The sequence below is a fragment of the Dermochelys coriacea genome, chromosome 14 (assembly GCF_009764565.3).
Source record: "Dermochelys coriacea isolate rDerCor1 chromosome 14, rDerCor1.pri.v4, whole genome shotgun sequence".
Lineage (NCBI taxonomy): Eukaryota > Metazoa > Chordata > Testudines > Dermochelyidae > Dermochelys > Dermochelys coriacea.
Genome location: NC_050081.1, coordinates 23081863 through 23556622, shown reverse-complemented (window position 1 = coordinate 23556622; position 474760 = coordinate 23081863). Strand labels below are relative to the sequence as shown.

At 44.3% G+C, this 474760-nt stretch overlaps 2 protein-coding genes and 1 long non-coding RNA gene across 15 annotated transcripts; 1 reads left to right on the top strand and 2 right to left on the bottom strand.

The window, feature by feature from the left end:
* Positions 1-24254: 24254 nt before the first annotated feature.
* LOC119843135 lies at positions 24255-43446 on the bottom strand. The gene is made up of 4 exons (XR_005288870.2): positions 43273-43446; positions 34093-34187; positions 30345-30436; positions 24255-24757 (listed from the first exon to the last, which is right to left on the bottom strand). It is a non-coding gene; the product is annotated as an uncharacterized LOC119843135 (long non-coding RNA).
* Positions 43447-49892: 6446 nt separating this feature from the next.
* NTN1 (netrin 1) lies at positions 49893-284230 on the top strand. 3 transcript variants are annotated; one of them, XM_038372635.2, is made up of 7 exons: positions 49893-50129; positions 76582-77624; positions 173360-173548; positions 201270-201419; positions 204767-204820; positions 252900-252974; positions 279242-284230. In XM_038372635.2, exons 2-7 carry the CDS (start codon positions 76607-76609, stop codon positions 279568-279570), a joined length of 1815 nt encoding a protein of 604 aa, XP_038228563.1. In that variant the 5' UTR covers positions 49893-50129; positions 76582-76606; the 3' UTR covers positions 279571-284230. The 3 variants fall into 3 exon arrangements, with proteins under 3 accessions (XP_038228563.1, XP_043352270.1, XP_038228562.1); XM_038372634.2 differs by lacking the exon at positions 49893-50129 and adding an exon at positions 75698-76164; XM_043496335.1 differs by lacking the exons at positions 49893-50129; positions 201270-201419 and adding an exon at positions 75214-76164.
* A 10621-nt stretch (positions 284231-294851) lies between these two features.
* STX8 (syntaxin 8) lies at positions 294852-467612 on the bottom strand. 11 transcript variants are annotated; one of them, XR_005288849.2, is made up of 10 exons: positions 467422-467566; positions 460235-460334; positions 454244-454338; positions 451112-451222; positions 431388-431512; positions 428825-428917; positions 356271-356372; positions 313792-313823; positions 311321-311463; positions 294852-295935 (listed from the first exon to the last, which is right to left on the bottom strand). XR_005288849.2 is itself a non-coding variant. In XM_043496329.1 (9 exons), the coding sequence occupies exons 1-9, from the start codon at positions 467436-467438 to the stop codon at positions 295921-295923; spliced, it is 801 nt and encodes a 266-aa protein (XP_043352264.1). In that variant the 5' UTR covers positions 467439-467567; the 3' UTR covers positions 294852-295920. The 11 variants fall into 11 exon arrangements, 8 of the variants coding, with proteins under 8 accessions (XP_043352264.1, XP_038227789.1, XP_038227788.1 ...); XR_006275503.1 differs by lacking the exon at positions 294852-295935 and adding an exon at positions 310247-310395; XR_006275504.1 differs by lacking the exons at positions 311321-311463; positions 313792-313823 and adding an exon at positions 355548-355716.
* Positions 467613-474760: the final 7148 nt, after the last annotated feature.

Genomic DNA, 474760 nt, shown 5'->3' with positions numbered 1-474760 from the left:
CTCATATTTTATCTAATTGTTCGTATACACATCCGTCTGTCCCCATACACGTCTATCTATTCTCTCTGTTTGTCTATCCCATACAACCCCCTCTTTCTTTGTGTTTGTCTGTCTCCATACACATCCATGTATCTATTTTTCCTGCCTTGTTCAGCATTTTATATAATCTCTTTTTCTCCTCCCTAGATCCTAGAATGCTGGTCTCTCTCTGGCTAATTGTTTCTTTAGGACTCTGCAACTCTTTGGCTATTAATATAAAAGCACCACAAATCCGAAAAAAAAAAAACACAAAACAAAAGCAAATGTCTGGTTCTTGCAGTGGCCATATTTCATACCTCTCACCCGCTACAGACACATATAATAATAATAATTAATGTATATTTCAATTCATCATTAATTGTAGGCATACTGCCAATCTTGCCCCTGGTCAAAGTACCTGGAGTGCTGTACAACCTAATAGAAACAAGTGCACTAGAATTAGCCCACCTTGAAATGCCAAGGTCTGAATGCACGAACACAGGATGGGCCCAGTCCAGGAGAGGGATTGAAAGAGAAGAGGGATAAATGGCCAATCCAGGTTATTGAAGAAACACTGAAGAACTTTACAGGTACTCCTCAAAGTGTGCCGAGATGAAGTTCAGTAGGGGTCTCTGTGGTGTGGGATTTTCACACTGGAGGGCTGAGCAAATGCACCATCACCTGCTGACATCCAGCATCATGCTGGAGAGGCCAGCTGTGCCACACTGTACAAGGCCACTGTCTATGTCACTGATACAGAGACTCTGCATGACAGAGATGGGCAGATGCTGCATTATTCTGATTCAGACAATATTCATATTCGGAAAGCTTAACTTTCAGACCCCCACATCGAAACTATCATCAGGGATCAGCCTAGGCCTAGTCTGCAGATCTCTCTTGCTCCCCAGTTCCAACCCTTCCCACACCCAGGTTGCTTTAAGCCCTTTCTCTGGAGTGGCGGGACAGGAGCCTTCTTCTTATCTCCTCTCCAGCATCTTAAGCAGCCAGTTGGCCACCTCCCCCATCTCCGTCATTTTTAATAACAGATTAGACAAACACCTGTCAGGGATGGTCTAGTTATTACATAGTCCTGCCATGAGTGCAGAGGACTGGACTAGATGACCTCTCGAGGTCCCTTCCAGTCCTACGATTGTATGATCTTCAGTCTTCAGAGACCGCTGCCATCCTCTCAACTACAAACAGGGGTGTTAGGAGTGGAGGAAAGGGGCATCCGTCCTATTTCGCCCCCCCTCTGCCATCACACAAGAAACATATTCCTGTTGCTGCTGCACTGTGACTGGGTCATAGGAGGCCACAGCTAGCAAGGTGTTTAATAACTAGGGATTTTGCATTGGGTTTCCTTGCGGTTTTGGTTTTTCTTAAGAAAGCGACCGCAGGTCGTGCGTGTGGCAAGATCCGAAAGAAACTCAAAGGCTCAAATAGACGCAGGTTTCAGTGTGAGATTCCAGTGAATTTCAAAAGAAGCCGAAAGGGAGAGAGAAAAAAATCCCCCCTTCATTGATTTCACTTGAAATAAACGTGTAACACATGTGACTCATAGTCATAGATTCTAAGGCCAGAAGAGACCACTGTGGTCATCTAGTCTCACCTCCAGCATAACACAGGCCATAAGACTTCTCTGAGTTAATTCCTGTTTGAACTAGAGCAGATCTTTCAGAGAAACATCCAATCTGGTTTTAAAATGATGGAGACTCCACCTCAGCCATTGGTAAATAGTTCCAATGGTTAATTACCCTTGCTATTAAAAATCGGTACTTTCCAGTCTGAATTTGCCTAGCTTCAACTTCGAGCCAGTGACATGTCAATGAAATGGGATTCTGGAGCCCTTGGGTTCTGCCACCTCTGGTTCATGCAGTGTCCAGAACAGTACAACAGCAAATGATTGCTACAGTTCATGTAGGGAAAAAACTTTATCCCATAGAACATTGAAGGAATGATGTGTGGGGAGGGATGCTCTAGCCCCAAGGCTGAGTCTACATGGCAATTTGCAAGAAATCTCCACCAGTGAAAACAACAGTGGAAACTCTAGTGTATACAGGGTGCTGGTGTGTTTACCACCACGGTCAGCACTGGCCTAGCTTTGCACTCACTGGAATCACAGGCAAAACTGCAATGAGAGCAGATTGGGCCAGCATGGAGTGCTTTAAAAATCTGGCCCCATGCAACCCTGCAGAGCCAGGCGACATCCTGTGATGATTCTGCATGAACAAGAGTGCATACAAATACACTTATTTGAAACCTCGGTGACAAAGGTCTACCAGGCTGTTTTCAAAAGCTAAGGCCCCGGTCATGCAATGTGCTGCAAGGGGCAAATCCCTGTGACTGAGCAGAGCTTTGTTGATGTCAGCGCTGCATGGAATGGGTGCAGAGGTGTGCTTGCACTGAGCTCATTGCAGGATCGGAGTCTGGGGATATGTCTTTTCTGCAATTAGATACCCATGGTTGGCCCATGCCAGCTGACTGAGGTTCGCGGGGCTCATGCTAAGGGGCTGTTTAATTGCAGTGTAGACATTTGTTCTGGCTCAGGCTGCAGACTGAGCTCTGGAACCCTCTCACCACACAGGCTCCAGCCCAAGCCTGCATGTTCAAATAGTGGAGCCCCACTAGCCTGAGTCAGCTGGCATGGGCCAGCAGCAGGTTTTTAACTGCAGTGTAGATATACCCTGAGAGTGTAACTGCCTTTTTGACTTGGCTCTTTAGAAACAGATTGGGAAAGCTAGCTAAGGGCTGGCGGGGGGCGGGGGCTTGTCCAGATATGGATGAGGGTCGGGCCAGGACTTGGGGACAATTCAATGATGCTGAAATCTCATCATTCATTCCCAGAAGATTTCTGCCGTCTTAAGCCACATCCAAACTGGAACTGTTACCCAGGGCCTTTTTGGTTTGGGGTATGGTCAATGACCAAAACCATGGGGCCAGGTTCAGATCTAGGGATTCAAATCTGACCTCCCCATACTCCTGAATTCAGAGGGATCTGGATCTGAGGTTTCAGTTTAGGCCCATCTCTAATCAAAACCGATCAGGCAATGTCTAGGGAATAGCTCTGAATCTGCAAAGAATTGCTATCATGTACCATTTGTGTACATTGCAAAATGATCTCTGAATACACTCCAACCTCCCAACCCAACATACTATATGTATTTTAACCTGTGTGTTTTGCTTCCTTGTGTGTATGTGAGCTTGAGGAAATTACCAAACATGGGTATTGGTTCAAGGGGCTCAGATCTGAAGGAAGGATGTGGAGAAAGAGCAGGGAGGTATAATATCATAGCACATGCACTGCTGGGGAGTCTGCTGCAGTGTGCACTGACAAGAATTATAAACAAGACACACACAAGGTGGCATCTCTCATCTGGCTTGACTGGAGCAGAGATCTCAGAGGTGGAGGCTGCTGGTGGCTAGCTCCTTGCCTTCTAGAGAAAGCTGAATCACAGGGGAATGATTAGAGCTGCTCAAGAATTTTTCTATGAAACATTTTTTCATCAGAAAAAGCTGATATGGTAAAATGGAAACTTTTCACAGGGACGGACCAGTTTTGATAGCCAATAACCCCATGGTTAGGGCAGTCACTTGGGCTGTGGAAGACCTAGGCTCACATCCCTGCTCTGTCTGATCTGCAGCAGCACCTTGAAGCCAGGTCGCACTCTCCCAGGTGAGTCCCCTAACCACGGGGCTATTGTGGGCTGGGTCTCAAAACTCTCAATCTCTCTGCTGGAGCTTTGTACACATAATGAAGTAGGCATTGGAGCAGGGATTTCCCCCACAGCTCAGGTGAGGGCCCTGTGAAAATAGCAAAAGATCTTACCGTGGAAGGGGGTTTTCTTAAAATCTCAAAAATGTTCTTGGGATGTGAAAGCTGTTTCCTGCCCAGCTCTACCAGTGACACAAATGCAGCCTTTGGAGACAACAGGACTGTGAGAGGAGGGGACAGCCGGAATCACAACTACAGGCTGCTCTCTGCTTCCTTTTTCAAACTCCCCCACTCTGGGAAATCCACTGTGAGCTTTGAATGGACATTGAGTAAGATGCAAAACTAGGCTGAGTCTGGTGATCAGATCGTGTCCAACTTTGGCTGGTCTTATGTGACCCATCCCAGCCATCAGGAGATACCCTGCTCATACCGAACACCTGTAGAGGGCTTCTGCTCCGCAGACAGCAAAGAACCTGACAGTGGAGAGTAAACAACATTAGCCCAGTTTTCCTGAGAGGGAAGCTAAGATGCAGAAACTCGTTCAAAGTCTCACCATCTCCCACTCTGGGGCTATGGCCATAGGATTGCGCTGTTCCTCATACAAGTGGGTATTTGCAGAAGTGGCAGCCACAGAGGGTAACAGCTCCCCTACAGTGAGGGACATGGAAGTAAAAGATCCGAGGCTTGGCAGAAAGTAATTAAGACTGGGGTAAGGTCCTAAGTGACTCAGGAGCCTAGATCCAATTTTCAGAGGTGACTTAGACACTTAGGAGCCTAAATCTCATTGGACTAAGTTTCATTGGACTCAGGCTCTTAAGTCGCTTTTGAAAATGATACTTAGGCTCCTATGTCACTTAGGACCTTTTGAAAATGTTGCCTCTCATCTATAAAACATACATTCATAGGGATTCTGCAATACAGAATGAGCTAGGACAAATCATTTGCTTCAATACCGTTGCCACCCACACAAAGACCTCAAAGACCCTAAGCAACCTTTAGTTGCAGAAAGGGATTTGCATAAACAACATTTTCCTTATCTAAACAAATTATTCTGGAATATGCAAAGGGACCGAGCTGCATGACAGACAAGCAGGCTGTAAACATTTCCCTTAAAGTGACAGTCATTTTAGCTTAAATAAAAGTTCTTTTCCAGTTAAAGGAACATTAACAAAAATCCATCTACTCCCTCCACTTGTCCCACCTTCTATTTGTAGTTTCTCATCCTCCAAGTTAAGCAGGCCCCATTTAGCACCAGTAAAATTGATAATGTGACTTTTACAAATGGGATTTAAGCTCCTAAATCTCACAGTTGCTTTTGAAGATGTTATTCTGCAGGCTTACATCCCTCCCTATTCCGCAAATCACTAAAGCCCATGCTTAAGTACTTTGCTGAACAGGAACGGACTCCTGAATCAGGGCCTGAATGACTGAGTAGAGTGTTTGCAATTTTGCACAATAAATGAAATTTGATCCTGTGCCACAGCTTTTGTAACCTAAATTTCAGCTGAGAGCACAGTGGTTACAATCAAGGGATAAGTGATGGATCCACAGCCCACTGTTGTCAATGGACTGGCTACCATCGATTTCAATAGGCATTGGATCAGGCCCTCAGTCCTTCAAAATGAAAAGAAACTTTTTTTTTTCTTTATGGTGGATAAAAAGGGGTTTTGTCCAGTTGTTTTATTAACATTAGAATTCAGGTCTTGACAACATCATTTTCCCTAGAGCACTCTATGGACAACTGGAGAAGTAGCAAGATGGTGGTATCATAGACACAAGGTGAGTGAGACTGGATTAACTGTGAAGGGGAGTGGTTTGTATTCAGGTTGTTTAGAGTTCTTTGGTTTGAGGGTTTTTGAACATCCATTTAACTAAAAGACGCTCACCCCGGCCTGGTCCATGAAGAGCTGCGAGGCTCCAGATCCGCATCTCCGTGCCCTCCAAGGGATACTTGGTGCAAAAACAGGGAAGGAAAGACTTGATATTCCTGGGGTTAAAAAACAAGCAGACAGAAAAACTCTTTACAGAAATCCCTTTCAGGCCTTCTTTATACACCCTAACGGAATCAAAAAGGGCACAAGCCCCTTTTCTGTATCTCTGGATTTATAATGGCAGAGTCGGCAGATCCTCTCCTATAGGATCAGTTGGGTGGTGGCAGGGTAGGTGCGGGAGAAGCAAAGGGTGGGGGTATAAACACAACTACCAGTCTGTCCCTCCACTACTCACTTTGGACGATGTTACAAACTGTAAGGAGGAAGCTCATTTCACAACCACCACCCTCTTGGAGGATTTGCATAAGAGCCTGTTGTTGCAGTACTAGGACCTTTTACATGCTGTGTGTGTATGATGCCATCCATCGTGGGGAGGAAGCTAAGCAGCAGAGTAGCCAGGCCAAGTTATAGCTCAGCTCTCCAGTAGGTTCCTGACTCTTATATGTAACTGCACCTGACACCAGATTAAGAACTTGACTGCACCAGCCAGTGCCCACCTCCAATTCAGCTATGCACCTTCTGCACTGTAATGAAGAGTGAGCTCACCTATCTTGCAATCAGGAAAACAGTGTGCACAGCCAAATGGGAAACGGGCAACATGCGGCATGGTGCCTAGCCCAGAGATTCAACTTCAAGGTAGCAATAAAGCCTGAGTCTGCACTGGTGTGTGCACCAGGAGCTGGGAACAACTGCAATAATTGGTGTGTGTCCTTCCCCCTCCCACGGCTTTTTATACATGATCTAATCCACTACCTTGCCCACTCCCGATGGGCAGTAAAATGGACCAAGCAATGATCCCAGTCTTCTGCATAGTGAACCAGACGACAGGAAACCTGCATCCTGTTCCTGGCTCCGCCACCGACGTTCTGTGGCGAAGGCCTTGGATGAGTCACTTCACTGCTCTGTGCTTCGCTTTCCCCATTTGTAAGATGGAGACACCTGCCTCTCCTTTATAAAGCGCTCTGGGGGCTATTAATGGAAGTGCTATAGTGTCAGTATTATTATTCTCCTGGAGGGAAACACATGGTCCTAGGAGACAGGTACTATTATTTCAGTGTTATAAAAGCAAGTATAGCAGAAGCACCCAAACGCATAAAACAGCATATTAAGGATTGACTCCATCCTCATGTGGAGAAGCAGCCAGTAGAGTATGAGGAGCTGCAGGCACAGAGCTGATATTTTCAAACACCGTCCAGGTCAGACCAGGGTTAGGCTTACAGACCACCCCACAGGTGCTCTCAAACCTGCTATCTAGTCATTGCATCAGCCTGCTTCCTGGCAGTCATTGCAGGTGAGTGTGTGTGCAGGGTGCCAGGGCTGGCCAGAACGCCACCCCCGGCTCAAACCCACACCCATACTACATGTTGACATCTCCCTAAGGCTGAGAAACATCTCTCCTTCCACTCAAGGGCCCTGCCAGGCGGCACAGAGCTCAGAACTGCCCCTGCTTGCTGATGGGCCTAAAGAAGCGGGAGTGGGGGAGGGGGTCCCATGCCTGTCTTGGAGGAGTTAATCTGGATTAGTTTGGAATCCTTGCTCTGAGCCTGCTCCTACTGCAACTGCCTTCTCTGGAGACCAGGTGTCCCCCATGTTGCAGAGGGTGGTACTGTACCCTGCAGTACAGAGCTCACACTAGAGCAGAGGTGGGCAAACTACAGCCCATGGGCCACATTGGCCCGGCCCCTGAGCTCCTGGCTGGGGAGGCTAATCCCCAGCCCCTACCCTGCTGTCCCCCTTCCCCTGCAGCCTCACCTCACCTTGCCACCGGAGCAATGCTCTGGGTGGCGGGGCTGGGAGCTCCTGGGGCAGCACAGCTGCAGAGCCCGGCCTGACCTGGTCTGTGTGCTGCGTGGTGGCGGTGGTGGGGTGGCTCGGCTCCAGCCGGGCGGTGCAATTGTAGCACCACCAGCCACCGGTGCTCCAGGCAGCGTGGTTAGGGGGCAGAGAGCCGTGGTGGGGGTGTTGGATAGAAGGCAGGGGAGTTCAGGGTGGTGGTTGGAGGACGGGGGTGTGGCGGGAACAGGGGGTTGAATGGGGGCAGGGGTCCCAGGGGGGCAGTCAGGAAGGAGGGGGGGTTGGATGGAGTGGCAGGGGGCAGTCAGGGGACAGGGAGAAGGGGCGGTTGGATGGTGCAGGGGTCCCGGGGGGGGGCAGTCAGGAAGGAGAGGGGAGGTTGGATGGGGCAGGGATCCGGGGGCAGTCAGGGGACAGGGAGCGGGAGGGGTGTGGATGGGACAGGGGTCCCAGGGGGGCCGTCAGGGAACGGGGGGGTTGGATGGGGCAGGAGTCCCAGGGTGGGGGCAGTTGGATAGGAGGTGGGGGCTGGGCCATGACCCCCTCCCCTAACCAGCCCTCCATACAATTTCTGAAACCTGATGCGGCCCTCAGGCCAAAAAGTTTTCCTGCCCCTGCACTAGAGACTATATCGGGGGGTAGCTGTGTTAGTCTGTATTCACAAAAACAACAAGGAGTCTGGGTGGCACTTTAAAGACTAACAGATATATTTGGGCATAAGCTTTCGTGGATAAAACACCACTTCTTCAGATGCAGGGAGTGAAAATTATAGATGCAGGCATTATATACCTACACATGAAGAGAGGGGAGTTACCTCACAAGTGGAGAACCAGTGTTGACAGGGCCAATTCGATCAGGGTGGATGTAGTCCACTCCCAATAATTGATGAGGAGGTGTCAAGTCCAGGAGAGGCAAAGCTGCTTTTGTAATGAGCCAGCCACTCCCAGTCCATATTCAGGCCCAAATTAATGGTTTAAATTTGCAAATGAATTTTAGTTCTGCTGTTTCTCTTTGAAGTCTGTTTCTGAAGTTTATTTGTTCAAGTATGGCTACTTTTAAATCTGTTATAGAATGTCCAGGAAGATTGAAGTGTTCTCCGACTGGCTTTTGTATGCTACCATTCCTGATGTTCAATTTGTGTCCATTTATTCTTTTACGTAGGGACTGTGTGGTTTGGACAATGTACTTGGCAGAGGGGCACTGCTGGCACATGATGGCATATATCACATTAGTAGATGTGCAGGTGAATGAGCCTCTGATGGTGTGGCTGATGTGGCTAGGTCCTCTGATGGTGTCATTAGATTAGATATGGGGACAGAGTAGGCAACAAGGTTTGCTACAGGGATTGGTTCCTGGGTTCGTGTTTCTGTGGTGTGGTGTGTAGTTGCTGGTGAGTATTTGCTTGAGGTTGGGGGGCTGTCTGTAAGTGAGAACTGGCCTGCCTCCTAAGGTCTGGGTGAGTGAGGGATCGTTTTCCAGAATAGGTTGTAGATCGTTGATAATGTGCTGGAGGGGTTTTTAGCTGCGGGCTGTACATGATGGCCACTGGTGTTCTGTTATTTTCCTTGTTGGGTACCTGTCTCGCTCTGTCAATCTGTTTCCTCACTTCCCCAGGTGGGTATTGTAGTTTTAACAAAGCTTGATAAAGATCTTGTAGGTGTTTGTTTCTGTCTGAGGGATTGGAGCAAATTCAGTTGTATCTTAGGGCTTGGCTGTAGACAATGGATTGTGTGATGTGTCCTGGATAGAAGCTAGAGGCCTGTAGGTAAGTACAGCAGTCAGTAGGTTTCCGGTATAGGGTGGGTATTTATGTGACCATCACTTATTTGCACTGTAGTGCCCAGGAAGTGGATCTCTTGTGTGGATTAGTCCAGGCTGAGGTTGATGGTGGGGTGGAAAGGAGACTAGAGACTATAGATAGCAGAGGCCAGATGTAGCCAGTAATGCAGGTTGCTGAGACATGTGAGTTTGTTGTACATTATCCAGGGACCATTAAGGATCAGGGAATGTAATCACGCCTCTTATTGTGGGAACAGCTTCAGAAGCAGCCGGGAGTGCTGCACTGGTGGGGAGAGGGTAAAATGGTACCTGCTCCTCCCCCCAGCATCTTCAGGATCCAGAACTGCAGGGGAGGCCCCCCAACTCTGAGGAAATTGCACCCAAGTAGTGCCTCCCCTCCCCCACATCTTCAGCTTAGCATCACTGCACTCTTACTCTCTCCTCCCCTGCCCTTTTATTTGATAGCTGATCCCTTCTGAACTAAACCACCCAAAACAAAAAAATAACTGTGGCACTAACATGCTGTTTGCTGCCATTGCATTGTTCTCTCTGCTGGTGTGTTCGACCCCTTCCCCTGTCCAGGGTCTGTCTGCTACTGTGACTTTATACAGCGTCTAGCAAAGTGGGGCCGCAATCTTGGTTGGTCCTTAGGTGCTACCATAGTAAACATGATTAATAATACATACTAATGTGGCTGACAGGTGGGGTATCATGGTGGCTCTTAGGCCCACCAGTGCTACTGGCCGTCCCGCTGGAAGCTGTCTCACTGTAATAATGTAATTCACAAAACAATTACAGCCCAGTTTTATTGGAGAAATTTTTTTAAAAAATCATAAGAGCTGCCTTGTGCTGAAGTTCTGAGCAAAACAGAACTCTGTGTACTCCTTAAAACAGTTGTTAATGTGATGAGTTGTAAACTGAGTTAAAAGCTACAACTTTAAATTCCAAGGCGTGTCCTGGTCTTGCCTGCAGGCTACGGGATCCTGAGGAAAGTGTTCAATGATCAGTGTCAATCTGTTTCACCCAGCCTAGAACAACATCAGGTGAATTGTGCCCCTCTGCCTTAGGGAGCAGCCTGCTTTGTCTCTCTCTGTTTTGGGGTTCTTGTGTGTTATTGTACTGAATTTCCAGAAATAAAGTTGTGTTATGTTGCACCCTTTCAGCTAGAGGATTTTATGTTTTCAGCTAACTTCCTCTGTGTGTATGCTGGAAATTTAACAATTAAGGACTATGCTTTTTACTGGGGCTGTCAATCACAGTTAACTCATGAGATTAACTCAGAAGCACGAAGGAACATATGAATCTTTAGCACATCTGGCATGTAAATATCTTGCAACGCCAGCTACAACAGTGTCATGCAAATGCCTGTTCTCACTTTCAGGTGATATTGTAAACAAGAAGCAGGCAGCATTATCTCCTGCAAATGTAAACAAATTTGTTTGTCTGAGCGATTAGCTGAACAAGAAGTAGGACTGAGTGGACTTGCAGGCTCTAAAGTTTTACATTGTTTTATTTTGGAATGCATTTTTTTTACATAATTCTACATTTGTAAGTTCAACTTTCCAGATAAAGAGATTTCACTACAGTACTTGTATTAGATGAATTGAAAAATATTATTTCTTTTGTTTCTTTACAGTACAAATACTTGTAATAAAAATAAATATAAAGTGAGAACTGTACACTTTGTATTCTGGACTGTAATTGAAATCAATATATTTGAAAATGTAGAAAACATCCAAAAATATTTAAATAAATGGTATTCTATTATTGTTTAACAGTGCAATTAATCGTGATTAATTTTCTTAATCACTTGACAGCCCTATTTTTTACTGTCTAGCTTGTAAAAACCCAAAGAGGCTTGAAAATAAGATTACTAACTTTGTCCTTTCCCATCTGGCCAAGTTTTTACTTGTTTTTTTGCTCCTGCTGTGGCTTCAATGGATCAGTTAACACAGCTCCTTCTAGATATGTTTCTTGCTTCCTTCTTTGTGCACTGCATAAGGATTGATCATTCCAGCCCTGGGAAGGTTTCTTTGATAATCTGTGTGCTCTGCTAGAGGGACAGCTGCCTGCCTGCCTGGTTCCAGGATATGACCTAAACAGTGGCTGTTCTTTCTTACTGGGGAGTTTCCATTGAATTTTATATTTCTCAGTGATGGAATTTAAAAGATTAAATGGATAATTGGATCCTGGCGTGAAATCCTGGCCCCACTGAAATCCATGGGAATTTTGCAATGGACTTTAATGAGGCCAGGATTTCACCCCAGATCTTATTCCACACTATTATAAAGATACAATAGATTAAAATATGAGATGTCCCTTTAGGAATCCAATCCTGCAAAGTTGCTTGTGGGTCTCTGAGTGGCCTCTACTTCTGTTTTCTTCAGCGAGAGTGGAAGGTGCTCAGCATCTTACAAGATCAGGCCCTAAACAGTTAATTCTCCCAGCGAAGTATCCTGCAGTATGATCTGCAGAGTGACATCCACAAGCCCAGCACAGCTCCTACTGACTTGGCCAGGAGGCAGTCACATGCTGCCATATTGGTGAGAACATGTGACCCCTGAGGGTCCTGGCTAGAGTCACAGTCACAGCCACCGTCACATGCAGGACACACTCAGCAAGTTCAGCCATGAGTTAGGGAAAATCTGTTAATTGCTCAGGTCTACTCTAGCCCTTGACTCAAAAGAGGCAGGACAGCCTAGTGGTTAGGGAGCTAGACTTGGAAGCCCTGAGTTCAAGTCCTTGCTCCATCGCAGACTTCCTATATGGCCCTGGGCAAGTTACTTAGCCTCTCTGTGGCTGAGTTGCCCATCTGTACAAAGGTGAGTACAGCACTTCCAGGGGTGCTGTGAGGATAAAGACATTAAAGACTGTGAGGTGCTCAGAAGCTATGGTGATGGCAGCCAGATAAGTACCATAGATAAAGATCCATCACCAGGATGGTTTGATTTAAATCAAAGCCATTTAAATCAGCAATTAGGAAACTTTGATTTATATAATCAGTTTTAATTGTATTGTTCATTCATAGAATCATAGAATACCAGGGTTGGAAGGGACCTCAGGAGGTCATCTAGTCCAACCCCCTGCTCAAAGCAGGACCAATTTCCAATTTTTTGCCCTGATCCCTAAATGGCCCCCTCAGGGATTGAACTCACAACCCTGGATTTAGCAGGCTAATGCTCAGACCTCTGAGCTATCCCTCATTCTTTCCTTTTAGTTATTTTCCTAAAGAAAGATGGTTTTCATTGATTGGTAACAATTAACACGTTAGTTTGCAACGAAATACACAGCCTTTACACTAATATTTGGTGCTTCTTGTTAACCAGGAGGGTGAACTATCCCAATAACTTTTATTTAAGCAATTATATAGCTTAGCTTAAATGTATTCAAATTCTTATTTTTTATATTTTTCTAATGTTAGAAAATGGCGAATGATGCATTTTGTATTTACTACATAATGATTAATTTTTTACTTGCGATGTGTGTCAAGTTATATTTGAATGGAAATTCAAGTCCAATTAAAAATGCGCAAAAACATCATTTCAATTTTGTTATTAAATAAAACTACCTTAAATGTGCTGGATGCACAAGGAAAAAAAAGTTTAGCAAAATGTTTTGTATTTAAAACCAACTGATGTATTAAACAAAGGAGGAATTATCTGGAGGTATTATCTGTAGTTAGTGAATTTAAGTGAATTTAATGGATTATTTCTAGTAAACATGTCTTTGAAGGTTTGAGAACTAGTAGATCTTATCCTCTCACACCTAATATGTATTAATAGATTGGAAGAAGAAAACAAGCTTCCCTGCTTTTCAACTCCCAATCAGTGTCTCAAATTCAAATGAACTAGCATTGAACTGAATTAGCTGAATAAACTGAAATGAAAAGAAAATCTCTCTCTACACCTGCAGAAGAGGCTACTGTTGTCAAAACCTGGTTTAGCAGTTCAACAAACTCTGTATTTTATATAAATCTCCCCACTGTATTTTCCACTGAATGCATCCGATGAAGGGAGCTGTAGCTCATGAAAGCTTATGCTCAAATAAATTTGTTAGTCTCTAAGGTGCCACAAGTACTCCTTTTCTTTTTGTGGATACAGACTAACACGGCTGCTATTCTGAAACTCAACAAACTCTCTTTCCAGGTGTTTAGACAATGACTTCCACCCATTCAGTGGTCTGACTGTCTTTAAAACTTGGCAGTAAATATTTAATTAAAATACTTAATATTATTTTTTGTATTTATGTTATTTGAATAGATTATAATAAGTTTAGGCCTTAACATAGGTTATCAATTTCAATTTTAATTTTAAATGGGTTTATTTTTTAAAAAAACCCTGTATTTAATTTAAATGACAAAAATCCAATTTAAGTAAAAAAATTCAATTTAAATTTTAAAAATCCATTTATGTATTTAGGGTTGTTTTTTTTTTAAATCATTGATTTTTTATCAACCCAGCTCATCATACTCAAAACAAGATCACAGTGGTTCACATCACGTCAGTACACAGTATTTGCAGCAACGCTCTCTTCTCAAGTTCCTATTATGTGTGGCTGTTCAGCAGGTAGTGCTCTGACAACAGTCATGCAACTGGTTGCAAAACAGTTTCTTTTCTTGCCCCTTGTCTTCACACTGTCTTAGCTTCCTGGAGCCATGACTGAAATTTCTCATGATTGGATTCTGTCACTGGTGGGGGGAGGCATTGTGGGGGGAGTTGAGGGGTTAAAATTTTGCTGCTGTTTTAGGCCCTGATCCTGCAATCTGATAAAATTTTGGATTTAGAGCGAGTCCAAAATATGTTTTCCCATTACAAAAAACTACTACTAAGAAATAATAATTCTGGCTACTTTTATTTTTCCACAGGGTTAACTCAAAACTGAGCTCAGAAATTGGACACTTTGGGCTGGCTCACTTTCATAAGAACAGATGATGATGACACTGATCGCTGTAGCATCAGAGCTGGACTGGAGCCCCACTGCACAAGCACGTAACAGAAAGGCACCATCAGGAGCTGCTAATGTGGGAGCAGCCCCATGTAAAGCACATTGCAGTAGTCCAGCCTGGATGTGAGAGCTATTGGAAGTGTGTGACTCGGAGAAGAAAGGCTGCAGCCAAAGATTACAGCTAACTGGCCAATGGTGTTTGGGACAGGGCGATGACAGATCCTCCAAGACCCCAAAGCTAATAGCAAAGTCATTGCACAATTGTCAGGAGTGCAGCTCTGCAGCTGTACCTGCTCAGTCTCCTAATGAGTCCTGATCAGCTGAGGAAGCCAGCAGGCTGGTTCTTAGCCCAGCAACAGCAATAGCTTGCTGGCTGCTCAGTGCACATGCCTCTGCTCACCCCACTCAAAGCCCTGCTCCAGCCTATACCCTTCCCTGCACCCACCCTTGTTCCAGTCCTTTCCCAGCCTGGCTCCTGCCTTCACTGACTCCAGAGAATCTGGTTCTGAACCTTGGCTCCTATTCCTAGCTCTGATTCTGTCTCATCCTGGGCTCTGGCATTCAGACTCTGACTATGGTTCTGACTCTTGACCCTGGTTCCTGGTGATGACTATCTTAACTCTTGGCTTTGGCATTGAGATGCTGATGCCTGCTCTGACCTGGTCTCCTGACAACAATAGAGGCACATACATTGCTCCCACCCATCCCTCCAAATATTCCCCCCCAGCCAACCAGCATTACTTCTGAACTGAGCCTTACCCAGCTTCCTTTTACCCAAGTCCTGGTCTTGGTGAAGCACTGGGTGGGAATCATGTAGAGCCAGATCCACTGCCAGTGAAACTCAGTGTAGCTGTATTAACTTTCATGGAGTTACATCAGTTTATACTAGCTGAGGATCTGGCCCATAGATGTTAGAATCTGGGCCCAGTGAAAAGGAGACAGAGAGCTGAATATCATTATCATACTGTGGCACTGCACCTTCCATCACCTGGCAAACAGCCCTAGTGGCCTCACATATCCATTGAGCAAGAGGAATGATGTAAGGGAGCTCAGACGTAGGAGAGAAATTTCTTAACGCTGCCCTCTGCAAACGTGCAAACAGGAAGGAGCAAACCAAATGTCAGGCAGTGTGCTGAGTAATAATATGAGGGAACTCCATGCTTGTAAAATTAAACTGGCCCTTTAGTAAGAAAAGGATATACAGCAATGCTGCAACTGCAGCTAGCATTCCAGCCATGTGCACACAGACTGACTTTCTGGTGCTTCCTCCAAACCCTTCCTTCCTGCAAGCTGTGTGCTTCCCTCTAGGTTCCATGCAGGTTGCTAAAGGCAGCCTTGTCAATCGCTTCAAGGACCCTCACACAAGCCAGTGCTATGTTGTGTATTAGCTTTGCACTCTGTGCTTGCCTGTTATAAACCTTCTGAACATTGTGTATCAGGCTCAGAGCAGCTAGCCCTAGCCATGCTTTGTGTCCTGCCTACAGTGTAGCAGTCATGTATTTCAGGAGCCGGTGTTCTAGCTGCTAGCAATGCTGTCTGAACCACCACAGAGTAACAGCTAGGTCATTCACTGGAATTTTTGTGAACCTTGTGATCTGTGCTGCAGGCAAAAAGCATCCATTATCTAACCAGAATCAGGCTGTGGATCTTGACTGGTTCCGAGTGGAGACAAAGGATGCCAAATCCAAATCATGTACAGACAATGCAGCACAGGTGCTATCATTGCCTGCTAGCAGGATGGGCAGGAGTAGAGCAAGTTTTAATGCAGGTAATTGGCTGGCTGGTCAGGTCGGGCTCTGAATCCATATGAAGCTGTTCTCTGTTGGGATTGTATGGAAACAAACAGTGCTGCAGTGCTAGCTCCCGATGATGTGGATGGTCTATGGGTGCTGTCCAGAGTGCTAGAGAGAAGCAACATGTTCTCAGTTGGCTCTGACAGTCTAGCCACAGGGCTGTAGATATTTTTTAGACTCCTTGGGGGAGACAGGACAGAACTGGGTATTTAGTTTATGTGTGCAGATTTATAATAAATCATAAAGGAATGTCCCCTTCATATTGCTCTGCATACTGCTGGTAGAACTTCTATGGGACTCCCCAGCAGGCACAAGGGTCTGGTCATGTGAATCAGATTGCAGGATCAGGGCTTAAGACAACAGCTAGATTTGAATGAAGATGGGGAGGTGGCTGGGTGAGGAGATCTAGGGAGGGCATTTTCCACATGGCAGAAGGCTCAGAAATGGGACTGGAAATGAACAGGGTGGGGAAGTTCCAGGCACAAGGGAGGAAAATGAAAGGACAGGCAGTCAGAGATACAGGATTGGCCAGTCCACAGCAGTAAGCCAAGAGGAGATGGAAGTAAAATGGATCAAGAGGAGAAAGGACACAGCCCATCCACAGCCAGGTTCATGGTCAGGCAGTCTGTGGGGACCGCCAGCTATGGTGGCTGTCATGTTGCCAAGATTTGCCAACAATTTGTCACCTCTTGATCACATGGTGCCCAGGTGTCCTGTTATGAAGATCATCCCCATGCAGGATCAGCCAATGTCTCTGAGGCCCACAGCGCTCCGTCAGTCTACTGAAATAACATGTCGCCAAAACAACATGAACAAGTGGGGCTGGGTGGCTTGGAGAGATGGTTGAGCCACATGGAGAACAGGTTGGTCTGGTTGAGGTGGTGCCCACGGCAGCAAAGATGGGATGCTAGAACTGAAGTGAAACAGGATGAAGGTGAAGTAATTGAGTATTTCTGAATCCCCTGCCAAGCTAGGGTGTAAGTGGAGTAACTGGTGTTTGTCTGAGCTACAGACAAAAGTGTTTTCTGTAGAATCAGTCCCAAATGCAGCTAGTGTGAGCAGAAATGAGGAGCAGAGATATATTCCCATGAGACTTTGTGTCAGAACTCCATCTCACAGTGCCCCCCATTGTTTGTGTGGTAATTGGTCCCATCTCATACTTCATGGCTTCTTTCTCCTTCCTTCTCCTGCCAGAGCTCCTTTCTCCTGTTTACTAAGTGAACTGCTTTCGATGTTCACTTATGCTAAATAATACATGCTTTGGTCTTGGGCCAAATCCATGAACAGAAGCCCCCACACAGCTCCCATTGCAAAAGTCAATGAGGCAGCACAGGTGTAAGGGAGAACAGGCTTTACTTCCTGCCTTCACTTTAGTATTTAAACTTATGGGTTCTCCTTGAATAAAGCCCTGAAAAGTGACCCTCATTTCAGAGAGAGAGAGATGAGGCCTCAGAGCCCTTTGACTGTTATTAACATAGTGAAACCAGCTCTAATACACACCAAGTCTCACTGTAATTGTCCCCTCCTCTTTGTCTGACACAGAGGAGAACCCACTATCTCTGCCATTAAAGGTGCTAATGACAGGGAATTTCCCAGAGGCTTTCAGTTAAACTGCAGAAAGAGAGGCCAGAGCTAGGCACAAGGGCATCTTTGTTAGACTTTGTCTAAACTGGCACATTTGTTGTTAAAACTTTTGTTGCTCAGGGATGTGATAAAACACTTCCCCGAACAACAAATTTTTTAACGACGAAAAGCACCAGTGTGGACAGCACTTTGTTGGCAGGAGCCACTCTCCTGGCGACTAAGCTACCACTCCTGGTTGGCTACACAGCGCACTTTACAATGGCGCGGCTGCACTGCCATTGTAAGGTGTGCAGTGTAGACATAGCCTTAGCCCCTGGTGTAGTGCCTGTCTGCCATACTAGAGACTCACGATACATTGCAGATATGCCGGGGGTCACTGTGGTGTTGGAAGGCTTTCGTTGTCATGTCATGAAAGTCATGCAATGTCCTCTACCCACACTGCTCTGCTCCACTGCCCGGTGCCCTCCTGAGAGCAGTCTGGGGACTGTCAGCCTGGGACACGGTGCTATATCATTTTGGCAGCTAAGTACTTTTAAAGCAGATATTAAAACATAAAGGGCTTGATCCTACCAGCACAGGTGCAGAGAGATGCAAGCTGGATAGAGACCCTGATCCGGCATTAGAGAGAGTGCAACTATGCATCCAACTGGTTACTCTGGCCAAGGAGCAGAAGGGAGGCCTGAGAAGGCAGGTCATTGCTAAGCAGTGAGGATCCCCCCAGAGCTAATATCCTGGCAGACACCCCCACTCTCCCTCTACACCCCCACCCCTTTTGCCATGCACTCCACAGTTGAGGAATGAGAGCCCTGCAGGATTGAGACTCACAACAGCTTGGAGGGGAGGGCTGCACCCAGTAATGCTAGGCAGCCCATCCCTGCATACCCACTGGAGCACATCAGCTTTGTACTGTAAGGCTCCTAGCTCATGTGTGGCTGGAGCGTGCTGCTGCTTATGGCTAGTGCCTGGGTACTGAAACTATACATAATGCCTCACTGCATGTACAGCAGAGGATAGAGCGTGTGGGTTGGATAGCAATGCTGATGCAAAAGGACACTTACCCTGTGGACAGTGAGGGGCTAATACCTAACAGACCCTGATGCCTCTCTGAGCAGACAGGACACACTTAAACTCAAGAAAGGCACAGGAAGCCCTGGGCCCAGACTATTTAAATTGTCAGCTCTTCAAGGCTCTTTTTGCTCTGTGTGTACAGCACCTGGCACCATGGGGTCCTGGTCCAGGACTAGGGTTGCTAGGCACAACCACAATACAAATCACAACTAACAATTATCAGAGCTATGCCAATTTACACAGGCTGAGAAAAATACCACCACCACCACGCTCTGATCTAGTGCTTCTCATTAGTAGACTCTAAAGTGCTTTACAAAGGCAGCAAGCACCATTATTCCCATTTTCCAGATGAGGCAACTGAGGCATAGGAAGTTGAAGTGATTTGCCCAAGATCACCAAATAGGTCAATGGCTGAGCCAAGAATAGCACCCAAGTCCCAGTACAGTGCTGTATTCACTAAGCTGCACTGCCTCTCTGGCAACGGGTGTAGCCTCACTAGTATCAATGCATCCTTGACACTGATGCACAAGCTGGAACAAAGCTACAGTTCCACAAATTCAGCCCTGATAAAAGGAGGAGACACACAGGAGTTCCTGAGCAATAACTACTTCCTGGGTGCTGTCCTTGGGAAGGCTCTGTCTCCCTAGGACACATGGCACCACAAGCTGAGTCTGTGTCCTGCATGGGGTGCTATGCCGAAAGATGCACACTCCACTTTCCCATCAGCAGTGGCTGGGAAGGAAACAGCGACAATGTAGGCTGAACTTTAATATTTTTATTGGCATAACAGAGCACACACAGGGGCTGAAGGAGTTAACCCGCGGAGTGAGGTATCTGTGTCTAGTGCAGATTTCACACAGATAACGATAATGCTGCAGTGTGTATAGTAAGAGAGCTGGTTTGGCAGCAGATATCCCTGAGCAGCTACTTTCACTGCTTCCCTATAGACCATTTTTTGCACTAGAAATGAGGGTTTCCCAGCCCCAGCGAGTGTGTTACAACCATCGTCTCTGTGGTTAGGTGTTGATAGATGTTTGGCTGTGTGTGTGTGTTCCCCCTGTGTGCCACCCCAGCCCTGCACAGACAGCTGGCATGGCAGATCTCGAGCAAACCACCCAATGACCGCAAGATCCATTAAGGGATAAAGGCACCTGGCCAGAGTTATTGTTGACAAAGCATAGTACTAGTATCCCACAGACCTTACTGGACCATTAATACGTGTATACTCATAACAATGGATCAGCTCAGTGAACAATGAGATTTTCCGTTCCTCCCTAAGGCCAGACAAAGATACTCCCTCTGAGATACATCTTTATACCCTGATACAAACAAGTTAGTACTGCCCCTTTGACATAGTTACCGCCCCCTGATGTTGCTAGTTACAACCCATCATCTTGTATATGTTGGTTCAATCAAAACATTTCTATTACGTACTATCATCCTGACCTTATCTTTTAGGAGGGGTCAGCGTGTTCCTGTTATCCTTAGGGAATGTTTTTGTACCATCCTTGATATTGGGATGTTCTGGTACCACTTAATATCGGGATGTTTGCGTGAGCACTCTGTGACTAGCACTTCTTAGGAATGTGTATTTCTGCAATATCAGCCCTGGTTTTGCCAAATTCTGTGAGAGGTCCTGCCTCATACCAGGCCTTTAATACAAGGGCTTATGTCTCAGGCTCTCTTCCTACTACAGTCTCCTCCCGCTTTTTCCTGGCCGTGTATCATGGTCATTTCCTGAGTACGTTACAGCATGTGAGCTCCCTGCATCTGTTGCTCCCAATACGTTTCGGAACCTGCCCTTAGGAGTCCCCCAGAGAACTCACTGGAAATCGGAAACGGCCTGTTCTGGAAATTGGTCCAATAAAAGATATTACCTTACCTACCTTGTCTTTGTTCTGGAAAGGCAGGTGGCCTGCTTCTGGTTGGTGAAGTCTGACACACAGTGGTCTGGGTCCTGAACTGCACTAGGATGGGAAAATGTATTCAAGTAATTAAGGGATAAAAGCACCCGGCCAGAGTTATTGTTGACAAAGCATAGTACTAGTATCCCACAGACCTTACTGGACCATTAATATGTGTATGCTCGTAACAATGGATCAGTTCAGTGAACAGTGGGATTTTCCATTCCTCCCTAAGGCCAGACAAAGATACAGGTGCAGATAAGCTCTGCTTAGTACTGCTGAAGCAGGGGGAGCTCAGAGCCCTCTTTCCACCTTCCCGACCTTGGAGCCAGCCCTGGTACATTTTGGCCCCTGGAGTAACTTAGCACAGCCTCAGGGCTGCTTTAAATTTTGTGGGCTGGAACGATTCCCTAAAGATCATTCCAGCAGTCAAGGATCATTGGAGCTCCATTTGTTCCCCTGCCCCAGCAAACCTCCACCCACCCCCCGTAGAATAGGGAAGGTTGGGGGTTTCTATCACCCAAGGATTCCCCAACATCAGAGGAATTCCCAGCTGCCCCTTTGGAAAGGCTTTCAGGCTGCTTTGTGCTGCCTCAGCAATATGAAGGGGCTGGCATGGGGGCAGAAGATGTGACCCATTGCCCTTATTGCAAGAGTCATTAATACGGGGGCAGGGCAAGGTGCCCAGACAGGGGCTGCACCTTTAGAGCATCAGAAAGAAAATGGCCTCCCTCAGCTTCCGGTCAACATCCAATGCAGCCTCCCCTGATAACCTCAGCTAGCCAGTCTCTCCCTCCCCAGCCTCCCTCCCCAAGGAAGGCTCTGGAAAAGAGGTGGATCTTATAGAATGCCCTGACAGCAACCAAAGCCAAAACCTGGGAGAGCAAGTTTCAAACTCCAGGACCCCACCATGAGAATGCTCTGTCCCACAGAGTTTCCACTTGTTTGTACCATCAGCACAGGTGCCTTAGATGAGCTCAGCTGCAGAGTTCACATCCCAGCAGAGAGACAGTCTCGGAGAACAAGCTGAATGCCGCGGTTTGTCTGGGCTGTGAGAAATATCCACAATCACAGAACAAACTGACTCCATTTCATGGCAGCCCTATTAAATACTGCATTGCATTGCATTGCTGGCACAGAGCACAGTTTTCACCCAGTTTGTAAGAAAGTAGCTCAATGAGTGCTGACATTTCTAAATTCCATGCACTGATTCTTGCAACAAAATATATGGAACTTTAAAAGAGTGACTGTCTCGGTGCCAAACCTGTCACTGCACAAAAATATTTTAAAATTGCAAAATTTGGGGGCTTCACAAGAGTTCAGAGTGAAACAGCAAACATATTTCTGTGAAAACCAGGTAGGGGTTTGTTGGTTAGTTGATTGGTTGATTTTTGCAGTCTTAGTCACAAAGTTGACGATGAGGATGATGAAGGAAGGGATAAAAAATATTCTCTTTGGACAAGATGCTAGCCAGTATGAACAACAGAATATTCAGACCTGGATGTCTTAAATCCATACTTAGGCCACTACATAGAAACAGACATATTTCCAGAGACACTGAGTATCCCCAGCCCCCCCTGAAGTTCACATGAATTACAGATGCTCACAGTACCGGGTTTACAGTGGTTCCATGGTGCCAGGCCCATGTTCAAAAGGGTCCCTGGCATGGCCCACTCCACTCCTGAACCGCTGGCTCCTCTCCACCGCCTGGCCCCTTCCTCCCACCACCGTTTGCTCCTTTTGGCTGGCACAGGGCTCCTCTCCACCTCTCTCACTGGCAGGCAGATCCAGCACCTCAACACACACAGACCTCCCCTATTGCCCAGTGCCCCCCCCAACTACCACCCCACTGCCTAGCTCCCCAAAACACACAAACTCCCACACTGCCCAGCACCTACACCCAGCAAGGTCTGGGGGGGGGATGCTGGGCATAGGGAGATGGGGGCTGTTGGATGGGAGGCTGTCTGATGCAGCATGGGCCTGCCCCCGAGGTGTGCATCTCACGGCTGCCAGCTTGTAAACAGTGCCCTCACACTGGGCTGGGCAGAGCAGGACCGCCACTGCCATGCCATACCCCAGTGCCCCTGGCCAGCCTGTCACTTCAGGTACTGACCTCTCTGCACTATGCTCCATTTCCCCCATAGGGGCTGTGATAAATGACGGGGTGGGGGGTAGCTCACTTTTATGGACACCCACCCAGCCAGTTTGCTATAAAGTCCCTCTTGGTGGCTGTTCTCTGCTTGCTTTACCTGTAAAGGGTTAACAAAGTCCCCCAGGTGAAGGAAAGGGAGTGGATGCCCGACCAAAAGAGCCAAAGGGAAGGCTAGAACTTTTTAAAATGGGAAAAACCTTCCCTTTTGTGTCTCTTTTTTCTCCGGGAAAGAGGGGATCAGTTATGCTATGAGAAGCTTTAAGCCAGGTATGATCATAAATCATCAGATAATACCTAGAATTACTTAATTGGAACTCGCCATGAATGTTTAGAAAGACGCAATTAGGGTTATTTCTGTTTATTTCTTATGGCTAATGGACTTCTCTGTGCTAACCCCAGCTGCTTTTCTTTGCTTGTAACCTTTAAGCTGAACCCCCAAGAAAGCTATTCTGGGTGCTTAATTTTTGGAATTGCTCTTTTAAAATCTAGCAAAAGCCTAAATTCCAGATGTATTTTCTTTCTTTTTTGGTTTTAATAAAAATTTACCTTTTTTTAAGAACAGGATTGGATTTTTGGTGTCCTAAGAGGTTTGTGGTATATGTTGTTTAATTAGCTGGTGAAAACAGCTAATTTCCTTTGTTTTCTTTCTCAGCACTTCCCCAGAGGATGGGGGGAGTGAAAGGGCTGGAGGATACCACACAGGAAGGAATTCCCAAGTGTGTCTTCCTAGGTTCCAAAAGGGGTTTTGCATTTGGGTGGTGGCAGCATTTACCAAACCAAGATCAGAGAAAAGCTGTAAACTTGGGAGTTTAATACAAGCCAGGAGTGGCCAGTATTAATTTTTAAAATCCTAGTGGGCCCCCACCTTCTGCACTCGAAGTGCCAGAGTGGGGAATCAGTCTTGACTGGGGCCCACAAATATTTTTGGCACCAGGCCCATAAAAGGTTAATCCGGCCCTGGATATTCAGCAGTTTTCTCTTTAGGGGCCTAAATATGGATTTGGAAATGTTGGCTGTAACCAATAAGTTCATGCTCCAGGCCAGGCCTGGGCTGCATTATCTCTTTGCTGGGAGATTTGTTTTTGATGTCTCTGTTGGTGGAAAATTCGATTGGTGATGTGCAGTGCTGTTCATGGGGCTTGAGCTAAAAGGTGCACAGAGGTCTTGACAGTCTCTAACACTGACAAGCTAGGACACCTCACTAGTGCTAAAATCCACAAGTTTTTTTTAAAATAGCACGATAGATATTAACACTAGAAAGGCGATGTGGTGTAATAGCTAGGATGTAGGAGTCTAGAGATCTTGGTTCTAGTCCCAGCTTTGGCCTACTGTGTGATCACCTCCTGCCTCTGCTTCCCCTCACACCCTTTGTCCATACAGCACCCAGCACAGTGGGGCCTGATCTCAATCCAATTTTTATGGGGTAATACAGATAGAGATAATATAGAAGTGTGTTTTTAATATAAGTTGCATGACAAATGACCACCACACTGGAAATAAACTCACAAGACATCATCTAAGAAAAAACCCCACAGACGAACAGGGGGGCTGTGAAGGTTTCAGAATCCCTGGCTCTGTAGCAATTCTCTCTCCCCCAATGCAGATAACATTTCTCAGCTGGGGGTGTCTACAGCTGAAGAAGGCTAATCCACCCATTAGGCCTGCCTGCACCTGATAGCAACAAGGCAATTTACATTCATAAAAGAGGGATTGATATACTGGGAGGAGGGAGTGAATATTCCAGCAGAGCAATGTATCTAGCCATGGCCCGGTAGGTTCTGCATTGCCTTCCCCAATCCCTGCAGTTATTGCAGGCATCTGTGTCTAGACAGGAGCACTTTCACACCACCATCCACAACACAGCCTGTTCCCTATCAGATATCAATGTCCAAGTTATAGTTTCATCTTCCGGCTCCCTGGCCAGTCACATCAGGCTGTATCATCCCTGTTCTCCAGCTGGATGCTACCGAAGACCATCAGCATCCACTCTGCAGCATTCCACTAGATGTCAGTACAACCTAAGGAGGGAGGATGGCAACTTGCTTATGGGATTGTCCGCAAAGGTCCAGCAAACATGGAGTCAGGCAGCAACATCAAAGCAGCACTAATGTCCTAGGAGTGAATTTAACTGGCCACAGCAAAACCAGTTCTGCAGTAAGGCCCAGAAGCAGCCTGGTCTAATGGACTGGGTGCAAGCCTGGCAGCCAGTTCAAGTCCCAGGCCTGTTGCACACTTAGTGTGAGGCCTTGCACTAGTTGTTCAGGGTCAGGTTTTCACAGCCATTCAGCACCCACAATTGCACTGGATTTTTGAAGTCTTCAGCATCCAGCATGCACCCAATCAGCTGAGCTCTTTCCAAAAAAAATAAAATAAAATGAGCCTTTAATCCGTATGTCACTCAGCTTCCCCTTCTGTAAAATGGTAATAATGCAACCTACCAGGCAGGTGTGGTGTGAGTTAGTTAGAGGCTGCTTTCCAGATGGGGTGAATGCCTGCAGCTCCCATTGACTTCTGTGTGATTTGTGGGTGCTCAATGCTGCAGAAAATCAAGCTACTAATGTTTGTACAGTGCTTGGTAGATAGGACACTGGAGATATTACATAGTAATGGTAATAACTGTATCCTAGACTGAAACACGTCTGCCTTCTAGCCTGTTTTGCATGTAGGTTTTGCCCCAGTATTACTCTTTCAGTAGGATGTGATTTTTTTTTTAAACCAAAATTCTTATACCAGTACAACCCCTAGAGTGGACATGGTTATATCCCTGAGGGAATAAGCTATAGTGGTATAAGCACCTTTATACCAGTATAATTTCATCCACACTAGGAGGCTTGCACCATTTTAACTCTACTAGTAGAGATGGGCTGGAACTGTTGTTTTTAAAGTCCAATCCCATTTGCATCTCAGGCAGTGTAGGATTCAGCAGGAGCTGGTAGAGATGGTGATCTCAGCTGTGTCCCTCCCTTAAATAAACTAATATCTGACACTTTCGTAGCACCTTCCACCTGAGAATCTGAAAACACCTTGAATTGGAAATCTCACCCATCACACGCTCAACTGTCTCAGAAGAAGAGTCTGGGTGTTTCCAGACCCAGACAAATCCAGACCTAAAGATCCAAGCCAAAAAAAAAACCAACAACAACAAAAAAAACCCTCTAAAAATATTAGCAGTCTGTGAATATCATTTAACAGTTTGCATGATCTTTGGGTTTGGGGGGAAGCTTTGGGTCTGTCCTGAGTTTATCTAAATTTGCATGGTTGGCATTAGATGTAGATGACTTAGGTGAGCATCTTGTTATATGATTAAAAGGACATGAAATTAAAGTACTGTGATATTAACCTAAGAACAGCCATACTGGGTCAGATCAATAGTCCATCTAGCCCGATATCCTGTCTTCTGACAATGGCTGGTGCCTGGTGCTTCAGAGGGAATAAACAGAACAGGGCATTTATCAAGTGATCCATCCCCTCTGTCTCTTCCCAGCTTCTGGCAAACAGAGGCGAGGGACACCCAGAACATGGGGGTGCATTCCTGATCATCTTGGCTAATAGCCATTGATAGACCTATCCTTGTACTTATCTAATTCTTTTTATTAACCCAGTTATAGTTTTGGCCTTCACAATATCACCTGACAAGGAGTTCCACAGGTTGACTGTGCATTGTATGAAGAAGTACTTCCTTATGCCTGCTGCCTATTAATTTCATGGGTTGACTCCAGTTCGTGCATTAGGCGAATAATACTTCTCTATTTACTTTCTCCACACCAGTCATGATTTTATAGACCTGTATCATATCCCCCTTAGTCATCTCTCTACTAAGCTGAACAGTTCCAGCCTTTTTAATCTCTTTTCATATGGAAGTATTCCATAGTCCTAATAATTTGTTGCTCTTTTTTCTGTACTTTTTCCAATTCTAATATCTTTTTTGAAATGGGGTGACCAGAACTGCATGCAGTATTCAAGATGTGGGCATACAATGGATTTATGCAGTGGTATTGTGATATTTTCTGTCTTCTTATCTATCCCTTTCCTAATGGTACCTAACATTGTTAGATTTTTTTACTGCCACTGCACATTGCATAGATGTTTTCAGAGAACTCTCCACAATGACTCCAAGCTCTCTTTCTTGAGTGGAAACAGCTAATTTAGACCCCATCATTTTGTATATATAGGTGGGATTATATTTTTCAATGTGCTTTGTATTTATCAGCATTGATTTTCATCTGCTATTTTGTTGCGCAGTCACGCAGTTTAACGAGATCCCTTTGTAACTCTTTTCAATCAGCTTTGGACTGAACTATTTTGAGTAATTTTGTATCAGCAGACTTTGCCACCTCACTGTTTTACCTCTTTTTCCAGATCATTTATAAATATGTTGAACAACCCTGGCCCCAGTACAGATCTTAGGGGGACCCAGCTATTTACCTCTCCCCACTGTGAAAAGTGACAATTTATTCCCACCCTTTGTTTCTTATCTTTTACCCAGATACCGGTCCCTTTTATCCCATTACTGCTTACTTTGCTCAATAGTCTTTGGTATGGGACCTTGTCATAGGCTTTCTGAAAGTCCAAGTACAATAGATCACCCTTCTTCACATGCTTTTTGACACCCTCAAAGAATTCTAATAGATTGGTGAGGCGTGATTTCTCTTTACAAAAGCCATGTTGATTCTTCCCCAACATATAATGTTTATCTACACGTGTCTGATAATTCTGTTCTTTACTATAGTTTTTTTGTTTTTTTCCCTCCAACCAGCTTGCCTGGTATTGAAGTTAGGCTTCCTGGCCTGCAATTGCCAGTATCATCTCTGGAGTCTCTTTAAACAATTGGTATTACATTAGCTGTCCTCCAGTCATCTGCTACAGAGGTTGATTTAAATGATAGGCTACATACCACAGTTCTATAATTTCACCTTTGAGTTTGGGAGAATACCATATGGGTCTGGTGACTTATCACTGTTTAATTGATCAATTTGTTCCAAAACCTCCTCTATTAACTCCTCAGACTGGAACAATTCCTCAGATCTGTCACCTAAAAAGAATGGCTCAGCTCTGGGAATTTCCCTACAATCCTCTGCAGTGAAGACCAATGCAAATAATTCATTTAGCTTCTCCACAACAGCCTTGTCTTCCTGAGTGCTCCTTTAGGACCTTGATTGTCCAGCAGCCTGACTGATTAGCAGGTTTCTTGCTTCTGTTGTACTTAAAAAAATTGCTGTTAGTTTGTGTCTTTTGCTAGATGCTCTTCAAATTATTTTTTGGCCTGCCTGATTATCCTAGACAAATTGGAGGATTGGGCCAAAAGAAATCTAATGAGGTTCAATAAGGATAAATGCAGGGTCCTGCACTTAGGATGGAAGAATCCAATGCACCGCTACAGACTAGGGACCGAATGGCTCGGCAGCAGTTCTGCGGAAAAGGACCTAGGGGTGACAGTGGACGAGAAGCTGGATATGAGTCAGCAGTGTGCCCTTGTTGCCAAGAAGGCCAATGGCATTTTGGGATGTATAAGTAGGGGCATAGCGAGCAGATCGAGGGACGTGATCGTTCCCCTCTATTCGACACTGGTGAGGCCTCATCTGGAGTACTGTGTCCAGTTTTGGGCCCCACACTACAGGAAGGATGTGGATAAATTGGAAAGAGTACAGCGAAGGGCAACAAAAATGATTAGGGGTCTAGAGCACATGACTTATGAGGAGAGGCTGAGGGAGCTGGGATTGTTTAGTCTGCAGAAGAGAAGAATGAGGGGGGATTTGATAGCTGCTTTCAACTACCTGAAAGGGGGTTTCAAAGAGGATGGCTCTAGACTGTTCTCAATGGTAGCAGATGACAGAACGAGGAGTAATGGTCTCAAGTTGCAATGGGGGAGGTTTAGATTGGATATTAGGAAAAACTTTTTCACTAAGAGGGTGGTGAAACACTGGAATGCGTTACCTAGGGAGGTGGTAGAATCTCCTTCCTTAGAGGTTTTTAAGGTCAGGCTTGACAAAGCCCTGGCTGGGATGATTTAACTGGGACTTGGTCCTGCTTTGAGCAGGGGGTTGGACTAGATGACCTTCTGGGGTCCCTTCCAACCCTGATATTCTATGATTCTATGATTATACTTTTATACAGGATTTGCTAGGGTTTAGGCTCCTTTCTATTTTGCTCAGTAGGATTTGATTTCCAATTTTTAAAGGGAACAGTGAGCTGAGCTGGCCCATAGCTGCGGCATAAGGACACCAGAATGAGAACTGCCCTCTCCATAGAGAAGTGTGTGTCAATCACTGTCTGGAAGCTCATGACTCCAGATTGCTACCGGTCAGTCACAAAGCAATTTGGAGTGGGGAAGTTGACCATTGGGGCTGCATTAATACAAGTGTACCAGGGCAATAAATCACATCCTGCTATGAAGGACTGTGACTCTGGGAAATGTGTGAAATAGTAGACAGCTTTGCAGAGATGAGTTTCCCTAACTGTGGAGGGGCAATAGATGATGCACATATTCCAATTTTAGTGCCAGACCACCTTGCAACAGAGTGCATCAGTAGGAAGGGGCACTTCTCCCTGGTCTTGCAGGTGCTTGTGGATCACCATAGGCGTTTCACAGACATCAACGCAGGGTGGCGTAGAAAGGTGGGGCACCAAATTTCCTGGTGCCCTGTACAGCTACGTGCTGCTCCAGCTCCTGCTCTGCCTCTTCCCCATGGCCCCCGCCCCTACTCTGCTCCAGCCCTGCCCCCACTCCACCACTTCCCCCAAAGCCTCCATCCTGCCTCTTCCCACCCCTACCCCACCCCCATTCCCCTGAGCTGTGCAGCAGGGCCTGGTCTGCACTCACTGGCAGCAGGAAGTGCAGCAGCCTGGCCACAGCTGTGCCACTGGTGAGTGCTGCGGGGTGGTTCCCCCCTGTTCTCCAAGCCAGCCCTGCCCCCACCCCATGAAAGCCTGGGGCCCCACACCTCCCCCCACGGAAAGGGGGCTGCGTAGGGCCCCCAGACTAGCTAGGGGCGGCCCTGTGCGTTACACATGCTTCTTCAGGAACACCAGCCTGTACAGAAAGCTGCAAGCAGGGACTTTCTTTCCAGAGTGGGGGGATGTGGAAATGCCCATAGCGATCCTGGGAGACCCAGCTTACCCTTTACAGCCCTGGCTCATGAAACCTTACAGGGGAAGCCTGGACAGCAGTAAGGAGAGTTTCAACAACTAGCTGAGTAGGTGCTGGATGACGGTCCCTTTGGCAGATTAAAGGTGTCCTGACATTGACTTTATGGCAGGTTAGACTTTCATGAGGAGAATATTCCCATGGTCATAGCTGCGTGCTGAACTTTGCAAAATCTCTGTGAATCTAAGGGTGAAATGTTTGCTCAGAGGTGGAGTGCTGAGCACTTGGCTGCGGAGTTTGAACAGTTAGATACCAGGGCTGTCAGAGGAGCCCAGAAAGCAGCAATTCAAATCAGCAAAAAGAACAAGCGTACTAGGGATGCTTTGAGAGAGCACTTTGACAATGAGCAGCAGTAATGTATATCTTTGCTTCCATGGTGCATTCCATGTTTTTTTCCCTAGGAGGCTATGTTGACGTTTGGGGCTGCATATCCTAGTAAGAAAATGATTAAAATGTAATACCTCCCGGAACATGTCTTTTTGCTGCATCTTGGCCTCTTTCTTATCTGGCGTAGATGGTCTGCAGAGGTGTGGGGTGTTCCTGAAGGCCACGTCTGGTGAAGCACAGGGGACAATGCACAGAAGCGGGATTGTTAAATTCAAGCACAGCACTGAAACATTTCACTTATATGCACCTTTTGCAACATACTAATCAATCACTTTCTTACTGACCCTTGCCAGCCATACATCTCTGCAAGCACCCAAAATACAGTGAGTGTTAGTTGGGGGTAGAAGGGGCTGCACCTGGACAGAAGAACATACAGTCTTTGCAGGGGTTGTGATGCAGCTTTAGAGAGAAATAATTCAAAAATTATCCCACGCTTTTCTACAGGTGGGGATCATTCTAGCAGACATCTCACTGCTGAGGGTAAGCAGGGAAGCCAGGGTACGTCTGCATGCTTGCGGCTTCCGCCCTGCTCTGTATGCAGCTCACCTATGTGCTGCTTTGGTCCCTGCACAAGCAATTGCCGAATGGTGTGGGACAGTGCCCTACAATGGGGGAAGGAACAAAGCTGCCCTGTCATTGAACCTGTGGCAGAGGATTAATGAGTACCTCCAGGACACTTTCCTGGAGACCTGTGTGCGCATCAGCACCCTGTTCCACCACACCAATTAGCTGCACAGAAACACAGCCAGCCTCCCACATTTCTATGCCCTGATGCCACCTCTGCACTACACGCGCCACAGCTGCCTACCAGGGGTCTCATCTCCTACTTCTTGTTCGCCGGAAAGCAACTGCTGAGATGGGCTAGGCATCTCAGCCACGGAGAACAGTTCCTGGCTGCCTGCCCCACTGGGTGACCCTGCCCCACTGGGCATAGGCCCCAACTCCATGGGTGCCCCCGGGCTGGAGCAGCTGCAGGGGAAAAATTGGTGGGTGCTCTGCGCTCACTGGCAGCTCCCCGCCCTGCCCCCAGCTCGCCTCTGCCTCCTCCCCTGAGCGTGCTGCCGCATCCTGCTTCTCCCCCCTCCCTCCCAGCACTTGTGCTGCGAAACAGCCGTTTCATGTGGCAAGCCTGGGAGGGAGGGGGAAATGCGGTGCCCTTGGGGGAGGAGGCAGGGCTGGGGTGTGGATTGGGGGAGGGATCCAATAAGGGCAGGGAGGGGCAGAGTTGGGACAGGGGCGAGGCTGGCGTGAGCACCCACCAGCACTGACAAAAGTTGGCGCCTGTGCCACCAGGAGCTCCACATCCTCGTCTAGCTCCACCTCTTCATCAATAATGTCATCCCCCTGGTTAGGTCCTCTTTCCGTCCCCTCCATTCCCCAAGAGCCCGGTGGAGTCAGGGTCACCACCCAGGACACCGCCCAGCTCCTGATTGCAACAGCAGGTCGTAGGTGCAGCACGGGAGCAACTGTTTGCCTCCCTCACCTGACAGTCGCCTGCCTCAGCTCCTTGATCTATGCTTTGCGCGGCAGGGTGTCCCGCTCCCAGCCCTTTTTGCACACGCCTTGAGAAATGTGCTCACAAGCATCCCAATTCAAATGGATCAAGCACAGCTGGGACTGCTCAGACTCCTCCCTGTGCACTGATCAGAGCCAACAGCTCCACAGTGGTCCAGGCGGGAGCGCCTTTGGTGCAGCCAGCCATGGTCACCATGATGCCATGAGACCTCCCCATGCCGAGCCAGCAGGCAGGAAATGAAATTTAAAATTCCTGGGGCTTGCAAGGGGGAGGGCTCAGTTGTTGTTTACCTGGCTGCAGGGCAGTGGAGTTCAAACTGCTGACCAGAGTGGTCAGGATAGGCATTGTGGGACACCTCCTTGAGGCCAAATAAAGCAATTAAATCAGGCATGGTGTTGACACTGGATCTTTGTTGATAATAAAGGGAAGGGAAAAGGAAAAAAAAAAAAGTTTCTCATAGGGGTGGAAGTGCTTTGTTGCCAAAACTGGGCATTTTTCCTGACAAAAGTTGCATTGCAGTATGTTTGCACTCACTGTTTTGTCGCCAAAAGGCGATTTTTGGTGACCAAAACTTGGAAGTGTAGACAAAGCCTTATATTCATCTTTTGGACAAGATCTTGTGCTCCACTTGGGACTAAATCAAGAAATGCCTTTCCCTTTGTGGGTTCCAGGACTAGCTGCTTAAAGAAGCAGTCATTAATATGATGAAAGGGTGAATGAGGTCCCAGTGAGGTTCCAACAATCAAATGGTGAGAAAGCAGGTATCCATCCCCTGGATATGTAATCACTGGGAGGCGAACCAAGTATTTCCCACCACAGCATCATTCAGCAGAGCACTTAAGTCCCATTGACTTCAAAAGATCTGCCAAACATTAAACATGGTTAAGTGCTTGGCTGAACAGGGACGGACTTAAGCATGTGCTTAAACACTTTGCAGAATCGGGGTTGTAATGACAATAGCAGCTGTGTGAATTAATCATTAATTATCCTTCACTGGCATTGCTCATTGAGCCAGCTGGTGGCCAGATGCTAGAGCTGATTTAACTCAATTAGCAGGGTCTCTTACCCAACCCACAGTTTGTCTCAGGAGAGCTTCTTATGGTGAGACAACGGGGTGAGTGGGGGTCCATAGGCAGTAGCTCTTGCAAAATGAGCCAAAAGTGAACCTCTCTTCTGCTGAACCCATGCTCAGCATAGCTATATCAGAGGAAGAGCCTGCTTACCGACTAATCCTCCCATGCGGTGGACTCTTTAATGCAAAATCACCACTACAGAAAACACAGCCCTGAGCCAGATAGCTGGAACTTGGTGTGCTCACCGCACAGAAGCAGGCAAGGACACATGGTGCTGGTTTTAACCAGGCTACAATGTTATTAGTCAAATTACATGGGGGACAGCCCAGCAACTCACTCACCCCCCATGGATCCCTTGCCAATACTAGTGGTTCCTACCCCAGGAGGCACCAATCACCATACTAGGAGAGTTTCTGGCTGCCTTTACTCACCCACTAGCATCCCTTCCCCCTTTTGGAGGTTGAGGCAAGAGGGGACCTCGACCTCCAGCCAGCACCACCATCAAGTGAATAATGTGGATCAAATATCCCTATTTGTTATTTCGTTAAACCATTTTATCTTGTGCTACATCTGTATTAGTGGGAGTACATTTACATAACTCTTTAGTGCCTAGTACACTAGCAACCATTTTGCCAAGTTCATGTACTGAACAGTGAACTTGTGAGCATCTGCTCCAATACATGGCCTGACTTTGGTTCACAGCCTCTGGGTCAGGCCTCAACTCTTGCTTGCACCAAGCCCTGTGTTCAGGCTCTCTCTTTCTCCTTACTATATACTGGGGTAGTGCCCTGGCCCTGGTTTGCATTTGCTCCAATGCCCCAATCTCATAAGGAAGTGCCCTCGGCATGCCCACTATGTTACCTTTTTGGATCTGGAGCCTAAATCAGTGAGCTCCTGCACTGGGCACCTGCCAAAAGTTGTGACAACCTAATGACTCTCACATAGGTCCAAACTGTGTGCTTCGGCAAGGGGAGAATTCCTGCCCTCTGGCTTCACAAAACTCAGCCCCTAGGTTTCACTGCCAGGAAGGTGAAAAAACCCAACCAGCCTCTGCAGGTATGGGGGGGGGGAAATCCTTCCTAGCCCCAAAGCAGCAACTAGCACAGCCTGGTGAGACCCAGATAAGGGAGGGAGGGTTAACTACTGGAAACCAGCAAATAGGAAGTGACCGTGAGCATATGGCTCTTATCGCTCCAAAACTCATGCCAAATCGCACAAGATCTCAAAACTTACCCTGGAAGTCTCAGAGGACTGGGCCCATCCTGTCCTTCCTCCACATCATGGGAGCCAGTAAAACACACCCCTCGGTAGGCCTGGGTCCCTCAGCTCTTTCCAATGGAACAGTGAAGATGCAAGGTGTGGGCGAGAGAAGAAGGCAGAAAGGAAAACGTGTATTTATCTATAGCACAGAGATAACAGTCCCATGGAAAGGAAGAGAAACTGGATGGAAATGGATAGGGGTGGGCATAGCCAGGTGCTCTCCTCTGTTAGGAAACTTGCTGGGATATTTAAACCTTTCCTTTTGAATCTCGGGGAGCAGGTGCAAAGCATTAAACAAGGGTGTGGAAGGTGGAATCTGAGCAGCCCTTTGTCCTTGATCTCAGCATGGAGCGATTACACCCCCAGAAAACAAAAAGGAAAAGCTTTAGTGTAATCCTAGTGTTGAGGAGATGCAGTCAAGAGCAGGTTTGGAGAATTAACAGGTCTAATCAAGGTTCTGTACTGCTGCCCATTCATGCAAATGTGAAACAGCTCCATAGGAATGCAATTAATTAGTGTCCAGCATTTTTTTTTTTTTTTTTTTTTTAAAAAGCGCTCTCATTCCATGGCTACCTGGCAAGATTGCTTCCATGCCAATATTGATACTAAATGATCTACTGGCACCACTGCAGTTCTCCAATATGATTGCTCTTGTAGTGTAGATACATAGCACCTACTGTGACAGTTTTCTCCTGCATCAAAGGGTTTTTGCCAAGGAAACTCACTTTCTAGAGGCTTTTCTGATGGGAGCAGGAAAGTTAATTGACAACTCCAGGCAAAGATTAAAGCGATGTTGTACCAAAAAGAGTGAGGCGCATACATTCAGGGACACCACATCAGCACCACTTGTCCCATTTAATCTGGCCCACTTTTGAGGGCACCTTACAAGCTTTAATGTATTTACCTGCACAACAAACCTGCAAGGTAGGGCAGTGCTATTATCCATGTGGTACAGACTTGGGCACAGAGCGGTTACGACTCATCCACAGTCTCCCCCTTAGGTTGTACTGACATGTGGGGCAATTTAGGAAATCTGCAGCAAAACAGGGACTTGAAGCCAGGTCTGCCAAGTCAGCCTCCTAACCACTGGGCTGTCCTTTTAGTGAGATGCAGGGAGTCCAGTGTAGCACAAGAAGGGGAGAGTGACAACACCGGGGATCATTTGGTTTTGAGAGATGATGATTACAAGTGAAACTCGCCACTGTGCCGAGGGGGCAGTGCAAGGGCTATGCAATGTTTGTGTCACTCTTAAGCCGGATATAAACGGTTCATAGTGTTAGTGCAAAAAACAAAAAAAAAATATGAGTACTTATGGCAGTTTAGAGACCAACAAATTTATTTGGGCATAAGCTTTTGTGGGCTAAAACCCACTTTATCAGATGCATGCAGTGGAAAATACAATAGGAAGATATACACACAGAGAACATGAAACAATGGGTGTTGCCATACCAGCTGTAACGAGACCAATTAATGAAGGTGGGCTATTATCAGCAGGAGGAAAAAAAAAACAAAACAAAAAAAAAAACCAAGACCATACACACGCACACACCTTTTGTAGTGATAATCAGGATGGCCCATTTCAAACGGTTGACAAGGTGGTGAGAGTAACAGTGGGGAAGTTAGCATGGGGAAACAGTTTTTACTTTGTGTAATGACCCATCCATTCCCAGTCTTTATTCAAGCCTAATTTAATGGTGTCCAGTTTTCAAATTAATTCCAATTCTGCAATCTCTCATTGGAGTCTGTTTTTGACGGTATTTATTGGAGAATTTTGACTTTTAGGTCTGAAATTGAGTGACCAGGGTGGTTGAAGTGTTCTCTGACTGGTTTTTTAATGTTATAATTCTTGATGTCCGATTTGTGTCCAATTATTCTTTTGCGTAAAGATTGTCTGGTTTGGCCAAGGTACATGGCAGAGGGGCATTGTTGGCACATGATGGCATACATCACATTGGTAGATGTGCAGGTGAAAGAGCCTCTTATGGTGTGGCTGATATGATTAGGTCTTATGATGGTGTCCCTTGAATAGATATGTGGACAGAGTTGGCAGGATAATTTCCTGGGTTAGTATTTTTGTTGTGTGGTTGCTGGTGAGTATTTGCTTCAGGTTGGGGGGCTGTCTGTAAGCAAGGACTGGTCTGTCTCCCAAGATCTGTGACAGTGAGGGATTGTCCTTCATGATGGGTTGTAGATCCTTGATCATGCGCTGGAGAGGTTTTAGTTGGGGGCTGAAGGTGATGGCTAATGGTGTTCTGTTATTTTCCTTGTTGGGCCTGTCCTGTAGTAGGTGACTTCTGGGTATTCTTCTGGCTCTGTCAATCTGTTTCTTCACTTCAGCAGGTGGGTATTGTTTTAAGAACGCTTCATAGAGATCTTGTAGATGTTTGTCTGAGGGATTACAGCAAATGTGGTTGTACCTTAGAGCTTGGCTGTAGACAATGGATTGTGAGATGTGGTCTGGATGAAAGCTGGAGGCATGTAGGTAAGTAGAGGTCAGTAGGTTTCCGGTATAGGGTGGTATTTATGTGGCCATTGCTTATTAGCACTGTAGTGTACAGGAAGTGGATCTCTTGTGTGGACTGGTCCAGGCTGAGATTGATGGTGGGATGGAAATTGTTGAAATTATGGTGGAATTCCTCAAGGGCGTCTTTTCCATGGATCCAGATGATGAAGATATCAATGTAGTGCAAGTAGAATAGGGGTGTTAGGGGATGAGAGCTGAGGAAGCGTTGTTCTAAGTCAGCCATAAAAATGTTGGCATACTGTGGGGCCATGCAGGTACCCATCGCAGTGCTGCTAATTTGAAGGTATACATTGTCCCCAAATGTGAAATAGTTCTAGGTGAGGACAAAGTCCAGTCAACAGGTTAGCCGTGACATTATTGGGAATTCTGTTCCTGACGGCTTGTAGTCCATCTTTGTGTGGAATGTTGGTGTAGAGGGCTTCTACATCCATAGTGGCCAGGATGGTGTTTTCTGGAAGATCACCAATAGATTGTAGTTTCCTCAGGAAGTCAGTGGTGTCTCAAAGATAGCTAGGAGTGCTGGTAGCTTAGGGCCTGAGGAGAGAGTGTACATAGCCAGACAATCCTGCTGTCAGGGTCCTAGTGCCTGAGATGATGTGGCGTTCACGATTTCCAGGTTTATGGATCTTGGGTAGCAGATAGAATACCCCTGGTCATGGTTCTAGGGAGGGGTGACCGTGCAGATTTGTTCCTGTGCTTTTTCAGGGAGTTTCTTGAGCAAATGGTGTAGTTTCTTTTAGTAACCCTCAGTGGGATCAGAGGGTAATGGCCTGTAGAATGTGGTGTTAGAGAGCTGCCTAGCAGGCTCCCTGCCCAGGAGTGAATTTCACCCTCAAGATCTGAGTCTCATTTACACGAAGGCCAGATTTTCAAAATTATTGAGGTAGCTAAAAATGTAGATGGGGACTAGGGGGAAACTAGGCTCCTAAGTGCTGTTGAAAATCCCACTAAGCACCTATTTGCTTCTTTAAGTGCCTTTTAAAAATCTGGCCCCTAGTGTTTAAAATGAGCTAAGGATTAGGATAAAATTAAGCCTGCTGGTCTATATGAGGTTGGCTCACAGACCAGAATTATAAAGATGTTTATATTTATTCCCTACATTAAAGATAGGGTATTTCACAGAGGGGGCAGGGAACTTGTGGAATGGGTGTCCTCTTGATGGGATAGAATGTAGCAGCACTGAGGCACTGAATTGATAGTCAATGAGTGCACTATGTGGAATTTAGTCCATTAAGGGGGGGACTTAGTGAATTCTGTGTTCAGAACTAGGAGCCATACTCTGCCATGGGGGTAGGGAGGGAATTTAGGAAGACTGTGCTGTTTTCTATCTGGATTGAAAACAGAGGCTGGGTTGGTTGCATATTGGCAGGGGAATGTTTTTTGCCTGTCTCTAGCATAGAAGGAAGATTTTTTTTAAAAAAAACCCACCATGAATATCTGAATAAGCCTCCTTTCCCATATTTTTGTTTTTAAATCACCAGCCACCAACCCAGCCCGCTTGGCAGCAGTCACTTCAATACTTTGCCTCTAGCTCAGGCAGCAAGTGGTGTCCATCTCTTGACTTCTCGGACCATGGCAGATGTGAAAGATGCATTGCCTGCTCCTATCCTTATGTTCCTGTGGAACCATGTACAGTAACTATGGAGCCTGAGGTTCTCGCTCCCTGTGATAAATAGTGGCACTATGCTTTGCATTCATAGACCTCAAAGAGCTTTAAAAAGGTAGGTGTCATCCCCGCTTTACAGATGAGGAAGTTGAGGCAGAGAAGTAAATTCACTTGGCTAAAGTCGCTGGCTGAAGCCTTCACTCTCCACACAAGGAGAAGGATATGAGGAAGCCACACAGACATGACTGGCATCTAAACAATTATGAATTCTAACTTTATGCAAGCCTACCAGGCCTAACTACCTGCATATATACACTGCTGCTGTCTCAGGATCTGGTGGCTTCTGCCATAGAACACAGGAACACCGACTAGCCGAGGTGGGAATAGATCCCAGGCCACCTGAATCCCAGTCCAGCATCTTCCCCTTGCTATCTCTCAGCAAGGGCTTTTGGCAGCATCTTCAGCTCACCACAGCTTGCTTGCTGCTAGCTCAGTTGGAATCACATTGAGCTCAAACCATTTCTGCCAGCAGGAAGTGTGTACATAGTGGGGAGAGGATAGGGGTGGGAAGGTAGGTGTGTGACTTAACCGCAGCAAAAAGCTTGGAATTTGGATTGACAAACAAACCATCTCACAATGACTTTGTTGTTGCAAATAAGATGGATCAAGCTGGGTGGTACCCACCAAAACGTGCCAGGCATTGATAACCTGCTATGTTTGGGCAAGGGAGAGCTCACTCAGGGTTATTGGCTGTAACCAAGAATGATGCAGACCATTATTGCACTGCACTGAGCACACCGCCAGGGCAAACACAGAGCTTTGTTCACTCTGCTTGCTCAGAGCAGATGCATCCATCCCCTCTTGCTTATCCTATTGATGGGCACTGATTAGCCAGGCTTGGACAACAATAAGAATTAATTAAACTGATAAAGAGAGGAAGTTATGAGACAGCCCTTAGATAAGGCTTTGTTCATACGGTGCCATTTCCAGGACCAGTGGTGGGGAGCTCTTTGCAGCTGATACAGCCTAGTGATTTTTCACACCCAACTTGATAAGTCTATCTTCTCGGAACAAGAAATAGAAGAGGTCTCCGCAACTGGATATTGTTATCTCCCATCCACAAGCAACCCTCCTGGATGTGTGTTCCTCTTTCAAAAAAGATTATTTCATCTCTGCTTAATAAATACTTAATTAAGCAAAATTCTGGGTAAGGCTAATAAAAAACAGGTTTCCCACTGTCCTGTTCCTTCATTTAGACATATTCACTCACAGTAGACAGAGGGGCTAGCTCCTGCTCCCACTAAGTCAATAGCAGTCATGGCACTGACTTCAATGGGAATGGGAGCAGGCTTGAGTGTGGGCAGCCTTGCTTCCTAAAGGTATATTAAAAGCCCACCACGGCTCAAGAGCTGCAGAGTTGCAGTCAGCCTAATTGGGTCGTTGCACTGCTTTATCAGAGACAACAGAGCCCACTTCCAAAGAGAAAGGGGTCGGTGTGCTGAGAGCCACACAGCCCGGAGCCAGCACAAAAACAGAAAGAACTCGGCAAATTTGATTAAACAGTGGAAACACGTGTCGGGCTGAAGAACAGGGTAAGTGTGTTCCTAATGAGTCTGTGCAAATTACAGGGACATCAAACAAAACCAAAGTATCCACTTTCTGCCACTGCCAGCGTCTTAGGCCTGACAGGTATCAGGGGTCTTTTGATCTGCAGGTGGCAGGAGGGAAAGTGTTAGTCATCAATCTGCATTATTACCTTTGCTCCTAGGAGTCAGCATGGTACTCCACTCCTGCTGTTTAAAGAGATCAACTCACAGCATCCAGCAACCAAGATGGCTCCATTTGCTCTGTTGACTGCATGGGCAGTAGTGTCTGCAAAGCTTTGGCATGATTTTATTCCACTTTTTCTATTTAAGCTACATCTATTTTCCACTTATCCCCTGAATCTATAGCACCCTGACATGGGATACCACAAGGGGCTTGGACCAATGTTCACATTGCACTCCCAGTCAGTACCCAGCTGGGGAAGCTAATGACCCTACTAGTGGGCCAAATTCAGTGATGAATCTTGGTCACATGTCATCTGAACCATGTTGTGCATACACTAAGATGTGACACCATTATACTACCTCTGACATCCTCTATACAACCCTAACAAGCGATACCACTGGACTTCACAAACTAAGCAGGGCTCAGCCTAACCCATGCTTGGAAGACCTCTTGGAAGACCTCCTAGGAGTACTGGTCACTCAGTAGGTGATGCTTGGGGGGTCAGCAATGCTCTAACATGGGAGCTAGAGGGTGCCGGAACGTATTAAACCGAAGCCCTGACCACTTGTGGTCAGTAATGATCACACCACACTCCTTGCAAGAATAGAGCTGCTAGTCCCAGTGGTCTGGTCAAATCCTTCCGAATCTGGCCTGAATCAGTGTCCTCTGAGCCAAGCAGATTGTTATGGAGAATCACAACCAACGCAACACAACAGAACAAACCGCAAAACTGCTCACCCCAGTAATGTGGAAATGGCAGATTTGTTCACCTAGTGCCAAAGGAACAGCCAAGGTTACAAGTTGTGAGAAGCCCCTGAGGTACCACCAACCACTGTAATGCAATGTAAACAGTCAGTTCTTTGGCAAGGGGCATTTCTATGCCAAGAGTGCTCTCAGAGCAACCCAGCTGCTCAGTGTAAGGCTTGCAAGCCTAAGCACTGGCGTTGGTCAGACAATAGGGAAAAATGGGGTGTGGGAGAGTGGAATTGTGGAAAAAGTTTCCCAGCTTTGCCTAAGTCTGAAATTGTGACAAATTTTTTAAAAAATTTAAAAAAACCTGATCAGCTCTACAACTGGTTGAGAAATGGAGGCAAAGTCACCAAACATTTCCCCAGGGTTTTTTGTTTTCTTAATATTTCAAATTTTGTCAAAGTTTCAAAATTCAGAAAATTTCCCCCAGCTCTACAAAGCTCCGGATGTAGCAGCTGTACCATGCACCATGTTGCAGGGCAATGCTTCCTTTATATTTATAACTGTCCCCTAAAATGCCTCTTCTTATCTCAACACTGTGCATACTAGAGCTGTGTCTGCTTGGTGCTAGGCTGACCACCTCTGTAGCTGGAGTCCTATATAGCCACACTATAGGTTCAGTCTGGCAAGTGGCAGGACAGGTTTGCCCCCCATTGCTCTGCACCACAAAGTCCTTCGATTCATACCTAGCAGGGCTGTCTCAGACTGAGACATTTGGCACCCTCAATCCTTGGATTCCGAGGACAGGAAACAGCAAGAGCAAATACCTTTGGTGGCACATGGATTCTCTTGTTTATTGGCAGTGAGGGGTACTCCATTCTGCAATACGGGGCTTGTGTTTGCCTGAACTGCTCACAAAGAGCAAGCCACCATGAGCAGGAATATGGTCAAATCAAACAGCAATTCAGAATTCAGACAGCCAATCACAAGCACCTCTTGTATAGCAGTTGTCCAACACAAAATATTACAGGGTAGGGAAACAATGAGGATATTTCCTGTGATGTTGTTCTGTGCTGGTTTCCACACAGACAGTCTATAACCAAGTGCTTTGTAGATCCAGCTTTCAACACAACTGCTCTTAAGGCAAATAAAGCCTTCCTCCAGCCCCATCTCTGGTCCTGTAATCCCCAAGGCAAGCCCCAAAAGGGCATAGCCTCTTTGTGGTGCTTTTAACATGGAATGCCACTACATGGTTAGTGATCACATGGTCACAAAAAGCTCCAGTGGCATTAGAAGATCACCAAGAAGGGACACAGACGGAAAAGCCAGACAGACTGTCTTCAGACCTACCTAGAGATCCACCTGGGTGTTGTTTGAGCCACGAGGAGGCTAACTCTGGTCCTAACACTGAATCTAAGCCATGCTCCCTCCCTCTCAGTCTTGCTCAGATGGAATCTTTACTTTGCACCAGATCAGATCCCTTTTCATGGTCTATTCTGAGGAAATACCAAGACCAGGAGATCAGGGCTTCATATAAAAATAGACATCACAGTCCTGCAAATGATTTTTGGTGAAGTAGAAATTCTTAACCTGGGGAGCTCAACGATTTACAATGGATTCAAAGAAGGAAATTTTAGCAGAAGCTAGTTGAGCCTCCCAAGGTATACAGATGTTAATACCATGACTTGTCAGACATAACAAATTCTGTAGTATATATCAGGGATGGGCAACTTTCAGCCTGGGGGGGGTCACATCCAGCCCACCAGATCATTTTATTTGGACTGCCACAGCCAAGTTCAGGGCAGGCAACCCAGCAGCACCAGGGCCAGGAAGGGGGCAGGGAGGGGTATCACAGGGGGAGGACCTCACATGGACACATGAGTGCAGGAAATGCTAACTCACCCCCCATCCCCAGGGCCCTGGGAGCAGGACCTAACATCCGCCCCCAGCATCATATCCCCAGCTAAAAGTTTTTAGTGGCCCTCTAGTACCTTAAAGTTGCCCATCCCTGATATATATCACCATAGTATTGTTTTATTATACTGACTGTACAAAGGTGGACTCCCCGCTGGAGTGTCCCCATGTGGCTGGGCAAGCCTAGCAGGATCTCCTGCTCTAGAGTCCCCTGAAAGTGGCTGCTCCAGTTCCACAGTGGTCTGTCTCTTGTTCCTCAGCCCTCCAGCCAGGTCACCTCAAGTGTGGGGTAGCAACATCCCAAACAGGCAGTATGCCACCGGTCATCGGTCTGATCACTTCCACCTCTCCAGAGTCTCACTCTTCTGGGAAATTCATGGCCCCAGGGCTTCTCCCTGGAGTCTTTACATCAAGCTCAGAAGTGAAACACAAACACAACAAAAGCAACCTCTGCCCTCACCCTTTAGTGCATCCTCCCCAGCCCTCAGTTTTTCTGCAGTACACACCCTCAAGAGTTCCCACCCTAGACTCTTACCTCCACTCTGCATCCTACATACTCATCTATCCCCAAGGCTGTCTGCCTTCTCCCAAGCCCACTACAGAAGTCTCCTTCACCCCCACTGGCCTCTCCCATCAGAGACCAACCCACCATGTAAACTCCCTCCTGAAGCTCTTCAGTTGAGCACCTCCCTGGGTTTCTTTCCTGGAGCTCCAGGTCCTGCTCACCACCAAAGCATGCTCCACTCCAGGGGCTTCTCCATCTCTCTATGGGTTCACTCTCTATTACTCAGAAAGGGACTATAGTTCTTCCCCTGAAGCCTCCTATTAATCTACACTTCCCTTCTTTGTAGCCAGCACCCAGCTCCATCCCCAGCTGGGCCACATCTTTCATTAAGGCTGGCCCACCCTCCAGCTGCAGCCAGGTAGCCTAACTGGCCTCAGGCTCAAATTAACCCTTTTATCACCTGTGTGGGCACGGACAGCATCACACTGATATTTTGTAATTTACAGAGATGCTGGCAAGATAAAGGTCAGAACTACACACATGGCCTTATGGAAATTGTAAGATTTTGTTTATTTTAGCGTTCTGATCATTGACGCTCCTTGTTTAATTTTTTAATTTTTACCTGTCTTGGACATTGAAATTAGACAGGTTAGTTTCACGTTGGCTCTCATTTGCTAATATGATACTAGAACTAGGCTGTTGTGTCTAGGTCAGTGTTGCTAACTGCAGGGGAAATTTTAAACTAAAGATGTTTTCATTGAAACTTAAACAGCCATGACAACATTTCTGTTTCTAGTGGTGCTCCAGGGATTGAATATGGTACTATTCAACACAAAGAAAGGGGGCATAATCTGGCTTCATTGAGTAACTTCAGCCTAAACTCAAAGCAAAGAAGACTTAGCCTTTGTCCCCTCAAGATATTACCTGCATCCACAGAAACAGCCAGTTTATTCCAAACCCACTCTGTTTTACCCACTAAGTAATGTGAAATTTCTTCACAACAGGAGAGGCTTGTAAGAGCCAGTGAATTAAGAAATCTCAGGCCACTACTTGAACCAAATCTGCTGATTGAGACTTAGCAGATGCTCTGCTGGAGGCAAAGAAACTTTGCTTTGCTTCCTGCAGGGTCGCAGCATTAAAGATTTCAAGGAATATTTATGACAGAGTTGGTTAGAATCAGCCCAAGATTTCTACCATCAACATGTTGACTGTCTTACCCTCTGCTCTGTTTGTCATGGATCATCCATGAATTGTAGAGATCTGTGAGGGACAAGCCAGGGCAGGGGTCACCTAATGCCCATTTCATCTATAGTGGAGGACAAAACATAGTTATAAAGTTATGCCAACACATCTGTACAGTGGCTTGTTGGAAGCACAATACATATTTTTCCCTCCCAGCCCTCTGCAAATGCTCTGGTTGCATCAATCTCTGAAGATGGACCATCAACCTGATAGGACTGGTGTACCTCCACCTTGAATCACAGGAGAGAATGATTTGCCCCACACCAGACACATGGCTGGTGAGATGAAGGCAACTGAGAAAAATAAATAAGCCATCTGAGTTGACCATTAAAGGAAAACAGGGAGGTAGGGGTTTATTGGGGTTTTTTTTTGTTTGTTTGTTTCCTTTCCTTAACTTGCAGGTACTCTACAAGGAAGAGCCCACAATGAGAGGAAAATGGTGTGTCATCAACACCACTGGTAGCTCTTCCTCTGCCTGCACACATGGGAGTCTGTGTCAGACATACAGCCTGACCCTGGAGGCTTCCACCCAGGCCCTGGTCTTGACTTGCTGGGAATGCATCCTGCATGTCCCTGCCAACAAAAGCCAGATGGGGGATCCACCCACTGTGAAAGGTGTCTGTTGGTAGAATCCCTCAAGAAGCAGGTAAGAGAGCTGCAGAAAGAGGTGGCTTGTCTGTGTAACAGCCAGGAGCACGAGGACTTTGACAGGACACACATGCCTGGGATAGAGGATGCTAGCCAACTACAGATGACTACAGCAGCACCAGAGTAGGAAGGAGAACCAGCTGCTCTATGGGGAGGAGCTGGCTGCTGGCCAACTCATGCAGTAGATAGTGCTTCACCCCACACTCAGGTCCCTCATCCATTGTGGCCAAGAAGCAGTATGCTGTACTGGTGAGGAACAGACCCCAGTGGCTGAGAAGGATGAGCCACCTGCCCCCAAGGCTGGGCGGTTCATGATCACAACACCCAAAAGGAGTAGGCCTAAGGTGCTGGGGGTTGGGAACTGCCTTCTGAGAGGGACAAAGGCATCCATCTGCCAACCTGAGCTGATATCCTGGAAGATGTGCCACCTGCCTGGAGTCCGCATCCGAGATGTTATGGAAAGGTTGCTGAGGCCCATCTGTCCCTCTGACCACGAGCCCATGCTACTCAGCCACATGGGCACTAATGAGATTGCCAGGTTTATCCCTGGGCAGATCAGCAGTGACTACAGGGCTCTGGGAGCAAAGGTGAAGGAGTCTGGGACACAAGTTGTGTCCTCATCCATCTTCCCAGTTCAGGGTTAGGGCCCAGGCAGGGACATGCATATCCCGGAGATGAATGCATGGCTGCACAGATGGTTTTGACAGGAGAGCTTTGGGTTCCTTGATTCTGGGATGCTGTTCCAGGAAGAAGGACTGCTGGGAAGAAAGGGGGTCCACCTTAACAAGAAGGAAAGAGCATCTGTGGAAAGCGATTCACGAACCTAGTGAGCAGGACTTTAAACTAGATTCAGAGGAGGCAGCTGACAAAAGCCCATAGGTAAGCACAAAAAAGGACTAGATGTTGTGGGTGACCTGGAAAATTACAATAGGGTCACAGGAGCAATAAGAGGGAAATCAGTGGAGGAATCAGCTCAACATCAGAGATGTCTATACACAAATAGAAGGAGTACGGGGAATGAGCAAGAAGAACTGGAAGTGTTAGTACACACACTAAAATATGACTTAATTTGCATCACAGGGACTTGGTGGGATACATATCATACCTGGAATATTGTAATAAAGGGGTATCACTGTTTCAGGAAGGACAGGCAGGATAAAAGGGGAGAAAAAATTGCATTATGCATCAAGATTATATACACTCATTCTGAGGGCCAGAAGGTGGTGAGAGGCAGACCTCTCTAGGTAAAGATAAAAGATAAATCGGGGTTATGTCATGGCAGGGGTCTACTATAGATCACAAAATCAGGAACAGGAGGTGGATGAGGCATTTCTAGAATAAATAGCAGAAGTATCCAAAACACAAGACTTGGTAATAATGGGAGACTTTAAAAAAGTAACATGGCAAAACCCAAAATTTCCAGTAAATTATTGGAATTGGGGACTAACTGTTTCATAAAGTGGAGGAAGTAACCATTGGAATACCCATTTTAGAGTGGATTCTTACCTACAGGGAGGAATTAGTTGTGAATCTGAAGCTGGAAGGCAATCTGGGTTAAAGTGATTGTGAGATGATACATTTCATGATTCTAAGGAAAGGAAGGAGTGAGGAGTAGAATAAGGACAATGAACTTAAAAAAACCCTGCTCCTCTTCTCCCCTCTCAGTCCCCACCCCCTGGCCAGGCCAGTAGCCACAGCTGGGCTGTGGTAAGAGCCATGGCTGTCCAGGGAACCCAGGCTGCTGTGGGGAGACTGGACCCACCACCTGCCATGGATGGGGCACCCTGGGTGGGAAGGCATGAACCAGGCCCTGGTCTCGGGCTGTCCAGTCCCCCGCCCAGGGCAGGGGGAGGGTCCAGGGCTCCCCACAGTGGTATGGGCTCCTTCAGCAGCCATGGTTCTTACCACAGCCCAGCTGTGGCTACTAACTCTAACCCTAACCCTTTTCTTTTTGCAGAAACAGACTAACACAGTTGCTACTCTGAAAACTGATCATGATGTCTTGCACTCCTAATATATGCTTGAGCTGCCCATTCATGCCCTTAGAGATCATTGCAAGTGCTCCTATGATCACTGGAGTGTCTGTGTTCTAGTTTTCCATAATCGTTCCACTCTGTGACAGAGTTCTTCACACCTCTTGTTCTCTTCTTGTTTCTTTTTTATATTTCTTTCTGCTGGTATGGCAATATCAGTTAACAGGGTCTGGTTTGTCTTCTTTTCTACAACAACTATGTCTGGTCTCTTTGTCTTCACCATTTGGTCTGTGACAATTGCCAGATCCCATAAAATCTTAGCCTCTTCATTCTCTAGAGCACTTTCGATTTGGTGGTCTTAATACTGCATGGTTCATTTAAATCTGTACTTGCCATAGAGGCTCCAATGCAAACACTTGGCGACCTCACTGTGTCTGTTTATATATTCTCTCCCAGCCAGGCTCCTGCAGGTGCTGAACACATGTTCCTCCATCTCTTCCTTTTTGGAACACATTCTGCAGTTCGGGGACCAGTTCTATAAGGTACATTTTATTTCAAACATAATTAAGCCTTAAAGGACTGCTCTTATGCACTCATAATGAGGATCTCTCTTTCTCTTTTGAGGTATTCTTCTACAAGCCATGAATTTGTTAATCTTTGATCACTAATGGGTTCTATCTCTCTCCACCACTGTCCATGCATTAATTTCTGTGTAAATCTTTCAAGTCTTTCTTTGGCAATTTGCTTTCTCCTTTCTTTTATGCTTTCTTAGTCTGGGATGCATACTTGGCCATTGCTTGTTATCGCGGCCAGATGATTTTTTACTTTGGCTGATTCCTTGTACATTTTGATGTTGTAATCTTCATTGTCATTTACTTCCTCCACAGATAGAAAACCTTTTCCTCCGTCACATCATCAGACGCACATTCCATCCACGACTGGTTTGATATTTGTTGCTCTCTGCATTGCCAGGAGCGTTTTTGTTTGCATATCAAATTTTTCGTCTCCTCTTGATTCCATTTGATCATTCTGGCAGTGTACCACTCTCTTGGTATCACATGTATATTTATGGTTTGGATGAAATTCTTCGCGTTGAGTTTTGTCCTTAGAGTAGTTCTTATTCATCTGTAATATTCTTTCCTCACTTCTCGTTGACTTCCTTATGTAGTAACTGCAATAGTTCCCTGATTCGAAGGTATTTGGAGGGGCCATGCTCAGAAATATCTTGGATAGTATCTTTGTTAACTTATATGCCATCTGATGGTACCAATTTACCCCTCTTTACAGACACCAACACATAATTAGGCCTTCTATCTTCACCAAACTTTTCTATACCTTGTCTATCTCTGCATCTCCTTTTGTAATCATACATATATGTTCAGATCATCCACGTATAGCAAATGGTTAACTGGTTGCTCTTTGCTGATATGATAACCACAATTTATCTCACAGAGCATGGATGTCAATGGCAGCATCACAACATTGGTGATAAGGAATCCCCTTGAAAGATTCTGCTTTTAATTTGGACCTCATCAATGAGAATCCCTTCCAGTTAGACTCATATGTTCCAGTTAAACACAGATTGCTGCAGAAAGGAAATGATCTTTTGATCAACCTTGTGCATTTCAATGTCACAACAATCCACAAAAGTGGGATGCTGTTCTATGCTTTTTGGTAGTCTAGCCACATCATCTCTACCTCTTTATTTTTTTGTTTTGCATCTTCTGTGATCCTTGTGTTCAGCCTGAGGCACTCTTTTGTCCTTCTCATGTTTACTATGCAGACTTTTTGCTCAGGAAGCAGCATTCCATTATGAGCTAGCACTGTCTGGATCTTCTTTGCCAGAATTGCTGGTAGAAGTTTCCACATAGTTGGCGAACGCATGATTAGTCTGTAATTCACAGGATCACTGCGGCCTTCTTTCTTTTTTGTATGAGGATGATTCTCCTTGTCACATCCATCTTGGGCACCCATTCTTCAAAGATTTTATTAAGTTGTTCAAGTAAACAGTCATGGACTGTTGTTAGGCGTTTCAGCCAGAATCCATGCATCCCATCTGGTCCAGGTGCTTTCCAAGTTTTCAGTCCTCTGAGCACCCAGCAAAATGGGACCCTGATCAATCCGGGCTTCTAGGCACTGCCATAATACTAATAATAAAATGTAACTGTGAGCTGAAATGTATTTATGTTAGTAACAACACAGACATGGTGTATGAAGGCAGCAGAGAAAATTTCTGCTAGCCAGAATTCCTTTTCTAATTTTCCCTGTTATCCCTCTTCAGATTCCTAGTGGGATCTGGAGCCTTTAAACACCTTATGTACCAAACCTTCCCTGTTTGCTAATTGCAAATGGAAATGTCAACACATTCCTACAAATTTGCTACTTGTGCAACTTCTCAGGAGTATAATTCCACCCCCCCACACACACACAGTTATTTTTCTGTCCCTGTCCCCCCCCCATCCCCCCAGTCTAAGTTTCCAGCCTTTTCCGGCACTTGCTAAGTTGAAAGCACTCAGCATTCCTGGTTCCTGTGAGGAGAGTTTTAAATCATGCATTCTATTCTTCCACCCATTCTCTGTGGTATTTTTGTAACCTTCGGCACTGGGCAATGCAAACCATGCCAGGTATGTTTGTGCTCTGGGAAGTTTTTGGAACAACACCCCCCCACACACACACGCACGCTCCCCCTCCCTCCTCCTTTATCTTTTCATTGAAAACAAAACTGGCCCAAGAGAATCAACTGGTTGATCATTTTTTGGATGTGCAAGGGTTCCCTGATTTAGCCCTTTGGAGCTCACAGAAGCATGAAATCCCTAACAGTCTCCCTCCCCAATGGCTCAGCCGAAGGCAAAATGCCACAGCAGACATGGTACAAATTTCAGCTACACAGCCTGACCATTCAGAGCCTTGTTCCCACTCCTTAGCTCACTGTGTCTCCTCTGCAGCTCTGGGGGCTTCTCTGCAGGTAGAGGACTGCTTTGCAAGGAGGAGAGTCGGCTAGACACCACGTGGTGGGCTATTTTGGAAGAGCATCTTAAAGGGGACGTGCTCCCCAAACTCTTGATCATTCCCTGATTGTGAGACCTAAATAGCGGAATACACTAATACTTCCTCCAGCACTGGGCTGTCTCTCAGAAGGTAAGAGCCGGCTGCAGTTTGCCTGGAGGAGATCCAGTGCCTTTTATTTGATGTATAATAGGATGACATTGCTGCTGCTTCTCGTTCTGCTTTCTCTTGTTTGACTCTCCTGTGGGCTAAACTTTGTGCGTGTGTATCCGCTCTATCGTTTTCCATGCAGGCTGGGGTCTAGATAATTGTGTGTATCGTTTAGGCAGAAAAAGCCCCGTGTCTTTTCGTGGGGGCTTCTTTACTATTGTGAGAAAGGAGACAAAATAAACGACGGGTTTGGAAAGTCAGACACAAACTCCTCCTGGCCCTGAAGGACATAAAAGCAAAGCCTGGTGAATATCTGGGTCATGAGATTCAGTGTCCTTGAGTTTGAAGTTTGGTGTCTTTATCCCCTTTTTTTTCAACTCTTTTTCCTCTCTTTTTGTTGCCAAAAAAACAAAACAAAACAAAACAATTTATCAAACTCCTTCTAACTCCTCACCCTCACCCCACTGCTAATCGTGTCCACTTAGTTATTAGTGCAAGCAGATTTTATTTCCCTCTGACATCGTTTTCCACCTGAAATCTGGAAGGTCATCGCTGCTTTATAAAAGTGTGTTGATTTCTGAGCGACAGGAAACAATAATTTAAAGCAAGTCACCAAGTGGCTGGAGGGGCCTGGGTTTTAGAGAATTCCCCCGCAATGCCGAACCAAACAGAACTCCTGCCCTTTGCCCGCTATCACCCCAGTCAGAGTTTCCGCGTTTTCAATCTATTCTCTGGATTTCAGATATTACACCGATATTTTCACACCTAAAACTGTTCCCCCTACCTCGCCGCCCCTCTTTCCAGTCCCCATCGCCTTGATTCAGCCCTTGGTAATTAATTTGGCATTTCAGAATAGCTACTGGGCTGGATAATGCCTGCATTCATCTCCCCAGCCTAATCTGAACAAAATCTGGAAGAAAAGCTTTCAGAAAGACAGAAAATGCCATTCGGTTACTGTTCAAAAGAACTGTCACTCTATAGGAATAAATCGCTCCTGATTATTTCAAACTGGGGTCTTCTTTGGATTTCCATAAAACTTACAATTACTTGGGGGAGAAAAAAAAAAGCTTCCAAATAATATTTTTTTTGGAGGGGAAAATTTTATCGTGTTCTCCTCCCCTAAAAATAAAAAGAAATAGTTTGCAGACAGACGTGAAAATAATAGTTTATTGCTAAAAATAGAAGAAAAAAGCTGTAAAGAATGCAAACATTGAAAGTTATTTGACTTTTGAAATAGTGTAGATTTTATTAAAAGTTGCGATTTAAATACATTACCTCGAGTTCCCCCTTTTTTCTCCCCTCCCCTCCTCCCCCCCCCCCCCCCAATCCTTTCACCTCGGACGCACCCTGGCCTCAAATCCGAGGTGAAAGGGGCAGGATCTAAAATTGAGTCCCCACAAAATGATCACAGTATCAGAGCAGTAGAACATATTCATTTGCCCTTAAACTCTGAGAGCGATCAAACTTCCATATCTCTCGGCAGGGCCGTCGTTTTCTGCACTTCATAGCCTGGCCAAACTCCTCATTGACTTTACTGGGAGCAGGATCGGATCCCGTTAACTTCAGGGGAGTTTCCGCGGAGGCAGAACTTCCCTACACGCCGCTTTATAATGTTCCGATTTTCAAGATTCTTTTTAATACTTTGTGTGTCGGCGTGGGTGGGGTGGAGGGGTGATATAACCCAGTGTACAGGCTCCTGTGGAGAATCATATTTAGCCTTGAAACAGACCGAGTGGGCAGCTGCTCCCGTTCGAGAGCAGAAATGGACTGGAGCGAGATCAATGGGTTTCACGTTGGATCTAATTCCGGAGAGGTCTGAACCGGCACCTTTAGGGAAAGCTTCTGAGAGGCAACGGTGAAATTTAGCTCGAAGTTTTGAGAGTTTTCAGTTTGCAACCGCCCAAAAAGCCCAGTCTGGTCTAGACAGGGGAGATTCTTTTACAGCCTCTCTCGGGTAGACATGAGCAAGGGCGGTTACCAAAAAGCCAGATGCAAGGATAGTCCTGGATAAAAGGAACCCGTAGAGCTATCTTATGCTATCACCCATTGTTTCCTCCCCACAGAGGAATTTTTGCAAGGCAGCTGAAGGATGCGAACTTTTTCCGGGGAGCGGGCACAACTGGAAAAAATGCTGCAGGTTTCGCCCAGGCACCATGTCCCTGTGCAGGCAAAGGCAACAAGTGTTTGAAGGCGAGCCTGAGAAAAAGTACTCCGTTTTAAGTGCACTACTCGCTCTTTCTTTCCCGAGATTCAAGAGAAAGGGGGGAAGAAACCCACCGGAGAGCACGCACCATGGCCTCACAGGCTCTGCGGCAGGCGTTACAGTTTGCACAACTTAAAAAAAAAAAAACAGCCACCAAAACGGGGGCGAGTTTTTGCCTAGATCCAGCCCCAATGATCAAATAGGGCCGTTTCGATCAATTCCTGCTTCGCGCACGGCGACAAAAAAGAAAGAGGTTAAAAGAATCCCCTCGGTTCAAAAGAAAACGCTGCAGTGACATGACAAACACTTTTCTTACTCAGTAAATTCTTCCCTTGCAAAGCGATTCCACAAACACTTTCTGCTTAGCGGACATGCCGTGTCCTCAGAGCCTTTAACGAATTGGGGAAAACATCAAATAGATCCACCGATGGAAATTCAGCCTCCTGTATCATTCAGAATTGTCTGTCTATCCATCCCCATCCACCCTATCTATCTGACTGCATTTCCCTTTCTGAATATAAATATATGTCAATGTATTTGTAATGGTATATCCCTCTGCAAGCTAATCAATTAGATCTCTCTCTCTGTATGTATGTGTGTGTATGTATATATATATATACAAAAAGAAAAGGAGTACTTGTGGCACCTTAGAGACTAACAAATTTATTAGAGCATAAGCTTTCGTGAGCTACAGCTCACTTCATCGGATGCATTTGGTGGAAAAAAACATTTCCACCAAATGCATCCGATGAAGTGAGCTGTAGCTCACGAAAGCTTATGCTCTAATAAATTTGTTAATCTCTAAGGTGCCACAAGTCCTCCTTTTCTTTTTGCGAATACAGACTAACACGGCTGCTATTATGAAACATATATACACACACACACACACGAATAACATATCAAATGAATATACATATATATATATATATAAATATAATTCATTTGATATATATTTTCTCTCTGAAAGTTACTCAATGAAACCCTCTTCCCTGCACTAGCAGTTCATAATTTAAATCGCTCAAATTAAGATCCCATCGGATTCGTTGCATCGCGTGGTTATGTTGTTCCATAGCAACCCAACCCCAGTATTGGGGGTTTTTAAAGCAAATATTTGTAGCCGTTTGTTTGCTGGCCGGGTTTCACGCCACCGGCCCCTTTCCCCCTCGCTCTTGGCAGGGGATGGTTTCTTCACACCCGGCAGAAATCTGCGCAGGACATTAACACTAGAGCTGCAGGCACCGGCTCCTTCTCCATATAACCCGCCGCGCGCCCCAGGGCTGTCCGGGGGGTGCCCTGCCGTGCGGACCGGGATTGCAGAGCCGCAGCCCGGCCTCGAAAGGCCCCGCGGGCATCAGGATCGCGGGTTTTCTCCGAGCGGACAGCGCCCGCTTGCCCCGCCAGGAGGCTGCTCGGAGCTCCGGCTGCGCCCGCAGCACGTGTCCGCCTCCAGCCGAGCCAGGGCGCCGCGCTCCGGGGCCCTCTCGCTCAGCCCAGGCCGGCCCGAGCTCCGCGATCGCAACCTGGGGCCTTCCCCCGGGCTGCGGGCTCCATGCGGCGCAAGGAGAGTCGCCGTCAGTCCCCCTCCACTAACCCATCTTCCCTCCCATCGACCGGCAGCCCCGTCCGCTCCTCCCCGCAGCCAGCGGGACACATGGCCCCGGTGACGGGCTTGGCCCGCAGCCCCCTCTGCGAGCCCCGGAGCCGGCGGCTTTTCAGGCAGGCCGCTTCCCTCCTGGTGGGCTGCACAGCCATATGGTAGCGCAGCGCCTTGCCTGATGCTTCCTGTGTCCAGGGCGTGCTGCCTAAGGGGGGGGGGGGGATCCCGCTGCCTTAAAGGGGGGAGGAAACGTGGGGACAAAAGGGGTCTTGTAATGGTAGTGAGGCATCTTAAAAGTTTCTGTGTGAATATACCAACACATGGATTCTGCTTTTATTGTGTCCTGTACTGCTGCAGTTTCTTCTTCTTCTAGACTTTTTTATAACAAATTGATTGCAAAGAAAAGGGAATGTATGAATCTCAGCTGGGAAAATATTTTATTTTAGTAATCCGTGATAATATGTGGCTACCTGCTGTCTGCGTTGCTGATTAGTGATTTAATTTGACACGAGGCTGAAAAATATTTCAGCGCAAGGTTAATTTGACACTATATTAATTAATAACAGTTAATAACCACGAGCTGATATATCCTCAGAAGGTTTAATGTCCATTTAAAATGCTGCCGTGTACATGTCACCAGGCTCCCAGACATGTTGCATGTAATTATATCTTATCTTTGATTATAATGATGGTGGTGATAATAGGCATTTCCCATCTGAGATTCATCGATTCCTTTTTCTTTTTGATCATGGCTTGATGACTGAGATTAGAATGTAATCATATGCAGTCAGAACAGCAACAACTCTTATTTAATTCCCCAGTTACCGACCCAATATCACTGGGTTATATAGGACGTCTTTTCCCTATTATTCCTTTTTCTTTCAGGAAAGCACATAAAAGGTGAAGGACTACTTAGATAAATAGATGTATTCATGTTGGCAAACTAACAGCTCAGAGAACTGGTAGGTAAGGTCCCATGGGAAGAAAATCGAAGGGAAATAGCAGCTCAGGCAAACTGGCAATTTCTCAAAGAGACAATATTTAAGGCATAATGGAAAGCTATCCCAGTGCAAAGCAAAGAAAGGAAGAACAGTAAGGGTATGTCTCCACTGCAATTAGACACCTGCAGCTAGCCCATGCCAGCTGAGTCTGGCTTGCAGGATTCTGGCTAAGGGGCACCATGATTAAACAGCCCCTTAGCCTGAGCCCTATGCGCCTGAGTCAGCTGGCTTGGGCCAGCCACGGGTTTTTAACTTCAGTGTAGACAGAGCCTAAGAGGCCAATATGCTTACATTAAGAACTTTTTAATGACCTGAAAATCAGAAAGAAGTCCTACAAAAAGTGAAAACATGGATACATTACTAAGCATGAGTACAAAAAAAATAGTTAAAGCATATGGGGACAAAAGCAGAAAGGCTAAGGTACAAAATGAGTTACAAGTAGCAAGGGATATAAAAGGCAATACAAAGAGGTTCTATAAATGCATTACGAGCAAGAGAAAGATGAAGGCTAGTGTAGGTCCACTACTTCGTGGGGAAGAACAGCTAATATGACATTGAGAAAGCTGAGGTGTTTAATTCCTATTTTGATAGGGGGAAAAAAGGTTAATGGTGACCAGATACTCAACACAATATTAATAACACAGGTGAAGGAACACAAACCAGAATAGATTAAAGAGTTTAGATAAGTTAGATGTATTCAAGTCGGCAGGGTCTGATGATATTAACCCTAGGGTTCTTAAGGAACTAATCAAAGAAATCTTGAAACTATTAGTAGTTGTCTTTGAGAACTCATGGAAGATAGTGAAGTCCTAGAGGACTGGAGAAGGGCAAACATAGTACCTGTCTTTAAAAAGGAGAACAAAGATGACCTCAGGAATTATAGACCAGTCAGCGTAACTTTAATACCTAGAAAGATACTGGGAAAAAGTGGTTAAATATTCAATTTGTAAGCACTTAGAGGACAATAGGGTAGTAAGCAATAGCCAGCATGGATGTGTCAAGAACAAATCATGCCAAACCAATCTAATTTCTTTCTTTTTCATGGTTACGGACCTAGTAAATAGGGGAAAGCAGTAGATGTGCTATGTCTTGATTTTTGTAAGGCTTATGACACAGTCCCATATGACATTCTCATAAGCAAATTAGGGAATGTGGTCTAGATCAGGGGTTCTCAAACTGGGAGTCGTGACCCCTCAAGGGGGTCACAAGCTGTCAGCCTCCACCCCAAGCCCTGCTTTGCCTCGAGCATTTATAATAGTGCTAAATATAAAAAAGGTGTTTTTAATTTATGGGGGCAGGGATTGCAATCAGAGGCTTGCTGTGTGAAAGGGATCACCAATACAAAAGTTTGAGAACCATTGGTCCAGATGAATTTATTATAAGGTGGGTACACAGCTGGCCGAAAACCATGGTCAGTGGTTCACTATCAGACTCTGAGGGTGTATCTTGTGGGGCCCTGCAAGGGCCTGCCCTGGGTCTGCTATTATTCAACATATTCTTGAATGACTTGGATATTGGAGTGGAGAGTATTGCTTATAAAATTTGCAAATGAGACCAAGCTGGGAGGGGCTGCAAGCTCTTTGGGGGACAGGGTTAGAAACAAAAAGATGTTGACAAATTGGAAAATTGGTCTGAAAGCAATAAAAATGAAATTCAGTAAAAAGAAGTGCAAAGTACTACCCTTGAGAAGGAAAAATCAAAGGCACAACTCCAAAATGGGGAATAACTGCTGAAAAGGGTCGGGAGGTTATAGTATATCACAAATTAAATAGGAGCCAACAATATGATGCAGTTGCAAAAAACTCTAATATACTGGGGTCTATTAACTGAAGTGCTGTACATAAGACACATGAAGTAATTGTTCCTCTCTATTTGGCACTGGTGAGGCCTCAGCTGGAGTACTGTGTCCAGTTTTGGGCATCATACTTTAGGAAAGATGTGGACAAATTTTAGAGAGTCCAGAGGAGGGCAATAGAAATGATAAAAGGTTTAGAAAACCTGACATATGGAGAAAGGTTAAAATAACTGGTTGTGTTTAGCTTTGAGAAAAGAAGACTGAGATGGGACCTGATAACAGGCTTTAAATATGCTAAAGGGCCTGTTCTGAAGAGGAAGATGATCAATTGTTCTCCATGTCCACTGAAGGTAGGTTAAAAAGTAAAGAGCTTAATCTGCAGCGAGGGAGATGTAGGGTAGATATTAGGGAAAAACTTTCTAACAATAAGGATAATTAAGCTCTGGAATAGACTTCCAAGGGAGATTGTGGAATCCCCCGTCATTGGGGGTTTTTAACAAGAGGTTGGACAAACACCTGTCAGGCATGGCCTAAGTTTACTCGGTTCTGTCCTCAGCATAGGGGGCTGGACTAGATGATCTCTCAAGGTCCCTTCATGCCCTACGTTTCTATCATTCTATAATTTAAGATGAGGGAGTGACACTGAAGCCCTAGCAAATTTCAATTATTCATTGGCTCTGGAGTCTTTGTATGCCATGGGGTATCTCTGTAGAGACTGCAGCTTTGTTTTTACCATTTAAACTCATTATTTTGGATACTGAATTGGCGTTACAGATTCACAGAGTATAAACCCAGAAGGGACCATTGTAATCATCTCTAGATCATTTAAAAAAACCTGGCTAGTGGACACATCATGCCCCAAGCAACATACATGGCTGGAGATTTCTCTCCTTATGAGTTAAATCTGGACATTTTATCTGTTGAATGTGTGTGCACGCACCCTATTAAAAGGCCCAATCCTGCTCAGCCTTACTCATTCAAAATAGTCAATTAAATGGGAGTTTTATCTATGTAAGGAAATGTAACTCCTATTTATCATCTCTCCAATCTGATCAGTGTAGTCTGTGCTGCCCTGTACTCCAATGTCAAGCCAGTTCCTGCCCCCGAGATCTTAAAATCTAGAAGGAATGGGTAAAAATATAGGACTTGGCCCAGAGAAGTGCACAAGTCTTGTTTGAAAGCCTAAGTGAAGGTCTGAATTTAACAGGCCCAGAGCTGGGGCTGAAGACCCTAGTGAGGGCAGATAGACAGGTTTGTTGCAATTTTGCTACCCCTGAAGGGATTCACTTTGATTGTATGACCTGGCTGAAGGGCTATGCCACTCCTGTCAAGCGAGGCTGATAATCTAGAGGGATGCCAGGAGCAGGAAAATGCCTGTAATACTGCATGCAGCTGCCAGAGGCACTCAAGAAGTGAATGCTCCCAATAATATATAATAGGAGACTCTTACTAATGCAGACTAATGACAAGACTGTTACAAATTATTGACTATTGTGAATTACCAAGTAAGTTAGCAAATACTGTAAAAATAAAGACTAATGCATCACCACATGTACTTTTTCCACTTATTTTGACAATTGTTCAGCATGGTTTATGGCCACCCATTATAAGGCCCTTATAAGCATAGTACATTGTAAAAATAACAAAATCTTAGAAGTATGAGCCCTCACTGCTATGGCACCTCTGCTAGTAAATCTTTACTGACAGGTGTTTAGAGACTGTCTGGGTTTTTTTGTAAGGATCATAAAGTGTGTGGATTAAAGAAATGCATCTGAGAAAGGTTCTACAAGGTGAGTATCAAATATTCAGTTAATGAAACCTAGTATATAAGAAGAGCAATTAATTGCATTTCATTTTGGGGTAATTATGGCCCCATTCAGCAAGGTATTTAAACACATACCTAACTTTAAGCATGTGAATAATTCCATTGATTTTACTGCGATTACTACTTTGCTGAACTAGGGCTCATAAATGCCAACCTTATTTCAAAGTCAAAGTTTGCTCCAAGCTACAGATGGTTCAGGAGGCTGACACAGGTGCATCAGTTTCCATAGCCATCGACACACAAGTGTTTTGGCCAGCGTCACATTTGACCACCTCTGGTGCCCCTAACCTAGTGGATCAGGCACTTGTTTTGCATCTGGGTAAACTGGAGAAAGCCTTTAAGTGTGAGATCATCCAACCCACAACTGTAGTCAAGAACCTTAACAACTCGGCCACCGCTCCTCAATCTATATAGTAAAGTCAGGATGGGCAGAATTCGATATTTTTTTATATAACTTTGATGGATCGTGTTTATTTTCACTTTTAAGCATTTTTAAAATTGTTATCAATTTAATTTTCATAGTTGTGCGAAATTATGGGTTTTACCATTCTTATTTGATGACACTAGATGCTGAGATTCAAAATGTTAAAGTTTATAACTGCTAAAACACTAATTTGTCAACATCATACATCAAATACACAAAGTAAATGGCCTTAAATCAAACCCTAATCAATTCTCAAGCAGCACTTTTCTTACTTTGCCTGTCTGTAAATTTCAATTATTATGGATGGAAATATTTTTTCATCAGTGTGTATGCATGGTGAAGTCGATCGACATTTACAGATAAAAATTGAATCCTTCCAAGCCTAAATACAGTGTTAACCAAATAACTATGCATACACACCAGGCATTCTTCACACATCCTTGTTCATGTAAGTATAAAACAAAACCAGTGCACCATGAGGGTGGAGAATCCTGATTTCAAACTGTGTAGGGAAGCAGCTTGAGAACCATACAAAACTAAACACTGCCTGTCACTATGGGCCTGATTCTGATTCCTTAACTCAGGCACCGATCCTACAGAGACTTGCACATGTGCTCAATGTTTTGCACTGGGAGTAGTCCCATTAATATCAATAGCACTACTCACAGTGTGTAAAACTAAGCATGTGCATAAGTTTCTGCAGGATCTGAACCTTAGGCATTGATGGAGAGCGTGGAGATCAGGTCCAGCATCACAGACTAGATCTTCATTGAAATCAATCGTAAAGCTCTCATTGATTCCAGTGCAAGCAGTACAGGTGCCAAATGAGCAAACAGGTCATAACTCTCTGCACAGACCAGTCCAAGGGGTAGACAAAGATGCTGTCACATGGGAATGCACCTTTTCACTAAGAAGTTGAAAGCAGCAAATAAACCATATCTCCTTGCACAATGGGCTTTCAACATGAGAACTCTCATGAGCTGGCACCCTTCCTGTACCATTGCAATGGCCTCATCAGCCTGCTGCTCACGTATGACCTGGCCACTTTAACATCTGTCTACAACTGTAGCAGCAGGGCAGGCTGATGTGTTGATGGAAATACGTTTTTGCAGGTTAGCTGCTTTTTAGGGTGGGACTTAGACTGGGGAAAAGAGAAAATATGCCACAGTGTCATGGATTTCCATGCTTTACAGGAAGATTATTTTCAAAATGCTGAGGCAATTAAAATGATAATATGATTTGATTACTATGGCTCCAATTCAGCAAAGTATTTAGCACTTGTTCATTTTAAGCATGTGAGTAGTCCCATTGGAGTGAGCGGGACTGACATGTTAAAGTCAGCCAAGTGCTTTTCTACTTTGTTAAATTCTTCTTCTTCCTTGAGTTAGTCCCATCAAATGGGGTCCACTCTGCGAGCCCTCTCCCTCCAAAGTGCTCTGCTCAGAAACGTATCCTCTATGGCACTACATGCTAATGTATCTGCCTTTATGACATCCCACCACTTCTTCTGGGGATGGCCTCTCTGTCTTTTTCCTTCAGAATTGGACTTTCCTTCTGTTTATTGGACTTTCTTATCCACTTAGTTGTCAGGACTGAGCTTTCCATGACTTACCATCTGAGCCTGCACTCTCTCATTTTTTCAGTTGTGGGTGTTACTTTGATCATGTGTCTAATACACATATTCCTCGCATGGTCTTTCTTGCTTGCACCACTCATCCTTCTCAATTGTTGCGTTTCTGTGGAACAGATCTTTTGCTCACATTTCTTCTTTGTTGCCCAGCACTGAGCACCATACATTAAAACTGAACAGACCACTGTTTTGTAGACTTTTCCTTTTTAATCTTAATGGTATCTTCCAGTCATGTAGCACACCACTTATCTCTCTCCATTTGAGCCAGGAATTTTTTATCCCAGCTCTAATTTCATCCTCCATTTTCCTGGATTCTGGAACCCAGATACCTCAAACTGCGTTTTCGGTATTGTTTGCCCATCTAATTTCAAAGATAATTTTTCAGTGTTCGCAATATTGAAATTACATATCATAATATTCTGTTTTTCCTTTGTGTATTTTGAGCCCATGTCTCTCCAACACATTTCTCCATTTATCAAGATCCTCTTCTAAACTATATTTTCTCTCACTGCATAGAATGGCAGCATCTGCAAACAGCACGTACCAAGCTGCCTCCGTCCGTATGTTGCTTGTGTGGATATTTAGAACAAGGATAAACCAGAAAGGGCTTGGTGCTGATCTCTGGTGCACTCTGACCTTTTACCCATAGTTCATCTGTTTCACCACCAGAGATTCTGACTATTAATGTTACACCTATATACATGGCTTGAAAGACACACACATAAAGTTCTGGTACCATTTTCTCCCTCAGACCCCACCATATGAGTTCTCTTGAAACCTGGTCAAAGGCCTTTTCCAGATCAACCTACACCATGTGAATATTTTTCCTTTTCTCACTAATTTTTTCTACTAGCTGCCTCAGGGCAAAAACAGCATCTATTTTCGACCTTCCTTCCTGGAATGAAGCCATATTGATTTGCACTAATATCTACTTCCCTTCTTGGTCTCTTATTGATGACTCTCTTCCACAATTTCATTGCATGACTCATCAGCTTTATACCTCTATAATTTGTACCATTGCGAGCAGCATCACCTTTTCCCTTGTATATCGGCTCCAAGATGCTTTTCCTTCATACATTTGGTATCTTTTCCCACCTCATGATTGAATTGAACAGGGATCTCAGGAGATGGATGCCTTCTATTCCAAGCTTTTTCTTAGGGATTCCATCTGAGCTTAGGACATTATTATTTTTCATTTTCTTTCACAGCGTTTGACACTTTATCTGGCGTGATAGGCTCCACTAGATCTAAATTCATTACTTTGAAGTTGCATTGCTCTCCTGGGTTTTCTTCATTTAAAAGCAGTTCAGAATACCTTTTCCATTGATCTTTTATACGACCCATCAGTCAACACAATACCAGTTTCATCTTTGATTAACTTTACTTCCTTTATATATTTAATACTTCTGTCCCATGCTTTCACCAGTCTATATGCATCTTTTTCCCCTTTCTTTCTTCCAAGTCTAGCATAAAGTTCTTCAAAGACCTTTGCTTTCTCAACTACATTCCTGGCCAATTTCTTCACTGCCTTGTATTCCCCCAGGTCTCCTTTGCTCCTACTCCTTTGCCAGAGTTTAAACTTTTTTCTCTTATCTTTTATCACTTCTTGTACTTTTTCGCTCCACCACCAAGTTTATTTTTGAATAAAGGTTTTTCCTTTTGATTCACCCACCGTTTGTTTAGCACTTTCCAATATATTTGTTGCCATAAAATTCCCAAATTTATCCATTCCTTCCTCGTGTGTTGCTGACCTCATCTTCTCCATAATCAATTCCCTAAAGTCCTTCTCAGCCTGTAGTGTTTGCCACCTTATCTGTGGTGTTACCCTTTTTGATATTCTCTGTATCTTCATTTGAAGAAACATATCTAAGATGAGAGGTCTATGCTGATTCATAAGTCTCTCCTGCAGTCACTTTGCAGTCTTTTATATCTTTTATTTTCCTACATTGTTAAACTGTGGCCTAAAATGAATAACCTTCCTTTCTAGAGCCAGGCTGCCTTTGTGCTAAAAATTCAACTGAAATCACTTCAGTCTTCAAAGTAGCTTTTTAATAAAAGTAAAGGTGGTTTCCACCAAAAATCCACAGCAAATTTTCCTCATCAAAATTTTGAAATGTTCAGTACTTTCTGACCGATACTAGAGCTGTCAAAAAAAATGGAGGAAATTATCAGTGAAATAGTTCATTGAATTCCCCCCTCCTTATTTTTGTTGAAACTTGTAAATTTGTGAACACCTCTATTTCCAATACACAGTAATGTTGCAGGTTTAGTCTGAGATTTGCAAAGCCACCCAAGAGATTTAGATGCCCAGTTCCCATTTAAATTAATGGAAACTAAGTATACAAATCCTTTATACTGTTTTGAAATTCCCAGCCCTTCAGAGCTGCTATTTCATGATCTCCAGAGCTAGAAACAAGTGCTGTATCCCAATAGAAGGGGGCAGTCCCAGCTCATCTGTAAAATCAAGGACCCATTTCTAACCTCAGCATTTCATGAGATATATTAGCCCATATGGATGGATGAGTATTACGAGATGTGCAAATGTAATGTAGTCCCTCACTGTCAGGCTTGGAGGTAGGCCACTCTGCCTTATCGCATCAGACAGTAAACAAGAGCCAATTGACGCTCTAGAGGCTCTGGCTCTCTGGGTGGGGCCAAGCAGTCTCTAGCCCAAGCCTTTTGGTAGGGGCAGACAGCAATTCACCGTTTATAGCTCTGGCCCTCTGAGTGGGGCAGAGCCAGGAGCAGTCTTTTGCCAAAGGCTTCCTGGCTGGAGCAGACAGCAAGTACTAGTCTGGGGCTCTGACTCTCTGGGCGGGGTAGAGCAGCAAACAGTCTTTAGTGTCAGCCTTCGGGCTGGAGCAGATAGCAATCACAGTCTAGGGGCCCACAGCCTCCTGGTTGGGGCAGGCCACAGACAAGGCACATGTCTTCCAGCCTAGGGTGAGTAGGCAGCCAACCTGGGGGTGGGGTTGGCAGCAGGGAGTCCCAGCCCAGGGCCCTAACAGTGGAGGGTGGATCCCACCGAAACACACTGATTTGTACTGTGACAGCACAAACCTGACTAACATCTGGTTCTCCTGGGCTACTTCATACTGCAGTCCGTTGGCACGGCTTCATGGGCCACACACTCTTAGTGGCTTCTGGGGAGATGGCTGATGGCAGTCCCAGTAACTACTCTCATCTGGTGGCAGGATGTGGGACGGCTCAGGGCCTAGTCTGGAGTCCTGCAGAGGGCTTGAGATGTCTGCCTCCTTCCCTAAGTTGGCCCCAACTGAGCTGTGGGGACCTCTCTATACTTCCTGTCCCGCCCGTGCACTTCTGGCAGGGGCAGAGCTGGTTTGGTTCCACCCACCAGGGGTTTGTAGTGGTCCCTCACTGTCAGGCTTGGAGGGAGGCCACTCTGACTCACTACACAGTCCATTCTGGCTTTGGATAAGACATTCCACTTTTGGGAGAAGCTGACTTTGTGTGGCATAAGTTAGGTGCCTGCCTCGCTCTACACCAAATGGAGGAGGAGATGGTGGTAGTGGTGTCAGTGGCCATCTTATAACTTTTAGCCCAGTGGTTCAAACACTCCTCTCAATGTATGAGATTCAAGTTGAATTCCCCCCTTTCTGTCAGAGGGGGAGACAGACTTTGAACAAGGGTCTCCGTCAAGCATTCTCTAGCCACTCAGCTGCGGGATATTGTGATGTGGGGATTCCTTGGTCTCTCCTTTTGAAGCTGTTGCACTGTGAATGCATAATGAAAGAGTGGCTGGAGCAGGGGGCTGACCTCAGACCCTCTCACCCAATGACTATTCCACTGTGGATAAATACTAAAATAGTCACTGGGCCCGAGAGAGACATAATGGGTAATCCAGTGGTTATGGGAACCACCTGAGAGATGGAAGACTCTACAGCCAGCCTCCCTGCTTCAATTTTTCATTATTTATCCTCAGTACAATGACTTCAACAGAAGAGAGTGAGGGAGCCACACATCAGTATATCCTATAGTCCAGTGGTGGAGCACCCTTCCTCTTAAGCATAGAGGGGAGAACTGAACCTGGGTCTCCCACATCCCAGGTGAGTGCTCTAACCACTGGGCTGAAAATTATAAGGTGGGCAACTCTTCCTCCTCCTGGATTTTGAATGGGACCCAATCTAGTAAGCAGCTTCTCTCCATGCCTACAGGGTCAGGCCCTGCACGCAACTTAAGCAGCTGAACTCCTATCTTTCCCCAGGTTTGTGAATTGCTCTAGGGGTTAGGTGGGAGATAGGTGCCCGGACAACCACAGGGAGGCAGCAGTGCACAGATCCAGGGGCAGAATCCTAGGTGCAGAGGGAATTTTTACTCTGAAAAACTTGGGTGCTGAATGAGTTTAGGCACCTGCAGGGTTCAGCGGGAATTCTGCGGGTAACAATGGGGCCCAAACTGGGACTTAGGCACTTAAGTCTGAGATCTAGGATCCTAAATACTCTCGTGGATCCCACCCTAGGCACTGAGGCCAGATCCTAAAAGCTATTTAGATATCTAGCTCCCATTGAATGGGAGTTAAGTGTCTAAATACCTTTACAATGTGGGCCTCAGACTGTGATGAACAGTGGTATAAAATCCTAAAATGGATACTTGAACAGCTTGTGTGTCACATGGTTGTTTCCGGACTCTAAATCACATTAAAAGAAACTGAAAATACATTAAATCCTTTCTTGATAAGACATTTCCATGAAACTCGTTTCTGTAGTTGCCACAGGGCTGTTGTGTGATGGTGAATTGGGGGGGGAAGTGTCTATGAGGCCATCTCCTTTAGGATGTGGTACCCTCTGAAAACATTTGAGAAGCCCGGGATTCATAGGCAGAGTGAAGACGATGGAGTCACAGGTAAATGGTAGATGCAGTCTGTCAAGGTGGCTGTCACCACTGCATATGCATAAGGGAGGGTCATTAACCATTGGAACAATTTGCCAATGGTCATGGTGCATTCTCTGTCACTGGAGATTTTAAATCAAAACTGGGTTTTGGTTTTTGTTAAAGATATAGTCTGGTTCAAAAGGAATTATTCCAGAATTATCTATGGTCTGTGTGATGCAGGAGGTCAGACTAAATGACCACAGTGGTCTCTTCTGGCCTTGGAATCAATGAATCTATGCATCTAGGAAGTACTGTTTTGGGTACCTTTGGTTAACAATGAATCGCGGCCCAGTGTATATAAGTCTATAGTTGTAAAATAACCGTATCTAAACATTTTCTACCTTGTTTTGTCACTTCTAACCACCACTGGAGAGTCAAAAGCCTTCCTTGAATCCTGGGAGCTATTTAATTTTTTAAAAATCCCATAGGAAGGAAAAAACAACCAAAATATCATTTATGTATTCAGACACTCCAAACCATCCTGTTTCCCATATTATTCCTCCTTCTTGGGGCACCAGATGCTGCAACTAAAAACTCAAATTGTTCCCAAATGAGCTAAGCAAATAATTTATTTTTTGGTTCAGAAGGTGAAATAAAAAAAATCTGTTCATTTTGAAAAAAACTGATTTTGCCCTGTTTTTTCTGACTGAAATGAAAAACCAAAAACCAAAAACCAAAAAAACAACAGGGTTAGTGGATCAAAATAAAACATTCTGACTGTCGATTTGAAATGATATTGTGAAAAGAAATGTGCAATCAAAATGACACTTTTCATTCTGAAAATATCATTTTGAGTCAACACTTCATTTTGAAATTCATTTTGATTTTTTTTCAAAATGAATCATTTTGATATTTCAAAAATTGTTGTTGTCAGGGAGGGTTTTCAGCCAGAACTATTTGCTGAGTTTGGCCCAAATTCATGAATAGCTTCAGTGCCCCCAGAATGCATTTTTAGCACATTTACTATTCACCAAAAAATCTTCACCCAGCTCTATTCCCAGCCCACTAAGAGGAAAAGATCAAAATGGTGCCATGTAAACGAAGTGTACAGTGGGTTAGATCTGGCTACATTATTTATCCTTCCTCCTCACTGGTGACCCTCCATAACCCAGAGGTGGATCTGCCTCCTCTGCCACTGGTGGGTTATTAGGCTATCTGATGAGAATAATGTGTCACTCTGTTCTGGGTGAAATCTTGGCCCTATTGATGTCAGGGAACATTTTGCCATTGACTACAGTAGGGCCAAGATTTCACCCTATATTTTCTTCTGAGCAAGAGACTCCCACATATGTCTTGGATTTCCAAAGAGCAGATGAAATTAACAGGGATTTGGCCACCCAACTCCTTTAAAAACCCCAGCCATAAAGCATGTATTAGCAGGTACTCACAAACTCACTTGTCTGTGTACACTGCTATAAACACAGACACCCCATTCTCAGCCCAGCCATAGTGGCTGGATTAAGCCTGCCTCTCCCTTTCACTGCACTTTATTATTATATATTGTTTTCCCTTTTCTAAAAGGGCTCCCCTAATTGTGCATGTTATTTGTATCAGTTGATTGTGGGGCTGGTCATGGAGCACTGAGTAATTCATAGTGTTTGGACAAGACAAACATTGTTCTGTCCCTAAGCAAACCTCCAGGAAGGTCAGCCCAGTTCATCCCATTGCTGTGGAGAGCTAAAAGTATCCAGATGATGTGAAAATCAGACCCTTTTCATGGAGAGGAGGGGAAAAAACAAGCATGCAAGCACACATCAACAAGTCCTGACATTCCCACATTCTGCTCCTTTCCATTCACCTCCCATTGTTTTACCAGCACAAAGTTGCCCCAAAGCCTTTGTCAGGCTATATTTAAATAATGAACTGGCCTTCCCGCTGGAAACCGGGGCAGAGATACAGGCAGTCAAGTCATGTGCTTTGCCATCTGATTCAGGAGGAATATTCAGTAGCAGGAGAGAAATAGGTCTCTTCAGCGGAGTCTGACACACTGTACCTCATAAAGAAAAGGAGTACTTGTGGCACTTAAGAGACTAACAAATTTATTTGAGCATAAGCTTTCCTGGGCTAAAACCCACTTCATCAGATGCATGGAGTGAAAAATATAGTAGGCATCTGATGAAATGGTATATAGCCCACAAAAGCTTATGCCCAAATAAATTTGTTAGTCTCTACGGTGCCACAAGGACTCCTTGCTGTTTTCGCTGATACAGACTAACACGGCTACCCCTCTGATACTGTACCTTGTCCTTGTTCATGGCTGTCAGCTTGGCGCTGAATCCCTGTGGGTTTGGTTTGAAGGAGGCAAAAGGAGAGTGTTAATCATTCATGTCAAATGGTTTGTTTCATTGATCAGGTTCATAAACAACCATTTTTCAAACAACAGCAACTTGATCTGTAGTAGGTTAGCTAGAAACATATGCTAGAGTTGAAGACAACTGAAGAAATACTTGCTGTGAGTTGTCTGGCCTAAGAAATCACTCGCTGGGTATTTAAAAGACTAGCTGTAGTATAATGAACAGGAATGTGTTATGCAAAGGTTTCCCATTTGCAGTGTTTGCTACAGAGGAGGTAGAAGTTAGAATCCGCCGTCCCTGCTGATCCACCACCCGGCAGATTTCACTCCGACACCAGTACAATTCTCTTAACTGCTCCTGCCACTTATTTAACTAACTTAGAGAAATACCACAAAACGGTGCTGCATTTGTTGTCGAACCAAGGGCTGGATTCTGTCGGCCTTGTACTGCCAGACTTCGGCACTTGGGTGTCACTGAATGCAGTTGTTAGGGCTTTTTATACTGAATGAATCCGGAGCGCTGGGGTCTAACGTTACACGGGAGGGGGTTAAAAAAGAAAACTTGTTGCGGCTGTCTAACAAAGGAAATCTCTCTGTTTCTCCTTCCTTCAGTACCACTAACCCACACCGCCCCCCCCCCGGCAGACACACACACACACACACACCCAGTCACTTTACCCCTTTCCTTTCCTAAGCACAAATATCTGAACTTTCTAACAACCTCTCTGGGAGGATCTCTGCGTGGCTATCCCAAACCGCATGTGGGTGCATCTGCCTCTGGGTCCGCTCCTGTACCCGTGACGGGGCTGATCAAAAGGGAACGGGTGTGAGCTGCAGCCGGCCACCGCTGGATAAGGGGCCAACTAATCAGGGACCCTTTTGTGCTGACTCCAGCGATGAGCTGTCTGAACTCTGGGCTGCACCGAGCGAGGCCGGCGGGAATGCGCGGGGTAACTGTACCTGCCCCCCGAGCTCCCGGGAGAAGTCTTAAGGGTTGCCCGCCCCGCACTCACTTTTCCCAGCCCTCGCCGGGGGTACCGCTCCAGCGCCCACCCTAACGCTCGCTCATGTTACCAGGAGGCATTTTGCATCGTAAAGCGCCCACCTGAGCGGCGCTTTCCCACGCGGTCCTAGGTGAACTGCCGGATCGGGCCCCCCGGGGGCGTCTCTCTCTTTTTTATTTTAATACAAAAAGATGCTAATTAAATAGGGCCGCACCCTGAAGGTCCTGATCCGGCAAAGCTTTTGTAGCCAGCTGAAAAGCTATCGGAGGAGTCTCTCTCTTTCTCTCTGCAATCCATGGCATGAGCAGGGACTGGTCACTTGGGGAAGGATTTGAAGGATCGAGCCCTCAGGCAAAACTCACCTGAGATCCGGCAACGGGACATCAGTTTGTAACGAAGGGCCCATTGTTTCCATAGATGGCAAGTGATTTTTTCCCCCGACTAATCTTAATGGGCATTAGATAGTTACTGAAGACAGAATAGATTAAAATATATTGCATTTACGAAACTGCAGCAAAAGCATCTTTTAAAAAATTCCCTGGAGAAGGAGACCGACTAGCACTGTCAGCAGTCACCGAGGAGGTGAACGAACAAAGCCCAGGAATGGCGTAAACAGCCACCGCTTCGCCACATTCGTTCCCAAGTCCCCCCAGCTATCAAAAGGGCAGCCAAGCGAGCTAGCTTAAACCTGAGGCGCCCCAGGGCCTCTCGTGTTCACTTCAAACTATGACAGGTTTCAGAGTAGCAGCCGTGTTAGTTTGTATTCGCAAAAAAGAAAAGGAGGACTTGCGGCACCTTAGAGACTAACGTATTTATTAGAGCATAAGCTTTCGTGAGCTACAGCTCACTTCATCGGATGCATTTGGTGGAAATGCATCCGATGAAGTGAGCTGTAGCTCACGAAAGCTTATGCTCTAATAAATTTGTTAGTCTCTAAGGTGCCACAAGTACTTCAAACTATGACAGGTATCAGAGCAGCAGCCGTGTTAGCCTGTATTGGCAAAAAGAAAAGGAGGACTTGTGGCACCTTAGAGACTAACAAATTTATTTGAGCATAAGCTTTCGTGAGCTACAGCTCACTATTTTACATTTGCCGCGGTTTTGTTTTTTGTCATCGCTGCACTTTTAAATCTCAGAATAAGATTTTATTCCAGAGAAAGGGATTTGTACCGGATCAAATCGATAAAGCCGACGTAAAACGATGCGAACAAGCGGCTAGAAACTTTGACATTTACACGGTGGTTGCCGACCGAGCATGAACAAATAGACGTAAATAAATCCAGGACAAGATTAATCAATAAATGCAGCTTCCAGTGGTCGGCTTTTATTAAAGCGTCGATCTCCACTCTCAGGTTGACGTTGTCTGCAAAGCCCCTCAATTGAAAAATGCACCTCCAGCTGACCTGGCTGGGACATACTTCGTGCTAACACAATCCTGGTTTACACTGATTGCAGAGTGTTCCGAATCGTTAAATTAGACGGTGGTCCCGGTGCAATTGTATAACATTTCGTATGATTTTTTAAAATTACTTTGATGGTAAAGAGGGAGAAAGAGGCCTGGTTTTTGTAAATACACTCTCGGATACTCACTTATATAAAATTCATACACATGTAAAGTTATATGTAATACGCTGCAGACACACGATTACACATGTAATATCTCCCAGTGCCTAGCCACGCTTTTCACTGCGTCGGGACCCCTTAACTAGACCGACTGGAGACATTTGAAAGACTCAAACGAGACTTTTGAAACCGGAGTCTCTACTGACTTGGGAAATCAATCAAAGAAAACAGGAGGGGATGGGTCGGAGGGTCTAGTTTGCATTTTAAGTTCTAGCTCGGCTTTTGACTGAGTGTGAAGGTGTCATTGGACCAGAGCTAAGAAAATAAATCGGAGCAACCCCGCAGCTTCCACATTGCGCAACCTATAATTTTAACATCAAACCCACCGCCCAGCCCCTCCTCCCCCTAGCCCGCGACCACGCCGCTGGCCTGGGTGTCAGTTTCACGGTCTAAGAAAAGGATCAGTCAGACCGCATCGTTCGGGGGAGGGGAGCCTCAAACTTCCCTACGCTTAAAAGCATAATTTTAAAACAAGCTCCTTTCCGGGGGGAGAAACCCAGAGAGCAGGGAGCCTCCGGCAGGTCTCCCTGAGAAGTCACCCCCAAAGTGGAAAAGAAATTTGGAGGTGTTCGGTTCGCACCCACCCACATCACTTCTTCCTCCCCCACGTTTTGCTCTGTTTCCCCCTCGAAGCAGCAGGATGCGTCGGACCTGAAGCCATCCCCACCCTCCAGTTGCTTTGGAAAATGCTTTGAACAAAGGGGTGGTTGCAGAGAGGATAATGTAACCCCGCACCCCAGCCCTTCTCCCTGAGCCAGCTCCCCGGGGACCCTCAAATGTGCTCCATATAAAGGGGGAGCCTGTCCCTAAACCAATGGCTTTGGGGGGCGCCGGGAACGTGGCTTGCACCCCTGCCTCGGTGTGTGTGCGCGGAGCGGGGGTGGGGTGTGGGACAGGCAAATCTCTCTAACTCCCGTGGCGATTCCGCGTCCTGGGTTAATTTGGCTTTTAATGAGGCTCCTGTAATCCTGCCTCGGCGCTGCCCGGGGAGATGGAGCTGTAAGAGCGCCCGGGGGGAGGCTTTCGGGCTGTTTCACGGCGAAGAGTTAACAAATCCATCCAGAAGCAGGGCTGTCAAGGGGGAGAGGGCTGGGGGCCGGGGGCCGGAGGGAAGCTGCGCTCAGGCTGCCGGAGCCCGGCTGCCCTGCAGGGAGAGCGGTTGCACTGCCAAAGACGCCCCGCTGGGCTGAGCAGGAGCGGGAGCAGATTAATCAGGCCCTAATTCAATTTACAACAACCCCTTTTATTCAGCTCGGTGGCAAGGAATTCAAAGGGGGAGAGGGGCGGGGGGGGGGGGGAACGGAGGGGAGGGGGCGGCTATTCGCGTCGCTTTCCATCCCCCGAGCAATGTCTGTCACCGCGGCGGTTTGCAGAAACTGGGGGCAGCTTGCGGAGCGCCACAGCCCAGGAGATTGAGTGACAAATGCATAGGGAGGCCGCGCAGAAAGGGCACCTCCGTTGGAGAAATAGAACTGCCCTTTTAATCAAGGGGCTCGGCGGAATGCAGGCGGGGGTGGGGGGCGGTAAACAGGGCAGGGCGCTGGGGTTGGCAATGGGGCGGGGGGCTGTGCCAGCCCCGCACCCACTGAGGGCATCCTGGCGGTGCACAGCCAAGCCCACCAGCCTAGAGCGCTCGGCGCAGCACCCGCCCTGCGGACACCCCTTCCACCCCGTGCATCTATCCAGCAGGGAGCCATCTCCTGGGGATGCTCAGAGCCCCAGAGAGACGAGGCTGCAATGGACTCAGTGGCTTTGGATCGGACTTTCCTGGTGCCTGGCAGCGTTTAGGTCTAGCAATATCTCACCTATTGTATTGGCCGGTGGAAAGGTGTGGGGAATGTGCTGGGTTTGTCAGTGAACCTCTGCAAAATCATGTGTGATTCACCTCCCGAAAGGCGTCTGATCCTTGTCTACACGCTTTAGAACAGAACCCTAGCAGTCCGGATTGGAGCACTGGCGTGCTCCCGGAGCACGGGCTTGTTCCCACGCACACGGGAATGACATCTTGGGTTTAGGTAGAGGAAGCAACCCGTTAAGGGTGAACACCCCCCTGGAGTCGAACGCAACTAGTGTGAACTAGCGAGAGCCGCTGGGAACACGCGAGAATAGCTCGGTCCACGCCAACTTTGAACAAGTCTCCGTGTCTTTCCGGAGTTAGTAGATCCGCCTGGCAGAGAACCTGAGTGGGGTGGGGTCTGTGTGTGGGGGGGAAATTAGTCTTCTGATGAGGCCCCAAATTGGACTGAGACCGGAGGGAATTCAGCCCACGAGAACAACCGACAAGAAAATGACACATGCGTGCCTTTTAGAAAGAGTTTGATGTGAAAGATTTTAAAGGGGCCGCCACGCTTTTAACCGACAAAATAACTTCTACCTGCCGGGGCCCCGTGCTGTGAGCTGAGGACAGAGGCTATCTAGTGTGCACTGTTTAGCGACAAGTCAGGCAGTTTAGCACCCCCCCCCCACAAGTTATCTTCTGTGATCCTGGATGGGAGGGGGGTGGGGAAAGGCACAAAATTCCATTCCATCCAAAATCACCCGGGCCCCAGTCCCTTGATCTCATTTTGATTCATTCTTCGCTTTGTTCTTAAGTTATTGGTGGCTTTTTCTTTACCTGTAATCAGTATCCTAAGAGCTGGGAGTTTCAGTAAGAAAGAATGAAACACTGCTCACAATGCACACACCATTGGGGGGGAGGGATAGCTCAGTGGTTTGAGCATTGGCCTGCTAAACCCAGGCTTGTGAGCTCAATCCTTGAGGGGGCCATTTGGAATCTGGGGCAAAAATTGGGGATTGGCCCTGCTTTGAGCAGGAGGTTGGACTAGATGACCTTCTGAGGTCCCTTCCAACCCTGATATTCTATGATATCAATATTAGTGCATTCATAACACGTTTGTAGGTTGATTCAGAATATAGATATGTTTCACTCTTTCAGGATGAAGCTATGAACTATGATTATTTGCTAGTTATTCAGGATAGCTTGTTAATTAGAGACACCTCTATCGTATGATCTACATTGTAGCATAATCCAGTGGGTTTAATTAGTGAGGAACTACCAAAGCCGGAGCACAGGTGATAAGGAATCCGATGAGAAGTCTGGGGGCTTCCTTTCATTTGCGCGCTGGAGAGCAAGCGTGAGAGGCAGCCCCAGCTAGAAGAAAGGGTTACGGGTTGACGCGGGGAGCTCGGCGGTGTTTTTACAGACAGTCGGGAAGGCAGGGCTGAGCAGGGAGTTTCTTCCACGCAGGGTGTGACTTGTCGGTGGAAATGAACGTCCCAAGAAGCATTTCCAGGTGTCTCGCTGAAGCCCAAACACGCTGTGATTCATCCCATTCAAGGTTGATTTGGACCTTTTCCCTCCCATGCCCGACGGGAGCCCTTGCATTTGCTAATGCAGCATCATTAGCGCTCCTAGCTGTTCTGAAGCGAGGTAACAGTTCACCAAAACACCCGGCGCAAGGGGAATTGGAGTCCAGAGGAGTCTGGGGGTGAGCGAGGGAGGCAGGAGCAAGTGTTGCGCTACCAATACAAAAAGCGCCCATTGTTCGCGCATCCACAACTGGCTTAAAAGGGGCTTCTTGGGGAAGAGCCAGTCTTCAGGGGCCCTCATAACTGGGGAGGCCCTGGTCATAATAGTGAATCCTCGGCAAGTTCAGCGAAGTGACCTCCACCGTGGAAAGTACCCTAACTAACGGCACAAATACGCTGAACTTTATAGAGCGCGCCTGGGTACGTGTGCGTATAATATGTGTGTGTCTGTGTAGTGTGTACTGTGTGTACACTGTGTGTGTAGTGTGTGCGTACAATGTGTGTGCAATGTATGTGTGTAGTGTGTACTGTGTGTGTATACAATGTGCGTGTGTGGGTGAGTATATAAAGCGATTGGGGTGGAAGCAGCTCTCTGATTCGGGGGGGGGGGAATAAAGTGATTAGCAGGGTTTCGGAAAGCGGTCTCACGGGGGAGGGTGTTGAAATCTGCGCCCCTCTCTGACATCTTCCCGGAAGGAGGCTGAGAGGCCCTGTCCTGCCAGGACCCATAGCCCCAACAGTCACTGGGAACTTCTTTTACGCAGTTTAAAAATCCCCCCCCCCCGCCCATATACAATTTCCTAGTAGGTGTTTTTTATTTCCCGCGGACAATGTGCTTCCCGGAGAATATACCTGAGACGGGAACCAGTGAGTTGCCCAGGTCTCTCAGAGGGGCTCCGGTGCTCTGCTAGTGCCTGCGGACATTTCCAGCTCTATAAACCTGGATGGAGTCTATCTTAGGGTCCCTGTCTTCTTCCAAACGCTCTGACTAACCCCAGCGGGGTAGATTTGCCTCTATTCTCTGCCTCGAGAGTGACCAGTTCGTGCCGGCTCGCCCAGTATAATCACGGAGTGCCCCGTAGGGCCTTGCATAAGATTTGTCCTTGAGAGCACACCTGTATGGTAGGGGCCCGATCCTGCACTTTTTCCTGGGGCAAAACGCCCAGGGAGAGGCCAGAGCAGCTGATGGACCTTCTGCCTGAGCCCGAAGAGCGGGACTGAATCCTGGGTGAAAAGGGCCCAGATCCTGAGTTCACTGAAGCCGATGGGTACCGATTCTGCTCTAGCTTTCTCTAGACTCCTCTTTCCACCGACTCAGCAGCGTGCCAAGGCTTTTCTCAACCTCAGACACCAGCGCAGTCCCCTTCCCAGCACTTGCTTGTTTATTTAGACGTGATTTCCCCGGCTCCCTCTGAAAAGGCGCAGCTGCTCCTTCCCAATCGCTTCCCGAACAGACTTGCAGAAAGTTCTGCTCTGACTTTGTCTTTACACCCCGTGCCTGGCACCTGGCATGACACAAACCCTTCGCCCCGCGGCCAGAGTGCAGAAAGGTAAATAACAATAAGGACCTAACGAGGAGCTAAAGGCTGACGGCCAGATCCCCTCAGGACCCCCAGGACAACCCCCTGCGGAGCCGATAGAGTAACCGAGAGCAGAGTTTGTGCCTGAGGACCTTCCCCCCCACACACACACCACCACCAGCACTTCCACAAGGGAGAGCACGAGGAAGGTCCTTGCCACTGTCAAAGGAAGAGAGCAGGGCCCGATCCTGCTGCCATTGCAGTGTGTGGGAACTCCAAACCCCGCCCCCTGCTCCTCTCTTCCTTTGCCTAAGGTTCGTCTTTGCTGCGCTGTAAAACTTTGCTTTCAAACAGCCGATGTGCAGTAAAGAGTCTGCTCGCCCCGTTTCCTTCTGGCTGCTCCGTCCCGTCCCCCCCCCCACGCCTCCCTCCCCACGCGCTCCTCTCCCCTCTCTCTGAATTAGATGCTTTGCCTGGTTCTCCCCCCCCCCCGCATCCTATTGATAAACTACCAGTGGATGTCGTTGTGTTCCTTGTGTGAGCGGAATGTCACTCCTTTGAGATGACCTCAAACTCAGCAGAAACTGGGAACGTCATTCAGGCTCTCTGCAAGGCGCGGAGAGGGAGGCAGGGAAGGACAGAGTCCCGCCACTAGGGTGTTTTTGGGGGGGTGTGTGGGTTTGTTTTTTTCGGGTTTTTGTTTTTTTTTTTTTGTTTTTTGGTCTGAGGATGGGAATGCTCTGGGCTCTTTGAACCACACACCGTTCAGCATCCAGCGCTTCCACTCCGCCAGCCAGGAGCGCTCGGCTGAGAGCTTGAAGACGGGCTGGGCCACCTTCCCCGGCAGCTCCAGAAACTTTCCCCTTGCGCCTCCGGAGGAAAACCAAAGGAGCGAAGAAGGTAGCGTCCCACCTGCTGGTCTCCGACGGCTACAGCTGCAGGGGGGTTAAAGCCACCAGCCTTAGCGGCAGGGGTTAGCTTGGGAGAGGAGGCCAGGGTCGCTTTGCGCTTCTGATCCAGCCAGGGTTTCTCTGCCTCCAGCAGGCGCAAAGTTCTCCTTCCCGCCGGGCTGCAGTCTGGGTTTCCTGGGCAGCGCCCTGGCACGGGAGGCTCTTCCCGTTCGCTGCCTGGGCAGCGATCCCGCTGAATGGGAAGCGCCCGGCTGGCAGAGCCGGTGGCCAGCAGAGCGGGCCGGGCTGCGCTCCGCGCCCCCTCTGCCGGGCTGCAGCCTTCCCTCCCCGGCCCGGGTAGCGGAGCCATTGGGGTTGTGACGGCGGCTTCACCTCCCCGCCCCTCTCTCTCTGTGTTTGCCCCCAGGCTCCCCGGAGGAGGCGCCCGCAGGATGCCCGGGAAGTGCTGGCGGGTTGTGCTCACGCTGCTGTCGCTGTGGTGCCTGGCGGGCGGCGCGCGCGGCGGCTACGGCCTGAGCATGTTCGCGGTGCAGACGGCGCAGCCGGACCCGTGCTACGACGAGAACGGCCACCCGCGGCGGTGCATCCCGGACTTCGTCAACTCCGCCTTCGGCAAGGAGGTGAAGGTGTCCAGCACCTGCGGCAGGCCGCCGGCCCGCTACTGCCTGGTGAGCGAGAAGGGCGAGGAGCGCGTGCGGACCTGCCACCTCTGCAACGCCTCGGAGCCGCGGCGGGCCCACCCGCCCGCCTTCCTCACCGACCTCAACAACCCGCACAACCTGACGTGCTGGCAGTCGGAGAACTTCGTGCAGCACCCGCACAACGTCACGCTCACCCTCTCGCTGGGCAAGAAGTTCGAGGTGACCTACGTGAGCCTGCAGTTCTGCTCGCCGCGCCCCGAGTCCATGGCCATCTACAAGTCCATGGACTCCGGCCGCAGCTGGGTGCCCTTCCAGTTCTACTCGGCCCAGTGCCGCAAGATGTACGCCAAGCCCAGCCGCGCCGCCATCACCAAGCAGAACGAGCAGGAGGCCATCTGCACCGACTCGCACACCGACATGCGGCCGCTGGCCGGCGGCCTCATCGCCTTCAGCACCCTGGACGGCCGCCCCTCGGCCCACGACTTCGACAACTCGCCCGTGCTGCAGGACTGGGTCACGGCCACCGACATCAAGGTGGCCTTCAGCCGCCTCCACACCTTCGGCGACGAGAACGAGGACGACTCCGAGCTGGCCCGCGACTCCTACTTCTACGCCGTCTCCGACCTGCAGGTGGGCGGCCGCTGCAAGTGCAACGGCCACGCGTCCCGCTGCGTCCGCGACCGCGACGACCACCTGGTCTGCGACTGCAAGCACAACACGGCCGGGCCCGAGTGCGACCGCTGCAAGCCCTTCCACTACGACCGGCCCTGGCAGCGGGCCACGGCCCGGGAGGCCAACGAGTGCGTGGGTAAGTCGAGGCCCCGGCCCCCGGCCCCCGGCCCCAGCGCGCCGGGGCTCAGGTGCGTGGGGAGGCGGGTGGGCCCGGCCGCAGGGGCCCCGGAGAGAGCGGGACGCGGGGCCCTGGCGCAGGGGAGACTCGCAAGCGGGCGGGAGCTCCAGCCTGGCGTGGAGCCTTCCTTGCAGCCCTGAGACCTAGGAGAGGACGCTCAGCCGACCCTGGCCAAGCCCTGGCTGAACGTTATCCCCAGCTCCCGCGCCCGGTGCCGCCGAACGGTGCCCCGGGGGCTGGGTGGGGCAGGAAGGCCGATCGGGGGGCTCGGCGTCGGTCCCCGCAAGCTGCTAGCGCACGTGGTAGGCGGCCGAGAGGAGAGCTCCAGCGGAGCGGGGGTTAGTCCTGCCCCGCAAGCTGACGGTGTTGGGTCCGAGATGGCCGGGGAAAGCCCCGGCAGAGAGGCGCCTTGTCCCGGCTCACCAAGATCACGTAACCCGCCGCAGCCGGGACAGGTCACGTCTCTTGGGTTCTGGGTGGGGAATAAGCCTCCTAGTGACACATCAGACTAAGGCCTCACGCTATACAGGTGCCTCACCGTCGGTTGTGATGCAGAGGAGTTCGAGCCTAGGGAGCAATTGCATCGGTTAGCTCAGACTATACACTGTCAAGCCTGACTCAAATGAATTGCATTCAGACGTGCCGCGAAGTTAGGATTGTTAGTAAATATTTAGCTAATGACAGCTCCAGAAGGGCAGGGTCACTTTCTAGTCCTGCCTAAATGTAAATAATTCCGCAGTTATGGGCCATCCAGGCGGCTTTTAAGGCAGACTGTTATAGCCTAGCTCAGAAGCCTCCAGCTCATAAAGCTGTGCATCAGAAACGTTTCAGTGGCTTTATAGCGCCAAAGAACTGACAGAGCTCTGGCAATGAGTCGCCTTCTGAGAACACAGTAGGTGGTGTTTTCTCCAGCTGACTTTATATGAAATCAATTAAAGCAGCACCTCCCTCTGAAGATGTTGTCCCAGCCCTGTGAAGTGCCTTCAATTGATCCATGAATAGGAGAGAGCAAAGGAGGGTTTGTGTGGAGTTGATGTGTTTGTGTCATTTCTGTCTCAGGCAGAAACACTGGCCAAGCCAATAATACTGTGGGTCTCTAATGAGGGACTTGAATGAGGACCAAGGCTGAAATGAGAAACAGCAGTGAGCTTGGGGGATGATTTATTTAACCAGGCCTGAGGCAAGAAATATAGATCATCTTGGCTGTAAACAATTCCAATAATCTAGGTTATCATTCAAGAAAGATTCTTAGGGTATTTACAGGCAGTGCAATATTCCGGCATGGGTTGTTCCTGAGAATGACAGGCAGGAGGATGCTTTGTGGTTGGTGGTGTGTAATTGCATGTTCTCAGACAAGGCACAGATATTCCTGAAGCAGTTAGGAAGGCTGCACCCATCCCAGCTTTCCCTTTCCCTTTCCCTTTAAAAGGCCATGTTGACATTCAAGAAGACAAGTGAGTGAGAAATTGGCAAGTATAAGGTGGGCACAGATAGCTCATCAAACACCACTCAGAGGAACCTCTCCTCTCCTAGCCCATGACTTGCACAGCTCTTGCTGAAGTACCTCTCTCCTGGCCTGTAATATGCCCTGCTATCCCATTCTTGGGCTCCCACACAGCTTTGGCATGCACCTTATTTCTGATCTCCAGCACCCCCTTATAGTCTGATTCTGAGGCTTCTGCCTCCAGCTCTGCCAATATTGATTTGCAACACTCCCTTGTCCTGAGTCCCCACATCTCTGCCAATGCACCTTAATCCTGTCCCGCAGCAAACCCCCTCCCATTCTTGTCCCGAGAGCACCTCCCCCCAGCTTTGCCCATTCATCTAAATTCAGACCTGTAGACATTTTCACTTTTGCCCCTCACTCCCAGCATTGTCAGTAATCTTCTAATCTAACCTACAACTGCCCCTCTTTTCTAGTCATGCTCCCATACCCCACATCCTATTAATACATCTTAAAGTTGACCTGTAGCAACCCTATTTTACAGGGCTGTCTAGAAAAAAAAAAAAGGAGAGGTTTCAGCATTTGTTTTTGTTTTGCACTGGAGCGAAAACTAGTCCTTTCAAAATATTTGTGCAAAAAATCAGAGAGAACAAGAGTGAGTGAGACCCACCCCAAAATAGCCCAGAGGTTTGGACACTCACCTAAAATGTGAAAGACCCAAGTGAGTGCCTAGCGTCTGGGCCATGGCTTTTCTGTGGTGGATCTCTCTCTCTCTCTCTAGTACATTTCCATGAAAAGTTTCAGTTGTGATGAATCAGCATTTTCCTGTGAAAAATCCCCAGCCAGTTCTACCATTCTAGTCTTTGGGGTCTTCTAGCCAGAGACTTAGTCATGTCACACACTGGTAATGCTGCGGTATGAAAACTTGCCCACCAGAGATTAAACTGAGACTCAGCTATAACTCATTTTTACTTGTCATCTAAGCCACATTCCAAGACTAGTTAACATATAACAATACTCACTTATAAAATGCTTCAGCAGCATCACATGTGTTTTAGCACTTGCATATCTTGGGTAGATTCTCAACTGGTGTAAATTGGAGTCAGTGGAGCTATGCTGATTTACACTAGCTGAGGACCTCTTTTATTAAAAGTGCCTTAATGCTGTATTATTCATTTCTGCATCAAATTCTAGCCATTGATGATACATAAGTCTCTGATCCTTCTTACACTGGTTTTCTACCACTGTGACTCCATTGACATTGACGGCATTCCTTTGGGATTACACCACCATAAACAGAATCTAGCCCTTGGAGAGAAACTTTTTCTGAGTGCTTCTATCATTTGTGAATATTTAATCACATTATTTACAAAGAAAGTATATATCACTTGCCCTGTCATCCAAAATATTCTGCTCCAGTGATAAGAATAACATTGTGCAGCATCTCCGAACAGTTTGTTTTTCCTTTGCTTAAATCATAATCAGATGTGACTTTAAAGAGTATTTAATTTCTGTGTCTTCCTCTTGAACACCAAGAATAATAACAAAGAAAAATACTGGCAATGCACAGGGTTATTTGGCTCACTACGTCTTCTTCCTTTAGAAAATTAATACAGCTAAGATACTTCAAGATTAATACAGAATGCAGACATATGTGCTTTGCAACCTTTTCTAAACCTGTGAAGTTTACTACATTTTAAAACTACATTTTAGTTTCAGAGTAGCAGCCATGTTAGTCTGTATTCGCAAAAAGAAAAGGAATACTTGTGGCACCTTAGAGACTAACAAATTTATTTGAGCATAAGCTTTCGTGAGCTACAGCTCACTTCATCAGATGTTCTTGTTAACTGCTGGAAATAGCCTACCTTGCTTGTCACCATGAAAAGTTTTCCTCCTTTCCCCCCCCTGCTGCTGGTGATGGCTCATCTTAAGTGATCACTCTCCTTACAGTGTGTATGATAAAACCCATTGTTTCATGTTCTCTGTGTGTGTATATAAATCTCCCCACTGTATTTTCCACCAAATGCATCTGATGAAGTGAGCTGTAGCTCACGAAAGCTTATGCTCAAATAAATTTGTTAGTCTCTAAGGTGCCACAAGTACTCCTTTTCTTTTTACTCTGAAATTAGTCTCTAAGGTGTCACAAGTCCTCCTTTTCTTTTTACAATAAAAAAATTACTCATGGATGTAGGAAAGCTAGATTCTTCTCTTTAGTGAAACTTTGAATTTCTTCCAGAAATAATCCTAAACAGCATGAAAGAGAAAAATATAATATTTCAGGGTTGGTGACACTTAGCAGAATACAGGAAATCTTTCATTCATCCATGCATTAGATCTTTGACTGGGGTAACTCAGCAGAGTTCTGTTAAAGTCCACTGAACTGTGCTGATTTACACCATCTGAGGATCTAGTCCAGAGTGTGTATGTAGGTATATGTAATCTATACACACATGTGTGTAATCTGAAAGAGTGGTGGTACCGATCTTTCTTTTAATGGATATTTTATTCTGGATGAGTTGAGGCTTGTGGAAAGGGTATTCATGATCCCTGTGAATTTTTAGGCACCACTGTTTTTCACAGATGGAAGACAAGGAGCTATATTTCATAAATGAGTTACTGGGGTTTTAATAAACATCTTATGAAATTTAGAACTTCCTATGTGCCACTTCAGCATTGTATTTTTGCTGAAAATAATTATTAAAAATAAATCACATAAGACAAATGCTCCGAGATCTTCCCAAGTCTGTGGCTGGGCTATAGTTTATGAATACTAGTTCTGCAACCGAAACCACAGATTTGCATAGCACAGTTGTTATTAAACCCTACACCAAAGATGGCTGTGTGAAATGAGCTCCTTGGTGCCCTGTAGTTCAGTTTGTCTGTTGGGTGTCTACCTGTGATACAATGGTAATAATGACACAAACAGAGCTGTGTGAGTGTGCTCTTTATTTGACTGTTCTCTCAGCTGCAGGGCTCAAATGCTTTGCTGCTAAAGATAATTCTATAGCGTATATTGGAATAGCTTTGATGCAGAATAATATTAGGGTTTAATTCGCACTGTGGAAGTTAATGGAATCCTTGGTCACAGGAGTACTAGGAAGATTAAATTCACAGGAAAGGAATGACTACAAAGGGAAAGGTTTGTCTCTTTACCCTGAGTATGCTCATTACACACATTCCTTGGTTTTTATGCTTACAATTCCTTGTGTAAAAAGTGGCTTATTGGCATTAACCATGTATTGCTGTTTGAGGACACCAAATCCCAAATCTTCAAAGGAGGTGGTAAAACCAATCCCTTAGGGCCTGATTCTGATCCCACTCACATCAGTGTAAATCTGGAGCAGCTTAAGCGAAGTCCATGGAATTGCCAGAGTATAGAAGTGGCCGAAGGGAACGGAGCCCAGATTCATCCATACACTCTGACTGCTTTGTGCCACTTTCGCAACACCTAACCGCTTCTTTTCTGGCCAGTTAAACTGGGTTGATGGCTGTTTTCTGTCACTGGCATGGCACATAGCAGCCAGAGCATGCTGGCAAATCTGGCCTTATGTCTTTAAAAGACCAGAATGATATAAAATTAATACAGCAGACATTATGTGGATTAAAACTGGCTAACTGATAGGTCTCAAAGTGCAATCGTAAATGGGGAATTGTCATTGAGCAGGTGTGTTTCTAGTGGGGTCCCATAGGGATCAGTTCTTGGCCTTACAGTATTTCACATTTTTATCAATGATCTGGAAGAAAACGTTAAATCATCACTGATAAAGTTTACAGATGACACACGAACTGTGGCAGTGGTAAATAATGATGAAGACGTCACTGATTCAGAGCATTCTGGATTGTTTAGTAAACTGGGCGCAAGCAAACAATATGCATTTGAATATTGCTAAATATAAATGTATACCACTATGAACAAAGGATGTCTGGCATACTTACAGGATGGGGGACTCTATCCTGGGAAGCAGGGACTGAGAAAAAGATTTGGAGGTCATGGTGGATAGTCAGCTGAGCATGAGCTCCCAATATGATACTGTGGCCCAAAGAGCTACTGCGATCCTGAGATGCATAAAGAGGGGAATCTCGAATGGGAGAGGTTATTTTATCTCTATATTTGGCACTGATGTGACCACTGCTGGAATATTGTGTCAAGTTCTGGTGCCTACAATTCAAGGAGGAAGCTGATAAATTGGAGAGAGTTCAGAAAAGAGCCATGAGAATGATTAAAGGATTAGAAAACCTGCCTTATAGTGTTAGACTCAAGGAGCTCAATCTGTGTCACTTAAAGAGACAATTAAGGGGTGACTTGATTGCAGTCTATATGTAGTTACCTGGAGAACAAATATTTAATAATGGGATCTTCAGTCTAGCAGAGAAAGGTCTAACGTGATTCAGTGGCTGGAAGCTGAAGCTAGACAATTCAGACTGGACATAAGGTGTAAATATTTAACACTGAGTGTAATTAATCATTGGAACAATTTACCAATGGTTGTAGTGGAGTCTCCATCACTGACGGTTTTTAAATCAAGAGGGGATATTTTTCTAACAGATCTGCTCTAGGAATTATTTTGTGGAATTTCTCTGGCCTGTGATATGCAGGAGGTTGGACTAGATGATCACGATCTCTTTTGGCCTTGAAAATCTGAGGGCTACAGGGAAGCATGGCCTAGCTCCTCCTCTTATTCTGAGATTAGCTTTCTTTGGTTTTGTGCTCTGTGTATGGTGTGAAACTCCAAACACTATGGAGTTCTGAATAACTTTCATTTTTAGTACAATTAATGGCCAGCATAGAAATAACCAGGTAGATTAAAGAGTAGCAGTAATGAAGGAGTTAACAGGTGCAACATGATTAGCCAGTGGGTATCCGTGGGAAATAGCATCTCCAAGTCCCTAGTGTGAAGCTAGTAAATGCTGTTTAAATGTGTAAACAGTATAGAGCTGTCATTTATCTCAGTTAGCCTATAACATCTGGAGCAGAGCCACTGCTGGGATTCTCATTAACACCAAGTGACCAAGATCCTCCAGCTGTTCACATGAACAATATACCAGGCTTGCCACAAGCTAAAGAGAGCCCCTTTCTGCCATGCTGCACTGCCTTTGTCATGCCAGAGCTGCCATTTCAATAAGCCAAAAAAAAAAGGAGTACTTGTGGCAGCTTAGAGACTAACAAATTTATTTGAGCATAAGCTTTCGTGAGCTACAGCTCACTTCATTGAATGCATCCGATAAATTTGTTAGTCTCTAAGGTGCCACAAGTACTCCTTTTCTTTTTGCGAATACAGACTAACATGGTTGCTACTCTGAAACCTTTCAATAAGCCAGTTTCTTTCCTTTGGTCTCGCTGAGTATTTTACTTCTTAAAAGCAATCACCCAAACTTCTCTCCAGCCGCCGATGCTAAAAGAAGACACAGAAGAAGGTGCTTTAAAATGTGTATTCCCAGGGTGGATGTTGGAAAGGCAGTGAAAATCATCTCTCCTTCTTGAGGAATGCCAGTCTTTCTCACCACAGTTGGTACCTATTTTTTTCCCCTTAAGATGAGCTATGTTTTTTATTAAGTGAATGTATGTCTTGGGATTAATTCAAGATCACATCCTTAGTAGTCTTATATGTTTACACTTCAAAAAGTCCACTTGATTTGATTTTCTTCTCTGTCATCATGATAATTTCTTTCTGTCTGTTGTACAATATACAATCACCATATTGCATTGCTCTATGGGTTTAATTTATAGTTACGTGAATTCCAAATAGCTTTCTTACCCATGAGAAACATCCCCAACATCGGTTTTCCACCGAATGCATCCGATGAAGTGAGCTGTAGCTCACGAAAGCTTATGCTCAAATAAATTTGTTAGTCTCTAAGGTGCCACAAGTACTCCTTTTCTTTTTTATCCCCAAAACTAACCATTTTCCATGCATACAGCTCTTTAATCAAAGATTCTCAAAGCATTTTTACAAGCATTTGTTAGGAACATAGGAAATGCTGTATCAGAGCATTGGTTCATCTAGGCCAATGTCCTGTCTCTGAAAGTGGCCAGTATTAAATGCTTCAGAGTAGTGTGCAAGAAACCCTGTAGAAGATAATTACAGAATAATCTGCTCCCTAGTGTAAATTTCACTCCTAACTAAGCTCACATCACTGTAAGGTAGATAAGTGCTATTGTCTGTATTTTAGAGATTGGTAAATAGGCACTGGGATATGAAATGACTTGTTCAAGATGAGAGGCAAGGTGGGTGAGGTAATATCTTCTGCTGGACCAACTCCTGTTGGTGAGCGAGACAAGCTTTTGAGCTACACAAAGCTCTTTGTCAGGTCTGGGAAACTTAGGCTCTGTCTACACTGCACACTTTACAATGGCGCGGCTGTGCTGCTACAGCCACGCCGTTGTAAAGTACACAGTGTAGCTGCTCTTTGTCGCCAGGGGAGAGCTCTCCTGATGACAAAATAAAACCACCCCCAATGAGGGGCAGTAGCTTCATCAATGGGAGCGTGGCTCCCACCAACGAAGTGCTGTCCACACCAGGGCTCTTCATGGTTAAAACTTTTGTCATTCAGAGGGGGTGTTTTTTCACACCATTGTGCGAAAAAAGTTTTAGCCACAAAATGCAGTGTAGACATAGCCTTGCTCAGAGTGCCACAGCTAAATACAAGGTGGAAAAGGAAGGGGTTGTTTAGCATAAGTAGTTAACACATATTTCAAGGGACCTTTCAAGCTAAAGTGGACCATTAACACCCTTCTAGTCATAGGGAGCTGGGGAGTTTGTTAGATGGTAACAGATTCAGGGCCATCCTTACCCATACGCAAAGCACACAGTTGCATAGGGCACCAGGAAATTTGGAGCACCAGATTTCCTGGTGCCCTGCGCAGCTGCGTGCTGCTCTATCCCCTGCTCCGGTTCTTCCCCAGGCCCCTGTCCCTGCTCTGCCTGAGCCCCGCCTCTTCCCTGCCCCTGCCCCTGCTCCACCCCAGCCCTGCCCCCACTCCCCCGAGGACTCCAGAAGTGGTTGGGCTCCCCGCACTCACTAGTAAGTAGGGCAACCCGGCCCCAGCCTGCTTCGCTCCCCTGGCTCCCAGTTGCGCCGCTGGCAAGTGCTGGGGGTCCGTTCCCCTCTCCCCCCAAGCCTGGGAGCCAGGGGAGCAAAGCAGACTGGGGCCAGGTCACTCCACTTCCCACAGGAAGTGGCCAGCCCTCCTCCCCCCCACCCCCGTCCCCTATGGAGGCCTGGGGCCAGCCCCCCTCCCCCGCAGAGGCCTGGGGTGGGGCGCCACACAGACCCCCCTCGGAGGCCTGAGGCCTCACACAGTCTCCCTGTGGGAGGGCTGCGTAGGGCACCAAAATAGCTAGGGACGGCCCTGTATAGATTGTTATAATAAGCCATAAATCCAGTATCCTCATTCTCAAAGAAAACTGGCCCAACACTTTCAAACAATGAATCTAGGAGCTTAAATTCATAACTTTGGTAGACATTGTAGCAACAATCTATAACCCCACTAACCACCCCCTTCCTTTTCTCCCTGTGACTGGAGGGGTGATATGGGCCACTTCACCTTGAATGGTTCCTTGAAATATGTGATAACTGCTTATGCTAAACAACCCCTTCCTTTTCTCCCTGTGGGAGGGCTGCGTAGGGCACCAAAATAGCTAGGGACGGCCCTGTAAAGATTGTTATAATAAGCCATAAATCCAGTATGCTCATTCTCAAAGAAAACTGGCCCAACGCTTTCAAACGATGAATCTAGGAGCTTAAATTCATAACTTTGGTAGACATTGTTACAACAATCTATAACCCCACTAACAACCCCCTTCCTTTTCTCCCTGTGACTGGAGGGGTGATAATGGGCCACTTCACCTTGAATGGTTCCTTGAAATATGTGACAGGTTTCAGAGTAGCAGCCGTGTTAGTCTGTATTCGCAAAAAGAAAAGGAGTACTTGTGGCACCTTAGAGACTAACAAATTTATTAGAGCATAAGCTTTCGTGAGCTACAGCTCACTTCATCGGATGCCTTATTAGATGATAACTGCTTATGCTAAACAATCTATTCCATCTTGTATTTAACTGTGACACTCTGAGTAAGTGCTTGTCTACACTTAAGCCTGGTCTACACTGGAAAATTAGGCCAGGTCTACACTACAGACCTGTATTGGTATAACTACGTCATTCAAGGATGTGAAAAGCCACACCCCTGAGCGATGTAATTATACTGACCATGTAGAGCTTCTCCCATTGACATAGCTACTGGCTCTTGGGGAGATGAATTACCTACACTGATGGGAGAATCCCTCTCGATTCTGTGTTGGTGTAAGTAGTGTCTGCATTGAAGCATCACAGCGCCATAGTGTAGACAAGCCTGAAGTTTCCCAGACCTGTAGAAGAGCTCTGTGTAAGCTCAAAAGCTTATCTCTCCCACCAACAGAAACTGGTCCAATAAAAGATATTACGTCCCCCACCTTGTCTCTCTAATATCCTGGGACTGACACAGCCACAACAACATTGCTCAGGATGACACACACACAAGACGACACAGAGCCAAGCCCTTGATTCAATCCTGACTCCCAATTATGTGCTTCACCGCTATAGACAACACTTAAAATACAGCCCAATCTTACAACTCACACAAGTCCTTACTCACCAGAGTAGTTCCGTTGACTTCAGTGGGATTACCTGTGTGAGTAAGATCTGTTTGCCTGAGTAAGAGGGCCCAATACATTTGAACTGGTAATACTTCCTGGAAATTCCCTAGCACAGTGGTTCTCAAACTTTTTTTTTCGCGGACCACTTGAAAATTGGTGATGGTCTTGGTGGACCACTTAATGATCTTTCCAAATGTTGTTTGTACCGTTAGCTAACTATTGTAAAACACTTTGGATAAAAGCACTATATAAAAAACTGTAATAATAATTAACATTTTTTTGTTCTACAAATAAAAACACACAACTCATATTTTAATATCTGTAGACTTACCTTTCTAATGTGATAGATGTGCCCTCTCTCCCCTGTTGCAGCAGCCTCCAAACTGGGGCTGGGTAGAGGAGGGTATCTTCCCCACCACAGAAGCCACAGAGCTGAGGCTGGGAAAGAGGGCTGTCTCTGCCTGGCAGCAGCAGCCCTGGAGCTGGGGAAAGTCGCCTCTTTCTCTGGCCACCGCAGCCCTGCACATCCCAAATTCCCCCCACCCCTCTTCTCACCCCACTTCCCCCTCCCACTTACCCTCTATTCGCCCCAAAGCCACCACCTCACCTTACATGTGCATCTTTTCCAGGGTCAAGGCACCTAATTAGTGGACATGCCTGCGCGGCTCCACTAATTAGGTGGGTGGCCCTTCATTCTCTCGTGTGTGGCTGCACAGGTGTGCACCTTAGAGGGAACTATCCGTGGACCACCTGAATGGAGCTCGTGGACCACTGGTGGTCCGCGGACCACAGCTTGAGAACCTCTGCCCTAGCACATTCAGCCATTCCAGGAGTCAATATGACACTCACCTTCTTTTCTTGTTCCAAATTAGCTTGTGAGATAGAGGAAATGAGTGTGTAATTCTGATGAAGCTCATGGAGTTCATGCCAGAAGCTACCGTGTATTGGGCTTAAATTTGTTTTAATAATTCTATTAGTGGATTCTTCAGAAAACACCACTTTCTCTTAGGCCATGTCTACACTACAAAATTAAGTTAACCTAACAGATGTCAGCATACAGCAGTTGCAGTAATTACATTGTTTGTTTCAGAGTAGCAGCCATGTTAGTCTGTATTCGCAAAAAGAAAAGGAGTACTTGTGGCACCTTAGAGACTAACAGATTTATTTGAGCATAAGCTTTCGTGAGCTACAGCTCACTTCATCGGATGCATCCGATGAAGTGAGCTGTAGCTCACAAAAGCTTATGCTCAAATAAATTTGTTAGTCTCTAAGGTGCCACAAGTACTCCTTTTCTTTTTACATTGTTTGTGCATGTCTTTACTTTGCTCCTTCTGTCGGAAGCGTGCATCCTCACCAGGAGTGCTTGTATCGATCGTACTGTCAGGGTGAGTCAATGTGGAATGGCTCCTGAAAGCCAGTAACAGTCGACATAATCAACATAGTGTCTACACTGTCACTGTGTCCACCTAACTACTTTGACCTTGACTTTATGCCACTTGGGGAGGTGGAGTTATTAAGTTGGTATAGTGGGGCAGTTACATTGGAGCAAAATTTAACTGTAGACACTTCCATAGTTAGGTCGATATAAGCTGCTTTGCACGAACCTAACTCTGTAGTGTAGAGCAGATCTTAGACCTCAGATTTCTGAGTTACATACCAGTTCATCTTTTCCAACAAATGCCCTACACTTATCGGGAAGCAAATGCTTTGGAAGGGTAAATCTTCTATAAACCAACATTTCAAAGTGGGATTATGTATTTCAGTTTGTAGAGCACCCTAGGTAGTGTATGTATTAGAATACACCAGTTCTAAATAAAATCCACTATCAAACACAACAAAACAAACAAACTGCCCCGCCAAGACAGTACAGCCTGGAATAATCACCCATAGATAACAATCTTAATAAACCTATTCAACAACCACCAACTTCCCAGCAATACTCATTCCTCTCTCAGCAGCAGGCTCACGATCAAAATCCAAAAAAAGAAAAGGAGTACTTGTGGCACCTTAGAGACTAACAAATTTATTAGAGCATAAGCTTTCGTGAGCTACAGCTCACTTCATCTACAGCTCACTTCATCGGATGCATCCGATGAAGTGAGCTGTAGCTCACGAAAGCTTATGCTCTATTAAATTTGTTAGTCTCTAAGGTGCCACAAGTACTCCTTTTCTTTTTGCGAATACAGACTAACACGGCTGCTACTATGAAACCGATCAAAATCCAGAGAGCAAAGATGGGAATTGCAACATGCACTGAAGGGTAACAAAACCGGGCTTAGGCAGACAGAGATTGGGAACGAAAGGTGAAAAAGTCAGCAGAAGTAGAGTGATACTTCCTGCTTCACTCTGAAATCTTCTTCAGTAGGTGGAAAAGGTGAAATCCCTCACAGAAGCAGTGTTCAGAATGCCAGGTTCCCAGCCATTGAAACCTGAATTAGCCTGAAGTCAGTTTTGTTATTCTTATTACTGGACTGGTCAGACATCTTCCACTGGAACTTTTTTGTCTCCTTTGATGGAAAATTGGGTTCTCAATTAAATGAAAATTTTCACAGAAAGTATCTGCTTTCCGTGAAAATTTTCAATTTTTAATCAGAGAATCTGAAAACCAAAATTTTAATTGTCAGCCTCAAATGTTTCCATTTTTGGTATTGTTTGGCTGGAAAAAAAATCAATTTTTACACTTTTTGGCTTTTTGATGAAAAGTCAAAATATTCCCTGGGGGGAAAAAACACTTTTCCTGACCAGTTCTAATTCTTATTTATTATTTCATGGGGCCCACCAGTGTGTTAGAAGCTTCACATGGAAAAAAACAGGTCCTGGGCCCAAAGAGCTTATCATCTAAGGATCCAATTCTGCAAAGGGATCCACACACCCACACCCTTTCACCCTTTTGGAGTTCCATCAAACATCAGTGGAACTCCCTCCAGACCTGATCTACCCATGTGGACCTCTGCAGAATCAGGGCTTAAAGCATGGATGTGGCGTGGAAGTGAGATGATAACATGCTCCAGGAAGAGGAGGGTGAGAAAAGACATGGCTTGGAGATATATTATTGTTAGTTTAGTTAGATGTACAACCTGGTGAATCAAATAGGATTTTTTTTAACAGTGTTTTAAAGTGATACAAGCGACACAGTTCCTGACTGGTACAGACTTGGACGCGGTGGTTTGTTTACTATTGCAGACGGCATACCAACGTACTAATAGTTAGTTACATAATATTTCTGTGTTGCTCTCCCCTCTCAACCTTGGTTCTTCAGGTATCATCTGCTCTGCAATGAAGAATAGCTCTGTGTAGTGCAAAAGTTTGTCTCTTTTAACAGAACAGAAGTTGGTCCAATAAAAGATATTCCCTCGCCCATCTTGTCTCTCTAATATCCTGGGATCAACACGGCTACAGCAACACTGCAAATTGCACTATTTGATCAGTTCCATTCCCGTCAGCTTCTGGCCAACCCAAGCCAATTGCATGCCAGCCCAAACTGTTATAAAGCATCCAAGTCCTTTATAGCGGGAAGGGACTGGTGAAAGAATCCACCAGTGAAATGGCTTCTGAGCTCAAATATTTGCTAGACCATGGTAATGCTTGCGAAAGGGGCCAGGGAACCTTGCCCGTACTTTTAACAGATTTGGTAACATCAGTAAAACACTTCTAAACTGTAAAACACTTCTAAAACTCCCATTAACATGAATAAAATTCCCTCATGGTTTCCTTGGATATGGGAAACACGATTAGATAAATATATACTGCATTGTATTGAGCAAGCACTTTGAACATGACCTCTGTAATTTGTTCCCATATCATTCGCTTAATCTATTGGGCCAGGGCGTGAGATGAAGTAAGCACCTGCACATCTCTCTGACGTCAATGGCACTTGCAGGTTCCCTTTGCCTCTCAGATTTTGGCTCTATATTTTTGTTCGCCTAGAAAATGTTTAACAATAACAACTGCAATCACAGTGTGAAAAGGGAAACGTATTGTTTTTTCAGCTACAGGAGCTGGCACAAGATGCACATTAAGTCTCTCGTTGCATTAGGCTGGAGACAGCCTTGTTTGCCACAGCAGCCTTCCCATGCCTGAGTTGGATCCTACAGTTAGATGTGAGAACAGTTTGCTGGTAACGATGTTCCTCAGCTAAAGGGAAATTGCAGCTTAGGCTTACTGGGTGAGGGGTAACTGATAGACTCTTGGAAAACTGTAAATGCAAAATCCTACCAATGAACAACTTCCTCTCCAATGAACCTGGGGCTGGACTTTAGTATTTCAGTTGTTGCTGCTGGGAAAAAGTTTTCAGGGCAAACCGATTAGAAAAACTATTCTGAGACAGATCCTTAGCTTGTGTCACTCAGCCTAGCCCCATTGACTTCAACAGAGCTCCATTGATTGAACCTGCTGAGGATCTGGCTGTAATTCTACACAGGCATTTGAGGTCTGTTTTATTTTTCCCCAAGGAGTTCCTCGGGTGCTTTATTAAACCCTAGGGTACCCTTCATTTTAACCAGCTTTAATCTTCCTGCCCTCAAAACTTCATGTCACAGTCATCATTATTCAAGTGCCTAATTTGTAATGAAAGAGGTGCTAGGCCTCAAGCATTCATAACTGATGCAGCAAGCCCAGAGGTGCCGGGGCTGTGAACTGCCAATCCTAGAGGTGCTGGGGCTCAGTCCTGGCACAAATGAAGCACTGCATTCTTCCCATCAACATTTCTCTTCAATCAGCCTGAGGGGATGCTGTTTAGCAGCAAACGACCATCTCTCCCAGCCCCGTGGGTCAAGGAGTGAGAAGCTGAGACCTGCAATTGAGTCCGAGTCAGGCCTGTGGCAACCCATGGCGCTATTCCATAAGCCATTGGACCAACCCCGCAGCCCGTGCTGGCCTGGAAAATGCATGCAGGTACCTACCTGGCAATGGGGAACAGTGCTTTGGGGATTATAAGACATTTAGTTATTTATCAACTTGCCAATTTAAATGCCTGATTCTTGTGATTATTTCTAGAAAACCTGCTGCATGAAAAATATTTTCATTAATCAAGGAGGAGAGAAGAAGCAGGAATGGGAAAATAAAGGTTAAACATTTGATTACATTTTATAATAACTCAGAGGATAGTTCAGCAATGGAACAAACTGCTCAGGATAAAATTCTTCTGTCTCATAGTGAAACCGCTAACATGCCTAATATTTTCTGAACTTGAGGCTCATGTGGCTCTGGGGACAAGGTCCACTGCAATTGTATTTATTTACTACATGCATATAGGGAGCCCATCATAGTGGAATCTGGGCACATTTGACATGCCCTAATATTGGATCTATTCATATCTCCCAGTACAAGCAGAAGACAGACCATGCTTCCCTCAGCACTGAAGACAAAGGGCCAGATTCTCAGCTGGCGTATCTGAGCATAGTTCCCTTGACTTCAGTGGAGCTACCCTAGTTGACACCTGCTGAGGATCTGGCTCACAGAGTGAAGAGAGACTTAGTGAGATAGGTGGCTCCAGGATTTCATGCTGAAATTCATGGGAAGCAAATCTTTGGCAGTGGATTCTGTGCTTCTGTGATCTAAGTGTGCTAGCATCTATACATGGGCCTGAATTTGGTATTTTTATATTAGTGTAGACAATGTTCTCAAATCAAAGTGGGCAAAGACCCAACATCCAAAGTGTTGTATTTCCTTACCCTTCACCTCATGTTTTCTTACCTTTACCGGAGTTTTACCCTCATTCAATCTTAGAGGCAGTGAGGGCTAGTATCTAGAGCACTGGACTGGGACTCAGTGTTCTAGTCCCAGGTGTGCCACTAGCCTGCTGGGTGACCTTAGGCAAGTCACTCCATCTCCCAGTGCCTCAGTTTCCCCTATGTAAAATGGGGCTTGTGATATGTATCTCCTTTGCAAAGCACTTTGAGATATACTGATGATAAGCTCTCTCTCTCTCTCTCTGTGTATATATATATATATATATATATATATAAAAGCTAAGCTCTCTCTCTCTCTCTCTGTGTATATATATATATATATATATATATATAAAAGCTAGGGATTATTAATACAGAGGCTAATGTTTCATACACATGGATTGGAGCAGAAGCCAGAGCTGGTACTTGTCATGAAGGGGTTTGGATGCTGTTGTCACACAGCTGCACAGATAATCATTATGTTGGGGGTAGGGTCTGTTACACTCATTCTTCAGCTCAGTACCCCATAGAAGAGAAATGAGAAAGAAGCGATGAAGAAACGGCCATGCAAATGTCCAGGAAGTCAGAAGCAGTACTGCAGCTTGGGCATTCATCCTGCTCATCGGTGGGTATCACATGCTGCTGGCGGGTGGAAGCTTTGAAGTAGCTGTTTTTTTCCTGTGATGAGTGGAGACACATGCACTTCACTAACCACAGACCCTTGAAGCAGGATCTTCAAGCTGTCTTTGCAGACGTTCTTATTCTGTCTGAGAGCAACACATCAGTGTGGTGCTTGAAATAACAGCATTTATATACAACTGGCATAAAACAAAGACAGGGCTAGTTGCACAGGGCCTGCTTTTCAGAGATGATGAAAACCCACAGATCTTATTGCATTCTGTAGGAATTGTGGGTGCTCATCACCTCTGGAAATCAACCTCTTACCCCTTTCTGTGTCTCAGTTTACCCATCTGTGATGAGGGGAGGGCAATGCAATATCCTCTCTTGTACAGTGCTCTGGAGTGTGGGTGAAAAGTGCTATTTATTATTACTATGCCTATGTGTTCAGTATGAGTTTTTTTAAGAGAAAAATGGCAAGTGAGGTCAATGATGCAGTCAAATGAGCTGCATGGAGTAAGTGGAGTAAAAGCAAAGCCTCTGGCTGGGATGGTCTACAGGAATTGTACTTCAAAATCAATTCTGTGTAGGAGAATTTGTTGCAGAAGACGCATTTGATCCCAAGCATTACTGAGCACCCATAATTTCGATCAACTTCCAAGTGCTCAACACCCCTTAGGATCAGGCCCTAAATCCTGGGACAGCCTAAGGAAGGTTCATTCTGCCACACAAGGCAGAATGGTATTATAGGTATGGATGACATTGTTATGAAGGACCAGATGGGAAGCAGTATCCATAGAAGTATGGGCCTATAAGCTGCTAAAGTTGCTAACTGTAGTCTCACAAGTGAGCCTTGCATTGGGAGAGCTTTCTCACAGCCTTTTATTCTCGGGAAACTTAAAGTTAAACTGATTTCCAACAAAAAGGTTTTTACACAAACAAAACCAGCACAGTTAGGCTAAAACAAAACCAGTCTTGGAGGTTTGCCTTCCCTTTAGCTTGTCCACTGCTAATCTCTGCTCTCTCTCTGGGCCAAAGCATGACATCCTTGTTCTGTCCTGATTGATACAAACTCCCACTGGCGACAAGGGAAGTTCAGCCTGTGAGAGGACTGAGCAAAATCCGATCTTCTGTGATTATCAGGGATCTCGCTTTGAAAAAAGCATCTGGAGTTTAGGCTCTTATCTCTTGACTGGTTTCCCAATGATACTAAGGTTGCTGGGCTGTCTGAGCCCTGCCTTATTTTCCCAAAGCACACTAACACTTTCTCTTTATGGCCACATGTGGGAAGCAAGAAGTCCTGGCTGGGAACTAGCCCCCTCTTTGCCCGTTCCAGTACCCAGCGATGGATTATTGAAGTGGGGAAGCACAAGCCTTACATCAGGACCTTTGAAATGGTGTGAAATCTTCTTCGGTGTCTGTAAGATTTTCTGTGAAAATGTGTGGCCAGCTTAGCCTTTCTGGTGCTATTGAATTGCAGAAATAAATGTGGAATGGCCCCAGGTAGGGCATAGGGACAGTCCACAATGCAAAATTGTGTACTGGGATGTTGTCTAGGAAGCAACCACTGACGTGGCCTCATTTCTGCCTTCAGTGGAGTGTGTGCCAACAAAAATACAGCCGATCTCCCAAAGCCAACACCTCTCAGGCTGCCACACCTTAGACGAAGATTAGGACAGGAAACACTTATACACTGTGGTTACTAATAATCATTGCAATAATGACTAACATTTATTTGGCTCTTTAACACACAGAGTAAGTTTGCTGCCTCAAAGAACTGACAGATCGGAGAGAATTTATGGTATGCGTATTAATTAATTTTAAGATTAATTTTATGCATATTTATTAAACTCATTAAAACATCTTTCCCTTTCTAGGTAGGTTTAGAAATGCTAAGCAGTATTATCTAGGAGAAAATGATAAGAGCTAGCAATCCCCAAGCCTCAGCCACAGTCCGGAAAGAACATACTGTAGTATCACATAAATCGTTCAACATCAGGGTGTTACCTTTTCCTCTGAAAAATCTGCCACTGACATGTGACTAGCAGAATCTGTGTCTAATACAGCACTCTGTGCCTCTTTTTTAGGCCTCTCTGTTATAGCACTTTGACAAAAGGCTCCTGCACTCCCTCCGCCCTGCCCCCGTGTTATTAAACCCCAGTATAAATGCTTGGCACCTCGCAGGGGCTGGGTGTATTCTTCCATAGAAAAATGTCACAACAGACCAGGAGACATTTTAAATATAGAGGCTCAAATTGGGCCTCTATTGACACTTACACAATCCCATTGATTTTTACCTGAGTTGTGTGGGTGTGGCTGAGGGCAACATTTGGTTTAGATCTTTTTACCTGGGCTGCTTCCCAGCTGGCACGCCATGGGAGGGTGCATCCAGCTGTCCCTTGACCATGTCTCTTTTCACCCATCCTCTCCTCCCCTCACACCAATAGCTTTTCAGCTTCACTCCCAGGGCATGCACCAGGGCATTCTCAGGGTTGTTCTGGGCATGGCCATGGAGGGTTCCTCATTGCTGTCTCAGCTCTGTTCCAACCATGAGAAACCGCTGGGCATACAACCAGGCTTTTTCTGGCTCTGGTAAATCCCAACTCATTGGTCCTTTCTTTCCTATTGCCTAGACTTGGATACATCTGTTCTTAGGCATTAGCCTGTGGGGGGAGGAGGAAATCTGACAAACTCATGGGCTGTATCGGAACTGGCCTCCAGAATGCCAGTCCTAACAGCCCTGGTGTAAGTGAGAAATCAGTCAAGATACAGCCCTAAACTCCAGAAGCTTTTTCAAAGGAGGACCCCTGATAATTACAGAATATCCTAAGAGACGGTGTAACCCAGAAGCAGCTCACAAGCTGATGTTTCATTAGGGCCTACCCATAAAAAGCAGCATTTTTTTGTTCTCTCCATGGCCTGAAGAAGGACCTGAACCAAAACTCTGGATCTCTACTTCGGGAAAACTTTGGATCCATATCTGAAATTTGTGGCTCAGCCCCCCTCTACTGATCGTCGCTGTTAACTTACAAACATTGTTCTCAGAGATTGGATGGCATCACTGGAGAGGCCAGTGGGCGAACACCAAAATACAAAAAGAGCTAAGTTTAATGTCAGACTTTTCTAGGAAGACATGGAAAATCACTCTGCCTTAAATGGGTAAGAACACCATTGGGAGGGATAGGACTTTCACTTTCAAACTTTTTTCAGGAATATCGCTTATAATGGAATGTTAAAAATTAACACAGTGATTGAGGCTGATGGAATAGCTCACTCCCCCATTGAAAGCAGATGGCCTTGCTAAAGCAGTCAGTAGATTGATGGAATTTAAGACCAGAAGGGATCTATTTGATCCGATCTCCTGCATAACATAGGCCAAAGAGACATCTTCAGGGCCAGATTGTGACCATATGATTGGCCCTCAGCAAGGGACAGTGTGTTGTTCAGCTGTCTCTGGAGCTGGGTAGGGAATCACAGTGTTTGTGCCAGTTTCTCCACTGTTCCAGGAAGGTAGTGAATTGCAGTTGTATCTGGTGAGTTGCATGCTGCTTGATGCCCCAGCTGGCCAGCACTATTATGTGGCAGAACAATGGAACTGCCTATTCCCTGCCCTCTCCTGCCTGCCTACACAGGGAGGGGCCATAGGTGTTTCTGATGTGGGTAGCCAGTGCCAGGCCCTTACATCCCCTTAATCCTTGCACCAATCAACATCAGGCAATGATTTGGCCCAAAGTTAGTTTGAATCCTGCCACTCCTGTTGGCCTTTAGGGGATTTGTAATTGAAGACAAATTTTGCCAGCTGTATCAAGGACATTTTAGACTTCTCTTACACCCAAATGGAAAAATAGAGCAGAAAAGAGAGGTCCCGGGGACTGCTGTACAGTCATGTAGTTTTCAGGCCAACTTCAATAAATATCCAAAACTATCAGGAATTCGCTGAGCAAGGGATGTCTCTGACATATAGATTTTATTGGAGATGATCTAAGTTTTGTGTGAGTCAAGTATCTCTGCTTCTAACCCACTAGGCATGAAATCTACAGCTGAGCAATTGCCAAAGCTAAGGGACAGGTGATCCGATCCAGCTGTAAGAAAAGGTCTTGGGCCTTGTCCTCAGTCCCCTGTGAGGTAGGGCAGTGCACTAATGAGCTGCATGGGCAGAAAGGTGAGCTGGCACATTCCTCTTGGGATGTGAAATCACTGGGGAAGAAGTTTCATGCAAGCCTGTGAGATGCGCTTTCCCTTCCCCAGGGCAAAAACTGCTATGTTCTCCTGGTACAGTAGAAAGAACATGAGCTCATACACACACACACACACACACCTAGCGCTTATTGACTCACTAACTCACCAGCCAATATCATCACCTTTAAGGGCTACCTGGTGAAGCCTACAAGCCCATCTGTAGGCTAGAGGTTGAGTCATCAAACTGGAGCATGGGTACGTGATAGAGTAAATGGGGTTTGTTTGTCTGTTTTAACAGTAAATTGATTCTTTTTTATCTGCATAAGGGAGATGTTGGGATGAGAAATCCAACTGTCACCCCTTGTTTGGTTGCCTCATGCACTGAGAAGTGAACAGATTGATTTGTCTAAATCTGTATCATAGCCAGAAAAGACCACTGCCAATTGCTCACATGCAGAGGTGTTAGCAGGACTTGACAGTTGCTGTCCCCAGATGGGAATTAGACATAGGAAGAAGATATGCACAGGGAAGTTAAGAAACAAGCTGTTTCAAAATTTTATAGGTTTATCACACTCTGCAGTGTCCCCTACCTGCAGTGCATCTGGACTCTGATAATGGACCTAAGATTTCGTAAAGTGATAATAGTTGTTCACGTTCCTGATTGTTCTCTGGTCACTATCTTTGCACATGTCTCTCCAATGAAACTGACAGCCATGTGGATGAAAGCATAGCTGAAAAGTCTCCCCAGTGTACCTGATGGTACTTCTAGAGCACATATCAGCTTGTTAACCATGTGCCGTATATATATAAAGCCAGCACTATCAGGTGCTGAATGAATAATTTCAATCTGAATTTCACTTTGACCAGTTAAGACTATTTGTGCATATCATAGTTTATACTGACTGATTGTTCAAAATATCTATTTTGGGCCCAGCCCTATTCCTATTTGATGCAATGAGTTTTTCCATTGACTTTAATGAGAACAGAATGTGGCCCTGTTAGGTTTAACAATTATGCAACAAGAAAATGATCTTTTACGAGACCACTCATTAATCATTTAACAAACATTAACAATTCCCAAGAAATGAAAATTAAACCAGTCTTTGGAGGTGAACTGCAAAGCTTTAAACAAGTCTAAGATTCCCAACTCATCAACAGAATCTATGCCCAGACCTCAGAATTACAAATCAATACATTTTAAAATGAAATGGCTGGAAGTCTCCTTGTGACCTGCCAAGTGTTGGGTTCAGAGTTCTGGGTTTTCTCTTAGCAACATGAAAAGCGGGACACTAGGACATGCTTATATAGAGCGGTGAAGGATCCAGAGGGAAGGGAAGATTCAGGGTGAGGTAGATGGAGCATAGGACCAAGTGACGTTAGTAGCTGGGACAGGATAAGAGCAAGGTGTTGGGATGAAAGTCTGAGAGAGGAGAGATCTGAACGTATGTGGCTGGGGAGGAGGAGGAGAGGATGTTGGGAGGAGGTGAGAGAGAGAGTTGGGAGAAAAGTGAAGGGCGAAACATGGCAGAACTGAGAGAAGGAGGGGACTAAGGGAGAAAGAGAGAGGGCTGGAGGAAGGAGCTAGAGCTGACAATCAGGCCATGGGGCTGTAAGCATTGGATTCACTAAGGGAGGAGGAGTGAAGCTGCTTTGCTAAGAAGGGGGTAGTGCTGGAAGAGGAGTGGCTGGATTTGCAGTGCAAGCATTCTGCACGGTCCCTAGATAGCCTCCAGTAGCTTGGGAGAAGCAGTGAAAGAGGAGGATGCCAGGTACAAGCCAGGGCTGTGGTTTGGATGCCCTGGGCTAGGGCAGAGGGAAAGTTGTTGCCCTTGGAGAAGAGACTGGAGCTGAGTGAGTCAGGGGGATAACATGAGGGGGAAAGGAGTCCAGGACAGTTGGCTGTATTTTAAAGAATCCTTATTGAGGTTACAGGGACAAACCATCCCGATGTGTAGAAAAAATAGCAAATATGGCAGGCGACCAGCTTGGCTTAACAGTGAAATCCTTGCTGATCTTAAATACAAAAAAGAAGCTTACAAGAAGTGGAAGATTGGACAAATGACCAGTGAAGAGTATAAAAATATTGCTCGGGCATGCAGGAGTGAAATCAGAAAGGCCAAATCACACCTGGAGGTGCAGCTAGCAAGAGATGTTAAGAGTAACAAGAAGGGTTTCTTCAGGTATGTTAGCAACAAGAAGAAAGTCAAGGAAAGTGTGGGCCCCTTACTGAATGAGGGAGGCAACCTAGTGACAGAGGATGTGGAAAAAGCTAATGTACTCAATGCTTTTTTTGCCTCTGTCTTCACGAACAAGGTCAGCTCCCAGACTACTGCACTGGGCAGCACAGCATAGGGAGGAGGTGACCAGCCCTCTGTGGAGAAAGAAGTGGTTCAGGACTATTTAGAAAAGCTGGATGAGCACAAGACCATGGGGCCGGATGCGCTGCATCCGAGAGTGCTAAAGGAGTTGGCGGATGTGATTGCAGAGCAATTGGCCATTATCTTTGAAAACTCATGACGATCGGGGGAAGTCCCGGACGACTGGAAAAAGGCTAATGTAGTGCCCATCTTTAAAAAAGGGAAGAAGGAGGATCCGGGGAACTACAGGCCAGTCAGCCTCACCTCAATACCTGGAAAAATCATGGAGCAGGGTCCTCAAGGAATCAATTCTGAAGCACTTAGAGGAGAGGAAAGTGATCAGGAACAGTCAGCATGGATTCACCAAGGGCAAGTCATGCCTGACTAATCTAATTGCCTTCTACAATGAGATAACTGGCTCTGTGGATGAGGGGAAAGCAGTGGACGTGTTGTTCCTTCACTTTAGCAAAGCTTTGACACGGTCTCCCACAGTATTCTTGCTAGCAAGTTAAAGAAGTATGGGCTGGATGAATGGACTATATGGTAGATAGAAAGTTGGCTAGATTGTCGGGCTCAACGGGTAGTGATCAATGGCTCCATGTCTAGTTGGCAGCCAGTATCAAGTGGAGCGCCCCAAGGGTTGGTCCTCGGGCCGGTTTTGTTCAATATCTTCATAAATGATCTAGAGGATGGTGTGGATTGCATCCTCAGCAAGTTTGCAGATGACTCTAAACTGGGAGGAGAGGTAGATACGCTGGAGGGTAGGGATAGGATACAGAGGGACCTAGACAAATTAGAGGATTGGGCCAAAAGAAATCTGATGAGGTTCAACAAGGACAAGTGCAGAGTCCTGCACTTAGGACGGAAGAATCCCATGCACCGCTACAGACTAGGGACCAAATGGCTAGGCAGCAGTTCTGCAGAAAAGGACCTGGGGTTACAGTGGACGAGAAGCTGGATATGAGTCAACAGTGTGCCGTTGTTGCCAAGAAGGCCAATGGCATTTTGGGATGTATAAGTAGGGGCATTGCCAGCAGATCGAGGGATGTGATGGTTCCCCTCTATTCGACATTGGTGGGGCCTCATCTGGAGTACTGTGTCCAGTTTGGGGCCCCACACTACAAGAAGGATGTGGAAAAATTGGAAAGAGTCCAGCGGAGGGCAACAAAAATGATCAGGGGACTGGAACACATGACTTATGAGGAGAGGCTGAGGGAACTGGGATTGTTTAGTCTGCGGAAGAGAAGAATGAGGGGGGATTTGATAGCTGCTTTCAACTACCTGAAAGGGGGTTCCAAAGAGGATGGATCTAGACTGTTCTCAGTGGTAGCAGATGACAGAACAAGGAGTAATTGTCTCAAGTTGCAGTGCGGGAGGTTTAGGTTGGATATTAGGAACAACTTTTTTACTAGGAGGGTGGTGAAACACTGGAATGCGTTACCTAGGGAGGTGGTGGAATCTCCTTCCTCAGAGATTTTTAAGGCCCAGCTTGACAACGCCCTGGCTAGGATGATTTAGTTGGGGACTGGTCCTACTTTGAGCAGGGGGTTGGACTAGATGAGCTCCTGAGGTCCTTTCCAACCCTGATATTCTATGATTCTGTGATGCAGCAGAGAACGCAGGGATGGCATTGCAAAGGCAGGGGTTCTAATCATGGCAGTGACAAGAGGATGGGTCCAAGCTGCCGGGAGTGGCTAATGCTACAGGAGAGGAGAAGATCTCCAGGTCACCTTTTTGTGTGTCTAGGAAGCAATTTACAATGTCACCAATGTGCCAAGACCTGTATGTCAGCACCTGAGTATTACGGGTTTCAGAGTAGCAGCCGTGTTAGTCTGTATTCGCAAAAAGAAAAGGAGTACTTGTGGCACCTTAGAGACTAACAAATTTATTAGAGCATAAGCTTTCGTGAGCTACAGCTCACTTCATCGGATGCATTCGGTGGAAAAAACAGAGGAGAGATTTATATACACACACACAGAGAACATGAAACAATGGGTTTATCATACACACTGTAAGGAGAGTGATCACTTAAGATAAGCCATCACCAGCAGCAGGGGGGGGAAAGGAGGAAAACCTTTCATGGTGACAAGCAAGGTAGGCTAATTCCAGCAGTTAACAAGAATATCAGAGGAACAGTGGGGGGTGGGGTGGGAGGGAGAAATACCATGGGGAAATAGTTTTACTTTGTGTAATGACTCATCCATTCCCAGTCTCTATTCAAGCCTAAGTTAATTGTATCCAGTTTGCAAATTAATTCCAATTCAGCAGTCTCTCATTGGAGTCTGTTTTTGAAGCTTTTTTGTTGAAGTATAGCCACTCTTAGGTCTGTGATCGAGTGACCAGAGAGATTGAAGTGTTCTCCAACTGGTTTTTGAATGTTGTAATTCTTGACGTCTGATTTGTGTCCATTCATTCTTTTACGTAGAGACTGTCCAGTTTGGCCAATGTACATGGCAGAGGGGCATTGCTGGCACATGATGGCATATATCACATTGGTAGATGCGCAGGTGAACGAGCCTCTGGTAGTGTGGCTGATGTGATTAGGCCCTATGATGGTATCCCCTGAATAGATATGTGGACAGAGTTGGCAACGGGCTTTGTTGCAAGGATAGGTTCCTGGGTTAGTGGTTCTGTTGTGTGGTGTGTGGTTGCTGGTGAGTATTTGCTTCAGATTGGGGGGCTGTCTGTAAGCAAGGACTGGTCTGTCTCCCAAGATCTGTGAGAGTGATGGGTCGTCCTTCAGGATAGGTTGTAGATCCTTGATGATGCGTTGGAGAGGTTTTAGTTGGGGGCTGAAGGTGATGGCTAGTGGCGTTCTGTTGTTTTCTTTGTTGGGCCTGTCCTGTAGTAGGTGACTTCTGGGTACTCTTCTGGCTCTGTCAATCTGTTTCTTCACTTCAGCAGGTGGGTATTGTAGTTGTAGGAATGCATGATAGAGATCTTGTAGGTGTTTGTCTCTGTCTGAGGGGTTGGAGCAAATGCAGTTATATCCTCAGGCCCTTCGTTACCAGCACTCCCAGCTATCTTTGAGACACCACTGACTTCCTGAGGAAACTACAGTCCATTGGTGATCTTCCTAAAAACACCATCCTAGCCACTATGGATGTAGAAGCCCTCTACACCAACATTCCACACAAAGATGTACTACAAGCCGTCAGGAACAATATCCCCGATAATGTCATGGCTAACCTGGTGGCTGCACTTTGTGACTTTGTCCTCACCCATAACTATTTCACATTTGGGGACAATGTATACCTTCAAATCAGCGGCACTGCGATGGGTACCCGCATGGCCCCACAGTATGCCAACATTTTTATGGCTGACTTAGAACAACGCTTCCTCAGCTCTCGTCCCCTAATGCCCCTACTCTACTTGCGCTACATTGATGACATCTTCATCATCTGGACCCATGGAAAAGAAGCTCTTGAGGAATTCCACCAGGATTTCAACAATTTCCATCCCACCATCAACCTCAGCCTGGACCAGTCCACACAAGAGATCCACTTCCTGGACACTACGGTGCTAATAAGCGATGGTCACATAAACACCACCCTATATCGGAAACCTACTGACCGCTATTCCTACCTACATGCCTCTAGCTTTCATCCAGATCATACCACTCGATCCATTGTCTACAGCCAAGCGCTACGATATAACCGCATTTGCTCCAACCCCTCAGACAGAGACAAACACCTACAAGATCTCTATCATGCATTCCTACAACTACAATACCCACCTGCTGAAGTGAAGAAACAGATTGACAGAGCCAGAAGAGTACCCAGAAGTCACCTACTACAGGACAGGCCCAACAAAGAAAACAACAGAACGCCACTAGCCATCACCTTCAGCCCCCAACTAAAACCTCTCCAACGCATCATCAAGGATCTACAACCTATCCTGAAGGACGACCCATCACTCTCACAGATCTTGGGAGACAGACCAGTCCTTGCTTACAGACAGCCCCCCAATCTGAAGCAAATACTCACCAGCAACCACACACCACACAACAGAACCACTAACCCAGGAACCTATCCTTGCAACAAAGCCCGTTGCCAACTCTGTCCACATATCTATTCAGGGGATACCATCATAGGGCCTAATCACATCAGCCACACTACCAGAGGCTCGTTCACCTGCGCATCTACCAATGTGATATATGCCATCATGTGCCAGCAATGCCCCTCTGCCATGTACATTGGCCAAACTGGACAGTCTCTACGTAAAAGAATGAATGGACACAAATCAGACGTCAAGAATTACAACATTCAAAAACCAGTTGGAGAACACTTCAATCTCTCTGGTCACTCGATCACAGACCTAAGAGTGGCTATACTTCAACAAAAAAGCTTCAAAAACAGACTCCAATGAGAGACTGCTGAATTGGAATTAATTTGCAAACTGGATACAATTAACTTAGGCTTGAATAGAGACTGGGAATGGATGAGTCATTACACAAAGTAAAACTATTTCCCCATGGTATTTCTCCCTCCCACCCCACCCCCCACTGTTCCTCTGATATTCTTGTTAACTGCTGGAATTAGCCTACCTTGCTTGTCACCATGAAAGGTTTTCCTCCTTTCCCCCCCCTGCTGCTGGTGATGGCTTATCTTAAGTGATCACTCTCCTTACAGTGTGTATGATAAACCCATTGTTTCATGTTCTCTGTGTGTGTGTATATAAATCTCTCCTCTGTTTTTTCCACCGAATGCATCCGATGAAGTGAGCTGTAGCTCACGAAAGCTTATGCTCTAATAAATTTGTTAGTCTCTAAGGTGCCACAAGTACTCCTTTTCTTTTTGAGTATTACGGCGATTGCTGCTATATTAACACCTAGGACAGACAGATATGCTATTCACATTGCAGTTCTCCATTGGAAACTGGGACAGGCCCAGCACAAATCAATTGCTGTGCAGTAGCCAAATGGCCAAGAAGCTCCTTGGGGCGTGAAGAGGGTGGGATGGTGCTGAGCTTTTTATAATCCCTTGTTTATAGAACCATTGCTTGTGTTGGAAGGAATCTCCCTTGGCTCACTGAGACCATCCTGCTGTATCACCACAGGATTGATTTCTTTAACCCGGGAACATTCTTGATTGATGGAAGGGTGTCAAATCACTGTTCCTTCGTTGCCGTAGACCTAATGTTAGTCTGTGTGGAGCTGGCCATTCACAAGAGCTTTTCTTTGGTGATGGCATTTTTTGTAATTATTTTAAACACACATACGCACACACACAACACACACACACACATGCATCTAGTTTCCCAATTTTCTTAATAAAGTCCATCTTTACCTTTCTGCTGTCTGTTCATTCAGAGGGCAAGTTCCCTTAAATGCCACCTATTTATTTTAACTTTGAAGTCAAGTACTGGATAGAACAATTGCTGGAGTGGACTCTAAGAGTTCTTCTTTCACCTGCCCAGTGGAATTGTCTTGGATGGGACTGGGAGGGTATCTGATCAGCTCAGGTTGCCACCATGTTGAGTATATCTACACTGCAATAAAAACACCTGCCACCAAGATTAGCCTCTATAGATGATGATATCCTCAGACTGTAGACAGATGTCAGACATTCTTGGTAATACTGCTAGATCCTTCAGTGAACATTGGGACCATTGACATGAGGTGACTGTGGCACCAGTCGGGGACAGAAGGAATAGCTTTCAGAAGGTTTTGCTTGTTTCTGTCAGAGAGGTCCCAGAGGGAACGATGAGTGGCTGCTTTCCTTTCTGAGCCCTCAGCTGTGGAGCTCAATGGGGCCCAGGCTTGTCATCCCTGTTCCTCATTTATGTGAAATGGCTGGGGAAGGCTGAGAGGTGGTGGGAGCTGCACTGCCTTGAGTTCTGTCTTGCCTTTCAATCAGTGCTAGGTGTATCCCTTGCCTCACTCTCGTGATGTCTTGCAGAGGTAGGAGCCTGGGTGAAAGCCAGCTGGTGCAAGACCAGCCTGGGCAAGGCAGGGGTGACACTGACAGGGAAGTGGACATATTTTGTGTCTGTGATGGCTCCCTCCACTGAGGACATCAGCCCATCTATTGTCACAGGGTTTTCAGTCTCAGGGTCTAACTCATCTCTGCCCCTTGGTTTCCAGAATGCATCAATGATAGAAACACTTCTCCTTTCATCTTTGGTTGCCCATGGTGTTGCACTCATTCCTCTGAGATACAGGCCTCGCCACATGTATCTATGCTGCTGCTAGACAGTTCTAAGCTGGACATTTGTACCAGGATCTGCCTGCAGCTTGTCATGAAAGCTAGCACAGCTGCCTTCTGAGCAAGGTGAACCAGCAAGAAAATGTTACCCTTATGCTCTGCAATCTGAACTGGCTGCCAATCATCTTCTGGGTGAAATTCAAGGTGCTAGTTACCCTATCCAAACTCAAGTTCCCCTCTCCCTCTGTGATCCACCTATGATCAACTGGACCCCTTAAATCTTTGTGTCCCTTACATTAGAGATGTGATGAGTCTAACCAAAGACATGGGGTGGAGGGTGACAAACAGTAGGAAGAGGGTGAGGGCAAACATAATAGGAGGGCAAACACAGTAGGTTTGCGGAGTTATGCAGTTTAGGAGTGTGCATAGCTCAGTGGTGCAGTTGATTTAAAAGAATTATTATTGTATGGGCACTTCATTATTTAAATGTAATAATCATAAATTAATAATTAATGCCACAGTAGCGCTTAGAGGCCTCAACACAGACTTACCATTAAAATGAACAAGACAGACAATTGTTGGGAAAAAGAAATATTATTATCCTCACTTTATAGGTGGGGAAACTGAGGTAGAGAGAGGTAAAGTGTTTTGCCCAAGATCACAGAGGAAGCCTGTGGCAGAGCCAGGAACTAAATCCAGCTCTTTAGAGTCCAAGTTGACCTGATGCTCTATTTTCAACAGGGCTCTTCCCTTGTGTGGCTCTCTGTTTGTATAGCAAAGCTTGCCAGTGTACAGTCCCTACGTAAAAGGATAAATGGACACAAATCAGATATTAGGAATGGCAATATACAAAAACCTGTAGGAGAACACTTCAATCTCCCTGGACACACAACAGCAGATTGAAAGGTAGCCATCCTGCAGCAAAAAAACTTCAGGACCAGACTTCAAAGAGAAACTGCTGATCTTCAGTTCATTTGCAAATTTGACACCATCAGCTCAGGATTAAACAAAGACTGTGAATGGCTCGCCAACTGCAAAAGCAGTTTCTCCTCCCTTGGTGTTCACACCTCGACTGCTAGAAGATGGCCTCATCCTCCCTATCTGAACTAACCTCGTTATCCCTAGCCTGATTCTTGCTTGCATATTTATACCTGCCTCTGGAAATTTCCACTACATGCATCTGATGAAGTGGGTATTCACCCACGAAAGCTTATGCTCCAATACGTCTGTTAGTCTATAAGGTGCCCCAGGACTCTTTGCCACTTTTACAGGGTAGTTGTATAATTTCTGATAGTTGTTGTCATTCTCGGGGAGTGCTGGGCTCTCCCTCACCATCCCGTTCGGCATTTGTTTATAGGCAGTGTTTGCCGCCATCTCTCTCGCTCTCTGTGTGCATCACTCTCTCGTTCCTCCCTCCCCCAGCTATTTAACATTTTTTTGTTCATCTCCCATGTCTTGATAGACAAAGAGAGTTTAAAAATAGCAAAAGTAAAAAAGAACCAGCTAAGAAACACACTGCTCAAATTGCAATTATGATAATTACCCTGTAAGATATGCTCTTGTTTGGAATCAGGTCAGGTATGCTTTGTTGCATTTCATGTCATGGAAGAACCCCTGGACAGGAGGAGCCTTACATTTACAGCGTCTTCCTTACATAGCTGGTCAGCATGAAACTCACTGGTCTTCCCTGAAAATCCAGAGGTGGATTGAGCGGGCCACACGCTAATCCCACAAACATCTGCAAAGCCTTCCTCTGTCTTTCTCCACACCCAGTCTTTCATCCATCCACCCTTCCTGACCCATCTCCCCAACTGCCATAAACTTTATTTAAAGGAAAATGGAGGGGGCCACAAAATCTTCCAGCTAGGAGCCACACACCAGAGTCTTTTAGCAAAATGCCCCACCAGGTAGCAGCCAGATTCATGTGGTCTTGTCCACTATGGGATTCCATAAAGATGCTAGTGCAATGTTAGTGCAGACAAGGCCTCTTTGTGTGAACATCCTGAGTGGTACCACAGTCCAAGCTCAAAGTTGGAGTCTCAGGGGTCATGGGCAGCAGCTCATCTAGGTCAGGGTGGAAGAAAGCCCCTGTGATTCAGGAAATAGACTGGGAATTAGGAGGTTTGGGTTCAGTTCCCTGTGAGGCCACAGACCCTGAGTGTGACCTGGTGCAAGGCACTTATGGTATGTTTACACTGCTAAAAAAAATAAAATCCTCCATGCTGACTCTCAAAGTCTGGGTCAGCTGACTCAGGCTTGCACTACAGGGCTAAAAATAGTAGTATAGCTGTTTCCTCTCCGGCTCTGGAACCTCACCCCTGCAGGAACGTCTACACTGCTATTTTTAGCCCATTGCATGAGCCCTGCAAGGCCAAGTCATTTGACCCAGGCTTGGAGACTCACTGCCATGGGTTGTTTTTTTTTCTAGTGTAGATGCACCCATAATCTCTCTCTCTGTCTTAGTTCCCCTTTCTCACATGTAAGATCAGGGACTGTCTCTTACTCTGTGTTTGTGCAGCACCTGACACAATGGGGCCCTGATCTCAGTTGGATCCTTTAGTGGCTACTGTCATAAAAATAATAACTGAAAGTCAGAAGGTACCTGAGCAGGTAAGCTTGTTTCAGAAGCCAGTTCACTGTGCTGGATTTTACAGAGCTATTGATATACTATATATGCAATAGGCAGTGATTAGAGGTGAGAGGAATGCAAGGAAATGATTATAGTGGAGGGAAAAGAGCTGCTTTTTAAAACAAAGTCAAATCTTGCACAACAAACATCCTGTGAAATTAGCTGATTAACCTGTTGAGCGTCATCCTCAGACCCTGCCAAACCCAGCTTCCTTGCTTTCAGACCTTTGGCAAGAGGCTATTGTTTATTGGCATAATCGGATGCTGACATGAGAACCAGCAATGCAGCTGCTCTGATTTTTGTCTTCCTCTTGTATTTGTGGCTATCCTGAGCCAGGCTGTTTCTTCTGTCTTTTCCCTCCTCTGCAGTAGGAAGTTGATTCTGGTCAATGTTTGAGTTTCTAATATGATTACCAAAAGTCTTGTGAAATTAAATCACTTTGCTTCAAAATGAAAAGGGATGGGGTGGGAGGTGGAGGGGAGGTGGAGAGGGTCTCTGGCAGGCAGGGAGAGATGAGCAGATATTGAAGGCAGACTGGCAACAGGCATTGCACTTTGCACAATTGAGTTCCGACAGTGTGAAGACAAATACAAACAGCAGCTTGTGTTTGCTCACAATGGCTCTGTGGACCAGGATCCCAGGCCCTTTACTTTACACCCTCCGATCCTGGGCAGAGAGTCACCCAAGGGTTGGAGAGAGGGAAACTGCTGAATATTTTGAAATAAATTGAACTGTGCAAACATTCCTTTGGAAAGCTCTCGGCGCGACGCTTTGGAGCAGAGACCCAGCCAGTTGTAACCCAACGGCTGAAGTTTAAAGAGCGACTTTCACACTGAAACAAAACTGGACAAAGGAGGATAAATGAAATGGCCTTATATGGGGTTTTGTTTGTTTGTTTTTGTAACTCAGCTAATACTTCAGCAGTCATTCTGGAATCTAGTGTTTTTCCTTCACAAAGGCTTCTGCACTGGAGTTGTAATTGGGGTTAGTGAAATGTCACGAGGTTCAGAGTTGGGTTTGGATAAGCACCTCAGAATTTGGATGCTGTAAGCTTTTGAGTCTCAGAACCTGGGCTACAGCATGCTTTCTTACTGGATTCCAGGCCCTTCTGCATCTGGTCTGAGCCAGTGGTGGTGTAAGAATAACCAGTTCATGGGCTATTTCAGTACTGTCAGTTCCAGAACATGGAAGTGAAAACTTGGATACAAAAATTGACAAAACCTTAAAAATATTGGTCCAGATCTTTGGCTGGCAAATCGGCATAGCCCTATTGACTTCAATGAATGCAGTATGGTGCAGCACTGCCATGATTACAGGACTGGAATCAGGACTTCCTGGGTTCTAATGTCAATTTTGCTCCAGCTTTGCTCATTTTTAGAACTGAGCAAATAATTTTTTTTTTCAGCTTAAGTTTGATTCAGCTGAAACTGAATTTTTTCTGTTTTATTCACTGAAATGTGAAACCAGAACAATTTCATTTGGGTCGAACGAAACCTTTTAAACACCATTTTGAAAAAAAAAGTCAATTTAAAATGTAATGTTGAAATGATTTATTTCAAAAATGTCGAAACAAATTGTTTCCCCATTTTTTCTTTTGGGCTGAAACTATTTACCAGATTCAACCCAAATTTGCAAACAGTTTCAGTGCCCTTAAAAATGCATTTTTTTGGCAAATTTACTATTTGCCAAAATATTTTCATCCAGCTCTAAACACTTTGTAGCGCTGGGCAAGCCAGTTCTGGGTTGCTTTTTAGAGGTGCTGAAACTCTTACAGACTTCAGTGGAAATTGTGTGCATAGAGCACTTCTGAAAAGCTGGCCACTTTTCCTTAGCATGGATTTAGGGGCCAAACTTCAGACACTCAAGTGTGAAAATTTTGACCTTCTCTGGGCTTCAGCTGTCCTAATTGCAAAGTGGGGCTAATACTTCCCATCCTCACAGGGCTGCCAGGACAATTTAGTTCATATTTGTAGAGTGCTTTGAAACTGCAAAGAGTTAAACATCATTAGCAATGGGTCATTATTCAGGTGTGTTCTTTCCAACTGGATGCATCCACCTCTAGACATGGCCTTGTGTTCATGAGACGTAGGCTTTAATCCTGCTTTATGCTATGTGCCGGAGGAACTCTACAGTCACATGAAGGCTCTGTTGTCTTCAATAATGTAGCATCAGGGCCTTATTCTGTTGCGAAAATGACTGTGATAAGCAGAGCTTGGTGAATTGTATCTTTAAATAACCTACAACTGTTCATTAGAATTTTAAAGCAAATTGGCTTCAGCTGAGTTTGTGCCACTTTTAAGTCCACATTCCATCAATATTCTAGTCAAAGAGTCAAAAAGTGGCAACAAGATTTCTCCCAAGTGGGCAGCAGTCATTGAAAAAAAAATGGCTGCTTAATAATCAGATTTAAAATAATTAGAGCTAAGTAAATAGTTGAAAATTTTAAAACCATAAATATAACACCCAGTTATAACTTTGCTTCACATTATTTGTATTTCACAAGTATTTGGACAATCATCAGATGGTCACAAAAATGTTTATGAGATCAGAAATTTTCATCAATGATGATTCATCCAAACATCAACACCCAAAAGTGCTTTGTTTACGCTGTGTTGGTCTCCTGTTTAAAAACATTTGATCAGCCAATCAAGAAACAAAAACAATACCATGTGACTTGGGTGACCTATGACACACGACAAATAATGACTAGAGAATAGCTGAAATGAAAACATTGTGAACAGCCCGTAAACCAAAAACGATTCATCCAAATTATGTAGTAAATCTTTATAGATATTGAATCCATTCAAAGAGAATCAGGACTGGATCATGAATTATTTGCTAACCAAAGAAGGCCAAATGCAGAATGAGTATAATTTTATAACAGAGAATTTAACCAATATGGATGAGTTTAATGTCTGTAAAATATATATTATAGTGTCATTATAGCAAAGACTGAGACCTGGATTTGGAGTTTGCACTGGGCCAGATTCTTATTTCCACTAAGGCTCCTTTGCACCACCAAGGCAGTGCTAAAGAGACTTACAGTGGGAGTAAATTTGTGGTTAATTTATTTGCAATGAATATTACAACAGCTTGACCCAAGTCATGGTTGAAAAGGTCGGCATGTTGATTAGTGGCAGCAAGACATCCCACATCCCGTAGGCGTTACATTAGATTGTCTAATACAGATACTTGGGATCCAATTCTGGACTCGCTTGAATGGAGCCTTGATTGGAGAGTCATTTAGTATCTGTTGAGTATTCATGAAAAGAACTGAGGAGACCATGTAATGCTTTGCATGTAGGCAGCAATTTTCCTGCTATAGCTGGTGTGAATAGTCAGTAACAGCTAGTCCATAGGAGTCCGAGTTTGGTAAATTTCAGATCGTGCTTGAGCAATCTGGCTTTAGACTGAACATTTATTTCAGATTTATGTTATTTGGTGTTTTCCCCTGATGCTTTAGGGCAGTTGGAGTTTCCATGATGGGGAGAACTTTACCAGATGTTTCTGAGTCAATATCAATGATTGTGATAAATGTATATGCTTCTAACCTTGCTGTAAAGTTACAGCTTTTACATGCACTGTGTCAGCGAATTAACATTTTCAATGAAGGGGACTTTAGCATGGCACTCAGCCACTTTTAAAGGAGTTTCCATAGATCACACCACATTTATTTTAAACAGCTTACAAAATAACTGTACTCTAACCATTGTTCAGACTCTTTGAGATATTTCACTACCTGCTCCTGACAAGCTGGGAAATGTAAAATTTAACACAGCACAGTAGCTTGGGTGAAAGTTGCAAAGCAGCATAAAGTCAGAGTCAGTGGAGCCTGGAGATGCAGCACTTCTACAGACATAGGATGTATAGTATATGTAGGTCAGCTGAGCCTTTTGCAAACTGCCCAGGGAAAGAAAGAAAGAAAACACACTGTTTTTTCTCTTTTAGCTAACATAGAACTTGATGTCCAGAGGCTCTGAGCACCCACAGCTTCCACTGGCTTCAACTGCACTTGTGGGTGCTCAGCACCTGTGAAAATCAGGCCCAGAGGGTTTGATTCTGCTCCCAATGAGATCAGTGGCAAAGTTTCCATCGCCTTCAGTAGGAGACGGCTCGGGCCCATAGTCTCTGAAATGCTTCTAGAAAAGGAGTACTTGTGGCACCTTAGAGACTAACAAATTTATTAGAGCATAAGCTTTCGTGAGTTACAGCTCACGAAAGCTTATGCTCTAATAAATTTGTTAGTCTCTAAGGTGCGACAAGTACTCCTTTTCTTTTTGCGAATACAGACTAACACGGCTGCTACTCTGAAACCTGAAATGCTTCTGAAGGAAAGGCTAAGTGAGATTGAGCCAGCCTGAACACTGATCATGTTTGGGATAGCTGGAAGAAAAATGTGCTGAAATGTGAGGTCATTGGCCTTGTGTAAGTGTTGAAACTGTTCCTGTGCTAGACCAGCAGCTTTCTTAACAATTGCTAGATAGTGGGGTCTTAATGTATGCCCAGCAAGCCTTGGGATTAGAAACAGGTTTGCAGGATTGTTAATGAGAGAACTGTAGCACGGGGCTGGTCATGTTGGAGCAGTATAACTGTTTCCTTAAAAAACAAAATGCAGTCAAAGCGACAATTTAGTGGATTTCCAGCATATTCTAAAATCTTCCCTCTCGCCTGGATCTGAGAAGCAGAATAACCACACGTTCATTGCTGGTGAAAGATCCCTTGTTAGTTGCATTGTGTTTGGACAGTGTCGGCGAACTGGAAAAAGGATGTGTATACACTGATACATAGATATTTGCCACTTAAAATAATGCAGAGGTCACCAGTCAGGAGTGCACTGCCCTGCTAAAGTGTGGGAAAGAGCAAAAGAACAGAGAGACTCACAGTGAGGACTTGAGAAGAGTTGCTAGCCATAAAGGAGCTGGCTCACGGGGCTCAGGGCTCTCATTGCCCTGACAATATTAAGCATTTGGACTGTATTCTTTGTGTGATTCTGCAGATATAATCACTGCAGCTTCACTGCAGGAAAGCCATATTCATAACTTCCCTATTAATGGGGGAAATGTAGAGCAAACATGTAGAAAAGAAGAAGCAAACATTCCTTTTTTTCGCTTCTTGTTTTTTTATTGCAGTAAAATGTGCATTAATTGGAACAAGATTTTGCATTTCTGCAGGATATGTCAGGAACCAGGAAATGTGCTTTGGGAGCCTTCAGTTATGAGTATATGTAACGGAGGGCAAATTCTAGTTCCAGTTTCAATACCATAGCCCATAGGTTCACCTTTTTTCTTGTAATTTTCAGTGTAATTATACTGCACTGAAGGCTAATTATATCCGGCTTCTCATGGGCAAATTAACATTATTGGTTTAATGCCAACCGCACACTCAGCACTGTGCAAACGTATAAAGAGATCCAGGGCCAGATCAAAACCTGTTTATAATGGTGACAATCCAGAGTCACTCCAGCTAATTTCAGGGTGGTGGGTCCAGATTTATACCACTGTAGCTGAGATCAATCTCTAGCCCACAGTTCCTTCCCCAGCTAGCAATTTAGTACAAACATTCACTCACCATTTAGACACACCAAGTGACTTGTAGGAGTTCCAGCTGGTGAAGGAATCCAGAGGTTACTTTTGAAAGGCTCAGCAGAAGAACCTGTAATGCTTATCAAAGATAAGAATATAAGAATGGCCATATTGGTTCAGACTAACGGTCCATCTAGCCCAGTATCCTGTCTTCTGACAATGGCCAGTGCCAGATGCTTCAGAGGGAATGGACAGAACAGGGCAGTTATCAAGTGAACCATCCACTGTCATCCAGTCCCGGCTTCTGGCAGTCAGAGCTTTTAGAGATACCCAGAGCATGAAGTTGTGTTCCTGACCATCTTGGCTAATAGCAAGTTTATCTAATTCTTTTGAACCCAGTTATACTTTTGGCCTTCAAAACATCCCCTGGCAAGGAGTTCCACAGGTTGACTGAGCGTCGTGTGAAGAAATACTTCCTTATGTTTGTTTTAAACCTGCTGCCTATTAATTTAATTGGGTGACCCCTGGCTCTTGTGTTCTGTGAAGGAGTAAATAAGTTTCAACAGAGAATAATCAAAGACGTCAGCCTAGTGGATAAACAAACCAGCTCCTGTGTCTAACATACTGTATTCAAATCTACGTCAAGTTGTACTCATGGTTGTTCAAATTACTTGTAACTTTTCTGTCCACGCAGTTACAGATGTGTTCATTTTTACCCTGATTTTAACATCAGACTCAGACTTCAGCTACGAGTATTATCTAATCCCAAATAGTTCAAATACTGGAGGTGGTGGGTGGGGAATCAAGGCTCCAAAGAAAGAATAGCCGTGTAAGGATATGAGGTCTGTAAAACTAGCCAGTTTGGAAAGAGGCTATCCATTTAGATGGACAATTTAAACTAAACATTAGTTCCTCTTCCCTAATTCACAGCTCCTATATAGTAGCCATGTTTAACTTGACCATTTCAAGGACTAGCCTTTTCTAATGTGGCTGCTTTTATAGAGATTACAGCATTGTTAAAGGTTCTTCATTTTCAGTTTCTATTGATTTTTACTGAAAATTTCCCGGGTTCTACAAAGGCCATTATTCGGTTTTTATCAATTTTCACCTGAATTTTGGAAGTGCAGGAACTCCCTGGACCTGGCTCTTCTCTCCAGAAGGAGAGATGGCAGCTAGGTAACCTTGGCAGTACAGATTGTCCTCCCATCCCTCAATATTAGCCCCAATATTTACTCAGAAAAGTGTTAATTTTTGCACCGATTTTCAGCTATTTTAAAATTTAAATTTAAATTTAAAATACTGATAAATTTCCTGGAAATTTGAAACAAACTAAAAACAAAAAACATGGTTGTTGTTTCGCTCCAATGTTCATCAGATCACTTGGGTTTAAAAAAATGTTTGGCATGGGAAACATTTTGGGTCAGATTAGATGTACAGAGAAACCAAGAGGAATGAGAAGACTGAAGGGGCTTCTTGCTTACATCTGACTATGTATTTCCACTGAATTCATTGGGCTCTAGGTCAGGCCCTTATTCCTACTATTCAGTTATTATTTATTATTTGTATTCTATAATGCCTAGAAGCACCAGCTGAGATCAGGGCCCTATTGTGCTAGGCACCTCACAGACATAGATGAACTGGCTGTTTTTCCTCATAGTAAATATAATTAGATTTGAGATAGTCTATGAAGTCATAATCATGGGCCAAATAAGGATCAGTAAAAGCGGATGCATTTAGGAAGAGTGTGTCTGGCAGACCGACTCACCAGTACAGTGTGGTACCATTCCCATAAACCCCACTTTCAGGAGATGGTTCTTCAGGAGAGAACATGATAGCACAGGTGTTTAAATGTCTAATAGCTGTATGACAGGTTTCAGAGTAGCAGCCGTGTTAGTCTGTATTCGCAAAAAGAAAAGGAGTACTTGTGGCACCTTAGAGACTAACAAATTTATTTGAGCATAAGCTTTCGTGAGCTACAGCTCACTTCATCGGATGCATTTGCTCAAATAAAGCTTATGCTCAAATAAATTTGTTAGTCTCTAAGGTGCCACAAGTACTCCTTTTCTTTTTGCTAATAGCTGTATGTATATGTAGGGCCTGATTCTCCTCTTATTGAAACCAGTGAAAATCAGGGAGTCTTCTTCTGGCATTAGTGTCTGATGGTACAAACAATGAATTAGATATTGTGTAAGTGATGTAGCCGTTGTCACGGCAGCATCATTGGAGATGTCAAGTACATCCATCCACTATCAAGATACTAAAGAGAGCAGTCCATAACAAGATAGCTGTTTGTTGTTGAGCTTACAGGGAGCTCCAGAAGCCCCAGCGGTAAAGCTGTGACTTAAACCACCCCGTGACCACAATGTATCCTATTGTAAGACAGAAGGATCTTTAGGTTCATGGGGTTGTTCTGAGGAGCATGCAAGAGCTGATCCAGAGAGATGAGGGGATGCAGATCTGAGTTGTCTATCTACAAAGAAATGCACGGTCAATCCAAAATATAGTCCCGCACCGCGGGGTGCCATTGTTTCTTAGAAAGGTCATGTCTGATGTACAGTCTGAGAGGCTCAACTATTTCTGGTGGGGGGAATTGACTTTAGCTGGTGTTTTTGATGTGACTTTGAGATGAAATTGTGAAGCAAGATGTCTTGGTATTTGGCTTCACACTTAATGTGGCCAGGGCCCTGCCCTCAGGGAGTGATGATATTGAACTCAGTGGAGTCACACTGCTGCAAACAACAGGAGACTTGTGCCCATACAACTGCAGAAACGCACAGGTGTGCTACAAGCATACATGCATGTAGTACACCTACATCAGAAAAAGCTGAAACCTGTGGAAACCAGCGCCAGTTCCAGAAAAAAATATATAAAACTCTTAGAGTTGGAAGTGGGACTTCCAGCCATAATGTCATAAAGTATCAGCCAATCAGTTTCTTTGCATATTGTCATGTCATTCCTAGATATATCCCATATTGTTGGTCCTGTTCCAGGAGTGCTTGTGAGCTTCTGGTCAAGCAATAAGGAAGAGGGCTATAGGGAAGCTGTGCCCCAGTTAGGCCATGTGTATGCTGGGACAGATGGTATATCATGGGAGACCATTAGCAGATTCCTCCAGCTGGACTCTTTGTGCCAAATTCAGCACTTACGGAAGTCCAGTGAAATCAGTGAAGCTACACCAGGGTAATTTTTGGCCTTTTTTATGTATGCCCGGCCACCGGTGTTCCTAAAGCCCCAGCTCCTGGAGTCATAGGATCACATGAGAATCTCAACATTTTTTTTAAAAATAGTAAGTTTCTAGCCCTCATGGGTATGGAGAAAAGCTTGAAAATGTGACTTCTTAGATGTTCAAAAACAAGGTGGCAAATAAAGACAGCCCACATTTTATATATTTTTTAAAAATCTGATGATACATAAGCCAACCTTCCGATTTTGCTGGGGGAAGGTTAACTTGTGATTTTTTTAACATTGTATGATCATTGAACATGCATAGTCTAAGGCCCGTTGTGTCAGCCTGACTTGGTTGATGGCATCGCGCCAGACATTGTGTTATGAAGTTCCCAGATCTGGCTCAATCCTGCGAATCCACTGAGTGGCCCTACAGGTGATGCCAGGTGGGGTCAGGGCATGCACCCCTTCTCACGTTGATGGGGAGTTTGAGAGCACTGTGTGTTGGGATGCTTTTGCCCATCTGGTGACATGGTTGGAGAGCATGCTATGCCACTCTAGAGAGTGAGCTCTTTGTGAGTTTGTGACATTTTGCACTAAGTCAAACCACTTTATGCTCAGGATTTGGCTCTGACTGCGCATATAGAATGCCTCTAGCCACTCCAAGTCACTTTAACACTTGGGGTTGGCAATACCGTCGTTAACTGGTTTTCTAACATTTGATAGGACTGTTGGTAGAACTCTCCATTTTCCAGCAGAAATGGACAATACATCTTCTGTGAATGATTGACTGTTACTGCCCCGGAAACAGACAATGGGGAAACAGCTGGTACAAAATGAACAAGCTTCCAGACTTTCCAGCCTCTGAAACATTCTCCTGAGAGTTTAATTTTTGGGAAGCTTTAACATCACAAGCTTACCCAGCGCTGAAAGAAAGGTCAGCTAATCCCTCACAATGTCTGAATGAATTCAGGCTCCGAAGTGAGATTACTCACAGCGGACGGGGAGGATGGGAAAGCTGCATGGAAACATAGTCAGTCCTGTTTTCTAAAGAAATGGACCTTTTATTTCAGTTTTCTTCCCCTGGGAGGTGGGAAGGGGAGCAAAGTCCAAAGCACCCAACTCCCCTCCCCCACCAGCAACAGACCTAGAATCCCAAATGCAGTCCCAACAAGATTACATGGAGAGAAGCCCCATCAGAACAGCCAAGCAAGAGGCTGGCTTCAAGGGCGGGGGTGGAGGGGACTAGAGGGGCCAGCAATGAATTCAGATTCCCTGGGCATGCAGCTCAGATGCAGTATGAATGTCATTACCAAATTCCCTGATCTGTTTCTTCCATTACTTCTTGTCTCAATACTCTAGCCAGGTTTGAAGAGAAGAAGGGTAACCTCACCTCCCTTGTTTGAATCCTTTGTGGGTTGGGTTCAGTGGTTTATCAAATTGGACAGGGGGCCATATGTTTATCTAGTGAATTTAAATCAATGTAACTCTATTGAAGTCCATGCTGATTTACAGTGGTTGAGGATGTCGCCCACAGTTTTTAAGGACACAAAGAGAATGTGGAAGTGGATCCTGAGAAGTAACCCAGGTGTTAGCCATCTAGGGGCAAGTCGAGAGAGCAATTAGTTTGGAACTTTTCTGTTACAAATATCATTTTACCCTGACTACTTCAGATGGTTTTCAGTGGGCACCCCAGGAAAAGGTGAGAACAAGGAAGAGAAATCCTCAAGAACAGCCCCCCCTCTCTCCCCAGCACACACTCCACTCTCTTCTCTGTTCAGCATCCATCTGCAGAGCATGAGAATGGGATTTGTGCCTTCTGGGAATCCGAGCCATTAGAACGATCCAGCACAGCATGGACAGAGGCAGCCAGCTCTATTATGCACGGCACCCACAATCCATTGTGAACCCTGGGGTGATGACATGACAGCACCACTAAGGACTCTCTTTTCTTCTGCAAATCAACTGTCCTCCTCAATGCTGGAAGAGCAGAGCCCCATTGAATGAGGGAGAGAGCGGACCCCCAGGGTGTGGATGCACGATGGATGAGCCATGGTAACCTGGCTACAAGTATGACAACACAGACACCCAACCCTCAAGGGTTCCTGCCAGGCTCCGAATTCTCCCCGGATTGGGTATTCAGGCCACAGGGTTTTTCTCTATTGACCTTGGAACAGTGTTCTGCATGGGAGAATTCTTTCTTTCTTTCTTTCTTTCTTTCTTTCTTTCTTTCTTTCTTTCTTTCTTTCTTTCTTTCTTTCTTTCTTTATCTGCAGAATCAAGTGTTTGCAGTTGAAAACTTTTGATACCCACCCACAATTAATTCAGTCTGCTGCCGTTTGGCCAATGGCAGGCCAGATTTGAAATTCTCAGTGCCCAGCGGACAGCTGAGGAAAAGCTTATCCAGATACCTCTGTGATGGTTCAGGTCCCAATAAGGATAGATTGTCCTGGAGCCATTAGCAGGGTGACACCTGCATCATTACATTCCCTGTGTTCTTGAAGTCATTCCTTTGCGTACCTATAGAAAAAAAAGATGAGTAGAATTATGTTCTGGCAAATCAGCCATGGGGATACCCCTTGGGGAAAAGGTCCCATAGACCTGAATAGGAATGAAACTGATAGAGTTCTATAGGAATCACTCTAAAATCAGACCCTTCTGTAGGTTTTTTCAGCTGTCCAATAGAATTCTGTGGCAGAGATTTAAATTTTCTATTCTACTTTGTGTACACATTGATGAATTTGTGAAGTGCTCAGATACCATCAAGTCTAGACAGACAGATATTTGATTGCATAGGAAGTTTTCAAAAGTCTACAGAAAGCTTACATTCAATAGGAATTTTCCATAAGGGTTGCCTACATGAGCCTGAGAGCTGATCTCTGCTCAGTGCCCTAGAGGACAGAGAAAATCTCCCTAAACCCTTGCTAATTTCTCTTGCAGGGAAAGTTAGTTCCAGATGCTAATTTGATGTTTAGCTCAACCCTGCACTTGTGAGCAAGAATCAGTATGGTTAAGCATTTTAATAACATTTGCGTTGATAGGAATATATTTTGTTTGTTTATATTATAATATATATGTAATATACTACATTGTATATTTATAGTTTTTAATTATATTGCAGCTTTCATCCAGAGAATTCAAAAGGGCTCTATAGATTTGACAAATTGATACACAAACTATAGACAAGAATAATTTAACCTCAGCCACTGGAATGCAGCCACCTGTGGGGTGGAACATGGCAGCTGTGTAATAACAAAAAGCAATGCCATGTGATAGTTTAGGGCAGAAAGTGAAGTGCAGGTTTTTTCCAAGCCATGAATTTATACTGATTGAAATACAGAATTCATGGCATCACTATGACCTTTCAAAAAAACCGCACAGTTGGGTGGTGGTGTTCCCAGGAGGACTAACACATTCCACGGAAGTTGTCAGGTAATTTCTGAGAGAAGATGGGGGGCTACCTTTTTGGGAAATGCCTTTGACCTGATTCCTGTGATTTTCTAACCCAAATCCATGATTAACAACGCAACATGGCTTTACAGATATTAAAGCACGAAATCTTACTGCACAGGTCATACATAATATTCCCATTTTACAGATGGGGAAACTGAGGCATGGAGTAGGGGGTGGGACTTGCCCCCAAAGAGTGGCAGCTCCCATTCCACTATGTAAGTCACTAGAAACCCTGGGCCTGAGTCTCCTCTCATTACACTGGTTGCACTAGTGTAATTCTGACTCCTGATTTACACCCATGGATGCGAGATGAGAACTGGGCTCCCAAGGTCTATATCGTGGTATTAAAACTAAGGTTCAGGTGCAGAGTATTTCCTCAGGATTCCTGTCCAGCTAGGGGGAGCTGATGACCGAAGAGGCAGTGAAAGGTCCACAGGAGGCAATTACAGACCTTTAAAAATCTAACCCCAAGTGACTAAGGTACTTCTGAAACTTTTACCCATTATTCGTAAGGTGAGAATGGGACAGCAGCTCTGAAAGAGCAGGTGTACAGTGTTTGTTCCTCTTGTATTTGCTGGGACTGTGAGGTTATTAAATAATATCCTAAACTTGTCTACATCAGAACGTCTCTTTTCTCATGCTGTCCAGTCACCTCACTTTGTTAGTTCCTCAAGCTCTTCTCCATCCTCTCTGCTCTTGCTCGCACTAAATATTATTGTTTCATCAACAAATGTTGCCTCAAGCTATCTAGCCCTTCTCCAGATCATTAATCATACTGAGTGCCATTGTTCCCTGTGCTAGTTAATTAGTAAATTACTGACTAATTAGCTAATTCATGTTTGCAAAGTGCTTTGAAAATAGAGAAAAGTGCTATGTATTATTATTAGTTATTACTGATGCCTGGCTAGTCTACTATTAACCTCTCTGCATGCCAATCATTAGCCATTTAGTCATATCCTTTGTTTCTGCTCTCTGAATCAAATGTTAATCTACAAAGGGACTTTGCCTCTTACTCTGTGGCTATGAAGTTTCCTTAATAGATTTTTGTGCAGAACTGATATCCTGACTTGTATTACCTGTGGTCCTCACTGGCCATTCCAGCCCCTGACATGGCTCTGCCATGGGTCCCAATCCTGACCTGTATCACCGATGTTTTGCTAGTCCTGGGAGTTTACCAATCCTGTGATTTGTATAAATGGTTCCTTAATTTTGTAGTGTCTGCAGGCAGGGATTAAGATAAAACCCTAAATTCACTTTCACTTCACCATCTAGTGGCCTCCTTTATATAAGCGAACAGCTCGTCGGCTGTTTGTATATGCTAGGCTACATGTGTTTTAATAATCCGTTCTCCTGAAGTCGGATCTCAAAAGCTCTGGATTCAGCAAATGCAAACCAGCAAAGCCCCATAGATTTCTGTGATGCTGAAAGCAGTCACTTCCCAGCCTCTCTCTGGGTGAGTAGGAGCCATAATCACAGACAGGGCAATGGGCTCCAGGAAAGAGTAACTGGTCAGTTAGAAGGCTTCCAAAGGAGTCCCTTTCAGCCCTCCTTGTCTGGAGCATGAGAGTTAAGACACTGCAGAGAGGGCCAGAGATGAGAGATAAAGAGGTACAGATAAGAGAGATGGTTGGAATCCATCTATAGGGCTGGACAGTAGAGGACTCCAGTGTGCGGTGGAGAAGAGAAACCACATTCCAAAGTCTCCAGCTATTAAAGTACGTGGAGAAAGTTCATTCACTTGGGAAGATCTTGGCATCTCTGATGCATCAACACGTAGAATTCTCTGGGGACTTTCATAGTTCATAAAAATGTCATCAGCTCATAAAGCAATGTCATGATGAGCCCCAGTCATCTCTTATCGCCGTTCAATCCAAACAGGAGTCTTTTGGCACCAGATGAATAAATAAGATACCCTCCCCCATTTTTACAATTGTATTAAGAGACAGACCAGCTTCTGGCACCAAGGAGACAACAAGCTATAACTATCACCCAGCTGCCTTATGGTCGGGGGTGCTGGAGCTCCCTCACCCCCGCAGAGCTGGCTGATAGAGCATTTGGCCAAGCAGAGGAGCAATACATGCACATCTCTCTAGAACTTGGCCATTTTATTGCTGAAGGTTTATGATAGTACCTGGAGGCCTCAAATGAGATGGGAGCCCCATTGTCCTAGACACTGCACAGAGACATAGCAGGGCTCCCCCTTACGGTATACCTGGACTGGATAACAAATGTTAAAATTATGGCTGCCTTGTCTACACTATGATTTTAACACAAGTTAACTAACCCATGTTAAAAAGACACCATTTCCCAAGTGAAGACATAGCCACAGAGACTAAGGGCCTCATTCTCAGTTGCCCTGCACCTTTGTATTATTTACAACAGAGCAAAGGGTGTGTAAGACACCGCCATTCTGAGCTGGTAAAATTTGACACCGACTACATAAGTTGCAGGACAATGGAGAACTGGGCATTAAGACTTGCCTGAGGTTATACAGTGAGTCTGTAGCAGAAGCAGAAATTGAACTCTGAACACTTGAACACCAGTCCAATACCCACAAGACCAGCCTTCCTTTTACTTTGTCCAACACACTTCACTGGCAGAAAACTTCTGAGAGCTCAGCTTCCTCTGTAATTGTCCTACCTTTTCCCACTATTTCTGGGGCAAGTCAGCAGGCTCTGCAATGTTCCCACCAGTGCTAGTCAGCTTTCTTTGCTTCTTGATGTAACTACTAGTTTGCAAGCAACTGGCCACCCTCCTAAACATCTCTGCCTCTCTCTGCAGTGGGACAATGAAAACTTGTTCCCTTTATAGGATGCGACTTCCAGGCCCACTACTCAGCAAATCAATTCAATAGCGTGGCTGGAGTGCCACAAGTCATGATTTCCTTCCTTCCTTCCTTTCCATTCAAGGCTATGCATTTCCATTCAGATGAAGTGCCTGCAAAATCTCTTTATTAAAAAGAGAGAGAGGACGAAGAACTCTGGAAAGGAGTAGAGCAAAGAGACAAACGCATCTGCACCTGGGAAATGTCATGGTTTGTTTTTCAACTTAAAATAGGCAAAGTGACAATAGCTCAGTGGGGACCTAAACAGGGGGGGAATTGTGCAGATTTATAGCTCAAGATCCTCAGGCTGAGCCAAGTATTCCAGCTAACATTAATTTTATGATTGAGATGAAATGCAGAACCTTGAAAATAGGGTTCCTATTAGAATAGAAAAGCTAGAAGACCTGGAATGAGGGAATATCCTGCCATGTAGAGCCACTTGGCTTAGAACTTTCCTGTCAAGGGAAAGTGGACACAGTTGGAGTCTAGAGATGGACCCCAAGAAGGACCACAAAACCTAAATACTTCCAAGCTTCAGGGATGTCTAGAGGTAGATCTGAGTCCCTTGCCTCAGACTTGTCTCTATAAGAAGCTCATCAGTTTCACTCAAAGGGCTTCATGTTCTTCAGGTCTGCATTAGGTTTGCACACTTGAGTTCCATTTCCAGTTTCACATTCAAATGAAGTTTTGGCTGCAATCCAAAGGTTTTAGCCGGTCTAACTGGAAACAGAAAGTACAAAACTCTGACCCTTTAACTCTGGTTTTGGTAGATATAGGTTGAAGTAGCTTCCCTTTAGGATTGCCTCAGTACCCATAGTATATCAAATCACCATGTTCCAGATCTGGACGGCTGGCGATAATTGTTAATACTCTGCTGGATGCAAATATTTAACAACACAGTGATAAACTGCAATGTCCAGCAGCATACCAAAGCAAAGAAACTTAAATCAAATGGGAACAAATACCCAACCAGGCTAAATTAGATTAGTTATGTAGAACACATACTTAGTGACACAAAGAGTTTGTCTCAGCAGAAGAAATGTAGGAACAATTGTACAAATAGTAAGATCCCAGAACAAGGAGGCTTGAGCGGATTCATGGGCATATTAACATATTTAAGCAAATTCACCCTTCATTTGTTTTTAAAGTGGCACCCAGAATACTGCCTGAGGGCAATACAGGCAATAAAGGCAATACAGTTTTAGGATAATTTGCAAGAAATAAGATCTTGGAAAGTAAAATGTTGTCACAAAATATCACAAAACTGATTGGAGGCCTCCTTCTAGAAGATGATGGCTTGCATTCATGGGCTTCCAAACCACTGACTGAAACACACCACAACTATGTTCAGATGGAAGAAGAAATGCAGACCATTATTTCAGTGAGCAGTTTTATGGATGTTTATGGCAGAAATTGGTTGTGGTAGAAACAGACCAAGGGTGAAATCCTGGCCTTATTGAAGTCAATGGGAGTTTTGCCACTGACTTCAATGGGGCCAGGATTTTACCCCATAAGTTTATAGAAGCCATATTACAAAAGCCATTGAGCAAAGCAGCAGGAGACTGAAGCAATTATGACTAAAGAACTGCCCATTTTCAAAACAAAATATGAAGAATTAAAATGAGAAACCACAACACAACACAACCTTACATGAATTTGAAGAAGTAATGCTAGATGGATAACAGGAAAATACCAGACATTTCCAAATATAAAATATTTTTGGGACTTTTGAGATCAAATTGCTACACAGGATGGATTCTGTGCAAATGTTATTGTGTCATAATATTGCACCAACATAAACTCAGAAGGTCTAAGCATAATCCATAGTACGTATCTAGGTAGTGAGCAGTTTAAGAACAGAGCCTGAGATATTCTATTCTAGCCATGTGTGAATGCTACCACTGAAGATCTAAGTGTGAAATCTGCAATAAATATAGGCGATAGAACACAAAAGAACCACTGAAACCGCAGGAGATTCCCAGCTGTCATTGGTATAAGTTGGGTGCAGATCTATTTGAACTAAATGGGAAAATTACCTCTTAGTAGCGTACTACTGCTCAGAGTTGTGTTTTAACTGAGCTTTTGCACAACACTTTGGGTAGTGATGGAAAAATTTATTTGAATCGTAGTGTTCTCACTCACCATGGCATTTGAGAGGCATCAACAACAGATAACAGGTCAATAGTTCACAAGTGACTTGTTTTGGCAATTCTCTTTGACATATCTGTTCATGTGGTCATCACTTCAAGCCTATTCTGTTCACATTCAATGGGGTTAATCGAAAAGTCAGTACAAATAGGAAAGAGTTAGGTGCAAAATATAGTAGATGGCTCTTTAATCTAGCAGAAAGAGCCCCAATGGTTGTAAGTTGAAGCTAGACAAATTTTGATGAGAAATAAAGTGCAAATTTTAACAATGAGGGAAATTAACCATTGGTATAACTTAGTTAGGGACAAGGTGAATTCTCCATCACATGAAGCCTTTAAATCAAGACTTGATAACTTTTTAAAAGGCATGTTGTAGTTCTACAACATAGGCTTGATATAGAAATTATTGGGTGAGGTTCTCTGGACTGTGTTATGTAGGAGGTCAGACTAGATCATCAGAATGGTTCCTTCTGGCTTTAAAATGGATGAAAAAAGGGCCTGGTGGCTTGGAGGGATCCATACTTGGCATTGTCAGCTCAGGATACATTGTTAGGTCAGAACAACATGCCTTTTCGTGTTTTATTAGAATCATCAGTTCAGAAAGGTATGGGAAGAAGAAGACCCTTGGTGTCAACATCTAACAAATTTCTAGAGCCAAAAACATTCTACTTGAAATACTTACACAAGAGTTACATGTCAGGAAACCACAACAGAAGAAATACTGTGGCCGGTATGCTGAACCATTACCCCACTGCAAGTGCGAGAAAATGTTGGATTCCAATCAGAAAGTTGCTGGCAACCTACTAAGGTAACAGCTATACCATCCTAGCTAGGACATATGCCATCATGTCCCATTGGTCTTAAGACATCTAATAAAAGCCAAGGGGGACTCTGGCTGCTTCTTGAGGAATGCTAGACAGCGCTTGTGAACTGACAGAAGCAGCATCCACCCACCCAATTCGTGAAAATGATAAACATCTGAGAGCTGCAAACCTGGACTCCAAGGGGTGAATCCATTTTAGTGTCTGAACTGGCTACATCAGTCTGAACTGTTTTGAGAACCAGAAGTGGCTGCATGATCAAAAGCCAGAGAGTCAGAAATGGGGATTATTAAACCGATGCCTAATAAAAGGTAGAATAATCCTGTTGACTGTCAGTGGGATCCAGGTCCTCCCGCCGCCTTCCTCCATGCTAGACATCTCCATTATGTTTCATTAACTGGCTGTATTAGTTTGTAGTGGTTGTTTCCAGTTGTTTTATTGTTTTATTGATTGATTGGTCTGTCTTTTCGAAGGGGAGGTTGTAGCAGTATCCGCTACACCAACCTCTGTCATCTCACAGGGATATTAACCTTTTGTAGTCCTGAGACATGACTTATGACTAGGGTGAAGAAGAAGAGGCCAGTCTTTTACAAGCATCGCTGTGTGTGAGACCATAGCAGGGACTTTTCTTCCTGACAGCACAGTCTTTGCCTCATTTTCCCCTCAGTGGTTGGGTAGCTCATCCCTCTGGTCACATCCCCCAATGCCTCCCCTTCAAAAGTCCAGCAAAACAAAAAGTCTAACACAAGCTGCAAACCTCAGCTTTGTGCCATCCCCTGGTCAGTCCATTGCCGCTGGGCTTCTCCCAGAGCCTGTGGGCATGCCTATAAGTTGCTCTTGCTCTCTTAAGGTTCCTCCCAGTTCTATTCTTCCTAGCTCAAAACAGACCCTTCCTTTTCCAGCCCTTTGGTTGCCCTTCTAGACCTCTCTCCACTCTCTTGGCCTAGAAAGACCCAACAGCAGGTCCTGTTCCTTTCAGGTAGAGAGGCCAACCCGATGTCTCAGAGTTCTCCAGTCTATCTCTTACTAGGGAAAAAGGAGCTTGGTTACATCCCTGCCAGCTTTCCAAGCATACGAAGCCTACAATGCCAATGGTCTCTCTGGACTACAAGTCCCAGAATACCTTGCTAAACTAGGAACAGGGCCAGAGCTGGGCCTTGAACCCATCTTAAAGGGCCAGCTCATCCCATGACACACATCTTTAGGACACATAGGAATTTTACTCTATGCACTCGGGAATACTTGATCTTTCCCTAATGATTGTAATACAGATGTTGCCTTTGTGATTGACAAAGCTGAGCTCCTAGAATCCAGAGACCCTTTATACGTCCTCTTCCTTTTCCTCTGGGATCTTAGCTGTGCATTGTGGTATGAGTCAAACCCTGCTTCCAAGTTGTGAAAAGCAGTGTATCATTATATAACCTACCGGGGGATTATCCAGGGATCTAGTTACAGCTGTGGCATGTAAATTATTTTTCATTAAAACACCTGACAGTTGCGCAACATGTTGCACAAACCAGGCACATTATGCACAAATAGCAGAGTCCCTCGGGGCTATTAAAGGGTTAGGTTTCCTACTAGGCTTTGATTTAAAACAATATAATAACACTACTTATTATTGATTTATGGTGTGCCAACAGTGTACTCAGTGCTGAGTAAAGATACACAGAGAAGATTATGATGCCTGAGCCATTGAAGCTGTGCCGTTGACTTCCATGGGAGCAGGATTTGGCCAGAAGATAGAAAGTGTTATGTTTCTCCACACACAAAGCAGTCCTAACCCTACACTCAGAATTACCTGTATTTTATATTCAGCGTGCGTGCCTTGATGCACACCACGTCATGGCTGAATAAAGGGATGTTGTCTGAACAGTATCCACTGTATTCAATTTAAAGGGCAAAAAGCTCCAGTTTGGATTCCCTACGGAAGTTTCCAAAGTGGCTGGGAGACTCCACTGAGTGTTTATTTTATTTTGCACAGGGGCTCAGCCATATCTCAGTCCTCCCATCTTCCCCCAACATCGTTTTTTTCCTCTTTTCCTCTTCCTACTGTCCCAACACTTTGTCTATGCAACTGATTGTCTGGCTGATGAAGACTGGATGGGGCTTAATTCTGAACCTGCTGTCAGGGCTACTCCTGAGTTGGCCAGAGAAGTCACTGCTACAGGGTGATACAAAGTTCTCCTTGAACAGTAGCACTCCCAAAAGCTGCTGGACTCAGTGGCATGGGACTGAATTTGAGAGTCACACTCAGTAACATGTTGTGTCATACCAGATTGCCTGGTCAGCTCTCAGCAGGGTGCTTTAAAACTAGCTCAGGAACCAGAGTGTTTCAAAGTAATCTGAAATCCCACTGTAAATCCTGATCTGAATGGAAAATGGGGGCTGAAGTGTGAGTGGTATGGGAAGGGAGAGAAAACAAACAGCTAGATGAAAGGTTTGGTTCTCGAAAAGGCTCAAAGGGGGTGATTCTGATTTTCTTCTGGACAGATACACTCAACCCTCCCCCCAGGTGCAAATATCATACAAACTGGGAGGAACACTCCAGCGGACAGTCCCAGGACAGCTCTACAAACAAAAGACTCTGAGGGCCTGATTCTCTCATCACTCACACTGGTGCAAAAGAGGAGTAAATCTTTCTAGCCAATGGAGTCACAGTGATGTAAAATAGGTGTAAATGAGAAAAGAATCAGGTCCATATTTCTCTTCTCCCTGTTTTATCGAGGCCCTTAACATGCCAATCACTGTGATATCTGCTGGAAAAAAACATTGCCCCATTTCCTCCTGTCCTGTTCAGAACTAAATGTGGCTTTGCTACAAGCTCTGAGTAAGGGCAGAGCACAGTTGTGCCACCCCATGAGCATATCAACAACCAGATTGTGACTCAGATTGAGTTACAGTCTGGTCCTCAATTCTCCCCTTTCTCTGGGGCTGGATGGGAAATAATCTATGCTAGTCCTATAGCTAGTGCCAATTACTCCCTCCCCCCACCATGTCCTGGCCTAGCTGTGATGGCTGGCACGTTGTGGGGGGCTCTGCCCATTCCCCACTCACTTGCCCAGGAGGCTGCTCTCCCTCCAGCACTAGGACTTGCACATGGTGTAGCTGACATGGGGAAATCAGAGAATGCCTGGATAGGTGCCTTGAGTAGGTGCTTGAGACTATTACAAGCCTATCCAGTGAGACATCCTAATTTTAGGACTGCACAGCTAAGCTCTGAATAGCCCTGGGGTAACAGTTTTTGTTAGACCTTTAGAAGTTGGTGAGGAAGTACTAGTTTGCGGTTAGTACAGTAAATGACCTTATTTGTATTGGGTATCTAGAATTTAAAATGTAACAGCAGCCGCTATCAGACAATTTTGGGCAAATGCAGAAGGAGTCAGGAAATGTTTCCTTGTCCTCCTTTCCGTACGTGGTATTCACTTTGGGTCCCCTCTTACAACCTTTACTCATGCTGACAAAAAGTGCAGATTTGGTGACATCCAAACATTTAGCAAATTCTGTCAATTTCATCCAGTTGTTTTGGTCGAAAAACAAACAAACACAAATTCAGAAAAAAGCAAAATGCTTTGTTTTGACATTTTCAAAATGAGATGTTTTGATTTTTCTATTTGAAACAGTGTTTTATTTCAAAATTTCCTTCAATTTTTGTTATTTTTTAGATAAACCCTTTTTTAAAAAGCACAACATTGAAATGATTTTTTTCAACTTTGTGGTTCACCAAAATTTTCATTTTTGAGTCAACCTGAAATGATTTTTTCCTCAATGTTTTGGAATTGGCAGTGAACTGAAAAATATGTTATTTGCACAGCTCTTGTTGTAACTAGATAATATATCAATAACTCTCTCTTGTCTGGTATTGAGTGGCATCCTATCAACACCTAAAATAGACAGATATCTACCACCAAATTGGCAAGCTGCTAAACTGAGGTTTTGCTGGTTTAAGGTACTTGATCAAATCGTGATCCTCCCACATTTATTATTTATTAGTTGTAGATGGTTTGCAGTGCAGATAAAAATGACTTCTCTGCCCCTGAAAACCAGAAAGACTAAGAAATAGGGTCTATGTGGGGGCGAGGGATTCTTGTTAACGATGATCAGGCTATTGCTGGTATAGGCCAGCATACCAGCATGACCATATAGGCCAGATTACCATTGCCACTGTAACCCCACCTCCGGAACAAGCTTGGGTGGAATTGTGACTCAGGTGTGTGTCTCGGGTATATTTACACAGCAGTGTAAGTTCAGGGACTATGGGACTCAAGTCCATAGACCTGGTATTTCTAAGCCCATGCTTGAGCGTCCGCACTGATTAGTGACCCTGGGTTTACAGGTTCTGGACAAGGGTCTCACACCTGCACACATGCATACATGCTGCACTCCGCAGACTCTAGTCTTTGTCTTGTCTCCTGGTGTACTGCAGTTTATATGCCTCCCTACCACACTCACCCAAAGCTGTGCTTAAAGTGACAATCTCATAGACCTGTGTGTGTAATAAGGTTAACAAAACTGGACAGGAAAAAAAAAAGAACAAGAGTGTCAAAGCAGCATGTTGCAATCCTGTGATGTTTGGGATTTGGAGGCTGCTCATTGGAAAGCAAGTAAGGATGAAATTGGGGGTCTCTGCAGTGCTGGTCATTTCAGTTATGGTTCACATTGTAAAAGTTAGTGGAGTAGAGGGGGCAATGGGGCAGGATGAGGGGAGGAGGTGGAGACTGAACAGCGGCTGCAGGAGGAAGACAAAAAGGTTCACTCTGGAAATCTGAATGGAGCATTTTTCTCCATGTGGCTTGAAATCCTGGGCCCTCGATTTCCCTTGGTGTTTCTAAATGAAGATCCCACCTCGAAGGATGAGTGAATCTGCCTGGATTCAATGAGAACCCATCCAAATCTTTCCCTTTGGTGCTTTGGGAAATAGGCTGATGTGTCCGTCCAGCCCCACTGATTTCAACGATAATTAAAGGCTCTTGGCACCTCCTGAGGACAGGCCCCACGACTGCAGTGCACCAGGCATGCCGCAGGAAGGGCTGTATGAATGTTGGCTGGGCAAATTGGGGTTGGCTCATTTCTGACCCACTGAAACATGGTGTGATTCTCAGGCTCCAGGTGTAGAGGGTTTGTGCTTGGATTGGGGCAGTCTGTGGGGAAAGGAGTAGAGAGAGAAAGGTTTCAACAACACCTGTAGTAAAAATGGATGAGAGAGTGGGGGCAGAACGAAAGCCAGCTACAGAGAGTGTGTGAGCAAAGGGACAGCGAGAAGAGGAAGAGGATAACTTTCCAAGGACAAAACAAGCAGTCAATAAACCGTAGGCCTGATTCTCAGTTACTCTATAATTCATGCTCACTCTGAGGCCCCTTAACCCTGCCAGAGTGGTGTAAAATGGCTTTTGTGTACATGGGAATTAGGTCCCCTGTATATAGGGCACCCACTCTGACCAGCCTGTCCTTGCGGGGGGATTCTTCTCTCTCCAAAATAGGAGTAGATTTTGCCTCCCCTTAAAGTGACCATGCAGCACAGTAGTATGGATTCTCCACAGGACTCTCTTAGGGTTGCCAGGAGCATGGATCCCAGTCCTGTGCTCTACCTGGTGCCTTCCAGGGTGCAGGTAGGAGGGGTGGAAAGTAGGGAGACACCAGTTGCACCTTTTCAGAACTGCAGTAAAATTGCTACCAGGGATCCCGGGGTGGAACTGTAACATTCCTGGGGCAGTGCTGTTAATGCTCTGCCGGCTCCTCCAGCACCATCTTGCCCAGTGGGCCCAGGTTGCACACCAGTTAGAAAAGCTCTTTATTTTTTTAACTTATTCACCTTGTGGAGAAAAAAACAAGTGTTAAATCACTGAAAAGTCTCCCAGACTAGCTCAGGAACTCACTGGGCCCTCAAGCTCCCTGAGGTTCGCCTATTCATGGAAGCAGCAGTCATGCCAATCAGTCAACTGCCTTGCTTTGTGCTCAGAATATTGTCAGTGTAATTGACAAGTCAGTAGAAAATTGACCATTGTCAGCACATCTTGGTGTTGGGGAAGGGGCCGGCAATCCATCCCTGCCTCATTCCTCAGAGCAAAGCGGCCAAGACGGGACCCACGCTCAGAGGAAAGCCGTCTTAAAGAGGCAACATAATGGCAGATTAGGAGTCCATGGGAAGTCATTGAGCCGCCTGCACTTCCTGGGACCAGCACACACTGGTCAGTTGAGTCATTAACTGGAACTTATTGTGCTGCTCCCTCCCCGCCCCCGACCCCACCTCCCAGGAAATCCAAGCTCCCCCCATCTCCATTTCCCAAGCGTTTGTGCTCAAGTGGAGTCACTGACAGATTGTCCTTTTATTCACACGATCAGCTCCCCGGGAATTTTTCCTAAGGTATTTTGATCCCAGGGCATGTGAATGGCAGCCCGGAAAGGGATAGACCCTCTCCTGTGGTGCGTGGGGTTGGAAGAAGCTGGAGGCCTATTAAATGGAAGAATACCCTGAGCCAGCTGGTGGGACATGGGAGCTGTTAATCCCGAATCATGTTTCTTGCTAGCATCTTTTTTATTTATTATTATCACTAGCAAAGCATGGGAGAGTGATATTATTTGCCCCCTTTTGTGCACCATACTATGTTTGAATCGAGAAACAATGTGTAGCTGCGTGTGCCTCCCCTTAGATGCTTTCCTGTCCCACTGGGGATCCGGGACCTTTTCATTTCAGTCCCTACACGCAATTGGCCACTTCTTTTCCCCATTTTAACTCTTTAATAAATATTGTGAGGATTAAAAAACTAACCCCCAAGCTTCAGGAGTCCTTTCTGTCCTCTACTAAACAGCGAAGAAGAAAAGAGAAAATAGCAGAAAGCAGAAATGATAAAATACTAATAATAGCACCTTTGTATCACTTTTCATCCCTGGATTGCAAAGACAAGTTAATGTTATTATCCCCATTTTACAGTTTGTAATTGTCATGTAATCATAATTTACCATTTTTTTTTGGTGTTTGTACAGCACCTAATACTGGATCCATGACTAGGGCTCCTAGGTGCTATGGTAATACAAATAATCATATACAACCACAAGATTGTGGCCAAAATGTTCCACAGGAGCTACTAATTTTGGGCAGTTCAGTGTCCAGTGGAGACATCATGGGCTTGATTTCCAGATGTGATGGGTAACCACAGCTCCTGTTGATGTCAAATGGAGTTGGGGGCATTCAGCACCTCTGAAAATCAAATCCTTTGTCTCTCAAGTGGGCACCCAAAAACCGCAACAGCTGAATGAATGGATTCTTTATTGGAGTTACTCCACGCCAGGGCTGGTGGAGTACTGCAGAGGGTTCATGCGCATTCCAGTTGGACCAGGTCTGTGCCTGTAATGAGGGAGCTACTCAACAATTTTCAACTGTTTGTTTTTTATTTATTGAAAACGTCAGTTTCATCAAAATGTTGTGTGAAAACTGTTTGATTCTGATGAATTTTTTTATTTTTTTGCTGGAAAAAAATTAAAAACACAGAAATCTTTTTGTTTTACTTTTAATTAAAGGTTTGGTTTGGTTTTCGAAAACCAAAACTAAATGACAATTTCCATTTGAAATGGAAAACATGGTTCTTTACTGTTTCATTTACACATTTTAAACTGGAAATTGAAAATTTTCCCACAAAAAATTTCAAGGTTGTTTCATTTGAATTTTTTTTGCAGAAATAAAATTAGATTTTTGGATAATCTAGGTCTGACACTCAGGCCTGCTGGCAGGAAACAGGACTTAATTTCATGGCCCCACACTCCTGATCTGACCAGGTGCAGTATCTCCAGTGGCTACCTTTAGGAGCACCTTGTTGCTTTCTGTTTGAAACATTTGTGGCAGTGGGTTTTCTTGGCACAGATGTTTGGGGGTCGCTCTTCTCTGTAGGAATATCCATATTCATGTACAATGCAACAAAGGCAGTTAGAGTGAACCAAAGCATTAGTCATTATTTATTATTCCCTATAAGTTAGTTCCCCTTTTTAAGAAGTTTCATGGTGAGATTCTGGGTACAGCAGAGGGGGAGACTGTCAGGGAATTAGTCATGGCTTCCCTGAGAATCTGCTCTGGCCCCAGAGCAGTTTAGGGTAGCCTGGAGGCTATTCTAAACTGCACCAGATGGTCTGTGATTCCTAGGGGCTTCCTAAAGGACCAGGCAACAGGGATTGAGGTCCTTTGGCTGCTCCCCTGCCCATCCCAACACAGAGGGGTAGGAGTTGACTCCACTGAATTTACACCTGCTCCCCCAACCAAAAGTATGTGCAGCAGAGGTTTTGACTCCCTTTGTTTCACCTGAGAAGGAGCAGAGAGAACCCAAATCTCTCCCCCTGAGACATCCAGTCAGAGAGGAGCAAAGAATACCATATGACTTAGATGATGACTCACACACACCACCAATAGTGAATCCTTGAAGCAAGCAGACTGAGAATGATGCAGAGTCTGAAATTTGTTTGCACAAACTGTATAATTTTGAACAGCAAATAGACGCATCTTAGCAATTCAGTAAGAGAAAGAAGATCTAAAGTCACAGTGAATATTGAGAATGATATATTGAGAATGAGAATATTGAGAATCTGACCGGTTCTAATCCAGATTTACACTAGTGTAAATGAGAGCAGAAAAACAATTGTGTTCAGAGCCAGGACTGCTTAGAAGTGCTCCAACAAAATGGAGTTTAATATATTCAGAGTATTACAGAAATCAGTTCTCATCCAGGTATTCCAGTTCAGTGGCTATTCCCTGAACAATCTTGTTTGTATTTGTTGGCTTCATCTGGGCTACCCCGAAGGACACTAGTAAGGAAAACGTGAATCCCAAAATGTGCATTCTGGCCTAACAGTGGGGAAAAAAACAGTAACTTAACTTTCATCTAAAGAATATCAGCTGAGCATTGTTGGGTTGATTTGGTGAAAGTGTGTGTGTGCTAAATGATCCTGCTAAGAACAGAATTCAAATGGGTTCTGTTAAGTTTTGAAAATAGCTCACTAGAACTTTGCATGTTCCTCAGGGACAGTAATAATTGGAATTGGTCTACTTGGTTTGCTTCTCATTATTAAAGTTTTCCAGCTGTAATGCCAAAGAAGCTGGTATTCTATGTAATTATTATTATCCAAAGCATTAAAAATCAAATAGGAAAAATAAGTTGTTAAACAAATAAGAGGCAAAGAAGTTAGAAGTCTGAATTGCAAGAGTTCTCTATGTCCAGCAGGGTAGAACAAAAAGAAAATGACTTAGTTTGCAGCAAGAAACAGATTAGATAAAACTTGTTACAATAGAACCTCAGCGTTAAGAACATCAGAGTTACAACAGAGTTAAGAACATCAGAGTTACAACCACACACCTCATTTGGAACCAGAAGTACGCAATCAGGCAGCAGCAAAGATGGGAGGGTGGAGGGGGAAGGAAGCAAATACAGTACGATATTGTGTTAAACATAAACTGCTAAAAAAAATAAAGGAAGAGCAGCATTTTTCTTATGCATAGTAAAGTTTCAAAGCTGTATTAAGTCAATGTTCAGTTGTAAACTTTTGAAAGAACAACCATAACATTTTGTTCAGAGTTATGAACAACCTCCATTCCTGAGGTATTCATAACTCTGAGGTTCTACTGTAACTGTCAGGGTTATAAGCATTGGAACCAGTTACCTGGGGAGGTTGTTGAATCCCCATCTTTGGAGGTTTTTAAGAACAGGTTAGACAAACACCTGTCAAGGATGGTGTAAGTGTACTTAATCCTGCCTCCTGCAGGGGGATAGACCAGATGACCTCTTGAGATCCCTTCCAGCCCTACATTTCCATGATTCCCTGATTATTACTTTACCTCTGGTTTGAACAGGGTGGGTCTGTCCCCCCCCCAGAGAGTCTGCACGAACTGCAGGATTCAGAGTTTGAATCTCTGAGGACTGCAGATATATACAGAACGATGGAGATCCTCCGAGACTTGGTGCGTGTGCCTGCCCTCCACAAAGGCATCAAAGGATTTCTAGACTATTATGATTAATACATTTCTTTGAAAGGGAGGAAGAGTATCTGCTACAGCTCAAAGGAATTGTGGGTCCTGACAACCTGAACTTGGGCACTGGAGGGAGGATGTACTTTGTTCTCTCCCCTTTACCCTACAGGGGAACCATGAACTCCCACAGCAGGTCGGCTATTGAACACGATGGTCCCAATCCTGAAAGCCTTCCACACACAGAGTTCCCACATCCAGCTTCAGGCCTGCTCTGATCTCTAGTATGGAGGGGGCAGTTGGGAAGAGGGAACCAGCAAGGTTTCCATAGACGGCTCAGTGAAGGATTAAAACTCACCTTGTGTTCGCCATAAAAAACGGTGCTCCCAGAAAATCGTAAATATTACACTCAAGTGGTGACTGGATGCCTCAGGGTATAGTGCCCAAAAGCTGGTAGTGGCTGAAGGTTGGTGGTTTTCAGTCCAGCTCCCAGTCTGTCTTGTCTATCTAGAGTATAAACTCGGCAAGCCAGGGACTATCTCCTGCCATCTGTATGTGCAGCACCTGGCACAACGGGACCCTGATCTTGGCTGAGGTCTCCAGGTGCTCCTGCAATACAGCCTGCGTAGTAAGAGAACTACGCAGAGATTTCTGGAAAGGACAAGTTTGCACATTTTGTCATTCACAGACAAAAGTGATTCATTCATTCGCCATTGCAGAGGTGACTTAACTAATCTGGCCGTGGGGTTCTTTGTTTGCTTGTTTCCTTCTTCTCAGAGGAGAAGGTCATGCCTTGACATGTGAAAGGCCAGTACCCTCTGAACTTTAATGCCAGCAGCATCAGCTTGAAGCCATTTTCATGCTCTATAAATTTTATTGGAAAATCTGTTTCAGTTGGGCCTTTTTAAATATCTCTCAATTACACACCAAGAGCTTGTTAAAGCTGAGCTTCTCACACTGATTAATCCTTCCAGGCAGGGAGAGGTGACACATGCTAATGACATTTCCAGCAGGGCCTGTCCCCAGAGACTCCCACTGCTGCAGGCTGAGTACCTCCTAGGGAGACAGAGTTGGGCGTTTGCAAGGTTGCTCTTGGCTGCGGCATGCGTTTGTAGTGGATAAGTGCCTGTAGGAGCTGGGGCACTTACTGTCTCTCAGACTGCTGAGGAGAATGGCCACGTCTGAGTCTACAGGGATAGCACAAGGGTTTCCATGGATAGACAGTGGAACTCCATCAGGGCTGGGGGAGGAGAGGGAAGGGGACAGCTCTTTAACCTGGATGAGTCCCCGTGGTAAGGACAGTAGCTGCCCCAAGAAGGTTTCTTTGAGGAATTAGAGAGCTCGTCTCTACCACAAGGTTATTTTGTTAAATAAACTAATAAACTGCGGCTTGGGTCTTGCCAGGGTTCTGAGGTTCTTGGAAAACCATCGGCTAATAGCACCTTTCCAAAATAACGGCCATCTTAATGAACTGGCTGGGCAGGCACTTACCTACCATCCAGTGGGAGAGTGAGATCCACTTGTGATGCTCTTCTCCCTTGGATCTCATGCAACCACCTGTCCCCACCCACCATCTCCAGAGCTGGTGATGGGGAGCTCTCCCATTGCTCTTAAGCCTGTTATACTTCGTTTTCTTCAGGAGTCACCCAGGGCTCCATTTGGAGACCCTATCTATGACCTGTGGATATGGACTCTGTTACAGTGTTATTGTGAGGGGCTGGGAAGGGAGACAGCCACCGCCACTGTCACCTAATGGCCAGGCGGGGCTGTGTGGCAGGTTATCTTCCTCCTGGGCATCCCCCCCCCCTTTTTTTTTTTTAACAGTTCCACCCCATGGTGGTCCAACCTTTCAGTGACTTAGCCCTAAAGCCAAGCCACACTTTCAAGTTCTGAAAGTGTGATAAAGGGTCTGATCATGGAGAAGTTTTTAGAAGTTGGCAATTGATTCAGGTCTTCCCCAGCTAGGTTCCTGGGTGAGGGATAGACTTCTGTCGTTGTCCTTCTTTAGGGGGCAGTAGGGGACCCCAGCCCACACTCTGCACCAGGCTCCAATCCAGGGCCCACTAGCAGGCACCCTGCACCTTGGGATGCTATGCGCTGCCTCCCTGCATTGCTTCCTACCCATTCCCTCTCTTCTCCCAGGGTAAAGTAAAGAACTAAACCACAAAGATACAGTCTCTACATGCAGAGAGTCACGAATCCCACCTCTGCAGGCTTGGTCAGGTCTCTATAACCAGGCCTCAGGCAGGATCCCTGTGGTGCTCCTTCTCAGGAACTGAGAGTGCCGGTCAGCGCACCTCCATTGTCTGCCTGCTGCTGAGCTCCTCTGCTCCCTTTTGCAAGTTTCTTCTCCAGCCTGTGCCTGGGCCCAGAGCAGCTCCTTAACCCCTTCCTCTCCACTGTGGGGTTTGTACATCCCATCACGGGGCCAAGGCTGAAAGCTTAGGCCTGGTCTACCCTAAAAAGTTAGGTTGACCCAGCTGCGTTGGTCAGGGGTATAAAAAAAATCCATACCCCTGAGAGTTAAGGCGACCTAACTCCCAGTGCAGACAGCGTTAGATCAATGGAAGAATTCTTCTGTCGACCTAGCTACCGCCTCTCAGGGAGATGTAATACCTACGTCAACTGGAGAACCCCTCTGCTCCCATTGGCAACGACTGGCCCAAACTGAAATCAATGAAGGGCCTGGCTCAAACTCCGAAATTCAGAGTCAGATCCAAGTTGGCAGCAGCTCATATATTTGTCCATAATCAGACCAAGTCTTCACACATCAACTGGAGAACCTCTCTTCTCCCATAGGTAACGTCTACACTGAAGTGCTACAGCAGTGCAGCTACTGTGTCACTGAAGCATTTCAAGCGTAGGCAAGCCCTTACTCTCCTCTGCCTTGTGCAAAACCAAGATCCCAGCCTCACAGGAGAAAACAAAATCTGGGAGCTTTCCACAATGGTTCAGGAATGTGGCCAGAGGGGATGTCAGGTGTCCTGGTGAGCTGGCATAAAGGCAGCACATAAGAACATAAGCACAGCCATATTGGGTCAGACCGAAGGTCCATCTAGCCCAGTATCCTGTCTTCTGACAGTGGCCAGTGCCAGGTGCCCCAGAGGGAATGAACAAAACATGTAATCATCAAGTGATCCAGCCCCTGTCACCCATTCCCAGCTTCTGTCAAACAGCGCAGTCAAACAGACTGGCATGAAACATGTGCATTGAGTGGGTCCCAAGTAAGAGAAATCATGCAGTGATTCAGAACAGAGAGTGGGCAAAGGAGCAGGCCCTGGGTACTTACCGTTGACCCAGGGCACTTAGCAAACATCCAACACTTAACACCAAACTAGCAAGATTGATTGTAGCAGCTCTGCTGTCCTCTGAGAGTCTCTGCCATTGCCACCAAGAAATCTAAGGGCTTCATAGTACAGCACTGGGCTGGGAATTAAGTGAATTTGCTGGAAGAAGGTTCCCACATTCTATAAGTAAGAAAAGGGGAATTGTATTTAAACTGGCACAGCATAGTTGTTTTCACTTAAGCAGAACGATGCACAGACATAGCTCATAGCTGCTTACACTGTGAGGTCTTGTTCATTTTGGCCCAAGCAGCCATGAGTGAGAGAGGTGAAGCGAACAGTCAGTTTTTGGAGGAGGCAGTGGAAGGAGAGTGAGAAGGGAAAACTAGAGTAGTACAGTTTACATTACACTCCTAGAGCCAGCAGCTCCAATCCAAGTACAGCAGCTGAGGATCTGGCCTCTTGCTCTGAATCAGGTGACATGAGACCTCTCCCTGTCTCGTTGGTGTTTTGGCTGTGACCAGTATGGGTAAAGACTGGCCCAAACTGAAATCAGTGAAGGGCCTGGCTCAAACTCCGAAATTCAGAGTCAGATCCAAGTTGGCAGCAGCTCATATATTTGTCCATAATCAGACCAAGTCTTCACACAGAGTTCACAGCCCCCCAGCATTTGTGAAAGTTTGGATTTTGAGCTGGATTTCAGGCTGGGACCTATTTGACCCATTGGAGCCAGAGATTCAGAGCTCACTCAGACTGGATTTTCACCAGTGTAATTCCATTGATTCCAGCGGAATTAACTTCTGATTTATGTTTAAGTGAGATAAGAATCAGGCCCAAGAAGTTTGGATCTGGGTTTTCATTTCAATTCCATCTCTGCTTAAAATGCAGCTAAACTGGATCTGTTATCCTGACGGCTAGCGGGAAGTTAGCTTAAGTCCCACCTTACTGCAGCGTGGCCAGATACCACAGTGAATCTTTCCTTTGTAAGGGACTGTAGACCTCAATGGGATGATATCAAGGGATGTATATACCCCATGCTGGCTGAACAACCAAGGGGTTAATAAAGGTACTGCTGGCTAGTGCTGATTGGAAGCCTCACAGTAGCTGAGAGAATAAAAGAGCTGGAAAGCAAAGGGACAGGGTGGCTACCAAGGGAGTGAGTTGGCTAGAGAAGAGAACTCCTGCCAGCAGGCTGCCGAGAGCTGCGCAGGGATAGCACCCTGAGACAAGACAACTGGCTCTACAGGATAAAAAGCCTGTGGAAACTAGGCGAGGTAGGCAGTGCTTACTTTGAGCCAAGGTTTGCCAGGGCTGAGTCCCAGCACCTCTGGGCTTAACAGTTCATAGCCCTGGCATCCATGGTTTGCTGCATCAGTTAGGAAAGTAAAAAAATTGCTTGAGCCCTGGCACCTCTTTTGTTACAAATTAAGCACTGAAGGTAAGAAGGAGCTTGGGGCATGGCCAGAGTCACTGAGTTCTGATCCTGCCTGGCTGGCTTAAGGGCCCTGGCTGGAATCCTACCAGAGACTTAAGAACTGTGGGGGTTCCCAGACCCTTTGGGCACCAGGACCAGCTGACCTTGCCAGGACTAAGGAGAAAACACATACACCCCAGCGGGACTCAGGCAGGGGGGACTGACTGATGGCCCAGCCAGACTGTATGAACTTTGGTGCAACACTCTGCCTGAGCACTATCTGAGCACTTCACAATCCAATAGATTTGTAGGTTCCGAGGCCAAAAGGGACCATTGTGATCAGGAAGTCTGACCTACTATGTAACACAGGCCACAGAGCTGCCCCAAAAGAATTTCTAGAGCCAATCGTCTAGCAAAACATCCAGTCTCAAATTAAAAGTTGCCAGTGATGGGGAATCCACCACGATCCTTGGTAAACTGTTCAATGGTTACTTATCCTCACTGTTACACATTTACACTTTGTTTCCAGTCTGATTAAGCACTGAAATAAATTGCCTAGGGAGGTTGTGGAATCTCCATCATTTGAGATTTTTAAGAACAGGTTGGACAAACATCTGTCAGGAATGGTCTAGATCAGGGATCGGCAACCTTTGGCATGGGGCCCATCAGGGAAATCCGCTGGCGGGCTGGGCCGGTTTGTTTACCTGCAATGTCGGCAGGTTCGGCTGATTGCTTATCCCACTGGCCACGGTTTGACGTTCCAGGCCAATGGGGCTGTGAGAAGCGGCATGTGCTGAGGGATGTGCTGGCCACCGCTTCCCGCAGCCTGCACTGCCTGGAATGGCGAACCACAGCCAGTGGGAGCTGCGATCAGCCGAACCTGCGGACGCTGCAGGTAAACAAACCGCCTTGGCCCGCCAGCGGATTTCCCTGATGGGCCACGTACCAAAGGTTGCCTATCCCTGGTCTAGATAATATTTAGTCCTGCCATGAGTGCAGGGGACTGGACTAGATGACCTCTCAAGGTCCCTTCCAGTCCTATGATTGTATGAGACAACACAGCCCATTTAGATCACAGTAGCAGTACAGTGTTTATTTTTCATAGATTTAGGCCAAAAGGGACCATTGTGATTATCTGATCTCATCTCCTGTATAACACAGGCCATAGAACTTTCCCAGAATAATTCCTAGAGCCGATCTATTTTATTTCCTGATTCTGCACCATTAAATTCAATGGGAACTTTTCCACTGACTTCAATAAGCATATTTATTATTTCTACTGTGGTAGCACCTAAAAGACTCAGTCATGGACGAGGACCCCATTGGGCTAGGAACTGTGTAAACCCAGAACAAAAAGATGCTTCCTGCCCAGAGAGATTGAAGTTGAAATGTAGGGTCAAGGCCACAGAATCAGGAGATCTGGGCTCTTTTTCTGGCTCTGTCATGGACTTATGTGAATTTCTGAGCATCATTGAAATTCCCTGTGCCAGCTTCTCCCTTAGTAAACTAGAGATTGTAATATCTAGTCAGAGGGGACTTGTGAGGTCCAATTCATGAATGTTAATCAAGTGCATTGAGATCTGTAATGGGAAAACACCATAGAAATGCACAGCATTATTATTGCAACAACATTTTGTCAACACAAATTGCCACTCTCCCATTCACATTTCCTTCTGCATGTCCACGCTACCAGATATAGCCTTTAATAAACACATTTCATGGGACAGAGGATGATAGCCTTGCTATTAACTGGAAAACAAGCTTTGCTAACACACTATTTGCACCTTGAAGGCGGGTGACCTCAAAAGGTCTGATCAGCTGAACTTGTCAGAACTACTTTACTCTGGAAATTTCATGGGATTCTGCTGTTTCATGAGATTGCCATCACTTCTCCTTTCGCTGTTAGCAGTATAGAGGACATGACACACAGCTGAGAGGTTGACGCCACTCAGTGGAGGGTACTGGTTACACATATATACTGGGCAGAACATTACATAGGCTACTAGTGAAACAAAGCTTGTCATGCAGCATTAAGGATTCACATCAGTTACAATCCAATGCTTGACACTGGTGTAATGAATCTGTGGCTAATCAGGACTTTACAGTTGTCACTATGTTGACAATTTTCCCTCTCTTGGTTTTGACACCTCCTCATCAGTTATTGGGAGTGAACCACATCCACCCTGACTGAATTGGCCTTGTCAACACTGGTTCTCCACTTGTAAGGTAACTCCCTTCTCTTCATGGCCAGTATATTTATGCCTGTATCTGTAATTTTCACTCCATGCATCTGAAGAAGTGGGGTTTTTACCCACGAAAGCTTATGCCCAAATAAATCAGCTGGGGCTAGAAACTCAAATGCAAAGTCCCTGCTGCTATGTTTATTGTAATGATTTTGAACCAGAAAATACCACAAAGCACTTGTTTGCCATAGTTTGGATCTCTGGTACAACGCTCACCACAGCTCTGGAAGTAACCCTAAGCTGAAGCATGATCCTCGCAGCAGGAAACAAATAGAATGTAATAAGTGTTAACAGAGAGCACAGAGTGGGTAGCAAAGCACTGCATTTCCTAGGAACCCAGATGTTTGTAACGGAAGCACTGCTCCAGTGCACTGCATTCAGACTGATGTCAGGAATGTTAAGGGCCTGGAAGAATGTTATTACATTAGGAAACAGTGGTTTAAATGCTGTTTACAGACTGCACAGCTTAGCTGAAGACTAGCCCTATGGTATTCACTGGAATATCATCCTGACTATAACATCTGGGTTTGGGGTGGGGGGAACCAGAGCAATAGTGACGTATTATTAATCCAATAAGGATTATAAACCAAGGAGAAAATTCTCAGTACGAAGCAATACAATTTTGGGCAAGATGAGAGCTCATGACGTGTCTGAGGTGCTAAAGGGATGTTCTGGCTGAGACTACCCCAGGGCAAAACTCAGGCCTTGCATAAACACTTCTAACTCTGTTGAAGTCAGTGGAACTGCAACACCTTAAACAAGGGCTGAATTTGGCCCATAATGGTTTATGATTGTCATGTTATGTGTCAGACTGACCGTCACCGAAGTCAATGGCAGAACCCTTCACCTGGAGCAGATCCATGACCCTTCAGCTTCCTAAATCAGGCACAAGCAAAAAGACAAAATCTCATCTTTACCAAGAGAGCAAACTTGTCTTATTGTTTTAATACCAAGCTAGGTCACTTAAGTTATAATTGGCTCTAATGCGCCTTCTGCAAGCTGTAAAGCTCTTAACCTGCAGCTAAGCTTCACTCTGAAACGGGGAAAGCTCTCTCCTGCTTTTGAAATCATCAGAAAAAACTATTTCCAATTGGATCCTCCCAACTAATACACCTCTGAACAATGTAAGAGGGAGAGATTTTTTTTTTTTTTTTTTTTTACAGATAAGTTAAATTGAATTGACCCTCTTAATCTGAAATCAGTGTGCACGCAAGTTTGCACTGAAATAACGAAAGATGTGAATGTAAACTGATTTCATTGGTTTGGCTTTAGTCTGCGTATAGATGAGCCCTATGGGTTTGTCTACACAGGCAATTTTCTGCGCAGTAAAGCAGCTTTTTGTGCTCAAACTGCAGACTTGTACACACTGCCAGCCACTTTGTGCACAGAAACTTCTCAGTTTCAGCACTGCAAAAAAAACCCACGTTGACGAGAGTCATCAGGCTATTTGCGCAGAGGGTCCAGTGCTCTATTGCCAGTGTAGACACCTGATTGCGTTCTGTGCTGTAATTGGCCTCTGGAGCTGTCCCATAATGCCTCCAGTGACCGCTCTGCTCATTGTTTTGAACTCAGCTGTCCTGGAGATATGCACCCTCCCATTTCAAATACCGTTTCTGACAGCCATAGCATACTGAGCTGATCTGCTCCAGGACACAAAGCAAATCATTAATGTGCGTGTGTGTGTGTGTGTCAGAGAGAGAGATTGCTGTGCAGAGAGCCCAGGGAGGGAGGCGGGGGCTGATGTCAGGGTTTCGCCCTCCCCCTGCCTCAGGACTGGTTGCTTCCTGCCGCCATCTGAACTTACAAGACAGCATGTTGACACACTCTCAGTCCCCCAGAACACACTGTCTGTCTCCCCCCATCCATACACACGCTCGCTCCCCCCCCCACCCCCGCTTCAGTTGAAAAGCAGCTGGCAATGTAGTAGGATGCCCATGGAACAATGGAATTGGGAAACCTGCATCATGTGACGCTGTGCCTGCCCCATGAGGCATTGCAAACCCTTCCCAAAGCACCCTGCGGCCAGTTGTACAGTGAGATAGCTACAATGATGCACTGCTGTCTTTGCTGTTCCAAGAGCTGCTAATGTGGATGCACTCCACCGTAACGAGCACAGTTTGGACACGTAACAGCGGTTTAATTCCAGCATTTTAATAAAATTGGTATAACTTATGGCGCAGAAATTTGCCAGTGTAGACATACTCTAAGACATGCTAAGGCCTGGTCTGCATTTAACATGGAGATAGACATAGCAACAGTACTCAAATTCACCCCCCTGAGCATGATAGCTATTTCGCCCTAACTCCCGTTGTAGATGCAGCTAGGTAGATGGAAAAATGCTTCAGCTACAGAAGCCCCCCTCAGTCTCGGTAGGAAGCATCTACGCTACAGTGCTATCATGGCATAGCTATGCTGCTGTAGCACCTGCTGTGTAGTTCTGAGCCATTAACAAAGGACAGAGGCAAGAGAGGTTTCTGCACACCTAGCTGCTATGCGTGGCCTGAGCACTAGGGAATACTGAGTTCCAGGCTGGATCTTTGAGTATCTCTCTCCTAGCACAGCATTTGGGATGTGCTCCTACTGCCATGGTGTTAAACACAGTAGTCTCCGTCTACATTGAATGCTACTTCACATTTCACTTAGTGTTAGCCTACGTCTACACTACAGGTTATGTCAGCAGAACTTATGTCTCTCAGGGGTGTGACTAAACCACCTCTCCCCAAGCAACATAATTTACACTGACGGAAGTGCCACTGTGAACAGTGCTATGTCGGTGAGAGAGCTTCTCCCACCGACAGAGCTACTGCCACTCGCAGAGGTGGTTTTATCATGCCGCTGGGAGAGCTCTCTCCCGTCAGCATAGAGTGTCTTCACCAGATGCGCTGCAGCAGTACATATAGATGTGCCCTTACAACATGCGCTCGAGGAGTCGTGGTAACTAAGGATCTGTCTTCACTGCAGAATTATAAACACTTGAGTTACTCCTCCTGAGTTGGCCTGGCTCAAGCAAGACTGGCCACACAAGTTGCTGGTTCACACTGGTGCTGTACTCACTCTTGTGTGTTGATAGAACTTCTAGGGGCACATCCCCTAGTTCTTAGGGCTGGTACCTTACGTTCTTTCCCTGTGAATTGTGGGAGAACTTATCTATCCTTTCTGGGCTTCTGTGGGGGATGGGGAGGAGGAGGAATTGTGGAAAGGCATTAGAGGACTATCCGCACTTGAATGCCACTGATCATATAGCCAAACTATCGGGTGGTCATGTTAGCAGGTGATGAGTTGTGCTCACTTGAGTTTTAGCCCGTGCCCCCTCTCAAGCCAGACAACTTGAGTTAAAAATATCACCACAATGGAGTTAAGAACTTTTGTGCATGCATGGGACTCGAGTTAGGAGCAATACTTAAGTTATAACTTGAGTGAATTCTGCAGTGAAGACAAGCCCTAACACCATGTCATTTTCCAGTTTGGACAATCCCTTAACTTTTTCAGCTGTCATGTATGAAAGAAAGGGTGGTCTAGTAGTTAAAGCAGAGGACAGCGAGTCAAGGGGCCTGGGTTCTCTATGTTACATACTTGTGTGACTCTGAACCAGTCTCACAGGGTCTGATTCTCAAGAAGTCAGATATGTATTGGAATGGCTAGTTTGCATGCACTAATACTGGGATTACACATCCACCCAAACCAGGCATTGGCACACAAAGGACAAGTAAGATGCATGACTGGCTGCTGTGAGAAACAGTTGATTTCTGCATGTAATTGTGATTTTTGGGTCCTGCTTAATGTATCTTACCTTACAACAGTCGGTACCCATGCAGTACAGGGCAAAGGAAAAGTTACTTGCCCAGGGATAATGGTATTTTGTAGTGCCCAGCCACACTGGAAAAAGCCAGGTTGGCAGGATCTTAGAAATGTGTTTCAATGGCTGCACTAGTGTGCATCTCGGCTGGTTTTCCGGGCATGCCTCACACGTCCTTAGGGTGTGGTGCTGACAGGTCTTCAGCCATGTGAGGAAATGAGCATGAGCAGCCAGGAGAGAAGGCCCAAGCCCCGATACTGAGGCATGGCCTGTCACCTCCCAGCTGTCCACCTCGATCGCCCACCCTGTGGGAAGGCTGAGTGTGGTGGAATGTTCAGTAAGCATCAAGGCTCCCTCCTTAAAACAAGAGCCAGTCACACGCATCGGAAATGCTGGTTGACACAACATCTTTAAGTGATGTTGTGCAAAGCGGCCCAGGACAATCAAGGTTGTCGTTACAGGCTACACAGGGAGGATGGAAGGAAATGCCTGAGAATTAGGGAGGCTGCACACTGTCTGGAGCAGCTCTGCCCTAACTGATAGGATGATGAAAATACAGCTGGCACAAGACACTCTGAGTGTTATCCTGAGAGGTGCTGAGCTTCTACTATTCACATCAAAGTCAATGGCAGTAAGAAGTAGTTCGGCACCTCACAGGAACTTGGGCTTTGTTAATTGTGCATTGTTATGGAAAACTTCTTGACTGCCCATGTGGGGTAATTCAAACTGGTTTTGTGGCCTGGGTGGAATGCACTAACCAGGAGTTGTTTTGAGGTCAGAAAGGAATAAGCCTTTTGCAGATGATTGATGTTATTAAAAACATCCACCGGGGGTAAAAGAATCCTCTCTCCTGTTTGGGAAAGATTTTCCCACTGCATCCATCAAGCAAAAATAATTCTGTATGAAAAATTAATTTAAAAAGTTTGCAAGGCAGATGCACCGGAAAATGAACTGTGAGAGGACCTTGCAAGGTAAGGCTCAGAGAAGCATCCAAGAGTCAGCGTCAGAGCCCAGACTAAAGCACAGGAGTCTTCACTCGCAGTATCTGCCAGTATCTCCTCTCTACGAAACCTGGGCAAAATTCTGCACTAGGCTGAATTCATGAACAAAGCTGAAGCAGAGAGGAGGTCTCCCAAAGAGCTGTTTGGTCTTACACCACGGCATGCCTCAGCAGGTAACACAATGGATTGAACCGCAGGGGAATGGAGTATTTTAAAAAAAGATAAAAGGAAATAAAAAGAACATGGTCTCCTTGTTTCACAGATTCCCAGGCCACTCACCCCTGTGCTTGGGGGGTGTAGAATGATTCCAGATCAGAATTCTGGTGTTCCACTCACTGACGCTAGTGTTAGCATTTTGCACCACTTTGTACAAGTATAAATGAGTAGAAAAGGAGCAAGGTAATGGAGCATTCAGCTCCTTGTTGGCACTCACAGACGGCCCCAAAAGCTCAGTAAGAGCAAAAACCATTTTTACTGTATCCGAGTGTTTGTGGCTTATATAGAAATGTGAATGGTTTTAGGATTTGAGGGGACCCTATCGGTGATCAGGCCTTTCCCATTACCATGTGCCTACAGCAGTCATCCTCCCAGCATGTGATCCCTCTGTAGCAAATTGCCAGTACAATTATGATGGGACCCATACTTCCTTTTCTTGGGGGTGGGGGGCGGGTGGGGTTCAGAGCACAGTTTCCTGCCCCTGAACTAGGGTATCTACTGTCCCACTAGTAACCCAGAGAAGGGTAGTGGAGAAGGAGGGACCTGGGCCCACCCTCTACTCCAGGTCCCAGCCCAGGGGCCCTATGGATAGTGGTAAACCACTTGAACTAGTGCTTCCTTCCCCTGGGCTACTTCCCTCTCCTGCTCTTCAGCTTGTGGGGCTTCCTACCCTTCCTCTCTACACAAGCTAGGTGTCTCTTTACCTAGGTTCTTGGTCTTCTACCCAGCCACAGCACTTCTCCAAACTCTCCTCTACTTCAACTCCCTCAAACTGCTCTCTGCTCCAACTCCTTCCCCTAGCTGATTGAAGCAGGGGGGTTTTATCAGGTGACTAGCTTCAGGTGCTCTAATTGGCTTCAGGTGCTTTTAATTAATCTATAGAAACCTTTCTTCCCTCTACAGGGAATAAGGCTTCTCCTCATCCTGGGACTTACATATCTCTCCTATATCACTCTCCTGCTGCCTTCTGGCCATGCTGTATCACACCTCCAAGACGGCGGCTTGAAATAAGTGGCTAGCTCTGAGGAGCCTGCAAAGTGCCCATTTGCTAACCGCTCCATGATGGAAACTGATCAGCTCTTGAAGCACCCTTGTGCTAGCCAAGACAGAAGCCACACTGTACCCTGCTATGCGACATCAGGGTCTTAGCCAAACCTCTCATGTCTGTCTCTCCCCTGGTGATGGCTTAGAGGATTTCTATTTCCAGGATGTCTTGTTTCTTGGCTTGAGAAACACAGGTCTCTAAGTCAATGGCTTTGACACATTCCAGGTCTGTAAGCTGCTCTAGGGGAGTCTAAGCGATGAAGCTAATTGCCTGTGATAAGCTAATTAAATGGGTCTGATAAAAATCTGCCTTGTAGACTCTTGGGAATCCAGTGGCTGAGCCCTCCTCAGTGGGGAACTGGAGAGAGGCTGGCTGAGCTGCACAAATCACTTCATTCTTTCCCTCCCAGCTGCCCCTCGCTCCACAGCTTGTCAACACCAATGCTGGGCCCTAGCCTGGCTCCTTTCCTTGCCCTCCTTTGTCATTCTTCAGTTATACTTCCCAACACTTGTTTTTGACAGTGAGACAGGGTTATAAACATGACCAAAGGTACTCCAGGAAGGCACACAGGACCTTGCAGAAAGCTCAGTTCTGCTGGACTCTTAGGGATTCTTGAGACATTGGAGGGCTCTGGCACACACATACCTTTGTCCAGATAATGCCATGAAGCATGCAAATAGATCCACGAAAATGCCACATCCATATGCAATTCTTAATTCTTTGCTAAAATGAAAGAAAAGAAAAGAGGCTTTCGAGTTCTCATGCACTTGGAGTGACAGCATTGTGGTTAGCTTTTTACTGCAAACTCTTTCCTGCTGAATCTACCTGGATATAGGTACTTTAGAGAATTAACAGCCTTGTTTAAAATTGTGCAAATCCTCCTCTGGCCCCACTCCTCCAAACCTCAGACAGTCCTCAGCAAAAACATCTCCCCAGAACATCAGTAACCCAGGTCCCTTCCCCCCAGCAACATCATCTCCCCCTCTCTGAAACATGAACTCCCCATAAACTCCAACCAGCACCTGGTGGCAACCGTTACTAGCAGCAAATATTCTTCTTAGTTTAGAATGGAGTTGGGAAACTTGTAACAGCTTCTTTTCCCTACACCTGCGGGTGCAACCCAGAGGTCTGAAGCTTCAAAGCTATAGGGGATCTTCCCAGATCTAAGGCATGACCTAAGCTTTGGCTTGTTTTCTGGTCTCACAGGGAGAATCTCCACTGAGATAGAGGTTGAAGAACTTGAAGTACAAAGGGGATTTTTCTCTACTGCCCGTCCTAGTCCTAAAACACATAGAGGATACTATGAGTCAAAAATCATGAGATTGGCTTCAAAATGAGATCGGAAGTGGGGAAACCAACATTTTGAGGTCTTTCTATTTGCCTTCTGTTTTCTGAGGAGAGCTGGGGAAACATTTTCCCGCAAATGGTAAATTCTCTGAAAAAATGCAGGGGCACTCAAAGCTATTCACACATTTGGGTCAGATTTAGCAAATAGTTTCCACCAAATGAAAAACGAAGAACATTTTTTTGAAAATGGTTCATTTCAACATTTCCAAAGTGGAGCCATTTCAATTGTTTGTTTCATTTCATCCAAACAGATTTGTTCAGTTTTTCATTTTGGTTCAAAATAACCCCAATTTCCCCACACCCCAGATTTTGCAGTTCAGCCACCAAAATCAATTACGTGCTCAGATCAATTTCAGAGCTCTTTGGTTCAGAGCCGTTGTCAAGCTTCTCTCTGCAACCAAGGGCCAAAGAAAAGTATTTATTTTAAAAAGGAAAGCTGAGATTCTCATGTGATCACATGATTCCAGGAGTTGGGGCTTTGACAAAACAAGACTTGTGTTAAAATCATGAGAGTTGGCAATGCTGTGTGGTGAACCAAAAATACCTGCCTGCGATGCTGTGATCCCTGTCACAGCTGCAGCTGGCCATTATAGGCTGTCCCTGTGTTAGAAGCAAAAAGGCAAGATCTCCCTTCTGGGCGGTGTTACCCTTGAATGGATGGGAAAGCCCAGGGAGCTATTTGTAGTGGAGGGAAGCAGTGAGCGCCTGGGGGGGCTGCTGTTGGAGCTTGGGGCCTAGGGATTTGTTGGAGGGAGATAACAATGGGGACCAGGGGCCCTTTTGTGGGCAGCAGGAGCCTGGTAAGCTAGGGGAATGTTGAGAGGGGGGCAGTAGGAGCTTGGGGGCTCAGTAGGGTTGCCAACTTTCTAATCGCACAAAACCGAACACACTTTCCCCCTGACCCCCGCAACCCTCACTCACTTGCTGATTTTCAGCAGATTGGGGCAGGGGGTTGGGGTGCAGGAGGGGATGAGGGCTCCAGCTGGGGGTGTGGGCTCTGGAGTAGGGCCAGAAATGAGGGATTCAGGGTGAAGGAGGGGGCCTGGAGCTGGGACAGGGAGTTGGGGTGTGGGGTGTGTGTGTGCGGCCTCCAGGAGGGAGTTTGAGTGTGGGAGGGAGATCAAGGCTGGTGCAAGGGGTTGGGATGTGTGCGGGCTCTGGGAGGAATTTGGATGCAGGATGGGGCTCAAGGCTGGGGTAGGGGGTTGGGGTGTGGGAGAGGGTCTGGGCTGAAGGGAGTTTGGGTGAAGGAGGGGGTCCCAGGCTGGGGCAGGGGGTTGGGGTCTGGGAGGGGCTGTTGGCTCCAGGAGGGAGTTTGGGTGCAGAAGGGGACTCCAGGCTGGTGCAGGAGATTGGGGTGTGGGAGGAGGTGTGGGGTATGGGCTCTGGGGAGCACTTACTTCAGGGGGCTCCCCAGAAGCAGTGATGTCCTTTGGCTCCTAGGTGTAGGGGCAGCCAGGCAGCTCTGCGAGCTGCATACTGCCCCTGCTGGTGCAGGCACTGCCCCCGCTGCTCCCATTGGCTGCAGTGCACAGAGCCTCCCTGGCTGCCTTGGAGCTAGAGGGATATGTTGCCGCTTTTGGGAGCCATGCAGAGCCAGGTAGGGAGCCTGCCGGAGCCGCCAACCAGAATTATAACAGCCCAGTCAGCTGTGCTGATCAGAGCTGCCAGGGTCCCTTTTCGACCTGAACGGACACCTGGCAACCCTACTGGGGGCACAGTGGGAACCTGGGAGGTGTTGGGGGGCACTGGAATGCTGGAAGCTTGGGGGGTAGTGGAGGCCTTGGAGTTGTTGAGGGGGGACAGTGGGAACCTGGGGACAGTTTGCAGGGGGGCAGTGGGAGTCCTTTCTAATGGGCTGGTGGGAGTGCCCCTTCCCTTTCAGTCCCCTCTCCCCTCCCAGGCATGCAGAGAATCTGTCGAGGCGCCACACTGGCCTAATGCCATGGGGGTATTGGGATGGGGAGTGGGAGAGGAACTGCGAAGTGAGGCAGAGAGGCTGCCTGGAACCCAGCCCCACAGTGGCTCCCAGGAGACAGGAGGAGGTGACATTATGAGATGTGAGCTGGGATTCTGGCAAGTGTGGCTCTGATACATTGCTATTAGTAGAATAATTCTCAAATCTCCCTTACTACTACTGCCTTAGTGCATTGCAATCACCCTTCTCTTTGGACACAAATTTGCTCGCAGCAAAATTATTTGTGTCCCTCGTTTTCACAATGTACCCACATTAATCCCATATCTGGGGGGGAAAAGAGGCAAAGATAAGGGAGATCGACTGAGGGATGTGGTGGGTGTGGTGGGATGAGCAGGTTCTCTCTATTTGGGATGGGGAAATTCCCATCCTTGATCATTCTTTGTTAAACATTTTAAAAAATATCAGAAGAAATAAAGAAAATGACACATGAATGTTGAATTCTTGTGTTTGGCTTTTACATGTAAAAATTTGCCCAAAGCAGCTCTTAAAAGCTTTTGGGATTTTCTAACATTTGCATTGCCTCCAGTTTTCAGTAACATTCTTAGCCTGGGGCTGTGCCACTACAGTCAGAACAGTGACTGTCTCTAGCTAGCTATAGCTCCAGGTGTTGGCTGCTGGGCCTGCCTCAGACGCATCCAAATGTCTGCCTACCTCATTCCTGTCCTCCCTCGGTACCCAGAGATGAGAGCTTGGCAAACGTGCCATGGTTCAGTGGGAGTGCTGTGCTGTTCAATACCAGACACTCCTGGGGAAGGGACAGGCGACCCTTTTTGGAAGGCCTTCAGAAAGGTGCTGAGGTTGGAAAGGCATCAGCATACTTCAGTGGGTGTCCCTTGATTTGGGTCAGTCTACACTAGAATAATGACCCGTTGCTGAGAGTGGTTGCTGGCCATGAGTCAGCTTTGGCTCCCCTGGCCTAGTACTGGAGACGATTTCCCCGAGGTTTAGAGTCTGATGCTCTGAAGAGCTGAGTGTAGGGTCAATGCCTCGCCCCTTGCAGGACTGAGTCCTTAGTGGTCCCAAGAGGTCAGTTCCTTAGATGTGGCAAAGCTGTTACAGAAGTGGGGACAGATGGCTTATCCCAACATGTCTCAGTTGCACAGTCTGTAACAGAGCTGAAAAGACCGTCTACACTGGCAGCTAAATGGCTTTCAATGCTAGTTCGGGGGGAGTCGTTGCTGGCATCCGTTGCCTGCCCTCCTGACCAGTATCTCCTCACTATTCCCTTGTGCTTCCCCTGACTGTCTGTATCCATCTCTTGTCTTATACTTGGATTGTAAGCTTTTGGGGGCAAGGGTGACCTTTTTTTGTACAGAGCCCAGCAAAACAGAATCCTGGTCCACATCTATGACTCCTAGGGGAAAGGGTACTTCAGTGGTTCAAGCACTAGCTTGGAATTTGAGAGACCCACATTCAGTTCCCTGTTCCATCAGACTGACCTTGGCAAGTCACTTAGTTCCTCTGTGCCTCTACTTCTCTGCCTGTGAAATGGGGATAATAGTGTTGTCCTCGCTCAAAGAAGTGTTGTGAGGATAAATACATTATGAGGTGCACAGATACTATGGTAATGTAGGACACAGAAGTACCTAAGATAGATAGGCACTATTGCAATATAAATAATAGTACTTCATTCATCACTGGACTGCAGCCACTTCTGGGGTGAAACATAAGAGCTTTTAGACAGTGCAGAGTGTCACTGGTCAGCAGTTTGGGACAGGAAGTGAAAAAGAACGTATCCAGTGGCAATTGCAGAGGAATTCTGGGAGACAAAATACAATAGCCCACCGGGATTTATGCAGGACAGTTGGGTTAACCTTGCTTCTGTGGAAGATATTATCTGATCTTTAATGTTCACAAGTGGTCAGGGCCTTGGTTTTCTGCATCACTGAACAGCATACGTAGCTCCCATGCATACCAGTGAGACAACAGATCTTCCTTCTGCAAAGGAATTATCCATTGACTCCTCAACCTTGTAAAAACAAAAGGAGTACTTGTGGCACCTTAGAGACTAACAAATTTATTTGTGCATAAGCTTTCGTGAGCTATAGCTCACTTAATCGGAAAAGCTTATGCTCAAATAAATCTGTTAGTCTCTAAGGTGCCACAAGTCCTCCTTTTCTTTTTGCCAATACAGGCTAACACGGCTGCTACTCTGATACCTGTCATAGTTTGAAGAACTTGTGGCACCTTAGAGACTAACAAATTTATTAGAGCATAAGCTTTCGTGAGCTACAGCTCACTTCATCGGATGCATTTCCACCAAATGCATCCGATGAAGTAAGCTGTAGCTCACGAAAGCTTATGCTCTAATAAATTTGTTAGTCTCTAAGGTGCCACAAGTACTCCTTTTCTTTTTGCGGATACAGACTAACACGGCTGCTACTCTGAAATCAACCTTGTAAGTTACCTTCCCTGAAATTCCCCATCTAGACCTGATCAAGCTGAGACAGCAGTCCAAGATTTTGCCGGGAGGGATCATCTGTTGCAGAGAATAGTAGCTTTGCTCTCCTGATTACACTGGCTAAACTTGTTTACTCTTGATAAACCAATCTCCAGCATAAAATGCACAGGGGACTTACAGGAGACAAAAACCCAAAGCTACAATCACTCTTCTATTTTGTGTAATGCCTGCTTGTTTTTGCCTCTGTTATGGGTATGCTGAACAGACGTGAAACATCAAAGCAGCTGTGGGGACTAGGGAGAGAAAAGAGCTTGTCCTGACATTTTCAAACACTTTCATGTCCAAGTCAGTGATAACACTGAGCAAGGTGTCAGTCATATAAGCTGCAGTTTTCCTTCTTTCTTAGATCCCATTGATAAAATACCTGGACATACCTCTGCTATGTTGATTGTGGTTTAGCTAGCCTCTGGTCACAAAAGGAGTGCTATGTCAACAGTCCTTAAGGGGCATGAATATAGCTGAACAAATACAACTGTAACAAGCTCTTCACACCTGTTCGATGTTTTGAAAGCACAGCCCAGGCCTGACATGAGGGATCCAGGGTTAATGCCTTTGTGAGCAGAGCAAACATCAGGAAAGAAGAAAGGAAGAAAAGAAGGGTAGATCACAGGCCCTTTGCATGTAGCCCCCACTATTCCAGAGAGGGTGGTGGGGTCTAGCTTTCTCTGGCCAGCCTTGTTGACATTACTGGCAGTAAAGCTGGTTGCATGGTACATTGCCTGGGAAGTTCGCTTCTTCCTCTATGTGCCTAGCACATTTCAGATGTAACTCTTCTGTCTTGTGACCGTAACCAGGGGGATCATTGCTGGCTGTAGCACAACCCCTCACTGGGTACATACAGTGGCGGGGTAGTTTCATAGTGACAGAGCTGCTGATGAAAGTGCTGCTGTTCCACCTGCACCTTCAATGAGGTATTGATTTACTTTGGATGGTTTGCTATAATCAACACCCAAGGCTATTTAACAAGTCCATAATGCTTTACCTGATAGATCGTTGGGCCTGCAGTTAATAAATATTAGTGAGCTGTAGCTCACGAAAGCTTATGCTCTAATAAATTTGTTAGTCTCTAAGGTGCCACAAGTACTGCTTTTCTTTTTGCGAATACAGACCAACACGGCTGCTACTCTGAAACCTGTTATTTTCAAATAGGTGACAAAGCAACAAATTTTTACAAAATTATCTCAGGTTTTGGAAAACTTTGATGCAGAACTACAAATCCATTTAAATCAAGGCTTTCCCAATCCCAATTAGTTTTGAATGTTCAAACCAGCCCAGTTTGACTCCAATGTAACCTTTTTCAGGGGGTTGTGAGAAAACACAACATTTGCTGTTGTTGCCTCAATTTTCTTCTTGCAAAAAGAGACAGATAGGAAACCATCTGCTTGTTTGTCTCTAAATATAATCCTATGTGCCACTTTGATCTGAAGAGCTCAGCATTCTTTACAAATATCAAAAAGCTTCATAATAGTCCCATGAGGGATGGTACAGAAATATCACACCCACCTCACGGAAAGAGGAAACTGAGGCACAGAAGTAGGATGGCTTTGCTAGCAAGTAGCAGAGCCAGGACTAGAACCCAGGAGTCCTCACTCCTAGCTTTATAGGCTGATCTACTACACTACATGAAGCTGCACCAATTAGTCCAGGGGGCACAGAATTTCACTATTCACAATGGATGAGGCTGCCAGTCTGCTGGGGGTGGGGGGGAAGGGGATAGGGCGGTGGGGCTAGAGTGATGGGAATGGTCTTGTTTTACTGAGAAGCAAGAGCGGAGAAGGTTGCAGGGCTCCTGCAGGGATGGCGTACATGAATTAACTCTATTGCAGTGCCCCTATGCAGAAAACAAATGGCAAATGTGTTTCTGTTCAGTGGTGTAAGGGTGGCATTTCAGAATGAGAAGCTAGCTGCTCCTTGTTGAGGGGAGTATGTGATCTGCATAGAAGTCACTTTCCTGATGTGGTCCAGGGAACTAAGACCAAAACTGTCACATCAAGAAGTGGGGATCAATTAGAGAAGAGAATAATGACTCAAGGCATCCTACCAGGCAAGGAAAATGGTAGCAAATAATCCAGATGGTTGGTAGGATGAAGAGTCTAACACACATGACAGTAACAAATCCATAGCAAAGGCTTCATTTATATACATTTGTTGCGTCTTTTTAAGGGATTTAATGTTCGTTTGTGGCATTCCCTTTCTGGGGCACAGAATTCCCTTGGTGACAGGTGTAAGGCTCCAGGTTTGTTGATATACATGAGCGCTGGCTCAGAGGCTTGGGGAAGCAGCCAAATGTTCCCATTAAGTTTCAAGCTTGCACATCAAGAGATGCAGTGTGGTCCAGTGGTTAGGCACAGACCCAGGAGTGAGGAGACTTGAATTCTGTTCCTTGCCCTCTTAGTGGTTGGCTTTGCTTTGAGTGAGTTATTTAATCTCTGAGCCTCTGTAAAATGGGAATATCATAAAATTACCATACTGGATCAGACCAAAGGTCCATCTAGCCCAGTATCCTGTCTTCCGACAGTGGCCAATGCCAGGTGCTTCAGGGGAATGAACAGAGCAGAAAATCATGGAGTGATCCATCCCCTGTCACCCATTCCCAGCTTCTGGCAAACAGAGGCTAGGGACACCATCCCTGCGCATCCTGGCTAATAGCCATTGATGGACCTGTCCTCCAGGAACTTATCTAGTTCTTATTGGAACCCAGTTATAGTCTTGGCCTTCACAACACCCTCTGGCAAAGAATTCTACAGACTGACTGTGCGTTGTGTGAAGAAATACTTCCTTTTGTTTGTTTTAAACCTGCTGCCTATTCATTTCATTTGGTGGCCCCTAGTTCTTGTGTTATGAGAAGGAGTGAATAACACTTCCTTATTGACTTTCTCCTCACCAGTCATTGTTTTATAGAGTTCAGTTGTATCCCCCTTAGTCATCTCTCTTCCAAGCTGAACAGTCCCAGTCTGATTAATCTCTCCTCATACGACAGCCGCTCCATACCTCTGCCATGGACATTGGCCAAACCAGACAGTCTCTACGTAAAAGAATAAATGGACACAAATCAGACATCAAGAATTATAACATTCAAAAACCAGTTGGAGAACACTTCAATCTCTCTGGTCACTCGATTACAGACCTGAGGGTGGCTATCCTTCAACAAAAAAACTTCAAAAACAGACTCCAGCAAGAGACTGCTGAATTGGAATTAATTTGCAAACTGGATACAATTAACGTAGGCTTGAATAGAGACTGGGAGTGGATGAGTCATTACACAAAGTAAAACTATTTCCCCATGTTATTTCTCACCCCACCCCATCCCCCACTGTTCCTCAGACATTCTTGTTAACTGCTGGAAATGGCCCACCTTGATAATCACCACAAAAGGTTTTCCTCCTTCCCCCCCTCCTTCCTGCTGGTAATAGCTCATCTTAAGTGATCACTCGCCTTACAGTCTGTATGATAAAACCCATTGTTTCATGTTCTCTGTGTGTGTATATAAATCTCCCCACTGTATTTTCCACTGAATGCATCCGATGAAGTGAGCTGTAGCTCACAAAAGCTTATGCTCTAATAAATTTGTTAGTCTCTAAGGTGCCACAAGTACTCCTTTTCTTTTTGCGAATACAGACTAACACGGCTGCTACTCTGATACCCCAATTGTTTTTGTTGCCCTTTTCTGTACTCTTTCCAATTCCAATATATCTTTTTCGAGATGGGGCGACCAGATCTGCACACAGAATTCAAGATGTGGGCATACAATGGATTTATATAGAGGCAATCTGATATTTTCTGACTTATTTTCTATCCCTTTCTTAATGAGTCCCAACATTCTGTTTGCTTTTTTGACCTCCACTGCACATTGAATGGATGTTTTCAGAGAACTATCCAGGATGACTCCAAGATCTCTTTCTTGAGTGGAAACAGCTAGTTTAGACCACGTCATTTTATATGTACCTAAATACCTCAGCGTTTGGCTTGCCATTGTTATTACAACACAACTCCCCTCCCTTCTGTGTGTCTCTGTCTGTGTTAGATGTTTATACAGTGCCAATCCCCATGCCATCTAGGTACTGCCTAGTTGATTAAATGAGGTATGATTTCTCATCATCCTGACACATTTCATCAAGGTAATGACAAGGAGACGTGTTAGAATTTATTCCTGGGCTTACTGGAATGCCATTTTCTTCATACACATCTGGATCAATAGAGTGGTTTGCTAGTAAAATCCAAGATCTGGCTAGCATAATCTGAAACAGCTCCTTGCTACGCTGCCATATGCTGTACTCTGGTGCCAAGCTGTTTTACTGCCTCTTACATTATACTAGAGATTCTTCAGTGACAAACAGTATTGACAATACAGAGCGAAATGGAGTCTCTTCTAGGAATACTAACATTTTGAGACACCTGAGAATTACTGTGGTGCCTGATTTGTTCCTGGTGTTTTGACAGGGGCAGAGTCTGAGATGCTGAACATTTCTTATTCCCACTTTGGCAAAGGAGAAGTCCGTGTCCCATTAAAGACATTCTTCTTCCTGTCTTAGGACCTGATCTTGCAGTCATTGAAGTCAGTGGCAAACCTCCACTGACTTCAATGGGTGCAAGATCTGACCCTTAAAGCGATGCATTTTCTGCTGCAATGGAGCAATGCATTCAGCAGAGGTGAATGACAAGCTCAAATTGATTAGAGAACTTCATTGCTGATTAGGGAACCTCTTTATGAAGGCCAGAAGCCCATTTTGGATTACCAGACCCTGACATCAACTCTTATTTGCACGACAAACCATCAATCAACCTAGGAGACTTTATTCCCTTTGTAGGGTTCTCATATTTTGGAAAACATTTTATGATTTAAATTAAAATAAAAGGGGGTATTTGGTTCAGCCCAGGCAACTAAAGCCTTCACAAGGACCTGGGTCCCTGTTCTGGTCTTTTGGCAGAGTTAGAAGTGCCTAAACCATCTGGAGGAGGGGGTATATGACAGCACTTCTCCTTGCTCTTGAGCAGCCCCTTTTGGCTGTTGGTTGGAATGGTATATAGTCCTCCTTATCTGGAGTGTAGGGCCGGTGAAGGTAAGTAAGAGTATAGGAGGTACCATAGCAGATCAGGTGGCTTGCCCCCTTTTTCAGACTATAGTCAGTGCTGCAAGATTTCGGGGAAACCTTCCCTTTGCTCAGAAAACAGTGATTGAGCACAGCTGCTGAATGTCGCTTATCCCATCATGAAACAAACTCCAAATTCCCCCTTGTCACAGGAGACGTTCAGCCTCGCTCCCTTGTGGCAGCACAAACATTCGGTTTGCTCTGTTGGATGAGCAGGCTGATCTGCCAGCCTTTGCCCTGAGCCTGCCTGGCTTCTGAGGAAAATCAAAATGCATCCTCCCAAGAGCTGTAATCTGTTAAACTAGTGTTACTGTGTCTGGCACATCAAGTGGCCAAGCCAAGGTCTCTAATTCATCAGGAAGGGGAGGAGGGTTCAATAAATGCTCCCCAAGGGCTTGCACTGTGTTCCGTTTCTCTTGCACAAAGCAGGAGACCAAGAAGGGGAAAGATGCGTTTGTGCTGAACTGGCTGTGGGAAAAATCAATCCCGGCGATTGAATGTCCATCTTGGCACAGACAGGTGGGACCTCTGCCCAGCCAGATTGCAGCATTTATCTACTAAGGGACAATAGTATAAGTGAGACAAAGCTGCTCCTCCTTGATTCCATGTCTGACAGGGCTATCATCGGCTTATTTAATGCAGCTGCTCAACCTAGCTGTATTTAGAGGGGTCTTTTCTGCAGCTTTTAACAGGCATCATGTCAGATATTTTAATCTAGGCAGAGCATCCCTTCTGAGAATATTGATGTTGCATAGGGCAAGGTGTTTCACTGGTCTACATGGACGCAGCTCCAATGAAGTCAATGAAAAAACATCCACTTACCCCAGCTGAGTACCTGGCCCCTGTTATCTAGGAAAAGGGAAGAATATTCAGTACTCTTAATTCTTGATTGTTGGACCTGATTCTGCTCTCAGTTACACTGGTGTAAACCAGGAGTAACTCCACTGGAGTCAGTCTGAAATTGGTGCAAATGGGCCCACTGTGTCTAAGAGCAGGAAATAATTCAAAGGGGCAAAGCCACATCACTGTAGGCCTCAGATTTAAGTTTGTAAGAATAAGATGTTGTAAAACCCAACCTTGCTGAAAATGTTTCCATGCCAGGATGACTCATCCAGGTTCACAGAGCAAGTCACTGGCTCAGCAGTTATTAGAACTCAGGTGCTTGTAGCTCCTTGGCCTTTCCTTAGCCCCGCAAAACCATGCTGCTTCTGATTTCAGACACACCTCAGACCTCCAGGTGAAACTCAGAAGCTGCTGATTTTCCCCTGGTTTCAGTGTGAAACCACAAATGGACCAAGACTCTCTTGAAAGTCCCAGGATACTCAGCAGATAATGAGTTCTGCATTTGTAACAAAACCTGATACCAGAGGAGTTTTGTTTGGCTTCAGGTTTCATATTGAAAGCTTCTCTGTTGCCTTTGTAGAGCATCAGTCACCATAGCTGCTCTATTGACCTGCAATGTAAAATGAAATAAGCCTCCTGAGTAGTTCAGTGTGGGACATTATTTGATGCACATTAATAGCTCCAGGTCACACAATGAAGCAGTTATGCACCCAAGAGAATAGATTATTCAGTTAGAGTAAGAATTTCTAGATTTTGTGGTCACCATTAAGATGAAATTGTTTGTTATGGACAGCTGAAGTAGTTCAAGTTTCTGATTTTCTCAGGGAAACTATAGGAGCAGAGTTAAGATAGTTTTTGAGTTCCTCACCTGTGAATCTCCATTCTTGGTTCCTCTGGGATGCTCACTTTCATGTATAATTTTCTGTCTTTTTGCTATTTTATTATCTTGGGCATTTTAATTAAAACTATAGTGTGCTTTCAAGTTTCTTGGAACCTTAATTCTGAATGTACTAGTTTTGCAGTGTTTGATAAGTAATGTTCTCTCAATGCCTCTAACACTCTACTTATTGATCTGCCCTTTCACCTGAGACTCCAAATGAATGACGGTTTTGGTCAGGTAAAATACCCCTACTGTGGAAGGATAGCAAAGAGCATAACAATGGCTTTTGTAACAACTGTGCCAGTGGCATACTTTGCAACAGCTGTACTGATTCCATAAATCCAGTTTCAGGGATTAGTCTTTTCATTTTAGAGGTGGGTCTGAACCAGAACCACAGGTCAGAACACACCTTAATTGTGGGATTTTCAAACCCAGACCTGTATTTTGTGGTTTAGGCTCATTCCTTAAAATCTTACTGGAGCACCTCAAAGACACTAGTGCAAAAAATGTTAGGGGTTGAATAACTGATTGCAAACTCTTTGGGGCTGGGAACTTGGCTTCCTCTGTTTCCTGTAAAGCATCATGCAAATTTGCAACGCTACATAAATGCCTGGTAATAATAGCAAATAGTGTTTGTAGGAAGCAGTTAGCTGAAGAAGGTTCCACCACTCCAAAGCACTGTTTCTCTGCCTGTAGTTTTGGGAAGGCTGCTGCTGAGATCTGCACCAGATAAGAGTGTAACTACAGGGGCAAGCAGTTTTTAAGTGGACAAATTGCTCCCAAGTGGATTCCAATTGGACTCTAAATAAACACTTAACAAACACCTAGGAGTTTAGCTTGAGCTGGAAGTTCAGGGGCCAACTGCTGTGTACTTTCTCTGATAACCCTTGCATTAACTCTTGCCTTAGGCTTGAAGTCTGAACTACTGGATATAAACAATGCTTTTCAAATCATTTCAAGAATCACATCTTGATTTGTGCAGGGTGCTAAAAATAAAAAAACAGTGTCGCTTTAGTATCATCACTTGGATTGAAATACATTGTTCTTTCCTTTTACAAGAAATAATTCAGGTTAATTCTAGGCCTGTGCTGGCCTGCAAACCTCTACAACTTTCAAAGGGCAGATAGCTGCTTTGCAGACTGTTTTTCTCTGTGCAGAAAATGACTTTGAGTTGTTGTCAATGAATCCAGTAATATTTCAGTACAATGCATGGGAACCAAAGGGTAAGGTCTTGAGGACTCTGATCCACTGTAATTGGAAATAGATATTGTTATTATTTGATATTTAATATAATAAACCACTTACAGTTCTTAAGGAGCCATTCTATATGATTGAAAGTGTCTCATAGAATACAAACTAGGAATATACGATGCCTTAGAATCCCATTGGCTTGAAAGCGCTACTTGTCAGCTGGTGATTGGCAGACCTGAAAAGTTTAGAGTCTGGATTTTTATCTGAACATTTCGGATCTGCAGATTGGGGTTGTAAGTCTCACAGGAACAAGCTCTCTCATGAGATCGTTGGTGTTTCCTGCCAGGCTGGAAATACCATGTGGACAGACTGGGAATAGCTCTTGATATTTTAGCACTCCAGTCCTGTCTGGAACTAAGCCGTGCAGAGGCAGATATGAAAATGATGTATTTTTTTAAAGTTAACCTACATTTTTCAAACCACAGTAAAATCAGTTTCCCATTATAGGCAGTGTTTCAAGTCAGTTCTTTTAGTATCCAGCTTGATTCATATGCAACTCAGGGTACTGGAATGATTGAAATGGAATGGTTTTTCTATGTTTGCAGTGACTATTGGTCAGCTTCCAAAGGTGTGTTGTGGTATTAAAAACCTCCATCCTTAGTGGTTTTTAAGGCCCGGTTTGACAGAGCCCTGTCAGGGATGATTTAGTTGGTGATGGTCCTGCTTTGAGCAGGGGATTGGACTAGATGACCTTCTGAGGTCTCTTCCAACCCTAATATTCTATGATTCTGTGATCTTGAAGCTCTTTACAAAGGTGGTAAGTATTAGAACTGAGAAAATAACCCTCAGAGTAATTGATTTAATGAGGTTCGTCCCTTTCTCTCTTTGCAAATTGCTCACAAGCAGGTTAGGCTTTTCTAAAACCTATTTGTTGTTTAAATGATCTGCCAGGTAATTGTAGCGAATAGTCCTTGGCCCGTAATTTTTTGAGAAATTGTCTGTTGGTAGTTCTTGCTATCCAAATGTTGAACTGTGGTGTTTGGTGGTGATTGGCACCCAACTGTCATTGATTTGTTCTTATCCTCAGATTGGATGTGGGGAACTCTTCCAATCAGATTTTGGAGGGTGAATACTTCCCGCTTCAAAGCTCTATGGATGTTCTCTAATATTTGCTTAAAAATTCTGGGTATGTCTGCACTATGGAGGTCCTACCTGCATAGCTATGCTGGGATTAGTCCCATAGTGTAGATGCAGCCTACACAGATCAAAGGGGTTTTTCTGTTGGCCTGGGAATACCACCTCCCCAAAGGACAGTTAGTTATGTCAATAGAAGTCCCTCTTCCATTGACATAGCTGAGTCTACACTGGGGGTCTCGTTGGCATAGCTACATCAGTCAGCGGTGTGTCTTTTCACACCCCTGCCCAAGGTAATTATGCTGATGTGACTTTCAAGTGTAGACCAAGCCTCACTGTTTCTCTGAACTTCTTGCCAGTAAGCTAAGCTTTTTGGAAAACATTCTTGTAAGGGGAGCAAGCAGACAGGAAGCACATTCCACGTTTCATTGCAGTGACTGTTTTGCAGACTGCTTTGAGCTAGTCACCCAGCTCCAGTAAGTACTAGTGTCTCTGTGTTCCAGATGGGGCAACACTGAGCCCCAGAGAGGTGCCTGTTTTTACTGTTATTACGATCTGTGGGCTTGGCTGCGCTGCAGAGTTAACTCAAGTTATAATAGGTTTCAGAGTAGCAGCCGTGTTAGTCTGTATTCGCAAAAAGAAAAGGAGTACTTGTGGCACCTTAGAGATTAACAAATTTATTTGAGCATAAGCTTTCATGAGCTACAGCTCACTTCATCGGATGCATCCAATGAAGTGAGCTGTAGCTCACGAAAGCTTATGCTCAAATAAATTTGTTAGTCTCTAAGGTGCCACAAGTACTCCTTTTCTTTCAAGTTATAATGCGAGTATTGCCCCTGTCCCAACTTGAGTCCCTGTCCCCACATAGAGCCCCTTCACTCAGGTGTGATGGTGCTTTGGCTGGCTCTTCAGGGGGTTCAGGCTACAGCTTGAGTGAGTACGGACTCGTCAGCTGCTAATCCAATCACTCTGTGCACTAATTTATTCTGTTCTCAATAGGTTCTTATGCTGTGCTTGTCAGTATCCAAACGCCTGCCAGGCGTGCATTAAACAACATGACTAACATCTAAGCTAGCTCGTGTATGTCTGCACAGGCTTCAGTCACACCTCCCGATTGCCTGTAGACCTACCATCAGTGTGGTGTGATGCAGGCGTCATGCCAAATTTCTCTGGCACAGCCTCAGACAATGCAGTAATGGGAAATTCCATTGTGACTTGACATTAATGAGTCATTATTTGTCCATAAACAGTGCCCATTCTTCCTTTCTTCTGCAGCCTGTGTTCATAGGAAGATTTCGTGGACTCTGCCAAAGCATAGCTGTTTATTATGTAGTGTCTCCATTCTATCACGCGGACTTTACTGCACTTCTGCACTCTGACTGTCCACGCTGCCAGCAGGTCTCCCTTTCACAGCCACAATATGCTGATGTATTTTTTCACCATAGTGGAATAGCTCAGGCAAACCAAATCTATTTCAACCCCTCTCCCTTACTCATATGTGCAGCACATGCAACTAAATTGTCCCGGGCAAGGATTTACATTCAGTTTAGGCTGTGAGAGTCTGTGGTTGATGACAAACATCCAGCAGTGGGGATAGCTCTGGCTTATCCCTGTGGTCTGCGTAACCGCTATACTAGGCGGAGGCACGTCAGCCAGCACAACAAGTAGGAATAGATTGCTGGTTGCTGTTGATTATTATTTCAGTGTGATGTAGTGAGGGATCTTCCACAGAGGGTTGACTTTCTGAACTCCCTTGTAATGTCTGCACTTGGGGTGAGGGTGTTGCCACACATCCCAGCTCCTTTCCCCAAAGCACTGGGTCACAGGGAGTTTACTTCGGTTACAAGGGCTGGGTGAGGCTGGTGTCACTGGCAGACTTATGGTGACGTCAACTGAAGAGGTCATTGCTGGGTCCTTGCCTGCTTTGAGGAAGCCTCTCAATTCCTCCAGGGTGGGATCCCTGCACAGGGAGAGCTAGCAGCACCAGGGACAGACGGGCGCACCTTTGTTTGCATCAGGGGGTGAAGAGGCAATATCGTGGCACAATGAGCTTGCCCTTATGAAGGTGGCAACCTTGCTACTGAGTGGGCAGGCTGCCTCCACTGCACACTCCGGCCTTGCTGGCCCAGAGAGCAAGAGAAGGGGGTGTCAGTATAGAGTGAAAACACCCAGCTCCTGCCAGTCTGGGGAAAGAAAGTGCCGTGCACAGCCTGCTAGATTTTGCCTACTTGAGTTTCAGGACCTCTGCATTTCAGCTTCTGGTTTTGTATCTTTCTTCACCTAAAACCTCAAACCAATACGCGAAATGAAACCACATGTGCCTGATGGGACTAGCTAGTCTGTGGGAACCGAAGAAACTCTCCCAGATTCCCCTTTCCTCAGGGACCAAGCCACCCAACATTAGCCAATGCACTGCGTATTTATGCATGTTCTTCCAAGGGATGGTAGAACATAGTCAGATAAAATAAAATCTGACCCAAACTTTCATCTAAAACCACAGCCTGACTCTCTACCTACAACACAATCTGAACCTTATGCAAGGTTCAAAAAAGCTTTAAAAAGGGGTTTTCTTCCATTGCGTCACAGGCAGTTCTGTGTTCCCAACTGAACTGGAGACTTCCAGCTGAATTTTGAAAACCCAGCTAGCTTTGATGAGCAACGAGACTTTTGTAAGCTTAGCTAAAGTAGTGCTGATTGGAAAAATGGAGAGGCTATGGTACACTATGAGGGATGCCATCCCTCTGGGAAGCTGGGCCCTTAGGAGCAAATGGGAGCATGAAGCACTGGAACTAGAACTCCCATGAGGCACTGCAGCAGCTCAAGTAAATGCAGAGATTAATATTAACTTGACCCAAAATGAAACGTTTTGGTTTTCCTCATGGAAAATTCCACCAAAACTAATCTTGTGCTGTGGAAACTTTTGACAAAAAGTCATTTTTCAGCAGGAATATGTTTCATTTGAAATTTTTCAACCAGCCCTGAACCAAACCTCTGACTCTTCTGAGGTTTGGCTGTCCCTATTTTTTGTACTATCTGAATTTAGCTTGTACTAACTAGTTTACACTTAGGCCTGCTAGTCCAGGTAAAGGCCCTTTCTAGAAGAACATGATGGAAATATTTGCATGTTTGCAGAATAAAATTAGCCAGCATAGGGCAATTCAGGTCCCAGGCAATGTTGGAGACAAACAGTCGCTGCAAGTACCACTGCTCAGAGAGACACCACATGGCATTCTAGAGATCTCAGAAAATGCAATGTTCTTCTGCTCTATATTTAACCTGTAGGTTTGGATGTCTGCTAGGCATCTGCTGACCATATTGACAATTATTATTGTTCCTATTGATAAAGGAAGAAATTATGTAAATTGGGAGATACCATGAGAAAGATTGGGTAGCTTTTAGGGCACAACTCATGAAAAGGAAGATCGAGTGGTGACTTGATTACGTTGTACAAATACCTTCACAGAGAGAAAACAGCAGGTAATAAAGAGCTCTTTAATCTAGCACAGAAAGGTATAATAAGAATCAATGGCTGGAGATTAAAGCTAGGCAAAGACAAATGAAAAATAACATACCAAAGGGTGATTAACTATGAGAACAAACTCCTAAGGGAAGTGGTGGATTCTCTGTCTCCTGAGGTCTCCACATGCTGACTGGATGCCTTTCAGGAAAATATGCTTTAGTCACACACAAGTTATTCGGCTCAACACAGGGAAACAGTGAAATTCTCTTTTGGACATAAAATTTATGAATATATATGATGTATAAACTATAAAGTGTTGGGAGACCAAGTTCCGATATGACAGACTCCCTGAAATAGTTCATGACCAAGGCATAGATGGGAGCCAACCATCTTCAAATTCTTCCAGCTCTGCTCTGCTCAAGGCTGAAGCATGGATCCAGTCCCATCTACACTTCAAGATATGAACCATGCTTTTAGGGATGCATCAGGGGACTGCTGTGGTGTAGCCACATCCCCCAACATGGCTCTTGCAAAAGGCCCATCTCGGCCTCAGTTCCTTCTCATTCATCTTGATTCAATGTGCCACCATTATTCCACCCTCCCTGCATGCTATTGTAAGCGGGAAATGGCATGGCTATTTTTCGGTCAGATCAAACCTTTCCCAAAAGGCATCATAAAGCACAGCAGGCTAACTACTGTAATTGCCAGTTATTCCTGGCCGATGGCCAGCTGAACATAGTGCCAGAGTATTCAGTGACTGGGCATTCAGGAATAGGCTGGAAGACAATAGTTTCTAATAAATCCAGTCTTCTCATGAAATTAGAGCCCGTATTAGGCGCACTTCCAATGGCCAGCCTGATTAACAGGCCATGGTTTCTGCAAACAGGTGCATCGGAAGGGGAAGGAATAAATGGGCACAAGTGTGTGTGTAGGTGTCTGCAGCAGTATAAAATAGGACAACAATTATGGAGCTGCAGGCCCAACAAAAAGCCCACAGAGCTGGCACTGCCCGACACTCCATAGTGATCATTCCACAGCAAGGATAAGGAGGCAGGAAAATTAAATGTTATGGTTCATGGTTCCCCCTCTTCTCCAGGTTCTGAAAGAAATGGTGGGGGTGGGGGAGAGGGAAGGGGAGGGAAGAAAGTTCTTTGTTCCCAAGTTTTATATCTGAGCTGGACATAGATGGAGACGTGTACCCTGGTGCAAACCCCCTCTCCCCACCCAAAATAGAAAAACAATGCAGAAGTTTGCTCTAAGCGCAGGGGTGTACAAAGAAATGGAGCTGTGGGGAATGAAGATCCTTTGGCAGTTTGGGCATACAGAGGAGGGAAGCAAAAAGAGAAGGGGAGGAAATAAAGGAGGTGGAGAGGGCGAGAGAACCAAGAAACAAAGCTTGTGGAAGCTATTGGTGTGTGGGTGGAGGGAGGGGACCATTTGGTATGTTGCTGGAGCTAACAGTAGTGTGAGCCGTGTGGGGGGAGGAGAATTTTGCTGGGAAGGGTAGGCAGGTTGGCTGGCTGGCACCAAGGTGCTTTCATCGAAGGTAAGGCTGAGGCCAGGCAGACAGAAGTGAGCAGGGTTTTCAGAATGGCGCACATGAGAGAGAGCCAGGAGAGAGAGGAAGGCAAAATGCAGAGTTGGCCCCCAACAGCAACAGTTCCTCCCCACTGCTGTGCGAGGCTATGTGCCATGTGGATCTTTAAGCCCCTTAGTCTCCAGCTGCTGACAGGGAGCCTGAGCTGCTTGCTTCTTTCAACCTCCGCTGTTGGTTTCTTCTTCCAAGGTCCTTTGCAGGGAAAAGGGCTAGAAAGTTTTTCTTTGCAGTGAGAGCAGAGATTCACCTGCCCCTGCTTTAGGAGAGGGAGCCATGATGGGCCTGAAAGGCTGGCTTTGGCAGAGCACAGGGAGTGGGCCTGGGGCTTGGAGACATTGGAAACAAAACACTTCAGTGCTTTCCCCTCACAAAAAGGGTAACCCCCCCCCCCCGGCCCAAGTCCTCTTACTGTAGTTTCAGCTGTATAAAGAAAAAAATTGCAAGGAAAAAATCCAGAACATGCTGAATGCATCAATCCTATATTTGCTCTAGATGAGAGCCTCGTTAGTTGCACTTGCACTATTTGTGAATGCATCTGTTGTGCAGGCAAAACCCTACCAGCAGAAATTCCCCCACACCAACAGGTCCTTGTGCTCCTAGCAGGGCAGATGTAGCACCCCTTTTAGCAGATGAGCCTGGCTAAGGAGATAGTCTGAATGTTTGGGTTGAACTCTCCTAGCTGGTTGGTGTTAAAGGATTCCAGTGGCTGGGAATATCCTGAAAAATAATCTCAGTGCCGCTCTTACTGTTAAGAATGTTCTTTATTTCATGGGGCAGAGCTGCTCCTTTGGGATTGGAGGGGGCTAGTTCAAGCCCAAGCAAGCCTCACATCATCAGAGAGAATGAAACAAAATACAGAACAAAACCACAGAAAGCCTTTTCTGCCCTGCTGTTCTAGGCAGGCAGGATATTTTGCTCCCCAATAGGGATAGGTTGGTTGCAAGTCAGGAGTAGAACAGTGACTGCTTAGAAAAAAATAAAATGGAGCCGCACTGTAATTTTTAGGCTGAAATTTGATAATTAAGCAAATACCGCAAGTCTTTGTCTTGGGCAAGGAGCATGAGGTAAACAGGAAGGAATGGGATTAAGATGTCTCTGTTCTAAAGGAAGGTGACGAGGGGAGAGCTCTGACACCTTCCCTTCGCAGAACTGAGAGGCCCAGATGTGGGTTTGCATTGCTTTGCTGCATTGTTCTGCGCTGTAGGGCAAATAAAAGCAAAGGGAAAAGAAAACAAGCTATAAAATACTCTGCAAAGCACACAGTTCTTGCAACTACCTCTTGACAGCTCTGGGGAATGGCAGGGGAGGGGCTGAGCTTTTGATGTTCTCTTCTTAGTTTTCTTTTGTACTGGCCCTTGTTAAAAATAGCCACCATGTTAACATTAGGTTGCATATGGCAGAGAGATCTGGCATCTCCTGGCAGGTTCAATCATGGCGTAACTGTCAACAGAGAGGACTGCTTGGTATTTAACTAACAATGTCAGATTGGCCCATCCCTGCAGCTGGCTGAGAATGGCTGGTGTGAAGAATGGTGAGAATGGCTGATCTAGACACACAGTAAATGGTGTGGCTACAGAATCCAAACTTTTTTAGAAATGTTAGAGGGAAGGTTTGATAGAACTATTTCATTACATCCGATGAAGTGAGCTGTAGCTCATGAAAGCTTATGCTCTAATAAATTTGTTAGTCTCTAAGGTGCCACAAGTACTCCTTTTCAAATCCTTAAAATGCACTCAAATTGAGCATCTCCTAACTCTGTGTGGCGTGTGTGTGTGGTGGGAAAGGAGAGTTTGCTTCTGATGCTTTAAAAGTGGGGTAGAGACTGGGGAGGGGGAGGCATGTCTTAGGAATGTGCTGAACAATTACGTATTGGTGAACTGGACTCCACAGGCTCAGGAGACGTCTGTCCGGCTGCAGGATGATCTATATTTAACACTAGTTAATGCATTGCCATTTCAAGAGCAAATCAGTGGGTAGATGATAACGGTTCACATGGCGCTATAATGTTATTTCCCTGAAGCTGACAGTCACAAAAATTTCTGACCCCAAATGGCAGAAGCCTATAAAAGGCAGGCACCACCATTTTAACTAGACATGGGCCTCACCCTCAAAGTTCAAATCTGCATCCAAAATTCAAGCACATTGAGATCCAGGCTCTTACTTCCGGTCCATCTGTAAGAGGGGAGGGCCAAGGGGTCCCTTATCCCATAGTGAGGGTGTAACCTTTGGGATGACCCCTCCAAAGCTGATGTGCTTCCCCAAACTCTCCCTGCCTCAGGAGTCTCCAATACTCAATTGGAAATCTCTCAGGGTATGTCTACACTACAGTTAAAAACCTGTAGCTGGCCGATGCCAGCTGACTCAGGCTCTTGTGCCTTGGGCTAAGGGGCTGTTTAATTGTGGTGCAGATATTCAGGCTTGTGCTGGAGCCTGGGATCTAGGACCCTGCAAGGTGAGAGGATCACAGTTTGTCCCAAACATCTACACTGCAATTAAACAGCCCTGTCACCTCAGCCCCATTAGCCTGAGTCAGCTGGCACCAACCAGCTGCAGAATTTTAATTGCAGGATAGACATACCCTCAGGAGCTGGTTTCTTCTGTAGCTTGCTACCCTTAAGGCTGGGAAAGCAGTCCTTCCCATGGTATTTTGGCATTACCACTCCCAGTCTCAGGTGCAAGTGCAAGATAATGAATGTAACAAATAACCGTCTTTTTAAATTTAAATTTAACATGCACGTTGCATTGAGGGCCAACCAGGCTGGGTCCCATTGTTCAAGCTGCTGTATAAACATATGGTTAACGTCACTCCCAGCCCCAAGGGGCTTACAATTTAGGCTGTGTAATTCTGGAGCAACACCACTGACTTGTTTTCACCAGTGTCTGAAAGAAAAATCTGGTCCCTTTGCATATTTGTAGGGCGTTTCAGATTGATTCTTGTTCATAGAAGCCAGCTTGACCTACTAGTGTCCAGCTTCCTCCTCCTCCTCAGCCTCTGTGGTAATGGCCAGTAGCCTACTTTTGGTCCCTGGCTGAGATCCAGTTTCCCTATGATCAGGGGTTGAGTCTGTCAGTGGAAATCAAGGGGCTAGGATACAGTTCTGCATTGGTTCATGAGACTCATGTACCACAAGTGGCAACTTTTCTGCTTTTTGTCTCCTTTCCCAGCTTGTAACTGCAACCTTCATGCCCGGAGGTGCCGCTTTAACATGGAGCTCTACAAGCTTTCAGGCCGCAAGAGCGGAGGGGTCTGCCTTAATTGCCGGCACAACACAGCAGGCCGCCATTGCCACTACTGCAAAGAGGGCTACTACCGGGACATGACCAAGCCGATCACCCATCGGAAAGCATGCAAAGGTACGCAGGGAAGGAGTGCCTAAGGTGATGGCTGGGATAATGAACGGACTGCTCCCCCCACCCTTCCCTTCCTGTCTATCTCTATAGCTGTTTCTGTTGTAAGCCTATTCCCACTCCACCCTCTCAAAGGCCAAACCACAAAAATACTTCTTCCTTCACCCCATCATTCTCTACAGCCATACTCACCAGACTTACCAAGCCCTGGCTATTTAGAAATAGAGTTTGAAGGTATCTTTTAAAAGCATCTCTGCTCTGAGGATGAAAGATTTTGCAATGTCTGTTTCAAGAAGATGTTTTGGGTCATATTTTTAAAGAGATCTTAACCAAACACCAAGCTATGCCTACCATTTAGATGGTACAAAGCCACAACTACCTGATGTGCATGGACAAAAATTTGACTTGTGCAGATTTAGACACTGTTTCTGATAAATGTGACCCCCCTCAAATCTCACTCATTGGGGGGGAAAACGTATTTTATTGCACCTGTCATAGCTTAAGAGAGAGACACATACACACTCAGATATTCAGTGGGTTTGAGCAGCTATTCAAAACACGTGTGACCAGGCAAGCAAGAACAAACAATGACATGGAAAAGAAAACGCAGCCAAAGGAGAAGAAAGACAAAGGTGTTCATGGATTGCTACGGTTATTCAGATCAGCAAAGGGATCTCTGACATTAAAAACCAAAGCTCTGGTCCCCCGCCTCCCACACCTTCTCACAGGTGTGCATACCAGCAAACAGTGGGCTCCATTCAACAGGCTTAGCTTCAGGGAGGACAAAGGTCATATCTCTTACGAATCCATATATCTGCCGTACACACAACATAGGTCACAAGCATGAGGGAGAGAAAGGAAAAGAGAACATTTAATCCATGTACCAACAGCTTTGTTCCTCTGGACAAAATAAGAATAAAAAGGGAGGCAGGGGGATCTATCACAGCTCAGTAGACAAGGCAATCATCATTTAATTTTTCTGATGTGATGTTTTAATTTTCCCCTTCATTGGAAATGAAACTGCCATAGGTGATTTGGGCTCGAGCCAGAACTCTAGGGGTTCCTTGAGAGTGAAGGAGGATCTGTTGGGTTAGCCCCGAAATTCTAGTACTCTGGAATTCCTCAGACATTGTGTCGTCATTCGATCTGGGCCTGCTCAAATACCCTTTCATTGATTTTTCAAACCATTTTTATTTGGCGACACTGAGACAGGAACCTGCTGCAGAATGCGAAGGCAGCTGTCCTTTTGTGTACGTATGAGCAGAGGCGATGAGTGGGGGTGACTTAGGTTACAGTGAGCAACAGTTAGTTTTGGGGAGGTGCCCCTTAAGAGTTCATGGTCAAAGGGGGCAGGGAGTGGGTGGAGAATGGGCATGTCTGAGGATACATGGGCTTAGCTGGGATTCTGACTCTGCAGATGAATTACTTAGCAATGCTGTCTACTTTCTAGGCTGTGCGCCTTGTACCAGCCAGGTGTAGGTGGTGGGTGCACATTAGCACTCTCACTATCATTGGGTTGGGGTCCCCAGCACCCCAAGTCCTGCTCAGCCCTTTCTAAATTGTGTGTATACAGGGTAAGGAAGGATAAAACCATGAAAATCAGGCCTGGTTTCAACTCTCAGCCAAGCATGTGGGAGGAAGATGAATTACATGCATGAGATGCCCTGTTCAGAAAACAAAGATACCCAACTGACAATAGCTAGTTAGTAGGGATGGTTGGAAAATGTATTTCTTTTCCACAGGAAAATTTTGTCTTCTCGTGGAAAAAATTGAAAAATGGTGACTGAAAACTGAAAATTTTTGGCTAAAAATCGCAAGTTTTTGGCTGAAAAGTCTTGGGTTTTCATTTTTTCAATTAAAACTCCAAATTTTCTATGGAAAACAGACCTTTTTGTTAGGTTGATGGCTTTGTTTACCTTTTATGTAAATGTACTTCCATTGTCTCTGCCTGATGACCAGGCTGGTTAGACTAACAAACACACATCTCTTTATCTAGGGCAGACTGGGCTTATGAATTGCCAGGACCTGCTCTAGGCACCAGTAAAACACACAGATGCTTGGGGCGGCACAGTTCCAGGGGCAGCATTCCGGCAACCCTTTTTTTTTTTTTTTTTGCTTGGGCAGTTGTGCTCTTGGAGCTTGGGGCGGCAAATTTTTTGCTTGGGGTGGCAAAAAAACTAGAGCCGGCCCTGTGCATTTCTTGCCAAATACATTTTAAGAACATAATTCTAGCCCATATCCATAATTCTTCGTACACACATTGTACATACATCACAAAGTAATCTCAATAATCAGTGAGTTATTTGTTTTCCAGTGTTGTACTACATGCCACTTTGAGTATATATCATGACAACGTTGTGTTAGATGCAGTGTTGCTAACACACTGAGTTGCTAACACAGATAGTGAACCACCAATGGGCCTCTGTGTCACACTCTCTTCACCCCTCACTCTTCCACACACCCTAAATACCTGCTTCTAGGAGGATTCAGATATTGACCCATCAGCCTAGCCTGGTCACTTTCAGTTGCTCTGATCCTCCCTCTAATTTACCTGAAATAGACATAATTCTCTTTAACCCCTGGTATGCTGGAGCAGGTGGCTATGGGATTTTTACCAAAAGAGGGTGTTTGGGGCGACACCTCCCTGCTTACTATGGAAAACCTGACAGTCATTCAATACCCTGCAATAGGCAGCAAAGTCCTGCAAATTTGGTGTTTACACTATGATTGCCTGGTACTAGCTGGTGACATGGCCTTACCCCTGAAATACCCAGTGATTTGCTCACATGCTATTGATTATGTCACAACGATGATTCTGCTCCTGTTTGTTTACTCTTGGGAGCATTCCATTGGTACCCGCTAATGCTAGCGCTGCTGCAAACTTCATGTCTAACTTACTTTTATTTTCAACACAGGCTTGTCATTTTTTGTCAGTTACTGGATCTCAAAGGAATGCAAGTTTCTCTCTGGAAGCTGGGATTGTTGCTGTTTTAACTTGTTCTTTTTTTTTCAGGTGGAACATAAAACTTTTTTTATTACCTCTGGAAGAAACCGGATAAAATTTTCCAAAGTACCTAAATCCCAATGGAACGTAGGTTCCTAAGTCTCTTAGCTGTCTTTCCCCATGGTGGTATTATGCCCAATGCTCAGTCCAAAGCACTAAAGCTTTAGTGAGTGGAAAGGAACTATTTTCACTTGGCTTTACCAGTGGGGGCCAAGCCTCCTGGCTGCATGTGATGGAAGCAGAATGCACCCTTCTGATCTCTGGGGATTTTCCAGGTACACCTAATCCAGATGTCACAGTGTTCAGGGTCTAAATCCAATGCTGCTTCCAGTGAAGTCAATGGACATTTTGCCATCTACTTTGGTGATAGCAGGATTGGATTCCATTATGCAGGGAATGGGCTGCTCTTGTGAACCCAGCTGCTTGGAAGGAAAGACTTTTGATGTAGCATCAGCTCAGAGTCACTTCACTACAGTCAGCCAAATGGCAATTTACACCCATGCTCCTCCCCATCCCCATCCTCCAAGCCCTGGAGTCCCTTAAATTTGGCCGAAATCAATAGGCTGCCTCCATTATGCCTTTCAGCAATGGCCAGAGTCCCTGTGCTGGGTTGTGCTGACTGCTATTGATACACTGATATCAGTGTTCTAGGGGAACGGGTGGGTGGTTCTTTTCTGCTGACTTTTCCTTCTCCAACAAATATTTGGTTGGGCATAGGATAGAATGGCCATGAAAATGGCCTTATCTTATTATCCCCCAGATGTGTCCTCCTACCCTCAGCTCACTGATGGAGCAGTTTTCCGTTGCCACTGAGGTACCTATTCTCCATGCCTGTCAAGCCAGCATTTTCCACAGGCACAAAAGGTGCAATTCGTCCCTGTAAAAAGAGACAGCACAAGTCCCATGCAGCACCCCCAGGGTGGTACATACACCAGGTGCTATCTCTTGACACAAAAATGAAGTTCCTCCTAAAGGAGGCAGTATGGTCTTGTGGTTAAAGCCCATGATTAAGTTTAAGGAGATCCTAGTTCTAGCTCTGCCAGTGACTCAGTGTCTTTTTGGACAGTGACTTAACTCCTCCATGCCTCAGTTTCCCCATGAGAATAATGCTTACCCACCTTTGTAAAACACTTTGCAATCCTAATTAATTCTACTAAATTCACTTTGCAATGAGTTTATCTTGATGTGGCGTGTTCTTGAATAGCTCCTGCTCTTGAAATTAGAGATCAACAAACTTGAATACTTCTCCCCACTCTCTATAGTTTATGACAAAACCCCAGCTATTGGAGCTAATAGATACAAAGGTACGTAATAAATATGCTAATGACTGAGAAGCCCCCAACTCTCCAGCTATTCAGCACAATTTCACAGTAGTTGGAATGGTTTATTGTTGGTATAATCTATTGTCCTATACAAACGCAGATGAAATGAAGTTTCCTGCAGAAAGTGGAATTCCTTTGAACCATTATTTTCTTGAGCTCTTTACAAAACAGAGGCTTTTTGTTTTCCACTGTTGTTCTTTATGAAGTTTGGCTCTATTATAAAATATTTTTTAATGGTAAAATAATTGTTAAAAAAGAGCTATCATCTAACAATTTCAGCCATTTCTACATTGATAACAATATTAATTTATCATCTCACCAAACCATCTGTTGATGGGCTTGGCTCCCCCAGAATCTCATGTGGACTGAATGCATTTAAATTTAAGAAATTAACCACCCTGTTGCATCTGCCATCAGCCTTACAAATGACGCACGTTTCATTTCATAGAGCAGATAATGTTTCTCTATAAGACTTGATTCTTTCAACCATTGCAATGCTCCATTCACGTTTTATGTTTAACACATTTAAATGAATGCATTTAATAAAATACCAGTGTCTTGTGAAAATAAAATTGATAGAGAACTGTCAAGCAAGCATGCAGCATACTTAATCATTCTTGCAAGCATATGTTGCCTAGTGTGAACTTATAACACGTGTTCGATAAACGATCTGCTGGATATGTTTGTATGTAATAATTCAACTTCATTAATTCAACCTAACAGACACATTTAGCTAAATTGCTTTTCCTCATACATGTGTTTTTCATCTTTCACTCCATACTATAACAGGATTGCATTTCTCAATTTATTTTATATCTAATGGCAAGGTAAAAGAGAATGCTGGATGAACAAAATTGTGTTCTCTAAAAGGACACTTTCATATACTCAGTTGGGTCCTCAAAAATGGGTTTTACCAAAGGGTTTTTAGAAATGTCTGCATGGTGGGTTTTTTTTAAATTCAATTAAAACATTTTGTTAAAAAACCCATAAATAGGTCCCTTGTTGTGTTTTGGTTCCCAACATTGCAACATTTGGCAAGTGTATGAGGATCAAATTGTGAATGAGCTGTAAACAAAAAGTAAAAATGACCCAGGTAGTTCTCCTGTCCAGACTAAGTGAAGCTTTTGTTGGGGGGGGGGAGGGGCGAACAAAGAGCATAATGAAAATGCATTCTTTTTTTTAAAAAAAATCAGTTTTAATAATCCACTGTGGTCTTGGAAATGCAGGTAAGGAAACATGTGTTTGTTTGGGGCTTGTAAGGATGATTTTTAACCTGATAGTGTCCTGCTAAAGAATTATGCTCTTATGTTCATGTTGATTTACTGTACATTTGCTTCCTTCCTGTTATCTTCTTACAAAGAAAGTTTTCAATAGATTCAGAGGCTGCTTCCCAGACCATGCAACAGCCAGCACGTGGCATGAAGGCACATGGAAAACTTTTTTACTAGACTGGCAGCCTGCTCAGCCATACATTGCAATTTGGCTGCAAACCACATGCAAGGGAATTGGAGCCAGATTGAGAAGGGATATTGCATGAAGTGGCAGTGTTGGGATTATGCCAGGCTCTCCAGGACAGAGCCTGGAAGCAAAAGTAGCAGCCCTATTACTTCTGATGGTGGGTGGTCAGACAAAATGAGAGAAGCCAGTGGGTCAGGAAGGGGCCTTCATGTCTTTCAGGTTTAGAGGTCAGATTGCATGAGTGAGCCCAGAATCTCTTGGCTGGCAGGCCTGACTATAGGGCTGATCCAAAGCCCATTGAAATCAATAGGAGTCTTTCTGCTGATTCCAGTGAGCTTTGGATCAGCCCTAAATGAATAGGATGCTCTTGTATTCTGGCAGCTGAACTAGGGACTTATCTCAATATGCTTGACACTGTGTGTGAAAAACAGTTGGGCAAAAACCTTTACAAATATATTTTTAAAACATTCAGTGGAAGCAGGATCAAGCCCTAAACCATGGAACAAAATTGGCCTTTCCTCCAAAATAAAGCTTCATGCTTACTTTGATTTACTTCCCCCACCCCGACACACCTCTCAATGATGTTGCAAGTGAAATTCCACATCTCCAGCCTATGTAAACGGATTCCGTCATAAGCTATTATAAGTAGAATAGATTCCATTAGCTCTTTTGATTAAATTCAGTCCTGATATTTGCCAGACTATCGGTTCTAATGTAATTATATTGTAATAGAGAACCTGTAGGGTTTTATAGCATTCCCATAAAACAGTTCTGCACTTTGTGGGGAAAGGATTTACATGGTTTTGATGAAAAGATGACAAGTGATATGAACCATGAATGCACTTGTGCTAAAGTAGCCAATGTAAACCTATTGCAGAGGGGTGAGATTTGGCACAGGTAGGAGAAATGGCTAAGTCTCCTAATTCAAGATTAAAAATTTCATTAAGAAAATGAATCTTCCCCCTCCAACTTGCAATTTCAGCTCAGTATCAACACAGAGTTTGAGCAGAATTGTAAATCTTCACTGAAGGATTATTACCCACCCTGTGTAAAAAGTTTGACCCTATCCTTCCTGAATTTACCGCCTTTCACTCATCTAGGCACAATGGGAAAGTTTCTCTTTTGGAGACAGATTGGGCCAACTGTCATGTAATTTCCATGATTGCTGTGTGCACTTCCACCTGTGTGTGTGTGCAGAACTCCGTATTTTGAATCTGCACACACAGTTTGGTATCTGTGCATGTGACGGTTTCCCCAGGTTGCACACACGTATGCTGCTAATGGTAATACACCTGCTAATGGATGCGCTGGCAGACACTGCAGGTGAAGTGAAAAAGGCTACTTGAAACTTGTTCTCCAGCATGTTATTTATTGCTGAGATAATCACCAGGCCTGGATCCCAGTAACTTTGCTCAGAGCCAGCTTCATAAAGATGAGGACTGTGGGGTCCTTGAGATCAAGAGGGAACCACCTAATGGCAACTAAACATGCTTGCTTTAAAAAAAGCCTTGTGCTGTCATTTGGTTAAATAACAGGAGTACTTGTGACACCTTAGAGATTAACAAATTTATTTGAGCATAAGCTTTCGTGAGCTACAGTTCACTTCATCGGATGCATCCGGTGAAGTGAGCTGTAGCTCACGAAAGCTTATGCTCAAATAAATTTGTTAGTCTCTAAGGTGCCACAAGTACTCCTTTTCTTTTTGCGAATACAAACTAACACGGCTGCTACTCTGAAACCTTAAATAACAGGGTGATTCCATCCTAACTCCTGCTCGGTATCAGGAAATATGGTGCAGGCACTAACACTACTTAAGGGGCCTTTCAGACATTAAAGGGCCAGCATCTTTGACACTCCTGGGCTCTAGGCCACCTGGTCAGAAGAGGGAGAGGGCCCCATAGCCCCACCAAATGCCCAGAGCTAGCTCTGTTGTTTCACTTTGGCCCTTTCCTCAGAACATCAATGGGAGTTTTGCCCATTGGGACCATTCCTGGCTTTGTCACTGGTCTTCTGAGTAAGCTTGCACAAGTCTCTGTGCCTCAGTTTCCCCATCTGTAAAATGGGGGTAATGAACTGAGATCCTTTGTTGTTGTTATTATAAAATGACTGGAAATATGAAAAGAGGGAGAAGGTGAGTATGAAACAGATAAGGCAAATGAACAAATTAAAGGGAAGAGAAGAGAAAAGACAAAGCTGAGGACTTTGTTGAAGGTTGTGCTAAATGTTAAGATTCTGTTCTGATCCTACACCACTCTTTTGCATGGGCTGTCTGTACAATGCTTTTGTTTCACAACTTAAAGGGAGCATCACCCATGTTTTTTTCTTGCTTTCTTCTACAAAGACATTTGCCACTGCCAGAAGAAGGATGCGAGATGTGATGGACCAATGATCCGATGGGAACACCTGTGTTCCTAAGCTCTGTTCCCAACTGTCCCATGTTTTAGAGTCAGATTTACCTCCTTTCCACTCAACTGGGTGCTTAGTGCTGGTCAAACCTCAGAAGAAGGCTCAGATCACAGGGTCAATAAGGAAATGCACACAAGTGACTGGATAGGTGTCTTATGCTTATCAAATCACAGGAACATCAGCAGTGACAGACTGAAACACACCACAGGTCCGTCTAATCCAATGCCCTGTCTTCAACAGTAGCCACTACCAGCTGATTTGGAGGAAGGTTCAAGGAAACTCGGAGTGGACAATTGTGGAATAACATGTCCACAGTTAAAGTCACTCCTAATCCTCATTCAAAGGATGCTCTGAAGCAGGAATGTTTATTTTCCCCTTCCAGAACCCTTGGCCTGCTTTTTTATTCAGTTGTTTGTTTTGCTTTTTAAATCCTTACTATTATAACTCTGGACACTGTTGTTAGCCCTAAAAATGCCTAGTCCTTTCTTGAATCCTGTGAAGCTCTTGGCCTCGTGATATATTGTGGCAATGAGTTCCCCTGGACAATTGTTCACTGTACAATGAAGAATTTCCTTTTATCGATTTTTAATTTGCCGCTTTCCAATGTCATGGAATGTGCCCTTGTTCCTGTACTATGAGAAATGATGAATGGAAGTGCTGGACCTATCTTCTGTGTGCCATTGAGTATTTTGTATATCTTATGTCCCCTCTTATTAATCTCTTCTTTAAAGTAAACAATCCCAGTCTTTGCAATCGATATCTGGGTTTTTCCATGACGCTCATCATTCTGGTTGCCTCCTTTTTGTCTTCTGTTTCCTTTCTGAGATGGGGTGACCAGAACAGAGCAGAGTTCCCCAGGTAAGAGCTAACCACTGATTTATATAATGGCATCATAATATTTCTGTATTATGCTCCATCCCATTCCTTATTCATCTGAACATTTTGTTTACTTTTTGGACTGCAGCTTCACACTGAGCAGAGGTTTCCATGTAGATGTTCACACTGATGCCCAGGTCTTTTTCCAGAGTTGTTAAATTAACCTAGAACTAAGTAAGGTGGTTCAACTTATTCATTCAAAGGTGCATCACATCCACCAACACTGAATTCCATCAGATATCATGCTGCCTACTCACCTAGCTTGGCTAGATCCGTCAGGAGTTCCTCACAGTCTTCTCCATTCTTAACTAACCTCCATAATTCTGTCTCACCTGCAACCTTTTTGCATCTGCAAAATTGGGCAAGAAATCACCCATCGCTAGTCATCTGTCTTTTATGATTGCAAGTTGCTGACATCAAAATGTTACATCATGAAACTGAACCTAGAGGCAATACTTGGATATGCTGAAGAAATTGCTTCTGTCTTACTGCAAGCTTCCTGCACAGCTCTGGTTCTGATGCCTTTCATTGTCAGAACTTTCCCCACGCTTTGGCCTCAGCAGGTTGAGGAGAGGGACAAATTCTGCCCTTAGATGCATGCCTGGAGTTCTCATTTCCTTTGGAGGGAGTCACCCTGTGTGCTTGAAATAGAATTGGGCCCAAAAGAGTCACCCTTTGTTATAAAAGTTCCCCCTTTTTCCTTTCCCTTCCTCCTTGAAGCTGAATCTAAGTCTGATATTAAGACAAGAGAAGAGCCCAGTCCTCAGTGTTTGGATGAGTTTGGATCTGGTGCTTGATCAGGACAACTTCTGATGAGGACACCCAAAAACATCCAATGAAGTGAGCTGTAACTCATGAAAGCTTATGCTCAAATAAATTTGTTAGTCTCTAAGGTGCCACAAGTACTCCTTTTCTTTTTGCGAATACAGACTAACATGGCTGCTACTCTGAAACCAAGAACTCCTGTTACTACATTCAACTGACCCAAAACTTCCCTAGCATTGGTCTGCAGAGCATAAACCCTGTTTTCCTACAGTGCTCTACATCGAGGCTTGGAAGGATTAGACCGTTATCTGTAAATGTCAGTAACCATTGATTTATACCATACATATACCAACCAACAAAAACTATTCCCATCAATAATTATCAAAATTTACTGACAGGCAAAGTAAGAAAAATGCTACTTGAGAACTCATTACCATTTGATTGAAGGATATTTACTTTGCGTATTTTGATATGCGATATTGACACTTTGTGTTGTAACTTTAACTTTTAGAATCTCAGCGTCTACTGTTCTTGAATAATTATTATCTGCCCCCATAATTTCACATACCTGTGAAAACTTAAATAGATTAAAAAATTAAAAATGCTTCAAAATAAGCATTGCTATTATCCATTGAAATTACACAAAAATAACAAATTGGATTCTGCCAAACCTAGCTACACCTTCCCTGAGATTCACCATGGCGTGCATTTACTTTATCTAATCTAGCTACCTGTTTATACCACCCTCATCACTGCAGTGTCTATGTCTGGGTATTCCAGGTCCATGTGGCCAAGTAGGTTATTTAGTTTTTGATAGGGTTACAAACGTCTAGCACTAGGTCATAGTTTTATTTATAAATATCGTCATCGGAAAAACAAATTCGGTGAAGAAGCTGAATTACAGAAGTGCCAGACCATCCCATTGAAGGTTTCCTTATACAACAATATAACTCCTATATGTTTCATACAGTCATTGTCCAAAACATTGCTGCAGGTTTTATTGTAAAATGAACTCTCTCTTTGGGAGGGTTGTGACACTGGCTAATCATTTGGCCTTGGACAGGTCACTTCATCTTAGGTTCCGTGTCTGTAAATTGGGGATGGTCATTTTTATGCCCGTTTTGTAAAGCACTTTGAGAGCCTCAGATGAAAGTACTAAATATGATTGCGCTTATTTTTAAACAATTGAGAAGATATTGGTCCCAATTCAGTAAAACACTTAAAGCCCATACCTGTTCATCACAGCACTTAATATGCACAGCTTTAAGTGTATTTGCTTTAATGGGACTTAAGCACTTGCTTAAAGTTAAGCAGGTGCTTATGTGATATGCTGAATAGCGATGATTGCTGAATCAGGGCTACAGTGAAGTATTTCTATTGCTCTGCATAGTTACCTAGATGCTTTCTAATACTTTCAAGCCAGATGAGACCCCATGAGAAAACCTCAATCTTGTTCTCCCCTTGGTGCATGTGTTCTGGTTCTAATGAAACATAATCCACCTGTATCATTAGCAAGAAACAAAAGCAAATACTGGAAACTACACGAGGCTCTTTTCTCTTCACAACCAACAGTGACCCACCGTATCCACTCAAGTGCATAGCTGTGTTGAAAGGTGTGTGTTTGAGATCTGCTCCCCAGGTTTGCTATGAACCATAGAGAACATGATACCATTTCGTATTTTTAATCTTTGTTTAGCTAAAGCTTTCAGTATTTTCTTATAGATACTAAGGTCAGAAGGGACCATTCTGATCATCTAGTCCGACCTCCTGCACATCGCAGGCCACAGAATCTTACCCACCCACTCCTACAAAAAACCTCACCTATGTCTGAGCTATTGAAGTCCTTAAATCATGGTTTAAAGACTTCAAGGAGCAGAGTTCTTTCTTCACTGAACACTAATCCTCCCTATCTCTTATCCTGGAGGTGTCCCTGTGTCAGTGCTTGTTTTAAGTTCCTTTGCAAATTCACTGAACTTAGGTCAGAATCCTGCTCCTCTCTGACTTCCTTCTCTCCCTGGCCTCAGTTCAGGACAACATCTCTATGCAGAACAGCACTTAAGCACATGCTTAAAGTTAAATGCTATTCTGAATTGGAGCCAGTATGTTCAGAGAAGGCCATACATATAAGGCGAGCGGAATGGCAGAGACCAGGGCTTTGCAAAAGCCATCTCCCCTTGAAGGAACATGAGCTGGGTGATGTTCTTTGCCACACACACTGAAGACTGAAAGCATCTGCCTGCTGCTGCACAAGTTCCCTGCTGCTGCACAACCTTCAACACCAGATTCTCACCAGTTGGCCCAGTAAGTCATTACAAAAAAAAAAAAAAAAGCATGTCTATGCTTGGGTGATAACATCACAGTGAAGTTACATCGATGCCAGAAATCACTTCAGCTGTGGATGGTTTAAGGCTCCAGGGAACCAGTGATTTCACATACTGCTCCCACCCAGCCTCCATCCTGGTATAATTTTATTTCCTTTCAACCCTTTTAACTCTTCAGATGAGGAGGATCTTTCTGGAACTCTGGCTTTGGCAGATTTCACCCTATGCAGGCCTGGAGCTCTGAGGTTTCATTTCTTTATGGGGGAGAGGGAGTACAAGGCGATGAGTTAATTTCTAAACCAAGGTATTGCTCCAGAAGACCATGCCATATTTAAAGCTGTCTTTCCACAGTGTTCTTCAGCAACACTTCCCTTTCTTCTGGGACATCTCTCTTGAAGATTCAGAAATTTCTGAGACTGTCTTATATCCCTTGTGTCACATTTAAAACAGATAGAGCTTAGGGGTGGGGGAGGACCAGGAACAAGAAGGGGCCTTTGACATCCCTTCGAAAAGGCTGAGAAGACATCTGGACATAAACAAGACGGTATCTCACTGGAACAATGTCTGACCTCCGGTGCAGTTCCCAGAATGTTGCTCCGACATGTCCGGTCGACTTCCCTAGTGAAATCTCTGAAGTCGGAGTGTGCCCAGTTACATCAGAAGTATTCCCAGTCCCCCTGCTTTTTGATCATATCTCAGCCTAGCAGCAAGACACATGTGTTTGAGTGTCCTGCCTGCCGGAGCGCAGAGAGGCTGCTTTTTCACAGATGCTCTCTCGGTAATAGCATCGGCATTTGGCTTTCAGGAATGAGCTTGTTTCATTCAACAAAATAAAAGCAGCAGGATGCACAGCAACAGTCACGTGAGCACAGCCATGGTGGAGAAGAAATCCAGAGGAAGCTGCTTTGCACTGAATAGAACTACCCTTTACTTTACAGCTAGCCCTGACATTTTGGGAGGGAATGAAGGACCAGGGATGGGTAGACAGGATTGAGAAACACGGACCTGAACAATTACAGGGCTGACATAAAACTAATATTCTGCATCCAAAGCATCTCCAAAAGGAACAAGGACTGCACTGGAAACTTTGGGGGAAATCCTGGCCCCACTGAAGTCAATGAGAGATTTGCATTTGACTTCAGTAGGACCAGCCTTTCATCCTATATATGTAAGAAGAGATTTTTAATGTTGCCTAAGGGCTTTAGGAGCATGCCTCTGACTTTATATGAGCCTTGTGCTCCTCATTCCCCTAAGCACCTTAAAAAAATCTCCCACATAATCATGAAAATAAAGGGAAATCTATTTAAATATATAATTAATATATGTATTTAAATATATTTTAAGTTGGGCTCCCAAACCTGTATTTAGGCGCCTAAATAATAGTGACCTGATTTTTAAGCATGCTTGGCACATGCAGATCCAACAGACTGCGATAAGCATTGTGGGTTCTTGGCACTTCAGAAACTCAGGCCATTCTTAATTCAGTGCTTAAAAATAGATTTAGGAGCCAAACTTCCGGCACCCAGGTTTGAAAATTGTGGCCTTTATATTTAATTCTTTCATCAAGAACACATTACAAAATGAAATGTTAAAGGCAGGTTCTGGCCCAGATTTTCATAAATGACTAGTCATTTTGGGTGTAGACATATTGAAGGGCCAACTTGAAACACCATAAAGGAGACCAGATTTTCACAAAGTGCTGAGCACCTGCCTCTGAAAATCAGTTCTCCCTCAGGTGTCAAGTTGGGCACCCCAAATCACTAGTCACTTTTGAAAACCTGGCACTTAATGCATATCTAGGAAAAAGGGAAAGAAAAAAGTAGACCTAGGCGAGAAATGGTTTTCTTGTCCCATGAAACACTGAGATATCGAAAAATTTTCTGATCCCAAATCAGGATGAAAAGTTGAAATCCTCAAAAATATTTGCAAACAAACAAAACAAAAAAATGGTTCAGACCAATCAAAGCCTTTCATCATTTTGATTTTTGACCATTTTTTTTTACTATAATTAGCTTAAATTTCAAATTAGAAAACCAGATTTTTTTGTTGTGCATTTGTTGAAACAAAATGTTTTGACAAGTTTGAAACTATTGCCAAAATGTTTGTGAGCTGAAAAATTGGTCAAAACTGACCCTTGTCCATGAACTGGTTTTGGTTTCAACAAACCAGCATTTTCTGACGAAAAACGTTTTGTCAGAAAATTCCCAGTGAGCTCTAGAAATGACTTAAGTAGTGGGTCCGATCGGAACATTTCTGCAGGCTGCTTCCCTTTCTCTCCAGCATTGGAGGAGCTCCCTGCTCTCCACAGTCTGCCGTATACTATTGCCAGAGTTTTCTCATCCTCTGTGCTTAGCAAGTACACTTTGATCGATAAGCCAAAGAGAGTGAAGTGCTGTGTATGTAACAGCTGCATAATAGCAGCAACAGAAGGCAAGCACTGGTCATGTCTACACTAAAGTGGTACAGGTAAGTTGCGGCAGCTGTGATGCTGTAGCAAGATAGGGCTTGTCTTCACTACTGCACTGCATTGGTGCTGCTGCATCAATACAACTGCACCGATGTAGTATGTGTGGTGAAGATGCACTATAACTACTCCACCTCAATGAGAGGCGGAAGCTGTGTCGGCTGGAGAGCATCTTCCACCAACATAGCGTCGTGTCGACATTGCTTTAAGTCGATCTATCTTACGTCACTTGGGGGGTGGTTTTTTCAAACCCCTGAGTGACGTAAATTACATCGACTTTAGCGGTAGTATAGACAAGCCCTTAGTATAGATGCTTCCTACATCGATGGAAGGTTCTTTTTCCATCTATGTAGGTAATCCACGTCTCTGAGAGGTGGTAGCTGGGTTGATGGAAAAATTCTTCCGTTGATCTAGCCACGTCTACACCAGGGATTCGGTCAACCTAACTATGTCGCACAGGGCGCAAAATTTTTCACAGGCCTGAGTGATGTAGTTTGATCGATCTCATTTTTAAGTGTGGAGCAGGCCGTAGAGATCAGCACAAAATGAAGATTTTTTTCAGCTCTTCATTACCGAAAATGTCAGTAATACGGAGAACATTGCTGCCAGGTTGTTGGGGGTGGGGACTTTAATATGATGATCATCGCTCGTAGGCAATTGGGTATGGGCTTTGTTTGCAAGCTCCCTAATAATTGTCCCATTGTTCGCATCTCCAAAGCTAGCGCATGCCATGAGTGACCAAAGACTGGATTTATTGCAGTTGTTCAAATCCTTATTCTGGATTAATTTAATTTCTTGCTCCATGGGGGTTTTGTGGAACCTGCCTGGTGGCATGTCACAGAGAAGATGCCCAGTACAAGGACTGAGTTGTGAGGTGAGAAATAAATTGATATAAGTCCACTAACAATGCTGCCCTGAGCTCTAGTTCCATAAACAGGAAATTAGGGCATTGATACACAGCACAGTAGCAGGTACGCTTTGAAGTAGAAAGGAGCAATTTGATTTTACCTGATAAGGAAGTGACTTAGTATTTCTGTTGGCCAGAAACCTCGGTATCTCCTAAGCGATGCAGAAAGGAGCCCAGATGATACTGTACTAAACTCAAGAAAATAGATATTCCTTTGCAGGGGTAATGTAGCTGAATGCTTCTGCTAAAATGATCAGCAGTAAATTAGTTAACAAGGTTGGTAGTTAAATAGTCATCATTAGTGTTCAGAATCAACACTCTGAAGCTGCTATGACTTCTGCTGAAGTCTCCCCCCCCCAGTGAACAGATCTGGTTGGGGAGGGATGTGGCCAGTGTTGCCAAGGGATGTGACGGATTGGTGCATTCCCAGGAGCAGCCAGCTTCCACAGAGTTCTCTCCACAACATAATCCGCCTTTGCTGGAAATCCTAAGGGAGAGCTGTCTGCTTTCCCGAAAGGTGAATCACCCTGGAGGTGCAAGAGTCCAGCTAGGGTATTGTAAATCATATTTCTTTGCACCATCTTGAATGTGTCCAGTGTTCAAAGTGAAACTGTGTGGATGTCTGATCTGGGTGAAATGTCCCTGAATCTCCAAACAATGTGACACTTTCCAGTTCTGGGATTTTACTGCAAACCTAAAAGCCAAAAGCAATTCACCAAATCATTTACCAAGATTCAGAATCTTCTGGAAAATGGGTGGCTGAATTTTGAGGCTGGGGTCAAGTTTCAGATGAACATTTACCTTATCACGGCTTTCAGTGGAAATCATACAGATCTCAGTGGTTTCATGGACCTTCAGTCCCCAACCAGGTGAATTTAGTAGAATCAGGCTTTACTGATATGTGAATTACTAAATATGATATACCAGATGGATTGGACCCAATATCTCAATAATTCTTCAGCCGTTCCAGATAAAGCTCATGTGAAACCAGACTTTCTGATCCCACAGGATAGTCTGACATTTCAAAATTTGTTTTCATTCTGAATTGGAACAAAAAGCCAAAATTTCAAAATTTCCCACAAAACAAAAAATTGATTTAAATGGTGCTTAAGCACATATGTAAAGTTAAGCATGTGCTTAAGTGGTTTCCTGAAACAGGATACTTTCCTGAATTGGGCCCTTACTCACTACCCACTGCAAAGGAATAGATATTTCTCTGGGTTTAGTTCAGTATTTATATTGACATTTTACTGCTCGCCACAAAGCACAGAACACGTCATTCGAAACCCTGGGTTTTACTTTTGGAACTGGAAGGTCTGAAAGCTATGAAGTTATCATTGCAGATATGGTGCAACATGAAGAAATCCAAACACATACCAGGAAATCAAGTCGTCTTTTATCCATTGAAATGGGCTTTGTATTGTTCTCAGCACATTTGCAAAGAAACAAGTTCCTTTAACACAGGAAGATGCTAATTCTCAAAAAATGTGAAGTCCTTTCACTCTCCCACCCTTGGGTGAACGGATACCTTCTCAAAAATGTCACACTTGACAAGAGAGAACCCTGGAAATCTGTCCTCCTGTTTTCTTTCAACACACATGCGTTTGGAGATTAGCAGATGAGAATGCCTGTGACATGTAATGGCTGCGTGGTGACCTGCCACAAGCCAGACAGATCCTAACAAGTTCTAAAACTTTTCAAGGGAATAGCTCTCTTTCTTTCTCACTTTCTCATTCACAGCCCTGAGTTTTGCTTTGAGTTTTTTATTCGAAAGCCTGAAAACTCTATTCTAATGACAGTTGAAGCGTAAAAACAAAATAGTGCCTATACTCAGTCAGACCAGTGGTCTGTCTAAATACAGAATCGTGTCTATAGCGGTGGCCAGTATTGGATCAGAGGAAGATATAAAACCTCACAACAGACAATTTTGCAATAACCCATGCCCATGGGGGAAATTTCTTCCAATCGCCAGTAAATTAGTAGTTGGCTTGTGTCCTGAAAAAGGAGGTTTGTATATCCCAAGTATATATTTTAATCCTAGCTAGTGCAACTGCAGATGTTCTTAATCTAATCCTGCTGTTGGGCCTTTGCCATAATGTCTTGTAGCAGTGAGTTTCACAAGTTAATTATGTGCAGCACAAAAGAAGCATTTTGTTTTATCATTTAAAATATGTTGCCTTTTAATTTCATTGAATGGAATTATTCCATTCTTGGATTTTGATTGACCTTCCATATTCTGTACATTATTTGACATTCCTCAATAGTATTTTACTCATCTTCTCTCTAAACAATCCTAATCTTTTCCATCTCTCCTTGTGTGGAAACCTTTCTATGCCTTTTATTGGTTTGGTTGGCTGCCTCCATTCCTGCTTTTTTGAGATGAACACAGTATTCCAGGTAGGACATTCCACTGATTTAGATGATAGTATGATACTATATTCATTGTTAGTCACTGTCCCTTTTGTAATACTACCTAATATTTGGTTTGCTTTTCTGACCTCCACTATACATCAGCCAGATGTTTTTCACTGAACAGTCCTCAGTGACTCCTAGATCTTTTTCCTGTGTGGTTATGCTTAATTTAAAACTCTTCAGTATGTGTGAGTAGTTCACTGTGTTCTTTCCAATAATGCATTTGCTTTCACATTGAGTTTCATCTGCCATTATGTTGCCCATTCACCTAGCTTGGTGATTAGGCCTCTTGGAGGTTCTTCACAGTCATCTCTAGTCTTGACTGACCAAAATAAATTTGAGTCATCTGCAAACTTTGCAATCTCCCTTCTCACCTAGTTCAATAATAAATACAATACAAGCAACACAAGACCGTGTAGACTGAAGCACCTCACTGTTAATTTCTTTCCATGTTGAAATCATGGAACCAAATCATGCATTCCTACTGTTTTCTGTCTCTTAGCCAGTTTCTAAACTATCACAGAACTTTATTCCTCACTCAATGACTCTTTGGTGATTAATAGTAATTAATAGAAGGTAATTAATAATAATAATAACAATAGCAGACTCTTGTGAGGGACTTTGTAAAAGACTGTTTGAAATCCCAAATAAATAATATTGACTAGTTCTTCTTTTCCCACTGTTTTGTTGACTCCCTCAAGGAATTGAAATAGATTGGAGAGGTATGGTTCTCCTTTATCAAAGCCACTCTGGTTGTCCCTGTCATGTGATGTTGTTTTAAGCAGTTTACCAGTACAGACGTAAGACCAACTACTTTGTAGTTTACAGCATCACCTCTGCTGAGTTTTTGAAAGATATGGATACCATCAGGTACTCTTGAGTCCTCCACGATATCAGATTTTAATGAGAGATTACATGTTTTAGTTAGTAGCTCAGCAACTTCATTCTTAAATTCCTTCTGTCTCTTGGACATACACCATCTAGTCCTGATAACTTGTTACTGTTTAAATTATCAGTTTGTTTCAACATCTTGTTTTTTCATACCAAAGCCTCTGATAGTGCCCTGACTTTATTACCTTCAGAAAGTAGACCTGGGATAAGCATTTCCTCAACATCCTCTTCAGTGAAGTCTGACCAAGCTTTGTCTGATCATAGAATCATAGAATATCAGGGTTGGAAGGGACCCCAGAAGGTCATCTAGTCCAACCCCCTGCTCAAAGCAGGACCAAGTCCCAGTTAAATCATCCTAGCCAGGGCTTTGTCAAGCCTGACCTTAAAAACCTCTAAGAAAGGAGATTCTACCACCTCCCTAGGTAACGCATTCCAGTGTTTCACCACCCTCTTAGTGAAAAAGTTTTTCCTAATATCCAATCTAAACCTCCCCCATTGCAACTTGAGACCATTACTCCTCGTTCTGTCATCTGCTACCATTGAGAACAGTCTAGAGCCATCCTCTTTGAAACCCCCTTTCAGGTAGTTGAAAGCAGCTATCAAATCCCCCCTCATTCTTCTCTTCTGCAGACTAAACAATCCCAGCTCCCTCAGCCTCTCCTCGTAAGTCATGTGCTCTAGACCCCTAATCATTTTTGTTGCCCTTCGCTGTACTCTTTCCAATTTATCCACATCCTTCTTGTAGTGTGGGGCCCAAAACTGGACACAGTACTCCAGATGAGGCCTCACCAGTGTCGAATAGAGGGGAACGATCACGTCCCTCGATCTGCTCGCTATGCCCCTACTTATACATCCCAAAATGCCATTGGCCTTCTTGGCAACAAGGGCACACTGCTGACTCATATCCAGCTTCTCGTCCACTGTCACCCCTAGGTCCTTTTCCGCAGAAAGGTCCTTTCTAGGCCTGATCTAGGCCAGTATAAAAACTCCTGAGTTTTATATGGTTTCCACCTGTCAGCAAGGGCCCACTTGGAATTCAGGTCCCAGAGTCTCTCTTCAGCCTGGCCCAAGTTTGGTGAAAGATTCATGCCCCTCCAGAAACCTAGTTTTGTGCTTAGTTATAAAGATTGTTGCACAACACTGCATATTTTCAGCTCCTGGGATGAGCAATCTCCTCTCCCCTCTGCCCTATGGATCTCTGTGGGATGTTCTGTACTCTTTTAGTGTCTGTGTTGTCCATGGAAATTCTATGCATGGAATGACTGCAGAATCTGCAGGGCAGGTCCTAAATAACCAGTGAGGATCAAATGCAAGAATTTTACCCTAATAATGTTCCCCATTCCTTTTCAGTCTCATGCTACAAAACAGAAAAGTTTAAAGAAAGGGAGTTCTGAAATCCAGTCAGGATTTGCCCTCCATTTAGGAGGTCACAGAAGACAGGCTGAGATCTCATGCTGAAGAAAATCATTGGGGCCCACTTGATAGGGCCCCTAAGGAAGTTGGGGTTCCATTCCAGGCTCACTGACCTTCTGTGTGACCTCGGGTAAATCCCTGCCCCGTCTTTGCCGGTGTTGTGCTCATGTCCAATATGAAGATAATGCTACTGATCTTCCTTTGTAAGGTGCTTACAAGAGCAAAGTATAATTAATGCTGAAGGAGACCTAGTGGTGAGAGTAGACAGCCAATTAGACATGAGTTGATTATATGCAGTGTTGTTGTAGCCGTACTAGTCCCAGGATATTAGAGAGACAAGGAGGGTGAGGTAATATCTTTTGTTGGACCAACTTCTGTTAGAAAGAGAGACAACCTTACCTCACCCACCTTATCTCTCTAATGAGTTTACTATGTAATATGGCTATAAAAATGACAAAAGCAGATTTCGACAGGATACGCAAAAGTATCACATTATGGGAGAGGGAGGTGGTATTGCTATTTATTTATATGGTGCCCACAAAGTCTTGCGGTGCTTTACAGACAGACCCCTCTCCTGTAAGGTCCCTACCCTTCAGGCCTGATTCTGTGAGTCTTACTCATCATGAGCAATCTTTATTCACTGAAGCCGTCCTATTGCAATCAATGGAGCCATTCCTGTGGATAAGGATTACTCATAGGATGGAGGACTTGCAGGCTTCTGCCCTATATGAACAATACATGGGCCCAAAGGGAAGGAGAGGCAGCATGCACAACAAAGTGTTTTGTCTTCCACTCAGAACCCTTGCCAGATTTGCCTTATTGCATTTAACACTTGCCTAGCTACTCTTTGTTCTGATCAGTGTTTTCCCCAGGAATTAAATTTGGGGGAGGGGGGTGTTCAAATTTACAGGGTGGTCAGGGCTGATGAGGGGTAAGACCGTGAGGATGAAGGTGGGCTGTATGGCACCATCGTAAAAACTGAAAAATGTTTCATGACCATTTTATTAGTTTTTAAAATCATCACACAAATTAAAGTTGGCTACTCAAGCCTTCTATGAAGCACTACATCTACATCCTTCTTGGTTTCTTGTTAGAATTTTGCACAACTCTGTTAATAAACTTCTTGAATGCAATGCATTCATCTTTGGTGGCTTCTCATATGTCCAGTACTTCCATTCCTTTAATTGATATGCTCATTAGTTTATTCACATGATCAGGCAGAAGGCGACTTCTTTCAAAACACAAAATTCTATTCAATGATGAAAAAGAATACTCAACTGTAGCTGTTGTGATTGGGAGTAGCAAGAGATGAATTCCTACTTCTTTCGGCCCAGGAAACATAGCATAAAGATCGGGTCAAGCAACTAGTGATGATAAAAAAAAAGTTGAAGTCAAATCTTCATTCATTCGTCGTATGATATTCCACTCTGTGTTCAAATTCTCTATTCTGTCCTGAGCACATGGCGCCCCATTGCTGGTAGTGCCTCACTCCACTCAACTGTCGGTGTTTTATAAGACAGGAATCTGTAAAAGCTACGTAGAGGTTGAGTAGAATCTAGAAGTCACTGTTGTCGATTTTTAAGAATCAAATTTGTGTACTTTTTCAGCTGTCTTAACAAACACTTCTTGTCCTCTTCACTTAAGGATTCAATATAAATGCCTTCATTAATCAACTTCTGGACTGAAGTTTTTTGCTTTTTCCAATACTTTTTCAATGGATAGCTCTCTGATTGATCCAAATGTAGCTTCTATTGCTAGACAAAGATCTACTACTGTTGTAGAAGATGGCATTGTTTAATGACCCAAGTGGTTTCAACAGTAGACTTAAAAGAGAGAGAATGGCAGTAGTCTTGTCTGAACGTAATAGCAAAAGTAATCCATCAGCCTCACTACTCAGATCCATCCCATCTTCGCAGATACTTTCCAAAGCCAGTAATAATGGCTGGAGTAATTTTAAGACAACAGCCAAGGATTGCTCATGAGAAAGTCAGAGGGTTTTCCCAGGTTGGACTAATTTGCACTTCAGTCCCAGTGTATCTTCTATATTTTCCAAGATATTCAGTCTTTTTGAACTCTTGCTAAAAAAAGAATGTAATGAAGACATTAAATGTATAGCTTTTTAAATGTTTTTTTAAAAGTCTGCAGCTCGTACTAGCACTAGTTGGAGTAGATGGCCTCTGCAGTGTGTATAGGAGAGACTAGGGTAACACTTTTCTCTGAGCAAAGCTTGTGCTCCACCATGTCTTCCAGAGAAGTTTGCAGCTCCATCAAATGCACAAGCAGCCATCTGTTTGGGGTCCAATTGACAAGCATTTAACTCTTCTAAGATGTGGGTTGTCACAGATGCAGCCAATCTGTCTTCTATAACTTGAACATCTAAAAATGCATGTACTGGTCTACCACTGACATCAAGATAACATACACAATGACTTAATACTTGATGACCATTAGCACTGGTGCATTCATCAGCCATGTATGCAAATTTTCTGAATGTGGTGAGAGTTCTTCACTTTTTCAACAGTTGAGTCTTTCACTGTTGCACCACGTGTCTTGCCGGTCAATTGAGTTTCTTGCAGAAAGACAGTGAGCATTTGCTGGTCTTGTTTGGAATCAGTGTTCAACTTCGGGATGAACAAATGACAGTGCATTTAACATTGGCCTCCAGTTTGTAGTGTGTGGTATCTCTTGCCTAAATAGAAAGTATTATGCCACAGCCATGTTTGTTCGCGTGAACTGTGTTGTATAACAGCCTCATTAACACTCACTGGTGTTGTCCTTGGTCAGTGGAGACTCAGAGTTCAGAGATGTTTTCACATAAGTTCACCTCCTAGGTGGGGAACAAGAAGGCACCTTACTCATTCCTCCAGTTGCTCACTGTTCTCTCTGGCCACTGTTGTTCATTGTCCCACTGTTCATTCCATCACTGTGTTGCCAATGGCCCTGCGCCATTACCTTCTGCTGCCACCTGCCACTGTGACCTCTGTGAATTGGTCTCTTGAGGTTCCACCCAACTCTCAGTGATTTCAGCTGAGCTCTCAGCGAGGGAACCTCACTGCTAGTGCAGGCTGGGCCGTCTCTTCCACAGATTTCAGAGTAGCAGCCGTGTTAGTCATCCGATGAAGTGAGTTGTAGCTCACGAAAGCTTATGCTCAAATAAATTTGTTAGTCTCTAAGGTGCCACAAGTACTCCTTTTCTCTTCCACAGAAACACTGTCCCACAGCAGGTCTAAGCACTTAGACCTGATTTCAGCTTAGTGGTCACTTAACAGAACAAAAGACTATCTATGGAGCCTAATCAGCTCTGTCTTTAAACAGTGGAGAGGGGCAGATCAAATAGTACTTGTGACTCCGGCAGACCATCAAGCAAAACACCTGTTCCCAGCCTCTCTCTTGATGCCCTCAATCAGCACAGTTCTACTGCCCTTTACTCCTACAATAAGAATAACAACATTTCATTACCCCCCCCCCCACATTCAAGTGATTTGTACCCCAACCCCAGACAAAATCTATCACTTGGGCAACACAGCTCTATCTGCTGGATACCTAGGTAGCTTAGATGTGAATGTAAATACAATTTGGTCCTGAAGCCTTTCTCCCTAGCCCCCCCAGCTCATCACTAGCTGTCAGGGAGAGCTCATTTAGACTTTCTTACAAATCATAATTTGATATTATTAGGTTCGCCAACATCACCAAAAGGAATGCACTGACATGGTCATAAAAACAACAGCTGTATAAGGAAGCTAGTCTATGTTCATACTTTTCAAATCTATTATACTTTTTCAGATACATGTATTTTATGATACACTTTATATGCTTTTAAAGTGTATATTAATGTTTCAATTTCAATTCAAATTTCCAAACAATCACTAAATTGGCAACACTGCATGTAATTAGTTTACAAAACGGGGGGGGAGGGGGAGAATTAGGGAGAGGTAAGGGGTAAACACCCCCATGGGGGAGGTGTAGGGAAATCCCTGGTTCTGAACCATGTCCTGTCTGCTAGTCTTTGATCTTTAACCTTTTCCTTACTCTGTATTTCTTTCAACCCTTTCCCAATTCCCTTTTTATTGTTTTCCTTTATAACCTTTTACAGTTTTAAACTATATCTTATTGCTGCCAACCCTTCCCTGATTTCTGAGTAGCTTGTTCCTGATACCCCTCCTCACACTGCTTCCTCCCCAGAAGAGACAGCCTCTCTCTTTTGATCTTAAGTCTGGACTGCCAAAAATTTTCCATCAAAACTGTCTTTTGATGGAAAATCGGGGTTTGATTAAACTAAATGTTTCAACAAAAGTGCCTGCTTTCTGTGAAAAATTTTGACCTTCAGTTAAAAACCCGTCCCACATCAGACAAAAACTTGCGGTTTTCGGTTTTTTGATTAAAATGTCAATTTCTGTCAAAATTTTCTGCAGGAAACTCTTCTCCCTCCCCACTTTTCCTGACCAGCTCTGCGAGAGGCCGGGGGAGGGTGGCAGGTTACCCATCCTCCCAGCTGCCTCCCTGAGAGATTTTCTCCTCTGCCTCACACTGCCATAAGTCCTTCAAGTGACCAGGGACATGAATAGAGGGAAGGTGGAGGGGGCAGTTTCATCCATCCCAAATTTCAAGTAGAGGGGGACACCTGTCTCCCCTCCCCCAAACTCTCAGCCATGTAGACGTGGAAGTGGGGAGAAGGCACAGGGGGGAAGGGAGGACAATGGTGCATCCTGCTGCACTCCCCCCCCCTCCAACCTGAACCGCCCCTTGATAGCTGAGGAGCAGCTTAGCAGTTCCTGGCGGTTGGCTCTGCCCGCAGCTGGGCAGCAGGGGAACAGCAGAGACGAGGCAGCTGCCCTTCTGCAGGCTGCCCACTTGCCCCTTCCAGAACTCCAAGGGGAAAGATGGGAGAGGGGAGAAAGAGGCTGCGGGGAGGGGAAGGAGGAAACTGTAGAGGGGGAGAGAGACTCCAGGGCAGAATATGGAAGCCAGAGAGGGTGGTGGAGGGGGAGTTTGCTGGCAGGGAGAGGAGTGGGGGTGGAAGGAATTTGAGGGGGGAGGAGAGAGCCAGATAGAGGGGGGAAGGTGGAATTTGAGGGAGGGGAGGGCATTTCAGAGGAGAGCTGGGGCATGGGGAATTTGAGGAAGAAAAAAGAAGCCGGGGGGGGAAGCAAGAATTTGAGGGGGGGGGGGGATGCCGGGGGAGGGGCAGGGGGATCTTGTGAGGAGAGCGGAAGGGCAGCAGGAATTCAGGTCTGTAGAGTCAGCTTTGTGCCCCACTCTTCTCCCCCACCCAACTTTGGGCCCAAATGACTCCCCAACCTGTTACTGAAATTGAGAGGGGCAGTTCAGAGATTTGCCTCAATGGTGTCAGGACAGGCTGGGGCAGTTCCAGTGCCAGTGTAGGGGGTGTGTGTGCAGAGGTAAGGGGTCTGTGGTCACCGCCTTCTTCTACTTGCCATGGCAGCTGGGGGCATTTCCAGGCTGCCGCTGTCAGTGGATTCTGGGGGACAGCGCCCCTTTATGCACTGCAGTGTGAGCCCTCCCTCTGGGACACTGTGCTCCATTCTGTATCCCATCCCAGGCAAGCCTGCCAAACAGAGCAGGGGTAAGAGAGGAACAACAACATGTAGCAGGATGGAGGGACTGATTCCAGTAAAGCTGAGACGTTGACTATGTAATGTGTGGTTAGGAGATGACCGTCGTGTATGTGTATGGGGAGGGGGGTCTGGATAACAGTCTAGATGTCTCAGAGGTGTTGTTCCAGGCAAGGACACTCCACAATAGGCACAAATGAAGCACAGAAAATGGGGCTTTGGCAATGTGTTCAGTGAGACGAGTGGCATCGGGACAAACTAGCGGGAGTCAGGAGGTTCCATGGAGCGAAGCTGCATGCACGGGATGGTCACTGGCTGTTCAAAAGGGGGCCATAGTGCAGATCGGAGCACAGAGTGTCCCAGAGAGACCTGGTCTCCCCTTGATCGGGTAAAGGGATCCAGACTGCCACAATGGGGAACAGTGATGCGCAAGAGGACCTACTGGATGGGCCCTCTCAAGAGTCCATGATTAGCACGAGTGGGAGTTACATGCTCAAACTGATGCTAACAGGCTGGCGTCTTCTGGTGGAATGCAGCTGTACCACACTCTCCCCTTCCCATGCCCACCAGTTCTGCTGGCCTTTGGGCATAGGAAGCAGGGACAGCTGTTGCCCTGCCCTGCCCTGCCCTGCCCTGACCGAAAGCCTCTGGTCGCTAGCAGCAAATGGGACACTCAAAGGGAGCGGGGTCTGCGCTTCTTAGGGGGATTGTGACTGGACCCTGCAGGAGAATGCTAGAGGAGGGAAGGAGAGCTCCTCGCATCTTCCTCATCACTGCCCATCTCGGCGGGGCAGGCCACAATCTGGCCCTATGTGTGTAGCATATGAAAAACTGGGACGTTAATGAGCCTCTGAGCCTATATTCATGAAGCATTGTGATGGTTACAGTCCCTGATCCTTTTTACAAACAGCTGCACAGTAAGTGACGTGGGAAATTAACGGACTGTCATTTCAAGTGCAGATTTTCCATTCCCTTTCGCGCCCTTCACATCTGCACTCAAACCTCCATCCACCTGAAATGGAACAGTGGGACATGCCAGGAAGTGGGTACCCCAGGCTGGGGAAAAAAGACCAGGGCATTTCCTTCCTACGTCCACAGTACCAGCTGCAGGGGGTGCTGCTCAGCAGGGAAAGGGTGAAAGGCAAAGTAAGAAAAGTAGGTTCTTATATAAGAGGTGAAATGAATTCAGAGCCTTTCTGAAATCAAATAGTTTCCAGCTAAAACCCAACCAGCAGGTGTGAAACTCCTCTTTGAATTTGTTCTCCTCTGTTAACGAACTGGCCAATAGCACATGTATTGTGACTTTGCAGTGACCATGGCACTGTGGATTCCTGAATCACCATGTTTATCTGCCTCTCCCTCTCCTGGCACTCCCAGCCATGGGACCAACATTCCCAACCCCAGAACTCCTGGAATTAATCAACTGCAACATCACAGGGTGGATGTCATCACAGCAATGCTCTAAAAGACCCCGTGCTACGTTGGCTGCTCAGATCTGGAGGCAGATAAAGCCTCCACTAAGCACTATCCACTTGGTTTGACATAACTAGGTGCATGTTTTGCCTTCAAAACATGTTTTGCCTGAGCCATGTCCTCAGCAATTGGATTGTGGCCTTGTTCATCCCCTAGTTGTGGTTTCTGACTTGCCGAGTGACTGTTTAAATCAACCTCTATAAATTGCCACCTTTGTTTCAGGTTGACATTGGATTGCTGGCTACAGAAATGCAGTAGCATTATATTGGACGGATAGCTGTGGAAACCTTGCGGCAATCACTGCTGCGTCTGTCTAGTCTTGCAGCTCTAGTGTAATACTGTGTCATACCATAGATGGCGCTCTTTGATATTGTTGCTAGATGACATTGTACATTTTCCCCTCCCCCACCTCTGACCCTTTTGTTATGTGTTCCCCCCACAGCATGCGATTGCCATCCCGTGGGTGCAGCTGGCAAAACCTGTAATCAAACCACAGGTCAATGTCCCTGTAAAGATGGTGTGACTGGCATCACGTGCAATCGATGTGCCAAAGGCTACCAGCAAAGCCGATCTCCCATTGCCCCTTGCATAAGTATGTGGACCACTCTTTTTGAAGTCTGTAGCATAGTGGAATTAACTTTTAAAAAAACCAACAGCAGCTCAGCCACTGAGACCCGAATGGGTTGAATGGTTACTAACACCAGATTTTATATGCTCAATTACCAGTGTTTAATTGAAAACACATTTGTGAACTCCTAGTTGGATAGATTGCATGTAGTGTGTGCATATATGCCGTAGGTATATGCACAGATTACATGCATATCATTTGCCACACTGGTTAGGTTATGTGAGTGCAATCTAAAACCCACTTAATCAAACAGCTGGGTACTTTAAAAAAGGGGCTTGATTTTTGCTTTGCAAATACTTCTGTAATGCAAAGGGTGTTCTGAGTGTTTATTTCCTTTGAGATGCCACCACAATCCTGGTTCTTATAGCAAATTGCTATGTTTTTCTTTCCTTGCCTTGTATTGTCAAGATCCTTTGACTGAACCCAGCAGATTGCCTGGGTTCATTATTAACAGTTGCTGTCATCCTAAAAGCATATCGAAAGCAGCTGAGCGCTCTACAAGCACGCACACCCAGACTGTTAAATGGGACTGTACACTCACATGATCCAGCCAGAAATGTGGAACATTTGACATTTTTATTTGTCTTTTAAAGTTTTATTAATCTTCTGATTTAAAATACACTTTAAAAACAATAACAGCAACAAGCACCAGGCTGCAACCTCCAAAGTTTCCTCCCTTTGTAAAACGCCAGCCTCCTTTTTATACCCCCTTGCAAACCAATCTTAGGGAGAGCCACATTGGCACAGCTAGCCACAGTGTGTTCTATGTTTCAGTCGAATGCTAAGCCCTAAGCTCTTCAATTGAACCATTCACTGTGCTGCCTGTTGTCTTTGCTGTTGTTGGATAACTCTGTGCGTCTGTTATGTGTCTATGGTTGTTTCAGTCCCTCTTTCTTTACTTCTGTAACAGAAACCAAATGTCAAAATTCTAACCATAAAAAGGAAAACAAAAAAATAAAACCACAATAGTCTTGGAAAGCAGGAGGGGCAGTAGACAGCAGCCTTCCTTGCCTGTGCTAACTTCCTGGTGTTAAGACAAAAAGGAAGATGAAGGTTGAAAGAATCAAGTCTTTATCAGAGACCATGGGTCTATTTCAGCATTGTCCATTCCCAAGGTCTGGCTGAGATGATGACTGTTTTTAAGTATGGAGAGATACCCCTTTTCCACTTTTATTACTGAATCAAGTATGCATTCCATGTTGGGTTTTGGTCATTTGAGATTCATTCTTTCCCAAGTTGCAATGGGACAGCAGGAGCCAAAAGCAGATGCTTGTTTCCCAAGATGTCATAGTCTTGACACTCCAGTGTGCTTTGCAATGGATATGTGCAAAGGTTTATCACTACCGTCCCCAACAGCCATGGTAAATCAGAGAGTAAGTTGCTCCTTGCATCACCTCCTCTGGGTTGCATTGTACTAAATAAAGATAGACAGAATTTCAATGTTATCAAAGTGAGCACAATGAGGAGCATGTTCATGCCAACTCATGGAATCAGCCTGCGAGACAGTCAGGTTGCTGGAGTATGAGCCTGCTAGAATGCTAAACTGCTCTCTAGTGGCTGGATGTCTGGCTTTGCATATTGCTGGCATTTTAAAGAACATGCAGGCACTCTGCTCTGCCTTTGACAGAAAATCTGATGGTGTATGAAGACTTTTAAGCACTTCCACAGGAGATTTTTTTCCTTATTACTGGGTTTTAATTCTTTTTCATTGTAAAATATTGTTTTAAGGAACCCACACATTTTGGGGGTACATTTTGAATAATTTCGGAGCTGAGGACTGGTTACAAATCCTGTTTCTCTATGTATATATTGTCATGACAATTTACAAACCAGTGAATATTCTTTACAATGGTGATCATGGGGAGGAAAGTATATTTTACTTGCCCATCAGTAAAAATTACTTGCCCCAGTGTAAGAGGACAACTAGAATTTTGCAGGGCCAATATATAATGAAATATACATATGCCAAATATATGTAGCCAAAAGTGTTAAAACTTATATAAATTCTGCTCACAATGATCTCTGATTTTTTCAAGCAATAGCACAGTTTCATCCTTAGAAAATGTCAACCAGCATAATAGATATTTTTAATGCAGAGCAATGGTTTTTGTACTAAGCATTTTTTTCATGACACAGACAGGGAGGGAGCAGGTAAAGTTTGACTAGAACAGGTTCCTCCATCTGTCTTTAACTTTCTGATTTAACTCTCTGATTTACCATTGCCTATATTTTCCCCATTCAAAATCCAGTAGACTTCCATCTTTCATAAAATTCACAGCCCATGTAACAAACAGGAATACACTTACGGCCAAATATTCAACACATACATTTGTATGGTTTATACTGATTTCAGAGGGAGCCACACAACTCATGAAGAGAAAGATTTCAAGCCTTAGTATGTATGCTATTTTCCCCTGGCTAAATTCTGCTCTCAGATTCACATGGAGGATTTCGACTCATATTCTCTTCTCCTATAGGGATTTTCACATATGCACAGAAATCCCAGCACTTTGCTCTAAATATGCAAAAGTTTTCATTCCATGTGCACTGAGGGAAGAATAGATCATCCCTCTGCACTTAGGATTGTATCCTGCACTCCATCCTATTGACATCGCTGTGCTCAGTTAGAGTTGGGCATGTAGATCCGGGGCATTATAGGGCCTCAAATATGTATCAACATACTTAAAATCCAGTGACTAGGAAATTAAAGCAGGGAACATTTCACTAGCAATAGAGGTATTTGTATTTCGTTCGAGGTGTGAGATAAAATGTCTGTCCCACCAAGGAGATACAATAAGGTGCATACATGACACATGGCATAGCCTACTGCGCTGGAAATAAATGATTTGCAAAGATCACTTCCTGAAACATGCATCCACACAACAACTAAGCAGAAGAGGCAAACATTAGCATCGTTCTCTCTTTCAGTTTGTTTGACATAGGCTAGAATATGGTTAAAACTGTCTGCTTTAGCCCCAGGCCATATCTTGAATTAAGCACTTTTTCTTATTTATTTTAAAAAATAAACAGATGAACTCCCAATTCCTATATTACACTCATCTGGGCAACACAAGCAGTTGTCAACTGGGGCAGGTTCTGTATCCCGCAAGAGCACCATTGGCTCTCAAGTGTAGCCCTTTGCTTTCTTACTGTGACACATGTAAGACTGTGCAAACAACTCCCATGCAGAAGGAGTTAGTAAAAGCAAGTGGGATGTGTGCACAGCTCAATCTTCTCCAGAGCTTGAAATAATGCCCACTCCCCCCCTTTTTTATCCTTTCTCCTCCCCTCCTGTCTCTCCTCCTGCACAGAGATTCCTGTTGCTCCACCCACCACTGCAGCCAGCAGCACAGAAGAACCTGCAGGTATGTTATATTCCTTTCTTTTTTAACCCACTCCACTGATGGGTGCACTGATGGAAAATCCCTTTTCAGTGGGCAGAGGATGGAGGCTTCCTGGATAGATAAGCAAGAGTAAAAGTCATTTTGAGGAGCAAGGCAGGGGAAATGGGAGGTTATCGCTCCACAAGTACCCCCTTGGTTCTGTTACCTATACTGGAATAAGCTAATACCATTAAAGCCCAGAACGTGCTTGCAGAGAGAAGCTCCAAACGGCTGCTACTCTGAAACCTCCAAAATGCCTGTGCAGGTGGGCACTTCCGGGACCCTGCATCATGTGAATGCACAGATAGAAATGCAGGGAGACTTTTTGGAGGAGACACATTGTGACTGCATTGACTGGGTTTGTATGTATTTGCCAATGTATATGACGTTCTAGTCTGGGGTTGCCCAGAGGGGCACCTGGAACTGAAACACAATGGCCAGGCTAAGATAAGGACTAGAAGCCAAGCTTCACCTGCATGGTTACAAATCTTCTCTTGTCTAGTGACACTGGCACCACAGTGCCCAGCTCAATTGTTCTTCATCAGCTGGGCAAAAGTGATTGTCTTTTGCTTACCCCAAATGCACAGGCAAGCCAGGATGGCACGTTCCCTCCTTACAGCCGATTGAGCCAGGGCATATGGGAGGGCTTCCCTCCATAGTCAAAGAGTAGCTGGGCTAGGTTTGGGACAGAGATTCAGTCCAATGTGCTGGCTTGGGCGGGGGGGAGGGGCGTGGATAGGTGTGCATGCACTTGCACCACTGCCCTCCACTGCCTTATGCCCAACACTAGTAAGGGCTAGAGGATAATCATGGTAGGAGTCTGAGTTTTAAAGCAGGATCATCTGGTTTCTAGCCCATCTGTTGCAATGGAGTTCCAAGGGGCCGTGGGATAACCGTGGAATATTTAGGTGGCTGTGGATTTGTTATAATGTCCAGATTGACAGCCTCAGTACAACGTCCCGGATCCAGGATAAACCCAAGTCTTTCTGAGAAAGCCCAGGCACCTCATGACATGTGAACCCTCTTATTTTCCCATACATGCTCCTCCTCCTTGCACGAGAAACAAATACTTTTATACTGTGCAGATGTCGGTGCTGAAAACCCCAGAGCTGATTCTCCTCTCACTCACACAATCTTTACACCGGTGTAATCCCACTGACTACAATGGAGTTACTCCTGATTAATATCAGCGTATGTCGAAGAAGAATGCCCACCCCTCACCCTCGCTCCTGTGTCACAAAGTGATTTGCCATAGATTTATATACTGTTTCCTAACATGTCTCAACAGGCAATTACAATGCAAGCAAGAGGCCCCCAGGAAAGTGGACATGATAACTGACGATGTCCAAAGGCTTGTAGATCCCTGCAGTATTTGAACAGTACTGTCTCTGTGCGGGACTTCAGGAGCAGAGATTGTTTACTTTTGTCCCAGCAGTGTAGGAGGATTCATAAATTAGGGATTTTGTACTAAAAGTGATGGATGTCATTTGACTTGAACTCAGAGTCCCTCACACTGTTTGGTGGCAGGACTTTTCACCCAGTGAACTTTCAGGCCAGTCACATTGCTCGGTACTTAGTAACCCTTCCCAGGATAGGGATACCTGGAAAGCGAAAGGGCGAAGGCTTTAGTTTGCAGTGTCATGGAAAGTTGAGCCTGCTCAGTGTTTTCTTTAGCAGTGGCGTTTAAGCCTTTGCTCTCTTCCTCCTGTGTCATTCAGTCACAGCAGCAGCAACACTGAATTTCAACTTGTCTTGTTGGGTTGATTGGTGGCCTAGATTAAAGAGGGGAAATCTGTTGCTCAGGGCAAGAAATATCTGAGAGCCTCGACTCTGTAACTCTCATCGGTGCCTCATGAAAACTGTTCACTGAACTGCAGTCTCCCTGGCCCAGGTACAAAGTATGAATCTGTGCAGAAACAAATTTCCCCCAAACTGCATGCAACTTAACCTGGGTTTGGGGTTGAGAGCTTGCATTGACATTAGGTCAGTTTGTTAGCTGTTGTCTTTTAAGGTCGGCAAATTCGTACATGAGATGAGAAGAGATTTATGAGTGTTCCAACAGTAAATAAAGCAGTGGTAAGAAGGATTAGCAACAGAGGCAGTTGTGCAGAATTGGAACAACTAAGTTGAAAACACTGGATGTTTCAGTCTTTGTTCCACATTTCACAACCACAAATCTAAACATTCCTTCTTACAGCTCCAGCCTGTTTTCTTTTGTCTTATTATCTTTCACTGGGAAGAGCTATTGCTCCCTTTCCTCCTTAGGCTGTCATGGTGCACCTCTGAGCAATTATCTTCTCAGACTCTCAGAGTTCCTCCAGAAGGTTATTTTCCAAACTTTTCTTCGTCTTTGCTGCTTTATTATGAGTTTCTCCAAGTTTGCAAACACCCCATTCTTGTGCAAAGTCCCCAGTACTAAACATGCTTCCCTGACTAAAGCCTCTCACTGATACTGAAGAGAGATGATAGTTCCTTCCTAGGGACATGACTGTTCTCAGTGGAAATGCATGTGTAGCCTTTTATTTTATTTAAAGCAAATTTTGTACTGGGGTATTATACCACTGTAGGTTCAGCTCTGGTGGCTACAGTTTCAAGCTCAGTAGAGTGAAAGTCAACTCTGCTACTTGCTTCAGATGTAGAGTCTCTAGGAACACACAAAGTCCAAGGGTAGTGACCACACAGTATAGGATTATAGAAGTATAAGATGGATCAGTAGTTAGAAGAGGTAATTAGGTTTTTGGTATATAAGTAAGTAGGGCTGAAACACAAGGCCTATAGGCTGAGGCCTGTAAGATTTTAGTTTAGCCATACTAGGCCATAGAGTTAAGAAATGCTTGACATAAGTAAGTGACCAAAGAGTGACCCTATGCCACCAGTTTATGGGAAAACATGTACCAATCGGTGATATTGCAAAAAATTAACTCATGTGGCCTTACCAAGGTTTCTGACAGTGATAAAATGGACTGGATTCAAAATAAGGATAAGAGCGCTGTATTTTACATTGGCATTTCTCTTCGTAATGTGTTTGTTTTTGAAGTTTAACCAATGTTAACTGTGGCAGTGGTTTCAGACAATCTATATTTAGAGAAAGAAAGCAACTTGAGACTGATCACAGATAACCATCCTGCAGTTCAGCACTGGTGAGAAAGTGAGCATCACAAACGGAGAGGAGGTGAATAAGACGTATGATGCTTTTTATTTGTTTAGCTGTCCAGATAAAAAGCATCTGGTTATCCCTTTGCCCCCAGTAGTGTGCTATGAAATCCTGGAGAAAAATGACCCTTTCTAGGACCTTTGAAATGCTGTACAATTTTTAATCTGTTGCACTGTAAAGATTAAAAGGCGTCAGCTGTCTGATAGCAGCCGAACCATCTAGACGCATCCAGGCAGAGTGCATCTGCTTGTGTTGTTGAGTGTTCCAGGTACAACTGGGCAGAGAGCACCTGCTGAGCTGCTAATCATTGCAGGTGCATATAGGTGGAGCACGGTTGCTGGGCTGCTGCTAAAATGAATGATACATCCCAAGACAAAACACACCAGCCAAAGCTACCAAATGCATAAGTTACTTCCAGGGGCAGCACAACTGCTGTGCTGCTGAATGCACAATATCAGGTATAGACAAAAACCCTAATGATTTCCATGGGATGTTAATGAGTGACAGCAATGCAACAGGTGCCAGGGGGAATGGGATCTAAAGGGCTAATCTGGAAATATGCTTGTGACAATCTGGTTGGAATGCTAAGGGAAAGTTTGTCCCATTGCTCTCCCTTGACAGGAAAGCAAATTGCCAAAGGAGCTAAACCCAAAGCCCTCACTGGTGCTGTATGTTAAGACTCCTTTGGGATGCAATACATATGATGAAGGTGCTGAGGGACATCTCGGCTGTTCTTGAAATGTGTGGGAATGTACAATAACCCAATTTCAGTCTGGGGGACTCCCAAAAGGTCTCAGATTAAGAGGAGTACATAAATGTATATCAATGTGCAGCAAAGGGGCTAATCCTGCCAGTATGCCAGTAGGGGTTTGACAGCAAGTCCATTAGGAGATTCCACAGGCTGCAGTTTGTAGTAAAACCTAGTCGGCTCCATCAGACAATGGTAAATTCCAGCCTAAGGTGTGGCTCAGACCCGATTAGAGCAAGGCAGATAGAACATTAAATTTGATACTCACAGGGTGGAACTAGCATGCTGTCTCGAGGCCAGAGAACACTGTGGTTTTTATGTTATGCGTCGGGGCCCCTCTCACAACCACTTCCCAATACACTGCAGTGTGATCAATGTCATACCAAAACAGTGGTGCGTGTATCACAGGCCATGCTGAAGAATATGGATATTCTGTAGCCAAGGAGATGCAGATGTGGACTCTGCTGAGTTGGGAGTGCTGGAGGCTGATATCCTCCCCAGCCACTGGCAGCAGTGATACAAGCTTGGCCCACCCCAATATTCCACTGCCCTCTCTTCCTCACCAATGTACCACAGCCCTGCCCTGAGTTTGGGGGCTCAGAGGGCGATTCATTCTGCACGGGTCCCCAGTATTTGCCCTGAATTACTCAGACAGTTAGTTAGTGCCCCATGTCATGGTGCATTTGATACTGTTGATGCTCACCCTCTCGGAACTGGACTTACACCAACAATTCCTTTCACACAGTCATCTGAGCAGCCAGCAGATCAGCTGGGCAGGTCCCACCCGATTGCCTGAGCTGTATCCAAAGCACCTGTTGGCCTGATTCTGATCTCCCTTGGGCTTTACACCAATGTTACCTTCCTGGCATCAGTGGAGTAGCTCTGGATTTACACTGGTGTAAATGAGAGCAGACTCAGGCCCTAGAACTGAAAGTGAGCTACTTTCAGCCAGGACACTGGGGACTTGTTACAGATAGATCAACACATATGTTACAAAACTGGGTGGGTTGGGTGGTATTTTGTTGCAGCTGGTTCACATGACCGTCCCTGGCATCACCCACGCTGGGAACACATGCAGTGATGCCTTGGGGTGATGAAAGGGCTTGGATTCTGCAAGTCTTTGTGTGGTGTACAGAAGCTAGCTCGAGGTGGAGGGTGAGAGGAGGCTACGCTCAGGCATGAGTTATAGTATGCAAGGTGCAGCCAGCTGCACTGAGCTGTGGTAAGTGTGTAGCAAGAGCAAAGGCTAACAGGAAGCATTAAGGGTGAAGAACAGGTGTGTCTGAGATGACACTGGCCATAGCATGGTCGTCTTCGTCTTGCTACTGAGGTGCTTAGCAATGCTCTCCCCATTCAGGCCCCATTCCTGCTCCCAGGCTGCAATGAAGCAGCACACATTCATGCAGGCTCTCAGACTTTTACCTATGCCCAAATACATGCCACACTCCATACCTTTGCTGGACAGGTTCAAGCTTAAGAGGCTATATACCAGTATATTGAATTTGTTGCTGCTGCATTGCCATCCACTGGTGTCTGTGCCTTGTCGGGGTGGGGCAGTTTGTGTGCTCTAATGATCCCCAGAGCCTGTGTCGCTGGGGGACTTTTTTTTCCTTGCAGGTTCAACCGTGCTGGTTTAGTCTGTGGGGGAGGGGCCAGACAAAACAGACACCCTGGTCCTTCATGTTGGTGGTTAGGCACAGGGCTAACAATCCTGTCCCATAAAAAACAAAATATTTTACGGAAACAGCATTGGAGAGATAAACCATTACTGTGCATGATGGCCTTCAGGAGTCAATGACCCGTATGACTGCCAGTGGTGACAGCCAAAAGGAAGCCACTGGCATGAAGACTGAAGTGCTCAACACCAAGACAAAAACCAAACTTGATTTTTGGAATGTACGGACAATGTACGAAACAAGGAAACTAGCTCAGGTCACAGCAGAGATGAGAGGCTACAGCTTACATATCCTGGGTGTTAGTGATAGCAGATGGACAGGATCAGTGAGATTAACAACAGCTTTCGGAGAAACTTTTCTGTATTCTGGACGGGATGATGGACAACACCATGAGGGTGTTGCCATCCTTTTGAAGAAGGAAGTAGAGCAGTCCCTGCTTGAATGGATGTCCATCAGCAGCAGACTTATGAGAGCCAGACTGAAAGGGAAACACAATAATATCACCCTGATTCAGTGCTATGGTCCGAAAAATGACAATGATGAAGAAGCAAAGGACAAATTTTACCTTACATTAGGTGAGTTAGAGAGAGTACCATGCCATGACCTAATTATCGTCATGGGAGACCTGAATGCCAAGGTCGGTAAGGACAACACAAACAATGACAGAGGAATGGGAAGACATGGGTGCGGCACCATGAATGAAAATGGAGAGAGACTTGTGATTTCCGCAATATGAATGACCTAGTCATCAGCGGAACCCTATTTCAACATTGTGAAATTCACAAGCTGACATGGTGTTCTCCAAATGTCAGAGATAAGAACCAGATTGACTATATGATGATCAATGGCAAATAGCGATGCTCACTGACAGATGTGAACGTGAGAAGGGGAGCAGATGCTGGCAGCGACCATCACCTTATGACAGCCTCCATCAAGCTAAAACTGAGAAGTGTGGGTCCACCAAACAAGGGCTATAGACATTATCACATTGACAAGCTAAAGTCCCCTGAAATACAGGAAAGCCTTCATTCTGTATTTAAACAACAGGTTTCAGGCACTTGCAGACTTTGATAAAGAGGAGGGGAATGGAGATGAGGAGATCAACAAGAAGTGGGACAAAGTAACAACAATCTATAAACAAAGCAATGAAGCCTTTCTAGGCTACAGGCAGAAGAGAAGAAAGGAGTGGATTACTCCCATACATGGAATGCCATAGAAACCAGACGAGCCCTGAAGAAAAAAGTTTTAGACACAAAATCCCAGAAGCTAAAGGACAAATATCATGAGCGGTATAGCAAGGCACACCGGGAGGTCAAACGCCTTGTAAGAGCGGACAAATGACATTATATTGATAATCTGGCAACACAAGCAGAAGATGCAGCTGCTCATGATGAACAAGGGACCATTTATCAGTGGTAAACAACAGACAGCAACAAACACTCTCATGAGGGACAAACAAGGCCACTTACTGACAACAGAAAAAGAACAAGAAATGCACAGAGCACTTCAAAGAATTGCTGAACAGGGAGCTACCTAAAGAGGAAGCAAACATCCGGGAAGTAGAAGAAGATCTTGATATCAACACAGACACACCAACTAAGGAAAAGACTGTTCAAGCCCACAAATCCTTAAAAAATGGGAAAGCTCCTAGCAAGGATTATGTGAATTCAGAATTGTTCAAGGTAAATCCTGAGTTAGCAGCATCTATCCTGGCCCCTCTATTTACAGCAGTCTGGGAAAGGGGAAAAGTGCCAGATGAGTGGACCAATGCGACTATAGTGAAGATACTAAAGAAAGGGACTCTCAGCGATTGTAATAACTGGCTTGGTATCACACTTTTATCTGTGCCAAGCAAGGTATTGTGTAAGATCATAGTCCAGCATATATCAGAGACAGTTGATAGCGTTCTCAGAAAAGAGCAAGCCAGTTTTCGGAAAGGTTGTGGATGCACAGACCAGAACTTCACTCTACGATATATAATAGAACAGTGATTAGAATGGCAACGGCAACTCTACCTAAACTTCATAGACTTTGAGAAGGCTTTTAATAGCATTCACAGGACCAGCCTATGGCACATTCTGTGGGCATATGGAATCCCGCTCCATATAATCAACATCATAGAAAGCTTTTATTCCAACTTTACATGCATTGTTGATCACAGTGAACTCGGTTTTGAAGTCAAACAGGAGTACGTCAGGGGTGTGTCATGTCTGCAATTCTCTTCAACATTGCGATCGACTGCGTAATTCGGCATACAACAGAAGACATGCCAAGAGGCATTAAATGGACATCCTTCTCATCCCTTGAAGACCTGGACTTCACGGATGATCTCGCTCTCCTATTACATACCCATATACAAGAAAAAAACTCGATTCAACACATTCAGCCAGCAAATTGGACTGAAAATCAACTGCAATAAGACAGATATCATGACCTTTAATATTGCCTCACCATCACCAGTATGGATAGAAAATTATGTTCTCACCAGTGTTGAAACATTCACATAATTGGGCAGCACCATCAGCCAGGATGATGGAACAAACCAGCACATCCAAACAGAATCAATAAAGGCAGGAACACCTTCAGGAGCTTAAATACACTCTGGAAATCAGCAAAATACAACACCAAAACCAAACTCAAGATTTATCAGAGCTGCGTACTTTTATAGTGCAGAATGCTGGGGAATGAGAAAGTATGTCATGTCCAAATTGTCTTCATTCCATATAACTTGCCTCAGAAAAATCCTCTGTATCTTTTGGCCCAGAACAATCTCAGACCAAGACCTATTCACACAGTTCAGCTAAGAAGGTATGAGTACCATCATTACCAGGAGGGATGTGCTGCAGATAGAAACTGATTCTATCACCAGAATAGCAATAAGATGGACACCTGAAGGCAAGCAAAAATGAGGCACCCAAAAACAACATGGAGGAGAGCTGTGGAAGCTGAGCTGAAAAACCTGGGGCACAGCTGGGGAACCATTGAAAGACTTGCCAGAAACGGATAGGAGTGGAGGAGCTTCGTCGCTGCCCTAACCGCCAGAGGCGTAATGGGTACATGATGATGATGAGCATTGCACAAGGAACTGGTTCAGTCCAGGTCTCTGTGTGCAGATTGCCTTCACTTTGTTCCAATACATTCCTTATTGGTCACCTCACTCGTCAGCTCATCTTTAAACATGATCCTTAGCCTGGAGATTACTTGCAAGCACCTTAAAGCCCAAGGATTCGGTATCAGAAATTCAAGTTATTCAGTTAGTTTTGATTGGACATACAGGTCACCTGGTGTCTCTTTGATCTCTGATTGGATGAGTGTAACTCTTGGGATCAGGTCTCTGCTGCGAATATTCATCTTTTGAGCCCCAAATTTGCTTTCTGCAAATGCTCACTCCCTCCCTCATGGCCATTCTTCCTGCCAGTAAACTCAACCTCTCAAATCTTCACAGGGAGTGAATGCAAAGGGGACACACATGCAGCCCCAATGAATCCAGGCTGGGTGGATATTTCTTGCACTCTTTGCAGGTCTCTGTCAGATAGCACTCCAGTTTAAAGGGACATAATAGACAGCCCACCCAGTTTTTCTCCACCTGTGTTTCAGGTGACTACACAGTGCTGAGTGTCTGCAGGTGACATGCCTCCCCAATCCGAGTGCTGATTTCAAAGTCAGGAGAAAATCAGAGAGAAAATAGCTCTTTTTGTAAAGTCAAGAGTCAGCTGCAATGACCTGGCCAAAGTCCAACTAGGGTAATTGTAGCTGACTACCCGAAATTCCTCTTGCCACATTGATTGGATACAGTATTCTTCACACCCTGCCCTGAGTTGTTCCACAGTGACAAGGTGTGGGAGGTAATATCTTTTACTGGTCCAATTTCTGTGGTGAAAGAGACAAGCTTTCAACCAACAGAAGTTCGTCTCTCAGTGTAAGCTCTGCGGGAGGGCACCATTGGCAAGACCGCCTGCTCCCATGCCTCCTGAAAGGTGTGTGTAGGGGAGAATCATCCTGGAGCACAGATTGGTGCTCCAGTGAGGGTGAATTAAACCCAAAGCCTCAAAACACTGAACATTTAAAGCCCTCTATCAGTGCTTATCACCCCTATTAGCATTTCTGTGCAGTTACACAGCTGCAGTGCTTAATTTGTGCCAGAGCTTGCCAGGGCTGAATCTGGCACTTCTAGGCTCGGGAGTGCGTAGCCCCAGCACCTCTGGGCTTGGGAGTGTGTAGCCCTGGCACCTCTGGGCTTACCACGTCAGTTACGAAAGTAAAAAAATTGCTTGAGCCCTGGCCCCTCTTTCATTACAAATTAAGCACTGCACAGCTGCCCTGTGTAGCCTGCATTTCAGTGACAGGTGAAGTGATCCTTGTGTATAACACTCTGAGGGATTTTGAAATGAAAGGCCCCATGGGAATATAGCTAAGCATTTGTTATTACTCATTGTTTCACTGATGTCCACAGTGTCATTATCCAGTGCCTGTAGCCATGTGCATCTTGCACAGAGAGATGGATCTAACTACAGTTTATTTCGTGATCTACTTGTATATGGATTATTATTACTTTTCTGAGCTTTAATAAAATATATATATTTTTAAAAAATCTATATTAGGGCAAAGTACTTAAAGTTAAGCACATGCTTAAGTGCTTTGTTGATTGAGGGCTAAAGCAGGAAAGGAAATTCTTATTTTCGGACTTCTAGAAGAGTGTTACAAACAGACTGGAGAGCAAACCAAGAATCCCAGCAATCTGGGAACTATGAAAAACGACTCAGTGGTGTCTTTTGGATTCCTTTATTGTTTGAAATTAGGATTTCCTTGTTCCCCTGCCTGGATCAGTTACAATGGAACAATCCATCTTTTCAGAAGCTGATCATAGCACAAGGCACCCTCTCTTTAAAAGCACAAGGAAGGTTCAGCCAAATTGAGCAATCTGATTGGCTGGGCATGCTCGAGCGCCTGATAATAATTCTTTTATAACAATTTTTATTGGACTTTTTAAGCACCACTTCAGCTCGGGAGCTTGAACCTCCCATATATTATTACTTCTGTTTCATTATCTGGCCAAAGCGTCAGACAGCTCTGAATCTCGGCGCCGTTTAGATTCCACCACTGCACACATCCTCCAAGGCAGCCTGCTGAAATCCACAGCATTTCCTAGATAATCTGTAAATCAGCGTCTTTGCAGGCTGCTGCTCCAGGAGAAGTAGCCAGGGCTCCTGTGGTATGGCTGCAAAGGGCCATGCAACTTGAAATCCAGAGAGAAATCTAGGGGGAGGTTTTGTGAAACCAGCTCCTGGAATGATGCTTCCTTTAATTTGGTTTGTAGCTAAAACTGGCAGAAAGTGGCTTCCTAGCCAACAACTGAATTAGTGTCTCCCAGGAGAGAAGACTCAAGGAGCTTGGATTGTTTAGCCTCACAAACGAAGGCTGAGGGGAGATAGGATAACTCTCTATAAATACATCAGAGGGATAAATACCAGGGAGTGGGAGAAGTTATTTAAGTTAACAGCCAGTGTTGGCACAAGAACAAATGGATATAAACTGGCCATCAAGTTTTCAAATTTAGGCTTGAAATTAGGTGAAGGTTTCTAACCATCGGAGGAGTGAAGTCCTGGAACAGCCTCCTAAGGGGAGCAGTGGGGGGCAAAAAACCAAACTGGCTTCAAGACTGAGCTTGATAAGTTTATGGAGGGGCTGGTATGATGAGGTTGCTTACAGTGGCATGCAGCGCATCCTGACTGCTATTTGCAAATATCTCCAACATTCAGCACTGGGACTCTAGGGGTGGAGGGCTCTGAGTTACTACAGTGTATTCTTTCCCAAGTGTCTTCCTGGCGGGTCTTGCCCACACAACATATTTGAGATTGTGGAGGAATTTCCCCCCCGGTCAGGTTGGCAGAGAGATACTGGGGGGTTTACATCGGCCTCTGCAGCATGGGGCACGGGTCACTTACGGGATTGAACTAGAGCAAATGGTGGATTCGCTGCACTTTGAAGTCTTTAAATCAAGATTTGAGGACTTCAGTAACTCAGCCAGAGGTTAGGGGTCTCTAACAGGAGTGGGTGGGTGAGGTTCTGTGGCCTGCGATGTGCAGGAGATCAGACTAGATGATCACGATGGTCCCTTCTGGCCTTAAAGTCTCTGAGGATCTAAGGTACAGTTGGGCTAGTCTCAAAAGAGAATGGGCCAAATTCAGCTCTGGTGTAAGTTGGCAAAACAAGACTGAATTCAGTGGGGTTGCAGAATGTTCTGTTTGTCCCTAACAGTTCTGGATCAGTTTCGAAAAGCAGCTCAAATTCCATTGCTTGTATGAACTGTGTGCACACTCTGTCACCCTCTCGGGTCTGCTGCACAGGCCAGGATATCTGGGGATTTTGGTTGCTGCCTGCTGCTAGCCAGGACAGAAATGAGCACAGCCTTTCCTGGCATCCCATCCTATCTGCAACATGGAAGGTCCAGACAGAGGCACAGTAAAGGAGAAAAACAATGGGGAGTGAGGGAAGTTTTACAAAGCTGGAGCGAAGCTTCCAGTAAGTTCTTCTGTTATCTGAATCTGGCCCAGATTGGCTTGGAAACAATTATCTTAGGTGGATGATTTCAACCAGTAACTTTACCCAGTGATGAGCTGCCAAAATCTTAACAACAGGTTCCCTCCTCACCCCACAAGGGGGTCATTGCCCAACCCCGCCCCCCAGGAGTCCTGCCCCATCCAACCCCCCCACGTTCCGTGACGACCCCCCCGAGGACCCCTGCCCCATCCACCCCCTCCCCTGTTGCCTGACTGCCCCCAGAACCAGGCAGGAGGGTCTCCTGGGCCACCATAGTGGGTGCCCACCCCACCCCTAAGAGCCAGAGGGACCTGCCAGGGGGCAAGTTGGGGGGTCCCGGCAGTGCTTACCTGGGGCAGCTCCCAGGAAGCATCTGGCAGATCCCTCTAGCTCCTAGGGGCAGGGGAGCATAGCTAGGAGGGGAGCAGGGGAAGCGACCGCTCCCCCCACTGATCACATCAAAAGTGGCGCCTTAGATGCCGACTTCCTGGGTGCTCTGGGGCTGGAGCACCCAAGGGGAAAATTTGGTGGGTGCAGAGCACTCACTGGCAGCTCCCCGCCACTCCTCCTCCCCTGAACGCACCGCCCCGCCCTGCTTCTCCGCGCCCTCCCTCCCCCCGCCGGCTTCCTGCGAATCAGCTGTTCAGTGGGAAGCCGGGGAGGGCAGAGAAGCAGACAGCGGCTTCCCGCTCAGGCCAAGGGTGGCGGAGGTGAGCTGGGGCGGGGAGCGGGAAATTCCACCAAATGCATCTGATGAAGTGAGCTGTAGCTCACGAAAGCTTACGCTCAAATAAATTTGTTACTCTCTAAGGTGCCACAAGCCCTCCTTTTCTTTTTTACTGAGGCTGCTGACCCTGTGGATCTCTGACCGTCTTGCAAGCTGACTCACACACACTGTGCTGCCTCCATAGGATCTTCCTAAATCCTGGCCTAGACTCGTCAGCAATGGAATGCTCTATGCAGCTGTTAGAGAAATAGAAGCCGGCTACAAAGTTAGGCTCCAGATCCAAATGTTCCCTCAGTTTGGGGAGGATCCAATATGGAGTTTGAATCAAGCCCAGCTGGAGTTCCTGTAGTGTGCAGCCAGGATTGATATCTTCCGGAATCAGCTCCTGAGATGTGAGGTGGGCAGTTGCTCTCTGTGTTGGAACAATTTGAAATCGATTCGAGGGGAGGAAAAAAACAAACTCCTGCAAGCTGTGAGAGCCTTTCTTGACAGTTCCTTTTGCTAAGCCTCAGTTGTAAAAAAAACACAAGCATGAGCTATGGCTCCAGTCTGGGCAAACAGAAACTTTATAAGAAATATTAGAAAACATTCATTTAAAAACATCATTTCTCCAGGAGGGAAAACTCTCTTTCCAGCTCACGTGCTGAGCTGATCCACCCAGGAGCCTTATGCACGATTTTATATTTGTCCTTAAAGCGACTCCAAAATAAAGATCAGGGCAGGACTCTGATACAGGAGTTGCCAGTTGGCAAGGACGGGCAGAGTATGGGAGCCAAAGGCTTGATACTGCATGGTGCTGAGCACCCTCAACTCCCACTGACTTATGTGACAGATGAGGAGGGTTAGCACTTCTCGAGAGGGGCTCTGCACACCACAGGATTGGGCCCCCCATGTTCATCCAGAGACTCAGATCACTTTCTGATGTACGTGGGAAAGCAAAGGCAGCATTCCCCTAGCCAAGCAGAAACCCACTTTACACTACAATTTCGGTCTCTGCCTGCAGAATGTTCACTGCTTCTCTGAACCTCTTGGGTCTGTAAGTTTCAGATGTAGCTGACTTTGCTGGTACTTCCTGCCTGCAGTGGGACCAGAAAACAAGAGAAACAGCCTCTCTAATTGGTGTTCTAGCACCCCGGCCTCTGGGTCTGGCCAGGACCAGGAAGTCTGAAAGAAATACTGTTCAAAAGGGAGACAGCAGCAGCATCAAGTGACCAAACTATTTCTGAACCTAAACTAAAAAAATCAACAACTAACTAACATGCCAGATTCCAATCTGGATGAAGGGGGGTTTAATTTCATCTGCCTGTTCTCCATTGCAGATCAGCGTTGCAGAGACATACCAGACCCCATTGCTCCCAAACAATCCAGAATGGCAAGAGAGATAGGGGGCTTCCACAGGAAGCCAACAATGTTCTCCACCTGCGCAGACGTACATGCCCTGTGGCCGGGAAGGCTCTAGGGCAGAAAGTTAAATGGAGGTTTCCATAGTGTTGAGCACAGCTTAATGGGGAGCGTGTCTTAAGGCAACCTCCACTCGCATTCATGGACACATGAGCCTCCCAGTCACATAACTCCCCTGGCAGTAACTGCAGCAGTTGCCTACATGGCAAAGTGCCATTAGGAAAGGATTTCATGTCTTGTTAGCATCTTCTAGTATGGTTTAGCATCTGGAAACAAGTGACCAGCGCTATGGGACCTCCCTGCTCTGTAAGTAACATCAGCAAGGGGTGCAAGGAACACAGAGTACAGTTTGGAAGCTGATGATCTATGGAATTCCACTGAGCCCCTCCAGGACTTAGGGCCCAAACCAAAACACAGATATCCAAGAACCCCAGACTAGTCTGGGTCTGGATCTAAACTTTGAAACTTGGTCCCATTCTTGATCAATTACCTAAATCATTGGACCCACTCTTACTCCTGGAGACATCAGTGGCAACCTCCCATTAACTTCAGTGGAGTTCAACCCCTAGAGGCAATGTGGTGGCTAGACTTTGTTGGGCTGATAATAATGTCTACAGTCATGTGCTGAGATAAGGGCACTCAAATCTGACTGTTTGGGAGGGGCAATCAGCTGGTCACTGCAGAGGTTAGGAGACAATCCCACACCCTCCTGTTCAACCTACACAATGGTGCAGGCCCATGAAGGGAAGGATGAGAGGGGTCCACCTTTCACTGAAGTATAACATATTGTCTGCTGCTAAAGGCAGAATACTTCACTTGATATTAGTGGGGGAAACCCATGGACCAGATTCTGATCTCTTTTACACCAATGTAAATCTGCAGTAACTCCTGGGACATCAGCGTATTAGTCCTCTCTACAGTACAACGTTTATCGGACTTTGTCACCAATTAGTGACAGCGCTGGCTTGGAGTGTGGTTTGTGCCTATACACTGGGTGGTTAATACTCAGTAGCATGGCAGTATGCCACCCTGGCTGGAAGCATATGCTTATCTTCCAAGAACCGCTTTGAAATACTGCTTTTTAGCAGTGCAGACAGCAATGTCTGATGGTGCAGAAAGGATTCAGATTCTAACTCAGACAGGAAACCCTAACTCTGTGTAACTGGTTTGGCTGGCCCTTCTTCCTCCCTGCTCTGTGTGCACTAGGACACCATCCAGGGTGCATTGGCATTTCTTGGGCATGTCCCTTGGATACTCTGCTCCAAATATAGGGCTGGAAAAGGACCTTGAGAGGTCATCAAGTCCAGCCCCCTGCACTGAGGCAGAAGCAAGTAAATCTAGACCATCTCTAGGTGTTTGTCCAACCTGTTCTTTAAAACCTCCAATGATGGGGATTCCACAGCCTCCCTTGGGAGCCTGTTCCAGAGCTTAGCTACCCTTAGAGTTAGAAAGATTTTCCTAATATGTAACCTAATTCTTCCTTGCTGCAGATTAAGCCCATTACTGCTTGTCTGTCAGGAGTCAGGGCCTGCATCAGAGCTTGTCTTCAGGCAACCGCATCAGTGTAGCTGGCCTGCAGCAGACAGCTGGATTGGCCACCCCACTGGAGGGCCAGCAGGCTGGCTCTTAAGCCAGCAGCAGCAGCAGCAGCTCACTGGCTTTGCCATGCTCATGCCCATCACTGCCCCTGCTCCTGTCTTACCTTGTTTCTGCCGGTACTGCCTTACACCCATCCTTGCCTCGGTCCTGCCCCTGCCTTGAACTCGTCCTTTCCTGCTCCCCTGCTCCCTCCAGTTCTGGACCTCTGGCTTGACCCTTGCCTCCAGCTTCTGTCTTTTGACTCCAGCTTGACCCTGAGCTCTGATAGCCAGTTCCTGATCTCCAGCTTGCCCCGTGGCTCTGGCTACCGACTACTGACTCTAGCTTGAACTTAGTCTCTGGTTCCAAAGCTTGGTTCCCAATGCCTGCTCTGACCACTAAGTTAGACTGTCCTCATCCCAGTTGCCCAACATTGTACAATCTTTGGTGGACACGGAGAACAGCTGATCCCCATCCTCTTTAGAACAGCCCTTCACATATTTAAAGACTGTGATCAGGTTCCCCCTCAGTCTTCTTTTCTCAAGACTAAACATGCCCAGTTGTTTTAACCTTTCTCACAGGTCAGCTTTTCTAAACCCTTTATCACTTCCGTTGTTCTCCTCTGGACTCTCCAATTTGTCCACATCTCTCCTAACGTGTGGCACCCGGAACTGGACACACTACTCCAGCTGAGGCCTCACCAGTGCCGAGTAGAGTGGGACAGTTACCTGCCATGTCTTGCATACAACACTCCTGTTAATAAACCCCAGAATGATGTTAGCCTTTTTAACAACTGCATCACATTCTAGACTCATAATAAATGTGTGATCCATTATAATCTACCAATCCTTTTCAGCAGTACTATCACCTTGCCAGCTATTCCCATTTTGTAGTTGTACATTTGATTTTTCCTTCCTAAGTGAAGTACTTTGCACTTATCTATCGAATTTAATCCTATTGATTTCAGACCAATTCTCCAATTTATCAAGGTTGTTTTGAATTCTAATCCTGTCTTCCAGAGTGCTTGCAACCCCATCCAGCTTGTTGTCATCTGCAAATTTTATAAGCATATTCTCCACTTGAATATCCAAGTTATTAATAAAAATATTGAATAGTACCAGATCCAGGACGGACCCTTGCAGGACCCCACTAGATACGTCCTCACAGTTTGACAGCGAACCATTGATAACTAGGATTTGAGTCTGGTCTTTCAACCAGTTGTGCACCCACCTTATAGTAATTTCATCTAGACCACATTTCCCTAGTATTTTTAAGAGACTGTCAAGTGGGACTTGCACTGATACCAACCTGAATGAGTCAACGTGACAGACACAGCTAAGATGGCAGTAACACGGCTGGTTGGACACAGACTGAGCCAGGTGACCTGTAACTGGTTAAAGTGATGATGCCTCTAACTGGTTACACAGCCGTAGCTGAAAGTCAGAGCATGGGCAGAGCATTACACATTGTCCGTGGCTGAGAATCCGGCCCTGTCTCCCTATGTTTGCATTAGCTGCTGTCAGCTCCTGTCAGCCTCTGCCTTCTATCACCTTGGATCAAATTCTCCCATTGAAGTCAATGGGGGTTTGGGCTGAAGAAAGACTGGATTTGGCTCCTTTTAGCTCCTCCTTCTCTGATCAACAATTATTTCTGGATAAAGGAGCAGACGATTTACCCCTGGGAGAGCCCAAGGCATGTGAGCAACCTGGACTGGCTGGTATGTTGTGCAAATAGATGTGTTTACAGCACCCTTTTTCCCAGCTCTGAGCTCCTCCTTAGTGGGCCAACATCTCAATAATGACTAGAGATGGGCCAGAGCTGCAAAGTCCAGGACCAGATCCAAACCTTAGAATCATAGAATCATAAAGATTAGGGTTGGAAGAGACCTCAGGAGGTTATCTAGTCCAACCCCCTGCTCAAAGCAGGACCAACCCCAACTAAATCATTCCAGCCAGGGCTTTGTCAAGTTGGGCCTTAAAAACTTCTAAGGATGGAGATTCCACCACCTCCCTAGGTAACCCATTCCAGTGCTTCACCACCATCCTAGTGAAATGGTGTTTCCTAATATCCAACCTAGACCTCCCCCACTGCAACTTGAGACCTTTGTTCCTTGTTCTGTCATCTGCCACCACTGAGAACAGCCTAGCTCCATCCTCTTAGGAATCTGCCTTCAAGTATTGAAGGCTGCTATCAAATCCCCCCTCACTCTTCTCTTCTGCAGACTAAATAACCCCAGTTCCCTCAGTCTCTCCTCGTAAGTCATGTGTCCCAGCCCCCTAATCATTTTCGTTGCCCTCCGCTGGACTCTCTCCAATTTATCCACATCCCTTCTGTAGTTGGGGGAACAAAAGTGGACACAATACTCCAGGTGTGGTCTCACCAGTGCCGAATAGAGGGGAATAATCACTTCCCTTGATCTGCTGGCAATGTTCCTACTAATACAGCCCAATATGCCATTAGCCTTCTTGGCAACATGGGCACACTGCTGACTCATATCCAGCTTCTCGTCCAGTGTAATCCCCAGGTCCTTTTCTGCAGAACTGCTGCTTAGCCAGTCAGTCTCCAGGCTGTAGCGGTGCATGGGATTCTTCCTTCCTAAGTGCAGGACTCTGCACTTGTCCTTGTTAAACCGCATCAGATTTCTTTTGGCCCAATTCTCCAATTTGTCTAGGTCACTCTGGACCCTATCCCTACCCTCCAGCGTATCTACCTCTCATAGTGTCATCTGCAAACTTCCTGAGGGTGCAATCCCATCATCTAGATCATTAATAAAGATGTTGAACAAAACCGGCCCCAGGACCAACCCCTGCAGCACTCCACTTGATACTGGCTGCCAACTGACATAGAGCCATTGATCACTATCCGTTGAGCCCGACAATCTAGCCAGCTTTCTATCCAGCTTATAGTCAATTCATCCAGTACATACTTCTTTAACTTGCTGGCTAGAATACTGTGGGAGACCGTATCAAAAGCTTTGCTAAAGTCAAGATATATCCACTGCTTTCCCCATATCCACAGAGCCAGTTATCTCATCATAGAAGGCAATCAGGTTGTTCAGGCATGACTCGCCCTTGGTGAATCCATGTTGACTGTTCCTGATCACCTTCCTCTCCTCCAAGTGCTTCAAAATGGGTTCCTTGAGGACCTGCTCTATGATTTTGCCGGGGACTGATGTGAGGCTGACTGGTCTGTAGTTCCCCAGGTTCTCTTTCTTCCCTTTTTTAAATATGGGCACTATATTTAGACTATATTTAGTCCTTCCCCAAGTTTGAGAGGACTAATGTCTGGGGCTGTGATTGAGGCTCCTCTCCAATAACAATGTGGGATGTTTCACAAATCGGCTTCTCATCCCTACAGGACCGCCCTTTGGCTGGTGCACTGTAATTCCGCCTTCCTGCTGTGTCCCCAGACACCCACACTCACATCCCCTCCTTCTGATCCCAAGTTCCCTCCTGGACTGAGAGCCTCTGTGCGAGATGCCATGCCAGGCCAATGACGCACTGCTAGGTCACCCCTGGGGAACTGGAAAAACACCCCAGAGAAATTCCATGGTGCAGGGTGGGCAGACTTGGCATGTTTCCAAGGTTTACCACAGAATCTGGGTGCAGAATGGAGCAACAGTTCCTGGAGGTTTCCAATGACCTTACTCATCCCCTTTGTTGTGTAAAACGGTGACATTTAATTTGCAAGAGCTGTTGTGAAACATGATTATTCAAGTGCCAGGGTTATTGAAAACTGGACGGGAAAAACCCTGGAGAACATACTGTATGGAACATTCCTGCATTGGCAGGAGGATGGAGGAAGTCATTTCCATTTCTGTGAATCGATGCAAATGTGATCTGATGGAGGGGGAGTGGAGAGAAAGGAGGAGGGGCAGAGACACAAGAGAATGTTGGTTGTTATCTTGGGCTCATAGAAATTGAAATCAACCCCTGTGAGCCCATCTTTGTGTTAATGTAGAGAACAGCATTGTCATTCTCTTCAAAACATGTCAACTATCCACCCATTTGTATGGAAATGTCACCATTGAAAATGCCAAAATCCTTACAAATAACACACAATTGTATTCACAGGAAAAATCTTATGGCTCAGATATTTTGGGGGGCTGGTCACTGTGAATCACAAGGTATGTCTTCACTTCAGAGTTAGCCAGGGTGATCAGCACCGGGGTTTGAGCCCCTCTGCTAGCCTAGCCTGGGTGTGAGCAGCTGCATGGCAAAGCCCTACCACGTCCTCACTGGTGCTGCACTCTCCCATGTGTGTCACCAGGATTTCTGGGTCCATATCCCATGATTCTCTGTGCTGCAGTAAGCAGAGCCTCTGTATGCGTCTTTCTTCGTGAATTGTGGGAAATCTCGTCTGCCCTTCTGGGCATACGGGGTGAATTGTGGGAAGGCAGTGAAGGACTATCAACATTCAAGGGGTTTAAGCTGCATTTTCACTGCAAAGTGGGGGGATTCCCAGCCCAAGTGAAAGCAGAACCCAGGCTCTATCCCACATCCCTAGCCAAACCAGCTAGCCTGGGTTGAAAGCACCATGAACCATGGGTGAAAGGGTTTTGTGTGTGGACGGGAGTGGGGTTACTGGCTACACCCAAGTTCTTATGGCGACATACTCTAGAGGGAGGGATTTGGAGGAAGGGTTCATTAAAAGATTCCAGGGGTCGATAAAGTCATAAATCAACCGTGTGAACATAAACCAAATGTCCCGATCCTACTAGACCCATGGTCTACCCTCCCAGTAACATGACTGGTTTTACCATGATTAAATATCTGCTCTTCATCCCAAAATTGCTCTTGCTTGTGAATGGAACAGGCACATATTGTGTTCATCTCTTTGTGTTTGTGTGCAGAGTGGGTGGTGGGTTCTACTGGTCACAGCTAATCTCATACTAAGCTCTTGTCAATGCCTATGCCAAGCAATTCCCAGTAGCCATTTCCCATTTTCCAGTGGATACTTCCCAAGAGCCAACAATTCTTTCATAGACTGTAAATTCCTTGTTTAGAAAGCACCAAGCAGCACACTGGAGGTGCTACCATAATCTGAATAAAATCCATAATTATACTAGGGAAGTGTCACTCCACCACTAGATGACTTAGTGCCTAGAATTAATAAACTAAGGGAAACATTTCCGAACGGGGGTGCCTGATGTTACACACCTTTGTCCATAGTCAGGCACCTAAGTAAGTGAAAATCAGGTCAGAGGTGCTAATCCCCTGTAACTCCAGTTAAAGTTAATGGCAGCTGCAGACACTCAGCACATAATCACATGCCTAAGTATAATTTAAGGGCCTTCCTTAAGGTGTCCGGGTATTAAAAAGTTGGCATAAGTTACTTGCCCAAATTCAGAGAGGAAATCTGTCAGAGATGGGACTGGAACTAGCTCCCAACCCCATGTTTAATCCAACAATCACATTGCCCCTGCTCTCCAAAAGAAAAGGCTCAAGAGATTTAGAGACTCCCAAACATCATGTCATAATCATTTGATGGGGTGCTGTATTAAACAGTATTATTAGAAGCCAGATTGGGCCTTTACATCTCAGGGACCTCTCCCTGGGCCTGGCTCCATTAGCCCTTTCATTTGCTCTACTTATTGCTGTCTTCTTAACTCCAGGCTCCTTTGCTGCGTTCAGCATGTTTAACACCCAACTCCTGCTCTAAACAATTAACACCTCACAGTGAGATCCCTTTACAATGGAGGAAGCCAAAGGTTGTGCCAAAGGTTAGAAGGCTGTGAGGGGTCACTAGGGACTCCCCAACCAACACAAAGGAAAGCTGTCTGCCTTTCCCCCTCCAGTTCTTATTATTTTCGCTCTGCTTTGGTTTTGCAGGTGGATGCTGCTACTTTGCAACAATGGGACATCTTGGTAGGAGTTGGAGGGCAGGGGGAGTGAGCGTGGACGGCTTTTATAAGTGCACCTCACTCCCCCTCCCCACACCCACCCTTATCCCTTGCAAAGCAAAAGTCCTTCTATGGAGGCTTTTATTTTGTCTTGGGAGTTGAGTCTTGTTAGAGTCTTTGTGTTGGCCTCCTCAGAATGCAGGGCAGCCAAGATCACCTTTTCTGTTGCCAGGGAGGGATTTATTATTTTTGATGGCATTCCCATGGAGAGATTGAAGCATCTGGAAGGGAAAGGCTGGAGGCAGGAGGAGGTTTCTTCTCTGGGGTGTGAACTGAAGATGTCCTCAGCTAGGTTTGGTTTTGCTTCGTATTTTTAAGTGGAATGAAAGCAACCAGGGATATTTCCTTCACTTACAGACTGTGCTCCCAGTTCATGGGGCTCTTGGATTTCCAGCACCAAGAGCAAGGCAATGTGAAAGTGATGCAGGGCTCAGAGTCAAAAACCAGCCAAGGTATTTTTCTCAGAGCTGGCCCCAAATCAGACCCTTGAACCTGAAGCCCTTTGAACTTTGGTTAAGTTAAAATCGGAACCTCCAGATCCAGACTCTCCTCTGTAGTTGTAGTTCCAGGTCTAGTCTAAGACTAGACAGGAGTTACTTGCTGGCTTCAGCTTATGGTATTTCAGCAAAGATTTCAGAACTGTCTCCAACCCGCAACGTTGCATACACCCAGAGTGCCCCTGCCAAGCTGCCGGTGAATTCCCCAGGGGAAGGGGATTCTTTGAGACAGACTGGGAGTGGACAGGGAGTTCTTACACGCCAGTGATTCTGCACTGGGCAGTGGCAAGCTGCAGGAGCTCTGACCTACACTAGCAGAGGGATGGATTTGGTAAGCAGCAGAAGGCATGTCAGTTCCAGGATGCCACCAGGTCATTGTGCTGACCTCTCTGAAGGGTCCTTACCATGCTCTCAGGCTGGGGCCAAACAGCTGGCTCAGCTGGCCTATGGGATAAGTTTTCAGCTCCCTGCTGAAATTGTCCCAAACTCAGAGGCCTGCTCTTTGCCTTGTGTAACAAGGATCTTGCCTTGTGTTCCAAGGAGCTTGCCTTAACCGTCTTCAGCATGCATAGCTGCAGCGACAGCCACGTCCTGTGAATCTTGAACTTGCCCTGAGATGCTGTGGGGTTTTCTGGTGGCAAAAGATTGGCTTGGCACAAGTTACACAGGAGAGACCTGTGATTGCACAGCCCTCTCAATGGAACAGAACCAACCAGGAGCCCAGAGGTGAAGGATGTGAATGACTGGGGAACAGTGCCCAGCAGTGTCAGGCATTCATGCGGTTTCTTTAGCAGGTCTGAAATATTTCTGATGTGTGCTTATTTCTGTGCATGGGAAGTGGATCGTTTTAACAGGTCAGTTTCCCATAATGTTCTATATTTTTCACTTGCAAATTCAGAATTAAAAGGAGAAGCAAAATATCTCATATACAGCTTTATTTTGTTCTTTCTGGACAATATGTCAGGTAAGGAAAGGCTTAAGGAGGTACCTAATTTCAAACTGGAATTGTCCACGGATCTGGTGAAATCACAAAATTCCCCTTCTACAGTGCACTCAACCAACCTTCATAAAATAGTAAGAAACTAACTTAGCACAGAAAGGTGCTTGCCCTTTACCGGTCTGATCTACATACAGAGTCACACCAGGTTAACGCAAGTTCATTTTTTAACCAGTTTAGTTAAACCAGTGTACAAGCCTGAGTTGGCACTCTTAGGTTACATCATCATTGCCAAAAAAAGGTGTGCTCTTACAGCAAGATAGCTCAGGTGTGTTACCTCTCCCTCTGTGGAAACAAGGCACTGTAGCTCAGCAAGGTCAACCCCAAGGGTGAAACATAGTGTTGAGGTTGCCTAGCTATATCACGGTAAATTCTTGTCTCCACTAGGATCATAAAGTGGGATCGCTAATGCACATTATTTATATTGCTTTAAAGAACCACCTTTAGGGGCAGTGAAGCCTTTGTTTTATATTGATTTAACCCCAGCATATATCAATTTAGCTTGGGTGGTAAATTTTAAGGCACTACTAAACGTAGTTTATAAGTGTAGTGTGAAGACATAAAAACAAAGAGCCATGCTTTAAGCAGCAACTAGAGAACTCCTTAACCAGGAAGTTCCTACATTTATTAAGCTCCCCTCTACAACACATCCTGTGCTCTCTGGTATCTGTGGAGGACCAGGAACTCAATAACCATTCTGCATCTCCCTTTCTTTATAATAAAAGATTAAAACTTAAAATATAAACCAATATATATACAAACAATTCAAAATAAACTCCATATTCCTTAAAACTATTTGCATTACTCTGTTCTCTTATCAGTTGCATTTAAATAGTCCTGAACAGTATTCTAAAGATCAGTGGTGGGGAAAGAGTCTGAACAGTCCTTCAGAGCATGTTCTCACGTCTGTTAAGCCTTGCACGTGAAGTCCCTGTGGGAACTTTGTGACAGAGTACCTGCAGGTCCCAGATCATCTCTTCATTGTGTTGGGAAATATTGAAGATGAACTCGATTCCCCTGAAGAAGTCCTTTTGGAGTCTCTGCTGGGTAGGACGTGGCGAGTTTCTGCCTGATTCTGAACTGCTCCAAACGTCTGGGAGCTTTAGAGCCAAACTTTGTTCCCTGGTCTCAGTTCACATAGTGCTTTTGTTCGGGGCCAAACATTGAAGTTTTGTTGCTGCCAAATTTTTATTTCAGCATCCCATTTTCGAAATTCCTATAGGTCAGGCCACTTAGTTTTAAGCTGTATTGGTGCCACAGGTAAAGGTATCCTTAGTCTGCTGGTGATAGTCCAGACTCAAGCATTGTTGACTGATATGCCAGGAGTGCTTTATATGGGTCCACTGATTTTTGCAGAAGTCTCTCTAAACTCTGCACTGCTCTCTCCACGGTCCCGTTGCTTGGAGGGAAATGTGGATTATGAGTACAATGTTCACAATCAAAGTCCTGAGCAAATGCTAGGAATATTTCAGCAGTAAATTGAGTCCCATTATCTGCTATTAGGATTTCAGGACTCCAGGTCTTGCAAATATTGACTTTTGTTTCTGGATGACCCGTGCCGATGATGTCTGGATAAATATAGCCAAGTCAGTGTATCTGGAGAAGTAGTTGACTACAGTAACGAATGTGTGTCCTTGCCAGAAAAACAAATCTGGCTACCCCCTGCCAAGGTCTGCCAGATAGCTCTGTAGAAAGTAATGGTTCTGGTGATTAGTTTTTTTCCCCTTGATACACAAATTGCAGCCCTCTGCTAACATCTGAATTTGCCTACTCAGGCAGGGCTACCATATGGATTTTTGTGCGTGTGCACTGCACTTGTTTTTACCTTGGAGTCCCTCATGGATTTTGGAGAGCATCATTTTCTGAACTACCACAGGGATAAGAATGTGCCATCCTTTCAGAAGTAAGCCATTGACCATGTGAAGGTCATTTTGGTCTTGCCAGATCTGTTGGAAGTTGACTCGCAGCCAAATTCTTTGGCAGAGTTGAGTCTGTTTCTGGCAAGTCTCATCCTTTAGTTATTCATCTCTAATTTGCTGAAGTCAGCTAGCTGGCAGATGCTGGAATTTCTGGCAGAACAAGGTCAGTGTACATTTTGATATTTCTCTAAAGCTTTTCCTTCTTCCATTGATGGATGATCAACTGGGGCTCTAGATAAAGTGCTTCTGTGAGTGCTTTCCCTGGTATGTGCTCAATGTTGAAGGAAAATCACGTCATCAGCCATAGTCAAAATCTTTGAATCCTAGATGAAAGATCAGCCAGTGGTTTTTAACCCAATAATGCCACTAAGGGTCTGTGGTCTGTTTCTATGTTAAAATTCAATCCAAACAGATATGCTTTGAGCCATTCACAGGTCCAAGTGACTACTAGAGCTTCCTTTTCCAATTGAGTATACCACTGCTCACTTTCCGTGAGGCTTCTTATTATGAATGAAACAGATCTCTGGTCTCCTTCTGGCTGCTTTTGTGTGAGCTCTTAAATCATATGAAGATGTGTCAGCTGTTACCATTGATGGATAATTTATCGAATATTGTGTCAAAACAGGTGGAGATGTCAGTAGTTCTTTTATTTTATTAAATGCGTTTAGTTGTCGGCTACCCTAAATACACATATTGTGAACATTAAGGACGTCGATTAAGGACGTCGATTGTTAGATGAGCTACATTTGGTAAGGTTTTCCCAAAATAATCGACATGCCCAGGAATCTTCTTATAGCAGAAATATCTTTGGGTTTGGCTAGGTGAGTAATGCCTTCAGTTTGTCTGAATTCCGTTTACTAATTACATGTCATACATATTTTATCTTTCCAAATTCCATTTCTCATTCAGAGTAAGGCCAGCTTGTTGGAAGCATCTCAAAACTGCATGTAGTCATTCATCGTGTTCATTTTTCTCTCTGTCATATACCTCATAGGCATTGACTCCATGGGTGCTCCAGGGCTAGAGCACCCATGGAAAAAATTAGCATATACTTAGTGCCCACTGGAAGCCAGCTCCCCCTTCCCCTTCCCACAGCACCTCCCGCCTGCCAGCGGCCCCGCCAATCAACTCCTCCTCCTCCCTCCCAGCACCTCCAGGCTGCCATGATCAGCTGTTTCACGGCATTCAGGAGGTGCTGGAGGGGAGGGAGAGGAGCGGGGTTGGGGCATGCTCTGGGAAGGGGGTGGAACTGGGTGGGGAAGAGGCAGGGCGGGGGTGGGAAGAGGCAGATCAGAGGTGGGGACTGGGGGGGGCAGGGCTTGGGGTGGAGCGGGGGGTTGAGCACCCCCTGAGCCCAGAGGAAGCCAGCGTCTATGATACCAATACTAACACATCATCTGCCTAGCAAAGGATGCCAGGCAATCTGACACAATCTGAGAGATTCGCTTTTGGAAATGTTCTAGTGCTGAAGATATGCCAAATGGAAGACAAGTGAAACAGTACCTTCCAACAGCGTGATGAATGTAGTTAATGGTGTAGATTCTTTAGCAAGGGGGATTTGCCAGAAGTCTGCTGTAGCAGCTAACTTTGAGAAGACTTTGGCTTCTGGTAACTGACAATATCTGGGTCAACTGGGCTTGGAAAGCTGTCAGGGCAGTACAAAATAGCACATGTTTTTTCTGCACACACTTCCATTAAGTTGTGTCAGGTTGACACAAATTCAGATTTTTCCATTGAGCTTTGGTACTACTACAATCCCCACACACCAGTGAGTGGGTTCTTCTCTCTGGGAAATAACTCCCATATCTTCCATTCTCTTTCATTCTTCTTTGATTTTCCCTAGCAAGAGTATAGGAATGCAGTATGAGACAGCGGACCAAATTTAATTTGTACTGCCCTGACAGCTTTCCCAGCCGTGAAGACGTGTGGTTACATCTCTTGTTTAGTTTGCTTTTTGCCATTAATGCACTGCAGTTTCTCTATGACATATAGTCTTGTATTGCTGGCAACTCTAGTAGATGAGTTGTCAGTCCTTGTATTACATTTATTATTTGATGAAGAATTTTCCATCATTTCTGAAGTTTCCCAAGGAACTGGCCACAAACATTCAATGTTTGTTACTAGTCCCACATAACATTTTATTTGGTTTTGCAGATATCCATCCTGGCATCAGTTATAATCTTTTTTATAATTGCAGTGATGGCTGCCCCAGTATCAATTTAAATTTAAGGTTTTCACTGTTTAGATCAGTGGTTCTTAAACTTTTGTACTGGTCACCCCTTTCACATAGCAAGGCTCTGAGTGCAACCCTCCCTTATAAATTAAGAACACATTTTTATATATTAATACCATTATAGATGCTGGAGAAAAAGTGGGGATTGGGGTGGAGGCTGACAGCTCGCGACACCCCATGTAATAACGTCACGACCCCCTGTTTGAGAACCCCTGGTTTAGGTTAATGCTTGTGTACCAAGGTGTTGTCTGTTCTATTGAGAAGTATGGACTCATTGTCATCTGATGACAACACTCCATCTGTGATTGTTTCCACTACTCTTGGTGACGTGCATGCTATTGCAAAATGTCCCATTTTATAACAGCTACTACATTCTGTCCTCTTTTGCTGGACATTTTTGCCATCTGTGGCTTGGTGTCTTGCCACATCTTCCAGAGCTTTCCCAAGCTTCTTCTATTAAGGTTCTTTGGTCTCAGGTGCTCTAGATCTGCACTCTACGTATGTTATAAATTTTGGTCTGATTGCTCCTTTCACATTTGTGTCTTTTCTCTTTACTTTATCAGTATTGTCCCCTCTGCTGCTAACATGTAAGTCACATTGTTGTTCTTTGTAGTTTCTTGCATTCTGACTTTTGCTATAACTTTTGCTAGTGTGAGATCTGGGTCTAACTGATAGTTATTGGTGCAAGAAACACCAGCTCATCTGCACAGCTTCAGTTAATCTCAGGTGTATATTGGCTTATACCATGGATACTGGCTTATAGCCAGTCCTATAATAAACTATATAAAGGTGTATTAAATAGGAAAAGGAAATTAGAGAGTTATTTAAAATGTTAAAACAAGCAAACATAGACACACACATTAGTTACTGCCTTAGGTTTCAAAAGATAATATAGACTTCTATCGTCAGCAAGCTCTAGTTGATCTTTAGGGCTAACTCAGGCTAAATAGCTGGGATCTCTTTCTATGCCTAGAAACATTTTTCCCCCAGAGTCCAAGCAGCATAGAGATCCTTAGTTCCTTGGTTTGGGGTTTTTATCCTTGTCCTGCCAATGTGCTCTGAGCCGCAAAATTCAGCTGATGGAAGGAGTCCACTTGCATGACGCATCTTCTCAGGGACGAGAGCAATACAACAATAGGAGTTGTTAGTCCTTTTGTTGACGATTCCTCAATCCAGATGTGGGGCATTTCCAGTTGTAAGATCCACCCATAGCCTGTCTGGTATTGATGGGTCTCCTCTTTTGGGAGGGGCATAACAATTTCTGTAGAAGAGCAAATCTTCACACTAATTAATGTCCCTCCCCTGTATGGCAATTCACACAGTCACAGAGGCTCACAAGACAACTGCTCAAATGTTACATTACAATATGGAGCACAGATATTGCAAGTAAGATTAATATAGGCAGCAACTCACAGGCATTCAATAAGAGTCCAAACATTACACACTTGCTTATAATTCTAATACCTATTTTATCAATATTAACCCCCACGTGAGCCAGACAGATTCCAGCTGTGTATCTTTGAGTCCCCAGCAGAGACAGGGGACCTTGGCACAAGGTGGCACCTGGCCTGCCAGCGTCACAACTCCTTTTTTGGAGAGAGGGATTCACTCCTGACACCATGTAGACACAGATACCAAGAGCCATGTTTTAAACAGCAACTGGAGACTTCCCAAACCAGGAAGTTCCTACATTTTTCGCTCCCTGTTGCAACACATGCTGGTCCTCTCTGGTAATTGTGGAGGACCAGGAATTTTATAACCACTCCACAATAACTAGTTTTAAACCATCATATGTGTGTCCATACTGGGATTTGCTAAATGGGGTTGGCTAAACCGTTTTTTAAACCAATGAACCAGTGCAATTTCTATGCCCAGACAAGGCCTCGGTTTCGGGAATGGAAGGGGACTGAGTATAAATCTTTTAAAAATGTGTTTATGTTAAAATCCATGGCTAAATTCTACTTTAAGGTTCTCTGATATAAATCTGAATCATTCTCTTGATGTCAGCAGAGTGACTCTGGATTTACACCGGTGTCTCTGCATAACTAATTCTGCCCAGTGTGTGTATCCTGCTAATGGTCCTGGATTGTAAATACGTCAGATGATGGATTAAAAGTTCAGCTCACCTCTGAAGAGAAACTTTCACTGTATTTCCAATAAGCAATGGACTCCGCTCTGGGTTACAACCTTTCCATCTGTACATGCTCCATGCCTCACTGCGCTGGTACAGTGCATGGGCCGTTCTGACAGGGAGCTGCTGGCTGGCTGGTAATTTATAGAGTGGCCAGTGCTACTGAAGACAGATGGTTTCCTATTAATGTATTTAATCACGCAGACTAGAGCTTTCTGCAAGTTGGTATCCTGGAGGGCAGCTGTAATAGGGAATTCTGAAGTATGTCAGCAGTTGGAGCACAAGCTCGGGGGCTCTTGCTCTTCAAGCTGGGAATAGGAATAAAGGCTTGTGGCTTGTGGCTGGCTCTCCAGAGGAAAAGCTCCCGGCTGTGTTCCCTTGGTGACAAAATGTGGTTTGGGCTGGAGTGAAGTGTTTTGTAAGTTTCATATGATTAAACCGTGGCTTGAAGCCTCACTGTGTGTGTGTATGCACATACATGTCTCTGTATGTGTGTGTGTGTGTGCATGTCTCTGTGTGTGCTTGTGTGTGTGCATGCATGTCTCAGTGTATGTGCACATGCATACCTCTGTATTTTTGTGTGTGTGCGTGTGCATGCATTTCTCTGTGCTTGTGTATCTGCATGAATATCTCTGTGCATGTGTGTTCACATGTGTGAATGTCTGTGCATGTGCATGAGTATGTGTATATGTGTTTGCGCTCATATGTGTGTATATGTCTCTGTGTACATGCATTCATGCCTGTGTATTCATGCCTCATATTCATGCATGCATATGAGTGTGCATATGAGGCCTTGTCTACACACAAATTGCATCAGTTCAGTTAAATTGGTTTTGTTAAATCGGTTTACTTAAACTGGTGCAAACCCTTGGTTGGATACTTTTTTTGGTTAAAGAGTGGCTTATTTTGGTTTAATGTAAACCTGTTCTTTAAAATAAATCAAAATAAACCTGGATTAAAGCGAAATAAGCATGGCCGCTCAGCCTTGTTCAGTGGCTTAGCTAAATCAGTTGAAAATCACACCTTACGTTAAACCAGTGCAACTCAGTGTGTTGACCAGCTCTCAGGCTCACTTCTGCCGACAAGCTCCAAGAGGCATGGCTCCTGAGGGTGTGTCTACACTGCAGATGCAGCTCAGGTAGATATACATACATTAGCTTTGATAGAGCTGGTGCACTAAAAATAACAGTGTAGCCATGGTGGCATTGGCTAGCCACTTGAATATGTACCTAGGCTCTCTGGAGGGATTGTACTTGGGTGTCTTGATTGTGCTACCGCGGCCACATTGCTATTTTTAGCATGCTAGTTCAACCAAAGCTGGTGTGCATCCGTCCACCTGAGCTGGAAATTACACCAGCAGCTGCAGTGTGGACATACTGTCAGGAGCAGTGGCCTGAATCGGGCACGGTGACTGTGAGAGCGCAGGGTGAAACAATGCCACATATAGGAGCAGTACGCATTCTACCCTGCACCAGGCAAGCTCAGCTGGATGGAGTGAAGAGTGGATTCACACCCAGTCACTCCTCGCCCGCATGAGATTTCCGACTCTCCAGCAGAGACTTGCATTCATTCGCTTTGTATCTTTCAGCGGATATATGAGGCATTTTCCAGGTACTTGCTGCAGGCTGATCCATCCCCCCTCGCCCCCCCCCAACCTTCAGCCAATGTAATATTTTTGACCATTCAGATTTGATCCTTTTCTCCTGTGAGGATGCAGGGAGACTGGGCACTTGCAGTTTGACACAGGAATCTTAGTAAACAAGCCAAAAGCTTCAGAGTTTAAATTCACTCCGGAGAGAAGTTGCCAATGGCAGCTGCACCTTGGGGCCTGGCTGCTGGGATGTCATTGATCTGGTTAATGGTAGGACGATGTGTACAAAGAAATACTGGGGAGCAGGACTGCAGTGTCTGTGTGGTTCGGATCTGGAGACAGGGACTGTGGCTGTTTCAAATTTAAAAGGCAGCAAGTGAGTAAAGACTCTGGTGGAATATAACAGGGTGGCTTGCCCCTTAAGGGCTAGAGGCTTGGGACCAGCCAATCCTGTAGCTAACGAGCAGGAATCAGTGGATTCCCCTATAAAGAGCAGCAGGCAGCCGCAGAGGCGGGAGTTCAGGGAGACTAGGGTGGATTACAGAGGTTGCTGAAACTTGCTTGTGAGTGAGACTACAGGCAGAGAAGGCTTGGGAGTGATGGGTAAATGGATGGTGTTGAGCAGGGATTTGAGAATTTTATTTTGGACTGTTTTGTTAATAAAACCTCAGGCCCCAAGGAACAAGTGGTACTGGATGGAAAGCCTGTGAGTGGCATTTATTTAAGAAGCTCCTTGATGGGGGAAACTGAGGCAGGCTGCCTGCAGAGTGACTTGAGGCTATGGGGGCAGGAGTTGTGACAGGTGGCCACCCATTGACGTGAAGGCACAAATGACTGCAAAGCCTAGTTGCTCATATGGTGGCTTGTTTTCTAGTGTCCTCCTCGTGTACTCAGACTTTCCCTTTAGCTGCTTGACTGTAGCTTGAGCACCCCAGGCATGCTGGGGCAGATTGTGCCTTCCAGGCAGCTGAGCGTCCCAGGAACCTATCCCATCACTCTCCGCAGGGGGAACCTCGGCATTCTGAGCTGTGGAATCTGGAGGTGCAAAGAGGAACCCAGGGAAGTATGCAGTGCGGGGGATTCCGATGTAGCGTGAACGGCCATGTGCAAGTGGTGGGAGCAGACATGCAATTCATTCAGGATCACTCCCTGTTGTCTACGCTTTGGTGCTTTACAATATGTGTCTCAGGGCCCCTCTGCCTGCCTGCCTGCGTCTGGAACAATAACAATAGACTGGAGCAAAACTCAGTACCTGATCCAGTGAACCCAGAATGTTGCGGGAAAGGAGCCTCAGCCTCCAGGCCCAGCTCTGGATCTGCTGCCTCTGAACCAGACAGCTGTAGATTCTGGGGAAGTGCAGCTCTGGAGGGGGATGGGGCAGCTCAGCCTCTCCTGTGTTCTCTCGTGGGCTGTTTGGGCATCCCCAAGAACTGCCAAGCTTGCGGCCAAAGCAGCTTGCTTGAGAGTTCCATGCAGAAAGTGAGGAAGGGGACCATTGCTGGTGAAGGTTTAACAGCCCTTTGTTTTTCCAGGGAATATCGATGGATGATGGCAGCACAGGCAGGGGCAATGGGGAACCAGCAGTGAAAGAGTTAATGGCCATTAACGTGTATTACTTTAAGGGCTGGGTTGTGGCGCTGGCCCATGCTGGAGATGCTGCATGGCCATCCCTCCCCAGGTGTGAGACACAATCCCTTCCCCGGTGCTTGGCGGGGAGGGTGCACACTGCAATTCTGCTCTCCCTGTGCACAGTCTGGCCACGGCTGCACAATGAGACGGGGCCAGGGGGCCTTGCTTCTCCCCCACCCCTTTGGGACTGGCACTCCTGCAGGCTCTAGGAGGGTACTATCCCATTACTCCCCCAAGCCCAGGGACTGCTGGTCTGTCTGGGTGTCCAAGTACCGGGGTGGGTGGGGGAGTTCCATGTGTCACTCCTCTGAGCCAGACACAGATTAACTCTAGACTGAAAGAGACGCACAGTCAGGCGGATGCTCCATCGAAACGTTTGCTCTAAATGGGGCACCTTGGCTTCAGCTAGTGGTGTTGGAGTCATCAAGCCTTCCTCTTGCCCAGAGGAAGCTCCAGCTGCGATTGTTTCCAGAACAGTGGAGGGGAGGGGAGAGAGGTTCTGAGTGGGGACTTTTGGCGATTATTCCAATATGCATCCTTCAGTGGGGTGCAAAAGGATCCTGCTTGCTGAGTTATAACTACATGGTGGCAAACAGAACCTTCTGGATGTGGCATTCTCGCCAGGCTGCAGGGGATGAAAGGGGCAGAGAAGGGAATACTAATAGGGCCTTGGCTCCTGCAACAAGTCTGGGCTTCGGTTTCCAACCCGGCAGCTCCAGGCAAGAGGCTTTAATCTAATTACATGCTTTATTTGCGCCAATTTGTTTTTCAATCAATCTTGTTCAGACAGAAGAAAGGACATTGCTGTGGGCTTATCTGCACCTTCTTGTTCCAAGAGTGAGGTTAATGGCAGTTATCCTTGCTGGAATTGCCTGTGGGGCTGCAGACCTCACTCAGTCTGGCTCCATGTTTGCATCGGACATGGCCTGCCCTGAGTGAGGGTCATTTTGAACCTTATCTTCCTACGGCACTCATCAGTGCAGAGTTGTTCAGCTACCGAACAGCCCAGCTGCAACATAAGTGTTTCTTTGAAACAGGCCTTATCTATGCTAGTGAGGGTATTGGTTTAACTAGATCCATTTCAAAGTCAATCTAGTTAAACTGGTGCAAACCACCGCTGCAGATGCACCTACACCGGGTTAAGCTTCATCCAGATCAGGTTAGATTGGGTCAGTAAATCCAATTGATTTATTAAATCAGTACACTTTTCCTACATAGACAAGATCTTAGGTTTGGGCTGCACTTCTAAAAGTTTACCGGCATAACTATGTCAGTGAGGGCTGAGGCTTTTTGTCTTTTTCTTTTTTTAGAAAGCACTAAAGCACTTTGAAAGCACTAAAGCAGATGCAGTTATACTGTTATAAAGCACTGGTATAGCTTATTGTGCTTTGCTGACCCTGAAGAAGCTACACTGCTATGAGCACTTTTATACCAGTATAACTGGATCTGCCCTCGGGGGTTCCACTTTAACCATACAAACATAGTTCATGTGAAAAGAAAAGGAGTACTTGTGGCACCTTAGAGACTAACAAATTTGTTAGTCTCTAAGGTGCCACAAGTACTCCTTTTCTTTTTGCGAATACAGACTAACACGGCTGCTACTCTGAAATAGTTCATGTGGCGTAACTTTAAAGTGTAGACTAGGTCTTTGGCCTGTAGCCTTAGGCCTGGCCTACACTTCACAGTTTTGTTGGCATAGCTATGTCAGGAGTATGAAAAAATCTCCCCCTTAACAGGGCTGGATTAAGGTTATGAGGGGCCTAAGGCTAATGGGAGGGAAAGGCCTAAGTATGAATTACATATTGCAAAAAATATTACAACTACCATACACTGAATTCACAATCTTGATGGATTAATTTGTACAAAGCAATATCTAATGAGAAAAGATTTCCGATGGCCCTGCTATTGTCACTCAGCTGTTACTTCAATATGGAATGGAGGGCCGACAGTAGGGCCTAAAAATAGGAGGGCCTAAGGCTTTAGTTTTATTAGCCTAGGAGTTAGTCTGGCCCTGCCCCTTAACTAACACAGCTGTGCTGGCAAAAGCCCTGTAGATGCAGTTATGCAGGCAAAATAATCCTTTTGCAGATGTAGCTAATTTATCTCAAGGAAGTGGTATCAACTATACCTGCAAAATAAGTCTTAGAAGTTTTCCGTTATAGCTCTACCAGACAACCCTTGCTAGTGTAGACAAGGCTGAGTTTGATGGAGCTGCATCTCAGAGGACCGTGAACGAAGGCTGTGATGACCCTTTCCCCACTCCATACCATACCACCCTTACTTCTGCGCTGCCACTGGCAGTGATGCTGCCTTCAGAGCTGGGTACCCTGCCAGCAGCTGCTACTCTCCGGCCATCCAGCTCTGAACGTAGCGCAAAAGTAAGGGTGGCAATACCGCAACCCCGCTACAATAAGCTTGCGACCCCTTTTTGGGTCAGGAACCCCAGTTTGAGAAATGCTGGGCTAGTGACACTGTATCGATGCTACATTGTAACATTTGAGTCGATTTGCATCGGTGCAGCGACTTTACCCTTTCATGCCTGTGGCCCAGTGACAAAGTCTGGAGGTGGCAGATGTTAGGGAGCGTGCCCTGGAGGAATGAGATCAGTGCTGGGCCATGGAAAGTCCTGAGTTCTGAATCCTAGTTCTGTGTGGCTTTGTCTGCACTGGAAAACTGTATCATATTAGAACACATGTAACTAACTCAGTATAAACCAGCACTGTCATGTCCTTGGACGTGTGACCATCACCCCTTCTGAACACCATTCTCCTTGTCTATTCTAAGTGGTGTTACAAAGTATGTTAGCTGATACATTTCCTAAACACTTCCTTTTCTGAGTGTGAACAGAGCCTGAGTGTTTAATATCATGCTAGGGTACTTTGTTCTAACAGTGTAATTGTCCAATGTTGACTGAAGTATCGGATGGCCTTGGGTAAGTCATTTCACCTTTCTGTCTCAGTTTCCCCATCTGTAACATACAGATAATAATCTTTACCCACATCCTTTAACCTATCTTCATGGATATCTGTGCAGTATTTTGCCCATAGAAAGCCCTATAAAATACTAAGTATTATTATATTATTATGGCACCTTAATTCCAGGCTCAGCCCAAAACCATAGCTTGCAAATGTTGCCCAAACTTTGAGTTTTGAGATGCATTTAGGGTTCATATCAGTGGCGTGTAATTCCACATGGACTGAGCATGCTCAGTCTCATGCAATCATCATAATAATTAAGAATTATAATTTGCAGTTATGTAGAACTTAATATTTTCAAAGCATGTTACACATATTAACTACTGTAATTCATCACAGCTACGGGGTCCACCCTAATTTAAACTGACTCTGCAAATAACCATATTTTATGGTAACGCTCAGCATTTCCCTGTCAATGATATTATAAAGTGTGTGGGGAGATGCAGAAGAAATTAACAGTGTGAAAACCATGGTTCTTAAAATGACTACAGTAAGGGATTTTGTCACTAGGTTGCTTTTATGCTAAAGAAAGAAGGATGCTCTGAAATATAATAATCTGATCAGTTCCAAGCCAAAATAAATAATCAGAATAATGCATATTCCTTTCCTTGTCTCCACAATTCTGTCTGAATCCCAAGAGATGATGTCCCTTGTATGGCTGTGCCTCATATTGCAATTCACACAATGCAAAATCTGAAAGTAATCAGCAAGTCATTCACCCCTCTAATAAACCAACCCAGGCTTTGTATTGAATTGCTCTGCAGTGCCAAAACGATCCGCCATTTGTGCTTTAGGCACAGTAAAATTTTAACAGCCCCCCATCCGTGTCCAATATCTGAGTATGCAAATGAAAAGGCAATTCCTGCAGCATCCCTTCCTCTCCCCTCCCCTGGGACATAAGGCCAGCAAAGGACATAAAGTAGCAGCTAGTTTGGAGGGAGCATGTTTGGGCAGCACAACGGGCACTCTACAGAATTATTCTAATGGTTGCTACTGAAACATCAGCTGTGGTAAAATTGCAGAAATATTAAAACCGTCCTCCTTGGATGGGAGCCTGATGTGGTTCTAGTGCTGGGCAAAGCACAAAAGGTTTGGATGGTCATCTTGAAGAAGTGTCCAAAAGTTCAGGGCCAAATTCCTCACTGCTCTAACTCCTTTGATTTCAGTAGATGGTCAGGTATTAGCTGGGAACCTTAGCAATCATACATAGCACTCACCTGGTACTTTACCATTTAAGATAGGGTGACCAGGTGTCCGCTTTTTAACTGTAACACCCAGTTGAAAAGGGATCCTGGTGGCTCCGGTCAGCACCACTGACCGGGCCATTGTCTGTCCGGTTGGCTCTGTGCGCTGCTCTGCCGAAAGTGCCACCCCTGTAGCTCCGATTGGCCAGGAACCGCAGCCAGTGGGAGCTGCGGGGCAGCGCCTGTGGACAGGGCAACATGCAGAGCCACCTGGCTGCGTCTCCATGTAGGAGCTGGAAGGGTGAACATGTTGTTGCTTCCGGGAGCTGCTTGAGGTAAGTGCTACCCGGAACCTGCACCCCCAACCATCTTCCAGGCTCCAACCCCCTGCCCCAGCCCTGATCCTCCTCCTGTCCTCCGAACCCCTCCATCCCAGCCTCCTGCACCCCTAATCCTCCATACCCACCACAGAGCCCGCATCCCCAGCCAGAGCTCTCGCACACACCCCCTCACCCTAACCTCCTGCCCCAGCCCTGATCCTCCTCCTGCCCTCCGAACCCTTCGATCACAGCCCAGCACACCCTCCTACACTCCAACCCCTCATCCCCAGCCCCACCCCAGAGTTTGTACCCCAGCTGGAGCCCGTGCTCCAACCCCCTGCCCCAGCCCTGATCCACCTTCCGCACCCTGAACTCCTCATTTCTGAGCTCACCCCAGAACCCGCACTCCCAGCTGGAGCCCTCACCCTCACCCTCTCCTGCACCCCAGCCCCCTGAGCCAGCCCGGTGAAAATGAGTGAGTGAGTGAGGGTGGGGAGAATGAGCGACAGAAGAAGGGGAGGATGGAGTGAGCAGGGGCAGGGCCTTGGAGAAGGGGGTGGGGCAGAGGCGGGATAAAGGTGTTCGGTTTTGTGGAAGTAGAAAGTTGGCAACCCTAATTGCAGAGCACTTTATAAACCTCATTTAGCCTTTCTTTAAAACCTGCACAATAGATAAACAGGGTAGGAGCCATTCTGCTACATAACAAGTTGAAATGGGGTTTTTTACTTTCCATCAATCGCCTCTTGATACAGCCTTCCTCTCATTCATTCTACTAGTCACATCTACAATACAGCAGCACTGGAGTGTACAGGGGGCATATGGGGGGAGAAGGTGAAGGAGGATGTTGGAGAGGAGCGGGAGGTGAAACCTATTTTTTCCTACAGTCTTGTCTTTTTAACAGAGAGGCCCAACCCAACACCCCAGATCCAAAACCCTTTGGGGGTGTCTGAGATACAAAGCAAGACCCAGATCTGAATTTCTCAGACTAACCCGACCTTTGTAATGGGATGAAGTGCCAGAGTTGAGAGTATTTGAAATCCAAACACTCTGTAGTCCCTGCTCTGCTGTATGGCAGTCTGACTTCATACCCAAAAGGCGCAGAACAAGAAACTCGAACACTTGAAGAATGCTTACTACTGTGGGGTTGGGGGGACAACCAGATTCACCTCACACCAGCAGACAGCCTGTACGCACTAATACTAGAACTTCTGCAGCCTTCTCATGGGGGGAGGCTTTCTGAGTTGTATGAGGTGAAAGATGGCAATCCATGGTGCATCTGAAACTTGTGACTGTGCAGAGGAGTGGGGGGTGGGGGTGAGTTTCAGTCACTGATGGGCTAAAGCCAATCGTTCAAATCTGGGTGCTTAATGTTAAGCACCTAAATCTATATTTAGGCAGTTACATCAGTATTAGGTTAGGCACCCAAATCTGAAAATGGTTTTAAATGTTTCTAACACTTTATATCTGAGTGGCATTTGGTTTCCACTACGGCAGTGTGGTTTTAGTAGAGTTGTGAAGATCATCTTTAAATCACAAGTGAAGTAAGTTTGCTGGTTGCAGCTTAGCCTCCCCTTGTGAACACTAATAGGCATCCTAAAGCCAGGGTGCAACTGGGTATGCTGGAAAGTCCCTGCCTTGCACCTGTTACAGCTAGAACTGGGCAGAAAATGTTTGGCAAATACTAAATTTGGAGAAAAAATGCATTTTGGGGAGCATTGAAATAATTAGTGAATTTGGATTGAATTTGACAACAGTTTGGCCTAAAAAAAGTTAAAAAATTTTTTTTTGAAAGTCAAATATTCATTTTGACCATTTCAAAACATTTCCTTTTCAGTTTCAAACAGCATTTTTCTTAGAAATGTGGTTCATTTGGGGAAAAAAAAAGGGGGAGGAAGGAAACCACCCAAAAATTAACCAAAACAAAACGAAAAACCAAAAATATGTTTTGGGTGACTTAGATGAAATTTTTTCTTTTTCTTTTTTTTTTGATTCAGCAAAAAAATCCAAAAATATAGTTTCAGTTTGAATCGATCTGAAATGTTTTTTGGACTTTTCAGGTTAGTTCCTGAACCAAAAAAGTCATTATTCACTCAGCTTTCTCCCAGATCGGAAAGGAGGTGCACTGATAGAGCTGAGTGTGGCTGGTTGTCCAGCACCTGACTGCACCATGCCTGGCTCTCACCAGCACTAACACTCCCTAAAAAGATGGAGGGAGAACATTGTTTTTTAAACTAAAGTGATTTTTTTCGGGAGAAAACAAATTAATAAAACAAATAAGGTGTTTAACTGCAAAAGCCCTTCACACGACCAGAGAGTTAGCTAGATCAAGGAGACAGGCAGAGCCATAAAGCCTGAAAATGCATTGCTGACATATTTTACTAAGCTGAAAAGGACACAAAACAGTGCCTGCTACCTGCTCTAAGATCTTGGATCGCTCTCAGAACAAGTAGTACCAATTGCATCTTTCCAAACTCCCTCTTGCTCAGTTTACCACTCAGACTCAGCAACTGCCTTTCCAGTTCGTGTTTTCTCATGGAAAACCATCCAGTCACTCCTGTTATATATGGTAGGATTTTTTTCATGATGTTTTCTCTCTCTTTGATATTGGCAGGTCTTCAGCCCATCGAAAAGGAAAGCACGGGCTGGTGGGAGGAACATATACCTGGAAATTTTGAGGTTTGGGTTTTAGCCCTGCCTTAGGTTTCCTGTATTTTCAATTTTCTAAATAGATGCCTAAAGCAGGCATTTGACACCTTTGTTTGCCACCCAAGTGCTGATCTACTCTCTTAAATCAGAATTAGGTGCTTAAAATGGGTATTTAGGGTCAAGGATATGGATTTAGGTGTCCACGTTTGAAAACTGGCTCTTTAAACCTCTCTGTGCCCTGATTTCTCCATCTGTTGGCAACAGGGATGATATAATGAAGGGAGTTTGTATGCTCAGTTAGTTCAGGTTTGTAATGCACTTGAGCCCTCAGACGGAAGATGCTGGACTAGTGACAAGTGTTGAGTTGTACTGTGGTTTCTCCTTGTCAGGGCTGTCTTTACCTATACGCAAAGTACGCAGCTGCGTAGGGCACCGGGAAATTTGGGGCACCAAATTTCCCAGTGCCCTGCACAATTGCATGCTGCTCCAGCCCCTGCTCTGGCTTTTCCCCAGGGCCCCTGTTCCTGCTCTGCCCCCACCCCGCCTCTTCCTGCCCTAGCCATGCCCCCACTTCCCTGAGCTCTGCAGCAGGGCCGGGCCTGCACTCACCGGCAGGGGGAAGTGCAGCGACCCGGCCACAGGTGCGCCACGGTGAGTGCTGGGGGGTGGTTCCCCCCTGTCCCGCAATCCAGACCCCCCCCGCTCACTCCCCCCACAGAGGCCTGCGGGGGGGCTGCGTAGGGCCCCAGAATAACCAGGGACGGCCCTGCTCCTTATTAAATAGATTTTAATACATGAGGGCGCCAGTGTAACCTTGTGAGTCAGCGGATCCCAGATGCAATTTGTGCTGGCTGGGTACAGGGGGAGAGCACGCTATGTTCTCAAGCAAGAGATCGTGTCTGTCAGGCAGGAAGAGATGGGAGAACCCAGCTTTCTCGCTGGAGAAGCAAGGTTCAAAACAAAGGAGTTGTTTGGGGTGGAAAGTCTCCACCCACTCAAGGAAGTCACCTGAACCATTAGCGCTATGACCGCCAAAACATAACCAAACGGTGACATGGCAGCAGCTGTAATGGTTAAGAAAAAGCTAGGACTGATTCTATTCTCCAGCCCATTCCTGAGAGGCAGAGTAGAGGGCAAAACCTCAAGCCCCGGACTGCTCCCCATGGGACCAGGACAAATGGCAACTCAGCTCTTCCCTGTTGCCCTTACTGCTCAGTTCCTACTACACTACAGGTTCTCCCCCTCTCGCAGCAGGCCCTGTGTTGTCCTGGTCTCTATCACTACATCTGGAGACAGTGGGTGAGTAGAATGTCTAAGGTGAAAATTATTCACCTATTTGCTAGGCAGCTCCCGCTCTTGATGCTTCAGCCACGTCCTTCGTCTAGAGAGGGATTACCCCATGGTTGGCCCTTGTTAACCCATGAGGTGTGCAAGAGAGTACCTGCATCTCTCATGGAAGCCAGTGGGAACTGTGGAACTCAACACCTTTCACGATCAGACCATTCCCACTCAGCCTGGTAGGCAATGGGTGTATGGCGAGGAAGAACACAGGGAGAAATAATTGAGGCAGGGAGAATCCTACATCCCTTTAATGGTCTGTATGTGTTGCAGCCGTGCTCAGCGTATTCCAGTTGTCAGCAAGTTGCGTCTCCTCCCCATTTCCGACCCCCACACCCAGCAACCCTTGGAGCTTGGCTCGGCGACCAGCGTTCAGCAAGGGAGCAACAGCACAGTAAATCTTTCCACCGGCGTCTGAGCTGCTGAAATGATGTTTGATGGACTCGAGCAGAATCTTTTTTTAATCATTAGGCAATGTTAGTGTAATAAACTACAGCGCTCTCTGTGCACATTTGGCTTGGCTAGGAGGTGACCTTTTTAAAGTTAAGTATGCGGCACAGCTCATTCGCAAACACAAAATCTGAGCTTTGTTTCAGAGATTTAATTTGTCACCTGAAACAGTCTCCAGTGGGTTATCTAGCAGTTTGAGAAAGGAGGGAGCTCAGAAGATGACAGACAGAGAGAGAGCCAGGGGACCCGATCCACCAATGATGTAAATCAGCACTGATTTCCAATGGAGCTCTGTGGATTCACACCTGCTGGGATCTGATCCATTGACTTCACTGGTTTCAGAGTAGCAGCCGTGTTAGTCTGTATTCGCAAAAAGAAAAGGAGTACTTGTGGCACCTTAGAGACTAACAAATTTATTAGAGCATAAGCTTTCGTGAGCTACAGCTAACTTCATCGGAAATGCATCCGATGAAGTGAGCTGTAGTTCACGAAAGCTTATGCTCTAATACATTTGTTAGTCTCTAAGGTGCCACAAGTACTCCTTTTCTTATTAACTTCACTGGAGCTACATTGATTTACATGAGTTGGGATCCAGCCCTCTTGATTTCATTAGAGCAATGCTGATTTATACCAGTTGGAGAATTGGCCCATTGACTTCTATTTAACCCAGTTGAGGCACTGGCCCAGAAATTAGAGATGTGAGGAGGAAGAAAAAGGAAGAGAGGACAGAGAAGGAAGGTCTGATCCAGCTCTCTCTTACTTCAGTGGAATTACTCTTCATTGACAGCTATGAAAGCCAGGGAGTGCCAGGCCCAGAACAGAGAACTAAATAGTTAATTAAGAACTAAACTGGTTCCACCTGGTGCATGAGGCTCACAGTATCTCCATATCCACAGCTGCTGAAGCAGGGATGATGTTTTCACACCCCAGCTACCCGCAGTCCTTGCTGGGCATCATTAGGCTGTTTCCTGTCATGTTCAAAATCACCAGCCTCAATGCTACTCCCTGCCCTAAAAGCAGGATTGAGCCCGCGGTGCTCCAATGTGCTGATTGCTGACTCAATGTGATATCCATTTAGGAAGTACATACTGGCTGGCCAAGCTCATAAGGTTTGGAGAGTCAGTTCAGTTTGGATACTTCTCTGAATCTTATCCCAGGCTCATGGGTTTGGAAACCTCACAAGGGCAGGTTTCTTGGAATGCCTAATCTCAGCCCAACTGAAAATACTATGAGAACAGCCTGGTGATTGGGAAGTGCAGAGAATTTAAGCCATGAGAAAAGATTGCTGAACTTCTCTGAAGCTCCTGAAGAGATGCATGGTTCCAGACAAAATCCAGGGTGATTCTTGGTTTGGGATTAATCCCACTTTCTCTAGCAGCAGTACTTCTGGACCTGATGCTAAGACAGGGCAAGCTATAGGAGATGGACAGAAAGCCTTCCCATATTGACATGCTCAGAACAGCTCCTGCTGGCTCAGTCAATGACAATCTCCTATTTGGTTCTAGCAGAGGTGGTGCACACCCAAAGTGAGCTTTGACCCAGATCAGGGACTCCGTCTACTGGTCATGTCCCCCCACCAGCTAGCAGACACAAGGCAGCCTCCGCCATCGGGGTAGATTGGGCTGGGCAACCATTAGCCATTCATCCAAGAGGGTATTTCTGCTCTAGCTTATAACTAATGTTACACCCTTGCTGCTCATTTCATTCACTTCATTTGGTACAAGTATCAGGATGTGGTAACTTGCTCCCTGTGTTGTCCTGCAGTTAGGGCAGCAGATTGATAGACAGAACTCCTGGATTTTAGTTTCTTCTGCTACTAACTTGCTGTATGGCCTTGGATAAATCATCTCTCTGCATCATTTTCTCTTCTGTGAAATGGGTATTACAAAGCCTAATTAGTGAGTATTTATAAAGCTTAGAGATCTTTCCATGACAAGTGCTATAGGAGGGCAAAGTGTTGGTAATAATCATCATCGTAGTGCATTAGTATCCAGAAAACATCCTGCCCATTGTTCCTGACTAGAATCCCATTAGCTGCATATTCAGTGAATCCAATTGCTTGTCTCAGATCTGCATGTTGCTTAGCCAGATGTATTTGGGTAGAGCCCTGTCTGTTCTGGTTAGGTCAGGGCCTTGTTCTCTTTGCAGACTCTTCCACACAAGTTTTCTTTCAGTGTTCATCATCTGGAATCTTTCACAGGTCCTCAGCATTGTTGACATTAAAATAACCCATCTTGGACATGGCTGTGCCCTCAAAGGATGGTCTGGTGTTCTGGCCCACTGCAAACATCGGCCTGCCATTTAGTATCACTACAAAAAGAGGAGAGTGCATCTTCTGTAGTCTGAACAAAGGGAATTCAGGGTAATCAGCAGTTCCTTCCGTGACTGCAAAGTTCAGGCCAGGACTTAGGGTAGCTCTTCATGGTGACATTAGTCAGCACAATCTGAGAGCCAGAGAGAACCATGGGATCTGTCTGTGACTGCAGCCTCATAAAGAATCTCCTTTATATGAATTGCAACCAAGTTCTGGCCCTTCTCTACCCTACAGAGGGTATGACACGCAGACAGGTTTAAGGATTACACAGGAAACCTCTGAGGACGGGGCAGTTGAATGATTGTCAGAATGCAAGCCCTATAGGGTTAGTGAAAGAAAGGGCTAGATATTATAAAAGATTCCAGCTAAAGCTTTCTGCCAATGCTTTTATGGGATATCCACTCTCTGTTCCAGTGTGTTTCAAGCCTTGCTTAGAGAGACAAGGTGGGTGAGGTAATATCTTTTATTGGACAAACTTCAAGTCTTGCTTGACATTCAGGGTCACATTAGAAGAAGAAAACAAAGAGCCGTAATGATTTCTGTAATCCGTTGGCCCTCGGCTATTCTTTTCCATTTAAATGGTTCTTGGCAGGTTGGGAACATGGTAGGGAATCTCAGCAGGGCTTCTGGCATGGAAAACTGTGTTGTTTCAAATGATAAGTTTTGCTTCTGGCCCCAACTTTGTTTAGATCATATTTAGAGAGCACAAAGCAATTTATCATCATTTGCACTCTTCTGAGGGATGGGAATAAAGTTGATAGCAGTCAAGAGACTACTGTCTGGAGAACAATAGGAGCGAATGGAGATGGGCTGATGAGGCCATGTGTGTATTTGGTTAGGATTAGCCTGGGGGCTAGGGCTTGGGTTGGAGGTGGAATCAGAGTTAGATTTTGAGATCTTGCAAGATTTTAGTCCTAACTGGTGGAAGTCTGGAAGATTAGCCATCATGGAATTTCTATCATCTTGGTCTCTTAGCAAGACTGTGGCCACATCCCAACCAGAACCAGAAAATAATCTGCTTCTGAGTTTAAACGTGACCTGGCACCAAAACAATTGGCCAGATCTGGGATCAGGGGATTTGAATTCTCTCAGATTTGTAAAGCACTGAGGCACCTAACTCCCATCAAGTTAGGCATCTAAACATTTTGAAAATCCCACTAAGTGTCTATCTGCATCTTTAGGGGCCTAAATACCTTTGAAAACCTGACTCGTGGTCCCTTGGGATAGGTGCTGCGTTGATACCATTCCACTGAAATTCCTTTGAAACTAATGGAACATTAAGGTGTTGGGCAACTGCACTTCTCCTGGCTATACTTTGTATATTTAGCAGTACAGAAGGTGCATTTCAACTGGTTCTACCTAACACAGGACCGTATTTTGATACTCTTGCTCCTGTTGAGTAGTAACTTGCTCCATAGAAATCCATGGCATTACTCATGGAGCAGGAGTACATACATTGAGGCATAAGGCTGGCACAATTGATGCTTTTCTACTTAGGCATGCCTGGTATGTCCCAGCAGGAAGTCAATGGGCTTATGCAGAGGTCTGTGTTTCATCACGCATTGGAGTGCTGACTTCCCACCAGAGTCAGCACAGGTTCACTAGAACAATCTTCCTCAGCAATTCTGGAGAGTAACTCCAGTTTCAAATAGCTATTGCAACTACAAAGGCCCTAGTGGGCTTAGAAACTTCTCATTCTTTCTGCAGCTGTCCAAGGTTAGGAGAGTGGTGGGTAAGGTGTTCCTAGTTCCCAGTCACTTCCCATACTGTGCCTCTGTTACCCCTCTACCCTTGGTCTATTTAGATTGTGAGGTCTTCCAGGCAAGGGCCATTTCTCCCTATGGGTTTGGACAAGACCTACCACAATGAGGCCCTGATCTCAGTTGGAGGCTCCAGGCATTACCATAATGCAAATAATAAGAGCAGTGTAACAGGGTGGCTTGTGTATGGGCTAGAGAGGGGCTAAGACAGACCTGATTGCAAGATGAGCCCCACCTGAGAGGAATCTAGTGATTCTGATATAAAAGGCAGCAAGATGTTGCAGAGGGGGCATGGCTGGGAAAGTAGCTGAGCTTGCCAGAGGCAGTACAGGTGGCCTGTTTGTAAACAGGAGATGCTCGGGAAACAGGATGTTGTGTGGAGCTGGGGCTGGTGGACAGAGCAGCTATGAGGAGCAAGTTATGCTGATTCAAAGCCCTAGCCAGACCATGCTGGAGTTACAGAAGAGAAGGTGAGCAGAGAAACTGTGTGTTTGTTCTGGACATTTGACAAAATCTGTTGCCAGCCTGAGGAGTGCCGGTGAAGAGTGAATTAGGGGATTTGACCTTACAAGGTCACTGGAGACTGAGTGAGTTCTTAAGAGGCCTGTATGAAGGGAAAATAGAGGTGGAATGGCCACAAGGTTGTAAGCGGCAATGGTACTAAAAGCAGCTTCAGAAGATCGGGTCCAACGCTGGAGGAGATGCAGGCAGACACTGCACGGTTCTGTTTAGAACATTCCAAAGGCTTATCTCCGGCAGCAAATTGAATCAGGTCAGAACATGAGTTCGGGGAGGTGTGTCAGAAAGTCACCTGCAACTTCCCATCAGCTGCTTGTGCCCTGGCAGCCTTGCCCTTTGCTGACACTGCTTTCCTTTCCTGCTTTCCTCCTCCCCAGCCCTCAGTCATAGAGCTCTGGTGACTCTCAGCGGCATTTCAATGGCATTTGCATTTTTTAAGGATTACAAAAAAACCTCCTTAAAAATGGGAGAGGGGTGAGAAAGATGCTGGAGAGTGGGTATTTTTGTGTTGATATCTGCCCTGATTCAGTCTGGCCTCCTGCCTGAGTCAAACTTTCACTCCCTTTACATTTCCCTCTCCCTTCGGGGGCACCAGAACCTCTAAAGCGAATGGTGGAAGCACCAATATCCAAGTCATTTAAAATTGTTACAGTGACAAGGTGCAGTGTGGCCGTGACAACATGGCCATCACATGGTTGCATGTGATGTTATTTTGTCACCACCTTGTGCCAATATATTTGTGTATCACAGTGGAGCGTCATGGCGACAGGGGATGGATCATTTGATGCTGACCTGTTCCGTTCATGTCCTCTCGGGCACCTGGCATTGGCCACTGTTGGAAGACAGGACACTGGGCTAGATGGACCTTTGGTCTGACCCAGCATGGCCGTTCTTATGTTCTTATGGCAGTGCAGTGTACTACTGTTACGTCATCACGTTGCAGCATGGCTGCCTCATGATGTGTTGCCTGCCTCCAGCCACATGGCCATACTTAGACCCGCCCTGTCAAAACTGGAATGGCTCTGCCAAAATCCGAGCAGGGAGGAGCCGCCGACGTATCAAGAATAACTCCGTACCCAGTGGGCTGAAATGCATGGGATTGCTCCAGCACTTGCAACACAGCACTATGTTGCCAGCGCTGCCAGAGCAACAGTCCCGGCTCCATCACATTAGTGGCAGTGGAACACAGGCCGATGTTCGGAGGAGTAAAATCATCATGTCACAGCAGTAGGGCCCATTAGAAATGAAATGTTCCTACTGGGGTATTTTATTGCACACTCCAGTAGAGTGGACACCAAAAGGCTTGGCTAATGCTTCATGGGCTGCTAATTTTCCTCTCTGACCTCTTTGTTGGAGCGTGACCCCAGCCAGAATCTCTCTGCAATGAATGCCAAAGCCTGGCCACAGGCCTGGGTTAGGGGTGACAATGAGGCCTCTGTGGGCTTTAATCAGGCTCCAGTTTGCAGTTTAAGAACAGGGGGGAATTTGTGTGGCTCTCAAAAGAGCTGGGTGGCACAATAAGGGAGGCCCCAGGCTCTCCCATGAAGGCAGAGGCAGCCCGGCGAAGGACAGCTAAAGGGATTCGTCAGGCGGGGAGGAGGGAGGATGGCTTCCTTTGTAAAAGGCTTTCTTTAGAAAGGAAGGTTTTGCTGAATGCCCCTGCTAGATGACCCAATCGGGGCCTGGCAGATGGATATCACAGGCATGCTGCTTATTCATGGCAGCCTGCAGCTTTTCTCGCTTCCCCCTCCCTCAGCCTTTTATGCATTTTTTTAAGGCTAATTTGTTTTGTTAATCTTTTCTTGCCCTCCCGCTTTCTCTCCCCGCTACAGATTGTGACTCATACTGCAAGGCGTCCAAGGGGAAGCTGAAGATTAACATGAAGAAATACTGCAAGAAAGACTATGGTGAGTTGTGCATTCTTGGCCTTCTCAGCGTTTTAAAGTGAGGGGGGGTTTAAAAAAAAAAATCTCTTTCCTGAAATGCAATTGGCCTCATTTGTATTAGATGAGACTGCAAGAGATGAGCACTAGCATGTCTGAAACCCAGGATGTCTTCTGCCCAGCATAGTCACAGATTGTACAGGTGAGGGGCTTGTATGTGGAAGGGACCATGTGCATTTCCAGGTGCACCTCGGAAGAACTCGGTACATATGGAAGGAGCAGAGTGGTCAGTATTCCTGTACAGCTTCATCTCTGCTCTAGTGCAATCTCTGCTCATTCCTGCCCCATGCTTTGAGTTTGTTGTAACCTGTATTTTAGTCATTATTTTCCTATGGTTTAGAGATTAAATCAGCCTCCCTAAGCAAGGCTCTAAATCGCCGTGATGCATGTGTGCAATGACACTTCTAAAACACACAGTGATGCTTTAAAAGTATGTGCAATGAACAGTGAACACAATTTCCCCAGAGTCCTTGCCTAGCCCCAGCACTGCATTCGCTGTTACCTAGAGTCCCCTGGAGTCATGCCCACGCCTCAGCCCAAGTGTTGCATACTCTGTTACGGCAGTGACTTTTTAAAGTTCTTTTAGGCTTTGGAAAACAAGTGGCCGATGTTGCTTTGTCATTTGAGTGCATATACTCGTCCCCATCCAGCTACACTAGGCACAGCTCTCTCCATAGCACGGACGTCTCATGGTTTGGCCTCCATGCTACAGGTTATCGTTAGCACTTAGCAATTTTCAGAGTGACTGAAACAAGGGGTAGGGGAAGAGAAATGTCTGCAGACACAGTGACCAGTCCGCTGTGGCTTAGCAAGAGAATACTGTGTGTTTCATGCAGTAGGATTTTAAGGATTGTTCAAGCTAGGATGGCCTTCAGTTCATTGGGACACCCCCCCCCTCCCCCCCAAAAGTCAGACCTTTCACAATCAAAGCTCTCCCATCTCATTCGTCTGGAAAATTACAGTTTCCAAATGAGACGGGAACATCTAATCAAAAGATCAGCTTCAAAGGTTAAGATCATCCATGCTTTTCCACTTCCAGAGCCCTAACTTCCTACACTCGGGCACTTACTGGGCGGAGTAGCTAGATAATTTGGCAAGAGGGGAAGCGATGTGTCACATTGCATGACGTAGCAGTACAGAGGCCCCTGAAGTCAATGTTGCAGTGCAGGTTAATACCAGCAGAGAGCCTGGCCCCTAAGGGTTAGCTATTGGTTACACACTTTTGTTTTTTGTTTTGATTTAATGTAGATAAAATGAACCCAATGAGATCCTAAGCTAAACTATCTGCCCCTAAAAGGTAGGGGACAAGCTTTATTGGACCAACTTCTGTTGGTGAGAGAGACAAACTTTCAAGCTACACAGAGCTCTTCTTTGGGCCTGGGAAAGGTACTAAGAGAGTCACAACTAAATACTAGATGGAACTAATATACTTATGCTAAACGGTCTGACTCATTTGTAACACTATTTTTGCCAGTGACTTCTATGGAGTTACTCCTGATTCACACTAGTGTATGTGAGAGACGTATCATAGATTTTTAAGGACAGACGAGACTCTTAGATCATGTAGTCTATAAACACAGACCATAAAATTTTACTTCTGTATTGAGCCAAACATCAACCCTTTGGGTTCTTATACCCTTTAATGATAAGTTGATGCTTAGATCCTTGGTCATGAAGATATCTTTACAAAAAGAAGTTTGTAATGGAGCTGTGATTTAATTACATCATCAATATCTTGACAAGTTCTTGGGCCCAGTGTCAGCTGCAATTCAAAGTGCTGAGTCTCATCTGTGAGCCCAGTGGGCCTCATTCTGATCCTAGATACTCTGGTAGCATTTCACTGAGGGGGTCTCCAAAGAAGTAAATAGACTACTGTGGGCTAAGCTGAAGTTAAATGAGGTTAGAATCTGTTTGAGTCTTGGTTTTTGGGAAGATCAACCCTGCTTCCCAAGTGCTGCCATTGCAGTTGCGATTAGCTGGGGGTATTCTAGGTGTTAGGAATCAGATTGATGGAAAATTCCTGTGCAATCTGTTAGGGATGGAATCAATAGGGCTCTGTAGAAATGTAACTGAAGTTTGCAGCAATGACTTCGAACATGCCTACAGGGACTGAGACCATTTCTATAGGGTTGGTTTTTTTTTTAAAGTCATCTATGGAATTCCACATTAGGGATCTAATATGCTATTACATTTTATAGGATAGTCCAAAAATCCTACAGAAAATTGATCATTTTCTGTTTAATTCCATGGGGCTTTCCTATTAGGATGGGAGACTGGGGGGCAGCAGGCTGTGTGCAGTCAAGGACTCTACAGTCCTGAATTCACTTCCTTCATTAGGATGAGGCCCTGAGCCAACTTCTATTGAGGTCAATGGGAATCTTCCCATTGACTGTAATGGAAACTGAATTAGGCCCCTGGCAGAGCTGGGGCCACCTTCTCCCTTAAACGGAAGCCGCTTTACCTCACCCTGGCAGTGTAAGGAGACTTAAAGTGTGTGTGAATTACAGTTGTATTCACTTTAAAGCCCCTTGCTGCTGCTCGAGCGGGGTAAAGAGGCCTTTGTGTAAATGAGGATCTGCCTCCTGTGTATATTGATCTTCAGAGTTCATCTCTACACACTGGCTGCTGCCTGTATGCAGCGGGGGAGTGGACTGATGTATATACACTATGTAAAGGATTCAGATCCACAGTTGGTGAAACTCAGCACATTGCAGGGGCAGGGCCTGACATTTTTAGTCAGGCATGCAGTTCTACCTGGGCATGCAAAATGGCATCCTCCCTGCAGCATGACCTCACCCATATGGTACATATGAGCCCAAACTGTGCGTAGCCTGCCATGTAGGTCTTGAACGTGGCATCCTCCAGGTGTGTTCGGGGGCCAGATGGAATCCTCACATGGGCACAGCTGGTTCAGGGACACACACACATACATTGCATACGCTGCTCCAGTGATCTCAACAGTGCTACATCCACTCAGGAGCTGGTCTAGGGTATTTATTAGGGCCTTTTGTTTGTAATAGTTGCCTGTTAGGTTCAGTATTGTACATGCTCCTAGAGATGTACCAGGCATATTTTAAAATCAGGTCTTTAATGAATAATGAAGTAATTACAAGATATTGTTTGGCCTTATTTTATTTCTATGGGTGTCTTGATTTCATCCCCACCCCTCCCATTCACCACAAGTGGCACACTATATCCCCATCCCATTGTCTCCCTTGCTGGGGGCTAAGATATTATAGTCCAAAGTCCAAGCCCTGTACCCTACCTGTGTCATGTTTGGGGCTGATCAGCATACTTGTACAAGTCAATTTCAAACTGTTGCTGTGTCAATCCGGGGCCAGTTTTTAATGTGATGCCTGGAGCAAGCCCCGATGAGCTCAGCTGAATGCTGTAGGCCTCTGGAAAAAAAATAAAAAGGCATCCTCTCTGTATCAAAGTTTCCAGCAGCAGTGGTAATGGCACCTCCTCCTTGTTCCGAACGTGTAGTCACACCAGCCGCCCGGCACATCCTGGAAGTGTTTGCAAACGCAGAACTAATTTCCATTTAACACTCCTTCACAACATCTTTTTCATACAAGGGAATTCCTGGCAGTGGCAGAAATTGCTGTGTTCTGAGATGCTCTGCTTTGGCTTTGTATTCTGACAGCTTCACGTGAACTCACGGGATCAAGCGCGCACAGAGGGGCAGTAAGAAGAGGGCCTTGTTCTTGTACATATACCTGCCTCCTCTTCCACCCCCACAGCTCCCACCCATCCATCCTCCCTCCCTCTGAAATAAAATTCCATCATGCATTTACAGAATTATACCCTGAATAATTTATAATCTTTGTTTTCTAACATAGGGAAGGAGGGGGCAAACTGTGAAACAGCAGCAATCAAGACTTTCCCAGCCAGTCCCACCATGCAGGGTTTGAATGCAAAATCTGCCTGTTTATTCTTGCTTTATACCACATGGCAAATGTGTTCTGAAGTTTAAATGTGAGACCATCCCCATTCAGCAACAATGAACAGGCAGGGCTAGAATGCATTCACTACAGAATTATTAAAAAGGACCCTGCCAAATTCTGCTCCCACTGATACACGAGCCACCGGGGGTTGAAATCCTATTTTAAAATCTGCCACAAATGGCTTCCTTAGTGTTACTTACAAGTAGCGCCTTCAGTTATTAGAGGGAAATAATTTTAAACATCACATGCACTTTTAAGCTTTGAAGCTGTATGTTGACTTTTTGTATTTCACAAGTTAGTTTCAACATCATTTCCAGTCAGTTACAGATCCTGGTTCTCACGCACTAGAAGAGTCTTGCAGTGTAGGAATTTTACAGCATGGCAATGGTTAGGGTTGTTTCACCCCCACAAAAATCTTGTTTTCATTGGTTTTTGTTTTTTTTTTTTTTAAATCTGTATTAGGTTTTTGTGAAACATTTTTTTTTAAAATAAGAACTAAAGTTTTGGCTTCAACAATCCCATGCTATTGCTTTAAGGGGGAAGGCTCCTGTCAGATACTACGGTTATGAAGACAGTATAAAAACCTGTATAGAACAGTACAAAAACCTATACTTGTAATGAAGCACCCTAGCGGGATGCATAGGAAAAAAGAGGGAGCTATGGAAGTTGCAATATTTTGTTTATTTTTGTTCCATTCGGTGGCAACATTTGTTTAAAAAAACAAAAACAAAAAAACAACAACCCAACAACATCCCAAGGAAGTTTGTGTAGGGGTTGAGTTCCGATCCTGCGATGTGCTGAGACTCTGCTGGGAAGTGGAGCATCCCTTCACCTCCACTAAAGGGGCTCTGAAGTGGAGGTGCTCAGTGCCCCCCCAGGATCACACCCGTAATGCAGTTCATACCAGTCTCCCATGCCCAAACAGGCCTACGGTCAATAAATTGTCTTAGTTGGGGCTAAAGAACATTTGGGACTCTACTTTTTCAGTCAGTGTGTCTGAGTGAACGTACCAAACGGTATCAAGTCAAATGAAGGAACATCCAAGGGCGTCAAAAATGTGTACTCCTTGGATATGAAACAGGGAGAAGAGGATGGGGGGAGAGCAATCCCAGCCACATAGGCTAGCCGGCACTCATGCTGGCGGGGCCTTGTAAGCATGCATTAGGTGAGGGCAGCCCAGCTTCCGAAACATTCCAGGAGGGAATAAAGGATTGAAAAGGCGCCCGGAGTGATAATAAAGACTTTCTGACTGACACCCAAGCGGGAAGCCAATTAGGGAAGCCAACAGTTTGCCTCAACTTTACAGAATGATAGCAGCTCTGAATGTCCTAAAAGGCCCTAATTAGGTTGAACATGGTTACTTCTCTTGTGAGCTAAAGCGGGAGCTATCATCTGGATAGCTCTGCTTAATAGGGCTTTTTATCTTCCTTTTAATTCAGTGACTCAAAGCAGATCTTTTTATTTATTTATTTTTTTATCTATTTGTGCTTTTTTTTTTAAAAAAAAGGCTGTTTCCTGCAAAGTATATTCTGTACAAATATTTTGAGCTAAGCCATGTAAGAGGGACACAACTTCAATTTAAACCTCAATGAGACTTGGGTAGAACAAAATTCTTTTTACTTTACTACTAAGTGGAATTAGTTAATGACTTTGCTAAATCCCTGTTACGCAGAAAACAAGACTGAGCTGGTAAACTGGGAGGTTGTTAAACTTTCTGAGCTCAGGGCTTTGTAAGCGATGTACTGGGAAGCCTTGGGTTTGTGAGGGTATCTAGGTTTGGGGGTGAAGTTGGTGAGGAGAACCCCCTCCCCCATCTTCCTGGCCTAGGGAAGAAGTGCACGGCCGAGGTTACTTCTCAGCTGCTTTGCACCTTGTGTGGTCGTTTACAGTTGTGCAAAGAGGGTGTGGGACACTCGCACTATGGTGTGAGTGAGAAGAGGATTCTGACTGGATAGCATTTTACTCCCACTTTCCACAGGGATGAATGACACGCAACGTGCAAGGCAAAAGAGAATTACACTCCGGGTTTCCATTCTAATGGAGGTGCAGCCTTCTCTGCAGGCCCGCCCCTGGAGTCAAATATACTTGATCTGCTGCAGCTCTATTTGTCTCTTGTTTATTCACAGTGGCATAGGCCAGGTCTACACTAGTAAAGGTTTGCCAGTTTAGTTCCACCTCTATAGCTACACCAGCTAACGCTCCTAGTGCAGGTGTGGTTACTGGCGAAAAAGTTATTTTGCCAGTAATGCTGATACCAGGGCAGCAAGCAGATTAAGCTATACCAGCAAAAGCCCTTTCAGGCTTGCATAACTGCATCACACTAGTGCTTGTGCCAGGATAGTAATGTAGAAAAAAAAATCATCCCCCCTAACCAACATTGCTGTACTAGTAAAAACGTAGGCCTGGGCTTAGACCAGATACTTTGGTCCAACCGAGTTGTGCTCAGCACTAGAATGTGATGCAGTTCCCCATCAGATTCAAGTATTGAGCCATTCTTTAAGCCACCCTTTGTGCCTACTCCATTCAGAGTTGTCTAACCACCAGGCTGGTGCCCGGGCAAATTAGATCAGCCTCAGGGTTGCTCTACTTTACTCCAGCTGCTTGGTGGTCTCAGAGGTCCAATCCCAAATCCAGGGATCAGAGAGGTGTTGAGATTCCCCAGCCTGGCCTCAAGTGCTGGGTAGTGTGGGGAGCATTGGAGCTGCTTTGCTAGCCTTACACGGTGGAGGGTTCCCCAATCCAAGAGGAATCCTACACTGTCTAGTTAAGCTAGCTTTAAAGCTGCTTTTCCCTGTGGGAGACACACAAAGCAACCATAACTGGATAGGGAATTTGGCCCAGGGAAGTTTCTGCCTGTGTGACTCCAGGGTGAGCATTGGTGCCTGACTCCAAGCCCATGGAGATCTCAGGCAGCAGTTCTGTGGCCACTGGTGAGAATTTCAAGCTATACTTGTCCAGGATGCTGCTGGCTGCACCAGCATCACTAGAGAGTCTGCCTTTCTGCCAGCACAGCTGGGGACCTGGATCAGGTACCTGGCATCAGTATTTAAGCTGAAGGAATGATGGGTGCTCAGCACCTCTGAAAAGCCAGCCACTTATTTAGATCTCTACATTTCAAGCCTTGGTTTTCCTGTCTGTGCCTAACCAGTGATGAACAGGAACTATATTAAACTGCCCTGGCTCTAAGGGGCTGAGCCCAAGCAGCTAGAACTACTGGATATGTTGAAACATTCACTGACAGCATTAAGCGGATGAGAGGACTCGATTAATAGAAAATTAAAGGAGGATAATATAACTAATGCCAGTCAAGACGGGTTTATGGAAAATAAACGTGTCAACTTGATGTCTATTTCTGAAGTTTGGCTGCTAACGGTAATAGTGCTGATGTATTATACATAGACTTCGGTAAGGTGTTTGACTTGGTAGCACATGATATTCTGATAAAAAACTAAAAAGATACAAAATTAACATGGTACACATTAAAAGCTCACTAACCAATATGTCTCAAATTCTAATTGTAAACTGCGTGTTTCTAGTTGGGTCCCACAGGAATCGGTTCTTGGCCCTACGCTATTTAACTTTTTTATCAATGCCGTGGAAGAAAACATAAAATCATCACAGATAAAGTCTGCAGATGACACAAATTGGGAGAGTAGTAAATAATGAAGAGGACGCATCAGTGATAAAGAACAATCTGGATTGTTTAATAAACTAGCTGCAAGGAAACGCTATGCATTTTACTATAGCTAAATGTAAATATATACATCTAGGAACAAAGAATGTAGGCCTTAGTTAGAGGATGGGAAGCAGTGACTCTGAAAAAGATTTGGGGGTTGTGGTGGATAAGCAGCTGAACATGAGCTCCTAGTGTAATGCTGTGGCCAAAAGAGCTAATGCGACCCTGGAACGCATAAACAGGAAACCTTGAGTGGGATTACAGAGATTATTTTTTTACTTCTGTGTTTGGCACTGGTGTGACTGTGGCTGGAATATTGTGGCCAGTTCTGGCATCCATAATTCAAGAGGGATGTTGATAAATTGGAGAGGGTTCAGAGAAGAGCCACAGGAATGATTGATTAATGGATTAGAAAACCTGCTTTATAGTGACAGAGCTGCATCTATTTAGTTTAACAAAAAGAAGATTAAGGTGATTTGATTACAGCCTATAAGTACCTACATGGGGAACAAATATTTAACAGTGGGCTCTTCAATTCAAAAGTGGGCAGAGAAAGATCTAACATGAGCCAATGGCTGGAAGTTGAAGCTAGACAAATTCAGGCTGGAAATAAGGAGTACATTTTTAACAGGGAGAGTAATTAACCACTGGAATAATTTACCAAGGGCGGTGGTGGATTCTCCCTCACTGACAATTTTTAAATCTAGAATGGATGTTTGTCTAAAAGCTCTGCTCTGGGAATTATTTGGGGGCAGGTCTCTGTGCCTGTGACTAAATGATCACATGGGCCTTTCTGGCCCTGGATCTATGACTCTGTGAAGGAGCAGTGAGGAGAGCAAAATAACACAAAGGGAGTTAGGGCCTATGAAAGTCAGTGGGAGTCTCGTTACTGGCATCAATGGACAATGGCTAAGGATCCCGATCCTCAAAGGTATTTAGGTGTCTCACTCCTATTGAAAAACAGGAATTGGGTACCTAATACCGTTGAAGATCTGGGCCAAGGCCAGGGCCGGCTCCAGGGTTCCAAGCAGGTGCTTGGGGCGGCAGTCAGAAAGGGGCAGCAGTGTTTCTGCAGCGGCGATAATTCAGTGGCAGCTTCTCTGTTCCGCCAGCCTTGGCAGCAATTCAGCAGTAGCTTCTTCCCTTTGCTGTCCGTGACGGCAGTTCGGCGGTGACAGTTTTTTTTCACTGCTTGGGGCGGCAAAAACGGTAGAGCCGGCCCTGGCCAAGGCTGTTAGAGATTTGAGCAAGAAATATCACCACGAGATTCAGTTTGGAATCCAGCTGCTAATACATGTGGGGAGAAATAGCAGCTGCCAAAAGAAAAAGGGCTAGTCTAGTTTTGGGGATGCAGATAGAGAGGCACACATCATCACAAAGCAGGGAAGCCCCAGGCCCTTCTCTCTGCAGCTCTGGAACATTAGCCTGATTCTTTTCTTACCATGGGCTTTAGTGGAGTTACTCCAGTTTTACACTGCTGGGAGGGAGAAGAGAATTGGGCCAGTTGTGATAATTTCTGGGCAACTATTTACTAAAAGATATAGGCAAGTTGGAGGGAGTTCAGAGAAGAGAATCCCAAAGTGGTTATGGCTTCATGTGGCCAAGCTGAAGGAGGTAAATCCGCACAGCGCGAAGCACAGTAACAATCTGCAGGTATTAGAAGGGTCTGCAGCCCAAAGAGGCAGAGGAATAATTTAGTGAAGTACGGAGACTTTTAGACTGAATATAAACTTCCCGTGGAATAAGTTTCCTAAGGGATCCCCCTATTGCCTGGCCCACGTAGCACAGAACTGGACAGGCCAGTCTGGCACCGGCAGGGAGATGGACAGGATTAAATAGCCCTTTTCCATCCCTCGAGTCTCTGGCTGTTCCGCTCTCCGAGGAGGGAAGGATACTGTCATTTCCAGCTCAGCTTTGGAATCTCCATTACCATCTCTTTGGCAGTCCCAGATGCTCTGTCCTCACCTGAAGGCTCTGGCACCGAGCCCAGTGAAGCCAAACCCTGAGCAGCCATGAAGGAGAAAGCAAAACCACAGGCTGCGTTTGTAGGGATTCCCAGCTCCATTCTGTAGCACAATAGGATATGGGCTAATTGGTGGCTTTGGAGGGGCTGAGGACAGGCTTGGGTCAGCATAGAAAGTGAACGGGTATTGACCTCTAGAGAAGGTAGCACCTCCAGGTCAAAGCTGAGGTCATTAGGAGGCCAGGGAAGGAAAGATTAACTGCCCCTTGGTATGTTTATGCTGCGCCACACCTGGCCTGTGAATAAACAGAGGGTTTCAATTTCCAGAGCTGTTAATCTCTTAATTCTTTCAGACATGTGCATTATACATTCTGTCTCTCTCCCTCTCCCTCCTCTCTCTCTCACACCCCCCCTCCTCTCCAAATGCAAAAATAAATCTACCCCCAGGAACCCTGGGCATTGAGACTTCTTGTTCACAGTCCTTCTGACTTCGCTTGGAAGGGTTCCCTTTGCCCCAGCGTGGACACGATCCTGCACACCTGAAACCAGAGGGAGCAGATTTGTAGCCTTTTCATGGGGATCCCAGTGTGAACAGTGTCTCCAAACTAGGAGTGAACCCTTCCTCCTGCCTCTCCAGAGGCACCCGATCCTGTCCACTCCCACTGACATCTCGGGGGCTGCTCTGCACCCAGTGCTATCCAGCCTTGCCTACGAGTTCTCTTGGGCTTTGAACAGTTTTGCTTGCCCAGGAAGGGGAGGCAACCACAAGCCCCTTCTTAAAGCAAAAGCCAAAGCTGTCCTCCCTGTGCACTGTGCAGCAAACTCCTTGAGAGCAGAGAGCTCAGCCCCCTTCCGAGTGTAGCAGGAAGTGACCCCCCAACACCCACATCCCTTTAGCACACCCAGGGGAGCGAGGGGAATTAGTGGGATAGAGGGCAGCCTTCCAACAGCAAATCACTTGACTGCCATTGCACACCATGCTGCCCAGCAGCTGGCCCAGCCCCCCGCTCCCTTGACTCACCAGTCCCTTCCCAATCAACATTTGGAAGAGGGGCTGGGGGGAGATGGTGGGATCCTATTCGAAAAGGTGAGATCATCTTCTCACTCTGCCCTTTCTTGGAAAAAATCCTTCCTTTGCTGAGACTTCAGTTAGTCACCCCTTTGTTGAAAGGCATCTTGGCAGCGGCACATGGAAAAATCAAAATATGTTTTGAAAAGGCAACTTTTTAAAAGTATTCCACATAGAAACCTAAAACGATCCATTCTGAGGAGGCCTCTAGGGACAGACTGTGAGAGTGAGGCAGGGGATAACCCATACCTCTGCTTTTTATAAAGCCTTTCTCCTGAAGAGAGACCTCCTCTCCGTATTATTGTGGAGAAACCATATTTCTGAATGCAAGGGGAAGGTCCATGGAGTGGGAGTGAATTGCTGTGAAATCCCGAGCATAACTGCGTCCATATGCTCTGGAACGCTGTGTGACAAAGGAAAATTCTGGGGGAGAGGAGCACTGAGGTAACCTGCTCCTCCAGGGCTATAATAAAACTGGCCCACGAATGAATTAGACTGTGCGAAAAGGAAAGGGCCTGAATTGGTCACACCCTCTCAAACAGCAAGAGATTAAACCTCATAAATCTCTGATATTAAACTGGTATGACACGGGTGAACGTAACCAATAAAACAATGCCGCAGTGTAAACGCCGTCTTCCAACACTGATATGAATGCTGCTGGAGAGGTGGGATGGAACTAGAACCAGCTGACAGGACTGCCCTTAAACATGGAAAGTTTAGATGAGCCAGGAACAGGATCAGAGCCACTACTGGGATTTGTTTCTGCTACTATTGCCATCTCTGGCAAAACAGCCATTGACTTCAATGGCAGCAGAATTTCCCCAACCCTGGTTAGTGAAAACGGAACAGATGCACATAAGGGTCTGGACTAAAGTTGGCTAGATTTAGGTTCAAATCCTGACTCTGTGACTGGCTTCTTGTGTGACCTTGGGCAAGTCACATGATCTCGCTGTGGATCAGTTCCTGAGCTATCAAACAAGGATGATGTTATGTCCCTACAGCTCAGGGGTGCAATGCAGGTAAATACATTAGTGTTTGTGGGGTGCCCAGCTACCACAAGGATAGTGAGGTGGAGCCCATAGGCAGGCTTATTAGTGAATAAACTGGTACCTGTGTCACTTATAAAAACAGGTCAAACCCTCATGAACTTAGCATGGAACCTGGCCCTGAGCCACCACTGGGTTTGGGTTAGGGCTTGCAAAAGCAAAACCCATCTGAGATTCTCCAGGATGCAACCCAGCCACACTTTAGCCTTCGCTAGCACCTTTCATCTGAGGCGCTCAGAGTGTTTTACAAATGTTGACTGATTAAGCATCGCTGTAATCCTGTGCAATCAGTGCATTTCCCTTAATATGTTATCGCTCACAATAAAATGAGCTTCTAGACACCCCAGTTTGCATGGTGGCATTTTCCATCGAGTACCTGCCATCTGGGGTTCTTTGGAGACTCTTTCCACAAGATATCAAGACCTTCTCTGCAATAAATTCACACACACACGCCACGCAGCAGTAAGTTCAGCCTGCCTGACTCCCTCTTATTTTTAACATTATCTTTAAAGATGAACATTGAAGCTTGAACATTTTAGGAAATGTTACCCTTTTACAGTATTGCCAACTCTCACACTATTTGATGCCTTTCTTAAAGCCCTAGCTTCTGGAGTCCTGTGGTTATGTTAGAAGCTCCATGGGGGGGGGATGTTTTTATTTTTTAAAAAGTAAATTTCTAGGCCTCGTAACTGAGGAGAAAAACTTAAAAACAGGGACTCTAAAGATTCAGGAACCAGAAGGCAAATAAAAAGAACCCCAAATTGGTACATCTGAAAATTTCCTGATTTTTTTAAGGCAACCTCACGATTTTCAGGACCTGACTCAAGCTTTTTGAATTCTAGGGATTGACAGTGCTGCTTTCATTTGGTGTTTTATGATGATGGCCTCCAACATTTTTTAAAAATCTATTTTTTTTAATTGACATATCAGGTCCTCACATCATCCTCGTAGTTCAAAGACCTCAGTCAGACCTTTGGAGGATGTCACTAGCTATGTCACATGAAACTGTAACCTGCGCTAAGGGGGGAGGGGCTGTCGGTTCTTACCCTGTTTAAAGATCACAGCAGCGTATTGCCATCTGGTGGCTGTTTCGGGGTGTGTCTAAAGTAAATTCAGTGGGTTTCGATTCAGTTCCCAGTGACGAGGTGTCCATGCCACCACAACTTGAGAGGGACCTAGGGCAGAATGGCCAATAACAACTGAGCATCCTTCCCACCTCTGGATAGTCCCTCACCATCCTGGCTGAGGCATGTTAGTGCTGTAGTGCAGAGGTCGGTGGCTGGCCCTGCAGCTGCCCGTGCTGTACCTGTCCTGTGTTTAAACGGAGCGTTTCGTTCTCCGGGGCTGTATCTCTGAGAGCTTTAACCACAACAAAAGACCTGGCAACAGATGGAAGTGCATTGGTTTCACTTAAATCCTAAGTGAAACCAATGCAAACCAGTGTGTGGACACACTTGTATCAGTTCAAAACTGGTTAATTTGCAGCGGCAAGCTAAACAGCTATTAACCCGGTTTCCATCGAGTTAAGAGCGTCCATGCACAAAGCTGCACCGGTTTAATTGAATTAGTTTCACACCACATCTTTAGTTAAACCCCGGGCAACTGTGTGTGTAGACCAGGCCTTGGAGACAAACAAAGTCTTTACTCTGATTTGACTCATTCCTGAGTCAGACAGACATCTCATCAAGGCCAATGTGCCTTTTGCCTGAGAGAGGAGTGCATAAATGGTCTAAGGAAAGAATCCCCATTGCATACCCAAATGAGGCGCTGTCCTGTGGAATTAACCCTGAGCTACCACACCTGCAGATTTCACTAGCTTGAGTTAGCGGTGGGCCTGCCCGGATACCTGCGCCACCGGCTGGGAGCCTGGAAAGCAACAGCTAGTTTTGCAAGTGCAGGGCTAGGGGAGAGGTTAAGAAGAAGGTGGCGAGCTGATTTTTCAAAGCCCAAAGCAAACAAGCAGGCGAAGGCCACCAGAGGGATGCCTGCTCTGCTCTTGGCCGCTGGAGCTGTGCGCTCCCAGGGTATTCTATTCAGGAACTGGACAGGAGCCATTCCGTGTTGAAAACTGGTGTCATCAGCCCAGGCTGCAGCCGGAGCTGTGTGAAAGCTGTGACTCATTTGATTTTGTTCTCCCCTCAGGGGGTACATTGCTGGAACTTAGCAGCATCACATGGCTGCTTACGGGGCACCCGCTGGTTGCTTCAACAGCTCGCCTCAATTACAAATTACAGCAATTTCGCCCATCATGTATTTCTTATGCCAGGGCTCAGACTAATCCACTTTGCCTCTGATCATCGGGTGGGCTTTGTGGCTTGCCATGCGAGCACCACTGTGAATGCAATGGGGGTGATGCCTTGCAGCGGGAAGTTCCCTTCTTCCCCGCTGGGAGAGGTTACCAGCCCTGTTAACCAGCTGGCTTGTCGAAGCTTCCTTTGGCTAAATGCTGAGTTGATCTCCCTGCTGGCTGGCTGGGCCTCCGAGCAATGATGGGAGGAGCAATGGGCTGCGCGTGTGCATGTCTCTCTCCTGAGCTTTGCTGCGCTGCCTGTCCATGTGCTTCGCCAAGCCAGTTCCCAGTGGGGCCAGGCAGGGGGAAAGAGGGAGGTAGTTAAGTTGTTAATCAAGCCCAAAAGGCTCTGATGAGATCATACTCCACAAGGGTGCCCAGCAGTGGCTTGCACTGAGATCGGAAGTGTGAGAGGGACGTGTCCTAGCCCTTGGTTGTCCAACTGTGTCAGGGGAACGGTTCAGGAGCCAGTGGAGTAAACACCTGTGGAATAGGAGCATGGCCTGTCTGCCAACACTGGAATGCTGGGCTCATAGGCCACCACAGCGGGATCATCATTGCAGAGAAACCACAGCGCCCGGCAATGATATTTGTCACTGGCTTCTCTGCCCTCTGAGAGGTTCCAAGTGACTGGAAAACATTGGAGCTGTCGCAGAGGCCACATTGCACTGAGCTGCCCTCCTGCTCCCCTCTCCCCACCCCAAAGTGATGCACACGGCTAATTTTCCTCTTGTTGGGTTCAGAGTTTGATGTTAGGCTATTTTCAGACAAGACCTGCAGGCCTAGCCCATGAGGCCCAATGAGAAAAATCAGTGAGACAAGGTGTGACAGCTCCCTGACACCACCAGCCCATAAGCCACCCAAACAGGACCTCTGGGCTTTCCCCTGCAGGCTACCAGTAGGTGCATTCCCTCCCCCCCATCCATGCGCACCTTTGAGGTGGTCCCCTGTAGCATCCAGCACCTTCTCCACTGAGCACTCACAGAACTAGTAGGTCTTCTGTCCCCAAGGAACCAGCGCACAAACCAGCATATGTGATTCATCACAGGTGCCACACCTCATTTAATCCCACATTTAATGAGATATAGTTATAGTGAAACCAGCCATCAGTTCATTATCACAGATCACCATTTCAGAGAGAGGGAGCAGGGGTAATGGTAACAAAAGGGTTACATATAAGACCAAATTATAACATGTTTCCTACAGTTTAGCTTGCAGGCTAAACTGCAGGCTAAATCATTTTATCCCCCCCCCCCCCAAATGTCCTCTGACGTTTTCAGATCCTGTTTTCATGACTATCAATGCACTGTTTGCTTGTCAGGTACAGGAGAAGGGGTGTCACCCTGGCCTTTGCCTTGTAGGCCCAAAGTTCATGGTCTGTTCTCAGAGTCAGGATGAGCCCCTGGAGCTTATTCTCCAGTGTGCACCCTCCCTGTTAACTTCCCACCCATCACTGACTTCATATGCAAATGAAGCTTCCACTGTGCTGGCCTACAATGCTTAATATATATGTGAGCAACAGAGACAGGCATAATCACCTTGTGTCAAGCAGAAACCCACTTGGCAATGCTGCCCTTGATACAGACTGCAGGAACATGGTACCAGCAGACACACAACACCTGACATAGTATCTGTCTGTACATTTCACAATGGTATTAATGACTGTTTGATTTCAGATCTCACATGATATTCTTTGGCGAACCAGAATACAGCCCAGGATTAGGATATTCCTGTATTGCCCTGGCCAGTTGGCACTGAGGGGCTCTTAGGGTCACATGAGGCTAAGGAGGCTGTTGAGGAGACAGCCTGAGTGGTGAACTGGGTTGCCACTGAAGTGGAGTTGGGGAGAACAGTCTGAGACATGGGTTTGGTCCAGCAGTTGCCCTCTGGGCCACATTTGTTATGGTACACAGTGCATATGTAGCTATGGAAACAAGCAGCCTCATTGAATTTGATGCGGGTTACAACACATGCAGCTAATGGCCTTGCACAGGTGAGAGGCAGTAGGTGCCCTCAGTGGTTCTCACCACATTTGCTAATGCTCCTTGGAAAAGCACCTTTTCTCCTGACCAAGACAGGGCCTTCGCCTCTCTCTGGACTTTGGCCGAGGTCCTCAAAAGTATTTAGGCACCAAACTCCCATGGGATTGATTTCAGTGGGAATTAGGCACCTTTGAGGATCTGAGTCTGAAGATTTGTATCTGATTCTCCATTGCTCTGCACCTTGTCTAGGTGACAACTTGTCTATGGCAATTTATAACAATAGCAACGTTATTATTATTGCTTATGACTATTCTTATTGTGTAACCTTGCAACTTATGTCATCATTAACATCCATGCAAATGAGTGGGAAGTGGGTAAAAAACCCTGGCCTGATAACATTCCACACTGACCCCCCCACTTTGCATGGGGGTAAACAAGGACACAAGCTGAGGGGCAACAGGGAATTGGTCCCTGAGTCTTAGGCCCTGTTCTTTAATGCACTGGGGTAACTAAAACAATGCCATTTCCTTGGTGCAACCCCCAATGCAGATGTGCTGCCCTGATGTACAAGAAGGCTTACCCCAATGTGATTTACTCCAGACATTTAAAAAGAGTAATTTGCACCAAAGCAGCTCATTTACACTAGGGGTGTGCATTGGTGATCTGGGGTGACACTTCCAAAAGCACCTAAGTGACTTTGGCTCCAAAAGCAGGTTAGGACCAGATCTCCTAATGAAATCCGTGAGCATTAGGCACCTCACCTGCTTAGGTGCTTTTGAAAATCCCAGTAGACGTCTATCCACATCTTTAGGCTGCTAAATACCTTGGAACATCTGGCCCTCAGAAACTTAAGGTTCATTGAAAATCAGTGGGCTCTTTAGTCACTTTTGAAAATCAGACTTGTGCTCCTAAGTCATGTAGGTGCTTTTGAAAACTGACCCCCTGACCTTTGTGGCTGGTCCCAGCTAACATGCTAACCAAAGGCAGACAGTGAAAGTCTCCCCCCATCCCCTAGCACAGAAGTCCATCTAAATGTCCCATCCCACTCAGCATCTGAGCCAGATCAAAACCCTAGCTCTGATCAACCAGCTCTTAAGCATGGATTGTCCTGCCCAAACTCAGCCCTCCCTGGTGACATGGAAGATGACTCCACACTACCACGGGAAAACCAAAGGCAAAGGTTTGAGTTTTCACTCCCCTTCTGACCGCAGGAGCTTCCTTCGGGAACCCCAGAGGTGGGTGACAGACGTTTGGCCACAGTCACCCACCAGTTAGAGGAAACAATATTTGAAAGGCCATTTCTTTTCCTTCAGCTCCAGGGAAACCACATGTTCTAGATGCAAGGTTGGAGCACAAAACTTTCTGTCAATGAAAACAGCAGTGGCTGTGCCAGCCAAGCTGTCACCTAAGCCTTCAGTCCTTCCACTTCATTAATTTAAAAAAAAAAAAAAAAGGGACTTTGTATATTTTGATGTCAGACTGTATTTTTAGACAAACCATGTTTCCTGTAACCACCTCTGTTCAGTTCCTTTGCATTAATTTTCTCCATTCTGTCAGTGCGGATCAGGGCCGGCCAAAGGTTTAAGTTTTTTTGGAAAGACTTGTTTCCAAAAAAATAAAAAACTGGCTCATCTTCACATTTTCTTACCTTCACATTAGTCTGGGAAATATGTGGTCAGAGCTCAGATTTCATGAAAGCATCTGGCACTCACGATGCACTTTTTAAAAAAAATATGTATTTTGCAATTTTGTAAAAGTATATGTGGACTTACCAGCTTCCCCCCAACACACACTTTTTAGCATTAAATTGTGTTGCATATGAGGCCTTCGATGCAGATGTGTTGCTCTGACAAGTGTTAATTCAGTAGATTGAATGTTCATTTGTCATCTAAACAGGTCAGAGATTTTTGTTAGGGTGGTTGATTAGGGCTTTTTTCAACCTACATAACGAAGGTTGCATCCCTCAAGCATTGACATGGCTCACGGTAAATCTTACAGACAGACAGACGGATAAAGAGGCTGCATTGTAAATCAAGAGTTTGGAAGGCAAAAATTAAAATCCAATCAAAAGTGTTTTGTTGTTGAACTACAAAGGCAGGTTGGAAAACGGAAAAAGTGGCATGACTACATCCTCTGGGCCGAGCCAGCTTGGATCTCCCATAAAGTGATTTCTCTTTATTTTGTCTCCTGTCCAGTGCTGTAACTTCCAGTGGATTTTTCTCCCTCTCTCTGGTTTTATTGATTCCTCTCGGCTCACAATTAGCAAATAAATACATGAAGTCTGCATAATCATTTCCCCACGAGGTACTTTCCTGGAAGCCAACTTAGTAAGAAGTTCCCTCATTGGAGGAAAGACAAAAATAAGAGACATGTTATGTTAACTTTTTGCAACATACAGCAGGGTTGCCCATTCCTCCTCCATTTTCTGCTTACAGCTGCCATGAGTTTCATTTGACTGACAGCTCTTCAAAAGAAACAAACATGTTAACAAGCCAAAGGAAGGTGCCTCCAGATTTCAGCTCTGTTTCAACACGCAGCGACTCGGAATGCTCCATTACTCGAGTAATGAAATCAGTTTTCCTTCTCTCCTTGTGATTTGAAACTGAATCCACAACACTGACATTTTTATGAATGGAAATTCCGACTGCACCACGCATCACCAATCTGGCAACCCTACGGTAGTTCATGGCAGCAACAGAGACTAACTTTCTGTGCAGACCTCAGGGCCAGAGCCGGTGTTTGTCTCCTGTTTGAAATGCATTCACTTCTGGTGAAAGTGGCACAGGATGGGCTAGGTGAATAGATGGGTTTCTCCTCCCGGAAATGTCTGTGAATCTATATTATGAACTGGTGCTTTAAATAAGTATAACAAAGTAAGTAGCATGTGCAGTGAATTGTTTGGGTAAACAATAGCTGCCAAAAACTCTTGTAAGGCAGTTGGTAACCAAAGGAGTTGGATAGGGCTTTATAATGCACCTCTGGTTCCATTGCTGTGGGTGAGGTCTGAGTAGGGACAATGACCTAGGGTTTTCAGAAGTGATTTTAGAGATTTGGGGTACCTACAATTTCAGTGCCCAACTTGAGACATATTACATCAGCTGCCTGAGTGGTGCAAAGTGGATGGCTTGTAGTGGAGCATCTGGGCGAAGATGGCAGTGGAGTGGATCCCTGGGCACAGGGCAGTGTGGGTGATTACAGTGTTCTGTTTGGGCCACATGTCAAAAATAAGTGGACATGGGCTGGGACAGAGGTAGCATCCACGGAAGTGGGCACGCAAACGATAAAAGGGGCTGGTGGTAACACGAAGGAGGTGGCTGAGTGACAAACATCAAGCAGCCCAGTGCATCAAGTTCTGGAGAGCAGCCTGCCTCCTCCATAAGGAGGTTCCAGTCCAGCCCAGAACCACTGGAGAGTGGATCAGAACTAACACCAGTTTCCAGCACCCTACTGGCTAGGTCCAGACATGGTCTCACAAAGGGCTGAAGCTAGTGCATAATGCAATGATCCGGTGTAGCTGAAGATGTTTCATAACCTACACTGCATCCCACTCAGCACCTGAGCCAGATCAAAACCCTAGCTCTGATCAACCAGCTCTTAGGCATGGAAGAACTATGGTCGCTCCTAGACCTTCTGAATGGTGCCATGGCAGGCGCAGTCTAGTATCCTGAAGGTATCAGAACACAGGTGTAAACTCAAGGGAGCTGGAAGAAAGCCCTTGTCAATCACAGGGCATAGTTTTTGGATCCTCCGAAAGGAGACCAGGAAGAGGCCTGTTCCCGCTATCTTTAGATTATGATGTAACGTCACCTTTGTTGTGTAATGTTGGAGTAGTGCTATTAGGCACTGTTAAACAGCCTCTGCATTCAACCCGGAGGTGACTGCATGTGGGTGAAAGGATACCACAATATACAAGTAGTAGTTTGCACTGTGCTTTTGGGTTCTTCAGTGTAAAAGATGCCATAGGGATGGCAGATAGCAGTGCACCACACTACTGAATGTCTTACCAGATGTTCCCGGGGGTCACCGTCATTCCACTTTCCGCTCCCTGCATCCCATAAATGACAATCCAAAACTGAGCGAGGGATTTCCCAGGAACAGTCAGCTGACATTTCCATTTTCTTGCTGAGAGTGCCCTGATGGCACCTGTCAGTGTCTCCGCTTGGGCTATGAAATGTCAGTTGTGGTGCTGAAAGGATAGCACCATTTCTGCACTGAACTCTCTTAGACTAAGGACTGAACCTTTGGATCATAGATTCTGCACATAATGTAGGCCAAAAAGAACCATCTCATCTTTACACAGGCACACACCAGCACTGCATTGTCAGGAAGTGGGAGATAGGCAGGAGTGGAACAGCCCTGTTTGGCCAATCAAAAAAATTGATCAGAAACATGCACTGGGCTTTGTTGATATGAGACAAACTACCCATCATCTGCCAGATCCAGGTCTCGGTATTTGGATCTGGGGATTTGGTTTGGCCCATCTCTAAATTTCTGCCTCTCTATACCCCAGCCAGAGATTGGTGAACTGGCTCAGCTAAACGAAGAACCATCTCCTCATCCCAATATTTCCAAAGGAACAGATAAGCATCCAAAATTCTTCTTCTTGCTTATGAACACATGAACTTCATGGCTTTGGAGTTTCACCAGTCCTGATTGCAGCCCTCGAGCCCTATATCACTACCTCCTTCATCTGTTTGTGCAGATCTCAACAGCATATCCTTACAAGACCATTAGTGATGGGCTGTAATTAGCAATAGGGGTCATTGCTGAACAGTGCTAGGAGAGATGAGCCTGCACTGAACCCCAGATCCAAGCTTCCTTGGACTTTGTGCAGATTCAAATCTGGGGCCAAACACTGGCTCAAGCCAATCTCTTTACTGTGGACCAAGCCAGAACCTTTCCCTCAACTTTGGAGAAGTTGAGATCGAGCTGCAAGCACCATCCCTATGAAGAGGTCTCTGCCCCATCTCTGCCCAGGGCTAAGCTGCCTGCTTGGTTGATTTTTAATACAAATTTAATAGATGGTAACTGACCAACAGCATGTGCTTCCTCTTGGCAGGAGAGAGTCTTGTGCAATAAAACCCGGGACTTTGGGCTCCAGCTCAGTCCACTTCTCTGAGCTGACTTCCAGCTAATTTTTCTTCTGCCTTCAGCATTTCCAGCTGGCTCGTGGTGTTGGCACCAGCAGCCAATCAGTGTTGCGGCCTCAGATGGCCTCTGCAAATAAGATGGACAAAACCAGAGCCTGGCCAGTGAAGGGCTAATAAGACAGCAATCCCAGATTGGTCATGGACATTGGGACCACCTGTTGATGCTCTTGGAAATCCAGGTCCCTGGGTGGTTGGCAGACACCCAGCTCCTTTTCCCAGCAAGGCTTCCATCCGATGTTCAGACCTTGTTGATTTAAGCCCTGACTGACATACGCTGGGTGCAGAATGCTGCACATAAGTGAGCATCATAAGGGAGGAGCGGTTTGTTCTGCGAGACAGCACAATAGCTGCTACTCAACTCCCTTTACAGATCCCGCCCCCCAATAGTAAGAGACCTTTTCTTTTCCTGTCTCATAAAAAAAGGAAGGTGGTTACAACTCCTCTGGACCAGTTCCTCTTGGAGTTGCAGCAGCTAGGCTGAGCTCAGATGCACTATCCCCTCCTGTAGTCCCCAGGTTATAAACGGAGGGAGCTTAAATTTCTGCAGCTTGGTGGAGGTTTACATGGCTCTATTTCCCTCCCATCCCACACTGTGCACACCTTGGGCAGCCATTGTCACCAGTAGCAGGGTTGTGAAGATGGAGGGTTAGACTGGGCGGGTGCGGTATGATGAGACTTGTGTGGAGTCAGCTGGTAACATCTACGCATGTTCTGCTGTTCTGGGCAGCGGAGTTAGTGTTCTGCTCTGGAAGGGCTGGATCCACTTATTCAGTTTCTAATTCAGTTGAATGGCACCTGAGACGCTGCCTCAGATCGAATGCAACAGGCCAGGGGCACAGAGAAGGGAAGCTGAAACCATGGGATCAGCCTGGGATTTAGGGCTTGTTCACCTCCATTCTAGGTACTTCTCTCCCATGCAGAAAGTGATGTGAACACAATGACAGTGTCTTGTGTGCTCAGTGGTGCCAGGATGCAGCTGGAGAGGGGAGACACTTATCAGATCGTGCTGCCCAGCTGCCTGGGCTCAGTGCAGCATGGGCCCATGAAAGAATGGGTCAAACCAATTCCCCTGCATACTGCTGACTCTGAGCAGTCGCAAGGGCTGGGATCCAGCTCTGAACATAGAGCTATTTCCAAAAGCACGTTGTCCAAACAGCTGGAACAAACTGGCTGGGAGGGAGGGGTGATGAGGATGTTGTACTGTTAATACTGGCTGAAGTCCTGTGTTAATAATGGGGAGGCTGTCCTAGTCTAAACTGTCTTCCAGCCACCTGGTCTCTGCGCAGCTGGTCAATATAACCCCAGGTGTGTCCTCTCTCCTGCGAAGAGAGATCTCTGTGGGAGATATCCTAGATCCTGTTTCCTTCAGAAAGGGAATGGGCTGAGTTCACAGGAGATGCCGGACATTTAACTCAGCTGCTGAACGCATCCTGTAACAGCCTCCCAATGGGGAAATCAAGTCTTGGGAAGAAAGGGCTGCTTGCAAGTGCTGTGTTACCAGAACCTCAGCCTGGGCTGCGACTCTCTCCCGGAAAACGGGCCAGTTGTGCCAGGAGATTGGGCAGCTGTCCCAGCTGTCACCCAAGCTGCCCTTTGCTGGCCCACTCTGATTTCCTTGGGCCAGCCCAGCTTCTGTTGCAGTTAATTCCCAAAAGATATGGTCACATCACTCCCTTGCATCCCCCCACAGTGCTGTGGCCACATCTCTGTCTTGAGTGGCAGCACCCTCCACCCCCTCCATCATGCCACAACCAGGCCTCCTCCAGCTTCATCAGCTCCTTGACATTCCTGACCAGCTGTGCTCCTTTGCTAATCCAGTGCAGAGCCTCTTCTAACCAGAGACTATCCCTTGTGTCCGTGTGCCTCTTGGTTAGGTGACATGGCTAGATGAATGCACATGGAGGTCACCATACTCACGTGACTTGTGATGCAGTTCAGATTTAGGTCTGGAAAGACACTGATGTCTTAGGACACTGAGCCACTAGTCCAGATAATGCAGAGCTGCAGGCCACTATCAAACTAGCCATTCATTTTACATTCTCTTGCGCTAATCTCAACCATCTGCAAGGCAAAGGCAAAATATTCCTCAAAAGCCTAAACAAACAATGAATGACAGTCAAGATAACTCCCAAGCCCAAATTCTCCAGCCACAGAAATGCCACTTCTCACTCACTCACGGCCACGTAACGGGCCTTCCATTTTCAAGGGCCGTTCTCATGCCCAACCCAGCAGCCCTGGCTGCAAAGTCATGGTGTTGAGGTGCATTCGGGCATCCAAGCTTGTCCTGTGAGCATCGGGCCCACTGTATGTTCCATAAATGCTGGTGATTTGTGCAGAATAGGCCCACATACCTCATCAGAGCAGCTAAGGTATTGTACTGAATAGCAGATTTGATGTAGATTCACGTAGCGTATCATCCAACACGACAATCTCCCCATGTCCCAGGAGTGGCCTGTACAAGGAATAGCATCTTAAAAGTAGTGACTTGCAATGTCACAATCTAGGGGAGATATTTAGGCACCTAACTCCCATGGATTCAATGGGAATTAGGCGCCTAAGTACCTTTGCTACTCCCATTTTAGGAGTATGGCCATTCCTTCATCTACATGCCTAACTCGCATTGCCAAGTATTGGTTTTGGGTGTGAGAGATCACATCACCGCTTAGTGGCAGGTATACAAGAAGGATAAGCACATTAATGCCACCTCAAGATGCTCAAATAGTAGAGAGGATTCTAGACCTAGCTGTGCTGGGCAGGGCGGGGTGTGAGAATTGTGTTTGTTCTCTGCTGCGTGTTACCACCCCAGCTGTCCTGCACCCAGGGAGAAGGCAATGAGCCCTAGAAGCAGGCTAACGAGCAGCCGTTTTGCTGAGTTAATGTTGAGAATATCTTGCAATGAAATTCATTGCACAGTCCTGGCCAGCTCTGTCCAAGGAAAATAAGGGTTCTGGATGGTTTATTTCCCCCACTTCTCTCTCTTAAGCAGAAGGGGTGCATTTTGTCACCATGGTTACCTTCATGACTTCAGTCAAACATGAACCCAATTTACTTTTTATTTTATTTATTGTTTTAAAGTTCATAATGAGTGTCAAATCCCTTGGTGAGGCAAACATGGCAACGGTTACCATCATAGCCGGGTTTGGAAAATAGAGCCTGGAGTGCAAAGTTCAGGATGCCCAGAAACATCTGAGAGAAAAGTCTGACAGGTCTCTCTCGCCACAAGAACCACAAATAACTCTGAACTTTGTCCATGTGCATCTTTGGCATCCCTGGCCCTTATCCCTGCCCCTCACTCCAGCAGCAGTGCTTTGAATAATGGAGAAGGGCAGGTATGGAGGGAATCACAGCAGAGAACTCTACCCTGAGCTGTCTGAAGGCAGGATGGTCCAAAGAAGAGCACATCCTAGGCCCACACAGGCTTCTACCTTGGAGGCCAGGGCTTCACCAAATTCCAACAGGGGCCTGCAAATAATTCTACCAGGCCAGGTGCTGAGCTAGCGTAAATCAAGTGTAGCTCCACTGAAGCCGTTTGAACTGTGTGGATTTATATCAGCTAAGGAGCCATCTCTCCATGGTCCGAAACGGTTACACTTGCTCCTACTTGTACTCCCCTTGGTAAACAAACCAATGCCTTATTGGGAGAGATCAGCACCCATGGAAACCAAGCAGCGAGGTGGTCACAGAGCCATCAGGCAGAGAGGGCTCTGGCTTGTTCCATTGTTAGTGTCCATGGACCACATCTATTAAGGTCCTTCCATAGCTAAGACACGGCAAACTGAAGGCACTGAGGGGCTGAATGGAAGTCCAGTCCCCTGGGTGCATCTGTGGTGTATCTGAGTGTTATACACAGTGCCCAGCACTTGGGCACTAGTTGGAACCAGGGCTCCCATGGGCAGTATTCAGAAGCCACCGTATTTCTAGCTTTCTTCCTTCCACTTAGAGAGGAGGGATGAAGGCCTGTCAGATCAGCCAGTCCGTGACCCTACAGGGCAGGAGTGTTCCCCGCAGCCCCGTTTGTAGTCACAGGCACTGGCACCCATTTCCATCCCTTCTCTTGGGAGACTCTTCCAAGGCCGACACCCTATCCCAGGAACCATTTCCTGATACCCAGGCCAAACGCTCCCTGACTCTGTAGGACACTCCCTGCTAGGATACTGGCAGCTCTGCACCTGGGCTGCAGATATCTGCCTCCACCTTGACCTGCTGGTGGGGTCTCCCTGTGGCCCCTCTCCCTGCCATGAATCAAATGACTACCTTGAACCAGGTCCCTTTAATTGCCGCTCTCAGCTAGGAGTGAGCCTATCCCATCTGGCTGAAACCTCCACTGACCCCCCAAAGCTCAGACCTTTCTGCCAGGTCCCACCACCCTCTGTACCACTGCCCCAGACATTCACACCTACCAGTCATGGATTCTGGAAGAGACCAGTCTGGGGCAGAAGGAACCAAGGGATGGTGTTAAGGCACTAGTGCATACTCTGTGGTGTACAGTAGCTGTGGTGATGGTAAGATGGGTGCCTGAGCAGATGAGAGGGGATGCACTTTTCCTTTCCTTGCTTTTACAGTTCAGCTTCAGACATGCTGTATGTGCAGCAATCCTCACTGCTCCAAAACAAGTGCTTTGGGGGAAAGCGGTAAGTCTAGTGTTTCAGATGTTTGTGCTCAGAAAGTCTCCTGAACAGATGGCCCTGGAGCCTGATGCCCTGTGTTTAGGCCCAGAATAGGTACCTCATGAGCAGCAGGGCAAAACTTCTCTCCAAGCATCTCACTAACAAGCCTCATCCCTGACTTGCTGGGACCACGCCTAAGGGGTATGACCAGAGCGCATTCTTTATGGCCCAGGCAATGGTTGGCATCATTGTTCAGATGGCCTGCACAGCAATTAATTAGCAGAGACTGTTGGGGTGGCTTTTGCAACATGGACTTTGGCTTAGGGGGATTTGGCTTCAGACAATAACTCATTTCACATGTGGTCACCACAAAGCTATTGGACTTTTGGCTCCTCCCTACAGAGGCTGGTCACCAGAGGTGAAGGGTCCTTGTCCCAAGTGCTTTATTAGCTGGAGTTAAAAATAAGCCTCAACTTGCTTACTTTTCTTGTCTTTTTCTAGCTGTGCAGATCCACATCCTGAAGGCCGACAAAGCTGGGGACTGGTGGAAATTCACCGTCAACATCATCTCTGTGTACAAACAAGGGACCAACCGGATACGGCGTGGAGACCAGATCCTGTGGATCCGCTCCAAGGACATAGCATGCAAGTGCCCGAAAATCAAGCCCATGAAGAAGTACTTGCTGCTGGGCAATGACGAAGACTCGCCGGACCAGAATGGGATCGTAGCGGACAAGAGCAGCTTGGTGATACAGTGGAGGGACACATGGGCTCGGAGGCTCAGGAAGTTCCAGCAACGGGAGAAGAAGGGGAAGTGTAAGAAAGCCTAAAGGAAGAGATAGCAGCAGAGTGCGAGAGAAAGAGAGACTGTGCATGCTGCTTTGTGTAGAACCTGGAGCAGATAGGGATTGGGTTTAGGGATTTTGTGAAGGAACTCACTTTGCAGTTTGTGTGTGTCGGGGGGGGGGCGGGGATGGGATGTAGGGGAATCACTTCTGTGGGACTGCCAAGTTTGCACCTGATAGTACAGAAAAAAAAAAAAATCACACATACTCACAAAAAGAAACCATCGTGCCACGAGGCTGGATCGGGGCCTGCACTGCCTCGGTCGCCACAGCACCCAGGCTTGTTCAGTTACCAGTTCCCATGGTCCCCTCGCTTATTTCGCCCCTTTGTGTCGAAGAGATCACAGACGCCAAACTGCCTTAAAATTGCTAACGCCTGCTAGTTCCAAAGCCAAGAAACTAACCAACGGCAATGCTGGAAATTAACTTCCCTACCCCGGAATCACATTTTCTCATCTTAGGTTAAACGAGACAATTATTGTAGGGGAACTAATTAGAAATCGATCACTGAGGACATATTTGAGGATCAATTAACACTGGTTACTTGAATGGTCTTCAGTAAAATATAGTTCTAATAATCAATTGCCTGCTGTACAGTATCTAAGAGACAGGGCTAGATTTTCAAAGTTGAGCGTGTGTGATGATGCTTGTTTATTAGTACCTGCTTGCACCCACACAACAGCAGGCCTCTTACACTGTATGTGGAGCAGCCACTAGAAGAAGACACAATAGTCGGTGGGTTACACATGCACCTAACTTTGAAAGCATGGCCCTGCTATTCCTGTTGGATTCAAATCCAGGTTTTCAAAGGAGAGCTGCATGCTGTTTAGATGCCAGCTGGTTAGCACAAGATATGCACTGAACCACATCTTGGTACACATGGATCCACCTCCCAGCTGACAATCCTCAGTCTAGCGTTTAATAATCCAGGTCCCATTTGTCAATGGCCAGTCATCACTGTGTTAAATCCAGAGAGTGGAGGAGACAGGAGGGTAAGATTTGCAGAAGCACCTAAGGGAGGTTGGTGCCCATGCTTTGCTTGGAGGCTTCTTTCCAAAGTCTTTGCTGGCAGTAGCTTCACTTCCATACCCAACTAGCCCTTCACAATCCCGTGCACCTTCCCCAACCCTCCCGCCCCGTCCCAGCCTTTAAATGTTACTCAGAAGATGAAGGCCCCACTGAGCAAACTGTTGGGAAGCCCACACAGTCACGTTACTTCCTGCCCCTGAGAGTCCCCATGTGTCCCTGAGATAGCTGGCCACCTGTCATCTCATTTCTCATGCCAGTGACGACGAGAGGTGGAGATTTTTGTTCAGCATCAGGTTGAATGTGTGTCTTTTGAGGATTTGTGCTACAGCAGCTGGTAATAATGCAATGCTTCAAACGCAGATTCACCCGTGCTGAGGGGCAAGCATAAAGACCTGTGTATTACTTCAGCCCCAGTTGATGTAAATGATGCATAGACCTGCACCAGGAGAAACACTAGCCAGAGTGACTATATGCAAAAAGGCTCTACCCATTTAGCCACTGTAGAAACAAAACTTTCCCAAAACAGGACAATTATCTGCCAATATAAATGAGACAACCTCTGTAGTCCACATAGGTCAATTCTTCTAGGTAGAGGCTGAATTCAACTCCCTTGGCTTCCTGTAGGCATTGCTCATATTCGGCACCTCACCATTATAACACACTGCTAGGTGGAGAGGTTGGGGCAGATCAGCTGAGACTCGCGTTTGAGGGGCTTAACTCCTCCATGGAGCTTGTGGCACTTCTGCTTTGTTAAAGCCACGGTGCAGATTTTTCTTAGCTTCCACATTAGACTCATAAGGGGAGAAGGAGATTTGCACTCACACACAACTTGTACAAGCAACTGCTTGTAAAACAACAACAAAAAATGGGCGCAACTTGGATGCACAATTCAGACTCAAATGTCTACGATGCCCATACTACAAAAATCAAAACCTCCCTGATACTTTTCTGTTAGGAAACTTGGAAACATCCATTTTATGATATTTTCCAGCAGTTTGGCCAATTTATAGTAATTGACAATATTTATATAATGACATAAACTGCTCTAAAGCAAGGCAGCGATGTAAATAAGTATAAAATGGAGAAGTGCCCACTGAAATGCAGAGTGGGCTTGGGGAGTTGAAATTCATGGCTGGGATAGGGAAACCAGTTCCTGTGAGCTTATCTGACCCTTGATGTGAATTACAAGGCTTAACTAACTAAAGCAAATTAGTCATTAGGAGAGAAAATATGCAGAATGCTCCTCGGCAATGAGCGTTCAGCAAAACCAAGTATTTGTCCCGCATCCCTTTTTACTGACCGTGGGACAGAAAGAAGAAGGGCAACTGGTGTTAAAGGCAAATGATTTTGAAGTCAATGGGACTTGTGCTCCTAAGTCACTTGCATGCTTTTGAAAATCTCACCCTCAGGTGCCTAAATATGTACTTGAGAGCATAACATTTTGACCAAACTGATCAAATTGGACTGGGCCAAAGTACAGTCCTTGAGAGACTGCATTGGCTTGGAGATCTATCTGTGCTTCATGGCACCCGGCTGTTCTGTACGCCCTTGTGGTGCGGGGCATTCCTAGGTACAGCACCCCCAGTTGAGTCCCATCACCCTGCCACTATATGCGGTAAAACCTTATCTCCAGCTAAGGAATGTTTACAAAAAAAATTCCCTGCTATTCTAGGCAGGCCACTGTGTAACGCTACGAGGATGCTCTGTTGATAATCCTAAAGCTCATTCAACTGGCTACAGATGTTTTCTGACTGAGATTTCCAAAGTAGCCTGTGGCTGGAGTGAGGAGCCCAACTCCTAGTTTCAGTGGTAGGTGGGCACCCTTTGGTGCCTTTTAGAACCCCAGGCCCCAAGTTTGCGTTTAGTATAACATCAAAGCACAGGCATCTGCCCCAGTCTGAGCAAATGCGCATTGAACTGCAGCAAGGTCCCTCGGGGCCGCAGCTTTGCCTTCCAAGCGGACTTGCTGCATTCACAGCAATGGCTAGCTGGAGAATAGCAGACATTTCCACCCTTGGGTTTGTGGAGCTAGCATTATTAACCTGGAGCCCGGCACCTAGGATGGCATTCAAAACAAAAAATTAAACTTTAAAAAGGAAAGCCCCAACCCTCAGATTACTGCCTTTAATGTTTTTGGAAGAACCCCCGGAAGAACACACAGCAAATGTTCATGCCTCCAACAGAGGATATTTATACGCTGAAAAGATGCAACAGGCTATGGGTACTCCAGACAGTAAAAAGAAAATAAATAAAAAGAAAACCAAGAAGTTTGTATAGTTAGTATGAGATGTAAAGCAAACTAGCGCTCAGAAATTTTATTAACCAGAAGTGTAATAATGTAGATTTTCTAAACAAACCACCACCCCTGCCGTGCAAGTCTAGTAAGAAATACTATCTTTTTTGGTTTTGTTTTTTTACTTTTGCGCTTACCAACAAGTCTGAGGGGCTTGTTTGGCTCTGCCCACAGCTAACAAGTATCCCTCTTTAGCTGTGTGTAATACGTTCATACAGAATACTGAGCATGTATAATGTATACAATCTCTGTTACCACTAGGTAAAGTGAAGCAAAACAATCTACCTTTCAGGGGGTGTCTTATGAAGTATGTACTTCCTATAGGTTGCTGGCTTCTCTTTAAGAACAACCCCCCTGGACTTTAGTAGAACCAGGATTATAGTCTTTGGGTAACAACTTCCATGGGGTTGGCTGCTCCTCAGAAGAATCCTACAGCTCTTCATTTGGAGGTAGCCAATAAGGCAACCCCATATCCCAGCCAGCAAGGAATTTATACCCATCACCTAAAAGCAGCCACCGATCCGCTTGATTAGTTCGGCCCTGTTAGCCCAGTGGCTGATGTGAATTAAATGTCACGCTCCCCCTTGTCAGAACATTCCACTGATGTGAAAAAAACCCTCATCTGAGTCTTACAGGGGAAAGAACCAAAATAATCATCCAGGGTAACGAGAGAAAAACCCAGGGGCCCAGGGAGAGGGCGAAGGGCTTTTGGAGAGTTCTGTACTGGCAGTTATCATTAAGGGTCACACACAACGGTGGAACATTATGGTAACTTGAATAACACAAAAATAAGTAAATAGATCCTGAGGTCCCCTGAGGACGTATAACATGGAATTTGTAACAGGGTAAAAGGGCTGCTGTGCCAACCAAGCGATTCTGGAAAGCAGCTGAAATGCCAAAACAATCATCACTCGACAGTAGCATTAAACAAAAGTTGTTTTGTTTGTTTCATTCTGTGTCCCTTCCCCCCTCCTCCCGCACACACCCACCCACCTTTTCGCCTGTTACACAGACCTGGCAGAAAAACCTGTGTTTTTTTATCTCTGTTAATATCTTGAATTGTAAATGTTGTTTAGTTATGACCATTACATACTGTTTTGGGCAATGTTTCTTTACAATGCATACTAATATATTATGGTTATTATATATGAATATATTTAATGACGTGAAAAAGTTGTGGATTTTCTTATTTTTTTCCAAGTTGTCTTTTTGTTTTGTTTTGTTAGATGGCTGTAACTGAACCAGATGGAGCTTGTAACTGTTCAGCACTCACTTGGTAGAACTAAAGTCAGAAACCAGTTGAATAAACTCTTGTAAACTGTACTCATCCTAGGCCAGTCTCTTTAGTTACGTCGGGATGAAAGAGGGGCTCTAACGCTGTGGGATACAGGCCTGAACTTGGACAGTGCTGGGCTCCATCAGCTCTTAGCAGAGTTGGGATCAGCCTGGTGGATCGGGACTTTGGGTGTTCCCTAACACACTGTGCAATCAACACTTTCAGGATGGGTGCCAAGGGAGGAGCGAAAAGCCTAACAGTAAAATAGCAGCCTGGCACCAGTCCATGCCGGCAGCAAACAGCAGTATTTGGGGATTTAGTGCTGTTGAAAGTTGCCAGGTTTCCAGCTCTTGGTAAAAACGCAAGCAGCAGCACAGCTAACCTCCCTCCACTGCCCCACTACCATGCCGCAGCCCCGGCCAGGCCAGTGACTCCAGGGCACTGCATTAAATGGCCTCTCCTTGAGGATGCCAGCAGTGGTATGAATTATTGCTGGAGGTGATGGTTTCCATGATGCGGACGCCTGCCCAGCCAGAGCCTGCCTACCCAATGTAGCACACGGAGGCTGCTGATTATCCCATGGATAGGACTGACTAATGGGGTGGGATGGGTTTGAGTGGGCGACTTAGGCTCGTGTATCCCATTAGCAACCCCTGAGCCACGCTGCACGACTCTGCTCTGCTTCCAGGCATTCTCAGCCACATCCAGTTCCATGCACGTGGGAACCGATGGATGATTAAAGAAATCCCTTCCCATGGTGGGGACAGGGCTAGGACTCCTTAGGGCTTTTCCTGCTCCTGGACAAGGTTCTGCTGACTCAGCCTGGAGAGCAAGCACCCTGAGAAAGCCAAGCAAAGCCCAGAACCCACAGCCAGGGCCAACCCTGACATGAATAATGTACTCCCTTGTCTTATTTCCCCCTCCACTCATTCTCCCCATCCACGCACCTCCTCCCCCTCCCTGTTCTCCAGCCGCTCTACTGGCCCCACAGCGTTTCAGGTTAGGTCTCTGAGGAGGTGGGGTTTAGAACATGCTGGTAAGATCCAGGGCAAACTCATCAGAAGACATGGAGAAATGCAGCCTGAGGAAAAAGGTGTAAGAATGGCAAAGGAACACGCATCCTTCAGGAATCTGGCCCAGGCTCGTTTTGAGAGTGACTTGTGTTGAAAACTACAAATCTCCCTACCAGCTGCAATAAAGCTCTCAAGGTGTCAGCTGCTTCTGATGCTGCACGACCATGAGTATGGCTAGATTTCATACCAGGCAGCTTCTTCAGGAAGAAATGAGCCAAGAATTAAAACATTAGATGAGAAGTTAAGCTGAACAGAGGGTGGTATTTGGAGGGGAGACTTCCAGACAGCCAAATGCTGTGAGAGGGAATAATGCGGGCAAAGATCCTGTGAATTGCACAGAGGTCACACTGAGCAACCCAAACCGTCTCTTCTAGCCCTTAATGTCTACGATAATTTATTAGTTCAAAAACCTCTTGGAGGTCAGCAATCTCAGATCTTTATGGCAGAGGCATAAGGGTCAAACACGCCGCCACCATCTCCTCTTCGGAAATCTTGCTTGAAGCTTTAAAAAAGTGAAAATAGATTTACCAGGTTTTTCCTGCTTTTAGCTAATGGTCTGTGAAGGAGAAACGGCGGCAGCGCAGAGAAATGGGGGAAATGAGCCTATTCCCAGCTGAACGATGTGTGCCTTAGCACCTGTCTTGGCCTTTCGTCCCCCGCCCTCAGCACAAATCCCAGAACCTCTCAGTAGCGTCGGTGGCGTTCTCACTTCTCCTCCCTTCAAAAGGGTCTGGGGTAACCCTGGCTGGCAACTGGCTCTGGGATGTGAATTCTGGCCTGACATGCTCAGTGCCTACCGAAATTATCTTTCCCGGAGCAGCAGCAGCAGCTGTTGCATCAGTGGAGCGCTGTATAAATAAACGATAAGAAAGGTAATTTAACAAGGTGTAACAGCTTTTAAGGGCTCATTTATTCCGACCATAGGAACTAGACTCCAACAGAAATAAGTGCCGTTCACAGCAAATTTACTGTGCAGCAGAACATCAGAGAGTTGGCACTTTGCATTTTGGCCCACTCTGGTATTTTATCCTCTTAACAAAGAGAAATTAAAATTGGACACACTGAAGAGAGAGAAAAGCATTTTAGACTCCAGAGCACATGTTCATTCAACAGAAAACTATGCAACAATCAAAACACCAGGAACCGCTCAAAGCAGGGGAGCCGTCCACTGGCAAAGCAATGTAAACACTTCCCATAGAAATCTAGCCAGTACCATTAACTGGTTCCAGGGCTGTTAATGGCTTCACATCATCATCTGAAATCTCTCTTCAGATCCTGATGCACACACAGCTAGTGCAAGCTGCAACTCCAGTCTGGAAGTATAAGCAGTGCAGGATCAGGCGCTGGCAGAAGAAAGGGAATTTTGTCTACTCTGCAATTGGACTCTGCGATAGCAGTTCGTGGTCCACACTAGAGGGTCACGTCATCCCACCTCCAAGGGTGACTGAGTGACAGATGGACTAATCAGACGAATCCTCTCCCAGGACAAGAGTTGTGTGGCGCCAGCACACCCAGGAACCATGAGAATGACTCCTCTAGGATTAGCAAATCAACCAAAACGATTAACATACAACATCGCTGATGCACCCTACCAATAACTGAACAGGTGTATGGTATGTCAGAGCTACCTGCACCCAAAGCTAGCTACAGGTAATGGAAATTCCCTTTTCAGCAGTGAGAACCTCCAGCAGTCCATACTCCTAGGCTCTTAACAGCAGCACCAATGAGTCAAATAGGGAAGGGAAAACAAACCTATCAACTTGTCTGCTGGGTTAATAAATGGCAGCTCTGAGAATGCACTGGCAGAAAGCTGCATCAGTGGAGGCATGGACACCCACCCTAGAACGCTTAGTTATGGAGTGGATGGGCCTCCAAGGGACCGGCCTGTAACCTCTTCGATTGTAGTCACCCATCTCGCTATCCTGTCCTGCCGGACTCCTTGTCTAATAGAGAACCAGGGTGAATGAGGGAATATCATTTATTGGACCATCTTCTGTTGGTGAGGGAGAGAGAGACAAGCTTTCGAGCCATGCAGAGCTCTTGGCCTAAAGAAGAGCGGTGTGTGGCTCAAAAGCTTGTCTCTCACTAACGGAAGTTGGTCCAAGATATTCCCTCGCTCACTTTGTCTCTCTAATATCCTGGGACTGACACAGCTACAGCTACCCTGCTTGTCCAATACACTTTTCTGACAGGGGACAAAGGATCTCTTCTTGGAGGACGCTTCCATCCAGAAATCCAGGCCTTGGGAGATGCTCAACCTTCTTACGAAGAAACATTTAGTTGAGCTGAATGTTTTCATCCCTTAATATTTACCTTGAAGGGCTTGACCACACTGAGCTCTGGTCTACACTACGAGTTTAGGTCGAATTTAGCAGCGTTAGATCGATTTAACCCTGCACCCATCCACATAACAAAGCCATTTTTGTTGACTTAATGGGCTCTTAAAATTGATTTCTGTACTCCTCCCCGACGAGGGGATTAGCGCTGAAATAGACATCACCGGGTCTAATTTGGGTTAATGTGGATGAAATTCGATGGTATTGGCCTCCGGTAGCTATCCCACAGTGATCCATTGTGACCGCTCCGGACAGCACTCTCAACTCAGATGCACTGGCCAGGAAGACAGGAAAAGGCCCGCAAACTTTTGAATTTCATTTCCTGTTTGGCCAGTGTGGCAAGCTCATCAGCAGAGGTGACCATGGAGTCCCAGAATAGTAAAAGAGCTCCAGCATGGACCGAACAGGAGGTACTGGATCTGATCACTCGACAGGGAGACAAATCTGTGCTATAAGAACTCTGTTCCAAAAGATGAAATGCCAAAATATTTGCAAAAATCTCCAAGGGCATGAAGGACAGAGGCTATCACAGGGACCGGCAGCAATGCCGTGTGAAACTTAAGGAGCTTAGGCAAGCCTACCAAAAAACCCAAGAGGCAACGCCTGCCCGGGGTCAGAGCCTCAGACATGCCGCTTCTATGATGAGCTGCATGCAATTCTAGGGGGTGCCTCTACTACTGCCCCTCCCCTGTATGTGGACTCCTGCAAGGGGGGAGTCTCACGCAACAGGGATGAGGATTTTGGGGACAAGGAAGATGATGAGGAAGGGGAGGTTGAAGATAGCGCACACCAGGCAAGTGGAGAAACCATTCTCCCTGACAGCCAGGAACTGTTTATCACCCTGGATCCAATACCCTCCCAACCCGTGCTCCCGAACCTTGAAGGCAGCTCTGGTGAGTGTACCTTTGTAAATATAATACACGGTTTAAAAGCAAGCATGTTTAATGATTAATTTGCCCTGAAGACTTGGGATGCATTCGCGGCCACTACAGCTACTGGAAAAGTTTGTTCACGTGTCTGGGGATGGGGCAGAAATTCTCCAGGGACATCTCCATGAAGCTGTCCTGGAGGTACTCCCAAAGCCGTTGCAAAAGGTTTCTGGGGAGGGCAGCCTTATTGTGTCCTCCATGATAGGATACTTTACCACAGCAGGCCAGTAGCACGTAGTCTGGAATCATTGCATAAGAAAGCATGGCAGCGTGGGTCCCGGTGTTTGCTGGCATTCAAATATCATCCATTCTTTATCTCTCTGTGTTATCCTCAGGAGAGTGATATCATTCATGATAACCTGGTTTAAATAGAGGAATTTTATTAAGGGGACATCAGAGATGGCCGTTCCTGCTGGGCTGTTTGCCTGTGGCTGAAAAGAAATCATCCCCGCTGTTAGCCACGTGGTGGGGGGAGGGGTGAAGCGATCATCCCGGAGAATTGGGGGGGGGTGTTAGTTGGGTTTGTGCTGCACGTTAACCCGAAAACATCAGCCCCTCCTTTTAAATGGCCAATGTGTCTTTTTCAATTTTAATCTCCCTTTTTTTTCCTCCCGCAGCTGCAAATGTTTCAATGCTGCAACTAGCATCTCCGTCCCAGAGGCTAGCGCAGATAAGAAGGCGAAAAAAACGCACTCGTGATGAAATGTTCTCTGAGCTCATGCTGTCCACCCAAACTGAAAGAGCCCAGCAGAATGCGTGGACGCAGACAATGGCAGAGGACAGGAAAGCACAAAATGACCGCGAGGACAGGAGGGACGCGTGAGAGGATAGATGGCTGGAGCAACAGGAGAGATGGCGGCAGCATGATGAGAGGAGGCAGGATGCAATGCTGAGGCTACTGGAAGATCAAACCGATATGCTCTGGCGTATGGTTGAGGTGCAGGAAAGGCACAGACCACCCTCCTCCCCAAGTTCCATAGCCTCCTCATCCGGACGCCAAGAACGCGGGCGAGGGGGGGCCTCTCCGGGCATCCAACCAACAGAACTGCCCAAGCAACAGAAGGCTGGCATTCAATAAGTTTTGAAGTGCAGTGTGGCCTTGTCCTTCCCTCCTCCCCTCGTCCTCCACCCCACCCAGTGCTTCCCTCCTCCCCCACCCCTCCTGGGCTACCTTGGCAGTTATCCCCCTATTTGTGTGACGAATTAATAAAGAATGCATGAATTTGAAACGATGACTTTATTGCCTCTGCAAGCGGTGATCGAAGGGAAGAGGGGAGGGCTGTTGGCTTACAGGGAAGTAGAGTGAACCAAGGGGGTGGGTTTTCATCAAGGTGAAACAAACAGAACTGTCACATCGTAGCCTGGTCAGCCATGAAACTGGTTTTCAAAGCTTCTCTGATGCACAGCGCGCGCTGCTGTGCTCTTCTAACCACCCTGGTATCTGGCTGCGTGTAATCAGCAGCCAGGCGATTTGCCTTAACCTCCCACCCCGCCATAAACGTCTCCCCCTTACTCTCACAGATATTGTGGAGCGCCAGCAAGCCGTAATAACAGTGGAAATATTGGTTGCGCTGATGTCTAACCGAGTCAGTGAACTGAGCCAGTGAGCTTTTTAAACATCCAAATGCACATTCTACCACCATTCTGCACTTGCTCAGCCTATAGTTGAACTGCTCCTGACTACTCTCCAGGCTGCCTCTGTACGGCTTCATGAGCCATGGCATTCAGGGGTAGGCTGGGTCTCCAAGGATAACTATAGGCATTTCAATATCCCCAATGGTTATTTTCTGGTCTGGAAAGTAAGTCCTTTGCTGCAGTTGTTCAGACAGACCAGAGTTCCTGAAGATGCGAGCGTCATGTACCTTTCCCGGCCATCCCTCGTTGATGTTGGTGAAAAGTCCCTTGTGATCCACCAGTGCTTGCAGCATCATTGAAAAGTGCCCCTTGCGGTTTATGTACTGGCTGCCTTGGTGGTCCGGTGCCAAGATAGGGATATGGGTTCCGTCTATCGCCTCACCACAGTTAGGGAATCCCATTGCAGCACAGCCATCCACTATGACCTGCACGTTTCCCAGAATCACTACCCTTGATAGCAGCAGCTCAGTGATTGCGTTGGCTACTTGGATCACAGCAGTGCCCACAGTAGATTTGCCCACTCCAAATTGATTCCCGACTGACCGGTAGCTGTCTGGTGTTGCAAGCTTCCACAGGGCTATCGCCACTTGTTTGTGAACTGTGAGGGCTGCTCTCATCTTGGTATTCTTGAGCTTCAGGGCAGGGGAAAGCAAGTCACAAAGTTCCATGAAGTGCCCTTACACATCCAAAAGTTTTGCAGCCACTGGGAATCATCGCAGACCTGCAACACTATGCAGTCCCACCAGTCTGTGCTTGTTTCACGGGCCCAGAATCAGCGTTCCACAGCATGAGCCTGCCCCATTGCCACCAGGAAGTCCAAATTGCCGGGGCTCGTGCTTTGAGAGAAGTCTGTGTCCATGTCCTCATCACTCTCGTCACTGCACGGCCATTGCCTCCTCTCCTGCTTTTACAGGTTCTGGTTCTGCATATACTGCATGATAATGCGTGAGGTGTTTATAATGATCATAACCGCCACAATGATCTGAGCAGGCTCCATGCTTGCGTGGTATAGCGTCTGCAAGAGAGCAGGGTTGCAGGGGAAACAGTGTTTGGATGACCAGTTTTGCAGACCTACTGCGCAGTCTGCTGCCAGGACAACAGCTGAGAGGGCTGCACACTTGCCGTGGTATGGCAAGACAAGAGCAGCTGAGCAGAGTTGCAGTGGAAGCGGCCCTGCGAGACCACCAGGAGAGCAGAGTGCCAGCAGAAGCAGTGGATGATGACGGTCATATAGAGGACCTGCGAGGTGGATTCATAGCATCAGGAAAGCAGAGTGGCAGCGGAAGCGGTGGATGACTATGACAATGGTTAGCAGTCCAACTGCACCGTCTGCTGAAAGCAGTATGATGCCCGCACAGAAAAAAGGCGCAAAACGATTGTCTGCCATTGCTTTCACGGAGAGAGGGGCGACTGACGACATGTACCCCAAACTACCTGCGACAATGTTTTTGCCCCATCAGGCATTGTGAGCTTAACCCAAAGTTTTAATGGGCGGTGGAGATTGCTGGAATTGTGGGATAGCTACCCACAGTGCAATGCTCCGAAAGTCAACGCTAGCCTCGGTAGCGTGGACGCACTCCGCAGACTCCGCCCTTAGATATACAATGTGCTTAGTGCATTAGTGTGGGGACACACACGATCGACTGTATAAAATTGCCTTCTAAAAAATCGCTTTCTATAAATTCAACCTAATTTCATAGTATAGACATACCATGAGTGAGCACAGGGCACTTTGCTTATCACATTTCAGGCTGGTACAGAAGGAAAGGAGAACTCTATACCTCTGCAAACCTGGTGAGATCCCTGGGGATGAACACCTGGGGACTGAGGTTTTATTGGCCAGGATGCATGTGGAACAGCTGACTTGATCTGCCCGGATGTCGAGTTTCCTAGGTACGAGAGCCCAGGGATGTGTTTCCCTTTCAGGTTGGGTAAGGCTCGACAGGGCTATGCACTGTAGTAATTCATACCAGGGTGCGCTCTTTTATTCTCAGATTTTTCAGACCAGAAGTGTCCATTGTGATAATCTAATATGGCCTCCTGCATAACAGGCCTAAAATCCCCACCTAATAATTTCGGCATCAAACCCATAATTTCCAGGTGAGCTACACCACCTCTTTTACAAAGCTATCCAGCCTTGATTTAAAGACTTCAGGTGATGGAGAATCCACCACATCTCTAGGTAAATTGTTCTAATGGTTACTTACCCTTGCTATTAAAAAGTCCCTTATTTCTAGTTGAGTGTATTTAAAACCAAATTAATAAGCATGTTGAACTACACTGGTTTCCCTTTTGCTGCTAGGGGACATTCAAGGCATTTGTTTCCAACTCTAAGGTCCTAGCTATAGTTTGGGTCCTGGCTTTGTTACAGGTGACCTCTCTGTCTATGCACCACTAAGCTAAGCTGCTTTGGCTCATCCTCCCCTAAAATGAATTCCTGGGAGATTGGAGACAGAGGGTTCTCAGCTGCGAGATAAGCTCCCATCAGCCACCAGGCCCACTGCAGTTGGGGAGTCTCAACACGAACGCAAAATGCAAGACATATCTCTCTGATCAAGCATGAGTCTGATTATATGGACCTTTGCTGGGGATGGTGGTGGTTGGCTTATGATGGGCTGGCATGGCTCTGTAGAGAGAATGAGGGTGTCCTTCGTGTCTACTCTAGGCAATTTAAACCTGTTGCTTGATTTTAATTTGTGTCACGTGCCCAGATGCCACAGCAACCAGCTCATAAAATTCATTAAATAGAATAAATCGAAAATGCACTGAACTCAGACTGATCGCACTTCACACTCTTCAGTTCCACTTGCTTGTAGACAATGAAACCAGTCTGTTTATTTTAGCCTTCCCTTCCAAAAATCAGTAAAACAGAAAAGGTTTCCATATACACCATGAAAGCCCTGCCAAATCCACTTCTTTCTTTTTTAATAAAACTCCTCTCCAACATGCCATGTTTAATGTTACTTAAAGGGCAAATCTAGGGACCTCTTTGTTAAATATTTCAGCAATAAGACTCACTGGTTCTCCTCCTTCCTTATGCCCCAGAAATTTTGTCCCCCAAGAATACAACAAATCAGAAAGCGCTGTTTAAAAAGCCCCTATAGAATGGACCCAGAACGTTGCACGGAACAGTAGCACAATTTATTCTGATCAGTGTATCCAGGGATTTCAAATAAAACCTGAATTCCTCCCCGTAAATGGAAGTTTTAATTAAAAGCCAGGTTCTTCAGGTTCCTTAACACAGAAACTGCTCTAATGCAGATTTTAAACACAACAGCAGAAACCACAATTATTTGTTTTCAGCTGGAGTGGCTGGGTTTAAAAGCTCCATTTGCACTGGAAAAAAGTCAAGCAATAAGATCATTGAGAACTTCCTGTAAAACATGCAGTGGTTAAATGGCCTGCCGCTTTCTCCTCTAGCTGTTTGGATACAGAGCTCCTTTCCAAGTGACAATGAGCAAACAGGCATGACCCCTAGGCCTAAACAATTCTGACTTAACTGACTCTTCAGATCTTTTAAGAAGAGTCTTTCCCAGCAATACAGGATGGAGATGCACTGAGTCGTTGGATTCTACTGCACAGAAGACAAGGTATTTGTCCTTCCCTAGTACATGGCTGTGTTTATCCCACTTCCCTTGGTAGTCACCAGGTTAAAACTCACTTAATGGTTTGTTCACCTGAACTATTCCTGTGTACCCGCCTCCCATATCATTGGCTACCCAGACACTGAAACATCAACAAGGAGTGCAATAGCTCAGGCTGTGAAGAGCTGGTTGGAAAACAGATTTTCTGCCCCAGAAAAAAAAACAACAGAGTTTGAAATTTTTTTCATCCCAAATCAAAATTCTGAAAACATTCATATCAGATCAATCAAAACTTATTTTGATTTTGACCTTTTTTATTTTATTTTATATCAAACAAAGAAAATTTGGAATGAAGAGTCATTTTGAAATAACTCTTCTAGATCCATCCAGCTTCCAGAGTTACCTGAGCACCACGAAGACCACCATCACAATGAGCACTAGAGTTTCAGTGAATGCTCCTGGTATGACTGGCTCATGGAGCCTGAATGCTTAGGTCTGGGTTGAGGCACAGTGGCAGAAGATGCTGTTGTGGAAGCTTGACAACAATAATACCTAGTTCTTCTAGAGTGATTTGTATCCACAGATTTCAAACAATACCTAGTTCTTCTAGAGTGATTTGTATCCATAGATTTCAAAGTGCTTTACAAAGGAGAGCAGTGTCATTATCCCCATTTTACAGATGGGGAAACCGAGGCACGGAGCGATTAAAATGACTTGTGCAAGGTCACGCAGCAAGCCAGTGGCAGGGCTGGGATTAGGATCCAGGTCTCTTGAATCTCAGCCCAGTGCTCTACACACTAGGTTTGCACTGCTGCTACCCACTGCACTGGTTTGGGAGAGGTAGGGCTTTGATTGCTAGTGCCAAGAATTAAATGCATATTTACAACTCCACATATTCCATTTTTAAGGATTAAGACATGTGAGCACCAGCTTGGGGCTGAAAAAAAAACATTAAAAAGTACAAAAGAGACATTTCAAATGAAACTGGAAGTCTCTGGAATCAGTTTCTTTCTCTCCTCAATATCAATTTCTAGGAAACAAACAAAAGACCTTTAAAATATTAAGACATTATTGGAAATAATAAAAAAACATGCCAATAAAAAGCAGCATGTAAATGGATCAGCTTTTATTCAGTGTTATTATTGCTCTATCAGTTCTGACAATTAAGTTGGCACATAACAAAATAATGATTTTTGGGACAGCAATGAGCATTAAATACTTTTTTCATTTTTTTTAATACTCATAATATTTTCCTTTGCAGTTTTAACAGTTATGAAAAATTATAAAAGAAAGCTGTGCAGATCTCTGGTCTTAAGACTAGTCTATTCTTTGTATCAGGACTTCTGCAGTTAATTGGGGTAAACTTACCCTGGAGTACAGTTAGCAGAAAGACACTTTTCCCCCTTAGGAGCAAACGTTGGGCAGTTGGGCTTTCCAATGTTCTACCCAGTTGTGTTAAATGTTGGAAAGACCCACTGCTGTTTGCATTTCTCTCTGTGCGGAACACCATCAGTAATTCTCTCACAACAGCCAAAGATTGTCTCATACTTACTCATGTTTGTAAGGTACATCTGAGTCCCTATATTCCGTTCTACCCTCACCAGGCTTTTCATTCTCGAGCTGTGCCTGCTCTCTGACCCTCCAACTTCATTGAATTTTAGTATAAATCAGTTCCTTATAACACTCACTTCTTTATAAGATGCAAAATCTTGGTTCCAAAGATCATCATTTAGCAAGAGAGGGGGAAGTCCACACATATACCACACAAGCTACGTAGGAGCAGTATACAGTATATTAAACCCTCAGGATGACTGATCTCTCAACAAAAGGGGCAAATTGCTTGCTTAGAATCAGTTGCACTGAAGGGTAAATCACTTAAAAGATGCAGCTATTCCAGTTGTGTCCCTCTGAAGTACAAAACCAAGGAAGGGAGAGAGTCCTTTTGAAGTTCAAATGCTCCAAATTAGCCACAGCCCTTTGGCTGTACATTGCACCAGAAATGTTGTCATTCTAATACTGCGTTTACTTAAGTCACAAAACGTGTTTGCAATGGAGTTGTTTGCATCCTCCGAAGTTGGCCAGCTCTGCTGCTGCTAAGTAGCATCTCTGGTGGTCCCCACATTTGTGTTAGTGTGTTGGCCAGACGGCAACCACAGCTATCGCAATCAGCAACAACACAATCACCACCAACATTCCTGAAACAGACAAAGCAAAATTAAGTTACCGTCTTCGTCTTAGCTGAAGGATTTTTTTCTAAAAAGGAAACTTACTTTTTGAGTCCCCTTACATCACGCTAAACACTAACGTAGGGTAGAAACTCGGCTACCCAAAGTTTTCAATTCTAACTAAAACCAGATCCTTACATGTTAATATATGTATAGAAATCGGACTACAAAAATCATTTATGAAAGGGTAGTTTGCTTAAAGCTATCAGGACTGACACTGTATATTTGGTCTCTGGTTCTGTCTTCCCAAGAATAATTCAACTATTCTACAGGTGAATGATCAAAAAAGTCACCACACAACTTCAGCCCCTGTCCTGAAGAGACCTGTACACCAGGTTATCACGACACCCTCCATGCAGTCCCATTAAGTTAGTTAAAAACATGCAGGATTGGTGAAGTTTAGTAGAATTTACGGAATCAAACTAGTTCTCTCTCTCTCTCTCTCTAAGACAGGTGAGTGCTAAAATTTCATAGGAAGATTGCTGCCAGGACGTAAATAGTTTTACTACTACAAGGCAGTTATTTGCAAAGCAAAAAACCACAACAAACCTGTGCAAAACAAATCTGACTTAGGAAAATGAATGGCGATGAACATTTAAAAAAAAATTTGAGAGAGCAAACCTGCTGTGTGCAATATGCTGTACGTTATTGGGTTTACAAAATGTTATGACAATTTACTAGCTCAGGTGCAAAACTCACTCTTAGCAGGAGGAGAGGGACAAAACTATTCACATATTAAAAAGAAAAAGATTGCTCTAGGAAAATGACAGACTAGAATTTTGCAAGCCCTCTGCATTTGAGTCTCACTAAGCTCTCTCTCATTCACAATACAGACTGACTGAAAGCCGGAGATAAAAGGACAGTAGTTTTCCCAGACCATGTTTTGTGATATCTTGCTAGATGAAGCTAACTCTGCTGCAGTACTCTCTAACCTCCAAAACATAAGGGAGATAACCTGCCCCTCTTAACTGTAATACAAGTTTTACATCTTGCAAATGGAGTGCATCATTGCAAGTTTTGGTAATAAACCCTTCTCTTTCCTAAACAATGACAAGTCCCCTAGCATTAGAACACCTGGCAAAACCTCCTGGATAGCTTCACAATGTCCTATGCATTTCACTCAACAGAACACCACACACCGGCTTCCCCTCAGATTAAACCATCTTTGAATTATTAAACAGACTTTTTTTTTTTTAAAACATCCGCATTAAAGTATCCCCTTTAGAGTTGGGCGAACCATTTTAGGGCTCAAAGAGTGGAAAAAATGTCCCTTCCATTTGGTCTGCTAACAGATGACTATTACTCAACCACTTACAATATTTACAAGTCCAGCTCATAGCAATTAAAAAGGATGTATTAAAATAAACTTATTTTTCCAAAGTGGAAAGGATATTAGACATGGCTCTTCATAAATAGTGTTATGTTTTCTGTGCAGAAACAGCTTCTATGCCAGTGGGCCATATTTTTTTCCAGTGAAATGTGGTTGCCACCAATTTCATTTTTTATCTGAATTTAGAACTAGTACCACTTGCCTAGTCTGACCTGGTCAATATCTCATAGCATTAGACATGGATTTGGCTCTTCCTAATAAAGTTGTTTGTTAAATTAACACACCATAGAAGCCAATATTAGCATGCTTCCCCAGTGATAAACAAGTCAACTATTGTAGAGAGTCAAACATGTTTAATTTGGCCTAATACTTGTTCTTGGCAATCAGCTCTTATTCTAATTGGGAAACTCTTGGAATAATCATAAATCTCAGGGTAGATAACACATTCTTTAAAGAGCTGTTGGTGCTGCATAGAAAACCATTCTGAGCGAGAATTTCAAAGGAGTCTATGGGTGTTAGGCCCCAAAACACCCACTGATGTTCAAAGGGGGCTTAAACCTAACTTCCTTAAGCACTTCTCCTCATCGTGTTCATTTACACAGCAACCAGTGACCATGTGATGGAGCATTGCCATTTCACAGGGGAATAGGCCACAGGGCCAGAGGAGTTTTAGTTAACGATCCTGTTACCATACACACACCCTTGGTACCGACTACCACGGAGGAGAAAAATGAAAGCAAGCAATCCGTACAGAGTAACTTGCACACAACTCTTCCCAACAATTTCTACACGGCGTCTGCTAATTTTTAAGTGGAATTGTTCCATGAAATTTACTGGCCATTCCCCATCCCTCCCCAAATGACCTGTGATAAGAACTGACAGCACCGTTGTCATATACAGCATGGTGAGACAAAAATAGCTGAAATGCCAGCAGAGTACTCAGGCGACACGTGACTCTACCTCTTCTGTATATGACATGTAAGCCCTCCCAACTCTCCTAACACTAGCCAACACTAGCATTTGGAGGAAGAGCAGCTGTCAAGAGCTAAACCCAGGCAACACTATGGAGAAGCCAGTAGGAAGAAAGAAGTGATTCACAGATCCTCCCTCCCTGATCAAGAGCATCTGCCTTCAAACTATAAGCTGATCCACAGCGTTGGGGTCCTCTGGGTCTTCTCAATGCTATTGGATACTCCAAAGATCCAGGATGGCAAACTGCAACACTGCCCCAGCCACCTGGCTCCCCATTGCCCTGGTGGACTATCCATTTGTGACCTTCAGCCTTGATTATTGCAACTCACATCAAATACTGGAGCCACATGCCCCGAAAAAAGCTCCAGCAGCACAAAACATTCCAGCCTGTCAATTTAACTGCACAATTTAACTGTCCCTGATATATCACCCTGGTGCTCTGTCCTATGCACGGCTGCCCATTTAATAGAGAACCTTGCTATAGTCAAAGCCCTCCCACAGCGTTAGCTCTAACTACCTAAGAGATCAGCTCTCCCTCCATAACCATCATCTCCCATGACAGCAGTGCATCACTGAAGCCATGAGCCTGTCAACAAACCAAGTCTCATAAGGGCAGGAGACAGACATAAGCGGGAGCTGGACTTAATCTATGGAATTCATCTCTGGAAGGGTGAAGAGAGCAGCCCTGGGACTCACTATGTATAGAACTAAACATAAAACTCTTCTCTTCTACTTGTCTTTCCCTCAGTAACTCCCCCCCCCGACAAACACCTCTCCCCCCCAACAATACAGGGGTGATTCTCAGCTAACATTCATCAAGCTGAGTCCACTGGAGCTATGCAGACTTGTACCAGGTGAGACTCTGGCCTGTAATCAGGGAACTTGCTTCCCAAGAAGGAAGAGAAAGATTGATGTTTGTTATTTGCGATTCTGGAGAGGCACTGAGGACTTGTCTACACTGTGCATTAGTCCGCACTACAGGAGTGTAAAATCTAGTGTGCACTAGGGTGTCATGCACTAACTGTACCCTGCTGGCACACATTCCAAGTTCCCTAGTGCATGTTAATGTAGATATTCCAGTGATGGATGCTAAACATGAGCACAGATATAGGTTAGAGAGAGATATTTGTTTTTCCTCTGTTAAAGAAGAAAGAATGGTGCATTTAACCAAACCAATTAACCTGGAAACTTGTACTTTGACCATTAACTTTCAAAAACATCAGATGAAATTTAGAATATGATACATTTTAACCATGTTTGAACTCAGTCTCAATTTTTAAAATGTACTGTACATTTTGGGGCGTTTCTCTCTGACAGCATGGTTAGGAGTGAACGATGCTGCTGGAATTGGGAGAAATAAAGCTTGTGATTATAGTGACACACTTTGCCTGTCCAATATGTTTTTGCGCTGTCGGAAAAAGTTTTAGAGGATCAAAATCCTCAGTGCAGTTTTGATGTAACTGAATTCAGAGATTTTAGCGATTAAGAGACAATAAGAGACAACTGAGATTGGTTTCTTGCAAAATACTCTACAGGTATTAGTAATGATACAAACTAAAATTAATTGGGCATAACTATCCTGTGATAACTCCCAAGTAAATGTGTTTAATCAACAGAATTATTATATAGCAGGATTTCAGGAAAGCCGAGGGTTAATCAAAATGTTGCTAACATGCAATAGGAGCATGACCAGGAGATTTAAAACAAAGTGAAATACAATAGCAGCAGCAGCACAGCATGGTGAAAAATAAAAAAAAACAACTAAGCTTTGCTCCTTGAAGGAAACTGGTATACATAAAGTTAGGGGTTTTGTTTGGAAACACTAAAGTAAGCAGCAGATGACCATGTGCATCATCAACAAATACTTTTAAGCCTATATGGAGTAGACGATTACAAAGATATGGATTTATAAAGTTGTTTTGTGCCCATTAAATTGCAAAATGTGTGACATGCTTTCATAAATAATCTCATTGACAGGATTTGACAGTAATTACGCACTCTAGATTCTCTGGCTTTTCTTGCTTCAGTACTGTGAAGTGTAAACATCCCATCACTAAGGAACATGTCAAAGAAAGTTCACACGGAACAAACTCAGTGATGAGGTAAGCAGGACTTACAGAGAATGGAAGAAACAACAGATGCATGTGTGACTAGTATGAGAAATGCTGATGCAGACCTTCGTTTAACAAGCTTACAAAGAGGAGAAGGTGAGAAATGCAAGTTATAATCTGCATATAATCAATGGAACAAACATGAACCACTGGACAATGGCCAGCTCTTTTGTAGTTCCTTAGTCTGATGAATTTAGAATATGGATGCTGCTGAAGGTTAGCCAATCCTGGGGATGTAGGGAATCCAGAATGCTCTCTTTCAACATGGCCTCTGTCTAAATCTCGCATCCATTAGCAAGGGGAAATGCTACACTACAAGGCTAAGCTTTTGAACCTCCACCAAAACAGGAGCTCCAGTTGTATTTTGGACAGCACACAAACTGGATCCACCAGGATGCTCACCCATCCAAGAGGGGCAAGGATGAATTGAATACTACATGTGCTGAATATCAGGGGAGCTAGCGGGTTCACAGATACGAACAGACCATAACCTGTGGGCTGTGAGCTGATAACTCTATGCTAGTATGCCAGGCACAGCTACAGAAAACACCAGTCTGTCCTTCTTTCACTAGTGACCGAACCATGGGGTCCTTCTCCCCACCCTTTACTATTCCACCTAGGGAGTGAAGATCCTCTTCACCCTTGGGAAACATACCCACTTCCCGCACACAACCCCAGAGCAGGTGAAGGTTCACTCAGGGACCCCTCACTTCCCAGCCTCCAGGTGAGGGGAGTGCATCATCCTGGCAACGGCACCCCGGCTCCTGGGAGAGCAGATTGCGGAGCAGGAGTTAAAACTAATGACAAGTTGGGAGACCTCTCTGCACAGCAGCCTCTCTTTTTATGAGGCAGCCTCGTGCCTCATGGAAGCCCTTCATCTGGAGTGCACTGCACCCTGGGGGGGCATCTCAGAAACAGAGTTTGAGACAGTGGCAGCAGTAGTGTTTCGGTCCCACTACAGAAGGTCAGGGGAAGAACAAGCATAGCTTGCTGCCACCTTGTAGAGACAGGGAAAGCCCCATGAAGACTAAAGTTCTTTCTGTGGTAGGAGAGGCAAGAAGGAGGGCAGTTATGTCACTATCCTGCCTTCCTCCCCTCCCCCCAAAAAGACTTCTGCAGGGAGCACTTGAGTCAGTTGGGAGATGCTATGAAGATAGTAAATAAGTGAGGGTTTGGGAAACTAGAGGCAACTGTGATTCATTCTGGTATGGTTTATGATTAGGATAATCTTGCCCTGATACACTGTCTTTGACCTAACATATTTAGAGAGATATAGAACTAATACATAGGAATCACTTCATCCACCACTGAAATGCAGCCACTTCTGGGATGAAACTAGGCAGCTGTTTAACAGCACACACGCAAGCACCACAAAAAACATCTGCAAGGAGGCTAATATCTGTTCCATCTGAAATTGTAGGAGGAATTTCAAGAAGGCACGAGATGGGATTTAGCAGGACATTTTAACATGCTACTTGTACGTACAGCTGATTGAATTTAAATTTTTGATAATTGTTTCAATAATGGGTGTATAAAAATTTCAAAATATTTTTAAAAACTGAAAGAAGCCATGTTAAATTGGGTCCTTTTTGAACCCATTAATATGGAAACAAATTTCAATGTGTTTTTGTGAAAATAGTTTTTTGGACCAGCTCTACCCCGCTGATGACTATGATCAGATATCAACAAGCAGCAGTCAAGGCTGTCCATCTTTTTCAGAGGAGCAAACCCTTAGCAGTACAGAGCCGCCTGCTGATCCAGCACCAATGACAAAGGGTGAAAGACACTGAGTGAAACCTCAACACCTCCTCTAAAGAGTCCCATTCTAGGACACACTTTGGTTAGCTTGTGAGAGCTCATGTCCTGAGCTGAAGAGTGGACCGGCTGCACGGCCTGTTTGTACATGTAACTTTACAACATCCACGCAAGAGTTTCAAGTATGCTGGAAAGATGGGTAAAGAAATACCGGCTAGAGAGCAGAATGAGACCATATAATTATTTTCCCCATTTATAACCTAATCAGGATTTAGCGCTACCCTCCCCCTACAGAGCAGTTTGTCTTATTCAGTAAATGACATTGTAATCGGTCTTAAAAATGATAATGAACCACATTAGTTTCACCTGCAAATGCCTACTGCCAGCCAAAGCCAAGAATCACTTGTCAAGACTCTCCGTTACTCCTGCTGCCTTTTGGAATGGAAGCTATGGGAGCACCTGAGGCCAAATGTTCACCATTTCTTTAGAGTACTTCTAATTCTTAATGGTAATGATGGTCTGAACTTAGTAGAAGTTTCTGCACAAGAGCACAACTTGATGAAGAGACAGCTCTTCACATCGGCCATATAAAACGCACTCAATCGTTGCTTGTCAAGTCAATGTTTAATGCCCATTTTCTGGCATGCCAATATTTACTGTGAAATATCCACTTATTGTGCTGAATATAGCTCCTGGGAAGTTGAGCGTGTTTAGAGTCTGGCAGCAATTCAAGAGCCTTTGAAAAGGCATTCAGGAACTCTGTCATAAATGTCTTGTTTTGACAACTCCCTCTTGAATAAGTGTCAAAAATTTTCTGGTCTGCTTCTATTAGACTATTGATTTACCATTAAAAGTCACTCCATACCTGCTGTATACTGACTACTTACATTTAACATGGTACCAATTAGAACATACAGTAATAAGCTTCTAAAAGGGGACATATAAAACATTACTGGCTACATGCAAAAGTTTCAACAATCTGAGGAATATGCTGGACAGACAGTGTGGAAAACTTAACATTACATTAAGGATATTTCTCTTCAGTGTATCATTTGCAAGCAAGAAGCAATTAATTTCATTTCTATAATAAAAAGGCATTTGCTTTGTAGCTGAAAAGCTTTTCTTGTTCACCCTGCATGCAAGCCCCACAACTTACTCCGAGTCTAGATCCAGAGGAGGGATGTCTTTGGGACCCCGACTACAATATAGGCAAAAGCAATGGAAGCTTCCCCACAACCACACCATCAATCTGCCTCAGCTAAATGAGAGTGAATATTGGTATAAAGAACTGCAAGACCCCCAGTTCATTTCACATAGCTACCTTATGGCAGTGGGATAAGTCACTACCAAGCTGCTTCAGATACAAACAAGTGACGCTAATCAGAATGCCTTGGCATATCTGACCCAGTCTCCGAGCCACCTACTCCCTTATCAGTTTGACATTCTTGAAGTTAGGAGCTGACACATCTGCAGACACTAGAAGGGGTGGATAAGTTACTCTTGAATGGCTCTGCTCCTGGCTTTCTTAGATGTCCCAGGGCATAGTGTTGGATAACTGTCCTCCAGCCTGGGCAGCTCTCATGCATTTTCAGTGCACGGTTCCATTCTGTCACCATTCTTGCTCAACACATCCATGGGGCTGTCAGGAGAGCTAATGAGGGAACAGGTTTTATAGTGTCTACAGTACAAAGATGATGCCCAGCTCCACCTCTCCATCTCACCCCATCCATTGTGTGCAGCTGAGAGAATTACCCACTGCCAAACAGAGAATGGGGTTTAGCTGGCTGAGTCACAGCACAGGTAAGAATGCCATAAGGTTCACAGGTGAGCAGAAACAAGACGACATGAAAGAAGAATATAGTGAGGGCAGAACGTTTGCTGCTTGTTTCCCAAGCTTGCAACTTGAGGATCATCTTAGATCACAGCTGATTCTGTACCTCCAGGTAGAAGGACCTCCCAAGAACAACTTTTCCCATGGGAGCTCAGCACAAAGGTTGCACCCTCCCTTTTAGGATGGAGGCTTCCCAAGGCCTTTACCACTTGAGGCTGGATTGTTGTAATGTGCTTTAAATGGGGCTGCACCTTCAGGCTGGCTAGAAACTGTAGCTAGCGCAGATTGCAGCTATTGGAGTATTAAAGCATTTCACTCAAGAGAACACACTACACTTGTGCTCTGTGCAACTGATTTCCGGTGAAATTTAAAGGAATAGTTTTGACCTATGCAAACCAAAAGGGCTTGGGCCCTAAAAGGTCTGAAACCTCTTCTCCAGCCCCCAAGGTGATACCATGGCCCCTGCAAATATCGGACACTCTTGATCTCACCATGCCTGATTTTCAACCATGGAATTTGCCACTCCCCCTTGCTTTGGCAAATCCAGGTTTGGTGCTGAGAGGCTTATCTGTTTTATTAGGAGAAAGATGGTGAGAGAGGGACCAGGGGGCACTGGATGCAGCTGAGAGGGGAGAAGGGAGGGAGAGTGAGAACTCTACTGTGAAAGTCCTTTTATGGTCATTTTAACCTGCTGAGTTCTGAGTATATTCATAACCCGTGTTCTGCACACAGAGCACTGGTGGCACCTTTAGAATCATGGAGAAATAAATAAAAGCATATGGCAAGGATAGGCTCTCCCCCTCTTACTGATGGCTCATGTCCACCATTTTGCATTTGAATTCATAGTCTGGGGATACTAAAGAATCATACCGCTGCTGTGACCAGGAATGCTTTTTTCTTCTTCTCCACACCACAGCAGCTGTGGGAAACATCTCTTCTGGATGTGAACTTGACTAAGCAATCCATGCCTTTGTCACTTGGAGTAGTGTGATGAATTCTGCAAGGGTTAGACCTTAAAGCCAGCTGGAAACTGAATTTGGTGCCAAATTGGACCACCCATTTTGTAAGCTGTGTGGGTTTTGGTTTGATTTTTTTGTACATCAAGAACACAGGAAACTAGGGTTCAGTGCTGTGTGCTAGTTGCCTGCTGGTTTTCTGGATGGAATTTCAGGTGCTTAGTTCAACCTAAAAAGCCCTAGATGGTTTAGGACCTGCCTACATAAGAGGTAATTCTCCACCGGTTCCACAGTTGTGGTTAACGTGGGTACTCATGGAGGGGACTCCAGCTCAACAGAGTATTCCCCATGAGAAGCCCTCAGCTGTGGAACTATCTTATGCCCTTGACTCAAAGTAGCCCAGGTGTGCAGACCTTTTGGGGATCTCTGCAAGGCTTTTTTTTTTTTTTGCTTTTGTGGTAATCATTTATGGGGGAGGTGGTTTGGTGGAGAGAACCTTGCCATTCCGAGTGGAGCCTTGTTGGAGGTTTTCTGATGTCTTGCTGCTGGTTTAGGTGTATTGTTATTCTCAATGACATCAAAAGTACCTAGAAGAGTAGATTGGTGCCTCTCTTGTGTCATTATGCAGTGAAGTAAAAACAATAAAAATATCACATAATAACTTTAAACAGCCCGGTGTAGCATTACATTATCGGGATATAATGCTAGCCATGCCAAGAAAATTATACCTCTGCAGAACTGTGTACCCAGAGTTTAGGAACAAGTCCTCAGTTCTATCACAAATGACATGGAGTGTTAACTTATAAACACAGTATTTGCTTTACAGAGGGGAAAGCAGGGAAGAGGAATTTTCAAGGAGAGACTTTAGTGTTACTGCTGCCTTCTTTGTGAACTTCTTTTTAATGTCCCAGTTTAACGAAAAATACCTTACCTGCTTTTTAATTAAGTTAATTTTTCAGTGTTGCTAGGTATATGGCAAACAAATCTGTTAAAAACCCTTTATCTTCAAGACATTAAAGAACCAACTTGGAAGGCTATGAATTCAATTTATACACCAAAGTCACTAGTTTTATATGGCAAACAACCTAACAAATCCATCTTTCCTTCATATTCCCTAAATAAATCACAACCCCACACTCCCCCCATCCCAAAAGCCATAAAACCTTTCAGTCTATATTTTTCTGTTTTAACATGAGACAGGGTATTCAATTTGTATTGCATTAAGAACCACTTTAGTATAAATCCCACACTATTAAGCTGGCTTGTATGTAAATACACTCCCTGATTGCTACACCTGCATCATTTGAAACACATCCTCTAGAGGCCTGCTCTTTATTAATTTTGTGACAGCCAAACTCCCCCCCCCCCCCCGTGTGATATGTCTGTGTAAAAGTCTGCAATTTCACATTATCCTACACCCCCACCCACCCAAAGAAACCTAGACACTTTATTGCTTTTGACCTTCTTTTTAACAGGTATGACTTGAGAAATTTAATGTTACAAGTGTACTTCTCAACTCTGACACCAAAATCATTGGCAATCCTCCAACAAATCAAGCACAGACTTTGGGAACAGCTAATAAAGACTCAGAGCCATATGTTTCATCGGGTCTAAAGAAAAATGAATATGTCTGAAAGAAGCTGAGCGCCCTGAGAACATTTGCATTTGGAGGAAAGCAAAAGCTAGGTCACTCTGTGATATGAAAATATTACAAGTTATCAAATTTGGAGTTGCACATAAAGCTCCATATTAACTGACAATCTGATCAAAAGCTTTAATGATCCGAATGAAAACATGAGAGGTTGTATGTTTCTTTGTAACAATCCCTCAATCCATCTTGTTAAATGTATGACTGAAATAGTGCCCCTGCTCTTCCTTTTTGCCACGTAGCATTGGAAGTCAGCTGTAGTACCATAGTGGATGCTTGGTCGCAATAAAGTCTTATAATTACCATTAATACCATCATTTGCCATCAGAGCCTGAACATGTGTTAGTATTTACTACCAAGTGCTGACTGCTGGCAAAGGAAATAAAGTGAGGGATGAATCAAAAGCAAAAGAAAGAATGAGATGGGAATTCATATATGTCAGAGTCAGAAGACGTGTGCAGTGAGTTTAAATCCAAAATGTTTAGCATCTCCACAATCAAATAATCTCCAGAGTTTATGGTCCCAAACCACATGCACACCCCAACGGAATGAAAGGAAATGAGATAAGTGTTCCCCCTAAGCTATCATTGTTCTATTTCAATTCATTTCTGGAGCTATTTTTTAAATCTGTTGCTACTTTTCTAAAAACAAAATCAATGCCAGAGGATGTACTCAACTATTTCCAAGTGGAATTTCAAAGACTTTCCAAGTTCTTTCAGGAAAATTTGATTTTTAATATCCAACTTCAAATTAACTGTGATAGAAGATTACTTCACTGAGCATAGTTATAGCATTCTAAATACCAGAAGCTTTTCTCTTTATAGTTTCCAAATACCGCTTTTGTCCTTACAAAACACTCTGGTTTATCTTTTCTAAGGTACATACTTTTCTAAGGTATGTTGGCAATGACTAGAGTGGTTGAGGTCTATTGCTTTAAAACAATATGTAAGCATGACTTAACCGACTACTGTACATCTATGTAGACACCAAGTCAGCAACCAGTTACATGAGAAGGCAGGTATTTGAGAGAGTAAAGAATGAACGGAAGGTTCTCCAAATGTTTTAAAGAAGGATGGGTGCATCTTATCTCCATTATACAGATAGGGCAACTGGAGCACAGACACACTAAGTGATTTGTCTAAGGCTATGGCTACCCTACGAAGCTTTTAGCGACACAGCTGGGCCGCTACAGCTGTGCTGCTAAAAGGCGCACAGTGTAGCTGCTGTTTGTCAGCAGGTGAGAGCTCTCCAGCCAACAAAAAAAAGTCCACCCCCCACAAGCAGCAGTTTTGGAAGTTTTGGAACAGCCTTCCAAGGGAAACAATGGGGGCTTCAAGATTAAACTCGGTAAGTTTATGAAAGAGATGGTATGATGGGATAACATGATTTTGGCCATTAATTGATCTTTAAATATTCATGGTAAATAGGTCCAATGGCCTGTGATGAGATGTTAGATGGGGTGGGATCTGAGTTACTACAGAGAATTCTTTCCTGGGTATCTGCCTGGTGAATCTTGCCCCCATGCTCAGGGTTCAGCTGATGGCCATATTTGGGGTCAGGAAGGAATTTTCCTCCAGGGCAGATTGGAAGAGGCCCTGGAGGTTTTTTGGCTTCCTCTGTAGCATGGGGCGCAGGTCACTTGCTAGAGGATTCTCTGCTCCTTAAAGTCTTTAAACCACGATTTGAGGACTTCAATAGCTCAGACATAGGTGAGAGGTTTATCGCAGGAGTGGGTGGGTGAGATTCTGTGGCCTGCATTGTGCAGGAGGTCAGAGTAGATGATCATAATGGTCCCTTCTGACCTTAATATCTATGAATCTTTGTCGGAAGGAGAGCGCTTGTTCCACCGATAAAGTGCTGTTCATGCCGGCACTTTTTGTCGGTAAAACTTTTGTCATTCGGGGAATGTGTTTTTTTTTTTTTTTTTAACACCCCTGAATGACAAAAGTTGCGCAGACAAAGTGTCAGTGTAGACAAAGCCTAAGAAACACAGTAAAGACGGAGAGAGAACTGGGAATAGAATCTATTAGTCCTGATTTCCAGGCAAATCTGCTGTATAGGGAACATGGAGCCAGATCTGGTTAACCTGAACTATTATCCACTTTTTATAAACAATACAAATTAGTTCATAGTACGATCATAGAAGCAGCATTTCCACTTACGTTTTTTCAAACAAACTTTACTGGATTACTGCAGCTTCAGTGAAGCACATTAAAACAATTGATATCGAGGCAATTAGCTATCTGAATTACCCCTACCTCCATATCAGTGCATAACAAATGCAACTTAAAACATTTTTAGACAATTCATCACTGCCCAAAGACATACTGGATGTAGACTTACTAGTATAAATGGTATAAGCTTTTTCTAGCCATTCAAAGACATAAACATCACTTATAAACACTTTTGATATTCCCACCTAATATTGCGCTCACATTTCAGTGGAGAGCTCTGACAGGTGATAACCACTATACAATTGTGTGTTTAATTTTCTATACTTTTATTGAGATGCCGGCTGATTACAGTATACAAGAAAGCTACTTTGGGGGAAGGAGCCATCCTTTTATTGGGTCTCCCCAGCACAGTGGGGTCCAGGTCTGTGACTGGAGCTCCAAGGTAGTTCCACCATACAAATAATAATAATAAAAACTAACAATGTAAACACACAGGTTTCCCCTAAGAGTCAGTCTGGGTGTTTTTCACACATCACCTGTTTTCTGGGTGGAGTTGGCAACATCCTCTCACCTCTGTCTGATGCCTTTTATTGGTGTCTGTTCTACAGGAAGCATCAGATAGGAGATGTTTGTATATAAAGTCACCAAGATCTCATCAAGCGAGAAGCTGGAAACACTCAAATGCTTTTTCCTTTTGTTCTCAGTAGAGTGACTTCATAGGCTTTCCTTGTCCATCCCCACATTGTTATTATCAACCTATTTCCAACCCCAAAGGTCATCAGCTGACACAGTTACTGGATTTTCAGATGTGGCTTTTTTTTTTTTTTTTTTTTTTTTTTTTTTAAACACACACATTTTCCAATTTTCCCCCTCGCAGCTGCCTTTCCTTTACATGAGCGAGACCTGGATGTAAGACGGGTCAAGTGAAGTGCTGCATTTCTGAATAATTGCGTTATACTTTGGAATGGGACTCATAAAGGTTTGAGAAACTCACAATCCTGCACTAAGTTTTACCAGAAAGAAAAAACCCAACCCAAACTAAACCAGCCACGCTGGATAACAAGGGAAGAAAATCTCTGTATCTGCGACACTGAAGGTGAAATTTGCCCCCTGCACAAGGAGCTAGCACAGGGCCTGGACACCACTTACATCCCTCTTAATCCCTCAAAACAGTGCCTAAATGGTACACAGGCCTCCCCTGCTCAGGGGTATTTTACCCCCTTCAGAAAATAAAAGCTGATTATAGAGCTAACAAGGAGAGATTCTCTATGAAGTCTACACTTTGGGCCAAACTGAGCGGCAGATCTAAGGGAGTCTGAACTGGTTTACGCTTTCTTCCAGACTCCTCACAGCTTAAGATACAGTAATATAGACTCAGTCAGACTTGCACCTCACAAGGTGCCCGAAGACGGGGTGGGTCAGGGAAAAAACAAAACAGGGGAGTGGGGTTAAGAAAGAGTGAGCTTTACTGTGACTTGCCGCTTTTCATGCGCTCTGGTAGTCAACCTCCCTGTTACTATTGTGCTCTCACGGTTGCCAATAGAGGAAACATTTGTCAGGGATAATTAGTTTAGTCGGCTGGGGCATGGGGGCTGAGAGGCTCCCAAGCGCTGAAGGGTCATGTGGACGATCTGGTGAATTTTAGGCCATTTTCTTAGGAGGGAAAGAGAAAGGAAAAAAAGCAGAAATAATCCTAAAGTTCAGCACAACACAGTGCTCCAGCTGCTAACTTGCAAAACTCTCTCATGAAAATGTTACTGCTCTTCATTCTGCTCCTCACACTAAAGGGACTTTTCTCCCTGCACTGGCATGACCACAGGCCTCCCACCAGGTCCTCACGGCTGGGTCCCACTCATCCTTATACGGGGAGGGGGGACCTTCCCGCAAGGGGAGGCAGCCAGCAGGGGGCACTGAGGAGCGGAGAGAGGTAAACACAGCAGCACTCCAGCAATTTGCCTACCTGCCGCCCCAGGGCAGCACACCCTCTCTGGCGCACCCTTCCTTGCTTGCACACATCCACGCACCCTCTCAAGCTCAGACCCTGCCACCCACACAGACAGTTTCCTCACTCTGCTGCCCTGTTCCCTCCAGCACAGTAACTACAGCTTAGGCCAGCAAGTGATTTTCCTGGAGGCAAGAGGGCAACGAGTGGAGCACCACTGAGATGCTAGTTCTTTTCCTGGAGTGTGGAGCAGGCAGCTGTGGAGGACCTAGGCCAGGGAACTGCTGGCACTCCACTCCTCCCTCTAGTATGAAAAAACCAGTGATTACCTTCCTTGCTAGGCTAGAGCTGCCTGGAGCAGACGGGGCAGCCAAGTGGGGAGCATACCTGCCAATGACCCTAGAGTGCTGGCTGGGACACCAAGAGCCTGGGATGGGTGTTCAATCCCAGCTAAACCAGGTCTGTTGGCAGATGTGTCTCCAGGCCCCTCAGCATGCGAGTTACCTCAGCAGGGCTTCCCTTCCTTACAGTCCATCTCAGAGAGCCAAAAAACAGCAAAGGCATGAGACACATCAGTAAGCAGATGAGCACTGGAGCCTAAGGGATCCTTACAGGGCCTAAATTGGGGTCACTTACCCAATGAGGACTCTTGAAGGGTAGAGGTATGTTACACCGGCTTAGACACCAGCCCCAAATTTGATATTTCATTGTAAGAGCCATGAGAAAAGATGCACGTCTTCCTGTGTGTGTCACACTGTGCTGAGCATGCCAGTCAAGCTCTTAGTAACAGAGAAAAACAGGGAAAGCAAACAAAGGTGGGGAAATGGCGTCAGTCAATGTACCTCACAAGGCTTCCACTGCTACATTTCACAAGCTAATGCAGTGGCAACGCAGGGCATGCTGCTATTGCCAATTTATGCAACAGCATTCAGGGTACTTACGGGTGTGGGTGAAGGGGGACAATTACACAAGCTTGGGCTGCCATGCCTGCTGCATGTGATAGCAGTTACAAGCACTTCTAGGCTTTTTAAAACATGTCTGAACATCTGAATGGAGACAAACTGATTGAAAAATATGGTTTTAACCACCTCAATTGCATGGAATAAAGCAGCAGGGCGCTGGCTAACATGCCCATGTCATTACACATGGCATGTGTGGAAGGGAAGAAAGCAGAAGTAAATATGGACAATGATAGAGTTGGCCAGAAGTGACAATTCTGTTTCGTGGCAACTTTCAAGGTTTCCAAATCTGTTTTTGTTCTGCACTGGAACAACTCAAAACCTTCCCAACATTTCCATGAAAACAAAACTGGCTAATATATCTGGTTTTGGATGCGAGCATGTGCTCTCTCTCTCCTGGTGGTTAGGGCACTAGCCAAGGGTGTGGGAAACAGGTTCAAGTCTCTTCTCAGACTTATTCTAGCGATATAGGATGCAAAACTGCTCTGCATGTAGCACAGACCTGGGTTCAGGCTTTTAAGTGCCTCACTCACTTTTGAAACTGGGACTTAGGTTCTCAAAATCACTTAGGGCCAGATTAAATACCTTTAAAAACCTGACTCTTAGGTACTTTTCAAAATGGTATCCCTAGCCAATGTGACTTAAGTCACGGGGGAATAGGAGCTTTTGAAAATGGGACAGGCTTTGAAGGCACTTCATTTCTTTTTTAAACTCATAATGGCTGAGTTTTACATACAGACAACAAAACTTCCAGTGTCTCCATCAGAGGAGGATGGGGAGTGGAAAAGGAGGAGAGAATATTTAATGATTAGTTCCTTATGGTTCTTACATTCTTGAAGCATATTTCTTGCACTCCCTGGAACACTTGTGCATTCTTGATTGCAAGATGGCAATAAGCGATTTCCTTTAAAAGCATAGTCTTTTATTGGAATACTAAAAATACCGAGAGCCAAGCTTTGCTTAGCTCTCACTCTTTCTTGGAGACGCACCATCATCCCAATGTGTTACATTTCAAAGACAGCAATAAACATTTCAGCATGGTCTGTTCAATTCACTTCATAATATTGTGCATTTCTATTATAGCCCCACTAGCACCATAAATCACCTGTGCACAGATTAAGCATGAGAAATTCAAGCTCAAGAGGAGTGTGGATTTTTCTTTTAAAAAAAATTAGAAATGGGTGAAAAATACAGTAAAAAATTAAATGACTCTGGCAACCTCAAATATGGAGCTACTAGCAGCACCCATAAAATGGCAAATGCACAAGTACGCAGCACTGCTCCAGAATATCTGTGTGAGGTAAACCTACCAGAAAGGAAAATCCTCTTTGAGATACTGTATGGAGAAAGATTCATACGTTTATAATGTCTAAACAAACATCACAGAAGCGGATTAATTACATACAGCAGATCTAAACTGGTTACATACGTCCACTTCTGCATAACTCTTTCTTTTTTTTTTTCTTTCTTTACTCAAGGCCTGCATTGCTGTTGGATTGTTACACCCTTCAGTTGCCTCCATTTGCAATTTCCCAGGGTCTGAAGCAGAAACGTACATTTTCTGGTGCACTGAATATAAAGCTAGAGTAGCTGAAACATCACCCGTGTTATTATGTCAGCTCTGGGAGAAGGAATTTTTCCTTTAGAAGTGGTTGTGTGGCTATGGTTGAGATCTTGATGGTGGAGTGGAGACAGGGTGACCAGATGTTCTGATTTTATAGTGACAGTCCCGGTATTTGGAGCTTTTCTTATATAGGCACCAATTACAACCCCACCCTGTCCCGATTTTTCACACTTGCTATCTGGACACCCTAAGTGGAGATGTGTTCTGGCTTCCACCTCTGACTTCAAGATGTAGTGCAGATGGGACAAATTATTTTTTTCCCCTCCCTCAGGGATTTCAAAAGTTTATGGTAAACTAAATTGTGTTAGTAATTGCGCTTAGTTCTGCTCATGTTTATAGCTAGACATGCCCACGCTCTCACTTCTTTTTGTCTGCCTACTGCTGTCACATGCAGTAAGATTTCTGCAGAGAGCTAGTTCTGTGGGGCGCGTGATGCACTTGACATTAGCTCTGTTTACCACCAACCCCTTTCTCTCTCCTTGATGAACTCATAGGAAAACACACATACTTGCTAGAACTCTTACCGCTTTGTTGGGTCTCTCATGCAGCAGAGAACCTGCATAAAGAACCAATGGTTATTTTCTGGTAGCTCTGTCTACCAAAGTTTATTTTATAAAATGAGGTATCAACAAAATATACGATGTGGAAGAGTCTGGTACACAAATAGCAGGATGCTGTGGCCTAATGGAGGAAGGGCTCCTTTGGAGCTGGGGACTGCAAGATGCATCCTAACCTGGGTCACAATATTCACATTCAGGCTCAGCACAAGTGTTAATTGACTTCAGTGAGACTACACCTGTGCTTAAAGTAACACGCATGTGTAAGTACCTTCCTGAACTGGGGCCTTAAAAGGAGGAAAAATAGTTTTCTGGATAAGGCACTGGACTGGGCACTTATTCTTGGATCAATATCTGGTTCTGCCCCAGACTCTGGTGGAGATTTGGGACAAGTCATTCAATCTCTCTGGCCTCAGTTTCTCCATGTGTAGAATAGAGATAATAGCACCTTAGCTCACAAGAAGGTTAAGGGGATAAATTCACAAGTGACTAACAGACACTCAGATGCCACAGTGATGGGAGCCATTTACGTATCCTCTAGCGGGCCCACACAACAGCCAGCTGGCCTAGTGGTCAGGCAATGGCACTACAGTTCTCTATCTGCTTGTTCTGGCGGGGGCCCTGCCAGGGCATACACAGCAAGCCTCAGTCCCTCTTGCATCCCCCTTCTTCTCCCCTTTGGGTTCTGTCATGATGCGGAGAAAGTAGGAGGGGGAGCAGACCCTCCCACTCCACTGGCTCCTGACTCAGGGCCTAAAGAGGTGTTGCAGTGTGCAGACCACTCACCGCTCCACCCGAGTTACACTCCCCTGGGACACTTCCTACCAGGCTGTGGCACCTCTATTTGGAGCATAGTCACATTCCTAGTAGAATCAGCTTAGCCTGCCAGGGGGGCAACGATCCATTCTTCGGGGTCTCTTGTGGGTTTCCAACTGAAAACAGGGGATACCGGTCACTGCTTCCGGTGTGGCCTTACCCATGTTGTAGTCACTCTTCCAACAGCTCCAGGATCAGCCTCACTTTCTGGTGCAGCCTGTAACTCCATTGCCCCTACCTGTGCCCTTTTAAACTGTTCCTCCACATGGAGCATGCCCTGTAGTTCCTGAGAGGCAGGGCCTCCCTAGCCCAGTACTGCCCCATGCCTTGCTCTAGTTTATTGTGGGGCCTGTGAACCCCATCACAGGACGAAATATCCTATGGAAGCAAAGATAACCATTTACCTTATCTAATGACAGGTTTCAGAGTAGCAGCCGTGTTAGTCTGTATTCGCAAAAAGAAAAGGAGTACTTGTGGCACCTTAGAGACTAACAAATTTATTAGAGCATAAGCTTTTGTGAGCTACAGCTCACTTCATCGGATGCATCCGATGAAGTGAGCTGTAGCTCACGAAAGCTTATGCTCTAATAAATTTGTTAGTCTCTAAGGTGCCACAAGTACTCCTTTTCTATTTACCTTATCGTAAGAGATACTGTGTCACGTTTCCCTCTTCCTATTATATGATCTCACGGACAGAAGGATGATAAACACAAAGCTTTCCAGGTCTATCGCTCCAGGCATTTACTCCTGGCTGAAGCACTTCCTGCTCTGCACAGCTCTGTAGGGTAAGAATCCTCATCGACTTACTGAATCTGTTCGTGCTAGTAGTACTATGCCCAGTAGTTAGCAATTACAGTATCAGGCCTCAGTCCTACTGAGACGTACGCAAGTAAGTCAATTTACTCACGTAAGCACTCCCATGCACCTTGTGTTTAAGTGTGTGCAGCCTCAAACTCTTAGTTTGTGCTCCTGGAGGTAGTGCCAAACACACGGAAGTCTTTGCATTCTAGTTTTTATAAGGGTGATGTCTCATCCAATACTAGTACATGGCCTATGGGTTAGGAGGCCTAGTGTATCCTCTATTACTCTCTGCCAAGTGTTCACTCCCAGTCCAATAAGACTTGAACAGACGAGTAGTGTGATTTTTTATTTTTTTTCCTCTAGTATCCAAACTGATGAATTTCAGACACCATTCCCTCACTTTTCATTTCAGCAAGGCTAAAAGAAATGAACTGATCATGCCAACTCGGCTCCGGCAGCTGTTGAACTGAATGTAGCAAAGCCTACACCTTATCTTTATTAACTTTCAATTGTGTTAGGCTTTGTATTTTTAAATCAAATGCCACACTTTTCATAGTGAGGAAAATCTGAGGGTCCGCCTCCCCACGGACAACAGAGTTCCTTTTGTACTTTACACGGACAGCTTCATTTTCATTCAGTAAAAACTACTATGCCTTAATTTCTACAGTTTCTAGTAATTTCACTAAATACAGTGAGGAGACATGCATGTTGCATGTAAGCCTAATAGCACAGCACACCTTCCTTAAGAAAAATTTTCTATAAACTATACATCAAGATCAATTCGTTCATAAGCTGTTGTAAGGCAAGTAAATGTTATTTTAAGTGCTTAACAGTTACAAGTCTACTTGTGCAGTACTTTATATTCCGATTTCATAACTGATACAAGGTGTTCTGAGAGGGGAAAGTTTGATTTTTTTAATAATACTTTAAAAAAAATCAAAACCTGTTCTAACCATCTGCTGCAGTACAGTCAAGGAGCACCTGCATAAAGTTTTTCTAGACAATGCTACAGTGTTCCTAGGTTTCATGCCTTAAGCATTTAGTAGTTTTAGATGAAATTTTATGAGCATTGAGTAAAACAGAAACATGCACAATCCTTCCAATGCATGCTCAATCTCACACAGGCATGGAGCTACTGGGATGATGTTTTTCTCAACTCTTTTAGGAAGACTTAAACAGTAGATGGACCTGGATAAGGTTAACACTCAAGTGGAGAAATATTTATCATCTCACAAATATGATGGTGGAAACAATTGCAACACATCTTTCACCATGGTCCTCAGAAATTTAAGTACAATTAACTCACTGCTAACAAACCTCAAAATATGTTATATACTAAATTGGGTAAGTAAAAGGTTTACTCCTAACTTTAGCTGAAACATATCTTTAGTACCTGTACATTTGATGATATATAAATATGGCACTTTTATTGAGAAAAATGTTTTAATTAATAATTCAAACAGGAACAATATTCTTAGAAACATGATCACCCTTTGACAATCCAAACCAACCAGAGCATCTAAATACTGCAGAAAACAGCAATTAAATATTTTTTATTAATGCCACTTACAGCTGTTAATAAGAAACGACCCTTCTAAAAGTGCCAATGGAAACAACAGACCGGGTAAGACATAAGATATTTCAGAAATAGCCTCCAGCCAACAAACACAGAATTGTGATGAGCAATAACGTTCAAATTGCACAATCACTTTTTAAAAAGTCCAAGGGTAACTAAGTCTGAAGAATAGAAGGCTGATAAAATACTACAGTTCAGTAGCAATTTAAAAACCCTTGTTCATGTAGACCAAGCAGGGAACTCGGTCCTTCCTGAATTCCTGAAGTAATCTAACTGTTAACAGAAGTTTCTTCTAAAAATAAAAAAAAATAAAAAAAATTGCATTTGTCAGAGCCCACACACACACACACACACACCCACACACACACACACACACACACACACACTCTGATCTTTGATTCCTAAATACTAGTGCACAACACATAATTATTTTGGTTTTGGAAGACCGCTTTGTCTCCTATGTTGGGGTGGCTAATTTTTTTAAGGCCCTGTCTTGAATGGTGCCAAAACTTTAAAATTTATGCAAGTACATTACAAGAGGTTCACTCTCATTTTGCAAAAATGAAGTACAAAAAAAGACAGAAAATTCTCACATTATTTCATCTCAATACTTTCCTAAACTTTGCTAAGTTTATAGAACTCTAGTTCTCTGCCTTTGCCATCACATATGACAACGATAAGCTGCCACAGCAGCTGCAAAATAAATGCCTTTAAAGGAAATAAAGAAATAATTGCGTTAAGAACAAAGAGCAGGGAAAAAAAAAAAGCTGACTGGGTGACATGAGTAATGCAGGGCTGAACTGGATGTCCCCCTGGGACTAAATGTGGGATTTGTTACAGATTAATACAGGGTAACCCCTCTATACTCACTAACCACTTGAGACTTTTGTTCCTAACAGAGAAGGGTAGTAAAAACAGAAGGGGAATTGGGAGAACCCGCATATGGAAATAAGGTTTGAAAACATGTCCTCATATATACTGTACCGTGTTCTCATGCCCTGAAACGTGTCCACCTTTTTGAACTCTTTGTAGTGTTACTCTTTAGATAGTGCCAGAGTTAGGTATGGAGGTTCACAAAAAAGAAGTCTGTATAGTGAATGCACCCGCTGTAAGACAAAAATTGATCCGTACAGAATATTTTGATGTGAAATTAAATTGCTTATCTTACTATACTGAGGTTTCCCTTGAATCTAGTGCTGTAGTAATGTTTTCATAGTTTATTCCCCTTGTACCTCTAGGAAGAAAAATAGTAAAGAGGCATATAAATCGTTGTGGCTCATTTGTCTGAATTTTACCACTTCCCCTGAATTTAGGACATTCCACATGCTTTTCCAGGATCACTGTTTTGATAGTATTACCAGGAGTGTCCCTTATTAATCACCTTGCCACTAAAGAGTCTCTCTGGAGCATTTGCTTATTATAGACTTTTTCAATCTGTTTCAGTTTACTCTTAATTCGTTAAAAGCTCACCAAAGACGAATATATTCAAAACTAACTTCTGCCATTGCAGAACTCAAAGAGAGAGAGGAGGTTTTTCCTATTACCTATGTTTATTTAGACAATCCCACCCAGTTTTTCTCCACTCCCCAAATATCAGAGAATCGCTGGGTTATGCCTTGTCTTGGTCTAGAAATAGGTCTACACATTTAAGGATTTGTAGCTAGGAATGTTTCCTTTTAAGGCGACATTAAAATTAATGAAATACCTTCCTGGATATTACTATTTGAGTAAGGATGTTTGGAAGAAATTCTTTATTGGCTCGATCCTGCAAGGTATAGAGATCTATGGGACCGTTCACATACTTAAACATGTGCTTAAATTCTTTGCTGGATCAAGGATAAAGCATCACAACCTGGCAGAACAGAGTCTTTATGGGGTACAAAGAAAAGGAGTACTTGTGGCACCTTAGAGACTAACAAATTTATTAGAGCATAAGCTTTCGTGAGCTACAGCTCACTTCATCGGATGCATTTGGTGGAAAATACAGAGGAGAGATTTCCACCAAATGCATCCGATGAAGTGAGCTGTAGCTCATGAAAGCTTATGCTCTAATAAATTTGTTAATCTCTAAGGTGCCACAAGTACTCCTTTTCTTTTTGCGAATACAGACTAACACGGCTGCTACTCTGAAACCTGTCTTTATGGGGTACAATGCATCTCCAAATGTTATGGAACTGCAGCTTGTGGGTTCTTCTGGTTCATTATAACTAGAACATTTGAGACCAACTGGTTAATAACTACAGTGACAAAGCACTGCAAAGCAAGATTTTCCCACTAAACGAAAATTCGATGTTGTACATACTATTCACTCATTGGTCTTCCTTTCATCCATCAGTGGCTGATGTTACAAACTGAATACCTCAGCAGGTAGGGAGAGATGAAGAAGAGATAAAAACATCTAGGTTGTTAAGCTTATGATTGAGCAGCAGTGAGTGGAGCATAGATCTATGCATGTCCTGTGTTTGATGATCACCTGGTTTTCACTTGGTGGGCCAGCAACGATTAGAAGTGCTATGTAGACAGTATATTAAGGAAAGGTCTATACTTAGAATCATAGAACCACAGGGTTAGAAGGGACCACAAGGGTCATCTAGTCTAACCCCCTGCAAAGATGCAGAATTTGTTGTGCCTAAACTATCCAAGACAGATGACTATCCAGCCTCCTTTTGAAAACCTCCGTGATAAGCTTCCACAACCTCCCTAGGCAGTCTGATCCATTGTCCTACTGTTCTTACAGTTAGGAAGCTTTTCCTGAAATGTAATCTAAATCGGCTATGCTGTCGATTGAACCCACTGCCTCTTGTCCTACCCTCTGTGACAAAAGAGAACAACTTTTCTCCATCTTTTTTATGGATCCTTTCCAGTTTCTCTACATCCTTTCTGTACATTGGTGACCAAAATTAGACACTACTCCAGCTGAGGCCTAACCAGCATCAAGTAGAGTGGTACTATCACCTCCCCTGACTGGCATGCTATGCCTCTGAGAATGCAACCTAAAATTGCATTTGCTTTTTTTTTGCAACAACATTGCATTGCTGACTCATGTTGAGGTTGTGATCCTTCACAACTCCTAGATCCTTCACAGCAGTGCTGCTGCCAAGCCAATTATCCCACATTCTGTATTTGTGCATTTGGTTTTTCTTCCTTAAGTGTAGCACCTCACATTTGTCTTTGTTGAATTTCATTTTGTTGTCTATAAGCCAGTTCTCCAATTTATCAAGATCCCTCTGAATTTTAGCTCTGTCATCCAAAGTGTTTGCAATCCCCCAGCTTTGTCATCTGCAAACTTGATCAGTGTGCTCTCTATGCCTACATCCAGGTCATTAATAAAGATGTTAAACAACTCCAGACCCAGAACAGATCCATGTTGAACCCCACTTGATACCTCCCTCCAATCTGACATCATTCCATTAATAGTTACTTCTTTGTTTGTGGTGGTTTAACCAATTATGGATCCACTTAATGGTAGTTCTGTCAAGCCCTCATTTCTCCAGCTTACTTATCAGAATGCCATGTGGGACTGCGTACAGACACTGCACACCCAGCTAGCATAAATAGCAGTGTAGTCGGTGAGGCACTGCTTAGGTATGTACCCTACACGACTCTCTACACACCCAAACAGTACCTCCCACATCTATACTGCTCTTTTTAGCAGTGTAGTGTCCCACTGCCTCCCCCCGACAGAGCCTTTCTCCAATACAGTGACAGACACTGGTAGTGGGGTAGAGGTTCCAGCAGCTCCCCTTACCAAAGTTCTTCCCGGCTGCAGAGAAAGGCTTTGGCAGTGGGGAAAGGCTCTGGCATCCCCACTGCCTCACCCTGCCAGATCTTTTCGCTGCTGCATACAGCTACACACTGCAGTGAATCCAGACACAGCCTGCCTTTCGCTGGAGCATGTAGCTATATGGCCCCTACACACTGTTGCAATTGTACACAAGGGCTTAAGACTAATCATGTGGGTGGTGGTGGGAGTGCCTTGTGCTGCTTAACAGCAGCCCCTCTCTGCTGCTTTAATATCTTGTGTTAGTGAGTTCCACAGGTTAATTACAGTACGTACTGCATTACCAGTTTCAAATTGTTGTTTTTCAAGTCAGAAAAGTGGTGACTGCAATATGGGACCTTAAAGGAATCCAAGGGACCTACTCCACCCCAGGAAATATATGCTGGATATAAAAATTTCAAGTAATTGAACAAATATGGTGTTTTGCTTGGTATAACAATCTACAAGATCACTAGTGCTACCATTGAAAAAGTAATGTTGTTTACATGACTTCTAGGAGGACTCTCCTATCTGCAGAGCTGTAACTCAAGCCAGATGGTGCAAGTCTGAAAAAGTTTCACATATAAAACCAACACAAATCTTTTCAAATGGAAAAAAACCACAGATCCCCTTCATTGCATTCTTATAAAGGTGTGTCTCAAACCGTAAAATAATGTTTTTTTATTCTTGTCTTCAATCAGATTATACAAAGATCAATTTTAAAATTGTACTTCAGATTTATCATTCCTCTGTTATAATCTATATCACCTGTGGGTGTGTTTTATTACTGAAGATCGAGTCACCTTTAAGGACACGACACTATGAAAAGACCCTGTGCTCTCTGGGGCGCTGATCCAACAAGCAGATCTGCATGGCTTGACCCAGGCATCCATGTGGAGCCCTACTGACATCAGCTGGGCCTCACATAGGTACAAGGGTCTGCCCAGCTGGATTTACATTCAGAATCAAGCCTCAGGGGCCAGATCTAAAGCCCTATGAAGTCAATGTAAAATAACAGATCGCCTTCAGTGGGCTTTGGGTCAAGAACGACATGATCCAAACTGACATGGTGTTCAATATTCAGATGAGGTGACTGAAGGGAGCCAGGGGACTTCTACAATGTGGCTTCTGACAGCTCGTTAATAGTGGAATGCAGTTTGTCCAACAGGTCCTGCTCCAGCTCAGTCATGCTGGCACCTTTAGTCTGTGCAGGCTACATGCTGTATTAAAGATACAGGCAGCTGCAGACTGCCTGATTTTACTTTTTCTAGGTGCAGCCTGTGGAACTGCAGTAAGGTGCTGATGCAGCCCTAAAAGGGGCAACCTCCGATTTAAGACAAGCAATGGAACATCAATGTTCTTTAAATAAAATCATTTATCCAAAGCTTCCTCTCTCTTTGTTCCAATTACTTTTTTTGTCTTTAATAAAGGTTTGGGTGTGGCAGTTAGTTTGCTTCCTAACAGCAATCATTTTTTAAATTCTCTAGTCTCTTTAAAGACTTTGAGAAGAGATGTTTAGTAAGATCAACTGCCAAGAAACATCTCCCAGTTAACTTCCTTTGGTCCTAAGTCAGTAGGGACATTAGCACAGCAGATTCTATCTGCAAATCCAAATTTCTAAAAAGAGACAGTTTCCCCTGCAGATCAGCGGTTCTCAGCTTTTACCATCGTGGGCCACATACGCAGCTCTCTATGGGTTATGTGGGCCGTATCTGCACAATATATATATTATCTGTATGGCCCTGAGGATGTCACATGGGCCGCAGCTGTGTGCTGATTGGGCCCCAAGTGGCCACGGGTTAAGAACCACTACCTCAGACTGATATTGGTAGGGAAAACATCCTAAGCAAGGCAAAACATTTTTTTAACATTTTAGTTTTCGAAACACATGGTGTGGCCTATAATAGTACTCACAGTAAAGGATGATTTTAAATCTCCTTCCTCACTTAACTTGCCAGTGAACATGGGAAACCATTAGCTCAAGCTGCTACAATTAACTCACGGCTTCTCCTTCAAAGCAGAAGCTGCTTGTCATGCAAACAACCTGGGAGACTCATTCTCATTGCAATGTGAAAGGAGGGGTAAATTACTGAGTTAAGTAGATTATTGGGGAAGGAGTCACACTCAGCAACCTTCTGAGATGATTAGACCCTGGGAAATTCATACTGCAAATCCGTAGGCCCTGACAGTGCACATTCATTACCACTTTCTGGACAATCTGCAATCAAAAACTTCTCTGGCAGCATTAAATACCTCTCTTCCAATGGACTTTCATTTAACTTTTCAAAGAGGAGCTAAATTTTAATTTTTCAGGGAGAATGCTCCAGCAGCAAAGCAAACACACACTCAGCAGTTCACCAGTAAAATAGCCATTTTCTTCAAAGAAATTCCATCATTTTCCAAATAAAAAATGCTATTACCACCAAATCTAAATACACACACATGGAACATAGGCAACTGACTCCCTTTGGGTACCCTCAAATGGACCTCTGCGAATAAGACACAGAGTGAAGCAGTTATCTCTGAAAGGAGCTGCTGTTTTACAGTAGGGTGCGCATTTAATAAATACAGCGTAACACAGCAACTTTCAATTTGACCAGGAGAAAAGTTACAGTTGTGGCAAGAAAGCCAGTTCCTCTAGTGAAAAAGGCTTACGTGTTTGACTTTGTATCACGTGTTACACAGGAAGTTACAGGAAAGCGTCAATGCCCAGGAGTAGAAGAAAAACATGAAGATTAAACTCAATAAGTTTCTGGAGGAGTTGGTATGATGGGATAACATGATTTTGGCAATTAATTCATCTTTAACTATTCATGATAAATAGGCCCAATGGCCTGTGATGGGATGTTAGATGCGGTGGGATCTGAGTTACTACAGAGAATTCTTTCTTGGGTATCTGCCTGGTGAATCTTGTGCACATGCTCAGGGTTCAGCTGATCACCCTATTTGGGGTCAGGAAGGAATTTTCCTCCAGGGCAGATTGGAAGAGGCCCTGGGGGGTTTTCGCCTTCCCCTGCAGCATGGGGCACAGCTCATTTGCTGGAGGATTCTCTGCACCTTGAAGTCTTTAAACCATGATTTGAGGACTTCAATAGCTCAGACTTAGGTGAGGGGTTTATTACAGGGTGGTGGGTGAGATTCGGTGGCCTGCGTTGTGCAGGAGGTCAGAGTAGATGATCATAATGGTCCCTTCTGACCTTAAAATCTATGAGTCTATGAAGCTCCTGTTCTATTGTGGCCACTCCCTTTATGCAGAAAGAGGACTGCTGGGAAAATACTGCCTCTAAGAAAGCCTGCTCCCCAGCAGCTTCAGTCAATGAACTCCATCACAGGGTTTTATTTGTCTAAGGAACAGAATTTTCTTAGCTTAGAAGAGTCCCTTTTCTTTTTTTTCATCTGGTACATTACAGCGTATGCTATTCACTGTTCTTTTGTGAATTTGGGGCTTCCCACTTTTTGTGCAATTGTGTAAATCAAAGGGAAAGAGAATAGCACAAGGCACGAGCAATATGGCATACACAGAAGAGCACTGGCTTGAACTCCCTCTTTGGTCACCTGATGCTGGTTTACTAAAGTCAGGGGGGTTTTAGAAGTTTTTTTTTAAATGAATGAAAAGCGCCTCGTAGGAGGAAGTAGAGAATCTGAGGTTGCCACACTAGGATACAGCTGCTGAAAGGAAATTCCAGCATCACCAAAGCCTTATTCAATCCCAGCAGTGACAACCTCCTTCCCTTTCAATGCGCCCGAGGACTACACTGAAATGATTTCAAAAGTACAACCCTTGTGCATACGCAGACAGATGTTCTTCAGGATACACCATCACTGATGAGCAAGAAGCATAAGGCCTAGGGAGCCAGGTCACTGAACTGGAGTACGGGATTAATCTCTGGAAGACAGTCACAGGAGGAAGAGAGTTCTGATATGGGATGTAAAATGTATAAATAAAGAAGATGTGAGCATGGAGAAGTGGTGTCGGGGCAAATCATGCAGGTAGGAATATGTGGGGGTCACCTGAAAGAACATTAGGCTTATTGATCTAGGGGATAAACCAGCTGAGCAGGATCTAGAGGCAACTACATGGGTTAGAGGTTATTTCTTTTTAAACTCTTGAACCATATGGATGATTTCCTCCCCAGTACTGGAGTCCGCTCACATCACAGCAAATAGAAAATACTGGAGGCTAGTCAAGAAACAGGTATGGTGATTCCAATGTGAATCCTGGGAAATCATACTTTAATCCACACCTGTGGTCCACTTCCTCATGCCAGTGCTCCACCTGGCCATCGTGCGCTCTGAATTGGACACTTCGCGATCTAGTGTGGCTGTCCCAGGAGAATGAAGGTCTGACTATCCTTTTGCTTGCTCTTTATTCCTGAGGGCATTACATGCCAAAAAATTTAAAATTCTGCACATAATATTTTAATATTTTGCAAGTTTTATTTATCAATCAATAAACACAGAGTCTCCAGCATGGCAGTGGGGAGCACAGGCCACTGGCTTTAGGAAGGTAGGAGATCACTCTACAGCCTCCCCACACAGACTCAGTCAGGCTGAACCCAACCCTGACACAGCACAAGGCCTGGGCCTGCCCCAAAAACATCCTGGGGCCCAACCCCTCTGCCCTAGGCACACCACGTATGGGACAGGCAGGCTCAACCAGGCAGAATCCAAGTGTGGAGGGGCTCAGTGTTGGGGGGATCCAGGTGTGGGGTAAGAGAATTGTGTGTGGGACAATCTGGGTGCAGGCAGCTCAGTGCGGGGGTCTAGGTATGGAGGGATCTGGATGCACAGAGGCTTGTTGGTGGGGGAGGGGGGTTCCAAGTGCATCGGCAATGGACTCTGCAGGGGCTTCCAGGTGAAAGTGGTTAGGGCTTAGCGGAGGGGTCTGGTTGTCTCAGCAGGGGGTCTGGTTTCTGGGGGAGTGGGGCTTGGTGGGGTGGGGGTCCGGGTGCACCTAGTTGGGGGTCAGTGGCATGGGGGTCTGTATGTGTGGGCTCAGGCTAGTCAGGGTGGGGGTCTGAGTGCAGAGAGTTCAGTGGGGGGTGGTCTGGGTGCAAGTGTGGGGGTCCAGAGGCAGAGGGTCTGGGTGCAGGGGTGCTCCAGATGCAGGGGTTGAGGTTCAATGGGATGGGTTCAGATATAGAGGACTAGGGGGTTCTGGGTGAGGGTCAGGCTTGTCAGGGGTGTCTGGGTATGGGAGGTCCAGATGCACGGAGGTTGGGCGGATGGGGGAACAGCTCCCCATACAATGACTCCTCCCCCTGAAGCTGAGGACTGTGGGGGGCAGGAAGCAGGGGAGGATACTGAGCTTCCTGCAGCTGGGGGAGGTTTCTGGTGGTGGGTCTGACCAGCCCCAGCCACTCCTTGCAGGGGAAGAGGAAGTCCCATCCTCTTCTGCCTCCAGCCCAGCCGGGACGAGCATCTTATCCTGGCTCAGGGTAGGAGCCACTGGCTGGGGTCTCCACAGCCCTGGGGTGATTTACCTCTCCACCAGTTACTCCAGGTGCCTGAACAATGTACCTGTGCAGCTAGGGAGTGGTGCATGATTGCTCTTGCTCTGCTTCCCTGTCAGAAAGTCATTTTTCTGCAGGGAAGCAAAAAAAAAAAAATCTGCAGAGGACATGAATTCTGTGCGTGCGCAGTGGTGCAGTATTCCCCCAGGAGTAGCTCTTGGACTGTATGCTGGGCAGAGAGAGCAGCTGAGAATCTTCCAGCACAGAACCGATGTGCCTTTACCCTCAAGACCTCCTTTGTTGAAACTACCTTGGTTTTTATCAAGCTCCAACAATTGCAAAGGTAAGTCTCAAGCAAGAAGCAAGATACTATCCAGCACTATTCAAGACCACTATCCAGCAGCCTTATACAAATAATGCAGACAGATTTACACCCCAACTCCTATCCACACGCCAAGAGGCCTTTTCACTAAAGGGTATATTTGAAAATTTTCCTTTCTACAAAATTACAGCATAGGGAATCATCTACCATCCATAAGACCAGAAATGCAGACCAGTGCAGCCATATCCGAACACGGTTGCGGGAGACACCTTCAAAAATGTTTCCATTGCCTTTGTATATCACGTTATTGCAACATTGTCTAGGGATTCCCTATACCAATGATAAGAAATAGGGGACAACTGGAAAGCTTTGAAAAGGCACCCACTGTGGGCAATTAAATTAATCCCATGTGGGCAACCTTTAGATGTGCCTATTGGGATTTCTCCCCTTCTCCACAACCTCACTCTCCCCTTTCTAATTTCCTCCCTTCTCCACCCCATCTATACTCCCTTCCTTGCTTATCTGTACACAGCTGCCTTGACCTGACTCCCACTCATGTGAGTCTGAAATGGTGGTTCTCTAACCAGATAGTGCAAATTCATGCCTCACTTGTATCCGGGCTTTTTAAAGCAAACTTTTTCAATGAGAATTGCTGCCGAACTCGGTGCACTCCCTGGCCTTCTTGGGGAGCACACTTGTCTGGGCTGTCATCCCTGCACACCAATACATAGCAATCTATCGTCCAATTAAGGTACAAAGCCAGCTAATATACTTAGACTCACTTTATGGATTATCGAGTGTATCAACGGTCCTATGAAATGGGGGAAGAAATGCTAATTACGCTTCGCAAACTCCTGGTAGTAGGTTTGCCAGGCGTCTGGTTTTCGACTGGGACACCTGGTCAAAAAGGGACCCTGGTGGCTTTGATCAGTACTGCCGACCGGGCCATTAAAAGTCTGGTCAGTGGCATAGCGGAGGCCCGGGGCTAAGGTAGACTCCCTACCTGCCCTAGTTCCATGTTGTTCTCGGAAGTGGCCTCCAGGTCCCTGTAGCCCTTAGATGCTGGAGGGGCCATGGACTGGGAGGTTCCGTGTGCTGCCCCCACCTCAAGTACTGGCTCTGCAGCTCCCATTAGCCGGAACTGCAACCAATGGGAGCTGTGGGGAGCGGTGCCTGCGGGTGTGAAGGCAGCATGCACCGTGCAGAGCTGCCTATCCACCCATGATCTAGAGGTTGCAGGGACCTGGTGGTCGCTTCCTTGGAGCCACCGTAAGTGCTGCTGGGACCCCGCACCACAACCCCCTGTCCCAGGCTAGAGCCCACCTGAAACCCAAACCCCTCAGCCTCGGTCCCACCCTCAGCTGGAGCCTTCACCTGTACCCCAACCACTTGGCCCAGCCCAGAGCCCTCTCCTGTACCCCAACCCCATCATCCCTGGTCCCAGCCAGAGCCCCCCTCCTTCACTCCAACTCCCTAGCCCAGCCCGGAGTCCGCTCCGACACTCCAAACCCCTCATCCCCGGCCCCACCCCAGAGCCCACACCCCAGCCAGAACCCTCACCCTCCTGCACCCTAATCCCTTGCCCCAGCCCAGAACCCCCTCCTGTACCCCAAACCCCTCATCCCTGGCCCCACCCCACAGCCTGCACCCCCAGCCCAGAGTCCATACCTCCTCCCACACCCCAGCCCGGTGAATGTGAGTGAGGGTGGGGAAGAGTGAGTGATGGGGGTATGGAGTGAGCGGGGGCAGGGCCTCAGAGAAGGGGTTGGACAGGGGTCTTCGGTTTTGTGTGATTAGAAAGTTGGCAATCCTACCTGGCAGGCATCATCCTGAGCCAGGAGACCCATCTCAAAGACAGAAACAAGTTACTGGATAGGGAGTTGTTGCTCTACCTGAGCAGGACATGGCATTTGGCAACTGAATAAAACCCTCCACTTCATTACCCAAGATGAATGGCCAACCAGTGGTCACTGACAACATATACAGCCTTAGGCAAAACTTCTGAGCCTTTACATTTCCTCAGACCTAGCAAAGGATTGACTGCAATTAAGGAAATGCTCTGGGAAGAATTCAAGCTTCCCATAAATCCCTTACTTGTTCTGAGAGATACATCCTGGGTTCCCCATTCTAAGTCAGTGGGAACTTTGACCAGCCACCAGATGTCATGGTAATGTGGCGTCTTTTAAACCCTACCTGTGGGGACTTTATTGGTAGCCCATAAATCATAGCCCATAACTGGATTTTTTAAAATCTCTTCTCCACAGGTAATAGCTCAGGCTGCTGGTAATAACAGTGATGTTATGGCCACATCTGGCCATGCCCCTTGTGCATGGATCTTCAAAATACACATTTCAGGTAACCCTCCCAGATAGTAATTTAATATCGCTCTCCTCTTCTGCTTTCATACAAGATGTAGTGACAGAAAAGGAAACTGCCCCTTCCTATTATTTATTATTTGTTCCTAGGCTACCCTGTGTGATGCTACAGAAGCATACAGTATGACCAAGGCAGAATTCGTTCACAGCTACAAAAAACAAAATGGCCCAGGTTAATTTTATAAAACCTCTCCTTGAGCTTAACCTAGACACAAAGCATACTGTCTTCCTGTCATCTTCCAAGATTCAGAAGCTGGTTGCTCACTATGAATTCACCACAAAGCACTTAAGCAGAATTATTACAATTCAGGCTTTGTGAATCCAACTGGGAATGAAAAAAAAGGGGAGAAGGTGGGTAAGCTTTGTTATTTTTAGTGGGGAAATTACTGTGCAAGAGGGAGGGTATTGCCAGATAGTAAGCAATTCAATAATTGTTATGGAGGATATTATGTGCTATGAGGCAGACTTTGCTTCAGTTGTGATCCCAACAGGAGAAAAACATTTAAGAATGCAACTAGTGATTTATTCTACCTAGGATTTAACTGATTACTGCTAACAAATTACTTAAAAATGGGATTACATGCTTATCTGACATTAATGTGCACCTCTCTCTCACAGGCACATTGTCAGTACTGGTACTAGCATTATAGATGGGTTCTAGCTACGTCCCACCAGCTGTACTAAGTGGGAAAGTACTCTGGTGCTGGGTTTCTTGGTACTTCTGGCACGCTGTCCAGGTGGCAGGTGTGTGTGAAAAGGCAGATCTGTTAGAACACTTTGCATCCCAGTTCAACATCCTGCTTATGTGCACCAAGTTATCTAGTAAATTATTCCCCGATCTTGGCTGATGATGCTTGCAGATTTTGAATACAGGAGATTCCCGCGCAAGGCAAACTTTCTATGCCCACCCCTTACTAGCCACTTCCAGACATTGATTTGCTGATCAGTCACCAGGCAATGAAATATCTCCTTGGCGTACAAAGATGGTCTTCTACCAGAGGACTTGAAGAGTTGTTCTCTTCAAATCTGGGATCTCCAGCAGATTAACATTCTTCAGTGCTGACTGAAATACTGCTAAGACTATAACTAGTAGCAGATCCTAGTCCAATGACTTTCCCCCTCTCCCAAGTCCAAAAAACTTCTATTTTTTTTTCAAGTAAACTAAATATGAAATTATTTCCATAGTCTCTGTGGGCTGATAACATGGATGGAGCTGCTGCTGACCAGGCTAATGTTTAGAGCTGAAATAAAGGCCTACCCAAGTGTTGATTTGTGGCCTTGCCGTGACACAGAATGTAAAAGGGTAGATATACTTTTGTCCATGATAAGAAAAAAAAAGTAATATGTTCTTTCATTGCCTTGGCAATACCTTCCATCCCTGCTGGGCTAAGGCAGCCACACAGGTCCCTTGGGGAAAGAGAAAATGGATTAGGGGTGATCTGCTGCAAGAAATGCATGGTGACTTTGGGTGCAGGTCAGAGAGGCACCTTGAATTGCATAAGAGCAGCTGGGGTAGGAGAGGAAGGACAAAGTGACAGTGGAGTCCCTAGAGCACAACTGAAGGACAAAGGAGGAGGACGGATGGCAACAGAGGGAGCTGTTTGAGTAGCTGATCGCCATGACGAGCAGCAAGCTCTGGACACAAGTGTCTGCACCAGCACCATTGCCAGTGGACTCTCCTACATGCTAGCATGTCCTGCAGCCAAAGCAGCTACTGGACAATTCTGGGATGGGGTGGGTAATGAGTCAGTCAAGGCAGTCCGAGGATGGAAGTACGCATGAGCAGATATACCCTGTTCATTCGACCCCCATGCACCCGTGAGGAAAGGAGAAAAGGCTATGCTGACAGTGTGCAATTCCATTACCAGTGAGATGATAACACACAGACTGGCATCACTGTGACCGTTTTCATGCACATAGCACTTTTCAATGTTGTTACTGCTTACATATTTTACTGACTAGCAGCTTGGCTGACTGTATTTGTTCTTAAGGCAGTATTTTATATTATGGCATTGGGCACACTTGCATCCAAATGGTTTTGTAAGCAGCGCCATCTTGCCTTTAGTTGGCCAAATGCACATTCTACTACTGTTCTGCAACTACTTATGTAATTAAATCTTCTTCTGCCAAGTGCTCATACACCAGGGTACGGCTTCCAGGCAACGGAGAGTAGATTGGGTCCCCTAAAGTTACAGCAGGCACAGACACCCCACTGATAGCCATATTATTTGGAAGGAATAACGTGCCTTCTTCTCCAAATAGGTAAAGTCCAGATTTACAGAACACCTTGGAGTTAGCACCCTGCTGGTGCATCCTAAGTTGGCGTTCATGAATCTGACTTTATGGTCAACCAAGGCCTGCATAATGATCAAGCAGAATCCTTTCTGGTTGACATATTGATGTGCCCCTTGCGGTGGGCAAACAATGGCCCCGTATGCCATGATGGCTGCATTCTCTCAAAGCCAGTTGTTATTTTGGGAATATTAGCAATGTCCACCGCGCATGGCTAACCCACAGCAAAAATCACCTCACAAATCTCCATCACTACTGCACCAACAATTGACTTGCCAAATGGTTAGCCACTGACCTGTAGCGGTCTGGCAATAGCAACCTGCTTCTGGATTGATATGGCCTCCTTTATCTACGTGTCCTTGTGCTGGAAGCTGGGGCAAGTGGCTCACACAGGTCCAAGGTGGAGGGCCTTCCTCATGAGGAAATTATGGAGGCAATGCTGGTCATCCCAGATCTGCATAACAATGTAGTCCCACCACTCAGTGCTTGTCGTCCTGTGCCGTAACCATCCATCAGCACAGGGCAGAGGTCCACCCCACCTTTAGTCCTACACCCAGCTGCGGCTCCTGCCTCAGCCACCTTAACCTTCTCTTGGAGCCACGACCTCGCTCCCGGCCCCAGCGAGGCGGGGACTGGGGTAAGAAAGGGTGCAACCCTCAAAAGTTTGGGGGCCCACTGGCATGGGGGAATCCACAGCGACAGCAACCTGCATTAGCTGGTTCCACTCTGCAACGTCAGCATCTAGCCGGCAATCTCCTCGCCAAGAACTGCCACCTCCACTTTCTGAGGACTGCAAGCTGCTGCCAAAATGCTTTCCACTGCATCCTGCTGCATTAACAGTGCAGCCACAAGTAGGAACAGTTTGTCACCCTGTGCTGATCCATGCTCTGGAAGAGGCTGGAGTGGACAGAAGTGAGGTGCGTGCAGAGCTGGAAGTGCTTCAGGTTGCTATGCTGAAGGACTAAGAATACTTCTGCACAGGATGTTGGGAAGAACAGATGTCCCACAATGCACCACAAAACAGTTCATAGAGTAGCTCAATCCTAGAACATACCACGAGAAATCCTTTCACAAGGTTACTGCAGTGGACACATGGGTATGACTCGGGTGTGGCCATGTAGCGTGGCTGCTTGCAAGTGGGTTTAGCTATCCCAAATGCCCTACCCAGGTAAACTCTGCAGCGAAGACATAGCTGCAGTCTGTCTGTGCCTCAGTTCCCCATCTATATACTGGGGGTGACAGAACTGCCTACCACACAGGGGAGTTGTGAGGATAACTACATTAAAGATTGTGAGACACAGCCATACTATAGTAATGGGGGCCATAAACACACCTAAAGATGGATGAAAAGATCATTAGCTCCCTATTGCCAGCAGCTTAGATCACTAAAGTTTTCCTTACATCTTGCAGGAAATGACTTATCTGAGATACTACACATCTCCCATCAAGCTATCAATAAGTTCCATTACTCACAGCTCCCTACGTTCCATGGAAATATAGACGTTCAGACTTTAAGGCAAGAAGGGATCATCTAGTCTGGCCTCCTGAATAACACAGACCATGGTACCTCACCCACCCACTCTAGCAACAGGCCCATAACCTCTGGCTGCGTTACTGACATCCTCAAATCTTGTTTTAAAGACTTCAGGTTACACAAAATCCACCATTTACTCTAGCTCAAACCAGCAAGTGGCTCGGGGCCCATGCTGCAAAGGAATGCAAAAAGAACCCAGTCTCTCTGATGATCTGACCTGGGTGGAAATTCCTTCCTGAGCCTAAATATAGTGATCAGTTATACCTTGAGTATGTGGGTGAGACCCAACAGCTAGACACCTGTGAGAGAATTCTCTATAGTAACTCAGCCCTCCTGTGCTAGTGTCCCATTTTTGGAAGTTGGCAATATCTCCTAATTGCAGTTATGAATGGGACACACACCACTGGAGGCAACTACACCATACCATCCTCTCCATAAACTTATCACGCTCAATCTTCAAGCCAATTAGGTTTTTTTCCCCACTCCACTACTCCCCTTGGAAGGCTGTTCCAGAACTTCATTCCTCTGATGGCTAGAAACCCTTATCTAATTTCAAGCCTAAACTTGTTGATGGCCAGTTTATATCTATTTGTTCTTGTGCCAGCATTGACCGTTAACTTAACTCCTCTTCCTCCAAGGCATTTCTTTCTCTGATGTATTTATATAGAGCAATCATTTCTCTCCTCAGCCTTCATTGTGTTAGGCTAAACAAGCCAACCTCTGTAAGTCTCCTCTTGTAAGGCAGGTTCTCCGTTCCTCTGATCACCCTAGTAGCCCTCAACCCTTGGTTCTCAGGTTTCTAGTTCTCTTAGCCTGCCTGTGATGAGTTATTTCTGAGCCTGATGAGTCCCCTGAGGTCATTATCTACACTTCCTAAGAGTCCAGCCAATCTACAAGCAAAGGTCTAACCACCTGACCTCAGGGCAGATATATAGGCTCTAGGCTCTAATTAAAAAAAATTAATCACTATTAACTGCAGTTTTAATGGTAGTGTTAAACAATACCATTTTAAATTTATTATAAGTATTTTTGGATGTTTTTATACATTTTCAAATATACCGATTTCAATTATAATGCAGAATATGAAGTGTAGAGTGCTCACTTTAAATTACTATTTTTGATTAAAAAGAAAAGGAGTACTTGTGGCACCTTAGAGACTAACAAATTTATTTGAGCATAAGCTTTCGTGAGCTACAGCTCACTTCATCGGAATGCATCCGATGAAGTGAGCTGTAGCTCACGAAAGCTTATGCTCAAATAAATTTGTTAGTCTCTAAGGTGCCACAAGTACTCCTTTTCTTTTTGCGAATACAGACTAACACGGCTGCTACTCTAAAACCTATTTTTGATTACAAATATTTGCACTGTAAAAAAAAGTCAAAAGATGTACAATGTACAAGTTGAAGCATAAAGGGACATCTGAAAGTTTAGCATAGCTGGCATGTAAATACCTTGCAACACCGGCTACAACAGTGCCATGTGAACACTTGTTTTCACTTTCAGGTGGCGTTATAAATAAGAAGCAGGCAGTATTATCTCCCATAAATTAAACAAACTTATTTGTCTCAGCAATTGGCTGAACAAGAAGTAGGCATGAGTGGACTTGTAGGCTCTAAAGTTTTACATTGTTTTGTTTTTGAGTGCAGTTATGTAAAAAAAAAATTCTAATTTGTAAGTTGTGCTTTCACGATAAAGAGATTGCACTCCAGTACTTGTATGAGGAGAATTGAAAAATATGATTTCTTTTGTTTATCTGATTCACCTTTAACTTATACTCCATGGACTAAAATGGAGCTAATCCCGATTGCATTCAGCGTAAGTGGGAGGAAAATCAGATCCAAGTACAAATGCACCTGAACCCCGTGGATGCAGACTAGGGGGCTGCTAGCCCATGTCTTTGCTGCCTTTGCCCAGGTTAGTGCAGCTACACTACTATTTTTAGCATGCTAACTCACACAAGAGCTAGCATGATTATTTCTAGGCAAGCTGGGAATCAGACCCCTAGCTCACAATGTAGACATAGCCTAACTTGTTCTGTGGACGTTGGTACAGTGCACTTTAAAGGAACTTTTAGTGAACTGTAATCACACTTTGGTTTGCTGCTGTGCACACTAACACACCATGTAGACGAGACCTAAGAGAAGCAAATGGGGAACCAAGAGAGAGAAGAAATTATAGCCTGTAAGAACCATAACTAAAATGAAGAATATAATAGTAAGATGAAAATTTACCAAGGTCCTGGGGACCAGACTGCCTCTCAATATACATCAAAAAGGTAGGATGCAGAGACAGAGTGAGAATCCATCCAGCTCTGCACTTCAATCCTATTTCTTTCATAATCAAACCTCAGGTTTCCTCCAATGATACATATTGGTGATTAATTTTAACTAAACATTTATCAAACTCAAAAATCTATCTGAACATAATGCCTAAACACACAGCTTGAAAAGATCCAAAAGTAAGAAGCAGAAAAACATAGAAGAGTTAGTTATCTTCCTGTTAGATCTTTGGTATCAGTAAAAATCATTTTAGATTCTATTTTTTCCACCAACAGGTGTTATTAAAATTTTCTACATTGCTTAAAGGCTGACATTTATTAGGTGTTATTAAAAGAAAAAAATTAATGCAAGATTGAGGTAGAGAAGTTCAGCACACAGACAACAGCAAATTCAAATGTTAATGTTCATATACAGTGTTTTCTTTTTTTAAATATGTTAGTTTATGTAATTAAAGATCTGACAACAAATATTCAGGATGAATCTTATAGTACAGTTAATATTTCTGTAAGAACCCAACATTTAGAATTTCCTGACTTTTAAGTCCTTAATTTTTCACTTTGAAGTGAAATTAAAATTAATTTTTTCATTTAATGTTAAGGAATGTTTCACGGCTAATGGCCTTTACAGGTACTGTGGTTCTGATATGGTTCTTAGTCTAAGCACTTCAGCAGGACTGCAACACTTGCTCATTGTTCCAGAGCAGTCTACTATTAAGAGCCATAATGAAAAAATTTCTATGTTCTTGGATTCATAAGGAGCTTATAAGTGGTGCAGCACAAAGAGACCTGCATGGGCTGGAAACCATATGGCATTTATAAATTCTCACGGTTCACAGAGAACTGATGGGTCCAGAAGTCTCTCCGGCCCTGGCAGTTTGACCTTGACCTTTTTTTATTAAAAAATAGTGTAATATAAAATGAACATGGTACACATTAAATGGATTAAAAACTGGCTAACTGATAGTCCTCTAAATGTAACTGCACATGAAGAATCGTTACAGAGCAGGTGTATTTCCAGTGGGGTCCCACAGGGATTGGCTCTTGGCCCTACGCTATTTAACACCTTTATCAATGACTTGGAAGAAAACAAAATCACCACTGAAAATTTGCGGATGACAAAAAAATGCAGGGAGTAGTAAATAATGACGAGCACAGGTCACGGATATAGAGCCATCTGGATAGCTTGGTAAACCAGGTGCATGCAAACAATATGCATTTTAATATGGCTAAATGTAACTGTACATCTAGGAACAAAGAATGGAGGCCATACTTACAGAATGGGGACTCTACCCTGTAAGCAGGGACTCTGAAAAAGATCTGGGGGTCGTGGTGAACAATCAGGTGTGACGCTGTGGCCAAAAGAACTAATGCAATCATTGGATGTATAAACAGAGGAATTTTGAGTAGGAGTAGAGAGATTATTTTACTTCTGTATTTGGCAATGATCCAACTGCTGCTGGAATCCTGTGTCCAGTTCTGGTGTGTGCAATTCAAGAAGGATGTTGATAAATTTGAGAGGGTTCAGGATCCACGAGAATGATTAAAGAATTAGAAAACATGCCTTATAGACAGACTCAAGGAGTTCAATCTATTTAGCTTAACAAAGAGAAGGTTAAGTGGTGATTTGATTACAGTCTGGATGTATCGACATGGGAACAAATATTTAATAATGGCCTCTTCAATCTATAACGTGATCTAATGGCTGGAAGTTGATGCTAGACAAATATGGATTGGAAATAAGGCATACTTTTCAACAGTGAGAGTAATTAACAATTGGAACTTACCATAGGTCACTCACAGTGGATTCTCCTTACCTGACCATTTTTAAATCAAGATTGGATGTTTTTCTAAAAGTTCAGCTCTAAGAATTGTTTTTGGGAAGTTCTATATGGCTTGGGTTATACAGAAGGCCAAATTAGATGATCACAATGGTCCCTCGCTGTTTTGGAATCTATGAAGTGGGTGGTTTTCTCTGATCCTGTGGAGTTGCAAGGTGAATGAATAAAAGATGCTGCTAAAGTTTGTGCCCCTTATGGTGAAGCAAGATATTTTACAGAAGATTTGCCTTTCATCCTTTACATGCAGACACAGCGACAGATGGAAGAGGCAATGTGGCATCACAAAGACTCAGTCTAAGAATTAACCAAACTCCCTGCTAAGCAAATGCATGGGGGTGTCCGCAGGCAGGCAGACAGGCAAACAGGTAGGGGTGAGGCGAAAGACAGAATCTTCACATAGATGTGACAATCATACCTCTGACCTGTCTCTCATTTCAAATCTAAATTCACCTTCGTGTTCTCATTTAATTATAATTTATATCAGGAACACTGAATTAAACTGTGATTACAGATAAATGTTTTCTATGCTAATGACATCATCTCCATAACAACCTGGGGCTGAACTAATCAAACCTCAGCCATCCCCTGACAAACTACCCAAAACAGCATTGTTTGCGAGTAGTCCTCTCCATCCACCACATCACCACTTCTTGACTACCTCCACTGGGTAATCTCTGTTACTTGCCAAATCAAATTCAAACTTCTTGTTCTCACCTACCACACCCTATGCAATCACTCCTCAGTCTTTCCTCACCATGTCTCATCTCTCATTATGACGCGCTACTGTCTGCACTCCTCAAGTCTTTTCCTCAAAGCTGCTCTCTGATTGCTGGCTTGGTACCTTCTCTTATGCTGCCCCTTCAATCAGAAGTCATCTTACTTCTGGTCCTTGTCCACGAAGCATCCATTTTGTTTCCTCCTTCAAAACCCTATTTGAAATTCACCTCTTCAAGCAATCCTGCCACTTGCTGCTCATCTTCAGAAACACCCCCATCTCCCTATCCTGCACTGATACATGGGGTCTTGCCTTGCGTAACGTGGATTGCAAATCTCAAAGGAAGGGAACAGACTACCTATGTTTGTCAAGCTCCATGTAAGTTTACAGCATGACGTGCATTATTAATTATTTCACATTTTCTGGGCTAGCAACCTATAATTTGTTCCTCATTTTGGGTTGTGGCTGTAGACAGGGCCCACATTTGTGCCTCAGAAGATTGAGAGGGATGATTTACTACAGATGAGCTAATTACCTTCCATAATCATCTCTTCATCGGTGTTAGTCAAACTGGGTTTTTCTGAACTGACATTTTCAATAAAGATGCAAACCATGTCGGTATTGGTCCATTACAGCCAAGAGATGTGAAGACAGGAAATCATGTGAAGAGTTTCAATATTTATCGGGAATTGGTCTCAGCTTGCTGGAGAAAGCGTCACAAATTATTATTCCACTGGCTTTGAAATAAGCCACTTTAACGTTAGCAAGATTAGATTCTTTTAGGTGATGTTCAAGATTACTATATTAGTTAGTTCAAGTCATTTCTCTAAAAGCTAATAATCTAATAACCCCATGAAATTTGAAGGCTAGTATTCCTCCCTCTATAAAACACAGACATTAATTTCTTAAAGAACAGTGTTTGCCCTTTTGGTTTAACCTCCAACCCACCATTAAGACTGATGAACAAAACCTCTTCTACCCCTCACTAATTGTTTTGTTTACCCATATATGTCGGCTATAAAGGCTGGGTAGTTTTGGGTTCTGTAGGAAGTTTCAGACAATTGCTCTAGCATTCTGTTGGGGGATGTGGGTTTACTGTTATAAACAGAGGTTGACCTCTAGCAATGCCAAGCTTGCACTTGCTACTGTCTTCAGTTTAGCAACAAAACACAAAAGCAGCGTGCATGTATACACTTTCCAAGCTGAGCCAGCTATTCAGAGTGGGCTGGAGCTTCACACGTAATGGGCCCCCTAGAGACAAAGCCTGAAAGTTTCTTAATTAAGTCTAAGTGAAAGACAGCCTAAAAGCATCCCGCTTACATCTTCAGAGTACCTTCATTCTGGACTTCAAACACACAGAGTACACTGCCAGTCAGACCAAAGCATTAATAGCCAGTTGACAATTTTTCTCTTTTAAATATAGAATGCCTTGCCTTCTGTGCAGCCTTTTCAGCCTGCTCGCATTTTCCCTGCAATTTTAGACATGTCTCTGGTTTATAAAACAGGAAACAAAGGGACTTCTTGTGTGTCAGCAGCCCTCGACAGGGTCTGCGTTTCATTCCACCCTTCTCCAAAGCAGGGCAATGTCTGGAGAGCTCTTTAGCCGTTTTTGGCTCATTAACATTTCCATGAGGGATCAAAGAATATATTTAAAAAAATTTAAGTATAAGTACAATTCCTGCTAGGGAACCAGAATATATTAAAAAACCTGTTCAGATTCCTTTCCCTGACCTGCTTCATTATTATTAGATAACTGTCTCTTCATGAAACCAGGTTTTATTTCCATTGAGCTGCCGTTCTATAAATCCTGTGACAGTCTCAATAAATCCATTCCACTCAATCCCCCCATCCCTCCCATTTTCTGAGCTTCCCTGTGATAACGCTTCCTGCAAACAGAACCTAATTACTGCCTGGCAGTAAGTCACCAGTAGGAGGAATTGCTTTAATTTTGCCCCCTTTTAACAGCTGCTCAGGGTGGGCTGCGAGGTGGCTGTGGTAATGAACCTGGGGTGAATACTAAAGAAGCACTGAGGCATAGCATCCTGCAGAGAAAAATATAGTATTTTCTCCTTGCTGGAAGCAAATCAAGGAGCTTAACATGTCAAAAAGGGAGCTTTTTACTGTATATTTGCATTCCCAAACCAGAGGAATTTCTATGCACCTGACCATCTTGTAAAAACTTCACCTTAAAATGTTGAAAGTGCTAAACATACCCTCCCCCTGCTTCTCCTCCACAGCAATTCTTTGCTTTCTCATTAGAAATGCCCAGCAACATCCACTAGACAAAGACACTGCAAACAAAGTGCATGGAGAAGGCGGGAAAAAAAAATCGAAAGAAAGAAGTGCAGAGGAATTCTTCGTTCACTGATCTGTAGAATACATTAATATCCTAAACTGTTGGCACAGCCTAAAATACTCAGGAGGCTAACAATGCAAGCAATGACTCTGAGTCTGGGATCTTCAAATAAACCACCTCTGCTGTCATGGCCACCGGGAAAGAAAATAACAGCGATATTAGCTGACCTTCATTTTGTTGTTACTCCAGACCTGAGTGCAGGACCCTGTTTGCCTGTTACTAGGATTTCTTAGCTGAAAAATGTAAGCATTTCCTAGACGATACCAGAGCCAGTTTATTAGATAAATAAATCAGGCTCTAAGCAGTCGCTTCTGCTTGATAATGAGAAAGATAAGAAACTGATCTCCCCCCACATCCTCCGCCACCTAAAATAAAAACCCATCCATGCTCTTAACTAACACTGCATGCACACTTTTAAACAGACAGTTAATGAACAGGTGAAGGGCATTTCAACCTAGCCAACTCATGGGCAAGACAATGTGTTCAGCAAACTACAATACAGACACTGCCTACCATTTTTATGGCCTATGTGATATAAACTTGTCCATCCAAGGAAGTGGAAAATAATCATCAAAAGACTAACATTATTTCAAACATTTTTCTGAAGAGGTTGTTTAGAGGGAAATAGGTATTTTTTGAAGTGATCATCCATAAAGGGCTGTAAAAAAAAAGTATAAAATGTGTTTCCCAGAATCATAGAAATGCAGGAGCAGAAGGGATCTTGCGAGTTCATGAAGCCCAACCCCACGCACTGAGGCAGAACAACATACACATCATACATGTAGACAGGTGTTTGTCCAACCCTTATTTTTCCTAATATCTAACCTTAATCTCCTTTGTTGCAGATTTAGCCCTTTACTTCTTGTCCTACTTTCAGTGACAGACTCCTACCTTGTCCTCTTTAGAACAGCTCTTTGCATATTTAGAAACTTATCACTTGTCTCTCCCCCCTCCTCCCCCCGTGTCCTCTTTTCTCAAGACTAAACATATCCAGTTTTTAACCTCCCATCACAGATCAGGTTTTCTAAACCTTTTGTCATTTTTGTTGCTCTCCTCTGGACTCTCTCCAGCTTGTCCACATATTTCCTAAAGAGTAGCACCCAGAATTGGACACAGCTGAGGTCTCATCAGTGCTGAGCAGAGTGGAAAATTACCTCCCATGCCTTATTTTCACAACACTCCTCTTAATAAACCCCAGAATTATATTAGCCTTTTTTACAACTGCAGCACATTGCTGACTCGTATTCAGTTTTTGATCCACTATGACTCCCAGATTATTGTCAGCAGTATTACCACACAGCCAGTTATTCCCCATTTTGTAGTTATACATTTGATGTTGTTTTGAATTCTAATCCTTTCCTCCAAAGTGCTTGCATCCCCTCCCAGATTAATGTTATCAAAAAAGTTTATAAGCACATTCTTCACTCCATTATCCCAGACAGTAATGAAAACACTGAATACCACCTGAGATATACCAGACCCAGGACTGACCTGTCTCCAGTCCTGTGGGACCTCATCTGCCCTTCATTAGTTCTCGAAGATAACTGCTAGCAGTTCCAAAACTGCTTCCTCTAGTTCAGGGGTGGGCAAACTTTTTGGCTTGAGGGCCACATTGGGGTTCCGAAACTGTATGGAGGGCCGGGTAGGGAAGGCTGTGCCTCCCCAAACAGCCTGGCCCCTGCCCCCTATCTGCCCACCTCCACTTCTTGCCCCCCTCAGAACCTCTGACCCCCCATCCAACCGTCCCTCCAGGAGACCCCCGACCCATACCCCAATCCTGAGAGGCCCCCCAGGGGACTCCCATGCCTATCCAACCCCCCGTTTCCCCGTCCCCTGACCGCCCCCCACCCCACCCCATCCAACCATCCCCTGTCTGACTGCCTCCCTGGACATGCTGCCCCTTATCCACCCTCCCCCCCACCCCCCCCTATACCATGAAGCTCAGAGCACCAGGACTGGCAGCCATGCCGCCCGGCCGGAGCCAGCCCCACTGCCGCGCAGTCTAGAGCACCGGGCGGCAAGCCGCAGCTCTCGCAGCCGCGCTGGCCAGGCAGGAAGCTCACAGCTCCGCCGCCCAGAGCACTGGCAGCATAGCGAGCTGAGGCTGTTGGGGAGAGGTGGTACAACAGGGAAGGGGCCAGGGGCTAGCCTCCCTGGCCGAGAGCTGAAGGGCCAGGCAGGAGGGTACCGCAGGCCAGATGTGGCCCGTGGGCTGCAGTTTGCCCACCTCTGCTCTAGTTCCTTACCACCACCTTCCCGCTAATAAGGGCTGGAGGCATCTGCCTTGAAAAGAACACAAGGTGCTAAGTCCTCTGAGGGACTGAGAATGCAGCCTCCACGACTCTCCTGTCTACTGCAGGTTGAGTGAGGAGCAAAGGACTGAAGCAGCGTTTCAAAATCCTATCATAACATTAAAAAAATTACTTTTTTACAAATAGTTAATCAGGACTTTTTAAAAGCAATTCAAAGTCATGACATGGAAGCCATGATAAAAAACAAAAAACAAAGCCACCATGCTATGAAAGAATGGGCACAATCAAGTTAGTCTCTGACTCTGATAATCTACCGATTGACATGTTTCAGCATTATTTCTGGAAATACAAATTGGTGATTTAATTCTGAGATGTATCCTAGGAAACAAAACTGTAAGCAGCTACCCCTGAATATTTCAGACAATTCCAAGTTTTCCTTTTTATATTCAAATATAACTAATTACTTGGCCTTTTGGGATGATGGACTGCTTGGGTGAGGTAGGTGCTCGGCCTCTCAGCTTAGGCTGATTGTACCAGTTTAGCAGTATGTGGGTTGCCAACAGCTGCTCCAAATCTGCTAGGTGCAAACAAGCACTGGTGAAGTTTGGTCTATTTGAACAGCTGCATATGTAAATGTAATTAACTAGGTGTCTATTAGAGAGACAAGGTGGGTGAAGTAATATCTTTTATTGCACCAATTTCTGTCTATTGCCTGTTTTTTTCCTCACCCACCCTTTACTCTCATAGGCATACTGTGCTCCACTCTCCCTCCTTCACAAGAGAAAAAACTGACCACTTGTTGCTCACTAAATGGGCCTAACCTTTATTAGATCTTATAGAGTGTGTGATTTATACCTTTGCAGATGAGTCCCAGAGACTCCGTTCTCCATCAATCTTTTATGCCCTTAAAATATGGGGCTTTGCTATCAAAAGTTTAGTCATCCAGTGAATTATTTCGGTTTTCGGCTGAAGTATTTCCATTAGGGCTGTCAAGCGACTAAAAAAATTAATCATGATTGATCGCGCTGTTAAACAATAGAATACTATTTATATAAATTTTTGTGGATGTTTTCCACATTTTCAAATATATTGATTTTAATTACAACACAGAATACAAACTGTACAGTGCTCACTTTATATTTATTTTTTATTATAAATATTTGCACTGTAACAAATAGGAAATAGAATTTTTGAATTCACTTAATACAAGTACTGTAGTGCAATCTCTTTATCATGAAAGTTGAACTTACAAATGTAGAATTATGTACACAAAAATAACTGCATTCAAAAATAAAACACCATGTAAAACTTTAGATATTACAAGTCCACTCAGTCCTACTTCTTGGTCAGCCAATCGCTCAAACAAGTTTGTTTACATTTGCAAGAGATAATGCTGCCCGCTTCTTATTTACATTGTCACCTGAAAGTGAGAACATACGTTTGCATGGCACTGTTGTAGCCAGCGTTGCAAGATATTTATGTGCCAGATACACTAAAGATTCATATGTCCCTTCATGTTTCAACCACCATTACAGAGGACGTGTCCATTCTGATGATGGGTTCTGCTCAATAGCGACCCAAAGCAGTTCAGACCAATGCATATTCATTTTCATCATCTGAGTCAGATGCCACCAGCAGAAGGTTGATTTTCTTATTTGATGGTTCGGGTTCTGTACTTTCCTCATCGGACTGTTGCTCTTTTAAGACTTCTGAAAGCATGCTCCACAGCCCATCCCAATCAAATTTCGGAAGGCACTTCAGATGCTTAAACCTTGGGTTGAGTGTTGTACCTATCTTTAGAAATCTCACATTGGCACCTTCTTGTGTTTTGTCAAATCTGCTGTGAAAGTGTTTTTAAAATGAACAACATGCTGGGTCATCATCTGAGACTGCTATAACATGAAATATATGGCAGAATGTGGGGTAAAACACAGAGCAGGAGACATACAATTCTCCCCCGAGGACTTCAGTCACAAATTTAATTAACGCATAATTTTTTTTTAATGAGCATCATCAGCATGGAAGCATGCCCTCTGGAATGGTGGCCAAAGCATGAAGGGGCATACAAATGTTTAACATATCCGGCACATAAATACCTTGCAATGCTGGTCTCAGAAATGCCAGGCGAACGTCTGTTCTCACTTTCAGGTGACAAGCGGGCAGCATTATCTTCCGTAAATGTAAACAAACTTGTTTCTTAGCGATTGGCTGAACAAGAAGTAGGACTGAGTGGACTTGTAGGCTCTGAAGTTTTACATTGTTTTGTTTTTGGGTGCAGCTATGTAACAAAAAAATTCTACATTTTTAAGTTGTGCTTTCATGATAAAGAGATTGCACTATGGTACTTGTATGAGGTGAATTGAAAAAATACTATTTCTTTTATAATTTTTACAGTACAAATATTGGTAATATAATAATATAAAGTGAGCACTGTATACTTTGTATTCTGTGTTGTAATTGAAACCAATGTATTTGAAAATGTAGAAAAAACATCCAAAAGGGTTAATAAATTTCAGTTGGTAATCTACTGTTTAACAGTGCTATTAAAACTGATTAATCAAATTAATTTTTGTAATCGAGATTAATTTTTGAGTTATCGCGCGAGTTAACTGCAATTAATTGACAGCTCTAATTTCTATATTTGAATTTCCAACCAAAAAAAGGAAATTTTACCCAGGAAGAAGCTCATTTTTCCAACCAGCTCTATTCATAACTAACTGTTCTACAAACTGTATCTAGTAACTCATTCACATTGCTCCTGTCACTGCTAGGGTAGTGCATTGCATGCATTATTCTGTATTTTTATTTATATACTATGTATGGTTAAATACTTTGTTTCTGTATAGTTCTCTCCATTCCAATTAATTATTCCGATTGTGATCCAGTGTACCTGTTTCTCCATCAGATACTTTTAAATCAGATGATCTGAATGAATTTCACACATTACTCCAAACTAAGGGTACGTCTATACTACCTGCCGGATTGGCGGGTAGTGATCGATCTATGGGGATGATTATCGCATCTAGTGTAGACGCAATAAATCGATCCTCAATCGCTCTGCCGACAACTTTGGAACTCCACCATGGCGAGAGGCGGAAGTGGAGTCGACAGGGCAGAGGCTTGCGAGGACGCAAAGTAAGCGATTCTAAGTCAATCTAAGATACGTCGACTTCAGCTATGCTATTCTCGTAGCTGGAAGTTGCGTATCTTAGATCGATCCCCCCCCCACACACACAGTGTAGACCTTAGTCTCATCAGTTACTGATGCTGCACTAGAATATTCTCCTCTGACTTGAATTCAATGCCTTTATTTATAAACCCAGAACTCGTTGCTTCAGCTGTTTCCTAGGATTGTGCCAAAGGTTTGAGAGCCATCCTCTCTTGTCCCTAGATCCTACTACAGATTTACATTTTGCAGCTGCTAATGTATAGGTTTGAAAATGTATAACAGAACCTCAGAGTTACGAATACCTTGGGAACAGAGGTTGTTTGTAATGCAAATATTCATAATTCTGAACAAACCATTATAGTTGTTCTTTCAAAAGTTTATAACCGAACATTGACTTACTACAGCTTTGAAACATCACTATGCCAAAGAAAATGCTGCTTTCCCTTCTCCCCCCCACCCCCGCAGTTTATGTTTAACACAGTACTATACTGTATTTGCTTTTTTTCACCTCTGCTGTTGCCTGATTGTGTACTTCTGGTTCCAAACAAGGTGTGTAGTTGACCTCATAACTCTGGTGTTTGTAACTCTGAGATTCTACTGTATTGTGTTTTGAAATCTGTGCCTTGCCTCATTACCTTACATTTTTTCGCACTGAACAGCACAATTGACTCATCCCATTTGTTTTTGTTTATTTTTTAGTTATCCAAAAGATTAGAGGGGAAAATGTTGTTCTCCTTTTCTCCTCAGTATACTGTCTCCATTTGACAGCATTGTTCCTATCACTGTTTCACATTGCACCTGTACAGCAAGTAACAGATGAGTTTCCCCTCATGCATGCATGGGTCTTTTCTTCTTCCCTGCTGTGAAAGCATTTAAAGTGTGGTGTAAAGCCACAGAAATTGGCAGGAAGGACAACCAGAGAGGTTGTGGTACCTGGAAATACTTTTAACCCAGACTTTAAACCAACTTAATTCTAAACCCCTTTCCTTAGCTTTTCTTCTGGTCTGACCCGAGTGATCCCCTTCATTGTTTCTTCTTCCACCCCTTGGAACACGTGTTTCTGACTCTTGAATCAATTCTCTGTCCTCCTTTGTGAATGTTGTGACAAATCATTCATGTCATTTTGCTACAACAGGTACCTTTCTTGTCACTGCTCCTGTACCTCCAGCTCCCCATTCCACGCTGCACTTTTAGATGAAACTGCTGCTGTCATTTTAGACTGTAAGCTCCTTTGAGCAGGGACTGCCTTTTTATCATGTGTGCGTAAAGCAGTGGGCCCCTGCTCCTTGAGTGGGGCCTCTAGACATTACTGCAATATAAATGAATAGTGTCCGAACATCCTAACAGTGCACCCTACAGAAACAGACGCTTACCTGCCTGCCTTTACCACAGTATCTGAGCACCTCATAATCTTTAATGTATGCATCCTCACACACCTCTGTGAGGCAGGGCAGTGCTACTGTCTGCATTCAGAGATAGGGAACTGAGGTACAATGAGGCTTGGGGACTTGCCCAAGGTCACACAGGCAGTCGGTGGCCAAGCAGGGAATTGAACTTAGGTCTCCCAAGTCCTAGGCTAGTGAACCATCCTTCCTCTCTATTGTGAGCTGTACAGTTTGCAAGCATTACTACAGAAAGCTGTAGCAAATGTTATATACAATGAAAACTTGTACGTGGATGTTTTAATGTTCAGTTACAGTCTATTTTCACATAAAGTAACAAAACAGATTAGAGAAGGAATGCATTACTGAGGTGCGGACGATGTTTCTAATACAAGAAGAAAAGAAGGAAACCATGTGCTGTATAAAGACAGCATATAGCAAAAGACAAGAAAGCTAAAACTTGAACCAAAACTCCATTCATGTTGCAGCTTACTTGCTTTTTGTTATATTTTGTAAATCAGAGGAACAAACCCGAGCAACTGTCATAGGTATCTGATTGTGCATGTGCCCTTGTGTGTAAAAATGGCATAAACTAGGTTCTTCTAATCCATCACTGCATCAAATACAATGCTGCAGTCTTTTAGCTTCATTGCAGTGGAAGTTCAGATTCCTTGATTGTGAGAAATGATTAACATGGTCTTGCTATATGGAATACACCGATTTTAACCTTAGTGCTAAAAAGCAGGAAAGCGGAGGCTCCAATTTCCCTGTCCCACACCATCCTGTTGAGGGAGCAGTGCTGCTGGTCCAATTTGCACTTTGTACACAATACCCTTCTTTTGTTTGTAGCATTGTGTCTCAGTTGTTCACAAGAAACACCTTTCTGGACAGCATTTCTTAAAAATGGAAGAAACTCAAGAGGAAAAACACACACAGAGAAACATACAACTCGGCAGGCCAAGAAAACTAATCACTTTCAACCATGGACAGGTGACTCAGAACCAATGCAGCTTTCGGGAAGAATATAGGTAACCTTTCTGAGAAACAGACTGAAGGAAAGGTTGATTTAATGTCACACTAGACCTTCACTGCTCTAAAAATAAATAAATAAATTGATGGAGACTTGCTCATCTAAACACACAATGTACGTCAGAGGAACAAACCTGAGTAAATGTCATCCATAATTTATAAAGCAAATTAAGTTCATGGCAAAAATAACTATTACTGAGAACAGAGGGATTGTAGAGTCTGGCAGGAAAAGGCCACAGTCTACATGAATCATTTCTTTCTAGAGGAAACCTTATATAATCCAGGCTATTCTATTTTAAAATAATTGAAGCCTCCTGAAAACTAAAAACAAACTAGTAAGTTTGGCAAAAACGCTGCATTAAAATTCAAATTCTTTGGTGATTCATTAAGATAAAAAGGAAGTCTGTTCCCAACTTACTCTACAGTAGCTTGAGTCTTAGTTTCAACTTCTTCAGAAACCTTTATCAAAAGATAAGTGAAATGAACACTAGACACACATCTAACTAGTTTCAGAGTAGCAGCCGTGTTAGTCTGTATTCGCAAAAAGAAAAGGAGTACTTGTGGCACCTTAGAGACTAACAAATTTATTAGAGCATAAGCTTTCGTGAGCTACAGCTCACTTCATCGGATGCATTTGGTGGAAAAAACAGAGGAGAGATTTATATACACATCTAACTAGGTCCATCAATGAATGAGTTCCTAGAGAAAGGCTATTAGATTGCAATGCCACCTTGTGGAACAGGAGAAAAACTAAAAGTGAAACAAACCCTGACTGACCAGCACTCCTCTGGATTAGATCTAATTTTACAGTGGTAGAAAAATTGCCAAGGGCACAACTGGTATGTAAATTCATTCATAGTTGCTCCCTATTTTCTTAGACGTTCAGAGTAGTCCTGAGTAACAATGGCAAAGACAGGCTCCTCCCCAGACTACTGTTAAGAATGAGACGATATAACCATGATGTCAGAAATATAAAATTTGCTCCTCTCTTTGCACTTTCTTTCACCGCGAAGAAGCCATCCCATTGCTTGCTGCCTCCTTAAGAAATATGCCTTTTCTCCTTAATCCTACTCCAAGAGCCTGCTATAGGAGACCACCCAAGGAGCATCCTCTGAATGAGAAATGGTATAGGATCACATGGACTCCAATCCCCTCCCATCTTTTGTTTAGAAGACTTCATCCCGTTATGGCACTTGTCTCTGACCTCGGTCAGAACTAGAGTCTAACCTTGAGTTCTACTGAAAAGAGAACAAAAAAACCAAAACCAAAAACAAAAAAAAACACCCAGAAAAACCAGACCATTAATCCGCTTTGTTATTCAATGGACACATTTTAGATCAGTGCAAATATTCTTTTTTTTCCCCCCCAAATTCAGTATTTAACTTTATCTATATATGTGAAACTGAACAGCAGACCTCTATGCTAGCATTCATAAGACCTTATTATTTGGTGCCTGTATTTTTACATCAGTGTCTTTGATACAAAATTAATCTGTTCCATTATTGTTCTCAAATCTCCAGTTTGAGATTGTTTGAAGGATCTCAACTTGAATTTTACCCTTAATATTTTTAAAGCCATATTTCAGGTTTTTTTCTTAGAGCCCAAATTGGCATGATAATTTGTGTATGTACTTTATTGTGCCTATAAAATGAAATGTATAAAGATCATGATTTGTGACTGCTTTTGAGTTCTGAATACAAAGAAACAGTGACGCAATTTAACACATTCTCCTTTGAAAACCTGACCACAAAATGTTATGTAATAATTCCATTATAAAAGCAAATATTTTGCACTAAGCCATTCCTGTGTTGTCCAACTTGCTAAGTATCAATAGTATATTTCTTATGCTGCTTTTTTTTTACTTACTTGATCAATGGTTTATGTAAGCATGATGGTAAAAGCTGAATGACAACACAACTGCTAACACTTCCTTAATGGAAATGGAAGTGGAAAGTGTCATCAGCTATCCTCCATTGGCATACACTTATATGGAAATGAAATAGAGCCAAGCAGCATACAAACATCATCTGCTTGTGGAAGATAGAGGATTGTCAACAATAATTTCAGTAGAAACAGCACCCTGATCAAGGGCTCAATCATGCACCTACTGAAATCAATGGGAGATTTGTCACCGACTTCAGTATGGCGGTCACTGGGCCTCCAAGGGGATGCACTCAAAATGATAATAGGTCATAATTTGTTGGAATCTAGGCTAGGATTGTCATTACCACTCAGCAGTGGCCTAATTCTGCCCCCACTGAAGTCAAAGGGATTTTTACCACTGACCTCACTAGGATTAAACACTGCCAAATTAAATGTAAAAAAATAATAAGAAAAGCCAAAAAGAGAGTTTGAAGAACAGCTAGGCAAAAACTCGAAAGGTAATAAAATGTTTTTTAAGTACATCAGAAGCAGGAAGCCTGCTAAACAACCAGTAGGGCCCCTGGACGATCGAGATACAAAAGGAGCACTTAAAGACGATAAAGTCATCCCGGAGAAACTAAATGAATTCTTGGCTTCAGTCTTCAGCGCTGAGGATGTTAGGGAGATTCCCAAACCTGAGCCGTCTTTTGTAGGTGACAAATCTGAGGAATTATCACAGATTGAAGTGACACTAGAGGAGGTTTTGAAATTAATTGAGAAACTTAACAGTAAAAATCACCGGGACCAGATGGCATTCACCCAAAAGTTCTGAAAGAACTCAAATGTGAAATTGCAGAACTATTAACAATGGTTTGTATCCTGTCCTTTAAATCAGCTACTCTACCCAATAACTGGAAGATAGCAAATATAATGCCAATATTTAAGAAGGGCTCTAGAGGTGATCCTGGCAATTACAGACCGGTAAGTCTAATGTCAGTACTGGGCAAATTAGTTGAAACAATAGTAAAAAGAATAACATTGTCAGACACATAGAAGAACATAAATTGTTGTGTAAAAGTCAACATGGTTTCTGTAAAAGGAGATCATGTCTTACTAATCTATTAGAGTTCTTTGAGGGGGTCAACAAACATGTGGACAAGGGGGATCCAGTGGACATAATGTACCTAGATTTCCAGGTCCCTCAACAAAGGCTCTTACGCAAATTAAGTTGTCATGGGATAAGAGGGAAGATCCTTTCATGGATTGAGAACTGGTTAAAAGACAGGGAACAAATTTTCAGAATGGAGAGGGGTAACTAGTGGTGTTCCCCAAGGGTCAATCCTAGGACCAGTCCTATTCTACTTATTCATAAATGATCTGGAGAAAGGGGTAAACAGTGAGATGGCAAAGTTTGCAGATGATACTAAACTGCTCAAGATAGTTAAGACCAAAGCAGATTGTGAAGAACTTCAAAAAGATCTCACAAAACTAAGTGATTGGGCAACAAAATGGCAAATGAAATTTAATGTGGATAAATGTAAAGTAATGCACACTGGAAAAAATAACCCCAACTATACATACAACATGATGGGAGCTAATTTAGTGACAACTAATCAGGAGAAAGATCTTGGAGTCATTGTGGATAGTTCTCCAAAGACGCCCACGCAATGTGCAACGGCAGTCAAAAAAGCAAACGGGATGTTAGGAATCATTAAAAAAGGGATAGAGAATAAGACGGAGAATATCTTATTGCCCTTATATAAATCCATGGTACGCCCACATCTTGAATACTGCATACAGATGTAGTCCCCTCATTTCACAAAAGATATACTGACATTAGAAAAGGTTCAGAAAAGGGCAACTAAAATGATTAGGGGTTTAGAACAGGTCCCATATGAGGAGAGATTAAAGAGGCTAGGACTTTTCAGCTTAGAAAAGAGGAGACTAAGGGGAGATATGATAGGGGTATATAAAATCATGAGTGGTGTGGAGAAAATGAATAAGGCAAAGTTATTTTCTTGTTCCCATAAGATAAGAACTAGGGGCCACCAAATGAGATTAATGGGTAGCAGGTTTAAATCAAATAAAAGGAAGTTCTTCTTCACTCAGTGCACAGTCAACCTGTGGAACTCTTTGTCTGAGGAGGTTGTGAAGGCTAGGACTATAACAGGGGTTAAAAGAGAACTGGATAAATTCATGAAGGTTAAGTCCATTAATGGCTATTAGCCAGGATGGGTAAGGAATGGTGTCCCTAGCCTCTGTTTGTCAGAGGGTGGAGATGGATGGCAGGAGAGAGATCACTAGATATTACCTGTTAGGTTCACTCCCTCTGGCACACCTGGCATTGGCCATGGTCGGTAGACAGGATACTGGGCTGGATGGACTTGTGGTCTGACCCAGTATGGCCATTCTTATGTTCTTATTATATTCAGACCAATGTGGAACGTTTTTGAGAATTCCACTTGAGGTGTTTATAAAACCCCAATTGCAAAGCAAATAAAATAAAAACCCTAATTCTTCTATCTCAATTGCACATGACCAATGAGACAGTAAAAATAAAGTAGCAGCTCTTTGCAACAACCCCCATCAACAGATCTCTTCATTTAAAACCAGTTTTCTCTCAATAAATAGACAAAACTAGCGCATAAATCCCACCACTTGGGATGGGATGGGAGACAAAGTCCATTAAGGAACTTGAAATTCTATTCATAGAAATAGGACAGCCACAGAAACATTTAGTGTGCGTGTGAACTTCATGTAAAGTTCTGATTGCATCAGGGATTCTCTGGTTTATTACTACATTGGCTGCTAACGTTCTTTGATAATACGATTATTGCTGATGCCATGTCAAACACACTAATATATTATATGATGCTCTTAAATTATTCCTCAGTTGAAGTCAGAATCCTCTGCAAGGACAGTTGTCAGAAAAAGACATTATGATTTCAAATGAGGCACAACACACAGGAACAGATAAGAGTTGGAATAACAAAGATACTGTTTTCTTGCAAATATGTTAAGGATTAAAAAACCAGGGTGTGGGAGAGCCAGGCAGAGAGAAAGAAAGAGATCACAATTATTTTTTGGTAAATCCAAAGTAACACTACTGAAAGCCAATGGGTTAGTCTGCATTTAAACCAATGTCACTGAGATCAGAATCGGGCCCCATACTTCTAAAACTGATTTGCAAAGTTACCTGTGAGGTGTCAGTTCTTTAAAAAAAAACTCATGTTCATCTGCGAGCTTTTTCTGACTTTAGAGAGACACAGTGGGTGAAGTAAGAGCTCTTCTTCAGCTCTAGGAAAAGTACTCAGAGCGTCACAGCTAAACACAAGGTTGAATGGATTGTTTAGTATGAGTACCTTTCCCAGACCCACAGAAGAGCTCTGTGAAGCTTGAAAGCTTGTCTCTCTCACCAACAGAAGTTGGTCCAATGAAAGATATTACCTCTCCCACCTTGCCTCTCTAATATCCTGGGACCGACATGGCTACAACACTGAAAACATTTTCTGACTTTAAATCTTTTTTGTGCTGGGCATGCTTGGCACTGGGGGAGCATGACTGAGAAATGCTAACAGTAACATGTTAGAACTACAGTAGAACCTCAGAGATACGAACACCAGAGTTACTGACCAGTCAACCACACACACCATTTGGAACCAGAAGTAACCATCAGGCAGCAGCAGAGACCCCCAAAAACAAACAAACCCCTTCCCCCCTCCAATACAATATAGTGCTGTGTTAAATGTAAACTACTAAAAAAATAAAGGGAGAGTTTAAAAAAGGATTCGACAAGGTGAGGAAACATGTTTTATTTAAATTAAGAATGTTAAAAAGCAACATTTTTCTTCTGCATAGTAAAGTTTCAAAGCTATATTAAATCACTGTTCAGTTGTAAACTTTTGAAAGAACCACGATAACATTTTGTTCCAAGTTACAAACATTTCAGAGTTCTTAACAACCTCTATTCCTGAGGTGTTTAATTCTGAGGTTCTACTGTATGTACACTGCCTAGCACAGTAATTACAAGATAACCTAATGATCAAACAGTCAAAGAGTAACTAGCTTTTTGAGGCCAGTCTATTGTTTATGTATACACAAATTGTTATGCAAACACAGGAAGACCCACTGGGGTAGATTCAAAAGGGCAGTATTACAGCAGGCAGACCTCCTTACCCAAAGAATTTTTTTTCCAATGTGGACAGGGTAAGAGGGTAGTCAGTGGATCCTCCTAATTTCCCAGTTTTACAGCTTCATACTCTCAAAACCTGTATCACAGTTGCTACTTTAAATTGTTGGAGAAGGATTAATTATCTTGCAACATTGTCTGGATACTATATTTATATTAAGAAACTTTCAGAAAGGGGGAAATATATCTAAGAGCTGAGAAATTATTAGACACACTAGATATTGTTTGATAGCATTCCATAAGCAGTCATTTTCACTACTTCCCCTGAATTGTCATTTAGCTTGGCAGTTTCCCACGGTTATACAGAACATTGATTTTCAAGCTTTTTTCATTTGTGGATCACTAACAAATTTCGAATGGAAGTGTGAATCCATTTGGAAATCTTACACATAATCTGCAGACCCCGGGTTGAAAACCACTGGTATAGAAAATAAATGTAAAACCACAGAAATTGGCAGGATTCAGGAGCAAATCTATCAGATACTACTTTAAGTTTAATTTTGTTTAGCCTGCCTAGATTTTGAGTTTCGAACATACAAAAAATTACAAAATAAAAATGTCAGTCATATCTATGATTCTCTCCACAGCTGATAATTGTTGGGTTAGGTGGACAAGTACTCACCCGCCAAACTAATCTGTAGTTGGCATCTGAGCTCCACTTAAACAGATTAAAAACAAGCAGTTCAATTTAATTCACAGATTCATACACTGAAAGCCAGAAGAGATCATTATGATCCTAGTTTAACCATTTTCATAACACAGGCCATACAAATGCATCAAGTGATTTCTGTATCAAACCAATAACTTCTGACTGAGCTAGAGCATATCATCTCATAGAAAAAAACATCCAACAAAACTCATCACATCCGTAGGTAAATTGTTCCAATGGTAATTTACCTCTATTAAAAATTATGCCTTAATCTGATCTAAATTTGTACAGCCAGTGGATTTTTGCCTGCTAGATTAAAGAACCCTCTATCAACAACAAACAACATCTTTTCTTCATATAGGCACTTATTGACTAATCAAGTGTCCTCCTAGCCCTCTTCTCACTGTTAAGTCACATAAATTGAACTCTTTTAATGTCTCATTATAAGGTAGGAAAAAAACGAGGAGTACTTGTGGCACCTTAAAGGCTAACAAATTTATTTATTTGGGCATAAGCTTTCATGAGTTAAAACCCACTTCATCGCAAAGTAAAAACTATTTCCTCATGCTAATTTCTTTCCCCCCCCTACTCACACCTTCTTGTCAACTGTTTGAAATAGGCCATCCTGATTATCACAACGTAGGTTTTTTTTTTTCTCCTGCTGATAATAGCCCACCTTAATTAACTGGTCTCATTACAGTTGGTATGGCAACACCCAATTTTTCCATGTTCTCTGTGTATATATATCTTCCTACTGTATTTTCCACTCCGTGCAGCTGATGAAATGGGTTTTAGCCCATGAAAGCTTATTCCCAAATAAATATGTTAGTCTCTAAGGTGTCACAAGTACTCCTCGTTTTTTTTGCTGATGCAGACTAACACGGCTACCTCTCTGAAACCTGTCACTACAAGGTAGGTTTTCTAGAGCTCAAAATCATTCTCGTATTTCTTTTCTGAACCCACTCTAGGTTGTCCTTTTGGACACCCTTGGACCCTTTGGACACCCTTTTGGAAGTTGTGGACATCAGAAACGAACACAGTAATCCAGTAATGGTCTCAACAATGCCATATTACCACTTCTATTTGACATTCATTCAAGGATCACATTTGTTCTCAGCCACCGCATGACACTGAAAGCTCATGTTCAGTTCATTTTCTGCCACGACCTCCATGTCCTTTTCTCAGTTACAGCTTTCCAAAATACAGTCTCCCATCCTACTAATAAGATGTAGATTCTTGGTTCCTAGACGTACAACCTTGTGTTTAGTGGTATTACACGTTCAAGTGAGGCTCCCCGTTTACGATGCGATCCAGATAGCTGTGTAGAGCTGACCGGTCATTAGTTACCACTCCCCCAATTTGGTATAAACTAAAAACTTCTCCAGCAATGATTTTATGATAAAGATACTGAATAGCACCAGATCAACATATAATCCCTGTGGGACCCCACTAGAAATATCCCCTCCCAGCACTGAATGATTATTTGCCATTTACAGTTACTTTTCGAGATCAGTTATCCAATTTTCAATCAATTTAAAGTGTACTGCATTGATTTTGTATAGTGCTATTTTATAACCAGAAAATTATGTGGTAATTAGTCAAATATTTTAAGGGAGCATAATTATATTATATCAACACTGTTACCTTTGTCAGCCACATTTTAAATCTCATCAATTAACAATATCAAGAATTTTCTTGAAAGGGAAACCATAGCACATACAACTTTCTTGGCAGCAGGGATAAATTTGTTCCTGTGAATTTAATATGAGTGTAGAAGTAACACAAGCCATTTCCTACCACAGGAAGTTGACTTTTTGTCCACCATCTTCACATGCCGGGTTTGACTGCGCAGTTTGTCATCTGTATTTGCTACCAAATTGGTGAGGTCATCGATGATCTCTGGGGAAAACAAGCAGCAAAACAACAATTAATATCTGATGTTCTCTTGCATCACTTCCAAACAAACTAAATGTATACCCCCAAATCAAAAAAACAGCAAGAGGACCAGAAACATGGCCCCATCATTAAACAGCAGACTAAAGGTGGTGGTTTGCATAAAAAGGCATCATTTAGAAATTGGGAGTCAAATTCTACTGAGGAAAGTAGAAAGGAACATAAACCCTGGCAAGACAAGCGTACAAATATAATTAGGTAGGCCAAAATAGAATTTGAAGAGCAACTAGCAAAACATACAAACTAAACAGCAAAAATATTTTCAAATATACCAGAAGCAGGAAGCCTGCCAAACACTCAGTGAGGCCACTGGACAATCAGGGTGCTAAAGAAGCACTCAAGGAAGACACGGCTGTTGCAGAAAGGCCAAATGCAGAGGATGTGAGGGAGATTCCCACAACGGAGCCATTCTTCTTTGGGTGATGAATTTGAGGAACTATCCCTGACTGAGGTGTCCATGGAGGAGGTATTGGAACTAGTTGATTAAACAAACAGTGATAAGTCACCAATACCAAATGGGATTCACCCAAGAATTCTGAAGGAACTCAGATATGAGACTGAAGAACTACTAACTGTGGTATGTAATCTGTTGCTTAAAGCAGCCTCTGTACCAGATGACTGGAGGATAACTAATGTGACCCCAATTTTTTTAAAAGGCTCCAGAGGTGTTCTGGCAGTACAGGCTAGTAAGCCTAATTTCAGTACCAGGCAAATTGGTTGAAACTACAAATAACAGAATCATCATAAATATAGATGACTATGATATGTTGGGGAAGAGTCAACACAGTTTTTGCGATGTAAATCATGCCTGATCAATCTATTAGAATTCTTTGAGGAGTACTTGTGGCACCTTAGAGACTAACAAATTTATTAGAGCATAAGCTTTCGTGAGCTACAGCTCACTTCATCGGATGCATCCGATGAAGTGAGCTGTAGCTCACGAAAGCTTATGCTCTAATAAATTTGTTAGTCTCTAAGGTGCCACAAGTACTCCTTTTCTTTTTGCGAATACAGACTAACACGGCTGCTACTCTGAAAATTCTTTGAGGGTGTCCAAACAGCATGTTGACAAGGGTGAGCCACTTAATACAGTGTACTTGAACTTTCAGAAAGCTTTAACAAAGTCCCACACCAAAGGCTCTTAAGCAAAGTAAGCAGTCATGGGATAAGAGGGAAGGTCCTCTCATGGACCAGTAACTGGTTAAAAGAGAGGAAACAAAGGGTAGGAATAATAAATGGTCTGTTTTCACAGTGGAGAGAGGTAAATAATGGGGTCCCCCAGGGGTCTGTATTGGGACCTGTGCTGTTCAACATATTCATAAATGATCTAGGACAGGGGATAAACAGTGAGGTAGCAATGTTTGCAGACAATATTAAATTAGTCAAGATAGTTAAATCCAAAGCTCTTTGTGAAGAGTTGTAAAGGGATTTCAGAAAACTGAGTGACTGGGCAACAAAATGGCAGATGAAATTCAATGTTGACACGTGCAAAGTAATGCACATTGGAAAACATAATCCCAACTGTATACACAAAATGATGGGGTCTAAATTTGCTGTTACCACTCAAAGAAATCTCAGAGTCATCATGGAGTTCTCAGAAAACATTTGCTTAATGTACAGCAGCAGTTGAAAAGCAAAGAGAATGTTAGGAACCATTAGGAAAAGAATAGTTAATAAGACAGAAAATATCAGAATGCCACTATATAAACCCAAAGTATGCCCTCAACTTCTTCACACAATGCACAGTCAACCTGTGAAACTCGTTGCCAGGGGTTGTTGTGAAGGCCAAAAGTATTAATGGTTCAAAAAAGAATTAGATAATTTCATGGAGGATAGGTTCATCAATGGCTATTAGCCAAAATTGTCAGGAATGTAACTTCATGCTCTGGGTGTCCCTAAACCTCTGATTGCCAGAAGCTGGGACTGGACAACAGGGGATGGATCATTCGATAAATTGCCCTGTTCTATTTAATTTCCTATGAAGCATCTGGCTCTGCCCAATCAGAAGACAGGATATTAGACTACATGGACCACTGGTCTGACCCAGCTTCGCTGCTCCTATATATTCTTATGTAAGAGGTTCACAATTGCAATTTCTGTAAATGTTTCTGCAAGCACTAGTTCCATTGCAGTGACTGCAGCAGGACAAAATTAAAGTTTCACATTGTTTCAATACACTGCAATGTACAAATGGCAATTCCACTTATAGCCAAGCTGTTTGGTGGTGCAAGAAACAAAACAAAAACAACACACCAATTACTGGAAGAGGGATCTCCTGCACATACTTTTCAACAGAGGGACAACGAAATTCCAGGCCAAGCCTTGCCCAGTCCCATGCACTCATTGGATGTATCCGTGTCCTAAAAAACGAACTAGGTAAAAAGCCTGGGGTGAGATTTCCAAAAGAGGGTGCCAAAACTTACCCACGCCCAATTTTGAAGATCTAGGCATATGGTATAAAGCTATCCTCACAGACCTTAAAGAAGATCACTTTGCCATTTTAAATTTCCTCAGAATTCATCCTGCCAACTAAAAATTGAATTCAGATCACTTTTTTAATGGTCCGCACTTCTAGATTTTGTTTAGAAATGTACACACATTACTTATTTCTGGATGTGTGAATCCTCTACATTTCAACTGATTTCCACTATGCAGTTAGGAATGAGTTTCATATGACAAATGAATGAAATCAAGTAGCACAAATTAGCAGAGGGACAGCAGCCAGAAACTGCATAAGGTTTCAGCACTTGTTCCTCTGATTACACTTCTCACACTTTCCCTGCTATTGATCAAGGTCTTAATAAATTCATTTCAGTATCTTTTCATATAAGTTCCGGGCTCACTCGAGTGCCAACTGGCAGGTAGTGACTTATGAAGTCATTTGTGCACAAAAGGATTCTAGTATTGTATTTCTCAGTTACAGAGCTAATGAAACTTCAAGACTTAATTGACTTAGCCAAAAAAAAAAAAAGGACAAAAGAAAGAAGAGCACAATTGAATTATGTTACATCTGTGATACTGAAATATGTTAATATCCTGCTAATTTTTTAATGCATACAATATCCTGTTTACACACTGACTGAGGGTTAGACAGCGCAATTACCAAACGCAGTGTGAGACCTTTATCGCTTTGACTGTATTATGGCAAGCTATTTTAAACCAGAGATTTCCCAAGTTCCTCTCTGCTCTGTACACAAGTGGTTACACACAAATAACCCAAAACTTCTAATGAATGTGAACAAGACTTTTTGGGTGTGTAAGGAATGCAGAATTAAGCACAGCTGACACTGTTAATGTCATTACTTGTTCTTATGACTTCTAGAAAACACTATTTTATACATCTAGAACCAGACATAAGCTTTCCACTGATGTATGAAAAAAATAAAACTTGGGCAACAAATTATTCTCTAGCATTTGCTGCAAGATAATAAACTTTCCTTATGCATATTTCCACTATATCTATTTTTTTTCCTCCATTCCAAGTAGCAATTGTGGATGGAAACAAAGAAATTAAATCTGTGCCTGCCCATGTCAGTGGATTACATGGAAAAAAAAAATCAAGATTTTAGTTCATTTTATGATTTTCTCCTTCGTACATAGCTGACCAAGTAGCTATGAAGTTACAGGGGGAGATTTCCATAAGCACAAGTGGCAGGGAGGTGCTTAGCTCTCACATGAAGTCAATAGGAGTTAAGGATGTTACTGCCTTTTTTTTTTTTTTTAAACTTAGAAAGCTTCCAACATAGTCATTTTTAGGGCAAAAATGTATAGCATCAGGTCCAAGTCATCTCTAGGTGACAAGGAACTGGAATTGAAAAGGATCCTGCACTACTTTTGAATCTTAAAATATTACATTTGTATTCCTTTCCCTCTATTTAACTAGTTAATGTTTATATTAACGGAGCTCTATGGCCAGGCATTAGCTACTTCTGCCTTTCTTCACATTTCCCCCCATTCTCTGTTTATTCTCCTCATCTAGACTGCCCATTACTCCAATGCCAAAGTAGCATTTTTATACAAACCAACAGGAATATTGTATATTTACCTAGGACAGAATGAAACAACAACAGTAGAACTTCAGAGTTACAAACACCTCAGGAATGAAGGTTGTTCGCAACTCTGAAATGTTTGTAACTCTGAATAAAACATTATGGTTGTTCTTTCAAAAGTTTACAACTGAACAGTGACTTAATACAGCTTTGAAACTTTACTATGCAGAAGAAAAATGCTGCTTCTAACCATCTTAATGTCTTACCTTGTCAAATCCTCTCTTAAAAACTCCCCCCCCCTTTTTTTTTTTTAAAGTGTTTACATTTAACACAGTACCGCTTCATTTGGGTTTTTTTGGTCTCTGCTGCTGCCTGATTGTGTACTTTCAGTTCCAAATGAGATGTGTCGTTGACTGGCCAGTTCGTCACTCTGAGGTTCTACCATATTTACATTTGGTATGAGTAAGGCTGCGTGTCTGTCATGGAGGTCACAGAATTCACAGATTCCGTGACTTTCCATGACTTTTGCAGCAGCAGGTGCGGCTGGCTCTGGGGCTGCCCGAGTAGATCAGGCAGCCTCTGGGCCAGCAGCACCAGCTGCTGTTGAAGCAGTATGGGTGTGGGAGGGGTCTCAGAGCTGGAGCAGGGGATTGAGATGCAGGATGGTGCTTGCCTTGGGGGGCTCCCCGGAAGTGGCCAGAATGTCCCTGCAGCTTCTAGGCAGAGGAGGCAGGGGGTCTGCATGCTGTGTGCGCTCTCAGGCGCCACCCCTGGAGAGCCCATTGGCTGCGGTTCCTGGCCAATGGGAGCTGCGGAGCCGGAGCTTGTGGTGGGGGCAGCACAGGGAGCCCCCTGGCCTTCCCTCCCCCTAGGAGCTGTAGGGACACGTCGAGCCAGGTAGGGAGCCTGCCAGCCCCTCCAGCTCCCCATCCCCCAGCATCAGCGGGGTCCAGGGCAGCACACCGCCTCCCCCGCAACACTAGTGGGGATCCCGGGCTGCACACCATTGTGCCCCCCCCAGCACCAGCAGAAGTCCCAGGAGACCCTGGCCCCCCCGAGCACCTGTAGCGACCCTGGCCCAAACCACCCCAGCACCCACAGCGACCCGGCCCAAGTTTTACTCAGGGGGTCTATAGTACAAGTCATGGACTGAATTTTTATTTACTGGTTGTGATCTGTCCATGACTTTTACTAAAAATACCCATAACTAAAACATAGCCTTATCTAGGAGTGATTTTTACACGGGTGAAGATCTTGTTGTCTGTTCATCTTAAACCGTTTTCCCAACCATCGCTTATTCAGACACGAGGTTTGAATCACGGGTTTAGCTCAGGATGTTAATTCCCTTTCCTTCTTCCCCCTCCTCAAGCCTAAAGGCTGCAATGACAGAACTTTTGGAAAGCTGCATCTGTTTTGTGTGATGGGGCACACAGGAAGCCAGCATAATGCTGCATGCATTGTAGAGGAGAGAGTTTTCTCATGTTTGCCTCTAAATTTAAAAAAAAAAAAAGCGTGCTGAAAGTTCCCTTCACAATTCAGTTTCCCATCGTTGTCAAGGACAAAACGATAAGCACGCTTGGGAAACAAGATACTTTCCTTTGCCAACACCGAGCAGATCCTCCTTGAAAAACATCCTGGCGAACAGGCTGCAGATAAACGAGGAGAAACAAGTGCAACCAGGAGTGGTTCTTGTCTGAAAGCTCAAGGTATTATGTTTGGATCCTTTCTAAATCTTTCTTGTCCCACACTACCTGAATCAGGATATTAGCAGTGACTCATGTCCCCATAAAAATAAATGAGAGAAAGAGACACACATTTTTGTTCCAAAGAGCGGGACTGCATCTAGTTTGGGTGAAATGTTTTGAACTCCCAAAGATTTTCTGTCACCATTTGCTTTAATTGTAAATGGAATCAGCTCAGCTGAGCCAATTTCATTGCAATTCCAGTACAACACCACACAAGTGTCCTAATCTTCTAGTACAATATACATTTTTAACAAAGATAATGAGCGCCATGAAGTTCCTGGCAAAACTTAATACCCATAAGTGCTAAGGACTAAGTGGGACCTCCCTTGTACAGGTGTGCTGCGACAGAAGGGGGCAAAGACAGCAGAAAGAACCCCCTCCCAAATCACTTGCTCAGGAGGCCAAGCATAATCTGGCCCAAAAAGCTGTGATGCAAAGGGCAGCAGGAGAAACCAACACGCTCGGCAGACCTAGCCACCCCAGCAGAAGGCAATTCTGGGAACAGGAAGGAAGTCTGTGTCCCTACACATACTCTGATGACTGTGCTTGGGTTATACCTCTTGAAGCAGGTGTAGCAAGCAGTGCCCCTTCCCCAGAACCCCACAGCCTTTTAAAGGAATAAAACCTGTAAGCATCACTGCTTGGGCAATGCACCTCCTCCACCTCCACTGTCCCAGTTCAGTTCAGTTCAGGCTCCTAAGAGCGCTTGATCATCATGTATATTAAGAGAAATTGCTCAACAGACTAAAGTATGATTTGACTACAATGTCTATTTACTTTAGAAGGTAGATTTTTCAACTCTCTATTTTACTGGTATAATATCTATACATTTCTAGGCAGCAGGAGCCGGCTGTAGGAAAGAGACTGCTGCATTTCAGAGAAACCAAGATGAGCACTGACAATCCACACACCATCTACTGGCAGGAATCAGATTACCCACCAACTGTGCCGAGGGAGAAGAATCCATGGCACCCTTCTGCCCAGCATAACATTTATATTTTGAATGCAACTTTCTCACCACCACCACCCTTTTACAATGCAGGAACACAGATAAATAGGCAGAGATTGATAGACAACCAAAGGAATGAAAGCTTCCTATTTTCCTACACAGCAGAATGGGAAAGCAAGCTGAACACTGAAAGGTTGCCATTGACCTCATGAAGGACATTGCTGTAACACTGTACTGAAAACAACACTTAAAGATGCCCCACTAACTGCCAACTCACCCAAATTAGTTGAGATTTTTCTTTCAGGAAAGGAGGATCACAGAACAGAAGATAAAATGTGCTGCAAACACTTAAAGTCTTTCAGTAATCCAGCTGAAGTGGGAGAAGTTTGGGGGCTTATTACAACACAAAATATGCATTAAATCAGTTAGAAATTAGGTTGCATTGTACCATTTATATCAATGTGAACTTCTGCTTAAAAACTGATGATGTGATCTGGCGTTCCAAGCAGGTTGACCGGCCTTTAATAAAACTGGACCCCTCCCTTAAAAATGCATACACATTCCTTTGATATATTCAAAATGATCAACTACCAAACCAAGAATTGCAGCCATTTTCAAACCCCAGATGATGAGCTGGATGACCCAGGTAACTACGCAGTTGCTACGTTTCTGGAGGAAGAATTGTGGAGATAGCTAACTGTGAAACTCCATAGCATACGAACACCTATGCCCAACCAGCCTCTGATCCCTTTTTTGGAAGGTGACAGCAGAGAAATGTGGACTCCTAAAGACTCAGATTTTTGGAAATTTTGAAAACGTTTCTAAAGACAAACTCTGAAAATCTGGGCTGTAAATTGTAATGGCAGGTTTTATTCAGAGATCTTGGTTCTCATATCACAGTGTCACAATGCTTTCTGAGCGCTTTATCAATTTACCAAGGTGAACACAAGATGGTCTCAGTATGGGACAATTGCCACTAAAGTTCCTTCTGTGTTTATATGACTTCTGCTCTTCAGGTTGTCAATTCCATTACTCTAGCTGTCAGGGATCTCATGATTATGGAGATTACAACAGGTTGGGATTAATTCAGGTTACCGTCAAGTAACATGAATTAATCCCATGTAGGTGTTTGTAAATAAGGGCCAAAACCCTGAACAACTCTTAATACCAAAGAAAAGACAGTGAGGAGGGTAGACAAGAGTGGGAAGAGGATGAGTTCTTGGTGGTCTGTGTGGATAAGTAGGCAGATTGCTGTATTCTGAATTGCCTGACATTATTTTATTTTAAAAGCAAGGTCAATGTTTCATCCCTATGCATAGTGCATTTTGTGACACTGCAAGAAAGCCAGGCTCTACTATTGGTCACTCATTCCCGAACCAGCAGAGAAGGGAGAAAGTACAGGACCAGCTCCTGGAGGATGGGGAAGGACACCCATGTACTGATAAAAAGCAGCCTTCATGGGAAAGTAAAGTAAAGTGACTTGACAGTCTCAAAATGAGCTCCATCTACTATTGCCCAGTGAGACAGAGGTATTTAAGGGAGGACAGTGTATAATGGGACCATTTTTTTTAAAAAAAAAATATCAAGGAAAATATGTTTAGGTTTTATTTCAGTTTAGCCCAAGATACCTTGCTGAAACTATAAGGCACCATACATACATACATACATACTTTTTTTAAAACTGAAAATTTTTTTAAAAAAGTATCATATTTTTAGTCCATCACTGCACCATTCATCTGGGCCTAATTATTAGAACTTGACTGCATTTGATGAACCAGAAGGATTAAAAAGCTAGCTCTATCATGCTACATCAGTCATGGCAAATTCAAAGCAATATTGATGGCTGCAGTCAACTTGTAAAGGATCAATCACCTATCTACCATATAAATGGTACATATTCCTTTTCAAAGTCTTTTTCTCAAAAATGGAAAAACTGGCCTTAGTAGCAACTGTTAAATACTTTCTACTTAGTATTACCCAAGAAACCCATCAAAGAAGATCTTGACCTCCCTCCATCAATTGAAGATGTCATGAAAGCCATCAAACAACTGAACTCTGGCAAGGCATCCGGAAAGGATAGAATTCCAGCAGAATTGTACAAAGCAGCAGGCCCAAAGACTATTGAGGTGTTTCACTACATCTTCAGTAGTATTTGGGAAGAAGATGAAATGCAACAAGACTTTAAAGAGGCTATTATTATTGTATCACTGTTTAAAAACAAAGGCAGCAAAAACTACAGAGGCATTTCTCTCCTCTGTACAACAGGGAAAATACTAGTTTGCATTCTACTGAACAGACTCATTCTGAACATATCTGAGAATCTATCTGAAGCGCAATGTGGTTTCAGAACTACAGACAGGATTTTTGTGGTAAGGCAAGTCCAGGAAAAATGTTTAGAGCAGAACATGGACCTGTATGCAGTTTTCATCTATTTGACCAAAGCCTTTGATAAGGTCAACAGAGGGTCTATGGGTTATTTTACATAAATTGGCTATCCAAGAAGGTTCATACAAATCATCCATGACCACACTGGAGAGAGTTCTTCTCAAAGCAGTTTTTACAGATGACTGCCCCCTGATGGCCCATAGACATGGCATAACCTTCAGGTCATCGTTGATAGATTTTCTGAAGCATCCCAGCTCTTTGTCCTTACCACCAGTCTCGACAAGACAGAAGTCTTAGTCCAACCAGCACCTCATTCCAATGCCCCAGCCATCTCCATTAAAGGCACACAACTGAAAAATGTGGACCAGTTCAAGTATTTGGGCTGTACGATCTCTAGTGACTTCCCTTGATAAGGAAATTGCCTTCAGAATCAGTAGAGCTCTTGGCCGACTTCAAATAAAAGTCTTTACCCAATATAACATTAGTCTCTCCACCAAACTGAAGATCTACAGTGCAGTGGTCCTAACCTCTCTCCTTTAAGGTTCTGAGAAATGGACTCTTTACAGATGGCACATTAAACAGCTTGAGCAATTTCGCACGCCCTCCCTAAGGTCCTTGAGAAAGGAAACACAACCAGTATTGAGGAAATGTTACTGAGAGCACAATATAGATAGACCAGACATGTCATCAGAATGGAAGACCACTGCCTCCCAAAACAAATGGGAGGAGCTGAGGCAGGGCAAAAGGAAGAAGGGTCTGTGACATTATGCCCCATATTCTTCATAAAATATTGTTATGCTACGAATAGGGCAAAACAGATGTGTTTTATGCAAGATGGGTCATGCAAGGTATCGTTGGAAAGGTTATGTTTTACTGAATGTGATTATCCAATTTGTATGTATCATTTCTGTATCTGAAGTTAGGAATATTGACTATGTAACAATTACAACTATGTATGTACTTGGGGAACATCCACCAGACAGTATGCCATCAGCCTGGATGGACCATTAGGAAGGACAATAGGACTTTGAAGATACTAATATCCCTCCTTCCTGAAAAGTTTCCTGGGATGCTGCTTTGACACTGCAGGGTCATGTGATCAGGTCACCTGGTACAGGATACCATCTTGAAATGCTGGTACTTTTCCACAGGCAGGAGGTGGGGGTCAAATTAGGAAACAAAGCATTCCCACAATATGCAAATCCTATTTAAGGCTGGGGAGTGAGTTAATCTTGGCTCTTCTCCACAGCCTCCCCGTCCAAGAAGGAAGACTGATGAAAACACCTGAAAAAATAAAGGAACTGATCTGAGGGAGGCAGTGGCTGAGCCCAGGAAAGAAAGGTCAGCCTGTAAAAGGAATCCCTGAAGATTTACGCTGCAAGCGATGCAGTTTACCTTCAAGAAACTCTGCAATCTGCTTGAAACAACATTTAGGGTGAGACATTATTATTTGTAGCCAGTATTCCCATTAAGCTTAGTTTGCGTGTTTTGTTTTATTTGCTCGTGATCTGCTTTGATCCATCTGCTAGCCCTATAATCACTTAAAGTGTACTTTTTTTAGTTAATAAACTTGGTTTTTGTTTATTCCAAAACCCAGTTTGTGCAATTTATAATGGGGGGAGGAGGAAGCTGTGCATATCTTCCTCCACATTGAGGGAGGGAGCAAATTTCATGAGCTTACACTGTATAGATCTCTATATAGCACAAAACAATATAATTATGGGTTTACACTCCAGAGGGTGAGAGCACCAGAATGCTGGGCAATTCCCTGAGCCGATTCCTCCCACAGAAAGCTGATTGCAGACACTGTGTGATTCTACAGCTGGGTGTGTCCCTACCTGTGTGCGCGCATTGGAAGAGGGCTTGAGAGCTTGTCAGAGCGACACAGAATAAGGGGAACCCAGGCTGGTGGGACAGGAGGACTTAGTGGGATCCCAGCACATCAGGTAGCACCCCGGAATGGGGGTCCAACCCATCACAGGGTCATCCATATAAGTGCTTCAAAGATAACTTGAAGAGCAGTCTCCAGTGGGCTGGCATCAAACTCAAAGAACTCAAGCAAACAGTTCAAAACAGGACTCACTGGTGGTCTCTGACAAGATTAGCATGCAACAGGTTCGAGCAGAATCGGTGAAATTGTCTCCAGGCTGCCTGTGAAAGGTGCCACAGATCTGCATCATCAAACATCACAGATACGAACTACCCATGCCTTCAGTATGGCTGACGCCATGCATCGGGGTTGGACTTCAGAGTTGTATGCACAGACATAGAGGAGAATTGCAACAATACCATCGTCATTGTCAGTGATGGATTACTATTACTACTACAACAAATCTATCACCAGGCTTCAGAATCCTGAAACTTCACATTAATGGTGCAGAAATAAGATCTTTAAAATCATCACTGCTGCGTATTTACTCTGTCTTTGAACTAAATATTTGCAGTGCGACAGAGTAGAATCAGACTACTCACTCTCTAAATTTTGGTTTCCATTCAAGCATGTGCAATTATGGCTAAAATTATTCAAATGAAATTGACCACCACCATGGAAAAATACTTTGTGAAATTAGTACAGTGGAATAACAGCCTGGCAGTTGGAAAAAGGGTGGTGGGGGGAGTATTTACACAATTTAAAATGAGTAAAAATGAAATCTAGATCAGGTTTGTCAACAGCTAGGAATCTATAGAACTATGCTAAAGACCACCGGAGAAGGCAGGGAATAAAAATGGTGCTGAGCTGAATTTAAAAAAAAAGTTACAATATTCTTTTCAGATAAACTATTAAAGACTCTGTATCCCTTTTTGCTTAAAGATTTTGCTTTTGTAGAAAACTACAGTGAAATCATAAAAACAAACAAAAAAACTTTCTCTGGTTTACTTAAATTCAGAAAAACATTCAAGCCTTCACTAAAAGAGAGTGGTTCTCATTCTCTCCAGCTGTGGCATGGATAATTTCAGCGCTTCCCCTGGGATGGACATACCACACGTTAGCACAGCCATAAGTCATTTCCAAAGGAAATGGATATGCACAGTACTACATCTGGTCACTTGCATCCAGGATCTGGAGGAGACAAAAAGGCAAACCCTGAACTGAACCCAGACAAGATATTGGGAGAGTCCGTTGCATGTAATAATATTTAAAAACAAACCAAAAAAACCCCTGCAATTTTTAGACGCTCTATTTCCATAAGGTCACCTGTCCCACAGTGACTGTTTAACATGAAAGAAAACACAGGTCCGTACACCATGACCACCACCCTCATCTACAAATTCCCCAATTGCTCCCCATCATTCACGTCTCCACCAGGCCCCTCTGCAATTTCCAATATCCATGATTTCTCAGACCCCTCATCATGGTCCCTTCTCCCTCTCCCCTGTAGACTGCATTGCCAATTCACTCTACAGCTGGTTGAATATTTTCTGACGGAATAGTTGTCCTTTGGAAAATACTGTTTGACAAATAGTATCAACTAGCTCTTGTATAACTATCAATCAGAAGATCTGAAAGTGCTTTACAAAGGAGGTCAGTATTATCCCCCCATTTCACATATGGGGAAACTGAGGCATGGAGAGGTGAAGTGACTTGTCCAAGGTCATCCTGCAAACTAGTGGCAGAGCTGGATATAGAATTCAAGTCTCTCAAATCCCAGTCCAGTTGTCATACTGCAGGTTTCATGGAAATGTATCACTTTTGTCACATTTTCTGCGGGTTTTTTTTCTTATCATTTCATGTCAACTTTATCTTTGTGTTTCCCTTTATTATTATTATTAATAATTATTATTATATATTATATGCAACATATATTGTCAAAACATTAAAGTTGAAATTAAATGTTTCATGAGGTCGAATCTAAATCTCTCAATATATTTAATAGAGCGAAAAGTTCTGAGATTGACTTCGTCTCCTGATTTTGAATGAAATTTCTAAACCTCAGAATTTCCAGCAGGACGGAAATGCCATTCTTCGGACGGCTCCAATTCACTCTCCAGAACCCTCAACTCCTTTTCTTGGTTTCTGTTTGATAATAAAATCAGTCCCACCAATTCTCACCCTAGCTCACTTTCTCAATTTAGCTCCTGGGGTGCTGAACAACTCTAGATCAGTGGTTTTCAACCTTTTTTTCAAGTGCAGACCCAGAAAAAATTTCAACTGGACTTTGGAAATCTTAGACATGGGCTACAGACTCCCAGAGGTCCATGGACCATGGATTGAAAACCGTTGTTCTAGATCATGCAAATCTCATTACAGACATGAAATTTACCTATTAACATCATACTAATTCCTGAAAGGACTAACAGCAATAACCTATGCCAGTAGTCAAAATGCAACATATAAGCATAAATGCCATACACTTTAATCAAGAAGTGAGAGTCGCAGATATTACAGATCCCAGCACACAATGCTTCAGTTTGGTGCAAGTGGGGGGTCATTGTAGGCAGCAGCTGCCTATTGCTAATGAAAGCAGCTGCAATCTGCTTTATTTTATGCAACTTCAGTGGAACCCTCTGGCTCCTGGAAAGTTGCCACTGCAGTCCTCGGTTGGGCAAAGTCTGGGCAACTATGACATATGTTAGCCAAATAAATGCAGGCTATGAGGCACATATCAGGTGCTTAGGACACTACTGGGTGCTATAAAATAAAGTAATTATTACTATTTCCCTTCCTCCCTGGTTTTTTCATGAATTAAACAGGAAAGAGAGGGGCTTGGAGTGCAGACAGAGGGAGAGGTACAGTAAGAACTCCATTAAACAAGTGCAAGCCAGACAGTGGGCCGGAGAGCAGAAAACTTCACTATTTAAGAAAAACAGCATTTTTCTTTTACAGGAAACAATGTCTCCCTCCAGCCTGCTCCCTGAAGCAGGAAAGGAATTTGTTTGGTTTGGGTTTCTTTACATCCCAACATGACTCAGAGTTTCTGCCCACGTCATATTCAGGTGTGCCCTTGCCCCAAAGGCTTGGAGTTTGTTATCATTCTCCTTAACCACATATGGAGTCCCAGGGAAGAGTGAATTTCTACAGAACACAGGCCCTCTGCAGCCCAAGTTCCCACTTTCATAGCAGGCTTTACACTAAACTATTTTCTGATTTATTTAACTCACATAAAAGCCTCATTTGGTTTTGGCAACTATGTCTTGAATCTCACTCTTTCTGCCCTTTGAGTAAAGAAAGCCAAGAAGAAACTGCCACATGAAACACAGTACAGGCGCGTGCACACACAAAAAAGATCTTTACAAAATGATTTATTCTTCAATTTAAAAACACGCGTAATGTATCTCTACAGTATATCTCAATGCGCGAGTCATAGAATTTGCAGTTTTATATGGACATTGGAGTTAGCCTTATGAAAAATATATTGAGAATTAAAATACATAATATTTTATGCTTCACAAAAAAAAAACTCCAAAAAACAATAACACAAGAATCTAGGTTGGCAGCCAACCAATCTGTATATTCCCCCTCTCTAGGTCCAGGGGGCCTCAAGAGAAGAACAAGATGCCAAGAAAATGAATTACATTTTGAATGCCATTCTGTACACATCCAAACCTCACAATTACATGTTAATAAGAAAGAAAGCATTGTTCAATGGCAGCGATATGAAATGAAGATTGCAACTAACACAAGTACATCAGAAACCTGAAGTATCATATGCCAGCTGTATCATCAATATGGAGTGAAAGGTGAAAAATATGGGAAGGAAATTCAGAGCCAAGCTTCTCAATCTATCTCCAACTCAGCTAACGTGCCCAGTTTTTGCAAGGATCTCACGTTTGTGTGATGTGATGTGCCACGGGCAATGCCTCAGTAGAAATGGTTGCTTTTTCTCAATTTACCCCCAAAGCTTAAAATTCAAAGTACGTTAGTGTTTCTATTGACTTCAACTTTGCCTTGCTTAATACAACTATTATTATGGAGGCATCAGTAGGGACTCCATTATGACTCTGTTAAGTTTTGCACTGGAAGCAGGACTCAAAGGACTGTTTCACACTCTATTGATCCAATTTGATCTCCACCGGACACTTTAGGGGGAACTGAATTTTCCAGGGGTGGAGTTTTTTTGGTAAGGAAAATATTTACTAACATTTGAAGAAGAACCAATCAAATGCTCCTTTTGGAAATTTTGCCCTGTTTTTCTCACAGTTCTTTAAGCCCCTCCTAATATAGGGGGTGTTTGACCAATGGCCCTTGAAGGTTGCGGTGTTCAAAAGAAAATGTATGTTTGTTTATGCACTAAAGATGTTCCAGACACTGATTTATAAACTTAAGTGTTTGAATCAGCTCTTCTGCTACATGCCACCACCCCAACTGCTTTCCCAGCATCTCTGGCGTGAGCAGAGTGTGCTCTGAGAACCTGCTGTCCCTCCACTGTTGTCATCGCTAAGCTGCTCCCCCCTGCATTATGGGGGAGGGAGGATGGTAGCTCTGGCTGCTGCATTACCTATTCCCTGTTTGGCTGTGGGAACCCCAGGCAGAGCAGGACAGTGTGAGGAACTGCAAGTCTTGAACCCAGGCCCATGCATTTCCAAGTGGTGCCCAGGCCACCCCAGTCATCCAACAGCTCTCTGGAACTACAAGGGGAAGGGGGCTAGCAGGACTCCGGCCCACCAGAGTCTCCACCCATGAAGATCCTGATTTAAGCAGACATCCAGCCCCACCAATTAACCCAGACATACTCCCTGAGGCAGGAGGCGGCACAGGAAGTTGTCTGAGCAGCTGAGTGGACTCCTGATCTGCTGTTGTACTGTACCTTAACTCCTAACCAGTTTGACTTTGCCATTGTTCCAGCTCTGGTTTGATCTTTGCTACTGCTACTGTATGTGACTGACTCCAGCTTGACCCTGGCACTGTTCCCTGGTTCCTGACTCTGGCTTGACCCTAGGCATGTCTGTATGTGACTGACTCCCATCCTGACCCTCTCATGACTCAACACTGATTCCAGCTCAACATTTGGATGGATTCCTGATCCCAGCTCTGGCTCTGATTCTAGCTTTGATTCCTGGCTTCTGATCCTCCATTCTGACCATTAGGCATGACCGTCCATGCTCTAGTGACTACAAACAGGAGCTTGACTGGCTTTGCCTAGGGAAGCACCTAGTAAAAGATGGCTCCTCTTCCCCTCACAACTAGATAACCCCAATTCTCTGCTCCAGCCCAGGGGATTACTCTAAATTTCATCCAGATACCTAAGGACCACACATCAGCTCCAGATAGAGTACAATGTTTTCCTCCCTTCTCAATATGCCCCCTGCACCAAGGATTGCAGGCAGGGAAGGGAAGGAGCCAGCTGTGACTGTTCCTGAACCCTCCAGGGACTCTTCTATACAAAGGGAATTCCCACTGGAGCAATTATGGGTTGTTACTTCTCCTGTCATACCCCACGAGAGGCACAAGAGCAGTGGAGCAAAGCAGAGCAATCTAACCCCCAAGTATTGACTGTGGACCCTTGTTCTTTTGAAATGTTTGGTCTACAGGCCACCCTGAAGAGGGTGAGTACCACTGCCTGATGCCACCATGATCTGATGTGATGGATCTGTGTAAGCTTGGGGTACTTTAGGACAACATATATGTTGTTCCTACTTGTGGAGACCAGAGAAAAATATTTGCTCCACTATTGAGTACTTTATCATCTGCTATGTGTATTGATGGAATGTCTCCAGGACTGCCATATCCCTCACACCTGTCACATGGTACTAAACGAACACAGCCAAATAGACCCTATCACTCGTTTCGACCCAAAATAGTTCACAAGGGATGGATATATAGCCAAGTCAAATTTTGCTAAACATCCAAGCAAAATGGATCTTTTATTTATATCACCACCAAATACTATATGTCTGAAGTTAATGAATACATTTGCAAATCATCCTAGACAATGGAAAAGAACTGTCCCAAGGCATCAGCTGTAAACGATCATCAGATTATTCAGAACCAAACAATGATCCCAAGAAAACAAACGGTAACACTGAATCCAGGATACACAATTATTAACTACAACTGTTATTTTAGAACACACACCAAAAGTTTCCCTTCCCAGCTGCTTATTTTGTTTTATTCGAATAAAAACCATGAGCATTAATTTTAGTTGTACTTAATTGAATAATTTCTCAAGGGAATAGTTCAGGGAGAGTTTTAAAGCAGCCTGTTTCCAAGAGCCATTACTAATTGGCATGTACCATAATCTCAGTGTGCCAACCAAAATAGTATGCTTTAATGTTACTGGAACTACTTTCAATCCAGATGTGTTGAGAACTCTCAGTGATATAAGGCAGACAATAACTATATTTACACAAAGTAGTATTTTGAGTTTCCTTTTGCAGCTATCTGGGATGAGATAACAGTCCCCATAATTGGAAGCATTTGAATATAAAGCCAGGTCACTTGTTTCTCCCCCTCATTCCCAACAAAAGTTTTGCTTCCCTTTCTTTATTGATTTAAAGGCGCTCTCTCTCTCTCTGTGTGTGTGTGTGTGTGTGTGTATAGAACAGATCCATGGACTCTGCAATCAAAAAGGCAAATTGACTCCAGTTTACAAAACTTACTGAACTATTTTTGCCACTAGCATATATCCCATGTAACAACACTGATTGCAATTGGGTGGCATGGGTTACAAGTCAGTAGGAGAATCTGGCCCATTGTCTTGTAAATATTTTTTCTATGTTCCGTAAATATCTTTTCTATGTACTCAGGGTGAAAGCCAAAGAGCTCTTCTCACTATGAAAAAAGAAAAAAAGACCAAGAGGTTTCCCAACATGTAGTGAGATCTTCAAATCACTGACTTCAGGTGCAATGCTACTGAGTAATTTTTCCACACAGTTGTGTTTAAATAGAAAGCATTAACTCTGTGAGTACAGTGTTCATCCAGTAATAAACACTGGAGTCTAACCATGAACATTTACATAATTGTGTTCACACCAGTTAATCAGGTAAGGGAGGGTCCCTATCTGAAAAGTTTCTCTTCCTTTTCCATTGGCTTGTTGCCCTTCACTCTATGGTATTTGTAATGTACTCTATGGCAGAGCTTGCACAGGCATATATGTCTGAGTTTTCATTCATTTCATTCAATAAAGTAGGACTTTAAACAATGGATATAAAAAATAAAGAAAAAAGACTGAACTAGCCCTAACTTCACATTTTTGTTCCCCCTTTAACACACAGTCAGAAGTATGATTTGAAATGTGCCAATATCAGAAGGAAACTCTCAATAGCTATAAAAGTTTCTTGACATTACCTCACTATCTTCCCAAGTCTGCACGCTATCACTATATTCCTGTAATAGATATGAAATGAATTTACTCAAAAGCCAAGACATATGTAATGATTCAGTGGGCAACAAATCCACACTGAAGTTGCATGCCGTTGGTCTGCCTAACAATACATCACTAATGAAAGGACCACTAGAAAAAGCCGACGGCTCATTAAAACACAGCTGTGAAGTTTTCTTTTTGACTTATAGCAGCAGAGAGTGATGTTAGCAGCATGTTGATGGATAACCCTCAGAGGCAGGCTTCTTCCTTGAGGACAAAGGCCTATCCACTTGGGAGCTGCTGTAGAAGTTTCTCAAGCACCTTGCAAGGAGTCCAATTTCTCAAATCTTGCCTAGATCTGAAGAGACCATTTGTTCCATTGCAAAGAGATTTACGCCATTGATTACAGGGCTAATACCATTTTGTCCCCAAGGAAAAATTACAGTCAATAGGTTTTGCTTTAAGATAACCGGTATTGCCCCTCTTACATACAAGAACTTTCAAGTAAAACAATAGCTTTTCCAGTTTCTTTACAGCCTTTGAGAAGACTTAAAACACATGCAAGCAGAAGACAGTTCAAGTATCGCAATTTCTGAGATGCCCAATCCGTATGGGATGTATAATTCATAAAGTTATTCCTACCCAAATTAAAGAAGATATGACCAAAAAAGCAGGGCTTACATGTCCAAAAGTTTCAGAGTAGCAGCCGTGTTAGTCTGTATTCGCAAAAAGAAAAGGAGTACTTGTGGCACCTTAGAAACTAACAAATTTATTGGAGCATAAGCTTTCGTGAGCTACAGCTCACTTCATCCAATGTTTCATTTCACTTCATCGCATGTTAAAAACATACTTTATAAGTTATGGAAATACTGTTAATTGCCACCACGGTTTCCACAAATGAGAATTTTTAAACAATTAAGAATTAAGAGCACTTGGTTTAGAAGTAGATTTTTAAAAGGATTGGAAAAAATGAACAATGATATTCTACAGTTCTAGGAATACCAAAAGTATATTACACAGAATGTAAAATTTAAGGAGAGAAAATGGAATATGTGCTGATGTTGGCTTTATTGCTTCTCTCTTCTTCATTAAGTTTCACTTTTTTATCACTGGAGCAGTACCATTTTCAGATACCATCTGTTGTCCTAGTTGCCCAGGGATAATGTTGGACTACCATCAAAGGGGTGATTTCACAGCAATAAGGGCAGAGACAGCCATCCACCTTCTCCAAACCAGAGTTCATGTTTAGCATGCAAAACATTTAATTTTTAAAAATTAAAAAAGGAGGCATTTTTATTGTTCATCTGGTGTAAGCCCAATGGCCAGTCCAAAGCAGGGCTTTCATGTTTCATTCTTAGCTGTTATCAGAGTTTCAGCAAAGTACGGTGAATTATCTAGGGGGAGGAGAAAAAAATCTCAAGAGTTTCCAGAAGCACTGTTAGCAGCACTTCAGTACATTTATCATTTCATGTGCTAATATGACATCACGGCTGTCTACCTAGAGACCAGCAAAGTCTCTTCAATGATGCATGCAAGATTAGAAGGCACGAGGAGCAGTGACCACAATGGCCAGGCCCAACCCTGGTCTTGCAGGGTAATAAATTAATCACTGTGGGTTCGAATTCTGTCTCCCCTGATTCATAAATACTCTAACTCATGAGGGTCTCTCACAAAAGGAATAGGATTTAGCTCTGAAAGAGAAGAGATGAAATCCAGGCTCCACCGAAGTCAAGAGTAAAGCTTCCAGTAACTTCAACGGGACCCAGCTTTCACCCTTAAGCTTCCAACTGATCTGAAGGTGTAGCCTCAAAGACTGCAGTGCAGTAATCTAATCTTGAGGTGATAAGGCACACAGAATGGTAGCATGGTCCTCATCCCACAGAAAAAGTTGGTATTCCTTTTTGCCAAGCACAGATGGCAAAATGATTTTGACAACTGCTGCATCCAGGAGCGACAAGAGTCCAACAAAACCTGAAAACAGAGAACAGGCACCTACCCTCAAAGGGACTGATATATTCTCTGCTAATTGTTCAGATTACTTCCACCAACCTACGAACATCATTTCTGCCTTTTCTGCATTGAGCCTCAGACAGCTGGCCTCATCCAAAACGCCCAGTCTCATCTGGGCATTGAATGATGTCCTCAGCTACACACAAAATGGCTGGATGGAAGGAAGATCTAGGGCTGAATGTCAGTGAACTAGAGCCAACATAGCCCACACCTCCTGGCCTAAGAACGACAGAACTTTACAGTATTCCCCAACAGTGTGTCTTGGGGTAGACAATCACCCAGTATGATCCTATGGGATCACAGATAAAAATAAGTGAAGCTACTTCAAGGAAGCTCTGTCAACCCCTGTCAGAGACCACAAACAATTCACCAACAGTATGAACTGCTCACAGTATTGAAGACAGCTGTTAGATCAAAAAGAATCAACCTGCATTCCTGGATCTAAATCCTCAATTGGTGTAAACGATCAGAAGGCCACTGAAGTCAATGCTGACTTATGCCAGTTGAGGATCTGATCCCTAATCTGCATCCATCAACGAGAGGAGCTCATCAATTAACTTAACTAGCACAATTTCATCACCATACCAAGGTCGGAAAGCAGACTGACTGTGTTGAAGGACTCTGATTCCTGACACTGCCAGAACTGTTGTAACTCAACCTTCCCAACCATCTTCCCCGAAAAGGGAGGATGGAATTAGGTCAGTAAAAGTCAAAATTGTTACATCATGGCTTCTTGCACAGATGTCCCATTCCTTTGTCAAAGTGGTCTTTACCAACCAGGAAAGGCCTCAATCTAGCACACATCACCCCCCAAATTTCCCACAGCATCATCAGAATTTCCTTGATACCAGCCCAAACTCGAGGAATTGCATTTGTCCTCCTTTCTATATAAACCATGACACTTTAAACCAAAAGTCTGTTCCGTAAGACACAAAAGATACTGATGTGAAAGAAACGGATGAGAGCACAGTTTATCACATTTATAGACAGGAGCTCCAAGAGCCCAGAGAGAAGAGCATAATTTTTAAAAATGGAGCCAGAGTTCACACACTCTCCCTTTCAAGTCTGTAGAATGGGTAGAAGTACAGATGCACCAGGAAAGTGGTTAAAAAAAACAAACATGGATAAAGCTGGGCATACACAGATAATGGGCCCCCCAAATATCTGGATCCTGGCCAGCTGTAGCTAAGGGTTTCTTCCTTTTCGCTGTCCTCTGCCCCTGGCCATAACAACTTTTCATGCTCTACCCTGTGGATTTTCTGCAGCTGTGGCTGCAAGCATGCTGTTTAGTGTGGCTCTTCTCCTCAGTCCCTGAAGGCATCTCCATAGAGGGAGCACCCCATAGGACTGCTCTATGCCTCCATGAATATCCACCCTCCACACAGTACATTTGTTGAGAGGGCCAGTATGATTCATAAACAAAAGCTATACATGGCTTAGGTTTCAGTGCCATTAAGTGAAGTGTCCACAAGACACTTCAGAAGATCGTGGCGAAACGCTTCCTTAATCTCCATGCACGAGCTCTGAATTCCAGAGTGTGACAAACCCCAGCCCAGGAAGGAAATTTTAAGCCACCTCTTTATCAAAAGTTACATAAATACATAATCTGTTCAGTCTGTGATAAGATTATCAGTCCTCACTCCACTTATTTTGCAGTTCTGTTTGTTACAGAAGCTAACAGTCTGATCGCTTTGAAATGCATGGGTGCAAGTTTGTGTGCCAACTTTTACTGAAGCAGCAGCCGGAGCTCATAACTCAGCCATAAACATTTTCACTGGTCAAACAAGAATTCAGGCTTTTCCCTTTACAAACTTTCAAAAAAGAAAAGATCTATTAAGGAAGAGTGTGAATAAGAATATAGGGGACCATAAGGTTTTATTAGTTGTGCATATGTGCATGTGCTCTTAAAGTCAACATTTTTAATGATTCAGGGCTAGTTATATCTCACCTTAAAAATGAGAGTTGTGTTAATATGGAGGAAAAAGCAGCTCAAACAGTAAACATGTAAACAATTTGTCAGTTTTTAAAAAGTGGATTTTTTGAAGTATTTACAGCGTCACAAAACACCTTACAACAAACAGAAAAGAATGAAGTCAGAAAGGGGTTGGGACATCTCTCTGACAAGGACAAATACTAGTTGAACAAAAAATGTTTCAGGTCTTCTTTCATTATTTCAAAGTCAAACAGAAGATTCCAGATGCATTCAAAATAAATTATGGTATTGGATTCTCAATTGTATCCAGATAAACACTTTTTTGGTTTACAAGGCTGGCTTTATTACAGCATTCTGTAAATCCTGACATCCCTAACTTCTCAATATATTTCACAGGGCGACATTAAAGCATTAAAAGCTACCATTTGAACTTGTGGAACAAGACTTAAAAGTGAGCTGTTTGATTTTAGAATGACTATTGAAGACAATGGCTGAATATCCAGGGATAAATTCTGTTGGTATGGATTCCCAATACCACATCTCACAATAAGAGCAGATACAAATACATGTCCATTCGTGTGTTGTTTACAGTGTTGCTGTGCTGGTCCCAGGATATGAGAGAGACAAGACGGGTGAGGTAATATCTATTACTGGACCAACTTCTGTTAACATTATATGTTAATATATATTATATTTTATTATATATTGACCTTTCCCCTTTTCCCTTGAAAGACTTAATCAGGTCCAGATAATTTAACACATCAATGCATTGTAAGTGCCATTCCCATTAATACAAAGCACCAGATGCTATGGTCTGGCAGAGGCAAACATGGCTTTATGCCACCTATCAAAACTGGAGCCAACTGGCAGCTGGAGATCCTCAGAGCACCAAACTAGCTCTACACCACCTGGGGATCTCCCCTCTGCGGGGCAATACTCACAATGCCAGTTAAGCCAGATTTAGTCCCCTTTTGTGCCACCAGAATAGGGGCCAGCTTGCTGACCCAGGTCTATGGCACCAGCAACAGCAAGGAAAGGTGTCTCACTTGTTCTACTAACAATGTTTCCAAGTCATTACAATGCAAGTGTTCATAACGTATCAGGCCCATGCATCAAGTACACGACTATGTTTTTATCAACAAGTTTTAGCAACATACAAGAACAAGGAGCTACTGTGCCTGCAGTTATTGCTTATTAAAAATACATAATCTGGCCATTTTAAAGAAAAAAAGGTTAAGTGTTTGGCATCACCAGTGGCAGGTGCACTAGAAATCCACACAATATATACACCCACACCAACGACAACATGTACTAGTTTTCAGATTTTAAAGTTTAACCTCTCTAGTTAAAGAGCAGTCCAAAGACCTATTTCAAGATTTCAGATCCTACTTTTTGACTGCCTATCTTATATAAAAACTTTAACACATTTATTCCTTTGCTTTCTATTTAAGCAAAGTTTCCCATCTGGACTGACAACCTGCATTCCATAGCTTTAGCCTGACAAATGAAAACAGCTGTGTTATAAATCTCCAAGAAAAGGATTTGTCATGGAAATGGCAACTGAGCATTAATTACGGGTGCAGTTCAGCAAGAAAAACAAACAAAAAACCCAAAACAATGCAGATTGTTTCTTCCCTGTATCCTCTGTCTTTTTATTTTAAAAGGCTAGAATTCTTAGTGCCTAAAGGGAGTTGGGTACTCAACCTGCACTGAATTTCAATAGCAGCTGCACACCTAACTCCTTTAAGAAACTTTGGAAATCCTAAGTGTATTCATGGCTAGTAAAATAAGTGGATAGACCCGTTCTTGAGAATAAAACCTCTTCCAGCCCATTGGTGTCAATGGAACTTCAAGTATCAGACATCAGCAAAGCAAATGCACAGGGGAACCAGCACCAAAAGGGCTTAGAAGGATAAAACTGTAGTAAAAAAATCTCACTAATGCCTCAGGATAACAGCATACTACCAAAGTCTCTCGGCTAATATAATAAAAAGTGTTAATTAGCAGATTTTGATCATTGCACCATTTATTTATCCATGTTTTATATTTGTAAGTTAGCTGCTAAAAAAATTTCCTTTTCTTGCCATTCATTTTCCTTTCCTTTAGAAGAAGGGCACTCTTTATACCTGGTTTCATTTTAGTATATTAATTCAGCTCTTTAGTGGCAGGGAAGGGACTGCTAGCTGATCAGTAGAAGGTATCCAAGCAAGAAAAATTAGGTTTGTTAATTCTGGTTACTGTTAACTCTCTCTTTACAAACACTGCAGAGCCTTTAATTCAGTTTTTTCTAATATTTTAATAGCCAGTGCATTATAAAAATCTAGCTTCCCATGAAAAAACACACTGCATTGTCTTGTATGCATGTGATTTAAAGATTACTTCATTCTTCTAGCCCTAGCTTCTTGGCAGTCTTTCCTATTGATCTGTGGTGAGCATTAATTCACCTTTGCACAGTTGGAGGTTGAATAACTTTCCCCATTTCTCTAGCTTTCTCCAAAACCTGAAAGTTTTCGTCATGCTTTTGACTTGTAAACCAGCGGTTTTCTTCAATTAGCTGTATTACTGCCACATTGTGCAGTGACATTCAGTTTGCAAAAATGTTTCACTGCATAATATACAAAATGTGGCTAGTTTGCTAGCATGACAGTTACTATACTGATGTCTATCCTTTTCTTTCTCTCTCTCTCCATGGGTGGCATTTAAGAACACTGACTTCTCACATGTGGAAAAGCGCGCAGAAGTTTGCTCCCAACTAAGGTAAGATCTGGGAAAACTCCCTTTGGTACCCTGATGAAAAACACTATAAGAGTTAGGTATTTACTACCACTACTAGACTACCATAATGTATTATTAGGTATCCAGGTTTACTGCAGACTATTTACTATCTATGGGTCTTGTACAACACTCAGCACCATAGTATCCAAGCACTTCCCACTCTGCTCCTCCCTCCTCCATTATCAGACTTTGTTGTTTCCTGTTCTACCATTTCTCCGATCGCTCATCGTCCAGTGCATTTTCCCATTGCTTCCCTCGTCAGTCTTCTACCAGTACACTCTATCCTCTATGTATTGGTTATTGCTATTTGACATCTCCTGTATCTTATTACAGCTCTTTTAAGTATACATTTAAAATGTTATCACACTATTGTCACAATATCAATATCTGTTTGCAGTAAGATTACGCCTGGGTGTCTATTGCTAGAGGCCAGACACGGGAGAAATGGCTGTGAGTTGCATCTTAATGTCTTTATTTTACTACACCTCAGGTAGCTCTGTGTCTGAGTTGTGTCCTCTATTCTGGGAGGATGTCTGATGTATTTTATAATTCCCCCATCTACAAGCAGACAGAATTGTATGTTTAAAAGCTAACTGAGGCGATTGTGTTTGGAACTTTTTATTAGGATTGTGGTTTGATTCCTATCAGGTTTCAGGGCTATAAAATCAGATGCTAGCAGCACAATACATGTTTGTTAAAGGCTATTCCAGCTGCAGTGGGTAAATTTTTATTCACCTGATTTTTGACATGCTGAAACAAGACTTGCTTTACACCTCTCCGATATGGTGAAGATACTTTCATCACAACAACATCTCTCTCCCTATCTCTAATTGATGCTGACTATTAAGTCTAACTGCACTGGTGGAAAGAGAATTTCACCAACCATTGTATGCTGGGTACCACGAGCACAGAGTACTCCCTGCTTATGATATAAGATGTTCTTTGCAAAAAAAAAAAAAAAAAAAAAAAAGCCATAGGAAGTACACCTGCAGTGACTTGCAAGCTGGAAAACGTTAGCTAACATTTCAATTATCAACCACAGTGCTGCTGCCTAATGTGTCAGGTGTATCAAGAAAAATAAACTTTGCAATGTTCCATTGATATTTCAAAGGGATGTAAATGCCACAGTAGTCATAGGAGCAAAGGATCAGCAGGGAAGGGGCTGAATGAACAGACTCAGACAATGACTCCATGTGAATAGAACAGCAGATCAATTCAGTCTGCAACTGAAATAGTGTACCACATGCTCTGAGAGTGGTATGGAGACAGACAGCCCTTTGAGAAGAGGGAGGGAAGAAGCAGATTACTATCCAGTGATTCCACTTGGAGCAATACTGGCAGGCCATTGCTATCACTAACAACATTTATATAATGCCATAAAATGAGAAGAGAGCAGAGGAGCAGGAAAGAATTGCAGAAAGGCAGGAGAAAAGGGGAGTCTGAGGGGACCAAGGACACTGGCCAAAAGGGATGGCATGTTGGAAAGTTGGTCCATCAACCCTCCTTTTTCAGTCACCCAAGCATGAAGCTGATGGTGGTTGCAGCAGAAATTTTGAATTTCCACAATGAGGTTTAAGACTGTTAGGTGTTGCTTCTTTCTCAAGGAGGTTTGAACAGCGTGCTGAACACCCATTTGTCACAACTTTAGTTCTCTTTTTTGTTGCATTTTCAATGTCTGAACAAACATCAGGAACCACTTTGCCATACATAGCTAGTGTCCAGTACAGCTTTCCTATAGGTCTGCTTCATCAACATTCAATCCATTTTCCAAGTTCAAATGAAAACTTCTCTTCTCCCTTGACTATCCCTCTTCTTTTCCTACTGCTTGGCATCTGTTTCAAACTCTGAAGTGTTTGGGAATAGTCTTTGTAGGAAAGACTACAGAAGTGTGTACTGTCTAGTTGTTACTGATTGATACAATCTGCAATGTGAAAACTGAACACAGCACACACCTTAAATCAGACAGAGAATGATGCTTTTAGTTACAACTGAAGTCTCAAGCAGAAGACTTATTCAGGAAAGAGGAAGGAGAGAAAGTTCTCTTCTCTTCTTTAATTCCCCAAGTACACAAATGTGGCACATGTCCAGCATGGCTTCCCAGATGTAATTCTCATCTTCACATGGGATGGATTTCCAGGTCCTCCTTAAGGCTGGGGACTCCACCACCTTTTTACTATTGCATGGCATTCCCATCCCTTACTTCTACTTCACTATTATTGTTGGGGTTTTAAAAGCTGCCTAAGGAAATTAGGCACCCAATTCCCATTGAAAGCCAATGCGATTTTGGCACCTCCCTCACGCGCCTTTGAAAATGCCAGCCTACATGAGCTGCCAATGTGCTATGAACAGTTACCAAAAGGCAAATCACTAAAACTATACATTTTTCACTTTTCAGAGTTCCCCACATTGAAGTTCACATCTTGACCATTCTTGCCTTTTACTTTTTTGGGATGAGAGGGCAGAGGAAGGAGAGAAGGGGGTCATGCGTATGCATGCGGAACAGAAAATAAACCCCTTAATTGGCAAGGGATTTAGTTCCTGCTTATTTAAAAGCAGGATTTTACCTTCAATATTTTCCTGCTGGAGAAATGGACAAACTGTATTGTTCCTAAAAGCATGCCATAATAAATGAAAACCAAACACCAGTGAGAACTCTTAATTTCTGCTGTTTATTGGCTGAGGCAATGGCTTTTAGCAAGAAAATGTTGCTTTCACTGGGCAGAATACATTGTTTATAATGCAAGCTTTTGAAGTCCAATAAGAAAAAATAGAGAGGATTTTGTTGCTTTGTGTGTGGTTTTGTTTTGTTTTAACAACGTGATACAAACCAGCTTGATACACAAATTAGAGGTGATCTCATCAGTCTGTTAACCCAGCTAAAGCAAGACCATCACTGGCAAGAGGATGGGCTGACTAAATGCCACTGATTGGCATTAATATGGGGTACAAATGCAGACTTCATTACAGAGGCAGAGCATGGCTTCTAGCTTTGAATCTGCTACAAACAGTTTAGCTGCACTGAAAAGTGGGATTTCAGAATAGTGTCTCACATTTCACATTTACCGCTTTACCATTTAGTCAGAGACTATGGCTAGTCTTGCCACCCCTCTTGATAGAAGGAAATGACCTACAAACATCATAGCCCTTACTGATTCACACAAAACAGATGCCTTGTGCAAAATGTCAGCCAATGGAAGCGGGGGGGGGGAAGGAAGAGGGAGAAAGCAAACACTTTAAAATACAGCCCGAATTGTAAAATGTGGTTTAGAAGTTTTTGCCTTTCATTTCTCATAAACTAGATCACATATTTCCATTAAGGTCCTTTTGATTTCTTTGTTGTGGAATGAACAATGCTTTAAAGCTACTAAAGTTTCATTTCTAACATGTTTCTGTTTTCGATCTAGCAGCGGGACTATTTGTTTTCCTAGCTCGTGACAGAATTAAACAATTTGTCTTTGAAAACTCTATAAGCCTTCACCCTGACCCCCCAAACCTCCCTCCTCCATCTGCTTTTCAGATTATGGTACTTTGATTTTTACCAGCTAAAGGTTTATGAACTGTTGTATAAACCCAATTACTCTCAGAGTAAATTGTTTAAAGCTCATATGTTGTTTTTTAAATTTTTCCCTGTGGAATGCTATTTGAGATTCTGAAGAGAAGAGACTCATTAGGGCATTTTAGACTAAAAACATACAATTCAGAGAACTATGGAGCTTCCAGAACTGCAGAGAGGGAAAACCTCAACACATTTAAAGAAGAATGAGGCACCCCCAAGAGACTTTTCAGGGTAGGACGGTTAAAAAAAGTAAACTTGGTTTTGGGGGGAGGAAGTCCTCTAAAAACAGATTAAGTTTCATCTGAGGTAGTGTTTTGCTCTTTAGTCAGTCTCTGCCCCACTTCCTGATTGAAAGCAGGGGTAGGGGACCTTCTGCTCTATTCTGGGATGTCAGCAGCAGATAGCATCCCAGCACAGTGTCTGATGGGACACTCCTGCAGCCAAGAGGAAAGTTGCTCTTCAACTTCCTCTGCTGATATAGCTAAAGTCTGCAGGAGATAGCATTCCAGTAGCTGAGGAGCAGGTACAAATCTGAGATGGAATAGTTGAGGGTGGCCATCAAGAAAAAATCAATGGAACTGGGCTGCCAGATGCTTCTCCAGATAAATACAGAAATGGGGTTTGAAACCATGCATCCCTAGCAGCGGCCCCAAGCTAAGAATAGGAGCTAGTTCCCACTCCTGGCACTACCAATGCCAGTATCTTGCTCCACACACACGTCAGATCTTCTCCTATTCTGTAGGAGTCCTTCTAAGTGGTGCAAGAAGCAGAACTGCTCCTGTAGTGGTCTTGGTAGCAGCTCTCCTTACACATCAATTCATGCTCAGTGATCCAACCACCTCCACCATCTTGTATATTTTAGATAACATCCCTTCCCCACACAGTCCGGATCCCTGAGCCAGATGTACAGACTAGATAGAGAGAGAACCGCTCATTCAGCTGTTGGAGGGCTCCAGCAAGGCCTCCGTTGGGACTGTGTCTGCTTTACTGTACTAAGAGAAGGTCATTAGCAGATAAGCCTCTGCCTGCCCCTGGGAAGTGGACAACCTCAGATTGAAGCATCAGGTTCCAATTTTCAGTACTGTGAGCAACTGCACACACAAATCAAGCATGCATATGCACTTGTTATATGTCAGCACTGAGAGGGAGCTATAGCCCTAAGCAATCACCAATCCAATTTTAGTTGCAAAAATGACAAATGCACACATGCAGTGCCCCTTCAAATAGGCAGGCTGAATTAATGAAAATATTCCAATTTCAATCCGGCCCCATCATCACCGGCACATGCGCAATGTGCCCAGCCATTTAATGGCATCATCGGCCAGGTGGAGAGCTGCCATCAAAATAAATCAGTGGCCATTGACAAGATACGTGACAGTCTGAAGTTGATGACAGCTGGATCGCAGGTCATTAGAAAAACCGCATGTAAAGAGACTGGCTGCACAGTTGCCCTGTCATGTTCGAACTCAGTTCAGAGATGACCACAGGTGCCTTGGCAGATCAAAACCTGGGGGGTAGATGGTTGGGTCAGTGACAAGAGAGTGATTAACAACAGTCACCACTGACTACTTGTTGTGCCAAGCAGATTCCACCATCACATCTTGAGATGGCAACATACTGACCATATGCTGTATTTGAGCCTCGTCTGCACAGCACCATGCAGGAAACTAATATGTTTTGCTGTACATTTGTAAGAAAAGAAGGACAATAACATCCAGTGAGGAGCTCTAGTTCTCTGGTCTACCTTTCCTTGCAGTGAGGATGTGTGGTCTAATGGTTAGATCAGGGCATTGGAAGTAGGGACTCCTGGGTGATACTCCTAGCTCTGCCACTGACTTGTCGTCTGACCTTGACCAAGTCGCTTCACCACTCTGTACTTTTGATCCCTCATCAATTACTTATCAATACTTCCCTATCTGGTATTATTAGACCTTATAAGCCCTTGTGAAATGCCGAAATCCTTTGCTATTATAGTGCTATATGAACGAGGGCAAGCACTATCTTAAATGGAACAAGCAATACCACTAACTCACCACCTGCAAACAAGATCAGATTAAAAGACCCACCAATGTCTTATTTACTTTTGCTTCTTTCTATTAAGTCTCCTCACAGGCTGTCCCCAGTGCACTGTGTAAAGCAGCTGTTAAGAAACAAGGACAGTGTGTTGCTTTAACGAAACAGCTTTACCTCTAGTGTCAGAAATGACAAATGATGAATAGTTTCTAGCGAGTTCCTGCCGTGAGCCCGGCCCAGGCTGTCAGGCCAATATTAACGGGTTCGGGTTGGGGGGTTACCCTTCAAGTGGCCAACATAAGAGGAAGACCAAGGTGCCATGAGTTCAACAGCTGCAGCTTGTTTAGAAAAATGCAGGCGCTCATTCAAGTTGTGCAATCAATCTGTATCCAGCTCCCCCTCCGCCCCGTTCCACCGATTTAAAGTGGAAGTAAAACACTGAGAAGTTAAATATGGGGTAAGACAAGTTGCCTATAGAGGCAGAGGACAGTGCTGCATGTGCACCTCCAAAGACATCTCCCTCCCGTTTTGCCTTAGAGGTGAACGGGATAGCTTTCATTAAACCTTGTAGTGAGTTTCCAAATAAAAGGCATAAAGATCCAAATATTATGAAACATCTAGTATAGGGAAATTATAACTAAGAAGCAAATTTCAGCACAGCTGCTGGACTGTGCTACATCACAGCTAGCACACAGCAATTGGTAGAAGGCGAAGAGAGAAGCCCCAGATTGCATGAGGAGATGCGATGCTGGAGGCAGACTGCTTTCAGGCACTTAAAAAGTGCAACTATAGCTCACATGCTGGATCAGTGGTGGTGGTGGTGGTAAGGCAATGTATTTTGTGACTATAAAAATAGTTCCCAGGAGAAAGAGGAGAAAAATAAGAGGAAAGGTTTAAAAATCTCAGACCTGATCAGGGCCCTGCTCCAACTCTTTGCTCTACCAGAGCAGTGCAAAGGATGCAGAAATCTAGTTTTAAAAGCCAGCTGAGGACTGTTCTTGCATGCGTGAATCCCTAGGTAGTGCAAAACCAGCTTTACACCAGGCACCAACACTGGCCTGCTCAGTGTAGGGGGCAGAAGGCTGTTTAGCCAGAGCATACTGTGTGCTAGCCATCCTGGGCTTCCTCTACCTATGCACCCTAACACCCAGCACATAGCTCAGGTGCAGCTGAGGATCCAGCCCCTTTTTTCCACTATTTTGAATACAATTACTATTTAGTAATGTATTCTGACCTTCACTCTCCGGGCTTGCTGGACCAGATTTGGGACCCTTCTCCCAGGAGCCCGGCTGCCCTTTCAGAAACGACATGTGGCCCAACAGCCATTTCCAGCTCATTTTCCAACTTGTGAAACATTGAAGTATTTTGACATATTTGAAACCTCTCTCATTAGCTTGCCTCTGCCCACTACTGTCCCTGAGACAAGAAGAGTTGGAAGAGTCAGGATATTGTTGGGGAGAGACAGTTCTTAGCTTCTGGTTACTAGTTCAAATCCAGCCAAGATGAGCAGCAGACCAAAGGGGTAGCTGATAAGGGATGTGGTATTCACAGTCCATCAGTATAACCACCGCACACATCCACTCTGGATTAAACAGGCGTTGGAGCCTGGACCATAGTGGAGATCTCTTGAGATCAAAGCTCAAAGACACTGGTTTAGGCCAAAGGCATTAACTTATTCCATTAGTAAATCTAGGAGGGCCTCATTCTCCTTTCAAGCACCTTTCTGCAACACCACATCTACAGTAGGCTGTAATTCTGCAGCCTATCCCCAGCTATAATCATTGCTGATGTCAGGGAGACAGTTTGCTCAAATAAAAGGTGAGTACTCATCTCAGGGTTTGGTCCATCCTCATTATTGCTAATTAAGCACTGACTACTTGCTTAGTACTGTATAAGACATCTTGAAATCAAAGACAGATGTGCCCCATAAATTACACTTCTATCTGCTGTGCAAAATTCAAGGGATTTATCAACCTTTACAGCACTATCTGCCCAATGTGGCTATTTGCCACAGACATTGTAAAGATTCATGTTTATTGATTGCAGCTCCCCAGATTCTGCAGAAAGCCACGGCTTTATACCTCACAGGCAATACAAACACATCAGCCTCATCTTCCAGCACTCCCATTCATTTCAGGATCTGCTTCTGAGGTGCATTCACCTTTTTAAAGCCCTCTTCCTAGTCTATCTTACTGACCTGGCTTCTACTAGTTTTCCTGATCCACCCCATCTATCACCCCCTTTTGGACATCCCCTCCGCCCCACAGAACTCTTGGGGTCAAAATCCTCCCCCGCTGCATCGAGCATGTAGAACAACCTTCCACTTTCTCCTCCATACTGACTCTACATCTCTTCAAATCTCATCTTAGCTCTTTCCAGCTTTGCCTCTGCACCATATTTCTCCCTCTGCTACTCCAACTGGAGCATTCATAAACTGTTTATTTAGGAAGTTTTAACAAGTTTACAATTCACTGCCATGTAAATATCATAAACAAAACAATCATTAAAACAATGAGCTTATTTTACTTAGAAAAACTTTATGTGGTAGTGTAATCACCAAGTTGCTCTATTTACCAAGGTCTTACCATATTACAAAGCGAGCCTTTTTACACCATCCAGAACATGTTATTTCTGGTGTTTTATTAAAATCAAATGAAAATACATATATGTATCAAACCAGGCATGTCTATCAACTGTTAATATTCAAAAGAAATTGGACAGGTGTGTTGGGTTTCTTTGCAGGCAAATGTATTAGGTCTACAAACAGATGTTCTATGAAAAAGGAAATAAGTGTGATATGTTATTGGCCTGATAGTTTACAGGGATTCAAGAGCAACTGGAACATGTATTATCAGTTACAGTTTCATTCTGTCACTCGTTCGTAAGTCATTTTAAGATATGCCCCACAGATATAAAATACAGTTTATTATAGCAATATAATAAATAAATAATACCACCTGGCTGTTCTATAGCACTTGTCATCAGTAGATCTCAAAAGGCTGCAAATCAGTAGATCCAACAGCATATAAATATGGCTAATTGCTAAATCTTAAAATGCCTCATGAAAACACACTGAAGTTTTTCTCTTGATCCTACTATTGTATGAAATAGGGCATGTCTAAATTAAACCACTAGAGTGGCACAGCACTGTAGCACTTCAGTGTAGCTACTGCCTATGCCAATGGGAAGGGTTCTCCCACTGGCATAGGTAATCCACCTCCACGAGAGATGGTAGCTAAGAATTCTTCTGTCAGTCTAGTGCTGTCTCTCAGGGGGTGTGGACTTTTCACACCCCTGAGAAAAGTACGTATGCAAATGTACTTTCTCACAGTAGATCAGCCCTTATAGACACTATTCAAATGTCCATTTATATGGACCACGAGCCATTGGGGCAAAACACACTCCATGCAGTGAAGTGGGCAATGAAAACAAAAAGCAGTGGAATCATGGAAACATCATGAAAGAGGATAACTTCGGATACAGAGGCAGATGCATTTTTCTTAAACTATTTATCGGGAATAAAGTAAATGGAGACATAGGTCAAACAATCATCCTGCTCTTTGCTAAATGCTAATGTAGGTGTTGAACAGACAGTAGGATTAAAGGGACGTCCTCCTTCCTTCTAACAAGTAGGAAAGTAATCCCCTGCATACTAGATGTTTTAACAAATGCTACTATATATTCTGATGTCTAATCAACACACTTCCTGAACAACCTGGGGAAAAAAGATTCAACACTGTCTACTACACAGTAAAGTGATAAGAAATAAGAAGCATCCAACATTCATTTCCAAAACAGGATACACTGCAAATGCTCTTCCCACGTCTACATGCACCCAATTTAAGGTTTAGGTTACAAGATTCCTTAAGATGCAATTTTTTATCTAGCTTTCACAGCACAAATAGCCACAAGAAAGCTACCAAGAACCCGTTTGCCGATTCAGGATCATTCGATATGAAGGTCACTTCATACAATCCTAGGCAAACTGCTCTAAATCCCTTAACTGATGTAAGTACAAAGAATACTTTTATCGATTTCATGATGCAAGACACAGGTCAAACGCTGAGTGAACAACGAATAATTCATGCTTGTAAAGGAACATAAAATACTGTATAGATATGCAGTGAATTTCTAACTATCAGCGGGGTGAAAGAGTTTTAATTAAGACAGATTAATGCACCCACAAAACCTATTGCATTAAGGCAATTATGGCTTTCCTAGATTGGCTGCCAATATGATATAGGTCCAAAAGAAATTATCCCTTTTTGCTGCAACAGAATAAATTGGTTTCCTTGAATCCAGTGGTTAAAGAATCCAAGTTCCTGACCTTGACTGTTTTACTAGTAGTAGTCTATGCTGTAGGGAACAAATTGGGATGACATTTGCTGAAATGTGTGGGATTTATGGTATAATAAGTTGTGCATATGTGCCAAAAAATAAAACACAAATCCAACAAAATCAAGATTAATTATCTATTAAAATACCAAAGAGAACAGCGCAATACAGGTGGTGCAAGAAACTGTCTGGCTTTCTTACATTGTGACTTAAGTTATTTTTGAGGTCAGATTAAATATTCTGCATCTTCTATCACACTCTCTCTGGGAAAATGAAAATGACTAAGGAGTAGCTATTTTTCCGTGTGGATTTTGCCCTTTCATAAACAAACGCTACATAACCCTTTCATAGACAATCATGCTAAGCTCACACAAAAACACTGTTTTCATCAGTGAGACAGTCTGATAATTAACTACTGTGTGTTTATGACCATCCCTGTACGGAGGTAGAAAATACCCTTTACTACACCTACCAACCTACCTACCCATTCCATACCATTACAGATCAAACCCATTTCTACTCTTCCCCACCTCCAATACAATGGCCTTGGGTGTTATTGCTGTTACTTACAACTATAGATGTTCAAACATTAATATGTTTGATAGATGCCTCATTCTCTAAATGCCATTCTTATTCCCTTCTGGTTTTCTAAAGGCAACTTCATGTACTTCCTTTCTTCGGCAGCAATAACCATGCTTTAAAATCACAAAGCAAACATCCTTTTAAAAACACATACAGAGATCATAGGAGACTGAATCCTGTCTCCCGTCTCCTCTGGAACGTGAACAAATTGTTAATACCCTTGCAATCTGCTTAGTTTCCTTCTTAATCCTCATTTTAGCCAATGCTCTCCTCGCAGGAGTTCATATCAATATGTCACTAGCAGTCAAATAATGCAGTAAAGAGCCAATGTTATTGTGAGCCTACAGTGGAATGACTTGCTACCCAGCAGGAGACCAATCTATATCAGGCAGTGGTATGCTCTTCTCTAGCAGGGGTAACTGCTACAAATGAGCTAGACTCCTCATGACAACATCAAACATCCTTGCTAAAATATGGTCAGTTGGTTCAAACTAGAATACAAAGGAAGCACTGCTCTTTCCATATATCTGTAAAGCAAGGCATCTGTGTCTCCCCTTCTCAGTGCCCTACCCCTAAACCATGACCACATGTACACAGCCCTCTACCATCCCTCACACATCTGTCAAGTCAAAGCTTACAGGACCACATGACAACTACAACAGCTTTGCAACATCTGCCTTGGTCCACATAAATCTGAAGCCTTGAAATCTGAGCCGTGCTTCTCCTTTCAGGTGCCTTTGTGGTAGTTTGTTATTCTGAACCATAGTGAAACTTTCATTAAATTTTATTAGCTTTGCTTCATTTCAGCAATGCAAATAGTTTTCATCAGACCACAGTTCACCAGTGATTACACTTTTCTGAGGAATTCACAGTTACAACAACTACTGATCAATAAATAAACTGAAAGGAATAGTTGCAAATACTGCGTTGTTTCCCTTAGGGCTCACTGACCCCACAGTTTACTATACATATGCCAGCAACAGTTCCAGGAAAACAAAAGATGACAAACTTCTTATTGCATCTATTTCACAACCATGACTGCCTTGGGGCCATATCTGTTTTATGTGTCGTCCAATTCTTAAACAATTCTTCTCAATCTTATTTGCTTTTAATTATAAAGTAAGAGATGAGATAATTCATACCATATGATTTTTTTTGGAGGACACAGAAAAGGGTAGAGATGAAAGTACACCATCATCTTTGCATTTAGGTTACCAGAGTGAAGAGGAACAGGGAAAATACAAGGTTTATGCCCTTTTAATGGTGTATAAAGCACCAAAAAGGTTTTGATTTTGCTTAAGGTCCTCACACATTAAAAAAAACACATTAGACTGGAAAACTCTATGGACAACTGGATTATGACAACCCATTTATCAAACAAGTGAAACCTGAATGACTGAAAGGAAAGTGATTTTTATTTAGACTGCTTAGAACTCTCCTTTAATACGTATTTAACTCACATATCCTGCAGTTGGATGAAAAGATCTGTTTGTTAAAGATTCAGCCTCCTCCATCATTTCAGTTAAGTGCTGAAAAATTGCCTAACCTACTTCTCTGTGTCCCAAAGAAGGACCTAGGGAAAAACCTTTAAGAGAAGCCATTAACTACATCCCTCTTGGTAAATGGTATATTGGATATTTTCAAAAGGACTACAACTTTGAAGTATATTTTCTCCAAAGTTTAGTTTCCAAGGACAGGCCACTTCTATGGACAAAGCTCAACTAGGAAGTTTCCGCTAATCCGTACAGCCACAAAGTGGAATATAAGAATGACAGTACAGTACTTGTACAGTAGGACTAAAATGTTTTTACTATCCCAGAATTGATAGACGTATTAATTGGAGGCAGCTGCAAGGGAAAAAAAACTTGCCCTAGTGACATGATTCATTCCTTTTCATAGATAATTACATCTGCTCAGAGTGAATCATTAGTTCAGGGAATTTTTTTTCTGTTAAGTTTAAACACAGTAATCGGATTTGTTAGTCTGTAGGATAAGGCAAGCCAGATGACATGTCCTTTTTCAGAGATTTTGTTTACATTTTCAGTGTTGTCAGTTGTGAATTAAATGGCAATTTCAGACACCAATAATTTTCACCTTGATAAATCCACTTTTTTTTAAGTGGCATAGGCAGTGCAGACACTAATGGCAAAAGCCTTCCAAGGGAGTAGTTGGAGCAAAAAAACCTAACTTGTTTCAAGATTGATCTTGATAAATTTATGGAGGGATGGTATGATGAGATTGCCTGTAACACCATATGGCCCATCCGCTACTGCTGTTGACAATCTCCAATGGCTGGACACTAGAGGGAAAAGGCTCTGAGTTACTACAGAGAATTCTTTCCCAGGTGTCTGGCTGGTGGGTCTCACCAACATGCTCAGGATCTAACTGATCACCATATTCAGGATTGGGAAGGAATTTTCTCCCAGGTCAGATTGACAGAGACCAGGGGGGCATCAGCTTCTGCAGCATGGGGCATAGGTCAATAACTGGTTTGAGCTAGAGAAAATGGTGGAGTCTCTGTAACTTGAAACCATTAAATCAAAATTTGAGGACTTCAGTAACTCAGCAAGAAGTTACGAGCCTATTGCAGGAGAGAGCGGGTGAGGTTCTGTGGCCTGCGATGTGCAGATCAGACTAGGTGATCGTCATGTTTCCCTTCTGGCCTTAAAATCTATGAGCAAAAGAGGGATCACTAATTCAGCAGCAGGGAGACTTTAGCAGCATAGTTTGTGCACCTTAAGGTGCCAAGCATTTTTACTTGGCAGTTTCCCAGGGTTTGTACCCAGGCTGCATCGTTTAGTACTCTGTAGCAGAGGATTTCAAAGCCCTTTAGCGAGATGACTACTTTGCAACCTCTGCAAACAATAAATTAAGCTTCACCAGCATTGCAAGATGGTATGCCCCCATTTCACAGGTGGGGAATAAAGTCACAGAGAGGTTAAGTGATCTGCCCACAGTCACACTGTGAGTCAGTGGACAAGCCAGGAATCCCGATGGCCAGTCGTTTGCTGTAACCACCAGATCACAACTGTACAACGTCAGCCATAAAACTAGGGATTTTCTTAGGTGTGTGGGGGATGAGCAGCGGCTTGAATATCAGCTTGGATTTTTCCGTACCCAAACTAAAAATGAGAATTAGCGATTACTGTGCAATTTGAGCTGCTGTTCTTGTAAAAGGCACCAGTTGCATTTATTCTCATTTATTTTTTTAGCTACGTGAAACCTAGAACACAAACAAAGTTTTCCCCAAGAATTATTCTGGTTTTCCTAAAAGAAAGTAACATTGTTTAAAAGGAAAACCATCCCTTTTCTTGTTCTTCTCGTTCTTAAAATCAGTCTCCTGAGAGGCCCAAGACTGTGCAAGTTGTTGTTCAATTCCATAAGTAGAGAGAAAGCCCATCAGAAGGTGTCATACTGACAGGACAGTCTCTGTTCAGGTTCTCATGACATGTATGTCCAATAGATGTAGTACACTTTATCTTCAGGCACACATGTGGTTAACAGGAAGCACCCAGATACTAGGATAAACAAGTTAAGCCCCAGTCCTTGCAATACCTATGAGCTTAACTCCTGTTTCCCATCGAAGAACTGGCGAGTGACCTTTGGCGAAGACAGACATTTAAAGTCTCCCTCATCTCTCCCAAAACATTACTTTCATTTTTAGCCCTAGCACCACTGCTTGTTTGTGTAACTGGAGACGTGTCAAGCCCTTTCTTCCAGAGTGATTTAAACTGCTCCAGTGTTAAAAGTAAAACAGAAAGAACAAAGATGCTAAAATATTAATCATCTTGCACAGCATCCACTGGGAGTAAGTGGAAAAATGCAATGCTTTGTGATCTGCTGGCCTCACTTCCAGGTTACTGCCTGTTCAACACACAGAGACTCCCTTTCCTGTACATATGGAGAGGACTTGGGAAAGAATTTACCTCTCCAGCTCTTTTAGATTGGCCATTCAGAGTTCAAAGTTCCCTCTATAGTGACTACTACTTACTGTTTATTGCTGAAGAATGACAATGTGCTCGGTGCAGCACAGCTCAGCAAGCCATCTCCTGCTCTGGAGCTTCCGAGGCATGTGTACGTGTACACACACACACAAAGACAGGATGCCCTGACAGCTCCAGAGAACAGAGAGGCTTGTTTTTGTGTGTGACACAGTTATTCTTATTATGCTCAGAACTTGGGGGATTTGTGAACAGAGAACCTGGAAAGTTAGATCTGCTCCCTTTACTCACAACAGGCATGCAGGGTCCCATGTAAGAAGTTCCATGTGCTCTTCATGTTCAGAATCTGATCTTGCAAAGCCAAATTCTTATGGGTCAGGTGCACCTGATGTCACCATTTACAACAATGCAACACAGGGAACTCATCTCCAAAGGAGAGGAAGATCCCAGCATCTATGTCAAAGAGAAAATGGGGAGAGAGACAGTAATAATCATCTGCTTCCTTCTTCTCTTTTGTGCCACATCAACACAGTGGGGTTAAGGCGGCAGCTGATATCGGCAATTCAAAGGGAAACCAACCACTCACCTTCCACTTAATTCACTTTCTACTGTAGATGTTACACAGCATTGCTAATGTAAGTCGTCACTTGGCTACGCATTCTGCATGGGTAGACTTCTAAGACCAGAAGGAACTCCAGTGACTTGTATGAAAGTCCACTAGCATGGAGCTCCTTGCTGGATCATGGCCTTGTTTTTTTTTTTTTTTTTTGATTTTCCAGTCATAAGGAAGCTGAAACAGACCTACTGCTGAAAAGGCAACAGAGTTTTCAGATGGATCCAAGGGGTCCAGGGCACCAACAAATATATTCAAAGCAGCAGTAAAAAGAAGTTGAATTCTGCTCTCAGTTAAACTGGTGTGAGTCACACAAGACTCCTTTGGTTCCAGTACAATTATTCTGGATTTATGCTAATTTAAGTAAGTGCAGAATCTGCCCCAAAGTGTCAACCTTTTTCCTATTTTTCTTACTCTGCTACCAGGAATAATTTGTCATGGCAGGATATGCTGCATCAGCCCTCCAAAAAGATTAATATTGAAGTAAATCGCCCTGGAGTATGTCTATACTTAAAATGCTGCAGCGGTGCCACTGTAGCGCTTCAGTGTAAATACTCATGTCACTGTAGTTAATCCACCTCCCCGACAGGGGGTAGTTAGGTCCAGAGAAGAATTCCTCCATCAACCTAGTGCTGTCTACACCGGGGATTAGGTCAGTATAGCTACATCTCTCAAGAGTGTCAATTTTTCATAGCCCCGAGAGCTCTGATGTAAGTTTTCAGTGTAGACCAGCTTGTAGATTAATAGAATTAAATTCCTGAAGGGGATGATTCACACTTGAAAAGAGGAATGGTGTTGGTGGGATTCTTGCACTACTGAAGACAATAGAACTCTGGTCCCATGCGTTGTAACACACTCAAGACCCACATCAATCAGACATAATGGCTGGATTTTTTAAAAGGGACCTAAGGGAGTAAGATGTCCATCATCCAGAAAAGGTCATATTATGGAAGATACTATTCAACGATGAAGTAACCGGATGTGCTCATGCTGCTGTAGAACACTAAGGTCAGAAATGAACCCTTTCCTCTGCACCCCATGCCCCCCCCACAAAAACACATGCACATGCATATGCAACAACTGGCCAGTTGCACATTCCTTCTGCCAGTCCCAGGAGAGTAGATAAGAGGAACCCACTGGTTTGCACCACTTTGGGACCCCATGTTCCAAAACACACTTATGAAACATGAATTATTTCATGCAGTATTAACAAGCAAAGAGAAAAGGGAAACTACTGTTTTTAAGGGACAAAATGTAGCTTTTTGATTTAACTCTCCTCCTTAACTCATTTATTCTATGCTTCTCCGCCTAAGGGAAAAGATGAAGGATCATGTGGGGAGGGTGGTGGCTCAAGACAGTTTAACTGTGTATGAAACGGCTGTTCCCTCTCAAAACACCATTTGTGTTGCCAGTGAGATTGCAACACAACCATGACACTGCTCATTTACTCAATAAAATATCATGAATTCCAGCTGGAGACTCCTTTTCCCTTCCCTAAGGGCAAAAGATGTTTTTCATGCAAACTAACATTCAACCATATTCCAGTCTTTGGGGGAGATCTTTAAGCCCCCCAAATCTGTATGAAAGTTAGACGGCACATGAATAGCAAACTAGCACTGAATTTGCCTCCTCTATGGCCTCATCTCCAGTGCGAGTGTGACCGTGTGCTGACAATGGTGAGTGCAAGAAGGTTCATTCCCAGCCCTTTAGCTGACACTGAAAATGTCTCAGTAATGTGAACAGAGGAACAAATCCTTCAACCCCATTGCAGAAAGAGAGAGGGGGGGGTTGGAGGAACTGGGTACCTACTAAAATTTTTATAAAACAGTTTCATCCCATCTCTACGAGCAGTTAAACCATTTTCAACCCCAGGGGAAGTAGAGGGGATCAGCGGCAGACCACCACTGCCAAATATGATTAGTTTTCCTTGTGTAGGTGGGGACCTATGAGCAAGTCCACAGTTTGGTAACCTGAATGGTCATGTCAATGTTTTCTGATCTGAAGTGCCATGTAAAACATATGGCATACCTCCCCCCACCCCCTCTTCAGAATATACTCCACAAGTCAAACACCCATTTCTAATATTAACTTAAGCACAGCAGTAATCAATAATGCAGGTTAAAAAGAAAGGTTGGGAAGGTTAAAAAGAAATGGCATGGCTGCCATTTTTCAGTGCCTAAAGTTTATTTATTTTTTTTTTTACTACTACTACTAGCAGGAATCATTTGAAACCTTTTTTTCCCCCCTTTCCAAAAACAAATTTCTTGCTAAAGTCAATAGTGCTGGCCAGTATATGAAATGTTTTTACAGGACATAGCTGAAGAAGAATTGCTTCTCTATTGAAAGGGGGTTTTGGTGGGGACAGGCCATACAGTACATATAAACTGGGGGTGGGGTGGGGGTGATAATCTCTGTTTATAATTCTCTGTCGATAGCACCCAACTCTATTAAGACTGGTTTGTTTTTTTTTACCAGGCTTCTTTAAAACTTATTGTCCTGGGATACTTGTAAAAAATGCTCTCAAACAACTCCCAGCAACTCTGAAATAAAAATGTTTTTCTTAATCTTCCTTCTAACTCCACAAAATAAACGGTCAGGCAGCTACAATTTAGGAACATGGAAAATGTTAATGACTTGGATGACAAGCCAGGCCACAGAATTCCCCAAATCCCACAACAATTCTCATGGCCTTTATTCAAACAAGGTCTACTGATTTTCTCTTTCCGATAGACTGAAAATGTTCCCGAGTCCTGGAGAATATCTAATGTCTTCGTTCCAACAAAATACCTGAGTTATCCTACTAATTGAGACCCATTTAATCAGGTCTTTCATCCCAGTGGATCTTGTCAGTAAAAGTCATCAGGACACATAGCTGCAGAACCAGGAGTAATTCATGAGTACTTCATGCATGAAATTTTTAAATTCTATCTTATTATGGAGGCCCTGGTTGCAGCTCTAACAGAGTTAAGGGCAAGGTGAGTTTTTCACTTGATAAGAGATTGAGTGTCTGTTTTAAGTAGGACATATCTTGCCCAAAATTACACCACTTATTGTTTAAGTACAAAATGAATTTTCTAGGGATTTAGAAGTAAATCAGTTAATTAGTTTATGAGTTAAAATTTTAAAGAGTGGATGCTGTAAGAAATTTAGCATCTGTCTCAGACTTTTTTTTTTTTTTGTCCTGAATGATCTCATCTCAGGTAGCTGCCTATCTACAAAATAAATAAATAAATAAAAATTGGCAGACAAAAAAATAGAACAGATCTACAACAATGGGTCGTTTTTGAAAAGACATTTTTAGGATTAATGGTCTTTTTTTCATTATTCTTTACAACTGAAAGTTTCTCTTTCAGCAAAGGCTAAAGAATAGTGTTCTCCCTCAGAGAAACTCATGAAGAAATGCCCTATTTCAAAATGGCTGCTGTCTGTCATTGGGCAGTCTGTAGTCTCAGTCCCATAAAGAACAATCATGGACGTTTTGAAAATGACACCTTAACTCAGAGCTGCCTCTGCCCTCAGTCCTGATGAGAACAATTGATATTGGTAGGCATTTTGAAAGGGCAATACCTTTGAGTTTTTATGAAGTTTTATGTGCCAGCCTCTCAATTATGAGAAACAGAAGCAAAACATGAATATTAATCTTAAAGTTTGTTTTCAAATACCATCTGCTGCATCAGATCTACTCAACAGGGAATGCCGAAAGGGAAACTTGCCATACGTTAATATGATGGATTTCTGTTAAATTTAACCTTAACTCTGAAGTTCTTGGATTTATAATGCTTGGTTTTGAGAAAACTGCACTATCCCTGTAATTTGTTTTTACCCTAAATAACTGACATGTCCTCCCAAACTTACCTCCATCTTAATGTACTTTTGGTCTGGGAATACTGAGTATATTTAAGATTTTTTTAAATTAATTTTAAAAATTAAAAACATCTTGCATGCCAGAAAGAAAAACAAACACTAATTTCACTGGTCTCTCTAGGACTACCATCATAATCAACCAGGGGAATTGGATTAGGATCTATAATCGGTAAAATATTCCCTCAACTCCAAGAGTGACTAAATTTGCTTTGTTGCTTTTCTCCACTACTTTAACAAAGTCTATTCCATCAAGTGTTGAGAGAACCAATGCCATGCTGTCTCTGAAAAAGCAAGTTTCCGGCTGTAATGATTGTGAAGATGAATTATGAATGTGAATGGAGTGTAAATTGACTCAGGGTCACAAAGGGGAACCTGCAAAGCACCTACCGCTTATGTTGCTGTTTATAGCTCTGCCAAACAGCAAAGGTGTGAAATTACCAAGACTCTTTTTAGTTTCACTGGCTTTTCAGAATCCTGCCGGTAACAGTGAAATTACCAACAATCATGTCCATTTCATGCCACTGCCTAAAGCTAGGCTGGAGCTGTTTTCATGACAAAGTGGCCCAAAAAAGGCTGGGAGGGAGAGTTAGAGAAGCAGATCCCACTGCCCACTTCCCTACTCGCTCTTCACAGCAGGCAGAATACTCAGAGAGTAGGAAATAACAAGATGAAGCTCCTTCTCCTTTGTAGAACTAAATGGAAATACAGCTTGAAGTCCTCTACTCTTGTCAGAAGCTGACACTAAAAGAAAGCACTACTGTATTAGAAATCCCAGCTGCATGGGGAAAGGGAGCCTGGGTTTCTCACCAGCTGTTGCCCTGGATCTCACTAGCCTTCCCCCCAAACTTAGCCCTGGTCTACACTACGGGGTTAGGTTGAATTTAGCCACGTTAGGTCAATTTTTAAATGAATGCGTCTTCACAACCAACCCCGTTTTGTCGGCCTAAAGGGCTCTTAAACTCGATTTCTGTACTTCTCTCCGGTGAGGGGAGTAGTGCTAAAATCGACCTTGCTGGGTCGACTTTGGGGTAGTGCAGACGTAAATCAATAGTATTGGCCTCCGGGAGCTATCCCAGAGTGCTCCAATGTGACCACTCTAGACAGCACTTTGAATTCCAATGTACTAGTCAGGTACACAGTTAATTTGAATTTAATTTCCTGTTTAGTCAGTGCGGCAAGCTCAGAAGCACAGGTGACCATGCAGTCCCCCCCAGAATCGCAAACAAACTCCAGCATGAACCGAAAGGGAGACACTGGATCTGATTGCTGTATGGTGAGAAGAATCTGTGCAGGACGAACTCTGATCAAAAAGAAGAAATGCTAATATATATGCCAACCATTTCACAGGGCATGGTGGAGAGAGGCTACAACAGGGACACACAGCAGTGCCATGTGAAAGTTAAGGAACTCAGGCAAGCCTACCAAAAGACAAAGGAGGCAAACGGTCGCTCTGGGTCAGAGCCTCATACATGCCACTTCTATGATCAGCTGCATGGCATTCTAGGAGGGGACCCTACCACTACCCCACCACTGTCTGCAGACACCTGCAAGGGGGGAGTCTCATGCAACAGGGAGGAGGATTTTGTGGATGAGGACGACGACGAGGAGACTGCACAGCAAGTAAGCGGTGAATCCGTTCTCCCCAGCAACCAGGACCTTTTCATCAGCCTGGAGCCAATACCCTCCCAAGGCGGGATCCCTGACCCTGAAGCCAGAGGAGGCACCTCTGGTGAGTGCACATTTGTACCTACAGCACAGAGTTTAAAAGCAATAGTGTTTAATGTTTGATTTGCCCTGAAGAATTGGGATGCATTCATGGCCGGTACAGCTACTGAAAAAGTCTGTTAACGTGTCTGGGGATGGAGCAGGAATACTCCAGGGACATCTCCATGAAGTTCTCTGGGAAGTACTCTGAAAGCCTTTGCAGAAGGTTTCTAGGGAGGGCTGCCTTATTTCGTCTTCCACGGTAGGACACGTTACCATGCCAAGCCAGTAGCAAGTAGTCTGGAATCATTGCAGCACAAAGCATGTCAGCGAATGATCCTGGGTTTTGTTCGCATTCAAGCAACATTTAGTCTTTATCTTTCTGTGTTAGCCTCAGGAGAGTGATATCATTCATGGTCACCTGGTTGAAATAGGGGAATTTTTGTAAGGGAATAGTAAAAGAACCCTGTTCATGCTGGATTGTTTGCGCTTGGCTAAAAGGGATCATCCCGGAGAATAGCCACACGGCGTGGGAAGGGGTGAAGGGATCATCCCAGAGAATAGCCATGCGGTGGGGTTGGGGAAGGTGTGTGCTGCACATTCACCCGAAAACCGCAGCCCCTCCAAATTCTGTTGCCCAGCCGTGTGTGATGTGTCACCATACCGGCAGGCACTCAATATAAAAGGCGAAATGCGACCTTGTACCTAAAGCGCATGTGCTGTCTTCTGTGAATTGCCTGATTCACTTTGAAAGAGTCTCCCTTAACTGCTGCCCTCCTCCCCAGGTTCCATATCCTCCTCACCCAGACACCCAAGAACACGGGGAGAGGGTGAGGCTCAGGGGACCCAGCCACTCCACTCCAGAGAATGGCCCAAGCAACAGAAGGCTGTCATTCAAACAGTTTTGATTTGTAGTGTGGCTACAATAAGCAACGTGGCCTTGTCCTTCCCTCTTCCTGCACCCCACCCCACCCGGGCTACCTTGTCAGTTATCTCTTTTTTTTTTTTTTAAATTAATAAAGGAAGAATGCATGGTTTCAAAACAATAGTTACTTTATTTCCTTTGTCAGCTGTGATTGAAAGGGGGAGGGTCATTGGCTTACAGGGAAGTAAAAGCAACAAAGGGGGTGGGTTTGCAGCAAGGAGAAACACACACAACTGTCACACTGTAGCCTGGCCAGTCATTAAACTGGTTTTCAAAGCCTCTCTGATGCGCAGCACACCTAGCTATGCTCTTCTAATTGCCCTGGTGTCTGGCTGCTCAAAAATTGGTCACCAGGCGATTTGCCTCAACCTCCCACCCTGCCATAAACATTTTCTCCTTACTTTCACAGATATTATGGAGCACACAGCAAGCAGCAATAACAATGGGAATGTTGATTGCGCTGAGGTCTAACCTAGTCAGCAAACAGCACCAGCAAGCTTTTTAAATGTCCAAAGGCGCATTCTACCACCATTCTGCACTTGCTCAGCCTATAGTTGAACTGCTCCTTACTACTGTCCAGGCTGCCTGTCTACAGCTTCATGAGCCATGGGAGCAAGGGGTAGGCTGGATCCCCAAGGATAACTATTGGCTTTTCAACATCCCCAACAGTAATTTTCTAGTCTGGGAACCAAGTCCCTTTTTACAACTGCTCGAACAGCTCTGAGGTCCTAAAGATGCGAGCGTCATGCACCTTTCCCGGCCATCCCGCATTGATATTGGTGAAATGTCCCTTGTGATCAACCAGTACTTGCAGCACCACTGAAAAGTACCCCTTGCGGTTTGGCAAGGTGATCCGGTGCCAAGATAGGGATATGCGTTCCGTCTATCACCCCACCACAGTTAGGGAACCCCACTGCAGCAAAGCCATACACTATGACCTGCACATTTCCCAGAGTCACTACCCTTGATAGCAGAATGTCAGTGATTGCACTGGTTACTTGGATCACAGCAGTCCCCACAGTAGACTTGCCCACTCCAAATTGATTCCCGACTGACCGGTAGCACTCAGGCATTGCAAGCTTCCACAGGGCTATCGCCACTCGCTTCTCAGCTGTCAAGGCAGCTCTCATTTTGGTATTCCTGCGCTTCAGGGCGGGGGAAAGCAACTGACAAAGTTCAAGGAAAGTGGCCTTATGCATGCAAAAGTTTTGCAGCCACTGTGAATCATCCCATACCTGAAACACTATGCGGTCCCACCTGTCTGTGCTTGTTTGCCGGGCCCCAGAATCGGCATTCCACTGTATCAACCAGCCCCACTACCGCCATGATGTCCCAAATGCCATAGCCTGTGCTTTCAGGAACACCTGTGTCCATGTCCTCATCACAATCGTCCTCGTACTGGCGTCTCTTAGCCCGGTTCTGCACATACTCCAGGATAACGCACGAGATGTTTACAATGCTCACAACAGCAGTGGTGAGCTGAGCAGGCTCCATGCTTGCTATGGCGTCTGCACAGGTAACCCAGGAAAAAAGGCGCGAAACGATTATCTGCCATTGCTTTCACGGAGGGAAGGAGGGGCGACTGACGACATGTACCCAAAACCACCCTCAATAATGTTTTTGCCCCATCAGGCATTGGGAGCTTAACCCAGAATTCTAAACTCTGGGCAGCAGAGATTGCGGGAACTGTGGGATAGCTACCCACAGTGCACCGCTCCATAAGTCGATTCTAGCCATGGTATTGAGGACACTCCGCCAACTTAATGCACTTAGTGGGGACATACACAATCGACTGTATAAAATCAATTTCTAAAAATCAACTTCTACAAAATCGACCTAATTTCGTAGTGTAGACATACCCTTAGTCTTTTGTATCTACCTCTCACTAGCAGATAATCTTTCAGCTAGTGGTTCCAGCTATTTACCACTTCATCTCTCTAAAATAAAGAAACAGAGTATCTAACAAAATGCTAATTTATAATCTTTAACTTAAATCTGCAGCCCCTAATTCTGGTCTGGCACAATAAGATTTTAAAAACTAATCTTAGTCTCTGGAGCTACTGTGCATTATATACAAGACCTTGGCAGTGGGGAGATCTTCACTGCTCTTCTTTAAGAGCAAATAACCTTGTCTGACAAAAGCATTAGCAATGTGAATGTCAAAATAAAGCATCCCTTGGGCATTTCAATAAATAATCAGAGCATCAATTTAACACATGAACAGGACAGTGCATAAGCTAAAAGATTCTATTCAAGGCTAAACATTACCATATGCTTCCCACTACAATGAACCAAACTATCATAAACCAGTGGAAGAAACACAATTGATCTCATTGTGCACCCAGTTACACCAGTGTAAGAGAGGAGAATCTGGCCCAACATGCCTAGTGTTCATCTTTGACTCAAACTCAGACCATCTAAAACAATCTTTGCCTCCTAACAGCGACTGGAGGTCTGAGCAAGCCAGAACAGTACTGTGTAGAATACTTATTTTAATATGAACTATTACATTTGGAGGGGCAGGGGGCAGAGACGGTCACAGCTCAGCCAAAAGAAAATACCCCCCCCCCCCCATCTGATTTTCTATTCTTTTAAAATTATCAAGTTTGGGAAAGTCACTTGAGAGTTCAATTCATACTGCTAATTTTCTTTGGCAAAAGACCATCTTATCAATAAACACCGGCTAAAATCCCAATTATAGTAACATGATACGCACACCCTGCTTCATAGAAACAGGATAACAGAGAGACGTGGAAAAATGTAACCGTCAAAAAAATAAAGATAGGTAACAAGCCTATCTGAAATTACATACAAAGCAACTACATTAAACAATGCTAAGTTTGTAAAGTTAAGGACTAAAAAATTAAGGAATGCCAGAATGAAGGTTGCCCATCCTAGTGCCCCATGGCCCTCCCTTAATTCTTTATACCAGTATCCCCCTCTGCTACCCCCTCCCCTCCCTCCGGCGCCTCACCTCCCTGCATTCCAATCAGGCAGCTTACTTGTTTCTCCTCCTTCCTGCCTGGCTGCCAGCAGGGGGAGCATTAAAAGTGGAGGGGAAGAGAGGGGTGTTGAAGGAGAGAGAGAGCACGCATGTCCTTGCACTCTCGTTCTAGTGCCCAGCACCGGGGTGGTCCCTAGCAGTTGGGAGGTGCAATTGCAGGGAAAGACCTGCTCAGCCTCTGCAGATCTGAGATGGGCCACACTCAGTACAGATTAAATCTTTGGAGGATTTAGTTGTCGAACTCTAAAAGGTCTCTATTGAGCATGTCCCAAGTGAGATTTTCAAAGGCTCAAAACGTAACCAAATATGGGCAAAGTTTGACAGGAATGAAGAAAGGCTATGCAGATGAAAAATCTGCTATTGGCAGATTCAGAAGGCCTGATGAAGTTAGTGGAGTTTATAAATTAATATCGCAAAGAATAGAGTCTAGAGCTGAATGTGGACAAAACAGAAAACTACGGTGGCACACAAGGATTCTGTGAAATATGCAAGATTCCAGTGAACGACACCTCCAGACAGCAAGTAAGAAATTATTGCTACTTAGGAAGCATCATTACAGAAGATGGGAGATTGGATACTGAAGTCAGCACCAGAGTGAAAGACACTTTCTGGAATAAAACACCTGATGAGAGGGAACATAAATCAGTTTATATTCCAACTCTTAAAAAAAACTTATATTTGCTTTGAGTTAAATTACAGCTATGACAACCGTACACGCAAACAATAAAAGAATAAAGAACCTACAATCTTTCAAATGACGGTGTTATGAAAGAATTATGAAAACATCATGGATAGACCATGTAATCAACAAAAAAGTATTGGAGATGATTGGAACTCTCTAGGCAGAGAGCTTATGAAAAGAAAGAGTCAATGTGCAGGGCACATTTTAAGGGGTTCAGAGGGAAATGCATGTTTACGTGCACTGGAAGGAAAATTTGATGACAGAACACATGGCAGAAAAAAGTTATCTTGGATGGCGTGACGAAGTGGGGTTTCCCCCCTTGTTGTTATATGTGAGTCTTACGGTCTTGTATTAATACTGTGTGTACCTCAGTTTCCCTGTGTACTGCACCAATGCCTAGGTGGTGGGAATATGCGTGTCTGACTTTTGCTGAGGCCCTTGGGGGCAGGTGAGGCTGTCCACTTGCCTGCACATAAGCAACGGACGGCGCTCTTTGTAACTTGAGAACCAGGAGGGGGATGCAACCAGGTGACACTTTGCCTGGGAAGCAGGACAAAGACCAGAGGAGGGGCAATGGGCGTGTCAGAGGCCAGGCAGCTGGGTCCAAGACAGTCTGCTGTGGTGGACCTGAAAAGGAGGGGAATCCAGGGTGTCTGGCCTGGGGTTCCCCCAAGATCTGTTCTATGCTGTGTTCCTGTTGACCAACAAACCAACTGTTTTACTCACTGGCTGAGAGTAACTGCTGACTGCAGAGTTGGGGTGCAGAGTCCCTCTGGCTTTCCCAGGGATCCCGTCCAGGTGGACCTGCTGTGGGAAGCGCACGGTGAGAACAGGGGTGCTGGATGCTCAGAGGTCAGACCCAGGAACGCCGTAGACAAGGAGGCTTCTTGCCTTGGGCAGCATGCCCTGAGGGGAGTCATGCTACACCAGAGTCCTGGCTGGCTTCATACAGAGCAATCCCAGAGCATCTGGCTGGTGACTCTGTGACAGATGGACAACGTGGTATTCTGGCTGGATTAAAAAGCGTATTCATCCACACAGATTAGCAGAGAATCACATAGAATGGTTGCAAACCTCCAGTAATGGAGATAACACATAGAAGAGGACGACAAAAGAAGGTACCTCACTGGCAGCAGGGTCATCCCGAGCCAATTTCAAGTCCCTGTTCCAAAGCATGGAGATGCCAGGGCACCTCAACAAAATGGTAAGAATTTAACCTGGTTAAAACAATGTATTTTTTCCCAAAACCTTGTTCTGAAACATGCCTCCAACTTTTCAAAAAACACAACCTGAGGCAGGCATCCAGCATGGAAAATTTCAGCCCAAACAGTTCAAGTTTGGAAAAGTTCTAAGCCACTGAAAACAGGGTTTGATAGGGTGCATCTACACAACATTTTGGAGTGAGTCTCCCAGCCCAGGTTGACAGTCTCAAACTAGTGGGGCTCTCACTAGTGCTTTGAAAATAGTTGGACAGCCCGTGCTTTGAAGTTGTGGCTCAGGCTGGAGCTGTGGCTCTGAAGCCCACCAACCTCCCTAGACTTCAGAGCCTGAGCTCCATCCCAAACAGCAAGCTAAAAGCACGAGCTGTCCAGCTATTTGTAGAGCTCTAGTGCGAGCCCCGTAGCCGAAGTCTGTCGGCCCAAGCTGGGAGGCTCATGCGAATATACTTTATATATCCATATCCATAAGGGAAGGGTTGAGTAACTTTCCTACAGGCCTCTCTATCTGTGCTGCCTACCTAATGCATCAGGGGCACTGAAATTTACATCAGGTGCTCCCAGGGAAACACATCAGCTGGCTTGATAAATGATAGCTGGCTGCCTTGTGTTATTGTCATCTTTAGTTTCATTCTTGCATTACAGCCTATTTCAGAACACTGCAATCTGCATATCTGTAGGACTTATATTTCAGAATGCGTTTCCACCCTGATGCTTGAACAAAGATGCCGTGATCTGAACTAACAGAGCATCTACTTTACTGTGACATGTAGAAATGTTACCTACAAGAGTATGCTCTGCAGAGTGAGCAGAGGGGCATGATTTAATTTTGTCTGCTTCCCGAACAAGGGATCACCACTGTCTATGGCATAACAGAGACCCATACTAGCCCTTGATATACTGTCTGTGGCGTTTACTACTACCTAAGCGGTATAAAAAAAAAAAAACACATTATACTCAAAATGCCTGAGGCTACCAGCAGAATTATCTACACTAACATGCCCAGTGGCACTGACTGGTGGGGGTGGCAACAGAAGGAAATTATTGGAAAGAGTCTAGCGTCTTTCCCCCTCCACAGTCATCTGCGACTCTAAGGCAATACAAAGGATATATGCTTACAAGTCAGGCAACAAGGTATCACAATGAAGCATCTAAGTGCATGGGGCTTTATGGATATTTTTTAGGAAGGAAAATCTATTTACAATATCAGTGATCACAAAAGAATTCAAAGTCCATAATAGATTTACTCCATCCAGATGAATTACAAATTGGTATTTCATTATCTGAATTTGCCTTTTATTTCATTTGATAAACATATCCATCCCCATGTCATAACACTGGGTAATGAATTAGAATCCTAATACAATTATTTGGTTATTTGTTTTAAAATCACCCCAATGTTGTCTCTCTAGAACCTTAACTTACAACACTTTAGAAACACATGGTATCTTTTTTCTGGTCACATTAACCTCAATTATGTTTACAACTGAAATATACAATCTAGTTTAAGCAAACACTTGTGCCCAGTGCTGCTCTAGTTCTACAGATGTCTAGCAACAATTAATTTTGTAGATGCTCAATCTAGAAATTGCTACTCATGGTGCCATTTCAGTGTCTGAGTTTAGCTGAGCATTACCTGCCATTATCAAGGCTATTTCTGAAAGCAGATCTCTACTAATCATAGAATCATAAAATATCATGGTTGGAAGGGACCTCAGAAGGTTATCTAGTCCAACCCCCTGCTCAAAGCAGGGCCAATCCCCAACTTTTGTCCCAGATCCCTGAATGGCCCCCTCAAGGATTGAATTCACAACCCTGGGTTTAGCAGGCCAACACTCAAACCACTGAGCTATCCCTCCCCCCAACCACTGAGCTATTGCAGTGCTATTTAAACAAGCAAGAAAGCCATATCCTCTATTCAAATGTTGCACAGTGAAGAGTTCTGTTTATACATAAGACGTTAGTGGAATATCCAATTTTATCCTGCTTTATTTCTCACTCTGGTTGGAACATTACAAGAAGTCATTTAGTTCAGCTTTCTGGTCCAGTGAGGCGCTGATTACTAAAGTACTTCCATATGTTACATTTATTTATTGTAGAAGGGATCAGGGAAGAATTCTAACTATCTGGCAATTGGTAAACATTACAGGGGATCAATTTTTGACATAGCCGCCATAGTTCTGCTTTTGGGAATTGCTCAGTGATGGAAATGGGCTGGAACGGTCTGAACGTCAGTCTGGAGGGACGTTCCTATCTCAACCGGGTCTGAACCATATCAGCGGTCTCACTGAAACCTACTAACACCAGGGAGTTTAAATGCTTCCCTGTAGATTTCAAGCTCTGCACAACTCTACGGTACCCTGCATCTCTCTCCACTGTCCACCTCCCACTGACCTCGATCCTCAATACACACCTTCCACCTCAAGAACTCCTTTTGCACTACGTCACTTCTCTTTGACCCTCCTTTCATGCTGCCCTACCCTGGAACTTCCTCCCTAATACTGGTGTGGAAGGCTGTGAAAACCCTCCTCGCAACACACTTGTCCCACAAAGCTTATCAGTGGAGCTCTGTAGCTCTACCATTTCAAACACTGCTGCAAAATTGGGTGAAGAATCCACCTTCAGGTCATGCGGTGCTTTGTCCACCTAAATTGTTGCCCACTGTTCATCCATTTACACTATAAGGCCAAGGGACAGGGACTGTATCTCTTGGATATTTTGTACAGTGGCCAAGCACATTATTAGTGTTCAACAAATCAAAAGAAAAACATTAATAATGCCGCCACAACAACAACTATGTGGGTGAAACCAGACAATCATTACATCCTCAAATGAACTTGCACAGAAAAATGATAAAAAAAGAAACCACCATATCACCTTGGGACAAACACTTTTCATGGTGATCACTCCGTATGTGATCTTTCAATACTCGTCCTCAAAGGAAATCGGCACAACATCTTCAAGAGCCTGAGAACTTAAATATGTAACTCTGCTAGACACAAAAAACCATGGACTCAGAGATGCTAGTTTTATGGCTTATTACAACAATTTATAACACACCAACACTGCCTGCTCCCTTTAATTGCCCACTTCAAACCCCTTATTTATAAAACATTCTAACCCTCAATTGCCCATTTCATTTCAAGTGCCTGCCTACAACATGCATTATTTAACAATCTGTCCCAGCCTATATTTAGCTCACTCTGATTTTCTTCCCCAGAGCTCAAAGAGCTCTGTATAGCCTGAAAGTCTGTACCTTCCACCAACAGAAGATTATAATTTTTTTTAAATTATTAATTATTATTATTATTACTACTACTACCACCTCCGCATCTACCTTGTCTCCAATGTTAGTAATAGTCGTTGGGGCTTTGAGTCAAAAATGACAATGGTCAGCTCTTCTGTTTGCTCTAAAGGATTGTGCAATACCATGCTTGAGAAACTACACACTCTTGATTAGTGATTAAGGAGATGACAGAAGACGAGCTTTGAAAAAGCAGGAATCTCTTTTTCTTCCTTCCTTCCCTCCACCTCCCCCACCCCCACCCCATCCCTATTTCACCATTAGATTAAAAGTAACCTGCCACTTTCATTCTGGACTCAGATTTTGTTGTGATGCAGATAAGGGGAAATGAACTGAAGAATCTACCTATGCTCAGAAAAGGCACTAAAATATTTCTGCTAACATTCCCAATATACCAGCCACTCACCTGCAAGGTTGCAGTTCAACCATTTGAACACAGTTCTCTCCTTACTCGCAACTCATTGAATAGACCACCTCACCCCCTCCCCAGCCCACCACTAGGGGCACAGCTCTTTTGGGAAGCAGTGATGCATATGAACCAAAAGGTAAAATGGCTGTTTGTGCACATCTTTGAATATCAGGTTTTCATTTTTTGCAGAAAAAGATAATCCAAAGATTTAAAGAAAAAACACAGTAAGACAACTCCTAGAACTGTTCAACACCTCTCAATCAGGCCTTCTAACTTCCAGGCAGTATGAATCCCGGAACACAAGCTTGCATAGCAGCATAAAGTGACTGCTCTTCTCATAATCCAGGATATAGGATTTGAGGCCTTTTCTATTACAAAATAAAACAACTTTATTGCAGTTCTTTGCCTATTTTCTTAGGGTTAGTGTGAAATACAGGAGAATCCAACAGGTACAGTTCACAAACTGACACACAGCTTAATGGGTAACTGACTTCAAAATGTCCTTACTGGTTCCAGTAACATCTCATGATGATCGAATGACCAGGAGTGTGGGTTTCTTCTTCTATGTTATAACCACCTATGCTTTGACTCTCCTGCAAGCTTTCTGTGAAATCCATTAAATGGCTGTTAAGCCCACCTGATGAAATCACCACAATACAATGGCACATGGCCCCCACCAGTCTTGACTCTCCCCTATTGCTGAACATTACATAAGTCCTGATGGATATTTAAGTAAGCTATGAGGCTCATCCTCTAGGCAGCAGATGGATCCACATATGCACAAGTCCCCTAAGTAAAAGGTAGAGGGGATTGAGGGGCGCCATTACAGCAATATAACTTTTATAAGGGAAAAACTCTCCTAGCTTATTCCATAGCCCTTCTCTTTGTAAATTATCTTAAGCAAGTAGGCCCAAGAAACTGCCATGTTGTTTTTGTGTAACAGTGTCTCTTTAAACAGAGCCTTGAAAAGGGATATATAATAAATATTAATCATTTAAGAACACTGACAACATGACATCTAACGTACCATATCAGAGCACCTCAGAGGCGTGAGACTCAAAAGGAAATCCACTGGAGGATCAATCAGACCCAGTTAGTGGGACAGACAGGAGAAGATTTGAAACCCAGTCTACAACAGTTCCCTGCCCTTAGAGAAACACTAGACAGCCTGCGCCCAAGAAGCATACGCTGGATGCCTGAGATCAAGGCATCTATGAGAGAGATGATCAAAAAGGCTAGTTATTTTAGTCATTTCCTAGCTTTTCACACAAAAGCCACCCTGAGTCTATGAAGTCGGAGGACGTGCATCCTACCGCTATTTTGCTGCATATATAGATTATGAAAAGCTGAGACATACAACTCAATTGCTGGTCATATTCAGGTGTGAAATTTCCTTAAATATGGCCGGTATAGGAAGAGAGATTGGGTTTGTGCCTTTCTGCTTCTTCAGACCCCTTTCAGACACTATAAAAAAAGAAGTGGGACGTGTGTAAAAAAAAAAAAAAAATCCCCACACAATAGAAATCCAGTTCATCTGCCCCTTGACCCTCTGCCCTTCCCGGAAGACTATGGCTGGCTGTGGAGCTGGCAGCATTAGGGAACACGAGATGTTAGCTACGAAGTGAAATTAACAGGAAACAGTACTTACTACGGCACTTACCTGGGTCCCTGGGTGCCAATAACTCAGGGAGGGGCATGTTCTCCCTTGGATGCTAGGGGGCCAAGGGCAGACACAGCCTGCTAAGCAAGCCAGAGGGAGAGAGCAGAGACACTATTTCAGGCGACAGGCCAACTCAGAGGAGGAGCCTGAGCAAAAGTGAGGTGAGAGTCAAAGGATGAACAAGAAAAAGGTCAGGAAAGTAGAGCTAGCCTGACCTATCACAAAGGTCCCCAGTGAGATGCCCTCCCCGGGAGCACTGTGAGAAGAGAGAAGTTATCTGAGGAGAGTGTGCAGCCAGTTACTGAAAGGGTAGGACTTGCTGTTTGGTGAGCTTGTGCGTTCCAGGGTGTACACAGGGTCCCCCTGAGAACTGGCCTATGGGTGCCCAGAAGCAATACCCCTAAATTTGGTCCTTTCCCTACTCAAGATAACTCTCAGTTTACAGGTAAATCTCCCTGTCCAGTCAGACTGAGGTAGATCTTTAGCTCCCTAGATAAATCAGTTACCACTTGGCAAGTGCCATGCTTGCTGGGTCATGGCTGCCTGCCTACAATGATAGTATCTAAATTCTAGGGTAGGAGATTAGGAGTTAGGATTTTTTAGGACTGTTATAATCTGCATCCTGATCCCTCTGTCCTTTTATGGTGAGGGGAAATCTCAGGAACAGAAGCAGCCTGATTCCTGTCTGAAGGGGACACCTGCCACCTGTCAGCCCCTCTGAGGAGTCCAGATTCAGCTGTAACCTGAGGATCATTCACGGAATTGTGAGGGCACCAGCTTGTAGCTAGAGAGGCAGATAAATTGCTTGGGAGACACACCCCCAATTCCCTGAATTGCATCCTCGAGCCAGGGGGTAAGGGCTTTCATTACTTACTGTCTATTAAACCTGTGGAGGGACTTGCCGTCTTATCCCACATGTGAGTCTTTTGGGCTGTGCTGAACTAAGTCAGCTAAACTGTTTAATTGTTGCTAAAGAAGAGATTGTCCCATCAAGGGCACCCCTGGAGAACACCTAGCAATGGGACACAAAATTTTATTCTTGCTATATCAGCTCACAAGTGGGGAATTCATGGCTACTATCAGCATGGGAGGGCACTGGTGACCCTGAGAATATTGGATTACCCTGTTATATTTATTTGTTCAGTACAATTACTCTGTTGACTATATTGTGTGTAAAAACAATGAAGAGTCCTTGTGGCACCTTATGCTCAAATAAATTTTAGTCTCTAAGCTTTTGTGGGCTAAAACCCACTTTATCAGATGCATGGAGTGAAAAATACAGTAAGCAGTACACACACACACACACACAGCACATAAAAAGATGGGAGTTGTCTTACCAAGTGGGGGGGGTCAATTGAATTGGCCTCGTTAGCACTGACCCCCCCCACTTGGTAAGACAACTCCCATCTTTTCTTTTCATGTGCTGTGTGTGTACCCACCCACCCACCCACACACACACACAGCTTACTGTATTTTTCACTCCATGCATCTGATGAAGTGGGTTTTTAGCTCACAAAAGCTTATGCCCAAAGAAATTAGTTAGTCTCTAAGGTGCCACAAGGACTCCTCGTTGTTTTTGCTGATACAGACTAACATGGAAAAAAAGAAAAGGAGTACTTGTGGCACCTTAGAGACTAAAATTTATTTGAGCATAAGCTTTCGTGAGCTACAGCTCACTTGACTGAATGCATCCAATGAAGTGAGCTGTAGCTCATGAAAGCTTATGCTCAAATAAATTTGTTAGTCTCTAAGGTGCCACAAGTACTCCTTTTCTTTTTTGCAAATACAGACTAACATGGCTGCTACTCTGAAACCTGTTATTATGCAAGACTAACATGGCTACCACTCTGAAACCTGTATATTGTGTTTGTTTATGTTATTCCTCGGGAGTCTGCAATTATCTGGCAGGTAGCTCAGGGTTACCCTGTGCTTCGAATTTTCCTTTCAAGATGCCCCGGTGATCCCACCAAGAAGGGGTGAAGAAGTGAAAGAACCACCAAATAAGTTTATCTGGGAAAAGAGTAAGAAAGTTACATCCTGCTGAGCTGATCCAGATCAACCCAGATCAGTCCATCAAAACCCATAAGGAGACTGGCATTAAAGAGATAACCAGGTGGATAGTGGCACTACAGTTTTTTTATTCACACTGTTAAAAACCAGGGGGGTGTTGGTTTCATTTAAAAAAAATTTACTCAAAAACCTGAACAAGCAGTTGGGAAAAAGCTCTTTTCTTAAAAAACTAATGGCAGATTAAGCTTGCCATTCATATCTAACACCCACCAATAAGCCCTCCAGCAAAGCTAAAGGTAAGACCTGACTGGCCTGATGCTTATAATATAAAGAACAAGGAGGAAGAACAGCTTTCAAGCTGCCTTTCAGAGCTTCTTTATCGATCTTAAAGAAATAAAACAATGTTACACAACCAGTCTTTCTTATGTACTTCTGATCAACTTTAAGATGGGAGGAGGGAGACCGCTTCCCCCGCACAGAATGGGATGGGTGAGTTAGAGACTGACTAACCATGGAAAAATCCACATAATTGAGAAGACAAATGTTGAACAATTATTTTACAGCTTGAACTATTCAAGGAAAAAAGCTAAATCTGCCAAGAGGCCAGACAGATTCCCTGTATGCATGTATTAGTATGGAGCAGCCGAGTCAAGCTTCAGAAATGTAATGCTTTTATCTTCATCCAGTTTGTGCTTTGGTGGTTATCTGTTTCTGAAAGCACTAAATAAAGCAGTAAAAATGCTGAAGGAGAAAAAGGATGGACTCCACACATTGTGTGTGTGGCGGGGTGTATAATATGAATGGACGGGGCTGCAGGAAAAGAAAGGAAGGTCTCGTGGTTAAGACAGTTGCATAGTGACAGGGAGAACTGGATTCTTTTCCTGCCTCTGCCACAGAGTTCCTATGTGTTGCTAGGCACATCACTTAAACCAAACTTTTCACAGGTGGTCACTATTTGTGTGTTCCTCATTCGCTGGGTCCCCACCTTGAAAACATAGGTCTGACTGGCTGAAGTGCCAAACACCCACAGCTGCAAGCTGAAGTCAATGGGAGCTGTGCTTTGAACATAATGGGCTACATAATCCTTTACATACCGTGAAAAATTCAGGTCCCAGGCATCTCAAATTGGGCACCTAAAATTGGTGGACACTTCTGATCTTAATTTCTCTGTATAATGGGGATAGTACCACCTCCTTGCCTCGCTGAGGTTCCTTGAAATATAAATTTATTAATATTTTGGAAACAGATATTTAATTGATGAGCGCCATAGAAAAGCACAGTATGAAATTAATAATTCTGTCTTCAGATCAGGATTTGCATACTGTGCAATAAATATGGCAACGGGGCCACACATTTAACAATGAGGCTAAAACAGATACCACAAATAGCTGCTCTTTAAGCAAGCACCATCCATCCTGAACACTGAATGAGGGAGGGATCCTATGGGAAAAAAATAATGCAACCATGTCATTAAAGACTATCATAATGCATACGCACAAGGGGACCTGGCTACCTTAATTCTGGCATTTCTTATATTGAGGCTGTGTATTCTTTTAATGAGATGATTCAGGACAAAAAATTATCTGACACAGGGAGTAAATTTTTTCTCCCGTATCAGGTTAGTTCTAATTAAACAATATGCATTAAGATACAGAAAGATTCTGCAATTAAACGGAAGGCAATTCTGCTCTCAGACTGTAAGCGCAGGGAGGCTAGATAAAAATTAATTACTGCCTGAGGTCAGTCACTCTATGGGTTATGGTTATGTTAAACTTGAACATTAGAACCGTGTGCCTCTCAAGAGATTATTTTAAGTCTGATCCTGCAAGGTGCTGGGCAGCTCCTGAACACTCTCAAATCCCAGTGACAAAGGGAGCTGAGAGAACTCAACCCCTTTCAGAAGAAACTCTGTGTTTTGCAAGATCAGACCCTAAATGAAGGAAACAAATATTATTTAAACAAGAATGTTAACATTTTAAAAGTTAAGAATATCTTAAATCATTCCTTATTTATCAAGCTAATGTTAACAATGAGATAATGCCCCCAACCACAATTCTTTAGTATTCAGAACTCAGACATATTCTCTGTATGCAATGCTAATTGGTTTTGACAATAAAATAATGCTCTTAATATTCAGAAATGTAAAACCACTTCAGAATTCCACTTTCTGATTAATTACTGTAGAACCTCTGAGTTATGAACACCTCAGATATGGAGGTTGTTCGTAACTCTGAAATGTTCATAACTCAAAACAAAATGTTACGGTTGTTCTTTCAAAAGTTTAAAAACTGAACATTGACTTAATACAGCTTTGAAACTTTACTATATGGAAGAAAAATGCTCCTTCACCCCCGTTTTTTAATAGTTTACATTTAACACAGTATTACACTGTATTTGGTTGGGGTTTTTTGGTCTCTGCTGCTGCCTGATTTTGTACTTCTGGTTCCAGATGAGGTGTGTGGTTGACTGGTCAGTTTGTAACTCTGTTTGTTGGGAGAGAGGAAATAGCTGTACCAGAAAGGAAGGATGGGCCTTTGGCAAAGATACGGAACTGGGACACAGGTCTGGTTTCAAGTCTCACCTCTGTCACAATTTCCTGTATGATTTTGGACAAGTCACTTAATCTCTCTGTGCCACAGATAATACTTCCTTTCTCCCACCCTTCACCTTGTCTTATTTAGACTGTAAGATCTTTAGAAAAGGTGTACATACAGCCCTAATCTCAGCTAAGGCCTCTACTAAGATCCTAGTCAATAATAATTATGTGCTAGACTGAGAGTCATTTGTGACACATACACATGCTACATTGTGCACCAGGCTAGTTACAGGCCTTGAAAGTCCTATTGATGAAAAATCAAGCACTCATTTCCTCCTACATTTGGGGTTTCAACAGCATCCATCACCATAGTAGTGAAGCGTCTCAGCAATACGTAGCCTTACAGCTTTAAGAGACAGAAGACTGGTTCAGTTATAAGGAATGGATTTAATTATAATGGAAAGTGTTGGATCGACAACCCTCAAGTCTGCCATCCTATTTGTCTACCGAACGGCTACAAGAGAGGCACAGCAGGGACTTTTCTCCACACTGTCCTACCAAGCTGCGTCAACAAAGAATCTTTGTCAGTCTCAATTCCCATTCAATCCTCAGGGTCAGACTGGCACTTAATTAGTATCAACTGGGACCTTGTAGCCCATGACTGATCCATTTCATATGCACCTGAAAATGGTAATAGCCTTTGTTGACTAATAAACCTGGATCTAAACTGGTGACCAAAAATGAACCCATTCCCCATCATCAATCCTGAGCCATCCATTTGCAGATTCACTGCCTGTATTCTGGTACTGATTAGTTCTATTACCTGGATGGGCTCTGCAACAATACAGACATAAAGCTTGATTCTATTCTGATTCTTGCAACAGCAGCAACATTGTTAAAGTTCCAATTACAACATTTTCCATTACTGTTGATAAAGGGGAGGTGATAAGCACGGACAGTTACTGTGGTAGTTACAGACATAATTCTGGGCCAAATTCTATGTTAGCATAGCTCTACTGAAGCCCACGTATTTGCAGTAGTAGAGAATTTGTCTCTGTCACATGGATGGTGCACAAGATTGTAGGTACATGGGCAAATTTAATGTTTATAAAAACTTTAACTCTGAATTTCCAAGCTTTTTCTTTTTGGAAATTTGATCCTTAACATTTCTTAACTTTCAATTACGCAAAGGTGTTCTCCGTTAAGTTAAATTAAGATAGTAAAGAGATCGATTACTTCAGAAAAAAATCCTTTGGAACTTTTTAGTTATTAACATAGTGGCTATTCATATAGTGATCCACAGCATTTTGAAGATTCTCCTAACTAATAAAAACACTAGCTGGAAACACAGATAACCCTCTGTCCACTTTAAATAATGTATTTTTGCAGTACTGTACTGTCATGTGAATATCCCACAGTTGAAAAATAACATCTCTAGGAGGGGTAAAACTAACAGCATTCAGAGTTTCTGAAAGCATTCCCCAAAAATTATTGCACTGTTATTACCTCATCAAAAGGGCCAGAGGCCACTTACTTGATCTATTCCATGCTTTTCTTCTTCCATATCACAAACAGAAGAGGACGTGCAGAAAATTTTCCAAGGCCAAAGTTGGAACTAACAATGAGAACCCTCAACATTTATCCTCCACCTCTCCCACTGCTAACCAAGATCATCAGAGTCCTAAATCTGTTCTTTGAACATCAGCAAAAGTTACTTCCCTTGGTATCGTTTCTGTTTTGTTCTCCACTGCAGCTTCCCACAAAATAACATGTATGCACTAGATGTCCAAGCAGATCTGAAAAGCAAACCTAGGGATACAGTCCAGCTGGCAAACATTTAGCCACCCTATTTCTAGAATACTGATTACCATAGTACTTGGGTAAGGAATAACGTGAAATCCCCTTAAAACTCAAGAGTGCCCCAATGAAATCAAGATGTCTGCTCATAGAGGTCCTGTGACCGATAGCGGATCTAGACTTCTTTTTTGTAAGTGCAATCTTGGCAAGAACATACTTAGCACCTCCCCCTGCTCTTCTCCCCACCTCCCACCTGCCAAGGTGATCCAAATTACAATATGCCACAAGTCTCTTAAGAATCCTGGATGCATTACTATCTTCAGCAGCTTGGTCAGACGTCAGCAAGAGACCATCTTTCCAAAGATGACATTTAATCATTTTTGGTCAGACGAGCCAACACAATAGCATTTACATAGGTGAACCATGATTAAGGAATAGCTTCAACAATTGTCTGGCATGCCTATAGCACTCCCTGGGACTGGAGCACCTCCTATTGCATTGCTACACAACGGGAATTAAACTAAAGGGAAAAAAATACCTGCAGGCCATTGCTACTGAACTAGAAAGAGCCCAAACCTTAGCAGAGCAGACTGTCTGAGCTGCTGCTGGAAGAGAGCAGTTAGTAACAGTGGTTTTGCCTACAAACGTAGGCTGCTTCGGAAATGGTTAACCAACAAAATTCAGAAAGATAGGTCAGTGCAATTGTCAGAGGTCAGATCAATTATAAGGCAGCTGAAGTTTTAATCACAAAATATTTAATTCCAAATCTTTACAAGTGAGGAACAGACCTCAACCTAGTTCTAGGAAGCAGGAACTCCCAAAACAGACTAGCTTAGTGACCCGGAAAATGAGCTTCCCATAGAAGTGTATAGTTTCATGGAAATTTTGACTCCAATACAAAAATATTGATTTAGCATTGAAGGAAGATGAACTTCCCCTGCTTCACCAAAGTATGTATGATGCCATCACCACTCAGCCTTAAGAAGGAAAAGATTTTGAATACAATGGCGATTACAGGGCAGTTGCGTTCGTCCATTTTGACTGTATAATAGTGACCAAATATTGGCAAAGTGCGTGAAAAAGATCTGTTGAGAGTTACATACAGTGACCAAAATATAAAGTGTAAAGGGGCAGGAAGCCACTGGATAATACATGCAAGGGATTTCAGCTTTTCCCGTGGGCCAGCGGCATGGAATGGCCAGCTACCGTGCCCCAAAGAAACTTAAGGGAAAAAATAAAGCATGGGAGTTCAGCTTTGCCATTGATTTACAGAGAGAAGCTAAGTCACTTGCTGAGTGCCTCAATTTCAACACTTTTGCAAAGCGCTTTGAAATCTACAGCTGAAGTGTGCTATATAAATGCCAGGTATTATCATGATGATTGTAAGATAATGAACAGAGATGGACAGGCAGTTTTAGCATTCTCCCTTCAAACATGGAATCTGACCAAAACTTCTGGGAGATCAGCAACAAGAAGTGGGTGATGGTCACCATTTATCACTTAAAAAGAGAAGGAATACTTGAGGCACCTTAGAGACTAACAAATTTATTAGAGCATAAGCTTTTGTGAGCTACATCTTATGCTCTAATAAATTTGTTAGTTTCTAAGGTGCCACAAGTACTCCTTTTCTTTTTACAGATACAGACTAACACGGTTGCTACTCTGAAACCTGTCATTTATCACTTGGAACTCTTGGACAATGGTTGTCATTTTTACTTACATTTGAAGCAGTGTTGTCGAGTACCTAGTGCGGAGTGGGCAACCTTTTTGGCCCGAGGTCCACATCTGGGTATGGAAATTGTATGGTGGGCCATGAATGCTCACAAAATTGGGGGTTGGGGTGCAGGAGGGAGCGAGAGCTATGAGGTGGGGGTGCAGGCTATGAGATGGGACCAGAATTGAGGAGTTCAGGGTGTGGGAGGGGGCTCTTGGCTGGGGCAGGGGGTTGGGGTGTGGTGGGGGGGTGAGGGCTCTGGCTGGGGGTGCGGGCTCTGGGGTGCAGGAGGGTGGAACCGAGGGGTTTGAAGGGCAGGAGGGGGATCAGGGCTGAGGCAGGGGGTTGGGGCGCGGGAGGGATTCGGGGGTGCAGGCTCTGGGTGGCACTTACCTCAAGCAGCTCCAGGAAGCAGCAGCATGTCCCCCCTCTGGCTCCTATGCAGCGGTACGGCCAGGTGGCTCTGCGAATTGCCCCATGCGCAGGCGCTGCCCTTGCAACTCCCATTAGCCCCATTTGCTGGCCAATGGGAGCTGCGGGAGCAGAGCTTGGGGCAGGGGCAGTGTATACAGCCCCCTGGCTGTCCCTATGCGTAAGAGCTGGAGGGGGGGCATGCCATTGCTTCCGAGAGCCATACGGAGCAAGCCTCCAACCACACCCCCCGGCAGCAGCTTGAGGGCCAGACTAAAACATCTGAAGGGCTGGATGTGGCCCCCGGGCCATAGTTTGCCCACCCCTGAGCTAGCGGAAGGGACTGGAAGTCAGGACTCCTGGGGTTCTATACTACTCTTACTAGCCAGAAGCTAGGACAAGCCAAACCAATCTGTGCCTCAGTTTCTCAGTCTGAAAAATAGGTTTAAATAACCTGCCTACTTCAACAAGATGTTTTGAGGGTGCATTGTTTAGAAAGAGCTGTACACAAAAAATGCTATGGGGTACACTTATGTACACTCTAGTGTTGGTAAGAATACTAAGTTCTTACCAACACTACACAGAGCCACAAAGCTGCATAGGAGAAAACACACACAGAAGATTTTGGAGACCCTCCATGTTTAAAGAGAACATAGATCGTGTTCCAGATTACAAGATGTCAAAGACTGATGTTTCACTCAGAACTGGAAAAATGGCCTCTCCTGAGGATTCCGTTACTTGAGGGTAAAAACAGCAATCAAAGTTTTTGGTTGGTATTTAAAAAAAAAAAAAAAGATGGATAATTTAAAAGACAACTTATGAAATTAGATATTTAATTGAAAATTTCTTTATCCACATGGGACAGAGGGGACTTAATTATGCCGAGCATCTTTTCCTAATTTCTCTGTTTGCATAAGACTATTTCCTAATACAGAGGATGAGTAAACGGCAACATATTCAAAACAATGGATATAAATCCCTGGTTTAGTCAGAGAGATGAATGTCAGACAAGCATGGGAAAGCTATTCTATATTAAGCCTACTCAGGGAGCTCAATGGAGGCTACCCAATTGCGATTTATATTATTTAAACTTTAATTAGAAATGTTCACTTAATATCACATATGACAAAATATAGGGGAGAACACCGATTCATGGAGGAGGCATATTGACATACATAGTTAATTGGCAAGTAAAGGGGTCTTTGCCTTCTCAGTGGTTAGATACAATACTGCCCAATGACAAACCACATGGATCAAATCTTCATGCCAGAGAAAACTGGCAGTATTTTCAAAGTTCTAACTCAGCCATTACTATATTGTGAGGAATGAGCGAAACCAGAAGATCTGCTCTCAGAGGATTCAGTTCAGGTCATTTGGACAATTAAGTTGATGACATAGCATCTTTAAACAGCAGATTATTTATTATTTGTATTACCTAGTGTCTAGGAGTCCCAGTCATGGACCAGGACTCCCATTGTGTTAGGTGCTGTACAAACCTAGAACAAAAAGATGGTCCCAGGGCGAAGGGGCTTATCTGATCAGCTTTACCAGTTAGACACCAGAATCTAAAGAAACGATAGATTTTCAGATCCCCATACTTCACTTAATTTGATTCTATCTTTGATTTCCTGAAATCCTCAAAATCCAAATAACTTGTGTAACACAATATGCCGATTCTTTAATCGCTGACCACAGACATTCCCATTTAATTAATAACAAAAGGCAAAAGTTTTTAATGAGACCAAGAGAGGAAGAACCCTAATGAGATCCAAGAGCAAATAAAAGACAACTAAAAGTCAAGTTATTCACACATGGCTACTGTTACACGAGATGCTGCTGTTAATCAGACGTGCTAAGACATTTCTTTGTAAATAACCTAACTCTTTCCTTTATGGATGGCCCTGAATACATTAAGCCCTGATCTACACTAGGAGTTGAGGTCGAATTTAGCAGCGTTAAATCGATTTAACCCTGCACCCGTCCACATGACAAAGCCCTTTTTTTCGATTTAAGGGGCTCTTAAAATCTATTTCCTTACTCCACCCCCCGACAAGGGGATGAGCGCTGAAATCAGCTTTGCTGGGTCGAATTTGGGGTACTGTGGACACAATTAGATGGTATTGTCCTCTGTGAGCTATCCCAGAGTGCTCCATTGTGACCGTTCTGGACAGCACACTCAACTCAGATGCATTGGCCAGGTAGACAGGAAAAGCCCCGCAAACTTTTGAATTTCAATTTCCTGTATGGCCAGCGTGGCAAGCTGCAGGCGACCATGCAGAGCTCATCAGCAGTGGTGACCATGATGGAGTCCCAGAATGGCAAAAGAGCTCCAGCATGGACCTAACGGGAGGTACGGGATCTGATCGCTGTATGGTGAGAGGAATCTGTGCTATCAGAACTACGTTCCAGTTTTCGAAATGCCAAAACATGTGTCAAAAATCTCCCAGCGCATGAAGGACAGAAGCCATAACAGGGACCCGAAGCAGTGCAACGTGAAACTTAAGAAGCTGAGGCAAGCCTACCAGAAAACCAGAGAGGCGAACGGCCGCTCCGGGTCAGAGCCCAAAACATGCCGCTTCTATGATGAGCTGCATGCCATTTTATGGGTTCAGCCACCACTACCCCAGCCGTGTTGTTTGACTCCTTCAATGGAGATGGAGGCAACACGGAAGCAGATTTTGGGGACAGGGAAGATGATGATGATGAGGTTGTAGATAACTCACAGCAAGCAAGCGGAGAAACCAGTTTTCCCGACAGCTAGGAACTGTTTCTCACCCTGAACCTGGAGCCAGTACCCCCCAAACTCACCCAAGGCTGCTGCCCAGACCCGCCAGGCGGAGAAGGGACCTCTGGTGAGTGTACCTTTTAAAATACTATACATGGTTTAAAAGCAAGCAGGTTTTAATGATTAATTTACTCTGCCATTCGCAGCTCTCCTGGATGTACTCCCAAAGCCTTTGCAAAAGGTTTCTAGGGAAGGCAGCCTTATTCCATCCACCATGGTAGGAAGCTTTACCACTCCAGGCCAGTAGCATGTACTTGGGAATCATTGTAGAACAAAACATTGCAGTGTATGTTTGCTGGCATTCAAACAACATCCATTCTTTATCTCTCTGTGTTATCCTCAGGAGAGTGATATCATTCATGGTCACCTGGTTGACCTGCTTTTCTTAAGGGACATTCAGAGATGCCCGTTCCTGCTGGGCTGTTTCCCTGTGGCTGAATACAAATGTTCCCCGCTGTTAGCCACGGGGAGGGGGGAGGGGCTAGCCACGCGCTGGAGAGAGGCAAAATGCGACCTTGGAATGAAAGCACATGTGCTACGTATGTAATGTTAACAGCAATGTTTACCATGAAAGAGTGTACCCATTGTTCTATAAAATGTGTCTTTTTAAATACCACTGTCCCTTTTTTTTCTCCACCAGCTGCATGTGTTTCAAGGATCACAAGATCAGAAGGCAAAAAAAATGCACTCACTATGAAATGTTCTCTAAGCTCATACTGTCCTCCCACACTGACAGAGCACAGACGAATGCGTGGAGGCAATGTCAGAGTGCAGGAAACACAAGAGGAGAGGTGGTGGGCTGAAGAGAGTAAGTGGCAAGCTGAAGAGAGGGCTGAAGCTGAAAGGTGGTGGCAGCGTGATGAGAGGAGGCAGGACTCAATGCTGAGGCTGCTGGAGGATCAAACTAATATGCTCCAACATATGGTTGAGCTGCAGGAAAGGCAGCAGGAGCACAGACCGCCGCTACAGCCTCTGTGTAACCAACCACCCTCCTCCCCAAGTTCCATAGCCTCCTCACCGAGACGCCCAAGAACGTGGTGGGGGGCCTCCGGCCACCCAGCCACTCCACCCCAGAGGATTGCCCAAGCAACAGAAGGTTGGCATTCAATAAGTTTTAAAGTTTTAAAGTGCTGTGTGGCCTTGTCCTTCCCTCCTCCACCCCTCCTGGGCTACCTTGGTAGTTATCCCCCTATTTGTGTGATGAATTAATAAAGAATGCATGAATGTGAAGCAACAATGATTTTATTGCCTCTGCAAGCGGTGATCGAAGGGAAGAGGGGAGAATGGTTAGCTTACAGGGAAGTAGAGTGAACAAAGGGACAGGGTGTTTCATCAAGCAGAAACAGACAGAACTTTCACACTGTGGCCTGGCCAGTCACAAAACTGGTTTTCAAAGCTTCTCTGATGTACACCGCACCCTCCTGTGCTCTTCTAACCGCCCTGCTGTCTGGCTGTGCGTAACCAGCAGCCAGGTGATTTGCCTCAACCTCCCACCCCGCCATAAAATGTCTCCCCTTACTCTCAGATATTCTGGAGCGCACAGCAAGCAGTAATAATAGTGGGAATATTAGTTTCGCTGAGGTCTAACCGAGTCAGTAAACTGCACCAGCGTGCTTTTAAACATCCAAATGAACATTTTACCACCATTCTGCACTTGCTCAGCCTGTAGTTGAACAGCTCCTGACTACTGTCCAGGCTGCCTGTGTACGGCTTCATGAGTCATGGCATTAAGGGTAGGCTGGGTCCCCAAGGATAACTATAGGCATTTCAATATCCCCAACGGTTATTTTCTGGACTGGGAAGAAAGTCCCTTCCTGCAGCTTTGAAACAGACCAGAGTTCCTGAAGATGCAAGCGTCATGTACCTTTCCCGGCCATCCCACGTTGATGTTGATGAAATGTCCCTTGTGATCCACCAGTGCTTGCAGCACTATTGAAAAGTACCCCTTGCGGTTAATGTACTCGCCGGCTTGGTGCTCCGGTGCCAAGATAGAGATATGGGTTCTGTCTATAGCCCCACCACAGTTAGGGAATCCCATTGCAGCAAAGCCATCCACTATGACCTGCACATTTCCCAGGGTCACTACCCTTGGTATCAGCAGATCTTTGATTGCATTGGCTACTTGCATCACAGCAGCCCCCACAGTAGATTTCCCCACTCCAAATTGATTCCTGACTGACCGGTAGCTGTCTGGCGTTGCAAGCTTCCACAGGGCTATCGCCACTTGTTTATGAACTGTGAGGGCTGCTCTCATTTTGGTATTATCGCACCTCAGGGCAGGGGAAAGCAAGTCAAAGTTCCATGAAAGTGCTCTTACGCATGCGAAACTTTCACAGCCATTGGGAATCGTCCCAGACCTGCAACACTATGCGGTCCCACCAGTCTGCGCTTGTTTCCCGAGCCCAGAATTGGCGTTCCACCGCATGAACCTGCCCCATTAACACCACGATGCCCACATTGCCAGGGACCGTGCTTTGAGAGAAGTCTTTGTCCATGTCCTCATCACTGCGCTAACATTGCCTACTCACCCAGTTTCGCTTTGCCAGGTTCTGGTGCTGCATATACTGCTGGATGTGTGTGGTGTTTAATGTGCTCCTAATTGCCAAAGTGATCTGAGCAGGCTCCGTGCTTGCCGTGGTATGGCGTCTGCACAGAAAAAAAGGCGCAGAACGATTGTCTGCCGTTGCCCTGACGGAGTGAGGGGTGACTGACTACATGGCTTACAGGGTTGGCTTACAGGGAATTAAAATCAACAAAGGGAGTGGCTTTGTGAGAAACTGAATGGCCCCCTCAAGGATAAAACTCAAAACTGGGTTTAGCAGGCCGTTGATTTCACGGAGGGAAGGAGGAGAAAATGAATACAAAATAAATCTAGTTTATTTCTTGTTTTGAGCCTCTTTATACATCTTGCTGGCAGCAGACTGTGCAGTACGACCGCCAGCCATCGTCATCTCCTGGGTGCTCGGCAGAAGACGGTGCAGTATGACTACTGGCCATCGTCTTCTGCTGGCTGCTGATTAAAAGTGCACTGCCGGTAGGATTCAATCACCATGAGACGAAACTTAAAAGGGAAATGACCTGGCTGAGTCACTCCCATGTTTGCCCACACGCCCCTGACCTCATCAAGATTGGTTAAAAGAGCACCCAGTACTACATCGACTACGGCTACCAGTCATACTGCACTGTCTGCTGCCAAAAGGCAATAAACTGCTGCTGTGTAGCAATGCAGTACCATGTCTGCCAGCACCCAGGAGACATACGGTGATGGTTAGCTGAGCAGGCTCCATGCTTGCCGTGGTATGGCGTCTGCACAGGTAACTCAAGAAAAAGGCGCAAAACAATTGTCTGCCCTTGCTTTCATGTAAGGAGGGAGGGAAGGAAGGCCTGACGATATGTACCCAGAACCACCCGCGACAATGTTTTTGCCCCATCAGGCACTGGGATTTCTACCCAGAATTCAAATGGGCGGCGGAGACTGTGGGATAGCTCCACAATATCTGCGAGAGTAAGGGGGGAGGGGATGTTTATGGCGGGGTGGGAGGTTGAGGCAAATCGCCTGGCCACTGATTACATGCAGCCAGACACCAGGGCAATTAGAAGAGCACAGCAGGGCGCGCTGTGCATCAGAGAAGCTTTGAAAACCAGTTTCATGACTGGAGCGGCTGTTTGCCTCTATTTTTTTGGTAGGCTTGCCTGAGCTCCTTAATTTTCACTCGGCACTGCTGCAGGTCCCTGTTGTAGCCTCTGTCCATCATGCCCTTGGAGATTTTTCCAAATATTTTGGCATTTCGTTTTTTGGAACGGAGTTCTAATAACACGGATTCATCTCCCCAAACAGCAATGAGATCTAGTACCTCCCATTCGGTCCATGCTGGAGCTCTTTTGCAATTCTGGGACTGCATGGTCACCTGTGCTGATGAGCTTGCCATACTGGCCAAACAAGAAATGAAATTCAAAAGTTCCCGGCGCTTTTCCTGCATACCTGGCTAGTGCATCTGAGTTGAAAGTGCTGAAAGGGTTAAATTGATCTAACGCTGCTAAATTCGACCTCAACTCCTAGTGTAGACCAGGGCTCAGTGTCCGATCCTGTACATTGTTTACAAGAAGGAAAGTAGCATAACAAAATAAATCAACTAGTTTATTGACTAATGACACTGTTATTGATACAAAACCCCTTACAGTATTGTCTTGCTACTGTTTGAATAGCCGCAGTATACTGTGCATTTCCTGTAGGGCCTACAATAAACTGGATAAGCTAGAAAAAACATGGTTTTTCCGTTTATTAAATTAACTTTTGCTGTTCTTACCATTCTGTTCCTCCAGCTCATTCCCGATTTCCTGCCCCATTTGTTTTTGCCTCGATAAGACTGAGGAGAGAGCATCAAGCCCAGCATCTTGCTCTGCACAGAAACAAGGAAATAAAATACATTAAAACCCCTGCTGATATGCCATGCTGCATCCTTTAGAGGATGCAAGCTAATCCAGAGCGTTAAACTATGCCAGAAGACATGCAAGGGGGCAAAGATCTGCTGTGTGCGCAAAGAGGGTTAAACTACATTAATGAAGAGACATCACCAGCATGACAATGAATTCCTATTGCAGCAGCAGATTTTAGATGATAAAAATAATGTGAATGATGGGGAATTAATTTGTCTGCTCTGGTCAAGATATTCAGCTGAGCCCAAAAAATCCAGAAACTGAACATACAGCTGTTACTCAATCAAAAATGCCCTAGAATTTCTGGCACATATATATAGGCCCTTGATTACCCTTTTTGATTTTCCAAGGAGGTTTTAACACAACTAAAAGACAAAACAGGTGATGCAAGCACCAAGGAATTCAAATAGGTTTTTTAAAGCTGAGAGAGAATATAGCATGTCTACAGGAGGGAGACCAAGAACATAACAGAGCTGGATATAAAGAGGGCAGCCACAATTTAAAATTTCCCCACACAGCTCTGTCAAGGCTCCCCAGTCCCCACCTGTGGCACAATATGGACCCTCTTAGTCCAGTCTGTGGGTCCCATGCAGCCCTGAAAACGCACCTCAGTTGTGATCTGCAGCTCTTACTACACAGGAGGCCCACAAGTGGCATTATAAAGGATGCTGCAAGGAAGAACTGCTGTCGTTAACCACTTGCTGAAAGGCAAAAAACACTACGTAGGGCGAGGCTGCGTGAAGAGCCAGATATTGCTAAGCTGCAGCCAGAGAATCAGAGATCAAAATGTTGATCTGTACGTCCAGACTCTCTGCCTCCTAGAGTGCTGAATGCCCAACATCCCACCTAACACGGAACCTCTCCAGCCCGTGTGTGTCCCCACATGTTCACGCACGCGCGCGCACACACACACAGATAAGTTTAATACTCGCCATATGCCAGCAGTGTTTAAAGCTGACTCCTGAACATTCAAAATAGAGTTGATGCTATTCTCCTGCCGTGTAACTCCACACACCAGTTCAGGTGCCAATTAAAATAAAACTTGACTACGTAGAGATTTCATTTGATCATCCTCAACAATGTTAAACACTAAATTACATACAGTATTATAGCATGCTCCCGTCTATCCGAAACCCTATTATCCGAACCCCTTCTCTGTCCCCCACGTCTCTCTCGTTCTGGAAGACAAGGAAGGGTTTCGGATAAAGCATAGGTTCAGCTAATAGAGCAGAGACCCTTGGCCAGGACTGCGAGGAGGTGGCAGCGGAAGATGAGCCCCTGGCCAAGGGGAGGCCACTCTGCTCCTGCATGGCTCCTGCAGTAGCACAGGGTACCCTCTGCAGCCCTGCTGTCATGGGAGTGAGTGAGCGGGGCAGTGCAGAAACCCCCAGTTAGGACTGGGAAGAACAGGACTAATCCCTGGCCGTGTGCGAGGCCACCCTGCTTCTGAACGCTCATATGGTTGCTGCCCTTTCACTTATCCAAATACAATCTGTGACCCCATGCTATTCAGACAACTATGAGCATAGTGTTCTTCATTTGCATCTAATGCATGCAGGCTGGGAGTTAGGTGCCCAGTTCCCAGTTCGATTTGGGTGCTCTACCCCTAAGGGCCCTTTGAAAAAATCCAGCTTCCAGGAATAAAACAGATATTGTCATTAAACATCAATTCTTATCTAGTAAGGCCAGCTTTCAAAGCACTAGGGCATGCCTAACCTTAAGCATGCATATTGTTCCACTGAAGTCAATACTACTAGCAGGGGCCTTAGTGGAAGTCAATGAGACTAGTGACATGCTTAAAGCTAGGCATGTCCTGAAATACCTTGCTGAATCAGGACCGAATTAAGTTGTACCCAATAGTTCTTCTCTGCACAGCTGATGTTACAACACAACACTTCTTCCACTGCAGCCATACTCAACTTTGCTAGTGTACATATTGTAGACTGTAGTTTGTGTGTGCATCATAACCTAACAGACCCAGATGGTAATCTGCATATGACTTTAAAGAAACCTTGCAAACATGTCACACCCAGACAAAACCTACTCCCCATTTATCCCAATGAAAAAACGTATGTAAAAATAAAATTGTTTGATTGGGGTAAATGGAGGAGGAGAAGTTTGTAGAGCTGCTTTAAGGAGGATACTGTCAGGTCACTCTGCTCACAGTGACCTTAAGGTGCCACTGTACTCCTTGTTGTTCTTAAGAACCTGGTATTCTTGTAAACCACGTGAAAGCAGCAGTATTTGAAGGGGAAGACCAATGCAAGGAAGTCTTATGCCACAGAACACCAGGATTTTGGAGCAAGAAACCAAAGACTGTCCCTCTGAAACGAAGGTTCTGAGATCTCACAGCATTTCTAAACAAAATTAGAATGGATTTTTAATACTCTGAGATCTGACCAAGATTACATAAAAATAAAGAGAAGCTTATACCTTGTATGATCCTCTGCTGCTGCTGTCTGATCTCATCAAAGCCAAGCCCGCTGGTTTCCTCCGTCTCTTCCAGGAGCCATGGGTTGGCCACACCTCGTTTCACCCCTCCAGTCATTAGGCCAGATCTGAAAATGGTTGGGTTTTTTAAGCTTAAAAAAAATTCCTCTAAATAAAACCCGTTTCCTCTACAATTTGTCTCACAAGCAACTGGCTTATAATCATGAAGCTGCAAGACAGTCACTTGTCATACTGTGTCCAATTCCCTCCAAACACATTAGCCAGAGAACAATTTCTGACCTATTACGACAAAATACCTTATAGGGTACATGACACCGCCTGAAGAAAAGGGAGTGAGATTATGATCTTGTAGCAGATACTTTTACCATGTTTCTATAGGACACCGGGTAGTATATACATCTAACTACGTTGCTTGCATGTTAAGCACACAAGACAACATACTACTTTTACTACTGTTACACAATGAAAAAACACTGATATTGTTTTTACATGAACATTCATTCATTCCCCTTTTTCCCCATAGAGTAAAGAATATTTTATTTTTAAATCCAGATGCAGAGTTCTAAGACTCCAGTGGTACTGTACGCATACCCCTGACAGCACAATGGCTCGGTCCACTAGTACAGCTATAGATTAGACAAGTGCTCCGATTCCCTGTACTCTGAAGAAGTCTGGCAAGTGAAAACTTTCTGCATTTCAAAAAAGCAACTTTGGAGAAGGAAGTCAGACAATGACTTCTCGGCATTTTTTGGTTTGACATAAGTGAACACAAGAAATCAGACAATCCCACTCTTAATTGGAACAAAAAGAAAAAGGAGGACTTGTGACACCTTAGAGACTAACAAATTTATCTGAGCATAAGCTTTCATGAGCTACAGCTCTCTTCATCGGATGCATTCAGTGGAAAATACAGTGGGGAAATTTATATACACAGAGAACATGAAACAATGGGTGTTACCATACACACTGTAACCAGAGTGATCAGGTAAGGTGAGCTATTACCAGCAGGAGAGGGGGGTGGGGGTAGAAGGAATCTTTTGTAGTGATAATCAAGATGGGCCATTTCCAGCAGTTGACAAGAATGGCTGAGGAACAACGGGGTGGGGGGGGGTGGGAGGGGAGAGGGAATAAACTTGGGGAAATAGTTTTACTTTGTGTAAAGACCCATCCACTCCCAGTCTTTATTCAAGCCTAAGTTAATTGTATCCAGTTTGCAAATTAATTCCAATTCAGCAGTCTCTCGTTGGAGTCTGTTTTTGAAGTTTTTTTTGTTGAAGAATTGTCAGTTTTAGGTCTGTAATCGAGTGACCAAAGAGACTGAAGTGTTCTCCGACTGGTTTTTGAATGTTATAATTCTTGATGTCTGATTTGTGTCCATTTATTCTTTTACGTAGAGACTGTCCAGCTTGGCCAACGTACATGGCAGAGGAGCATTGCTGGCACGTGATGGCATATATCACATTGGTAGATTTGCAGGTGAACGAGCCTCTGATAGCGTGGCTGATGTGATTAGGCCCTATGATGGTGTCTCCTGAATAGACATGTGGACAGAGTTGGCAACGGGCTTTGTTGCAAGAATAGGTTCCTGGGTTAGTGGTTCTGTTGTATGGTTGCTGGGGAGTATTTGCTTCAGGCTTGGGGGCTGTCTGTAAGCAAGGACTGGCCTGTCTCCCAAGATCTGTGAGAGTGATGGGTCATCCTTCAGGATAGGGTTGTAGATCCTTGATGATGCGTTGGAGAGGTTTTAGTTGGGGGCTGAAGGTGATGGCTAGTGGCATTCTGTTATTTTCTTTGTTGGGTCTGTCCTGTAGTAGGTAACTTCTAGATACTCTTCTGGCTCTGTCAATCTGTTTCTTCACTTCACCAGGTGGGTATTGTAGTTTTAAGAACGCTTGATAGAGATCTTGTAGGCGTTTGTCTCTGTCTGAGGGGTTGGAGCAAATGCGGTTGTATCGTAGAGCTTGGCTGTAGACAATGGTTCGTGTGGTGTGGTCTGGATGAAAGCTAGAGGCATGTAGGTAGGCATAGCGGTCAGTAGGTTTCCGATATAGGGTGGTGTTTATGTGGCCATCGCTTATTAGCACCATAGTGTCCAGGAAGTGGATCTCTTGTGTGGACTGGTCCAGGCTGAGGTTGGTGGTGGGATGGAAATTGTTGAAATCATGGTGGAATTCCTCAAGGGCTTCTTTTCCATGGGTCCAGATGATGAAGATGTCATCAATGTAGCGCAAGTAGAGTAGGGGCATTAGGGGACGAGAGCTGAGGAAGCGTTGTTCTAAGTCAGCCATAAAAATGTTGGCATACTGTGGGGCCATGTGGGTACCCATAGCAGTGCCGCTGATTTGAAGGTATACCTTGTCTCCAAATGTGAAATAGTTATGGGTGAGGACAAAGTCACAAAGTTCAGCCACCAGGTTAGCCGTGACAGTATCGGGGATACCGTTCCTGACGGCTTGTAGTCCATCTTTGTGTAGAATGTTGGGGTAGAGGGCTTCTACATCCATAGTGGCCAGGATGGTGTTTTCTCTTTGGTCATTTGATTACAGACCTAAACGTGGCAATTCAACAAAAAAAAAACAAACTTCAAAAACAAACTCCAACGAGAGACTGCGGAATTGGAATTAATCTGCAAACTGGATACAATTAATTTAGGCTTGAATAAAGACTGGGAGTGGATGGGTCATTACACAAAGTAAAACTATTTCCCCAAGTTTATTCCCTCTCCTCCTCCCCCCCCCCCCCCGTTGTTCCTCAGCCATTCTTGTCAACTGCTGGAAATGGCCCACCTTGATCATCACTACAAAAAGTTTCCCCCCTCTCCCCCCAGCTCTCCTGCTGGTAATAGCTCATCTTACCTGATCATTCTCGTTACAGTGTGTATGGTAACACCCATTGTTTCATGTTCTCTCTGTATATAAATCTCCTCACTGTATTTTCCACTGAATGCATCCGATGAAGTGAGCTGTAGCTCACGAAAGCTTATGCTCAAATAAATTTGTTAGTCTCTAAGGTGCCACAAGTCCTCCTTTTCTTTTTGCGGATACAGACCAACACGGCTGCTACTCTGAAACCTGTCATTAATTGGAACAGTAATCAATTTTATTTAAAAAAAAGAAAAAGAATGACTTATGGCTGTTAGCTATAGCAGCGGTTCTCAATCTTTTTCTTTCTGAGACCCACCCAACATGCTATAAAAACTCCACGGCTCACCTTTGCCACAGTAACTGGTTTTCTGCATATAAAAGCCAAGGCACGCATTAGCGGATAGCAAGCAGGGCCATTGCTGGGGCCCCATGTCACAGGGGACCCTGCAAAGCTACGCTGGTCAGGCTTTGGCTTCAGCCCCACGTTGTGGGGCTCAGGGCCCCAGGCTTCATCCCCCATGGGGTGGGGCTTCAGCTTTGTGCCCTGGGCCCAAGTGAGTAATGCTGGCCCTGCTTGGCAGACCCCCTGAAACCTGCTCGTGGCCCCCTAGGGTGCCCCAGACCTCCGGTGGAGAACCACTGAGCTATAGTAGGTTTCAGAGTAGCAGCCGTGTTAGTCTGTATTCACAAAAAGAAAAGGAGTACTTGTGGCACCTTAGAGACTAACAAATTTATTTGAGCATAAGCTTTCGTGAGCTACAGCTCACTTCAGAAGTGAGCTGTAGCTCATGAAAACTTATGCTCAAATAAATTTGTTAGTCTCTAAGGTGCCACAAGTACTCCTTTTCTTTGAGCTATAGTATTACAGGTGTTTTCCTGGTTACAATGGAAAACAATATTTTAGGATGCCCTTTTGGTTAAGTTATATAAATTCAAGCAGTAAAATATTAAAAAGTCTTTCCACTTAAATATTTACTCAACGACGACGGATTTCTGGATCTCCTACTTTCAACTGCATATTGGTTGACTGGTATGGAAAGCATATATAATACAGTCTGCAATGCTTCTGCATCCAAACTCCCAGTTTAAATTATGGGAGTTTGGGGTGTGCGCAGATTGCAGGACTGGGTCCTGCACAAAGATCCTTCCTGCTCCCTCACCAATAGTATACTAAGCTAAAATTAAGAAACAGTCAGGACATTTCTAAAATACTACTCTACTGAACACCCCCTCACCAAAAACCTCAGGAGGTCTTTCAAGGGTCTCTTTCTCACATAATCTGAACATTTTACAACTTCATGTAGGATTAGAAATAAAAAAAATCTGCATCAGTTCATGCAATGGATGATGTACAGTTCAAACTTGCATGCTTGCACAGATTTTGTGGCTTCTATAAATCAAACACAAAATAAATTAACTGAGCAAAATACCTAGAGAAAGTAACCAAAATGAGTTGTAGGTTTTCAGTGAAGGGTTTTGCCACAGAACATTGCAGAAGGATCATTCATTTCAGCAAAGTTCAGGAGCAGCATCTAGCCATTTAATGAGGATTTACAGTAAGCTAGAGACATCTGCTGGTTAAGAATGGAACCACCACTGCTGTAAAATATTTTAACATCCCTTCTCAGGATGAATTCATGGCTCCCTATAAAATCAAGGCTACACATAAATGCAAAGGAATGTGTGTGTGTATCTGCCATACTATACATTTCAGATGACATCCTCTGTCAAAATTAAACTTGAGCACACACTTAACACGGGTTCTCACTTATAAAAGTTTCAATATTTATCAACCTTGCATAATGACAGGTTTCAGAGTAGCAGCCGTGTTAGTCTGTATTCGCAAAAAGAAAATGAGTACTTGTGGCACCTTAGAGACTAACAAATTTATTTGAGCATAAACTTCCGTGAGCTACAGCTCACTTCATTGGATGCATCAGGACTAAGTGCTTATTCTACCTCATGATATCTCACTTAACTGTACTGACCATGCTGGGAATTTAAGTATTGCAGAGCAGAAAACAGTTTAGTTCATGGCTGTAATCACTGGCTTGCTTTCTAACATGTTTAGAACTGTTGGTGGTTTGGATTATCCCTGTATTTCAGCTTTTAAGCCTCGATAAAAACTTATGTATATTTATTGACATGATTGTGAAGCAAGTTTTATTTCACAGGGATACATAAACCATGAAATATTTTTTCTAGATTAACTCCAGAACGCAATGAAGAAACCCAAGTACCCCATATAGTTCACGGTCACTGCTACCCTCTTTGCAGATCCCAATAAAATGAAAGCACCTCACTTTTGAGAATCTAAAGACATTTAAAAACTACTCTGTGTGATGTTATTGACTTGAACTGGGACCATATAGAACATAATTGCAACCAAGGTCCTGTAGTGGCACCAAGTCTTATATAAAGGGGGTCAAATGAGGTGTCTAAGACAAGGTTATGGTTTGCTGGTTATGATTATGCTATCTGTATATGTGTATCATTTTTATAGTTGAAGTTATGAATATTGGCTCTATACTGTCTGTATTCAAACTTATGCTAAGCTTCTGGGGGACACCCCAGACAAATTGGTATCAGCTCTGCCTAGCCTGCTTGATGGCCCATTAAGGACCATCAGATATACAACCAACCCACTGAGAGAAGGCAGACATGCCTTGGGACTTAGCAAGGTATGCAGGGACATACCTGTGGACAGAACTCCAAGGTTTTTCCAGGCTGTATGATGGACAGCTTGTCTTTGGGACCAAGAAAGAAAGACCACATAGCAAGAGAATATAAAAAGCTGCTGCAGCTCCTCCGTCTTGTCTTCAATCCTGCTTCATATCTCTGGAGGAACTTTGCTACACTGAAGTTTTGAACCAAGGACTGAAAGACCCATCCCAGCTGTGGATGTACTCCAGAGACTTGATTTGAACCTGCAGTTTATTCCATCCCTGCTACGAGCCTGAACCAAGAACTTTGCCATTACTGTATGTAATTGATTCCAGTTAACCAATTCTAGCTCTCATCTACATCTTTTTCCTTTTATGAATAAACCTTTAGATTTTAGATTCTAAAGGATTGGCAACAGTGTGATTTGTGGGTAAGATATGATTTGTATATTGACCTGGGTCTGGGGCTTGGTCCTTTGGGATCGAGAGAACCTTTTTTCTTTTACTGGGGTATTGGTTTTCATAATCATCTGTCCCCATAATGGGTGGCACTGGTGGTGGTGATACTGGGAAACTGGGGTGTCTCAGGGAATTGTTTGTGTGACTTGTGGTTAGCCAGTGGGGTAAAACCAAAGTCCTCTCTGTCTGGCTGGTCTGGTCTGCCTTAGAGGTGGAAAAACCCCAGCCTTGGGCTGTAACTGCCCTGCTTTAAGCAATTTGTCCTGAATTGCCACTCTCAGTTGGGTCCCCCCAGAACCAGCATCGTTACAGTTTGGTAGTTCAAAGAGAGAATATACACCATAACAAAAAGGTAATGACTTCTAATCGCAGGTTTCAGAGTAGCAGCCGTGTTAGTCTGTATTCGCAAAAAGAAAAGGAGTACTTGTGGCACCTTAGAGACTAACAAATTTATTAGAGCATAAGCTTTCGTGAGCTACAGCTCACTTCATCGGATGCATTTGGTGGAAAAAGCAGAGGTGTGTGGAAAAAGCAGAGGTGTGTGTATATAAATCTGTCCTCTGCTTTTTCCACCAAATGCATCCGATGAAGTGAGCTGTAGCTCACGAAAGCTTATGCTCTAATAAATTTGTTAGTCTCTAAGGTGCCACAAGTACTCCTTTTCTTTTTGACTTCTAATCGGATACTGTCAAAATAAAGTGAGAGGAATATGTAAATCTCTCCACTCTGACAGCTCAGCAAGCAAGAATCCAAATATATTTACCATTTTAAAAATCTAATGCAAGCAAATTTGTGGAACTGTCTCTCTAATATTCCACCTTATTCTTTTCAGAGTAGCAGCAGTGTTAGTCTGTATCCGCAAAAAGAAAAGGAGTAGTTGTGGCACCTTAGAGACTAACAAATTTATTTGAGCATAAAGCTTTCATGAGCTACAGCTCACTTCATCGGATGTTTTGCCAAGACAACTGCTCTGCTTGTTACAATAATCTTTTTGACATGTTTGGTAACTACCTTCCCACACAGTACCGCATAACTTCCTACTTCCTCTGATCTTACCATGTTTCGCTTTGGTGGTGTAAAGATTAAAGCTTATCCAATTAGCCACCCACTGCCTCCGCCAAGTTAATCACTTAAATCTTTGAAATCATCACAGAGCAGTGGAGTGTGTAGATAGCTTTTGATTATAGGAGCAGATTTAACTAATTATAAGGCTTAGCAATGTGCCCAAATATAAAAGATGAGGGGGTTTAAAATCAGGGGGCTGTGTCATTGCTTAACAAGTAGGGGCTTATCTTTCCGAAGGCATTGTTTCATGACAATTCTTATAAAACTTCCCAAGTAACTTAGATTAGTCAACCAGTGCTTACTTTAGACCAAGGCCACACATTAAGACTTACCAGCTTTAGAAGAATGATCAGCAAGACTGAATGTTAAACAAAACCTGGGTCAAATGACAATTGGCTGCATGATTAATTGAACATTCCCTTGAAGATACACTAGCATTCTCTGCAGTGTCTAGAGCACCTCAGCTTGGATTCACAGATTCATATTGAATGTGAGCAGCACAGTGGGCCACTGAGTGTGTGCTCTCATTTACACACTGCACATGCCAGGTTAGGTGATTAATTCACATTTCAGGCCATTCCTGGTTATCAGAACAGTATTTACGGATTTAAAGTATAAAGACACCAGATTGCCCAAGAGGGCTCCTCCAAGTCTGGGTGATGTACAAAGTGGTGGTGGTGGTACTATTTTTACACTCCACTACGGTCCTCATCAGGCACCTCTACAGATGAGAGGTGCCCATCAAAACTGCTCCTGACACTGAGGGCCAATACACAAGGTGCTGCCTCAGTCATAGGGGCTGAATGCTTCCCAGATCCCACCAGCCCAGGAGCAAAGAACAAACCTGCATCTAAACTGAAAAACTTCCCATGACAGAACTACCCCGCCAGACTGACCTAAAGATAAATAGCCTAATCCTGAGTCCACTGACTTTCATGGGAGCAGACTAGAGCGTGAATATGGTAAACTGTGTTGGCAAAAAGAAAAGGAGTACTTGTGGCACCTTAGAGACTAACAAATTTATTAGAGCATAAGCTTTCGTGAGCTACAGCTCACTTCATCGGATCCGATGAAGTGAGCTGTAGCTCACGAAAGCTTATGCTCTAATAAATTTGTTAGTCTCTAAGGTGCCACAAGTACTCCTTTTCTTTTTGCGAATACAGACTAACATGGCTGCTAATCTGAAACCTGTCATTATGCAAAGTGTTGGCAAAGTAACTGAGAAAAAACCAGATGTAACTGAAGAAAATGTGGTCTTGAAAAACAAGCCAGTTCCCTTCCATATCAAAACAGCAGCAATATCCCTCAAGTTATTTCTCCATCCTTCTTCATTCCCCCTTTCCCTTTGAGTGCGAGCAATGACAATATGGAATTTATCACACCCCAAGATGCTTGGAGTCTCAAGTCACAAGTTTCGTGTGCATGTGACACACAAGTAATCTTTCATTTGACATACCAATGTGAAAGTCACTTTTGAGATCCACTAGCCTGTAATACATCTTGACAGCGAGATTGATTAGGCTGTGAAACAGTCTCTCAAAGGAAGCAGTGGAAGCCTCATTGCTTGGCTCATAAAAACTAAGCTATAAGGAATATCTCTGCAGGGGCAGGGAGATACTCTGAGAATTACCCAATTGGACATTTCCATCTTTTTTTCTGGGCCTCCCTGTCATCACAGTGGTTCCAAAAGCTTCCCCTCCCTATACACCCTAAACAGGTTCTGATGCAGATGACTGGAAGGGGGAGGAAGGCCACTCAGATAATATTCCCACTAACACAAAATGTTGGCCACTACAGGCTCATCTATACAGGACAGTTTTACCAGTCATGCACATATAGTTATCACAATATAACTCCCAGTGTGGACAGAATAAGAGACTGTTTTAGCTTAAGCTCCATTCAAACAACAGAAGCTAAACTGAATCAAACAAAAAAGACACTGTTATACTGGAATAAGAGAGTCTCCTCACAGGAGTTACATTGTATAACTACAGTCGTTATACACATATATACAAATTCACACTTAACTCATACTGGTATAACTTTCCTGAGTAGACAAGTACTAAGGCACATACCATGATAATCATGCTCCAGGAAGTCAAAAATCACATTTTGTTTAACCCAGTATATTAAATGTCAAGAACAAATCTGGATCCTCTTTCTAGGTCATCATTTACCCTTCTGCAGAGCCTTCCTCCAAGGATCTCAAGTAAAATGGGTAAACACCAACCAAGATCATGTCCATGACTTGGACCACAGCAATGCTGAAGCCAGGAGTCTAGACTTTACAGCTTCTTCCTCTAAGACAGCACTCTCACTCTTTCTTCTTTCAAAAGGAAAATGGTTCTTTAGAGAGAACTGCTACCTGTGAAGTCACACCTGAGGTGATAGCTGTAACAATGGCTTCTCTCTGTTTTTACAATCCATTCGTTTTCTATTCACAAAATGAATCTGTGACAGTCACCCATGAGTCCACCTAAGCTTCTCTGCACTGGAGACAAGCAACTCCTCCTTTATTCGCATTTAGAGGACTACTTCTGAAACCAGAAAGCACACTACGTTCCAGCACTAGCCTTTCAGTTCTGAAACCATATTACCATGTTGTCTGGTCACAAATGAAATGAGTTTATTAGTTTCAGTGCCCATCACAAAGGACATTTATTCTTATCACAAACCCAGCACATTTCATTTGTTGAGTCTTGGGCCAACAAACCAACCCAAGGCAAAAAATGCAGCAGCAAGTCCAGACACAAAAGCAGACCAGAGTAGGAAACCTTGCTCAGTGCCTGCCGATTCAAAGAAACCTAAAAGCCAACTGAAACTATAGGGCAAAGGTTTAGAGCTGCCAGGAGAGCATGCTCTCCTACTGCCAGTTTTTCTGAGGCTAATGAATACTAATAGTAGTAATGAGTTTGAAGACCCAATCAGAAGTTTGAGGGCTACAAAGGCAGTTCTTCGACTTATTTTTCTGTGTATTTCAAGCATTTTCTTTTGATTTGCTCTTTGTTAAAAATATAAATACATAATTGTGGTCCTGACCACCTGTGACCATTAAAAACACACACAAACTCCCACCCCCCCTTATGGTATATTTTGCAAGAACATGGGCAAAAATCCTGTGCCTTGGATAAACTCCAGTTTGGGTAAATACTCTGCCTTACTAAAATCACCCTACTTTTCAGCTGTAGACAGTATTCACTTTCTGTGTACAAATGATTTGGAGTCTTGTCTGATAATGACCTCTGAATGTCTGCTCACTTAGTATGGACAGTGTGTGTAGGAACTTGCATAGATCACTCTACAAGGAGAAGTCATGGTGGAGACACATATCCATTAAAAACCAATGAAAGATAATGTTTAAATGGAGAGAAAATGAGCTCTCTGCAATAAAGATGACCCCACTCAAAGAGTCAAGTAAACAGCACCATCGCTCCTCCGCAAAATTCTAGTTGCATCCCATCCTAATTAAGGCCGACAACACCGGAAGGTAACTAATGCTATACTAAATAACGTAATGCCCTGTTCTGCATTCTGGCCCAAGCTGTCACTTGAAATAAAAATTAAGAGTATTATGGCCACTGTACTACACAACGTAAAACAGCATTACAGCAATGTTCAAAGGCTGTAAGCTCACTGAATGGTGACCAAATATAAACGGAGATTAATTTTGGTAAAACCTTCACAATTGTATGCCATGGGGACGATAAATATGTGATCACTGGTGCAAGAAGGTTAATGAAGGGAACGGCTATTTAAAAAAAGACTTCTGAAAATTTGGGCTGTCACATTAGGAATGGATTAGATAAAAAAAGCTGGTACAGAACCAGAAAAGTGTGTCACAGCTAGATCTTAAAACTTCATGTGTGGCTCTTTTTTATGGAGGAAGGTAAAGCTAACTTTCAGATTTAAAATGAAATCTGGTCTACTAAACTCCAAAAAGGGGAATTAAAAAGAAATCCAAAGCAATGCTTCTAAAGGAATCTCTTGCCAATAAAGTCGTTAATTTAACAGCAAGGAAAATTTGTGTGTTCAGCATGAGCAGCAGCAACACATGCTTCCTCTCCACTGACCTGCCAATATGTCATGGACTTGACTGGGCAGCAGAGAGAAGTTCAATTGCCAGGCACGTTCAGCCCCTGGCTTCTTTTAGAATTGCCAACAAGACAACCAACTGTGGTATACATACCACACCTGGCCACCAGGTGTGTGTCAGTTCACAATACAACTGCGCCTGTATTCCCCCTCCATGGTCCCTCAAGGGCACGCATACTAGGCATCGGTTCCTCAGCAGGCCCCTCTCTTGGGCAGAGACCCGAGTCTGTCTGTATCTCCTGACTGGGTTTTTTCCAAGCTTCACAGTTCCCTGCCTGCACTGTGATAGCCCCAGCAAGCCAGACTCACTATGCCCTAGGTCAGTGTCTTCCCAACACTTTCTCTCCAGAGGCTATACATAGCATATTTGCCTACAGTTAAAAGAGTTACCACACAGCTCTTTGTAAGCAAGTACATTTACTCTTAAGGAGAAAGTATTATTAAAAACAATTTTAAAAAATTACACATACACTAAAAGCTTACCCAGGGTCACCCCAACCCCAGCCTTCGGCTCTCCTAGGTGTCAATCCTTCCAACCTTTCCCTAAGGATTAGGACCCTCCCTGGGATAGAAGGTCCTGTCCATTTGCTGGATCAGAAAGCAGGCCCCAAGTCAGTCTGTCTGCCCATCTCTGGAGAATCCAGTTTGAACTACTACATCTCAGCTTCTCCAGGTGGTGCTACAAGCCAAGTGAATTCTCCTTATCACCCCCACTGTTATTAGCTCCCGGATAAGCTGTGGTTACCCTCCCTAATGGAATTACATACGATCCCTGGCCCACAAAGAACCACAACTTAATACAGTGAGATCTCCCAAAGATATTGCAGGAAACTGCCATAGCTGTCACACCCAGAATTTCTAAAGGATCTAGAAATTAACATGGAATTTTGTTTATTTCCTTGTTTGTGCATAAACATTGTTGATGTCAGTGCAGGTCTAGGGATATGTTCTAGAATTTCCTCACCCTCTGCTCCCTGTGCAGCAGCAGCACACCAAATACTATCCTAAACGAGTGGAGTGTTTTCTTATTTTTCAAAGACCACATTTCAGCAGCTCAGGTTAATGTATGTATCGACTGGAACAAGCAATGCACAGGAGTCTTCTCGGATAATCAGTCCCCAGGGAAACCTCTGCATACTTGTGATTTTACATGTTTGAGTAAACTCAGCTCTAAATATAAAATCCAGACTCTGGACAAGTCTGAGTCCATAACACAATTAATGGATTATGGACAAGTCCATAGTTTTACTATCTGAAATCAATGTAGTATTGACTAGATTTAATTTTAGCTGTTTCAAAACACCATGTTGGCGAACAAGAGAGAACAGGAATAGCTTATCCAACTTAGTACGCTGCAGCATCGTAGGATGCAATGTGCCTCTGTTTTGGAATTAATTTTACTAAGGTTTACCACAACTGAATTTCCACACACGTTATTTCCTTATTAGTCCAAAGGCCACTTGGTGGTTGTTTAAAATACGAGCATATATAAACACATAGTTATAAGCACTGAGCAAATACTTACAATCTGATCTTGGAAGATACTCTCCCATTATGACGTGGAAGGGGTAAGGAAAATCTCTGACAAAGAAACCCCTAAAAGCTTGTCTTTTTACACACTATAATAAACAAATGTCGTCATTGCTGGTTATTGGACTTTACCTAAAGCAAGATGAGGCAGTTAAGGGCTGAACCCCAGATTCTGGCCCAGTCAAGATTAATGGCTGGACCACTTTCATCAAGGTTTTCCTCTAATTATATTTTGCAATATTTCTAACTACTAAACAATCATTTATTTTTAAACAAGCTTATATAACTGAGACACAGAGGTTTCATGGCCCTGTTCTTTGCAAACAATTCTCACGTTAGACCTGACAAACTCACTACACCAAACATCTCTTACGACATACTTATCCACAGAGTAACATGTAAGGTATCCATATAAAGCTCATAACTTGACAAGATTCAATATTTGTGAGATGTATGTACAAATAATATTTAAAGAATAATGTATACATCTCTAAAGTAATCTTTATGGACTTGAATTAAAAAAAAACAGTCACCAGGCATACCATGTTACAGTAAGCAAGGGGGAGTTGTCACTCCTCCCTACTCAGCTGGCCAGGTAATGCAAGTTTATATAGGTTTCAGAGTAGCAGCCGTGTTAGTCTGTATTCGCAAAAAGAAAAGGAGTACTTGTGGCACCTTAGAGACTAACAAATTTATTAGAGCATAAGCTTTCGTGAGCTACAGCTCACTTCATCGGATGCATTTGGCCAAATGCACAAGTACTCCTTTTCTTTTTGCAAGTTTATATAATCAGCCAAATATGAGCTCTTCTTACCACAGCGTCATATGGGGAGCTAATGCAATCCTGGGATGCATGAACATGGGAATGTCAAATAGGAGTAGAGAGGTTATTTTATCTCTGAATTTGGCACTGCTGGAATCCTGTGTCCAATTCTGGTGTCCATAATTCAAGAGAGACGTTGATTATTAATTGGAGAGGATTCAAAGAAGAGCCACAAGAATGATTAAAGGAATAGAAAATTGGCCTTACAGTGATAGACACAAGGAGCTTAATCTATTTATCTTAACAAAGAGAAGGTTAAGAAGTGACTTGATTACAGTCCAAGTATATGTATGGGGAACAAATATTTGATAGTGGGCTCTTCAATCTAGTAGAGAAAGTCTAACGCTATCCAATGGCTGGAAGTTGAGGCTAGACAAATTTAGACTGGAAATGAAATGTACATTTTTAACAGAGAGAGTAATCAATCACTGGAACAATTTACCCAGGGATGAGGGTGGATCCTCCATCACGGAATTTTTAAATCACGACTGAATGCTTTTCTAAAATCTCTGCTCTAGGAATTATTTGGGGGCAGTTCTCTGGCTTATGCTATACAAGGGGTCAGACTAGATGATCACAATGGTCCCTTCTGGCCTTGGAATCTATGAATAGTCTACCCTTGCCACACCCCAAAACAGTCTTCAGTGGTTTTCCATTGACAACTGCAAATGATCAAAACCACTTGGAGGTGGAAAGGACGGTTACAGCAGGCAGGAGATTGCTCACGCTACGAACATAACAAAAGACTGTTTCAATATAACAGTGTAGGGAAAGGCACTCTGGATCTCTTCACTGAGGAAACCCCTTAAAGAGCAGGGGGCTTTCAGTGACTTTTGGATCCTCATTCTTGTGAAACCAGCCAGCTCTGCAAAGGACCGAACTTTGGGGAGAAAGCTATTTTATTAGGTAGGAAAGGTAACTACTGGTAAGTGTAGGGCCAAGTTCACATTTTAGCATTGCAACCAGTTGCTTCCATCACTTTCTCTCGTTTCTAGTTAAATCTTTGTTCTTCCCTAAAATGACTTACTTTTATTTTATTATAAGCACTCACAAGTGCTGTGTGGTTTCCAAGAGCAGTTGTTTGAGATAAAACTGATAAGCTGGGACACACTGCACATTTTGGTGCAGAGGATCTGTAACTACTAAGAGTTGCCCATGTCAGGGGCCAGATATCCCAGGGGAATGATTTTAAGGGATTTGGGGGTTGGAGTGCCCCTATTGTTAACCTGAAAGGTGAACTTAGGACTGGCATAGCCCTGAAGTGGATGCTTGGAGATGTCAGGGAGCTGACCCCCAGCCACAAGATGACAGACTCCCTCCTGCTGGAGGCAGGAGGTACCAAAGTGACTCACAGTCCTGGGTGCCCTGAGAACCGTCACAGTAACTAATTTACTGCACCTTGTACCTAATTAACCATATTTTCTATATTTCTATTACCTCAACCCTATTCTTAAGTAAGATAACACTGGTATTTCACAGATTACTACACGTTTAACCCAAACAATCCTTCTTTCTTATACCATCAGTCTTTTTGGTTATACACTTTGGGCCTAACTTCCAAACAACTGAATATGAACATAATTCATCCAGGGCCCAGCTCAGGTCTACATTCCTAGGTTCTAGTACAATGAAAGGCACACTGCACACTGGTTCATCTATTGACGCATTCCAGAGTGCCCCCTCACCACCAGGCATCCATTGCTATCAAACCCATACAAGTCTAAGGCAGTGGTTTACAACCTGGGGTCCGCAGACCCCTTGAGGTCCATAGACTATGTCCAAGAGGAGCGCAAAAGGTGACTATGAAACTAAAGTTTCAGATCCCAGAAAGGCACTCTGTTTTTCTGATCAAAAGTATGTGAATGCCCCACCTACAGGTCAAAACCTGGAATTGTTGTCATTACCAGAGAAGTCCACCGTTTAGGACCCTTTCTCACATTGCGTCAAATGCTGTGGAGACCACGTGCAACATTTCTAGTTGAATTCTGTTCAGTCAGTTTTCAGTCTAAGATTTCAGAGGCAGTGGTCCGCAGACCACAGGTTAAATTTCCAAAAGGGTCTGCACCTCCATTTGAAAATGTTTAGGGGTCTGCAAATGAGAATATAAAAAAGGTTGAAATCCCCTGGTCTAGAGAGTAAAGAGACATGCTCACTCACCCACCAGATTCCTGGTGATCCCTAGGAACATGCTGGCACCTGAAGAAAGAGACTAGATACACCCTCCTGGCCCAGGAACAGCAGCAGCTCTGTTGCTGAGTTACTGCTGATAAGCTTCTTCCAGGGGTTGGGGCAAAATGTGCCCCTTTGGAGCAGTGCATGAGACTATGAGTTCCACATAGTGCTGCAGAGACAGTACCAGAAACTATCCACAAAAAGGGCTCTCAAATGCACAAAGTAAACAAGCCCAAGAAGAAGGCGGTCTCTAATCTTCCAGTTTTAGTGAACACAGGTGTTATTTTTAACAGCAGCAGGTGACAATACATTAATTCAGAAGTGTGATTTTTAAGCTGGCCTACATCTACATTTTTACATCCCTCCAGAAAAAGACACTTGCCTTCTTTGAGTGCATACACACATGCAGAGCCCTGAAGTGGGACTGGGATCCCACAGGACCCACTGCCAGAATAGCAGGGGCAGAATTAAAATTAATGATGCGGGGGGGAGTGGGGTGGGAATTGCAGAGTGGGATTAAAAAACAGTCCTGCAGAGGGCCCTAAACACATGCTCAACAAAGACAAGCTATTACAGCTCTTCACTAAAAGGGGTAACACCTTCAGGGCAATTCCCCCAAAGCACACAGGGTTTCAAAATGCAGAAGTGCTGTCATGCCATGAAACTAGTATGCAAACTTCAAGAGTCAGCACAAGGAGTAGGAAGCTTTTGAGTCAGGCTTGACATGTATGTACAAAACCAAACCCGCAAATTGGCAAATTTGTCTCTACAGACACAAATGTGCATATACAAAAAGAAAAGGAGTTCTTGTGGCACCTTAGAGACTAACACATTTATTTGAGCATAAGCTTTCGTGAGCTACAGCTCTCTTCATCGGATGCATTCAGTGGAAAATACAGTGGGGAGATTTATATACACAGAGAACATGAAACAATGGGTGTTACCATACACACTGTAAGGCGAGTAATCAGGTAAGGTGAGCTATTACCAGCAGGAGGCGGGGCGGGGAGGGGGACCTTTTGTAGTGATAATCATTACTACAAAATGATTGGGCCATTTCCAGCAGTTGACAAGAACAGCTGAGGAACAGTGGGGAGAGGGGGGGAAGATAAATACAAGGAAATAGTTTTACTTTGTGTAATGACCCATCCACTCCCAGTATCTATTCAAGCCTAAGTTAATTGTATCCAGTTTACAAGTTAATTCCAATTCAGCCGTCTCTCGGAGTCTGTTTTTGAAGTTTTTTTTGTTGAAGAATTGCCAGTTTTAGGTCTGTAATTGAGTGACCAGAGAAATTGAAAAAACAAAAAGGAGTACTTGTGGCACCTTAGAGACTAACAAATTTATTAGAGCATAAGCTTTTGTGAGCTACAGCTCACTTCATCGGATGCAGAGAAATTGAAGTCTTCTCCAACTGGTTTTTGGATGTTATCATTCTTGACGTCTAATTTGTGTCCATTTATTCTTTTACGTAGAGACTGTCCAGTTTGACCAATGTACATGGCAGAGGGGCATTGCTGGCACATGATGGCATATATCACATTGGTAGATGTGCAGGTGAACGAGCCTCTGATATTGTGGCTGATGTGTTTAGGCCCTAATTAAGCAGATACAGTGATTCAGTGTATTTAACAGGTTTCAGAGTAGCAGCCGTGTTAGTGAGCAACTTGCAGTCAGAGGTTTGAGACTCCTTGCAGCCCAGATTAGTGGGGGGGAGGGGGAAAAATAATCACGTCTTCATCTCATAAGTGTATTGATATTCTCATGAGAAGGTTTCTTTTCAGTTAAGATTTGTTTAGCTTTTTATTGATTAAGTAGGTATATGTGCCCAAACAGCTGTGATGGGCATTTTTTTTTTAAACAAACAGAATGAAATATAAGAGACCTTTAATTACAAAGTATCCCAGAGAATTTTACCAATTTAAACTGAAATCCAGATTATGTACTAGGATCTGTCATTGACCAAAGAAATACAGCAACCTCTGCAACTGTAACAGAACGCAGCTCTACTTCTCTTCTAAACTATTGTGAAGGACAATATTGTGAAGGACAGAAGATCCAACTGAAACTTCTGGGAAATTTAGGACAATGAATGCAATAACCATACCGGAATTAGGCCAAAACACTGCAACTTAGTGACCTAAAAAGGAGTCAGAATATGGATTTTATATCTCATCTGAGAATCTGAATCTCCAGTGCAATGTTCTATGCCCTAATACTTGGGCAGTCCTGATGGAGATCAAAGTTCATCACCTAGTGATGAATCATAACACTGCCTAGGTAGTCCACGGAGGCATTCCATCTAAATTCTGACAGAACCCAGCCCAGCTTGAGAAAGCCAAAAACAGAATCACAGCAAAAGGCATCCTTAGCATAGGTGAGAGCTACCCCTCATTCTTTTAGGAAGGAGATAGGGAGTGATCATTTCACCATATGGTTTGTTTTGTTTTGTTTTAAACTGATTGTCTCAGCATGACACAAACTCTTCAAACTAAAGCATCTTTTCTGAGTTTCTGAGACAACAGGCATACAGAGTTAGGGGTTGCTTTGAGCTATCAAATCTTCAGTGGCACATTTAAGAATTAGCATCACTCAGTTAATCAAGGAAGTACCAAAGAGTAGCATTCTGAGACACAAAAAGGCTGGTATCGATAAACTGTTATCCATGGCCTTTTCGGTTTCATCAGTTTCCAAGCCACTGGAAACTGCCAACCCACCAGTATTTTACTGTGCATCGAGTTCTGGATATGATGCTTGTAAACATTTACATTTACACAAGACTCCTGATGACATCCATCTGTACATTTGGAGTCTACTCACGAGCTGTTCCCTAACAGACGGGCAGAACATGGATCTTGTGCAGCTCTCAACTGCTCAATTTATGGGCTGCTAGCAGTTTCTCATGTGGCAGTCCTGAATTTCACGCTCCCAGAAAGATATTAGGTTTCTTCCGCACCAACTAACAAGGTTGTATCATTTTCAAAACCAGGGAGAAAAATAGATCCCAGGTGTAGCTTTTTCTGTAGAAAGGAGGAGGCTGTAGAGGAAAGCATAGCACAGAGAAGGAAAATTTCAGACTAGCTATTAAGTGGCTGTTCCTCCTGGCTGTGAAGGAATGGAGATAAGGTGTGACGCCAATAATTCAAGGAGGAGCCTAGTTCTTCAGTATAAAGGCATAATGATAAAGGAGAGTTAATCCTGAAGTTAATAAGGTGTCTGGTGGCACTTTAAAGACTAACAGATTTATTTGAGCATAAGCTTTTGTGGGTAAAATACCACTAACACAGCTACCCCCTGATTCCTGAAGTTAATGTGTCAGCTAGAAGATATGGCTAGAATGACAAGGAAGTGCTCTGTGTAAACTCAAAAGCTTGTCTCTCTCACCATCAGAAGTTGGTCCAATAAAAGATATCACCTCACCCACCTTATCTCTCAAATAAGGGTCTACAGGGTAAGCTATTTGCTCCATTCACAGGGTTTCTCCAGTCAAGTATGCCACAATAAGAACTACTGCACAGATTTGTAATCACATCTAAACCATACTAAGGACCCCTGGCACATCACAGCTGGAATCTGCTTCCTTACAGCACCACCTTCTGCTTCTAGCAAAAATATGGGTAGCAGTTTGAGCAGTTAAACCTAATGTGCGATTGATCTTATCACCATTCATTCAGCTAAGTCCAGTATGTGCTGCTCATTTAAGAAACCTGCACAGACTCAACTAGATTACAAAATTAGAGATGGAAGAGACATAACAGACAGAACTCATCTCTGCCTTAAAGGCAATTAACCTTTTATTCCCTCTGTCCTCCCCATATACTGAGGTGGTAACTATTAAACTGATACTCGATAATAAAGGTATGCAGTGTAATTGTAGCCATGTAGATAAAGGCACATGTTTTCAGATTTATTTCCTTAGATATGAAGTTTTCTACATGTAAATAAAAATGTAACCAAGAGAAGCATTTAGAGTGCTGGCTTTAGAGACACTTTCAAAACACATTATCACACTGCTCCTTTAAAATTGCAATATCGTACCTTATCACATCTGGTTCTGTGCCATCATTCTTATAGGATGCTTGAAGTTGTCTCTGTCGTGTAAGAAGGTCATCCACTAAGTTTTGCCTTCTGTCTCCCTCCAGTTGTGTTCTAGGGGCATTTGGTTAAGGGCCAGTCACAGAAATAAAAGCACATTTAAAACTTGTATAAAAGCATCACTCTCAGAAGTCAGCTATTACTTACCAAAGCCAGTCAGGAAATGAGAATTTTCAAAGAGCAATAGGTCAAAATAGACATAATCCTAAAAGCCCACTCTTCTTCACTTGACAAAGATTGATAACATTATTCATTCATAAGAAAGTCAGACTGCATGGCTCTTAAGACAAGGGGCATAAATTATTATAACACTTTCTTCACACCTTGAACTCTAATACACAACATGGGGACACCTCCACCCTTCACTGAAAGGCGTCTAGCAGAACCCTATTTCTGTGATTTGCAACACCTTAAAGAAAAAATAAATCCTGATTTGTCTTGAGAATCTGATTCAGAGAGCACAAACTGATGAGGAGATTTGGGAAGATTTTGTTGTTTTTTTGCATTGAATTAATGTAAAAATTAAGAGCTGTGAACTCCAAAAAAACCCATATCATTCTCAGGCACTAAGCATATTAGTGGTCTTTAAAAATCCTCAAGCAAATGATTTGTTCTACAATTTTGTTAGCATACGATGGTAAGACAGGCAGACTGGAGCTTGACAGGACACAGACTGAGTCTTCCTATAGGTCTGTCCAGTATACAGCACATTTTAAGTACTACTACAAAATCACCACCAGCAAACTAGATAGCTCTGTTTGATTCAGCATGGCTCTTAATATGTTAACTATCTTGCTGGGTGATGAAACAAACCAGGTAAGAAGCCCTCGCCCAGCTCACTATGTGGTCAGCAAGTTACCAAGAGGTTATTTAAAGGATTTCTTTACATTTACAGAGTTATATCACTAGCACTCCCCAGTAGCAACTGAAGTAGGGCTTGTTGCTTTTGAAGAAAATGACCCAATTCACTCAGTCACTGAATGACTAGCATTCTTAGAGTGCCTTCTTCAATTTTTATTATTTTTAATAAACTCAATGATGCCCATTTTAAAAGTGATTACCTCTCTTCCTTGAGTTGTAATCTGAGCAAGTGTATAGCCACAATGATTTATATTTGCTTTCTTACATAGCAGTGCCATTTATCTGTTCCAAGGTAATATTCTCAGATGAAAGGATAACCGTACCCTGCATTCAATGCAACGTTCTCAAAGTTAATCATTACAACAAAAGCTGCTGGCTTGTTGCAGCTAAACAACCATTTCAAACCCTCTGCCCCCAATTCAAACATGGATATGAGGGTTCAACACACCAAAGGCCAATGGCTCACTTTCAAATGCTACCATAAGGCAGCTTGCGAGTAAGAGGCCTTCAAATGGCCACTGGATATACTTCCATAGGCACACGTGGGTTAGAGAGAAGACATGAGAGAGACTCAGAGAGGACACCATAAAGGTACAAAAAAAACATAGAAAAATGTACAGAAGGACAATCTGGCACTACCAATTACCGCTCCCCCTTCCCCCAACTGAAGAGCAAGGAGAAGCCAATGATGTGAAAAAGATAACATTTTTCACAGGTTAATTGTGCATTGTGTTAATCTCACTGATACTGCAGCAAAGAGCTTAGTAGGACTCCTAAATGTCCTAGACTTTTGTATGATGTTAAGAAAATGTTCCAGAAAGTTTAAAGGTACTCATCAATTTCAAATCTTTCTTTTTCTCGTATACTCGCATCTCATCCAGCAACAGATGAGCACAGTCGTCGTTTGTCTTATACTTGAATTGTAGTAGCTCTTTGGGGCAGACACTGTCTTTGTGCTCTGTGTTCATACAGCACCTAGCACAATGGGATCCCAAGTCCTCGACTAGAACTCCAAGGCACCACTACAATACAAATAATAATTTAAAAACCCGAAACCTTCCCTTGTAGGGCAGAGTGTCACCAGCTGGGATGCACTTGTTCCCAGCAAGATTCTAATATCTGCCCTTAGAGCAAAGAGAAAGTTTCTAAGAGATGGAAATAAAAATCCTAATTAAACAAAGGGTCCTAAATTTTCAAAAGTGATGAGTGATTCTGGGTGCCGAATTTGAGGAACCCTAAACGGGTCTGGTTTTCAGATTCTTGGTGTTCGGCACTTTCTGAACATCAGGCCACTGAAGATGCCTCAACTTGGGCACTGAAAATCACTACTCAGTTTTGAAAATTTAGGCCAGAAGATATAATTGGTTGTAGCAGTTTAATGGAACTAAGCAAGTGACCCACTCTATTAAGACAGAGCCAATTCACCAGCTACTATACCCCATTAAAGTGAGTGGAGTCACACTAGGATGAATTTGGCTACGTATCTCTATTTTGGGTCACCTGTACTGGTACAGGAGATTTTCAGACCCATACAAATGCTACTGGGCTGCTATCTGCTTGCCCCTCTTACGCACGGCTTTTCCAGCTGTGTGCAGGAGAGACTAGGTCAGGACATGAAATCCACAGCGCAGGTGAATGAGGAAGAAGTTACACATTCCTAACATGTCTTCCAGGACTATCCAACTCTTCCATCCAGAAGGGCAGAGAAACATTTCCTTCACATTAACAGCGCTGCACTTGATCAGGGTTGCTGCTGAGCTCCCCTGATGGAGATAGCCATGCCCGCTGCACAGCAACCTTACTTCCCACCCTACCAGTGTGTAGGAGGAGCTCCACATTTGGACACGTGTTTCACATATGGCTGTTGGATAGCACTGTGAGCACAGGAACCTGCAACTTCTTTTTAAACTGAATCACGAGGAGCGTAAGAAAATACACAGGCCAATTACATCTCAAAGAAAGAGCATACGAGCTGCCAATGTTAGTCTGTCACACCCTGGAGATGTCCCAGCAGAGTCACTACAACATTAAAAAAAAGGGAGTGCAGGGTCCATGAAATAGAAAACAAGATTGCAGGCAACATTTTAGTAATTGAGGCCTCCTGGAGTTGACGGGAGGACGGGGCTAACTGCAGCTTCCTTTCCAAAAGAGCCTGTTCTTCCACCCACTCCTACGATATGAGAAAGAACAGCGAGATACTGTTTACATGGATACATCTGATGTGTTGATATAGCTCGAAGCAATAAGTCCTTCAGCTGGTCGATCTTTACCTTGAGATTCTGCAACAATGATCGGATTGTCACATTAAGCTGAAGGAAAAAAACAAAAAAAGTTGTTGGGGTTTTTGTTTTTTTACCAGATTAGTGTAGCCATACAGACATCCATATTCAAATGATCCAGTGCAAAACCCCACAAACCCCACAGCAGGATTCCCTCTAACACTGAAAAAAGCCTGTGCTGAGAACACAGAAGCTCAGCTGTGCACAAGCGGTGCTGTTTGGGATTTTTTTTTAGAAAACAATTTGATGTTAACGTTGGTTTTGCAACCAGTTTTTTAATATACTCATGCTAATTATGAGATCTTTCTTTCAAATCCTCACAAATTAATTCCCCTATGTGCTGGAATATTTTGCCCATATTTTGCTGTTGTCCAGTTAATTTCCTGGATAAATTTCCTGGATAAAATAATTTTCTTTATTCTACTTCTTAAGGGAAATATGGATGCTGCCTTTGCCTCTAGGTAGAGATCTCCTGGCTTCTGTGTTTTAGTGAAGGTTACTGTCAGAGATTCCTTCCACTGGTTCTCTTATAACTTCCAGATCTGTAATTTCATTTCTATTTAGTTTTATCGCCAGACACTTGTTTATCGTCTTTGCTCATCCTTGACTCCTGGCCTCTCTGGACTATTGACTGTAATAATTTGTATTCCTGTTGCTTCCATGAGGTTCTTAGATTTATCTTTTTCTACTGTAAACATACTAAAAAAATATTCTCCTCCAGCAAACTAACAACAGTACTGCAATGTTCTGGCTACCTTGGAGTTCTCTCACCCTTTTTACCTTTATTCTGTAGAAAAGTCTACATTTTTCCTCCGCTTGTTCTGAATATTGTTCCCTTTGATTCTGCTAACTGGAGGAAAAGCACACATGATTGAAACTAAGTTGGTAACCACCCAAGTTACAGGCTTGCATGCACTTGAAGGTGCCTCTTGTTTGCACGCCTAACGCCTACGCTCCAAATGGCCACTTCCCTCTGAACTCCCCATTCACAGCAAACTAGGCCACATCAATTTCTACCCCTTGACAGCTAACCCAAGTGTTCTCAATAGCCCCAGGATGACTGTCTGCTCCCCTTGAGGCAGATTGAGAGGCATTTTGTCAGGCAAAAAAGGCAGTTAGGTGTCCAACCTCCATTTCCCCATTACTGGTAATTCTTGTAACATAGTGTAATTGATATCAGCACAGACGTGATTGGTGGAGTTTCCAGAAGTGCCTCACTGAAAGTTAGACTCAGGAGCCTGAAACCCCTTTGAAACTTGTATCCCTACCAGGTATGAATATGGGAGAGTGGGTCAGATGTTGAGGCAGTCATATTTGCTGTGAGCATGTGATTAGCCAGTTCAGAGGGTAAGTAGCCAGAGGAGAGATTTGTGTAATAGTTGTGCCACTGAAAAACAGCCAGGCAGTCACTTAAGCAACATTTCCCCCACTTTTCAAGGCTGAGTGACTCTTCAGGACAATAAACACAATTGCAAGCCCCCACATCCCTGCCAGGTGTTGTTAAAGGCCTTCTCATGGATACATTTCCTGCACCTTCCTCTCTGGGAAATACTGCATTAACCTTATCCAGCCTACCTTGCCAGAGTACAAGGGGGATTGGGAAGAATTCCATGTCAGTATAATGAAAGGTAAGTAATCAACACCATCCATCAAGAGGGATTTCCCCCCGCTAAAAAGCCCCACAAGGCAAGACTGCATGCTGGCCTCACTTCGCTCCCACTGAAAGCAATGGGAGTTTGACCACTGACTTCAGCATGACTAGGGTTAACAAATGCTTGAGCATTTGTGAAAGCCTCACCCTACAGCCTTTTTTAACCTTAGCTTTTATACTCCCATTTCTATTCAGTTATAAACATAGGGCTTTTTTTTTTTGAGGGGGGGAGTCACGTCACACTAGTGGCAAAACACCATAAAAACCAGGATCTTGTTGACAGCTTGTACCACGCAAATACCATACAAAGACATCTCTATTAAAACATTTACTAGCCACAGCAAGTATGACTGATCAGCCATGTGTTTCTCAATATGAGTTCTTGTTATCATAACAAATATTTCATTGCTGGATGTTTGTTTATAGTGGAATCAAACATTGCCAATACTTGTCTCTAACTGTTCTGAGAGCAAATTCCTTTTACTCCATTAAAACACAAAACATGGAAAAATTTCTTCACAAAACCATTTTAACCAACTGTGTAATGTTTTCCTAATACACAGGCTACAAAGCTTACAATACAAGAAAGCCATTAGACAACACTGATGCAGCCTCCCCACACATACACACTTTTTTTTTTAAGCCAAACATCACAGCGAATGAGATAATACAAGTCGGAGAACTTTGGCCCGTATAAATACCGATGAACTAAACAAGTAACAGTTTTTGCTTTGCCTGCATTTCGGGAGTGAATGTGGCTGCACAATTTAAACACTTCTGCAATTTGGGGAAAAGATCATTATAGCAATTTTTGGGGTTGGTTTTTTGGTTTTTTTTGGAATTGCTTGGTTCTGTTCGAGACCCCCTGTTGGACTAAGTTCAGAACAGCTACAAGGGCAGGCAGCACTGTGAACTTCATACTCATGCTTCCCTCTCCATCCTACCTTGGTCCCTAGCAAATAATATACCTCAGCCAGGGCCTAGAGCAGTGGTTCTCAACCCACAGCCTAATCAGCACACAGCTGCAGCCCATCTGACATCTTCAGGGCCACACAGGTAGTAGATCTATTGTGTGGATGCAGCCCATTTAGCACAGAGAGCTTCATATGTGGCCCACAATGGTCGGTAGGTTGAGACCCACTGACCTAGAGAACAACTACTGGGGCAGAGGCCAAAATCAATCTCCCTACTTCATTTAAGCCAGGATTCAGGAGGGTGCTTAAACACATGAATAATCCTAAACGTGAGAATAATCTTACTGACTTCAATTGGACAAAGCACACGCTTAGAGTTAGACACATGCTTAAGTACCTTCCCAAATTAAGAAACTGAGAACCTCTTTGCTGAAACTGACTACAAAGGGGACAGTTAATGGCAATTGTGATTCCAAACACTTGAATAAACTGGGGCCTAGTTATCAATTCAATCCTAAGCATACATGTAACTCTTCTGTTCTGTTCGCAGTTAAGACATGACTGGATCTACCAAGGCTTAAACATGGCAAAACAATACTGTCCACACTGGATTTAAAACCGTGCTACCTTGCAATACAGTTGTAACTAGCATGGTTCTGGTAGTTTCTCTGAGGGGCAGGGATGGGAAATTCTACAATCTTGTTTTAAAATGGTAAAATAGATCTAGGAAGAAATCTCTAGCACAATTAAGTTAGCACTGTTCCTAGAAAAGAGTAACTGCGCAAAACTATGGAAACTATATGCATAAGGATGTGACAAGGCTAATGAACTTCTGAGCCTAATGTGAACCAGGCTAATGACTAACAAAGGAGAGACAGACAATAGAACACACTGAAATTGGATTCATTTCACTAAAATTATTGATATTGACCAAGAAACAATTCAATGAGAACACTAGGCTAAGGGGGTAAATTAGTATGTAAAATGAGGGCTGTCCCTCATGAGTGATAGCTGAGATGGCGTTTTGGCATGTCTGAGGGGTATATTTATTGTAACAACTCATTTAGGAAAAAGCTGCATAAAAACTCAGCAAGGATTGTTCTGACGTTATCCTGTTAGTTGCCTGGGTTCGGGAACGTGTCACAGTCTGAAGCCACTTTCAGGCAGAACTCTGGGATAAGATTTCTGAGAGTTTAGGAAATGAAGGTGAAGAATAGTGACGTTCTGAAGACTGGGAAGTGGTGGAAGCCAAAGCACTGCAGGACCGACTGTGGGCACAATGCTGCACTGGCCCCAGGGGACTACACCAGCAGTGACTGAAGAGTTCTTCAGCAGCTTACACTAGAGAGCTTACAGCGGTGCAGCTGCACGGATTCAGGAGAGAGCCTAAGCCAAAAGGAGAGAGCTCTCCCGTTGACTTAGTTAATTCACCTCAACAAGCGGTAAAGAGCGAGAGACGGGAGAGCTCTCCCATGGACATAGCGCTGTCCACACCAGTGCTTAGGTCAGTGTAACTTACAGTTGCTCAGGGGGGTGGCTTATTCACACCCCAGAGCAACTTAAATTATATTGACTTAAGCTGCAGTGTAGCCTAAGATTCTTTGTTGTTCTTATTTCATGAGAGATTTTTGTTTGGGGGTTGCTCTCTCCCTCCCCCATTCATCCATGAGGCCAAGTGACTGTGCTTTGGGAATGGGCAACAAGGGATGGATTACTTGATGATTACCTGTTCTGTTCACGCCCTCTGGGGCACCTGGCATTGGCCATGGTCAGAAGACAGGACACTGGGCTAGATGGACCATTGGTTTGACCCAGTATGGCCGTTTTTATGCCTTCAAATTATAATAGATCATTGTAAAAAGCAGCTATTTTGGTAAAAGTCTCTTATTCAATAAAGTCTCTTATTTATTTCAATAAAGCCCTAAAATTCCATTTCCAGGACACTCCAAGGGACAGTCTACTGTATTACTCCAAACCCAGATTATAAAGAGCTGCCTACAGGCTTTGGAATCCCACTGCCATACAAACCACGTATAAAATTCACAATTAGACTATTGTTTTTCTATCACATGTCCTTTTGCTTTAACTACTTATGCTCCATTCCCCACTTCTAGCTCCCCTTTAAGTCTGAAGCCCACAAGCTTAGTAAAGGAGCATCAGAACAGAACTAAGTTAATTGTTATTTTTCCATTTTAAAAAACTAAAGCTAATCTCAATTCATTGTCTAATCAAAGTGACACACTGCAGGTTATACGCCCTAACAATGAATTATATTATACATTAATATAAGGCCCGATCCCGTAAAGATGTTTGCACATGCTCAATTTTACATTTCCAAGGGGGAAGTCAGAGTATATAAAGCTAGGCATGTGCATTTGTCTTTACAGGATCAGGCCTATGATTTTAAGTTTAACTCCAAAGAGCGTAGCCTATGATTTTCCTCCTGAATTAATGCAAAAGTGGAGAATCGAACAGTAACAGGTTAAGCACTGAAGTCTCCTTTTCATGCATGTCAAACATTTCAAACTCTGCTCTTCTGATATTTTTGGACTTGCACAACTCAAAAATGACTGAATCTAGAAACGTCATATTCGGCTGTTTATAGCCCCAAATGAGGAAGAAACAACCCAAGCCTGAAAATCTGCTCTATACTTCAAATTCAGGAAGCTGGCAAGTGAATAGCATACGTTCTAATGCAGTTTTCCTGGCACCCTTATCCAAGAGCTTGGGGGTGGGGTTGGGGGAGGGGTGTGTTTTCTTAATGTGTAGTAGATCTCTTGACTGACAACAACCTAGAACAGTTCAAAATATTGGACATGTACCATTAAGAACTTCTCAGTTCTTATTTTTGTAAAATAAACCAGGGGCATTAAGTGCAAGAAAACTAGCATTCACCAAAAGGCTAAAGTTGGAGAAGTCAAGCATAGAATTTCAGGACATTGAAAAAGTTAGTTTATTCAAAAGCTCTGTTCCTATTTTTCTTATGTAAATCTTAGTAAACATACCATATGTTAACGGCATACCATATAAAAACCACACAGGGCATGAAATGTCGCATTAGATTAATAGATTTTAAGGCCTAGTCCAATCTCCTGTACAATACAGGCAAGAGACTTTCACCTAGTTATCCCTGCATTAAGTCAAATAATGTGAATTTAATTAAAACATCTTTTCCAGAAAGATATCCAGTCTTGATCTGAAGACAACAAGAAACGGAGGATCCATCATAGAAACCTAAATTTGGAGTTTCCTGAATGTGTGTTTCTCAACTTTACCATTGTATTAGAGTTTGTTATAATTAAATACAAAACCTAAGTTAAAAGAGATGTTTAATGATAGATCTTTCATGAAGATATGGTACCTTTGTTGAATTTTCACCATTTCTTTGACATCGGTTACGTTCCTGAATTTTTTCAGCAATCTCTTGCGCAATGTGACAGGTGGAATCGTACATCAACAACCTATAAACAGAAAGATTTCAGACATTTAAGAAAAGTCTCCCCAGTCATCTCTGTGCCAAGGATCTTGGTTTTAGTCTCTCCTCTGTTAATCAAGTGTCTCGAGTGTCTGCCACAAAAAAGCCCCTGAAAAACTATGACAAAGCCAAACAAAAAGCAGATGCAAGAAACATGTCTGTCTTAAAAATCAAAGCCAACTTAATGGTTGGAGTGCTTCCAGACAACCTAGCATAACCTGCTGGATAGAAAATGTCATTGAAAGCAGTCAGAATCACTAGAGATCCCAAGATACAGTGGGAAACACCCCACTCCCACAAGCCTCAGAGAGTTAGTTCATCAAATTACTAAAAACAACCAACATATTGCAGGGACACCGAACATCATCTCCCCAAAAAGAAAAGGAGTACTTGTGGCACCTTAGAGACTAACAAATTTATTTGATCATAAGCTTTCGTGAATGCATCCAATGAAGTGAGCTATAGCTCACGAAAGCTTAGACTAACAAATTTATCTGAGCATAAGCTTTCGTGAGCTATAGCTCACTTCATCGGATGCATTCATGAAAGCTTATGCTCAAATAAATTTGTTAGTCTCTAAGGTGCCTGAAGTACTCCTTTTCTTTTTGCGAATACAGACTAACACGGCTGCTACTCTGAAACCATCTCCCCAGGGATTTCTAATGCACCCATCAGAGTGATGATAGGACAGCACTGAATCAGTGCATGTTAAAGTCTCAGCAAGGGATTTAAATGAACAATGTCAGGATGCTGTGCTATACAGATTCAGTAATGTGAGGTTGGCTAATCACAGGGACGTGAAAACTTTGCTCAACCATGGACCACAGTGGTAGCTTGTGAGGAGAATCAGGCCTACACCTAATTTACATAAAACAAAGCAGACTGAAGCCTCTTTCATTATCATGGAAATTTTACAGAGAGGGGATAGGTGCAAGCACTGGGTGAGCCATGCATCAAGAAGGCGCATCTCATGCCCTTAGAAAACACGGACGCTGTAAGTCTAACACTGCAGGCACAGGTATTCACTATTTTTCCCCTTTGGGTGCTCCACCCCAGTTATGCCCCAAGGCCCTTCCCCTGCTCCTCCCACGAGCCCCCACCCTCAGTCTGCCTCTTCCCACCCCTGCTCCGCCCCCTCCCCCACTCCACCTCTTGCCAAGGCCCCTCCCCTGAGCCCACCACTCACTCCTCTCCACCTCCCCCAAGAGCCTCCCACCAGTCGAACAGCTGATCAGCAGCCCGCTCTGGGTCCCGCAGAACGGCTGATCAGCGGCTAGCCCCTGGGCCGGTACCACTCTGGCTGGTGGGTGCAGAGCACCCCCTACTTTCTTCCATGGGTGCTTGAGCTCCAAAGCACCCACAGAGTCAGAGCCTATGGCTGGGAGCGTTTCCCATTACTGGTAGACAGACCTATGCTAGCTCTGCTCCAGCTGGTGCACTAAAGTTAGTACTGTGGCTACAACGGCTCAGGCTAGTCATCCAAGTACAATCACGCTCAACCCCCTGGGTACATATTTGGGAGGCTTGCCCTAGCTACGGCCTGTTCTGCCACAGCCATATGATTTTAGCACACTAACACATCTATCTACTCCAGAGGTGGGCAAACTACAGCTGACAGGATCCTCCTGCCCGGCCCCTGAGCTCCTGGCCCAGGAGGCTCGCCCCTAGCCCCTCCCCTGCAGCCTCAGCTCACCGCACTGCCAGCGCAATGCTCTGGGCAACAGGGCTGGGAGCTCTTGGGGCAGCGCAGCTGCAGAGCCCAGCCTGACCCTGGCTCCAGCCGGGCGGCTTGGCTGTAGTGCCGCCAGCCACCAGTGCTCCAGGCAGCGCAATAAGGGGGCAGGGGGAGTTGGATAGAGGGCAGGGATCCCAGGGGGCAGTCAGGAACGAGAGGATGGGGCAGCAGGGGACAGGGAGTGGTGGATGGGGTCAGGGGCCAGGCCAAACCTGGCTGTTTTGGGAGGCACAGTCTCCCCTAACAGGCCCTCCATACAATTTTGAAAACCTGATGAGGCCCTCAGACCAAAAAGTTTGCCTTCCCCTGGTCTACCCAAACAGGGAAGCACAATCCCAGCTGCAGTGCGGACATATCTTTATAGAAGTAGTCTCCAAGGATAGCGGGGGTGCGGGGGAGGGCTCCCACTACAGAACTCTGAATGCATCCGATGAAGTGAGCTGTAGCTCACAAAAGCTTATGCTCAAATAAATTTGTTAGTCTCCAAGGTGCCACAAGTTCTCCTTTTCTTTTTGTAGAACTCTGAGGACACCCTGGTTTCACCGGATGCAGAAAGCCTTCACACTTTCCTCCAATCATTAAAGACACCCAGTGCTGACACAGAAGAAAGTCAATGATAGCCAGCAGCTAGTTATTTTGTTTGATATTTACAGTGCTGGTTTGCATTGTTGAAACACTTCCCAATGAGTTCCAAACCCCAAATAAATCCGTTTTACTCTGTATAAAGCGTATACAGGGTAAACTCATAAATTGTCCGCCCTCTATAACGCTGATAGAGATATGCACAGCTGTTTGCTCCCCCAGGTATTAATCTGGGTTTATCAATAAACAAAAGTGATTTTATTAAGTATAAAAAGTAGGATTTAAGTGGTTCCAAGTAATAACAGATGGAACAAAGTAAGTTACCAAGCCAAAAAAAAAAAAAAACAAACAAACCCACACGTCTAAGCCTAATACATTAAGAAACTGATTACAGGTAAATCTCACCCTCAGAGATGTTCCAATAATCTTCTTTCACAGACTAGACTCCTTCCTAATCTGGGCCCAATCCTTTCCCCGGTACAGTTCTTGTTAGTTCCAGCAGGCATCTTAGGTGAAAAACAGGGGCTCTCTCATGACTGGGACCCCCTTTGTCCTGCTCCCCCCCCTTTGTAACTTTGGCAGAAGGCGAGAATCCTTTGTCTCTCTCTGGGCCCCCACCCCTCCTCCTAAATGGAAAAGCGCCAGGTTTAAGATGAATTCCAGGATCAGGTGACATGTTCACATGTCCTCGGAGACCCCTCCATTCTTCCAGGGATGGCCCACACCTATACAGTGGAGGCTTGCAGGTAAACAGAGCCATTTACAGTCAATTGTCCTAATCACTGGGAGCCATCAAGATTCTATGTTTCAGAGTAGCAGCCATGTTAGTCTGTATTCGCAAAAAGAAAAGGAGTAATTTTGGCACCTTAGAGACTAACAAATTTATTAGAGCATAAGCTTTCGTGAGCTACAGCTCACTTCATCGGATGCATTTGGTGGAAAAACAGAGGGGCCAAGATTCTAAACTACCATTAATGGACCACACTTTGCATAATTACAATAGGACCTCAGAGTTATGCTTCATATTCCTAGTTTCAGATACAAGAATGATCCTATTTGTATGAATCTATGAACACACTCAGATTATAAACTTTGTAATGATACCTTACATGAGACCTTTTGCATAAAGCATATTCCAGTTACATCATATTCACACTTATAAACATATTTTTATAAAGCATATGGACTGCAATGTCACAGGGGGCTCCATGCCATAACTTGAAAAAGAAGTAAAGAGGAAAGGCCCGGCCTCGAAAGGTTAATCATGACTGGAAAGTACCCAGAGCAACTCTGTAATTAGCTAATTTACTCAAAAGTCTAATTCCTGATTTATGGCATTTCTTTCTTGCCCATCACTAATATTAAAACTTTGCACATGTATTGCACTTTTCATTCAAGGATCCCTGAGTACTATGAAAACATTCATGAATTTAGCTTCAAAACCTCCCGTTTGCACCTGTGAAGTATCCCTTGTCTTACTGTACAGATAAGGATGCAAATTATTGGGCTCAACAAAGGGGTAGCTAGGTAACTTTTAATGGCCTACCATACCCCACGTGGTGTGACTAGACAATCTAATGGTCCCTTCTGCTGTGAATTCTATGAACCTATGAAATAAAGAAGCACAGAGTTGAAGGAATATGCCCAAAGTCACCCTAAATCCATGGTAAAACTGAGAAGACTAGACTCAGTCCTGTGCTTTAGCCTCAAGACCATCCTTCCACTCCAACAAATCTCTTTGCTGCTAGAATATAGAAGTACCTTAAAAGTAAAGTTTCAGAGTAGCAGCCGTGTTAGTGTGTATTCGCAAAAAGAAAAGGAGTACTTGTGGCACCTTAGAGACTAACAAATTTATTTGAGCATAAGCTTTCGTGAGCTACAGCTCACTTCATCGGATGCATTGATGAATATGCATCCGATGAAGTGAGCTGTAGCTCACAAAAGCTTATGCTTAAATAAATTTGTTAGTCTCTAAGGTGCCACAAGTACTCCTTTTCTTTTTTCTTAAAAGTAAAGTAAGCAAAATTCAGTCCTCCATCGCCCCTGGCAACCACACTGACTTTCGTACATTTATGGTACAACGAAGGCCAGAAATTGCCTCCAGGGAATAGGACATTGACTACCCTGAGCCCTGCCATTTACTCATTGTCTTCTACTGGCCAGTATACTTGCACTCTGTGCCTCAGTTTCCCCATCTATAAACTGGGGATAGTGATGTTTTCTCACTTTTGTAATGTGTTTTGCAATCTATGGCTAAAGTTGCTATAAGAGACAAGCATTATCATTCATTTTAAACATAAAAAGAAGAAAGGATGAGTCCATGACTCTCAATATCTTACTGCCTAAGAAGTTGACACCTTCTACTGTACAACCACCTAGATTCCCCAGGAAACAAAGAGAAACAGAATAAAATAAATACTTTGCCATAAAAATTCTGTAGCGCAGAACTTCACAGGATTCTTTTTGCGCATAACAAGCTATAAGCTGAAGGAATTGTTTGAATAATATGTCAACAACTATATTTTTCCGTCATCTAAATCTTTTAAGTGTTTCAATTTAAATCCTTTTATTTGAAAAACAAAACAAAACAAAAAAAAAAAAAATTCAGATGCACCTATGACACACTGTACCTGAGAGTGGCATCGTGGAATCCCCATATTCCCCATTGTCATATAATTATATGTTTTGTACAAAGTATGCCTTTTGAAGCATCATTTTAAAAGTCTTGATCTGTTGAACATTAATATCCTGTTGGACTGTATGTTCTATCATTGTATGGGAAGTTATGACGTTTTGCTACAAGTGTGTTACTGAAATACTTTGTGAGGTTAGGAACACCCACAACCAGCCTTCTAGGTACAACAAAGGAGTAGCAAGACATGCTGACAGCCTATTAAAGGGAATCCAACTTTTCCAGAAAGCATCCCAAAAGTTCTCAGAGAGAACACATAGACAGTGGAGACTGCTTGACCAATGGGGGCGGACCCTCGTGTGACAAGCATAGATCTTTCCAGAAAGCTGGAAGAAACTATAAAAGAGGAGAAGTGACATCATCACTGGACCTCTCTTCCCATCCCACCCCCACCTCACCAGGCATCTGGAGGACAAAGACTTTGAACGGGGGAGGATGGTCCCAGACTGGAAAAAGAGTCCCAAGATCTAAGGATCTGTAACCTGCTTGTACCATCTGTCAGGGCGTGACACTGCTTGATTCAAATCCTGTTTCATTTGTCGAACTCAGACTTAATTTATTTTTATTTCTTAAGTAACGAACTTTGATCTTTACGCTAGTTACTTATATTCACTTAAAATCCATCTTTCTGTACTTAATAAATCTGTTTTATATTTTACTAAAATAGCGTGTTTCGGTTGAAGTGCTTGGGAAATCTCAGCTCAGTTTACAAATGCTCGTGTGTGTCCTCTCTACATTGGTGGATGGGTGGACTCAGTAATGAATTTACACTGGTCAGGCTTCTGACCAGGACAAGATGGTACAGTTCGAGGTGCAAGAGCTGGGGGGAATTGGCTGGAGGCCTCTCTGTTATTGGTTCACAAGTGGCTGGCAAAGCATTCATGTAACTCAGCTGGGCGTGTCCCTGTCTATGGAGGTCTGTGTAAATGCAGTACCTGCCAGAGGTTTGGTGTGGCTAAACAACACCACAGCGTGAGAGGGATACCCCAGGTTGGTGAGACCAGGTTGCACCCCAGGAACCTCATCACAGTACCCTTATATCTAGAAGTTCAATAATAAAATTTAGTAATACCAATACATTTGCATGTTGATCTACATATACTAAGTTTATAAAAGTAACTGATCAATAGTTTAAAACTAATCCAATAGACGAGACAAAAGAGATGCTATTTGGGTGCCAAAAAAGCAAAAGTAAACTAAGTTATAGCCATGTACCTACTGCACAATTATAAGAAGCACACACTATTAAATATGATGCCAAAAATCTACTAATTTTCATTAACGGATTTGTAGATTCCAAGGCTGTAATCATGAAGGATCCTTTGTTACACTGGTCATAGAATTTTCTCAAAATAATTCCTAGAGCATATATTTTAGAAAAACATCCTGTCTTGATTTAAAAATGCTCAGTGACAAAGAATACACCACAATCCTTGGTAAATTGTTCAAATGATTAATTACACTCACTGTCAAAAATGTAAACCTCATTTTAAAATGTCTAGCTTCTAATTGCAGCTAATGGATCATGTTAGAGTGATCTCTGCTACACTGAAGAGCCCATTATTAAGTATTTGTTCCCCACAGATATTTACAGACTGCAAACGCCTGCACTAACCAAACAGCCCCAACTTGGATAGGCAGCTCTTTGGGCGGTGGGGCGCATTTGTTCTGGGTTTGTACAGCACCTAGCGCAGGGGGTCCTGCTCTGGGACCGGGCCCCTGCAATAATACAGCCCCCTCCAAAAAAAAACCCGCCTTGACCATGCCGACAGCGCGGCCTGCCGGGGGCGCAGCCGGGGGGCAAGGCCAGTGTCACGGACACCAAGCCTAGGGGGGGGATGGGAGGAGAGAGGTTCCCCCCAGGAAATCCGAGCCTGCCCGTAAGGCCCCCGTCCCTCCCCGCACAGCCCGTCGGGGGGGGAGGGTGGATGGGGCGCTGGCCCTCCGGGGGTCTCTCCCCCGAGCTGGGGACCTGAGCTCGCTTCGCGGGGGGCGGGCCCCCCGCAGGTGTCGCACACCAAAGGCTCGGGGGAGGGGGCCCGGCCCCCCCCCCCCCCCGCTCACCAGGGGTCCGGAGCCATCGCTGCCGCCCGTCGGCACTCCTGAGTCCGGAGCCGGGCTCCGGGCGCTTCCGGGCTAGGTCAGCTGACTACGGCGCGCGCAGGGGCTCAGAAAGTGAAGGCGAGGCGAGCGATCTACATCCGGGTCCTGCCCGAGAGGAGGCTTCATCAGACAAGCCCTGCCCCTCAGGCCCCCGGTCGCTGGAGATGGGAGGCTGGTCGCATACCCCCGGGGGTGCGGGGGGCAGGTCACACCGTCAAGGGGCAGTGTTAGGTGCACATCAGGCGTCCCAGCGCAGGCCCCTTGTTGCACCCACACAACTGCACTGTGCATCTTCTGTACATGTCTGCCTCCAGCTACCTGGTGCCTGTGAAACCCCTATAGACACCAGGTGCCGGGGGGCGCAGCTTACCAACTGGCACCTGCAGCCTACTTTCCTTCTTTACTGTCATGAAACACAGAGGAGCAGGTGGCCTAGGGCCTGCTGTTAGGCTGTCACATTCTTCTGTCCCAGATCCCTTAAGGCTCTGCCAGGTATAAAAGTTCCTTTAAATCAGGTATATTACATACAGCGTCATATACTGGCCAAATAGTGCAATACAGTTTAACAATCCATTATAGGCTTCCTGTATCCTAGGATTTCCCTTTGTTGCTTCACTCAGTCAGCTCCCTTGATTGTAGCAATGTTGAAAGGGCTACACTGGACGACCCTACTGGGCACTGTGTCATCTGGCCCTGTTCAGAGCTGGTCTGCACAACACAAAGCTTTGAAAATGCACTTGTCTTTGTCTACACTCTCTGTCCCACCATTGCCACAATCTCTGGAGCTAAACTGGGAGTGGAAAAATTTAGCAAAAAGTTCCTACTATCAACAAGTGTAACACTGACAGATCTTGGTCAGTGGTGGACAGGATCAAACCTGGGACCTCTGGAGCTTAGTGTATGAGCTAAAAACCAACTGGCTGTTAAGCAAACTCATTTTATCCTTCTCTCTAAGTGGTCTCAGTGCCACTACATGGGACAGAACACCACACCCTGTAGTTGTGTGGGTTACACAAGCACTTAGAGATCATTTCATTTTTCATGTGATCCTGTAGCATGGGAGTTAGATGAAGTGATCGAGCTAACAGCCCTCAGGTTAAATGAAAATAGTTTGGGACAGTGAAACTAGGCTAATTAATTTCACATTTGATTTTAGCCCTTTTCACTAGCTGGTTCTCTTGAAGTGTCTTTCTTTCTTTCTTATATTGGTACCCATTGCTACAATAGCAGAGTATCTACCAAGAGTAAAAACTGATGACAATATTTCTTCCTTCCCTGCTGGCAAGAAGCAGGATTAAATTAGTTTTTAAAAGCAGGAGGGAACTAAAATATAAAAGCATGAGGGAGGAAAGCTTGGCTGAAGAAGTGAGGTTTGCATTTAGCCCCAGATGCCACAAGGTTAGTGGAGAAAAGCTTGAAAAGATGACCCCCCTGAGGGCTCAAAAACCAGAAGGCAAATAAAAAGATTCCTTTCTTTTAATCTCATATTTTTTTAAACTATCTCAATAGTTTTGTGGGCCTGACTCGTGATATTTGAAGGCTTGGGATTGGCAGTCCTGGAGCTGCAGAGCGGGAATTGGTCTGTCAGGCAGCCAGGACCCATATCAGGAGGGCTTCACATATTAGGACAGAGACCTTCAAGTGGTCTCTGTGCTGAGTGAAGAATCAGCATAGACAGCAGCAAAGCAGGGAGATGCATGCCATTAACATGCAATGGCAAGCAGGTGGGCCATTTACAATCTGAACGAGCTGGAGTTTTGCCAGGGCATAGGGCTCCATTCCTAGATACAGAGATCTGCAACAGTCAAGCCTAGACATAATCAAAGTACAGATGGCTGAGTCAAACAGGCTGGGGGTAGGGGCACCATTTAGTGGGGGCAGGGAACAGCTCTAGGGCCACTCCTCCCCCGAGTTTCATAGGGGAGGTCTATTCACCCTAGCCCCAGACTGAACTCTTAATTGCAACAGCTTGACTGTGATATGTGATGAGTTTGGAAGCTGGGAGCAGCACAGCCTTTGGGGCAGGGAGTTTGTTTATAAACAGAGGCAGGGTGATTAAGATAACAAAAGGCTTATCATTAAAGTAAATTGATGATCTTGAAAGCACTGCCAAGCACTTCAGTTAAAAGATAGGTTTCAGAGTAGCAGCCGTGTTAGTCTGTATTCGCAAAAAGAAAAGGAGTACTTGTGGCACCTTAGAGACTAACAAATTTATTAGAGCATAAGCTTTCTGTAGCTCACGAAAGCTTATGCTCTAATAAATTTGTTAGTCTCTAAGGTGCCACAAGTACTCCTTTTCTTTCAGTTAAAAGATAGGAAACAAAGGGTAGGAATAAAAGGTGAGACTGGAGAGAGGTAAATAGTGGTGTCCCCCAGGGGTCTGTAGTGGGCCCAGTCCTATTCAACATATTCATAAATGATCTGGAAAAAGGGGTATGCAGTGAGGTGGTAAAATTTGCAGATGATACAAAATTACTCAAGACTGTTAAGTCCAAAGCAGACTGCGAAGAGTTACAAAGGGATCTCACAAAACTGGGTGACTTGGCAACACAAGGGTAGAACCAATTCAATGTTGATAAATGCAAAGTAATGCACTTGGCAAAATATAATCCCAACTATACATACAAAATGATGGGGTCTAAATTAGTTGAATCCGTCAAAAAGAGATCTTGGAGTCATTGTGGATAGTTCTCTGAAAACACCTGCTCAATGTGCAGTGGCAATTTAAAAAGTGAACAGAATATTGGGAATCATTAGGAAAGGGACAGATAATAAGAGAAAAATATTGTATTGCCTCTATATAAATCCACGGTACACCAACATATTGAATAATGCATGCAGATTTGGTTACCCCATCTCAAAAAAGATATATTGGATTTGGAAAAGGTACAGAGAAGGGCAACAAAAATGATTAGGGGTACAGAATACTTTCTGTATGAGGAGAGATTAAAAAAACAGGGACTTTACAGCTTGGAAAAGAGATGACTAAGGGGGGATATGATAGAGGTCTATAAAATCATGAATGGTGTAGAAAAATGGAATAAGGAAACGTTATTTACTCCTTCACAAAACACAAGAACTAGGGGGTCACCAGAGGAAATTAATAGGCTGCAGATTTAAAACAAACAAAAAAAAGTATTTCTTCACAGTCAACATGTGGAACTCTTTGCCAGGGGATGTTGTGAAGGCCAAAACTATAACTGGGTTCCAATAAGAACTAGATAAGTTCATGGAGGATAGGTCCAGCAATGGCTATTAGCCAGGATGGGCAGGGATCCAACACCATGTTCTGCATCTCCCTTGCCTTTGTTTGCCAGAAGCTGGGAGTGGGCAACAGGTCAACTTGACGATGACCTGTTCTGTTCATTCCCCCTGGACACCTGGCATTGGCCACTGTTGGAAGACAGGATACTGGGCTAGGTGGACCATTGGTCTTATCCAGTATGGCCATTCTGATGTTCTTATATAGAACCCAGATTTATCTGCTCTCTGCTGTTTCCCACTAGACCCCACTCTCTTCCCAGAGCTGGGGTAGAACCCAGGAGTCCCGACGGGGTATCTATCTCCACAGAGTTAGTAATAAAGTAAGAATATAAATTAAGATTTTAAACCTAACCAGTGTTCCTAAAATGACTTGCCACAAGATGTCAGAACATGTTCTTAGAGCTGAGTGGGTCTAATATTTATTTAATTTTCTTTCTTTTATAGAGGAATTAGATACAGGGCTCCTGTCAGCTAACTGCTAAGTTATCTGCCAAAAAACTAGAGTTTTCAAGTGCCTAAGTAGCCCCAGGAATAACGGTTAAAGTTGCCCCCCCACCACCACCACCACCAAAATATGAAATGGCACAACCTTCTGGCCAGCCACAGATGGGAGTGGGTGGCTTTGCTCAGTGTACGTGCAAGGAGCAGCAGTGTTTGTGTTGCAAACATTGTTAGGTCATGTTTATTTCTTTAATAAAGCTGTTTCCACTTCATTATTTTTTAATTTAATGGAAACACTCCTAACAAAACTCACTGCTCTTTTTGTGTAAAAGGCCACCTTTCACCTGGCTCTTGGCCCTAGGGTTTGTGGAACAAATGTATCCATTTAATTGTTGCTTTTAAATTTATATGGCTCCTATGTAATCTTCAAAAACTACTTTACATTAGATTGTAAACGCTTGGGGGAAGAGAAAAAAGAAAAGGAGTACTTGTGGCACCTTAGAGACTAACAAATTTATTAGAGCATAAGCTTTCGTGAGCTACAGCTCACAGTGAGCTGTAGCTCACGAAAGCTTATGCTCTAATAAATTTGTTAGTCTCTAAGGTGCCACAAGTACTCCTTTTCTTTTTGCGAATACAGACTAACACGGCTGCTACTCTGAAACCTGGGGGAAGAGATTGTCTCTTCTTAGGTATCTGTACAGCAATATAGCACGGGGAGCCCTGATTCTGTTTCTGAATGCTGTTATGATAATATAGAGAAACCTTCTTTTGTTCCATTATAAAGGGGCAAATATAGGAAGAAGCAAAGAAACAGATAGAGGCAAATAAATGAGCAATTGTTCCATATTTATGTAATTTTTCAGGCTGTGTCCTTCAGTGAGTTGATAATCTCTAGTGTCTGACCAACTTACTGCTCTGAGTGGGAGAGTATGAATGTTCCAAGCTCTTTGAGGAAGTTCTGAATCCAGCATTTACAGAGCTGTGAAATAGGCCTTTATACTTGAAAGAATCAAGCTGTATTCCCCATATAAACAGTTACCTCCAATGAAAGTACTACTGAAATCCCCTAGTCATTACAGTGGCTTGGTCAGAGTCAGTGAAATAGATTTTACCAGTTAAGACGTCTCATATTTTATCATGAATATATTTCATTTATTTTTCAAATGCTTTTAGACTGGCCCCAAATGCCTGCTCCCATAGCTCCTAAACTGCTGGGGCTAAATTCATGCCTGGAGTTACTCCACCGAAGTCAATAGAAATGGAGTTTGCCCTGATAACACCAAAGTGGCCATTTTTCTTTGTTCCTATTTCAGCAGTGGACCTATGCTCTGGCCAGAGGTGAAAGTGGGCTGGTACAGGCCAGTACAGCATACTGGTAAGAAGTGGCCGCTGGGACAGGCCCGTACACAGCCGACGTTAAAGCACCTCGGTGGCAGCACTTTAACATCTCTGCTCCTTTTGCCCCCCCCCAGCGCTGCCAAGAGTGGGCGGCAAAAGGGGCAGCTGCCTCAGGGCTCAGTGATTTAAAAAGGCTTGGGGCTCCCAGCCACCACTACTGCAGCAGCGCCCAGAGCCCCGGGCCCTTTAAATCGCTGCCAAAGCCCTGGGTGGCGCAAGCCGGGCAGCACGGAAGGGCTGGCTCGGGCAGGCTGACCCCCAGCCCCGACCTTCCGCCTGAGGCCCCGCCCCTTCCACCCGAGGCCCCACCCCTTCTGGGGGGGCCTGGAGGCGGGCCCCTGTACCAGTAAGACTTTTATGTTACTTTCACCCCGGTCTGGCACAGAATCATGGAAGATTAGGGTTGGAAGAGACCTCAGGAGGTCATCAAGTCCCAACCCCCTGCTCAAAGCAGGACCAACCCCCACTAAAGCATCCCAGCCAGGGCTTTGACAAGCCAGCCTTAAAAACCTCTAAGGATGGATTCCACCACCTCCCTAGGTAACTCATTCCAGTGCTTCACCATCCTCCTAGAGAAATAGTGTTTCCTAATATCCTACCTAAACCTCCCCCACTGCAACTTGAGACCATTGCTCCTTGTTCTATAATCTGCTACCACTGAGAACAGCCTAGCTCCATCCTCTTTGTAACTCCCCTTCAGGTAGTTGAAGGCTGCTATCAAATCCCCCCTCACTCTTCTCTTCTGCAGACTAAATAACCCCAGTTCCTTTCCTTATAAGTCATGTGCTCCAACCCCCAATCATTTTCTTTGCCCTCCTCTGGACTCCTTCCAATTTGTCCACATCCTTTCTGTAGTAGGGACCCAAAACTGGACGCAATACTCCAGATATGGCCTCTCCAGTGCCGAATAGAGAGGAATAATCACTTCCCTCTATCTGCTGGCAATGCTCCTACTAATGCAGCTCAATATGCCGCTAGCCTTCTTGGTAACAAGGGCACACTACTGCCTCATATGCTGCTTCTCATCCACTGTAATCCCCAGGTCCTTTTCTGCAGAACGGCTGCTTAGCCAGTCGATCCCCAGACTGTAGCAGTGCATGGGATTCTTCCGTCCTAAGTGCAGGACTCTGCACTTGTCCTTGTTGTACCTCATCAGATTTCTTTTGGCCCAATCCTCCAATTTCTCTAGGTCACTCCTGACCCTATCGCTACCCTCCAGCATATCTACCTCTCCCCCCATCTTAGTATCATCTTCAAACTTGCTGAGGGTGCAATCCATCCCATCATCCAGATCATTAATGAAGATCTTGAACAAAACTGGCCTCAGCACTGACCCCGCTTGATATTGTCTGCTAACTAGACATCGAGCCATTGTTCACTACCCATTGAGCCAGCTTTCTATCCACCTTATATTCCATTCATCCAAGCAAGACTTTAACTTGATGGCAAGAATACTGTGGACTTGTGCATGTCCAGCTTTTCTAAATAGTCCTTAACCTGTTCTTTCACCAATGAGGGCTCCTCAACTCCTCCCCATACTGTGCTGCCAAGTGCAGGAGTCTGGGAGCTGACCTTGCCTGCGAAGACCAAGGCAAAAAAAGCATTGAGTACTTCCATTTTTTCCACATCATCTGTCACTAAGTTGCCTCCCCCATTCAGTAAGGATCCCACACTTTCCCTGACCTTCTTCTTGTTGCTAACATACCCGTAGAAACCCTTCTTGTTACCCTTAACATCCCTTGCTAACTGTAACTCCAATTGTGCTTTGGCCTTGCTGATTACACTCCTGCATGCTCAAGCAATATTTTTATACTCCTCCCTTGTCATCTATCCAAGTTTCCACTTCTTGCAAGCTTCCTTTTTGTGTTTAAGCTCACCAAAGATTTCTCTGTTAAGCCAAGTTGGTCGCCTGCCATATTTACTATTCTTTCTGCACTTTGGGATGGTTTGTTCCTGTGCCCTCAATAAGGCTTCTTTAAAATACAGCTAGTTCTCCTGGACTCCTTTCCCCCTCATATTAGGCTCCCAGGGTATCCTGCCCATTCATTAGTTCCCTGAGGGAGTCAAAGTCTACTTTTCTGAAGTCCAGGGTCCGTATTCTGCTGCTCTCCTTTCTTCCTTTTGTCAGGATCCTGAATTTGACCATCTCATGGTCACTCCTGCCCAGGTTGCCACCCACTTCTACTTCCCCTAC

Coding starts and splice junctions, on each gene's coding strand:
- STX8 (XM_043496329.1), bottom strand. Junction 451,223..454,243: donor GCTATATCAACACATCAGAT/GTATCCATGTAA, acceptor AAATGCCCCTAG/AACACAACTGGAGGGAGACA. Junction 431,513..451,111: donor ACAGAACCAGATGTGATAAG/GTACGATATTGC, acceptor AACCATTTTCAG/ATCTGGCCTAATGACTGGAG.
- NTN1 (XM_038372635.2), top strand. CDS start 76,607: ATGCCCGGGAAGTGCTGGCGGGTTGTGCTCACGCTGCTGTCGCTGTGG. Junction 77,625..173,359: donor GGAGGCCAACGAGTGCGTGG/GTAAGTCGAGGC, acceptor CTCCTTTCCCAG/CTTGTAACTGCAACCTTCAT. Junction 173,549..201,269: donor CCATCGGAAAGCATGCAAAG/GTACGCAGGGAA, acceptor TTCCCCCCACAG/CATGCGATTGCCATCCCGTG.